Raw genomic sequence first — 576,716 nt, 5'->3', positions numbered from 1 at the left:
TTACTTCATATAAGAAAGGCAAGATAAATGCTTGTGGCTTTACTCCTCAGCTTTCCAAGCAATGATTTAGTTAATTATTCACAAATGCATCAGCAAGCTTTTGCGTTTATTTAACTCACATATGTGATGTGTTTCAATCCAGTACAGTCAAATCATCCCATCCTTAATCAGTGGGAACTTCTAGGTGAGTCCTTAGTCCTTTTGAAAGAATTTGTATTTGACAGCATTCTGGCTTTCGGGGATGATAAAATATCCCAGCATTATCTTGTACATACACTGTCTCATAGCTGGGCAAGCCATTCCTCCAAGGAGCCCTAGCTCCTTTTAGTTGGAAATAGTACTTGGAAAGGACAGAATACCATGAGGGAGCCATTAATCCTGGGTTGTTCATCTTTTCTGGGTGCTTTGGTGGGCAGTTTTTGAAATATTTTTTAAGATAAAATATATAACAAATTCATATTCATACTTTCTATCCAAATCTAGATTAGACTTTCTTCTTCATCTGTGATGAATTATCTTGAACAGAACAACTTTTTCACTGAAAACAACTATAAAATTTGGATTTAAAAAGGAAGAAGAAAGCTTTTTTATGACACTGGGGTCACCCACAATCAAGAGGCCAACATCAACACTAAAACAAAGAAAAAATACTTGCTGCAGTGAGAGAGAAAGGCCACCTGATCTATAGGGGAAAAACATTTCAAATAACAGTATTTTCTCATTAAAAAAATATGAGTAAATATAATAGCTCTTTTCCTCCTTTTGAATTTTTAAAATTATGTTTGATGGTTGATACAAGTATTGATATATGCGACAACTTGGTTGAATCTCAAAGGCATTTTATTGAATGAAATAAGCCAATCTCAAAAGTTTAAATGCTTTATTACTCCATTTATGACTTTCTTGGAAAGACAAAACTATAGTGCCAGAAAATGTATCAGTGAATGCCAGGGGATAGGGGTAGGAGAAAGGTGTGACTGTTCTGTATCCTAATTATGCTGATTATTTATGAACCATACATAATAATTAATTTGATCGAAGACTTATATATAAAGAGCTAAAACTATAATACTTATAGAAGAAAATGTAAGAGAATATCTTTGTGACCAGAGGGTAGGTAAAGATTGCTTAAACAAGATTTAAAAAGTCATACCCAAAAAAGGAATATAGTTGATGGTGTTACATTATAATGAGTAGAATTAGTGCAACTGGTTTATAAATGGGATAGCAACTGAAAAGGGTAGTCTAGGGATGTGTCAGTTGAAAGAAATCTAGAGAATAATCTAGGGACTGAATAACAGTGAACCCAGAGTTGTATGAGAATTGTGGTTAATAAGTATAAATACAAGAAAGTCGTTCTATGAACTAGAACAAATGTGCATCACTACTGCAGGGTAGTAAGAATGTGCTTAACCTATGGACTATAGTTAACAGCAATCCTGTAATATTCTTGCATCAATGCTAAAGATGTACTGTGTTAATAATAGGGGGGTATGGAAAAGCATACCAAATGTGCACTATAGATCATAGTTAGTGGTAAAAATCTGATGATATAACCTCAAAATCTGTAACAAATGTTCTACAACAATGTAGTGTCTTGGTGGAGGGGTGTTGTTTGAGAATTCCACACACATACATGGTTGTTTTGTAAGTTCACAAATTCTCTAATAAAAAAATACATTTTAAAAAGTAATAACCACAAAGGAAATATTTGATGAATTAGGCCTCACCAAAATTTAAAATTTCTACTCAACAAAAGACACCATTTTGAAAAAAATAAGGAAGCCTCAGACCAGGAGAAAATATTTTCAAGGCATACATATCTAACAAAAGAATTGTATCCAGAACCTCTTACATATCTAACAAAAGAATTGTATCCAGAACCTCTCTCTGAGGGTGGAGGATCTTATGGCGCTTCGGAGCATTACTCTGAATGTTTGTTCTCTCTGTAAAGCCCCCTTTGTATAGTTGGCCTGAAATACTGTGTTAAATGTCTACTGAACCCAGAACGTAGTCTGAACTCTCCTTAATGCCTAATCACTACTGCACATTTGTTTTCTGATGATTGTCCCTTTTTTCCCCGTACTGTAGAGGTCATAAAACTGTGATTCCACTGAGAGACCTCCTTAAAAAGCATTCCTGAGAATTTATTGTTGTATCAGTCAGGGTTCATGTTTGCAAGCAACAGGATCCACCCTGGCTAGTTTATACAAAAAAGGAATGTATGGAATTTGTTAAATGATATTAGGTAGCTCACAGAATTTCCAGGGGAGCCAGAGAGCAGATTCTGAGGCTGTGCAGACTCGAGGGCATCCCTAGAAATAACAGCTCTACCAATGTTGTTCGGCATCTATGCACCTTGAAATAGATGCCAGAAATTTTACCACTACCACCTCTGAAGAAACAGCTCCCTTCACCAAACATGCTGGCCAGAAAGCCATTCCCCGCATTGGACACCTCCTCATGTAGCGCACTTCTGAATTCAAGTCCCAGAAGGGGACTGATTGGGAGAACCTAGATCACATCCCTAAGCCTTAGTTGACTTCTACCTTGAAAATTAGCAGCATATATGAAGATGTTAAAAAATCCTGGCTGGTATGCCTTGGCTGCTCAACATCAACATTAAACAAACAAATAACTGCATATCCCTATCTAACATAATGCAATGATTATGCATATAAATGAAAGAATACACTTCTTTCCCCAAAAGGGAATAACCCAAAATCTCATTTTGTATTGCATCCACCTCCAAGTTCATGATCTCTCAGTGATAATCATACCTCTTATGATCCAGTTACAGTCTTGCCTTGATATTCGGTAGCATTATCCACCAATAATCTATCTTACGTAAGATAGGATAAAAAGCTAAAGTGCGGGAAACGGACTTGGCCCAGTCGTTAGGGCGTCCATCTACTACATGGGAGGTCCGCGGTTCAAACCCCGGGCCTCCTTGACTCGTGTGGAGCTGGCCCATGCACAGTGCTGATGCGCGCAAGGAGTGCCGTGCCACGCAGGGGTGTCCCCCGCGTAGGGGAGCCCCACACGCAAGGAGTGCCCCCGTAAGGAGAGCCGCCCAGCGCAAAAGAAAGTGCAGCCTGCCCAGGAATGGCGCTGCCACACTTCCCGTGCCGCTGACGGCAACAGAAGCGGACAAAGAAATAAGATGCAGCAAATAGACACAGAGAACAGACAACCCGGGGGGGCGGGGGGGGGAATTAAAAATAAAAATAAATAAATCTTTAAAAAAAAAAAGCTAAAGTGGGAAGAAACATGAAATTGAATAAGAAATACTAACATATATATATATATATATATATATACACACACACACACACACACACACCACAGAAGGAATGTATACATGAGTAGTTAGTTCAGGCCTCTTTGCTTTCAACTGTTACAAGGTCATACTTTTACAGCATGCATATTCAGATATTCTATATCCTTATCACTTTTCTGTCTACTTGTTCAATCAATTGAGAGGGGCATGTTAAAATTTCCAATTGCAGATTTATCTATTTCTCCTTGCAGTTTTATCAGTTTTAGCTTCATGTATTTTAAAGCTATATTAAGTGCATTTAATGTTTAGGATTATCATGTTCTCTGATGAATTGACTCCTTTTTTCAATATGAAAATATCCTCTTTATCCCTGGTAATATTATTTGCTATGAATTCTACTTTGTCTGATATTAAAATTGTCACTCCAGTTTCTCTTGACTATTCTTAGTATGATATCTTTTTTCCATCCATTTACTTTCAGCCTAGTGTGCCTTAATATTTGAAGTGGTTTTCTCATAGGCAGAATATAATTGGAGCTTGTTTTTTTACCTGATCTTATCTTTTAATCTCTTCTTTTAATTGGAGTGCTGGGTCCATTTAAATATTGTTGGTGATTAGACTTAAAACTTTGGTTTTGCTAACTTGTTTCCATTTGTTCTACTTTTATTTCATTTTTCCTTATTTGATGTCTCTTTTAGATTATTATGATGATTCCATATGAGGATCATCTCAGTATTAAAGGGGCCAATTCATCAGAAGGCATGGCAATCCTAAATGTTCATACTCATAAAAGCATTATATGTGTCTATGTTTGTTTGTATGTATGTATGTATGTATATGTATGTGTGTATATATATAAACACTATATATATATACTGTTAGGCTTCTATCTATATATATAATTATTCAGTTAGAATGGCTATTAGCTATTTTAGAGTTTGTTTTAAGGTTTATAGAATGTATACATCTTTAATTTATCACAGTCTACTTTCAAACTACAGTATACATCTTCATATAAAGTATAGGAAACGTACGATAGTATACTTCCATTTCTCCCCTCATATCTTTGTGGTATTGTTGTCATGTATTTTCTTCTATGTATGTTGTAAATCCCATGATATGTTGCTATTATTTTTGCTTTAAATAGATGGTTACTTTTAAAGAGATTTTTAAATAAGAAAAAAGAAGTCTTTTATATGTACTCATGTATTACCATTTCTAGTGCTCATCAATCATTTGTGTAGATTCACATTTTCATTTGGTATCCAGTTTTATTTACACAAGTTATATACTCCACAAGGCATTGTTATTATTTTTGCTTACATAGTCAATTATCTTTCTTTTTTTTAAAGATTTATTTTATTTATTTCTCTCCCCTTTCCCTCATTGTCTGCTCTCTGTGTCCATTCACTGTGTGTTCTTCTGCGTCCGCTTGTATTATCAGGCGGCACTGGGAAACTGTCTCTTTTTTGTTGTGTCATCTTGCTGTGTCAGCTCTCCAGGTGTGTGGCGCCACTTCTGGGCAGTCTGCGCTTTTTTCACGTGGGGCAGTTCTCCTTGCGTGTGGGGTTCGCCTACGCGGGAACGTCCCTGAGTGGCACAGCACTCCTTGCGTGCATCAGCACCGCGCATGGAACAGCTTACCACACAGGTCGGGAGGCCCAGGGGGTTGAACCCTGGACACTCTATATGGTAGGCAGACACTCTGTCCACTTCCCTCAATTATCTTTCAATGAGATTTAAATGGTAAGGAAAATATTTTTTTTACTTGCCATGTAGTACCATTTCCCCTACTCTTCATTCCTTCTGTAGATCCTGACTTCTCGCTGATATAATTTATCTTTTGCCTGAAGGAATTTCTTTAACTTTTCTTGCAGGATGATAACATTTTTTGCTGTTGATAAATTCTTTCAGTTTTTGGTTGTCTGAAAAATGCTTTTCCAACTTCATCTTTGAAAGATATTGTTGATGGATATAGAATTCTAGGTTGAACAATTTTTCTTTTCAGCATATCAAAGATGTTGCTCCACTGTCTTCTGGCTTGCCTTGTTTCCAGCAAGAGATTTCCAGTCATTGTTACCTTTATTCCTCTGTACATGGTGCATTTTTTTCTGGTTGCTTTTAATATTTTCTCTTTATCACTCATTTTAGATAATCTGATTATAATAAACCTTGCTGTCATTTTCTTTGTTTCTAATGCTTGTAATTTGTTGAATTTATTGGATCTGTGGATTTATAACTTTCATACCTGGAAATTCTTCAGCCATTATTTCTTCAAATATTTTTCATCTACTGACCCTTTCTTTCCTTCAGAGTCTCTAATTAGACCTATATTGTGCCACTGATGCTCTATTTTTTTTTAGTCTTTTTCTCTCAGTACTTCATTTTGCATAGTTTCTTTTTTTCTTAAGATTTGTTTATTTATTTTCCCTCCTTCCTCTCCTCCCACCCTGCTGTATTTGCTGTCTGTGTTGTCTTCTCTTCTCATTTTCTCTCCTCTAGGATGCAGAGACCTCTGATGTGGAGAGAGGTTCCCTGTCAATTGCACCACCTCAGGTCCTGGTTTCTGCGGCGCTTCACCTTGACTCTCCCCTTGTCTCTCTTTTGATATATCATCATCTTGCTGCATGATTCAACTTGTGCATGGCACTGACTCACCACACAGGCACTTGCACAGGCACTAGTGTGGGCACTGACTCATCACATGGGCACTCGTGCAGGCACTGGCTTGCCCACGGGCACGCTTTCTCTTCTTCTTTTTTCACCAGGCAGTCCCAGGGATTGAACCCAGGTCCTCCCATATGGTAGGCAGAAGCTCTATCATTTGAGCCACCTCTGCTTCCCAATTTTGCATAGTTTCTATTGCCATGTCAAAGAGCAATGTGTAATATGCTATTAATCCGATCCAGTGAATTTTTCATTTTAAACATTATAAGTGTTATAATACCAGTTTTAATAACCTCCTCTGCTAACTCTATCTTATGACATTTCTAGGTCAGTTTAAAGTAATTGACTTTTTTCCTCATTCTAGGTCATATTTTCCTGCTTTTGCATATATGGTAAGTTTTAAATGGATGCCATACAGTGTATATTTTACTTTGTTGGGTGTTGCATATTTTTATATTTCTATAAATATTCTATAGATTATCTTATAGTTAAATTATTTGGAAATAGTTTGATACTCTCAAGTCTTGTTTTAAACCTTAGTTTCGTAGGATCAGAATAACATTTAGACTAGGACTAAATTTTCCTCATGACTAAAGCAAAATTCTTCTGAATACTCTATTTGAAATACCATCAATTATGAGGTTTTCCACTTCCAGCAGGAACACAAACTATCCTCAGCCTGATGTGACATCCAAACACTGTGCACTCTAATCCCTTTAGGTGGTTATTTCTTGGGTCTTGGGTATTTTCCTGTCTAACAATTATGCAATGAATACCCAAGCAAATGAAAGAATACTCTGCTCTCCCCAAAGGGGGAGAACCCAAAATCTCATTTTATATTACATCCATCTCCAAGTTCATGATCTCCCAGTGATAATTATCATTTGCTAATTTTTATTCTGGGGAGACTCCAGAAGAATTCCCTGCAGATTTGCAGAGCTCGTTCTCTCTGTGCACCTCTTTCCTTTTGGTACTTTGTTCCACAAAGTCTAATCGTCTTCTTCTCCCCACACTCCTAGCTTTGTCTCTTCAGCTTAGGGAGATCACGAAATGCTGTCTGGGTTCTCCCTGCCTGCACCACTGCCTGGAGAAACTCTTTCTAGGAAGTAAGTTGATACAATCATAAGCCTTACCTCATTTGTTTATTATCTCTCAAGGGTTAATTTCCTTCATTATCTGAAGTTTGACTTTTTGAAAAGCATGGTTATAGTTTTGTCTTGATTTTTAGGTATTTCAGGTGGGAGGATATATCTGGTTCCTGCTATTCCATCTTGACCAGAATTCAAAGTCCTTGTTATTTGCCATTGAGTCTCGACTGATAGGATTCTGCCACCATGGTACCCAAACTGTCATCATTCAGGGAGAGAGATGATTTCAATGGTAACATGCCTAACTTACAGCAGCTACCACACAACATCAATCCATTGTTATTCCCTTCACTAATGTTATTTCTAAGGATTTTGGAGAAAGGAATATCACTGGGTTCTCTCAGGGACATAGTTAAATGTTGTGTGAGTTAGTTATATATGGTAGCCCATTCCAACATTGCTTTTTTTCCTTAAATCTTGTGATTTCCTCCCTCTCTACATTTTTCCTAGGAATATCTAACATATCTATGTCTACTTGCCATATGTTCTTGCTGAGACTAAGTCTGAGTCAATCAAAGTAGAAACCATTAGAATTACTTTCAACTATTTGAATTAAGCATTGAATCCAAAATCTCCACCAAGTGAACCCATATTAATGAATTAGGCCAAATCTAAAATAGTATTTTTACCCCCAACCCTCATCCAGTCCCTTAGCATCCATTGCCATTTATATTTCCTAGTTTTTTGACCAACTAAGCCAGCAAAATTTGATCATTCTTTTTTCATGTAAGCCTAGACTTCCACATACTGACTTTGTAACTTCTCCCCTTGTGTATCCTGGGATCTGACTTTAATTACAAATCTGAAGGCAATAAGCAGTGGTTAGCATAGGTCATTATAGGTAATTTATTAAGGCAGGAAAATCCCCAATGAAGAAGTAATAAAGGGCTGCTACTGCTGAGCCTTTGGGAATTGGGATGCTCTCAAATATTCCCAAACCAATTCTCCATGTCTCACTCTTTCCCAGCCAGCGCCCTGTCTTCCACATAAGAATCCTCTTAGGACTGTGAATTCTACCTGTTTGATTATTCAGCATTCCAGCAAAAGTTGTATTTTTAACTATATCAGCCCTGTAACTACAAGAGATATCATAGAAGTTACTTGATTGCGTAACAGTCTCATGAGCTAAAATTGTTAACTTCTGATTTATCATTTTCTTTCTTTCAACCTTCCAACAGAGTTAGAAAGAGCCTGCTCAAGCCCTCCAACATGGAGGCCACCAAAACTTTGATATAGGTAGGTCAGATGATAATTTAAGTGATCATTTCATCATTGTGAGAAAATGTGAGAGGTGTAGGGAGTGGGGCATATGGGAATCTCCTTTATTTTTTATGGAACATTTATGTAATCAAAGTATCTTTTTTTAAAAATGAAAAATATATTTTTAAAAATAGTAAATAAGTAAAAATGATCTAGTGCCAATCTTACTCAAACTCTTCTTAAAAATTGAACAGGAGGGAATGCTACCAAAAATCTATGAAACCAAAAAAAAAAAATCTATGAAACCATCACCCTAATATCAAAACCAATAAAGACACTATGAAAAAAGAAAATTACAGAACAATATCTCTAATGAATATAAATGCAAAAATCCTCAACAAAATACTTGCAAACCAAGTCCAAAAGCATATTAAAAGAATTACACACCACAACCAAGTGGGTTTTATCCCAGTTATGCAAGGGTGGTATAACAAAAGAAAATCAAATAGTGTAATAAACCATATTAATAAATTGAAGAAGAAAAGCCACATGATCTTCTCGATTGATGCAGAAAAAGCACTTGACAAAATACAGCATCCTTTCTTGATAAAAACACATCGAAAGATAGGAATAGAAGGAAGCTTTGTCAATATGGGTTAAGTGCATATATAAAAAACCTACAGTTAGCATTGTACTCAATGGTAAAAGACTGAAAACTTTCCCACTGATATCAGGAACAGGACAAGGATGCCCACTGTCACCACTGTTATTCACTATTGTGCTAGAAGTTCTAAGTAGAGCAATTAGTCTAGATGAAGAAATAAAAGACACTTAAATATGAGAAGAAAGAAGTAAAACTAACACTATTCACTGAGGAGATAATCCTGTATCTAGAAAATTCTGAAAAAGCCACAAGAAAAGCTGCTGAAACTAATAGATGAGTTCATCAAAGTGGCAGGATATAAGAGTAATATGCAAAAATCAACATCACTTCTATACTCTACTGATGAGCAATCTGAGGAGGATATCAGAGGGAAAAATTCATTTATAGTAGCAAATAAAAGAGTCAGATATTTAAGAAGAAATCTTACCAAGGACATAAAAGGACCTGTATTCAGAAAACTACAAACATTGCTAAAAGAAACCAAAGACAAATAAATGGAAGGACATTCCATATTCATGGACTGGAAGACTAAATATTGTTAGGATGTCAATTCTACCCAAACTGATTTACAGATTCAATGCACTCTCAATAAAAATCCCATCAATCTTTTTGCAGAAATGGAAAAACCAATTATCAAATTTATTTGGAAGGTAAGGTATCCTGAATAGCCAAAAATGTCTTTAAAAAGTAGGACAAAGTTGGAAGACTCTCACTTCCTGATTTTAAAGATATTGTTTAGCTACAGTGGTAAAAACAAAAAACAAACAACAACAACAAAACAACCCCAGCATGGTACTGGCATAAAATCAGACAGATTGACCAATGGAACTGGATTGAGAGCTCAGAAATAAGTCCTCACATCTACAGTTAATTGATCTTTGACAAGGCTGTCAAGCCCTCAAAGCTGTGTCAAAACAGTCTATTCAACAAATGGTGCTGAGAGAATTGGATAGCCATATCCAAAGAAAGAAAGAGGACCCCTATCTCACACCTTATACAAAAAGTAACTCAAAATGGATCAAGGACCTAAATACAAAAGTGACAACCATAAATCTCCTAGAAGAAAATGTAGGAAAACATCTTCAGGATCTTGTGGTAGGCAGTAGTTTCTTAAATCTTACACCTAAAGCATGAGCAACAAGAGAAAAAATTAATAAATGGGACCTCCTCAAAATTAAATACTTTTGTACCTCAAAGAATTGTCAAAAGTTTGAAAAGGCAGCCTGAGCAATGGGAGAATTTATTTGGAAGTCACATGTCCAGTAAGGGTATCCATGATGTATAGAGAGATACTACAACTCAACAATAAAAAAGACAAACTACCTGATTAAAAGATGGGCAGAAGGCTTGAATAGAGAGATGTCCAAAGAAGAAATACAAATGGCAAAAATACACATGAAAATATGTTCAACATCACTAGTGATTAGGCAAATACAAATGAAAGCTACAATGAGATATCATTTCACACCTATTAGATGGCCAGTATTAAAAAGTCAGAGAACTCCAAGTGTTGGAGAGAATGTGACTTATTCACTGTTGGTGTGGGTGGGGATAGAGAATGGCACAGCCACAGTGGAGGACTGTTAGGCAGTTCCTAAAGAATTTGAATATAAAATTTTTTTAAAGACTTATTTTTATTTCTTTCTTTTCCCTTCCTCCCCCCTCCCCAGTTGTCTGTTCTCTGTGTCTATTTGCTGCGTGTTCTGCTTTTTGTCTACTTCTGTTGCTGTCAGCAGCATGGGAAGCTGTGTTTCTTTTTGTTGCATCATCTTGCTGCGTCAACTGTCCATGTGTGCGGCGCCATTCCTGGGCAGGCTGAACTTTCTTTTGTGCTGGGCGGCTCTCCTTACAGGGTGCACTCCTTGCGCATGGGGCCCCCCTATGCGGGGGGCACCCATGCATGGCACGGCAGTCCTTGCACACATCAGCACTATGCATGGGCCAGCTGCACACAGGTCAAGGAGGTCTGGGGTTTGAACCATGGACCATCCATGTGGTAGACGGATGCCCTATCCATTGGGCCAAGTCTGCTTCCCTGAATATAAATTTGCCACATGACCCTGCAATACCACTACTGGGTACATACCCAGAAGAACTGAGAGCAGTGACATGAACTGACACCTGCACATCCATGTTCATAGCAGTATTATTCACATTTGCCAAAAGATGGAAAGAACCCAGGTGTCCATCAACCAATGAATGGATAAATAAACTGTGGTGTATACACATGATGGAATATTATGCAGTTGTAAAGAGAAATGAAGTCGGGAAGCATATGACAACATGGATGAACCTGGAAGACATTGTGTTGAGTGAAGCAAGCCAGACACAAAGGGACAAATGCTGTATGGCTATGCTATTATGAACTAAATATGTTGTGTAAATTTATGGAGTTAATAATTAGAATGTAGGTTACCAGAAAATAGAGTGAGGGTAGAGAATGGAAAGCTGAGGGCTAATCTGTGCAGAATTAGAAAAAAAGCTGTAAATCTTTGGAAATAAATAGAAATAGTGAAAGCATATCATATTGTTTGTAGGTAGTAGAGCTATTACATGGGTATGACAGTGGTTGAAAGCAAAAGTCTAAGAACATGGATCTTACTAGAAGGAAAGGTAAAAAATTTAACATGGGACTGTATAACATAGTGAAACCTCATGTGAAATACGGGTATGGGTGATATTGCATATATATAAGACTGTTTTCACAAAACATAAATACAAATAACCTAGATATGGAAACAGAATACCAGCTATGTATGGCAGGGAAAGCATAGAGAGACTGAGAAGTGATGACGATTTTCTTTGTCTTTTTTATTATTATTGTTGTTGTTGTTGTTGGAATAATGAAAATGCTTTAATAACGATTGAAGTGATAGATGCACAACAATGTGATTATATGAAATATCGTTGATTATACACTTTGGATGGATTAATGCTTTATTAATATGTATCAATAAAATTGATTTGTTTTTTAAAAAGACTAAATTTATGTATCTTTAAATCTGTAGACTATTCTTCTCCATGTAAATGGAAGTGTAGATGACATAGAAAGAAGACAAATTAGCCCACAATGCAGTCTTGCCTGACACAGAGATGGCAAGGTGCCAAGGAGGCCCCACTCCCCTCCTGGGAATTCCATCTTTGTCACCCAGCAACATGCCTCAGGGACCCTTGCTGCAATCTATTTATACAATAGAAACTCTGAGTGAAAGAGCCTTGTTGAGTGTCAGTTTCCAGAATAAGGTGAGGATTCTCTGCACCTTGGTCTCACCAATTGCTCCCAGGAGAGACAGCAGCAGGCTGCTGCTATAGGTCCAGCGTCCAGCCCCACCTGACCCCTGTAGCCAACCCATCATGCTCACTATTGGAACAGCTAATGTCCCCTACTCCTTCTAGGGATCAGGTGGCTGAGAACGTCAGCCAGGGCTCTTCTGGCAAGGTGTATGGACCCTGGGTTTGCAGCGGAAGCAAGAGCATCTAGGGTTAAGGGGTGGCTGCCACTCTACATCTGCTCTCTCTCAGAGTGATTAGTAGGTTGGTTTTTTTTCACCCATTTTTCTCCTAGTGTTCACTTAGGACTGGAATTTGATCCAGAGAAATAGATCACTGAGCTTGGAAGACTCTTTTCAAGCCAGGAGTTCTGTATGGGAAGATCATCTTGAGAGAGTTACATTCGTCCAATACCTTATGACCAGCTTCCCTGCCAGGACTGTATGAAGGCACAACCCCTTTCTCAGACCAACAACTCAACACCAACTTGGGGCTTGGACAGGTCTGTACAGGGCAGACATGTGACAAAAGGCAGGATACAGCTGACTCATGGTCCGACCACAGAACATGGTGCTCACATAAATCCCACTGTTCCCCTCCATCCAGGGCCTCCTTACCTCATCTGGAGCTATTCCAACCGCCCTCCCTGGAGTCTTCACCTTTAACACCTCCTTTCCTAGACCCATCCTGAGCACACAGCTCTCTCCTCTCAAAAACCTCCAAGGATGTTGACAGGAAGTGGTGAAATTGGAACCCCCACGCACTGGTAGTGGGAATGTAAAATGGGGTGGAAAAGTTTGGCGTTTCCTCAACCATATATGACGTGGCAAATCCACATCTAGGTATACACCCAAAGGATTTGAAAACAGAGTCTCAAACAGATAATTGTACACTAATGTTTATAGCAGTGTTATTCACAATACCAAAAGGCAGAAACAACTCAAATGTCCATCAACAGATGAACGGATAAGCAAAATGCAGTTAATACATACAATGGAATATTATTCATCCATAAAAAGAAATGAAGTTCTTTTTTTTTAAGATTTATTTTATTTCTCTCCCCTTCCCTCCCCCCTCCCCCGCCCCCATTGTCTGCTCTCTGTGTCCATTCACTGTGTGTTCTTCTGTGTCTCCTTGTATTCTTGACATGCGGCACTGGGAAACTGCATTGCTTTTTTTTTTTACTTTCTAGAGTCATATGGATTTTATTTTATTGTTTTAGTCTTATTTTTTTAAATTTCTTTGTCTTTATTTTTTTAATGTTACATTAAAAAAAATGAGGTCCCCAAATACCTCCCCCACCCCCTTCACCCCACTCCTCCCATAAAAACAATCTCCTCCATCATCATGGAACATTCATTGCACTTGGTAAATACATCTCTGAGCACTGCTGTACCACATGGTCAATGGTCCACATTATAGTTTACAGTCTCCCCAAGCCCACCCAGTAGGCCATGGGAAGACATACAATGTCCAGTAACTGTCCCTGCGGTACCACCCAGGATAACTCCAAGTCCTGAAAATGCCCCCACATCACATCTCTTTTTCCCCACCCTCAGCAGCTACTGTGGCCACTTTCTCCATCTCAGTGCTACATTTACTTCCATTACTATTCACAATAGTTCCAGAATAGAATATCAGTAAATCCACTCTAATCCATACTCTATTCCTCCATTCTGTGGACCCTAGGATGGTTATGTCCACTCCACCTCTGTATCGAGAGGGTGCTAAGATTCCACTTGGATGTGGATGCAATTCTCCTGCTTGCAGATGTAGGCACTCTCAGCTCCCTGGTGTGCTGGTTGACCTTCACCTCCCTGTTAGCTGGCTGGGGAAAGTCCAATAAACCAGAGGGTAGGAGTTGCAAGTATGTTGAGGCTCAGGGCCTGGCTGTCACATGGACAGTCCAGAGATTCAGGTCCCCTGAGTATACACTAAACCCCAGTGCCAACCACAGGTCTGGTAAAAGTGACAGGAGAGGCTTGTGAACAAAGATCACATCTGAGTCCAACTCCATCACACTCAGGAACACAAACTCCAAAGTAGGGCCAACTGACATGGCACTGAAATCCATCTGCCATGACCATAGAACCTGTGGGTCTCTGTAGCCCTCAGAAGAACCACTTCTTTATCTACTTTAACTGTCTCTGGGACTCTGCTGAGGTGTGTGTAAGGGTGACCCCTCTGATGACCTCCTGGCTCTTTTTTGGAGACTCATAGCCATATAAACTCATTTGTCCTTTCCATTACCCCCTTTCATTAAAGGTCAAAAAGCATTTTTAACTGCTGATATTACATGTAGGCTGAGATATTCTGCTGGTCTGAGTTCACCCTTTTATTCAAGGTCGTTCTCCAATCACATCATCAGCTGGTACTTGGTATTAATCCCTCAGTTCCAGGGAGGCTCATCCGCGGGAGTCATGTCCCATGCTGGGGGGAAGGCAATGCATTTACATGCTGAGTTTGGCTTTGAGACTGGCCACATTTGAGAAACATGGAGGCTCCCAGGAGGTAACTCTTAGGCACCCTGCAGCTCTAGGCCTAGTTCTTATTTCAGGCACACAGGCTCACAAGCATAGTCATTAGCATCAAGGGCTCATTGTTGGACCATCCTTCCTTATTGATCTTAGCCATTGTACTTGGAGGATTGTTGCTGTTCTATTAGAGAATGCAACAGAGCTCCTCTGGCCAGGAACTCAGCACTCCACAGCCATTGTTCCCAACTATAACCATTATGAAAATATCCAAACATTTTTATGCACCCTGCACATATGCCCTGGAGAACTCCCTTCCCGCCTTGCGCCCCCCACCAATAATACCCCACACCAATATTCTTCACCCGCCACCATCGAACCCCTCTGTGGTCCAAAACTGCCCCAAAAATGAAGCCCAATATATTGCCAGGTTCCATTAACAGTAAAATGGAATATAGTCATGGGTTTAAAGGTTAGATATAGAATACATACTAATTTAGAAAAATTAAAGTAAAAATAAATTGGGGTACCAAAAAATTTAAAAATTAAAAAGCTTTGTTTTTGATGTTTTGCCTTCCATCACTGCAATAAGTGCTGCCCTGTATGCACATTGGCAAGGCAAATTCTTCCATCTCTTCCTCAGTGTCTATGTCCTTTCTTTTTCTTTTTTTTCTAATTATTAAACTTGTCTTCACAAAAGTTTTAGGCCACAGTAATTCATATATACAATATATGATACTCCCACATATTCAACATCAGGCACTTTGTCCCTTCCCCAGCAATAATCTTTTTACATGTTCATACTATATTTATTGCAACTGATGTACAGATATTGAGACAATAGCTTTCAAAAAAGGTTACCCTTGGGTTTACCTTGTGGTTTATATTTTAGACTATACACTTTTCTAAATTTTTAGTTATCTTATGTCTTATATTAGGATTTACATTTTAGTCTATAGGCCCCTATACATTTTTGGTGTAATTTAACATGTCCTATATCCATCCTTGCATAATCTTGTGGAACACTTCCATTGCCCCACAGTTACACTGATTCCACCTATTCAATACCTCTTTCCCCCTCCCCTCAGGGCCCACAGTGACAATCACTCTTCATTGCTTGAAGGGCCATGTTCAGAGATACTTGCAACAATGTTGAAGGCTTGACATACTCGACTGCCCTAATGCATTGGGAGCCACCGTTTCTCTCAAGAGATACAATTCTCTCTACTTGAGAACATCAGTCCTCCCCAGGATGTGAGTATACCTTCACTCTCATTGTATGGGTCTCCATCCAGTGATATAACCCACTATGACAAAATGAGCACTCACACACTCCCTAGAAGCCTGTCCTGTGTCTGATGCTCCCCTTTAAGCATCTTAAACAGGCAACCTACCTTATTATAGTTTTGAAAAAGTTTTCTCAACATTATACTCTCAACCACATACCTAACAATCTCTTCATATGTTCCCCCACCTTCCTCCCAATTTCATGGTCCATATTACCCATCCTCTCATCCCTAGCTCCCCTCAAGCCTGCAAAGCCCCACCCAAAGCTATCCCTGTGCCCCCATTTTATCCCTTTCCTGTACGAATACTTACCTCCAGCTTATCATAGATTTCACCCATGTAGGTGTCAGCTCACAACCTTCCTCTACTCCCCAAATTCCTTTAAGCCTATCATCCAGTCTCTAGCCCTCTGAGGCAGCTTGGTTGACTTATTTCATATCATTGAGGTCATGTAGTATTTGTCCTTCAGTGCCTGGGTTGCTTCACTCAACATAAGGTTCTCAAGGGAAGTGAACTTGGCCCAGTGGTTAGGGTGTCTGTCTACCACATGGGAGGTCCACGGTTCAAACCCTGTGCCTCCTTGACCCTCCATGGAGCTGGCCCATGCTCAGTGCTGATGCACACAAGGAGTGCCATGCCACACAGGGGTTTCTCCCGCATAGGGGAGCCCCACGCGCAAGGAGTGCACCCCATAAGGAGAGCCGCCCAGCATGAAAAGAAAGTGCAGTCTGCTCAGGAATGGTGCTGCATACATGGAGAGCTGACACAACAAGATGACGCAACAAAAAGAAACACAGATTCCCGTGCTGCTGACAACAATGAAGCAGATGAAGAAGACACAACAAATAGAGAGAACAGACAACCAGGGCAAGGGGGTGGGGGGAAGGGGAGAGAAATAAATAAATAAATAAATAAATAATTTTTTTTTTTTTAAAAAAGAATGAGTTAGGCAATGTTCCTTCTGTTTCGATTTTTTGGACGAGTTTCAGCAAGATTGGCATTAGTTCTTTCCAGAATGTTTTGTAGAATTCACCTGTGAAGCCGTCTGGCCCAGGGCTCCACTTAGTTGGGAGGTTTTTAATGACTGATTCTATGTCTTTACTTGTGATTAGTTTGTTGAGATCATCGATTTCTTCTTTCGTCATTGTAGGCTGCTTATGTGTTTCTAGGAATGTGTCCATTTCCTCTAAATTGTCCTTCTTGTTGGAATATAGTTTTTCAAAGTATCCTCTTACGATAGTCTTTATTTCTGTGGGGTCAGTGGTGATATCTCCTTTCTCATTTCTTATTTTATATATTTGCATCTTCTCTCTTTTTTTCTTTGTTAGTCTAGCTAAGGGTTTGTCAATTTTATTGATCTTCTCAAAGAACCAGCTCTTGGTTTTGTTTATCTCTTAAGTGCTTTCTTACTTTCTATTTCATTTAGTTCTTCTCTTATCTTTGTTATTTTTTTATTTCTTCTTCCTTTGGGGTTACTTTGTTGTTGTTTTTTAATTAATTCCTCCAAGTGTGCAGTTAGTTCTTCAATTTTAGCTCTTTCTTCTTTTTTGATGTATGAATTTATGGCTATAAATTTCCCTCTCAGTACTGCTCTTGCTGTATGCCATAAGTTTTGGTATGTTGTGCTATCATTTTCATTAGTCTCAAGGTAGTTATTCATTTCTTTTGAGATTTTCTCCTTGACCCACTGTTTTTCTAAAAGTGTGCTGTTTAATTTCCATATCTTATTGCAAAATCTGGGCCTCTGGCCCTTGCAGATTTCCAGCTTCACTTCACTGTGATCAGAGAAATTATTTTGTATGATTTCAATCTTTCTGAATTCATTGAGACTTTCTTTGTGGCCTAGCATATGGTCTGTCTTGGAGAATGATCCATGTGCACTTGAGAAAAATGTATATCCTGCTATATTGGGGTATAATGTTCTGTATATGTCTATTAGGTCCAGCTCCTCTAATATACTGTTCAAAGTTTTTGTTTCTTTATTGATTCTCTTTTGAGATGTTCTGTCCAAAGTTGATAGTGGTGTATTGAAGTCCCCCACTATAGGGAAGCAGCCTTGGCCCAATGGATAGGGCATCCACCTACCATATAGGAGGTCTGTGGTTCAAACCCTGGGCCTCCTTGACCCATGTGGAGCTGTCCCATGCACAGTGCTGATGTGCACAAGGAGTGCCCTGCCACACAGGGGTGTCCCCTGTGTAGGGAAGCCCCATGTGCTAGGAGAGTGCCTCATAAGGAGAGCCACCCAACATAAAAGAAAGAGCAGCCTGCCCAAGAATGGCATTGCACACACAGAGAGCTGACACAACAAGATGATGCAACAAAAAGAAACACAGATTCCAGAAGAACCTCCCCTCCTTCCTCATCTGCTCCAAACCTCCCAGTTATTCAAGGCATAATTTAAGTGCCACGCAGCCTCAAAATTCATCTGCAGATGTTTTTAAAAACAGATGCCCTCCCTCTCAATTCCACTTCCTTCGGTCTGGGATGAGGACCAGGAATCTGTGTTTTAAATGTCACACATGTATTCCTATATCCAGCAGATTCAAGAGCCACCCCTCTAGAGCTTTGGATCCCAGACCTTGGACTTCACAGGGCTATAAGATTTACACTTGCACATGTGTGCAAACACACATGCACACACACATCAGCTGCGGGACTCGGTGTTGGCTGCCAACGTTATATTTTGCTCAGAGGAAGAGGACATTGCCCTGTATCTCTCTTGGATAAAATCATTACCCCCTAAACCTACCTTATGGAGCCCTGCGCCTGGGATCAGCCCTGACCCAGTTATGGGGAGTGGGGGACCCCATAAGAGAGTCCCTGACCGAGAGGCTTGCAGCCTGAGCGGGCCGGGAGCCCAGGGTCAGACCCACGAGCTGAAGAACCCTCCCAGTCCGTGTCCACTAACACTAGGAAGGTCGGTGCAGGAGACGTCTCTGAGCTGACTGGGGCCGTGGGGAGAGAATACAGAACCCGCTGAGTCCTGAAATTGGGTGCCCAAGCTAGGGAGGAGAGTGTTACTCATCAAAGCGGTGGATTGTCCACCGAAGGCACTCAAATGACCAATTCCTGAAATACTGGTGTTTCAAAGGGAGAAAGGTTCTTGTTAAGCATGAAGCAGAAGCTCAGATGGTCTATTGGCCAAAACTCTGTCTCCCTGAGCCTAAGAAGTCCAGGGTGTTTAAGGATTCAGACCTGAGAAGGTGGAGCTGTTGGTATTACAACAGCAAGTGTAAGCAAGGACTGGCACAAGGCTGGGAACCATTACAAGAGTCAAGAGAAAAAATGTCGTGAGCTGTTACAAGAAGGAGCTGCGCGACAGTAAGAGGGTGGCCTGGAAACAGAGCCCCCTACCTCAAGAGAGGACTCAGCTAACCGTGTCCCAAGAAAAAATTTAACTCACCCAAAGGCAGCTAAAGGCAGAGATCAACATTGTCCGGGGAGCTCTGAATTTGTACCTGTCACTGCTGTGTGCCCACAGTCTGGGAACTTGAATGTAGAGTGTGTGAGCACAGGAGGGCAGGGGAGTGACCTCGGGTTCAGCTCCCAGCTCTGCTTGGACAAGTCACGTGACCTCGTTTAGCCTCGGTCTCCATTCTCACGAGGGAACTCCTGCCTCACAAGGATGTTCGCAGAATCAGACAAGCTGAGGGACTCGGCTCACCCACTACCCTGTCACGAATCCCACCCTCCCGATCCCCCAGCTGGAGATAAGCGCCCCCTCCTTTGGGCTTTAATGTACTTTTCTAACGCATTTTTATTTGCACGTTATATCAATCTCCCAGACTAAAGGCTCGATGAGAAAAGAGCAATGCTTGTTCGTATTACATTCCAGAGCCCAAAGCACTCTAGGACTCAATAAATATGTTGAGAGAATGAATGTGTTTAAATGCCATAAAAACACTAGTAACCTCTTCCATTCCTTCTATGAACTTCCCCTTTCCAGGAACTCTTCCCCCTTTTCTAGAACTCCTCGTGGCTGGCTGCGTATATAATGACCAACTTTTCACAGGACAAAGGAGGTCTGCTGAAAAGAATGCAGGCTGGGCGCTAGAACCATAAAAACTTCCTCTCTCCCTTTTTTTCTTTTATAAATTATTTTTTTTTAATTTCTCTCCCCTTTCTGTCCCGTCTCCCCAGTTGTCTGCTCTCTGTGTTCATTCACTGTATGTTTTTCTGTGACGGCTTCTATCCTTATCAGCGGCACCGGGAATCTGTGTTTCTTTTTGCTCCGTCATCTTGCTGTGTCAGCTCTCCGTGTGTGAGGCACCATTCCTGAGCAGGCTGCTCTATCTTTTGCACTGAGCGGCTCTCCTCACGGGGCGCACAACTTGCACATGGGCCTCCCCTATGCGGGGGACACCCCTGCATGGCAGGGCACTCCTTGTGCGCATCAGCACTGCGCATGGGCCAGCTCCACACGGGTCGAGGAGGCCCAGAATTTGAACCGCGGACCTCCCATGTGGTAGGCGGACGCCCTAACCACTGGGCCAAGTCTCTGCTTCCCGTAAAACCTTCTCTTAAAGCACAGGAGCCTGTTGAACCTTGGGTGGTCAAAAAGAACCTTCTGTTTGCAAGAACCCCTGATATTTTGTAATTACAGGTTAATAGAAAGACTGCTATGTTAGGGCAGTTCTCACACTTCAGGGCTTTTGGAAATACCATGGTTAAGTGTTCAGCAAATCCTGGCAATTAGCAAATGTATTCACTGTGCTTTAGTTTACACTTTCATTCCCAAAGGCAGTTGTTTACTTGATTGTACATGATCAAGTAATTGTACATGATCGTAAATGAAAGTAGACTCACATTTCTTAGGTATATTTGAAACTCACAAATCTAGCCAGGTTCACCAAATATTTATCACAGGAAGGGCCTTACTTAAACAACTAAATTGATGAAAAGAGAAGGGCTAACAGGACCAAGATTTATGAGCAGGTTAATTATCCTTTCCTGCTGTGGCTATTAGTTGGTTTTTAGTCTTTTCTAATAAGGAATCCCAAAGCTGGAAGAAGCCTCCAAGTTAATCCAGGACAACTTTCTACCCAATATGGAATTCCTTCTGCCTATGTCAAAGGAGTAGATACCTGGCCTCAGAGAACTTTCAGGAATGGCGTTCCTCATTTGTAGATAGCTGTCATTGTTATGAACATTATCCTTAAATTGGCAGGCATTGGCTAGAGGCTCAGAAACCTATTTCCTGGATTTCCTGGGAACACAGGTATCACATTTCCCAGGTTTCCTTTCACTTAAGCACAACTGTGTAGTTCTAGCCACTCAAGCAGAAGCGATGTCATGGAAACCTGCACGTGTGTTCTCCACTGCATTCGTTTCTCATCTGAGCTGGATGCAGAGGATTCAGAGAGGCAAAAAGAGATGGCAGGACCCCCTAGAAGGACACCCTTGAGTCTCTGTTTGGAGGAGACCTTCAAAGGAGAATTACCTGACTAGGAATGCACACACTGGGTCATTGCATGATTAAGAAATAATTTCATTGTATTAAGTGACAGAAATGTGAGGGTGGTTTCTTAGAGCAGTTAGCATGCCTTGACTTGTACAGATCTTGGTACCTTGAAGTAGAGTGCTGCCATCTCACACACAAAAAAGAAAAAACTATGATATGTGGCCTTGGCTTAGCAGTGAGATGATGGACGGCAACTGACACTGAAAGGTACTTTGCAATGGAAAAATATTTGGTAAAAATATTGCCTGGGATAAGTTGGAAGGCATACCATGTGAATACTGGGTCTATAGATTTGGGGGAAATCATTAACAAATATTGGCTGCATTTGGGAAATATTATAAGAAAAAGACGAGATCAGGGAAAATTTGGCCTTTCAGCAAAACCTGAGATTAAGGGTGGTGGGCTTCCCTCACAAGACTATTATCTCAGCTAGCTTCTAGGGAACAGATAAGCTTGGTGAAAAGGAAAGAAACAATTCAAGGTGAAAACTATGCTTGAGGAAGAAATTTCGACATAGTTATTGACACATAGAACTGACTGGAAGCGTATAAAGGAGTTCAGTAATTTTTTATTGTATTACCAAAGAAACCACAAATTTACACTAAAATGTCTTTGTTCAAAGATCCAACCAGTTCTTGGGTTTCCTAATTTATTGTAAGTATAAATTAGCTACTTTTAGGGCTTCATAGTCCCTGAGGAGAGCATCCTCCAAAATACGCACTTCAAATGCAGGCACAGAAATGGATAAAGAAGAAAACAGTATTTGGTGACTGTGAGAGTAGGCCACAGCTCAGATTGACTAGATGCTGAATGAACAGATTTGCTCTTATTCTTGGGCACAGAGCTAGTCCACATTCCCCATTCTTCCTTGAAGTCAGACTTGCTCTTACTAGTGAGTTCTAGCCAATACACTGTGGTTAGAACCAATGCCTACCATTTTCACACCTGGCCTATAATTCACTGGATTATATATATGAATGTGGTTAAAAGGGGAATTTTTAGGTTGCATATATGTTACTAGAATAACAATTTTTTAAAATCCATGGAACTGCACAACACAAATAATGAGCCCTAAATTAAACCATGGACTATAGTTAATAATACAATTACAAAAATGTGCTTTCATGAATTGTAACAAATGTATACCATACCAATGCAAAGTGTTAAGAATAGGGTGATATATGGGAATCCTGTTTTTATGCATGATTGTTGTATAAATTCACAACTATCTAATAACGAAAAAAAGTACAGGGTTGTTCCTTGGACTCTTGAAAAGTAAAAAGAAAAAAAAAGAATTTATTGTTTAGACAAAACAGCATACAAGTTGTAGACAAGTAGAATTATGTTAACCTTCTAAGATAAGCTTTATAAGTTTGATTTGATTCTTTTACAAATACATCAGATCTACTAACCAACCAATACACATGGATGTTAGGCAATTTAGTGTCTAATAATCAGAAAATTCTGGCATATGAAAGGGAAGTATAGAGCTTTTGGTGTCAGAAAGCTGAGAATGCTATTTATCTTCCAAATTCCCTTCTCCCCTTCTCCCAGAATAATAGAATTTTAGGTGAGTACACAGTATCTCAAACAATGACCACAGTACCCAGCTTCCCTTGCAGCTACAAGTGGCCATATCACTAAGTTCACACCAATCAAATGTAAGATGAATTACTGTGAACAATTTCTTTGTCACTTGCATAAAAGAAATTGTCTGCCTTCCAGTTAACTTCCTTCCCCCTCCTTCCCCCCGCCATCAGGGCCATATAAAATTTGAAGCCTGGATTTGTGCATTGTGGTGTTCCTGTGCCCCCTTTCTACTATCCCCCAGGAGATAACAGGGCAACAACATGGAAAGATCCTGGTATCTTAAAAGACTTTTTTGATCTGAAATGCTGCATTACTCTTACTCACTTACTTGCCTTTGGACTACTGTATGAGAGAACTGTTTATTTATATCAAAATGTTTTCATTAAACAAAAAACATTGGTTCTAGGGTAGAGGTTGAAAAAGAGAGAGATTGGAAACAGGGCAAAACTTAGGATGATATTGAAATGAGAGCTAGTGAGGTCTTGAACCAAAGTAAAGATCCAGGGAATGAGAGGCAGAACAAACAGGACTGAAATCAACCCAAGTATCTACTAACAAACGAACAGACTAAAAGGTAATAGCATATTCACACACATCACTGAAAATGACTAAATCACAATTAAGCACTACAGCATATTTAATCCTAAAAAATTATATTGAATTAAAAGGCAAGTCCCAGGAGACTATATAGGGTACAATGCCATTTTATAAAGCTCAAAAAAGAGTAAAACCAAAAAAGCATATTGTTTAAGCATATATAATTATGCATTTTTGAAGAAAGGGAATAATAAACTTAAGACAGGATAATTATTACTTCTGAAAGAGGACTAGGTGGGGAAAAGAAAAACTGGGATAGAGGAGGAATACACAATAGATGCAATCTATTGTTGATGTTCTTCTTCGTAGATGGTGAATTCATGGTTGTCATTATGCTTCATAATTTATACAAATGTTACATTATATTTCATTTTTTGCATTTTGGTTCACATAGGTTGGTTAATAATAATACTAGGTTAAGAACTCATGTTGGGAAGTGGATATGGCTCAAGTGGTTGGGCTCTCATCTACCATGTGGGAGGCCCCAAGTTCATTTCCTGGGGCCTCCTGGTGAAGGCAAGCTGGCCCATGCTGTGGAGAGCCGGTGCTGCAAGATGACACAATAAAGGGAGACACAAAGGAGAGGCAGTGAGAGACACAGAAAAACCAGGGAGGTGAGGTGGCTCAAGCAATTGAGTGCCTCTCTCCCACACCAGAGGTCCCAGGGTTGGTTCCCAGTGCTCCCTAAAGAGAAACACAAAAAGAAAAGACAAGCACAATGGAAAGAATGCACAGCGAATGGACACAGAGAGCAGTGAATGCAAACATCAACAAGGGGTGGGAATAAAAATAATTAAAAATTTTTTACATTTAAAAATTTAAAGTAAAAAAAGAACTCATGTCATCATTGGTTCATGTAATTAATTTCTTTTAAAAGGGGGTTGGGCAGAGTCTGGTACCAGGATATAGGCTAGGTTGAATAAAGAGAGATACTGGAGGCAAAGCAACTACTAAGGCAGGCATCCAAAGACTCCAAGTAAGAGACAAGGGGTACCTGAAAAAGAGCAAAGGCCCTCAGAATGAGAAACTGTGTTGGTTTCAGATACATGAAAGAGGCAGGACCAGAAGACTAGTAGAAAGAGTTCATACTTGCTAATCAGATGCACAATAGCAAATACTGAGGCTTGTGTTTGGTTTGAATAAAGAAATCCAAACCAAAACTGATTATATACTTCTAGAAACCCAGAAACTGTTGAGCACTGAGGGCTGAATTTGTTTAGTTAGTTTATGTTAATAACCAACCAAAACACCACATTGCCTTAATAGCTACTCTCAAAAAATGGAACAACTCTCACTACTTCAGAAGCAATAATAAAATGACTAATTAAAAAATAAATACATTAACAAATAATACCTAAAATGCAATTATAGATATGCTCAATTGAAAATATTTATACTTAAAATTTAAAACTGATTTAAGGCGAAAGCACAGACCACATCTTTACAATTTCAGACTAACAAACATAACTGGCTTTGTTCCACAGTTTGGAAAAGTTCAACATTCTGTCAAATAAATCCAACTGTTTTATTGGATGGTTTCAACCTAAAGTTCTGACCTCAAACAAAAAAATGTTATGAATGTAATTGAAACCATTGAATTGTATATGTGAAAGTGGTTAAAATAAAAACTTTATGTTGTATATCTGTTATCAGAAAAAAAATTTTTTTAACTGTAGAGCTATACAGAACAGAGTAAATCCCTATGGACTATACTTAAACTATGGACTATACTATAAACTATGGACTATACTTAAGAGTATAATAATAATAATTTTGCTTCAACTGTAACAAAGGTACACATTAAAGCAAAATGGTAATAATAGGGAAAACTGTGTGTGTGAGGTAGGTGTATATGGGAACACTATACTTTTTGCGCATTATTTTTCTATAAACCTACAACTTCTCTAATAAAAAAGTAATTAAACTTTTTAAAGTGGTGGAAAGAAGATGGAAGAGTAGGATACTCCAAATGCACCCCCTGCCCAGTAATATCTAAAAACAAGCAGAAACTGTCAAAACCAACTTTTTTAGAACTCTGGAGCAGATTCAAAGGTTTGCCGCAGCCAAGAAAATGTTGACTCAAGAAAAAAGCAAACTAAAAAGGGGAGGGTGGAAAAGCTGTGTGGCACTTTTGCTGGCTCTAGCTCCAGCTGCTCCCTGGCTTGGCCATAATTTGGGGAGTGGACAGATGCCTGTGGCCCCAGTATGGGTCCCTAGGAGGGAACAGAACATACTGTATTACAAATTTAGTTTGTGTGTATGTCTGTTCCAACCCATTTGGTGGCTACCTGAAGGTCTCACTCAAGGTTTTAGCAAACCTAGAACTCATGCAGGGTGGAGAAGTAGCAGGCATTCCTGCAAAGCACTATGAGGAAACAATCAAACCATAGACACCTAGGGAGAAAGATTACAGTTGAGACAATCGCACTTGTGGGGCTCAGAAGGAAAAGCTGGGAGAAATCTGGATATCCAGGAACCTTTGTGTATCCTGGGGAATTTTTGAAAGCCAAACACATGCTGAGGGCAGGAAGCATACTCCTGAAACACCTGAGAACACCCTCAGTGTACACCTTGGCTGATCTGCAAACTCAGGGTAAACTGGACTAAGTGTTAAAGGAGAGCTCCAGCATGGAGAAGCTTCAGAGACTGGGGAAGGTTTTTTTTTATTTTTATGGGATGTTTCATATATTTTAGTTTTGATTTGTGATCCTAACATTTGAGGACATCTCTGTTAAAACACTAGATGAATACAAGCTAAAGGTAAAGAGACTTCAAAGAAGACATATGACAAGGAATACTGTCTTTGCAAAAGTGGTTTGTAAAATTACTAAACAGGGAAGTGGACTTGGCCCAGTGGTTAGGGCGTCCGTCTACCACATGGGAGGTCTGCTGTTCAAACCCGGGTGTCCTTGACCCGAGTGGAGCTGGCCCATGCGCAGTGCTGATGCACGCAAGGAGTGCCATGCCACGCAGTAGTGTCCCCCGCATACGGGAGCCCCACGCACAAGGAGTGCGCCTGTAAGGAGAACTGCCCAGCGCGAAAGAAAGTGCAGCCTGCCCAGGAATGGCGCCGCCCACACTTCCCATGCCACTGACGACAACAGAAGCGGACAAAGAAACAAGACGCAGCAAATGGACACAGAGAACAGACAACCGGGGGAGGGGGGGAATTATATAAATAAATAAATCTTTTTTAAAAAAATTACTAAACAAAGAGACTACCACAACCCTCACCAACCAAACCCTGAAGAAAGGGAAAAATCTAATTTCCAGCGTTAACACAATAAAATATCTAATATCCACATTTCAACAATAAACACAAATAATACAAAGAAACAGGAAAGGATAGCCAGGTCAAAGGAACAAAACCAAGTGACAGAAACCAGCCCTGAGAAATTCCAGACATTAGAATTACTAATCAAAAATATTAAGTCAACTCTTGTAATTGGTTTTAGAGCTAAAGGAAACATCAACAAAGAACTAAAGTAAATCAGGAAAATTTTGCAAGAACAAAATGAGAATTTCAATAAAGAGATAGGAATTTTTAAAGGAAGCAAAGAAATTCCAGAACTGAAAAGTGTACTATCTGAAACAAAAAATAATTCACTAGAGGGGTTCAACAGCAGAATTAGAAAGGCAGAAGAAAGAATCAGTGAATATGAAGATGGAAAAATTGGTGTTATACAATCTTAAGAGCAGGAAGGAAAGTGAACAGAACCTAAGGAATTTTGGTACACCATGAAACATACCAACATGCTCTTTATGACAGTCCCAAAAGGAGAAGAGAAAGAGGAAAAAGAATACTTGAAGAACTAAGAGCCAAAAACTTCTCACATTTGCAAAAGATATGAAATACCCATCAACAAGGTTCAGTGAACTCAGAATAGAACAAACTCAAAGAGATTACACTGAGATACATTATAGTTAAACCACCAAATTCCAAAGACAAAAATAGAATCCTAAAGGCAGTGAAAGAGAAGCAGCACATCATGTACAAGGGATCCTCAATAAGATTTTGTGCTGATTTCCCATCAGAACCCATAGAGGTGAAAAGGCAATGGGATGATATATTTAAAATGCTAAAAGAATAATAAATAGTTAACCAAGAATTCAATATCCAGCAAAACTGTCCTTCAAAAATGAGGGAAAATTTTAAACATTCCCAGATAAACAAAGCTCAGGGAGGTTGTTAATACTAGACCTGCCAGGAAATGTTGAGGGGAGTTCTTCAGCAAGAAAGAAAAGGATACTAGACAGTAACTTGAAATCATGTGATTAAAAAAAAGAGCTGCAAGAAACAATATAAGATTAGAGTAATTCTAACAATGATGCACAAAACTTTTATGGATAAAATTATTCAAAATTATTTTTAAAAAATAAGAAATGAAGTAAATTACATTTTGGGAATGGGAAGGTTAACAGCAAAAAGAAAGCCATATTTCTTAAATTAATAACACATTCAATGGAGTATCAATCAAAATACCAACAAAATATAGTGCCAGACTCAAAAATATTTATGTGGTATAATACTTAATATATGATGTCACTACAAATCAGTAAATGTTGGATAAGTTTTTTAATGGATACTGCCTATCCACATGGTAGAGAAACTGTATTTCACATGATAGGAAAAATTAAGAGTATGTCATAAAAAATAATTTACAGGGGAGCTGATGTGGCTCAGTGGTTGATGCGAGCTTCCCACTTACTAGGTCCCAAGTTCAATCCCCAGCCCCTGTACCTCAAAAACAAACAAATGAAAAAATAATAATAATTTAAAATATACAATTAAACATTTTTTTACATTATGTCTTTCATCACTGTAAGATCTGTTGTCTTGTATGTACAGTGACATTTTCTTCCATTAATTCCCTCAGTGTCTTATTTTTTTCATTTTGTCTTCAAAGAAGCTCTAGTTTACAGAAAAGTGATATAAGGGATTCCCATATAACCAACATGCTCCCCCTTTTCCCCTTTCCCCTATTTATAACATTTCACATGTGGATGGTACATTTGTTACAATTGATGTACAAATATTGAAACATTGCTACTAACTGTGGTCAATGATTTACATTATGGTTTACATTTTGGACCACACACTTTTATAGATTTTGATGAACTTTACACGGCCTGTATCCATCATTGTAAGATCATATAGAACAATTCCATCACCCCAAAAAAGCCTCAAAACCTTTTAAAATTTTTTTATATTTTATTTGCTGTTTTTTAAATTATCATTATTATTTCAATTTCTTATTAATTGTATTTGGTTGTTTTGTTGGTTTCATTTTTGAAGAAGTGTTGGATCAGAGAAGGATTACAATTGTGGCATGGAGGATCGTTTGATCAGGGTGTCAGTGGCGGGGAATGCATGGAAGGTGGTTCACCTGGGGCATACCTATAAGACATAAAAATGTAGTCAATTGTTCATGGGGCATTGTCACAGTGGGTGGAGATTTACACAATAATCAAAAGAATATTGAATTCCCATCCTGGGGAGCTCTGCCACATTCTCTAATGGGACAGCAAGACTCCCCTGAGTACAGGGGCACAGACTAGTGAAGGAGGTTGGAACATTGACCGGCCTTTGATATTAATGACTATACTTAATATCCTTTGTTTTTGAAATTGAAACTTATCCTAGTATTATATATTGCCTAAGAATTATCTCTTGAGAGCCTCCTTGTTGCTCAAATATGGCCTCTCTCTAAGTCAAACTCAGCATATAAAATGCATTACCTTCCCCCCAGCATGGGACATGACTCCTGGGGATGAGCCTCCCTGACACTGAGGGATTACTACCAAGCACCAACAAGCAATGCAACTAGAAAAAGACTGTGTCCAAAAGGGGGAAATGGTAAAGACAAATGAGTTTATATGACTAAGAAACTTCAAAGTGAGTTGGGAGGTCATTCCAAGAGGTTATGCTAATGCATGTCTCAGGAGGAACTCATGGACTGCCAAAATAAATATTGGCTCAAATAGCGGGCTCCTGAGGGCTCTGGAGACATCCAGACACTAATAAGCATGATGACAGTTCAGGAGTTTGGTGTCCTGCCAGTGGGCTCTACCCTGGAATTTTTGCTCCCCAGTGTGATAGAATTGGACTCAGTTGTGGTTTCTCTACATATGGCTCTTCTGCCCCTTCTATTTGAACTACAGTTGATGGGTTTTTGTTCAAGAGACTTGAATCTTTGAGCTGTCCATGTGCCAGCTGGTCCCTGAATCTCACTAGAGTTGCAACATCTACTCTCCAATTCATTGCACTCACCTAGGACAACTAAGAAGGAGATGATGATGGGCAGCAACCATCCCAAGGAACAGAGAAAGTCTGCAACTGCAAGCAAGATTGTCCCATCCATCTGCCCCATGGGATCCAAACCCCCTCTCAGTTAGAGGTGGAGTGGGCATCAGCATTCCAGAATCCTTAGGACTGTGGAATGAATGATGGACTAGAATAGACTTACTATTATTCTACTATAGACTTATTGTGATTGTAGCAGTGCAAGAACTTTTATAATTGATGTGGAGGTAGTGGCCACTGGAGGTTCTGAGGGCAGGGACGGGGAAAAACAGGTGCAATATGGGGGCATTTTCAGGGTTTGGGAACTGTCCTGAATGACATTGCAACGACAGATACAGACCATCATATATCTTGTCATAACTTAGAAAATTGTGCATGAGGAAGTGTAAACTGCAAAGTAAGCTATAATCTATGCTTATAGCTTAGTGGCAGTGCTCCAAAATGTGTTCATCAATTGTAACAAATGTACCACACTAATGAAGGACGTTGTTAATGTGCGAAGACGTGGGAAGGGTAGGGAGTGGGGCATATGGGAATCCCCTATATTTTTTATGTAACATTTATGTAATCTAAGTATCTTTAAAAAATAAAAAGTATATATAAAAAACAATAAGTCAGAGATATTAAATTTTTAAAGAAACATTTAAAATACAGAAGAACATTTAGAGAACTTTTAAAACACAAAGTGAAAAAAAGAAGCCATAAACTGAAAAAAGACTTCTGCAACATATATATCAAATGAAGTATTAGTATCCATAATATAGAAAGAACAACTCAAATTAGCAGGAAATTGGACAAAAGATATTTTCAGACATTTCACAGAGGAAAAAATCTGAATCTACATATGTGAAAATACACCCCATCTCACTAGTAAAGAGATAAATGCAAATTAAAATGACAATTATGTACCATTTCACACCAATTAGATTGCAAAACATTTAGTCAGCAAAACTCATTAAATTGCTACACTTTGGAGAACAGTTTCACAAAACCTAGACCAGTTGAAGAGCTGAACTACAGAAGTTCTTCAACGAAGATCTGAACACTACTAGTTCTACTTTTAGGTGCCGTAGAAATACTTGCCAACGTGTACTTAAAGAGATATGCACAATCATGTCTTTATTCTCAGGGTTCTACATGCTGATGGCAACTGCCTTGACATGGACTTTTGTTCATGCTCTAGGCACAGGGTAGAGATTTTCAGTCTGGAAGTTAGCATCCTTAAGTTTTTGGAAACTTTTCATACTCTTCCTTTGATACATTCCTTCATCTAAACAGTGCAAAAATACAGTTTCTCCAATAAAAAGGCAGGTCTATGCCTGAAAATCCTGCAGTAAATCCCTCCAGCTGATGCTAACCCTAGCCAGAGTCTCCAATTGTGTATTTGGTGCAGGGATTCTTAATTAGGGGTCCATGAGCTTGAATTGAAATTCAAAAAACATTATTCTTGTTGGGACGTGCTGGTGAGGGTGTGATATATTTAATAAGTAATATACAGTATAGTGTGGGCTTAGTAAAGGGTCCATGGTTTTCACCTGACTGGCAAAGGGGTCCGTGGAACAAAAAAGGTTAAGAACCCCTGATTTAGTGCATCACTTATCTAGATAGTTAAGGATTACTGACACTGGGGGAGATAGAGAGGAAACAAAGAGAATAAAAGAAGGCAGAGACAATGCAGGAAGCAGGGAAAAGCAAAATTCTTCTGCCAGCCAGTGAATCGGAAGCAATGCATGGGACTGGAGGTCTCACTGTCCATCAAACACTTACATGGCACTTACTCTGGTCAGGCACTTCTCTAAGCACTTTACAGATCTTCATGACAAATTACTGAGGTATTCCTTATCATCGTCCCACGTTTCAGATGGAGAAACTGAGGCAGAGAGTGTTAAGGTTATACATCCAGGTATGCCAATGATCCAGAGTCCATACTCTCAACCTCCAGACCATGCTTTTTCTAGAGGGGCTGGCAAGTTGTTTTTGTAAATGGCCAGGTAGCATGTACTTTAGACTTTGTAGATGACATTCAGTGCCTGCTGCATATTCTTATTCTTCTATCCTTTTTAAAAAATAATGCCTTAAAAATATAAACACCATTTTTAGATCCTAGGCTGTATAAATCAGATTCTCAGGCCTCATCCTCCAAAGATTTTAATCTAGGTCTGGGTAACTGGCTACCACCTGTGCTCTTAGTTAACACGCTCCTTAGGTGATTCTGCAGCTGAGGGCAATCATTCCTCCTTTCATTCAGTCATTCAACAAACGTATGCAGAGAAAGCTTCTGTTTGAGATGCAGAAGGGAGCAAGGCAGACATGATCTCGGCTTGCAGAGCTTGCAGCCTTGTAGAACAGGTAGACAAACCCACTATTTTTTTAAAGATTTCTTTTATTTATTTATTTCTATCCCCCCACCCCACCCTGCTTTATTGTTTTACGCTCACTGTCTGCTCTCTGTCTTCTTTTTAGGAGGCAACCAGGAACCAAACCTGGGACCTCCCATGTGGGAGAGAGTCATCCAATCACTTCAGCCACCTCCATTCCCTGCTTGTTGTGTCTCTCATTGTGTTTTTTCCCCATTGTGTCTCTTCATTGTGCCATCTCGTTGCATCATCTTGTTGCATCAGCTTGCCATTCCAGGCCATCACATCAGTTTGCTGTCTTGCTTGTCTTCTTTAGGAGGCACTGGGAACCAACCTGGGACCTCTCATGTGGTAGGTGGGCACCCAACTGCTTGAGCCACATCTGCTTCCCCAGTATGTTAATTCACAGGAAACTTAGAGGCTCAGTTAGAAAATATATCTGGAGCTTCAAGAAGCTCCTTCAGAAGACTAGTCAGGGGAAGCGGACTTGACTCAAAGGCTAGGGCACCCGCCTACCACGTGGGAGGTCTGCGGTTCAAACCCCGGGCCTCCTTGACCCATGTGGAGCTGGCCCATGCGCAGTGCTGATGCGCGCAAGGAATGCCGTGCCACACAGGGGTGTCCCCCGCATAGGGCAGCCCCACGCGCAAGGAGTGCGCCCCGTAAGGAGAGCCACCCAGCGCGAAAGAAAGTGCAGCCTGCCTAGGAATGGTGCCGCCCACACGGAGAGCTGACAAAGCAAGATGACGCAACAAAAAAGAAAACAGATTTCCAATGCCACTGATAAGGATAGAAGCGGTCACAGAAGGACACACAGCAAATGGACACAGAGAGCAGACAACTGGGGGGGAAGGTGGGGAGAGAAATAAATAAAAAATAAGTCTTTTTAAAAATTACAAAAAAAAAAAAAAAAAGACTAGTCAGAGATGAAGGAGGCTTAGCCCAAGGGAACTGCATTTCAAAGTTTGAAGATAATCTCCAGGCCAAAGGGATTCTCTATCATCATTCCATCAGGTGAATGTGTTTTGCTGCCCTCCATTGGTTTTGTTTTTTGTTTGTTTGTTTAAAGATTTATTTTATTTATTTCTCTCCCCTTCCCCCTCACCCCAGTTGTCTGTTCTCTGTGTCTATTTGCTGCGTGTTCTTCTTTGTCCACTTCTGTTGTTGCTAGCGGCACCGGGAATCTGTGTTTCTTTTCATTGCGTGATCTTGTTGTGTCAGCTCTCCATGTGTGCGGTGCCATTCCTGGGCAGGCTGCACTTTCTTTCACGCTGGGCGGCTCTCCTTATGGGGTGCATTCCTTGCGTGTGGGGCTCCCCTATGCGGGGGACACCCCTGCGTGGCAGGGCACTCCTTGTGCGCATCAGCACTGCGCATGGGCCAGCTCCACACGGGTCAAGGAGGCCTGGGGTTTGAACCGTGCACCTCCCATGTGGTAGACGGACGCCCTAAGCACTGGGCCAAGTCTGCTTCCCTCCATTGCTTTGTATAGTGATTTGGATCTACTGTTTTAATACACAGGGTTCTCACTATTTTTCTCTCAACTTTGCTGTTCTAGTTGATCACCATTTCAAATCTACTTTAACCCTGGAAGTATTGTGTGATAATTTGAAAAGAATTCTCTAGGGCAGGGTTTCTTAACCTTTTTTGTTCCATGGACCCCTTTGCCAGTCAGGTGGAACCATGGTCCCCTTCTCAGAATGCAGCAGCAGATAGTTTTATGACACTCAACATCAGAAGTCAGAGAAAATAAAGATAATAAGTTGATTTTTTTCAATTCAGGCCCACAGACCCCCTGAAATCTTAACCCCTGGTTAAGAACCCCTATACTAGGGGGAAATAGAGAAAAGACCATTTCTGTAAATTCACAGAAAATGTAGAATTTGTCATAGGAATTGCCTCATTTCTTTTCCTGCACTGTGCTTCCATTTATGCCTCTTTGAAAGGGACTATAATCTCATTATTTTTCTTTTGGTTCTGAACAAACCAGGTAAAAAGACACCTTGGAAGTGAATGTGGCTCAAGCAGTTGGGCTCCCAACTACCATATAGGAGGTCCAGGGTTCAATGTCCATGGCCTCCTGGTGAAGGCAAGCTGGCCGGTGTGGCAAGCTGGCTCATGTGGAGTACTGGCCTGCGTGGAGTGCTGGCCTCTGTGGAGTACGCACAGGTGTGCTGCCCTGCACATCAGTGCTGGCCCACGCGGAGAGCTGGCACAGCAAGATGACGCAACAAAAAGAGACACAGAGGAGAGACAATAAGAGATGCAGCAGATCAGGGAGCTGAGGTGGTGGAAGAGAATGATCACTTCTCTCCCACTCCAGAAGGTCCCAGGATTGGTTCCCGGAGCTGCCTAATGAGAAGCAGACACAGAAGAACATATAGCGATTTGGACACAGAGAGCAGACAATGGGGTTGGGGTAGGGGGAGAATAAATCTTTTTTGAAAAAAAAGGCACACCAAAAGCTGTAGGAGGAACTCATAAAGGAGGTATCAAGGCACAGTAAGGTAGTTTTGCCTTCCAATCTCAGGTTATAAATTTACAAAACCCTTGCATTATTTAATCTGCCCTGAGGCTTTGGTATGTAGAAGTAAAGCTTTAGAAGTAACCAGGTATTTTTTTTCTTTATTAGAGAAGTTTTAAGTTTATAGAACAATTATGCATAAAATAAGGGTTTCCTATATACTGCCCTATTATTAACCCTTTGCATTGGTCTGGAAAATTTGTTACAATTGATCATAGCACATTTTTATAATTGTGCTATTAATTATGGCCCATGGTTAACTTAAAGTTCACTGGTGTAGTGTAGTTACATGGATTTTTAAATTTTTATTCTGTTACCATATATGCAATCTAAACTTTGCCCTTTAAATCACATTCAGATATATATTTCAGTGCTATTAATTATGTTCCCAATGTTGTGTTAACGTCATCACCATCCATTACCAAAACATTTTCATCACTCCAAATAGGAGCCCTGTACATTTTAACTTCCTATTCTTTACCCATATCCCATCCCCTGGTAACCTATATTCTAGATTCTGACTCCATGAGTTTGCTTATTCTAATTATTTCATATTGGTGAGATTTTACAATATTTGTTCTTTTGTGTCCGGTTTATTTTACTCACCATCATATCTTCAAGGTTCGTCGATGTTGTTGCATGTATCAGGACTTCATCCCTTTTCACAGCTGAATAATATTCCATTGTGTGTGTGTGTGTGTGTGTATATACACACACACACACACCACATTTTATCTATCCATTCATTGGTTGCTGGACACTTGAGTTGTTTCCATCTTTTGACAATTATACATAATGCTGTTATGAATATCAGTGTGCAAATATCTGTTCAAGTCTCTGTTTTCCATTCTGTTAGGTAGTGCCAGGTCATATGATAGTTCTAAACTTAGTTTTCTGAGGAACCACCAATCTTCTACCTGTATGATTTTACATTGCCACCAGCAATAATGGGGTGTTCCTATTTCTCTACATCCTCTCCAACAATTGTGATTTTCAATTTTTAAAATAGCAGTCATTCTAATGACTATGAAATAATATTTCATTGTGGTTTTTTCATTTGTTTGTTTGTTTGGTTATTTTTAGGAGGTACAGGGATTGAACCCTGGGCTTTGTATATGTGAAGCAAACACTCACTGAGCTACACTCACTCCACTCATTGTGGTTTTGATATGCATTTCCCTAATTGCTAATGATATTGAGCATCTTTTCATTGCTTTCTGGCCATTTGTATATCTTCTTTGGAGAGATATCTATACAACATTTTTGCCCATTTTTAAAAAAATTATTAACTACTTTATTTCAAATTCAGAAAAATAAAAGAACAGAAAAAGGCAGCTCAACAAATTATGAAAACATTACTCCCAAAAAGCTCTTTTTTAGTCACTTTTATCTCATATAATTCCAACTGCTAACTCAGTTGTTCTGCTGGTGTTCAGAAAGATACCCAGATGAACACAGATTAGTTAAATGACATTGTCAAGGTCTCATTATTAATGAAAAATAGGAAGAAAAGAAAGAAAAAGCTTAATCATATACTTATCTCACAAAACCAAACCCCATATTCTTTTTTTAACTTCTAGAATTAATATAATCCCACCTTTGCTTTTGCTACAAAAACATTACAATGTTGTTAACTATAGTCCATAAATTACATTAGTTTTATTTTTCCCATGTGTCACCACATTCTTAACATCTTGAAGTAGAACATTTCTGTATTTATATTATTAACCACAAGTCTCATCTACTTCCAAAATCATTGTTATACATCCCCAACATTATCCTCCAGCTGTCTTCCAACTAATATTAATCTTCTTAGACTGCTCCTTTCAGTCACAATCACATTCATAAATCAACAGTGTTTATTACATTCATTATAGTGTGCGCCCATCAAGTCCAACCATTATCACATATTTTCATTTGACCTATTAAGCATCCTACATATATCCAGCATACATCCACCTTCTCAGGCCACCTTCCATCTCCCACCAACCTACACTTCATAGGCCAACTCCCTAAGTCTCTCACGTGATCTCATTTTAACCTTTTATCCTAACTGCTATCACCTGCTTGCTTCTCTTCTCAAATTCCTCTACAGGTCTATACTTTAAGCTATTTTCTCTCTTTTTGGCTCAAATCATGTTTTTCTCTTGCCTTAGCACTCCCTTGCCTTCTACAGGAAAAATCACCAAACTTTTATCAATGCATGTATGCCTCCTCTCCTTCCTCCCCCTCCTAATTTCTTCCTCTTTCTAAATGGCCCATATCTGAGCCCCATTTATTCCTTCCATGACATCCTGATCCCTAGTTACAGAAAAACAGATGTTGGAGGTAGAAGGGAGCTAAGACATTAGGTGGCCCAACCTCCTCATTTTACAAATAAGGACTCTGAAGCCCTGAAATCATTCACAACAGGCACGACTTTAGGCAGATGATTGGTGGAAGAATCAGTACCCAAATCCCGGATGTGTCCTGACCTTAAACCCTGCCCCAGGACCCCTTCTGCTCTATCAGTGCCTGGATTTAGAAGAGGAAGACTGATTGAGTAAGTGGTGGATTATTTTCCCAGATGCTTTTCCCATACCTTGAACCTCAAATAATTTACCATCTCCCATCTTATATTAACTCTGCCTTTCTCTTTAATAAAGGATGTCACAGTCAATGTGTCTCATTCATTCATTCATTTATTTAACAAACATTTTTAAGCAACAAGATAGGCTCTTGGGAAGCAAAGATGTATGTGAAAATTGGCTCCAACTCTTAAAGAGTTTACAGTCTTGGTTGGAGTGGGTAGAGGACACAGGCATATAAACAAATAATTACAAAACAGCAGATGTGCAAGGCAAGCCAGGCATTTTAAGAGAAGCAAGTTAGGTCTGAGACAACATGAGGTGTTCAGGGACCTGCAAGTAGCTCAGTGTGGCTGTAGCACGGGTTCTCAAGGAGTGGAGAGAGGTAGGAGGAGTGTATAAACCTCAGAGCAAGAAGGGGACAGATCAGGAAGACCATGTGTACCATGCATTGGAGACTAGACCTTACCCGTAGGATATCAGGAGCTTTAAAGGTATTTAACCTCTGGAATTGCATGTTCAGGTATGTAATTTAGAAAGATTACTTTTAGAGTGACTATAAAGCTGGAAGAAAGTGAGACAAGAAGCCAGGAGACAGATTAGTAGGCTATTGCATGAGTGAAAGATGATGGCCTAAATCAGCATTGGTGTGAGAAACAGTAATTGAAGATAGAGTCAAGAACAGACAGCACTTGGGATTTTGGATGTAGAAGCATAACAGGGAAGGAGGACTTGAGGATGGCTCCCAAGATTTTGATATTGGTAGTTGAGTCTATTGTGGTTCTATTCACCAGAAAGCACAAAAAGAAAATAATTGGCAGGTTTGAAAAACCTGTGGGACATCCACGTGAAGATATTTCATTGCCAGGTGGAGATAGTCTCTCAAGAGAGTAATCTGGACTGAAGATGCTGATTTGCAATGTAGATGATCACTGAAGCCTTGAAGGAGAACGGATTATCCAGAAGCCAGAGGACTGTGGCAGAATGCTAGGGAATGTCAATATTTAATGTGCTGGTGGAGGAAGAGGACTTAAGGAGAAGACTAAGAAGGAGCTACCAGAAAGTTAAGAGGAGAACTAGAAGGGTATGTGTCACAGAGACCACAAAGACAGAGTCCTGTGCTGAAGAGTGGCTAAATAAGAAGAATAGATTTGAACATTAGAAACTCAGTAGTAACCTCAGCAAGAACTCTGACCATAAGGGACTGGGAGCAGCAGCCCAAATGCAGTGGACTGTGGTGGGGATGGGAGGTGAAGGTGTAGAGACAGTAAGTCTAGACAACTCAAGAAACTCAGCTAGGAAAGGGAGAAACAGGACAATGGCTAGAGAAGAACAGGCTGGCTCAGCAAGTACTTCTTAAAGCAAGCCCACCGTCAGTGTCCTGGAGCAATTGCTCTAAGGCCTGCATTCCCAGAAATCACGAACTTGCACCTAGTGACAAAGACAACCGTGGCCTCCTATTATCAAACGTAAAGGAACATCACAAGCCTCTCAAAGGCCCTAGCACCCTGTAAAAACACCCCAACCAGCCTTTAAAATTTGATCTTTGTCTTCTTTTAAAAAGTAATTATCAAGGGATTAGACAAAATGGTAGTGCTATTTTGACGTAAGTGGTTGAGGCAATGCTGATTTCCCAACTTCTCTACTTATCTAAATGTTATTATGTTCTTTTGAAACCAGAGAAAAGCAAACACCCTTTGGGAAAAGTAACAACATAAGCCTCTTTGGTTAGTATGCTTCAGTGCAAACCAACTTATCTGACCAATCCTAGGGAATCAGGTTTGGTTTGGGATACAAAGGGGAGTTCTAGATGTTTTCGTAATAGAGGGACTTGCCAGAGATGAAATGTTTTCGATTTGTTTCCTCCTCTGGTCACAAAAGCTCCTGGGACCCTCTGATGTTGGCTTTTGTTGAAAAGGGGAGAGAGCACCCTAGAATAACTGGTGTTCACTACACAGAGAGGATTGGATAAAAAGTGAGTGGCCTCATTTATCCTGAGGAAAAGGTGTGGTAGGACCTCCCTGCTCCCCTTAAAAAGGTAAAAGAGGGAAGCAGATGTGGCTCAAGCAATTGGGCTCCCATCTACCATAAAGGAGGTCCAGGGTCCTATGCCCAGGGCCTCCTGGTGAAGGCAAGCTGGCCCGTGTGGCGAGCCGGCCCACACACAGTGCTGGCCCACGTGGAGTGCTGGCCTGCACAGAGTACAGCCCCCTGCAGGAGTGTTGGCCCACACCACGAGCTGGTGCAGCAAGATGACACAAAAACAACAACAAAAGACACAGAGAAGAGATAATAAGAGACACGGCAGATCAGGGAGCTGAGGTGGCACAAGAGATTGAGCACCTCTCTCCCGCTCTGGAAGGTCCAGGATCAGTTCCTGGAGCCACCTAATGAGAATACAAGCAGACAAAGAACACACAGCTAATGGACATGGAGAGAAGACAACAGGGCAGGTGGGGAGAAATAAATAAAATCTTTTTTTAAAAAAAAGGTAAAAGTATCAGAATTCCTGAAGGGACCCCTTCTGGATGGGTGGGTGAAGGAAGACTGTCCTCTTTATCTGAGGAAGAGAAGGAGAGCGTTTATATTTCAAGGACCTAAAGTGAAAAGTTGTCTTGGTCCAGAGGGAATAACGATGGTTTGAATTTTAGATGAACCTGACAGAACTTGGCCCGGTACTCCAGGACAGCATTTCAGAACCCAAAGTTAGAGCTGGAATCAAGGATGCAGACCATGGCCAAGTTCTAGAACTGACTCCCACCATGTCGTTACCTGGCCTCCACCTGGTTACTCCTGGAGACAGCACAGCCTAATAGCTCTCTCTCCACATAAGTCACCTTCTGGTCAAGGGGAATGACAGTCCTGGTTAGTTCCTGCTGCAGGAGACAACCTTCTCTAAACAACCTTGATCACTGGTAAGCCCTAGGGCCAAGGTTCTCAGACATATTTTCTGGAGAAATGATTCTCTAAAATAATTTTAATCAATTTTACAGAGCTATAATATAATTTAAAAACCATCCAGGGAAGCAGACTTGGCCCAGTGGTTAGGGCGTCCCTCTACCACATGGGAGGTCCGCAGTTCAAACCCCGGGCCTCCTTGACCTGTGTGGAGCTGGCCCATGTGCAGGGCTGATGCGCACGAGGAGTGCCATGCCACATAGGGGCGTCCCCGCGTAGGGGAGCCCCATGCACAAGGAGTGCACTCCACAAGGAGAGCCACCCAGCGCGAAAGAAAGCACAGCCTGCCCAGGAATGGTGCCACACACACGGAGAGCTGACACAAGATGACGCAACAAAAAGAAACACAGATGCCCATGCCACTGACAACAATAGAAGCGGACAAAGAAGAACATGCAGCAAATAGACACAGAGAACAGACAACTGGGGTGGGGGAGAAGGGAAGAGAAATAAATAAAATAAATCTTTAAAAAAATAAAAACCATTCAAAAATGAAGAGTATTGAACTGTAAATTAGATGCAGTTACAATAATTTTTCAATTTTTTTTGGTTTCAATTTTGTATTTTCATTCCGATGCCTGGCTGAGTAGAACTTGTAAGTTGGTAGAGCTACCTGATGTCAGTGGTCATATCTGTGTTTGTGTTTGTTCTGGGGACTTCTGTGGTGCCTAAGTAATTGCCTCTCCTTTCCCTATCAGTTAGAAGCAATTTGGGAAATTAGACACAGGGACCAGATTGGGTTTCTAATCTAGTGCCAGCTCTCAGAGGAGCGCAAGCAGTACTCAAGTTCCAAACGCCCGGCTCTGGTCTCATATCAGGGAGGCAGATGGTTCTGTACTTCCTGGTGTTACTGGTAGTTGGGTGGGAGGCCTCAGCCTCCACACTCTGGGGGGACAGACTAGGACACTTCAGTCGCCCTCTGAACTATGAGGCCACTTTGGGTTTTTTATAACTTGGGAATCTTTGTGCACATCTGATTGCAATTATTCACTAACTCATTCAAGAAAACATTATCAAGGGCCTACTATGTGCCAGGCATACACATAGTAGTAGTATGACACTACTAGTGTTGAGTATACAATGGGAAGCAAACCGGTAGTGATTTCTACCATTGGGGCTCTTACAGTCTAATGGGAGACCAAGATTAAATAATCACACAGATGAAAATATAATTGAAACATGTGTTACGTACTTAGTAGGCAAGACAAACAGCAGATGAATGGGTGATTTAATCTGGGTTAGGGAGTCAGGGTTGGCTTTCCTGAATCATGAGTAGGGTTTAGCAGGAAAGGAGAAAGAGAGAAACAGCATTCTAAGCACAAGGACCCACGGTGCTTTCAAGGAACTGAGGGAAGGCCAGCGCGGTGGGAGTACAAGGAGTGGAATGGAGCCAAGGCTTGGCCATTCCAGACTTCGTAGGCCATATTAAGGATTTCTTTCTCCTAAGAACAACTAGAAGTCACTGAATGACCCAGACATGCAGTTTCGAAAGTAGATTGCAAAAGGGGAAGGAAGGGAAAAAAAAGTAGATGTGTGTGGCAGTTATGTGGCTACACAGAAATACAGTTGAGAGAAAATAGTAATCTAGAATGTTAGAATGAAGTGGTAGAGTGCAAGAAGATGAGGGGTTGGAAAGGATCAAGAATGGTTTCTGGGGAAGAGGATGTGGCTTAGCTGATAGAGCATCCACCTACCATATGGAGGGTCCAGGGGACAAACCCAAGGCCTCCTGACCCATGTGGTGAGCTGGCCCATGCGCAGTGCTGCCGCGCGCAAGGAGTGCTGAGCCACACAGGGCGCCCCCGCGTAGAAGTGCTCCTGTGCCCCATGAGAAGAGCCACCCCATGTGAAAAAAGCACAGCCTGCCCAAGAGTGGCGCCACACACACGGAGAGCTGACACAGCAAGACAACGCAACAAAAAGAGACGCAGTTTCCCAGGGCCACCTAATAATGAAAGCAGACGCAGAAGAACACACAGAGAATGGACACAGAGCAGACAATGGGGGAGAAGGGTAGAGAAATAAATAAAAAGTAAATAAATAAATAATACCCAAAAAAAAAGAATAGTTTCTGAAAAAAAATTTTTAATTAAAAAATATTAAAAATATTTTAAAAAGAATGGTTTCTGGGGGAGTGGGTGTAGCTCAGTGGTTGAACATCTGCTTCCCATTTATGAGGTCCCAAGTTCAATCCCTGGTACCTCAAAAAACAAAAAACAGTTTCTGGGTTTCTGAGCTATGTTACTTGATGGATGATAGTAGCATTCACAGACACACAACATAATCTATCTTTAGTATCTTTTTTTTTTTCACAAAGGAAGGATGACCAGACTCAGGAGGAAAGTTTGAGTTTAACTTGAGATATGCTGAATTTATGATACCTTTTTCAGAAATTAAATATAGTTAGGTAGACATTGGGATTATATTTGCAGCTATAGAGAATTATGAGATTGTCCAGGGAGTAAATATAGATTAAAGAGCTTAGAGAAATTCAAGAATTTAATGGTGCTGCTAAAGGAGAAGGGGTCTGCAAAGAAACTCAAGAAGCAGATGCCAAAGAGAGAGAGTGGAAACCAGAAGTGTATGGTGCCATCAAATCCAAAGACAGAGGACTCAAGAGAGGGAGTGGGCAACTGTGCAGAAGGGTGAAGTAAGATGAGGAGTTAGAACCATCCACTGACTTTAGAGACATGAAAGTTATTTCTCTCCTTAATAAAAGCTGCTTCAGTGATGTGAAAGAGTAGAAGTCAGACTGGAGTCAACTGAGCAGTGAGTGGGAAGCAAGGAAATGGAAACTGTGAGTATAGACAACTGTTTCAGGAAATATGGGCTGGGAAAGGAAAGTGCTGGAGATGAAGGTATATTCAAGAGGGCTGTTAAGCTTAAGATGGACAGTTGATGTTAAAATATTTTTATGAGCTAGATTTCCACTTCTTCCCAAGACAGAGTAACGAAGACCACACTTACCCTCCTGCCCAAAACAACCACCACCACCAGATAAGATATATGAAATAATACTTTTCATGTCACTGAGCATCAGGCAGTAAAAACCAGCAAGCTCTAAGAGTTGGGAAACAAGTAAGGTGAGTCATCTGATTGCCCCAGCTTAATGCCTGCACGATGTGTCCAGGCTGCGGCCCGGGGCGGGGATCCAGACAGAGCCTGGTGGCCTCCCTAAGTTAAGAGAGTCTAGGAGGTCAAGGCGACTAGAGTTTGCCAGACAGAGAAGCAAGAAAGAGAGATCTGCCCAAAGAGAACTCCAGAGAGCTACAGAGCATGCATGTGGAGAAACTACCCAAGGCCAGAGGCAAAAGCTCTTCCTCAAGTCCTAGGGCACAGTACCTGGGACGACACAGGTCCAAAATAGAGACTTTTCTCACCAGCCAGACTGGAAAACTTCTTCGTTCATTGGTTGTTGGGTACAGTTTATATAGAGATATAGTTGATGCTGTCCCTTGATTTACTAGTTTTCAAACAAAGTATTGGTTTCCTCACATCCTTCTAAGAGGATTGAATTAATTTTCTTTTTTAAAAATTCTGAACGCATGGATTTGCACTTCTGGTATTTAATAGTTTCACTGCTCTAGGGTATGGCAAGACATTCCAATAAGTTTTATGCAATTCCTGCTCAAGACCTAGAATGAACCATTTCTCTAAGGTGTCCTAGTTCCTTTAAGTGGGAAACAGAATTTAATTTTTTGCTTTTTAAGATTTATTTACTTATCCACCCCCTCACCCCTGTTGTCTGCTCTCTGTATCCATTCACTATGCGTTCTTCTGTGTCTACTTGTCTTTTCTTCAGGTGGCATTGGGAGCCAATCCTGGGACCTTCTGGAGTGGGAGAGAAGTGCTCAATCTCTTGTACCACCTCAGCTCCCTGGTCTACTGCATCTCTTTTTGTCTCTCCTCTGTGTCTCTTTTTGTTGCGTCATCTTATTGCACCAGCTCTCTACTTGGGCCAGCTTGCTTTCACCAGGAGGCCCTGGGGATTGAACCCTGGACCTCCCATATGGTAGATGGGAGCCCAATCTCTTGAGTCACATCAGCTTCCCAGGAAACAGATTTAAAGACCATGCTCAAAGTGGTAGAAGTTTTCATTGCTACTGGGCTAACCATTGTTTCTAGGTCTTTATGAAAGCAGAGACAAGAAACACTTTTTTTTTTTTAATATAAAATAAAGAAGGAATTCAGATCATCTCAATGATTTTAGCATTCAAGGAAGTAATATATCCAATTTTCAAATAAATTGCAAGGAGGGTAAAAGAGATGAAGGAGGAACCTGTAATATGAAAAAAAGACTTAAGGGATATATCAGCACTTAGACTAAGACTGCTTAGGCCAAGAAAAAACTACCCTTTCCTTACCCAATTGAGATGGCTGCTTTCTCAAGTCTGGAATAGCAACAAAGAATAACAAGAATCCAAATGTCTTTACCAGTCTATTAAATTTCACTCCTTAATTCTATTGGCACAAATATGACTCAGAAAATACTGACAATCCCAAATGTGACTTGTTTAAATCTGAAAGGTTAAACTGGATCCTAAGCTGGCAAATGGAATTTCTGAACAAGACTTAAGTATAATTTATTAAATATGGTTTAGGAAATACAGACCTAAAACTCTACATAGAAAATAAAAGGAATAGATTTCACCTTGACCTAGAATAAAAGAATAGGATATGGAATAGAAATTCAGTTTTGACTTTGGATCCCTAAATCTAACCATTGGATAAGGTGAGAAGCCTCCATGGTTCTATGTTTGTGTACAGTGGACAGAATCTCCAGGTGAATCCTCTGTGTGTTGTTTTAGCAGCACAGGTGTGACTCTGATGTACTCTGGATAAAACTTTCCATTATTAAACCCTCTCTGTTCTCTTGGAAATGAAACTGTTTTCTCCAGGGTTTTGCATTTGACTTGCTATAAAGTAATTGACATGTGCCAGGACAATGATGGTTTGGAAACTACCCCAAATCCAAGCATAATTATTCAATCTTGCTTATCTGCTTAAAAGGTCAAAGACTAGGCATTTGCTTTCACACATTCTCATCTGCCAACACAGTGTCCGATTCTTTAGCGGAAATTCAAATAATTTTAAATTTGTGCTTTGGTCTCAGCATCTGTTAAATCATCCATGCAATTTTTAAAAGACCCATTTTGAGTACATATTGATAAATCTTGAAATTAAGAGGTAAACGAAGGAATAAGCCATAAATAAGGTACATTAAAATCTGGAAATTCACCTGCGCTGAACTCACAAAAACTCTCTTCTGTTACTTCTGTAGATCCTTTTTTCATCCTTACAAATAAAACTAGCTGCCTTCGGAGAACTCTGTACCAGCCAGTGTTTTAAATAGTAGAATCGGATCCTAATTCAAAAACTGTCTTGACTCTAGAAAGTCTTTTCCAAAGCCTCCGAGTGCAGAAAGTTTTTTAAAAAGCAGGCATCCGTGGAAGTCTGCGGGGCTCAGCCTTAACAACAGACGTGAAGGTTTGCCCTCCTCCGGAAGCAGCTCGGGAGCAGCAGACCCCACAGAGCTCAAGCCGTCGGACGTGGGAACCAGTGCTCCTCCTTGCTTCGAATTTGCAAGCCGAACGTCTGTTTAGATTGCGCACAGTGTGTGAGTCAGGATGCTTTGGTTCGTCGTACCTTTGACAGACAGTCCGAGAACTGCTGAGAAAGAGCCAGAACGCAGCCATCGGCCTTGCAGGCTGGATTCCCAGGGCAGACGGGCCCCTCGCACACTGGCACGGTGGACCCGTGCCCTGACCCTGCTCACAGCAGCACGTGCACGCGGCCCCTCCACCCCACTCGGATATCCCGGCTATCCCCAGGCCTCTGGGTGCACCACGGCAGTGGATGGAGGAGGTCCTGGCCTCCTAGCTCGGGGTGGTGGGTGGATGGTGGGTGGGCGCAAGCCTATTTCATGCCCCGCTGACTGCGTAGTAATGTTGCTTCATCTCTGTGGGAGTCAGGGGTGCCGCCAGGGGCTCTGCCTTCCCCGCTGCCCAGCCCGTTCTGCCTTCTGGTGAGCACAGGCCTAGTTCAAGGGTGCGGGGATGTCCCCCAGGCCAGCTGTGTGTGGGGGGAGGGTTTACTAACCACTTAAGTCTCAGTTTCCTCATCTCTGCAGTGGAGATAGTTATAGTGCCTACTTCCCGGGGCTGCTGAAATGGTGGCATGGGATGATGTGATAAAGACCTTCTCGCCATGCCCGGTAAAGTCAGAGGGCACGAGAAGGTGCTAATCTTTGCATGGTGCCAGGGTAAGCCGATGGAGCCAGGCGCTGGGAAGAAATGGTACATGGGGGAGGGACGCCCTGGTGGAGGGTCCAGGGGGGTCAGGGAGGGTCCCATGAGGGACCCAGAGCGGCCCTGACATGCCTCTTGGCTTCTTGGCAACCATGATGAGCAGGTGCACGGCCGCCACTCAGCCCGCCCCAAACGGCGAGCTCGCGGGCAGCCGAGACAAAGAAGTGAACTCGAGAGCCCAGCATCCTGCAGGGGGAATGACACCCGCTTTGACGGGCAGGGTAAATTAAAGGCCACTCTCCGGGCCTTGTAACATTCTTTAGCTACAGGAGAGGCAGCCGGGCGGGTTTCGTTGTTCTGGTTGACCTGGGGCACAATTTCCTCCTCCTCTTCTCTCCACCCCCCCCCCACCTTCTTAAAAAATGTTTAAAGGGTTTTGTCAGTGAATGATCTTATTCATAAGGCAGGCTCGATGACAGGTTGCAGAGCTAAATGGGTACTTAACTGTGGGGCTAATAAATCTGCAACAAAAATAAACACACAAGAGAAGAGGGTTTGGGGGAGAAAGGAGGTCAGGCTTGCAGGTGTGAAAGGAGCCTGTCACGGTGATTTACTACAAAGCCCTGCTCCCCCTGGCAGGCTGTGCCCAGCCTCCTCATGGCCACCGCTGACCTGCAGGCAGGAGCTGAAGGCCAAAGGCCCAGGGTGACCACCTGGCTTGGAATCCAGAGCCCGGCCTGAGAGAGTGAACGGGACCAGCCAGCCCCTGTCCTCTGCCCATCAAGGCGAAAACTCAAGGAGGCAGAAGCCCTGGTGCCGAGCCACCTCTGCACCCAGGACATTTCTACCTCCCCCCCCCCCCCCCAAACTACTCTCCGCCCAGGATCGACAACCTGGGATTAGAGGCGCATTTGGGTGACTTTAGCAAACACCTGTTGTTCCAGTGTTAATCACCTTTCCAGGTGCACAGGGGCCGGCCCAAGTTGTTTGCTCTCTTAGGCTCTTAGGGGGCCCAGCCTGGTGAGGGCAGGCTTAGTTAGGGATGCACCTTTCATGAATCGCCTTCCTTGCCCAGAAAGATCGCCATCTTACAGGGAGTTAGGGCAGGTGCAAATGCCACAAAAACCCAGCTGGCAGCCCAGTCCCCATTCCAAACTCGCTGGATGTTATGATTCCCCAACTAGATTTCAGCATTTGTGAGGGCGGGGACTTCTCCCTCCTCTACGTCCCCCGTCCCGCATAGCACTAATCCAGTGCTAGGTGCAGATCAATGGAGGAAGCACTTGTTGACTTGGATTTCGGCTGAGGAAGGCAGGGACCCAAAACATTCTGCTTTCTAAGGGCAGAGCCCTGCACTGGGCTCTGAGCCTGGCTGGCCTAGGGGCCTTCCTTCTCGCAATTTGCTGCCATCATCCCCAGTTTCTCCCTTTGCAACATGGATGGATGTCTCAAGCAACCACTCATTCCCCGAAGGTTTCGAGTTGGCTCCAATCCTCAAAGCTGAGCCTCCAGGTTCCTCTCCGCCGTTGCCCTCCCAGCCAGTCTATGACACTCTAGGATGAACCCCTGTCCCTTCAGCCCTCCTAGTATCACAGATAAAGCCAGCCCCAAGAAGCCCCACCAGTGACCCTATAGACCTTTGGTCTATATAAGATTTTAAGTACTGTTAAACAGTCTTCCTCCCAGGCTGCCCGCTGCCTCACTACCCAGCATCCTCTTGATGGAAAATCTTGCTCGAGCCTCTTTCTTAGAGCCCTGTCAATACCTTTTCTCGAAACATGTAGCACCATGGGTGACAAATTGACCCTTAGGCAGGAGGACCTTCAAGTATCAGCTATCCAGTCACGCTTTGTCCTCCTTGTTGTGTCCCCCCAGGAGAAGGGCCCAGCACAGTTTTCCGTGGGTGGCAAGTCCATTTCCGCAGACGACAAAGGCCTTTTGCTGTGCCTTCCCTTTGTCTCTGAAAGTTGCCGGCCACCCCAAGTCCTGCGGGGTTGGGTGCTGTCCTATCAATAGTCAAAGACCAGGAGAGTTGCTCTGTGCTTTGGGGGTCGAGGACTGAGGGCAGCGAGCTGTACCCTTGGCACTGCTGAGCACCCCAGGGCTCCGGGTCTCCAAGAAAGACGTCAGCGGGAGAGCAGGAGCCTGCAGAGACCTCGGCCAGAAGGAGGAACTCGAAGCGTCTCAACCGAAAAACAGCCTCCAGGCATTTACCTTTCAATAGGGAAGCAAAACCTATCCCTGTCCTCTTTGGAAAGATGTCAGGACCACAGGGTAATTACAAAAGGTGCATTAAGAAAGGGTGAGAGAGGAATGAATTAACAGGCTAGTCAGGGAAAGAGTGAGGTTAATTAAGGAACACTTGCAGGAAGAGGTGGCTTCAAATGATGGCACGGAGAAGGGTAAGGAGGAGGCGAGCCGAGGCCGGTCGGAGAACGGACGTTGTCTCATGGGCACGGAGCGGGTCCGGCACAGAGCAGGGTCGGGCAAAGCCTCCACGAGAGGGACTGGACGAGTCCCGAGTTTTTCCACGGCACAGAGCCAAGCCCGGCAAGGACAACGAGCAGACAGCAGTGAGGGGTGGTGACGGCAGGATAGGTACAATGAGAGCCGCTGGAGCCCCTCAAGGGCTTGAGTCAGACACAGGCGATGAAGTGCATGGAAAGCCTGAGAAACAAGTTTTTGTGCAAAGCACTTTTCAGCTCTCTGGCCCCAACCCCTCCTGCCGCCAAGGCTCAAATAGGACGAGGGAGACGTTGGGGCAGCGCCTACAGAAAACAGGCCGAGGGTGGTGGGGAGAGCCCCTGGGGACAGGCCTCCTAAGAGGGCCTGGAGAAGCTAGGGGACCGCCGGGCCCGCCCACGTCCCTGTGGAGTGGACATCCTAGCCCTGTCGAGGAAGGAGCTTTGTGCACTCAGGTCCGGTTCCCCTGGTCCAGCCCAGGGGTGCGTGGGGCTGTGCTGGGTGGAACGACGTTAAAAGGCGGTGAGGAGGGTGACATGGCTATGGGTGGGAGGCTGTCTCTTCAGAGATAACCTCAGCTGTCTGTCCTGACTTGTGGGTGTGGGACAGTAAGAGGCTGCAGTCCTGCCCTTGTGACCATGGCAACGACTCCAGTCCCGGTAGGCAATTTAGCAATGCAAACTCCATATACCCACCAGTCAGTCCAGGGAAACTGATGGTGGTGATGCCGAAACTTAGGGGAACTTGGACTTGGCCTCCAATGGGAAATATAATATAGCCTGTGCATGAATTCAAAACCATCTAATTCTGTATCCAAGTGTGCCTAGTCTCTAGAAATCCAGTTAAGTGATATGGGCTTTGAATGTTCAGAAAGGATGTAAGACAGAGTGTGTACTCAAGGTTGCATCCAGACGGGATGTGGGCAAGATGCTAATTCACGCTCACCTGAGGTGTGGGCGATATGTTCATTCAAAACCTACCTGGTACTCAGGCAAACGCTTAACTAACAAAGAAAGCAGTTTTCTTTGATAAAAGCGCCATTTGACTCCCCACCCTGTATAAAAGGAACTTGAAAATCTTGTTCAAGGTTCCCGAATCCGGCTGGCCGTCAATAAATCATTTTTCCTTCTCAAAACCATTCCTGAGTCCTGGCCTTTCTATACACAAACAATTGAACCTCTCTCAACTTGTACAACAGAGGGCAGGTGGGTTTGGAAGCACCGTTGGAGGGGAGGCGCTCCGGAGGCCCCCAGGGTCCCCTCCTTTAGACCGTTCTAGAACTGACCAGGCTCTGAGAAAAAAGTCACAGTGGCCTGGTAAGGCTGGTTTCTTCCCTGTTCAGACCCCGCCGAGGGCTCTTGGCTCAGAGCATCTGAGCCGACTGGTTCTTATCTGAGTTTTGGCAAACCAGGTATAAGAGCGCGGAGGACAGCGTGACCCCTGGACATGAGCGCATGGCCGGCCAGCCTGACTCGGACACTTCCTGAGAGCCTAGGACCTGCCCAGGGAACCCTGTGCTCTGATGAAAAAGACACAAATGGGGGGACAGTGGCCCCAGGGAGCAAAGGCCTCTGCTGAGTCACCAGGAGGGCCTCCTCCAAGTCCCTGTGTGGGGGCGAAGGCGAGCAGATGGCCACGAGGCCTCTCAGGGCTGTGCCCACGTCCTTCCCGCAGCTCGTGTCTCCACAGGATGAGGGGGGTCGGGATGGACACGCTCGGGGTGTCCACAGGAAGGGGGGGCCCGGGATGGACGCGCTCGGGGTGTCCACAGGACAGGGGGGCCAGGATGGACGCGCTCGGAGTGTCCACAGGACGGGGGGGCTCAGGATGGACGCGTTCAAAGTGTCCACAGGACGGGGGGGCCCGGGATGGACACGCTGGGGGTGTCCACAGGACAAGGGGGCCGGGATGGATGCACTCGGGGTGTCCACAGGAAGGGGGGGCCCAGGATGGACACGCTTGGGGTGTCCACAGGACAAAGGGGGCCAGGATGGACGCGCTAGGAGTGTCCACAGGACAGGGGGGGGGCAGTCAGGATGGATGGATGCGCTCGGGGTGTCCACAGGACAAGGGGGCCGGGATGGATGCGCTCAGGGTGTCCACAGGAAGGGCGGGCCCGGGATGGATGCGCTCAGAGTGTCCACAGGACAGGGGTCCAGGATGGACACACTCAAGGTGTCCACAGGAAGGGGGGGCCTGGGATGGACGTGCTCGGCGTCTCCATAAGACAGGGGGGCCGGGATGGACGCACTCGGCGTGTCCACAGGACAAGGGGCGCCGGGATGGACGTGCTTGGCGCCCGGGCTGGCAGGAGGCTCCCTGTAGAAGCACCCGCCTTGCTCTGATTAAAGGGCTTTGTGTAAAACTGGAAGAAACATCCTCTCCAAAACCCAAAACCCCTGCCTAATCATGAGAAAAACATCTGACAGATTCCAAAAAAAAACTGGAATAAGAATTTTAAAACAAGCAAACAAGACTGTACAACACAAGCAGCAAACCTTCTTGTGAATGATGGACGATTATAAACGACAGTACAGTGAACCCTATTGTAAATGATAATACAATTTTAAGTGATGACAATTATAAATGTGTCCTTTCACTAATTGTAACAAATGTACCACACGAATGCAAGGTACTAATAACAGGGTGGTATAAGGGAACTGTGTCTTTTTTGCACAATTTTTCTGTAAACCTATAACCTCTCTAATTAAAAAAATTAATTTTTAAAATTCCAATAAGGTTTCTACACCTACAGTAAGTGTCTTCTACAAAGCACCTGAGCAATGCGTCTCAAAACTGCCAAGGTCATCAAAAACCAGGAAAGTCTAGAAACTGTCACCGCCAAGAGAGACGGTGACAAAATGTACCATGAGGCCCTGGCATGGGATTCCTGGAACAGAAGAAGGACATTAGGTGGAAACTACAGAAATATAAATAAAGGATGAACATGATTTAATCATGTATCAATATTCACTGATTGTGATGGATGTACCATACCATAAACTGGGTGTGAGGTATTTGGGAACCCTCTGCAGTATCCTTTCAATTTTTCTATAAATCTAGCTTTGAAAAGCAGCACGCGATGGGGTCCACCCTCCTGGGTCTAGAGAAGGGGGGCAGTGCTTTTGTCAGTGGGGCCTGGGAAGGAGAGGCGAGTCCAGGGGACCCCAAGAGGAAGCTGCAGTGCAGGGAATCACCACATTTGAGACCTGCACAGAATTACCTTCTAGTCACCTCGTGGCAGAAAAGAACTAGCAAAGCTGGTTTCGGGGTGCCAGTCACAAGTCTTGGGAGCTGGAGAGAAAATGGAAAGATGGAGATGGAGGACAAGCCAAACACCCACCCTTGTTGGAAAGGCACATGGTCTCATACCAGACTTTGAGGTCCCAGGGCAGAGCTCTGCAAAGATGAAGCCAGGAGGACAAGCCAGGGATGGGTAAGTGGACGTGACCTTGGCCTGGGGCTTCCAAAACACAGGGCAAGGTCACCTGAGAGCCTCAAAGCTCTGCTGCAACGATTCTTGTACACTTCAACCCTAGGGCCAGGAGCAGAATTGCCTCCCTTGAGGATGAACCGCGGGGGTCAGAGAGAGCCCAGGATGCTACCTGTGCACGAGCACACCTGAAAGAGCCCAGCTCAGGAGACCAAAAACCACCACAGGAGAGCGCGTCCAAACCAAATCCCTTTCCAGTGGGGAGTAAAGAAAGCAGAGCTGATCCTCAGAGCTGCGTTCAGCTGGCACAGGCCCACCTGCCACTCGGGCCTTTGTGTTTGCTCCTAGGCTCACGGTGACGCCACCTGGCAGGCAGGTGGTCAAGGTGCCGTGGGGCGGGCTAGAGGGGTAGGAGACGGCTATTCCACATGCGCACAGTACAGGAAACCCTGGTGTGCCCCCAGGTGGGGTCTGCACCAGCTGGTTCTCTGACCCCAGACCCCTAACTCCTTGGTCTGTTCATGAGAGTTAAGTAAAAGATTGTGTCCTCCGTGTTGATCTCAACAGCAAAAGAATTGACTTGGCCTTGGCCAAGTTGAAAGTGCGGTCACTTTCGGATGGTTCCTGCTGCCCGAGAGGAGGCGGCTGCCAGACTGTTGCAGACAATCAGACCAACCGCGGTTAGCTCTGAAATGAATGGCAGAACGCGTGGCGAGGGCTCCTTGCCAGCCAAGGCCACTACCGAAAGGCTGTGCTCTCTGCACCCGCCATCGGGCCACGAGGCACTGGGTCCCCAACTTGCCACACCCCACGAGCCTGCCAGGGAAACGCTCTCCAAGAGGCACGCCTGTGGGCTCCGCCACGGGGGTCAGCCTGCCTCCGAAGTCTACTACCAACGCCAGGCTCAGGGGCCCCTTTTAGGAAAGCTGGAGCCGACCCTTGGGCTGGTTCTACTGAGAGTGGGTGGGACTCCGTTTTAAAATTAAAATCGCACAGCACATCGAGCCCAGCCATTCTGGAATCTTCTTTTGTTAAATCTGCATGGCCCGTCGTGCGAATGGATGTGCAATAGAAGAGATAGAGAAGACTAAACAACTAAACCTGTAAGACAATCGGTGACATAATACGGGGCCGGGGGGAAATAGAGGACGTAGAGGTGGAAGCACAACTTCTTTTTTATATAGTTTGGACACCGGAACCCTTAGGACCTCTTCCAAAAAGTCAACGATTTTGAAAACTGGGAGCCCCCAATTTAAAGCAGCGGACTGTGGGGCCAGTGGGATGAGGCCAGAGGGGAAGGCTGTGGGCAGAGCCCCCTCCTCAGCTCCTCTAGGCCCGAGGAGCCCCGGCACCTCTTCCGCTGCACTGCAGAGCGGTCTGCAGACCCGCGGCCTGGCCCCAGCTTAGTGGAGAGATGGGAAAGGAAGGGGCAGGGGCCCAGCCACCTCGCCTCGTCTCTCTTTTCACAGGACCCGCTCAGGACTCCCCAAAGAAACAAGAGACCCTCTCCTTTTAAAATATTTACTTTTAATTGAAAAATAAAAGTTATCTTGACATATCTGCGTGGCAGCTTCAGGGACGGCAACTCAATGAAGCAAGGAAAACCAGGCTTACCTGTTCTCAGGTCCCCCGACCACTTTGTAACGGGTATAAAGGCACACGTATCTTCAAACACACACAAACTTTATTTGGAAACAACTCTAACAACTCAGATTCCCCTTCCCCCAACTCTTTTTTTTTTTCCGCCCACCCTCACTAACCACCCCCTGCAAAAAAACAACCAACCAAAAATGTTAAATTCTCTTTTTAAAACTACAGAAATAAGTGCTGGTCAGCAAGAATCTCAGGCCCGATGCCCAAGTCCCTCCATGGGGCTCTGCTTTAGTGACTGCCCAGAGGCTGCGGAGGAAAGGGCTGGAGCAATCCCACACCGGTGCCAGGCTGGGGCTCGCAATACAGGCAGAGCTCTTGGATCCAGCCGCACCGTCGTCTCCCCAAACCCTGGGGCCGCCTCCCTCAGCGGAGGGGGTCCCTTGGCACAAGCAGCCTTCCAGTAAGAGAAAGGCCAAGACCAGCAAGTCTTCATCCAACGCTTGCGAGGAGCACGCCCCCTCGAACCGTGGTGGGAAGTGCTGGGTGGACCTCCCGGCCCCAAGTTGGCCAGGCTTTAAAGTCTTTGGAGGTGTTTCTCTTCTTCTTCTCCCTGCCTCTTCTCTCTTCCCTTCTTCCCAATCTTCCCCTTCCCCCCTGATTTCAAAGGAGCCTGGTTTTAGCTTGATGGCAGGGGGTCCAAAGAGGCTATGGGCAACTCCTGGGGCTGGCCTGGGGGCTCTGCCCTGTCGAGGGGGACCCTGTGAGCTTCTGGCTCCTGCAGGTCACAGAGCCCGTCCCCTCCCTCCGACGGCTCCGGGCAGGCCTGGCTCTGGGTCTGGCTGTTCATCTTCTCTTCTGCTTCGATCTCCTCTGATGTGGGGATGGAGTTCTTCTTGGGGCGGCCTTTGGGCTTTGTGGGTGCTTCCTGCCCACCTTTAAGAACCTACGTGGGAGAGAAACAGTTATGAAACAGAAGAGACAGCTTCACCCCTCCGCATTCCCACCCCCTGGTAAAACCCCCGGCATCTAGGCGATTCCTTCCCAGCAGAGAAGGCACAGGGCTGAGTGAAAAGCACTCTCCGCCCATCACCCTGGCCTACAAAGACTTCTTCATCCTTTAAATACTCAACACACCTTGGGTTAATAGCACATATTTTGACATTTTAAGAAATGATAATAATCACCTAAGAAGTTCACCTTCAACAATGAGCAAAGAAATGAAAACTAAACGATTCAAGTGCTAACTATCCACTTGGTAAAGTTAAAAGAAAAAGACAACTATCTGCGGTATGGGAGAAAAGGAACACTCGTGCTTTAGGTAGAAGTGAAACCGGTAGAACCTTTCCAAAGGGCAATCTAAGAATCCAAGCGGAAAGCCTTCAAACACACATGTTCTTTTTGACAGGGAATTCCGCTTCTAAAAATTTAGCCCAAGGAAATCACCAATGATTTAGACAATCTTTTGATCTGCAAAAAAAGTTCATCACACTATCAGTTATAACAGCACAAAGTAGGGGAGGGGGGGCGGCAAGGAACCCCCAAAGTTCAGTCATGTGACTGGATAATTGTAGTGTATCGAGACAATAATAGTGTATAATCATTGCAATTATCATACAAGAGATATTTAATGACATGGGAAATAGCAGTAATATACTTTCCATGAAAAACAGGTTATAAAACAGCCTAACCTAGTTTGGAGGCCAGAAGACTAGACATCACCTTGTTTACAGGGTCAGGATCATGAATAATTAATTTTTTTTAATGATTTTCTGCATTTTCTAAATTTTCAGTCATGATCACATGTAAGCATTTCTATCATCAGAGGAAAGATGTTACAAAACCTATTGTCTAGTATTGTTCAGTGAAGCAGTACAGCACAGTAGAAAGAGTTCTAACTTTGAAGGCAGAAAAACTAGATTAAATTCCAGCTCTGCCACTTGTCAGCTTTGTCTTTGGGAAAGTCCTTTAAAGACCCTGAGCCTCAGTTTCCCAATCTGTAAAAAGGATAAAAATACCTCATCTCACAGGGTGACCAGAGAGACGACAGCGTTTTTCTGAGACCTAGAGGACACTCAATAAAGGGCAGCTACCACCCGTTCCCTGTGTCATGAAACCACGTCGTTTTCTCCCCACTGCTGAGAGAAACTCCTTGAACACAAAGCTGGCCTTGGCCCCGTCGGCCAGGCTTGCCGTGGTGGGAGCTGAGCGTGCCTGTGATCTCTCTCCCCTCTGCCCAGAAGGCGCCCCCCACCCTCCCCGGCTGGCTAACTCGGCTGGTCAGCACTTCTCCTGGGAGGCATTCCCTGACCCCCACGGTAAAGTTAAATGCCCCCCACCATGGGCACCCCACGCTCATAGACTACTGCTGTCACCTATTCTCTCGTACACACGCTCTGCCTCTGCACACAGCTGTGTCTTTCTCAAAATAACTTTCCAAGAGGTCAGAGAGAGCCAAGTAACAGTAAGCCCCCGGAATGGCCTTCACGGACGTCAAAGGACTTTCAGGCCTAGTATCGAAGTTAGTGATCCATATACAAACCCCATGAAGTAGGCAGGGAGGATTCAAAAGACATGGGGGGAAACGGATGTAGCCCAACCAACTGGGCTCCCGTCTACCATACAGGAGGCGCAGGGTTCAAGGCTCAGGGCCTCCTGGTGAGGGCGAGATGGCCCACGTGGCGAGATGGCCCACGTGGCCAAGTGTGGGAAAACTGCCCAGCACATGTGTGCAGCCCACATGGAGAGCTGGTGCAGCAAGATGATGCAACAAGGGAAAGAGAGGAGAGAAAATAAGAAGATGCAGCAGAACAGGGAGTTAAGGTGGTACAAGAGAGTAATCGCCTCACTCCCACTCCAGAAGGTCCCAGGATCGGTTCCCAGAGCCGCCTCATGGGAACACAAGCAGACAAAGAAGAACACACAGCAAGTGGACACAGAGAGCAGAAAACGGGTGGAACGGGGTCAGAGGAGAAACAAATAAAACAAATCTTAGGGGGGGAAAAAAACCTTATTAAAAAAAAGATGTTTATTTTACTTTGGAAGAGCTCAGGTGTGCTTGCTGATTTTCCGGGCAGCCAATGAGAAGGCTGCAGCAGAACCTAGGGGCGGGATGTATTTTTGGTACCTACATACCTAACTTAATCCTGCCTTCCCCATTTGAAAATAAGCTCCTTGAAGGCAAATCCTTTGTTCTGTGCTCCATGTATCTAATGTCTCACTAACTTCCAGGGCACTCACTAAATACCAACAATATCTCTTTCCTTTAAAAGCAAGCAGCAAAGACCCCCCAAGTGCTGAATTTTAAAAGAATGCAGTATCTCCTCAAATGGTAAGTTCTTTTTTTAACCACTTTATTGAGATTCAATTCACATGCCATGCACCTCATTCATTTAAAGTGTGCAGTTCAATGGTGTCAGTATATTCACACAGTTGGGCAACATCGCAACGCAATCTTAGGACATTTTCATCACCCAAAAGGAAGCCCATTAGCAGTTGCTTTTCGGTTCTCCCCGATGCCCCAAACCGAAGCCCAGCCCTAGGCAGCCACAGAGCTAGATTTGCCTGTTCTGGACATTTCACAGAAATGGAATCATAAAGTAGCTGGTCTTTCCTTGCTTCTTTCACTTCGCATCATGTTTTCAAGGTTCATCCACGTTGTAGCATGTATCAGCACTTCATTCCTGATTCCTTTTTATTGTTGAATAATATTCCATTGTATAGAAATATTTCATCTGGTTTTTCCATTCGTCCGTTGATGGACATCTGCATTGTTTCTACTGTGGGACCAGCATGAATAATACCGCCATAAACTGTTGTTTACATGTTTTTTGTGTGAACATATGTTTTCAGTTCTCTTGGGTCTATGTACCTAGGAGTAGAATTGCTGGGCCATATGGTAAATCTATGTTTAACTTTTTGAGCAATTTCTGGAGTGTTTTCTAAAGCAGCAGTACCATTTTACATTCCAACCAACAGTGCGTGAGGCTCCAGTTCTCCACATCCTTGTCGGCACACAACACACAATCTATCTTTCTATCGCCATTCCCATGGATGTGATGCAGAAATTTACTGTGGCTTTAATTTGCATTTCAGTGTTATATAGTGATGGTTAGCATCTTATCACATGCTTATTCTCCTCTTGTACTTCCTCCTTGGAAAAACATCTCTCCAGATCCTTTCCTCATTTTTCAATCAGGCTGTATTTTTTATTATCGAGTTGTAAGAGTTTTTTTGTTGATATATTCCAGATACAAGTTCCTTATCAGATATAAGATTTGCAAATATTTTCTCCCATTCTATGGGTGGTCTTTTCACCTTCTTGATGGGATCTTTTGCAGTACAGAAGTTTTTTTAATTTTGATGAGGCACCATTTATCTATTTTGGGGTCAACATGTAGGACATGGTCATGAAGATTTACTCTTAAATTTTCTTCCAAGACTGTTATAGATTTAGCTCTTACATTTTGGGTGTTCATCCATTTTGAGTTGATTTTTACATATGAGGTGTGGAAAACAACATATTAAGTCCTTGCCTCAATGAACACCTTCTTTTAGCTGGGAACCTGCTCGGTCCCTGTACTTCTTGCCCAAACAGCTAATACACTGATGCTTAAAAAGGACCTTTAAGGAGATACGGATACCGACAGAATCCCCTTCAGGGGAGAAGACATTCCTATGTTCATTTCTACACAAGCCAGTATCTGATCTTGATTTCAGTCTACACGCCAGCTTTCGAAATGTGCCAAGATGGATTGAATTTACATGTTGAAAGCTGCTCCACTCGCCATGGAAAAAAAAAGATTATACAAAATCACATTGCCCCATATAGTAATAACGTTTTAGGAGGGCAGGTCTAAGGAGGCCACCTAATTGACAAAAGAAGGTCCAGCCCAGGCAATGAGAAATCACCACCCAGCAGCCTGGAAAGCCCCCAGCTGGCTGTTCTCCTGCAGCACACGGAGAACCTCAACCATCAAACCATGTCTAAATGGAACACCTCATGCCAGCACGAGCAGGAATGAGGGCAGGGAGAACTACCCCCTCGGCTCCTTCAGCGTCTGACCTCTGGCCCCCGGCACATCTGAATGTGAAATGACCCCACAAGCCCCCTTCACCGGGGCCTGCGCGTTCACACACGCCCCCTGCCTGGAGGACCCCTCCTCCTCAACTACTCCTGGGGCCAATTTGGTGCCCTCAGCCCAGAAAGGCGAGGGGGCACGCTCGAACAGCCCCCCTGCCCGCCGGCCGCCCTCCTCGACACTCCACAGCTGGCCCCCAAACGTCCGCTGACTGAGGCCATAGACAGGGCCTTCTGCTCCTTTTCGGAGGGGCTGACAGGACACTGGGGAGCGGGGCCATTTGGCCAGAGAGGTCAGCACAGGCAGAGACCATCGACCATCTTCCCGCTCCAACAAGAAGCGACTCATTAGTCAGGGCCTCCGCGCGAGCCAGCGGCGGCGCTGGGCTTCGAACTCGGACCCCCTGCCCAGATCTTCCCCTGGTCTTCCCTGGATGCCTCCCACAGGGCCGTGAGGCACACGTAAAAAGGGCCGCTGCTGCTCCATTGCTGCTGCTGGCGTTGACGGGCCGTGGCCCGGGCCCCCAGCAGACCCCGGGTGGGAGACACACTCCCCCTTGTCCCTTCCTCGAGTGTGTGGAACGGGGAAGTCTATCCCTCCAAAGCCTGAGAAACAAGTTGGGGCTCCCCGGCACGAGTCTCCTCCCAGCAGAGCGCTGCTCTCAGAGGCCAGCAGCGGCCTCCCGCGGCCTGGGACCGACCGCCGCGCTCGGCGTGGCCCGAAGTCAGGCCCTGCCTGGAGAGGGCCAGGAATGGCGAAGCTCTGGTAAGAGAAGGAAACGCCTCAGGAATGTCCTTCACCCAAAGGAGAGCCCCGAGTCCCAGAAACCTGTAGAATCCACATTCAGCTAACCGATCCCAGCCTCCAAAAGTCTGGATTCTCTGGAGACGTGAATTTTGTGGCTCAGTAAATGGAGAAGAAGAGTAGCTAACATTTCCCAGCTGCGTACCAGGCTCTAAGCATCTTACAGAGACATTCTGCATTTCATCCGTGAGGATACCAATACACAGAGCTTAGGTAACCTGACCAGCTACCAGCTAGCAACTGGTAGCCATTTCATGGAACAGCTGACCACCTGGAGACTTGGAGTGTGAAAGATAATTATGGTCTTTGGTGGGCGGCCCACCCAGTTCTGTGACTGGGAGAAGAATGGGGGCGTCTGCTTGGATCTTCCAGCAGAAGGGAAATTTCATTTTAGAGCTCAGCAAGGCCACTGTCAGCCCGTTGTGAAACCCTGTGGATCCTACTGGAACTAAAGCCAACAGACCTGGAAGACAGGGTGAGCCCCGACTCCTGCGCAAGATTAAATTTACCCAGCCCCGCTACAGGTTACAAACGCTGACCGGTAAAAACTAGTCCGAGATGCTATCTTGGTTTTGGCAACCACGGCCTTGGAAGCTCTGTGAATAACTCTTGAGAACTGAATGCTAATCTTTTTCCAGTTCCAATTAGGTTATTGGCCTCAAGACATCTTTATTACCCAATTTTTTTTTTTTCTTTTCCTCCCCAATACCTGAAGAGATAGCCTTGAAAGAGTTTTACCAGGAGAAATGGACAAAGAGAGCAGGATCCCAGTCACGCCTTGCTGCGCCGAGGGAGTCAGAATTCGGGCCCACCACCAAATCCACTGCACCCATTTTAGCTCTGGCCTCCTCTGGGGTCCTCTCACTCCCCCCACATCCTTCTGTCTCGGCCTTCTGCCTGCAATCTCTTTCCCACCTTCACTTGAGAAATTCCTACTCATCCTCTAACACCCATGCAGGTGTCACCTCCTCCGTGAAGCTGTCCTTCCTGTTCGATTGATTCTGCACCCTGCAAGAGCTCTAGCCGTTGCCCTAGAGAAAGGTGGCTCTCGCCCTCGACTGAGGGCCTTTCATGGATGGGGTCGCGTCTGACCTCTGCATCTCCACTGCCTAGTGAACGCAGCGCTCAGCCAGCAGTTGCAAAAGTGCACTGGACGGCCTGCTGAAGTCTCTCCAAGGTGCATCACAGAGCGACTTCCATTCCACCTGCCGCAGCCTTGGTAACCAGCAATAACCGGCCCACAGTTGTGCTGGCAGCGCAGAGGCCGGTGAAAAACAAGTGATGTCACGGGCAGAGGCACCCGCGTTGCCCTGCGGAGGCTGGGCGGTGTCGAGGGGATGGCAGCCTGTCAACTCGTTAATCATCTGACTCATGGAAAGATGGCTGATAACCGATCCCAACAATGCCCCTGCCACTCAGCAGGCCCTGATTCGATGATGGCGATGGATGAGGAAGGAGGTGGGCGGTGAAACTTGCACAGAAAGCAGTGAAGGGACTTGCCCAACGTTAGCCAGGTTGAGGAACGCAGCCCAGGGTTTCTGCTCCCCAAATCAGTTTCTTTTAGAGACCAATTCCCCCAAAAGGTTCCCTGCAGTTTCTGGAGTGGGCATATATTTAATTGAATCCCATTTCGTTCTTCAGCTTCCGTTTCTGCTCGCTGCCTTCCCCAGGACCGAGCCTCTGAACTCCTATGGACTTACAGGTCCATAATATCCCACCCAGCACTTAATTACAACGTCCTTCTGAGCCATCTCCTTCCAGGCCACACTTCTCCAACCACACCGTGAATTCCAAGAAGGCCGGCATTAGATTTCATTTCTTTACTTCCCATGACATAGGGCAGAGCTCGGTTCACAAGAGGCACTCGATGTGTATTTGTTGATTCATGCAATGTGTGTGTGTGTGTGTGTGTGTTAGCACATGCAAATTGCCATCTCTGCTTCATGCCATGAGCCTTGAGGAGCCAAGTCGGCTCCGTTTGAAAACCCTTCCATCTCAGGGGGCAGGTCCTCCCAGAGGAAATTATGAGATTTGCCCACGACTCCTTTCTGGCATGTAAATAATAAATGCTACCGGTTGACTTTTTCTTCCAATTTTCCCCCATTAATATTCATTTCCCTTTCTTCCCTCTGGCAATCGTAAGAAATGGCAAGAACTCAAGATTTCAAAACACTTTCAAAAAGCATTAACTTTTTGTTCCCCTGTTCTTGAAATACCAGGTGCTATAAGGCTCATGACCAGCCAGTTTAGCAAATGGAATGTCATCCGGTTAGGCCTGGAACTCGGGTCCACGGAGAGCAGAAGGGCCGGTCGGGGGGGCGTGAGGTGTGAGGAAGACCTGCACAGACGGCAGGGCGGCACCTGCAGTTCTCCTCCCCCTCATCACCGCCCCTCAACTCTCCCTGGTCTTGCCCCTTGAGGCTGACAAACCTGAGCAATGAACGGCTCAACTACTTCGGGAAATATGTATTTAAAAGTGATTTCCAAAGGGGGGTGGGGACCGTAAGCTGAGCGTCCTTGTTGAACGGGCATATTCCCATCCCCAGCATCAGAATCCTGGGGTGGGGCCTCGAGTTCCACACTTGAACCTGCTACGTGGATGACTCTGATGCCCACTAAGGTTTGAGAATCTTGCATCAGAGGGCGCCCAGCTAAAAGGAAAGATGTGCCTAATACGTCCTCATAAGCCAAGAGAGCTGAATTCTGCTCTTAGCTATCCGGTGGGAGGAAGGAGGAAGCGCTCTGCAAAGGCTGGCAGGTGGCGTCAATACTAGCAGCTGAGAGGCTCTTTCTTCTACTCCTAAGGAGACCACGAAGAACAACAGCCATCTGGTTTGGAAAGGCAGGTCAGGAGGAGGCTCATTCCACAGTTCCAACAGCATCCCTTCCAACCAGCATCATAAAAGAACTTCGAACCTCTGGAGCCCAAAGAACCAAGTGGTCCCTCCCGCCTGCCCACCAGCCCCCGTGGTGAGGATCCGTCCCATCGTGCCCCAGCGCGGGGCCAGACTCCCTCTCGTCCTGCTTACCATTTTCTTCCATTTCATCCTGCGATTCTGATACCAGGTCTTCACTTGCAGTTGAGTGAGTCCCAGCGACTGAGCCAAGTCCAACCTGGGAGGCAGGAGACACAAAGGAAGGAGGGGAGAGGGAGAGGAAGGGCGGTCAGTGACGGGGTGCTGCTGACCAGCCGGCCACTTGCCACCGAGGCTTGGCCCTCCCCCTTTAAACCAATTCTTCCCAAAAGCGGCCGTCCTTTCCTTCCAAGGTCCCTATGGATGAACTGTCTGGGAAGCTGAGAAAGCCCCAAGGCCACCGGGGGCCATCCTCGTCCCAGAAGCGTTTACTGTCTAAACTGGACCTAGAAAGGATTTCTGGACCTTCCTGACAAGGTTCTATTTTGGATGCTGTCTTCACTCTGATCTTATAAAAAGTGAGGGCTCTGACCTCAAGTCCAAACTAGAAATAAAAGGGAAAGCCATCTTTGCCTTCTCAAAAGCCCCCTAATCCCTGGAGGCTCTAGTTAGTAGCAATAGTTGGACGGTGCTCTTTCATAGTGACAAACATTTCACAACAGTGCAAGTGGTGGAGGTGGGGTGATGTACAGGAGTCCGATACAATGTCTGCGTCATACACTATACACTTGTTGTTTACTATACACTTATTGTTTATGTACGTTCATGTAGGAATGATAAACTTCAATAAAAATTAAAAAAAAAAAAAAAAAAACCTGATCCAGTTCAAGTTCCACCTCCTGTGGGTAAACCTCCAGAACTCCCAGAGCTCACCGGCTACGTCTCCCAGGCACCCTTCCCACAGACGCCCACTCAGCCAGACAAAGCCGAATCCTCGCTGTTCTCTAAGCCGCGTCCCTCTCTAAACCGCAGGAGCTTAGACCGCCATCTTGCCCTTCCTTCATGTCCAGTGAAGTGCCCGTCCTTCCCTACACTGTCGCCGCCCTAAATTGTTACAACACCGGGTTCCAAAAGAAACATTAAATCCTCGTCTCTCTCGGTCTCAGATTTCTCACCTCTAAAACGGGAATCCTTATACCTACGAGTCAGCACCTCAGGGGCTTCAGCCCATGGCCTGGGACCCTGTGGTCCTCTCTGTGACTGCAATCGACTCCAACAGCACACTTCCCAGGAATGCAGAGCCGTGCTCCGCACTGGAATGAAAAGCAGGCTGTCTCGGCACACTCCGGGCCAAAATCCTGCCTGCTGCCTGCTTCTGTCAATAAAGCTTTATTGGAACACAGACATGCCGTTCATTTAGGTCTTGATCTCTGGCTACCTTCATGCTACAGCGGCAGATTTGAGTAGCTGCAGCAGAGACCATATGCCTACAAAGCCTAAAATATTTACCTTCTGGCCCTCGACAGAAATAGTTTTTTGGCTCATGGTATTTGACTCCGGAGAAGGGCTACAGTGCGGTTCAAGTCCCCATCTGAGCTCTATGCTGCCTGCAGTAGAGGGGCTCACCCTCCCACCGTGTTTCTGTACATGCTGGATGTGTCCAAGGGAAGCGCTTACACAGTCTTTGGTGAAGAAAAGGCGGCACTATAACTCGCAGGGAGAAGCAAACTCCCAAGACGAGCATGTGGAATGGGAAAGGGACATCCCAGCCATGCTTCCGGCCTCAGACCCCGGGACTAGAGGCCACCACCGTATCTGTAAGTACCCCAGGTGCTGGCTCCCTCCCTGTGGCTCCAGCCCTGCTCGAGGAAGCTGTGTGACCTAAAGCAGCAAGGACAGCCGCCCTTGGCACAGCTTGAACAGTGATCACCTCCTTTTGAAGGTCCCCAGGTTTCTGAGGCTGGCAATCTACGGCTCTAAGGTCCGGTATCTCACAGAAGCCCGAGGCCTGGGGCATCTCGTGTTGTGAGTCCTTCACCTGGAACTTTCCCCACCTGCGGAGTGATGGACCACATCTACCCATCAGGGTCACCAATGGGTGCCAGAGGCGAATTCTTGGCACTCACAGGTGCAGCTGCCCAGTCCCCCTGTTCAGACCGAAGAGCACAATGTAAAACTCCAATATTAAAATCAGAGTCTCCCTTCCAGCAGTTTCTGAACTGGCCTTAAATCTGCACTCACTGCTGCCTGGCTGTCCCTAGAGAAAAGCTATGGGAAGCCAGCAGTTTTAGGGAAAGTGACTGATAGACTGGAGCTAATAAAGTCCCGGTGCCAATAACACTTAGCTCTTCCCACTAACAGCACTGCTTCCCGAGCAGTAACTCATTACAAGTGATGACTCGGGGCCTGCCCACGGACTTCTGGTCGCCCAGACCTCCCTGGACACAGGAGCGTTCCTGGAGCCCGCCAGCTTCTCCTGGCCAGGGTCACCTGAGGTCATCAGGTGCTAAGTCAGTGGAACGGGGTTGGCTCACTTGGGAAAAATGCATCCTTGACTCACTCTGGCTAGAGAAACACGCTTCGCTGTCATCAGCTTTCTCTCGTTACCTGCCACCGTTACAAATTCTCACTTCCCTGCAGATTCGCTTAAAAGGGGTCACCTAGGAAACTGGAGAAACAAACAAAGAGGAGGCGGGCGAGGGCCGTGGGAGGAGGGAGTGTTCCTGACGCTGGTCACGTATGGAGGGGAGCGGCAGGCGACGGGGGCGGCCGGGCAGCAGCTTCCGTGCCGGCCAGAGGGTTTCCTCCTCCCCGGGCCAGTGAGTCAGTTCCACGGAGGTCACCTGGGGTGGGGCGGTGAGGTCCCCGGGCAGGTACCGGAGAGTCCTGCAAGGGTTCTAAGGACTGAGCATTTCTGTAAAACACGTCTCTGACTTGTAAAAAAATAAGCCTGAAATGTTACCCATGCATGTTGAAGCCCTTTAGATGCATCGCCGCGCGATTCATAGAATAAGGGTGCCCGCTCCACCTGGCTGCAGAAGTATAAACGTTCTCAGGTATAGTTGGGCGCATAAAATACATGCCCCCAATTTTATGCCCCCATAAAATACATGCAGGTACTATTTGGTACCTGGGGAATCCTGTTGATTTAGTCCCCTATTCACAGACCGGATTCCTTTGTCCTCCCCAAAAGCACCCCAAAAGCAGGAAGTCCAAAAGTCCAAAAGGAACTCACTCTTTCCCTACTCTGTCCTCTTCACTCCACCTTCTGACCTCTGCACTACACCTCCAGGTAACGATGGCCCTAGGGCTGCCCAAAGAGGGGCCACGGAATCCCCCCCGCCCTGCTCTCTGCCTTACCCCACCGTCAGCTCCGTCCACTCCATCTTCAGCACTGCTCCCCGAGCTACTCCCTCCTTGTTCCCACTGTCAGCCCCGTCACTCCAGCCAGGAGCACTGCTGGGTTCTCTCCTGGCCAATGGCCCTCTTTCCTTCTCTTCCCACCACACTGAATCCTCTACGGTGGCACCACAGTGACTCTTCCACAAGGCAGATGGGTCACGGCGCCTCCAGCTCTCGGTGGCTGCGGAAAGCCTCAACCACAAATCCATCTTCGCTAGCCAAGCACACAAGGTCCCTCCTAAATGGGGCCCTCTCGCCCCCTCAGGTGATCTTCCCCACCCACCCGTCGCCCTCGCGCTGGGGATGAGCCGCCGTGCAGAGCCCTCAGAGGCCTGCTGGGAAGGCCCCTTCCCTCTAGGAAGGGAAACTCCTTTTAAACAGCTCCTTCCCATGAAGCCCTCCCTCACGCCACCGACTCTCTCAGCTCGAGCTGTGCTCCTAGAGCCCCTCAAGAGCCCACTCTGTTGAGCGGGCAGCGGCCACTGGCTTCCCACCCGGTCTCCTCTAGGGTAGAACTCTGTCCACCACGTTCTGGCCCTCAGTCCCTGCCACATGCCTGGACAGAGGACACTCAGCCCAACGTCTAGGGGAGCACTGGCTACCTGAGCCTCTGGAGGAGTAAACGCCCTTCCGGTCGGTGACCTCGATAGACTTCTCTCTCGCTAAACTTTAATCAAAAGCTAATCAAGGGAGGTGGACTTGGCCCAGTGGTTAGGGCGTCCGTCTACCACATGGGAGGTCCGCGGTTCAAACCCGGGGCCTCCTCGACCCGTGCGGAGCTGGCCCACGCGCAGTGCTGATGTGCGCAAGGAGTGCCCTGCCACGCAGGGGTGTCCCCCGCGGAGGGGAGCCCCACGCGCCAGGAGTGCACCCCGTAAGGAGAGCCGCCCAGTGCGAAAGAAAGTGCCGCCTGCCCAGGAATGGCACCGCACACACGGAGAGCAGACGATGACGCAGCACAAAGAAACACAGATTTCCACTACAGAAGAACACACAGCGAATGGACACAAAGAGCAGAGAACTGCAGGGGGTGGGGGGGGGAGGGTGGGGGGGAGATCAAAATAAATCTTAAAAAAATAAAATAAAAATTTTTAAAAACATTTTGAAAAAAGAAGCTAATCAACAGCTTAATAGACAGGTGTGAGTTCCATTGCCTTGACTGTTTTCTCCCTGCTGACTCTGATATGGACAAGGGCAGGGTGTCGAAGAAAGAGAAACAAGGACCCAATAAACAGGATGACGCCGGAGCGCACCCCCGTGCAGAGCGAGCTTGAAGAAGGACGTTGATAAGGCGCACACCCCGGCGGGACCCAGTCCGCGGGGAAGACACTGGGTGAAGGGAAGAGCCTCAGACCGAGGCTCAAAACCGCCCCACCTGGGCGGGGCCTGGGCCGAAGGCTGGGACCTGACCCTCCCTCACGTCCCCGAGCCATCTGAGGCGGCCCGCATCAAGCCAGCCCTGTCCGGGCCAGCGCTGCTGGGACAGCTGGGACTCGGGGGGTGGGGAGAAGATTAAGAAGATCACGGACCGATTCCAGATTTAGGCCCACTGCACCTGATCCTGAGCGTGCCTGGCGTTGAAAAGCCAACCCGCTTCCCAGCCGCGAGCCCGGGCAGCCACGTGCTCGACTCCACCCGCGCGGAGCTGGAACAGGGAGACGGCGACCGGCAGGGGGCCCTGGGGGCCGGTCGCCCGGGGCCAAGGACTCGCTTCCCGCCTGGGGTCCTGACTCCCCTGCCCCGGCAGGCGGATCCCCCCACGCTGAGCGCAGAGGGGGCCTCCCCTCCTCGTGGGCCCCGGCGGGGGGGGCGCCCTCGCCCCCCCTGCCCCCCGTCCTCACCTGTCTGGGGTGGACAGGTACTTCTGCTTCTGGAATTTCTTCTCCAGGCCCATGAGCTGCAGCTCGGTGAAGATGGTCCTGCTGCGGCGCGGTTTCTTCTGCCGCGGCGTGGGCTGCTCCGCCTCCGACTCGCTGCTGGCGAGGGCCTCGGCGCCCGGGGCCTCCGCGGAGGCCGCCTCGGCGCCCGGGTGGCAGGACAGGGCCTGGGCGATCCCCGGGGGCGCGGGGACCAGGTGGGAGATGACCGTGGGCTGCCGGGTGATCACCGAGAGGAGCGGATACGCCCGCAGGGAAGGGGACCCTGGAAGACAAACAGGCGGCGGGGTCAGCGGAGGAGCTGGTGCCCGCGCGCCCCCTGATCCAGTGCAGGGGGCGGACGGCGAGGAAAAGCCGCCAGGGACCTAAACCTCTGCTGGGCGGGCGGGCGACATGCCAATCTGCACAGCCAGCTCCGTGACAACAGGGCGATCCCCGTGGACAAGAAGAGGTGCAATTCCTCTGGTTGTGACTCGCCCCAATCTCTTCCTTCAGAATCCCTAAATTCTGGTTTCAAAGACATAGGCCAACGGGACTGAGCAGATGAAAAGAAGTGGTCAGAAAAGCTAGCCACATATATTGAAGAAATCCCAAATAAGTTTTTAATATGAAAACTTCCTGAACACCACTACTGGCTTAAAAAAAAAAAATCCCTGCCTATATTCCTGAATTCTGGAGAGGAAGACCTATAACCTGGAATCACATTTTTCAGAGCTGGACGGATGCTAAAATAATTTAATCAACTCCCTCATTTCTGAGATGAGGATATAGTCCTAGAGGTTAGGTGACTTGCCTCCCAGGACAGCTGGGCAAGAGTGGATTCAGATTCAAGTTCTTCTGGTTTGAAGTCCAGCACATCATGAACCACATGGATACATCATTTAGAAGAGAAGGACTAAGAGAATGTATTTTACATGTGAACTGAGATCAATTATTACTGGCAGCCTGCACTTCTGTGTCAAGGAGGATTCTGAGGCTGGGTCAGAGCTTGGCAGAGGAATGAGTGCGGAAGTTGATTAATGATGTCTGCCGTGGGCAAGGGAGTGGGGACAGCAGACATACCAGTTAGGAGCAGTCTCTGCTCTAGGAATTTCAAGGCAAGAGTAGTTTTTCTGTCCAAGAAAACTTTGTCTTTCAAGTTCAAGTAAAAGACTCTTTCCTTTCATTTTTCAACATTAGGTTAAAATGCCACAACCTTAATGGAATACAGGCTCAAAAGGACATTACTAGGAAATATGAAAAAAAAAAAAACAACAACTGTAATTTGGACTGTAGGCTTTATATCAACATTATATTTCTTGAACACAATAGCGGTATTTATGGTGGTTACATAAGTGAATATCCTTGTTCTTAGGAAATATATATGGAAGTATTAAGGAGCATGATGTATACAAACGTATACTCAGAAACATTTAGAAAATAGATATAGATAGATAGATAGATAGATAGATAGATAGATAGATAGATAGATAGATAGATAGATAGATAGATATAGACAGACAGTAAATGATAGGTAGATGGATTGATGGATGGATGGACAAACAGATAGGCAGATGGATGGAATGGTGGATAGACCAATGGATGGACAGAATGATAGGGCAAAGGTGGCAAAATGTTAAAAGTACCTGAGAAGGGGCCATGTTGGAGTTCTCTGCCTGAGTTTTTTTTGTTGTTGTTGCTTGGTTAGGTGGGGTTTTTTTGCTGAGTTACTACAAAGACTTTATCCAAATATTTAAAACGTTCACTTTACATATTCATAGGTATACATAAAATAGTACATGGAACCTCAGGTCACTGGGGTACAAACGTGGTAGCCGTGAGCCCAGGCTTGGAGACACAGAGCTCTAAGAAGCTGGACGTCCTTCTAAGGGCATTAGAGGGACAGGGTAGGGGAGAAAAGGCAGCAGCTTCGGGGGCACGGAGGGGTCTGGCTTTACCCCACTGCTCAGATCCCCAGCGGAAGCTCCGGTCCCACCCTCAGCGGAAAAGGAGCTGTCTCCAGATTGCATCCCCTCTATACGAATGCTCACTCCCCAAAATCTTGATGTGGTAAACACCCTCAAGAACCTACTGGAATAAGTCCTTACATAGTTATACCAGAGAGAACAAGGCACTCTGGGAGCATTACAGCTCACTCTCCTACGTGTACGTCATTCTAGACAGGAAGCAAAAACTGAATGAAAGGAATGCAGTAACGAAACGGTCCCCTACCCTCCCTGCGGCTGTGAAGTGAGCCTGGCAGGAGGCACAGAGCGAGGGCCTCTCCGTGCAGCACCCGGTCCCACGTCCACAGGACCCCAGCCCGGCTCAGAGCCTGACGCCCCCCAAGGAACCCGACGTGTCTCCTGAGCAAAAGCCCCCCTTGGCTTTGCGGTCCGCCTGGGTTTTTATTTTATTTTTGCAACTGTCCTATGAGTTCGAAATTATTTCAAATAAAACGTTTTTAAAGTCATGATCACCTACTGAAATCGTGTTAGCTCGCTGGAACCTCAGTTTTGTCATCGGCACAGTAAGAGCAGATGATGTCAAAGAACTCTTCCAAGTCTCACGCAGGGATGCCACAGAAGGACCTCGGTCCCCAGACCATCACGTGCTACCTGCCGGAAGCGGAGGAGGCCGGGGGCTGCCTGTGGGGCCCCGCCCAGCCCTGGCACCTCACCACAGGGAAAGGCAAGCGCCAGAGCCGAGCGGCACCCACATCTGGGGTCCTAAGGCCCTGCCTGCGTCCCTCTCTCCTCTCTGGCTTGGCGTTTGTCTCCTTACTCATCCCCTGGCTTCTACGTTGGACACCCATCACGGATATTGAAACAGGTAGCGTCTCCTGTTCTGTGAATGTACTTCCAGCAAGGCCCAGCAGAAACCACGGAGTCACCACGTCACAGTCACCAGGTGCTACTGCTTCTACAGCCCGCCTGCCAGCTCTCACACTCGAGGTTTTGTGCTGTGGATTCTTTTCAGAAAAAAAAAAAAATCACCTGGGAATGATACCTTAAAGCAAGAAAACTCGGACACCTGGGCTTGCGGTTTTGGCTGTCCCAGCAGACAGCAAGAAATACTTCCTGCAGAAAAGTCTCTCAAAGCTTTTTATACAGGGACAAATGATTTCGCATCTGCAGTCACTTTAACTCCTCTAATGCTGCTATTTCTTTCCAAGGGGACTATTTGTCTTTATTACACAAGCTAGTTTATAATCTAGAAACTCAGGAATTTAGTAGCATAGGAAGTGGCTAGTTACCTACCCAAAAGTAAGGTTTTTGATAATCAGGGTTTCAATATCCACTTTTGTAAAAAACTTAAAAAAATTTTTGCCTAACATTGGAAAATATGTTTAAAGTGTCATAAGATCTAGTGTTGCCAGGGATATGGGAAAATATGCATTCACAGATTACTGATGGGAGTGTAGAATAGCATAATTTTTAGAGGGACAAATTAAGCAGTACCTACCAAATTACTGATCAAGCAACAATTCTAAAATTTGAGATCTATATGCCTTGTGCACAAAGACTTACATACAAGCACATTCACTGCGGCCTTGTTTATAAGAGTGGAAAAGAAGAAATAACCTACATTATCTGTCAATAGGAAAATGATTAAATAAACTAGGGTCCATCCATAGTATGGACCACTATGTAATTATTAAAAAGAACTTTCTCTCTACGAACTGAGATGAGCTAATATGGGAAACACCCTAAAAAATATCATTGAGAGAGTAAAATAAGGTGTAGATCAATCTGCATTATCATGAAAAAAATCTAGGTGAGTGTCTGATTTTATAAATGTATAAAACATGTCTAGAAAGACAGTTACCAAATGAATAAAAGTAATACATCTGGGGAAGGGCTGGGAGTGAGATGGGGTAAAAAGGGACCTCCAGTTATTGCTCTAGTCATGTGTTCAATCGCCACAAATACGTATGGAGCATCTAATGTGGGCCACCACTCTGTTCTAGAAGCTAGAACACGAGCTATTCACGAGTGAATATTCACGAGTGAATAAGACAAAGTCTTGCCTTCCTGCAGCTTCCATTTCAGTAGGGGAGGCAGACAGCAAACAAATCCACAAACAAATATGTAATATAGTGCCAGGAAGTAATAAATCCATGGAGGAAAACACAGATGATGGGGGCAGGGGGCAGCTAATTTAGATAGGGTCATCAAGGGGAGACCTCTTTGAAAAAGTCACATTTTAGCAGATAATTGAGTCTAGCAAAGAGGAGCACCCAGAGGAGATACGGGGCGGGACTCCAGGCTGAGACCTGCAAAGCTCTAAGATGGGAGCAAACCTGTGCTGGAAGAAGAGAGAAAGGTCCTGGGGTGACCGGGCAGGACCAGCAAGGGGGCAGTCGGGGGAGGAAATCGTGGAGACGTCGGCTGGACCACATCAGGAAGGGTCTCGGAGGCCTTGGCCGACGGGCTGGGCTTTGTTTGGAACAGGAGAGAAAGCCACAGGGGGTCCTGAGCTGGAGGAGGAGAAGGTGGGATTCACGTGTCTAAGATCCCTCGGGCTGCTTGCAGAGGTGGGACCCCGGGCGAGTGTGGAAGCAGAGAAACCAGTACTTAAACCAGAGAGGGGCAGGCGGGTCGCGGCTGGACTCACGAGAAGGGACCAGAGTTGAAAGAACTTGTTGCAGGGTGGCGCGTGGGGTGTGAGAGATAGAGAGCTGCACCTGCTGCTGGGCTCTGTCCTCACCAAGTGGAGGGGCGGGGGTGCCACTTCCTAAGATGCGAAGACCCTCTTTAGACAAGCTGCCGTCCGACATCCAAGGGGCTGTGTTGAGGAGGCAGCTGGGTTAGCCAGCGTGGAGTTCAGGAAGAGGCTGGGCTGGAGACACAACTTTGACTCCTGGGAATGTACGTGGTGTTCAGAGTCATAGGATTGCATGAAATCACCCAGAGAGTGAGGGGGAGAAAGCCATGAGGAGATCTGGGGGTTGAGCCCTGGGGCACTCCAACATCTCAGGTCATGAGGAGGAGGAGAAGCCACCCCACCCAAGATCGAGAAGGAGGTAAGAGGGAGATAGTTGGAAAACTGGTACCTCAATACTTAAACGACTGGTCTGTATTATTACAAGCTTGTGCTATTGGGGGGGGGGGGGTAACCAGGACCAGGGATTGAACCCAGGACCCGTATGGGGAGGCTGGCACTCAACTACTGAGCCACACTGGCTCCCTTGAGTTGGTTTTTTCATTTGTCTGCTTGTTGTTTGTTTTTGTTTTTAGGAGGCACCAGAAACAGAACCCGGGACCTCTCATGTGGGAGACAGGCACTCAACTGCTCAAACCACATCCACTCCTCGTGCTATTTTTGTAACTTGAGAAAGAGAGGGTTAGACTAAATGGGCATTAAGTTTCTAAAGTGTTAACATATATTCAATTTGTCAAAAAATAATTATTACTCATTTACCTCTGGACCTATGAATAGTTAAAATTTCTAAAAAGCTGGGCAAGGAAAACCAATCTAGAAATCCCAGTAATTGAGTAGAAAATATGTTCGGTTTTATGACAATGCTAGTCAAGTATATATCATGGGTCTTCTCCTGAACAAAGGGGAATCTCTCAGCAGTCTCTGAACCAAGGAATTTTCTCCCTTGATTATAGATGATGTACAAGTACATGTGCTAGGCAGTCTCATATTCTTTCTTGTAAAATACAAATTGTTTGATGTGAAGAAATGATAGCCTTTTGAATAATTGGTGCTAGAACACTTGGACATCCATACACACACACACACATTTGACCTATACCTCACACCTTATGCAAAATATACTCAAATGGATAATAGACCCAAAATCTATAAAAGTTTTAGAAGAAAAAAGAGAAATCTTTTTTACTTTGGGTTAGGGAAAGAATTCTTTCGATATGACATCAAAACCATAATCCTTGAAAGAAAAAGTGGATAAAATGGTCTTCATCAAAATGTAAAACGTTTGCTCTGTTAAGGTCACAATTAAGAGAATAAAAAGACAAGTTATAGACTAGGAAAAAATATTTGCAAATCACACACCTGACAAGTGCTTCGTATCCAGAATATAGAAAGTACTCCCAGGGTTTACCAATATGATCCAATTTAAAAATCAGCAAAAGTTTTTAATATATACTTAATCAAAGAGAATTTGTGGGTGGCACATGAAAAGATGCTCAAAATTATTATTCACTAGGAAGATGTAAATTAAAAGCACAATGAGATTCCATTCATACCTACTCGAGTGGCCTAAAAGTCCTGAAAACTGTCCATCTGAGCGCTGCTGAGGCCAAAGAGCGAGTGGAACACTCATCCATGGCTGGTGGGAAGACAAAAGTGGTTCAGCCTCTTTAGAAAACAGACTGGCAGTTTCTTATGAAGTTAAGCATCCAGTTACTACATGACTCAGCGATCTTCCTAATTGGTATTAACTCAAGTAAAAAGAAAATCTGTGTGAACCCAAGTTCTATATGCAGTTGTTTATAGCACAGTTATTAGTAATACCCAAGACTGGAAACAACCCAAATGTTCCTCAATAGAGGAATAGATCAACAAACTGTGGAATATCCATACAAGGGAATACTACTCAGGGGGAAAAAGGAACAAACTATTGATACTCATAAAACCTTGGATAAATCTCAAATAATTTATGCTAAGACGAAGAAGCCAAACTCAAAAGACTGTACAATCCCATGTGTATAACGTTTTGGAAAAGGCAAATCTATAGAGCTGGAAAGCATATCAGTGGTATCCAGAGGTTAAGGGTGGGGAAGAATTTGACTACAAAGGAGTAAGACAAGGAAACTTACTTTGGAGTAAGGACCGTTTTGTTTCTTGATTGTGGTGGTGGTTATACAATCACCAATTTGTCAAAACAATTACACACAAAAATAGAGAATATACTGTATAAAAGTGATAAAGTTACAAAACAAAAAACAGTTAATAAATATTTTAAACGCTATTTTGTTTTTATTCCCAAAGTAACACTCATTTGCTATAAAAGAAAATTCAAACAATTCAGAAATATATAAAGAAGTAGAAGGTCCCCCACCCATTTCAATCCCAAATCTTAGAAACTTTCAGAATTATCCCTACATACAAACATAACTATGTGGCAAATCTAGCAATATGTATGTCAATCTATGAAACACAGTTACAAATTTTTTGTAAATATAAATGTCACTTTATTTTTTCTAAATGGATAGCCACCTATCCCAACACACTATGCTGACTGGTCTAGTGGCTTAAGATGCCAAATTTAAGATATAATAAATACCTGAAGAAATGAAGGTGGGAATTTTTACTCATCAGAATTCCTGGAATCTGCTGGGGGAATTTTAGTCCCCAGAATTCTGAGAATCTACTGCTCTCTAGAAAATCAGTCAAACCGGAAAAAGAACTACTCTTCCAAAGGGCTACAATCTGTGGAAAGAGTGCAAGTAGGGATGTCAGTACCCAACACTGCTACATGGAGATGGTAGGAGAGAGGGTTGAAGGAGAAAGCAGAGGAGACGAGAGGTAGGAAAGCATGGAGGTGAGAGAGTGGTCAGTTTTTTAGAGGCTGCAGCTTTGGGGAGGGTGAAGGGCATTCAGAGAGACTTTCTGGAAAACATTTTAAGGAATATACTGTATAAAATCCATAAATACATTCCTTTAAGAAAAACTAGTGTAAAGATCTTCATAGTCAAGGCTTCCGGCATCAGATTTCTGTTGTCTTTGAATATAATTACGTACATACACTAGGCCACGTGGGGCCCTGGAAATAATCGGGTTGTCTTATGGACAAGTGCACTCCAAGACTCTCCTCTGTTCTACTGAACTAGTACATGATCCTATCCCAGTAACACTTTATTTTAATTACTGTATTTTCTTAGGGAGTTTAGTTTTGTAGTAAAACAAGTCCCCCTTCTTTACTCTTTCAAATTTCCTTGGCTATTGTCATTCATTCATTTTCCCAGTTGACCTTTAGATTCAACTGACATCTTGGGCTCTTAAGAAAACAAATCCCACTAGAAAGGTGACTATAATTACACTATGGATTGTTTTAGGGCAGAGAACTTGATTCTTTTAATGATCACATCCTCTGGTAGGTTGACAAGCAATTGTTATTTTAAAATGGATTTTGGATTAGACACAAAAGGACAAAAGGTGTATGGTCTCACTAATATGAACTAAATATGAAGAATAAACACATAGAGTTAAAACCTAGACTATATGTTAGGAGGTAGGATGAGGCTAAGAAGGGGTACTGATGCTTAATGTATGTAGGATTTTTAATTAGTATGACTATAAAAGTATGGAAATGGATAGAGTTGATGGTAACACATTATAGCAAGTATAACTAACAGGTGGTTTATAAAAGGGATAATCTAGGGATACAAATGCCAACTGAAGGAAAGCTATAGAATAATTCTAAGGACTAAATAACATCATGAACCCAGAGGTAGATGAGAATTGCGGTTAACAGTACAAACACAAGAATATTCTTCTATGAACTAGTACAAATGTACATCAATATCACAGGGGGTAAGAATATGCATGGGAAAAATATATTAATGTAACTTATGGACTACAGCTAACAGCAATATTGTAATATACTTGCATCAATGTCAAAGAAGGTACTGTGTTAATAATAGGTGGTAATGGAAAAAATATTCCAAGTGTACACTATAGACCATAGTTAATGGTAATAGTATGTGATGATGTTCTTTCATAATCTATAACAAATGTTCCATAATAATGTAAGGTGTTGGTAGAGGGGTAGTGTATGGGAATTCTGCATATTATGCATAATTGTTTTATAAGATCACAATTTCTCTAATATATATACATATATAAATAACAACCTGCCACGCCCCCCAAAAAAAATGGCTTTTGGAAATTTACGCAATTTGGTTCCATAAAACTCAAACCTAGCTGGTGCTTAAGGTGGTGTATGCCCAGGAGACTTGAATCTCTGGGCTGTCCACATGCCAGCTGGGCCCTGAGCCCCAGTGGTGTTGCAGCACCTACTCTTCAGTTCATTGGACTTACCCAGGTCAGCTGACAGGGAGGTGAGGATGGACAACCCCCCACCAGGGAACCGAGAGAGTTCACAGCTGCGGCTGTGATGTGGGATCAAAATCCCCTCTCAATTTAGAGGTGGAGTAGGCATTGCCACCCCAGGAGTCTCAGGATAGAGGAATAAAATATGGACTAGAGTGGACTTACTGGTATTCTACTAAAGAATTATTGTGTTTCTAGCAATGGAAGAAATTATATCATTGATGTGGAGACAGTGGCCACGGGAGCTGCAGAAGGCAGGGAGAGGGAAAAGGAGGTGTGATATTGGGGCATTTTCAGGACTTGGAGTTGTCCTCAATGATATTGCAGGCACAGATGCTGGACATTATATATCCTGCCATAACCTACTGAAAGTAATGGGGGAGAGTGTAAACTACAATGTAAACTATCATCCATGTGGTGTAGCAGTGCTCCAAAATGTATTCACCAAATGCAATGAATGTGCCACAAGGATGAAAGAGGTTGTTGATGTGGGAGGTGTAGGGGGAATGGAGTGTGGGGTATATGGCAACCTCTTCTATTTTTTAATGTAACATTTTTTTGTGATTTATGTACCTTTTTTTAAAAAAGACAATAAAAAATAAATTTTTTAAAAAATCTTTTAAATAAATATTTTTTTAAAATTTCTGATGAATGGTGGTGATTTAAGACAACATCCTCATCATCCAAGTCTATCATTTCAGGAATCCTGACCCAATGTTCAGATCCAAATGCAGGGACAAAATGACACTCTTGTCACCCGGGCTAACAGTACCCCGGATGGAAAAGGCACACGCGCAAGGCACAGGGCGCTGAGGCTTCACGAGCACCACTGCTGTAAGTGCATGCAATCGTGGAGGCTGCCACCTTGAGTTGCTGGTACTTGATGTGTGTCTCTAAGATGAGGAAGGACGGTCGGGGCTGGGGTGGGAGTCAGGGTGGGGATGCGACGTATGGGCTGCAAGGCACAGAGTATCCTGGAGGGCAAACCACTGGAGAGCAGAAAAGTGAGACCTAATAGGCTTCAGCCAGCTGCTTGCTGTCTTCTCTTGTTTAATATATGACCTGCTTTCCATCGTGACAGTCCTGGCCTGGAGCTTCAATTTCACAGGCTGCTTGAGCACCACCATGTCATATTCTCACAGAAGTTCTGTGAGCCTGTCTAGCCACGTAGTCATTGCTGTCTAGATATCAAATGAGGTCTTAAAAACAGGGGGGAAACATAAACGAGGGCATACTTGGGGAGCACCGTGGTTCCTGAGAAGGCAGGTCACGTCCCGCGCTAAGTCCGTCTCTCTCTTTTCCGGAGACTTCTCACTCTGTGGAAATGTTGACTCAAGACAGCTGCCCTGCTCCGCTGTATCATTTACATACACGGGTGAAATTCAAGCACTTTTATCTGCCACTGAGAGGGAGTAATGACTGTGAAAAGCCTAAGACACTGTTTAAACACCACATTTTAGTTGACATAAGGGGTGCCAACACGACCGCGAGGAGCGCAGTTTCTAATCGCTGTCTTGCTTCAACCAGCGTTCCGCAGGAAGGCGCGTATCACGTAACCGTGCGGATCACAGACTTGCAACTATTTCCCTGCCAAATGTTTGGTCTCCGTGAGAATCTGGTTTTGGGTCAGAAAACCTGAGCATGTTGCTGGGAGGCAGATGCCGAGGGGCGCCCCAGGGAGCTTGGGGAGCCCTGGAAGACGGGGCGGGCTGGGGAGAAGAGCTGGGCTCGGGGACGCGGAGGAGCCCGAGCTCCCGCGGGGCGCCTGCTGTGGCGGACGACACGCAGCCCGGGGCTGCCCACCCCGGCCGTCTCCTCGTGGAGTCCTCCCGCACGGCCCGACCTCACAGCAGAAGCCCCAGAGGCCCGGTTCTGCTCCTGCACACCCCCCCGCGGGCTCCTCGTCCCTCCTCCAACAGGCCAGGCCCCAAATGGGCCCCGCGCATCCCACTTCCGGTTGACTCAAGCAGGGACCGGATGTCAAGACTCTCGAAGAGGGAAACGGACTTTGTCCCAGTGGTTAGGGCGTCCGTCTACCATATGGGAGGTCCGCGGTTCAAACCCCGGGCCTCCTTGACCCGTATGGAGCTGGCCATGCGCAGCGCTGATGCACAAGGAGTGCCGCGCCACGCAAGGGTGTCCCCCGCGTGGGGGATCCCCACGCGCAAGGAGTGCGTCCATGAGGAGAGCCGCCCAGCTGAAAAGAAAGTGCAGCCTGCCCAGGAATGGCGCCGCCCACACTTCCCGTGCCGCTGACGACAACAGAAGCGGACAAAGAAACAAGACGCAGCAAATAGACACCAAGAACAGACAACCGGGGGAGGGGGGGAATTAAATAAATAAATAAATAAATCTTTAAAAAAAAAAAAAAAGACTCTCGAAGACGCCCGCCTGACTGACGGATGTCCCACGAATGTGTGACCTGGATATCTGGCGGAAAGCTTCAGGGGGACACGAGTACCGATTTATCCAGCACCCTGAAATGGAAACCTAACGGCACACCTGGGTGTCTATAGCGGAGTCCCCGGGCCCAGCCAGGAAATCACAGCCACCTCAGCCTTCCGGGCACGCGTCCACGAGCTGGCGGGTAGTTCCGGGCAGTGGAAAGAGCAGGACAATTCCCCCCGCCTCACCAAGTAACCCTGGGCAGGTTACCCTAACTTTCTTAAGTCTCAATTTCCTCACCTGTAAATCAGGGCTAATAGTAGTTCCCCTCCTCGATTACTGGGAGGATGAAAAGCATTAGTATATGTAAAGGGCCCAGTGGGCACCTCGTTGGTATTCCTTTAGTTCCTTTCCTTTCTTCTTCACTTTAGTTGCTTGATGCTATGTGCACTGAGCCACATTAAAAGGGGTTGATTTTCTTATCAAGGAAACACACCTACTTGTAGATGAGGCTACCCGGGGCTGGGGTCAGGGAAACAATCGTTGCTTAATGGGCACAGAGCTTCTGCATGGGAGAAGGAAAAAGTTTGGTACTGGGTGGTAGCGACGGTAGCATGGTGACTGTAATCAATACCACTGATTTAATACCATTAAAATGGTTAAACAGCAAGTTTTATGTTATAAATTTAAGATTAAAAAAAAAAACAAACAGACCTACTTGTGAACTATGCCTCTACATCTTCTTAGCCATCTGTACATTCGATTGCAAAGTGAGAGTCAGCAGCACAGAATCTGCCCGTTTCTTTCTGTCGTTTGCAGGTGATCAGATGCCACACGGCTTGGGCTGGGATGATGACAACAAGATAGCTAAGGGAGATCAGGGGAAGGGCTAGCCTGGCCATATAACCTCCAAGATTCCAGAGATAATGACTTTTAGTTTTGCAGATCCATATACAAAACCCATGCACAGCTTGCGAGTCTCAAGGCACGGGCCTTCCCGAAGTCAGCACAGGACAGGGACGATGGGAGTTGATGGGACACAAGACAGAACCAAAGGTGATTTCTAAAAAGTGTGGGAAACACTGATGGGGCATGGCTCACATTAATATGCCCTGCCTTATGCTGAAAGTTCGCTGAAGAGGGACTGAGTGGAAGCGACAAACGGGCATCTGAGTCGGTCTATGTGTCTATGTGGAGATTCTGTACGTGTGGGAAGGAGGAGACAGAAGGAGAAAGAAAATACAGAAAATACAGAGAAAATACAGAAGAATACGCTTAAGTTTCTAGCCCTGAAAAAGTTAATGAAATGGGTGGATTTTGTCAAGGTTATAGCTTTGTGTGACTCAATAAAAGAGAAAACGTTTTAAGAAGACCAACTCAAAGGCTGACAAAATGTCTTAGCCGTTAAGTACCTCATAAAAAAAGAGAGACGTTTTGATGAGTTAAGTGTCAATGAATTACAAACACATGGAATACATTTACTCCAAAATCCACATGAAGTTGCCATGATGTAGACTCTGGAATAACCATCTTATTATATAAAAATTTAAAAAGGCTCAAAAAGACTTTTTAAAAAGTAAAGCACGAAGGGGTGATTTAGGAAATAAGGAAGGACGTCAGAGCAATCCCAGCAGGCCAACTGCATCTCGCCATCTTTTCAGAGTCTTTATTTTGCAAAGAGACAAGCTCGGTCTTAACCACGTTCAAGCTGCAACATCATCCAAACTGTAGACACCCACAAAACCAGGTAAGGAAGATGAAGTAAGTGAGCACTACAGATAGATTAATGGACCCTACAATCCCACCTCTAATTTCCTACCACCCTAATGTGATCACCACCCACCCTCCAGCCTTCGCCGGTTCTCATCTCGCTCAGCCAAAGAACACACTGGAAATGGCCAGGTCTCTCTCCTTCCAGCCATCGTGCTTTCTCCACACACACCCATGTGGACTTCCACTAGGACCCCACCGTAGTTCACCGACCGACGCTTCCCTGAGCAGCTGCTCTTGAGCACAAAGACAGAATTAATTGCTCCTACCTCTGACACACACAGCATGTGCTGTGGGTCCCAACTTACCCTTACGTAGTCCCAACTGCGTATTCACAGTTCATTTGTCACCCATCTACCTTTCTCATTAGATTGCAAACTTCCAGACGACACACAGTATCAGCTAAGCGCTTAACTCCAGCACCTTAACTGAACTGCCTGGACCTAGAATTACGAGAGTAGGGTTTGAGCCAGCATTCTGACACCTTTTGGTTCCATGGCCTCGTTCAAGTCATTTAATACATCCAAGCTTCTGCTTTCTCTTCTATAAAAAGGCAATGTTAATTCTTTCCCCCACAAGCTTGCTGGAGGAAAACCCTGGAGAATGAGTATGGAAAAGTATTTTTAAACAATAAAAAACGACACCAATAAAGGCACTCATTTTTTTTCAAATACCCAAATTTAGCCAAACCGACTAAAAAAGCACTGATTCTCCATCTTTTACAGAAGCCTCCTCCACTAAGAAGCCCCAACAGTGCTTTCTTGTGCTAACCTAATCCATCCCACTGCCCCATATGTTGCGCTTGACAATTTCTGTTTAGGGTGCTAACTTCACAGGCACAGAATCAGCTCACAATTTACCAGGAGGAATCCTTTGGTTGACTGGGTCACCCTCATGAGTGAAGGGAAACAATTCCTGACCTCTGCCTTCAAGAAGCTAATTATTCGGGAAGCGGATGTGGCTCAAGTGATAGGGCTTCCATCTACCATATGGGACGACCTGGGTTTGATCCCTGGGGTCTCCTGGTGAAAAAGAAGAGATAGCGTGCCTGCATGGCAAGCCAGTGACCACGTGGTAAGCAGAGTACCCCAGCGAGTGCGTGCGTGGTGAGCCAAGTGCCCGCACAAGTGCCCACACAGTGAGCCAAGTGCCCGTGCAAATGCCCGCGTGGCAAGCCAGTGCCCATGTGGCGAGCTGAGTGCCTGCGCAGCGAGCCAGTGCCTGAGCAAGTGAGTCACGCAGCAAGATGATGATGCAACAAAAGAGACCAAGGGGAGAGTCAAGGTGAAGTGCAGCAGAAACCAGGAACTGAGATGAGCAGCTGACAGGAAACTCCACACCAGAGGTCCCCAGGATCTAATCCTGGTGAATCCAAGAGGAGAAAAAGTGAGAAGAGAAGACAAAAAGAGAAATAGATACAAAAGATCACACAGCAAATGGACAAAGAAAACAAACAAACAAAAAAACCATAGCAAGGTGGAGAAGGGGAAGAGGAAGGAAGAAAAATAAATCTTTTTTAAAAAAGAAGCTAATTATTCATGTCATGGGGCATCAAAATAAAAGGTAAATAAGCATACTAACAGAATATGCAAATCCATAAAGACAGAGAGTTGATCACCAGTTTGGGGGGGGCGGGGAGAATGGGGAGTCAGTGCTTAATGGGTGCAGAGTTTGTTTGAGATGACTGATAAGATTTCGTAATGAATGGTGGTGATGTAACACAATATTGTGAATGCAGTTAATGCCACTGATTGTATACTTGAAAGTGGTTAAAATGGGAAGTTTCGCATTGTATATATGTTACCACCATTTAAAAAAATTTAAAAATACATAGATGCATGAGCCAAATGCTGAAAGGCGCAGGTACTGGAGGGATACAGGGAGGCTACTGTATTCTACAGAGTTCCCTGTGGAGGAGGATATGGACTATGAGGGGGAAAGGAAGGAATGGGCTTCAGAGGCACTTTCAAGAAAGAACCAACACGTCTGTTAAACCACTAGACTGGGGTAGGGGGAAGTGGGTGAGACACAGGAGGAAGGAGCCTCCAAGCTCTTGTGGGGACTGCTGGCATCAGGGCACCACGGACAGAAAGAGGGAAGGCCCAAGGTGTGGGCATGTTTTGGAAGAGGCTTATTTCGCTGCAGGTGACAATAAGACACCCAAGCATTGGCACCCAGCAGGCAGGGATAGACAAATCAGTGCTCTCCAGGGGGCTCTGAGCTGGTTAAGTAGATTTTACAGAGCCAGAGGTGAAGAGTTGAAAGTGGAATTCGTCTCACAAGTAGACAAACATAAGAACAGAGGGTGAAGGACTGGGCCCTGGGGTGCATCTTCATCAACAGGGCTGAAAAGGAAACTCAAACAAATAAAAGTGGCAGAAGCTGTAGCCTAAGAAGCGGAAGGACAGGGGAGTGGATGTGGCTCAGACAGCTAGGGGTCTGCCTCCCACATGGGAAGTCCTGGGTTCGTTTCCCAGTGCCTCCTGAAGAAGACAAACAACAAGGAGACAACAAGCAGACAGCAAGCAAAAACAACAAGCAGACAACAAGCAAAAACAATGAGCAGACAGTGAGCAAGACAACATGCAAACAATGAGCAGACAGCAAGCAAAAACATAAAACAAGCAGGGGGCAGATGTGGCTCAAGCAGTTGGGCACCTGCCTCCCACATGGAAGGTCCCGGGTTTGGTTCTCAGTGCCTCCTAAAGAATTAATGGGCAGACAACAAGCAGACAACGAGCAGGCAACAAGCAGATAAGGAACAAAAACAAAAAACAAACAGATGAAGGAGCCATCTCGGAAGGTGGGGAACAGAAGGAAAAGCAAGAGAGTGCTGGGTCAGTGAAAATGGCAAAAAGGGCAAAAGAGAATTTCAAGAGTGAAAAATTTTCGACAAGGTCACTCATTAGCAAATCTTTTGGCATAGAATTTGAAACTTTTCCCCTTCTCTCTGACCCCCAGACCTATATTCCTGCTATAGTTATCTCCTCCAGGCGGGATGGGAAAATGTGTGAGATATCAGGGCACTGGACAAAGTTTCCAGAAAAAGACACAGGAGATTACCTTTTTGCAGGTGGCCCAGTGGGTCCACAGGCAAGGACCAGATTATCCAGGAGGAGAAAACATCCCTGCCAACTCAGAATATTTTATGTCAAAATGTAATTTGGAAAATCCAACCTAATTTCATTCTCTCCCCCTTCCCCCACACATTCCAATCCTAACTTAAGTGTGTCTCCATGATTTGCCCTCTGTGGCAAAGAATTCGAAAAAAAAAAAAGGGGGGATAAAAGAGAATCAATTCAATTCACTTCAACTGATGATGGAATCTCACGATAGCAACTGAACAAATATTGGCTGAATTAAACAAGCATGCTAAGAGCAGGAGTATCAGTGGACGAGTGTAAACTTCTTTAGCTCTACTAAATCTTTTCCATTACCAAGGAATGGGAGTGACAAACTACTTCTCTGGTGTCACTGTGGGTGATCCAGATTGGAGCTGCTAAAGGCAAAAGACTTTATTTGCGTAATTCTCACCAAGTACAATTAAGAGTTTGAAGCTATGTATAGTAGGTACACACTGAATAACAACACAGGCGTTATATTTTTCTAATCCAGCCTCTGATGGACAAAGCCGAGGACACTGCCGAAAGTCACAGAGAAAGTCCCCGTCTGAACTAGCGCCAGAGCTCAGACCTCCAGAAGCGAGGAAGACGTCCTGTTCTCTTACATATTGGCTTTCCAGGCGAGAGCCAGCAGCATGCTGAGTCCTGCTGGGCTCAGACACTGATTTTCCTCCTTCATGTGGACCATTTTTTTGGAAGCTTGAGTGTGTTAGAGATTAACAGCTAATAATCAGACGTGTAACCAGCCAATCCAAAAGACTTCTAAGACTTCTCCCTGGAAACCTCTCCTAAAGAGGGCAAACACATTTTAGGAAGAAAGTGAGGATGGACCTTGGATTCCATCACAACCGGGTGCCCCACAACATTGGCACTGATTTGTTACATATATATACACACACCATAAGTCATCCTTGGTAAGGGCTTCAGAAAGCATCAATCTCTGAAAGGGATGAGGCTCAACAAGCCACTAAGTCAACCTCCTGTCTCTCTAATGCTACCCAGAGTCTTGAGGCATGGACAGAAGGAAGGAATAAAAGGAAAGCATGCTAAGGGCTAGACTTTGCATACATTATCTCTTTTAAACCTTAGCAGCTAGGATCATGCCTCTGGGATTTGAACACAACTCTGTCTAACTGATGCCCAAGCTCTTTCCTGTATAACATGCTATATCCCTAAGTTTAGGATTTAGCAGGCTTTCCTTTCTGATACCCTGGTGCTCCAGACAGTCAATGTATGTTCAGACAGAGTTAAAGCCTTCTGCTTCGTCCAGGGCAGGATAATGAGCTATATGATGGTGCTGTCTTCTATTAGAGAGAAGAGTTAATGTGTATCTCAAAGCCCCCATAATTTTCATGACATGTTGCCCAATTCCAAGAGTCAGGCAAAGGATAAATGTTTGTCTCTTTTTAGATCACATTATGTTTTTCCAATGGAAAAGCAATATGGCTTATATTAAACAACAAAAACATACACACACACACACACACACACAAAGATATCTCTATTCCCACAGAGAGAAAAACCTGTGGAGAATGCAGATTTCCAAAAGAGAAAGGAGATCCCATTTGGAGAGTCCCTTCCCTGCCTGGGAGAAAGATGGCACCTGGTTTTAGTCCAAGTAAGAAGCAGAGGGCAAATAGTTGCGTTGCCTGGGATCGCTGGCGTTGAAGTAACATGTGACATACTGAAATCCATCACAGAATTCATGACCCCATCGCCATCCAAAGACCTGAGCTGAGCCACATGGGCAGAGAACTCAGATTTATAGGCAGATGCTCACGTGTTTTCTCATTTCCCATTAGACATTTCCCTCCCTTGACCATGTAAGAAATAGAGGGGCATATTTATAGAAGTTGTAACCATTATTCCTAGAGATAGGTATCAATACTGCTTTAGGTTTCCTTTAACTAGTCAAATTTGCTTTCCCAGCTGGTAACAAGGTACCAAATGCTCCAGAAAAGTACACACAAAAACCATTAAATAGGGAAGCAGACTTGGCCCAGTGGATAGGGTGTCCGCCTACCACATGAGAGGTCTGTGGTTCAAACCCCAGGCCTCCTTGACCCGTGTGAGCTGGCCCATGCACAGTGCTGATGCGTGCAAGGAGTACTATGCCACGCAGGGGTGTCCCCGCGTAGGGGAGCCCCATGCACAAGGAGTGCGCCCCGTAAGGAGAGCCGCCCAGTGCAAAAGAAAGTGCAGCCTGCCCAGGAATGGTGCTACACACACGGAGAGCTGACACAGCACAAAGAAACACAGACTCCCGTGGCGCTGACAACAACAGAAGCAGACAAAGAAGAACGCGCATCAAATGGACATTGAGAACAGACAACTTGGGGGGGGAGAAAGGGAGAGAAATTTTTTTTTAATTTAAAAAATTTTTTAAAAACATTAAATATCCCTCTCTTTGTTAGATTCTGAGCTCAGAATTAGAGGTTCAAAAATTGTTATTCTTATCAACTGGGGGGGGAAAAGCTCAATAAATTGCAGTATAGAATTTTACCAAGAATACCTGAAAACACATATCTTTTTAAATAATTATTTTTTACACCTAGGATCTTTACTCTGGCTATTTCATAAGATGACGATCAGAACAAGTTTTTCAAATGTTGAGAGAAAATGGAAAATTACGAAAAGACTTCAACGTCATGTTCACTTTCCATGCACCATGATACACGCCAAGGGCAATACAAAGGCAGGCTGTTACACTACTGGGCAGGGCCCTTGGGCCTGGCCGTGGACTCGCACAGCCCTTCCCAGGACATCTCCCTTCTTGCTGCCACCATCCCCCCAAATAACATCCCCCCTCCTAGAAGTGCTACCAGAACGCACTCGATCTGATTCAGCAACAGAATCAACAGCCCCCAACCACGCGAATGGACAGGCATCCCTGCTATTAAACTCCAGCATGGCAAAAAGGGTTTTCGAATAATGCAATTTTTAGGTCTCAAAAGAGAAGTGCTCAAGCGCGCAGCTTGCCCTGTAGACACGTGTCTCTCCGAGGCTAGTGCCCTAGCCCCGGGCTCTCCTCCCGGCCGCCCGCTTCGTCCCTCAGGCCAGCTCCTGCACTCCCTCCCTCATCCTACGAGTGAGAGCAGGAGACCAGAGCTCCTCCAGGGACGTCTGCCCCATCCTGGCAAGCGCGGCCAGGGTGAGTCAGGGCCGAGGAGCAGCCCTCTCTGATTAACTCATTTTCCATCTTCTCACAAAATTTCAAAAACCTATTAAAGGTCCTAAGTGCAACTCAGCAAAGGATTGGCAGAAGGCAGGAGTCCTGTGGTGCCTTTTGAAGCAAAAACAAACACACTGGATAGGGGCAGTCCCAGGCTCCTCCAAAGCCTCCCGCAATGCTCCCAAGAGCAGCCAAACTGAGCCCTGCCAGCATCTCGCTGCAAGCCCTTCATCCATCCGCAGAGGAAGGGAGAACCGCAGTCGGTGCGACAGGGCTTGGACATTTTACGCCTGCAATGAGGTTGTCAGAGTCAGGTTCAAGGAGTCACATAATGAAATACTGACTAGTGCTGGCAACTTGTTAGCCTACTTCCTTACTGGTTAGGGTTGCTAGCTGTTCAGGGTTCAAGAGGGAAATGGTCAATCCAAGCATGTCAACTCCAAATACAGGGGATGGAGTCCACACAATTCCTAAGAATTCTTCACGATCAAGTAGCTATAAATCCTCAGTTTCAAAATTCTTTGGCCATCTTGACCAAAGATAATCAGCTGGAAACTTTGAGCCACCTCATTTCTCCCGAGGAATTTCTGAAAAAGTTTCTGCAGGAAGAGGCTGCCCTTTGCCAAACTTCTCCATACCCAAGCAAGGTTCCTCCTACTTTTCAATACTCTAACATTTGCTGGTCTTTCTTAACTGACACCCTCCTCTCGCCACGACAACCACTGAGTGCCATCCAATCTGTCGAGGCTGGGTAAACAAAGGACTCGATCTCGGGCATGATTCCCAAACATTGTGAAATGAGGTGGCAGAACCTAAGGGTCATAGTTAGATACTTTAAAAAAACAAAAACAAACAAAAAGCATCGGGAGCAGATGTGGCTCAAGCAGTTGAGCCCCTGCCTCCCACAGGGGGGAAATCCTGGGCTCGGTTCCTGGCACCTCACAAAGAAAAAGAAACAGACACTGAGCTAAAAACAAGCAGACAGTCAAGGGAGCCGTGGGGGGGGGCACATCTAGTCTTCCTCTACACACCAGCCCCTGGCCCTGACCCACCTGCAAACCAAACTCAAGGGCCATGCATTTCAAGTGCTCCTGTGGGAACCATCCACCACCTAACCCAACCCTCCCCGCCCCCAAAAAAAAAACAAGGCAAGGGGAACTTTAAACACACACACACACATCTCTGAAATTGTATGAAATTGTATGAGAGAAGCTTGAGATGGGAGCTCTACATTCAGACCTTGGTGGACCCAATCATAAGGCACCTCCAGAAGCAATGTCGTTTGGAAGATACAGGGAAATTACTCCAACTCAAGCCACCAATTTACTTCAAAACCACCTCAGGTCTTTGACATCTTCATGGAAAACTTAAAACGGTGTGGCAATAGCTTTTCCTCAGGAGGAGGGACACGAAGGGGAGGCGTTTATTAAACCAAAGCTTGATAAAGTCTCCTCTAAACACATCCTGGGCAGTGAAGGATACGTTCACATCTTGGTCCTTTGAACAATGGAGTCATAAGAAGGAGACAAAGGCTACCCAATGCTGTGATCTGGGAAATGGTTTCCAAGCATTAAATAAAAATAAAAAATAAATTAGAAAAAAGAATTATTAAGAGCCTAATTCTGGGGCCATAATAGGGAGTGAATGGAGAACTGTCACAAAGAGCGAGCCAAAACCAGCCTTTCCATGAAGTTTATAATGGGGGAGGGGGTAATCACCTAATTTTTTAAACACAATTCTAAGACTAAATTAAAAAATAACAGTACTAAATACAGGTATAAATGAGAAATACTATCCTACTTATCATGACTTTAAACCAAATGCTTAATGCCTAGAGCAAAGAACAAAGAGCCCATTCATTAACTGCTATCTCATTATTTGGGGGTTCTGTAGACACCTCTATTTCTATTAAATAACTCCAATTATTTTGGGCGTAAACTCCTTAGCACTCATGAAAATCATTATTAATAATATATATGAATTTCTCTCATATCTGGCTCAGTCAACATTTTCACATACCTAGGATACAAGTAATCTAGGCACAGCGTCTTTATTAAGCTAACACAGAAGTGGAGTCACAGTAGAGCTATAATCAGAATGCTGATTCATTGCCTGCTTCTGCCTATTTTGCTGTCATTTGCATATAGGCCAACAAAGGATCTGAAGGCACGTGTCAGGTACAAATACAGTATTAGGAAAGCCTAGGAAAAGACGGTGGGAGTTTCCAACCCAAGACTTGGAGAAGATCTTGCTCAGTAGAGAAGTCTCAGGTTGTCAAACAAGATCAGTCTGTGTCCAACCTAGTAGCTTTAATTAATACTAGAGAAGAGAAAGCTGGGGAATGAGAAATCAAGTTTACTGGCATGCAGAGAAATACTAAGAGAGTCCTAAGTTAGAATAAAAGATTATATCATCTCAGGAGCTAGATTACAAATCATGTAATCTAGATTCTTCTCAGTGCCCAAATTAAATTAAATCCAGAACTGAATGGAAGCAACGTTCATGCAACCCTGCTAGCTCTGAAATTAAAGTGGAATTTCAGAAAAATTGTCATCTGCCTTTTTCTTAAAAGTCTGAAGAATATACAGTCTCAATTCCAAAATCCCTCCTCACTGTAATGGAAGGGAGTTCAAACCAATATCCAGTCTACAGAACCTGTAAGGTCATATCCACACTCCCACAGGCCCTGGATTCCCTGGACATAAAGACTAGCCCTTCTTGGACAGGTTCCTTGCCCCTTCCCACCCCTTCCCTTCCACCACCACTGACCCTGTTCTGGAGCTGCGTCATCCACGCCTCAACCAAGGAACCATCTTTTCGAGTGAGCTCCATGTCTCCAGGCTTTATGATCTTCCTAAACTTTCCTTTTCCTCATTTCACTCCGTGGCTCCACAATCCCAGCTCACCTTTCCAATCAAACATCTACTCCACACCACCGGCTACCTCATCCGTGTCCGTGAAACCCTCTGCCCGCGCTCTTCGCTTGCCTCTGCCCGGAGGGGTCCTACAGACAGATGGCAGTGACGAGCCCAGCTCGAGGGCCACACAGGGTGACCACCACCTAAGGACCTTTGACGAATTTCTTCAACCTTGCTAAGTCTTGGTTTTCACACCTGCCAAACAGAGATAATGACAACACATAGGATATGAGAGAATTAGAATAAGCAACCTCAGAGTCAGAATCCATTGCTTTCCAGGGAACAGGGTAGAGGTGGGGACTAGGGAGTTAAAGCTGAAATGTACATGATTCTTCCTATTTGGAACAATGGAAATGTTTTGGTAAAGGATGAGAGTGATGTAAGCACAACACTGTGAGTGTAATTAACAGCACTGAAATATATATTTAAATGCAGTTAAAAGGGGGAAATGTTAGGTTGTAAAAATGGTAATAGAACGAAAAAATTTTTTAAATCCATGAAACTACACAAACAGTGAGTTCTAAGTTAAACCATGGACTATGGTTAATAGTACAATAAAGGGAGCAGATGTGGCTCAAGTGGTTGAGCACCTGCTTCCCACACGGGAGGTCCTGGGTTCCATCCTGGTGCTCCTGAAAACAAAAACAAAAACAACAACAAGCAAACGAATGAAAAAACCCACTCAGGGGAGCCGACGTGGCTCAGGGGTTAAGCGCCGGCTTCCCACATGTGAGGTCTTTGGCTCAATTCCCGGCCCAGGACTTCAAAATAATAATAATAATAATAATAATAATAATGTTTATTATCAATTTTAACTAATGTAAGGTGTTACTAATAGGGTGGCATATGGGAACCCTGTTTTTATGCATGACTACTCTGTAAACCCACATCTCTAATAATATTTTTAAAAATAGTAACACATAGCTCATAAGGATACTGTGAAGAATCAAATGAGATAAGCCATGTAAATGCTTAGCATGGTGGCTGGAAAGTAGAACATTCACTTTCTAAACTATTAAATTAACCCCTAGCAACTTTTTAAGGCAAAACTCAAATTCCACCTGCAACAAGCAGCTTTTTCTAAATATGTCTAAGGATACCTTTTTCAAACCCCTACTGCACTTAAATTTCCAAACATAATTTAGCAGCTTACAGCTCTCTCTTCTCAGGCTTGTTTCTTTGACTCCCTCCACCTGAATTAGAAGTTTCTGGAGAGCACAAACTGTGTGTTGCTCTCCTATCTATTCCCTTCTAAAGCTATTTCAGGGCTGGGCACATCATTGGCACTAAATTAATAGTCCTTAACTATGCCAACCACAAGAGCATCTCCTGTTCTCAGCTCCTCCTCAGGTTTTATACCTTATTTATTTGGCACTTATAAAACCTTACCTTGTTAGTCTGAGTGTTAAATTTCAAGCTACAACCAAATACCTAGGACAGAAGTCCTATTTTATATCTCATTATTTCCCACAGCGACTCCCCTAGGAGTCTCAATCCCAGCTGCAAACTAAAATCACTGGGGAGCTTTTAAAAAATGCTGGTCCCCAAAACCCCCTCCTAGTCAAGATTCTGATGTAACCACGATCCTGATGTCATTGGCCTCTGTAAGGGCTTGGGTCTACTGTGCAGCCAGGGTTGAGAAGGAACTCATCACCAAGTACACATCAGGGGTCAACAACTTCTTGCTGATTTACTGCTGTGCTTGTTGACGGTAATTAAACCTGTCTCTGGGCTAATAAATCCATCTTCTCTAACTTTCCCAGCAGGGACCCCACCCCAGTCCTCACTGCCCCCTCTGGATCCCACCCTTGAGGCCACAGTTCAGCTAGAGACTTGCAGTCCAAGCACAACTCTCCCACAAATAAACGTGCTGACCGGACCTTCAGCCCATCCCAAATGTTCTCTCCCGCCCCTCTCTGCTCGTCTTTAGGCTCCACTCACCACGGAGCATCACCAAAGCACCACCAGAAAGACCGGGGCTCAGACCTATTTCAAAAGCCCAGACGCGGACTTGGCCCAGTGGTTAGGGCATCCGTCCACCACATGGGAGGTCCGCGGTTCAAACCCCGGGCCTCCTTGACCCGTGTGCAGCTGGTCCATGCGCAGTGCTGATGTGCGCAAGGAGTGCCCCCCTGCGTAGGAGAGCCCCATGCACAGGGAGTGCACCCTGTAAGGAGAGCTGCCCAGCATGAAAGAAAGTGCAGCCTGCCCAGGAATGGTTCCGCACAATGGAGGCCTGACACAGCAAGATGACACAACAAAAAGAAACACAGATTCCCGGTGCCGCTGGAAAGGATAGAACCAGTCACACAGGAACACACAGCGAATGGACACAGAGAGCAGATAACTGGGAGTGGGGGAGGGGGGGGAGAAATAAATTTAAAAAATAAATCTTTAAAAAAAGAAAACTATCGTTAACCTATTCAGAGAGAGCAGGAAAAAAATACTGTATTCATGAAATGGGATGCTATTTTATAAAACAGAACAAGAAAGAACTTTCTGAAAGATAAAATATAATTGTTCAATTTTAAAAACAGAAGATAAGGGAAGCAGATGTGGCTCAAATGATAAGGCCTCCCCCTCCCATATGGGAGGACCCAGGTTCGATCCTTGGGGCCCCCTGGTGAAAAAAGAAGAGAAAGTGTGCCTGCATGGTGAGCCAAGTGCCCACGTGGTGAGCTAGCACCCACGTGGCAAGCCAGCCCACGTGGTAAGCCAAGTGCCCGCACAGTGAGCCAGTGCCCCCGCAAGTCAGACACAGCAAGATGATGAAGCAACAAAAGAGAGACAAAGGGGAGAGTCAAGGAGAAGCATAGCAGAAACTAGAAACAGCAGAAACTAGGAACTGAGGTGGCACAAGTGACAGGGAACCTCTGTCCATATCAGAGGTCCCCCAGGATCGAATCCCAGTGAATCCTAGAGGAGAAAGATGAGAAGAGACGACAAAAAGAGAAGTAGCTATAGAAGATCACACGGTGAATGGACACAGACAGTAAAATCTGCAGGGGGAGGGAGGGGGAGGGAAAGAAAAAAAAACAAAAGAGTTAGAAGATAAAGTTGAAGAAAAAAATGCAAAAAGTAGATCAAAAGCACAAGGATATGGTAAAGCAAAAACACAAATATAGAGAAAAGAATATAATATTAACAACCATGTCAGGTACTATAATAAATATTTTATATTTAGTACATCATTTGATCCTCACAATAAGATAGTATCAAGGTCTCCATTTTATAGATTAGGATATGGAAGCCTAGATACTGAATAACATGTCTAGGAGATTCCATAGCAATGCATAGCTGAGTCAGGATGCAAACATGGAATGTGAAGAGAAAGATGTTAAAAAATGAGAAGATCAACCCAGGGCATGCAATACCCAATTAATAGAAGGTACAGAAAGTTAAAAAAGGAAAATGGATGAAATTAGAAAAGAAAGAAAATAATGTTTCTAAACGAAGATGGATCAGAAGAATCTACTGAATCCCCTGAATGAGAAATGAAAAAAGACTCAGTGGAGCACATGATTATTCTAAAATATCAGAACATTTGGGATAGAAATAAAGTTCTGAAAGTCTGAAAGTTTGAACCTGGCCAAATACAATGATTTTTTTTCTTTAAAAGTTGAATTTTTAAAAAACGTATTGTGGTAACATATATGTAACACATAACTTCCCATTTTAACCATTTTAATATACAGTTCAGTGGTATTAATTACATTCACAGTGTTACGCTACCATCACCTCCATCCATTCCCAAAACTTTTTTAGCACCTCGCACAGAAACTCATATCCATTAAGCATTAACGCCCCATAACTTCCTACCTTCAGCCCCTGGTAACCTACATTCCATTTTCTGTCTCTATGAATTTGCTTATTCCAGATATTTCATTTCAGTGCAATAATACAGTGTTTGTTATTTTGTGCCTGACGTCTCACTCAGCATAATGATTTCAAGGTTCGTCCATGTTGTAGCATGTATCAGAAGTTCCTCCTTTTTAACAGCTGAATAATATTCCACTGTAGGTATACCCCAGTATCCATTCACCTGTTGGACGCTTGGATTGTTTCCACCTTTTGGCAATTGTGAATAATTCCATTGTGAACAACAGTATACATACAAGTATGTGTTTGAGCCTGTTTTCCATTCTTTGGGGTACATACCTAAGAGTGGGATTGCCAGGTCATATGCTAATTCTATATTTAACTTTTTGAGGAAGCATCAAACTGTTTTCCACAGCAGCTGAATCGTTTTACATTCCGACCAACAATGTGCAAGGGCTCCAATTTCTCCGCATCCTGGTCAACACTTGTTATTTTCCGTTTTGTTTTTCTTTTTGTAATAATAGCCACACTGGTGGGTGTACAGTGGTATCTCACTGTAGTTTCAATTTGCATATCCCTAGTAGCTAATGAGATGATACTGAGCATCTTTTCATGTGCTGATTGTACATTGTATATCTTCTTTGGAAAAAGGTCAATTCAAGTCCTTTGCCCATTTTTAAAAATCTGGTAGTTTTTGTTGTTGAGTTGTAGAAGTTCTTTACATATTCTGGATATTAAACCCTTATCAGACAACAGATTTGCAACTACTTTCTCCCCTTCTATAGGCTGTCTTTTCAATTTCTTGATAATTTCCCTTGATGCACAAAAGTGTTAATGTTGATTAAGTTCAATTTATTTTTTGTCTTTTGTTGCTCATGATTTTGGTGTCATGTCACAGGCACTTTTGGTGTCATAAAAAAGAAGAACTGGCGAAAGTTACCCAAGACAGATCTAAACTTTACTAACACTTCCAAAAGCTATAAATTCTACAAAATGATGAATGGGCACTAATTACCACATAAAATATTTTCACTTGCCATTGTAGCAATGAAAAGATGTCCCTGTTTTCAAAAACGAAAAAAAGGTTTATGTCAGCTTGACTATCCAGCCCCTGGGGGGAGTGTGCGGTGGGGGAGGTGGGCATCTGTAATTCCTGTTTATTTATGTCTTTCCTACTAGACTGAGTGTGAATCCACAGCTACCTTAGTCCTGAGTGCATCTTAGGAACAACATCAGGGAGAAAGCTGCATTCTTGGTAGATGCTCAAAGTTCAATGAAAGAATGAATAATCAATGAGATAAATATAACATGGAAAACATGATTTAACAGCTGGTGGTGGGGTAAAGATGAGGTGAACGGTGGGATTTGGTTGTTCAGAAACAGTCAACCTGCAACCCGTGTCAGGCTTCACTAATAGATGTGTATAGACTGTGGTGTCCAATTGTTAAATGGCAGAACTTTTCAGAAGAGGGTGACGAGACACAGGAGAGGCGTCATCTCAGGAAATGTCCCAGAGCTAAGCTATGAGCCCGGAGGTGGGAAGGAGCTGTGCCTTATCTTTGTCGCTCTAGCAAACAGCAGAATGCACAAAATTGGTGCTCATTTAGGTTTACTGAATGTGGTCGATGAAGAGGTAGGGGGTTGGTCTGATATGGCTCAGCAGGAGTACAGGAAGCTGCCTAAGGGGCCTTCATCTGGAAAATGACATTTATAGCATCTGGATCCAGAGTGTGAAACGAGGACATTGAATAGGTGGCTTTAGTAATAGTGCCAGCACCCAACCAAGGAGCCGGATGCCTAGCAGAGGGTGCCTCTCCCCCCCGGACCACTGAGGATTCTGTGGAGAAAAACCCTACAGCGAGTGGAAGCTCAACCAAGGGACTTCTCAGGTCCCACCCAACGAGCTCGGGAACTCGGCGACTCTCACCTTGAACGTGGCAAAGAGCAGAGGTGTGTGCCCAGTGAATTCTAACCTTCCCTTTCACGGGCCACCCGTGCTTCTCACTAGATGCCCACTCAGCGCCTCCTGGCTTTTCCGCCACGGCGTGGATGGCTGGAAACAACACAAACTCAGAGACGGTTTATTCCCGCCCAACTTTGTAAATTCCGGTACACACCGCTTCTTTGATTTCTCCCATGGTGTTTGCGCCTCTCACATGCTCTCATCACCTACTGTATGCATTCTGTAGATTTACGATCACCTTGGGAGTCATAAGGCTCCCCAAACAGAGGGCGAATGCCCCAGTCTGCCATGAGAGGCACCCTCCCCTCTTACGAGTCCTGGGGAGGCAGTGGCCCTGGAGGTCCTGAGGGCAGGGAAAGGGAAAACAGGTGTAATTCAGGGCATTTTCGGGACCTGGGAATTGTCCTGAATGACAAAGCAATGACAGAGAGGGGCCATGATATATCCTGCCGTGACCGACAGAATTGGGTGGGAGAGAGTGTAAACTACAACGCAAACTATAATCCACGCTTAGTGGCAATGCTCCAAAGTGCGTTCATCAAATGCAATGAATGTGCCACACTCATAGGGCATGTTGTTCATGTGGGAAAATGTGGGAGATGTGGAGGGCGGGGCATGTGGGAATTGCCTCTATTTTTTATGTCACATTTATGTGATCTAAGTATCTTTAAAAACATAAATTTTTTTTTAAGAGTCCATCACTGTCAAGGCTGATTAGCTCCACCCGGAGGAGAACAGTGTGTCCATCCTCTTCACAACCGGTCACTCTCAGACAATGCTCAGGCACCCGTGGGCGAGCCCCCGCCAGCGTGCCCCCTCCTCTGCCTCCCGCAGTACTTCCTAGGTCACAATGCAAATGGTGTAACCCATCTGCCGCCCCCACTAGCCTGAGAGCTCCTTGGACACCAAACTGTGTTTTACTCATTCACCTTGTATCCCCAGTAGAACCCCATTCTAGTTTTGGCCAGGCTGCAGAAAGCAATATACCAGAAATGAGTTGGCTGTTACAAGAGGGATTATTGGCTATAATGTTACAGTTTCCGGGCTGAGAAAAATGCACAAATCAGGGCATCATCTTCTTTTCTTTTTTTTTTCCTAAAGATTTTTCCCCTTCCCCTCCCCCCCACCCTGCAGGTTTTGTTTTTTTTTGGTTTTTTTAAAGATTTATTTATTTACTTGCTTATTTTCCCCCCTACCCCTCCTCCCACCCTGCTGTTTTTGTTGTCTGTGTTGTCTTCTCATTTTCTCTCCTCTGTGATTCACCAGGATTTGATCCTGGAGGCCTCCGATGGGGAGAGAGGTTCCCAGTCAATTGCGCCACCGCAGTTCCAGGTTTCTGCTGCGCTTCACCTTGACTCTCCCCTTGTCTCTCTTTTGATGCGCCGTCATCTTGCTGCGTGACTCACCTGCATGGGGCACTGGTTCACCGCACAGGCACTCGCGCAGGCACTGGCTTGCCACGCTGCACGCTTTCTCTTCTCCTGTTTTCACCAGGAGGCCCAGGGATCAAACCCAGCTCCTCCCACGTGGTGGGCGGAAGCTCTATCACCGAGCCACGTCTGCTTCCCGGACAATGCTTCCTCCCCGAGGGCGGGCTGCCACCATCCCGGGCAGGCACATGGCAGCACCTGCTGGGCTCTCCCTTCTCCCTGGGTTTCATTCATGTGCTTCTTGCTTTCTCCCTCAGCTTCCATGGCTTTCTCTTCTGTGTCTCTCGCTCCATAGTCATTCTGTTTATAAACGCCTTGAGTAGGAGGAACAAAGACCTACCCTGGGCCACGCCTCAATTGGAGTCACCTAATGGCAAGGTCCCACCCCCAGCAAGTTCACACCCACAGGAATGGGCCAGCTCTAAGAACCTGAGTTTCTGGGGTAGACCCAGTCCCCACCTCCCACAGGCACCTACGGGACAACGCAGCTAGGAATAAGGACATGGGTTCTGGAGGCGGACGGGCCGGGATTTGGGTCCAGGTTCTGCCACTTCCAATTGGACAGCCTTGGAGGAGTTTAAATGACAACAAAAGCCATAGGGTTGCTATGAGGATTTAATGAGATGTGTGTAATTTGTATTAGTGAAGTGCTTCATAAATGTCTGGTTAAAAGAACGGGTAGCAGGGTTTTATTAGATGACTGAGTCCTTACCATGATTAAATACAACTCATTTATTTTTTTAGAGTATTTATTCAGGAATCACCATATGCCAAGGAACATCTGTAGGTGCCAAGCATGTTAAAGACAAGTACCCTTTGGTGCAGGAATTCATAGCCAAGTAAGGAGAAAGATAAGTCATGCTTACAGGCGTCTATAAAACAAGGCGGTAACTTAAAGGTGGAATAGAGAATAGAAACGTTCCAGAAACTCAGCAGAGGGAGAGAAACATCAGCCTGGAAGGCTCAGGGAAGGAGATGGCAAAGGAGCTGGAATCGATTCTCAGCACTGATTCTGCTCAGCGGAAGGCAGACATGTGCGTGTGGATGGAGGGAACATCAGGACGGAGGCATAAAGGCGAAACCAGGCAAGACTGGGGCTTGTGGTTGAGCACCTGCTTCCCATGTACTGGGTCCTGGGTTCAATCCCTGGTACCTCCTGAAAACAAACAAATGAAAAAAACCAACTCTCATTGGGGAGTAGATTAAGTCAAGTGGTTGAGCACTTGCTTCTCATGTACAAGGTCCCAGGTTCAACCCCCGGTACCTCCTAAAAACAAAGGAAAAAACAACTCTCATTGGGGAGCACATGGGACTCAGTGATTGAGCACCTGCTCCCCATGTATGAGGTCATGGGTTCAATCTCTGGTACCTCCTAAAAGTATATAAAATAAAATATAATAAAAACAAAAAAAAACTCATACAAGACAGATGAGGGACAGAAAGTCATGAAAGATAGCAAGAGATTAACGTCGGAATATAAAACAGAGTTTCTAAATTCTAACCTCTGTTGCCTTTTGAAAGTCACTGCTTGTTCTACGTACCAACAGGGTATGTTCAGGCTTTATATTCGATCATGTGTATTAGAAAACAATCCTTTTTTACTGATCATTCTCAACGTAAAATTAGATGATTAATTAGGAAACTGTTCTGCTCATCTGGTAATAACAACTCACATTCTGTGTCAGTGAGGAAATGACAATGAGTATCAATGAGGAAAGAGAAAAAAGGTCAATGAGAAGAAACACAACATGGTTCATGGAGACTAATCAGAGGTGGGAAGTGAAGGAGACAACTCAGAAAACTCTAGAGCTCAAAGCCTGGTGAAGAGGCAAATGGCAATCCCATTAAATAAATGATGGCTGAATGATGAGGTCAGAGAGAGGGAGGGGCAGAGGAAAGAAGATGAGTTTGGTTTTAGACTAGCAGACTCTATCATCCAAGTACAAACTCATCACCTCTACCAGAAAAGCAACTTGTCTGATACCCTCTGAAACCAGATCAGCCTACTCTGTACCAATTAAGGAGGGCTATTTTATATGTGATGGAATGTCCCAGGACTGGTCCATTTCCAGGGGAAAGAAATGCTCTGAGACCTTAAACCCCTTGGAGCATTCAGGGACTGGATTTCACTGCGGAAGACGGAAATCTCTCTCAGATCAAGTGATGGTCATAGTGGAGGCCAAAGACAGGATCAAGAGGATATATGTGTGAACGTATATATCACCAACATATTTTTGCATACTTCCAAATTGCATTGTTTATGCAGCTGTTCGCAGACTCAGCCTCTCTGTTTATTTTTGTCCTTAGAGGAAACAGAGACAAGGGTGCTGCCTGTTAGGCGAAACAAGATCAAAGGGTCCCCTTGCCCGCCTGAGAGAGTACTCCACGAAAGCGTCCCATCCCCGCAAAGATCAAAATGGCACTGACGCCCTCTCCGTGGCCTCTCCACCAGAAGGCCCTCGACGGCACCTGTCGGAGTGCACACCAAATGGAGAGGCTTTGTGTTTTCCCGGGAAGGAGACGTGAAACCACAGCTCAGGTCACAAAAGAGAACAACACTTCCCACCAGGATGATTAAGGCAATATTATTCTCACAGAGCACGTAGCATCCTTGTTGTTTTATGAGCTAAGAAGAAGGGAAAGAAAAAAAAAGCCCAGGAAGGTCAACTGATGAACTGAAGGTTATCCAGCAATTTCTAGGTGGACTTGGGAAATAGGTAGTTGGCCAACACTTCTCACTCTTGCCAAGGAGAAAACGTTAACACCGGCTGTGTTTTCTTTCCCCATCTCTACTATGTGTCACCCTCTTAATTGGCTCTAATCACCTGAAGCAAGACCACAGAGTGACATTTATTCCCAGCACCATTATGGTTGGCACAGGAGACAAGCACGTCCTTGTAACTTGTGAATGGTGCATTGTTCACCGCCTCGCCCTAGTTACCTTCTCCCCGCTGGCTGGGATGACTTCAGGATGTGGCAACACCAATCAGAGCTGCAACCCAAATGGCTGGGTGACAGCCTGTGTAGCCAGGGGTCTCGACAGTCCTCCTTTCGAGAGATTTCGGGGTAAAATGGAGGCCAGGACCAAATCATCTTTTAGAGTGGCTTCCGGTTCAGCACCCTCTCCTGTGTTCTGGTGCTATCTGCCCACCTACTAACCATTCTGTGCTTTCAGAAAAGTACAAGTTACCATTTGAACCAAAATGCAATTGCAGTACAAGCAACCAAGGGCTCTCTTAGCAAGGAATGGGCTAAGGGCAATGTTCCATGGCTAGGCACCTGCAATTCCACAGCAGATCTATAGCGGGAAATACCACTCGGTTATATGGTAAACCTGAGATGGACAGTCACACGTGGTAGAAGGGATATGCCTTGGCCTGGAAGATACTCCTGCCGAGTGAGCACTGTGGCAAAAAGGTGGAAGGGAATGCTCCAAGAAGGAAGGTTGTGTATCCTGAAGGCTGAGAAACCAGGGAAGCCTCATGGATGAACTGGGAATAGGATACAAGAGACACATCCAGAGTTCACCCAAGAGCGCAAACATGGCTCCTTCCGAGAAGACAATGCAGAAATCACTTGATTTCCACGATAATATATACATATAAGCTCGCTACACTGCCCTGCTATAGACTCTTTTGAATTCTTCCAGTACCTTTTGCATAGGCAAGAAGTAGTGGGGAGAAAGAAAGAAATTCTAAGTAAACAACTGACAGTGACAACAATTCCAGACAGCTAGCTCCTAACGAGGAAGCCTAAAGAGGCTGAAAAAAATCATCGTGCTCAGACTGCCGTACGGAAACCCCCTAACTGTGTAAGCATGGTGCCTATTCCAAGGGCGCCACCACTGCAGACTCTTCTTCCAAATATTGGGCATTTGTATGAAAAAGAGATTGCAGAGGCTATCGTTCTCTAAAGGACTTCTTTACTGTGTCCTAAGTCTGGACTCCTCTCAGCCTTGGTCTGTTTCGGCTCTCCTTCAGAACCTGGAATGGTATCTTGCATATATTACAATATTACGTATTCAGTTAGTAGTTGCTGACTGACTGCTCTCTGCCACAGAGAATCTTCTAGTGACCTAAGACAAAAGGGCTTCGCCAACCAATTAACCTCTGACCACTAAAGTCTCCTCAGTGTCTGCAAACACAGTGAAGTAATTCCTTGAGTTTCCAAAGCACTAAATTTTGTAAAAGTGTTTTCATAAATAGCGCGTTGTTTTTTTTTTCAAATCCTATAAATGAGAGGGCACTAGGATTAGCCCTTTTTCACAGATGAGGAAAATGCAACATTTCGATATTAAATGGCCTGCCCAGTCACGTGATGATTTTTACGATCACGCACACAGTTGTTGAGGGTTTGTCACGGCTACGCTAGTGTGGCGCCCCTGACAGCTTACACACACACTTCCTCATGTAACCGCCACAACAATCCCATGTAGTAGGCCTTATTCTGCCTGTTTCAGAGATGAGGAAACAATTGCTCAGAGTGCAGACCCAAGTCCACACAATTAAGAGCTGAGAATTCAAACCTGGTGTGTGCCTCCAAAGTCTGTAGGCTTTTGGGGGGGGGGGGTACCAGGAAACCTAGGACCTCATATGTGGGAAGCCGGCGCCCAACCACTGTGCCACATCAGCTCCCCTGAGCTGGTTTCTTTGTTTGTTTGCTTGTTGTTTGTCCTTGTTTATAGGAAGCACTGGAACCGAACCCAGGACCTCCCATGTGGGAGGCAGACACTCAATTTCTTGAGCCACATCCACTCCCTGTAGGCTTTTATTAATACACAGGGAGGCCTCTCAAAGGAACCTTGGAAAACAGGGCCAGCACAGAAAGCCATGCCTCACCACACCTAGCCGCTTTGATTCCACCACCTAGCACACCACAGTAATTCCCACTGCTCACATATTTTCTACACAAGGATATCTCTGTCTTCAAAAGATTTATTTTTTCTTTAAAAAAGTAAGGAGACATTATATTGTCAACCCTGTGCACTGGAAATTGATCTTTATTTCTTTCATTTCCATACCTTCACAAGCCTTTGCCTGGAAGGTGCCCTGGATTATTCTGGTCAAATGGACCTGCTTTGCAGTCTACATATGAACTGTAGGCAAGAGTTCGTTGCTTTTTCTCATTTTGTCTCTATGAATTTTATATCAATCTAGAATCAGCACAGTCCTTCTCTAACTGTAAAACAGCATGAGCAGATTATCAGAGCCTAAAATATTTCAAAATTTGATTTAAAAATTGAAGTCACTTTATCTTTTTCCTACTCTATCAGCCTCCTCCAGACCCAGCATCATGTTATCCAGCTTCCGTATCATAAACCTCTCAATCTCCCTACTCCTGTAAGCTCAACAACAGATGCTCCAATCTCTACCACACCAACCATGTGCTTTCCTGACTTCCGTGTGTTTCCAACAACTACCATATTTCTCTCTTTCCTATCTTAGCCAAGTTTCTTGTCAGACTGTATTATCTCCACTTCCTCATTTCCTGTTAACTCCTACTGCAATGTTGATTCTGCCCCAACCATTCCAATGAAAATAAGTCAAGGTCATCAATAACCATTCCCATATCCAGACCATGCTTCTCAAACTTTGGCGAGCACAAGAATCACCTGAAGGGCTGTTTAAAACACCTGGGTCCCAACCTCAGAAATCCTGACTCACTAGGTCTGCAGTATGGATGATGAGTTTGCGTAGCTACCAAGCTCCCGGCTGTTGCAGATGCTGCCGGTCCATGGACTACACTCTGAGTAGCACTGCTCTGGACACTTTCTAATCTTTATCTAAATGGATCCCTCAGCTGCATTTAACACCGCTGGTCACTCATTCCTTTCGGAAATTCTCTTCCTGACACTCTCATCTGATTTCTCCTGCCCATTCTATGCTGCTACTCCCCAAGGCTCCATCCTTGGTGCCACCTCCAACCACTGCCCCATTCCATGCCTCCTCGTCTCTTGCCTGGATGACTGGCAGAGCCTCCTACCTGGTTCTCTCCCATCTTTTTCCTATCAAAGTCATTCTCCACAATGATTCTCCCCGAATCCAAACCGGATTATGTCATTTTCTGGCTTAAAACTGCTCAGTGACTCTCCAGAGCTTAAAGAATAAAATTCCAAGGGATTTCCCTTAAAACCTTCTCTTTCAACACTTTCTCTTTCTACTTTACATTTTGCGAATAGTGGCCTGCCTATAACTCCCAGACATAGGTTATGGTGTTTCAAGTCGATTTATCTTTGTTCATATTCTTCCCTCTTCTCAGAATGCCCCCGGTCTCTTAACAAGAGTCTCATTCTGCCAGCTAATTCTTATTCATCCTTTAAGATTCATTATGGGTGAAGCGGATTTGGCTCAATTGATAGGGCATCCGCCTACCACATGGGAGGGTCAGGGTTCAAACCCAGGGCCTTCTAACCCATGTGGAGCTGGCCCATGCACAGTGCTGATGAGCACAAGGAGTGCCGTGCCACGCAGGGGTGTCCCACATGTAGGGGAGCTCCACGTGCAAGGAGTGCACCCCATAGGGAGAGCCACCCAGTGCAAAAAAAGTGCAACCTGCCCAGGAGTGGCGCCGCACACACGGAGAGCTGATGCAGTGAGATGATGCAACAAAAAGAGACACAGATTTCCAGTGCCACTGACAAGAATCCAAGCAGACACAGAAGAACACACAGAAAATGGACACAGAGAGCAGACAACGGGGGACAGGAGAGAAATAAATAAAAAATAAATCTTAAAAAAAAAAAGATTCAGTGTGGGTTTTCTCATACATAAAACCTTCCCTAGCCTTTTCCTGCTGCCTCCTGCACCACCTAAGCTAAATGTCCTCCTTCGTACTCCCCCCAGTGCCTCCACAGAGAATTTAAATTCACTTTTAGTATGTTTATGCTCTTTACTGCTCTGTAAGCTCTTTGTAGAGATAATTCATCTTCAAAGTTACTCCCTCCACCTAGCAAAGACTGGGTACTCAATGAACGGTTTCAGAACTGACCTAAATCCCTATTTTCTCCTCTGCCATTCAAAGGTACTTACAAAATGAGCCACCGGAGGTGCCCTTAGGCTCTAATGGTCTACGGTTCCTATCAAAGGGCCAACAATCAGATTCAAGAGAAGCAGCTTAATGCCAAACTTGCTCTCTTAACCCTCCAGAGCCATCTGTCATCCCATTTTGCACCTCTGGTCAATCGCAAAGACTTCTCATGAGAATAGTAATCTCAATAATATGCTGTTTAATCACACACTGCTATAGTGGTGATACAATATGCTACAAATACAAGACCTATGGGATAAGCTACGGAGCAGACAGGAGCTGATCCATAGGCCATCACACAAGAAGTCTGCCACGAAGCTCCTTGAACAGCCACAAGAGTAGCCACACTTTTTGTTTCAGAAAATATCCCTAGAATTGGAATGCAGCCCCAAAACAGCAGCTGTGGGAAATAAACTAGTCCAGCATGAATTTCTCTGAACCACTGTGCTTCAAAGGAACAAAATAGTCATCCCAAGCCTTGTCCATGCAGAATGTTGATGAACTTAGCTAACCAAATGATGAATGAAACAGAATCATAAATACGCAAACATGAAGCACTGAAATTCTAATGGGAACAGCAAAGATATATATATATATATTTTTTTAAGATTTATTTCTTTCCCCTTCCCTTCCCCTCTCCCCCATTGTCTGTTCTCTGTGTCTATTTGCTGCGTCTTCTTCTTTGTCCGCTTCTGTTGTTGTCAGCAGCACGGGAATCTGTGTTTCTTTTTGTTGCATCATCTTGTTGTGTCAATTCTCCGTGTGGGCGGCGCCATTCCTGGGCAGGCTGCACTTTCTTTCGCGCTGGGCGGCTCTCCTTACAGGGCGCACTCCTTGCACGTGGCGCTCCCCTAGGTGGGGGACACCCCTGCGTGGCACGGCACTCCTTGCGCGCATCAGCACTGTGCATGGGCCAGCTCCACACGGGTCAAGGAGGCCCAGGGTTTAAACCACAGACCTCCCATGTGGTACACGGATGCCCTAACCTCTGGGCCAAGTCCGCCGCCCCTGTATATTTTTTTAATTCACCAGTTGCGACCAGGATTCTAATGCTTTGCCATGAATTATGGATATTTAAACTCTCAATTAAATTTACTTCAGCAAACATTGATTGAGTATCTATCTTTTTGGACCAGGCAACCATTCACACATAATCATATTTTGTAATTCCCTACTTTCCCACTTTATATTAAAGACTCTCCAAGTACTTCATCGATGAGCATGATATCTCTGGTCAAAAACAGAAAAAAAGAGTTCAAAAGAAGTGACCAAAACCATTGCCCTGATGATCTTCAGTCATCAAAAATTGTGCTTTTATATTCATAGCAGCTCATTTTAAGAAACTCGTTTTAAGAAACTCTGCCTTCGCTAGAGCATTCTTCTTCGCCTGCCTGATCTCCTTCTGGGACCCCCACTCCCCGCTGGGTGGGCCCTCAGCACAGATTCCCCTCAGTGCTGTCTGTCCTGTGACATTGTTCTGGCAACTGCGTATTTACTCGTCTGAACCTTCCACAAGAATGAGAGCCGGAACTTTGATACTCTTCTTACCACCTTATCTCTAGGCCTAGCACAGTACCTGGAGGGCAAGTGCTACTAATAATTTTTTTTTTTTAAATAAAGTTGCTCTAGCTGAAATAGTAAAGGCTGTTGGCTTTCCTTTGTTTTAATCAGAAAATTAAATATGGATCATCCCATCATTTGAGGGTTAAATTTAATTCACCAAGTTTTTTTAAGTGTGGACACTTAAAAAACACTTTTTTTTTTAAGATTTATTTTATTTATTCCCACTCTCCCCACCCCCATTGTTTGCGCTGGCTGTCTGCTCTCTGTGTCCATTTGCTATGTGCTCTCTGTGTCTGCTCATCTTCTCTTTTGGAGGCACTGGGAACTGAACCTGGGACCCCCTGTGTGGGAGAGAAGCGCTCAATCGCTTGAGACACGTCAGCTCCTAGTTTTTTGTGTCTTTCACTGTCTTTCCTCTCTGCATCTCTTTGTTGCATCATCTTGTTGCATCAGCTCGCTGCACCTGACTGCCACACCAGCTCACTGTCTTGCTCCTCTTCTCCAGGAGGCACCAGGAACCGAACCCGGGACCTCCCATGGGATTGGAGGGAGCTCAATCACTTAAGCCACATCTGCTTCCCACATTATACACTTCTGATAAATTCTATTTATATGCTGGTTTTGTCTAAAATCCAAAGAATCATAACCACCTATACAACTTCCTATTCACAAAAGAGGAAAGCAAGCTCACTGATAATTTTACTTCCAAATGGGTCAGCACTCTTAAATGATGCTATATACATTTTAGAGCATTTTTCCAATATCTGCTAGCATAGGCCAATTCTTTTGTGAAAAGATATTTAATGCCAGTTATGTGCATTAGATGACTTGGTTATTTCAGTTTCTTGGCACTTTTTCACCTCTGAAAGTTTTAAACCGTTTTGCAATTATTTTTTCCAACAATTTTTTGAGACCCTAAGGTGGCAAAGGTTCTATGTCTCTATTTTATGGAATTTTAACTTAGGGAAAGAGGAATAAACGTCATGTCAACAAGAGGGTGTAAAGCTCCTGAACTTGCTGGAACCTTCTGGTAATTCCACCAGCCTTTCGTCTGGGGCATTGCAGGGCTAAACGTTCAGAGACTCCGGGTCTGAGGAAGTGCAGTCATTGTCTCCAACTGCAAGTTCAAATCCGTGCCCTGCCGCTTTTGGTGTCCTCATCAAATTCCAGCATATGCTATTACTCCAATTCCTTCTCCATGTTTAAGCTCTTTGAGGAGTTGCTATGCACTATTTAGCAGCTGCCATTTAACCCCTACCCCCACCCAATAGGTGACACTTGAGCCTTGTGGATTAACTTGAATTGAACCATTATCCCTCACAATTAAGTCCAGACAATAGGAATTCAGAGAATTACAAAAAAAAAAAAGTTGGACACTTTACTATATATAAATAAGGCCTTGAATTTAAGAATTCTCAAGTTGGAGTGGACCCTTCCAAATAAGTCTGTTAACTAAGTGGAATAAACTGTCTATCATAAGAAGACAAAAATAAGTGAGAGGGGAAAGAGCCACATCCTGGAAGCTGCAGGTGTAACATTGGGATCCTCAGAAAGGAAGAAATCCAGTGATATGAAGAAAGCAGGGACAGGTTGAGAAAGAGAAAACTGGAGCGCCTGCAGCAAGAAAAGTACTGCAAAGCAACCTCAGGCTGCGGCAATTCTCACCAGTTCACTAAGGTTCTACCCTACAACCCACCAAACATATCTAGACGCAGGGGGGTCCAAGATGAATAAGGCCAGCGCAAACCTGAAGGGAACTCTTAGCCCCACAGGACAGTCACAGAAACAAAAAGAATCAAAATATTCTATTAAGTAAGCCAGCTGCTAATGGAGCAGATGTTTGAAATGCTCAGGGCATGCTGTGAATCTAGCAATTCCTATCGCCTCTAGCTTCCCACAGGTTGTTGCGTTCACTGGCTTTCTGATGCAGAAACATAAAAAAATGTAGGATCTATAGAAATATATATTTATATATATTACAATTATGCATATATACCGAGATATATATAGTGCATGAAGATTTCACCTAGGGGTGTATTTCATAAGCCCATGCATATCCATATCATATCTATTTCTATATATTTCAGAAGTAAAATCTCTGTGCATGTTTTCCATATAAGATTCAGGGACTAGCTCATTCGGTCCCCACAGCGAACCGAGGAGTAGAGATGATCTTATACCTATTTTACAGCTGAGGAGTCTCTCACGCCCAGAAGGGCACAGCGGCTAAGCCACAAAGGAAGTGGCAGACCTGGCCACCAAGTCTGCACCCTCCGACGCCAAGCCCTGCTGGGTTCCGAATCAACTCTTCATCTTAAAGCAGATTCTTCCGTTCCTCTTAAAGGCTTTCGGAGATTCTCCTTAGGAAGAAGAGTCAGAGCCCACGCCCTGGCCAATGCAGAGCTCCCCAGCTCCCGAGGGATTAGAGTGCATTTCTTCCACTGGAACCGTGGCTATTTCAGGACGGGGACGGTGGCGCGGGGTGGATGTGGCCCTGGAGTGACGGCCGAGAAGGGTCAGGGGAGATTTCACGAACACCAAAAGCCTCACCCCCCAACCCTAAGTGCAGGAACTCGCTGCCCACTAACCTGGCTCACTCCAAAGGGCCCCGTCAAAAATCGCTCTCGCCAAGCCGCGGGGTCCTTAAGGGAGAAGGCCCCAGGGGGTCTGTCGCCCACCCTGGGCCACCGTTGGTTGGCCCTCCAGCAGGAGCCTTCAAGCTCGGGGCTTGCCTTCCAGCACCACTGGCCGCAGCTGAGTTGTGAAACAATGGAAGGATTGTCAATGGAGAAACGCAGCTACAGGGACCCGGGACAAACTCGCCCGTCTCAGCCGGACGACTGGGAGGAGGGGAGCAAGTCGAAAACGCAAACCTCAAACTGTGGTCACAGAGTTTATCAACGATCTTATTTTTTAAATAACTTTAATTAAAAGCAACTGATTACAAAAATATTATGAAAAGAAGCTACTGACGCTCGTTTAAAATGGAACTATAGACTCATATCACTCAGCCAAGTTGTGTTTTAAAAGGCATAGCAGGTCTCTGTGATCATGGCTAAGTAATTTAATTGCTCTGGGTTTGTTTTCTTTCCCAGGGCAAAAAAGCAGAGTGGACTATAGGTTCTGAACCTTCCTAAATCTCTGTGCCTTTGTACAACTGTAGAGATTACTTCAAAAGGTTTTGAATGGCTCTCTTTTAAAGTTGAAAATATTTAAAATATATATATATTCCTTTCCAGTCAATAAAGAAACACAAGTGAGGCAAAAATTATCTTACCTGTATAATACAATATTTTTTATTTGTTGCTATGGATAAAAAAAGTTTATTTAATGTTTAAAGAAGGAAATATTTCACACTCTAAATTTATTTAATATTTTAAAATTTTTTTGTTTTTGTTGAATTGCAGATCTTTTACTATTAAAGTAGGAAAATTTCTTTCTGGTAATTTTGACAATAACAGCTTCTATTTATGTGAACAAATCATTGTTCAATTCTGGGGAAAAATTAACCAAGTGTAGTACATACAATGGGCCCCAAAATAAAAACTACATTGATATGAGCCAAAAATAAAGTTTTAATTAAGCTGTAAGACTATCCTTTTCATAGAAAGACTACTTAAATGAGTCCTCCTGTTTGCTGGGTTAATTAAAAAAAAAAAAAAAAGAATGTCCAAAGCAAAAATTTCAGTAATAATGAAAATTGGAAACAACGCAAATGCCCACCAAAAGACTAGATAAATGTCCTGTGGTATATTTATACACCAGGGCACTACACAGCATGAAAAAGCATGTGTGGTAGCTATACACAACGACATACTCAGACCTTGGAGATAATGCCACGTGAAAAGCCAAGTCTCAAAGAACACTTGCAGGGCGATTACACTTCGATAAAGTTCAAGACCGAGCAGAACTAAGTCATGCACGTGGAGGGATACAAACACATGGTGAAACTACCGAGGAAGGCAGGGTGTCAATAAGGAACTGAGGTGCTGGTTGGGGAACAGACGGGTCAGCGACAGGGAGACAGACGCTGCCAACCCCGGCAGAAACGTGCTTTTTTGCAAACAGGGTGGTGGGTGCACAGGTGTTTATTATATTGCACGTCTTTTTAGCCTATGTATAGTTTAGAACTATTTTTATCTACTTAGTAATTAATTTTAAACATGTTAATATTAAAATAAAATTTATTTCAATCACACCCATCCCCAAAGAGTTACAATTAAGGCTGTACGAAGTGTGATGGATAAAATGCTGAACTATATCCCTGCCATTAACTTCACTTTCCAATTTGGACACTAACTAACATGTTAGTTCACTAGGACTTCAGCTACCTAAGAACTTTACTGCTCCTTAGGAAACAGAAACGATGTCCTAATCACCGTAAGGGTAGTTTTATAACCTGGAAATAAAGAACCAGGTAAGGAAAATCACATAAGTAATTTAAAAATCAGAAATTTTAAAAAAAAATGCCACTAAGGATACACTTTGTATCCAGCACTGTGCTTGCTAAAACTCAAGAAATTCGGGAGCCCAGGCTCCAAATTAGGATGCAGGGTTCCGAAGGTGTGAAGAGATTTTCCTCTGTCCCTCCACTCACATTTTCTGAAGGCCTTTTTTTTTTTATAGCAGCATTGTATAAATCAGAGATTATCCCTTACTGTAGGTAATCTCCACACAACATTGAATAGTATCTCCTTCTGCCCTCCTTTTCCATACAATCCCAAGAGACCTCTCTGTATCTGGTTCCTCATCTCTCAAGATTAAATGAGTTCATTCATGTAAGGCTCTCAGAACGGTGCTGGGCACACGGTATTATACAAGCATTGGCCATCATCTGTTTATTGTTGTTACTGTTATCAATACATGAACTTCATCTTTGCTTCTAAGACGACAGGTGCGTCACACATGCTTCTCCTGGAGGCAGAATTCTGCCTGCCAAAGGCAATCATTTCTTCCTCCGAGATGACCCTTTCTTCCTTCCACTGGCAGAACTCCATTTCAGTGAGAAGGGCTAAATCGAAAGGATTCTCAGCCTCGCGGCTGGGGAAACCCAACAGTGGATGGCACTCCTAGCCAGAGCAGGTGAATTTCACAGCTCCCACTTGTCGGGGGCTTCCTCAGCTCACAGGCTCCCTTGGAGACTCATGGCCTCACCTTAGCCCAAGTGCCTGTGGAAATCAAACAAGGGCTGTAGCACCTAGAGAGTCACGTTCTGTCCCTCCTGAAAGGTCAGGGAGTTCCTCGACCTTGACAGCAGAATGTACGGTCAGCAATTAAGTGCTTTGTCCAGCTGTGCAAAGCCTTCTGGGCAGAGCTGGGGTAATGTGGTTGCATAACTTTTATTATTACTACTATTATTTCTAGGGATGGGCAACAAGTTAAAGTCAAAAGAGAAGCATGTCAACTGTCACTCATGAAAAATGTCAGTAATTCTGACACTCCCAACCTCTCATGAATTGTAATTCTCAGATTTCCTCTGGGAAAAACAGGGAGGCTTGGAAGAACAAAGAGAGAGTCCCAGAAATTCAGCTGAATCCCAACCACCTATTATAGTTATTTTTGACCTCTCTCCCAGGGCAGAAAAATCTTGTTCTATTTCTAGAAAGGTTTGGAAATTCCCCCTTAGCGCCAAGAGGCTGATCTCAATTTAAGAGCGTCCTTGCAAAATTCCCCATTAAACTCGCCCTTCGAAGCCTTCCATTCATGACACAGGACTACAGAACGCTGGCCTGTGACAGATCAAAGGAAGACAGGTGTTGTGGTTTGGGAAGAGCTTCATTTCAGAGTCGAGGAGGCCTGCTTCCGCATAATCTAGTTCGAGGGTCAGCAAACTTTTCCTGTAAAGGGCCAGACAGTGAACATTTTTAGGCTGTGCAGGCCATACGATCTCCATCCCAACTTCTGGCCTCTGCTGTGGAAAGAGCCAGCGTCAATACGTAAACCCACGGGCATGGCAGTGTGCCACTAAAACTTTACTTATGGGCACAGCTATCTGCATTTCGTCTACCCATCATTTGTCATGAAATATTCCTCTTCTTCTCATTTCTTTCCACCATGTAAAATGTCAATGCCATCCACAGCGCAGAGAAGTAGCAAAACTGGCAGCCGGCCATAGCTAAAGAAGCCTGGTCTCCTTGTCTACAAAACCCAGGAACAGGTAATTCTCCGGAGACCACAGAGTTGCCCTCCCAGGGACGTCTGCAGGTTCACCATGCTTTCGTCTTCTCAAAGCATTCAATTAATACTCCTTAATCCACAGCTCCTCCTCCAGGGTAGGGTCGGTCCATTTTATCCATAGCAGAACCGAAGCAAGGAGACGTCACAGAACGAATCAGCAGAGTGCTCCAGGAAGGGCTCCTGAGGCACGTGGATGCAGTAAGTGTCCACGATCTTCTTCAGGGCTCTGAACACATACCATCCCCGTATCACCCCACAAAAAGAATGGTCCTTTGTGACACAGGATGATGAAATTCTTTAAGGCATCATTAATCTATAGGCTAATGAGACTGCCTGTGTGGCTGGCCAGCCCATTGCCCAATCAAGGTCACTGCCAGCTGTCAGGAGGAACGCCTCTGATGATCAGCACGTACTCACCGGGCCGTTTCCAAAACGAAATATTCCACTCTCGCCGCTGAATGTGTTTTTCTCCCGAGGACACCGAATGCTGAGCAAGTACCTAAGGATCCCCGCTCCAGCAGAATGACCTGTGGGGCTTTTTTAATATCTGCCTCTTCGTTGCTCACCCGCCAACATTCCTCCTCCACCCCCTAGCCCCACTCCTGGTGTGGGCTATGGGTGGGAGGCTCTTTGTCTCTTCAGAGATAACCTCAGCTGTCTGTCCTGACCTGTGGGTGTGGGACAGTAAGAGGCTGCAGTCCTGCCCTTGTGACCATGGCAACGACTCCAGTCCCGGGAGGCCATTCAGCAATGCAAACTCCATATACCCACCAGTCAGTCCAGGGAAACTGATGGTGGTGATGCTGAAACTTAGGGGAACTTGGACTTGGCCTCCGATGGGAAATATAATATAGCCTGTGCATGAATTCAAAACCATCTAATTCTGTATCCAAGTGTGCCTAGTCTCTAGAAATCCAGTTAAGTGATATGGGCTTTGAATGTTCAGAAAGGATGTAAGACAGAGTGTGTACTCAAGGTTGCATCCAGACGGGATGTGGGCAAGATGCTAATTCAAGCTCACCTGAGGTGTGGGCGATATGTTCATTCAAAACCTACCTGGTACTCAGGCAAACGCTTAACTAACAAAGAAAGCAGTTTTCTTTGATAAAAGCGCCATTTGACTCCCCACCCTGTATAAAAGGAACTTGAAAATCTTGTTCAAGGCTCGGGTTTGAAACAGAAAGCTCCCGAGTCCGGTCAGTCATCAATAAATCATTTTTCCTTCTCAAAATCATTCCTGAGTCCTGGCCTTTCTATACACAAATAATTGAACCTCTCTCAAATTCTACAACACTCCCATCCTACCAGAAAGCAGACGTACGCACTTGGTTTTTCTGAATTCGTGGGTTTCCTAGAATAAGTTAGAAAATTCAGTCTCTATGGTTCTGAGGCCCTCCGTGGGCAAGAGGGGCCTCTCACTGTACCCCAATAAACGCCACCCCGTGGGCTCCGTGCTGACACCCCCACACCTTACCTCATCTACCTCCACCGGGACCCACCCGCCACCAGCCCCAGAGGAGGCACGGCCGCCTTCGCCCTGAGCCGCCTTCCCCCGAGAGGAGGTGAAAACCACTCCTCCTCAAGAGAACTTTCCAGACGGCGTGGGGGATTTCACCAGTAAGACACCGGTGCCTGGTCGAGAGACACCATCCTGAGAAAAGCCCTTGCTCCCGCAGCCCCGTCTACCCAAATGCCCGCCCACCCGTCAAACGCAGCCGCAGCCAGGCCCATCGGCCTTCCAAAGCCACCAGGCAGGGCCTTCGTCAGCAATTCCCTTCAAATCACAGATCCAGTGACACACTGAGAAAAGGCTCAGCCCTCCACAGGCTGATTTTCCACACCCCTTCAAGGAGAAAAGCAAGTCTCCACTGCGTTCCTTTTCTCTCTCAGAGGTCTGGACTAAGACAAAGAAAACTCTCATTCTCTTCTAAGAGCACCTACGCAGCAAAGAGGAAACGAAATCAGGCCTCTGGGCGAAATCAGGCTTCTGGTGGGGAAATCCTGCCGCTTGGCTAAAACAGTTCTGGAGATGCGTTCAACTGCACGATACAACAACATCGCCTGGGCCCAATGAGCCCCAAACAACTCTTGTGAAAACTTGAAGTTACAGAGCACAGATTGTGATTCTGCTGGGTTAACCTGTGCGGGCCGCTCAGTGAAGAACTTACCAAATTCTGAATTCACATTACAAAACAGAAAGTGGGGGAGGAGGAAACATACCTGTTCATGAAGACTTGAACTCAAACGCAGAGACCACCCAGGGTGAAAGAGGCCGTAAAAGGCAGCTAAGTGTAATGACATTACCCAGAAAAATATCCTAGAGCAAAGTGGCTTCTAAAGGGTATTTAATTTTTGTTGAGTTTAATTCTCCAGTAATCATGCTCTTTCCCCGAAGGGCTGTGCTTCAGTCAACCAAGATGAGGCTATTATTATGAGATAATTATTTTTCACAGAAGCTATCAATTACAGCGGCACCTACGTGCCAAAAACCAGACTAAGAGCTTTAGTTACATTATCTCATTTAAATTGCACGACTAACCCTGTTAGGGAGTTATTATTATCTTCACTTCACAGATGAGGAAATCGAGAGTCAGAGAGGTTAAGTGCCCAAAGTCACTCAGACAATGAAATTCAGGCAAACCCAAGACCATCTGACCCCAAACCCATATACTAGAATCACACCATAGATTTGAGTCATGAGCCACAAATTTTATCAATCTCATCTTTAAGCTGCTGTATACACAACAGTGGTTCTCAAACTCGATGATTCATTATGTTCACAGGGAAAGGTTTTTTAAAATTATGATTCCAAGCGCCTACCCCCACCCTCTAGACATAAGGTGAAATGATTTGTTTCTCACTCTTTTTTTAAGTGATGACAAACAAATCGGCTGGACTTTTTTTTTTCCCCCACGGAACTTAATAATGAGTCTCTCATGCAGTTAAAACTCTGAGTTTTAACTCTCAAGGCATTTAGTTGGTGTTTAGTCGGTGAGCATTTTCTTTCTTGTTCACAATAAAAAGTAAATTTTTAAAAAATGTTAACATGGGAATTCCACCTGAAAAACCTTTCTAAAGAGAATCACAGCTCATGGAAGCCAAATGCCAGAGGGAACATCGGTGTATGTTGCATAGATGAGGGTACTGATATCCAGAAGTAACACAATTACAGCAGTGACACAGGAGCAGGGCTGGAGTCCAGGTCTCCGATCCCCTTCCTCACTCGCTTCCTCCAAAACCCGCCTCTGAGATCCTTCTGGAATCCTTCAGAAGCTCGAATCACCACAGGGTTTCCATGAAAGACTGCCCAGCACTGGCACACATTCTGTGCTTTTTAATATGTATGATGAGTCAACAGGTGCAAAATAAATTCCTATAGGGCTGACACCTGAGCTGGACCTTGCTTTCCAGATGGTATGGAACCAGACTTGAGTTCTAATTCATACAATTCAGATAATTATAGATAATATGGAACTTTATATTTAAAGAGACAGGCTCAAGTTCCAATCTCAACTCTGCCACTTACTCATTACGTGACCTTGTTGTCTTTATCTTAACCTCCCTGCGTTGCACTTTCCTCTTCTCAGGAAACAAAGGTAACGATAACTACTCCATACAGATTCCATTCAGCTGAAACACATTAATGTACACCAGCACTTAGGCAGAGAGGCGGTTACCATTTATTAATTGTTCTTTCTATTTTGAAGCTCCCATAAATAATGAAATATATTCTGCTTACGCAGTTAATTGTTCTAATTGCCAAAGGCTCAATGTCCCAGGAGACAAACAAAAAGCTGGCATGCCAGGAGGGTGTTCCTTTATGCTGTGCTCTAAACCAAGGAGGGAAACTTGCTTCCAAGATACACAACTGTCTAAGGTGCTAAAAGCAATAAGAAGTTACCATGACTTCCAGGGATAACAACTCATTAACAACACCCTCCAAAAAAAAAAAATCTCCTCTGGGGTGATTGACCAATCACCGCAATAAAATCTGTAGCCACTGAAAAGAAAGGACTTAAGTTAGAACTTTACTAGAATAGCTTCCTACCTCTTGCCCTCAGTGAAATTTGCTCAAAGTCACCTTAAATATCCTAAATCCTAACTTGCCTTTTCCCAAGTAGTACCAAAGACAGCCACATCTAAAAAAAAAATTTTTTTAAAGATTTATTTCTTTCTCTTCCCTTCCTCCCCACCCCCCAAAATTTTTGAAGTATGTCATTCATACGTGAACACACATAAACAAGTGTATAGTAAAAGTTGAGAACCTACAAAACAAACACACATATCATCATACGGGGGTCCCCATACATCACCCAACCGCCAACACCTGGCACATCTTCCTTGACAACATTCCCCCCATTTGCAGCCCCAAGTCTAGCTCGTCCATTTGATAAGGAATAAGGGTTCACTGAAGACGACCCAGGCGGTCAAAAGAAGACATACAAGTGAAAGTTTCAGTCCAGTTGAGTTGCCCTAATCATCGTGCCGACTCTAAAGGTTAAGATAAAACACAGATATTCTTGCTTGTACAACCCATTAAAGCCTTAATTCCAGCTGGCTATGGCAGCACAGCCAAGCACCGAATAAAGACAGTGACACTGGCTATCAAAGGTCTTGGTAGGACGAGGGACCTCAAGTGTTTTTATTTATTTCTTTGCTTGGGATTTATTTAGGCAAGAAGGGGTGGTCTAGGGAGTGGGAAATGCTTTGCAAACTCTTGGCTGTACCCGATGCTTCTTTCATACTAAGGAGTCTTTTTCCCTCCGAACGGGCACAAAAAGATCGAGCTCCCGAAATAGCACTTTCTTTCCTTTTTTTTTTTTTTTTTTTTTTTTGCCATAGGGCTTTTAAGCAATATTTCTACATTAGAAGTATTTTGCAGGGAAAAGACAAAAAACAGTCTTGGCAGCTAAGACAGGCTGAACAGAGTGCCTGCCCCTTCGGCTGTACTTTGGAGTCACATGGTGTATATTAACTTACCCAACATGTATGCCCATTTACGACAGGTCGCAGGCATCTCTCTGCAGAATCGTCAGCGTTACGGGTCTCATCCCTTCCTAAAAGCCCTGATACCAGACACTGAGCAAAGCTCTCACATCAAACCGGGGTTACAGAATCTAAAGAGAACCCAAGCAGCTTATATGGCAATATCCACATTCTTCTTCCCTACATTTTTAGATTCTTTGGTATTCAATCACTGCTTTCCCTAGACAATTTCTTAAAGTTCAGTTCTCAATACCAACAGACCATCAATCAATCCAAAGTCAAGGCTATACTGCCACATCAGCAAAACTTAGAAAAACAAGATGCAATCAAAGGCAATTTACTGTGATTTTAAACCTTATTAAGAAGTGGGGCAGGGGGATGACCAGTCACTCTTGCTTGCATGATTACTGATGCCTATTTGGGGGAAAAAGACAAAACATTTCACCGGTATTTCCTTATAGCTCAGAAACTGACCACTCACACACCACAGCAACAGGGGGGAAAGCAGTTAACTGAGAGATAAAGACCAGACCCCAGACCAGTCACAGGAGGAGAGTGAGCTCCAAAAGTTCAGAAGCCACAGGGGCTGATGAGTGTGAGTTGAACACGTGTCCAATTATAAAGTGTTCTTACTTGCCCACTGCGAGAATGTGTACGAGCTCCGTGTTAAAAAGCTTCTGTGTCAGGAGAGAACAGCTATTTTAAAAGCCATCAAAAGTTCCATGAGATGAAGAGTTTCTCGGCTCGGGGGAGTCTCTTGCACTATCATTTTTTCAATGTTTATGTTATGAAAAATCTCAAGCATACAGAAAAGGACAACAATAACGGAATGGACATCCATATACCTGTGACAGATCTTCATGTCAAATCCTTACGTTTAGCCATATTTGTGTTGAGCCTTCCTTTAGAAATAAATAATTACAGGGGAAGATCAAATCCCATGTCCCTGCCTGCCCCAGAGGGAACAACTATCCTGAATTTTGCATGTCTCTTTCCCATGCACGATTTTTATTACATATTTATGAATCCATGAACAATATATACCATCAGTTTGTATGTTTCAACCATTATTTAAGTGGCATCAGACAGTAGGTATCAATGTTCAACATGCTCTTTTTCTCAACACGGTGTTTCTACAATTTATTCAAATTAATACAAGTAGATCTCGTTCATTTGTTTTCATCACTCCATGGAATGTTCTATGAATTGTTTTGCTGTTTTCCTCTCTAAAGGACAAGTTAGATTATTTTCTACTTTTACTATCATAAGCAACATAGCAAGGAACAGTCTTAACATGTGTCCTTTTGTACACATGCAATGATTCCTCAAGGCACAAACACAGAAGTGTTCGGTTGTAGAGGATATGTGCATGTGCAACTTTAACAGCTATTGCCAAACTGCCGTCCAAAGTACTGGACCAAATACTACTCCCACCATCAGTGTATGAGAATATCTGTTGCTCCATATCCTTGTCATTAACCGGCATTGTCAGATTCTTTCATTTCTGTCTATCTGATGGGCATGAAATGGCATCGCATTTTAATTACATTTCCCTGATCAGCAGGAAAAATCGTCATTTTCATTCTACGAACTGGATTGCTTATTCATAGCCTTTATGCATTTTTCTACTTGTTTTTTTCTTCCTGCTTTGTAAGAGATCTTTATATACTCTGTGGCTTTAGAAGTTAAGTAACTTTCTCAGTTGCCCATTTGTAAAGTGGAGATCACAATAGGGATGTTTGGGGGCTGATCATCAAGCACTTAGTCCTATGTCTATAACAGGGTAGACACTGAAAACCGAGTCACTCTTACGATTATTGTTATGAATCCAAATAAGAAGGCTCGCCATGTAAAATACTCTGCAGGTCTCAGAAAGCACTCTTCTTGCCCAGGACATTTTCCCAAGATGAGAAGGCACAGTATCAGTACTCCACTGTTTTTAAGCTACCATTAGGAAATGTGCAAAGCTGGTTCCCCTAGATGGGGCTTAAACTAAACATTTAAGTTTTACTTCCGTCGATCCCCAAGCGACTGCGAAATGAGCATTATCCGGAGTCTCAGCAACAGTGAAGCCGCAGAATGGAAAGGATCCAGGGCAAAGGAGGAGGCAGGAGGGCAGGCTGAGAAGTGAATCAGACTTAGAGACTTGCGCTCATCAGGTATTTCCTGGGACAGAAATACAGCCTTCAGGAAACCCCACCAGGCCCAAGACTATTCCATTTCCCCATGTCAGAGGTGATCCTTGGGAAATGGATGTGGCTCAGGGTTCGATGCCCAGGGCCTCCTGGTGAAGACGAGCTGGCCCATGTGGCAAGCTGGTCCATGTAGCGAGCTGGCCCACACGGAGTGCTGGCCTGCACAGAGCACTGCCCCGTGCAGGAGTGCTGCCCCATGCAGCAAGATGACGCAACAAAAAGAGACACAGAGGAGAGACAATAGGAGATGCAGCAGACCAAGGAGCTGAGGTGGCACAAGAGAATGATCACCTCTCTCCCACTCCAGAAGGTCCCAGGATCGGTTCCCAGTGCCGCCAAATGAGAATACAAGCAGACCCAGAAGAACACACAGCGAATGGACACAGAGAGCAGACCACGGCGGGGGGTGGGGGGGGTGGAATAAATTTTAAAATTTTAAGAAGAATTGATCCTTGAATTTTCAAAAGCGTAGATATACTCCTATTGTTTATCTAATACATAAGTTTGTGGTTTGGTTTGGTTTGGTTTGAAATAATGACCAAAAGTACACCGGCATCACCCAGGAGACAACCAATACGACTGAGTAAACACTGTGAAATATTTTATCTAACCCCAAAATCCAGAAGAACATATCCCTTGGGTCATGTTGGTAAGCCCAAAGGACACAACAGAACAGAAGTATCGCCTAGGCTCTCTGCTTGGACTCTCCGCATACTGAAACTGGGCATTGAGATACTTCCAGGCTGGCTTCCACTCAGTCACAGCTCAGCCTTTTCCCTGGGCTGGGTTCATCGATATGAGCACTGTCAGCGGAGTCAGAAAACCAAGAGCTGTCCCCCTGGCCTATCAGGTAGTCCTGCCATCGGCTTCTCTTGGTGACTGGCAGGGTCCCCTTGCAGATGTACTCGTACGTCACCTAATGTTCAGAATTATCTCCTGCCCGGGATTCAGTTTCAACTGGCACTGACGAAACCAGAGCCTTTCCTTACAGACGACGGGAAGAGGCCCTCTGTCGTACTTTCTTCAGTGCAGTCAGATGTAAGATTCATCTCTAGCCCAAATATAATTAGGCAATCTTCTGATAGTTATCTAGGTGCATGGCTTTCTTCCTTAAATAGGTGCCAAGTTTCCACTTTCAAGAAGTTAAATTGCCATATAAAAAAGCCCTGGTGCTGGTGAGTAATTAGGCATGATAATGGAAAATTAACTGTGTTTTTCTTTAAAGCACTTATTTTAACAAGACATTTCTTTTTCTAACTGTTATTAGGCAGCAATAAAAATAAATTAAATCCTGAGGGTTTGCAAAGGTTTTCAGGTTTAAGGGAGGAAAAAAAAACCAAGACAAAACAAAACAAAACACCTCCCTTCCTGGAAGCAGAGTATTTATTTTGTGAATATAGCACACCACCCTATCGACAACACCAAGAGAGTGAAAGGTCCTGAGCTGACCCCCATGATGAGTAAATTCTAACCACATCCAGGTTTTGAGGCCATAGTCCATTAAAGTCTAGGTATCCGCAAAAGTTCACAGGCTTAACCCAAGCGAGGGCGCCTCAGACCAATTGAACTCCCTGGGAAGCTTTTCGTCTCTGCTCCTCTCCTTCCCTGACCTCAAAACAAAGTGCAAACACCACCTAAACGCTTCTGGTTTCACATTTACTCAGTCCTCCACAGAGAAGGTCTGCGCTGGGCAGGGCCTAAAAGTCTGGGCCTCTGCCTGAAGGGGCCTGCAGAGCTTCTGAGCAAAACCAGCTTTGGCCATTTATTACCCATGGACTGAAAGGAGAATTTCAGAAGCCATTCCAAGGGACACTCTGCCCCAAGGCTAAATCTGAGTGGCCTCGTGGGTTTCCTTCTTCCCTATTCTCGTTTTCCTTTTAATTTCAACCCTCTTTTGCCATCCTTACGGCTCTTCATATAGATTTCTGGGATACATTAAACCGAACCATCTTTTCACTGAGACTCCTAGGATACATTAAAGCTAAGAACTCCAACTAGCCACATTTGTCTCACAAACCAGTCCTCAATCCAGGAAACCAAGCACACCAATGTACCTGCAGGAAACTGGCCCCATCAAAGAGTTAATCTATGTACAATCTCATTTGAATTGTACTGAATGCGGTTAATATGGCAAGTTTGTTGTGGATAACACCCTACAGGAGGATTTCGAAGGGAAAATTCTACACGGTAACCAAAGGTATGAAAATGTCATCATGTTCCCCTGCCAGTTCCAAACTGTGGGTCACAGGCTCCAGAGAAAAGACAGAAGGGCGTGGCAGTGGTTCTTCAAGAAGTTGAGAGAAAAAAATTTTTAAACACCCCAATTGCTCTTCAAGATTCAGGATACACGAAAAATAATGGGCTCTATGACAGTGCCATCACCAGGCTAAATAAATATCTGTTGAAATAAACTGTTGAATGATCCTGGAGATTATAGACATCTGGAGAGGCATTTCAACTTGTGAGCTAAACCTCTCATCATTTTCCCAGTTGTTACGGAAAAATCGGAGCCAGAAAGAAACTGCGAACAAATTATTCACTAGTTAAAACTGACTGCTAAGAATTCCCTCAGCACCTCTATTTACCAAAGGAGTTACAAAACTTAAGGAGCAACAAGGCTTCATTAGCTGAGGATCCTACAAGAGCTCAGCTCCAACGACATTCAGACCCAAGATCAGTCCTATATCCTGCACATCCCTCGATGAATAATATTCGCCCTTGGGACGGCAATAGGATGAGCGGTTGTGAGTAACTGCTGATAAAAGCCTATTTCCCTCTGGCAGGAAGAGAACTGTTCGGTGATAAGGATCATCTTCTCAGACCCCAGTTACATTTCTCCATTAAAGTTCCAATGTTCAATTCTCAGAATCCCAAAATCTTATATGAGTTTTGGTCTCCCACTAAAAGACCTGGGAATCATGCACGAAGCAGTAGCCAGCTCCCAAACGCCCACGCAAGCCATCGTACACTTCTGCATCTCATTCCATTTTTCACTGGGATGACACCCAATATTTTTGTTGAAACTGCACCCAAGGACACCAACCCCAAAGAACTTGTTTCTCTTGGACCCACCAAAGGAAAATGTTCTCAATGCCACCTCCTCAGATAAACCACTTCCCCAATCTCCTCCTTAATTGGCTGGTTGAATGGACCGAATGTGACTGCACAGATTTATCCTGGGTGTGTAACTAATGTGGAAGAGTCTCCTGACTTCTGAATACCCTAAGCATTAGAGAGTGAATGAAACTATGTTTAAACACCAGTGCGTTCCTGGCACTTATAAACAAGAATCTTCTACCTGATACCTTCCAGCTCCATAACTCAACAGTCTGCTTTACAAACTGAAGGAACTGCTGAAGGTCACCGAGACATCCCAGAGAAGCACTCTGTTAGAGAAGGGAAGAGGAATTAGAGATAGACTGTAGGTAGCTGGAATAATCATAGCTTGCAAAATGCCCAAATATTTCTACGCTCAGGACCCCACACCCTAAATGTGTATGTGTTGACCTAGGATAACCCTAGGTTATAGGTATAAATGTAATTGGCATCGTAGCTTGAAAACCTTTAGGGTTAACTGCCACATCCCCGTTCTTATGAAGCAAGTTGCCCTTTTTTTTCCCAAAAACTCCTCGAATTTAGAAACTCCGCAGGTTTCCAAAGATCAAACCAAAAGGGAGGTCCTTCCAAAACTAGCAAGCCAATACCTCTGCAATATTATCAGTCCAAAAAAAGACAGGTTGGAAGGAGTCTTTCACCAAGGAACATTAATCACAACCAGAAATATGAAACAATGTGCCCTAAACTTAGATACCATTTATATTATAAATTGGACATTTTTTTTGCCTTTAGTAACTGTCAACGTTCAAATGATTCTGAGATTTCTACTGATTTCTAAATGGCAGTATATTTCTATTATGTATGAGAATTACTGTTTCCAATTTTTTAAGAAAAAGAATGTGTTACATACTAAGTTCATTCTAACTATAGTCCACACCTCACAATGGACTGAATAACAAGCCTTTTTTTTTTAACAGAGGCTTTCATCAAGTTTAGATTTTTCAAAATTCTATTTTAAATTTAATGTTAAGCTTTTGTTTAGTTTGGTTTGGAAGGAAAGGATTTCTTTTCTCCAGGTCTGTTAAATGAGTGAGGAGATCTACTGGGAAACTTAAGAGACAGCTTTCTAGGACCAAAAGTACTGCATTTATAGTGAGCAAGAGCCTGTTAAAATAAACGATTTTTTAAAGGTGAATATTTCATCTAGGTTAGCGTGTGTAATAATAAATTACTGTCCAGTGATTATCAGCCTGATGGAAAAATACTTCCATTTCTCAATGTACTTGAGAACATATTCTTCTGTCTGAGATTTGATATTATAAATTGACATTTAGAGTACTAAATCTAAACAACATGGACTACTTAATTGTGTAGAGGATTTTTTTTAACACTGTAGCTTTCTTTCCACCCCAATTATGTGTACTTATGGCATACAGTGATGACTTTTTTTAATTTTGAGGGAACATTTTAATCTGTTTTATTTTTTACTGGAGAAAGTTCACTTCTCTTACTTTATTTAAACTTTAAATCTGCAAACCAAAGGGTGAGAAAGTTCAGTGACTTTAATTCCAATTTATGCCTTTCACTTGGTTTGAACTTCTTAATGCATTGGTTCTACCAAACACACTAAATATTCATCGCTACCCAGCAAAAAAAAAAAAAAAGTGTACTTTCATTACGCATGCCAGAAACTAACTATTTCTTTTAATTAGTAGAATATATTGAGTTCATCCAATCTAAGATTTTTTATTCTGGACATAATGTAAAATAACAAAAATGCTTTAAAGTATTATATTTGCAAAACCCTTGAGAAAATACTAATAGGATCTCCACGAACTGATACATACAAGGTTTTAGCTGTAACCATAAACCCATGGAAGGCTTATGATCTGAAAGTATGGACTATTGTAGCCAGTTTTTATGGGTTTAATTCTACCGGTAAATCCCAGTCTCTACATTTTAAATCCCAACCACAGCAAAATGAGGACACATTTTTTCAAAAGAACAATCTAAAGAAACAAAGCACGGGAACAACAAGGGGGAAAAGAAACATTGCCAACAACCACCCTCTCCCACAAACCATCAATGAACTTTGGAAAGCATAGGATTGAGCAAAACTTCAGCCCACGATCCATGTGCAATTCATTTTTAGCACTAACAAGACTACATATGAATCATTTTATTTTCCTGATTTATTTCCCACACAAGTTTCAGTTAAACTTAGGGCTTACTCAGCCTTGACTGGTGACTAAATCACTGTTTTCTGGAGTTATTTATTACACTTTTTCTGGCATATTTTCTTCTATGATCCAATTCTATGACTGCGGTAAGCCAGGAAAAGCTGCCTTCAAGTCAATGCATGGCGCAAAGGCACTGAAAGTTTTCCCAGCGCTAGGCTACACCTAGAAGCCTCAGAGAAATTATTCTCTTTGGTCCTAAGTGTCTCATGATATGTAGTGTCTCAACAGAGTGCGCTGAGTTTTGTGATTGAAAAGGATCCTCTCTTTTCCTTCAAAGGGATTAGAGTTAGTGTAGCCAATGCTAGCTTGTACTCAAAACAAGACCTCCCAAGCCCATAAATGCAGACCATTCACCCAAGGAACTACACCTACACGCTGGCACCCAAAGTAAAAACATCAATATCAAGGACACCTATCTTGTTTCATATCTTTTTAAGTTTGATCTTTCAAAGCAGGTTATAGGATATCAGACCTAGTTCCATCCTAGAGGCAGAATTTATTTTTAAAAGGTATTATTGAATATAGTATTCATTTTATGTCCAAATACATGTAGGGACAACTTGGATTTTTTAAAATCTTCATTGTTTGTATGTATTACGTATTTACTGATTGCCCTATAGAGACCATCAATGAAACCTACAGAAAATATAGGATTCCAAGCAAGATGCACTAGCAGATTTTGGCCTGAATATTTCAAAAGTGTCTTTCAAATACTTTGCATTTTCAATATAAGCACAATCGAAATTATTTCTATCGTATCACCCATTCGGCAGCTAAAACCTCATGGGTTCTTTTGGTTTGGAAGTACTCAATTTTTACCTTTAGTTGAAAGCACAGTAAATACCTTATTGACACAAACAGCTTCAACATTTTTCCCTATGCCTACGTTTCCATAGCCTAAACCCTTATAATGCCAAGGCACTTTGAAACGTAGAACTTCTTAGTGCAGTCAACGTTTTTTTCCTAATAGTTTTGAATTTATTTTCTACATAAACCTATCGCTTTTTTCAATATATTTATTAAGTTCTCATCTTTCCTATTGGTCTTAGCTCTTGTGGAGAAAGGAACCCAGATCAGAGGAATGTTTTTTTATTGTTATTATCGTTGTTTTTAATCGCTTAAACAGGGATTGAGCCTCACTACTGCAGCAATGCAACACACTCCTTGGAACTACTTCCCCAAAGGAAGACCGTTTTAAGTCATTTTCGGCAAATTCAGGATTTTGTTGAGAACCTCAGGAGACTGAGGACTTCCCAGGGGAGATGATCGGGGCTGGACAAGTTAACTCAATGTGAAAAGCAAGGCCGCCACGCTCAAGTTGGAACCCACAATACCACTTCCTGAAACAACGATTTCGGCGCCGAACCAACTCCAGGGTCTGAACTCTCTGCCTGAAAACCCGCAGCGGTGCAGGGCAGGAGGGAATGCCCCGCTCCGAGGGACGGCAGGCGTCGCGCTAGCGGCCAGCTCCTGGGCGCGTGGTGCCTTCACTGCGTTCTCAGCCCGTGCGATCGCTGCCCTGCCTCTCCTCGGCCGGGTTCGTGGCGCGTTTGCAATGCCCACCTCTGGCACGTCCGGTGCAGGAACGAGAACGCCCCGGGCTGCTTCCCCTCGCCTCCGATCGGAGGGCAGAGGCGGGAGAGCGACTGGCACGGGGACGAGAGCCACCGCGTCCCCCTGGTCCCTTGCGGACGGCTTACCGGTGCAGGAATGCAGGGGCTTGGGGCGCACGACCAGAGACGGGCACACGGAGTAGAGGGAAAGTTTCTCGAAGTAGTCGCAGGTCTCCTTGGAGAGGATCTCGTCGATCATGAAAGTCTTGTAGCGCCGCCTGGCTGCTTTCAGCTGCCCGGGCGAGCTCAGCCTCAGCTCGGCGTGGCAGTGCATGGTGACCCCGCGAGCGCTGGCGGCCGAGCGCGTGGAGGGCCCGGCCAGGGGCCGCGCGCGCCGGCCCGGGGCCTCAGGCCGCTTCTCGCAGCGCGGGAGGTGGCGCGGGGGCCGGAGGCGCGCGGGGAGGGAGCAGAGCAGCGGGCGCGCCCGCCTCGTCTACACCCACCCGCAGGGATGCATCTTCGCCCCGAGCCTTTGGGGGACGGCGCAGCTGTCGATCAGCGCGCGCTGCCTGCGGGGCCCGGGGCTGCGGTCTGCGGCCGGGTGCGGAGCGCGGGGGCGGCCGAGGGGCGAGCGCCTTCCCCAGTCCCGCCGCCGAGTGGGGCCCAGCCTGCGCGCGTCGAGCCCGCCCGCGCCGCTCTCCCTCGGCCTCGCGGAGTCTCGCGCGTCCCGGCCTGCCTCTCTATTTTAAGACACTCGCCTTGGCACTCCTCCCCTCCCCCTCCTGGGCCCGGCTCCAGGTGTGCGTTCGGGGGTGCGCGCGCGCGCGGGGGTGCGCGCAGGGCGCGGGGAGCGCCGCCCCCCCGACTCCGGGCCGCTCCCCGAGGGCCGTGCCCCTTGGCGCTCAGCTGCGCCCCTCGGCCCGCGCCGCCGCCCACAGTCCCGGCGGCCCGGCCGGGGTTGCACGAAAAGGAAGGCGAGGCCTCGCCAGGGCGTCCCGCTCTGCGGGCCTAGGAGTCGGCGCCCACTGGCGACTGCGAACCCCTTTTTTTTTCCCGCTTGGACCCCCGCGCCCGCAGGGCGCTGCCGGAGGACGCTGGACGCCGCCGCTCGCCCCGCAGCCAACGCAGGCAGCTCCGGGCGGTGGGCGTTTGCGCCCAGGTTGCAAAAGGGACCGCCCGGCTGCGACAGCCGCACACCCCCCAACCATAAATGGCCTTTGCCGCGTCCGTTACCCCAATAATAAAAAGGCAAAACCAACTACTAAAGTGTGCATTCTTTTTACTGTTTTAAACTCTATAAAACTTTTTTCCTCGCTGGAATGTGCCCGCACCACGCGATGCCGGGCGCCCTCCCGGGGCCGCCGGTCCGCGATCGCTGCCGCGCCCGGCGCCGGGCACCCCGGCCCCGGCGGCTTTCGTTTCCCGGGGCCCGCGCGCCGGCGCCAGAGGTCGGGAACCGGAAGACACGTGCTCGTGGACCGCTTTGTTCCCCACCCCCGGCTCCTCTCCCCCGAGGCTGTTCCAATCCACAGCTGTACGGAGCGGTGGCTTTTAGATTTTGGGTGACGGAGACGGGAGCAACCAGAGGCTGCCGGTCCCCGCCCAGCCTACGCCCCCGGGGTGAAGGCCGCGGCCGCAGGCCGGCCTGTGGCGGGGACCCCGCGACCCCCGCGCGCCCTCTCCCCGCCCTTTTCTGGCTCGGATTTGGTGTGTGCGGGGCCTGGAGGAAGAGGCCCGACGGAGAGGGTGAGCCCCTGATGCGCGGGAGGGTCTTCCCGGGGACTGATACCCCGGCTCCCTCGCCGGCGGCGACCCCCCTTGCGGGGGCCCGAGGACCCGCGAGAAGCCAGTCGTCGCGCGCCCGGGGACAGTGATCGAACTAAGAGGAAAGGGGTGCGCCTGGAAAACTGAGCGTGAGGCGCTTAAAGGACAAGAGACAGACGCAGTCACCGCGGAACGCTATCAGCCTGGCCCGCCGCGCGTCGTTGGGTTTGTGGTCCTTGGTTTTCCTTCTCCCGGAAGTGGCCGCTCGAGGGCCTGCGGGAACCGCGGCGGAGGTCCCGAGACGCCACGCGTCCCGCCGGCGGATCCGGGGCCCCCGCGCGGGGCGGCGGGCGCAGAGACCCGGCTCCAGCGCTGCTGCCGCCGTCGAGGGCGCAGGGCCGCGGCCGGGCCAGGGTCTAGGGGCGCGCGGTGTTCGCCGGGGCGCCACCCTGCGCGGGGATTTCTCTTCGCCCCCGAAACGCGCGCAGCTACCCGCAGGCGCCCAGGAGCTGGCCCGAGCGCCGCGGGCCCTGCACCTGCGCGACAGCCCCAGCCAGAGCCCGGGCCACCGGACGGCGTGGGCCCAAGGAGTCTGCCCGCGCCGGGCTTGCCGAGGGGGCCCGCCGTGCGCTCGCCACCAGCCGCGCGCCCCAGGCGGCTTCTCGGCGCTCTCCCCCGCACCGCGGTCCTTCTCCTCAATCTCTGCCCCTCCCCTGGGCTCACTTTCCCGCTCTTCCACCCTTCCCTTCGCTCCCACCAGCCCGACCTGCTTTCCTCTGCCCTCCCGTTTCCCACCTTGTCCCCCGCGTTTTGGCCCACACGCCTCTCCTCTTTCCTGCCCTCCTTTCTCTTCTTCTCCCCTTCTCCTGTCCTTCTTTCTTCCCTTCTCCTTTCCTGCGCCTTCTCCTCTCCCCCTGCTCTCTCTCCCCGACCCCGGGTCTGGCACCGGGTTCCTGCGCCCAAGGTGGTGTCGCCGAGGCAGCGCCCCGGCGGCGACAGCGCAGAGGCCCGGGCGGGACTCCCCCTCCGCCGCCGGCCCCCCACTGCTCCCACGTGCTCTGCCCGCCTCCCCCAGACGGGCCCTTTTTCCTCATTGGCAATCCGAGGTGTTTTAAATCGCTGAAGCAATCAACCGTCCCCATTCAATTCTTTGGCTTTTCCCTCTTTGCTGTTTTCTACTCCAGAAGCAAGCAGGGGGCTGCGGGCACGAGTTCCCTCGTGCGGTGGAGAGAGGGAGCCTGACGTCTGAGCCCCCTGCCGCTTAGAAATGGGGGCAGGCGTCCTCACGGAGCCTCCGTGTTTGTTTTTGGTTTTGTTTCACTTGAAAATGGTGCTCAGAATCCTTCTTGAGATGGGCCGTTCGTAATGCACGCCCTTACACGAGCTGTGCCTTCTGATTAGAATGCCCTCCGCACCCCACCGCCTCTTCTCTGCCTGAAAAACCAGTTGGAGACGCATCTCCACTGTCACCTCCGCGGTGGGGGCTTGCCCACGCCCCCGGGCGGTCTGTGGCTGATCTGCCGATTGTCTTGCTGTCTTCTGCATAAGCACGAAGGCAAGGGATGATGAACACCCGGTGGGCGGAGGCCCTGTAAGTCACCGGGCATCTAATAGCACCCGTGCCACCAGGGCGCCGGGTGCCTAGGAGGTTCTCAGTGCATGCGTAAGGAACAAATGAATGAATGAATCTACTCGGTAAACGTGCGATGAAATGAATGTGTGGATGCAATGAATGGCTTGACTCGGTAATTGCGTGATGAACAAATGAATGAATGAAAGCGAGGCTGATCAAGACACAGAGCACCTGCGGAAGCCCTGAGCTCCTCAGGGAGCCCCGTCTTCCTTAGCTTGACTTTAAATGAGCCTCTCCCCCCTACCTCCTGGGTGGGAGAGACGGCCTGGCATCTCGCCCGGGGCCCTCTCATCCCAGCTCCTTCTTTTCCCTTTCCTCTCTCCTGCTCTCAGACTGCAAGGGGCTTCTCCCAGGAAGCACACCCCAGCTGTCAGTCACCAAGTGGGGCTTTGGTCAAGAATAATCAGGGGTTTTGTTTCCAACATTAATGAGTAGCTGGAACAGCAAACATCTGCCAAGGGGACTCAGATCTTTTCCAGCTGCCAAAGACCCACAGACGCTTCCCGCCGCCGGGGACGACCCGGGCGGTGTCTGCCCCTGCGCGCCCCGGAGACACGCACGGAGGGGACCTGCCTGCGCTGAGCCCCACTTAGGCAGGCATGACAGGCAGTAGTAAACACTGACCCCGCCCCCTGAACCAGGAGGGTCCCCCACATCTGGCACTTGATCTCCGGTGGAGAAAGCCCAGCAGGGAGGAGGGAACGGACACCTTTGCAAAGTGTGGGCAACTGGAAACCATTTCCACATCCGCTTACTCTCTGTATCCCACTCCACGCGAATTCTCGTCGTTTCATAAAACAAGAGCGTTCTTCAAAATCCTAGGGAAACAGTTAAACTGCGTCAAGGTCTAACCCCAGGTGGGCATCGCTTGATGTTCTGTTTAACTCTTTTTAGAATCTTGGACTATGCATCCACGTAAGTATTCTGAAACGGCCAGGATATACTCTTATAAATACACCAATTCATTTCCCAACCATCTTCACTCCAAAGGTTGGAGGGGAGGAGGGGGGAGAGAAAGCACTTCTGACGGTCCGGTCAAAGTATATTTAATAACTCGTATTTCAGTCGCCAAGTTCTGAAATCGTTTCAGACATGTGAAAGCAAAATAGGGAGAGGTTGGTAAGTTAATACCCCCTGGGTCGCAGGGCCAGGCCGAAACTGCTGTCTGCGGAGTCCAGCCCAGCGTTCGTGACTTTATGGAAGGGGTACAAGGAGGCTAGATTAGTTTTAATGATGATATTAATTTACAAAATCTGCTCTCATACAGTGTAAAGCGTCTTTTTAAGAGCACGCACATAAGCAAGCCCCTTGGCAAATGGGTTTGGAAAGGTCTGAATAGGGCCTTCTGTCCTTTCTCAGAACATATTTCTAGGGAAAAAGTTTAAACTGGGGGAAAAATAATAAGACAACGGCCACCTCTACAGAACACTGAACATCTACACAAAGCGAAAATGCAGTAAATCACCCAGATGTTTCCACATTTTTAGAAGCTTGGTGCACAGATTAAAATCATTTGGGGAAGCGGATTTGGCTCAACTGATAGGGCATCCACCAACCATATGGAGGGTCCAGGGTTCAAACCCACGACCTCCTGGCCCATGTGGTGAGCTGGCACACGCACAGTGCTGATACACGCAAGGAGTGCCGTGCCACGCAGGGGTGTCCCCTACGTAGGGGAGCCCCACGTACAAAGAGTGTCCCCCACGAAGGGGAGCCCCACCCATAAGGGGAGCCACCTGGCACGAAAAAAGCGCAGCATGCCCAGGAGTGGCACCTCACACATGGAGAGCTGACGCCAGCAAGATTAAGCAACAAAAAAAGACACAGATTCCGAGTGCCGCTGACAAGAACGCAAGCGGACACAGAAGAAGATACAGCAAATGGACACAGCAAGCAGACAACTGGGGAGGGGGGAAGGGGAGAGAAATAAATAAAAAGAAATCTTTGGAAAAAACTCATTTGTTTTGCTGATTAGCTTCCTTTTTCCAATCGGGATAACCTGACATGAAACAGCTGTAAATCCACCAATAGTCTGTGTGCCTCAATTCTCCTGCCTGATAAAGCTGGGGGAATAAAATGCGGTCTTGCCTGTCTTTGTCAGACGGTTGTGAAAACACAAATGGAAGTCTGGAGCATCACTAGTTTTGACATTTTTCGTTTCACATACTATCCTTTCACGAATGAGGGAGCTGCAAAAGAGAAGACACGAGAGAACCAGCGCTTTTAAGTGTGGCGTGGAGCAAAGCTCTGCTCTCCGGGCAGACCCGGGTTCCATTCCCAGCTCCGGCACTTAGTAATTTCCCTCACCTTTGGTTCTCAACCAAACCAGGTGGGAACAGAGAACCAACTCAGCGGTTTGCTGGAGGAGCCCATGGGAGACTGTGTACAAGACACTAAGTCATGACATGCCCATCTCTCCCACCATCTTTACTTTTAGGTTCAATATGAAAATAAGCAATTTGCTGCCAAAAAAACATCCCAAAATAAAACTGCATTTTATGCAACATCAGAGCCTCTGCTGTGCCGTAGGTGGTTGGGATTGGTATTTGCTTGATGTTCAAAACCCAAGATCCACCCAGACGTGAAGAGTGGGAGGAGCAAGAGTTGGTGCTTGGGACTTACCCTCAGCTCCATGCAATGGCCCTGGACGCCAAGAGCCGCTAAGGACTACTTAATGACCCGTGCCTACGGCAGCACATGTGCAGGTGTCAATCACTCTAACCAGCACTTCACAAGCCACTGGTTCTTACATTTTTTTTATCAGTAAAACAATTTAAAAAGCCACTCACACTGGGTGGCCTCCCATCCACATCATGTCCCCAAAATTTTTCTTCTGTCCCTTGCCTCCATCAGGCCTCAGTTGGTTTAGCATGAGTTCTGTATAGTCCTCCCGATGAGAGAGCAAATGGGTGGTCCAGTGAGGCAGGATCTCCAAACGAACCAGTAGCATCACTGTTGTCAACGACCAGCCCGCTGCTGCGTCAGCCGGGAAGAGAAAGACTTGTGGAGCCTGTCTGCTTCCCAGTCCGTGAAGGAAAAACAAGACTCACGGAGAGCACTGGATGATTAACGAGATTCACTGGCATGATTGTCTTACCCTAACACAGAACAATATCTACCAAGAACACTGGGGACAAATATGCTGATCGCGGAATCCAACGGTGTTTGCTCTCCAGGTCCTTAAGAAAGAGGAACTTGTACAAACCTCTGAACACAGAAGCTAATCACCGGCTAGGCCTAAGCGTGGGGGGCACACGTGTGTATGCATGTACGTGTGTGTGCACGTGTGTGTCTACTGCTGAACTCTGTAAACTGGTTTTTTTTCCTGGAGGAATGAAGAGCAGTGTAGGAAAGGGGGGGAGGGGAGAGACATTTGAAAACTTGGTATATTAAACAAACTCAAGATGAGACCTAAATCTTAGAGGGGAAAAAAGAAAATAAGGCCGAGTGAATCATCTAGTCCAGAGTTTCACACTTAGCGTATCTTTCTGTCCTAAGCTCAGGTTAGCAGGCTTTCACATGAAAAGAAATGCAGACCATTTCCTTTTCCAAGAAATATAGCACGATTTGAAATATCTCTTACATTGATAGGCCTTTCAGGGGAAGTTGATCTCTGTGAGTTATTTGTACGGAATACTTTTATCATCAGTAGGGATTATAACATAGCAAGTGTGCTCAAAGCAAACTGAAGAGCCAGAAAACTAATATGGAAAATTCCTGTATCAAACATTTTCATCTAAACCCCTCAAAATTTTAAGGAAAACGTGAAAGTATCATTCTCTGGGTAATTTTAGTCAAATGGAATTTTGCTTGAATTTTTTAATGTGGGAAATTTTATGCAGAGAAATACTTCATGGACAATTTTTATAGCTCTCTGATGTGGCAGCTTTCCCTTCCTTACTTTCATACGTTACTTTCAGCTCTAGATAGTCTATAAATTACCGAAGTAAATGAGAGATGGTGCCAATCCCTTGCATTTCAATTAGGCAAGAAGCCTGCCCTTTTAAATGGGATTTGAAGTCATTAGAGAACAGAGAAGCCCCGACTCCACTGCCAGTCCACATCCTGATACGTGTACTTAAGTCAATTATTGAGTCTCTTAGATGATGTCTGCATGAGATGCCAAAACATCTGGTCATTTCAATCAGTTCAATAGAAGATTCTACCAAGGGAGGGAAAGAAGTGGTCAAATTAGTCATTTGTCAAGACAGAAAATTGGGTTGGTTTCTCAGGGTAGAGAGTCACTGGAGCTAGTTCAAGGTTTTTATTTTATTTTCTGAAAATAGAATATAGTCCACAGTTCTTGAGGAGCTCGTGATGATGGCTGTCAGTTGATATTTGGGATATGTCCTGAACAGCAACTGGGCACAAATGTAATGTGCATGAAGATGACTTCTCCACATCTCCACAGCTCTGTCCTCATTTGAATTACATGTTCTCATGCCTGGGAACAAGCCAGAATTAAGCCAGATTGGTGTTGGAAAATGTTGAAAATTAAAAGAAGCAGTACCAGAAACTGCAGAATAATGCCGGCGCCCCTGGAACCCACCGGCATTCCTAGGCAAAGCATGCCGTCACTTTAAAGAAATCAGACGCATGATTTGAGTTAGCAAATACAGTTGAATTCACAGCTTTTTACCAGAGCACAAAATACTGTCCGATAAAACCAGAACAATGCAGTTCTTTTCTTTTTTAGCCTCTTACGTGATTTCTTCAGTAGCTATTCTTTGGAGCAGCAGCCCTTACAGAAAAACAACTGCTCAGAGAGGGGAGGGAGAGATTCAAAATCCCAGACCAACATTCCTCTCCTATTACCCCATTTTTCCTTTCTCACTTAAAATCCTCTCATCTAAAATAATTTAATTCAGAATCCGTGTTCAAATACAGGCTCTCGCTTGAATAAAAGCACTGAAAGAAGAAACTATTTTCATAACTTGGAGCAACATGAAGTACAGATAACCTATCCATGTCTGATTTTACATGGTTTTCTCCTCTGTGCATAGATTTGAAGTTAAAAAAAATAAATAAACCATAGACAATCAGAAACAATTATTGTCATAACTGAATAATATAAACTTTATATTAAGGTCTGAGATGACTCACCCTCCCACTGAACGTTCCAGAGTACAAGATCTCTTAAAGTGACGTCTGTGGATACCTTGTTAAACATCTAAAGCTTAATTGTTAAGGGGTAATTGTTAATGAATGAGCAAGAGAAGGCTTTTGTTTCTCCTATAGGAGAGAAAATAGCTCTTTGTTTCAAGGAAGAAGAAATAGAAAGAAACCTAGTGTTCAAGGAAGGAGGAAGACAATTTTTTAAAAAAAGAAAAAGGAGTTTTATTTAGAACCTGAGTACTGGGAGAACCTTGCTTTATGAAAAGCCAGAAGTAATACCCAATAGCTCAATCAGGCTAACAGATAAAATCTGGGGTCCAGAAAAGGAAAGGTATTCATGTAGCCAAGAAGATTTTAGTCTGGACATCAAGACATCATAGACAACTAGGCAGAACAGCCTGTACTGGGAATAAGATAAACCAGGAGATCAAACAGGCAGTGCGGCGGCGGGGGGTGGAGAGGTGGTGATTGACTCTTTGTGGTCAGCTATAGAGCTCATTTTCGCTTTGTAAGGGCTAACCACGCAGAGTTTATACATTCACATAGCCACTATAATTTTACAAAAGTAGGTTTTTCAGCCTAGAAGACAATGGCGTGGGGAAGAGAAAAGGAGCAGGGCATGGAGGAGGGTGTTAGATCAGACAGAAAGACAGTAGGAGAAAAGGTTAGAGAGGCAGGGCGGCGGGGAGAGAGGGAGAGAGAAACAGAGAGACAGAGAAAGACAGATACGGGGACAGAGAGAGAATCATGGAACAGAATATGCAGATAGATTCCTGAGAACCTCAAAATGATTTAACATGCATAAAGAAAAGTGCTCAACCTCCAATTAAAAACACCACACACACACACACTCAGCTAAGTAGTCTACAACTCGTTACTGTCCTGATGACAAACAAGAAGCAATTTAAGGGTAATATTTTGGAGCACAGAAAGTCCCACACAAAAGAAACTAAATTAGTCACACACTGCTTGTGGGAATGTAAATGGTATGTTTCTGGAGATAAGTTTGGCATTGGTCTCAAACTCAAAATTGATCCGGCAACCCCATTGTAGAAATTTACACCAAGATTGTGGTTCTCAACAATGATTGTATATATAACAATCTCCCAGGAGAGGGTGTTTTAAAATGGCCAATTTCTGGGTCCCTCCCCTCACAGATTTAATGGTAGGAGAATTCGTATTTTTAAACCAGTACCTCACCCCCATTTGGTTTTGCTACTGTTTAACAAACATAAACATGGGAAAAGCTATATGCAGAAAGAAATATGTTAATTGTAAGATTCCTTAAAATTGCAAGGAACTGTAAAGTCTCTTATTCAGCCTCTCTGAACGTCAGTTTCCTCCTCTTTACAATAAAAGTACATACCGCATAGAACTGTTGTGAGATTAAATAAAAGTGTCTGGGATTTAGAGATCAAAGTTAGCTATTACTAGTTGAGTGAAAAAGCAAGTTAAAGAATAGAATGTATAGTAGAATTCAATTTTAAAACATTGTTTATATACATATGTAAATGTGTGCATATGGAAGCAATTACAAATTTCAACCATAATTATTTCTCAACAGTGGAATTTTGAAAGACTTTCTTTCCTTTCTATAGGTTCAGTGTTGTTTGATTTTTTTACAATTAACATTTCTGTTTTCCAAAAAAAAAGTTTAAATTCAAAACTATAAAATGTACTTCAATAATATCCCAATTTTGCCTAACACTTCCATTTACAGAAAATTTCCACATGCATTACTTTATATGAACCTCATACAATTCTATGAAAGAAGGAGGACAAGTTGTATTATTTTCCAGATGAGGAGACAGCCTAAGTGCTTTAGTCAAGGTCTCACACACACCCACAGCTAAAAGTTGCAGATTCCTGGTTTTTGGAGTCCGAATTCAGCATAATCTTCTAATGGACAATCTTTCCTCACTGACCCCAGCTATACATATACATATATATTTAAAATGGGATTGCAGCTTTATGAATCTCTAGACTCAAGTCATCCTCCCATTTAGACATAGATACATTTAATAAAATTGGGATAAATTGGAGATTAAGAGGGCCGGTATGAAAATATCTTAAAGTTAGGAAATACCACAGTTAGTTCTCTTTTGGAAACCTTAACCAGCTCATGTGTCAATGAGCTCGGGTTACTAGTTCACCCTCTAAATATAGACAGTCCCAGTCACCTGTTGAAAGTTAACAAAAGCGTATGAGCAAGGAAATTGAACTGATAATTAGGTAGACCGTGGACGGCCAGCTGGGCTGCCCCGAGCGCTCACAGGTGTTTCACCTGCTGCAGCCGAGCCCTGGAGTGGACGTTGCAGACCAGCAGGTTCAGCCTTGACCGTGCCTGGAATGGGGACGAGGCTAGGCCCGCAGCGCTTTCTCACAGTGCGGCATCACTGCCCTCTAGCGGGTGGAAAAGAATCCGGCTTCCGTGCCGTGGGATCGTGTCTCCCTCTACTGCCGGAGAAAGATGACACACTCACCGACCAGCTGCAGGGAGAGGCCGCGTCAGAGCTAAGGAGTGGCAGGACTGTAGCTGCCCATAGACGCGCTCAGCTGGTCTTCCGTGGACAGCGTTCTGTGATCTTCAGCCCAGACGTTTAAGTACCTCTGCCAGCTGCTCACGAGGTCCCTTCTCCATCCTGGGGCTCCTGGAGTGGTACTTGCTAGTCTTTCATCAAACAGTCATGGGCATCACTGGGTACTCCTTAGGTTTGACAGGGCGGGCTCTTTGCTGATCCTGAACAGTGGTTTTAGTCTTTCTAACTCTCACCATCAGGGATTTATATTCTTGGTCTCTAGGAAGCAGATTTGGCCCAAGGGATAGGGCATCTGCCTACTACAGGGGAGGTCCAAGGTTCAAACCCGGGATCTCCTGACCCGTGTGGAGCTGGCCCATGCGCAGTGCTGATGCGCACAAGGAGTGCCCTGCCACACAGGGGTGTTGCCCGCGTAGGGGAGCCCCACGCGCAAGGAGTGCGCCCCGTAAGGAGAGCCGCCCAGAGCGAAAGAAAGCGCAGCCTGCCCAGGAATGGCTCCACACACACGGAGAGCTGACACAACAAGATGATACAACAAAAAGAGACACAGATTCCCGGTGTCGCTGACACAAGCAGAAGAACACACAGCAAATGGACACAGAGAACAGACAACCTGGGGGTGGGGGAGCAGGGAAGGGGAGAGAAATAAATTTTAAAAATAAATAAATACATACATAAAAATTCTTCTTCTCAAATAATTTTACATAACTAAACTCTACCTCTATCTAACAAAGGCATTAAACAAGGCAGGATGTGAAAGCGGCTTGTAACACAGTAGAAAATCTAAAGCACCCAGCCGCAAATTCTAGGATTACGCCCTGGAACCAGAGTTTAAGAGAGAAAGCAGCAGAAGTGCAACCTAGCTGTATGGAGCTCAGTGATAAGGGAAGAGCCCATTTTCCTGGTTGGTTGGTTGGTTTTCAGAGACCTAATTAGTTTACAGTGGTAGCTCTCTAATATGTTCGTCATTATGTGCATACATGGACGTTTTAATTAATTCCAGCATGTGTTGGTCTGTTTTATACCATATTTTAATATATCCAGCTGTTATGGATCAAGTGCATTTACAGCACCCTGAATTTATAGATGACACTTGGTCTCCTTTAACTTAGTAAAACTGATTGAAAAAGGGATGTTGAGATTCTGTCTGGAAAAGGAAAATGTCCGAGGAAAAGGTAAAATATTAGTTAAAAAAAAAATGAACACAAAAGAAGAGAATTAAAAAGAACTCAATTTTTCCTACCATGACTGAAAGCCCTGTCCCTATAAACTGCAAATTCAAAACTGCAAGTGCCTTTGCTGTTTTTCCATTAAAAGCCTATTTCCTTATCTTCTTTCCTGTGTTGTAACATCCAGTCTCACCAGGTATGCGAATCAAGTTCTTTTGTAACTACAGAAAGCATCTCCTTCCACCCCCTCCTACCACAAACAAAATTTCAGAATAAAACTTCAATCATGTGGCCTGCTGAAACTACCAAAAAACCATGGACAATGGCTAAGGAGGTGGCTGAACAGCTGTATTCCTAATGACTTTCTAGCCGATTAGACAAATGACTTTGGGGAAAAGGCATTGTTATATTTCAGGATATTTAAGGCCACGTTCTTGAATGGCAGCATTTTTTCCCCCATGTCATTGATTGCCTTAATTTTAACAGGACATTGAATTTTGTGATCCTCACTGAACACGGAGATAAGTTATTCAACTAATATTTAATGACTACCTACTTTGTCCCAGGCACTATGCTCATCCAAGGACATATAATGAACAGCACACACTTCCTTTCCTCTGATTAACAGACCAGTGACGAAGACAGATGAGTCCTACATAATGTGTACAGGGAGTTTTAAGAGGACCAAGCAGGGGCATCCAGCTCAGTCTTAGGAGGAATAAGGAAAGGACTGCAGGAGGAACTGCCATATAAGCTAAGACCTGACGAATGAGCAAGAATTAGCAAATGGAAAAGAAATGGGAAGAGCATTCAAGGCAGGCAGCGAAAAATACCCAAATGAAAGGGTTTGTGTCCTTGATCTTGCAGTAGTTGAGTATGACTGAAGCATAGATTTGGAGAGAAGAGTGTCAAGGCAGGTTGAGCAAAGAAAGCAGGGACCAGTTCATAGACATCTCATAAGCCATGTTATTGATTTACATTTTATTCTGAAAATAATGTGAAGCATTGAAGGGCTTATAGCAAGGGAGTGAGGTGATCAGATTTGTGCTTTCGAAAGTACTGGCAGCAATGTTTGTAGAATATAGATTAGCGGAAGGAAAGAATGGAGACAGAGAAAAAAGTTAGGTCCCCACATGAAAGTGATGAGGGATAGTAATGGTCAAAAGTAACGGGGATGAAGAGCGCAGAAGAGAGTGAAGTGTTCAAATAAACAGGATCCACAAGATACAAGGATTGCTTTGAAGTGGGGAAATAAAGAAGTCAAAGTCAAAATTTCAGCCAGGTTTCTGACTTGGCCAAGTAAGTGGATGGAGCTGCTAGTCACTAAGATAAAAGGAGTAAAGAAGCAGTTTGAGGGGAAAGTGGTAAGTTCAGTTTTTTACATGTTGAGGTTAGGCATACAAACAAAGATGTACAGCATACAATTGAGTGATAGGTCTAAAATTTGTCAGAGAAATCTAAATTAGAGGTAGGATTGAAAAGCCACCAGCACATATATAGTAATGAAAACCCAAGAGTAAATGGGATTATCTATGAAATATGAAAATGGGCAGATGAAAGAACCTAGAAGAGAAGCCCAAGGTTTATTGATATGTAAGAGGTAGGCAAAGCAGAAGCATCCATAAAGAACCCTGAGGTCCAATACAGGAAGCAAAGCAATTTAAAGAAAAGATACAATGTGAAAAAAAAGTGACCTTTTCATATCTATAACTTTTTTTTTAATATTTGAAGGGAGAAAACTAATTTAAAATAAAGTTCCAATAGAAAGAAAGATCATTCTTACCTCTTTTTATCTTCATACCTAAATTCCAGGTTATTTGAAATTAGAATAAAGGAAACCTTAGGTTTTAAATCTTTAAGAAAAACCCGTCATGTGTAGCTAACAAACCTAACCAGCTTACATATTAAAAGACAGTGTGTTAATCAGTAGAGCATGGTATAATTAGTGGGATTAAAAATCAGGTAGTTCACTATTATTTGCAACCTAAAGAAAAAGGAAGAAAGATACCCTTTCTTTCATTAGGGTATCAGTAGATACCTTAAAAATATTTCCTTTTTCTTTTCCTTATAGCTTGAAATCTGTAGAACAGAGGATAAAGCACTTTTTAGAATTAAAAATAAAACTTAAAAATCAAATACCCAAAGAAGGGGACACATTATTTGAAGAAATACAAGCCAAAAGTTTTCTAAAACTGGTGAAATACAAGATATCACAGCTCAGTGAATTCCAAGCAAGATAAGAGCAAAGAACAACGAGGCACAGCATAGTAAAACTGCTAAATGCTAAAGAGAACGTATTCAGAGCAATCAGATAATTTCTAAAAGGTACATTACTTACAAAGGACCAATAATAAAATAAAAGACTAACTTTTCAAAAGGGGCAATGGAAGGCAGGAAACAATGGAATGTAATTTAAAGTGCTGAAAGTAACAATCAACCTAGAAACTATCCTACAAAAATCTTCAAAAATGAGTACAATATAAAGACATTTTCTAAAAAAAAAAAAAAAAAGCCAACAAGCTTCAGGTCAACATAGTTGTACTAAAATGGATATTAAAGTCTGTTCTTCAGGTCAAAGAATGGCCAAAGAAGAAACACAGAAATTAAACAAGGGAACAGTACTGGAAAGTGGTAAATATAAGCAAGTACTGACTACTTAATAATTATAATGTGTTGTGTAGCTGAAAATATGTCTAGAAGTAAAAAGTGAAGAACAAGACTGCATAAGGAGAAAAGGAAATATGGAGTTAAAAATTGCAAAATTTGTGTATTGATTGGGAAGAATATGTGACAGAAACCATTTACAGCTTGCAAAGTCAAGAATAGATACAGTCTGGCACTTGAAGAAACACTTTAGCAGACACCATTCTATCTGCTTAACTAGGCCAAGGTCTGTAGGTTTGAGTTGTGTTGTTCAAATCTTCTATGCCCTTACTGCTTTTTCTGCATTTTTATTCTGTCACCATGAGAAGCGCATTAAAATCTTTAGATTTGATTGCAAAATTCAACAATAAAAAGTCAAATAACCCAATTTTTAAGGATCTGAATAGCTATTTCTCCAAAGAAGATGTATAAATGGCCAATAGCACATGAAAAGATGTTCAATATTATTAGACGTTAGAAAAAGCAATAAAAACATCAGTGAGGTTCCACGTCACACATAGTAGGATGTTTATAATTTAGGGGAAAAAAAGAAAATGAAAAATATTGAAGAGGATGTGAAGACATTGGAGCTCTCATACCGTGATAGTGGGAATGTAAAATGGGCAGCCACTGTGGAAAATAGTTCGGTCATTCTTCCACTGCTAAGTATATACCCAAGGAAATGGAAAACATGTGTCTACACAAAAACTTATTCACCAATGTCCACAGCAGGCAACGGTTGAAACAAACCCAATGTTCATCAGCTGTGCTAGGTCTATACAATGGAATATTATTCACCTATAAAAAAGAATGACGTACTGATTTATGCTACAACATGGATACATTTTTTATAATTTATGCTAAGTAAAAGAAGTCAGGAATAAAATATCACATATTGCATGATTCCATTCATATGAAATTTTTAGAATAGGCAAACCTATATAGAGAGAAAGTAGATTAGTGGTTGTCAGGAGCTTAGTGGAAGAGGAGATGGAGAGACACTGCTGATGGGTTTGTGGTTTCTTTTAGCGATTATGAAAATACTCTGGTAGTTATGGTTGCACAAGCTTGTGAATATACTAAAAACCATTGAATTTTACACTTAAAATTATGAATTTTATGATGTCAATTATACCTCAATTTTTCATCAATTTTTTTTTAAAAAGAGGGAGTATCTAGGCTGAGGTTTGGAGGAGCTTTCTGAAAACTTATCCTAACAAAGTTATACAAGAAAAGCAGATACAGATAATTCTGGGTCATAAAATCAGAATGATGTTGAACATTTGGAAAGAGAATTTGACACAGAAAACAACATACCTGCCTTTTAGAATGTGTTTGCTTCATTGAAGCAAAATGAGGTTATGTGTATCTCATTATAACTAAGGATAGGTGAGATCCTGAAAGAGACAGAAAAATGGGGAAAAATAACTTTGCCTCCATTATAACTAATGTAAAATGTAAAAAAAAATATGAAAATTTATTGTAGAGAAAAAACTCGAAATATTAAAATCAGAAACAAAAAAATAGGCATATAAGTCATCTCATAGAAAGAAAAAATGTTATAAAGGAATATCATGAACAACTGTATGGCAACAAATCAGGTAACAGATTACATGGACAAATTCCTAGAAAGAAACACTATCAAAATGGCTCAAGAAGAAATAGATCGTCTCAACAGATCTGTACCATGCAAAGAAAAGCCCAAGGCTATATGGCTTCATTGGTAAATTCTAGCAAACACTAGAAGAGGAATTAGTATCAATTCTATGCAAAAATCTTCCAGAATATGAAAGAGGAAAGAATAACTACCAAGTTATTCTATGAGGCCAATATTACCCTGATGCCAAAACCAAAGATAGCATGAAAAACAAGAAAAATATAGACCAATATCCATTATGAATATAGATATAAAAGTTCTCAACAAAAACAAGCAAATATAAACCACCAATATATTAAAAGGATTATATACGATAAGCAACAGGATTTATCCCAGGCATGAAAGGTTTGCTTGACATCATAAAATCAGTCAAGATAATATACCTGTTATTAGATTTAAGGACAAAAGCCAAATGAAAATCTCAATAGATGCAGAAAAATCTAACACCATTTCATGAAAAAAAACACTCAACCGGAATTTTATAAAGGGTCTCTATGAAAATAGGTTTAAATGGGGAAAGACTGAATGCTTTCCCCATAAGATCAAGGATGTCCTCTCTCACCTCTTTTACTCATCATTTTATTGGAAGTACTAGCCAGGGCAATTAGGAATAATAATAATAACAAACAAATGAAAGAAAGAAAAATAAATAAAAGGCATCTAAGTTGAAAAGGAAGCAGCAAAACTATCTCTATTTGCAGATAATGGATGTTGTACATAAAAAATGTCAGGAATCCACAAAAAGAATAATATGAACTAAAATTCAAGCTCAGCAATGTGGCAGAATATAAGATAAATGTACAAAAGTCAATAATGTTTCTATATTCTGGCAACGAATAATCTAAAAATGAAATTAAGAAAAACTTCCCATTTATATTAGCAATGTATAGAATAAAATACCTAGGAATAATTTTTGAAAGTGCAATACTTGTATCCTGGAAACTATTGTGGTAGTCTGAAGCTTCTATGGACTCCAGAAGATCATGTCCTTAGAGCTAATCCATTCCTGTAGGTGTGAACCTACTGCAGATGGGACCTTTTGATTAGATGACTACAGGAGGGCATGACCCAGGGTGAGTCTTAATCCTCTAACTGGAGTCCTTTATAAATGGGATGAACAGAGAGAGACACAAAAAAGAAGCCCCAGAAGATGAAAGAGAGAAAGCCATAGGAGCAGAAAGAGAGCCAGAGGGAGCCAGAGGCTGAAAGCAGCAAAACCCCTAAGAAAAGGGAGAGACCAGCAGTTGCCGCCATTTGCCTTGCCCTATGAGAGAGGAGTCCTGAATCTCCAGAAGCACATCTTCAGAGAGAAAGCATCACCTGATGATGCCTTGATCTGACATTTTTCTCAGCCTCAAAACTGTAAGCTTGGGGAGCACATGTGGTTCAAGCAATTGGGCACCCGCCTCCCACATGGGAAGTCCCGGTTTCGGTTCCTGGTGCCTCCTAAATAAGACAAGCAGACAAAGAGAGAGCACAATGAGCAAACATGACAAGCAGAGACAATGAGCAATGAGCAGGTACAGTGAGCAGACAACAAGCAGACAGACGAGTGAACCATTATGAGGTCGGGGAGGGGAATCATTAAGCTTACAACCTGGGAAGCGGACTTGGCCCAGTGGTTAGGGCGTCCGTCTACCACATGGGAGGTCCACGGTTCAAACCCCGGGCCTCCTTGACCCGTGTGGAGCTGGCCATGGGCAGTGCTGATGCGCGCAAAGAGTGCCCTGCCACACAGGGGTGTCCCCCGTGTAGGGGAGCCCCACATGCAAGGAGTGCGCCCATAAGGAGAGCCGCCCAGCGCAAAAGAAAGTGCAGCCTGCCCAGGAATGGTGCCACAAACACGGAGAGCTGACACAACAAGATGACACAACAAAAAGAAACACAGATTCCTGGTGCTGCTGATAAGGATAGAAGCGGTCACAGAAGAACACACATTGAATGGACACAGAGAGCAGACAACTGGGGGGAGGGGAGAGAAATAAATTTTAAAAAATAATAATCTTAAAAAAAAATCGACATAACCAAAAAGACATCCCATGCTTGTGGATCTGAAGATTTAAATTGTTAAGATGGCAATACTCCCCCAGCTGATCTTCAGATTCAATGTAAGCCTTATTAGAATCCTAGCTTGCGGGAAGTGGATGTGGTTCAACTGATTTGGCTCCTATCTACCATATGGGTATGGTGAAGGCAAGCTGGTCTTGTGAAGGCAAGCTGGTCCACACCCAGTGGAGAGCTGGCGGTCCATGCCCGCAGAGAGCTGGTACAGCAAGATCACACAGCAGAGACAAGTAGACACAGAAGAACACGCAGCGAATGGACCCAGAGAGCGGACAGCAAGCAAGCGGCAAGGCGGGGGGGATAAATAAATAACATAAATCTTAAAAAAAAAAATCCTGGTTGGCTTTTTAGTTGAAATGGACACAGACATGCTGATAGTAAAATTCATATAAAATTCAAAGGACATAGAATAGCCAAATAATCTTTAAAAAGAGAATACATTTGAAGGACTCATCCTTCCTAATTTCAAAACTTACTACAAAACCTTAGTAATCAAGATGGCAAGGGATAGATATATAGATCATTGGAATAGAAAGGAAGTCAACAAATAAACTCTCACATTTATGGTCAACTTAATTTCTAGAAGGGAATCAAGACAATTCAATGTAGAAAGCACAGATGACTGGATATCAATATGCAAAAGAAAGAAGATGGATCCTTTCTTTACACCATACACACAACAAAAATAACTCTAAATAGATCATAGACTTAAACATGGGAGTTATAATTACAGAAAAGAAGACATAAGAGTAAATCTTCATGACCTTAGATTAGGTAAAGCCTTCTTAGGCATGATACCAAAAGTACAAGTAACAAAACCCTCCATACGGAATAAAATGCAAACTCCTTGGACACTAGGTGGTGCATTGTCGTATCTCCCATATAACATTCTACCACAATGCAGTTACTGTCATAAATTGTATTATGGGCTTCAGTTCTTCATCCTTCCCTGTATCCTTACCACTCAGCAGTGGGACTTGTCGGCCCAATAGAAGGAAGCAGAAGTGAGGTGTGTTTATTGTATCCGATCTTTGTCTGTGTCAAGAGGCCTTTCCTGTTTCTAGTCATGCTTGCTCACTTCTGATATCACCATGAGAAGAAAGCGCCTGGTCTAGGTCACTGCTCCCAGAGGAGGATGAGGGACATCCAGAGAACCAAGTCACCCTAGCCAACTTCAGGCACTCTGCTAAGCCATCTGAATAAATGACTGCGTGGTAAGTCACTGCGTTAAGCCATTATAGGTGCTACTTAATGCTGGCCACAGCTGACAATAAAAGAATCGTGGGAATCGGAGCCACCGTTTATGTAATTTACTTGTTGTGGTGACCACAAATTCTTTGCTGCTTCTCCCTTCAAGAAGTGGAATTGCTTTCCTACCTCCAGGAATCAGAGTTGGCCTTTCGATTTGCTGTGACCGGTAGAATATTGCGGAAGTGACACTGACAGTTTCGGGCTCCCTCCTTAAGAGAACTGGCGGTTCCACTTTTTCCCTTTTGGAATCCAGGCACCACAAACGAAGTCCAGCTACCCTGAGAGACCACTGTGCTAAGAAGAAACCTAAACTAGCCGTGTAGCCAGAGTTGCTTTGCAGAGGAACCCCAAGTAGCCAGATTTGCGCGTGAAACCCTTTTGGACTCTCCAGTTACCAAGTTACCAGGGAATAGACCCCAGTGAGTGTCCTCAGTAGACACTACAGGAAGCAGAGGAACTGCCCAGCCAAGTTCTGCCTGGATTCCTGACCCACAGAATCACTAGAGATAAGAAATGATTGCAGTTTTCAGCCACTAACCTTGGGGGCTGCTTGTTACACAGTAACAGATAACTGAAACACTTGTGCCTGCCCCATGTTCAGGCCTGACCTCATGGATGCGATTTCCATTCTACACTAGCAAGCTGCTCTGGAGGTCTGATTGTATGATTCAGTCAAGCAGTTAAGAGTCAGTTCAAGATAAGAAGTTCAGATTGCATAACCCCTTGGCATCACATAGCCTCTGCCAGGACAGTCGCTGCCAGTCCGGTGCTGCTAATAGAGAATATTGTCCACGGGAGGGGCATGACCTTGGACTGGTACCCTATGGGCCTGTGCTGTGCTTCTCCCACGGGAGCTTGCCGCAGGTTCCATAAAGCACCCCTGTCTGCCCGAGATACTCCTGGTACTTTTAGGTCTGCTGAATTATTAACGGAAATCGGCAGTTTGAAACAAAGTTTGAGGCAGTTTGAAACAAAGCTGGGACCTGCTGCCAAGCCTTTTTTTGTACCAAATCCACTCTAAATTAGCAACCTTATGTGCTATCCAGAACAGCACACCCAAATGTCATACATGATGTTCCAAAATCCAAAGAGGCCCACCAACGGGCCCTTTCTTTTTGAGACCAATGCAAGGTACAGCCACTCGTGCGTCGATAAAAAATGGGTTTCCCAACGCCCTGAACCACTAGGCTCCAAGAAATTTCACTTACAAGGCAAGCCATTGTGGGGTGTTTATCTCCCACCCTCTAGCATGAACCCATGCATCGTACTCAGGCATCGGAGTGCTTGCCACTTCCTGCTTCCAGATCCAATTAGAGAACTGCCATCAAGGGCAGAGGCCAGCCTGGTGTGATGGGGAGTGGCAAGAGGAGAAGTTCCTCTGGATATGTTAGGTCAGAGGCAGGAGGCTTGACAAGACGAGGCAAGACAATAAAGATGATACCATTGTCCCTGCCCTGTGAAGGCAAACTGATGCTGATTACCTTTTCTGATAGGAGTGGGGAGACGGAGAATGTGCAGGTCAATCATTGCCCACAAGGAGCCAAAGGCTGTGCTTATTTGCTCCAGCCAAGACGCCAGAGCCAGAAACACAGATTTGGTGCATCCTCACCTGGTCAGGTTTGCCATCGTTTATAGTCATTTCTCCACTACTCACCTGGCACTTGCATGAACCAATGGGAAAATTTAAAAGAATTTAGAAACCTGGAAAAGATTTTGTAGTCATGGCAGAGTTTTGGACTCTTTTTGAATCCCATAAAACCCAAGAACAGATAGAGTAACTAGATAGTGAAACCAAAATCCCACAGATACCATTTGGAGTCAAGGTAAGTGACAACTTATCCCCGTGGACAATAAAATACAAGTGGGTGAGGGCAAACCGTCAGCCACACAAGACCTGCATGTTATCGGCAAAGGGACAAGAGAAAGCAGATGGAAGCAGTGGGATATCTGAGAAACTAAGGCCAGGTGAACCCCACAGCAAGCACTTGAAAGTGAGGTGGGCTAACAGAGAGGCAGTGGTTTTGCCTAATCCGAGGGGGAGTGTAAGGGTTCTAAGGTAAAGACTGAAAGGTTGGAGCAGCCCCCTCTGTGACGTTCAAGGCTGACTCTCCAAGTCTCCTGCTGGAACAGGAGCCCACACTGTGGAGAAAATCCTAAGAGTGAAATCAAAGCTGCACAGCACAGGCAGGGATAATTAAAAAAATTTTTTAAATAAACAATAAAAAACTTAAAAATTTAAAAGACACAGAAAAGGTCCATGCAAAGACAGGAGAAGGGAAAAGAGAATAGAAATCTCAGAAAGCAAGCTGTTATATTTTTGAAGATGACCATGAAATAAACAAAAAAGTAAAGTACACAATGAAAGAAGAGAGAGTTCTGTGAAGTTAGAAGAGCCACTCGGAACTATGCCTCTTTCTAAAAATTCAGAAAAACGAATTTCTGAATTGTATAAAACAATGACATAAAAATTAGCAACAGAAAAGCAAGGTCAAACCCCATACAAATTATTCAAAAAAAGAGAGACAATAAGGAGCAGAATAATACAGACCAAAAAGCATGCCAGAGGCATAGCCACAAAAGTTTTCAAAACTGTAAACTTATGTTTCAAAAATAAGTTTAAAAAAAAATTTTTTTTAATGATATATGTTTCCTTTCTTCTTAAATAATATAGTCAAAGATCCATGAGGCAGATTCATGCAAAGAAGGAGATTGAGCAGAGAGGGACACGGATGGGTTTGGGGAGAAAGTGAACAAAGTGGCCCAGTCAGACCCAATGAGGTTGGTTGAAAGACTGGTAACACGCAGAATGATTGAGCAAGTAAGTAAACAGTGGGACCGGGTTTTTTATGTCAGAGAAGAGAGTTACAAATTTGAAAAAGAGGAAAGCTAGAATGACCAACATACTGTTGAATTCGAATTGGAGGTGTTGGTGTGAAGTAATGGTTCCTCATAAATGCAGAATAAATAAACATAGATGCAAATGTCTATGTAGATGTATTTCCTATCTCTGTCAACTAAGACTGCCTATGAACAGAAATACCCTGGTAGCAATGAGAACAACTAGTGCCGAGACCTTGGTTTTCAAATATTAGAAGGAGAAATGGCTGATTCCAGAGACAGAGAAAGCACAGATGAGCCTGGGGTGTCATATTGTGATGTAAGGGATTTAAAAGAATGACAGGGACACATCAAAAGGGCACAGAAGGGAAGCAGCTGTGGTTCAATCAGTTGGGCTCCCTTCTAGCATATGGGAGGCCCTGGGTTTGTGTCCCGGGACCTCCTTGTGAGGGCAGGCTTGCCCACATGCTGTGGAGAGCCCCTGGCCCGCAAGCACCACAGAGAGCCGACTCAGCAGGGTGACACAACAAAAAGGGATACAAGTGAAAACACAGACAAGCACGCAGCAAATGGACACAGAGAGCAGGCAGCAAGCTTCAAGGGGGAGGGGCGATAAAATAAAAATAAAATAAAAATTTAAAAAGGGCACAGAAGCCAGTTGGAAGGAGGAAAATCTGTGGCAAATTGAGAATCAAAATAAATAATGATAGTTACAAAATATATCCCATTGACTAAAAAAGGAATTCATGAGTTGACAGTGATATAAATATATAAATGAATAAATAAAAGAGGAGAAGCAAAAACTCTTCTTTATAGTAAACACTAAGTAGTAAATCTGGAAGCAATGATGGAAAAAGAAAATCCACCACTTGGGAGCCATCACAGTAATAATTCAGGCAAGAAACATCAAGACAGCCTAAGCTTTTTGGATCGCAGAAGGGTCACAACTTTGGCAGGGGAGGAACATTGGTGCGGGGTGTCAGTGATGGGGGGATGCTTTCGAGGGGGTTCACCTGGGACATACCTGTAAGGCATATGGATGTGTTCAAGTGTTCATGGGCCTTGCCACGGTGGGTGGAGATCCACACAATAACCAAAAGAATATTAAAATCCCATCCTGGGGAGTTGGGCTACGTTCTCTAATGGAGTCCCCCAAGTAGAGGGGTGGTGCCTAGTGAAGGAGGACAGACCATCGAGCCAAGACCTTGATAATGATGATTTTATTTAGGTTGATGCAAAAGGAAGTGTGGTTTTGGACCATGAATTTTAAATCATTATAACTAGGCTCAAACACATCTTTATTAATCAAAATAGGAACCATTACAATCAACACATTTTTGCCAATGAGAAATAAGTTTGTTTTTTCCTGTAGCATAAAAATCCATGCTTCAGGATTTGATGAAGTCTTGGAAAGCATTTTTTGCGCCCTGCTGGTTGTGAAAGCATTTTCCCTGCAAAAAGTTGTCAAGACACTTGAAGAAGTGGCAGTCAGTTGGCGAGAGGTCAGGTGAATATGGTGGATGAGGCAAAACTTTGTAGCCCAACTCATTCAACTTTTGAAGAGTTGGTTGTGTGACCTGCTTTCGGACGTTGTTGTGGAGAAGAATTGGGCCCTTTCTGTTGACCAATGCCAGCTGCAGGCATTGCAGTTTTCTGTGCATCTCATCGATTTGCTGAGCATACTTCTCAGATGTAAGAGTTTCACTGGGATTCAGAAAGCTGTAGTGGATCAGACCAGCAGCAGACCACCAGACAGTGACCATGGTCTTTTTCTGGTGCAAGTTTGGCTTTAGGAAGTGCTTTGAAGCTTCTTCTCGGTCCAACCACTGAGCTGGTCATTGCCAGTTGTTATATAAAATCCAGTTTTCATCACATAACACAATCCGATTGAGAAATGGTTCATTGTTGTTGCATAGAATTAGAGAAGATGACACTTCAAAATGACGATTTTTAAAATTTTTGTTCAGCTCATGAGGCACCCAAAGCATGAGCTTTTTCACCTTTCCAATTTGCTTCAGATGCCAATGGTCAACATTGAGTTCTTCAGCAACTTTTCATGTAGTTCAAGAGAATCAGCTTCAATGATTGCTCTCAATTGGTCATTGTCAACTTCTGATGACTGGCCACTACACTCCTCATCTTCAAGGCTCTCATCTCCTTTGCAAAACTTCTTTTTTTAATTTTTTAATTTCTTTCTCCCCCCACCCACCCAGTTGTCTGTTCTCTGTGTCCATTAGCTGCGTGCTCTTTGTCCGCTTCTGTTGCTGTCAGCGGCATGGGAATTTGTGTCTCTTTTTTGTTACGTCATCTTGCTGCATCAGCTTTCCATGTGTGCCGCGCCATTCCTGGGCAGGCTGAAATTTCTTTCGCACTGGGTGGCTCTCTTTACAGGGCGCACTCCTTGCGTGTGGGGTTCCCCTAGGCAGGGGGCACCCGTGCGTGGCGCGGCACTCCTTGCACGCATCAGCACCATGCGTGGACCAGCTCCACATAGGTCAAGGAGGCCTGGCGTTTGAACCACGGACCTCCCATGTGGTAGGTGGACACCCTATCCACTGGGCCAAGTCCACTTCCCTGCAAAACTTCTTGAACCACCACTGCACTGTACATTTGTTAGCAGTTCCTGGGCCAAATCCATTGTTGATGTTGCAAGTTGTCTCTGCTGCCTTACAACCCATTTTGAATTCAAATAAGAAAATTGCTTGAATTTGCTTCTTGTCTAACATCATTTCCATAGTCTAAAATAAATATAAAATAAACAGCAAGTAATATCATTAGAAAAAAAAATAAAGTGAGAAATGCACATTAAAACAATGTACAACATAACCACATTTATTTAAGAATGTATGCGAATATCAAATGGCAAATTTTAACAATGCAAAACTGCAATTATGTTTGCATCAACCTTAATACTTATGAACCTTTTCTTTTGAAACTGAAATTTAGTTTAGTATTATGTTACCTAAGAGTTACCTACTGAGGATCTCCTTGTTGCTCAAATGTGGCCTCTCTCTAAGCTAAACTCAGCATATAAACACACTACCTTCCCCCCAGCATGGGACATGACTCCTAGGAATGAGCCTCCCTAGCACTGAGGGATTACTACCAAGTGCCAACTAGCAATGCACCTAGAAAAAGACCTTGGTTATAAGGAGGAATTGGTAAATACACATGAGTTCAAAGTGAGTTGGGAGGTCATTCCACAGGTTATGCTTATACACATCTCAGCAGGATCAAGGTTATGCTTATACACATCTCAGCAGGATCTAATTGACTGCCACAGTAAATATTGCCTCAAATAGCAGGGCTCCTGAGGGCTCTAGAGACATCCAGACACTACAGACATGGACAACAGCTCAGGAGTTTGGCACCCTGCCAGCAGGCCTTATCTTGGTAGTTATGCTTTCCAACGTGACTGAGTTGCAATACCTACTCTCCAGTTCATTGGACTCACCCAGGACAACTAACAAGGTGATGATGATGGACAACACCCATACCAAGGAACAGAGAGAGTCTGTAAGCTCTCTGTAAGCTATCTGCAAGCAAGATAGTTCCATCCATCTGCCCCATGGGATCTAAGCCCCCTCTCAATTAGAGGTAGAGTGGTCATCACCATGTCCTCAAAATTGAGGAATGAAAAATGAACTAAAGTAGACTTTCTATTATTCTACTATAGACTTACTGTTATTCTAGCAGTGGAAGAAGTTTTATCATTGATATGGAGGCAGTGGCCATCAGAGGATCTGAAGGGAGGGAGAGGGAAAAATAGGTGAAATATGGGTGCATTTTCAGGACATTGGAATTGTCCTGCATGATGTTGCAATGACAGATACAGGTCATTATATGTTTTATCATAATTTACAAAATTGCATGGAACAGAGTATAAACTATGGTGTAAAATATAGTCCAGCAGCAATGCTTCAATATGCATTCATCAATTGTAACAAATATACCACACTAACAAAGGATGTTGTTAATGTGGGAAAGTGTGGGAGGGGGAAGGAGTGGGGCATATGGGAATCCCTTATTTTTTTAATGTAATTTTTATGTAATCTAAAGTTTCTTTAAAATAAATTAAAAAAAAAAATAAAGACATGGAGAAAGAAAAAAAAGATATCTCAAGCTAGTAGATAAAAGTAGATACAGAATGGGATATTTCCATGGTTTTCACAATATCTCAACACAAAATACTTATTAATTATAAAAAGGGGCAAAGAATAAGTTTACAGTGGGAATGCTCAGTAGATGGCACTTTAATCAAGTGATCAAAGACAATATCGCCAGCAATACAATAAGTTGACACCAGTGATGGAATCAGTGCAAAGAGCACAGCATTACATCAGTGATACTCTTGTTATCAACATTCAAGAACTCAGGGACTGTTGCTCTCATGCACCCTTCTTGAGGGCCCTACCAGGGAACCAGTTTCAGACAATGAAAATTATTAGAGCTACTGGTATAAGAATTGGTGGTAGATGTTAAATTCAATCTTCCTTATAGAATTAAGGCTAAACGAAGCTTAAAAGGTAAAAGACAGTATAAAAAGACTAATATGCTTTAATGAAAATATAGTACTTTAGAAATTATAAGGAAATTTTCTCAGGTTTTTTTTTTCAGGAATTATATAGGTGGTAGTGGTTTTATAGTTGCTATTCTGAGACTGTCAAATGTATTATAATGTAGGATAAAGTTTACTAGCCCTGTCCATTGAACAATCCTAAAAATAATCATCAAACCAGTAGCAATGATTATCCTTAGCATCAGATTTCAAATTGAAATACTGTTTTGCACCAAAAGAAACTAGTGCTTCTTAGAGAAATGGCTGAATTTTAGGTGGGGAATGTAGGTCCCCTAGAACATTTTATCTTTACAGATAGCAAGGGAGCTATCAAATACTACTTGCCAAAAAGAATCAGGAATTAAATTGAAGAGCCTTGCCCAAGCCAAAGATGGGACATTTGAGCTTCAAAATAAAATAATTGCAAATGTTTGGAACCCTTCAAATATATTTAAATCTATGAATTCAAAGTGATACTTTTAAAAGTAGATGAATTCCTTTTGGTGCATGTTAGAGAACAAAGTCATCATCTTGAAAACTGGTAAATAAAAGAAAAGAATAAACATTTATCTTGCCTTTCCTAAATCAGCTGTATCACTGGGTAACAGATAGTAAATGAAGGGAAACATCTCTTCATAAAGGTATTCTAAGTAATAACTGAAAAAAGAAATGATATAATTAGAGTATCATCATTTAGACGCACCAATCAATGGATCCAAGTTTTGAATATCAATAGCCGCTAACATTACCAAAAAAGCCACTTCCAGGCATTGTGCATGTCCTAATGAGAACTTTAACACTCCCTATACTCTTGTCAAAGGAATCAAACTGGAGTCTGATCTAGCTTCAATCTCCAGCTGCAAATTTTCAGGAAGACAGAGGACTGTGTTGAAATGTACCATGAGCACGCAGTCAATGAAATCCAGACTGCGGGAGAGTCCACAGGAATGCGTGGGTCAAGGAACCAGCATGGGGATTCTGCCAGTTGCTAAGTATGTCGATCCTACTACACATACATGAATTGGGAAAATTATCAAAGACTGAGACTGCAGTCCCCTGGGCTCATCATGAGACAGTCACGGGCGAGGCCTCACACGCTCCCATTTGGACGAGCGGACCACAGACCCATTTCAAACCTCGGGGATTGGTGTAAGTTCAGAGCCAATACCCAAGAGTTCCTGAAGGACCTGGGTATCTCCTTTTCTCAGATCACAGTCACCCGGGGGGGAACACTGGAGGGAAGCGTCATGGTGTACAGCTGGGGCTAGGGTACCTAGTCTTCCTGAGAAATCCCTAGCTAAGGTCCCAGTCTAAGGGGGTTGGGGGCTGGGAACTACCTTAGGCTTGAGAACCAAGAAAAAGACCATGAATGGCCACCACGGCAACTCAAGGTCAACTTCTGTCCAATAGAACTGGAGTTTTTTCATAGATGTGCATCAAGTAGCATCTTAGTAGATTGCCCATCTATTTCATTTCTAGGAATTCCATGATCAATTAACTATTGTCTTTTGTGAGATAAAACACCCTGATTACTATTCTGACAATGTCGCTGACTGAATAAAGGTTCCCACCTACTCTGAAGTTTAAACATTGCCCACTGGCCCCTGCGACTTTGAGATCCCATTATTCTTAATGACATTAGGAAAGCCAATTCCATTGCATCATCTCCCACCATCATCTAGAGTCTACAGAGGATGGTTAGCACAGAGATTTTCAAGTATTGCAGTCCCCTCCTTGCCATTGCATTTCCTTTTTTTTTTTTTTTAGCAGATTTATTGAGGTATAATTTATTTACCATAAAATTCATTCAAAGTGTACAATTCTATAGTTTTTAGTTTATTACAGAGGTTGTGAAACCACCATTAGAACCAACTTTAGGACATTTTCATCATCCCCAAAGAGAAACCTCCGACCTATTTGCAGTCACTTTATACCCCCCTCTACTCAGTTTCTGTCAAACACAAATCTGTTTTCTGTCCATAAGATTTGCCTATTTTGGACATTTAATATAAACGAATCATATAATATATGGTCTTTTTGGCCTGGCTCCTTTCACTTAATATAATGTTTTCAAGGTTGAATCATGTGACAGCATTTGTCAACATTTCATTCCTTTTTTATAACCAAATAATATTCCAGTGTATGGACAGATCATATTTATTTATCTATTTATCAGTTGATGGGCTTTTGGGGTGTTTAAAATTTTATTATTATGAATAATGCTAATATGAACATGTATGTACAATTTTTATGTGCTCACGTGCTTTTATTTCTCTATGGTATATATCTAGGACTGGAATTGCTGGCTCATCTTGTAACTCTATGTTTAATCTCTTGAGGAACTGACAAACTGTTTTACACAGTGACTGAACCATTCTACATTCCTACTAGCGATGTATGAGAGTTCCAGTTTCTCCATATCCTCGCTAAAATTTATTATTCTTTATCATCATCATCGTGAGTATAAAACGGTATCTTATTATTTTTTTTTATGCTTTTCCTTAATGACCCAATGGTGTTGAGTATTTTTCATGTGCTTATTGGTAGTTTATATGTCTTTGAAGAAATGTCTATTGAGATTCTTTGCCCACTTTTAAATTAGATTATTTATCTTTTTCATATTGAGTTATAAGAGTTCTCTATATATTCTGGATACAAATACTTTATCAGATATATGATTTTCAGATATTTCTTTTCATTTTGTAGTTTGTCTTTTCATTTTTTTAATGGTGTCTTTCTAAGCACAAAAGTTTTGATTTTGAGGAAGTTCAATATATCTATTTTTTCTCTTGTCTCTTGTATCTTTGGTGTTTTATCTAAGAAGACTCTGCTTAACACAAAGTCACAAAGATTTATTTATTTATTTTTAAAGATTTATTTGTTTATTTATTTCCCCCCCTTCCACTCCTACTTCCCTGCTGGGTTTTGTTTGTTTGTTTGTTTGTTTGTTTGTTTGTTTGCAGTCTGTGTTGTCTTCTCATTTTCTCTCCTCTAGGATTCACGGGGATACAATCTTGGAGACCTCTGATGGAGAGAGTTTCCCTCAGTTCCTGGTTTCTGCAGCACTTCACCTTGACTCTCCCCTTGTCTCTCTTTTGATGCATCATCATCTTGTTGTGTGACTCACTTGTGCAGGGTGCTGGCTCACCACACAGGCACCACATGGGCTCTCGTGCAGGCACTGGCTTACCACGCGGATACGCTTTCTCTTCTTTTTCACCAGGAGGCCCCAGGGATCAAACCCAAGTTCTCCCATATGGTAGGTGGAAGCTGTATCACATCTGCTTCCCAAGATTTATTTTTTTTAACAACACTTTATTTTCATTTTTTAGGCTGTTCCAGGGATTGAGCCCAGGACCTCATACATGGGAAACAGGCACTCAACCACTGAGCTATATCCACTCCCCAAAGATTTACTCTTAAGATTTACTTCTAAGAGTTTTCTAGTTGTAGCTCCTACATTTAGGTCATTGATCCATTTGGAATAAATTTTTAGTGCAAAGTTATGGTGTAAGGAAGGGGTCCAACTCATTCTTTTTCATGTGGATATCCAGTTGTCCCAGGAGAAGTTGTTGAAAAGTCTAATTTTTCCCATTGAATTGTCTTGGCACTCTTCTTGAAAATTAATTGACATTAGATGTTGAAGATTTATTTCTGAACTCTAAATTCTATTTGTCTTACATGTCTATCCTTATGCCAGTACCACACTTTAGACTATAGTTTACATAATAGTTTACACTCTGTCCCATGCAATTTTGTAAGTTATGACAAAGTATATAATGGCCTGTATCTGTCATTGCAACATCATGTAGCTTTGAAGTAAGTTTTGAAATCAAGTATGAGTCCTCCAACTTTGTTCTTCTTCCAAGATTATTTGGTATTCTGGATGCCTTGCTATTTCATATAAATATCCCCCCTGAGATTGCACCCTCATCGGTCTGCTCACTGTCTGCTCATTGTGTCTGCTCATTGTGTCTGCTCATTGTGTCAGCTTGTTGTCTACTTATTGTGTCTGCTTGTCTTCTTAAGGGGGCACTGGGAACCAAACCTGGGACCTACCATGTGGGAGGTGGGCACCAAACTGCTTAGGCCACATCTGCTCCCTATTTCATATAAATTTTAGGATCAGTTGTCAATTTCTTAAAAAATCCAGCTTGAATTTTGACAGCTTGTATTGAATCTGTCGATCAATTTGGGGAATATTGCATCTTAACAATATTAAGTGCTCTGATCCATAAACATAGGGTATCCTTCCATTTATTTAGGTCTTCTTTAAATTCTTTCAACAATGTTTTATAGTCTTCAGAGTGCAAGTCTTGTACTTCTTTGTTACCATGCATTTGTTAATGCCTTGGTGGAAAAAAGTGTCCTATTTGCTTTCCTAGGGCTTATGATTAGGGCCTGATAAACAGTTTTCACCAAACAAATCCATTCAAACATTCCGGTGTCCTTACACTTTCATGCACCTGCCTCTACAACATTCTATTCAAAGAGTGGTTCTCAAAATCACAGCAATGGCCTTGTGTTGGAAACTGCTACAGATTTCAGACCAAATCCAGAGCTTCTGAATCAGAACCCCCAGGTGATTCATACACACATTAACAATTGAGATCGATTCCTACATGGTACACAAGGGAATCTTTAGCATTTCAACTTTGTTGACTAGAGGGCCACCACTGAATCCAGGTTTCAGTTATCCAGCCTAACAGACTGCCAACCCTCTTCCAATGCTTAAATCAATATATTAAATCTCCAATCCTGAGCAAGTACACTCATGTTAAACATGAGTTAAACTCCTCATTTCCTCCTCCTTGGTTCTATACTCATAGAATCCGCTCTTGTACGTGCTCCCCAGATTCATGACAATATGTCTCAATCTGGGCTGTGTAGTGCTCTAATTCTCATGGACCTGAAGGCAAGGATGGGAGGTATAGGGTCCAGAAAAGAACCATCTTCCTTTTTTGAGACAGTTACCCCAAATGCAGTCTGTGAAAATTTCTATATGCAAGGGAAGTCTGGTTGCTTCATATAGGACAGCAAGACTGCCTCTTCCCGTGAGAGATATTCAGAGATTTGGGACCACACTATATCATCATCAACTGGGCAATAAATAGTTCCCTCTTTTATTGACTGTTAATGAAGAAGAATTGGATAGGTTGTTGTTAACCAAGTATCAGGAAGCAGTTTCCAAGACAGCTGCCTGAACAACGCTCTGGCTGGTGCTACCTCTCTGCAGAGGGAGGAACTTCCTCTCCAACCTGGTGGTAAGCCTCAGCTCTGCCCCCACGGTAACAGCATGTACTAAGAATTGTTGTGGGCAGGCGAGCACGTGGCCCCATCTACTTTCAGATAACGGTCATACAGACAACACCTATGCTAAGATGATGGGCAGAAACCAAATGAATTGTGACAAGTTGGGCTGTTTCTCCTGGGAGATGAGGGGGTGGGTGCACACTATTTTTTAAGGAGAATGGCAACAACTCCCTATAGCCCAGCTTCTCCGGCAGTTTATCATGCTATCCTTAGATCCACTTGGAAATGCCAGTAAAAGATTCTAGAGTTTTCTGTAGTGGGTCTTAATTGTTATAAGGGATCTTTGACTCCCTCAGAATCAGTTCTCTGAGATGGACAAATTGCCATGGACAACTATGGATGGGGCATTGATTACTCTTCAAGTTCTTTTTGCCCCCAGGTGGGTTTACAACACTGATAAAGGTGGCCTACTAGAGAATAAGAAATTGACCCAAATAAATCTAGATGAGTTATTGTGCTCAGTCTTGCTATCCTGGAAGATTTCCCTAGTTCTTATGTAGAAATTGGGCAAGATCTTAGGAAATGATGTCTTGATAGTCAGATGCCCTCAATTAATAAGTCCACCCATGTGCAAGCTGAGCCCAAGTCAGCCAGAAAGAACAAACCCTGTGGTCACAGCTGGAAAATGTGGCTATGGCTGTTGAGTCAAAGGGTTCCCAGGCAGATATAGATGGTGTCGGCCACAAATACCATGATGCCCCACAGAGAGGGTAGGCCAAGAACATCGGAAGGCATTCAGTTCTGCTACGTGTCACAGCCACACATTTTGAAATCAAAAGTAAATGGGAATGGAAGCAGATGTAGCTCAAGCAGCTGGGTATCCACCTACCACATGGGAGGTCCCAGGTTCGGTTCCCAGTGCCTCCTAAAAAAGTAAAAATTAAAAAAAAAAAAAAGGTGAACAAACAGTAGACAGCTAGCACAAACAACAAGGTGGGGACAGGGAGAGAAATAAATAAAACAAAACTTTTTAAAAAAGTAAATGTGAAGCCTTATTTACTGGTATGGAGCCATTCACTCCTTCTGTGTCCCCTGATCCCTCCCTCCCAACCACCCCACCCCCAGCTGCTTCAGGGAGAGATTGAATGTGAAACAGAGGCCTCTGTGTCCCCAAGGAGAAATAAAGATTAGGCATACTCACCTGAGTGGCTGAGGAATTTCAGAGAAGGGAAGGATGCAAATTGTATGGCTCTCCTGGATACAGGCATCCAAATCACTATCCTACCCAGACCCGTGAAAGGAAAAGTTGCCCAAATAGAGTTGATGGGGTTTGGGCAAGGTTCTCAGTGATGAAGGGGAGCTACTATGATAGTGTGGGTTAACTGGGGCCAATTCAAGGTCCTGTTGCTTCTATATCTTAATGTATAGTGGGAACCTGTATGTAGAGTATATATTCCCCATCCCCTAAGTAAGAGGGAATTCTGTTGATCAGGAAGACCTGAAGGTGAAAAAGTACTTTTGAGACATGAACCACTCCCAAACTCACCTCCCTTTTTCTTCCTGGGTGGTTCAATTGAAAGATTATAAAATCCCAATAAAAGGAAAGGAATTCATACCCTTTCTTTAAAAACTAAAGATAGCAAGGATAGTAAGAATGTAATCTCAGTACACCTACCAAATACGGCCAGTGGAAAAAAGTAATGGGAACTTGAAGATTACAGTAGATTATTGCCAACTGTATTCAGTTGTTGCTCCCATAGTCCCAGCTGTCCCAGATATTTTGACTGTAGCAAAATCCACACCCAGACTGATATAATGCACTGCTGATATTCTCTCTGGAGCATTGCCAATGCTTTCTTTGCCTTACCATGAGTGCCTAAGGATCAAGATCAGTTCACATTCATATGACAAGGCCTTCAATATATGTTGGGGTATTTCCTGTAAGGTACCTAATCTCTCAGGCCTTGGGGCTCCAATGTCTGGGGGAGGCTTTAGCATCAGTGCCTCTATCCTCTGATGCTGAAAATGTTCACTATACAGATGACATCCTATTGGTTGACAAGTCAGAAGCCTCATGATGTGGACCATTGACTATGGGGTGCAGTGATGCTCAGAGATGAACTTACCAGGTGCAATGGATGTGTCATGATGATGGGAGAGAGTGTTGCTGTGGGGGGAGTGGGGGGTGGGGGCGGTGGGGTTGAATGGGACCTCATATTTTTCATAATGTAATTTTAAAAAATAAATAATTAAAAAAAAAAAAAAAAAAGATATGTCATTACCCAACCCTGAAATGCCCAAACTCTAATTTGTCTGTGAGTTATCTAATGAAGCAGGCTAGTAAGATAGGGAATTAATAGACGGATCTGGAACCTAGCAGAGGGTCCACGTGGGCATCAGCAACCTCCAAGATGGCTGCTGGAAGACCCCCAACCCCAAGATTCTGCTCTCCAGAACAAAGACTTCTGGGAGCAAGAAAAGGCCCCAGATGTTCCCGAGGGACTTTCTCACTGGGTCCTCACTAGGTAATTGATGGGTGGGGTAATCAATTAAAACAGCAAACAGCTGGAACCCCTCCCCTGCCAGTAGCAAAGGGATAGAATAATTAATAATTTATAAAGCAAATCACGAGGCCTGAGCGTGCACTCACCCTGCACTCTTGCCTCTGGATCCATTCCAGCCCTCTGTGCGCCACTCTTGCCATTTTTAAACCTGGGGATTTATAATCTATAATGGGGAATTATAGCTTGTAAATCAGTCCTCTTTATCCCTCTTCACCCCCCTCCTCTCTACCTGGGACCCCTGCTGTGTTATTTTCTCCCATTTCCCTTCCCTCCCTCCTTGAATAAATTACTGACCTAACTCAAAAAAAAAAAAAAAAGTCAGAAGCCTCATCTCAGCACCCCTGACTGTGGTGTTATCACAAGTCTGCCAGCAGAGGTGGCTACTAAAACCAACAAAAGCCAGGGGCCTGCTCCACAAGTAAAGTCATTTAGGACTGTGTGGACAGATTCACAATTCTCAAAGCTCCAGCAGTCAAGGAAAATCTGAAGCCTCTTCCACCTCCTACCACAAAGGAAGTTGTTGGAGATTGAATCATGTGCCCCCCAAAGACATATTCCAGTCTTAATCCACATTTCTGTGGTTGTGAACCCATTTGTAAATAGGACCTTAGAAGATATTATATAGAACCAACAGGCAATATCTATACATTTTATGAGGTTTTATAAAATTATCTCACATGACTATAAGAATGAGCAAGTCCAAACTTCACAGAGAAGAAGGCAAGCTGGGAACACCAGTGAAGATTTTCAATGAAATCCCCAGGAGAAGCTGGCTGGCTGAAGGAGAGATGGAAATTCTTCCTTCTGACTGCTGAAATCATACTTCCATTAAGTCTTTCAACTGATTGGATGAAATGTCTCTCATTTCAAGTTGATACCTGAAGCTCACCATCACCGGCCACCCTTTGTCAACCTGGCAGCCATGCCATCAACTTAAACCAAACTTCATCTCTAAATAAAAAACAATAACAGACTATTTTTTTTTTTTTTGCCTAACAATACTCAGCTGTCTTGCATACAACCAAAAATCACACTAAATCTTTCTAGATATAGATAGGGTGCAAACCCTTGGATAACATTTGCTCTTTTTTTTTTAAGATTTTTAAAAATTTATTTATTTCTCCCCTTCCCCCGCTTCTCCTCCCCTCCCCCCCCCCCCCATTGTCTGCTCTTTGTGTCTATTCACTGTGTGTTCTTCTGTGTCTGTCTGTATTCTCATTAGGCGGCTTCAGGAACCAAAGGTGGGACCTTCCAGAATGGGAGAGAGGCGATCATTCTCTTGCGCCACCTCAGTTCCCTGATCTGCTGTGTCTCTTATTGTCTCTCTTCTGTGTCTCTTTGTGTTGTGTCATCTTGCTATGTCAGCTCTCCACGTGGGCCAGCACTCCTGTGTGGGGCAGCATCCTGTGTGGGGCAATACTCTGCACAGGCCAGCACTCCACGTAGGCCAGCACTCCACGTAGGCCAGCACTCCCCGTGAGCCAGCTTGCCACACGGGCCAGCATGCCTTCACCAGGAGGCCCTGGGCATCGAACCTTGGACCTCCTATATGGTAGATGGGAGCACAATTGCTTGAGCCACATCAGCTTCCCAATAACATTCACTCTTAAACTTGATATCCTGTAACTTAAATACTTAGACGTGAAACTAATAAAACTTATGTCCTGGAATAAGGGGACAAGATAGGGAAGAAAACAAATATCTTTCCTATGTACATATACAAATATATTCATAACAGAACAAGGAATATTCATAACCATTACAGTCCTCATTTATGTAACTGGTCACGTGGCCAGCTGTCCACTTTTGGGTGGTCCCTGCATATCATGCACAACCATCTGCAAACCAGGCCCAAGTTATCTCTTCCTGAATCAACTAACCATGTGGAACTCCCCAAGAGGCCATAGCTGTGGGCTGGGAAAGAGAAGGCAATGCAACGTAAGTGGGGGCCACGGGCATTTGGGCCACTTTCTCATGTAACTTACTTGTTTCCTTCAGGACCCACTCAAGCCCTATCTATAAATATTTCTTCCATTTTATGATGGAGTACTGCTGTGCACACCCAACTTTATGGCTTGGTGGGTCAGAAAACACCCAGTTCATGACAGGCAATTCAGGTCTCATGGTAACTTGCTGGCCTGCAATTAAGTGTTCAGTCTCTACTAAGGCCCAGTAGCAGGCCAAAAGCTGTTTCTCCAAAGGAGAGTAGTTATTTACAGAGGATGGCAAGGCTTTGCTCCAAAATCGTAAGGGTCTGAATTGTGATTCCCCTATAGGGGTCAGCCCAGTCTCTCCAGACAGCATCTTTATTTATTTTTTTTAAGATTTATTTATTTCTCTCCCCTTCCCCCCATCCCTCCCCAGTTGTCTATTCTCTGTCTATTTGCTGCATGTTTTTCTTTGTCTGCTTCCGTTGTTGTCAGCGGCATGGGAATCTGTGTTTCTTTTTGTTGCGTCATCTTGCTGTGTCAGCTCTCTGTGTGTGCGGCGCCATTCCTGGGCAGGCTGCACTTTCTTTCGCACTGGGCGGCTCTCCTTACGGCACACACTCCTTGTGCATGGGGCTCCCCTACGCGGGGGCACCCTTGCGTGGCGCTTGGCACTCCTTGCGCGTGGGTCAGCTCCACACGGGTCAAGGAGGCCCGGGGTTTGAACCGCGGACTTCCTATATGGTAGACGGACGCCCTAACCACTGGGCCAAGTCCGCTTCCCCAGACAGCATCTTTATTTGTCACTGACATTTCCAGTGTCTTTGGATCTGCTGAGTCATATGGCCCAAGTGGCAGTGCAGCTTGCACAGCAGCCTGTACCTGTTGCAGAGGTTCCTCTTGTTCCAGGCCCCACTCAAAAATACAAGCTTCTCTGGTCACTTGGTAAATAGGCCAAAGTAACACACCGAAACGAGGAATATGTGGTTTCCAAAACCCAATGAGGCCAACTAGGCATTGTATCTCTTTTTGGGTCATAGGAGGGGCCAGATGTAACAGTTTACCCTTCACCTTAGAAGGGGTGGACATGCACCACACCGCTGGACACCTAGAAATTTCACTGAGGTGGAAGGACCCAGTAGTGATGTTGGATTTATCTCCCATCTTCTAACACGAAAATGCCTTACCAATAATTCTAGAGTAGTTGCTACTTCTTGCTCAATAGGTCCAATCAACATGATATCATCAATATAATGGACCAGTGTGATGACTTGTGGAAGGGAGAAATGATCAAGTTCTCTGCGGACAAGATTACAACTTAAGGCTGGAGAGTTGAAATACCCTGAGGTAGGACAATGTAGGTATATTGCTGGCCTTGTCAGCAGAAAGCAAACTGTTTCTAGTGATCCTTAGAAACAGCATTTGAAATAAAAAGCATTTTCCAGATCAGTAGCTGCATACTAAGTACCAGAGGATGTGTTGATTTGTTCAAGCAATGCTATCACATTTGGAACAGAAGCTACAATTGGAGTTACCACATGGTTAAGTTTATGATAACCCACTATCATCCTCCAAGATTCACCTGTTTTCTGCACAAGCCAATTAGGAGAGTTTAATGGGAATGTAGTGGGAATTACCCCTTCAACATCTCTCAAGTGCTTGATGGTGGCGCTGATTGCTGCAATTCCTCCAGGAATCCAGTGTTGTTGCTTTTGATGTACTATTTTGCTAGGTAGGGGCAGTTCTTGTGGCTTCCACTTGGCCTTTCCTATCATAATAGCCCTCACTCCACAAGTCAGGGAACCAGTGTGGGGTTTGGTCAGTGCAGAGTATGTCTACTCCAATTGTACATTCCAGAATTGGGGAAATAAGCATAGAATGGGTTCAGGGACCTACTGGACCCACGGTGAGATGGACTTGAGCTAAAATTCCATCTATGACACCACCTCCATAAACCCCTACTCTGACTGGTCGACCACAGTGATGTTTTGGGTCTCCTGGAATTAACACTTCTGTGCCAGTGTTTATTAATCTCTGAAATATCTGATCATTTCCTTTTCCTCAATGCAGTTACCCTGGTAAAAGACTGTAGTCTCTTTGGGGAAGGCTGAGAGGAAGATTAACAGTATAAATTTTTGGCAGTGCAACATCGTCCTCCCCAAGGAGACCCAGCCTTGCCCTTGTTCAAGGGGCTCTGGGTCTGTCAACTGCCTCAAGTCTGTGAACTGAGTAAGAGACCATAACTCTCTATTTTTGTAATTTAAGTTAGACTTTTGTCCACTTGAACTAAAACTCTTCTGCTAATATAGATCATGTAGGAATTTAGTAGACTGCCCATCTATTTTACTTCTAGGTACCCCATGATCTACTATCCAATGCCTTAGGTTATTTTGATTGTTGCTTTGAGTCTGCCGTTCATTATGGTAGACAAACCCATGTCTTTGGTGATTAAGTGCTGCCACTTGGTTTCCGCCAATCAACTTACTGATGACTTAAGTCCACAAAATGTCCTCACAGTAACAGGCAGGCCTGTGCTGACTTGACCAAACAACTGGACACCATTACCTGGCCACGGTGACACATGAAACTAACCATCACCGTGTAAACTTATTGGTGAATAGGACCTTTGAGCATCATATTTAGATTAGGTCAAATTGAATCAGAATGACTTTAATCCATATGACTGGAGGCCTTATTAAGAAAGGAAATTCAGATGCAACCAGCCAGTAGAAATCAGAATTCAGCAGAAATCAAAGGAACAGACAGGAAGAGAGAGAAGGCCGTCTGATGAGGACAGCCAGAAGGCGACAGACTCTGGAAGAAAGCAAGCCCTGCTGATACCTTAATGTTTGACTTGTTATCTCCAAATCTGTGGGACAATAAACTCCTGTTATTTAAGCCAACAATGTAAAATGGTACAGTCACACTGAAAATCAGTTTGGCAATTTCTTTTAAAGTAAAACATATACTTATAATACAATCCAGCTCTTCCACTGCTATGAAACTACCTAAGAGATATGAAAACATATGTCCACACAGACACGTTCACACAGGCTCAAAGCAGCGTTATTCGTAACAGCCAAGAAGTGGGAATAATCCAAATGTTATCAACTGGATAAAGAAGACATAGTGTATCCATGCAAAGGTATACTATTCCTCCATGAAAAGAAATGAAGTACTGATACATATTACAACAGGATGAATGTCAGAAATACTATGCTTCATGAGAGAAGCCAGACACAAAACATTACAGATTGTATGAGTCCATTTTTGTGAAATTTCCAGAAAAGGCAAATCTTTAGGGACAGAATGCAGATAGTAGTTGCCTGGAACTGGGGATGTAAGCAAGAATGGATTGCAAAAGGTCACCAGGGGATTTTTTTATGGTGACTGAAATGTTCTAAAACTGAACTTTGAGGATGGTCACATGACTCTATGAATGTACTAAATCTTTATACTTACAGGAGGCAAATTTTATGGTATGTAAATTCAACCTCAATAAAGCTATCCTTCAGAAGGCTAAAATACCAAGCACGTAGGGAAAATTATAATGCTATTATCTTCATATTTGAAAGGTTTCACAATTTTGAAAATGGAAATTTCCATTAGTCGTGGCAGAATTTTTGCAACATGACATACCTGCAAGCCCTCCCCATCTCACATGCTCCCAAGTGTTCTCACGGAGTCTCACAAGTGCTCACACACAAAAAAAACACTTCCATGGAACTGGAAGGACCACCAGTCCAAGGGAAGGGCACTCTGTAAACGAATCCTCCCTTCAGGAGGGTGAACTGGACTTTCTTCCTGTGTCAGCCACCTTGTAGCTGTTTTCTTCTTTCTCAGGTTGAGTTCTCACCCAGGTAACTCCTTACTCCAGCCCTGCCCACTCTTCCCGGAGAAGCACCCTTCTGCTGGGCCTTACACCCCATTCACCACACGCCTCCAGCGCACCTGAAGCCCAGCACCGGCCACGGCTCCTGCCACGCCCCAGGAGTCCCCAACCCCTATTCACGTTACTTGCTGGCCCTCCTGACATGCTCCCTCAAACACCTTTCAATCCCATTTAGACACTAACAGAAATTCTCCTCCCCTCCATACACTCATATTGCGTTTATTCGCAGCACTGTCTAATTTCATTCCTGCCTGTACCAGGGTTGCATGATGATTTCACGGGACCTAAGCAATTTTGACTTCATGGGCTTCTTCCCCCATAAAAGTTTATGTTTAAAATTTATGTTTGTGTTACTGGATTTTATTTAGGTTCTTGGCTATGCTGCAGAAATGAATTTCAAGAGCATGCTGGGTGAGTCAGGCCAGTAATTTATTCAGGTAGGGAGGGAGAAGTGGGAGAAAATAACAGATCGGGGGTTCCAGGTAGAGAGGAAGGGGCTGAAAAGGGATAAAGAGGGCTGATTTACAGACTACAATTCCCCGTTATAGGTTATAAATACCAGGGTTTACTTGCATGGCCACATGGCAGAGGAAAAATGGCAAGAGCAGCACACAGAGGACAGAGCAGGTCCAGAGGCCAGAGAGTGGGACTCATGGTTTGCTTTACAAACTATTACTTAGTCCACCCCTTTGCTAATGGCAGGGGAGGGGCTCCAGCTGTTTGCTGTTTTTTTGATTCATCACCCCACCTGTTAATCCCCCAGTGAGGACCCAATGATATAGTCCTTGGGGAACATCTGGGGCATTTTCTTGCTCCCAGAAGAAGTCTGTGTTCTGGATGGCAGGATCCTGGGGGTGGGTCTCCCAGCAGCCGTCTTGGGGTTGCTGATGTCCACGTGGACTCTCCGCCAGGTTCCAGATCCGTCTATTGATTCCCTATCTTACTAGCCTGCTTTGTTTGTATAAAAATGAATATATCCATAACATAGTAGTAAAATATTTTCTTCCACCTAAAAGTTTTTTGTTGCTCTTGTTCTGATTTTAAAGAAATTTGGAACATTTTCACACATTCCTAAAAAGTCCTGGGGCCCTGGGCCCTGCTCCTCCTGTGCTCAGAGCACAGAGTCGGCTCTGGCCGTTTCTTCTCCGTAGCCTTCCTTTCCAGCCCGGGCACAGTCAGTCTGCAGTACATTCCTGTTGAGTGAGGTTACTATGCTAGCCCAGACGTCTTCCCCAAAACGCGGTCTGAGAATCAAAGGAGCGAGCAGTTGCTCCTTCTAAACAGCGAGTTCTAGGGGCGTAAATGGAACTTGGGGGAAGCGGGCAGGTGTCCATTTGCGGGGTGCAGGTCAAGATTTCATCAAGAAGAGGGAAGACCAGGCTGGGAGCCCGGATGCAGGGCAGAGCAGGAGACGGGTAAGGACATTTTTGCCTCATCGGGTATTTTGCCACAAGCTTGGCCTGCCTGGTTCTCGCCCACTCCCCCGCCTGGACTTGGACAGCTGCCGGGAAACTCAGCAGGACACGGGAACAAGCCTCTGTCCAGACGCGGGCCACGGGGCCGGCTCAAGCCGAGCAGCCGCCGGGCTCGCAGGGGGTGCTGTGTCCATCCGGAGTAGGCCAGGCCGGTTCCAGGCGACCCCAATAAACGACGTCGTGCCCAGACCAGCGCGCAGCAGCTGGATCTGCATTATTGCTGATCATTTTCCCCCTCGTTATCCGATGAGGCTTTTTTTTCCCCAAATAATAGCAAAGAGTGCAAGCACGAAGGAGTTACTAGGGTCCTTGCCTACCAGGAGACTGCAAACAAGCCAGGGAGTTACAATAAACCAATTATGCTTATCAGTCGTTGCTGCACACAAATTAAATCATCACCATCATCATCATCAATTGCAAAATACCACAGGTATCAACTTTTCATTGAGTCGACTTCCCTGCAGATTCTCCTGAGCCCTGTGGGTGGAAGGTAATTCACTGCCCATGGTTGGGAATTGCTCTGCATGGAGCTTGGGATAATACTCATTCCAGAGCAGTCCAGGCTGGAGAAGGGCTGGGGGTTCCAGCCGCGCCCTGCAGGCCTGCCCAGGTGCAAGCTCCCCTTCCCTCCGCAGCTGCTCGCTGCCAGGGAACTCCTGCCTGGGATCCCGGGCCCCTCCTGCTAAGCTGCGGAGGCCGCCAGGTGGCTGGAAGGTTCTGCAGCCAGAACACGCCAGCTCTTGTCCTGGTTCCCACATTAACTCACCGGGGAGGGAGTAACACAGGGCAAGCCGGTCTCTGCGCCTCAGGCTTAATGGCTCTAGAGTGAGGTTGTTGGAAGATGTCATCTCTGTGGTGGAGAAGTCTCTGATCGCTACAATCGATGTCTCAGTTTTGCAAGACCTGGAGCCGGTCGCTCTCCACACCAGCCACAAGGGACAATTGTCTCTGGGCATGGAAGTTGGCATATGGGCGCGTGTAAGTGTTTCTAGTTACTCCTGTAATTATAACCACAGCTTTCTTCAACTTCTGCAGCCCCCTTCCACATCCCTGCCTGTGCTCGGTGCATTAAGGATAACATCAAAACAAAACACAATAAGAATATGTTCCCCCCAAGTTGGTCATTTTCCTGTCATTCCATCTTGGAAAAAATGTATTAAAGACGCTGCCAGTCGTCAGTCCCCTGGCAGCTTTCCAGGTAACCCTTCCTCTTTCACTTGTCGTCCTCTGTGCGTGTGATGTTCTCTCTGCATGCATTACTTCCTCCTGCCTCTACCCCAGCCCCCTCTTTCTGCCAGGCAAGCAACTATATCCAGGCTCAGTTCGGATGTTATCTCTTCCAGCAAACCTTTCACGGCCTCCCCAGGAACAGTTGTTTGCCTGCTCCTCTGTGCTTATATAGCACTTGTTATACTTTTTTTAATAATAATAATAGGAAGTAAAACACATACTTTGTGCCAAGCATAGGTCTATGTATTTAAGGTATCATTATCTCATCCAATCCTCACAATACCCTTATGTGCAGGAAAGACTATTATCCCCATTTAACAGATGAGGAAACTGAGGCACTGAGAGATTACTTAAATGTCCACGTTCACTTAGAAAGCGATAGAGCTAGGACTCACGCCCAGGCAGCCCAGCTGGATGACCCAGCCATCAGCACCCACCTTTACACTAGACTGTGCTGTGATTTGTATTTGTTCACATTTTTGTCTCTTGCTAGACATTCAGCCTCTTGATGGCAAGGACCATGTCTTACTCATCTTATCGCCCACAGCCTGGCACAGGCCCGTGGAAGACAGCTCAAGGATGGATACATGGGGAAGTGGATGTGGCTCGAGCAATTGGGCTCCTGTCTACCCTATGGGAAGTCCAGGGCTCAGTTCCTGGGGCCTCCTACTGAAGGCAAGCTGGCCCACACAGCGAGCTGGCCCACGCGGAGTGCTGGCCCACGTGGCGAGGTGGCCCAAGTGGAGAGCTGCTCTGCGTAGGAGTGCTGGCTCGAATGGCAACCTGGTCCAGCAGAGAGCTGGTAGAGCAAGATACACAACAAAAAGAGACACAGAGGAGAGACAATAAGAGACGCAGTAGAGCCCCTCTCTCCCACTCCAGAAGATCCCAGGACAGGTTCCCAGTGCCACCCAAAGACAAGCACACACAGAAGAACACACAGCAAATGGACACAAAGAGCAACAACAGAGGGGAGGGGGGAAATAAATAAGTAAATAAATCTTTAAAAAAAAAAAGAATGAATAAATGGGGAGCAGAGGTGTCTTAAGCAGTTGAGCTCCCACCTCCCACACGGGAGGTCCCTGGTTCAGTTCCTGGTGCCCCTAAAGATGACAAACAAACGATAAGCAGACAACGAGCAAAAACAATGAAAAAAACAATGAACACACAGGCAAGGGAACCATCTCGGGGTGGGAGGCAGGATTTAGGGGAAAAAAAAAGAATGCATGGATGTATTTGTCATTTAATCCCTCAACTATTTATTAAGCATATAATCCCTAGAACTTTCCCTTCTACGTGATGTTGCTGCAGTTCCCATTCTTCTCTGCAACTTTACATCCATTTTCACATTTTTTCTCCAACCTGTAGTCTCCAAGTCCAAACGAATTACCAAGGGCATTGTCTACTATTTGGGTTGTCAGCAGGGTTCCACATGGGATAAGAAATTGGTCCAAAGGACTTCTAGTAATTACAGTGACTAACACACATATCCTGGATTACTTTAAAATCCTCCCTTCCTCCCCTGCTCTCAGTGATCTTCTCTTCTGCTGGTTCTACCACCACCATCCTCCTTCTCTCTTGATATCCATAAGCACTAGCCATTAACCAATGTCCAACCACTCTACGAAGCCCTTTGTGGATTTATTGTCTTTGTTTCTAGACTGCTATGGCAACTACCACACAATGGGTTGGCTTAAGCAATAGGAATGCGTCAGCTCATGGCTTCAGGGGCTAGAGGTTGGCTTCCACCAGGGTCAATTGTGTTCCGGATGGCCAGCAGTCCTGGGGTTCCTCGGCTTTCCCTGCACATGGTGACGTCCTCTGCTTTTCCTTCCGGTTCTGGTTCCATTAACATACAGATTCCAGCTCCTTCCCCGTGGCTTTCTCTTTATAAGGCCTCCAGTAATAGGATCAAGACTCATCCTACTTGGCTGCACCTTAATTAAAATGACATCTTTAAGACATGCCATTGATAATGGGTTCACATTCACAGGAATGTGGGTGAAGATGAAGAACATGTCAAATCTTCAAGACTGAGGAATGAACAAACGTATTGGGGAATGCAACCGTGGACCAAAGTAGACATATTGACATTATTATTGTAATAACAGAAGAACTTATCATATTGATGTTAAGATAGTAGTTACCAGAGCATCTGAAGGGAGGGGGAGGGAAGAAGAGGTGGAACACAGGGCGTTTTTAGGACTTTAGAATTGTTCTGTATAATACTACAATGACAGAGACAGACCATTGCACATTTTGTCCAAATATAAAAATTATACCGTGCAAAGTGTAACCATAATGTAAACTATATAGCCCTTGGCTAGGAGCAATGTTCAATATTTGTTCAACAATTGTAGCAAACGTACCACACTAAGGTAAGATGTTATTAATTAGGGGAAAATGTGAGAGGGGGAGAGGTGGGGTGTATGCGAAACCCCTACATTCTTTATGTAATTTTCTGTACCTAAAACGTCTTTAAAAATAAAGTTAAATAAAAAGAAACCTAAAAATAAATAAATAAAACAGTTTAAAAAAAAGGAATGTCAAAAGTTTACTGAGGGGTTGACTGCACAACTCTGGGATGAAGTGAGAGCCACTGAGCGTACACTTTGATGGAAAGTACAAGGCATGGGACCATACAACACAGTGAATTATGTGGTGGAAATGGACTGTGGGTAACAGAACAAATATGAGAGCATGTAACAAATGTATAATACTAACACATGGTGTTAACAATACGGGGTGTAAGGGGAAAATATACCAGATGTAAGCTATGGGCCATAGTTAGTGGTAATAGTTTAATGACATTTTTCATAATCTGTAATACATATTCCACAACAATGCAAGTTGGTGGAGGGGTGATGTATAGGGATTCTGCATGTTCTGCATGATGGTTTTATTTATTTATTTATTTTTTACAATTTATTTTTTATTTATTTCTGTCTCCTTCCCCCCCCCCCGCCCCCGCCCCATCATCTGCTGTCTTGTGTCCATTCGCTGTGCGTTCTTCTGGTCCGCTTACATTCTTGGCAGCTCCAGGAATCTGTGTCTCTTTTTTTGTGTGCATCATCTTGCCGCGTTAGTTCTCCACGTGTGCGGCATCACTCCTGAGCGGTCTGCATTTTTTGTGCTGGGTGGCTTTCGTTGTGGGGCACACTCCTTGCACGTGGGGCACCCTACACGGGGGACACCCCTGCATGGCAGGGCACTCCTTGCACACGGAAGCACTGCACATGGGCCCACTCACCACACGGGCCAGCAGACCCTGGGTACCGAACCCTGGACCTTCCATATGGTAGGCAGACGCTCTATCAGTTGAGCCACATCCACTTCCCTGAATGATTGTTTTATAAACTCACAACTTCTTTAGTAAAATACATACATATTAAAACTTTTTAAAAGATTAAGAACATGAATTTTCTGCATGATTGTTCTGTAAAGGCACAACTTCTCTCATAAAAAATAATTTTAAAAAGATTAAGAACATATTTTTTCTGAGGTACAAAACTCAATCTGACTCAATTATCTTCTTTAATTTATATAAAAAAGCTATGAGGTTATTTTCTCACCAATGAGAACCCACAAGCTCAGATAGTTTAAATAATTTGCTCAGGATTATATAGTTTGTAAAAGTTAAGACCAGGATTTGAACCTTCGTCCAGAGCCAGAGCACTTAACATTTCTCTCTACTGCCTCCTTTATCACGCTCAAGTTTCCCTATGTTTTCTGCCTGCCTCTCATCTAAAACAGAGAAAAACAGAGGGAAAGAGGAAAGAGTAATAGGAGGAAAAGGAATCAAAGAAAGAGAGAGTAGCCAATTAAGATGGAAAGGATGGAAGCAGATGTGGCTCAACCTGTTGGGTGCCCGCCTACCACATGGGAGGCCCCAGGTTTGGGTCCCCATGCCTCCTTCAAAGAAAACAAGTTTAGATGCCGCCTCCCACTGTAACAAGCCACCTCTGACCACAACGAGCAGATGCCACAAGTCAGCAGACACTGCAGCCGGCAGGGAGTGGATGTGGCTCAGGCCGCTGGGCACTCGCCTCTGATGTGGGAGGTCCTGGGTTCGGTTCCCAGTGCCTCCTGGAGAAGGCGTGCACACAATGAGTAGAAAGACAAGAGAACCCTCTGAGGGAGGGGGGAACAAATAAAGAAAAATAAAGAAAATAAATCTTTAAAAAAAAACTTGGAAGGGAAAGAACGAAAGAGAGAGGAGAAGACATGGGAAGAAAAAGAGGAAACAGAAAGCAGAAGTACAGGAATGTGCTATTGCTATGCCCCACACCTGCAGCAAAGTGTGTTCCTGATTACCCTCCACCTTTGTTCACTTAGCAGGGACTCTGGCAGCCACCACACCCGGCCTCCAAAGGCTCAGGCCAACACGATGTACCTAATCAGGACCTGGCCTCAAAAACAAAGAACTATGAATCATCACTCAGGGCTGCATGTTTCCATTCTGCCCCAGAGGCTGGCCTTGTTTTCTATCAGAAGGTGCCAGGAAGTTTTTTTCTTTGTTTTTGTTTTTTTTTTATTTCTCTCCTCTTCCCCCTCCCCGGCTGTCTCCTCTCTTTGTCCATTCGCTGTGTGTTGTTCTTCTGCGACCGCTTCCATCCTTATGAGCGGCACCAGGAATCTGTGTTTCTTTTTGTTGCGTCATCTTGCTGTGTCAGCTCTCCGTGTGTGCGGCGCCATTCCTGGGCAGGCTGCACTTCCTTTCACGCTGGGCGGCTCTCCTTACGGGGCCACTCCTTGCGCGTGGGACTACCCTACGTGGGGACACCCCTGCACGGCAGGGCACTCCTTGCGCGCATCAGCACTGCGCATGGCCAGCTCCACACGGGTCAAGGAGGCCCGGGGTTTGAACCGCGGACCTCCCATGTGGCAGGCGGACGCCCTAACCACTGGGCCAAGTCCGCTTCCCAGAAGGTTACTTTAAAGCAGGGGCTTTTAACCTTTTTTTGTTCCACAGACCCCTCTGCTAGTCTGGTGAAAACCACAGACTCCTTACTAAGACCACACTCTACTGTGTATTATTTACTAAATATATCGGGGAAGTGGACTTGGCCCAGTGGTTAGGGCATCTGCCTACCACATGAGAGGTCCACGGTTCAAACCCCGGACCTCTTTGACCCGTGTGCAGCTGGCCCATGCTCAGTGCTGATGTGAGTAAAGAGTGCCCTGCCACGCAGGGGTGTCCCCCACATAGGGGAGCCCCACGCGCAAGGGGTGCGCCCCGTAAGGAGAGACGCCCAGCGGGAAAGAAAGTGCAGCCTGCCCAGGGATGGTGCCGCCCACACAGAGAGCTGACACAACAAGATGTCGCAACAAAAAGAAACACAGATTCCTGTGCAGCTGATAAGGATGGAAGCGGTCGCAGAAAGAACACACAACGAATGGACACAGAGAGCACATAACTGGGGGGGGGGATAAAAAAATAAATCTTCGATATAAAAAATATATATATCGATCCTGCACCAACACATCCCCACAAGAATAATGGTGTGTTTTTTTAATATTTCAATTCAAGCTCAGGGACCCCTTGTTGAGAACCCCTGCTTTAAACGGGAGACCATTCTCCCAAATGCCCCCTCTGCAGCCCTGCCTTCAGTAACGGATGTCCAAGAGATCAAGCTGAAAACACGGTGGTCTCATTCCAGCCCCTGTCCCCTCCCCATCTCCATCTGCACACGGAGAGGTGTACCTAGAGATAACAGTCATAAAGCAGACCAGGGTGCAGACCAGGCTGCTCAGAGCACCTTGTCATTTCCTCCTGAGCATCCCCCATACCCATATTTCCCACCCGATTTGGAAGGTATGTCAGAAAGAGGCCCTACATCAGAGCTCTAGTGTCCTCACTTTCCTTCTTATGGAAGAGGCCAAAGCTGTGACCCTTTCAAGGTGTGTGTTAGTTATAATTAGGAAAGGCAATGCTGGAGCTCTGGAAGGAGAGATGAAGGACCGTGTGTTCCAGTACAGAAAACAAATTACCCAAATTTAAAGGCCAGAAGTCCAAGAACTGGCAAGAGAACATAGCATTCTCTGAAGGGCTTAATGGTTGGCTTGCTGTGTGACGGCAAGCAAGTAACAGCCTCTCTGGTTCTTTTATCTGCAATTAAGTAGGAGTTGAAATCTAGGATCTCCAAGGTATCTCATCCAGCTATGGCAGCCTGACACAGCCAGGGAGGTTTCTGTAAAGAAAGAGGACTTTTCAAGATAAAGGAGAAGAAAGAGTATCCCATAGGGAATTACAGTCTAACTGCTTTCTCTTGAGAGAAGTCACCCGATTCACAGCAAATCAGCCTACCAACAGACCTGGAAAAGAAACATAGCTATTGTGGCAGTTTGAGATTATTTTATGAATCCCAAAAAGAGAGAGATTATGTTGGTAAACTAATCGATTCCTCTGGTGTGATACCCTTTGATTGCATTAAAATGAGAGGTCTTGGTTAGATTGCTTGATTAGATCAATTGAGGGCTTCTGAATAGGCAGAGTCAGTGAGGCAGGCGTGACCCAGCTTGAGGCCCTGGCCCCTTGCCGGGTCTGATAAAAACAGAAACACAGAGAGACAGACAGACACAGGAAAAGGGAGCTGCCTTGTTTGACTCTGCTACATTAGAGAGGACTGCAGGAAAAGAGAAGCCCCCAGGAGGTTCAGAGAGCTGAGGCCCAGAGAGAGACCCGCTGAGCCTGACTGCCCATGGCTGAGCTCCAGGAGATGGTAGACTCTGGAGGGGAAGGCAGGGACCTCTGCAGAGACTGGTTCACCATGTGGCAATGGTGCGTGCATCGCCAGTGGCTGACTTTGGTGAGAAAGCATCTCTGCTGATGCCTCAATTTGGATATTAAAGTGGCCTTGGAACGTAAGCTTTTACCCAAAATAAACCCTCATTATAAAAGCCAACAGATTTCTGGCACTTTGCATTGGCACCCCTTTGGCAAAGTAAAACAGATGTGAAAACACTTATTTATATTTCAGCTTTTGGCTGGTGAAAATTCTCATCTATTTCAATAAAACAGAACACTGGATTTGCTTCATTATTGAATTTGCTTATAAAGCTGACATTAGAATAAAAGAGGTAGCAGATACTCTTCAGATAACTTATCATTTTATATTCTGAATTAAATCATACATTTTATATAAGTGCAAATGTAAACACTGCGGTGAAAAATTCACAGAAGCATATCAAAATGAAAATAATTTTATTTTAAATATACAGCTCGATTCAGTAACTTTTGTCTAGATTTAGTTCAGAAGCTGCCATTTCAAAAAATGTTCAACCATTGGACTATTGGGTGTGGCTGTAAGGAGATTTGTGACCTAGGAGAGGTTACCTTCCACATCCTACTTCTTTTCCTGCCACACCCCACGCTTTTCCCCTCAACATCCTCTCTTTACTCTAATGCTCTCCCCAGGCACCCATGTTCTCACGTTGCCCCCCTGATTTTCAGGGTCCCCTTCCCCTTTCCAATTTCTCTATGTGTTGTTACTCCAACTTAGCTTTTCCTTTCCCCGAAACATCCCAAGACATCTGTTTTTGTTTTCTAAAGGCTGCCAATGCAAAAATACCAGAAATCGGTTGGTTTTTATCATGGGAAATTATTAGGGTAAGTCTTACAGTTCCGAGGCCATGAAAATGTTGAAATTCAGGCATCAACAGAGATGCTGCCCACCAAAGGTCAGCTGCTGGCAGATCTGGGTCTCCTGCCATGTGCTGGGGCAAAATGGCGGCCAGGCTCTGCCTTCTCCAGGCTCGCCTTCTCCCCAAGCTCAGCTGGGGGCGATTAGGCACATGGTTCATTTCTTCCCAGATGTCCTCTTCAGCCTCTGGCTGCTCTACCGATTCCAGGTCCTGCTCTCTCTCAGCCTTTTGTGGTTTCTTTGTCTTTCTGCAGTTGTAAGCAATCCTACAGTCCTCTTTCACAAGGCAGGGTAAAACGACAGCTCTCTTTCTTTGTGCTCTGTTTACATAGGAGTCCATTAAAAGGATTGGAATCCACCCTAGGTCCTACAACCTAATCAAAGGCCCTTAACTGAAGTGAACTAATCAAAAGTGATCTAATAAAAAGGTCCCTTGACTAATGAAAAGATCCCAAATAAAATAAGTTTATATGCATAATAATGGATTAGCTTAAGAGCGTAATTTTCTGGGGTCCAAAAAAGACTCAAACTAGCACAATAGTCATCCTATTTCTCCAGCCTATTTCATCCTACTGTCCTCCATTTCCAGAAGACTCCATTCCTGAAAGAAGCAGTCTGTTGCAGTGCTCTTCCCGTGGAAATATAGAAACAAAATGCACAAAGCAAAGAAGGAGTTGATGTGGGGCTACTCTGTCCTAATCAGACTGCCCTGAAGTGTGGAGGACAAAATGGGAGTGATTTCAGGGCAGAGTACTATGAAATCTGCTCATTCAGATTTTTAAACAAATTAAAAAATGTTTAGGGAAGCGGATGTGGCTCAAGTGACTGAGCCCCCACCTACCACATGGGAGGTCCATGGTTCAGTTCCTGGTGCCTCCTAAAGAAGACAGCGAGCTGGTGTGATGGGCAGGTATGGCAAGCTGATGCAACAAGAGACACAAGAAGAAAAACATAATAAGGGACACAAAAAAGCAGGGAGTGTAGGTTCCTGGTGCCTCCTAAAGAGGACAGCAAGATAGCAAACTGGCGCAATGGACAGGCATGGCAAGCTGACATGACAAGACGATACAATAAGAGACACAAGAGAAAAAAACACAATGAGACACAACAAAGCAGGGAACAGAGGTGGCTCAAGTGATTAGGCACCTCCTTCCCATATCTGAAGTCCTGGGTTCGGTTCCCGGTGCCTCCTAAAGAAACAAGGAAAACGAACGGGCAGAACAGGTGCAAACAATGAGGGGGTGGGGAGAAATAAATAAAATACATATTTTTAATGTTGAAAAAGAGGGAGCAATGCAATGAGCATTAAGAAGATTTGTCATGTAAGAGAAAACTCAAGGAGTTAGAAATATTCAACATGGAAGAGAAGAGTCTTAGGAAAGTAAAAATATCACATGAAAAGAAATATTTGATTTGTTGTTTTGACCCCAGAGGGCAGGAAGAATATTTAAAAGTTGCAAGAAGGCAGATTGCAACACCATGGGGGAAGAAATCTCTTAAAAGCTACAAGAGAGGAGCGGATATAGTTCAAGTGGCTGAGCGCTTGCTTCCCATATATGAGGTCCCGGGTTCGATCCCTGGTACCACCTAAAAAAAAAGAAAGAAGGAAAAAAAAAAACAAATAAAGGAGAAAATGAACTCAGGGGAGCCTATGGAGCTCAGTGGTTGATCGCCGGCTTCCCACATGTGAGGTCCCGGGTTCAAAGTTTGGCCCTGGTACCTCCAAAAGAAAAAATTTAGAAAAGCAGGCAAGCCACATGGGCTTATGAAATCAACAGCCCCTCAGTGGGCCCTATCCAGGGCATATGTCCTGTTAAGTGTAGTTCTCAGAGCCCGAGGGCTTCAGATGGCACCAGCGCCGGTTGGGCCCTGAAACCTAGTGGTGTGCGGGCAGTTCCATCTTCAGGCCTGCCCTGGGCAACCAACAAAAAGATGAGGCCGGACCAGCCCCACCCCAAAACCAAGGAGTAGCTTGTAAGCACAACACCTCCATGCTTCTGCCCCATCATATCACATCCCTTCTCGGCCCGAAGCTGTCAGAGCAGACATGGTCCCAACCCCTCAAGATTGACCGAGGGGGGTGGGAGGGTTGCTGTCACCACTGACCAGAGCGGATCTGTTGTTTTCGTAGCTGTTAAGTAACTTGTAACATGGATACAAATAATACACTGTTATATTTTAAAAATCAGAAGAGTCTATCAACGGAATGGACTAGTCTGTGAGGTCAAAAACTTGCCCTTTTGCTGAAGATAATCTCGGAGAGGCTAAATAGTCACACTGGAGAATTACTGGGAAGAGGGAAATTAGTTCCTTTATCACTGAAGGAAGCAGATGTGACTCAAAAAGCTGAGCGCCCACCTCCCACCTGGAGGTCCTGCGTTTGGTTTCTGGTGCCTCCTGAGAGAATAAAAAACAGACCAGGAGCAAAAAAAACAACAACAAGCAAAAACAATGAACAGACAACAAGTGCAAACAATGAGAAAAAAAAACACAAAAACCAATGAACAAACAGATGAGGGAGGCATCTTAGGGTGGGGGAAAATAATCATTGAACACTTTTTACAGTCAAGCACTGGGCTAGATTCTGGAGATATAAAGCTGAATAAGTTATGTTCTTAGTCCAATACCAAAACAATATCAACAGGTAACAATACAAGCAGCGCCTGTGCCAATGACTTGACAGTCTACGTAAACAAAGTAAGAGTGAACTCACATTTTTTACTACTTTTAGATTTATTTTGGTAACATATGACACAAAGTTTCTCACCTTAACTATTTTTAAGACTGTAATTTGGTGATATTAATTACCTCCACAGGGAAGCGGACTTGGCCCAGTGGTTAGGGCGTCCGTCTACCACATGGGAGGTCCGAGGTTCAAACCCTGGGCCTCCTTGACCCGTGTGGAGCTGGCCATGCGCAGTGCTGATGCGTGTAGGGGAGCCCCACGCACATAGAGTGCCCCCCCCCCGTAAGGAGAGCCGCTCAGCATGAAAGAAAGTGCAGCCTGCCCAGGAATGGCGCCACACACACGGAGTGCTGACACAAGATGACGCAACAAAAAGAAACACAAATTCCTGTGATGCGGACGAAGAACACACAGCAAACAGACACAGAGAACAGACAACTGGAGCGGGGGGAGAAGGGGAGAGACATAAATAAATAAATCTTTTTTTAAAAAATTACCTCCACAATGTTGTGTTACTTTCAGCACCATCCATTATCAAAACTTTTTCATGGCTCCAAACAGAAACTCTGTAGTAACTCCCCATTTCTCCTTCCCCTAAGCCCTGATTATGTAATCTCTGTCTCTATTAATTTGCTTATTCTAGATATTTCCTAGAAGTAGAACCACACAGTATTTGGTTTTGTGTCTGACTTCTTACACTCCACACAATGTTAAAACTCACTTTTTTAATTCTAAAATGATTCAGCACAAACCTCCACCCGCCCACGTTCAGAAATGAGCTCCACGGGAAGTGTCTCTCTGGTTAGTTACCAGTCTCCCGCGGTAAGGAGCCGTTTAGGGATGGAAGCGCCAGCACAATCTCTACAGGGCAGCTCTGGAATCACAACCACCCCCGGAGGCGGGCGTCTGTTTGGGGACTTGATCTGAGATTGGAGGCTTTTGGGGGAGGCTCATCAGGCGTCCGTAAGGGTGGAAAGGCAGGCTCAGAATTTAGTGGCCGATTAGATACGTCAGTGACCTGGAACTGGGGGCCGTACCTGACTCCCGACGCGGAGGAATTTGGAAGGGAGCCATCCCCCGGATGTGTTAAGCCAGGCGTTCGTAAGCTTTTTTTGTTCCACAGACCCCTTTGCCAGGCAGGTGAATACCACAGACCCCTTCTCAGGGATGTAGTGGCAGATAGTTTTACGACACTTATACAAAAGGGTTACGTTTAGTTTTCAGGGAGGGGAAGCCAGAGGCAGCTCTGCCAATTGGAGGGCGGGAAAAGGGTTCTAGGGACTTTGGCGGTAAAGGAAGGTGGGGCCAATGGTGCGTGCTAGGGGCGGGGCCAAAGCGAAGGGGCCAATGGTGCATTCTGGGGGTGGGGCCAAAGTGAGGGGCCAATGGTGAGTGCTGGGGCGGGGCCAAAGTGAGGGGGCCAATGGGGAGTGCTGGGGGCAGGGCCACAGCGAGGGGGCCAATGGGGAGTGCTGGGGGCGGGGCCAATAGTGAAAGGGGCACCAAATTTGAAAAGCGCGCCAGGAATCAAAGTGGCCCTGAGCCCACCGATCCCACTGAACATAGAGAGCCCGGGAGTGACAACTGAGAGCAGGAACCCAAAACTTACTTAGACGTCTTAGACAGGCTGTAACTCCTGAAGTACCCAATCAATGGGGAGCAGGAAGAGGGACGAGGTATTAGGTTTAGATTATAAATATCGCTGTTTCTTGGTTCCGAGAGCCCGCCATGTTATCCAGCTTGTGCACCCATTCTTGCAAGATCCTTAATAAAATTATTTTCTCCTCCACCATCAGGTGAGTCTTTTGTTCTCTTACAGGTGCAGCTTTCTTTCTAACACACTCAGTTAGCGTCGGGCCTAACAACTAACATAATTTAGAAGTATGGATGAGCATAAGCGATTTTTCAAGATATGCAACAACTGTAATGTGATATGACCTGAATACTACTGTAATTTATTGCACACATTCATAAGAGAAGGAAATACTGGATTTCAGTTTGAGGTCAGAGAAAATAAAGATCAGTTGATTTTCAATTCAAGCTCACCTTTGGAAGTCTGTGGACCCCTGGTTAAGACCCTCTGTTCTGGGAAGCGGACTTGGCCCAGTGGTTAGGGCGTCCGTCTACCACATGGGAGGTCCACGGTTCAAACCCCAGGCCTCCCTGACCCGTGTAGAGCTGGCCCATGCGCAGTGCTGATACGTGCAAGGAGTGCCCTGCCACGCAGGGGTGTCCCCCACGTAGGAGAGCCCCACGCTCAAGGAGTGTGCCCTGTAAGGAGAGCCCGAGTGCAAAAGAAAGTGCAGCCTGCCCAGGAATGGTGCCGCCCACATGGAGAAATGACACAACAAGATGACGCAGCAAAAAGAAACACAGATTCCCGTGCAGCTGACAACAACAGAAGCGGACAAAGAAGAACACACAGCAAATAGACACAAAGAACAGACGACTGGGGGGGAGGGGAGAAATAAAATAAAATAAGTAAATCTTTAAAAAAAAAATAAGACCCACTGTTCAGCTTTCTGTAAGACTATTTCCAATCCATGGAGGAATTGAGCTCTCTGTACAACGTCCAAATGCCTCCCTTTTTTTGTTGGCTTTTGAATGGCCGACACAGCAGAAATGTGCCAAGGACACAATTCTGCTAAGGAAGGTCGCGGGAGCAGATGAAGAGAAGGGACCGTGTTTGGAGATCCTAGATTCATGAAGGCCATACCAGGACAGCAGAAGAGCTGACCGTTTCACGCGACTCTGGTCAGTCACACGAGGTAACAACTGAGTTTTTAGAGGAATCCTCTGGAAGCCACTCTTTACAGCTTAGAGCGACTTAACGAGACAGAGGACTCTGACCAGCCCTTGGAATCCGTTCCGAGGGCACGAAAGGGAATGGCTCACACAATTCCATCATCTCTCATCCTGCCCGCGTCGTCCTCGCAGCGCGCGGCCTCCGCTGGGCTGGCTTCCCTTTCCAACCCCAGCCCTGTCTCCGGGGCCAGGAGCTGGCCCGGACAGACGGGATTTCTTCAGCAGAAGCTGACCCAAGGCTCCTCCAGGGATACTGAGCGGGAGTTTTATTTCACTGTTGGCCGTGCAGACAGGATGCCCCATAATTCAAGCACAAGAGAATAATAAACCTCGGGGAAATGCCAAGGAGTCCTTGACGGAGGGGCCAGCCTTGATTCTGGAGAAAAGGAAAAACTGCAATAACACTATTACCCCCAAAGAAACCGCTTAGAGAAGGCAGATGATTCCTTAACCCAGAGAGACAGGAGTAAAACACCAGCCAGCTGGAAAGGATGCCAAGAGGAGGTCCCTTGAAACCGTCGATATTGCAACATTCATATCCAGATGGCTTTCCTAGGGTGTGCAAACTACATCGGAGAAGGAAGTGGCTTCCGGGGGGAGGGCCAGAGAGGCAACTTTTCACACCAAGCAAAGAGGAGAAAATGTGCACTTAATTTTAAACCGGCCTCTTGGGCTCGGGGGCTCTGCTAAAGCCAACAGGAGAGCAGAGGAGAGGAAAACAGTAACATTGTGTGCCGTGTTTGTGTGTGCACCCTCCCTGCTGTCCTGTTGACGCAGTTTTCCTCGGTTACCTCGGGGCGGATTCTACTGAACACCCGGGAGAGAGGGAGGGACGTCCTGGGGTCAGCTCTTTCCCATATACTGGATTTATCAAAATCGGAAATATTTCTTTTCTGTGGGGTTTCTAGGCGTCTTTAACACGTGACTTTCCAAAAGGGGAAATAAATATGTGGCATTTCCCAACATTAGATGAAAGCCTCTTTCTCACGGAGTGCTTTTCTGGGCCCAATGTTCTAGAAAGCACTCCCTTGGAGACATTTTTTACCCACTGTTCCTAATCCATCACCCAGCTCAGATTCTTCTTTTCCCTTTCTCTCCAACTGCCACAACCACAGCCCCAGCTTTCATTCCTTGAGCTTGACTAGCACAGCACCTCCGAGGTTCTTCAACCTAAATTCTATTCTGCAGGCTACCAACAGCCTTATCTTTACCAAGTCCAGTCTAAACGGCTCCATCTGCCTTTTAAGAGCCCACGAAATTTGCCCCCTTGACTCTTACCCAAAAGAAGAACAAACCGTTCCTGAGTGTCTTGTGTGCTAACTGCATTCACGGGATTGTTCTAAATACTTTCAATCATATTAACTCATTCAATTCTGCTCCATAAACCCCATAAAATAGGGGCATTCTTTTACATGTTGGCACGTGTGGAAACTGAGCTTTAGAGAAACCCAGCAACTTGCCCAAGGTCACACAGCTAAGAAGCGGCAGAGCCCCAGGGGAAACTGAGACCCCTCCCCAGTGAGCCCCGGAGGTTCTCCCAGCCTCATTTCCATTTCCCAGGCCCAGCTCAGGATGCTTCCTCCGCCCTAGCCCCGGCCCCGGCCCCCAGCCCCCGGCCCCCACCCTCCTGCAGCTTTAATTCTACTCATTCAGCTGCAAATGGAGGGGAGAGCCTGCGCCAGGTCTCGAAGGCTCTAGTAGGTCTGGAGCGGTTTGGACAATACCAGGCCATTAAAGGATTTGAGGGAGGTGCTTCTTTATGTGAAAGCTCTCTCTAGAGTGTGCACAATGGGCTGAGTTAAAATTTGACAGTAGCCGCATTGGTTATAAGAATAATAATGAAGGCTAACATTGTACTGGCACTCACTGCGTGCTCATGAATACATTCCTTTGCTTCTCACACGACCCCAGGAGGTCAGTGCCCTGCTCTCATCACCTCCATTTTGCAAATGAGGAAATTAAGGTACAGAGAAGTTAAGGAACTTACCTAAAGGTTCCCAGCTAGAAAGTGGGAGAAAAATCCTAAATTCTAAAGTGATGCTCTCTTAATAGTGCCAAAGTGAGCATTACTGCATCTCCGGAGTGCTTTTATATTGTTCTCACAGCTGTTCTCTGTGCTTGAAATATTCCAGAATTGTTTGATATTAGTTGCTGAAGGTAAAAAGAGGACCAAATAGGAATATTCCTATAACATCCTTTATTTATTTTTTATTTTTAACAGAATCCTGTCTTACCAGGAGGCAGACGTGTGTCTGGCACAGTGCTCAGCGGAGAGGTAAGGGGTGCAGATTTGGGGAAATGTGCATTGAAATACTCCTTTCCAAGAAACCCACTCCATCGATGGCATGGAAGGTCAAAGGAAGACACAGTTGCCCACCGCATTATGATTTGAAGAGGTCAGGAGTTCTCTCTGCCCCCCAAGTCCCCCCTGTTGATGGCAGACATCCACCCTTTGAGATCCAAGTAGATCTTGGAGTCAACGTAGTCCAGCATTCTAAGTTTTCATAGGAGGAAGCTAGGCCCAGAGAGATCATGTCATTTTTTCCACGTCACACAGCTAGTTACTGTACCCAGATCTAGTGTCCCTAAATTCCAAATCTTTTATAATGGAAATACTGGAGGGAAGAAGAGCTATGGACATTCCTAGCACCTTGCAGTGAATTCCTAAGAGGCATTCTTTTTTTTTTTTTCCCAAAAGGAATGCACGGGGAGCTTGTTTAGTAAGCCACGGAAATTTCACCATAAACATTCCTGTCTCCACAGCTGGCAACTAGGACAGTGTTTCTGGGTTTTTCTCCAGATTCCAAGGGGCCATTATCCTCAGGGACATTAATTATCACTGCCTCTTCAACCATTTGGGAAACAGTTTCCAGGCCTCCTTCAGACATCCAGGGGTTCAGCCTCTGCCTTTACCCAGGCAGAAGGGTCCCACTCATCGAATCATAAACCTTCAGCAAGAAGGTTCTCTGTCTAGTCCAGTGCCTTCCTTGAGATTAGGGTTTTTTAATATATACATATATAAAATTGTATCCAAACATATCATTCATATAGGCACACACATAAAGAATAAGTGTATAGCAAAACATTATGAACTTACGAAACAAACATGCCTACCATTATACGGGATCCCACGCATCACCCCACAACCACCACCGTGCATTTTTAAAAAGTCATTCATTTATATATTTATTTATTTTAAAGACACTTTAGATTACATAACTGTTACATAAAAAAATAGGGGATTCCCATATGCCCCACTCCCTCCCCCTCCTACGCTTTCCCACATGAACAACACCCTTCATTCATGGGGTGCATTTGTTACGATTGACGAACACATATTGAAGCATTGCCGCTAACCGTGGATTAGAGTTTACAGTATAGTTTACACTCTGTCCCTGGCAATTTTATAAGCTATGACAAAATATATAATGGCCTGCATCCATCATTGCAACATCATGCAGGACAATTCTAATACCCAAAATCACTATGCTTTTTGGTGAAACATTTGTTACAAATTATTAAAGCGCATCATCAAAATATCACTATTAACTACAGCCTGTATCTTATTACTACATTTAATAAGACGGCTCCTTACTGTCCAGTCCAGCCAGGTAAAATGTATTATCCCTAATTTTGCAGATAAGGGCCAGTGTCCCAGAGAGGTTGACCGACTTGCCCAAGGTCGTGCAGCTGGTAATTAGAACGGAGCCACCTCGGGCTATTACCTACTTAGCATCCTGGCCGGTGTAGAATGTCAGTGCCGAAAGAGATCTCGGAAATACAGTGACCATATTTTGAGAACCCAAAAACTAGGGCGTTAGCCTGGCAAAGGCAAGTGCACTTCCAGGGACAGGCACGGGATGATTCGATTGGGCTCTGCCCCAGAAAAGGGGATTTAGGACGGAGGTTCTTAGCGACCAGCCAGAGGCCAATCCTCTCCTGTCATCGTGGAGGCCGGGTGACTGGCCGGAGGTCAGAGGCCAAAATGTTTTCTGTTTCCTCAGCTCAGAAGGTTGAGTAAACAGGGCGTGGCGGGGCGGACAAGAAGGGCCATTGTTCCGGCTGCAGGCCCTGAGTGGGCCGCGCTGACCCCGCCGTGCTTGCTCTCCTCCAGCTGGGCTGTGGCCATCCCCTGCACCCAGAGAAATGAGCCTGGAAGCCAGACGGAGCGGGGATCTTGAGCTCTTGCAGACCTGGGGGGCGGCAAAAAAAAAAAAAAAAAATGAACACAAGGTCTTTTTCCTGCTATTTAGTAGGTTTTCACAGGAGGCTAAATGACAACATAAAAACGAAGAGCCCTTTTGGCTAATTCCAGTGTAAATCAAGGCAACAGATCAAACTTTCGACTATTTAATAAGGCTCTAGAGGCCTTGGAGCGAGCTAGGTACTGTGAATACTTACTATCGAGCCCTGACTTTGCCCCTAATCCCCACTTGAGGGACCGTTTGACCTCATTTTATATTTAGTAAGACAAGAGAGCCTGCAGGATCAGCTCAAGGCCTCGGGGTGGGCCGTTTCCAGCCAGTTCTTCGGCTTGGAGGCCCCCCATCCCTGCATCCACACTCCCTCCCACATTAAACAGAACACCTCAGAGCATCCTCTGAACACCGCGGCCGTCCACATCAGGACACCAAGTAGCAGATGGGATCCTTCCAACGCTCAGCCTAACCTCTCCTCTATGCAAATGGAGACTCCTCCACAGATCCAGAAATTGCTTCCCGGAAAAGCAATTTCCTCCTCATTGTCCTCCTGGCTGCGGTGCGACACCCCGCTGTGTGCGGTGGGCCCCAGGCCTGCTTATTCCAGAGAGAGAAGGAAATTGCCAGAACATGCCAGATTCAGGGGCCAGGCTTCAATGGGAGCTGTGTTCCCAAATCCCCGGTTTAGAAATGTTTTCCCTGATGCTGCTTTTCCGACGGTCTGACTACTTACACCCTCCAAGGACCTGGGGCTAGTGCTCTCCAAGCCTCAGTGCCCAGATCCACTTGCTATTGTCAGGATTCAACAATTCTTTCATTCATTACTTTGTTCATTCATTTCCTCTAAATTTGTTCCCAAAGAACCGTAACCTGCCATTCAGGCCCAACCCACTCTTACCCTGGCAATGACTCAAGACAGGAGTTGAATGGCCAGAGTCTACAATGTACCCACACACACCCCCCACGCCAAATTAAAACGCTTTTCTATGTCCACCATTCACCCCAATCTTCAGTCCTGCTTGGACGAAAGCAAATGACAGCGAACTTGAGAAGAGCTAATAAAAACCTGATCTCTTTGATACCATCTTCCTTAATTATTTAATGAAAGGGACGGAAAGCCTGTTTAAAAGCCCTTCCCGTTCCAGTTCTTTTGTTCAAGCTCTCTTAGACTCGGTGACAGGTTGTGGAGTTGAAGGGCAAGAGTGGGTGGGGGGTGGTGCTGCTGAGAGGGTGAAACAGAAAAGATGCTGTGGAGGTGCAGAAAGAAGGGTGATGCAAAGGACCCTTTGTTTAGGAGAAAGCTACACACACATTTTCTTTGCCAACCAAAAATAGTAGAAAAGATACATCTATTAGAGAGCAGGTTTTCTTGGCTTAAGAAAGCCAAGAAAAGGTCAAGTCTAACTTCTAGGAGGTTTGGTTGTACCTGGGACTATAATAAAACGAGCATGGACTTTTGAGTCAGGTTTAAGTACAGCTCTGCCACTTGGGAAAAGTTATTCAACTTCTCTAACCTTCAGTTTCACCCTCTGTAAAAATAGATACAATAGCAACCCATAGGGGTGATTTGAAGATGAAATAATTATAACAAAGCATGTAAGAGCTTAGCAAAGCAGCTGGTACATAGTAAATACACACATACACACAAATGTTTTCTGAAAAATAGAGCACTCAGTAAAGTGAGAAGAAAATCCTCAGAGTGACTTGATGAACTGCCTCTTTAAAAATCAGTTTTGGGAAGCGGACTTGGTCCACTGGTTAGGGCGTCCGTCTACCACATGGGAGGTCCGCGGTTCAAACCCCAGGCCTCCTTGACCCATGTGGAGCTGGCCCATGTGCAGTGCTGATGCATGCAAGGAGTGCCCTGCCACGCAGGGGTGTCCCCCGCATGGAGTAGGGGAGCCCCACGGACAAGGAGTGCGCCCCGTAAGGAGAGCCGCCCAGCGCGAAAGAAAGTGCAGCCTGCCCGGGAATGGCACCGCACACACGGAGAGATGACACAGCAAGATGACGCAACAAAAAGAAACACAGATTCCCGTGCCGCTGACAACAACAGAAGCGGACAAAGAAGACACAGCAAATAGACACAGAGAGCAGACAAAGGGGGGTGAGGAGGGAAGGGGAGAGAAATTAAAATATATATATATAATTTTTTAAAAATCAATTTTATTGAAACATATTCATAAAGCAATCCATCCAAAGTGTGCAATCAATCATATTTGATTTAATCACAGTTATGCATTCATCACTTCAATAGATATTAGAGCATTTTCATTATAATAATACACAGACAAAAACACCTCTACCCCTTCACAGTCACCTCTCAATCGCTCTGTCCTTCCCCTGCCTGCTGAACGGTCCGCACATGGTTTCTGGAGGATTCGTTTCCTTGCTGGACTTTATACCCTGGAACATACATTTGAATTCCTCACATTTATTAATGTAATGAATAGGTACTTAATTAACCCTGGACAGTGAACTCAGCAGATCCTCTGTGTCTTTTCACTGGAGGTCACAGATGCAGGACTCTGGGAAAAGGAAATAAAAGGTGCAGACAGGGAAGTGGATGTGGCTCAAGTGACTGGGCTTCCACCTACCACAGGGGAGGTCCTGGGTTAGGTTCCCGCGGCCTCCTGGACAAGGTGAGCTGGCGCGACAGGCTGAGCGCAACAAAAGACACAAAGAGGAAAGACAGTGAGAGACACAACCAACCAGGGAGCTGAGGTGGCTCAGGTGATTGAGCGCCTCTCTTCCACATGAAAGGTCCTGGGTTCAGTTTCCGGTGCCTCCTAAAAGAGAAGAGGAGAAGACACAGAGAGCAGAGAGCGAGCTCAAACAACGAGGAGGTGCATAAATAAATAAAATAGATCTTAAAAAAAAAGTTAAAAAAGAAAAGGTACAGGCAGAGCTGTGGCATCTGCTCACATGCTTTCTTCCTAAATATGGGAAGTTCCTGGTCTCAGTTGTTGTTCTGTTTTGAAAGAGGAAGTACTGGGCAAAGGGAAAGAGGAGAGGGCTGATGGTGATCAGTCTAGACTGAGGATTCAATAATAGAAGAAGAAACAGGGAGTAGAAAGTAACAGAAGTCTGCTGCCCAGCCCAATTCCCTCATCTCTTTCCTGACTCTTGTGTGTGAGGTAGACTTATTTCAGCAATCTTTTCTGAAGTACCTCCCCAGACGGGACAACACCCAAGTGCTGTGGAAAATAGTAGGATGATTAATTTTATTTAATAACACTTGTACAGAGCTTACTGTGTGCCAGGCACCTTTCTAAGAACTTTATTAACTTGTTGGATCTTCAGAGCAACTCAATGAGATGGGTATTTTATTATCACTATTTTACAGATTGAGGGAACTTTTTTTAAAAAATGATACTGATTTTTTAAAAAATAATTATTTTATTTTTATTATCTATTTCTCTCCAGCCCCTCATTGTTTGCACTTGCTGTGTCTGTTCGTCATCCTTGTTTCTTTAGGAGGCACTGGGAACCGAACCCCAGACCTCTGATGTGGGAGGGAGGCATCTAACAGCTTGAGCCACCTCCATTCTGCTTTGTTGTGTCTCTCATTATGTTTTTCTTCTTATGTCTCTTGTTGTATCATCTTGTTGCATCAGCTTGCTGCACCTGCCCGTTGTGCCAACTTGTTGCCTTCTTTAGGAGGCACCAGAAGTCGAACCAGGGACCTCTCATGTGATACGTAGGAGCCCAATCACTTGAGCATCTAGAGTGTGCCCAGGTTGTGACATCTCTCATAGGTAGTCCTCAGAGCCCTATTAAATAGGGTTATTATTGTTTCCACTTCACAAAGACAGTAAAGATTGTGCCGCTCAGGAGCTTGCTTGCAGTCGCACCGCCTCTAAGCATTCTGAATTCCACCACACCACACTGCTTCCTGGTGCCCGGGACACACTTTCCACCCTAGGGAACACGGGACCACCATGTGCTGTAAGACAGTTACAAGAGCCATCAAGGCAGAGCGAGTATCTCCTGAGTTCTTTCCTGCTCTCCCTTTCCCAGTTTCACTCCCAAATGGATGGCAGCACCCCATGCTGCTATGGGCCGATCGAATTAAGCAGGCAGCTGAAATTTACAGAAAAACTTTAAGGGAGACCCCTGCCCACAAAGTGGTTTCCCGACAGGATACTACCCACTCCACTGCTGCCACGATTTTACCCCCCTGCACCTTCCCTCCCCACCTCCCAGACTTCCCCCACCCTTACTTTTCCTTTATCTCTGAATCCACGTTATGAAAAAAAATAATCAAGGGGGAGCAGATGTAGCTCAGTGGTTGAGTAACTGCTTTCCATGTAGGTTCAAACCCAGATACCTTCTAAAAATAATAATCACCATCTCCAACCTTGAAACGTGATGCTGCCAGGCACATAAAAAGGAAAACTGCCTGGCTTCACTTCCATGAAATATCTAGGAAGAGCAAATTGGTAGAGACAGAAGGTTAATTGGAGGTTACCAGGGGGTGGGAGAAGAGGAAACAGTGGAAGGGGGTGTGGTTGCTTGGTGGGTAGAAAGTAAAAATTTTCCCTCCCCCCCACCTTGACACTGGCTTGAAAACTTAAATAAAATTGATTTTAAAAAGAAAACGAAAAGGGAACCGATGTGGCTGCAGCTGTTGAGCGCCTGCTTCCCACACGGGAGGTCCGGAGTTCGGTTCCTGGTGCCTCCTGAAAGCAACTCAGGGGAGACCTTGTGGCTGAGTGGTTGAGCGCTATCTTTCCACATACGAGGTCCCAGGTTCAATCTCGAGCCCCGTTACCTCAAAAAAAAAAAACCCCACCATCATCCCTGGAAAGGGAAGGATCCCAGTGAGAAAAGCACCCGGAGGAAGGGGGCGTCTGGGTAAGTGGGGAGCCCAGGGCCCCTGACCAGGCAGCAAGGCCAGGGAGTGAGCGGGGACAGCAAATGGCAGCGTGGCTTCCAGTCTGCTTGGGCTCTGGGCTCCCAGGAGCCTCCTCCAGTTTCAGGAACCTGCACTTGGCGTGAAGGGAGGGTGCACAGAGCCTGCGTGGGGCGGGGCGCTCCCTCCCCCCACTCCATCCTCCTCCAGGTGGCAGCCGGAGGTCCCTGGGGTTAGGGCCCCGGCTCTCCCAGGCCTGGCCCTTGTCCTCCAGCTCCTGGACACATGGGTCCTCCCAGGGCAGGACCTGGCGTCGCTTCCACCATCCCTTCTGAAGGCCACCGTAAACCTGCCCGAGCCGGTGAGTGCTGGGTGGAGCCCTGCCGCCTGCCCGAGCCAGGCCTTTTGTTACCTGGAAAAGCTGGGGCACCTGTGGTGTAACTCCCAAGGCAGTCTGACCTCCCCAAGCAGAGGGGTGGAGGCAGCCCAGACCTTTGGGGTGTTCTGGGCAGGGCTGGGAGAGGGAGTCTGGTAATCAAGGTGTGGGGAGGGTGAGCTGGGATCCCAGGAGAAAAGCCCAGCAAGCAGCAGCAGGTGGGGACGGAGCGGTCTGGGACAGTTGCCGAGAATAAGCACTATTGTCTGCCACCGCTTTTCCGTGCCAGCCTGGGCCTGCCACGCTGACCAGGTGGCAAGGGCCAATTGCTGGGCTCCGGAGGAGGCATGCTGAGCTCCGTCCTGCAGGAGGAGATCGCTGCAGTGGCCCTGAGGCTTGAAGGAAGACGGAGGACAGCGGGTGGGGGGGGGGGGTGGCTAGAAAGGAAGCTGGGGGCGGGCAGCAAGTCAGAAGGCAAGAAAAGCCCCGGTGAAGGCTGGGCCAGGCTTGGCAACAGCCCAGCCATCCCCAAGGCCGCCTGCCTGCCGAGATCTCAGCTTGTCGCCTCAAACATCCCAGCCGCTCTCCAGACCCCCAGGGCTGGCTTCCATCGGGAGACACCTCCGCCTGCTCCTTGTTCTCGGTCCCTGGGATGCTTGAGCCGATTGCAGCCACCCAGCTCTGCTCAGCGCCGTGACCCTCTCTGTTTGTCACCCAGCCCCCAAGTGCTATTCTTCCCCAACCAGGAAACTTGTCCTTCTGTTATGCCCCTCAGTGCTCTGAAACCCACACCGTGAAGGCAGAGGGTCGAGCCACGTTAATATCCACACTCTACCCTCGTTTTACCCATAGTGATGTAATCCACCTCCTCCTTTCTCCTTTTGACACTGAGTGTGAGGAACCTATTACCTGAATTAAAGGCCCATTGACAGGGTGCCATGGTTACCTGGAAACAGCCCTGTGGGAAATGTGCCAGAAAAGCAGGCTGATTGGTCTCCGGATTTGAATTCTGGAGTGGTAAGCATGGATCTCTAGTGAGGCGAGAATCCATTTAGGGCAAAGAGGGGAGCCGAGCTCTCTATGTGCTGACGGGAGTTTTTACTCCCAGTCTCCTTCTCTACTAATCTCTAAGGCAAACCTCGGCAATCTATCTTTACCACCCCCCCGCCAAAAGAAAGGAAAAATGAAAGAAGGAAGGAAACAATAGCCATAAGTAATAAGCACGAAAAGAAAAGAAAGAAAAGCAAAAAGAAGGGGGGGGGGGGGAAGCGAGGTGGTGACATTGCCACGTGGTTATAACTCACCTGTTTTCAAGCTGCAGTTTTCACCTGAGAACCAGGCACTTGCACCCGGGGGTGGAAACTAAATCAGGCAGAGGGAAAGGGGCGGGAAAGGAATCGTGGACGAAGCAGTGGGGTTGTATTTCCTGTGACTTGTTTCCCTGCCAAAGAGCACTTGGTGAGACTCTATTCCTTTTTGTTCACGTATGAGGACGTGAACTTGCCCTGCTGCCCTCGTGTGCAGGTTTTTCTTTACCTTTCTTCCTATAATGTCATATAACAACAGGGAGTCAGGCTGCACGCCTGTTTGTGGTTGTTTTTCTTGCAGACAGGACCCACCTGCCTAGCCTAATGCCTTGCACACGATTAATAAATATTCCCAACTTGGAGCATTGCTCCCTGGGCTCCTCTGATTCGGTTTCCCAGGAGTCAAAATCGCCACTGCCACGTCTAATCTTAAAGCTAGTAAAGGAGGAGAGGCGAGTTTCCTCTTCGTTTCCTCCCCTGCCCAGGTTAGGGTGCTGCCAGTCCCGGGACACTCAGCGAAAAGCTACCTCAGTTTCCACCAGACCTTCTAGAAGCAGCCTGCCAAGTCCTACACGACAGCTACTGGACCGGAGGACCGCACCAAAAGGGGGAAAACGAAATATGGGCGCTGATGTCCAAAAAGGCTCTCACAGAAGTTTCTACGGCCGGAAAAGGGCCGCTTATGGAGGATAGGCTTAGCCAATCAGCGTTCGCCCTGGTGACGTAATGCACAGCACACGGGCTGTATTGGTGGGGAAGGTCTTAGGTGGTGACGCAATGCACCGCGCACGCGCTGGATTGGTGGGAAAGGTCTTAGGTGGTGACGCAATGCACCCCGCACGCGCTGGATTGGTGGGAAAGGTCTTCGGTGGTGACGCAATGCACCGCGCACGCGCTGGATTGGTGGGAAAGGTCTTACGTGGTGACGCAATGCACCGCGCACGCGCTGGATTGGTGGGGAAGGTCTTAGGTGGTGACGCAATGCACCCTGCACGCGCTGGATTGGTGGGAAAGGTCTTCGGTGCGGCGAGCGCTAAGTCTCCACGGCAGCTGGGGGAGGGCGGGGGCAGGAATTGTCTGCGGCCTGGTGGAAGGTTCTGCTGAATTCCATCGTGCTCGTATTTCAGAGCTGAGCTTCTGTTTGGCGTTTGTTTTGAAATGGGGGCGATCAGGACACTTTTCCCTGCTGTCCACGGTTGCTGCGCCCTAAACGTCTGCTCTTTGGCTGGGTCTCCCTCAGCAAGCCGACCCGCAGGGCAGCAGTGCCCGACAGCGAGCACCGCACGACGCCACCCCAGGCCCGGCCGTCGAGGGGAAGCCTGGGGGGAAGAAGGTGGAGGAAGTGAGGGCTGGCCGAGCGGGCCCACGTCTCCACCTGATGAGTGCGCAGGCACGCGCGGGCGCTCAGAATAACTCGGCGCTGATTTCCCTGGTTCCAAACGCGTCGTCTGCAGTTCCAGGGCAGTGCCTCCCCCAGAGTCCCTGCTAGTCTGCCAGTCTGGCTGGAATTAGCACACCGAGGTCTGCGCGATCGGGCATCCCCGCTCGTGCAGGCTGGCGCCCCCCAGAGCAGCCTTCTCCACCGCTGTGTCCTTCGGTCACCTGCGTCAAGGGAGCTGGTGGCTCCCGTCCTTAGCCACGAGTGAGAGGCTGTCCTCGACTGGCTCGCTCGCTGTGATTTCAGACGGCTGCGTCTGCCTCCCGTCCGCCTCGCCACTCCCCCACGACCTTTCCCTGCCCCAGCCTCACCCTGGAAACCTCAGAGGCGCTCTGTCGCACTTCACCTCCTCCCATCCCTCCAGTTAATTCCTTTCTCCCAGCTTTCCTCTTTGCCACCGGTTTCCCCAAATATCTGACACTTCGTTATGGCTGTCTCTAACTCTGTTGGTGAGTCATGAATATATTTACGCCCTTCAGCATTGAGCCTCACCTGTATTTACGTATTTTTCTCCCTGTCCCATAGTAGAAACAGCCCTCGGCTTTGATGCCCTGGGGATCAAAATTGGAACAATACTACTAAGATTGCAGGGGTTTTATAAGATTGAGATGCTAAATGGCACAGAGGAGGAGCTTGATAAATATTTGTTGATTCTGAATCCTGGGATGCAAACTCTTTTAGGCTGGCACATTCTCCTACCCCATATATATGTATTGCTCTCTATCTCAGTAAAGTTGAGAAACAAATCTTTATGGCAACTGGGCAGGGCCAGGGCCAGAGTAAGGCAAATGAGGTGCCTATGGTGCAAAATTTAAGGGTTCCTAAGATTTCCTATCTGAAGATAGGATAGGGACATTTCAGTGAATGCCAGTTGACATGCCTTGATCTTTAGGATAGCTTTTTGAGTCTGGGATCCTTAGCAAATGGGCCATTTTGGTCATCAGCTAATGATAATACGGGGAAGCAGATTTGGCCCAATGGATAGGGCATCCACCTGCCACATGGGAGGTCCAAGGTTCAAACCCAGGGCCTCCTTGACCCGTGTGCAGCTGGCCCATGTGCAGTGCTGATGTGCACAAGGAGTGCCCTGCCACGCAGGGATATCCCCCGTGTAGGGGAGCCCCACGCACAAGAAGTGTGCCCCATAAGGAGAGCCACCCAGCACGAAAAAAGTGCAGCCTGTCCAGGAATGGCGCCGCACTCACGGAGAGCTGCCACAGCAAGATGATGCAACAAAAGGCGACACAGATTCCGGGTGCCACTGACAAGAATACAAGTGGACACAGAAGAACGCACAGTGAATGGACACAGAGAGCAGACAACTGGGGGGAGGGGCGAGAAATAAATAAAATGTAAATCTTAAAAAAAAAAACAAAAAGCAAATGACAGTACAGCTGAGAGAACACTGTTTGATAATCACTATCAGCGTCAGAGGACTCAGGCGAGGCGAAGGGGCGTGTGAGCTACTTCAGGGCATATTGTTTTAGCTTCCTGCGCTGTTCAAACACATACCATGCAGTGGATTGACTTAAACAATGGGGACTTATTAGCTCACGGTTTTGAGGTTAGGAGAAATGTCCAGATCAAGGCGGTGCTTTCTTCCTGAAGTCTGGCGTTTCAGGGCTGGCTGCTGGTGACCTTGGCCCTGGGCTCCTCTACCACATGTAACGGACACGGCGCCTGCTCTCTTCTCTTCCACGTTCGATTGCTTTTGGCTTCTTGGGTCCCATGGCTTTCTCTCCTGAATTTCATTCTACTTATAAAGGATTCTAGTTGTAGACTGAAGACCCCTTCCTGACTGAGGTGGGTCACGCTTTTACTGAAGCAACCTTGTTGTAAGGTCCTATTTACTATGGGGTCCCACCCACAGGAATGGATTGAGTTTAAGAACGTGCTTTTCTGGGGGTGCATACAACTTCAAACCACCAAACGGGACCAAGGCAAGAAAAACTGCAGGGGGCACATTGCAGTGCTCATACTTGTCACTGCAAATGTCCTTTCTCCTCCAACCCTTCCTCTTCTTCTTCTGGGAAAGAGATTTCATGGGCATGAGTGGTAGGCGAGACCTCCTAACCCTGACCCCTCCCATCCCTGCTGGCGTCTCCCACTTGGCTGCCAGGAAGCCAGACCACAGGGGCCCAGGCTACGGGGTGCCCTCAGCTCCCAGTTAGCACATCACTGCATGGCATCTGGAAAGAGAATCTTCAGAAAGCTGACAATTCCAGACAAGCCCGGCCCCCCTCCTTACCCCGCTGGCACCTTCTTGCTGAGGTGAGCACCCCTGAAGGCTCATGCCCTGGGCACCTCACTTACTTCATCCTAGTCCTGGCCCTTCACAGTTCCTGGATATGGAGATTTGCACACACTTCTCATTTTTCAATTAGTTTAGGACTTTAAAAAAAAGATTTATTTATTTATTTCCCCTTTCCCTTTTCCCCTCCCCCCGTCCCTGCCCTGCTGTTTTTGCTGTCTGCATCCATTCACTGTGTGATCTTCTGTATCTATTGCTCTTCTCATTTTTCTCCTCTAGGATTCACCGGGATTTGATCCTTGGGACCTCTGATGTGGAGAGAGGTTCCCTGTAAGCTGCGTGACCTCAGTTCCTGGTCTCTGCTGTGCTTCACCTTGACTCTCCACTTCGTCTCTCTTTTTGTTGCATCATCATCTTGCCACGTGACTCACTTGCACAGGCACTGGCTCACCGTGCGGGCACTCAGCTCGCCATGCAGGCACTTGGCTCACCACACAGGCGCGTGCACGCTTTCTCTTATTCTTTTTCACCAGGGGGCCCCAGGGGTCAAACCCGGATCCTCGCATATGGTAGGCAGAACCCCTATCACTTGAGCCACCTCCGCTTTCCTAGTTTAGGACTTTAAAAATGCATCCCTAACCCGTCACATTCTTTGATCCTCCCTGACACCATACTAGAATTCAGAATTGTTGATTACTATTCCAGTACTTTCCCTTCCTACCATACTGTCCCTGAATACTCAAACCCAGTACAAGCAATACATTTAGCTAAAGAGGTAAAGAATTCAGACATCCCTTTAAGTTGTTCTCTGGGTTTTAAAATACCTTTCAAAGGCAGTGGACTTGGCCCAGTGGTTAGGGCGCCCGTCTACCACACGGGAGGTCCACGGTTCAAACCCTGGGCCTCCTTGACCCGTGGGGAGCTGGCCCATGCGCAGTGCTGATGCTCGCAAGGAGTGCCCTGCCACGCAGGGGTGTCCCCCGCGTAGGGGAGCCCCACGTGCAAGGGGTGCGCCCCGTGAGGAGAGCCGCAAAAGAAAGTGTAGCCTGCCCAGGAATGGTGCCGCCCACATGGAGAGCTGACACAACAAGATGACGCAACAAAAGAAACACAGATTCCCATGCCGCTGACAACTACAGAAGCGGACAAAGAAGATGCAGCAAATAGACACAGAGAACAGACAACCAGAGTGGGAGGGGAGATAAATAAATAAATAAATCTTTAAAAATAAAATACCTTTCAAGGAGATAAAACGTGGTGTTTTGAGCTTATACCCAAGGTACCTAATATGTTGATGACAGAAGCTTAGTAAATAGTTTGAACTTGGCCAGTCCTTGTGTTCCTCCCATTCCTGCTTTCTCTTGTGTCAATAAATGACAATACCTGTCCACCGGAACACTGTCATTCCCAGTCGGAAAGGGTGGGTGGAAGGGCCCTGGAGTATTTTCAAGGCCATGTTGGAAGAATTTCTTGAATTCATGTAGAGTGCTGTTAGTAGCTCTGTGTCCAACATCACAGAACTATTTTGCTTCAGGCACTGATACCTGTAGGCCCAATTCTATCCCATTCCCAAGCCAATCCTGACCAAGTTAGGCAAGAGAGAAACAGCCTCCTCTGTCAATCTTTCTGTCATTTTCTCGGAAGTGAGGCTCCAGGCAACCATTTATCGACAAAGGTGCAGTCTCCCTTCCTCCTTCGTTGATGCTGTAGCCCCCTGGCCTGAAATGCTTGAGCTGCTCCCTTTTCCTCATATGTACTCATGTTCTCCTTCTGGAGGTGGCACCTGTTGGGAAGCCCTGCCCTTAATGGACCCCAAACACCATATTTCTTGCCAGAGCCTTCTCTTTGGAAGCTAGACTCTGCTCTTGCCATTCCCCGCCACTCGCTGGAGTCTTGATCCAACCATTCAGATCACCCACCGTGACTCCGCTCCCTGTGCAGTGTCATCCATCCCTGCCGCGTTTCCACGGCCTGCTTCTGCCTGTGTCTACACTGATGCCCAATTCAGGCTTGGGTTTTCCATTCAGGCCTTGGCACACTGGGCTATTCCTGTGGGCCCCCGAGGCTGCTGGCTTGGTTTCCGGTGGCCTGTCTTATCCCTGGCCATTTAAAGCAAATGGGCCCACCCACACATCACAATCTATCTTCTGAGGGCAAGACTCAATTTGCTCGAAGCAAATTGCTCCAATCCCACTCTCATCCCCACCCCATTTTCTTGGCTTTCTGTTCTGACTTTAATTCCTGACTTTGGCAGTGCCCGAATCTGACCTTTGTCCTCCACCCACCCATTTCTGGCCGGCTCACTCTTCTGCCTGGTATCCCTGTTGTCTCAGAGGAAGGGTCCCCATTGCATTCCTAGTGCCTTGGGAATCCTCATTCCTTCTCTCAGCCTGTCTTTGTCCCTGTTGTGTTTCAGGCGTCCATCTCCCTACTCCAGCAATGGTTCGAGACTTCAACTATATTCATGAACATAGTAAATCCCCCAATTTACAGAGCTAGGAGGGAGAATGTGACACCTCCAGTCATTTCTCAGTTTCCTCCTTCTTCACAGCCATACCACTATGGAACTTTTTGTTTGTTTGTTTAAATGTAGCAAGCATACAGCCATATGTTCTGCTGTGTGCGTATTTTTAAAATTCAGTCCTAAATCCTTTTATTTTCTTGCCATCCCGTAAGTTTTAGGTTTTGGTTGAAAAAACTTTATCACCACATGCATATGTGGCAGACAGTGCTCAACAAATATCCCTTATACTTCTCCACATTTCTCAGCCTCCTTTGCAGTCAAGTGAGGACTGTGCACAAGTTCTTACCAATAAACTATGAATGGAAACGTCTTTTCCACTCCTTCTTTTTCCTCTCCTCCCCTACAGTGACCTTGAAAGCTACTTGCTGAGATGGATCCCTGATTAGGTGTCCCCACTGACCTACACTGGACTTTACATGAGTGAGAAATAAACCTTCAGCGTGCTAAGATTTTAGGGTTTATTGTTATCACATCATTGCTTACATTTTTAGTTATTACCCTGACTAAAGCAATGCAAAAACTTTAACCAAGTGTATTAGTTTGCCAAAAGGGTGCTGATGAAAAATACCAGAGAGGTCCGGGGTTCAAACCCAGAGCCTCCTGGCCGTGTGGTGAGCTGGCCCATGCGCAGTGCTGCCTCACGCAAGGAATGCTGTGCCACGCAGGGGTGTCCCTGTGTAGGGGAGCCCCATGCACAAGGAGTGCGCCCCTCAAGGAGAGCCACGCCATGTGAAAAAAGCATAGCCTGCCCAGGAGTGGCACCGCACACACGGAGAGCTGATGCAGCAAGATGACGCAACAAAACAAGACAGAGATTCTGGGTGCTGCTGACAAGAATGCAAGCAGACACAGAAGAACACATACAGCGAATGGACACAGAGAGCAGACAATGGGGGTGGGGGGCAGAGAAATAAATAAAAATCTTAAAAAAAAAAAAAGAAAAATACCAGAAATCTGTTGGCTTTTATAAAGCATAAAAGCTTACAGTTACCAGGACCTGAAGAGTCCAGCTCAGGGATGCTTTCTCACCAAAGGCAGTTGCCCTGTGTTGAGGCAGTTGCTCGGCCTGGTGTCTCCTTGCTGGGCCTCCTCGTCCTCTCGAGGCTCCGTGGGCCCAGCTCCTCGCCCCGCTCAGCCGTGGGCTGGCCTGGGGCTCACCTCGCAGGGTGTCCTGGACCAGTCTCTGGCACAGGGCTGGCTTCTTTCCGGCCTTCTCAGCTGCTCAGCAGCTCTGGGCTCTTCACGAGGTCAGCTGCAAACTCTCCAGGCGAATGGCTCGTCTCTCCTCGGGGTCCCAGGATCAAAAACGACAGAGCTCTCTCTCTTCCCGTGTGTCTTGAGTGACTGAGTGGCCATTTACATCAGCCCACCAAGGGGGCGGGGACTTAAACTGAGCCACGCCCTACTGACGGGGTCGAATCAAAAGTCCTAAGTGGATTTTATCAAGTAAACTTAAATCCTTTGAATTTAATGCGGTCAAAGGGGCTCATACCCAGAGGAATAGAAGAGTTTACAAATAGCATCTTTCCCTTTTTGGAATTCGTAAATAATCTCAAACTGCCACTCCAAATGTGAGCTTTCTTCCTGCTTCTGCCACCACCCAAGAATTTCTTTTTAAAGAGCTTTTTGAATTTATATGAATGTGTTTATTATAGAAAACAGCAAAATACAGATAAAGAAAAGGGAAGAGAGTGAAAACTACCCATAAGCCTATCGGCCAAAGAGAACTGCTGTTAACATTTTGGAATCTATGCTTCCTGTTTGTTCTACACATAGACACACATATTTACATATTGTTTTGGAGTCTGCTTTTTCATTTGAAAAAAAATATCCTGTGCATTTTTCCAAGCAGTAAATATTATTCTAGACCACAGTCTTTAATCACTTCAAGTACTGCATTATGGCTGTATCATGCTTTATATATTGTAAGGTAGCCCACTGTCTTCCCTCCCTAAATTGCTTCAGCAACATTTCTGCTCCTTGTCTACATTTTTACCCCTCACTCTCCCCTCCCACTCACAAACTGAGGCTTCATAATCTAAATTTATAGAATGCAAATGAGATAGTCCAAAAATCATTAAAGTGACCATGACATTCACAATATGATATTTTTGGATGAAGAAGAAAGACACAAAGTTTTCGCAATGCAGTCAACCCCTAATTATTATTGTTGTTGTTTTATTTTTTTTAAGATTTGTTTTATTTATTTCTGCCCCCTCCCCGCCTCGTTGTCTGTCCTCGCCATCTGCTTTTTGTGTCTGTTCATTGTGTGCCAGAGCCTTCTCTGTGTCGCTCATCTTCTTTTTAAGAGGCACCAGGTACCAAACCAGGAACCTCCCATGTGGGAGGGAGGTGCCCAATCACTTGAACCACCTCCGCTCCCTGCTTGTTGTGTCTCTCATTTTGTTTCCTCATTCATCTCTCCATTGCATCATCTCGTTGCGTCATCTTATTGCGTCAGTTTGCCACACCAGCCCATTACGTCACCTCACCATCTAGCTCTTCATCTTTAGGAGGCACCAAGAACCAAAACTGGTACCTCCTATGTGGCAAGTGCGCACCCAGCTGCTTGAGCCACATCCACTTCCCTATATTTTTTTCCTATATGCTTGGGAAATCTTAGTTTTTATTCTCTGAGTAGAAATAACTGGCTCAGAGAGGGCAGGGGAGATGGCAGGGTAGTAGCAAGAGAAAGCTTTTTAGTTAGGATTAGGTGTGGCTGCAAGAAGCAAGAACAACAACAAACTCAAAATAATATTAGGCTAAATAAGACAAGTTCATTTCACTCTCAAACGAGAGTCTGGAGGTAGGTGGTCCCATATGGCACTCCATGGAATATCATGGGCCCAGACTCCTTTGACTTGTTCCCCTGGCATTTTTTCCAATCCTAGACACATTACAAGGTCCAAAGAATTGCTTCGACACTCGTCTTCACATCTATATTCCACCCAGAGGAGAGGATATAAAGGAAAGAGAAGAAAATGCCACCCTCTTAAAATGTATTTTTGGACATTGAATATGTCATTTATGCAAAGTCACTTGGCCATATCAAGGTGCAAAGAAGGCTTGGAAATGTAGTCTTTATCCTTTTTTTAAAAAAAGATTTATTTATCTACCACCTCCCTGTTGTCTGCTCTCTGTGTCCATTCACCGTGTGTTCTTCTGTGTCTGCTCGTATTCTCATTAGGTGGCTCTAGGACCCGATCCTGAGACCTTCCAGAGTGGGAGAGAGGCGATCATTCTCTTGCACCACCTTAGCTCTCTGGTCTGCTGCATCTCTTATTATCGCTCTTCTGTGTCTCTTTTTTAAAATTTCTCTCCCTTTCTCCCTGCCCCAGTTGTCTGCTCTCTGTGTCCATTCGTTGTGTGTTCTTCTGTGACTGCTTCTATCCTTATCAGGGGCGTGGGGAATCTGTGTCTCTTTTTGTTGCGTCATCTTGCTGCGCCGGCTCTCACCGTAGGCCAGCACTCCTGTGCAGGGCAGCAAGCCTGCATGGGGTAGCACTCCGCTAGGCCAGCGCTCTGTGTGGGCCAGCTTGCCACATGGGCCAGCTTGCCTTCACCAGGAGGCCCTGGGCATCGAACCCTGAACCTCCCATATGGTAGACGGGAGCCCAAGTGCTTGGGCCACATCTGCTTCCCTGTAGTCTTTGTTCTGAGTGGCCAAGTGCCCAGATAAAAGTTGTGGATACTGGGAAACGGACTTGGCCCAGTGGTTAGGGCATCCGTCTACCACATGGGAGGTCCAAGGTTCAAACCCTGGGCCTCCTTGACCCGTGTGGAGCTGGCCCATGCGCAGTGCTGATGCGTGCAAGGAGTGCCATACCACGCAGGGGTGTCCCCCCCGTGGGGGAGCCCCACGCGCAATGAGTGCGCCCGTAGGGAGAGCTGCCCAGCGCAAAGGAGAGTGCAGCCTACCCAGGAATGGCGCCGCCCACACGTCCCGTGCTGCTGACGACAACAGAGGCGGACAAAGAAACAAGATCCAGCAGGTGGACACAGAGAACAGACAACCGGGGGAGGGGGGTATTTAAATAAATAAATAAATCTTTAAAAAAAAAAAAGTTGTGGATACTATCGCTATAGAAGAAGGGGAGAATGGATACTGAGGACAACCAGGTATCTCTGCCATAAGAGCCACCACAAGATTTGTAAAGGTCAAAATTTTCAAAAGGAAATAATCCAATCATAGATAGTTTTGTTGAATGTAACTATAAAACTGAAGCTCCTGATGGAGAGGGATTTGACAAAAGGAAAGTATCTATTACCATAAAATGTAATCAAATTCTCACAATGAACAGACAGACTAAGTAAATATACATTCAGTTCCTTGGTCCCTGCTGGATTTCTGAAATCAACCAGTGCCTTGATCCCTGCTGGATTTCTGAAATCAGCCAACTCCTTTTGAATGAACATGTGCTAAAGGAAAGAACAACTGATAACCCCTTGAGCATCTTAGTTTGCATGTGGTTCCATCCGAATGGTGCTGGAGCACACGTCGGAAGCTGAAAGCAGCAGATTCCACAGCACAGCTAGGTCTTATTCTCAAATCCTCGATGGAAGGAAATGAGAATAGGCTGGCTATATGAGAAAGAATCCAGAACCTTCTGTTTTAGTTTGTGTAGCAGTTTGATATAATTGATGGATTCCAAAAAGAAATATTGGGTTATGCTTGTAATCTGATCTGTACCGGGGCATGTTTGAGCTATGATTAGGGCATTGAGTCCCCACCCACCAAGGAGTGTGGACTCACAGATAACAGGCATAGCGAAGAACAGAGCGGAGGGCTTTTAATGTTGGAGTTTTGATTTTGGAGTTTGACGCTGAAGACTTGAACTGGAGCCCTGGGAAGTCAGCACGCAGAGGAAAGAGAAGCCAGCCCCAGGAAGGAAGGAACCTTGAAGCCAGAGTAAAGCAAGCCCCAGGAACGTAGGAACCCAGGAAGCCTGAACCCTCGCAGACGTCGGCAGCCATCTTGCTCCACATAGACTTGGGTGAGGGAAGGAACTTGTGCTTCATGGCCTGGTATCTGGAAGCTCCTACCCCACATAAATACCCTTTATAAAAACCAACCCATTTTTGGTATTTTGTATCAGCACCGCTTTTGGTTAACTAATACAGTTTGCTAAGAGCTGCCAAAAGCAAAATACCACGAAGGGACTGACTTTTACAATGGGGATACTAGGTTGCAAGCTTACAGTTCTCAGGCCATGAAAGTGTCCAAACCAAGGCATCACTGGGTGATGCTTTCTGCCCTAAGACTGGCACACAGAGGCATCTGCTGGGCTCTCCCTTCTCTTCAGGCTCTTGTTGCTCTAGCTTCTGGCTCCTTCTCTCCCAGCTTCCATTGATTTCAGCTCCTTGCTCCGCTGGCTTTGTCTCTCTGCTCCTGTGGATTTTCCTCTCTGTGCTTCTGTTTGTTTCTCTCTGTGCCTCTCTCTCCATATTCATTCAGTTTATAAAGGACTCCAGAAAGAGGATTACGACCCACCCAGGGCCACACCCCACTGAATTCACCTAATCAAAAGGCCCCACCCACAGGAATGGATGAGCTCTAAGGACATGATTTTCTGTCCACACCTTCACCCGCCATGCCTTTGCTCTTCTTGCTTCTACTACCCAGGACCCCCCAACTCTTCTCTGTATGAAGAAATGCTGCTCCTTTCATTCTTCAAGGGACTGTTCAAATCTTTGTCTCTCAAGACGCCTTTCCTTGACTCCTTGGTTCTGTGGTCCATTCGATCATCCATTCTGAGTCTATCACATGCCAGGAACAGGAGGAGGCGCCAGGGGACCCAGCAGTGAATGAGACGGAGTCTGAGCCCTCCAACTGCATATGCCTTAGTTAGAGTGGCTAGTGGAGCACTCCCCACAAGGGGCTTGACTGTCTGTTCAGAAGGCTAGAGAGCTTCTAGGGGGCAGAAACTCAGGGCTTTATTTAGCAGATTCTTACAGGGCTCTTCCTAAAGCCATAGGCACCATCCTATAGACCCTTTTAACTCTTATAACAAGCCCATGAGTTAAGTACTCATTATCATCCCATTTTACAAAAGAATAAACTGAAGCACAGAGTTTAAGTAACTTGCCCAAGGTCACACAGCTTGTAAATGGTGAAACTAAAATGGAATCCAGACAGTTTGGGTCTAGTGAATGTGCTTAACTAATAGACAACATTTTATTATTAGTCATCCCAGCATTTAATATCATGCCTGGAATATGGTAGGCAGTCAATAAATGTGTATTGAACAGAAATGACCCACCTGCTCAACAGTGGGCAAGTTAACCAATCTGGGCCATGATTTCTACAAAGACTTTTTTAAAAAGAAGTTGGACTGGAAAACCTCTAAATCCCTAAAAATTCTGGACTATGAAATTATACATTTCCCCTCCGTTCACCTACTAAGCTTTAAATTTCAGTCTGGATGAGACTGTGGGGGGTCATCTGATAGACTCCTGGCCTTCTGTCTACAGCTGATAGGAGAGAATTCTTTTGGCTTATCAGCGTCCTATCTTTTTGAAGGCAAGGGCATGATTCATGTATTTTATGAATAATGTGCTGTAGCAGGATGGTTAGTGTGTCTTAAAAATTCTTTCTTAGGGTGGAGAGGTCAAGGGATTTCCTCTTGTATAGACAGTCATTTTGTAGCAAATAATATTCTGATCGCTTTTTACTTCAGTTTTAAGAGCCCTCAGATTATGCTCTTCGCTGCTTGTGTACTCATAATAGAGGGAACACTCACTGCTTCCTAGAGCTCCAGTTGTGTCAGTTTGGCTACAAGCAGTTTATTGCCCCAGTAGACCGCTCTGCATCACTCTTGGATTGCACAACGGCACGGCGGCACTCCCCAAGTACCCATGGGTAGAGTGCCAGGTTTTTGGCCAAGTGCCAGCACATTCCCCATGATCTGACCAAATGCCAGCGGAGGCCATTACTCTTTGGCCAGCCTCCTTCTCCCCGCAGGGTCAGTTGGCTCCTCCGGCCCTCACACCCGTGCTGCTGCTGACCGCTGAACCGGCAGGCCTCCCTGCTCTGCTGAGCTCGGTTAACACCGGTGGGGGTTAGATTTAGTGCTGTTACATAGTGGAGTAGGGTAGAGAGTACAGTGTATAGTGTAGCATATACATTAAGTATAGTATAGTATGTAGAATTATGTAGTGTATAGTGTATAGTATAGTATAGAATATAGTATAGTACAATATAATACAGTGTATAGTATAGTGCAGTATAGTATAGTATATAGTAATATAGTATATTATAGTATAGCATCTTGTAGTATAATATAGTATAGAATAGGGAAACGGACTTTGGCCCAGTGGTTAGGGCGTCCGTCTACCACATGGGAGGCCCGCGGTTCAAGCCCCGGGCCTCCTTGACCCATGTGGAACTGGCCCATGCGCAGTGCTGATGCGCGCAAGGAGTGCCGCACCACGCAGGGTGTCCCCCGCGTAGGGGAGCCCCACGCGCAAGGAGTGCACCCATAAGGAGAGCCGCCCAGCGCGAAGGAGGGAGCAGCCTGCCGAGGAATGGCGCCGCCCACACTTCCCGTGCCGCTGACGACAACAGAAGTGGACAAAGAAACAAGAAACAAGACGCAGCAAAAAGACACAGAAAACAGACAACAGGGGGAGGGGAGGGGAATTAAATAAATAAAAATAAATCTTTAAAAAAATATATATATATAGTATAGAATAATTGTTAGCATTGTTTTTCCTGTAGGACTGCAGTCAACAGGAAGCAGGAGTGTATCTCTTTACATTTGAGGATTTACCATAGCATCTAAAGCTTTGACTATTGGCTTGACTCTGAAAGTCCAAAATGATGTAATAATTCATCATTTTGCTGAGGCAGGATTTGAACGCAGGCACTGTGAGGTTGGCACCGAGGTCAGGGTGGGCTCCCTCGCCAGCCAGCGAGTCCAGTCAACCAGCTAGCAGCATCGGGGGTGTGGCTCCGTCTGGGCATTCAAGATAGGATCTACTTTACTTTTCTCAACAACCTAGTGGGGCTCATATTATCATCCCCAGGTTATGCAAGAATTATATTCTCTGGTGTTATTCACACATTTAAAAATATTTGGAGAGGGAAGCAGATTTGGCTTAACTGATAGAGCGTCCGCCTACTATATGGATGGTCCAGGGTTCGATACGCAGGGCCTCCTGGCCCATGTGGTGAGCTGGCCCATGCGCAGTGCTGATGCACGCAAGGAGTGCCCAGCCACGCAGGGGTGTCCCCCGCATAGGGGAGTCCCATGTGCAAAGAGTGCACCCCATAAGGAGAGACGCCCAGCGCAAAAAAAGTGTAGCCTGCCCAGGAGTGGTGCCACACAGAAGGAGAGCTGATGCAGCAAGATGATGCAACAAAAACGTGACACAGATTCCATGTGTCACTGACAAGAATACAAGGGAACACAGAAGAACACACAGCGAATGGACACAGAGAGCAGACAACTGGGGGCAGTGGGGAAGATAGATTTAAAAAAAAACTTTAAAAAAAATTTTTTTGGAGACCTAAGACTATATCCTCTCCCTCAAAGGTTTATTTTGTGGGCGGGGAGGGCTGGGGGGTAACCTCATTTACAGAGAGGTGAGCTCGTGGCACACTATTGTCATCGGTCTATGCAGACCATTCTTGGTAGGTGGCTGCATTTCTTCCTTCATCCCAATCTCCCTTCATTCTCTTCTTTCATTGTGATAACATATATATAACACAAAAACCATGCTTTAACCAGTTTTAAGTTTAAAATTCCGTGTTATTATTTACACTCACAATGTTGTGCTGCCATCACCACCATCCATTACCAAAACTTTGCAATCAACCTTGTTGATTCTGTAACTCAAGTATTAACTCCCCACTCCCTACCCCTACCCAGCCCTGGCAACCTATACTCCAGATTCTGACTTTGAGTTTGCTTTTTCTCATTATTTTATATCATTGAGGTCATACAATATTTGTCTTTTCGTCTCTGGCTTATTTCACACAACAGAATGTGTTGAAGGTTCATCCATGTTGTCGCATGTATCAGAGCTTCATTCCTTTTTTACAGCTGAATGCTATTCCATTGTATGCACATATCCCATTTTATTTATACATGCATCAGTTGATGGACACTTGGATTGCTTGCTTTCAGCAGTTGTGAATAATGCCACTGTGGACAGTGGTGTTCAAATATCTGTTCAAGTCCCTGCTTTCAATTATTTTGGGTATATACCTAGTAGCAGGATTGCCAGGTCATCTGGTAATTCCATACTTTCAGAAGACCTGTCTCAGAACTTTTAAAAAGTTTTAATTCTTGCCCTGTCCCCCAAGACGGCTCCACTGTCTGTCTGCTCATTGTCTGCTCATCTTCTTTAGGAGGCACCGGGAATTGAACTGGGACCTCCCATGTGGGAGGCAGGCACCCAACTGCTTGAGTCACATCTGCTCCCTATCTTAGAACTTTTAAACTACATACATGACATTGGTGTTTACAGCTCATTTCCTTTTTATTTCTTTTTTTAAAAGATTTATTTATTTATTTCTCTCCTCCCCTCCCCGCCCCCGGTTGTCTGCTCTCTGTGTCCATTTGCTGTGTGTTCTTCTGTGACTGCTTCCATCCTTATCAGCGGCAGCAGGAATCTGTGTTTCTTTTCGTTGCATCATCTTGCTGTGTCAGCTCTCCGTGTGTGCGGCGCCATTCCTGGGCAGGCTGCACTTTCTTTCGCGCTGGGCGGCTCTCCTTACGGGGCGCACTCCTTGCGCGTGGGGCTCCCCTACGCGGGGGACACCCCTGCGTGGCAGGGCACTCCTTGCGCGCATCAGCACTGCGCATGGGCCAGCTCCACATGGGTCAAGGAGGCCCGGGGTTTGAACCGCAGACCTCCCATATGGTAGACGGACGCCCTAACCACTGGGCCAAGTCCACTTCCCTCAAAATAATATGTTAAATATCCATCCATTTTGCTAAATGGTCAGTGCTTCAATCTGCAGTATATTATTCCAGGGTCTACACTCTCTACCTTTTAGTTATCCGTTCCCCTAATTATGAACACCAGGATAATATGTGTGTGTGTGTGTGTGTGTGTGTGTACGTGTGTGTCCCAAGTGTGGGACGGATGTGTCATGCATAGCGCATATGGATACCTCATTTCCCTAAGGACTGCCAGATGGCCTTCCAAATGGCTGTACCTGTTTAGACTCCCACCAGCAGTACGTTCCACATCCTTGATATTTGATTTGATTTACTGATTATCTTACGTCTTTGGGTGGTTCACCAAGCCCGATGAATTACCTCTCTTATTCTGGTCTCTTCTCCTTCCCTGTGCTCCTTATTCACTTCGGATTGCTTCCGACACTGCCAGGGAAAACTTTTCCTCTGAACCGTCTCCCTGAACAGCTTCCTTCCTTTTGATCAGCGTTTTCACCATGCCTCAACGTCACATTCTCATTACTCTCTGCTCTACGCACCCAAATCCTTCCCAGTTCGTGAGGTTCAGTTGAGGACCCAGCTCCTTCACGAAACCCTTTCTAATTACTCCAGCCCACACTTTCTGACCATATGTCTCACATTTGGGGGATTTCTTTATATTCACTTGAACTCTCTATTACTTTTTATATTGTTTCCAAAAAGAGAGACCAGGCAAATGCAATGTGTAACACTTGAGTTTGGCTAATGCTTCTAGGGGCTCCCTAGTTTCGTGCTCCAGCCTTCACGTGACACATTCTCCCTCAACACCTGTGGGAAGGTCAGCCGTGTGGACCAGGAAGTCTCACCATTACGTCAAGTCGATCTTCACGCAGGTTTATAGAAACGCTTAACTAATGGAAGAAACATGTAACATCGTATCTGCGATTAATGTGTCCAGGCTGACTTGCAAAATCTCCCTCTCCCTGGTCATACACATCCTTGTTGACACAGAATTTACGGAGTTAAAAAGCGAAAGGTAGGGAAGTGGATGTGACTCAAGCTGTTGGGTGCCCGCCTACCACACGGGAGGTCTGGGTTTGTTTCCTGGTGCCTCCTAAAGAAGACGAGCTGGTGTGGCAAGAGGATGCAACAAGATGATACAATGAAGAGACACAATGAGGAAATACAATTAATGACTCAAGAGGGGAGCAGAAAGAGCTCAAGCAATTGGGTGTCTCTCTCCCTCATGGGAGGTCCCAGGTTTTATTCCTGGTGCCTCCTAAAAGGAAGATGAGCACACAACAAATGGACACAGAGAGCAGACAACGATCACAAACAATGCCGAGGGGGTAGAGGGAGGAGAAATAAATAAATAAAATAAGTCTTTAAAAAAAAAAGCATGAGATCCCATGAGCATCTGTGAAACTCTACTGAGCTTTGGCCTGTTCCCAGCTGGTGCTGTAATCACCGATCTTTCAGAGGCGCTGGCTCATTCCCTGAACCACTAAGCTTCCCAGGGAAGGATGGGCTTCTTTTTCTACTTCTTTCCAATAGTCCAGCCAACCAATTAAAGGAATTGGGCGAAATACCTTCTCCCACAATATACTATTTTGCATTCTTAGTTCTCACATAAAAAAATTACATTGTAATAGAAATTACTGCTTGCTTACTCAAAATTCATTTTCCCTTCCTTCCAACAATCAGAACATTGGCAGTGTTTGGGATGGCATGGGTCTAGCTATGCAATTACACTGACAGCCTGATGTTCATGTGCTGGCCATTGCCCTTGAAAGAAAAGTTACTGTGTGAAACCTGCAGGGATGTTCTTTAAAGGGAAGTAACTCAGGTGGTACCCATCCTTTCCTTTCCTCCTCTTCCTGCACCCATGAGGTCCCGTTGCCCGGGGGTAGGGGTGGGACAGGTGCCATTTTGGTATCAAGAAGATGAAGGAAGCATCCTCGAAGGGGGACTGAGCAGAGAGACAGGGGGAGTCAGGCTTTCTGATGACATCCTGGAGCTACCAGACCAACCCAGGACTATCTACCTCTGGGTGCTTCATAACGGAAGAGAAATGAAAACCTCTATTTTGTTGAACCCTGCTTTTTGTGTGTTTCCTACTGCACGCAGTCAAATGCAAATCCTGATGATTGTTTTTGTGTTTCTGCTGAATGTCTTCTCCTTAAGAATCTTGCACTGGCTCAAAGGCAGCTGGCAGGGAAACATCTGATTATCCTTAAGGGGAGGCCAGCTGCCCCCAGGTCAGACCTCCGGTGTCCACATACCAAGCTGTGCACCCTGACGTTCTCTTTCATCTCACGCGTTTTCTGTGGGTGATGTAGGAAGTCTAAGCCTAATGCTTTGGAGATTTGTGGGCAGACCTTTCTTCCTTGTGGGTGGAGATTTCCTCCATTGAAAAAGTCTAAAAGTGCCAGATACTTGCTTTCTTTTTTTTCTTTTTTTAAAGATTTATTCTATTCATTCATTCCCCCCTCCCCCTTGCTGTCTGCTCTCTGCTGTGTCCATTTGCTGTGTGCTCTCTGTGTCTGCCCATCCCCCTCCAGGAGGCACTGGGAACCAAACCTGGGACCTGCCATGTGGGAGAGAGGTGCCCAGTTGCCTGAGTCTCCTCCCTTCCCTGCCTTGCTGTCTCTCCCATCGTGTTTCCTCCCTGTGTCTCTTACTGCATCATCTTCTTGTGTCAGCTCACCATGCCAGTTCGCTGTTTTGTTCCTCTTCTCCAGGAGATACCAGGAATTGAACCCAGGACCTCCTGTACGGTAGGCAGGAGCTCAATCACTCAAGCCACACCGCTTTCCCAAGACACTTGCTTGCTTTTTTTCCTTTTTTAGATTTATTTTACTTATTTCTCTCCCCTTCCCACCCCTGTTGTCTGCTCTCTATGTCCATTTGCTGTGTGTTCTTCTGCATCCGCTTGCATTATCTGGTGGCACTGGGAAACTGCGTCTCTTTTTTGTTGCATCATCTTGCTGCATCAGCTCTCCATGTGTGTGGCGCCACTCCTGGGTGTGCTGCACTTTTTTCACGCGGGGCGGCTCTCCTTACAGGGCGTACTCCTTGTGTATGGGGCTCCCCTATGCAGGGGCGTCCCTGCGTAGCACAACACTCCTTGTGCGCATCAGCACATGGGCCAGCTCACCACATGGGTCAGGAGGCCCTGGGTTTGAAGCCTCCATATGGTAGTTGAGCCATGTCTGCTTCCTGATACTCGCTGTCTTAACCTCCCTTGCAGCAAGGGTATGGACACGTGACCCGATCCTGTCCAAAGGGACTCGGGAGGGCACATGGAAATGATGCTGAGTCATCCCGTGATCGCAGACATGGTGGGGATTTGAGAGACACTGACGGGGAGTGCCAGGGCCCTTGTTGTGGCTCTGAGTCCTCGCGCCATCAGGACCCTAGCCTGCCTGGGAACAGCAGGCTTATTGTTCATACCACTTTTGTGGATACTCTGTTTCTGGCTCTTGGAAACACTCTGATCTAGGCGTGTCGAGTAGGACAGGTGCCCGAGCACCTCAGCTCTCAGCCAAGCCGCTCCCTGGACAACCTGTTCTGCTGGTCATTCAGCACGCCCGGGCAGGTCTGAATCTGAAAGGAGAATGCTTTAGGCTTTATGCTGTGGCTCCTACTTCACCAGCTCAGGGTAATTCTCATTTTAATTCTTGATTTTTTGTATTGCAAATTTTAGTACAGTATCACTATATGATATGCTGTTTCCTCTTTAAGTAGTAAAACAGCTTTTTTAATTGACGAAAAGAATTACCAGGAGAACCTGATTTTTAGGGGAAAAAATCAATATTCAACAAAAAATACACAAATGTATATGTTTTATAGAGAGAGTCAAACACACTCCTTAAATTTTATCACCTAGTTAGAATATATGAAAATAATTTGCAAGTTTTTAGGGACAATCAGCATTCAAGTGAGACACCAAAGGATAAATAAATATTTTTATTTCCTACAAAGTAACATTAACTTATTTCCTTTGGTATAGTTTAATTTATCTCCAGATGAGATACTTGCTTCTAGTCTCATCAAGTGGTATTAATTTATGTCGTAAATCAGGCAGGTATTGTAGGAGTGATAGGCTGAATATTTAAAATTTCTGTTCAAACCTTCAAGATATATGTGAATTTAATTTTTTCCTCGATCTCGTTTCATATAATGGTAGGACTGGTTCTTAGGTGCTCAGCTCTAAAGTAAACAACTCCAGCTTTCATCTACCCGTACAAAACCCTTGAATGAAAAGTGAAAATTCCAGCCAATCATCAGCATGGTTTCGTTTTTTTATAGGCAGCCATTGGAATAACTGAACTTTTTCCTTTTCACAGATATTTTGGCAAGGTAGAGATATGGTCTTAGCTTGTTTTTGTTTTTGCTTTTTCTCCTGAAGAAGATACCAAAGGACCAAAAGGAAATCTCTGACTTGTTATAACTAGGGTAAATGAACTTATATCTTTGTGTCCTACAGCCACACATGGTTACCAAAAACATTATGCTTCCTGAAGTTTGAAGTGGTATTCCAAGAGGAAAAACTGCTAACTAGAGATTTGGGTATTATTTTTTAGAAGAGATTAATTTAATAGGGAAATAATGGGTTGGACCAGGATTTGGGGGAAATCAGAAGGAAACAAACCCTGCTCTCAATAAGAGCTGGATAAGTTCTTTGTGGTGCTCAGAGCCCCCTCCAGTCCACTCCTTGATTGTTGTTCTATTGGCAAGAAAGCCAGGGAGGTGGTGGGTGACTGGTACATCTACCCTAAGCCCAGCAGCGACCCTGCCGCTATTCAACGAGGAAGAGGAGCTTAGGATGGAAACCTCAGAAGAAGAGGACCTGCGACTGGAGAACAGTAACCACGGGACCACAGCAGAAAGAGATCTGAGGAGCCCACCATCTCAATTTCCCCAAATGATAACACTCAGAGTTTTGTAATGACAGCTTCTGGCCGAATCTGGATGAAACACCAGGTCTCCTGCTTCTTTCAGTTTAGTGCTTTAGAGAGACAGAGAGAGAGAGATGCTGCAACTCTGTATATCAATGTTGTGTAGGAATCTGCTGGTAAGACAAAGGAACACAGAAAGGGCTTTGCTACAGGTCTCCAAATCTAAGAAAAGACTTCACCCAAAGCGCCCAAATTCTCCCAGGTAACAGTCTCACTTGGATGAGCTGGACTCCTACAAACAGCACGATCATTGGAAGAAATTGCCGTTCACGCCAACCCACCTTCCAGCCTGGCCCACAGTATGGAAAGACAAAGAACTGGGCTCAAGGGGAGCCGAAGCAGAGCATGAGTCAGGACGCTGGGAACTGGCAGGATTGGGTGTAGGGAAGGGGAGAGAGAGCCCTGCCCAGGTATGTTTACCGGAGGAGTTAGGAAGGAGAGGCGAGCCAGCTTGCTTGATGGCAGCAAGTCGGAGAGAGACACCTGACTTTCTAAGTGTCAAAGCATTTCAAAGCGGGGACCCCCAGTAAAAAAAAAAAAAAAAAAAAGAGATGTCAGCCTTTCACCAAGAATGTGAGACATGCTCCTTCTCCTGTTTGTCATACACTTTGTTTTAATAGGTAGGGTGAGTTGCCCTTCTAATGGCTTTGTTTTGTTTTATTTTGTTTTTCAGATATTGCAGAGCTGCTCAAAAGGTTTTTCTTTCAATGAACTTTAGAATTTTCATAAAAATAATCTCAAAGATGTGGGACCTGTGAGGCATGAACCAGTTTATTTTCAAATCAAACTTGGCCATTTATGCTCATAACTCTTTGTTAAATTGCTTATATAGATTTAATTTTTCAAATGATCTCTGAATCAATTTTAATAGCTTATTGGTTTCCTCATTAACTAATGAGTTAAAGAAAACATTTAACTTAGTTATTTCACCTTTCTGAAAAATTGTTGGTTAACAGAATCATTTTTTCCCAGTACCCCTCCAAAATATATCCTGTTGGGTTTTGATTGGAATTGCATTCCATTTACAGATTTATTGGCAGAGAATCAACATTCTTACAATACGGAGATTTCCTACTTAAGGGTTTTATGGTTTCCTTCATTTAAATACTACCCATTTATTGTTCAGTTTAACCTTGGGTAATTTATGTTTTTGTTGTTGTTAGTAGAAATTGTTTCCGTTTTGATTTTCTAACTGGCAATTTCTTGAATATAAGAAACCTGTTGTTGTATATACTTATTCCATAACCTACCATCTTACTGAGTTCACTTAATTATTTTTAATGGTTTTTTTCCCTGGGTATACAATAATATTATAATCAAATAATGATACTTGCTGCACCCCCTTGCCAATATTTATCATTCTTATTTTATTCTCACAAAGCACATTCAGGGCAGTCTTGAGTAACAGAAGGAATGGTGACACTTTTGTCTCACATAACCTCACCATATTATGTGATGCATCATGTGGGATGCAATTTTCAAAAGGCACTAGAGAAGCAAAGTGCCTGTTTAGGTAGTTCCATCCCTCTTTTTCACTCAGCAACCTTCTCCAGCCAATATACCTCCCACCTTAAATTCTCTGTGTTGAAGGCAGGTAAGGCCCTGCCTTTGATAGCCACATGTCAATGTACCAGCTTTTTTGTTTTAATTGTTTTAATCATCTCCACATATAGCAATTGGAATGTTCTCTGAATTAACCCGGCACCTCAAAAATATAAATAGCTATTGATAGCTGCTTTGAGACAGCAAAGAAGGTGTTTTATAAAGTTGGAGGAAGGGAAGCGGATTTGGCTCAACGGATAGAACGTCCACCTACCACATGGGAGGTCCACGGTTCAAACCCCGGGCCTCCTTGACCGTGTGGAGCTGGCCCACGAGCAGTGCTGATGCGCGCAAGGAGTGCCTTGCCATGTAGGGGTGCCCCTGCATAGGGGAGGCCCACGTGCAAAGAGTGCGCCCCGTGAGGAGAGCCGCCCAGCACGAAAAAAGTGCAGCCTGCACAAGAATGGTGCCGCACCCACCCAGAGCTGACACAACAAGATGATGCAATAAAAAGAAACACAGATTCCCGGTGCCACTGGTAAGGATAGAAGCGGTCACAGAAGAACACACAGCAAATGGACACAGAAAGCAGACAACTGGGGGGGGTGAGGGGGGTGGGGAGAGAAATAAATAAAAAATAAATCTTTAAAGAAAATAAAAATAAAAAATAAAGTTGGAGATGAGCTTAGAGGAGGGCTTGGACCAGCAGACTCCAACCCCTGGCTCTTTCTCCGAGGGGCCCCATAACACAAGGCGCTCCTGTTCGTGCCCATGGCCTCGGCCGTTGCCTGGTCCCTGCCGAGGGCCAGGCCTCCCTGTCGGCTCCGCGTAGCTGGAAGCTGAATGCACAATACTTCTCTGTGCCTCTTGCCCATGGAGCAGACTTGTCTGCCCCAGATCACACTTGAATAGATGAAAAGAATCCATTTGCACCTTGGCCCGAAGCCTGCCGGGGAGGCCACAAAGGCGCTGGCCGCCAAGCTGGAGTGGAAGGGCAGCAGAGAGGGACGAGAAGGTTCAGGGAATGCTAAGACCGTTTCCGGCGTGTGTCGAGTCCGAGTAATTTGGATGGCCCCTTTACTCTCATTTGGAGACATGAAAAGGGCAGAGAGGCCAAGGGCGGCCTCCCGTGGTTTCACGGGTATCCTGTCTTCCAAGGTCTCCCTTCCGAAGATGGGATGCTGGGAGATGAGAAGACATTTCCTGAGCAAGACCGATTTCCCCCTGGAGGCTGGTCCAGTAATTCCAGAGTTTCACTTGCTAACACAAGAGGAGTGCAGGTTGCTGCAGGAGGACCGTGTTGGGAAACCTAGCAGTGATTTTTATCAGTGTGCTATGCTTGCTGGGTAATTGTGAAAACTGGTGCCTTTGTTTAAAAGTTTTGGGACTAGCTGGAAAGGCAAGTCTGGAGCCCTTTCTACTCTGATTAGAACCAATGAAATGGGATTTTCACACCGCTGCTAACACTTCTGTCCAGAGAGCTTTGTAGGATGTTTGGGAGAGATGGATTGTAGATGGAACCTTAGACCTCTCATGAGGAAGTTAAATCTGAAGTACCTAAGCTAGATGGGTTACTTCTGACTCCCTGCAAATGTCAGGTAACGCATGTTTCGGGGGAAAAGAATAAAAACTTCAAGTCTCTGATTTGAGTGGTGAAAAAATCTCTTCCGTACAGTTTGATTTCTACCCTAGTCTGCTGCAGGCTTGTTTTGTCCTTTGCTGACTTGCTGGCGGGAAAGCTGGTGATTTTGTTGGCCGGCCCTCGGGGGGCGCTTGGGTCTCAGAATCAGCACCAACTGAGAGGCAGGTGAAAATGCAGACCCAGGGCCCCACCCCAGCCCTATTGAATCAGAGTATTTGGGAAGGAGGAAGATGTGCTTACTTACTTATCTCCCCAGGAGAGGAGTCCTCTTTGCACCTTGAGCTTTGAGAAGAACTGGGGCTCTGAAGCAAAAGGCCCCAGTTCAAACCCCGGCCTTGCCAGTTACTGCCCCAGCTTAGGCAAGTCATTTAACCTCTGTCTCCGTGTTTGGGGCTGCAAAACGGGGGAAACTGTGCCTAATTCATACTGTTCTTGTGACTCTTAAATGACATATTTATAATTAATATTACCAGAGTAGCATGGAGCATAGTACATGTTCACCGTATGCCAGCTATTGTGTTTACTGTCACCTTGAGAGGCTGCAAATCAGTCTCACTTGCACCTTTATCTGTCCCTCATCACCCTGCCGTGGCTAGTTCCCTTATACACCCTGCCTTAGTCAGCAAAAATGAGCCGCAGACGGACTCCCTAGGCCCACCTTCCCCTTTGCTCTTGACCCCACTGCTTCCTGCCTTCCCATTTTCTTCCCCCGCCCCCCCCTTCAGCTTCCGTATCTGTTTCTTTGCTCACTTTACTGGCCCCAGCAGGATTCCTTGGCTGGCTCTCTTTAATCCACACACTATCTTTATTTTGGCATTACTTATAATTCCACGTAAATGAACTGCCCTCCCCCAGCCCCTTCCCCAGTGGTGGGACGAGGGTCTCAGTTGCATGTCAGAGGAAAGGGGACTCCCGGCAAGTCACTCTTACCAGCTCTTCCTCTGCACACACATGTGCGGAGCTGTAGAAAACAACCAGAGCGCCTGCTGAAGAGCGGTGACAACTTTTGGTCCTTGTCCCATTTTAGGAAAGCCTTTATGTTTGCTTTCCACTGCAAGCTCCACTGCACTCTTTTGCCTTTCAAAAAGCAAAAGAGCTGAGTTTGTGTTTTTTGTTTTTGTTTTTTTGTTTTTTCTGGTCTTTATTTCATTTTTAAAATTTTTTAAAAATTAAACTTAATAGATCACAAGGAATGTTACATTAAAAAACATAAAATAACAAGAAACATCAGAGGTTCCCGTATAACCCACTCCCCACCCCCTACCACATCATTTTTATAAACTGTATTTTTTTTTAAGATATATACATCACAAAAAAAAATGTTACACTAAAAAATATAAGAGGTTCCTGTATATCCCCCAGCCCCCCCCCACCACTCCTCCCACACCAACAACCTCCCTCATCACTGTGGCACACTCATCGCACTCGGTGAACACATTTTGGGGCACTGCTGCACTACACAAATAGTTTACCCTGTAGTTCACACTCTCCCCCAGTACATTCAGTGGGTTATGGCAGGAATTATAAGGTCCAGCATATGACCCTCCAATATCTTTAGGGACAATTCAAAATCCCAAAAATGCCCTCACATCACATCTCTTCTACCCTCTCCCTGCCCTCAGTAACTACTGTGGCCACTTTTTCCACCTTGATGCTAAAATTTCTTCTATTACTCGTCACAATAGTTTTATAGTAGAATATCAGTAAGTCCACTCTGATCCATATTTTATTCCTCCATTCTGTGGACCCTGGGATGGTGATGTCCTCTCCACCTCTAGATCAAGAGGGGGCTTAGATTCCACATGGATGTTGGATGCAATTCCTCTGCTTACAGTTGTAGGCATTCTAGTTTCCCTGATGTGGTGGTTGACCATCTTCACCTCCCTGTTAGTTGACCTGGGTAAGACCAACGAACCAGAGAGTAGGAGTCACCATTCTGCTGAGGCTCAGGGCCCAGCTGGCACATGGGCAGTCCAGAGATTCAAGTCTCCTGAGTATGGACCATCCCTAGCGCCAGTCACAGGTTCAGTAAAAGAGACAAAAGAAGCATGTATAGAAAAGTCACATCTGAGTCCAGCTCCGTTACTCTCAGGAGCACAAATTCCAAAGTAGGGCCCTCTTTCATGGCACAGAGCTCCAAATCCATCTGCCATGACTATATACCCTGTGGATCTCCGTAGCCTTCAGGAGAACCAGTACCTAGGGTTGTATCTACTTTGGCTTTTTCTGGGGTCCTGCTGAGGTGTGTGTAAGCACGACCCCTCTGATGACCTCCCAACTCTTTTTGGAAGACTCTTAGCCATATCAACTCATTTGTCTTTGCCATTTCCCCCTTTTATTCAAGGTCAAAGAGCAGTTTTTAACACTTGATCCAAATGTAGGCTGAGATATTCTGCTGGTCTGAGTTGACCCTTTTATTTGAGGTCTCTTTCTAGTTGCTTCTCCAGTTAGTGATTGGCAGTAACCCCTCGGTGCTAGGGAGGCTCATCCCCAGGAGTCATGTCCCACATTGAGGGGAAGGTCATGCATTTACATACTGAGTTTGGCTTAGGGAGTGGCCACATTTGAGCAACATAGAAGCTCTCAGGAGGTAACTCTTAGGGACCCTACAGAAGAGCTGAGTTTGTACGGAGTCTTTTTGGGAAGGAAGGTGTGCGAGAACAATTAAAACAGCATTGTGCACATGCCAGCTTCCAGCTCAAGGAGCTGGTTATTAACTGCTCAGAGCGTGAAATGACAGGTATGTGTGAGTGGGTGGTTATGACTTCTCTTGGGCTCATTCCCTCTCGGGTTACTTCTACTTACTAAACTTCAGTAATTGGGCATTCTTCCCAAGAGAGCAGTGGAGAAAAGAGACATCCATGGCAGAGTTGTCCCTCCTTAAGGGCTGAGTGAAAATCTAAGCTGGATATAACTAATGTAATTTATGGACTATAGGTAACAGTAATATGGTAATACTTCTGCAGCAATGGCAAAGAAGGTACTATATCAATATTAAGGGTCAACGGTATAGGGTATAAGGAGGTGTGGGATTTTGCCTTTCGGAGTAAAGAAAACATTCTAAAATTGCCTGAGGTGATGAAAACACAACTCTGTGATGAAAACGAGAGCCACGGTGTGTGACTTTGGGTGGACTGTACGGTACGAGGCATGGGATCGTGTAACACAGGGAGCCCCGTGGTGGATGATGGACTGTGGCTACCTGTAAGAATATGAGACCGTTTTCTCATGAACTACAACAGATATATAATGCTAATACATGGTATTAACAATAAGGCGGTTTGTGAGAAAAATACAACAAATGTAAGCGAGGGACTATGGTTAGCCTTAGTATTTTGACAATGTTCTTTCATCATTTGTAACAAATGCTCCACGACGATGCAGGGTGTTGGCGGTGGGGGGTGTTTTGGGAATCCTGTGTGGTATGCAGGATTGTTTTGTAAACTCACAACTTCTCTAATTAAAAAAAAAGAGAGATACTGTGAGGTAATGATGTTTCCATAGAATGTCTGAAGTCCATGTGGAAACTAATTCTTCGTTTTTATGCCTTGGTAATGGAAGGAGTTGCAAAATATTGTCGTCCTGGGTGTTCAGGCTTGAGCTGCGGGGAGTGGAAGGAGTCGGGTATTTCCCGAGGTCGCTCTCTGGTGGAGAAAGGACTTTAGTAACAGCAGCGTTTAGTACTTCCTAAGTACCTGGTATTCCTCGATACCGCTGACCCTCAGTCCAGGGGATTTATGACACTTTTCATGAGAAATGGTGCCCACCCCACCCCACTACCACCCCCATTCCCTACGTATGGTTTCATAGAAACAAAAACCTTTGCTTCTTGTCAGGCTCTGCCTTTGGCAGGGAAGCCACTCTATTTTGATAACATACCTCTGGGACACAGTTGTCAAGATAAAGAAAGTCCTGCAGCTGTGGATGAAAGGAAGAAAGTTGCTATTTGGGGTGAGGGAAAAGCTTTGGTAATGGATGTTGGCAGTGGTGGCAAGACATGATGAATATAAATTGTATATTAGAATGGTTCAAATGGGAAATTTCAGGTTGTGTATATGTTACCAGAATAAAAATTTTAAAATAACTTAGAACTGTATGAACAAACAGTGAACTCTAAGTTAAACCATGGATTATAGTTAATAGTATAATTAGGATAATATTGTTTCATCGGTTTTAACAGAAGTAGCACACGAATGCAAAGTATTAATAATAGGGAAAACTGTGGGGGGGTGTATGTAGGAACTTTGTGTACAATTTTTCTGTATATAAATAACTTCTCTAGGGAAGCAGACTTGGCCCAGTGGTTAGGGCGTCCGTCTACCACATGGGAGGTCCGCGGTTCAAACACCGGGCCTCCTTGACCCGTGTGGAGCTGGCCCATGTGCAGTGCTGATGCGCGCAAGGAGTGCCCTGCCACACAGGGGAGCCCCACGCGCAAGGAGTGCGCCCCGTAAGGAGAGCTGCCCAGCGCGGAAGAAAGTGCAGCCTGCCCAGGAATGGTGCCGCACACACAGAGAAATGACACAACAAGATGACGCAGCAAAAAGAAACACAGATCCCCGGTGCTGCTGCTAAGGATAGAAGCAGGCACAGAACAACACACAGCAAATGGACACAGAGAACAGACCATTGGGGGAGGGGAGAGAAATAAATAAAAAATTAATGTTTAAAAAAAACCAACAACTTCTCTAGTGAAAAAAAAATTTTTTTAAAAGAACTATACTGTTTCTACAGCAATTAGAGTGCACTGGACCCAAATTTGGGAGACCCCTGCTTCACAGTCACATTGGCTTGGAAAGGAAATTTTAAAAAATTAAGGTCTTGGTATTTAGGAAGATTTCAGTGACCATGCAGCAGTAAAGACAGACGATTTACAGAAAACCAAACAGAAATAAAGTATATGAAATGGGAGAATAAAACTAATATCTGGGCCAGGTACTGAGGGAACAAGCTAAGAGCCAAAGGATTGCCTATAATAAACTGAATTTAGGCAGTAATTAGTACCAGGCAGTGTTAACTTTGTTCCCAACTGCTCAAGGATTTCAGTCAATTATAAAAGTACAGCAGTTGTATGAGAACATATGTGGACTTTGGAACTTTCCTTGTTTGACCAGCCCTGGCACAGGGCTAAGACTTGAGCATGGCACCCGTCTCTGAGATCCAACTCAGTTCTTTCTGAGGAAAAATGGGAAAGAAATGACTGGTAGTGTTTTAAGGAATACTTCTCCTGGGATTCTAACTCTTTTTTTGGTGGTAAAATTTCCCATTTTAACTATTTTTCATTGTACAGTTCAGTGGCATTAATTATATCCACAAAGTTGTGCTACTGTCAGCACAATCCCTTACCCAAACTTTTCGTCACTCCAGACAGAAACTCTACCCATTGAGCAATACCTGCTCTTCTCTCCACAGGCCCTTGTCAACCGTAATCTACTGTTCCTAGGAATTTGCTTATTCTGGATATTTCACTAAGTAGAATCAGACAGTCCTTGCCCTTTTGTGGCTGGATTTCACTCAGCATAATGTTTTCAAGGGGGTTCTACTATTTTTTAGCAAAATACAGTCCTTAAGGAAAAGGGATGAGGAGGTAAGCATGGAATTCTAGGTATCAGCCGGTAGGCAAGGGGAGATTTCTGATTCTCAGAGGTCTATGATGTGCACATACACCAACCAGCAAGGACGATCCACCAGCTGTTTGTTTGTTTTTTTTAATGGATTCCCATCCCCCACCCATCCCCCACCCCCTACCCCCCACCCTCACCCCACAGTTTTTGCTGTCTGCGTCCATTCCCCGTGTGATCTTCTGTGTCTGTTTGTTTTTGTCTTCTTGTTTTATCCTCTAGTCTTCATCGGGATTTGATCCTGGGGACCTCGGATGTGGGAGAGAGGTACCCTGTCACTTGTGCCACCTCGGTTCCTGGTTTTCCTGTTGCGTCTCGTCTCTGACTCTCTTTTTGTTGCGTCATCATCTTGCTGCGTTGCTCCCCGCAGCGGACTGGCACGCCTTTCCTAGGAGGCCCTGGGATCAAACCTGGGTCTCCCCACATGATAGACGGAAGCCCAACAGCTTGAGCCACATCTGCTTCCCCAGCTGTTGCTAATTAAAGCAAAAAAGTACACCACCAGAGCTGTCCAACAATAGGGGAATCGTAGAGGAATTACTGTATGTATATATGACTATATAAAAATGATGTTGTAGTTAATTCACATTGACATAAAAAGATAACATTATGAAGGGAAAAAGCAGATTACATGTTGTCAGTATGATGTTTCTATTAAAATTATACATATATATACACATGTTTATAAATGTATGTACGAAGTATGTACCAAAATATTAATAGTGGTTATCTCCAAATTACAGGATTTTGGATTTTTCCCATTTACTGCCATTTCTATTTTTTAACAATGAGCTTGAACTGTTTTTACCTTTCCTTTTTTTCTAAGGCAAAATACTACACTTAGTGTTTCTGAACAAGAACAATTTCTTTTAATGTAAAATAAAGGACCAAGTTCCCTTTTACCTCCTAAAGCTAGGAGAGATTCCTGAGCAGCTTAGGAATTCATCAATCATTCATACCTCCTAGAGTTCAGGTGTTGCATGTATGAATTTAGGCTAAATAAAGCTGTGTTACATCCAGAGTTCTCCATGAATAAGACTGACGACATTTCCATTGTGTGCCAGGCTACCAGGCAGAGTTTCCAACGGAAACAGGCTACTGTCTTTTCCTTGAATTTCACTCTGGAAACATGTAGAATGTCAAGATATTCTTTAAGGTAGGCCAGTTCTTACTGTGTCTCTCAAGGTCATCTCATTAGGTTGTTGACCCACTGGTGGGGCCATCTCTGATAACTTTAAAATGAGTTATTGTGGAGCAGGTGTAGGTCAGTGGTTAAAATGAGTTATTGAGGGAAGCAGATGTGGCTCAACTGATACAGCGTCCGCCTACCATATAGGAGGTCCAGGGTTTGGTACCCAGGGCCTTCTGGCCAGTGTGGTGAGCTGGCTCATGCACAGTGCTGCTGTGTGCAAGGAGTGCTGTGCCACATGGGTGCCCCCCATGTAGGGGAGCCCCCCACACAAGGAGTGCACCCCATAAGGAGAGCTGCCCAGCGCGAAAGAAAGTGCAGCCTGCCCAGGAGTGGCGCTGCACACAAGGAGAGCTGACGCAGCAAGGTGATGCAACAAAAAGAGACACAGATTCCTAGTGCCACTGACAAAGAATACAAGGGGACACAGAAGAACACACAGCGAATGGACACAGAGAGCAGACAATGGGGGGGTAGGGGAAGAGAAATAAATAAAAATAAGTCTTTAAAAATAAATAAATAAAATGAGTTATTGACACAGATTCCTAGCATATAAAACTGATTTCTGAGAAACAAAGTCACTAGACCCTACAGACCTAATGTAGAGGCTGTGCACCAGCAGGCAACAGTTTGTCATAAGAGTGTCTTTGTTCCCTCTGCGTTTGGGTGACCTCTCCAAGCCTACCTGCTAACACCATCCCCAACAGAAAAAGCAGAATCTGTTCAGCCTAACGTACTCCTTCCCTCCTGAGCCTTGGTGGAGAATAACAAAAGCAGCTGCATGACTTTTTCATAATGTAAATGCGTTATTTACTTTGGTATTTAATTTATGCATCTGTCCAATGTTTGCACAGCTGTTTGATGTCTACCTACTCCCGCAGATTAGCCTTTGTTGATTTTATCTATCTTAGAATAAGCATTGGGAAGCGGAGGGATCTCCACATTTACTTTCCTTTGCCGTATGGATGAGAGCTTCATTAAGAAGGATGATTCTAGAGAACGGATGTGGCTCAAGTGGCTGAGCGTCTACTTCCCACATGGGAGGCCCAGGTTTAGATCCTGGTGCCTCCTAAACAAGACAAGCGACAAGCAAACAAATGAAAAAACCCACTCAGGGGAGCTGATGCGGCTCCAGTGGTTGAGCGCTGGCTTCCCACATTGAAGTCTTGGGTTTACTCTCTGGCCCTGGTTCCTCAAAACAAACAAACAAAAAAGATACTTCTGAATCAGACCTAGTCATCTCCTTGGAGATACCTTTTCTCCTTGGTAAAGGAAGAGGCAACATTTCTCATCTGCCCAGGGAAAACACGGGGCTTGACTTTGTTAACCCTGTGGAAGACTGCCTTTGCAGTAGCAAAGTGGTGTTGAAGAGGTTTTTGTCTCGCCCAAGAAATTGCAGGAGAAGAGTTAGGGAGGTACGAGATCACAAGAGTGATTTTCAGAAGCAGAGCTGGCAATTCAGGAGTGGGCTGGAATGGAAAATAGCTCTATTATTTGGGCTTACTGCCTATCAAAAAAATGGAGCGAGGGCAATGGGCACAAGGTTTGAAGCATGATGCATGACACGGGCCAGCAATGAGCTACCCATCCTTTAGGGGAGCCCCTGGATCTCATCAGGCTCAGCCTGGATGAGTGAATTTACTTAAAAATGAGAAATGACCCAAGAGCCCCTGGGCAGATTACATGTTTATGATCAGCATTTAATTATGATATTGGGAGAGGTGGAAAAACTGTGAGTACTGTAGAAACTGATGAAGAAATACAAGATGAGATATATAAATCAGTGAAATGGAATATTCCCAAGCTCTTTATCCTAGGAGATGGTGTTATACTAACTCCTCCTGTCCTCCATTGAAAGTTGGCAGAAACTAGGAGACTTTGTACTACTGCCTCATTAAAAGTGGAAGACAGTCAAAGGAGAAAACTGTAAATGTTGAAATTAAAAAATAACCATGGATTCTTCATGATTGACAGATAACTCTCAAGTTCTTAAGCTAAATGGCACTTTTGTTTTTGCAAATCTTCCATAAAATGTGATAGCCAGATGCAGGATGATTTTTCAGAACGTGGTTTGCTTCATTGTTTTGGCAGACAATTTCTAATATTTTTCTTTAAATTAAATCTGAATTAGCCTTAAGAAACAAAACCAAACCAATGGAGTGAGGACTAGGCATGTGAAATGCCAATGATTTGGCCAATGAATATATCAAAACTTGTACCTGATTGTGACTTTTTTTTTTTTCAGGGGGTCTGCGGGTAGAGATTCATCAGACAACTTTATTTTTCACAAGGGTCTGTATATATACTCCAGTCCACGTGGGTACAAGCAGCAACATGCAGTTAACTATCAGCATTACTCATAGTCTAAGGAATTAAAAAAATCTTATCTCAAGGTACGAAGTCTAAGTGTTCTATTTACTACAAAATGTTTTCTGCTCATCTTTTCTTTCAGCCTTTAACAGCTTCATCAGTTCTTAATATATTCTGAATATTAAAACTTTACCAGATATATGATTAGCAATTTTTTTTCTCCCATTCCGAGATTGTTTTTAAATCTTTCTTGATAATATCCTTTGATGTATACAAATTTTTAATTTTGATGGAAGTCCAACTTATCTAATTTTTCTTCTGTTGCTCATGCTTTTGGCATCATATCTAAGAATCCCTTGCCAAATCCAAGGTCATGAAGATTTTCCTCTTTGTTTTTGTCTAAGAGTTTTGTGGTTTTTAGCTTTTATAGTTAGACTGTTGATGATCCATTTTGAGTTAATTTTTGGATATGGTCTGTGGTAGGGGTCCATCTTCATTCTTTTGCATGTGACAATCCAGTTGTCCCAGCACCGTGTGATGAAGGGACCATTTTTCCCCATTGAATACACTTGGCACCCTTGTTGTATATCCATTAGCTGTAGATATATGTGGATCTGTTCTTGTGGGGTGGGAAGATATGCAGTCAACTGAGCCAGGTACAGTAATAGGAAACGGCATAAATTTAGATGCTGGCCGCTAAAAGCCAAAAATCTTTGCAAGGACCCCCTTTCCTTCTCCCCTCCAGTAGCAGAGGGTGGGGAGGGATTCTTCTGTTTTGATGGAGATGTGTAGCAATGCATGGATAACTTTATTATGTTTCTCCGGAGATGTGTAGCAATGCATGGATAACTTTATTCTTAAAGAACATTCTTGCCCAGTTTTTGTGACCAGGCCAAAAACATGTGTTCATAAAAAGGAGAGAGAAGATAAAGAAATAAAGTATGGACTAAGTTATAGTCAGATTTCAAATCTCTCTGATTCTCAATTTCTCTCAAATTACTAGCATGTCATACTTGTTCATAAAGTGTGAGGTCTTCTCTACTGCAAGGTGCTCCACAAAGCACAGAAAACTCTGAATTATCTTAATTATAATTTCCTCAACTTCTTGACCCTCTCTACTACTACATTATATACTGTTTAACTAAGTAAGGTGATTGTTGCTTTTTAAAAAAAAAAAATCCTTCAAGAACTAAAGAGAAACATTTTTCAAATTAAACTATGACTGGGAAAGAAGGCATGAACTAGTAAGTTTGAGTCTGTTATCAGCTCTGCTTGAAACTGGCCTTTTATATCACTCTGAGGAGCAATGCTGTTTGCTTTCAGCATGAAATATATAACAGAAAAAAACAAGTGGGAAACAAGGGAATAATATTTTGATTGGGAGGCTTTATTGCTTTTGTCTGATGTATTATGACCCTCTAAACCCCAGTATATCAAGGAATCAACCATACTTAAAGTTAAAATAAAGTAACCTCCAAAGCCAAGTATAAGTGAGTTTTAAAAAATAATTACATGGCACATTGGATTACCTACCACAGTTTTCCTCAAGTTGCCCAGTAAATCTAGCATCTCCTGCATGAACTTTCAGAAACGTAGGTAAAGTCTCAGCCAGCATATATTTTTACTATAGCAGGAAAACAGACGTTCTGGACCTTCTGAGATGCATTAAGCTCTGGAAACTGGAAGTCATAAAGACAAACTCGTGGGAGGGGAAGCGCAGAGGGCACCCCGGGAGAGAAGCAGCCAGGGAGTCAAGTGACCTTGCTTTGATCTCCAGTGTTCCCAAGTCGCTTTCCCATGCACTTCCTCAACGCGGTTTCGGCTCTTTAGAGCTAACAAAAGGCTTTGGGGTTGGAGCATCCCCAAGCTCCCGAGCAGAGTTCTGATTCAGGCTTGAGGGAGTGCAACACTCGGCCGGCTTACGGTAAAAAGCGTGCGTGTGCGTGTTCTCACGAGGAGCAGTAACATCTCAGCCTTGCCACAGCCACCAAAAGGCATTCGGCTTCCTCCACATCACCTCAGTTAAACATATATTCTAAATACAGCCGTGTGGTTGCTGGGTAAGCACAGCTTCAGGACAAGTCCCCAGATTCACCCCCTTCCAAACGATTGGCCGTCCCCTAAGTATCTCATGTAGAGAAGTACAGCGGCCTCTTGGTCAGTCAGTTATGTCATGAGCCTTCGCATAATTTTGCTTGGGTAAGAAGATGAAATTCATACTTAACGCTCTGCCTTTCACTTCCTGAGTCAAAGGTTATACCGTGTAGTGTTCCGCTCAGTCAGTCAGAGGTTACTTGGGTGACTGTACAGTTTGCTTTGCTACCTCAGAAAACTTTTTCTGGTCATTTGTAAGACGCTGATTGGTTTTCAGCAGGCTTTGGTTCTATTCTAATAATACAACTATTTCTTACTCATTTTCCAAATATTAGGCAAAGAAATTTGGGAAGCAAAATAATCACTATTAATTTCCAAATTTTCTTTTTTCCGAACAGTTTCATCATATTTAAGTCATTTCACTTTTGTGAGAGCCCCCTAAAGAAGAGAGCAAGCAGGCCCATTTTACAGACAGAAACATGGAGATGTTACTTGACTTGTCCGAGGTTACATAAATGGAACACGGTAAAGAATGAGAGAGACCTGCTTTGCCTAACCTTTATCACGTTTGCTTTCAATATGGTGGTTATTTCAGTTGGGAATGATGAAGACGTCATACAATTTGGCTTTCATTTTTCTGTGCCTTTCACTTAGGTATATCAAAACCTCGTGGGAGGGGAGCGGATGTGGCTCAAGCCATTGCGCCCCTGCTTCCCACATGGGAGGTTCTGGTTCGGTTCTGGTGCCTGCTAAAAATGAAAGCAAACAAACAAACAAACAAAAACAACAACAAACAAAAAAAACCAGCTCAGAGGAGCCCACGTGGTTGAACGCTGACTTCCCACATATGAGGTCCAGGTTCAATATCCAGCCCCACTACCTCAAAACAAAACAAAACAAAACAAATTAGACTGTAATTTTGTCCTAGAGCAGGGTTTCTTAACCTTTTTTGTTCCACGGATCCGTTTGCCAGTCAGGTGAAAACCATGGACTCCTAACTAAGTCCACACTATACATACTGTGTATTATTTAATAAATATATCACACCTGCACAAACACGTCTTCACAAGAATAATGTTTTTTGAATTTCAGTTCAAGGTCAGGGACCCCTGGTTAAGAACCCCTGCCCTAGAGGCATTAAACTGCTCATGAATATGCACCCCTGACTGCTATATCACATTTTCTTAGACTTTCAAGGACTAGGTCACTGTAGTTTTGTACTTTGCAACTGTCCCCATTTGTAATTATCATAGTGATATATCCACAGTAATAAGCAACAGAAGAAAATGAGCTCAGAGATTCTGTATACACATCTGACAGTGGGGATATAATGGTGAAGAAACAAAGTCCCTGCCCTCGTGGAGCTCACATTTTTGAAAGGGAGACAGGTAATACATAATTGGTTACACAACCCAATCCCACAGTGATAAATGCTGTGAACAGAGAAAGCAGAGTAAGGGACAGAGAGGGACCAGGAAGGCAGAGCTTTATCAGACAGCGGTTATTGAGGTAAAGAGGGAAGTCCTGGAAGAAGGGCCTTGAGCTTGTTTGTGGAACAGCTGAATGTCGACTGAATGGCTAGAGATTAGATTGGAGAAGTGAGTAGAGGCTGCCACCCTTGAAAGTCCAAGGAAAAGTCTTTGGATTTTATTATAAATGTAATTAGAAGCACAGAGCTCTGGGGGGTTTTGAGCAAGGAGAGTGACATCTTACTCATTTTTTTTTAAGATTTATTTATTTTTTTCTCCCCATCCCCCTTGTTGTTTGCACTTGCTATATCTGTTCATCTTCCTTGTTTCTTTTTTTAGGAGGCACCAGGAGCTCAACCTGGGAACTTGGATGTGGGAGGGAAGTGCCTGATTGCCTGAGCCACCTCCCTCCCTCTTCTTTTGAGTCTGTCATTGTTTCTCCTCCCCAGTCTCTGGTTGCATCATCTTGTTGCGTCATCTTATCTGCCTGCCTGTGACGCTGGCACTGGGAACCTCTGTTCCCGGTTTTTTGTTGTGTCTCTCATTATGTTTCCTCTTCTTGTGTCTCTTATTATGTCAGTTCGCTGTCTTCTTTAGGAGGCACTGGGATCCGAACCAGTGACCTCCCATGTGGTAGGGGGGAGCCCAATTGCCTGAGCCATATCTGCACCCCTCGTTTTTTAAAAAAGATTTATTTATTTATCTCCCCTTCCCTCCCACTCCAGTTGTCTGTTCTCTGTGTCTATTTGCTGCGTCTTCTTTGTCTGCTTCTGTTGTTGTCAGCAGCATGGGAATCTGTGTTTCTTTTTGTTGCATCAACTTGCCATGTCAGTTCTCTGCGCGTGCAGCACCATTCCTGGGCAGGCTGCACCCCCCTTTGTGCTGGGCGGCTCTCCTTATGGGGTGCACTCGCATGTGGGGCTCCTCTACGTGAGGACACCCCTGCGTGGCAGGGCACTCCTTGCGCGCATCAGCACTGCACATGGGCCAGCTCCACAAGGGTCAAGGAGGCCCAGGGTTTGAACTGTGGACCTCCCACGTGGTAGATGGATGCCCTAACCACTGGGCCAAGTCCGCTGCCTGCTCCCCTCTTGTTTGTGTTTTAAAAGGACATTTCTGGTTGCTGTGTTGTGACTGGACCTGGGTGTGTAAATAATGGAAGCAGGGAGATGAGTCGGGTACTGTCATAGTCACCCAGGAGTGAGCTTATGGTGGGTGGATCTAGCAGGTAAGAGGCTGGAAAGAGTGGATTCAATAGATGATCTGAAAGTAGAACTGGAAGGATTTGCTGCTAAATCGAATGTGCTGCCTGAGAGAAAGGTTTTTGAAATGAACATCTGAGATGGGGAAGACTTGCAGGAAGCAGCTTTTGTTTTTAAAATGGAAAACCCAGAGTTCTGCTTTAGATGCCTAAAGTTTGAGATGGATATTCAAGTAGAATGTCATGTAGGCAGCTGGATATATGGGGCTGGAGTTCAGGGGAGAGGTCAGGGTTAAAGATATACATCAGTGAATGGAGGCTATTTCAAGCCATAGGCTGGATGAGATCACGGAGCGTGGGAGTGTTGGAAGAGAAAAGAGGTCCAAGGTCAGCTCCTGGGCGGGCTGACACAGAATTCTGGAAGGCAGGAGATCCCAATGGAGGAGACAGCAAAGGAATTACCATGGGGCCGAAGGATTCAAAATCAGGGGTACAGATAGATGCTGCCAGTGTCAAGGTTTAAAGATGGAAAAAAATCTTCAAGAAGAACTACTCAAAAGTTCTAATATTTTTGTGATAGAGGCTAACAAACCACAATGTGATGGGGGAAAGGAGATGATATGAAAAGTTTATTATTTCTATGAATGCACTGGGGATTTGTCATATCCCCATGAACAGAACTATCTATTGTTCCCTAAAAGGTTGGCCAATAGTAATTTTTGTCATAACGTAACTTTTTCAGAAACCTATGTTGTTGTCCTGTTATGGGGGCACAATATGGAGCTGGCCCTTTGGGCAGGAAAACAAAACAAAACAAGGCAATGTCAAGTGCTACTTTGGGAATATTCTCTATTGAGTGGGGCCAGCTTTCGGCAACTCACTTTTCTCAAGTCAGTTGAGAATTCGGTTTTGGGATACAAATCAGTCGCTTCTTTCTCCCTCCCTCAACTTCCAGGCTCTCTCCAAAAGGGAAGGTTAGGTGAGCGTTGCAGTCCTCTGTGTGGGCTGTGCCTCTAGCCGGCTCTTGTCTGCACCACGACGCTGCTTCTGTGCCTGAAAGGCACTGCAGTGCACGGACCTGAGCCCCAGGGAGCGAGCCCAGATGCTACAGCCCGGAAGGCCACGCTGCCAAGGCTGCGTCCTCCCACGGCTTCAGAGGGAGTGAGAATCTGCCTTTTGTGTGTGTGTTCCTTACGTTGGGAATACTGAATCAAACCATAAATAAGCAACACATTCGGTTCATGTTATTTTATAATTGGGAATTTTTCCTTTTCTTTTTCAGGGAGTATTGCAATTTGTTTTTTTTTTTTTTTTTTTTGAAATTTACTCACAAAGGGTGTTATTAAGACTGAGTGGGTTGGTTACAAATATTTGAAACAGCAAGGTCAGGTGGTGCTGAGTTGCTCGCAGTCATGACCTTCGGTCTACATGCAGGCTTTGCAACCTTGACTTATTCACGGAGCACTGGGACATTCCAGTCCAGGGAGGGGGGTTGGCGCTGAATGAAACAGGGAATACCAGCATCCTTGAGCTTGCTCAACACCTCTGACATGTGAAAATACACGCGGGCTCCATCTAATACAGAGGGGAAAAGTCACCCAAAGGTTCGAACTCCTGAAGTAAAATACCTTTACGATCCAAGGAATGCACAGACCCGAGCTCCTTTATAGACTACTTACCTTTTCTGCTAGCTGAGCGTAAATCATCTGAAATTCAACTACTGCGGCCGAGCTTCAGGGTGTGAGAGCTGGAACGCTGAGATGTGAAGTCTGCCAGAAAAGGATGAAACTGTCGTCAAGGGTACCAGAGATGGGGACCTTAGGCAAACGTGTTTCCCAAAGCCCCTTGTTTTACTCTCACACGTGGATTGTTGGCATCACAGTAAGGTAAGGGTGTGTTTAAGGTACACCAAACCCTGGGAACCACTTAAGTTTCTGAATCCATAACCGTTCCTTTCTGGCCGAGATGGTTCTCGGTGGCCCAAACGGGGAACCCTATGGAACTGCTGCAGCTTTAAACTATGGGTTTGCGTTGAAGTTGGGGATCTTTTTATCATTTCCCTTGCTGTTTCTCTAGCACGTAGGAATATCCTTTAGCATTTTTATGGATCCCATGTGCACTATTTGTTTCCAGTTTGTTTATCTATGCAAACCTTCACATTCTTTCCCTTCCTTGATTCTCTGCTGGAAAACATCTAGAATCCTGGTATTTAAAAAAAAAAAAACAACCTTCCGTTCTCCCGAAGCTGGCAACATGATATGATTACTGTAGGTGTTCACCCTTTAATTTCTCTTAAGGATAAAGTTAAATCCTGTTTCATGCACATGTCCTTGAAATTCTGCACAGCATGGTCAAGGCTGCGTTCTGTTCAGTGACTCGCACTGAAATAACTAAATGCTGAGTGGACCAAATCACTGCAGTGGCATTAGATGGTGCAGTGATTGGCATCAACGGGCTCGAAGACTAAGAGAAAACCGTGAAGGTTGTCCCCGAAAACAGTTACCAAATGAGTGTGCGCGCGTGTCCGTATATACATAATGTTAATTGGTGGTGTCAAGGTGTCTCTCCCAGGCTCTCTCGCACAGGAGTGCTGCGCGGCGCCCTTTAAAGACTTAACAAAAGGAGCAGGGGATGCGCCAAGGGCCGCGCGTGGCAGCCAAGAGGGTGCATCCCTTCGCGCTCCTTCTCAGGTCTCTAAAGTCCTTCTCGGGTCAGGCCACGCACCTCGGGCTTGCCCCCTCCCTCGGCTTCCCTCTCTCCTTCCACGTCAGTCTTCTGGGCCCGCAGAATTCCCATCCTCGGGTCTGGAACTCCGAACCAAGGCGCCAACGGAAGGAGCTTTCAGGCCCCCCTGCGATCCAAATCCTTTTAGATGGACACGCAGCCGGATGCAGGACCAGGGTCTCCGGCCCCGCGGCCCCGGCCCCTCCCCGCGCGGTGACCGGGCGCTGGGGCCGCGGGGCCCGCGACGAGCCGCTGTCCTGGTCCCCGAGGACGCCTCTTCCTGCCGTGGCTGGCGCCGCAGCAGGTCGGGCTGCCCGCACCGCAGCTCTGCGCAGAGACCAAGCGGGCAGGCCCGGTCGCCGGCAGCCCCGGGCGGCTCTCCCCCGCGCCCGCCTCGGGGCCCGCCGCGCGCCCCCCGCCCGCGCGGCCCACGTGCGCTCCGGGACAACGGCAGGCGAGGCCCCGCGCGCCCCCGCCGGCTCGGCCGCGCTCCTCCCGCCGCCCCCTGCGCGTGCTCGTCCCCGCGGCCGCGGCCGCGCGCCCCTTCTCCGCGCTGCGGGCGTCGGTGCAGGAGGCCGCGGGCGGGCGCGCGCAGGGGGCGGCGGGAGCGCGGCGGGCGGCCCGCGGCTCGGCGGAGGCCGGGAACCCCGAGCGCCGGCGTCCTCCGGGCCAGCTCCGCCGGGAGCGGCGCGCCGCGGGCCCGCAGGGGCGAGTTCGGAGCCCGCGCCCCCGGCCCAGCCGACGGGGCGCGCGGCGGGATGAGGCGCCGGCGCGGGGGGCGCAGGGCCGGGCCCCCGCGGGCGCCCCGGGCGGGCAGCCGCTGAGCGCGGCGGCGCTGCGGGCCCCCGGCGAGGCGCGGGCGCCGCGGGAACCGGAGACGCCGAGGGAGCCGGAGGCGCAGGAGGAGCGGGGCGCGCCGGGCCCGGCCCGCCCAGGGCAGACACGGAGCGGCGCGGAGGGCGCAGCGAGGCCGCGGCGGCGCGGCGGGGCCGCGGGGCTCGGTGAGCGCGGCCGGGGGCGGTGCGGGCGGGGGGCGGGCGCCTGGCGGGGGCCCTGCGGGGGGCCTGGGTTTCCAGGGCTCGGCAAAGTGAGGGTTCCGGGTCGCGCGGTCCGGCAAGACTTTCGGGTGGCCCGGCGCCCCGGGCGAGTTGCCCCGGCCCCGGCGGGGAGCCCGCGCGCTGCGGGCCGGCCCCTCGCCCGCCTTCGCCCCTCTGCCCGCGGCCTCGGCGCCCTGGGGCGTCGGGCTGATTCCTGGCCTGCTGCCGCGCTCCCCGCCGGAGGCCCAGGTCGGGCCAGAGCCCCCGCTGCCGCTGCCACTCCCGGGCAGACGGGGGTTCTCTGGGGAGACGGGAGCCCCCGAGGAGCCACGGCGCGGGGATCGTCCGCGCTGCCCACGGAGCCACCGCAGGGCCACCTCCCGGGTTGCGGGGCAGGGCGAGCGAGGTGTCTGTGCCGGCGGGGACTCCCGTGGAGTTTTTTTCTCTCTCATCCATCTAATTGGCTGAAGTTGCCACTACATATCGGCCAATACTGGTGACTTAGTGCCTTTTTTTTTTTTTCTTTCTTTCCTTGACACTCTCCCCCCATCCCGAAAGTGCCTTTCCCATTTTGGTGACTCGAGTAAATATTTTTTTTTAAAGAATTTAGTAAACAGCTCACATGAGACTGGTTAGGGAGAGAAAGTCAGCCCATTTCTTAGCTCAGGTCTACCGGTGATCCCTGAATCGCCTTCACCTCCTGTTGCTGAAACTTAAGGTGGAGGGGAAGCAATTTCCTATAATAGAGATCTTTTAGGGAAACGAATTTGGATAATACAGTTTTGGTCTGCAGGCAGCATTACAATCTGCTTTTAAAAAGCTCGAGGCACCGCCTGATGCTACAAGGAGAGCGGGCAGCTGGCTGCAGCATCGTCGTCACTCTCTTTTATTTTCCATTCTTTCAGAGTTTTTATTTGGCCCAGATTTAGACCTTTTAAGTCAGTCTGAATGGGAATAACTTTTCTGATACCTTGGTTGCTTTCATAAGCATTGTCCGCATTCGTGTTTCTATTGGAAAAGGCAGATGGTGCTGGAGTACAGTGGCTCATAGAGTCCGCAGAATGTGCGGCTTGGATTTGTTGTGATATTTTGAAGTAGCGATGGCTGTAGTTTATCAGGATATTTATTTATTTTTTTCTTATTGGTTAAATTGACGTCTCACCCAGAATTGTGACATTTGCCCTTTGGACTTGAGAGGAAAGAAAATCGAAGCTGTATTTGTTGCGACAACATGACCTCAAAGGTTTTTCAAGCGCTAATTGGTTTGGGTTATTTTTAATTGGTTAGTTGTGAAGATGGGGTGTCACGATGCTGTGACTGCCATTTTTAGGAGCATCTGGAGTCTTATTCATTCCTAAAATTGGATCTGTGGTGGTAGCTTCATAGAGCAGGTACCTGTGAGGGCCTGGGGTTGAAGTGTGTTGACGCCAGTTACCTTCACCCCACGGTCCCCCTAGCAAGTCTTTGGACTAAAGCAGCACTTTGGACAGAGACTTGTCCAGACACAGCGTGGGTGGAAGCCACGTGCAGGTGGGTGACGGGGTGAAGTAGTGGGGAAGAGACCTAAGAGGAAGTGTTAGCTGGAAGAGCCTTCTTCGGTTATGTAACTGTTTTGTTTTCTAGGGAGAGCCTAAGAACCAGAAGGGCAGGCCCAGCGTCATTAGTGCTTTGATGTTGGCTTGAATTCCAGTGGTAATGTTTCTTTTATTTCCTTTTCCCAACCCCCACATCGTTTTCCAGTCCCAAGAAGCTATTTGCAGAGGTGGGCTGAGACTTTGATGGCAATACATTCATTTCCACTTCTTTCTCTTTTTTTTTCTCTTCACAAGTCTTTTTTAGCAGTTTCCCCTTCCCAAGCTGGCCGGGGTGTAGTATTTGCACATCATCATACATAGATTCACTGTTGACTGTAGATGCATTTCATAAATGTCAAGCACTAGAAACTCTTCAGAAGACTGTGGTAGAGAAGGAAAAATGAACTAAGCACAGCTATGTAGTTAAACATTGACTAATATTCTTGAAGATTTATGGGATTTAACCCTTTAATGTGAAATCTGATATTTTTGGCAGTCGACAAGAGGTTGCAAGAATCAGTGGAAGGAACACAGGACTTGAAGTCAGGTGGTGCGTGGTCCCCCTTCTGTAGCTTGATGGCTGTATGGCAGGGCACCTAGCTTGTTTTCTTTATTCATAGAATAGGGATGAGAAGGGCTTGCATTGTCTTCCTTACAGAGCTACTGTGAAGGATCAGGTGTTAGAAGGGATGTGAAAATGCAAACTTAGTATTAATTAAAACCTATTTTCCGCATACATTGGCCTGATAAACTTTTAAATATTTTTAAGACAATAGTTTAAAAAATAGCTCTAAGAAATGAGAATGCGTTCACTCTTTTCCAGTTCCAGTATTTTTTGATTCTGTCTTGTTCTTTAGGAAATCCAAATGTAGTACCTACAGTTTGGAGCGCTCCAGAATTTTTAATTATTCTGGGACAGTGGTCATGTTTATTGAAGTTTTGAGTCACTTTTAAGGTATCAGTTCAAAATACCAAAGGTGGTTACAAAGACGGATTTGGGAAGAGCTGTTAAGTAAAAAATAGTTTACATTAGGCTGCATTATTTGGGACCGGGTTTGGCAAAGTACAACGTACAGTCGATAGCCAGCCCATCGCCTGTTTTTATATGGCCCAGGAACTAAGAATAAGAACATCTCTTACTATTTTAAATGATTGACAGAAAAATCAAAAGAAGAAGAATAATAGTTCATGATATGCAGATTACTTGAATTTCAAGTTTCACTCTCCATAAATAAAGCTTTGTTGGAATACAGCCCCACTCGTTCATTGGTATTGTCTGTGCCTGCCCTCGAACTACGATGGCAGAGTTGAGTACTTGCTCCAGAGACTGTTTGACTCAGAAATTCTAAAATACTTATTATCTGGCCCTTTGCAGAAAAAAGTTCACCCATCCCAGATTTAGAATCTCAAAAAAAATTTTTTTTGTCAGTAAATTAAATAAATTATAGACTCCTCAAAACATCTGCCAGCAAGTATCTGATGGAATGTGTTCCAGTTGTGAAACTTTGAATCCAGCATGGCGACTTATTTTGAAGACTGAATGATTCCTGGCACTGAACTCCAAGCCTCAGGGGAGGTGGTGGGTTGTGTCTGAGATACGCAGGAAATGTGAAAACTGCTATGTTTCCGTTTCCACTGCAGGAGATGAGGGGCCTTCTGGATAATCTTGGCTGTCTTCCTCCTTGTCCTCCCAGGGCTGTTCGTTTGCTGACAGTGGGTTCTGTGACTCACTCACAGACCTCATAGGGAAGGAGTGTCCATCACCAGGGCTGGACCCAGTGGGTATTAACCAGAACTTGAAATCGCTACACACCTGCTGGGTGTTCTTCTTTTTGTTTAAAAAGATGTATTTTTTATATATTTTTCTCCTCCCCATTCCCTCCGTTGTCTGCTCTGTCTCCATCCGCCGTGTGTTCTTCTGTGTCTGCTTGTATTCTCATCAGGTGGCTCCGGGAACTGAGCCTGGGACCTTCCGGAGAGTGAGAGAGGCGATTACTCTCTTGTACCGCCTTGTCTCCCTGTTCTTCTCTGTCTTCTTATTTTCTCTCCTCTGTGTCTCTTGTTGCGCCATCTTGCTGTGCCAGCTCTCTGCATCAGCTGGCACTCCTGCGCGAGGCGGCTTTCCCACGTGGGGCAGTATTCCCTCGCAGGGCAGCACTCCTGCGTGGGGCCGCATTCCTGTGTCGGCTGGCGCTCTGCGTGGGTCAGCTCGCCCTCACCAGGAGGCCCTGGGCATCGAACCCTGGACCTCCTGGATGGTAGACGGGAGCCCAGTTGCTTGAGCCACATCTGCTTCCCTGGGTGTTTTTCATGACGCCGAGGGTGAAGCCGTTTTTCTCTGGGCCACTCGTAAACACTGGCGTGCAGCAGGTCTGTCGGGCAGGGTAGGGGAGTTGAGGAAATGAGGAAGAATGGAACCAAAGAAGAAATTTAGGACATGATTTTACAGTTCTGAATGTGATAGATCTATGGCAACTTTCTCCTGTGGTAGCATAGGCCTATTATTTTTAGTTCTTGCTAAATTACTTTAAAAATCCAGTTTAATTGCTTAATACACAGCAAGCTTGTTATTTAATAGAAAGAATAAAACTGTCTTTCTTTTAAAGGCAGAGGAAACACATGATGTTAGAAATGATTAAGCAGTCATGGGGGCAGAGTGTATTTCATGCTGTTGAATGTGAGAAGTGAAAAAAATTTAACAGTACTTCATTTGGCACTTAAGTGATAACGAAATGGCACGTAAGGAGATGGTAATGATACTGATTTAGTTTCTAAACATTTCAGAAATGAAAATACTTATGCTGAAGGCTGCAATGTAACCCTGAGATTTGCTTCAGAGAAAATGTTAGCACAGATATTATTTCCTTATCCTAGAATTATAGGGGCTAAAACCCCTGGAAAGGTACTAATTTTTGCTTTGGAGCCAGATAGACATGGGTTCAAATGCCAGCTGTAATATTTACAAACTTTGACTCTGGGCAAATTAACATTGTAATGGTAACCAGACAATCACAATAGTATCTGTCTTAAAATGTAGTAGTGAGGGTGAAAGGAAATGATTTCTATGAAGAGTTTTAACACAATGTCTGGCATGCAGCTAGCACCCAGTAGGTGACTGATGAGGATTAAAAGTTCTAGTCTAAACAACTGGCAACAAGTATTTTATATTACCTTCACTCCTGTACCATAGAGTTGTTCTCCTGAGTGGTACACTACTTGTTTTGGGGAATTCTTTCCTTCACACAAATCATTGATTTAGTTAGTAGCTGATAATTGGAATAACTTGAGAAATTTCCATATGTTGTACTTTATTGTTATTAATCACCTGCTTACTTCAGGTGATTAAGAATGGGTGGAAAGATACTTCTGCTCTGTTTTTCATACATCCTTGTTCTTGATAGTTTCTTGGTTCTGTTCTTACTATTTGCAAACTGAATTTAAGTACCACTTCTATTTTAGTATTGGATATTTTTTCTCTTTCTCTTTTTGAGAAAGACACATGAGAAAATCTTGTTTGAATTAGGCCAGGATTAGATAACGTTTCCCTCTGTGTGTATTATACTCTAAGTCTTCCTTAGGATTTGTATTAACATTTCTCTAGTATCCTCTTCAGAGTTGAAATAATAAAAACTTAATTTTTTTTCTTTCCAAAGATAGACCTAATTTATTGTCTAGAGGCTTTGATATTAAGCTTTTTTAAATATTGAGAAATTTGATGTGTTTTTCAATTTCAAGTGCTAGTTTATTTAGCTTTAATCCCAAACTAAGGGTGATCAAATCAGAAAAGGTTCTGACTCAGTTAAACAAAGAGAATTGGGGACATTGTGGCTTTTGCTTTCTTCAAAATGTTGCAATTTTGTGGACTTAGGTGATGCTTAAATGCAGTGGGATGATCCAGGGGACATATGGAAAGACATTTATGTTCTTACGTTGTCCTTTATGGGAGTAGCGCATTGAGACCTTTCCATAAAGCCGTAGTGCAAGCTGCCTGTTCCTAATTGTAGCACCTGGAAAAGGCTAGCAGACTGAAGGAGACCCACTATCAAGATGTGAGAGTAATTTCATTTTTTTTTTATTATAATGTTATTGTGGTAACATATACACCATAAAAGCTGTCATCTTAAAACCCTTTCAGGTATAAAAATCACGTTCACAGTGTTGTGCTGCGGTCATCACCATACTTTACCAGTATTATTTCATGGCCCTAAACAGAAACCATGCCCATTAAGCAATAACTTATTTGCCCCTGCCCCAACTTGCAACCTAATTTCTGTCTCCATATTGTAGGTATTTCATGTAAGTAAAATTATATGATATTTGTCCTTTTGTGCCTGGTTTATTTCACTCAGTATGTCTTAAGGGGTCATCCATGTTATAGCATGAATCAGAACTTCATTTCTTTTTATAGTTGAACAGTGTTCCATCGTATGTATATACCACATTTTGTTTATTAATTCATGGATGAACACTTGGGTTGCTTCTGTTCCACCTTTGGCTATTGTGAATAATTCTGTTGTACGCTTTGGTATATAAATATCTGATTAAGTCCCTGCTTTCAGTTGTTTTGGGTATGCCAAGAAATAGAATTGCCGGATTGTATGGTAATTCTGTGTATGCTTAACTTTCTGAGAAACCACCAAACAGTTTTTCACAGGGGCTGCACCATTTTACATTCCTACCAGCAATGTACAAGTGTTCCAATTTCTCTGCATCCTTGCCTGTACTTGTTATTTTCCTTTTTTTTTTTTTTTTTAGTAATAGCCATTCTAGTGTGAAGTGAAGTGGTATCTCATTGTGGTTTTGATTTGGTTTCCCTGATGAGCAGAGATTTTGAGCACCTTTTTATGTGCTAATTGACCATTTGTATATCTTTAGAGAAATCTCTAGTGAAGTCCTTTGCTCATTTTTAAATCTGGGGTTATTTGTCTTTTGTTGTTGAGTTGTAGCAGTTCTTTATATATTTCAGATATATGGTTCACAATGATTTTCTCCCTTCTATGGGTTTTGTTTTCACTTTCTTGATAATATCCTTTGATGTGCAAAAGTTTAAATTGTGCGAGTTTTGGATTTTGTGAGGTAGGGGTCCAGCTTCATTCTGTTGCAAGTGGATATCCAATTTTCCAAGCCCCGTTTGTTGAAGATAATATTCTTTCCCCAATTAATGTGTTTGGTGCCCTTGTCAAAGATCAGTTGCTCTTAAATGTATGCGTTTATTTCCGAACTCTCAGTTGTATTTTCATTCGTCTGTATGTATATCTTTATGCCTATACTACCCTGTTTTGATTAGACAGTATATTCTTTTGAGGTTAAAACCAAAACAAAACAAATCATCAAGAGATTTCCCATCTGGAGAGGTGAAGGTTGAGAGAGAATATTTCCCAAGGCAGTAAAATGAAAGGATTTGATAAAATATAGTATTTATACTTCTGCACTATACCTGGTCGAGAGAAAGATTTTGGTGCTCAAAATTTATACTGGTGTTTAAAGGAGATTTCTTTAGAACAGGTAAAAGAAAGTGCGAAATGGGCTGCTTGGTTTAATTTCTAATGAGAAAGACATGAACCAGTATTCAGAGTTAAGTGAAATACTGGTTTTTAGTGACATCCTATTATTTGGCTTATGCCGATACATCCATTTACTACATTATTTTATGCCATGGATTATGACATATACCTCATTGATATAGGAGATTGTAGAGATGGAAAGCATTGGGAGGAAAAGCATCTGACCCGTCTATTATGGAAATATTAGGATATGTGCAAATTGTCTCTCATAAAAGAATAGGTACTGAGACTTCCAGGAAGATGGAGGATTAGAGATGCAGAGGGATCACTTCTCCTCCAGAGAAATAGCTAGAAGACAGGCGGAGAATGTCTGGAGGACAGCCCTGAGGCTCAGGAAATCAAGGGAGGGTGAGACACTACCCAGAAGAGAGGGGTGAAAGAAGGGAGTCTCAGTTGGCTGAAAAATGCTGTGAGTAAAACTGCAAAAGCAGCAGTGGGAGCCTGTTCCCCCATCTTTGGAGCGAACAGCAGTCTGTGGACTGCCGTGGCTGTGGACTGTAGTTCCTGTGGACTGCTGTGGCTGTGGACTGAGGGGGTTGCAGAGTTCTCTTTGCCCCAAAAAGGGGAGAGAAAGGGAGGCAAACTGGTGCTTTTACTGCCCCCTCTCTGAGGCCCTTGGAAACTGGCCTGTACCCCATTACTGGGTCCCTAGCCCTGGTTTGAGAAGTTAAACAGGGGCAGTCCTGAGTTAGCTGGAACAGGTTGAACCAAGAGTCAAAAAACAGTGGTAGCACACAGCTACTTAACAGTAAATCTCTAGGCAAGAGAGAGACATTGAATATCAGAGTGTACTCAGCATCAGAATCAGATGCCTAGACATTAGCAGAAAATTATTAATACAAGCTGTATGTAATTTTTGATATGACGTAGGCAAAGCAACAAATCAAAGCTCCAAATGAGACACAGGACTTGAAACAGCTAATCAATGAGGTCAAGATAAGCGTAGAAATCAGTGTTTATATACACTAATAATGAGAAAGCTGACTAGGAAATCAAGGAAAAAATTCCCTTTACAATAGCAACTAAAAGACTCAACTATCTAGGAACCTAGGAATATAAAGGATCTGTGTGTAGGAAACCACAAAACACTGCTAAAAGAAATCAGAGAGGACCTAAACAAATGGAAGGATATTCTGTGTTCATAGATTGGAAGACTAAGCATCATGAAGATGCCAGTTCTACCCAGATTGATTTATAGTTCCAATGCAGTACCAGTCAAAATCCCAATAACCTACTTTACAGAAGTAGAAAAGGCAATTACCAAATTTATTTGGAAAGGAAAGGGAAAGGGGTCCTGAAGAGCCAAAAACATCCTATAAAAGAAGAGTGAAGTTGGACGACTAATGCTACCTGACCTTGAAGTCAGGTAAAACTACAGTTTACAGTGATGTAAAACTACAGTGGTCAAAACAGCATGGTATTATACAGCCTGTCATAACCCACTGAATAGACTGGGGAGAATATAAACTACAGCGTAAGCTATAATCCATGCGGTGCAGTAGTGCTCCAAAATGTATTCACCAAATGGACTGAATGTGCCACAATGATGAAAGAGGTTGTTGATGTGGGAAGAATGGGTGGGGTGGGGTGTGGGGTATATGGGAATAAAAAATAAAAATAAAAAATAAAAGATTTAAACCAAAAAAATTATTTTGCTTTTCAAGTTGGCTTTAAAATGTATCCATCTGTATATTTGGATTAAATTAAATTAATACATAAAAAACATGCTCAGAATTCTAATCTTAAGTATAAACCATAGCTTACCAAAACATAGTCCAAATACTATGCAATAATGTTACCATTTAGATTTATATCCTTCATCTGAAAAACTTATCTTACAGACAGGAATTTTGCTCTGTTTATCCAGAATAAATGTCTCTGTGTCTAAAACTATAAATGGTAATAAAAAAAGATTCAAATAAAAAAACAAACCAACAAACCCAGCATTGTATTGGCATAAAGATAGACACATTGATCAATGGAATTGAATTGAGAGTTCAGAAATAGACCTTCATCTCTATGGCCAACTGATTTTTGATTATCCTACCAAGTCCACTTTTTGGGCACAGAACAGTCTCTTCAACAAGTGGTGCTGGGGAAACTGGATATCCCATAACCAAAAGAATGAAAGAGGACTCTTATCTCACTCCCTATACAGGAGTCAACTCAAATTAGATCAAAGAGCTAAACATAAAAGCCAGGACCATAAAACTCCTAGAAGGTTTTATGTAGGAAAACATCTTCACGACCTTGTAGTAGGTGGGGGTCTCTTAAACTTTACACTCAAAGCATGAATAACAACAGCAACAACAAAATAGATAAATGGGAACTCCTTAAAATTAAACACTTTTGCACCTCAAAGGACTTTGTGAAGAGGGTGAAAAAGGCAGCTGACTCAATGGGAGGAAGTATTTGGAAATTGCACATCCAACAAGGGGGCGAATATCCATTTTATATATATATATATATATATATAAGATATATATATATATCCTACAACTCAACAATAAAAAAGACAAATGACCCGATTAAAAAATGGGCAAAAGACCTGAATAGACATTTTTATAAAGAAGAAATATAAATGATTAAAAAACACATGAAGAAATGTTCAATATTGGTACTAGGGAAATGCAAATCAAAGCTACAGTGAGATATCATTTTACACCTACTAAATGGCCACTATTAACAAAATAGAAAACTACAGTTGTTGGAGAGAATATGGAGAGAGCGGAGTGCCTGTTCCCTGTTGGTGGGCATGTACCCTGGTACAGCCGCTGTGGGAGTCCGTGTGGCAGTTGCTAAGGAAGTGAGATGTAGATCTACCCTGTGACCCGGCAATACTGCTATTAGGTATTTGCCCAGAAGAACCAAGCAGTGCTGTGAACAGATCTCTGCACACCCATGTTCATAGTGACATTATTCACAACTGCCAAAAGGTGGTCCTTTTCCAGATTCATTAGCAGTCCTGGCCCCAGTAGGATGAGAGAATCCAAATCTTTTTTTAATCAGCCAACTGAAAAGTACCCACTGAATGTGCACTGTGTGGCTAGTACCATGCGGGATGCCTTGGAAATAGCTAGGAAAGGAGGCACGGAATCTCTGCCCTGAGGAAGAATTCACTTCATTCGGAGGACAAACTGTATTGCGAAAACGAATATCATGAAGTAGTAGGCAACCTGGGATGTCCTGTTGGAGAGCATCATTGAGGCCTTGTGACCTTGGACATCTGTACAGTTAGCTTTGTAGACTTCCTCCAGCTCTGAAATGTGGTAATTTTCCCTTTGACAGAATAGTAGATCTGAACCAACCTGCCACGAAACAACCCAAGTGAGAGTGGCTCGGTCCCGGCCATATTTTTACACTCGATTCTATGTAATTGCTTGATTTAGTAGATGGGAGGAAAGGATTGCTTTAATCTGCTGGAAATCCATTCAAGGAACAACCTTTCTTCTTCAAAGTCAAGTTTGTGAGAAATGACAAGAGACAATGGTGTCCCTGCTTCTGAGGTAATAAATTTGTATCCTAGATCTCATTCCTTCTTGCCTTCTCAAGGCCTTCCCTCCTGTAATGATTTTCTTCCTTAAATTATCATTCTCTTTTTACTGGATCATTTCTTTCAGTATACATACATGCCTTATTACTTACAGCAGTGATGATTAATTAATTGCCCAGCAAATGCCATTCTCCACAGCTTCCTCAGTTCTTTTTTTTCTTGAAAGAATGTACCACATTAGCATTTATTTTCCTGTTTTGTAAGCAGTGTCAAAGACCCAGTTTACCACCTTTACTTTTTATAAAGCTAAGCTTAACATTACATATTTATAAACAGTTGTCCAAACTTACTGTTGCAGCATTCATGCACAGCGAGAAAACATCCTCAGTTTATTCTAAACCAGAAGTGTATCACCATTAATGTCTTAATGTATTTCACTACTAAATACTGAAAAAATATTGAAATTATTTTTGTAGAAGATTCATCCTGACAATGTTCACGTAATAGCAGACAAACTACTTTGCTCACCTTTCATAGAAAATGGAAAAGAGTAAGATCCATGCTGGAGTTAGTGTGCAGTTTTGTCCTAGCACTGCTGAAGAGTCATGGTTCACCTTGGATTAAGTTTAAAAAGAAGCAAAGTGCATAGAGAAATTCACAACAGTTTTAAAAACAAACAAAAAAAAAGCCCTACTAATATGATTCCAACAATAAACTCAAAGTCTGTGGCAAATGGGTACTCTGATGAATGGTTTATAAATACATTAGGTAAAGTTTTATTTAATGTGGAGTTCGTTTGAAATCTCCTAAAAAAAATAAGTTCCTGTTAATCCTGTAAAGGTGCTTGTTCTAGTTTAATGTTTCTATTAAATCCATGCATTGAATTACCTGTTATCTGAGCATAGCAGCTGCTCCTTACCGTTTACTATTAAGGGCTCTAACTGGCCATTTTCTTCAACTTCTACTTTTTCTTGACCATTCTCAACAGTTCTCTTTGTAGTGAGTTTTCTGCTATTAGCTCTTTTAGTGGAACTTGATATAGGCTTAAAGTTGCCCCTCCCACTACCACCAAAGGTCATGGGAGAAAAGGAAGGAAGAGCCCTGCGCCCCAGTGAGCCAGAGGAAGCGAATCCTGTATCAGAAGAAGATAATCCACCTCCCGAAGATCGAAACCCACTGAAGGCAGAGAAAAAAGATACCGTGCCTCTCCTGCTTCCAGGGGGGCACCTTCGATTTCAAAAAACTCCTCCAGTAGGTCTTTGAAGAATTCAAATTAAATCGGGTCCCTTCCCCCAAAATACTCCCTGGAGACGTCTGAATTATGGACTGCAAAGCCAAACTCAGGTGGACTGTTAGAGTGATGTCCACTGCCACCACTGTCGTTTAATCCTTTTTTGCCATATTTATCATGGCTATCCCATTTTCTTAGCATCTGGTAATACCTCATGTGCCTCAGCTGCTTGTTTGAATTTTCCCTCTGCTTCTATTTTATTCTCAGGATTTTTATCAGGGTGCCATTTCATTGCCAGTAACCATTATGCCTTTTAATATCCTCCGGTGAGGCAGGTCTCTGCATGCTAGAACTTCATGGTAACCCACCACGCTTTAACAGGTTATTGGAACAAGTCTCCTAGGAGTTTGGCAGCCAGTGGCAGGACAGAGGAGAGGCTGGGCAGTGGGGCTGGTGGTCTCTTCCCAGCTTCAGCGTGGCCGGTACCGTTGGAGTGGTGGCAGCGATTCTTCACACTTTCCATTCTCTCCCTTTCTCCTGGCTTCCTCAATTCTTGAAGGCAGTAGGACCCTCAGGTTTTATCTGGACACATGACTGCTGAGCTAGAGACTCCATTTTCTAGCCTCTTTCTCACAGCCAGATGTGGCCATTTGACCAAATGCTGGCTAAATGGATGTGAGCAGAAATGTGGATGATTTTTGGGTCATGGTCTTAGAAAGGAAGCTAGTTGCCCTGGTTCCTCTTTCCCCTCTTTTGCAAATGTGAATGTAGAATGTTAATACAGCGCACCTATTTCAACCTTGTCGTGTGGGTAACCCTTTAGAGGGAGACGAAACAGTAAGGTGGATCCCTGCGTGATCTTGTGGAAGAGAGCCACCTACCAGCCTGGGACTGCTCATTTACCTCTGGGTGCTTAAGTGAGAGGGGAGTCGGATTCTGGTTGAGCAACTAATATCTTTTATTTATTTTTTTTAAGATTCATTTCTTTCCTCTTTCTGCCTGCCCCACCCCCCGCCCGTTGTCTGCTCTCTGTGTCCATTCACTCTGTGTTGTTTTGTGTCCTCTTGCATTCTCGGCAGCACCAGGAATCTGTCTCTTTTTATTGCATCATCTTGCTGCATCAGTTCTGTGTGTGTGCGGCGCCACTCCTGGGTGGGCTATGCTTTTTTCGTGCAGGACGGCTCTCCTTGTGGGGAGTCCTCCTTGTGGGTGGGGTTCCCCTACACGGGGGATACCCCTGCGTGGCAGGGCACTCCTTGCGGGCGGCAGCACTGCGCGTGGGCCAGCTCACCACAAGGGCCAGGAGGCCCTGGGTTTGAACCCTCGACCCTCCATATGGTAGGCGGACGCTCTACCAGTTGAGCCCATCCGCTTCCCTGAGCAACTAATGTCTTAACTTCATAAATCACCTGTCTCAAACCAGCCTCTTTACCTTACTTCGCCTCCAGCCACTGTCCAGTTTCTTTGTTCCCTTTCACTGCACAGTTTTTCAAGAGTTGTTCATGGTTGCTGTCTCTACTTCCTCACCATTTATTCTCTTTACAGCAGAATGTCTTACCAAGGGGTTCATGGGCTTGAATTGAAATTCAAATAAGCATTATTCTTGTGGAGATACGTTGGTGCAGGTATTGTCTATTTATTAAATAATACACAGTACAGTGTGGACTTAGTAAGGGGTCTTTGCTTTTCACCTGATTGGCGAAAGGGGTCTGTGGAACAAGAAAGATGAAGAATCCCTGCTCTATAGCTTCATCCATTTGATCTTGTTCCTCACCAACACTGTTTTTAATCAAGACTGTATTGACGTGTGTTTCGTTAAAGCCAAGTGGTCAGTGCATTGTCTTTATCTTACTGACTTCTCACCAGAATTCCACTTGGATTTACTACTGCCTCTGACCTCCTAGCCACTCGTTTCTTTTTGCTAGTTTATCTCAAACCCCACCCTCAACTCTTATTTTGTCCCTGGTTCTTCCCAGGCGATGTCATCCGTTGTCATCTTTTCCGATATCATTTTATATGCTGATGATGCTCAAATTCTTACGTAAAATAATTGATCCCCCCCCACCCGGGCTCTTGACTCATCTAAGTCCATTGGACATCTTATAGACACCTGACACTTCACATGAATAAAGCAGAACTGTGAGTTAGTCCTCCTCTCATTTGATCCTCCCTCCCACCTCCTGTAGGTTTTTCCCGTCTGCCTAAGTGGTGCCACTGTCCACCCAATTGTGTAGGCCAAAACCCCGAGACTTCATGATCTTCTTCCCTGTCCCTCACAGCACAGTAAGTCCTATCAGCCACACCTCACTTTTTTTTTCACTCCTCAAAACCGAGGCTAAACGAGTAGCCTTTCTCAGACTTCGTTGCCTCTCCCGGTGGCGCCACCCTTTTCCCCACCCTTCCCACACACAGGAGCTGAAAGTCATCTTAAGTGTCTATCAGCTCATAGCACTCCTCTGCCTGTTGACTTTCCAGTACGCTTAACACTAAAATTGAAACTTAAAAACTTCATCATGGGAAGAAAAAATGTCATTATGGCCGCTTATAAGGCCCTTTATCAGTGGTTCTCAAGTGGGAGAGATTTTGCCTCGTGGGACACCTGGCAGTGTCTGGAGATACTTGTTGTCACAACTAGGGTGTGACACAGAGCGTTAATCTGGTCCCAAATCTTTTATGCTGTGGTCGAGGAGCCCTTGGGGATCTTGTCCCTGGCCTCTCCAGACTCCTCTTTCATCCTCGCCTTTGTTCGCCGGCTGCGGTCCTCCGGCCTTCTCCTAAAGCCTTGACCAAGCCGGGTGCATCCTTCCCTGGGTGCGTGCCAGCTGTTCCTTTAGCTCAGGGCGGACTTGCTCAGACCTGGCAGCCTCCTTCCTCCCCGGAGGGGCCTTTCGTGACCCCTGAGAAAATGCAGCTCCTCCTCTCTCTTCCACGTGTTGTTTTCTTCATAAGAGAAGTTTATGAGTGAGTGTCTTAGGTGTCTAACTCATAACCAGAGGCTCCCGGAGGGCTGGGAGTGCTCTTCGTCCAGGTACCTGCTGTGTCCCTGGCCTTCCGAAATTCGGGGAGTGACACAGGTGCCTGAGTTAATTGTTGGAATGAAGACCAGGTTTTCAGGGACATTGGCAAGCTGGGGGCAGTAGGAAAGGCTATGATTTTCTGGAGAGTGGAAAAAATTCCCTTGAGACAAGGCTGCTTCAGCTTCTGATTTCCTAATTCTGGAGAACTGGAAGTCTTCGCTCCAGTTTTTGGGTGGAGGCAGTGACAAAGAGTAAGCTGACAGCAGGGGCTTTTTACAGAAGTCCTAGGGTTACTTCAGGGTTTAACTTCTATTTCGTCTCGTGTGTCATACCACTTAATTGGGCATATAGAGTTACGTTTGCATAATATTGCTGAATACTCCAGTACTCTGGGGGAATACGTGGCCTTACCTTTCCCCGGAATCAGAATTCCTTCCACGTTATCTTAGGAGTGATCGCCCACCCTCTGCTCGAGTATTTTCAGTGTCAGAAAACTCAGTTATTCACATGACAGCCCAGCTCATTTTAAAAAGAGTTCTTGTTAAAAGTTCCTCATTATGTTAAGTTGGAATGCTGCTCCCTGCGCTTCCAACACCACCCAGATCTGCTTGATTTTTCACATGATGGCTCTTTGGCTATCATGTGAGAAGTGGTAGGTGCTTTTATTTCCCCAGCAGCTAAATGTACTCATTTTCTTAAAACTATTCCTCAGATGACAAGATTTTCAGATCCTTTTCCAGGACTGTTCGTAACGTTTTTGGGGCTCGGGCAAGAATACGAATAGAGATTCATAATCTTAGAAATAAAAAAATTTAAAGCTGTAATTCAAGCCAACTGTTAAATAAAAGAGGTTGACTTGCCTATCTTAGCAATAAAACTTCATAGTGACTTAGATCAGAGCCAGAGAATTTTCAGACCCTTCTGAGTTTCACTGCAGAACCCGGTAGAGTGGAGAGAGCCAGCCTCCAGCCTTATCTTCTCGCTCCGGGCTTCATCTGCACAGGAAGTGGGCATGTGCATGTGGGTGCCCATCAGTCCCAGCAGCCTCCCCCACCTTTGAAATAGCAGCGTGTTGACTGTCTTTTGGGCCTCAGGGTGGACATGCTGGTGATGGGGTTTGCCTTTGGGAGGACCTACTCGAGCAGGAGGTCCGAGCAGACCCTGGAAGTGGACAGGGCATCCTGGGTCCCTGTCCAGAGGGGGCTGGGAGGCTGCAGGCAGGCACACCCTTTAGGCCCTAGGAGCCGCCGGCCGCATGAACGGGCACGTGGCCGGAGCAAGGGCAGAGCACGGCTTCTCAGACTCGGGGCCCAGGACAGCGGTCCCTGCTGCCCAGGGACAAGCCAGGACCGTCCAGGCCAGACCCTGGGCTTGGCCCAGTTTGCAGAGGCAGAGATTGCGGGAATGAGCGCTCTCCTCTTACAGCGCCCCACATCAGATGTGCTATTTAGGTTAGTTTCCTAACTGGCGTGCCAGGCGGTGGTCCCAGTGCCCCTCACGGAGGTCAGAGACGCTGATGCCCTCAGAGAGGATGGTAGTGGCAGGGTGGCAGGAGGCCCAGGGCCGGTCATTTCCGGCCCCCGGCAGCATATGACCTGTGCACCCAAAGCATCTCTTCCCGTGTTACCAATTTCTGCGTATGCCTTAAGGTGAGAAGGGTCGGGAAGCCCCGATTGAGAGGGGGGTGAGGCGCTCAGGCTGTCTGTGCTGGGACGCGGGGTCCGGCGGCTTCGCGGGTTCACGTGCTGCACGAGGAGCGTTTTTTATAAACCTCATTTGGTCCACCTGACAGTGTGTGAGGTATCAAAGTAGGTTTTGTGCGCCTTCTATTAATGAGGAAAGTAGGTCCAGGTTAAGTGGCTCCACCCACCTACATGTTCTCACTCAAGTAGGACAGTTGAAACTAGGACTCAATTCTGTGGACTCCTTTTTTTTTATTTTTAGTTTTTATTCTTGCTCCTAACCCGAATTGCGTTCCTCATCTTGGATATCGTGCTTCCTTTAACGTACCTGGCTTTGGTAATACTTTTCTTGGACAGCTGTCACCTGTGACTCCTTTTGGACTTGCAGGCAATTACATTCTTTAGCTTTTTTCTGTCTCAACTTCTGTTGTAGCAGCGCCCTTTATTGCTATTTTTTAACCTAGATATTGAACTTTATTTTTGAGTGTTACTCTTATCATGATGGGTTCAACCACTTGATCCAGCATCTTGAGACGTGGTTCTGTGTGTGACTGTTTGGATAAGCCTCTTTCCTTGTGCCACGTTAGTTATCCCGGTGAAGCTGGTCCGAGATGCTGCCCCTGAGTCATTTATAAAAGACTGGATTACGTAGAGGCAGACACATGTGCACCACATCGGTTAAATTAAAAAAGATCTGGAACTTACATATAAATTCCTTTTTTTTTTAGTGCCCACATTGTACTGCTCTTTACAAGTGCTAATTCATTTAAACCTCGAAGCAGCATGTGTGGTAGTTGTGTCTCTGTAGAAGAGAAAAGGTCCTCAGAAAAGTGTGGTCCCTTGTTCAAGGTTTCCCAACTAATAAGTGGTGGATTGACTCAGAATGCAAATCTAGGTCTGTTTGACCTATGCTTTCCTCCGTACTACTTTATAAATAACATGACGTGGTTTCTAAATCTGTAAGGTGGGCTGAGGAAGGGGCGTTTGCTAAGTTTATACTCTTGCATGTAATATAACTAATTCTCTAATATTGCTTATATACTGGGCAGTCCCTGTCTCTCCCCTCCCTCCCCACAAAGAATGAGACAGCCCTGCCCTAAGGGTTTTGAGCAAGGGGTGTGTGTGTGTGTGTGTGTGTGTGTGTGTGTGTTTTGACTGTATAGTGGTGGTGGATGTTAGAATGTGTGAGAAATGCCGAACTCCTTATGTCTCCACAGTTTATATTCTTAATTCAACTGCCCCTTTCTTGGGAATAGGAGTAAAGAGGATGATGATGCACATCCATTTCATTCCACGTTGTATCTTGAAAATCTGGAATTTAATGCTAAAGGCGTTCTGGGTAGTGATGGTTAGGTTTTTAATGTTGTAATGCTTTTTAAAATTGTAGGCATTATTTAAATTGTATAATGTGATTTATTTATTTTTAAATTAAAGGAGTTGTAGGTTTACAGAAAAATTGTACAGAAAATAGAGTTCCTGTAGATTCATTCTCACACAGTTTTCCCTAATTTTAGCAGTTTGCATTAGTGAGGTTCCTTAGTTACAATGAATGAAAAATATTTTTATAATTATGCTATTAACCATAGTCCATAGTTTACATCGGGGTTCACTGTTTTTGTTGCATATCCTGTGGTTTTTAAAACATTTTTATACTAGTAGCATATGCAAGCTAAAACTTCCCCTTTTAACCACGTTCAAATATATAATTCAGTGGTGTTAGCTACACGCACAGTATTGTGCTGCCATCACTACCATCCATTACCAAAACTTTTTTATCACTCCGAACAGAAACACTGTATCCAAAAAGCAATAACTCCCCATTCCCCCTCCAGCTCCTAATAACCTCTGATCTCCTTTTGGTCTCTATTTTTTGCTTATTCTAGATATTTCATAGAAATGAAATCGGACAGTGTTTTTCCTTTTGAGTCTGGCTTATTTTACTTAATGTTTTCAAGTCCATCCATGCTGAAGCATGGATCAAAACTTCATTCCTTTTTATGGCTAAGTAATATTCCATTGGATGAATATATCACATTAAAAAAATCCATTCATCTGTTGTGGGACACATGGGTTTGGTTCCATCTTTGGCTTTTATGAATAATGCTCCTCTGAACATTGGTTTACATATACCTGTTGGAGTCCCTGCTTGCAGTTCTTTGGTGTATATACCTGAGAGTGGAATTGCTGGATCATGTGGTAATTCTATGTTTAACTTTCTGAGGAACCACCAAAATATCTTCTACAGTGACTGTACCATTTACATTCTATCAGCAATGTATTAGGGTTCTAATTCCTCCACATTCTTGCTAGTACTTAGTATTTTCACATTAAAAAAAATAATAACCATTCTAGTGGTTAAGTGGTATCTTATTATGATTTTGATTTTGATTTCCCTAATGGCTAATAATGCTGAATGTTTGTTTCCTCATGTACTTATTGACTATTTCTGTGTTTTCTTTGGAAAATTGTCCAGTTAAGCCCTTTGCCCATTTTAAAATTGGGCTTTTTGTATATTGTTTGAGTTATAGGAGTTCTTAATATAGTCTGGATATTAAATCCTTATCAGATATAAGTTTGCAACTGTTTTCTCCCATCTTTTCCCTTTCTTGGTAATGTCCATTTTAATTTTGATGAAGTGCAATTTTTATTTTTTCTTTTGTTGCTCATGCTTTTGTTGTCATACCAAAGAACCCATTGCCAAATCCAAGGTCATGGAGACTTGCTTCTCTTTTATCTTCTATGAGTTTTATGGTTTTAGCTCTTATGATTAGGCCTAATTCATTTTTAACTTTTATATGGGGTGTGAAGAAGAGGGTCCAATTTCTTCTTTTGTATGTTGAAATCCAGTTTTCCTAGCAGCTTTTATTTAAGAGACACTTGTTTTCCATTTAATATACTAGACAGTCTTTGGAAATCAGTTGGCCCATTTAATGTACTAGTCACACTTTTTGGAAATCAGTTGGCATTAATTTGTAATTTAGTTCTGTACTCTCAATTCTCTTTCATTGGTATATATGTCTATCTTATGCCAGTATCACACTGTTTTGATTACTGTAGCTTTGGGGTTATTTTTGGAAATGGGAAATGTGAGGCTTCCAACTTGCCCTTCTTTTTCAAGATTATGTTAGCTAATGGGGGCCCCTTGCAATTCTATATGAATTTGAGGATCAACTTTTCCATTTCTGCAAAAAAGGTTGTTTGAATTTTGATAGGGTAAAAATAGTAGTTCTTAAAATGGATTTAAAACAGTGTGTTTAACCTTAGTTTATAGCTCTTTATTTGTAAGTTGGGTTAAACTAAAATCTCAGTATTGATTCAGTAAGTATTTACTATTATTACAATAATTACTATTTATGCAGGGGATAAAAAGTAGAGGTTTTCTTTATGCTATTTATATAGCTAGAAATAAAAAGGACAGACGAGATCTAGAATAATATAATACAAACTTTATTAGAAGTTGAGAAAAATTAAAACTTTGAGAGGGTGTATTTGAGTTCTAGTTTAGTTTATGTCTTGCATGCTCAATTTATTTTATAAGTAAATATTGTTTGTGAACGTTTTGGCAGACTTACATAGTTCCCCTTAATTTTTGTGTCAAGGGCAGACCTTATTTCCCTGTTTATATAAAGCACTGTCTTTATTCATCATATGGTGATGTGGTAATGGCTAAACATAAACATCTCGAAATTTGGGTATAAAAATCATCAGAATTTGAATGGTTTACATTTTAACATCACCAACAAAGAAATTTCTCCTTACGATTGCTAGTAGCCTGTTGATTGCTTAGATTCTAATATAGTTAGGGGTACCATTTTTCATTGCACCATTACTATTCTGAGGATCAGTTAGTGAAATGAGTAAATTTTGAATTACTCTGATTAACAGAACAATTTGCTTTATCAGCTCTTTGCTCCTGGTAGGAAGTAGTTTTCTTATATTTATTTGCTTAAGATTATTTCCCAAAAGCTGTTGAATTCCGTAGGCCAGGTTGCTTAGTGCATATGGGGGAGACATAGAAACAAAACGTTAGGTTTTCAGTGGCTTTGCTCCTTTCAGCATTAATGTCTGATCAGCATGGGGTGGGGGCAGCCTTCAGCATGTGAACATGTAACCGATTCATGTCCCCGAAGCCGGTCACAAGGCTGACCCTTGAAGGGGGTGCCCGTTAGAGCAGGCGGGAAGGCAGGTCTGAGATGGGAAGAGGTCATTTCAAGTTGTAGAAAATCCTGGTATCACTCTGAACTAGGTTAGTGGTATGAAAAATACTGTGATATTCTCGGTGTTTCAGAGTTAGGGATTTTCATAGAAGCAGAGAGAAAGGATGTTTGACTAAATGAAGCCTGTAATTCACCAATGAATGGTTTAGATTTCTGAGTTACTGAATGTATGCAGCAAATTCTGGAATGTCTTTTTTCCTTTTTTCCTTTAGGTGCTTTTCTTCTTTTTAACTCTATTCGGAGCTACCTTAGACCCAGTTTCAATAACATTTATGTGTTCTTGTGATCTTTCTGCTGCTTTCAGCTGTATTCCCCACACCCCCTCCACTATTACAGTTTTAATTGTAATTTTTTACAATTTAAAAAAAGAGATTGGATCACTTTCTCTAAGGAGTATGGTGTTTGGCATACTGTTGCTAGCTCAGTAAATTTAAGTAGCATTTTCCGTCTTCTAGAAATGTTTGCCATAGAAATAGTTCTGGAAAGTTTTCAGGGTGGAGGAAACTGTTTCTTTTCTTCGTACTGGCAAAGTCCTTTCAGCATCATGATTCAGTTGATTTGTGTTCAGGGAAGAGTTCTTAGTGCTGCTGCTGAAAAATTTATTTCGAAGATGCTTATGTAACCCTTTTTTAGGTTAATTATTGCTAAGTTTTTTTAGGTTTAATTATTTCTTGATGAATTATTCAGTTATATTAACAGTATTTCATTATATTAGAACAGATTTTGGAGGTTGCTATAAGCACATTAGAGTAGTAGAAACTTATTTTAAAAATGAGTCCTTTAAGTGGAAAGTTTCAACCATTAAATGTGACTTTTATGCTTAGCATTTTTAATGTTTATAATAAAGGCAATACTACTTATATTCTAGATTATTTTACTAAGACGTTTATCAGTTCCTGAACAAGGTTCTGATTCTTTAGACTATTTTTAAAAATGAATTTCATAACTGAAATTTCTTAAGATATATTCATTCTTCCATTTTAAGGAAGAACTTTTAGATTTGTAACTGTATGTAACTACACAATATATTTATTCGCTTTTTCCCTTACCATGTGAATATGACTTAAAATAGAGAAAAATAACAAGGATGAGGAAAACCTGGAAAAGCAAAATCCACGAAACCTTTTCAAAGCAGTCTTCCAAGAAGCGCGGTAATTATAACAAGGGGTAAGAGTGCTACTGCAAGTGATATTGTTGTGTTTGACTAGAATTAATATTCATTTGTGCTCAGGTAAACAAATTGTTTTATTTCACAAAAGCGATTTAATAATTTATGGTTGAAGAGCAAATGAAATACTATGGCCCTTCAACTGAATAATGCTCTTGCAGGCCTCTGATGTAGAAGTCCAGCCAGTGCATTGTTGCAGCCCATTTCATTGAGGGAATGGGGACAGAAGTTTGTTTGTAACTATGATGGGACTGAGTACAAAGACGCCAGTGACCCTTGAACTTTTTTGGCTGTGCATCTGAACAAGGAATTGTTTGAGAATGGGAAAAGCTGCCAGTAGACTTGGGATCTGCTTTCTCCTTGTTTTCTGCAGAATTGGTGAATGACCCTACTCCAGAAAAACAAAAAAACAAAAACCAGAAACTTAATTGGAAGAAATTCTTATTTGGTCTCAAAAGAATCTTGTGTCTGTACAGCAAAATGTAATTAGATATTTATATCCTAAAGTGATAAACTCATTAAAAATATTGTCTCTCCTTACAAAAATGGCAGCATTAATTACTGCCCTTTTACGTATTGATGAGGCTGCTAGATAAGTTTGCCGTTCCTTCTTCTGCAGTTCTTGTTCTTTTTAAAAGCTATTCTCCAGCTCTTGTGGTTGAAAACTCCAGCTGTATCTGGGTCACGCTAATTCCCTGGCATTCTTTTACACTGTTTAAATGTTGGACATTATTTGGAGAGTGAAGCCCACAAATATTTGTCATATTAATGAGTGAATAATCCAAAGGAAAAATTTATATATTTTGTGTGTGTGTGTGCGTGAATTTAGAAATAATGGCATTTGTAATTCTTATTTTTCTCTCTCTCCCAAGGTGATGACTAAAAATCTAGTCACATCTCCCATACAAAGGAATACCCTACATATGATATCTCTTTTGCAGATACAGAGTAGCTTAGCCTTTGAGCATACTTTTCTTGGTTAGACAAGCCAGGGTTCATACTGGGCCCAGATGACAAGGCTTTAGATTTCAAATTTGTTATCCTTCGAAATGTCTGAGGAATCAGTAGTGCTGTTACCATTTTGGAGAAAAGCTGATTCTCTTTCTCACTGAGTCAGCTAAAGGGTGCTAATGCAAAATACCAGAAATTGATTGGTTTTTATAAAGAGTATTTATTTGGGGTAGGGGCTTACAGATACCAGGCCATAAAGCATAAGTTCCCTCACCAAAGTCTGTTTTCACATGTTGGAGCAAGACGGCTGCTGACGTCTGCGATGGTTCAGGCGTCCTGGGTTCCTCCCTTTTCCTGGGCTCAGGGTTCCTCTTCCTGGGGCTGGCTTCTGTTTCCTCTGTGAGCTTACTTCCTGGGGCTCCAGTTTAAGGCTTCAGCATCAAACTCCAACATTATAACAATAACATCAAAATCCCTCAACTCTATCCTTCCTCATGCCTTTTATCTGCGAGTCCCCACCCACTATCATAACTCAGTCATGCCCAGATACAGATCAGATTACAAACATAATCCACTCTCTATTTTTGGAATTCATAATCATATCAAACTGCTACGCTCACCCCTGTCTCTCTTACCTGTATTTAATAAAGCGAGGCATTTGTATTTGAAATTCATGTGCTGCTTCACCAGGAAGTGTAGTGCATATGTTTTGAAGTGCTTCCTAGCAATAATGCATTTGTGCATTTCTTTACATTTTATTTTACTTCATTTTTTGAGGTACCCAGGCTGGGGATCGAACCTGGGAACCCCCAACTGGGAAGCAAGCACCCAACTGCTTGAGCCACATCTGCTCCTTTACATATTCTTTTAAGTAGTCCTCTACTTAAGTGGTCAGCACCTTAATTCGGTTTATAGGTTATGATAAGTTGCAGAAATCTGATCATATTGCTTAACTGGAGTCATTGGGATTTGACTGTCTTCATGAGCAACCTTGAGTCATAAGGGGTAAGGTAGGAAAAATTAGTATAGCAGTTATGAAGAAAGGTAGGGACTTTCTAGTAATTGTTCTAATGTATTTATATATATGGATTATCAGAAGTTTATAACATAAAATCCTAATTGGTCGATGCTTTTGTCATACTAGCTACGAAGATTTGCCTTGCACCTTGATTTTAGGGAATATCATAATTTACTGCAACCTGCAGAAGTTCGTTGACCTCCTTTTGGGCGTCCGGGTGTTTATTGTCTGAGCTCCTCAGTGGAGGCGGCCAAGTAGAGCGGAGGGGTCTGGGTCTATGAAGGGGGCTGGGCTGTCAGTGGAAGCTGGTTCAAAGAGAGTGGGAGCTGGTAGCCGGAGAGGGCTAAGAAGAGGGATATAGAAAATAGTTGCAAATGTGCAGTCTTTCAGATGCCCATGGAAAGAAAGGAATGGATTGAGAAGTAGGAACTACAGGTATTAGATAATCTTTATCTGGTGGAGAAATCCTTAAATGTTTCATAGATTAAAAAAATTAAACTCAACTCCTCTAGGTTAATTGATAAATTTTTGTTCAGTTTTAGCTTTGGCTTATTTTTTTGCAATCTTTTTTTTTTAGATTCTATTTTTATTTATTTATTCCCCTCCCCCTTGTTTGCGCTTGCTGTCTGCTCTCTATCTGTTCGCTGTGTTCTCTCTCTCTGCACATCTTCTCTTTAGGAGGCACTGGAACCAAACTGGGACCTCCCATGTGGGAGAGAGGCGCTCAGTCGCTTGAGCCACCTCCACTCCTGCTTTGTGTGTCTCTCATTGTGTTTCCTCTTTGTGTCTCCTTGCTGCACCATCGTGTTGTGGTCAGCTAGCCATGCCAGCCTGTTGCACCAGCTTCTCCAGGAGGCACTGGGAACTGAACCTGGGACCTCCCACATGGTAGGTGGGAACTCACTTGCTTGAGCCATATCTGCTTCCCCGGTTTATTGTAAATAAAGCCTCTCTTGTGAGATGTATTGAATTTGATTTAGATTTTAATGTGATAGTTGTTTAAGAGGAAACAAGTAAACCAGAATACAGAATAAAGATTGTATTCGATGAACTGCTACAAAATTGCTACACAACATTTAGTGAATTGTATATTCTCTTTTTAAAAAAATTTTTATTTCTTTTTTTTTTTTTTTAAAGATACATAGATCACAAAAAATGTTATTTTGAAAAGTTTAAGAGGGGGAAGCAGATGTGGCTCAAGTGATAAGAGCTTCTGCCTACCATATGGGAGGTCCTGGGTTTGATCCTTGGGGCCTTCTGGTCAAAAAGAAGAGAAAGCATTCCTGCGTGGCAAGCCAGTGCCCACGTGAGTGCCTGCATTGTGAGCCAGCGCCCTGCGCAAGTGAGTCACGCAGCACGATGATGACACATCAAAAGAGAGACAAGGGGGCCTCAAGGTGAAGCGCAGCAGAAACCAGGAACTGAGGTGGCACAGTTGACAGGGAACCTCTCTCCCCATCAGGGGTCTCCAGGATTGAATCCCGGTGAATCCTAGAGGAGAGAGAATGAGAGGAGAAGATAACACATAGACAGCAAAAACAGTAGGGTGGGAGGCGGGGAAGGGGAAAAAAAAAAAAAAAGATATATATATATTAAAAAAAAAAATATATATATATATAAGAGGTTTCCGTATACCCCATGCCCCACCCCACCCCACTCCTCCCACATCAATACCTCTTTGATCATTGTGGCACATTCATTACGTTTGGGGAATACATTTTGGAATCTCTGTTATGCCACATGGATTATAGTTTACATTGTAGTTTACACTCTCTCCCAGCCCATTAACCCACATAATCCCAGTGGGTTATGGCAGGATATATAATGTCCTGCATCTGTCCCTGCAATATTATTCAGGACAACGCCAAGTCCCGAAAATGCCACCATATCACATCTCTTCTTCCCCCTCCCTGCCCTCAGCAACTCCCCTGGCCACTGTCCCCATAGCAATGATACAGTTTCTTCCATTGCTAGTCATAATAGTGCTATAGTAGAATACAAGTAAGTCCACTCTATTCCATATTTTATTCCTCCATCCTGTGGATCTTACATTCTCTTTTTAAAAATCTTCGTGAAATGTGTTGTTACTGTTTTAGACAAAAGGATTTTTTTTTTGTGAATAGTCTACTCCATTTTACTAAAATATATGCGGGAAAAGGTGAAGCGGACCGAGGAATATGGGAAACACTGACTAAACATAGCACGATTCATACCTTTTATAATGATGGGAAAAGTTGAAATTCTGTAACCTGTATTTCAGCAGAAAAGTGTCATATTACTTGATTTTATAAAATGACAAGTGCTAGCTAGTGAAGTTAATTTGGATGAATGGTGAATAATGCTTTGGGTCAGAAGGGCACACTGAGAATCCATTGTTTGTTCTGAGAAAATTTGTCAGGTAATAAATATTCTCTTGAATTTAAGGAGTTCTCTTATTTGATGATTCATTATTAATTCATTTAAGAACCGATTGTTTCAGAAAACTTAATTTGACTTTTCTGTAATTTTCCACTTTTTATAAAAGATTAAAATTGAAATATGAAAGGAAAACCATCTGGACATTGATCTGCAGCTACTAAGTGAAGGCGGCCGGGCCTGGCTTTTGATCTTAGAGTGCCTGAACTTTCACATTTTCTTCCTGTGGTAAATAATATGAAAAATGTTGGAAAAATAGAGTTACCAGGTTGACACCACCGAAAGTTGCTTCTAGTACCATGATAATGTGTTAGATTAAGAAAATAGATCTCATGTCAGTCAATACCGTTGTGCCAGTTATAACGGTGGCAGAGATCCTGGTTGCCTTTTTTTTTTTTTCATACATTCAAAAAATAGGAAGTCCCATTCAACCCCACCGCCCCCACCCTACCACTCCCCCCACAGCAAGACTCTTCTCCCATCATCATGAGACATCCATTGCATTTGGTAAGTATATCTCTGGGCATCGCTGCATCTCATGGTCAATGGTCCACATCATAGCCCATACTCTCCTACGTTCCATCCAGTGGTCCCTGGGAGGATCTACAATGTCCGGTAATTGTCCCTGAAGCACCACCCAGGACAACTCCAAGCCCCGAAACGTGGTTGCCTTTTGGGTATCCATTGTCTCCCCCTTCCTTTCTAATAGAACTGATGCTTTGTTAGAAGCAGGAATGTGCCTCTTTAAAAAGCTGTGTCTCCCTTAGTCTCCCTTCCAGCTGGGGTAGCCATGGGGCATAGTCCTGGCCAGTGAGATACAGGCAGAAATATCTGGATGGGTTTCTGGGAAGCCCTTTTATCTCTCTGCTTTTCTGTTTTCTCCTGCATTGAAATTGGACATGAGGACTGGGGCTGGAAGTAGTGTTCTAGAGACCAGGAGGGGTAAGATCAAGAGATTTATAGAGGGAAGTGGACTTGGCCCAGTGGATAGGACGTCCGCCTAGCACATGGGAGGTCCACGGTTCAAACCCCGGGCCTCCTTGACCCGTGTGGAGCTGGCCCACGTGCAGTGCTGATGCACGCAAGGAGTGCCACGCAGGGGTGTCCCCCGCGTAGGGGAACCCCACGTGCAAGGAGTGCGCCCCGTAAGGAGAGCTGCCCAGCACGAAAGAAAGTGCCGCCTGCCCAGGAATGGCGCCGCACACACGGAGAGCTGACACAGCACCACGCCGCAACAAAAAGAAACACAGATTCCCGTGTTACTGACAACAACCGAAGCGGACAAAGAAGAACACACAGCGAATGGACACAGAGAGCAGACAACTGGGGAGGGGGCAGGGAAGAGAAATAAATTAAAAAAAAAATATAAGGATAGGATCTCTAAAAATCTTTTCTTTTTTTTTTTAAAGATTTATTTATTTATTTAATTTCCCCCCCTCCCCTGGTTGTCTGTTCTTGGTGTCTATTTGCTGCGTCTTGTTTCTTTGTCCGCTTCTGTTGTCGTCAGCGGTACGGGAAGTGTGGGCAGCGCCATTCCTTGGCAGGCTGCACTTTCTTTTCACGCTGGGCGGCTCTCCTTATGGGGGCGCACTCCTTGCGCGTGGGGCTCCCCTACGTGGGGGACACCCCTGCGTGGCACGGCACTCCTTGCGCGCATCAGCACTGCGCATGGCCAGCTCCACACGGGTCAAGGAGGCCCGGGGTTTGAACCGCGGACCTCCCATATGGTAGACGGACGCCCTAACCACTGGGACAAAGTCCGTTTCCCTCTTTTTTTAATTTTTAAAAATTTCTCTCTCCTCCCCCCCCAACCCCTTATTGTCTGCTCTCTGTGTCCATTTGCTGTGTGTTCTTCATTGTCCGCTTCGGTTGTTGTCAGTGGCACAGGAATCTGTGTTTCTTTTTGTTTCGTCGTCTTGCTGTGTCAGCTCTCTGTGTGGGTGGTGCCATTCCTGGGCAGTCTGCACTTTCTTTCGCACTGGGCGGCTCTCCTTAAGGGGCATGCTCCTTGCATGTGGGGCTCCCCTACGCGGGGACACCCCTGCATGGCAGGGCACTCCTTGCGTGCAACAGCACTGTGTGTGGGCCAGCTCCACACGAGTCAAGGAGGTCTGGGGTTTGAACTGTGGACCTCCCATGTGGTAGGCGGATGTGCCATCCATTAGGCCAAGTCGGCTTCCCTCCCTTATATTTTTGAGCTACCAGACCAACATCAGCACGTGCCTTTCTCTGAGCTTCCATTTCGTGTGAAGCCATTGTAATTTGAATTTATTGTTATATGCATCTGAACTTTATCCCTCAATGGTAAAATAATTTGCATGCCAATCATGACATACTTTGAGGAGATTTGGAATCTTCTTATTTTATTGTAACAAGGGATTTCATCTGACTTCAAATCTAGAAGTCCCAGAGATTTTTGGGATTATTTATCTTTTAGACTTGATTAACCCTTGGTGACCAGCTGGTTATTCGTTACTGTAGAGGGTTGAAGGAAAAGGAAGGAAATCCTCAGAAGTAATCTGTAGCATCCTCTCCCTCCTTCTAGATCCCTGACTTTATCTAGCCACATATTTCATATTGAAACTGCCAGGACACCCTCCAAATGAAGAGAATTTCCAGGTAGTTACAGCACAGTTAGGGCCATCTGGATTGATGAAAAAGGATCAGACAATCAAAGACAAAAATTAGACTGCTGACCTGATCTTATCAAGGTTGACCATGGAGATGTTTTCCTTTTTTTAAAAATTTAACTTATTTATGTTAATATAAATGCAGGGAAAATGCAGAGATCATAAATGACACAACCTGAGCATTTCTATATAACTAACATGTCATCAAGAAATTTGTAGGTGGCGGACTTGGCCCAGTGGTTAGGGCGTCCGTCTACCACATGGGAGGTCCGCGGTTCAAACTCCGGGCCTCCTTGACCCGTGTGGAGCTGGCCCATGCGCAGTGCTGATGCGCGCAAGGAGTGCCCTGCCACTTAGGGGTGGCCCCCGCGTAGGGGAGCCCCGCGCTCAAGGAGTGTGCCCCGTAAGGAGAGCCGCCCAGCGCGAAAGGAAGTGCAGCCTGCCCAGGAATGGCTCCGCATACACGGAGAGCTGACGCAACAAAAAGAAACACAGATTCCCGTGCTGCTGACAACAACAGAAGCAGACAAAGAAGATGCAGCAAATAGACACAGAGAACACACAACCGGGGGGTGGGGGGGAAAGGGAGAGAAATAAATAAATAAATAAATCTTTAAAAAAAAAAAGAAATTTGTAGATTATTAATGTATAATCTTCTAATAGATTGGTTTTGTGTTTTTTTGTACTTCGTATACATGGAATTATATTGAATGGACTCTTTTCATCTGGCTTCTTTGGCTTGGCATTGTCTCTGAGATTTATCCATGTTGGTATATATAATTGTAGATCATTTATTCTTATTTTTGTAAGTAGCATTTCATTGTGTGGCTATTCCAATTTATCTATCTATTCTACTCTTGATTGGGCATTTGGGTTTCCAGTTTTGACTACTATGAATCCTGCTGCTAAGAATGGTCTAGTACATGTCTTTTGATGAACATATGTATGCATTCTGTTGGGTATATACCTTGGAGTGAAATTGCTGGATCATAGGATATGCATATGTTAAGTTTTAATATGCTGTCAAGCAGATTTTTTTTTTCAGGAGGCACCGGGGAATGAACCGGGACCTTGTACATATGAAGCAGGCACTTAACCACTGAGCTACACATGCTCCCCTCAAAGTATCCTTTTATTAGCAGTGTGTGAGAGTTTTAGCTTCTGGGCATTTCCCCCAGCATTTGGTGCTGTCATTGTTTTAGCTTTAGTCATCCTGGTGAAGTACATGTTCACACCTTTTGTCCATTTTTCTGTTGGGTGGTTTGCACTTTCTTTATTGTGTGGGAGTCCTTTATATATTCTGCATACTAGTCCTTTGTCAGATATAAGTATTGTGAATATTGTACATTCCTCTTCAGTGGGATTACTATTTCATTCCTTTGTATACTGTTTTTCTCCAACAGAAAGGTCTTAATGTAGTCCAATTGATCATTTTTTCCTTTATGGTTCTTTTGGGTGCTGTTAGAAAACATCACTGCTACTCCAAGGTCACAGACATGATTTATATTTTCTTCTATTAACGTTTTATTGCTTTACTGTTCCCGTTAAGAGCCATACTCCATCTCAAGTTGATTTTTATGTAGGATGTGAGGTGGGACTCCCCATATGTTTTTTTGCATATGAATATTTAATTGATTCAACACAGTTTATTGAAAAGGTTATCCTTCCCTCTACGCTGCAGTGTCACTTTATGGTAAATCAGGTAGTCAGATCTGTGGGAGCTGTTTCTGGACTCTGTTCTATTAGTCCGTTTTTCTACCCTTTGCAAATACCATGCTGCCCTAATTCCTACAGCTTTATAGCAGATTTTGTTAATTGTATTAAGTCATCCATTTTTGTTCTTCAAGAGAAGCTTGAGCTAACCTGGGGGATTGTCAGCTGGCTGAGTGTATTAAAGAATCTTTTTCTAGCCCTTATAACTTCTACCATATGCCTACCTCGATCTGAAATGTTGGCAGTGCTCTACTTAGCCATCAAGAGAACCCAGTCAGAACTTCCGACCTGTTCATGGATTTTCACATTTCCTGAGTAAACAGAAAATAATTTCTTCGTGCACACAAAACCCATCACATTTAATATCAGTGCTCACTTTTAGCATAAATCCCTGCAGTGTGCAGTAATCAAATATTTAGTTCAAATGTGTGTATTTAATTGCATTGGTTTCTTAATTTTCTCATTTGTAAGGAATCAGCTGTTTTGTTTAGCATTGTGACCAGCTCTGTAGATGTCATGTTTGGGAATTAGTTTGCTTCAAGAATATGAAACAGGAATAGTGAAATAAAAATAAGGCAGACTCCATCTGGAAGAATGAATCATCTGTGCATGACATTTAAAGGCAGTGATCATTGTTAGTAACAACGTGATATTGTCAGCTTCAAGAAGTTTCTCCTCAATAGACAGCCTTCTTTTCCTCCCATTTCATTTTGATTCACTTGGGGGAAAATCATAAGGTTTTCAAGGAAAATAATTATTTTTCTTCAAAACGACCATTTGTACTTCTTTCTTTTGAGGAGGGGGGAGAGAACTATGAAGGAGGAAGGGAAGCCGGGAACTTTCTTGGTGAAGTGATCTGTGTGTTCCAAATTCCCATACGGTCCGTGGTGCCACATAATACCTTATTATTATTGAAAGTAAGTGTCTGCTACAGTAACTTTGAAGGAGAACCCTTTTTCTAGTTTTAAAAATAGAGGGTCAGATGATCAGAGATCTATATGCATGTGGGCTAAATGAGTTTCTTTTTTTCCAGTTAATAAATGGTGAGCTGCACTTGATTAAAAAACTGGAACCGAATATGAGTTAAGCATATGAAGCTGTAATCACACCAATTTACTTTTATAAATAAAGAGTGTGCCATTTCATTTTTTAAAAATTTGAACAAAAATTTATTTCTTAAATTTACTTAAAGGGTTAGAGCTGATATATAAGGGAATTTTTACAGTAACATTTAGAATTATGGCAACATAATGATAGCTGTGGTTTCAGTTAGTAAATGCATTTCACTGCAAAGATAAAAATATATACAACACTCTAGACAAGTCTACTGTATGAAGTTAGATTAGGGGTGGGACTGTTTTGTTTTTAATGAAATTTAAGTGGAATTATGCTTGAACATTTAAAAATTGCATAATTATATCCTGTTCTGGGTCTTGCTCTGGCAGCAGTCCATTTATACAACAACGGGCCGAAGTTCGGTGTTAGTGGATTAGGTATATAATTTTGCTTTATTTACTGAACAGATATTTATTTATTGAGCACATACTAATTTTCAAACACTTCGCAGACACTGGAAATATAAACATGACCAAAACAGATGTGTTCCTGCCATCACAGAACTTTCCAATTAGAGTTGGATACCTCAGGCTTAGAACATGTATTAACACATACTTGGTGAATTTGCATACTATTAACAATAAATAGTTTTTGATTGCTCCTCTGTTAAGTATGAATTTTCTAGTACAATGCATTAGTATCAGGTTTTCACATATTGTGGGCTATTTTTCCTCATCATGTAATTTAGTTAATAGTTTATAACTAGCTGGATTAGCCTTTTCCTTTCTCCATGGAAAACAAATCTGTCTGAAAATAATACGACTCTGTTTAGGAGCGCTTGTGGAAATAAGCATTTAAAATGATCTTGCATTACATCTTCCTTATGTATCATGTGTCCTTATATAATATCATGCTTTTTGCTTGGGTTGGGAAATAAGAATATGTGTATATACCTATCCATAAACTGTGGCTATATTTGCTAACACAGAGTATGTCCCTTATTTACAGCTATGATTCGTCTCCTGAAATCACATAGTTCGTGTTTAAGATGCAATGCAAGGTAAAGACCAGAGGGAAGGATAGCTCTTTATCTGGTAAAATTTGCATGATTACTCCCCTTGAAGTTTGGGAGTTGAAGGCCAAGATTAGGTCCAGTCTTACTCAGAGTTAGGTGTCCCTTTCCTTTCTTTGCTCTCTCTTCTATTTCGGACTCTGGGATCCGCTCTTCACCATCTTTACCTGCTGTCTGGTCTCTGATCCTGCCATCAAAAGCATACCTGGCCTTGCTTTATCTCCAAAGGGTGCAGAAGTGCTACTTCGGCACCTTTTAAATTACTGTCAAATTTGTCTGCCAGAATAATTTTACTGCGATGCATATTTCAGGAATTCAGGGAGCTTTTCCCTAGATGACGTACTCTGGTTGAGCTTAGAGGTTGGCCTAGAAAGAGGCCCGAGCCAAGAAGAAGCCGCATTCACAGAGGCACGGAGGACGACCACGTGTTTTAAACCATGGCAGGTTGATGACGTCGTGACATCAAGGAGACGTCTCCCGGAAAGCCTGCCGATCTTGCTCTCATGTTTTTAAATTTTATTACTTTTTATTTACAAACACTCTGTTCCACCAAGTGAAAACTCCCCCGCCCCCCTTCCCCCTACCTTTGACCTTGGTGACCTCGAATCTACCTTTTGTCTCTATGAATTTGTTATTTCTGGAGATCTCATGTAAGCGACATATATCTGCTGCTAAAACAAATAACCGTACAGTGGATTAGCTTAACAACAGGAATTTATTAGGTCGAGATTCCGTGGTGACGGGAAGTCTGGAATCGAGACGCCACCATCCAGGCGGTGCTTCCTCCCTGAAGACAGTGGCGTTCTGGATCCGTGGCCGTGGCTCTCCTGTCACGTGGCAGTGCTCATGGTGGCATGCTCTCTTTTCTCTCCCGGCTTCCGTTGACTTCAGTGTCTGGCTGCTTCCGGTGGCTTCTCTTTCTCTCTGCCTTTGACTCTGCTGCTAAAGGATTCCAGTAATCCCGATTACAGCTCAGCCTTGACTGGAGCAACATCTTGAAGAGATCTTGTTTACTGTGGGTCCAGACCAAGACCAGGACCGTGGGGCACACAGTTCCGTCCACCACAGCTGCCCTGTAGTGTTTGTCCTTATTCGCCCTGCTTATTTCACTGAGTGTCATGAAATAATGCTCATGATGAGCGTCAAAATGCGCGTCACTGAGAGTCTTCAGTGTTGTAGCGTATCTCAGAACTTCATTCCTTCTTATGGCTAAATAACTTCATTGTGTGTATGTAGCCCACTTCGTTTATCCATTCATTTATGGTTGGGATGGGTTGTTTCCACCTTTTCCCTCTTGTGAGTAGCGCTGCTTTGAGCATTAGTGTCCAAGTATCTGTTTGACGCCTTGTTTTCATTTTCTTTGGGAATATACCATATATGAATTATCATATAGTAATTCTGTATTTAACTTTTTGAGGATGGCCATACTGCTTTCCACAGCTGGTGAACCATTTTACGTTCCCACCAACAATGCATTAGAGTTCCATTTTTCCACATCCTCTTCAGCACTTGTTATTTTCTGTTTCCTAGTGGATGAGAGGTACTATCTCATTGTGGTCTTGATTTGCGTTTCTCTAATAGCTAAGGAGGTTGAGCATCTTTTTATACACTTATTGACCGTTTGTGTATCCTCTTTGAAAAAATGTCACTTCCAGTGCTTTGCCTCCTTTTTCAATTGGGTTCTTTATCTTTTGGTTGTTGAGTTACAGTTTTTTATATGTTCTGGATATTATGCCCTTTCAGCTATATGATTTGTAATGGTTTTCTCCCATTCTGTAGGTTGTCTTTTCACTTTCTTGATAATGTCCTTTGATGCAAAAAAGTTTTTAATTTTTTTTTAAAGATTAAAAAAATGGAAAAATTTATCCCACCCCCACCAGTTGTCTGCTCTCTGTGTCCATTCGCTGTGTGTTCTTCTGTGTCCGCTTGTATTCTTGTCAGCAGCACCGGGAAACTGTGTCTCTTTTTGTTGTGTCATCTTGCTGCATCAGCTCTCTGTGTGTGTGGTGCCCCTCCTGGACAGGCTGCCCTTTTTTTGCATGGGGTGGCTCTCCTTACAGGGTGCACTCCTTGCACGTGGGGCCTCCCCTACATGGGGACACCCCTGTGGGGCACGGCACTCCTTGTGTGCATCAGCACTGCATGTGGGCCAGCTCACCACACCGGCCAGGGGGCCCTGGGTTTGAACCCTGACCACCTATATAGTAAGCGGTCGCTCTTTCAGTTGAGCCAAATCGGCTTCCCAAAAGAGTTTTTAATTTTGATGTTGATTTTATCTATCTATGGATTTCTTTTGTTGCCTTTACTTCTTAATGTCAAATCTAAGAATCCGTTGCTGATCCTGTGGTCATGAAGTTTTTTCCCCTTGTTATTGTGTAAGAGTTTTACAGTTCTAACTCTCATAATTAGGTCCTTGATCCTTTTCAAGTTAACTTTTGTATTTGGAATGAGGTCAAGTCCAATTTCATTCTTTTACATGTGGAAATCCAGTTTTCCTGGGACCATTTGTTGACGAGACTAGTCTTTCCCCATTATGTGCTCTTTGCACCATTGTTTGAAAATCAGTTGACCATAGATTTGTGGGTTTGTTTCTTGACTTCCACTTCTATTCCATTGGTCTATATGCCTGTCCTTATGTTTTGATTATTGTAGCTTTGTTGTACATTTTGAAATAAGGAAGCTTAAGTCCTTAAACTTTGTTCTTCATTCTCAGAATGGTTATTTATTTATTTAAAAGAAACTTTAGATTAAATAAATGTTATATAAGAAATATAGGAGAGTCCTGTATAGTGTGGGAGTCCTCCCTCCCATCCTTTCCCACATTACAACATCCTTCATTAGTGTGGTACATTTGTTGTGATTGATGAACACATACTGAAGCATTGCCACTAACCGTGGATATAGTTTACATTATAGTTTGCACTCTGTCCTGTGCAATTTTGTAAGTTATGACAAAATATATAATGGCCTGTATCCATTATTGCAGCATCATGCAGGACAATTCCAATGTCCTGAAGATGTCCCCATTTTGCACCTACTTTTCTCTCTCCCTCTCCTCAGAGCCTCTGGTGGCCACTGCCTTTATATCAATGATACAATTCTTTCATTTCTAGAATAATGATAAGTCTATAGTAGAAATATAGTAAGTCTACTTTAGTCCATTGTTCGTTCCCCAATCCTCAGGATTCTGGGATGGTGATGCCCACTCTGCCTCTAATTGAGAGGGGTCTTAGAGCCGGTGGGACTGAAGGATGGGACTATCTTGCTTACAGTTGTAGACTCTCTGTTCCTTGGAATGGGCGTTGTCCATTGTCACCTTGTTAGTTTTCCTGTGTTCTCAAAATTGTTTTGGCTATTGGGGTGTGGGTGGGCCTTGCAGTTCCTTATGTTTGCATTTTTTACATTTTTAAGTCTGCAAATCTTTTTTTTTCCTTTATTTTTTAAAGAAGTTTCGGATTTCATAAAAGTTACATTGAAAATATATGGGATTCCCATTTACACTACCCTATCCACCTCTCACACTTTCCCCCATTACTGACATCTTTCATTAGTGTGGTACATTTGTTACAATTGATGAACACATATTGAAGTAGTGCTACTAACCGTGGTTTGTAACTTACATTATGGTTTATACTTTCACATTTTTTTTTAGGGGGTATCTGGGATTGAACCCTGGACCTCCTTCCATGGGAAGCAGCCTCTCAACCACTCAGCTACACCCCCTCCCCTAGACTGCAAATCTTTTAAGTTTAATAGTCCTGTGCCTCTGCAGGCTGGCCCAGTATACTTGCTTAAATGTGAATTTACATAACGATTGTATACAAATACATTTGAACCTTGCTCACATTCGGTTGTATTTGGGAGACCTATTCTGCCATTTTTATCTACTAGCTTGTTTCTATTGTGTTTTCCTGGAGATTTACTCTACTATGTCTTTTTTTAGTGAATAGAAATAGCTGATTTCTAATGATGATCATTCTTTTGCCAAATCAGGAAATATCTTTGATGAGTTGGAATGTTCTGGTGGGGACAGAAGTTGCCAGTTAAACTGTTAAGTGAAAGTAGTCTATTAGCACAGCACCATCCTGAAAAACAGTACAGTTAGCCCAGCAGCATCTACTACGTGGGTGGCCGCTGTTGTCTGTAAACCACTTTTTGGACAGTAGATGCTAGTGGAGGTTTTTGTGTTCTTCCACTGCTAATCAAAGGTTAGCCATGAGTGTAGCAGAGGGTAAAGTTGTTAAACTGGAAATATGCCACTAAGCTTAAGTGATGGCAAGGCTGGTATGGATAATAAAAACATATTATAGATGTAAAGTTAATAAGTTAGTTTAGAATTATTTCTATACTGTGAAATGTTTCCTTTTTTTATGGTGGTAACAGTAGAAGGTTGTGGCACATAATCGTATCAGCACTTTTGTGGTAATGATATTTTGTTTTTAATTTTCAGCATTTTCTCCTGCATTCTTTTGCTGATGTTTTGATTTTACATTATGTAACACATTTGTTGATGTGTTTCAGTATGGTTACTAGACATTTCTGTCAGATATCATTTTAAAATGTTCATGATTTATGAAATTTAAATGTTAGGCTTAAGCAAATTACCTGGCATTTTCTGTTTACTTGTGAATATGTTTTAATGTATTTATATAGTCCATTTATTTTTAGGTTCATTGTTTTCTTCCATGTGTTTTTTAAATTGAGAAGCAAATTTTCTTTGTAGTGAGACTAGTCCAAGATTTTGTGATGTATGCCAGTGGAAAAATGCTTCACTTAACAGAATATATTCTACAGTCAGTTTTATTGGAGCACATCATATTTCACTGAAAAATGCCTGAGGAAAGAAGAGACTAAAAACCAGATCAAAGTAATGGTATCTTTTTCAGCGTCATTATATTATCATCATCATCTTTGTAGTTACTTAGTGGTGCCTAATCAAGATAGGATCAATTTACTCTATGGTCTACTGTTTTAGAATTCCCTTAATATCTAAGAAATCACAACTTGCTGATTTAAATTTTAAGGTATTTTCTGTATCATAAGCCAAATTTGAGTTGGATTTTAACATTCAGTGTAACTTTTTAACATCTGTTACTTGAATGTCTAACTCTTTAAGATAAAAAGTATGAAATGGGAAGTCATACACTGCTTGTGGGAGTGTTAAATGGTATAATTTTGCTGCAGAGTGATTTAGGAATATGTATCAAAAGCCTTGTGAAATGTTACTTTTGACCTATTCCACTTTTAGTATCTGAACTAAGAAAGTAATATAAAATGTACAAAAGGAGTCAGCCAGACATTTATTGCCGAATTATATCTAATGGAGAAAATTTGGTAAGTGTAATCTCCCACAAAAAATAGTTAATTATGGTATATCCATAAAGAGGAATGCTATATAGCTCCTATAAAGTATTTCTGAAGACTGAAAACAAGGGAAAATTCTTATTATATGAAAGTAAAAAAAGTATGAAGAATTCTAAAAGAAGAGGCACTCTATCAAATAGAAGGGAGCAATTAAAAACATGAGTCAGATCTGTATATACAGACCAGGAAGGATCATCAAGACGCATTAAGTGCAAAAAGAGCAAGGTACAGACTAATGTATGTGCTCTATATACCTTAATAGTGCATAGAAAAAAGCAAGGTATTTATAAAAACAAACACATTAAATGAACTCCATACAAATAGGTACATATGTAGAAAAATATTTAGTCAAACTATTAACAGCAGTGACTGGATTTGGAGATGGGAAAAGGTACACTTGGAACTTGGGCTCTTTCTTGAACTTTAAGAGTAAGAGTATATTCATGTTATTACATGTAAAAGCTAAAAATAAATCCCTGAAGTTTAAGATTTCTATTTTGAAAAGAAAAAAGTCACTAAGATATTAGCAGTTGTTATCTCTGAAAGGCAGGGGTTCAGATATTTTTCTATTTTCCAGATTTTGGCAATGAACAGGTTTTATTTTTATTTTCAGAAAGAGAAGTAAGATAAGCTAATATCATAGATAATAATAGTGTAGTTTGAACGTGAGACTGCCTTGGTTGAAATTTTGGCTCTAACACTCACTACCTGCGTGACCTTGGGAGTTTGCTTTACTTATGCGATTTTTATGAAGATGAAATGAGATACGAAATATATAAGCTAGGTTTTACCGTGTCCAGCACATTGGATGTTTAATATACATTGGTTTCCTTTATTCTTGCTTTTGCCTTTAATTCCACAATAGCTAATGTTCTTAAAAATAGGTTAAAAAATGCCATTTAACTATTAACAAAAACACAAATGTATTTAAGAACTGGACTGTTGAAAAGCTTCTGCCATGATAGTTTCATAAATGATTCTGTTACAGGACAGAAACTGAGACTTTCTTCATCTTAGAGTCTTTCTCTTGGATAGTAGCCCTCCAAGAATGCCACATGCTGAAAAACAGTTTGGGATAGATTTTCGTGTGGTGGAAAAGGAGTCTCCTCTGGGAAACCACCTCATTTGTATGACTGTGAGTCAGCGGCTGTGTCTCAGCTTCGTCGGCAGCTCTGACCTGCGTCGGTGCCTTTTTTCTTTATTATCTACCAGTACTGAAAACTCTGGTGTTAATACTGATTCAGTGCTTTTCGTTATTGTGGGAAATCCTTTGGAATTGATCCCTGTGAGCTCATTTCCACTCTGGCATATATTTTATATGTTTTCCCCCCTAAAATGTTAAAAATACCCCAGAATATGTTCTTCTCCTTTTTTTTTTTTTTTTTAACAATATCCTCTTCACCATGTTGATTGGCCAGTTATTAACATTTTCTTGTGTCTTAGAGGTTGTCCAAGAAATTATGTCCTCTGTTTTTAATGGATTCTAGAATGGTTCTCTTCTGAATGTGTCCCTTATTTTACGGAAGCCTATTTTCTTCCCTAATTCAGCATATTGTAGTCATCCATGTACCACATATCATTAGTTCTAAGAGCTGGTCTGAATTGTGTCATGTTGACCTTTTGAATTCTTACCCTCTGCTCTTGGTTTGCCAAATGTGTGAGAGAGATGAAGCCAAATCCCAGCTCCACCAGAGCAGATACTGTGCCTGGTTTATTCATTCTGTACTGTCTCTTACATAGTGCCTGGGGCAGAGTAAGCACACAAGAAACCTGGGTACCTGAGGACATGCTCACGACAAAGGCAGCAGGGTCATACTTAAACTGCAGTCTGAGTCATCGGAATGTTGTTGGGATGGAGGGCAGGAAAGGAGGACAAGGGAAGATTCAACCCTGTTACTGGACATATGTCCTTGATTTTTTTGGCAGATTTATTCTATTCCAAGTATTATGCTCTGGGCTTTATATGCATCTTATTTAATCTATAGAGAGTACAAGTAACAATAGCAAAAGAAATGAAGGTCGGAGAATATGTTGTGGTTAGCCTAGGTGAAAGAGGCTGGGGTGACGTAGACGCAGATAACTACTTATAAAGGTGTTTTGTACAGGAGTTCTTAGGGTGTTGGTGGAATGTAATGGAATGATTTTCAATTAGAGTTTGGTTAATAAGTGAATTTAAAAACTTTTAACTAGTACTATAATCAAAATATGAGCCAGGACATATAAAAAGAAAACACAACACCCTATAGATCTCAACCTGAGGAAGTCATTCTTGGTGTAAAATACTGTAAAGTGGGTGGATATTATATGGATTCTAGAAGAAAACAGGCTGGATCAGATAAGCCTTCACCATTTCCTTTCAGTTGAATTCTGTGAATTCATGAGATTGGATGTAAATAATTTTAGGGAAGGATGTTTAGCTCTTCCATTTGCCTTTTATAAAATAAATGTATGGTGAGTTTAAATTAAGGGTAGGTAGAATAAACAAATAAAAGGAAGATTTCCATTGACTCAGTTTTATTTTAGATTTTTAGTGGAACTGTCCCACTGCAATATTCTACCCCCTCCAGGACTTTGAATTTTTTAAGTTACTTTTAGTTAATACTTTGAAAATAGGTAATGTTTTTCCTGTTTTGTGGTTACAAAAATTTTTCCTCTTCCAGAAAGCATTTTTACTAGAGTGCTAAGCTTGTGCTTTTTAAATTTTGCAGTGCTTTAATATGTTAAAAATGACCTTCAAGAGGGATAGAAAATTGCTGACTCATACCTTTTATGTGCTATAAAACATCTTTTTCCTCCTTTAATGTAGAATCGTAGATGAAATGAACTGATTTTTAGATAAAGTTCTTTGAAGTCAGATTAATAAAATTTGGTACATTTTTCTTCTGGAGGAAGCATTGTCAGTATAGTTGTGCCTTTCTCCTCTGTATGTTTGTGAGTTCTCTTTAAAATCCTATTTAAAAAGTCTCATAGGGGAAGCAGATGTGGCTCAAGCATTTGGGGCCTGCTCAGTGGGAGGTCCCGGGTTCATTCCTAATCCTCCTAGAGAAGATGAGCAAGACAGCAAGCTGACCTGATGGGCTGGTGGGGTGAGCTGACATAACAAGATGATACAATAAGGAGACACAAAGAGAGGAAACATAATGAGAGACAAAGCAGGGACTGGGGGGTGGCTCAAGCGACTGAGTGCCTCTCTTCCACTGGGGGGGACCCAGGTTTGGTACCCAGTGCCTCCTAAAAAGAAGATGAGCAGACACAGAGTGCACGATGAATGGACAGAGAGAGCAGATAGCGAGCATAAACAACCAGGGGTAGGGGGAGAAATAAATGAATAAAGTAATACCTTAAAAAAAGGCTCATAGGCTACTTTGAAGTGATCAAACAGGAAGTATGAATTCATGAGAAGATAAACCTTTGAATGACTGTAATTTTAAATTCCAGCTTCAGAAAGCTGAGTAGAAATTGGTCTGCACATCATTCACATTTTTAAAGTATAGACACCCTTGTCTTTAACCAAGAGGTGTTTGCATGGCAGTGTGATGATTGTCTACTCTTTTCTGTGAGAATTGTGGAGTAAGCATTTTATTACTGTTTTTAAATTATTTAATGTACATTTTCTAAGTAATTTTTTTAAAGATTTGTTACCCCCTTGTTGTTTGTGTTTGCTCTCTGCGTTCTGTGTCCATTTGCTGTGTGCTCTCTGTGTCTGCTTGTTGTTTTTTTAGGAGGCTCTGGGAACCATACCCAGGACTTCCCATGTGGGAGATGAGCTCTCAATTGCTTGAGCCACCTCAGGTCCCTGCTTTGTTGTATCTCTCATTGTCTTAACTTTTTGTGTCTCCTTGTTGCATCATCTTGTTTTGTCAGCTTGCTGTGCCTGCCTGTCATGCCAGCTTTCTGTCCTGCTCGTCCTCTCCAGGAGGCACTGGAAACCAAACACGGCACCTCCCATGTGGTAGGCGGGAGCTCAATCGCTTGAACCAAATCTACTTCCCCCTTAAAGTACATTATTAACCATTTGCAATGTGCAAAGCAATGCTGGGCCTGTAGGGAGATGATAAATAAGAGTCAGCCCAGATTTCAGTGCATTTACCAATAGAGTATAGATGGTAAACCTTGGTGTGAAAAAAGGTGGCACTGGGTAGGGGGAATGCTTCCTTTGAGCTAGAAATGAAGCCAGATTGAGACTCTGGTGTGTTTGTACGCATCTTCTCTTAAAAACGCCCATTTGAATAGCCTGGTTGAGAGTAGAGGTGAGTTTGAGAGAAGTACAGGTAGAAAGATAGGTCCCTTTAAGGTTCCTTCCCAGCGTTATGACTGATCTCCCTGGAAAACTAGTTTGAAACTCCAGAGTCAGAGGGTTGAATTAGAAACTGCTAATGTAAATTAGACCAGAGGTTCAATCTAGAGTTCTCTTGTCATTATTGACCTACTGTTAAAAATAGTCCTACTGCAACGGGAGGATATGATTTTAATCTCTGATACTCCCTTAAAGGTTAATCATCGCCCTGCTTCTTTGAGTAGTCGTACATAGCTTTGCCTCAAGTTTTTTTGAGGGGTTTGTTTTATACTTGTTTGTTGTATTTTGAGGCATTGGGTTGTATAATTTTATTTTATGCTCTGGGAAATAGAACTTGCCTTTTTCTTATTTATTTTGTTCATCAAAGGGTTCTGCTAGTTTGCAGTTTGGGATTTGATGAACTCTCTCTGCATACCACTCATGCTTTTTCACCTTGTCTTGTCAAAGCTGCTGCCTTCTCCTCCCTATGACTTTCATATTTGCGTTCCCTTTTTGATGATACTTCTATTCTATATAGGTGACTTTAGTGCAACTTTGGTCCTTTGTTCGTTCTTCCATATTTGGCTGTTTCTCTGTGAAATAGAAATACTTTGGTTGGAATCAGTGTTAAAACCGATCTGAGAGCGACCCCTCTTTAAATCAGTATCTAATCCATGAACCAACTCCCCCAATCTCAAAGTGATTACAAAGTTTAAAAAACTGCGAATGCCCTTTAAGGGAAAGATTTTATTTTATTGATTTCTGCTCAAGCCGTAGTATAGTACCTGATCCCAGTGGGCCGTCAGTAAAGATTTGTTGAATAAATGAATGAATGGAGCATTGTCAAAGATTTAATGAATATCTGAGTAGATTAAGTGCTTCGTTTCCTTTTATCTGTATAACTACTAGGAAATAACTCCCAGTAAATTATTCAAGTGTAATGTATCTTAAAACAACATTTATAACATTAGCAACCACCACTCTAAAACACTGCTCACAAACCTTAAGAGTATTATTATTTAAGATCATTCGTGTATTTTTGTTCTTATCCATTTCTAGTTTCTGCATGGAAGCTTCATATAACCCTTGCAAATTCTTTTTTCCCAGTGGGTTACTTTGTTTAAATGATCATTGGTCCTCGTATTATAAACCATAATTTTAAACCTTTTCACCTTTGAGAATACCTTTAACATTTTTCCTTCCATGGAACTGATGCTTTGAAAGATTTTGTCTACCAAAGAAGATGTGATTTAATTGATTTAATTAGAAATAATTTTCTCTCTTTTTATGTATAAATTTACCAAACCTCAAATGTGCTTCATTCAGTTAGAGCTTCTGATTTTTTTTTTAAGGTAAATGACATTTTGACACTGAGGTAGTACAGTTCTAGTCAAGAATAGAGATAAGGCTTGTGTTTGTCACTTGGATACTTGGTTTATGCCAGTAGGTTTTCCACTTTTGTGGCACACTTTCTTGGAGTATGATTTTAAAATTAAAAACAAAACAAAACAAAATGAAACTTTGGTGGGAGGGAAGATTCGGTGTTAAAGCAAATACTAATATGCTGTGGAGTAGAATGCAAATACGGCATTAATTTTAAAGATAAAAAACTAGGGACTAGAAGGAAATTTTGCTTTTTCCATGGTTCCTCAGCTCCAACCACGTGGTCCTTTGCCATTTGTGTAAGTTTGGTAAAAAACTTTGAGAGGCATTGCTTAGCTTGTGTATTTGGGCCAATGTACAAATGCAGGTATGCCGTGTGAAATATTAAAAGTATCTTATATTTAGTTTATAAGAAAGGAAGCTTTTCAGTTCCGTGAGGACATAAAAACCAATTTAAAATACAGTGTTTTGGGGGAGAAATTATTTTTCAAATTCACATCTTTAATCAGAAACCAAAATTAATTCCATATGGATTAAAGTTAAATGTAAAAACCCAAGCTATAGAAAAATTAGGGAAAAATGGAATAAGTATACCTGAAGTATATGGAGAAAATGAATGTATTTTCTAAGTCTAGACTGAGTAAAAGGGATTATAGAGGGAAAGGTCAGCAGATGATGACCAATGGAAGAATAAAAGGAAAACTTGTGTATATGAAACAAGAAAATAACTGGCACTAATTAAAAAAGGTAAGGAGACAAATATTTTAGCAACTGTGACAAAGCGTCACTGTCCTCCATACTGTCCTATAATACTATACAGAGCGCCTACAAGTCGCGAGGGAAAACAAAAACTCTGATAGATGGATGAAGAGCAAAAATAGTCATTTCAGAAATGATGATATATAGCTAGTAAAAAAAAAAAAAGGGAAACGGACTTTGGCCCAGTGGTTAGGGCGTCCGTCTACCACATGGGAGGTCCGCGGTTCAAGCCCGGGGCCTCCTTGACCCGTGTGGAGCTGGCCCAAGCGCAGTGCTGATGCGCGCAAGGAGTGCCGTGCCACACAGGGGTGTCCCCCGCGTAGGGGAGCCCCACGCGCAAGGAGTGCGCCCATAAGGAGAGCCGCCCAGCGCGAAGGAGGGAGGAGCCTGCCGAGGAATGGTGCCGCCCACACTTCCCGTGCCGCTGACAACAACAGAAGCGGACAAAGAAACAAGACGCAGCAAAAAGACACAGAAAACAGACAACCGGGGGAGGGGAGGGGAATTAAATAAATAAAAATAAATCTTTAAAAAAAAAAACAAAAAAAAAAACTAAATGAAAGGTATGGAGAAACTGATGAGCTTCTGAGGAAGAGAAGAGCATTCCTTGACAGTGCGATCAACTCCCCTGCCTTAAGCTACCCCCCCAGCCCCTTAGAGTAAACCCCTTCTAATACTTACTGAGATGCCTCCTCCTTTTCCATGGTGTGTGGGCTTCCCTGATGCAGGAGCAATAAACCAAACTTCTTCACCTACAGGTATTTTCCTGGTGGCCAGTGGCTGGAGAGCATAAATACTTTTTAGTAATCAAATGAATATTAAAATGAATTATGCATATCATCCTTTTCCATGCCTCAACGAGGAGAACTGGAAAATAATGGTGATGTACCAGGCCGACCTAGGTTTGTAAAGAATGGTAGATGATACTATGTTATAATTTTATAAGCATGGACTGCTGAATGCATGCTTTTTCTATTTCGATAGTTGTGGAATTTATTTCTAATTTTCCAAAGGAATTTGACAGTATTGGCTCAGTGTTTAAAATCCATCCAGTTGTCATGAAACCTTATTTTAAAAAAGATTTATTTATTTACCCCTGCCCCGCCCCCCCACTCCCTGTTGTTTGTGCTCTATGTCTGCTCTCTGTGTCCATTTGTTGTGTGTTCTTCTTTGTCTGCTTGTCTTCTCATTAGGCAGCACCCAGAACCAATCCTGGGACCTTCCAGAGTGAGAGAGAGGCGCTCATTATCTTGTGCCACCTCAGCTCCCTGGTGTGCTGCATCTCTTATTGTCTCTCCTCTGTGTCTTTTTTTGTTGCGTCATCTTGCTGCGCCAGCTGTCTGTTCGGGCCAGCACTCCATGTGGGCCAGCACCCCTGAATGGGCCAGCACTCTACATGGGCCAACTCTCTTCTTGGGCCAGTTTGCCTGCACCAGGAGACCTGGAGAATCGAACCCCGGACCTCCCATATGGTAGATGGGAGCCCAATCACTTGAGCCACTTCTACTTCCCTCCTTCTTTCTTTTTTTTTTTTAAAGATTTATTTTTTATTTGTTTTTCTCCCCTTCCTGCCCCCCCCCTGCCCCAGTTGTCTATTCTCTTTGTCCATTTGCTGCATGTTCTTCTTTTGTCTGCTTCTGTTGTTGTCAGCGGCACAGGAATCTCTGTTTCTTTTTGTTGCAACATCTTGCTGTGTCAGCTCTCTGTGTGTGCGGTGCCATTCTTGGGCAGCCTGAACCTTCTTTTGCGCTGTGCGGCTCTCCTTATGGGGCAAACTCCTTGCGCGTGGGGCTCCCCTACGCAGGGGACACCCCTGCGTGGCAGGGCACTCCCTGCATGACATCAGCACTGCGCATGGGCCAGCTCTACACGGGTCAAGGAGGCCCGGGGTTTGAACTGCGAAGCTCCCATGTGGTAGACGGACGCCCTAACCACTGGGCCAAGTCTCCCTCTCCCTCCTTATTTCTTAATAGTAATTCATGGAGGGTGGGAATTCAGTGATTTTCAGTTTTCTTTTACCTTTTATTTTGGGTTATTAGACCATGGAAAATTCATTAAACTTGTTTAACCCAAGTTCATTTAGCATTTTTTCTCATTTTAAAAAGCAGACACATTTTAAATTAATAATTTATTTTTAAAAGTATTAGAAATTAATAAAGTTGAAATTTACGCTTTCAAAGATTTTAAAATTTTATTATGTTGTATATTCTTGAAGTTCTGTAACTTCATGTTTAAATTATGCTTTGTAGGTGCTTGGTCATCCCATTAATTTTAGTGTGAGCCAGGTGCGCAATAGATTTGTTAGAGTCAAATTTTGTATTTTGTTTTTTGAGTTGCAGATATCAACTTTATTAAATTATCATTTTATGCTCCAACAAGCTATTCACCATTACCATTTTGTGGTATAGTTATACTCCTTAGAAACTTTCATAATCATGCATTTCTCAAGTGAGAGAATTAGCTTTATCTCTGAAATACAGATTTTAATGAATTAAGCGGCAACAATAAGAAAAACATTATTTCTCCAGAGTCCTCTGAATATGAATTAAGGGAACAATAAGATTTTCACATAGTGAGCTTCTGAAAACAACACTGCAATATTGACCAATGAAAAAACTTTCCAGTTATTTACATCTTACTTAAGAAAGCACTTAATGGTACTATGCTGTTATTACCTACCGAAAATGCTCTACTTTGAGTCTTTATATCCGACCGCTGTCTCTTCGCTAGCTGTGTAGGGTGATATAAAAAAATGGTTAAGGAGAGTCAGTGAGTGAGAAAACGTAACAGAAATTCAAGCAATAACTCAAGGGACAGTTAACTTGAAAGTTGCCTGAGAATAATCTGAATGTGCTATGTGGGAATTTTGCAAATTGTCATTAAGATTGTGCATATGTAAATGAGAATACTGGCTCCTTCTGATAGCAGGTATTGCATACAGGGGTATACTGATGGAGGATACTGTCACAGAAGTACCATTTGAGATATTGTATAGAACAAAAATATAGCGAGCTGGAATATAGTAGTAGGGAAAGCAGGCTGACGGGTAGCCATCAGTGCTTGTTTAGATGAGGAAGTCATTTGAAAAAACTAGACCTTAGGAAATAAGCACTGCCAACTGCAATCCAGTTGCAGAATGTGTTCAAAGGATTTGTACATAGTGAGCTTCTGAAAACAAGGCTGCAATAGTGACTGATGAGAAAAACCTTTCCAGTTATTTACTGGTTTGTTCCTAAGACATTAAGAATAGTGACCTTGGGAAGCGGACGTGGTTCAACTGATAGAGCATCCATCTACCGTAAGGAGGGTCCATGGTTCAAACCCAGGGCCTTCTAACCCGTATGGAGCTGGCCCACGCGCAGTGCGGATGCGCGCAAGGAGTGCCCTGCCATGCAGGGTGTCCCCCACGTAGGGGTGCCCCATGCTCAAGGAGTGCGCCCTGTAAGGAGAACCTCCCAGCACGAAAGAAAGTGCAGCCTGCTCAGGAATGGCGCCGCTCACACGGAGAGCTGACACCACAAGATGATGCAACAAAAAAAAAAGGGTGGCAGTTTCCCTGTGATGCCGGATAATGCAAAGCAGACGCGGAAGAACATAGCATATGGACACAGAGTAGACAACGGGGTGGGAGAGATATAAATAAAATAAATCCTTAAATTGAAAAAAAGAATAGTGACCTTGTAAGTAGAAGTCTATTTTCATATCTATTTGCATTTTTACTTAACTAGAAGAAAACAGCTGAAGGTAGCTTAGCACTTCACAAACTTTCTCCTCAGGTACCCTTAGTGGCAGGTGAGAAATAACATCCTCTCTCACTCCTCATCCCCCACCCCCAGTTCTAATAGCTCAAAAATTATTTGAAATTTCATATTTATCTTAAAAATTCATGACTTTAGCATTGCAAGAACTACAATATATTCAGATTTTGTGTAACAATGTTTTAAAATGAACTCCCCAGGAAGATGTACTGTGTTTATCTTTCTTTCCTCCCCCCTCCTCCCTACCCTGCTGTTTTTGCCCTGTCCATTTGCTGTTTGATTTTTTTTAGTAAACCTTTTCATTTTGAAGTAACTTCAGTCTTAAAGGAAAGTTGCAAAAATTATAGAAAAATGACACATTGAACTTCTACATGTTCTCTATCCAGATCTCATTTACCAATTGTAAACATTTTGCTACATATTTCCTCCCTCCCTCCCTCCCTCCCTCCTTCCTTCCCTCCTTCTTTCCCTCCTTCCTTTCCTCCCTCTCTTCCTTTCTTCTTTCCTTCTGTCATCTGGTTGCCAGCCTACCTACTTGTTTGTCTCTACTTTCTAAATTTGAGAGTAGGTTGCATACATACATCATGCTCCTCAAACACTTACATTTATATTTTCTATCAAGTTAAGATATTTAACATTGTTATAAAGAATACAGCCCGTGTTCCATTTTTTTCAGTTCCAATAATTTCCCATCTTAACCACTACCAAGCATAAAATTCAGTGGCATTAATCGCATTCACAGTGTTGTGCTACACTGGGTATGCTCCATTACTACAGCTTGCCCAACTTCTCAAATAGAAACTCTGTACCCTTTATGTATTAATTGTCCCCTGCGTTCCCCACTGCTCTAGTTATTTCATATAGGTGGAATTATAAATATCTCTCCCTTTGTATCTGACTTATTTCACTCAACATGGTGTCTTCAAGGTTCATCCATGTTTTGCATTTATCAGAACTTCATTCCCTTTAAAGGCTGAATTAAACTATATTGTATGTCTGTTCTACATTTTGCTTATCCGTGCAGTCTGTTGATGGTCACTTGGGTTGCTTCCACCGTCCACCTTTTGGCAATTGTGAATAATGCTGTGCACATCACTGTGCACATATCTATCAAAGTCCCTGCTTTCAATTTTTAAAAATATGTATATACCTAGAAGTGGGATTGCTGGGTTATATGTTAATTCTTTTTAACTTTCTGAGGAACCACCAGACTGTGTTCCACAGTGGCATCACCATTGTACATTCTCACCAGCAGTGAATGAGTATATTTTTCCATATCCTCTCCAATATTTGTAATTTTCTGTTTTTTAATAATAGCTATTCTGGTGGGTGTGAAATGGTGTATCATGGTTTTGATTTGCATTTCAAATCAAATGGCTTATGATGTTGAGCATCTTTTCATATGCTTATTGGATATTTGTGTATCTGGAGAAATGTCTAGTCAAGTCCTTTGCCCATTTTTAAATTGGGTTGTCATCTTTTTCTTGTTAAGTTTTAGGAGTTCTTTATATATTTTGAATATTAAAACCTCATTGAGTATGTGGTTTCCAAAAATTTTCTCCCATTCTGTTGGCTATCTATTCATTTTCTGGTATCCTTTGCACAAAAGCTGTTAATTTTGATGAAGTCCACTTAATTTTTTTCTTTTGTTGCTCATGGTTTTGGTGTAAAGTCTAAGAAACTAAATACAAGTTCCTGAAGATGTTTCTCTGTGTTTTCTTCGAAGAGTTTTAATTCTTATATTTATGTCTTTGATCCATTTTGAGTTAGTTTTTGTTTACAGTGTGTGGTAAAGGTCCACTTTCATTCTTTTATATGTGGTTTTCTGGTTTTCCCAACACCAACTGTTGAAGAGACTTTTTCCCCCCAATGAATGAACTTGGCATCCTTGTTGAAAATTAATTTATTTCTGAACTCTCAGGTCCATTCCATTGATCTATATGTCTGTCCTTGTGTCAATTCCAGACTGTTTTGATTAGTATAGCTTTGTAATTAAGTTTTAAAATTGGGAAGTTTGAGTCCTTCAACTTTGTTTTTGTCTATTGGGCATCCTTTGCCTTCCATATAAATTTGATGATCAGCTTCTTCATTTCTGTAAAGAAGGCTGTTGGAATTTTGATTGGGATTGCATTCAATATATACATTGTTTGAGGTAGTATTAACACCTTAGCAATATTCCATGACCATGGAGTATCCTTCCATTTATTTACATCTTCTGTAATTTCTTTCAGCAATCTTTTATAGTTTTGCATGTACAAGTCCTTTACCTCTTTGGTTAAATTATTCCTAGGTATATGATTTTTTTTTTTAATTTTATGAAGTATATCACCCATACATAAACATACATAAACAATAAGTGTATAGTAATAGTTGTCAACTTATAAAACAAACATATATAATGTACCTCACCCTACCACCAATACCTTGCATTGTTGTTAAACATTTTAAACTAATGATTAAAGAGCATTGTCAAAATATTACTACTAACAAAAGTATTTTTCCACCAACCAACCCAATTATTCTCTTTATATCATTTATATGTGAACATACATAAGTAATAAACGTGTAGTAAAAGTTGTGAACTTACAAAGCAAACATGCATAATGTCATACAGGGGTCGCATACATCAACCCTCCACCAACACCTTGCATTGTTGTGAGATGTTTGTTACAAATTATGAAAGAATATTATCAGAATCTTACTACTGTAGTCATTATCTTATATTTGGTGTATTTTTCTCCTAACCCACCCTATTATTATTTTTTAAATATATTTTTTTATGGCAGAAGTTGTAAACTTATGAAACAATCATGCACATGTGCAGAATTCCCAAACCACACCCCTCTATCAACACACTACACTGTGGTGGAACATTTGTTACAAATAATATGATATCATCTGAGTGTTACCATGTCTATAATGTACATTTGGCACACACTTTCCATATTGCCCCATTATCAACACAGTAGTACATCTTTGGCATAGGTAAAAGAATATTGTATAATTACTGCTAATCACAGTCCATAAGTCACTCCAGCTCTATTTTCCCATGCTTCTCTACATTCCCACTACCCTGCAATAGTGATGTAAAATTGCTTTAGCTCACAAAGGACACACTTGCATCTGTACCATCAACCACAGTTCTCCACCTCTTGGTTTACTGTGCCATTCAGTTCCTAGATTATTCTCTAGCATTCTGTCATTTGGCATTTATATACCATATATACTACCATTTTCAATCACGTCCCCATTTATAAACCAGCTGTTACTATGTGTTACCATCCAGTCTATACATTTCTACACTTTTACAGTAAAGCTAGTTAAAACTTCTACATAACATTGAACATCAGTAGTCCATCTCAGTCCTCCTCTTATCTCCTTTAAGAATCCCCCACCTACTACCAGCTCTTAAAGCTATTTTCCTACAGTTTCTTTTAGAAGCTGTATTAGGGTTTTCTAGGGAAATAGAATCAACAGGAGCTATCTGTCAATAGGATGCAATTCTATAAGAGTCTCTCATGCAGCTGTGGGGATGCACAAGTCCAGGTTCTGCAGGCAGGCTGCAACCAGAGGCTCCAGTGAAAGTCCAGTGAAGGTTCTTGACGAGTTCTGGGAGACATTGGCTGTCCAAAGATGAGCTGGGAAATTCTCAGTGCTGGAATCACTTCCCCTTTTAAGGCATTCAACTGATTGGGTTAAGCATCACTCATTGCTGTTGGCCATCTCCCTGATTGATGTAATTGTCACCAGCTATCTTTGATTTACCACTGCTAAGTCCATAAATGCCCTTGTATTACAGTTAGCCCAGTGCTTGCTTGACCAAACAATTGGGCACAATTACCTGGCGGAGTTGACACAATTGTCTAATCATCATATTCCACCCCTTGTCAACTCGGCAATCATACACATTACCTTAAACCTATTCTTAGTCTCTAAGTAAAAACAATAACTGACATGCATACATATATATTTCCACTGACAACATTCAACTCTCGTACAACTGGAAATGCATTTATTCCATACAGAATAGGGTGCAAGTTCTTGGGTAATATTCACTCTCAAACTTGACTCCCTCAAATATTATGACATGAAACGGATACAACTTGCTATATGATAAGGGAAAAGTTTGGGGAAGACGACAGATTTGTGTACATACACAGTCATCATCATCATGATACAAGGAAGAAAGATTCATGACCATTATAGTCCTTGTTTCTGTGTCTTGTCACGTGGTTGAAGTTCATATTTGTCATTACCTTCTTCCACTACCCATTCCATGTTTCCATTACCCTCAGCAGGCACTTCAGCTCGCTGTGGTTCTTTGCCTGGTGGGGTGACCCAAACATTCATTCCTGAAGATTCTGGGCCATTGTCAGTCTTGCTTGGATTGGGTTGTTGTAATTTCCCGTTGGCTTTAATCATAGGACATGGCAATACTAGGAGATGCCCCAGAGGATCTCCTGTATTCCAGGCAAACTCTTCTTTACCCACATTATGTAGATGCAATCCTATTTGCCCTTGATAGTCAGGATCATTCATCCCAGCCAGTATAGTAATTTCCTTCTTTGACTGTTGATTCAGAGATAAGAGGAGCCCAAAGTGGCCAGGTGGCAGTTTTAACTTCCAGTTCAATGGAATCATTGTTGTGTTCCCTGGTGACAGTACTCCTGCTTTTGGGACTAAAACGTGTAGACTAGCAGAGTTTGAGGTTGCAGGGGCAAGAAGCAAAAATTTTCCTGGTGGGTCACTAGGGGTAATAGTCAGTGGTGCCACTTCCATTTCCACCCCTTGATTCCTGGACCCATGGATCCTGGTTACGGGAGAATCAACACCATAGAGTGGATGCTGGTTTAGAGCACACACAGCCTCCTGGTGAACATTGCCCCAGCCGTGCAAGGTATTGCCACCTAGTTGGCACTGTAATTGAGTCTTCAAAAGGTCATTCCATCGTTCTATCCAGCTGCTTCAGGGTGATGGGGAACATGGTAAGACCAGTGAATTCCATGTGCATGTATCCATTCCAGCACATCCTTTACTGTGAAATGGGTTCCTTGATCGGAAGCAATGCTGTGTGGGATGCCATGGTGGTAGATAAGACATTTGGTAAGTCCATGGATCATAGTTTTGGAAGAAGCATTGCATGCAGGAAATGTGAACCCATATCCAGAGTATGTGTCTATTCTAGGTAAAATAAATTTCTGCCCTTTCCATGGTGGAAGTGGTCCAGTGTAGTCAACCTGTCACCAGGTAGCAGGCTGGTCACCTCGAGGAATGGTGCTATTTCGGGGGCTGAGTGTGGGTCCCTGCTGCTGGCAGATTGGGCACTCAGCAGTGGCTGTAGCCAAGTCAGCCTTGGTAAGGGGAAGTCTGTGTTGCTGAGCCCAACCATAACTTCCATTTCTACCTCCATGGTCACTTTGTTCATGAGCCCATAGGGCAATGACAGGAGTGGCTGGGGAAAGAGGCTGAGCACTAGCCACAGAGTGGGTCATCTTATCCACTTGATTATTAAAATCTTCCTTGGCAGCAGTCACCTGCACTCACATGGGACACAAATATTTTCATGTTTTTTGCCCACTCAAAAAAGTCTGTCCACATTCATCTTCTCCAGATGTCTTTCTCACCAATTTTCCAATCATGTTCCTTCCAATTCCCTGACCATCCAGCCAAACCATTGGCAACAGCCCATGAGTCAGTGTACAAACATACGCCTTACTCTCGGTAACAAACTGTATTAGTGAGCATTCTCTAGGAAAACAGAATCACCAGGAGATAATCTGTCAATAGTATGTGATTTTATGAGTCTCACACAGCCGTGGGGATGCACAAGTCCAGGTTCCTCATTCTGAGAAGTGCAAGAGAAAAGTAACGCATAACATATAAGGGATACCCAATAAGATTAAGTGTTCATTTCTCACCAGAAACCATGGAGACCAGAAGACAGTGGTACAATATATTTAAGTACAAGAGAAAAACTTCCAGCCAAGAATCTTATATCTGGCAAGACTCTTCCAAAAATGAGGGTGAGTTTAGGATATTCACAGATAAATAGAAACTGAGAGAATTTCTAACCAAGAGACCAGATTTTCAGGAAATTCTAAAGAGTGTGCTAGAGCCTGAAAAGAAAAGACAAGAGAGAGAGGCCTAGAAGAGAGTCTAAAAATGAAGATTATATCAATAAAAGTAACTAAAACTATGTAAAGAGTGGTGAAAAGAAAATATAACAGATGAAACTCAAATAGCCAGGAATGAACTTAGCCAATGATGTAAAGCACTTGTATTCAGAAAACTACAACTTAATGTTAAAAGAAATCAAGAAATCAAAAAAGTTCTAAATAACTGGAAGAACATTCCATGCTCATGGATTGGAAGACTATCATTAAGGTGTCAATTCTACTGAAATTGATATACAGATTCAATGCCATCCTGATAAAAATTTCACCAGCATTAAAAAAAAAATTGAAACACAATTCTCAAATTTATTGTTGTTTCACTCTATGTCATCTGGAGGCTTGTTCCTTTAACTGGGCCATATCTTCCTTTTTCTTGGTGTGGATTGTAATTTTTTGTTGGTGCCTTGGCATCTGTCTTACTAGAGTATTTATTCTGGGTGCAGTTTTTCTCTTCAATTCAGGGCTTCCTGACATTTCTCCTTCGTTGGTTGTGTAGTAGGAACCAAGGTTGTAGTTGATGCTATAAGCTGTGGAGGCTCAAGCTGTTCTCATTATCCCAGTGCCTGATGAAACATCTCCCAGCTTTCACCTTTGCCAGGGGTAGGGACAGAGTCACAGTAGTGTGGAATAATCCAAGTCATGCAGGCCTAGACTAGTTGCCCAGAGGGACTGATGAAGCTTCATGCCCCTTTCTCCCCTTCCTGGGGTAGGGATGGAGCTGCAGGTGTGGGCAGCAGTCTATGCAGTGTGGGTCCAAGATGACTGCAGTTGCCCTGGTAGACTTCTGATTATTCAGTCTGTGCCAGCCAAAGTTACCTGCAGTTACCTGGGTAGGCTGGTGCAGGACTCGCCAGCCTCTTCTCTGCCAGAGGTGGGGTTCTAGGGCTGCAGTCTGATCTGGGTGAAAGAAAACAGTTCTACTGTTGCTGTGATTTTCGGTCCTGGCTTTCCCTTAGGCTGGGGGTGGAGTAAAAATGGCGGCCACTGGGCCTCGTTCTGCCTTGGAAGGGTTCATACTTCAGCTGTTCTTAGGGTTATACTTTAGCCAGCCAGATTTACTAATCAGCAGCTGAAATTGGTTGCCAACTGTCTCTTCTTCCCGTTTTTGGGAAATGGAGCTTCTAATTCCAGTCACAGAATAGCTCCTGGGACAGTTTGTGGAGAATAATCACTAACCTCCCCAGCTTGGCTGGTAATTTTCCGAAGGAGCTGGTGCAGGTCCCCCCAGCTTCCTCCCTGCCTGAGGTGGGGCCGGGGCCTATGCTAGAGCTGCAGCCTCACCTGGGTGGAAAGAAGTTGGTCCGCACCAGCACTGGGGTTTTCGGTCTGCCCCACTTCCCCCCACTTGCCAGGCGTGGAGTTAAGATGGCAGCTACTGGCCTCTTTCTGACTCGGACAGGCTCAAACTTAGCTTTTCTCAGGATTATGCTTTAGCCCACTGAATTTACTCATCAGTATCTGAAGTTGGTGCCCAACCATCTCTTCCCGCCCCCCCTCCCCCCCATTTTTGGGAAGTGGAGCTTTCAGTTTCAGCCTTGAAACTGCTCCTGAGGCGGCTTGTACCTCCAGTGGAGGATGGCACCAGCCTCCAGAGCATGGAGCGCTCTACTTATGAGTCTTCTCTGCAGATGGGCAGTCTCCTCCTTCCTTTTCTTCAAGGATGTTGCAGGATGCTCTTCTGGCCTCCTGGAGCCCCCAAACAGGTGCTTCAGCTAGCTCCAGAGAGCTCTGCGTGTTTACTAACTGCCGTGTAGCAGGAGCTGACTTTCAGAGCTCCTTACTCTGCTGCCATCTTGCTGATTGTCCCTATATGATTCCTTTTGATACAGTGGTAAATGGAATTATTTTTCTTGATTTCCTTTTCAGATTGTTCCTTCTGGTGAGTAGAAACACCACTTATTTTTGTGTACTGATCTTTTACCCTGCTACTTTGCTGAACTCATTTATGAATTCTTGCAGCTCTCTTGTAGATTCCTTGGGATTTTCTATATATAGGATCATGTCTATGAACAGGAACAGCTCTTTTACTTCCTTTCCAATTTGAATGCCCTTTTTATCTTTTTCTTGCATAAATGTTCTGTCTAGCACTTGCAGTACAACATTGTAAAGCAGTGGTAATAGTCGGCATCCTTGTTTTCCACTGTTGAGTATGATTTTAGCTGTGTTTCCCACATAGGCCGTTTATCATGTTGAGGAGATTCCCTTCTATTCCTGTTTTTTTGAGTGTTGTTATCAAGAAAGCCTGCTGGGTTTTGTCAGATTTTTTTCTGCAAAAATTGAGATGACCATGTGGTTTCCCTCTGATTCATTTTGTTAATGTGGTGTTATTACATTACATTGATTTTCCTTTGCATTCCTGGAATAAATCCTACTTCATCATGGTGTATAATACTTTTCATGTGCAGTTGGATTTTTTTCCCCCTACTATTTTGTTGAGGATTTTTGCATCTATTTTTATAAGGAACATTGGTCTATAATTTTCTTTTCTTTTCTTTTGCTACCTCTCTCTGGCTTGATGTTAGGGTGATGCTGGCCTCATAGAATGAATTAGGAAGTTTTCCCTTTTTTCCAAACTTTTGGAAGAATTTGAGAAGAGTTAGGTTAATTCTTCTTTGAATGTTTCATAAATTGTAATACTGAATCCATCTAGTTGTGTGTTTTTCTTTTTAGGTAGATGTTTGATTACTGAATCAATCTCTTATTTACTGGTATATTGAGATGTATTTCTTCTTGAATCAGTTAGTGATTTTTATGTTTCTAGAAATTTGTCCATTTCAACATGTTTCTCTTGATTTTTGCGTTCGTTGGCACACTGCTATATACCTTCCATTTTGAGAAGTGTGAAGATAGTCATTTTTAGATTGAATTATTCTGTTTAAATTTTTTGTTTAACTCAATTGTGGTGATGTCTATTCAACTAGAAAATTCCTATTTAACCACTTTGAGTGTACAGCTCAGTGATATTAATTATGTTCACAGTGTTGTGCTACCATCACTGCCATCCATTGCCAAAACATTTTGGTACTGAAACAACATCCAGAAGAAAAAATTTGTACCCATTAAATAGTAACTCACTGTTTTCCCCACCCTACCCCTGATAATCTGTAATCTGTTTTCCATTTCTTTGAATTTGTATATTCTAGTTATTTCATGTAAGTGGAATCATACAATATTTGTCCTTTTGTGTCTGGCTTATTTTACTCTACATGATGTCTTCAAGGTTCTTCCATGTTGTAGGACATATCATAACTTGATTCCTTTCTATAGCCGAATAATGTCCAAGTTTATATATATATACTGTCTTCCGACTTATGAATAAAGCTTCTGTGAACGCTGATGTACAAATATTGTTTGAATCCCTGTTTTAACTTTGTTTTGGGTACATACCTAACAATGGAATTGCCAGGCCATATGGTATTCTGTGTGCAACTTTCTAAGGTATCCTGAACTTTTCCCCAGCACCTGCACCATTTTACATAGCCACCAACAATGTACAGTTATTCTAATTTCTCTGCATCCTTGTGAACACTTGGTATTTTCTATTTTTTAAAAAAATAATAGCCAATAATGAGTAGGAAGTAGTATTTCATTGTGGTTTTGATTTGCATTTTGGTCATTTGTATTATCTTTGGAGAAATTTGTTGTACGACCATTTTTAAATTGGGATTTTTTGTTGTTGTTGAGTTGTAGGGATTCTTTATATATTTTGGGTATTAAATCTGTAAGAGATAATGTGATTTGCAACTATTTTCTCCCACTGGGTGGGTTGTCTTTTCATTTTCTTGATACTATCCTTTCATGTACAAAAGTTTTTAGTTTTTATGAAGTCCATTTTATCTATTATTTTCTTTTCTTGCTTAGGCTTTTGGTATCATATCAGTGAAGTTACTGCCAAATCCAAGGTAATGAATGTTTTTCCTTATGTTTTCTTCTAAGAGTTTTATGGTTTTGGCTTATATGTTTGCAGTCCTTGATCCATTTCTGGTTAATTTTTTGTATGTGATGTGAGAAAGAGGTTCACCTTCCTTCTTTTGCATGTGGAGTTTCAGTTTTCTCAACATCAGTTGTTGAAGAGTCTCTTCTTTCCCTGTTGCATGAACTTGGCACCCTTGTAAAAAACCAGTTGGCCATAGATGTGTGGTTTAACTTCTGGGCATGCAATTCTATTACATAACTTTAAATGCCTGTCTTTATGCCAGTTATACACTGTTTCGATTAGTGTGGCTTTGTGCTAAGTTCTGAAGTTGGAAAATGTGAGTCCTTCAACATTCCTCTTTTTCAGGATTGATTTGACTCTGTGGGAGCCTCTTGTAATTCCATGTGAATCTGGGAATCAGCTTTTTCACTTCTGCAGATAGGCTGCCTTCGATCTGTAGATTGCTTTGGATAGTATTGGCATCTTAACAGTATTAAGTCTTCCAGTCTATGAGCACAGGATGTCTTTTCATTTATTTAGGTGGCCTTTAATTTCTTTCAGCTATGCTTTGTAGTTTTCAGTGTACATATATTTCATGTCCTTGCTCAAATAGTCCCAGATATTTTATTTCCTATTTGTTTTGTCTAAGAACAGGGTTATACCCTAATTTAGGGTATTTGCCAAAAGTGTTCAATTATTCTTTGTGAAGTGATCTCTTTTATTCAGTAGACCACTAGTAACCTCTAATTCAGTTTAATTTAATTCCACTGATGTTTATTTCATATCTGCTTTGTACTAGATGCTCTAAAAGGGGGCGCAAAGAGTAGAGTCTTCTTGCAATAAATTCTCACACTCCCTGTGGGGAGATGAGCTTGTCATATAGCCAACTTTAAGTAAGAATTTCCTGATTGCAGATATCTTACAGTCTTAGTAGGAGGCAGGCATATAAAATCTGAGATAAATGTTCTTTTGAGTACAGTAAGGGCATAAATCAGGGATGTTATCACAAAGGAGATGGTCTTTGAGGTTTCTTGGACATTAACATTGGAGGAGGAAAAAGTCTGTGTGTAGAGTTATGAGATTAGTGTGTGTACAGGGAACCACAGAATAGTTTGGAATAACTGAGCTAGTGTGGTTTTGTGGAATGGTAGAAATCGAGGCTGGAAAGGCTCTCAGGGATGGAGTATTTGAAGAGCTTGTATTTCCATCAGTCTAAGGAATTAGAGTTTTATCTTCATCTTAACAGGCATGTAGTGGATGAATTTTCAGTTGAAAAATGACTTGCTTTTGGTTTAGAAAGCAGAAGATATTGCCATATCTCTAGGGTGCTTCTAAAATTCTTTTGTGAAAAAGAGTCAGAGTAAAGTATAAAAGTAGTTAAGGTGTGGCATTGGGAGTGTTTGATTTAAGGAATGAACAGTGATGAAAAGCTCAGTACTGGTAATTAGAGATTAAAAAAGTAAGGTAATTAAAAGTAGCTCTAGTCAATCTTTTAAGTGCTATATACTTATATTAATATGGTTTAAATGCCTTCTACTAGGAAGCACAACCAGCATTTCGCTTTTAAACACAATGCTTCTATATATAGTATGTGGCTGAATGTTCAAAGTCAAATTACAGTTAATTTTGGAAATAAAAACCCAATTATCTAACCCTAAGCATAAAATCCACAATTCTCTCAAGAAGCAAATTTTGCCAGTTAAAAATATGAGCTGTTTTAATGATTCAAAAGATGAGCATGAAATGAGATTGGTATTAGAGTTTATACAGTTTTGGCAGTAATACATATAAATATTTCCTAAGCTGGAAAGAAAGAATCATAAAAAGAGATACATGAATTTGATTCATGTATAGGTAAGGCATTATTTATATGGCATTGAAAACCTGAGAAGAATTGTAAACTCCTTTGATGAAGGCTATTTTAAAATTCTTAAAAAGTTTCAAGTAATATATACCAGAATCATTGAACAGGCTTTTCTGTCAGTGAAGACCCCCTACCATAACATGTTTTTTACAAAGATCCTCCATCCTTCTCCAGAGGAGGAGAAAAAGACATAAGAAGCACCTGGTGCAGAGCTCCAATTCCTAATTTATGGATGTGCAATGTCCTGGGATGCTGTAAAATCACCAGGGTCTTTAGATGGGCATGAACAGTGATTTTGTGTGTTGGCTACTCCACTGTCCTCTGTTAGGTCATGGGGGGGAAGCAAGCCATATGGAAGGATTATCTTCAGATAGAAGCAGCACTGAAAGCACTCTGAAGCACGGTTCATGGGATACTAGCCCAGTAAACACATTGTGGATTTAAAAACAAGAAAAAGGATCACTGAACAGTATGTTCTTTCTCTGCTCTCAGTAATTTGGTCATCCATATTACGATTGCACAAACTCAAGATAAGAGTAGCTCTGTTGGGAAGCGGTCATTGCTCAGCTGATAGAGCGTCCGTCTACCATATGGAGGGTTTGGGGTTTGATCCCCAGGGCCTCCTGACCCGTGTGGTGAGCTGGCCCTTGTGCAGTGCTACTGTGCACAAGGAGTGCCTTGCCATGCAGGGGCGCCCCCTTATAGGGGTGCCCCATGTGCAAGGAGTGCGCCCTGCAAGGAGAGCCGCCCCGCATGAAAAAAGTGCAGCCCACCCAGGAGTGGTGCCGCACACACGGAGAGCTGAAGCAGCAAGACGACACGACAAATAAGAGACGTGGTTTCCCATTGCCACCAGGATAATGCAAGTGGACGCAGAAAAACGCACAGCGAATGGACAGGAGAGCAGACCTGGGAGGGGGTGGGGCGGGGGGAAAGGAGAGAAATAAATAAAATAAATCTTTAAAAAAAAGAGTAGCTCTGTTATAATAATTTCTTTTATAAAAATTGCTTTAAAAACCATTGGTCTTCAGATGATATTTGAATTTTTGTTATAGTCTTCTTTTGTTATTTTAAAATATATTTTTGAATAGATAATAGTACATTCAGATGGTTCAAAATTCAGAAGAAATTGAAGGACTTTACAGTATTCATTTCTTACATATTTGTTGAGATAATTTAGCATTTGCAAGTTTATATGTGTATATATGTATGTGTATGTATATTATGTCTCGTAAGCAGAAATGGTACCATAACATGTTTACAGTTCTGTACCTTAAAAATAAATTTTGCTTAAGTAATTCTCTATTTGTTCCTTACTTCTTGGTGAGGAGATTTGCACAATTAAGCACAGACTAGAGGAGGAGTGTGGGGAGCAGTTTTCAGCCAGTTTCTGGTTGCTGGAGGTGGAGAATGAGGCAAGCGGCTGGGAGGGCTGGTTTAAGTGGTGCCACCCTGCAGGCCTCAGCCAGGGGGAGCCTCTGAGCCGCTGTGTGAGAACCTGGGGCTTCAGGCTGCCTCCCCCGAGGTGGGAGTGAAAACCTGAAGCCTGTGGTTGGGATGCAGTGAACCAGGTGGGAGGGGAGAGGCCGGCAGAGGCTGGGGCCTGGAAGGGCAGAGGGGAGCCGTTCCAAGCGTGAGCAGGCTACTGACGGTGCTCGCTTAGGTTTTGAAAATCTCCCACTCCCATATTGGTAATGGAAACCGGCGGGCAGGAATGGAAACGGGGAGATCAGTTAGAAGCTATTGCCAGTAGTCTAGGTGAAAAATAAGTAGAGCTGGCAAGATTTGCTGATAAATTAATTTTGGATTTTGAGGGAGAGATGAACTTTTAATTTTACCCCCAGTTGTTTGTATACATCTGCACATCCTGGTTGAGATGGAAAATGTGTTTCTTTTTTTAAAAAATGTATTAACTAGTCGTACTGAGATATATTGACATACCGTACAATCTCTCCAAAGTGTATAATTAGTGGCTTTTAGTATAATCACAATGTTGTGCTTTTATCACCTCAAAAAATTTTAGAACAATTTCATTATTCCAGAAAGAAAAACTCCACACCTCTTAGCATTCCTTCCACAGTGCTACATAACCACCAATCTAATTTCATCTTTATAAATTGATTTATATTTCCATTTTATATAAATAGAATCTTACACTAGGTTGTACTTCGTGTCTGGTTTCTTTCACTTAGCATAATGTTATTTTTTTTTTTTTTGGTCTGATCTTAATCACATCTTGTATTATTAACATACATTTGTTCAGTTTCAAAGAAAGATGGTCTTATATATGCAATTTTACCCGTATTTATATTTCACGTGTGCTTTTTACTTTGCTATACAGTCCTGTCTTACGTGTTTTTAGCTTTCATTTTAGTAGTATACATGACCTTAGACTTTTCCTTTAAACAGCTTTAATACCCACATAATAATACTGCTAGTTACAAACATTACGTTGGACTTTCACCTTTTCTATTCATTTCCAAAGATTAACACACATCCTTTTTACCAATTCCTCACGAGTTAACTCTCAGCTTTCCATTCTCTAACCTCATTCTATTTTCTGTTGACCCATATTCAAGTTACTAACTCCATGAGATTACACAATATATTTAGTTCATAGTAGCACAGTCATAAATATTTGTCCTTTTGTGCCTGGCTTGCTTCACTTAACATAATGTCCTCCAGGTTCATCCATGTTGTCATATGCTTCATGACTTCATGTCTTCTTACAGCTACATAATATACAATTGTGTGTATACATGACAGTTTGTCCATTCATTGGTTGATGGACACCTGGGTTATTTCCATCTTTTGGCAATTGTGAACAATGTCGCTATGAATATGGGTGTACAGATGTTTGCTTGTGTCACTGCTTTCAGTTCTTTCATGTATCTACCTGGTAGTGGTATTGCTGGGTCATATGGAAAATCTACATTCAACTTCCTTAGGAACTACCGAACACTCCTCCACAATGGCTGTACAGTCTACATTCCCACCAACAGTGAATAAGTGGTTTTCTCTCGCCACATCCTCTCCAACACTTAACAGTTTTCTGTCTTTTTAACAGTGGCCATTCTAATAGGTGTGAAATGATATCTCATTGTAGTTTTGATTTGCATTTCCCTAATCATGGGTGATGTTGACCAGTTTTTCATGTGTTTTTTTTTTGTTTTTTTGCTATTTGTATTTCTTTGGACAAATGTCTATGCAAGTCTTTTGCCCATTTTTAATTGGGTCATTTTATTGTTGAGTTGTAGCATGTCTTTATGTGTCATACATATTAAACCCTTATTGGATATGTGATTTCTAAATATTTTTTCCTATTGAGTAGGCTGCCTTTTCACCTTTTGACAAAGTCCTTTCTGGTGTGAAAGTGTTTAATTTTGATGAAGTCCCATTTATCTATTTTTTTCATTTGTTGCTTGGTTTTGCGTATAAGGTCCAAGAAACCACCACCTACCACCAGGTCTTTAAAAAACCCTACATTTTCTTCTAGTAATTGTATGGTCCTGGCTTGTATATTTAGGTCTTTGATCAATTTTGAGTAGATTCTTGTAGAGGGAGGAGATAGGGGTCCTCTTTCATTCTTTTTGTTATGGATATACAGTTTCCCAGCAACATTTGATGAAGACACTCTTTTGTCACATTAATGTGACTTGATAGTTTATTTAAAAACGAGTTGGCTGTAGAGGTGAGGATTTATTTCTGGATTCTCAGTTTTATTCCACTGATTGATATGTCTGTCTTTATGCCAATACCATGCTGTTTTGACCATTGTAGCTTTGTAATATGTTTCAAGTTCAGGTAGTAAAATTCCTTCCACATTGTTCTTCTTCTTTGGAATGCTTTTGGCTATTTGAGTGTACTTTCCCTTCCAAATGAATTTGTAATTGCCTCTTCTATTTTGGTAAAGTAGGCTGTTGGAATTTTAATTTGTATTGCATTGAATCTATAAATCAGTGTGGGTGATTGACATCTTGGTCTATTTCACCTTTTGTTGTGAATAATGCTGCTGTGAACACGGATGTACAAATGCCTGTTTGACTTCCTCTTTTCAATTCCTTTGGGTATATAACCAGGAGTGGGATTGTTGGGTCCTGTGGTAATTCTGTGTTTAACTTTTTGAAGACTGCCAAACTCTTCCATGATTCGTTTACCATTTTACATTCCCACCAACAATGTGTGAATATCCCGATTTCTCCACATCCTTGTCAGCATTTGTTATTTTCCTTTTTTTAAAAAAATAGTAGTCACCTGAGAGTGTGTGAAGTGGCATCTCATTGTGGTTTGGATGTACATTTCCCTAATGACTGATGATTTGAACATATTTTCATGTGCTTGTTGGAGAAATGTCTATATAAGTTCCTTTGCCTATATTTTAATTGGGTTGTTTTTTTGTTGTTGATTTGTAGGAGTTTGTTATATATTCTGGATATTAAGTCCTTGTCAGATACATGATTTTCAACATACCAACTCCATTAATTCCTTTTTAATTTACCGTTTTGCTTCAGAAATATTTTTTTAAGAGAAATAAAACCTTACAGACACAGTTTAACCTTGGATAGTATTTTCCTTTCTACTTACCTACAAGTAACCATTATCCGGATTGGTGTTTTATCATACTAATTCATTATTTCCTTTCAATGAGTACTTATGTGAATCCATAAACAATATATAGCATCACTTAGCATGTATTAAAACTCTATGTAAAAAGTATCATTTATTACTCTGAATTCTTTTTTTCTCACTTTTTTGGTACTCAACCATACTAATACATGACGATATAGTTCATTTTAATTGTGTATTTTCACTATATGAATATTCCACAATTGCTTCATCCATTAACACATTCAAAGACATTAATATTGTTTCAATTTTTGCATTCTGCATTGAGCATGTTTCCTATGCAACGTGTGCAGACATTCTGTAGGATATCTTAAAAGTGATGGACTGAAGAGGTATGTACAGCTTTAGCATTAGTAGATTTAGGCAAATTTATCTCTAAAGAAGTTGTACTAATTTGTGCTCAAACTGATTGTGAATTAATAGAATTCCTCTATTCCTGAATCTACCACTAAGACTTTGTAAGGTCAAAAAGCTTTCTATTATGAACATTTCAAACATATGCAAAGATAAAGATTCAGATATACTGAACTCCTGTATACCTCTCACCTAAGACTGCTGGAAATGGGTTGGCTTTTATGTAGAAACTTATTAAGGTTAAAGCCTACAGTTCTGAGGCAATGAAAATGTCCAAAGCAAAGTATCATCAGAGATGCTTTTTCACCAGAGGTCGGCTGCTAGTCAGATCCTGGGCTTCTGCCACATGGCAAAGCCATACTGCGGCTTCTCCTTGCTTCAGGCCTGCCCTGCTGATGGAAGCCTCCAGCCTCTCAGGCTCCCGGGGTATCTTGGTTTCCCTGCTGTCCTCTCTCTCACAGGTCAGTGTCAAAATGGCCGCTCTCTTTTTCTGTGTATTTCTGCTTCCAGGTCTCATTTTATATTAAGACCCCAGCAATTGGGTAGAGACCCAGCCTGGGTCACGCTTCACTGACTTGGTCCAATCAAAGGCCCTAAAGTGATCTAAATAAAAGGTCCCTTAATGGGATCTAATGTATTCACAAAGTCCCACACCTGCAGGACTGGATTAGTTCTAAGAACATTATCTTCTGGGATCCACACAAGGACCTCAAGCTGTCACTCCTAGCTTCAACTATCTTTAATATACGAGACAAATTTTGTTTTATCCAATCCACTCCTATCAAGATGATTTGAAGCAGATCCCTGACATTACATCATTTAATCTGCCGTATTTAAGTATATATGTCTAAATGATAGGGGTTCACTTTTAGTACCATTGCTCTTCATTCAACATAGGTATTTAATTTTTTGAGTTATAATTTACATGTAGTAAAATGTAATCTAAGTGTACAGTTTGATGTGTTTTTAAAAATGTACTTGTACAATCCATACTCCCAAGATCTAGAACAATTCTATTACTAAAGTGCGTTCCCTTGTCCTCTTTTTCCAGTTACATTTGCCTGCCAACCAGGTGACTGCTGTTCTGATTTCTGTCACCCTAAACTAGTTCTGCCTTTTCTTAAATCTAATATAAATGGAATAATGGAGTATGTACTCTTTTACATCTCACTTTTTTTGCTCAACATGTGGGAGATTCATTCATATTGTTTGCACGCGTCACTAGTATTTTCCTTTTTATTGCTAAATAAAAGTGTTCCTTTGCTGAGTATACCACAATTGATTTTCCCGTTCTACTCTTGATGGATGTTTGGATTGTTTCCAGTTTTTATAAGTTACTCTGAACATTATAGTATTACTACTGCTGCCCTTCTTTGGTTACTATCTTCATGGAATATCTTTTTCCAACTTTTCACTTTCAACCTGATTGTGTCCTTACATCTGAGGTGGGTCTTTTGTAGACAGCATATAAATAGCTTATGTTTTTTAAATCCATTCTGTCAGTCTGTGTCTCTTGATTGGAGAGTTCAAGCCATTCACATCCAATGTTACCCTTTAATTTGCCCTTCCTGTTAATCTTCATTTCTACATTCTTCTCCAAGTCTCTCACCCTTGATTTTTCCTTTCAGGCTGCATCACTTACTCCCTTTGGTGTCTATTGTAATTCTGGTCTTTTCTGGTCTTTTGGTAGCATTCTCTCTCAGTTTTTATCTGTGAAGACTTTAAACTCACCCTCATTTTTTTTTCTTTTTTCATATATTTTTATTACAGAAAATGTGAACTACAAAACAATCATGAACATATCCCATGTAACACCCCTTCACCAATACACCACACCATGGTGGAACATTTGTTACTTATTGTGAGATAATATCGTGAGACTATTATCACTAACTATGGTCCTTAATGTACATTTGGCATAATTTTTCCATACCCCTCTATTATTAACACACTTATCTTTGGCATTGATGCAAGAATGTTACAGTATTGCTGTTAATCACACTCATTTTTGAAGGACATTTGTGCCAGCTACAGAGTTCTTGGCTGGCAGTTTTTCTCTTTCATTACCTTAAATACATCATAGCACTTTCTTGTCTCCATGGTTTCTGATGAGAAGTCAGCACTTACCAAGTTTTCTTTGTATGGTTGTATGTGATGCTTTGCTTTTCTCTTGCTACTTTAAAAATCTGCTCTTTATCTTTGATATTTGTTGTTCTGAATAGTAGGTATCTTGGGATAGGGCTATTTGGATTTTTTCTGTTTGGGGTGCGTTGTCCTTCTTGGATATTGATATTTATGCTTTTTATAAGGGTTGCAAAGTTTTCAGTCATTATTGCCTCACATATTCTTACTGCCCCTTTTCCGGACACTGATAATGTGTATGTTTACATTTTGCATTGTCATTCAATTCCCTAAGACCCTGTTTCATTTTTTCCATTCCCTACTCTTTCTATTCTTCTGTTTTCCAGTTCAGATGTTTTGTCTTTAAAATCACTAATTTTGTCTTTGAGCAATTAAAATCTGCTCTTATGTGCCTCTAATATCTTTTTAATCTCATCCATTGTGTCTTTCATTCCTAAAAGGTCTGTTACCTTTTTTTTTTCAGGCTTTCAGATTGTTCTTAATGCTCACCCAGTGTCTTCATAATACCCTCTATCTCTTTAGTCATATTTTCCTTCAATTCTTTGAATTGATTTAGGAGATTTGTGTGATTGATCACTGATTAGTTGTCTTAAATCCTGTATCTCTTCAGGATATTTGATTCATTCCTTTGGCTGGTCCATCTCTTCCTGTTTCCTTGTATGGCTTGTAAGTTTTTATTGACGTCTAGGCATCTGACCATGTTGGTGAATTTATTCTGCTGGTCTGTTTATCTCTCTTGCCTAGTGTTTTTGTTTTTCACAGCTCTTCTTTAATTTTTGGTTCAGCCTACTCTAAGTCTTTGAATGGCCCAGCTCCTGCTCTCAGGGATTTTGCAGAGGTAATTAAAGTTCCAATTTAGTTGGCCTTAAGATCTGGATGTTTTCCAGGTGGGCCTAATACAATCACATTGGCCCTTGAAAAGCAGAGCATTTTCTGAGGCTGGTGGCAGCAAGAGAAGTTGGAGGGATTCCCATGCTGGCTTGAAGGCGGGAGTGGGGCATGCAGTGGAGGAATGCGGGCGTCCCCTGGAAGGAACTGGAGTGCAGTCCCCTGCTGACAGCTGTTGGGGAAATGGGCACCTCAGTCCTGCAGCTGCCCAGTGATCTGGATGAACCTGGAAGCGAATTCTCCGCTGGAGCCACTCCCGGCTGACACCTTGATTTTGACCTGGTGAAACCCTGCCAGAAGAACCCAGCTTAACCCACCGTGAGCTCAGACTTACAGAACTGAAATAATTATAATAAATCTTCATTATTTTAAGCTGCTAAGTTTGTGGTGATTTCTTACATAGCAATAGAAAATAATATAGGAAGTATGGCCTTGGTACACATGGTTTTGGATTTCAGAGTATAGCACAGGGGCTGTAGGTCATTTACACTGTTCTGTTCTTTGCATTTAGCGATCTGAGGGGCATGTTTTCATGGGTGGCATAATAGCATTTTTATAACAAAACTAAACAAAAAACAAAACATTTAGTGAGTGGCATTGTTTCACATTTATGCATATCCTTTTAATGAATGTTTTAATAGAAGACAGCTGAATTCCCATAGCTCCTTCTGCATTTGGTCTGTTAAAATATGTTCTTTCACTTGAAGTATAAAGAAAATGTGGCTCATACAGTTATGTAGTTGGAAAAGGATACATTAATAGCCTTTTCTGATAATTATGGATATTCTTCTTTGTTACTGTACCAATACTTGACAAGTGGTAGCTCCTTAAAATTAGTTGCCATGTGACGTCTGAAACCATATGCATTGAATCAAAATAACACGGGCTTTTCACACCGTCTCGCCGCCACAGTGTGTCCGAGGGTGCCAGCAACATAAAGGGCTTCGCGTTGTCATGGGGCCTCAGCATCTTGGACCCGATCGTTAGGTCCTCCAGGGACCACCCTGACACCTGCTCATACAAGATAAACAGCTTCTCCCTTTCCTCTCGGTGTCCTGCCTGGGTTCCTGCCCCGCGTGTAAGTGAAAGGCAGACCCCCCAGTCTGCTCTGGCTCGGCAGCTGCTTCAGCTCCAGCCCTCCACCCTCGGAAGGCCCAGCTTCCAGGGCGCTGTAACCTTTTGCTCCCCACCTGCTCGGTTGAGCCTCTTTCCTGCCGTGGCTCCCGTGCGACCCTGCAAAGCCTGTAAGTCCGAATAAACTTTACTTTGGTACATCTCTGGTGTCATTTGTCCTTGCTGCACCTGACTAAAAATCCTTACTCTTTATAATTTGTGACCCTTTCATTCTGTTTACATTAAAACCCACTGGATTACGTTTTGTTTTTTTTTTTTTAAGATTTATTTATTTATTTAATTTCCCCCCCTCCCCTGGTTGTCTGTTCTTGGTGTCTATTTGCTGCGTCTTGTTTCTTTGTCCGCTTCTGTTGTCGTCAGCGGCACGGGAAGTGTGGGCGGCGCCATTCCTGGGCAGGCTGCTCTTTCTTTTCACGCTGGGCGGCTTTTCCTCACGGGCGCACTCCTTGCGCGTGGGGCTCCCCCACGCGGGGGACACCCTTGCGTGGTACTGCACTCCTTGCACGCATCAGCACTGCGCATGGGCCAGCTCCACACGGGTCAAGGAGGACCGGGGCTTGAACCGTGGACCTCCCATATGGTAGACGGACGCCCTAACCACTGGGCCAAAGTCCGTTTCCCTGGATTACGTTTTTAATGACTCTTTTTACCCAAGCGTGATTTTTCTGACGTCATGACTTGGTCATTTGGAAAATACCATTTGTTAAGTTACGTTGCTCTTCCAGATGTTGACCCATTTCATTATACAGCAGCAAAAAGTCCATTAATATCACAACTAACCTCATCAGAAAAGCTGTTGGTCAACTACAAATTTTCTCTAAACTTAACTTTTACTTTAAAGTTTTCCTCGAAGTACAGGCTCCCTTCATTCTTCTTTTAGAAGAAACATCTCCCAAATACTGTAGCCTGAGTAACCATAATTTTCCTGTAATTCTTTCAGATAAAAATGGTGTACCATGAAAAATGGGGCTAGTATATCTTGTATGTCTGTCACTCAAATGTTTTTTCTTGATATAGCTGTCTGTTTTGTATGAAAGTATGAAATGCTCTATGTGTACTACCATCTCATACAGATCTTTATTATTTTTTTGAAGTACCAAGGACAAGGATTTAACCCTGGAACTTGTCTGTGGAAAGCCAGCACTCAACCACTGAGCCACATCGGGTCCTCTGAGTTGGTCTTTTCTTCTGTTTGCTTGTTGTTTATTCTTTCGTTTTTAAGAGGCACGGGGGACAGAAGCTGGGACCTCCCGTGTGGGAAGCAGGTGTTAACCACTTGAGCCACATCTGCTCCCATACAGAATGTTAAAGAGACAACACATGTGAGGGAATCAAGGTGGAAGAGAAGAATAATTTTTAGTGGTTCATTGAGGATATTCTTAAAATGAAATTAGATTTTGCCTTTTAAAACTTTTAGTGAATATTGGTGAGGGAGGTTTATTTTACAAATTATTTTTGCAAGCCCTTTTACAACTTATTTTAAAAATTTTACAAGTAGATTATAGGTCTCTTCTGTAGTTCTCTCCTTTCAGTGATTTCCACCATCAGTTTCCACCCACTCTGGTCGTCTGACCCCTCCAGAGCTCCCCCAGTTTGGTCATCTGGCACCCCCACATCTCGGGAACTGGGATGTGCCCTCGGGAAAGCTGTCTACCTTGATCTCACTCAAGAGCGTGGTTTTGATTTTTAAACGGTTGAATCTCTGCTAGTGTTGCTGGCTTTTGGTTGCTATTGCAGGTTTCTTTCTTTGGGAAGCAGGCTCTGTGGAGGAGAGTGATATGAAGGAAGCTTATTAGGATATAATTGGTGACAATATCTGTGGATAGAAAGGTCCGGAAAGAGAGGGTGGAGGGAGAAATTGGGCTGTGATGCAGGCTCGAGAAAGGCATCAGCCAGCTCTAGAGAGCTCTGAAATGGGGTAGCCCTTCAGAGGCGTTTCTGGTTAGGGGGCTAGTGCCTTCTGTCCTGTTGCTAGGTGACAGCTGAGGGTGGCACATCACAGTGTCTTCTTCGGTCACTGTCCAGTCTTTTCAAGAAGTTGTTTTATATTTTGTCCACACTTCATGCTAGTTTTCAGCTGCTAGAGATACTCACCTTGTTAGTGAAATAAAAACTACACTACTACCGAACCAGGACCCTGAGGTGTTTTAAAATTTAAAGTTATGTGTATTTGGTTTGCTGATAGCGTATCATGCTTCTCTTTGAAAATGTGAAGACATTCAGATATTTTACATTTACTATGAACTACTTGCTTTTCAGTATATTTGATTTATCAAAGCGCTTCTCTATGAAGGTTTCAATTCACTTAATTGTTAGTCACGTGTTTAATAGTGGTCAAAAATAAGGCAAAATTTTTAACACCAACAGCACCAGAACAGAGTAAGTATTTGCACAAGAACCATAAAATATAAAGCAACTTTCTAGTATTATATGGTGATGAATAATTACTTTCATTGTATTGTACAGTATTGTAGTTCACTACAGGTGCTGATCCACAGTACCAGAAATTAGTAGTCTTTTATAATGGGAATTTTATTTGGGGTGAAAGCTTTTGGTTCCAAGGCTGTGAAATGTCCAAATAGAAGGCAGCGTGCTTTCTCATCCAAGCCAGCTCTGGTGGTGCTGGCGTCCTGCCCTGTGGCGATCAGGCGTGTGGCAGGACTCGTCTCCTTAGCCTTGTGCTGTTCCTCGGGCCCAGCCCCTCGGGATCTTCTTTCTGTGTCTCTGGGCTCTGCCGGGTCCAGATGTGCAGGGCCTCTTTCGGCCTCTTGGGGCTTCGCTGCCTTTCCATACCTGTGGGTGGACCTGGGTCCCCTCTCTCACGTGGCTGGGTCAAAATGGCATAGCCCCCTTTTCCTGTGTCTCTGTGTCTCCATTTATGTAAGACCCAGCAAGGGTGCAGAGACTCAGCCTGAGCCGGCCTCACTGGTGTAGTGCAGTCAAAAGCGATCTAATCAGGTGATCTACAGTGAAGCATAGGCAAACAAAGGTACCACACCCACAGATGCAGATTAGTTTGAGAACCTAATCTTTTTTTTTTGGATTCACCAGATTCAACTGTCACAGAGAGCAAATTAACCCTTAGGCTTTTATTTGACAGTAGAATAGTGTGATTGCTTTTTTGACAACAAAGTGTTTGACTTTTACATTTTACAAGTTAGCCAATCTTTGAATTGTTTAGATATGTGGTATATGGTAGAGTTTATATTGAAATCATTTAGTCTGAGGATCTATATTTTTAAAAACTTTTAATTTTGAAATAATTGCAAACCTCAGTACCATTTCAAAATATATACAAACCCCATTCAGAGAATCTCAGCACGCCCCTGGTCCCCAGATATGCAGACTCATCCGCTTGGACATTTTGCTCCCTTTGCTGTATCCTTCCTTTTCCTCTCCCTCTCTTGGTCCCTCCTTCCCTCCTAATAACCTGTATTCTACTTTCTATATCTATGAGTTTGCATATTCTCGGATATTTTCTTTACCGTTACTGTGGGAATTAAGTTTAACATCTTATATCTGTAAGTCTTACTAGCTTTGATACCAACTTAATTTCAGTAGACTGTTCCTGGTACCCCTTTGTCCCCCCACTTGTGTGTTGTTCTTGTCACAATTTGTATTTAAACATTATGAGTCCCAAATCATTGATTTATCATTACATTTTATGCATTTGCCTTTTAGATCCTATAGCAAGTAAAAAGTGGCATTACAAATAAAAAGTGCAATAATACTGATATTTATATTACTTCATCTGGCTTCAATCAGTTGTCTAGTGTCCTTTCCTTCCAATCTGTGGAACTCCTTTTAGCATTTCTCGAGAGCAGTCTTGTGGTGATAAATCCCTCAGCTTTTGTTTATCTGGGAATTTCTTAATCCCTCCCTCATTTCTGAAAGACAGTTTTACCAGATACAGAATTCTTGGTTGGCAATTTTTTGCTTTTAGCACTTTAAACATGCCTTCTTGCCTCCATAGTTTCTGATGAGAAATTGGCATTTAGTAGTATTGAGGCTCCCTTTTATGTGACTCGTTGCTTCTCTCTTATGGTTTTCAGAATTCCTTTTTATCTTTGGCATTTGACAGTTTGATTATAGGATGGCCCAGTGTGGGTCTATTTGGGCTTACCCACTTTGGAGTTCATTGAGTATCTTGGATCCATGCCTTTCCTTAAACTCAGTAAGTTTTTAGTTATTTATGTGAAAGTTCTCTCTGCCTCTCTTTCTCTCATTTCTCTTTATGGGAGCCCCACAAAGCATATACTGGTAGGCTTCATGGTATCCCAAATCAGTTTCCATTCTTTCCTTCTTTTACCCCTTAGACTGGATGTTTTCAATTGTCTTATTTTCAATTTACGGATTCTTTTTTCAGCCAGTTCCAATCTGCTGTTCAACTCCTCTAGGGAGTTTTCTATTTCTATTACTGTGGTCTTCAACTCCATTTCCTTCTGTAATTTTTGTCTCTTTGTTGACACTCACTTTGTATCCCTGTATGTTCCATCTGTTATTTTCCTGATTTCCTTTAGTTCTCTGTCCATGTTTTCCTTTAGCTGTTTGAGCAAGTTTAGGACCAGTTTTTTTTTTTAAAAAAAAAAAAGATTTCTCTGGAACGTCCCAGGTACGATCCTACTCTCTGGTGGTTTCTGATGCTTGAATCTTCTCCTTTGTCTGGGTGATCACTTCCTGTTTCTTTGTATGTTTTATAATCTTTCTTGAAACCTTAATATTTTGAAATTTTTATGCCTCTTTGCTTGAATTTAGACTCTGAGACATCCTTTCCTAAGCCTGTGTCCAACTAGTATTACGAGAGAGGTTTCCTTAAATGCTAGGAGCTAACAAAAAAGAAGAGGAAAATAAAGAAGGCACCGCTGCCAGTCCTCAGATTGCGCTGTGTGGGTCTCTGCATTTCAGTTCCCCGGCACATGAGGTGAGGGAGTAGCTCAGGCCAGGGGCAGGGCCTCCCTGCCGTTCCTCCTTACGTGTCTTGTGTTGGGAGTGCGGATTTGGTTCTAGGAATTGCTCCTGTGTATTGTTTTTCTTTAAAAGCAGTTTTATTGAGATATATCCACATACCATAAAATCTGTCCAAGTTTTACAAACAGTGGCTTTTACTATAATTATAATGCTGTGCATTCCTCACCACAGAAACTTTTAGAACAATTTCATTACTTCAAAAAGAATAGCTCCACACCCCTTAGCGTCACCGCTCAGGCAGTGTATCCTTCCCCAGCCCTCCATAGCCACCAGTCGAATTCTGTCTCTACAAATTGATTTTATTTACATTTTATTTAAATGGAATCATACAATATTCGTGGTTTGTGTCTGGTTTCTTTCACTTAGAATTATGTTTTTGTGGATTTTTTTTTTTGCCTGATATTAACATCTTGTAACATTAACATATATAACATTTGTTCAGATTCAAAGAATCTTAAATATGCAGTATTGCTCATATTCATATTTCACATGGGGTTGCACCATGCTATACAGTCCCATGTTACATTTTTAGCTTTCTTTTTAGTAATATACCTGACTTTAGACTTTCTCCTTAAACCACCATCATACTCATATAATAGCACTGCTAATTATAAACTTGATTTCGTGATTACACCTTTTCTATTCATTTAGAAAGATTAACACAATGTTTTAACAATTCTGTGCAAGTTACCTTCAGCTTTCTGTACTCTAACCTCATTCTGTTTTCTGGTGACCCACATTCTAGTTGTTATTAACTCCATGAGATTATACAGTATATTTAGTGCATAAAGTGCAGTCATACAGTATTTGTCCTTTTGTGTCTGGCTTGCTTCACTCAACATGAGGTCATCCAGGTTCTTCCATGTTGTCATATGCTTCACAACTTTATTTCTTCTTAACACCTGCATAATATTCCATTGCTTGTAAGCCGATGGACGCTTGGATTGTTTCCATCTTTTGGCAACCGTGGATAACACTGCTTTGAACTTCGGTATGCAGATGTCTGCTTGTGTCACTATTGTCAGTTCTTCTGGGTATATACCCAGTAGTGGTATTGTTGGGTTGTGTGGAAAATCTATATTCACAGTACTTAGGAACTACCAAACAGTCCTCCACAGGTGGCTGTACCATTTTTAAATCCAGCCAACAGTGAAAAAGCGTTCCTATCTCCACATCCTCTCCCATACTTACAGTTTTGTGCCGTTTTAATACTGGCCATTCTCATAGGTATGATATGATAACTCGTTGTAGCTTGGATTTGCATTTCCCTAATCTAGTGATGATGAACATTTTTTCAGTGATTTTTGCCATTTGTATTCGTTCTTTGGACAATTTTTTTTTAAAGATTTATTTATTTTTTAATGAATTTTTCTCCCCTTTTCCCCTCCTCCCCCCCAGTTGTCTGCTTTCTGTGTCCATTCGCTTTGTGTTCTTCTGTGTCTGCTTGTGTTCTTGTCAGTGGCAGCGGCATGGGAATCTGTGTTTCTTTTTGTTGCATCATCTTGTTGTGTCAGCTCTCTGTGTGGGCGGCGCCATTCCTGGGCAGGCTGCACTTCTTTTGCACAGGGAGGCTCTCCTTACGGGGTGCACTCCTTGTGCGTGGGGCTTCCCTACACGGGTGACACCCCTGTATGGCACGGCACTCCTTGCGCGCATCAGCACTGCGCGTGGACCAGCTCGCCTCATGGGTAGGCGGATGCTCTATCCATTGAGCCAAATCCACTTTCCTTTTGCACATAACCAACCTTCCCTCCCTCCCTCCCTCCCTTCCTTCCATGTGGGAAACTGGCGATCAACCCCTGAGCTACATCAGCCTCCCTGAGTTGGTTGGTTGGTTTGTTATTTTTGTTTTTAAAAGGTACTGGGGAACGAACCTGTGTCCTCGTGTGTGGGAAGCAGGTGCTCAACCACTTGAGCTGCATCCCCTCCCTCTCATCTTATTATTAATTTCTAACTTCATTCATTGTGATTTGAAAAGGTGTTTTGTATAATTTCAGTGTTCTTATATTTATTGAGACCTGCTTTGTGACCTAACATATGGTCTATCCTATAGAAAGATCCATGAGCACTTGAGAGGAATGTGTAACCCAGTGATTTGGGATTCAGTGTTCTGTGTTTGTCTCTTAGGTCTAACTTGTTTATCATATTGTTCGAGTTCTCTGTTTCCTTGTTGATCTTCTGTGTAGTTGTTCTATCTAATGATGTGAGTGGTGTGTTGAAATTTCCAACAGTTATTGTAGAGATGTCTATTTTTCCCTTCAGTTTTGCCAGAGTTCCCTAATGTATTTTGAGGTACTCTGGTTAGGTATACAGGTATTTATGACTGTTACTGCTCCACAGTGGGTTGTCCCTTGTATTAATATATAATATAATGGCCTTCTGCGTTTCTTAAGACTTTTTTTGCATTAAAGCCTGTTTTGTCTGATATTAGCATAGCTACCCCTGCTTTTTTTTGGTTATTGTTTGCATGGAATATCTTTTTCCAACCTTTCACCTTCAGCCTGTTTTTATCCCTGGATCTAGGGTGAGTCTCTTGTAGACCGCATGTGAGTGACTTCTGTTCTTTTATCCATGCTGTCAGCCTTTATCTTTTGATTGGGGAGTTTAATCCACTCACATTCAGTGATATTACTGTAAATGCATTATTTACTTCCACCGGTTTATTCTTTGGTTTTCATATGTCATATCTTATTTTCGTCTATCTTTTTACTCTTTTGGTTTTCCTTTCTGCTATTCTTTCTTCTATACTCTCCTCCTGTCTTTTTCTTGCAGGCTGTAAGGCTTCCTTTAATATTTCCTGCAAAGGTAGATTCTTTTTTTTTTAATGAACTCTCTTAGTTTCTGTTTGTTTGTGAGTATTTTAAACTCGTCTTCATATTGGAAGGACAGTTTTACTGGATAAAGAACTTGGCCAGCAGTTTTTCTTATTCATTATCCTAATTACATCCTACCACTGCCTTCTCGCCTCCATGGTGTCTGATAGGAAATCTGCAATGAGTTTTACTGGGCATTCCTTGTATGTGATGGTTTGCTTCTCTCCCTTGCTGCTCTTAGAATTTTTTCTTCATTTTTGACATTTGAGATTCTGAGTAGTATGTGTCTTGGAGTAGGTCTATTTGGATATATTCTAATTGGGATTTGGTGTACTTCTTGGACATATCAGTTCATTGCTTTCATGAGAGTTGGGAAAGTTTCAGCCATTATTTCCTGAAATATTCTTTCTGTCCCCTTTCCCTTCTATTTTCCTTTTGGAACTCCCATGACATGTATGTTGTATGTTAGTATCTTTCTTGTGATCATTCATCTCCCTGAGCCCCTGCTCAACTTTTCTATTCTTTTTTCTCTCTCTTCTCTCTCTTCAATTTCAGCTGTTCTGTATCATGTATTCTTCTGTCATTTCAAGTCTGTCGTTTTATGCCTCTAATGTGTTTTTAATTTCACTTGCTGCGTCTGTGATTCCCGTGAACTCTTTTACTTTTTAATTCAGGCTTTATAATTCTTTTTGTGCTCATTTTGTGTCTTCTTGATGTCCTTTATGCCTTCAGCAATATTGTCTTTCAATTCAGTAATTTGATTTTGTAAAACTGTATGAGTCTTGTTGAATACTTGTCTCAAATTCGGTGTCTTACCTGAGGCTTTAATATATTCCCTTGCTTGGGCCATTTCTTCCGTTTTCTTAGTATGGCTTGTAATTTTTTGCTGATGTCTAAGCACCTGGTTATGATGGTGAATTTACTCAGATGCTCAATTCCTCTCTCTGTCGTAGGGAATTATTGGCAGGAGACTGTGCCTTTGATTCGTGGCCTTTGTTTGATTCTTGGTTCAACCTGTTTTGGGTCTTTAAGATTGTTCGTTAGTAGCTCAGATCTGGACCCTGGAACCGGTAATAAGTTGCAGACCTACTTCCTAGGTAGGGCCTTGGAGAGGGAGGCCATAAAGACTGGAAAAGCCTCTGACTTACTTGCTTTTAATTTCCTACATGCACTTCCTTAGTCTGCTAGCAGATGGTGCTCTTTGGCAGCCTTCTCAGTTCTAAGCCTAATCAGAGTGTGTTGGTGGCAACAGGGACCTGATTAAGGTGATAGAGGATCCTGCCTGGAGGCTACGAGCCTTGCTATTCCAACTTTCTCAGAGGCTGTTCTCTAACCTTTCCTTGCAGCCCCCTCCTTTTCCCATGTAGGAAATAATTCTACTCCCTTTTGTGTGCTCAACAACCAGTCCCGGTCCACAGAGGGGGTGACTGAGAAGGTCTGATCTCTTTAGTCCCGTGCTGGCTCCCAGGGAAAAAATGGTGTGGCTGCCTCTGGCCCGGAAAGGCTCATGGGACACAGCAGACCAAATTTGTGAGCCAAAAGCTGAATCAGTCCTAGGCTGCGTTCCTCTCTCTCCTGTTTCCTTGGGAACTGGATCCCTGTGGCACCCTTTGTCTCTATCTGCTGGTCTGAAACTGGGTAATTCCAAATTGTCTGCTCATCGGGTGGGGATAGAGTGCCAGCATCTGTAGCTGCAGCTTCTACTCGTGGCCTTTCCGTTGAGATTTTTTTCTGTGCACTTGTCTCTTCTGTGCTGTGTCCAGCCTTCCCCTGGTGTCCTAAACCATAGAACATTTTTTTCCAGGCCATTTCTCCCTGTCTCTCGCTGTTTTCTGGGAGAACAGAGAGTCCGGTGTCTTTGTAATCTGCCATCTTCCTGGAAGGTCCTGTACATTGTTCTTAACGTGCCCTAATTCCTATAACTGCCCTGTTTGTCCCTCAGCCAGCCCTCCCTTGCCCCAGTGTCCACTTGACGCTTCTCTTACAGCGTCCTGGGGAGAGCTCTGTGAGCTGCCTTCTACATGCAAGGCAAGCTGTGGTCCAGCGAGGTCCTCAGTCGCCACCCGACAGTGAGGGCTAGGCACACAGGCTCCCAGTGTGTGTACCAGGGGAGCTCTGCTTCCTTTGGAACTGGGACCAGGGATTGCTTTGATTTGGCACTCATCTTGTTACCAGAGTCCTTTAACTGTTTTCTGGAGCTCTGACAAAGATCTTATTCCACTTCTTGCTGGTTATTCAAAGCTGTTGTGAGAGGATGGAGCTGTGAAGCTTCTCACTCTTTCATCTTCTATAGGTCTCGCTAGCCTAAAGATTTTTTTCTTTTCGACTTTGTAGTTGCTATTTATTATTTTATTTATTTATTTCTCTACCCTCCCCCGCACCCCCCCCCTTGTTGTTTACACTTACTGTCTGTTCTCTAAGTCTGCTCATTTTCTTTTTAGGAGGCACTGGGACCTGAAGCCAGGACCATCCCATCTGGGTGGGAGGCACCTAATCGCTTGAGCCACCTCTGCTCCTGCTTGTTGTGCCTGTTACTGTGTTTCCTCATTGCATCATCTTGTTGTGTCGGCTTGCTGCACCAGTGCATCATGTCAGCTTGCTGTCTTGCTTGTCTTCTTTAGGAGGCACTGGGGACCAAACCCGGGACCCTCCCATGTGGTAGGTGGGCATCCAACTGCTTGAGCTACGTCCTCCTCCCTGTAGTTTGCTGTTTTTTCTTTAAATTTCAATTTTTATATAAATGTTACAAGTTACTCTGTTAACACAAGATAATAACTACAATTAAAATAAATCTGCTTTGGTTTGTTGTTACACTCTCCCTTACTTTTGTTCATTCTTCCGTCTTATGGGATTTGGGTCGATGTACACTGTTGACTGCTTCAGGCTGAGAAGGGATACAGATATTCAGGGACAGAGGAAAGGAATTGTTTTGCTTGCAGTTGAAGCTACTCCTTGTTTTGGGCATGGGACTGTTCCATCATCATCATTTCGTCAGTTGTCCAGGGCAACCCTGAAGAACTGGAGAGTGGGAGCTGACCACAACTCTGGTGGGTTTCCTGGACATGAACCATCCGAATATTTAAGTCTCTGAGAAATATACTTAAGAGGTACATTCAAAATGAGAGGTTGAAATAAAAGGAGTAGAGGGATCTTGATCAGGGCACTTGTAAGTGAGTGTAACTATGTTATACTGGGGAAATAGATTTTCCTATATTCCCAGATATGGCCCGCCAAGAGGGCGGTGATTTCCTGAGGCCGTGTGACTGGCCCCTTGGTGGCCGGTTGTGCCTACCCCTGGGGAGCACTTTTGTCTGAGGGTTGTTTGCTGTGGCAGTTGGTGAGATCTGACTGAGAATCTTAGAAATGTAACCTCTGGAATGACTCGATTCACTCTGAAATCTCTTATCCATAAAAATTCTATTTAATATCTCCTTCTTTTGGTCAAGGTCTCCTGAAGATATTTTAATCTTTTTATTTTTTTTAAAGTTCTACTCTAAGGCACATACTTATTTAAAATATTGCTCACAAATAATATTTTTAAAGTATCTTATAATTTCATTTGATGTCACAATTTATCTGGAGAAAACAAAAATGCCTTAATAGTTGTTCACTATCTTGACATACCCCAACAAAAATGCTTTCCCTTAAGATACTTTGCAAACAAAAATTTTTAAAAAGTAGAATGCACAGACTAGTAAACATATTATGAAATATCATTGCATCATTATGTTTTATACGGGATCCTCGCTGAAAGCAAATTGAGAGAGATTTAGGGAGACACAAGATCTATGTTCAGAAAGAAATATTTTCTTCAGTACTGCAATCCAAAGTATTTCCTCAAAGATATGGCTTGTGGATTTGGAAAAAAAAAAGTTCTTTTTAAGTATACCGAATAAAATAATCTGGAACAGCCAAGCAGAATAATACTAAACTGTAGATTCATTTTTTTGGGCCTCTGTGTTATGGTAATCATTTCTTTCAGAAGAGTGCCACCCAATGTTCCTGTTGTTTAAGAGCAGCTAGCTACACACTTCATTTAGCAAGTTTATTTTTATTGCTTGGTGCGGTCTACATTGATGGTACATATGCCTGTCCTTTAATATGTGGACTATTCTAGCATAGTTGATATAATGAAAATCCTTAAGTAGCCTAATTTTTATAATTTGGCTCATGTTAAGAAATTCGGATATGTGGTCCTTTTCCGTTGGCTTCAGAACCTGCTGATACCATCCATCTCCACGACACCGCTTCCTGCTCTCTCTGCAGACCTCTAGCCTTCAGTTTGTGTGTGCTGCAGCAGCCCTTGGTTGCTTTATGCTGGTGTTGGTGGGTGTAGAGTTTGCTATAACACGGTGTAAAAACATTATTAATTAGCTTTTTAGGAAATCAGAGGGTTTGAGACTTGAACCAATAGGATACAGTTTAATTAGGGAAAACAGCTGTCTTTAAAGGTTCACTGATTACATTACTATCAACTTGATTTCAAAACGTTATTTAAAGTAAAAACACATTTTGCAATTATTTTTGCAACTACCCATTTAATGGTGACTGATGCCATAATTACATATAATTTTCATCTGTTCATTTATACGGATTCCCTGAAGTTCTGTCAGTATGTACATTTCTAAGTATTTGAAGTTAGTAAGCCAATGAAGGCTGTAGTTATGCAATAATGTTCAGTTTAAGCCAAAAGAAAATTATAATGAAAAGGGTGTATTTGACAAAAGTAAGTTAAATTAATACAATTTTATACTTTAAAAATATTTTGTTGGTTAGGTTTCTGTAAATCGAAACTTGGTCTAGGCAGTGCAGGATTATGTAAAGAGCATAGTGCTTAACATTTTAACTCCTTTATCTCCTGGCTCTTTGCTAGGTAAATGATTTGAAAATAAAAAATTTACTCTACTTTTGTGTGAATTTGGTTTAAAATAACATGTATTACTTAACAGGTTTTGGCCCATATTAGCTATAGGTTGGATAGTTTTGTCTTTTTAAATGACTAGCTTTTGGAAGATTATCGCTGACCGTGCCACACCGATCAGTGCTGGGCTTCAAAGAGGCTGAGCCACCTTCTTCCTTTAGCACCAGGAGTGGGCAGGGTGGGAGCGGGAGCCTGGAGCCTGGAGCGCCCATGATACTACGGCCCGGCCGGGTGACAGCTGTGCTCGTTACAGACCCCGCCTGGAACTCCATCTGGCATTAATTTTTGGGTACCAGGGCTATAGAATGAAAGAAGTGGTCATTCCTTTCTGTGGTCACAACTGCTGAATTGTGGCCTTACTACATTTGCTAGCACAACTCACCTACAGTGTTATAAAAAGGAGCTCCGTTTATAGTAGGCTCAGAGAAGAGCTTGTCATGGTTGATTCAGTGCCTGTGCTTGTCAATCAGTTTTCCTTCTTGTCTTTGCATACTGTGGTGTGCCTTAGGTGGGTGCAACAATATTGTCTGTTAACTGTGGAGCAACACAAAAAACCGTGAGCCACAGGCCTTCTTATCTTTGTCTATATTTACCACCCCCTTAAGGTTTAAAAGATGTTTTTTATGGTGGTAACATATATAAAACACAAGATTTCTGATTTTAACCACTTTCATGTGTACAATTCAGTGATAAAAATTGCATTCATAATACTTTGCTACCATCCCCACTATCTTTTACCAAAACGTTTTCATTACCCCAAACAGAAACTCTGTACCCAATAAGCAATAAAGTGGAGGGCCACTCTAGCTTCAGTGTTGCGTGTGGGGTTGGCTGCATCTGTCATTGGGTCTGCAGTAAACATCAACTTCTCCCTTTGCCCAACCCTGGCTCCTTCTCTTCACTACTACAGGTGTTAATCCCACTGGCACTCCCTAGTCTTGTACTTGCCAAATGTCTCAGTGCCTGCTTCCGAGAGCATCTAACCTACAATACCCACCTTATGTTATTATAAGTCTTACCTTTTCCTTGCCTAGGAGTTGTCATCTTGAATAGTTTTTATTATTTGGCTTTCGGTGAGGGTTCTTCCTGTGCTTCAGATGTATACAGTCAGAATATACTTTCCTGTTGTACTCAGGTCCTTTCTTCTTCCTCACCAGCCTCCCCCTTCCCAGCCTATTCTCCACCTGTCTTTCCTTTGGTATGTATTTTTTCCCCTTTTCTTTCTCATCTCTCCCACCTCCTTTTATGCCTCTGACGTTGCCATTTGAAGTGTCTGTGTTAATTTACGGAAAAATGAAAAAAGGGTCTACCCTAGGCAGACAGATGTACCTGACCATTGTATTGGTCACAGCACAGGTGCAGTTGTTCATTAGGGGCTGGAGTAGAATGCAATGGTAGGTTATCAGGTTTATAATTATATATATAAGGTATTTTGAAAAGCAGGTGGATGATGCCAAAAACTAGGAGAGGTCAGTTACATCTGAGGAGGTCAGGGAAGGCTTCACAAATGTGATGACACTTGAGCTAATTTTGGAGGACAAGTAGAATTTTGCCAGGTTTGTAGGAGTGTGTGTTTATGTGTGTATGTGGATTTGTGATGGAGGATGGAGGGCATTAAAGACTTAGAGATTAATCTCTATAAATGACTAGAAACAGCAGGATAAAGACAGAGAATTAAAAACAGTTCGCTATGGCTGACATGGATGTCATCTCAGGAGATTTGCATTTTCTTTAGCAGTGGATGAATCATTTTGTTTGTATTCACAGAACTTTATAATAGGTATATATTGTTTAGAATATTTAATTCTTAACAGTTAATGGTGATATCATTCAGAATTTGTTTGATAGAACACAAATACCTGTTAAATGTCAGCAAATTTAAAAAGTAGGTATCAGGGAATTCTGGGAAGATGGCATCAGAGTAGGCAGGCAGGGCTCAATTCTCTCAGAGAAACAATGGAGAAAGCGCCAAAAGCTTTGGGGGACAGCAGACCAGGACAGTGCTACACAACTCCCTGAAGAGTGAGGGATTGAGAGATGAACAACCCGAAACAAACATGCATTCCTAAACCCTCATGGCAGCCAGGAAGGACTCCTGTTCCCCACCCTCAAGACTTTTAGCTAGGGTACAACGTCACTGCATCAGACTGAAAGGGGAACAGACATTTTCTTCCCTGTCAGCTGTTACAAAGCGTGTGTGAGTCGGAGGGCTTCTCTTCAGTGAATTTGACCAGCTGAGCCTGCATTGAATCTCAGCTCTGACTAGACCAGAAACATGGGAAAGCAGAAATTGAAACAAACACCTCTGTGGAAAGGTTCACTGACAAGTGCCATCTGCTGGCCAGCCAGGAAATTGTAAGGAGAAAACTTTTGGGTCTCTCTTTACCCCATCCCTGGGAGGAAATCTGTGTCCCATTAGTGAGTCCATGGCCCGATTTTTATATAACTTAATCTGGGCCATTTTAAATACTTAGAAAAGTTGAACCAAAAATTAAAGAAGAGCTGTGAAGAACAAAAACACTAGACAGAGAGAAATTGGCCATCAGAGTAAATTCTCCAACATAGTCAGATACCTAGACATCAGCAAAAAATTACAAGCCATACTAGGAAATGGTAAGAGATGGCCCAGCCAAAGGAACAAACCAAATATCCTGAAGAGAATTACAAGAGATACTAAGGGAGTAGAATAGACCGAAAGGAAAGGACAAGGATGAGAGATTTGAGGAGATTGTAGAAATGAAGATTATTAGGAAGGGTAAATTAAAGGGTAAAAAGGCAGATAATAGTAAGATATGGTAATGGAAAGCCAAAGGACAAAATGGATGAAGTAATGACTTTACAGTAGTAACATTGAATGTTAATGGCTTGAATTCCCCAATCAAAAACACAGACTGATAGAATGGAAAAAGTACATGAGCCTTCTGTATGCTGTCTACAGAGACTCTTTTTATACTTTAAGGACACATTGGTTGAAAGTGAAAAGTTGGAAAAAGATATTCCACTGCAAATAGTAACTAAAAAATAGCTGGAGTAGTGATACTAATATTGGACAAAATAATTTTAAAGGCAAAACTGTTATAAGAGATGAAGAAGGTCAGTATATATTAATAAAAGGGACAGTTCAACAAGAAGAAATAACTATACTATTTTGTCCACCTAACCTGGGTGCCCCAAGATACATGAGGCAGACAGTGGCAAAATTGAAGCTAGAAATATATTTCTTTTCAATAATAGTTGGTAACTTCAGTACACCACTCTCAGTTTTGGACAGAACATCTGGACTGAGGATAAATAAACAGCTTAAATAATATGATAAATGAATTAGAACTAGCAGATATTTATAGAGCATTGCACTCCAAAACAGCAGTTTATACATTCTTTTTCAAATGCTCATGGATCCTTCTCCAGGATACACCATATGTTGGTTCACAAGACAAGACTCAGTAAATTTAAAAAGATTGAAATTATACAAAATGATTTTTCTTATTTTAACATGAGGAAGCAGGAAATCAACAATGGATGGGAAATGGGAAAATTCATAAATATGTAGAGATTAAACAACAGACCTTTAAATTATCAGTGGGTCAAAGAAGAAATTGCAAGAGAATTCAGTAAATAGCATGCAATGAATGAAAATGAGAATGCAACACATCAAAACCTATGGAACGGAAAGTGGACTTGGCTCAATGGATAGGATATGGGAGGTCAGCGGTTCAAACCCAGGACCTCCTTGACCTGGGTGGAGCTGGCCTGTGTGCAGTGCTGATGTGCGCAAGGAGTGCCGTGCCATGCAGGGGTGTCCCTCATGTAGGGGAGCCCTCCTTGCCCCATAAGAAGAGCCACCCTGTGCGAAAGGAAGTCCAGCATGCCCAGGAATGGCCCCGCACACACGGAGAGCTGACATAACAAGATGACGCAACAAAAAGAGACACAGATTCCCGTGCCACTGACAAGAATATAGGCGGACACAAATACACAGTGAATGGACACAGAGAGCAGACAACTCTTGGGGGGTGGGGGGTGGGAAATAAATACAAAATAAATCTTAAAAAAAAAAACCTGTGGAACACGGCAAATGCAGTGCAGATAGGGCAATTTATAGCCCTCAGTATTTACATTTAAAAAAGAAAGAGAGGTAAAATTAAAGACTGCATGTCTGGAGAACTAGAAAAAGATAAGCAAACTGATCTCAAACTAAACCAAAGAAAAGAAATAGTAAAGCTCATAGCAGAAATAAATAAAATTGAAAGCAAAAAATAATAGAATCAACAAAACCAAAAGTTGGTTCTTTGAGAATATCAACAAAATTGACAAACCCTTAGCTAGCCTGACAAAAAAAAGAGAGAAGACAGAAATAAATAAATCAGAAGTGAGAGAGAGAGAGAGAAAAAAAAAGAAATGAGGATATTACACTGACCTCACAGAAATAAGAGATTATAAGAGGATACTATGAAAAACTTTATGCCAAAAAACTAGACAGTATAGACAAGATGGACATATTCCTAGAAACACACGAACAACCTACACTGACCCTGGAAGAAATGGAAGACCTCAACAAACCATTCACTAGTGAAGAGTTTGAAACAGTCATCAAAGACCTCCCAAATAAGGAAAACCCAGGACTAGATGGTTTCACAGGTGAATGCTACCGGTCATCAAAGACGATCTAATACCAGTCTTGCTCAAGCTCTTCCAAAAAACTGAACAGTAATGCTACAAAGCTCATTCTATGATGCCAACATCACCCTAATACCAAAACCAGATAAAGATACTATGAAAAAAGAAAACTTCATGTCCTTAATGCATGTAGGTGTAAAAATCCTTAACAAAATACTTGCAGGGAAGTGGACTTGGCCCAGTGGTTAGGGCGTCCGTCTACCACATGGGAGGTCTGCGGTTCAAACCCTGGGCCTCCTTGACCGGTGTGGAGCTGGCCCATGTGCAGTGCTGATGCGCGCAAAGGAGTGCCGTGCCACGGAGCAGTGTCCCCCGCGTAGGGGAGCCCCACGCGCAAGGAGTGTGCCCCGTAAGGAGAGCCGCCCAGCGCGAAAGAAAGTGCAGCCGCCCACACTTCCCATGCCACTGACGACAACAGAAGCGGACAAAGAAACAAGACACAGCAAATAGACACAGAGAACAGACAACCGGGGGAGGGGGAGATTTAAATAAATAAATCTTTAAACAAACAAACAAACAAACAAAATACTTGCAAACTGAATCCAAAAGCACATAAAAAGAATTATATACGATGATCAAGTGGATTTTATTCCACTTATACAAGGGTGGCTCAACACAAGAAAATCAATTAGTATTATAAACCATAATGATAAATTGAAGAAAAAGAATCACATGAGCCTCTTGAATGATGCAGAAAAGACATTTGACAAAATACAGCACCCTTTCTTGATAAAAAACATTCTAAAATACAGGCATAGAAGGAAGCGTTCTCAATGTGGTAAAGTGCATATATGAAAAATCCATAGTTAGCATTGTACTCAACAGTGAAAGACTGAAAGCTCTTCTGCTAAGATCAAGAACAAGACTAGGATGCCCACTTTCACCACTGTTAATCAGTTTTGTGCTGGAACTTTTAGCTAGAGCAGTTAGGCTAGATAAGGAAATAAAAGGCACCAACCCATATAGGAAAGCAAGAAGTAAAACTTTCATTATTTGCTGATATAATCCTATATCTAGAAAGAAAATCCGGAAAACCCCACAGTAAAACTATTCAACTAATAGACGAGTTCAGCAAAGTGGCGGGATACAAGATTAATATGCAGAAATCAGTAGCATTTCTGGGGAAGTGCATTTGACTCAACTGATAGAGCGTCCGCCTATCATATGGGAGGTCCAGGGTTCAAACCCAGGGCCTCCTGACCAGTGCGGTGAGCTGGCCCATGGACAGTGCTGATGCATGCAAGGAGTGTCATGCCACGCAGGGGTGTCCCCTGCATAGGGGAGCCCCATGTGCAAGGAGTACACCCCTGGAAGGAGAGCTGCTCTGCGTGAAGAAAAAAAAAAGCATTTCTGTACACGTCTGATCTGCAATATGAGGAGGAAATTTAAAAATTCCATTTATAATAGCAACTAAAAGAATCAAATATTTGGGGATAAACTTAACTAAGGACATATAGGACTTGTATTCATGAAATTACAAAACATTGCTAAAAGAAACCGAAGACTACTTAAATAAATGGAAAGACATTCTGTGTTCATGGACTGGAAAATTATCATTAAGATATCAGTTCTACCCAAACTGATTTATAGGTTCAACACAATCCTAATAAAAATTCCAATAGCCATTTTTTTTTTTGTAGAAATGGAATAGCCAATTATCAAATTTATTTTGAAGAGTAAGGGGCCCCTAATAGTCAAAAATGTCTTAAAAAAGAAGAGTGAAGTTGGAAGACTCTTTCTTCCTGACTTTAAAGCATATTACTTAGCTGTATTGGCAAAAACAGCATGGTACTGGCATCAAGACAGACAGATTGACCAATGGAACTAATTGAGAACTCAGAAATAGACCCTCACATCTAGAGTCAAGTGATTTTTGACAAGGCTGTCGAACCCCGCCAGTTGGGCCTGAACTGTCTGTTCAACAAATAGTGCTGGGAAAACTGTATATCCATAGCCAAAAGAAAGGAAGAGGACCCCTGTCTCACACCTTATACAAAAATGAACTCAAAATGGATCAAGGACCTAAATATAAAAGTGATAACCGTATAACTCCTAGAAGAAAATGTAGGGGAACATTTTTAAGATGTTGTGGTAGGCAGTAGTTTTCTTAAACCTTATACCTAAAAGTACAAGAAACAAATGAAAAAATAGATAAGTGGAACTCCTCAAAATTAAATACTGTTTCACCTCAAAGGACTTTGTCAAAAGGGTGAAAAGGCAGCTGACTCAATGGGATTAGGTTGGTGCAAAAGTCATTGTAGGTTTGCGTTGTTGAAATTTGCCATTTGATATTGGTATTCATTTTAAATAAATGTGGTTATGTTATGTATCATTTTAATGTGCATTTCTTGCTTTGTGTTTTTTTGCTTATTACTTTTTTACTTATTACTTGCTATTTTATATTTATTTTAGACTGTGGAAATGATGTTAGACAAAAAGCAGATTCGAGTGATTTTCTTATTTGAGTTCACAATGGGTCGTAAACCAGTGGAGACAACCCACAACATCAACAATGCATTTGGCCAGGAACAGCCAATGAACGTACTGTGCAGTGTGTTTCAAGAAGTTTTGCAAAGGAGAGGAGAGCTTTGAAGATGAGGAGCATAGTGGCTGGCCATCAGAACTTGACAATGACCAATAGAGAGCAATCATCGAAGATGATCCTCTTAAACTGCACGAGAAGTTGCCAAAGTACAACTGAATGACCCTAGAATGTCATTCAGCATTAGGGATAAATTGGAAAGGTGAAAAAGCTCGATAGGTGGGTGCCTTATGAACTGACCCAAAATTAAAAAATTGTCATTTTGAAGTTTTGTCTTCTCTCATTCTACGCAACAGCACCGAACTATTTCTTGATCAGATTGTGACATGCGACGAAAAGTGGATTTTATATGACAACCAACAATGACCAGCTCAGTCACTGGACCAAGAAGCAGCTTCAAAGCACTTTCCAAAGCCAAACTTGCAGCAAAAAAGTTTATGGTCACTGTTTGGTGGTCTGCTGCCATGACAGCTTTCTGAATCCTGGCAAAACCATTACATTTGAGAAGTATGCTCAGCAAATCTATGAGATGCACTGAAAACTGCAATGTCTGCAGCTGGCATTGGTCAACAGAAAGGGTCCACTTCTTCTCCACGACAACGCCTGATGACATGTCGCACAACCAACGCTTCAAAAGTTGAACGAATTGGGCTACGAAGTTTTGCCTCATCTGCCATATTCACCTGACCTTTTGTCAACTGACTACCACTTCTTCAAGCATCTTGACAACTTTTTGTAGGGAAAATGCTTCCACAACCAGCAGGATGCAGAAAATGCTTTCTAAGAGTTTGTCAAATCCTGAAGCATGGATTTTTACGCTACAGGAATAAGCAAACTTATTTCTCATTGGCAAAAATGTGTTAATTGTAATGGTTCCTATTCGATTAATAAAGATGTATTTGAGCCTTGTTATAATGATTTAAAATTCACAGTCTGAAACTGCAATTCATTTGGAAATCATATGTCTAATAAGGGTTAATTATCCATGATATATAAAGAGATACTACAATTGAACAATTAAAAGACAAACTACCCAATTAAGAAATGGTAAAAACTTAGACAGTTGTCCAAAGAACAAATAGAAATGGCAAAAAAACCCTCATACAACAACAGATGAAAGAATATTCAACATCACTAGTGAAGTGGGAAATGGAAATCAAAGCTACAATGAGGTATCATTTCACACTTACTAGAATGATCACTATTGAAACAGTGCAAAGCTGTAAGTGTTGGAGAGGATGTGGAGAGAGAGGAATGCTTTTTCACTGTTGCCTTTATTTAAAACTGGTACAGCCACTGTGAAGGACTGTTTGGTAGTTCCTAAGGAATGTGAATATAGATTTTCCTTGTGACCTAACAATACCGCTACTGGATATATACCCAGAAGAACTGACAGTAGTGACACAAGCAGACATCTGCATACTGATGTGTATAGTAGTGTCATTCACAATTGCCAAGAGTTGGAAACAACCCAGGTGTCCATCAACCAATGAATGGATAAACAAACTGGTATATACACTCAATGAAATGTTATGCATGTGTAAGAAGAAATGAAGTCATGAAACAATGAGCCTGGAGGATATTATTTTGAGTGAAGCAAGCCAGATACAAAAGGATAAATACTATATGATTTCGCTATTATGAACTAAGTATTTTGTGTAAACTCATGGAGTTAAGTAGAGTATGGTAACCAGAAAATAGAATGAGGGTAGAGAATCTGTGTAGAATTGGTAAAGAGGTTGTTTGTAAATCTTTGGAAATGAATAGAAATGATGAAAGCACACCATAGTTAGTGTTTGTAAGTAGCAGAGCTATTATATGGGTCTGGCAGTGGTTTAAAGGGAAAGTTTAAGCATGTATATTACCAGAAGGAAAGCTGAAAACTGTAATATGGGACTGTGTAACATAATGAAACCTCATGTAAAATATGATTATGAGTGATATTGCAAACATAAAATTGTTTTTAGAAAATATAAATACAAATAAACTACAGAGATGGTAACAATATCAGCTGTTACAGCAGGGGAAGCATAGAGAAATTGAAAGGTGATGAGTTTTTTTTTTTTGTTTTGTTTATTATTATTAGTATTGGACTATTGAAAATGCTTTAAAAATGATTAGAGTGATGAATACACAACTATGTGATTACACCGAATACCAATGATTGTACCCTTTGGATGTATTTATGGTATATTAATATGTGTCAATAAAATTGATTTGTTAAAAGTATGTATCAGAGTTGGTTTTACTATTTTATCTGAGAGTTAGTACAATAACCTTCAAGAACCATTTGCTAATCAGTTTCTGTGTACTAGTTACCATACTAAAACTGCCATGTACATTATCTCTTTTAATTCTGTCTCTATCCTTCTCACAAGGTGGTGTTTGTTCAGTTTTGCAGAAAAGGAAATTTAGGGTTAAGTATAATAACTTGCTCATGGTTCCAGTTATCAGCAGGACTGTGATTTGAAATGAAGGTTAAACTCTAAGGATAAGACTAGTACCCACTTTGCAATACTGCCCTCAGTAATATTTATATCCTTATTTCTTTGACTGGAATATTTAAAAATAATCCTTGAGGACTATACAGTATTTGCCTTTTTAGTCCTTTTTTTTTTTTCTTATTTTACCTGTTCTTTTGTTATTAGTCATTTTTTAATTAAAATTATTCAGAAATTAAAAATGGGGAATAGATAGTAGTGAGATTTTTTTTTCCTTCTTTGTTTCTTTGGAGTATATAGTGAAGGTGGAAGGACATCTCTGAAACAAACATGTTTTGATTCACTGTATTAAGTGCAGAGCTTATGTACCACATGGTGGTGAAGGAGGAGAGCTGTAGAAAATATTTTGTAGTAGATGATGTCTTTTCTATTGCACTTTAAAAATCAGTAGTGGGCAGGATTTAACGTTTTCTTTTAGGCAGTGTTAAGTTTTGGGAAGTGTAGCCTGACACAGTCCTAGGGTGACCTGGTTTGTTTTCCTGTTTTCTAACAGTGTCTTCGTTAACTTTACATATGGTTAGCGTACTTTCTCGTGACAGCTTTGTTCTCAGAGCATAGAATAAAGTTCTGTATTTCTTGAAGTGATAATAAGAAAGGAGGAGTATAGACGAGAATGTTTACAAGCAGAATGGATTAAAATACCAGAGAAGGAAGTGTATAATGGTAAAGGTATATACACTGTGAATATAACATATTCCAGATAACATAGCATTAACAAACAAAGCTAAAACCAAAGGGAAATGGAAACACATTGGAGATAGCAGTGAATGAAAAATAAATAGGGATTTAGAAAACCTCAAAAACATAACGTAAATCTATTTTTCTTTTTTTTAGGTACTGGGGTTCAAACCCGGGATCTTGTATGTGGGAAGCCGGTGCTCAACTACTGAGCCACATTGGCTCCCGAGTTGGTGTTTTCGTTTGTTTTGCTTGTTTGTTTTTGTTATTGTTTAGGAGGCACTGGGAATCGAACCCGAGACCTCCCGTGTGGAGAACAGGCGCTCAACTGCTTGAGCCTCATCCGCTCCCTCTATTTTACATAATACACTGAACTTTATACTCTAAAAAGAAAACATGCCTTCTCTTAAAGTTCTCTTGTTATGTTTACAAAACTGTAAGCGCATAAGGAAATATATTGGACCATAAAGAAAAACCTCATTAAATCCCCAAAAGTATAAGTGATTGAGGCAATAATTTTTTTATCACATTGCAATAAAATTAGAATAATTTGACAAAAAGCTACAAAAGAAAACAAGAGAAAACATTGTCACCTTGGAATTAAAACTCTTTAAATACGTTTTAGATCAAAGGGGAAATAAAAAAAACTGTAGAATACATACACTATAATGATTATAAAAAATATATTAGACCCTGTAGGACTTAGCTGAAACAGTATGCATAGCAATAATCTTTGTCTTACATATACGTATTAATTATTAAGAAAGAATTAGAAGAAAAGAATCATGCATCTAATTCAAGGAAAGGCAAAGAACACCAGAGAAAGTAGAAGAAAAGCATTAGCGAAGACTGTGGTAGGCCAAATAATGTTCCCCCAAACGGCCACGTCCTAATCCCTGCAATACACAATAAATTAGCTTCCTGTGGCTTCTGTAACAACCGCAGACCCCGTGGGTTAAAACACAGTTGCTCTGCTCTGCAGGCCACCCGTCAGACGTGTTAGGAAGGCAGTTCTCCCCCTGGGGGCTCTGGGGAGACTCCCTTCCTTTCCTTTCCCAACTTCCGAGGCTGCTGGCCCAGAGACTCTTGTCTCTGTGTCTGTCTTCACATCACCTTGTCCTGGTGTGTGTCTCTCCTCCCTCTGCTTCTCATGAGGATACTTGGGACAGCATTGAGGGCTTTCCTGGATAATCCAGGATTATCTTTTCACCTTCCGATCTTTAACTTAATCACATCTGCAAAGACCCTTTTGCCAAACGTGGTCGCCTGCAGAGGTTCTGGTGAGCAGGCCTGGTCCGTCTCGCCTGCAGCCTTCTGCCCCGGCTGCTGTCCTCCTGCGAGGTGGAGCTGGACAGCTGTGGCAGAGACCACACGGCCCACCAAGCCTAAAAGGTTTATTATCTGGCTTTTTACAGAACAGCTTATTACCACCTGCCCAGAGATGGAATACTGCATAAGCAAATCCAGACTTTGTGTTTTGCTCCAATTGTTACCTAATACTCTCTGTCAGTCATTAGGGAACAAATTTGCCTTTTCTAACTTGGTGTTATAGCAGATCTGTCCATACACGAAACCTAACTCTGTAACGCACCCCTGGAGAGCTGAGCCAAACCAAGAAGTGGAGAGACCCCTTCCTTTTTTTTTTTTTTTAAAGATTTATTTATTTCTCTCCCCCACCCTCCCACCCTGGTTGTCTGCTCTCTGTGTCTATTTGCTGCGTGTTCTTTGTCTGCTTCTGTTGTTGTCAGCGGCACGGGAATCTGTGTTTCTTTTTGCTGAGTCATCTTGTTGTGTCAGCTCTCCGTGTGTGCGGCACCATTCCTGGGCAGGGTGCACTTCTTTCGTGCTGGGCTGCTCTCCTTACGGGGCACACTCCTTGCGCGTGGGGCTCCCCTACGCGGGGGACATCCCTGCGTGGCAGGGCAATCCTTGCATGCATCAGCACTGCGCATGGGCCAGCTCCACACGGGTCAAGGAGGCCCGGGGTTTGAACCGCAGACCTCCCATGTGGTAGACGGATGCCCTAACCACTGGGCCAAGTCCGCTTCCCGAGAGACCCCTTCCTGAGGTCATTTGTATCCCCTGAATCTCTCTTTGCTTTAAGTGAAACCAACTTTTGCCTGTTTCCAGTTAGATGAGGCAATACATTTATTTTATGTTTAAGTTGATTTGAGTTTTCTGTCAAATAGCAATTTTTAAAATAATCTTTTTTGTATTAGAATGGTTTTAGATTGACAGAAAAATTATAAAGATAGTGCTAGAATTCCTGTATCCCCTTCATTCAATTAACCTCTCACATGATCACATCTATTTGTCACATCTAACGAACTGCTACTGATACATTGTATTAAGGTCCGTATTTTATTCATATGCCTTTAGTTTTTACCTCATCTTCTGTTATAAGTGGGGTCAAGCATTTGGTGGGATGTCCCTCAGGGTTTGTCTGATGTTTCCTCATGGTTACATGATGGGGTTATGGGCTTTGGGGAGAATGCATGTAATTCTTTTTTAAAAATTTCCTTCTGAGCAACAAGGATATACAAGATAAAATAAATACAGGTTATTCTTACTTTTAAGATTTTTGTAATTTTTATTTATTTTTTGTTGTTTAAAATACATAGTCATTCCGCTCTCCCACCAGAGTATATAATTTTCTACTTCCTTATTTTTTTCTGCTGTAATTTAGTGTTCCAGTTTATCATCCCTGTAGTGTCTTCATATAAGATTTGTTGTTTTGGGTGCCAGAAAACTATATCTATTTGAAATAAATCTATTTTTTTGTGCCTTAGGTAATATTATAAAAGTGCTGCGCTGTTAGGAAAGTGTTACCTACAACACAAAAATTGAGATCGAGGGAGAATGTCCATTTTCAGTAGTTTTTATTTAGTATTTATATGTCAGTTTGACTACATCTGGCATTTAATACATCTGAGATTGGGCACAATAGTTTTGATGCATCCTGAGTACATTATCAGGTGCTGTCATAACATATTTGGACTCCTACATCAGACATTTTTCTCTTTGGCTATTATTGTACCTGTTGCCAATTGGAAGAAATTTCATCTCATTATTATATGCTGTCATTTGCCTTTGGCAAGTAGTTCTGACAAAACTACTGAAGATTAAAATTTATCTGTTATAGGTGGGGTAAACCACATCATTTATATTGTATAAAATACCTCCTGGAGTATTTTTCTGATTGAAATGAAGTCACTGATACTGTCCATTTTAAGTGAAATTTGAGCTTCATTGAACATAGCAGGATATCAGTGCCTTGGGGACATCTCTGGATTACCATATATCTCAAATTCATATTTAAATTTCAAATAGCTGAACTTCCAAGTAAATGAAAATATTTTGAGGCATAGACCAATGAAAACTGATAGATCATTTGATTATACTTTATTATATTTGAAATGTAGTATAATGCAGTAGAAATCTTAGAGGGGTTTTAGAGAAGAAAAATAGGAAAGACATTTTTTGGAAAAACTAGGTAAAAGCCAGATGAAAGTATAATTTGGGATCCATGTTAATCATGTTTGGCGGTCTAAATGAAGTTTCTCTCTTCATATGTTAATTGAGCAAAAAATTTTTTTTTTTGCCTCCCAAATTCTTTATGTCCATCCTTCTTGCAAATATTTTAGGTCACAAGTATTTATGTCCTCATTCTCATATTATTCTATGAAGTTTTCTAGATAATTTTTGTTTGTATAATCATAACTTGCTCAATTTGCCATGCTTTTACCCATGTCACAGTAATTTTTAAAAATATAGCTCCTTGCAGATTAATTTGCAGTAGTACATATCAGCCAGGTGCCATGTCTGAAGCATAGAAGGATGTGTCTTGGTCAGTGTCATGTTCTTCTCTGGTCTAGGGCAAGTATGTTATTAATGTCTTTTCTCTACAGTGTTTAGAGTTGTTCTGCCTCATGTACTATAGTAGCTATAACATTCTACTAGCTGTGGTCACACATGCATTTAAATAAGAAATATGAGTGGAGAAATGAGTGTAAAGTATATTGATGTAAATTAAGCAGCCTGACTAGCAATAGTGTAGGTGATATTGTATCGCTTTGATGAGATTAATTTGCCACAGCAGACCCAAGAATTCTCAAATTAAAAAAAGTCAAAGAAAATAGTGACTTTCCTTCTTTTAGATTGCCAGAGCTCTGTGCCAAGAAGACAATAACCTGTGTGTGCATGTATTTATTTACAAAGTCCTATTACATGATTTGCTCTCGTTTCCCACAGTGAGTGGCTTATTTGCATATCAGGCGTCTAGTTAGAGGGTATAGTTGGTAGTTGTGTTGCTATTTGTACTCATATTAATCATATACAGCTAATGAACAGACCTTCCATATTTGAATTGATCAGTTCTGAGCTACTGATTAAAAAATGGTAATTAATATAACGTTAGTACTCTTTATTTGGGATGGCATTTCTTTCCACCTTAATTATTATTGTTTATTTTTTCCCTTATTTTTTAAAGAAGCTTTAGCTTGCATAAATGTTATATCAGAAATATAGGGGATTCCCATATACCCCTGTCCCTCCCCCTCCCACACTTTCCCCCATTAACAACATCTTTCATTAGTGTGGTACATTTGTAAAATTGATGAACACATATTGAAGTAGTGCTACTAACCATGGTCTATAGTTTACATATGGTTTACACTTTGCACTGCACAATTTTATATGTTTTGACAAAATGTATAATGGCCTGTATCCATCATTTCAATATCATGCAGAACAATTCCAGTGGCCTCCAAATGCCCATGCTAAGCCTCTTCTCTTTTCCTCCCCTCAGAACCTCTGGTGACCACTGTCTTTATATCAGGGTTACAAATTCTTCCATTACTGAAATAAGTCTACTTTAGTCCATAGTGGCATTCCTTCCTTATGTTGTTTATTCCTCAGTCTTGAGGATTTGGGGGATGGCGATGCCCACTCTGTTTCTGATTGAAAGGGGACTTAGATCCCAGGGAGCAGATGGATGGAATTGTCTTGCTTGCTGTTGTAGATACTCTGTTTTCTGGGATAGGTGTAGTCCATCATCATCCTTTTGCTAGTTGTCCTGGGTAAGTCCAATGAACTGGAGAGTAGGTGTTGACTGCAACTTTGCTGAGATTCAGGGCTTAACTGGTATAGCTGCAAGATTTACGTCTCTAGGACATATATTTAGCTGGTATAGTGGTAATTACAGGCTCAAATAAAAGGGCAAACTGCTTGAATTGTTGATCATATCAGAAAGTAGATCCATATCCTATTTGGGGCTAATTTTTGTGCTGCTTCTGTAAAATCCTGCTCATTAAGTGGCTGGGCTGTTTAGATAAACAGAATCTGCTGAGGAACTTGTTCAAATACAGATTCCACGATCTTGTCTTTGGGCTCCAAATAGGCCTGTGTGGGACTGGGGACTTAAACGTCTTTTTAAGCACTCAGGTGATTCTGATGACCCATCAAATTTAGGAACTTATGATAGCAGGTTTGTGCAGTTCTCTTCCTTGCTTTCTGAGAAACTCCAGACTTTGAGTTTACACAGAAGACACCAAGATGAGTAGAGAAGGAATATCTGTTAGACACCAAGTATTTTTTTTTTAATTTATTGAAGTATATCCCTCATCCATGAACCTATATAAACAGTAAGTGTGTAGTAATAGTGTGAACTTACAAAACAAACATACATAACATCATACCATATCTCACCCTACCACCAATACCTAGCATTGTTGTTAAACATTTTTAACTAATGATTAAAGAGCATCCTCAAAATATTACTACTAACCAAAGTATAGTCCCCTCAACCCACCCTGTTATTATTATTTTTATATCCTTTATACATGAACATACAGAAACAATAAGTATATAGTAAAAATTATGAACTTACAAAGCAAACATGCATAACATCAGACAGGGGTCCCATATATCAACTCTCCACGAACACCCTGCATTGCTGTGAGACATTTGATTATGAAAGAATATTGTCAAAATCTTACTACTAATTGTAGTCCTTCTATTACATTTGGTGTGTTTTCCCCCCGACCCACCCTATTATTATTTTTAAAATACATTCTTATGACAGAAGTTGTAAACTTAGAAAACAATCATGCACATGTGCAGAATTCCCAAACAACACCCCTCTATCAACACACCACACTGGTGGAACATTTGTTACAGGTAAGATAGTATCATCTGATTGTTACCACGCCATAGTGTATATTTGGTACACATTTTCCATACTCCCACGTTATCAACACAGTGCACCTTTGGCATAGATGGAAGAATATTACATTATTACTGTTAACCACTGTCCATAGGTCACTCCAGTTGTATTTTTCCCATACTTCTCCGCATTTCCACCACCCTGCAGAAGTGATGTACATTTGCTGTAGGTCACAAAGGGCACATTTGCATCTGTACCATCAACCACAATTCTTATCTACTTCTGGGTTTACTGTAGTATTTAGTCCCTAGATTATTCTCTAGCATTATAGATACCAAGTATTTTTGAGGGAGGTAATTTTACTTTAGAAAGACTTGAAAGATTGGACTGGCTATAATTGATATAGAGTATAAATGGATAATGGTTTTAAAACATTTTTTATGCCATTGTTTTTGTTGTGACTTGCTATATGTATTTCTGAAAAATCTTGTGATTTTACATATCATGCACTAAAAATAAAAGGTCTGGAAACCATAGGGTTGCACAGAGCACTCAGTACCTGTGCAGCCTTGTAGCCAGAACACAAATATGAACAGTAACAATCTTAACAATAACAGCACATTTAAAAAGACATGTAAGTACAGAAATGCTACAGTAAATATAAGGCTTTATCTTTTTTTTTAAAAATGATGATTGCTTGATGGAAGGGTTGAGGCTGCTGAATTACAGAAACAAGGGCAGCAAAATGCATGAAAACGAAGGTGTGCTGAGTGAAAGGCCCCACCAAGATGTAGTATGTGATAAAATTGAACTAGTTACCAAGTGGCATGGATTGCAGCATGCACAGCAATCTTCTGCAACTTACTGCATTCAGCTTATGTTGGTGAATTTGTGTTAAACCAGAGGTATTTGACAGAAACATGAATGTGCTTGGAAAAATTGATTATGAACCATTATAGTCTAGGTTATTATTGACATCATTCCTCTGTTGACTAGCTTCATATGAATGGATTCATGTTGCAGAAATGTGTTATTGCAGAAGAGATTGTACTTGGACAGTGACATTTGGAGAATAGCTTAGCAGTTAAGTGCATGATGTCTGGGATCACACTCCCATCTCCACTCATGTGGCCCTGGACACATCTTAGTCTCTTTATGCATACTTCTCCTATAAATTGGGCAAAATAACAGTCATTGACTCATAGGCTTGTTGTGAGGATAGGGGCGTTTAGACCCATGCCTGGGGTGCAGTAAGCCTGAGGTGTTTCTGTAATTGCTGCTGTCTTCACCATCACCATCCCTTGCATCTGCAAGAAGATCTAACAGTTGTTTGAACTCGTGTGTATGGCAAGGTTAAGAGGTTAGAGTGCTGTGTGGAAAGACACTGCCCTAGGTTCAGAGACCTCACAGGAGAGTGCAACAGATTTGTGTGAGATTGACTTAAATTATTTTAAACACCTAAAAGGTGCTAAGAGGGGGGTGCTTGAAGTATTGTAGGAAAGCAGGGAGGCCGATGCACTGGACTTGGAGTAGTGTCTCTCAGTACGGGGACTTGTTTAGGTCTTTACAAGCGACCTGAAGAAGTCGTACTACTTGTACATTGTAAGGGCGTGCCTCAGTTTTCTCACACGTTATACAGATACAGCGTTGTTTACTTTATCACATCATGAAGTTCCTGTATCAGAATTAAAAATGAGATGACACGAACGTTTACCATACACTTGGAAGGGATTAAAAGAGGACGCCTATACGAATTGCCGGTGCAGTGTGCTAGTTGACTTTGGTTAGACGGTCTTCGAGGCTTCTTCTAACTCTGAAAATACTGGAATCTAGGACATCTCTGAATGTGCTAGTAGTAGTTTCAAGTTCTTTGCATCCTTTGACCCTTTATTCTCTGTAGTAGTAACTTGAAAATTTTCTTTAATGTCATAATTAGGGAAATGTTTCTAAGTTTAGAAATGCTAGCCTAACAAAAATGTCAGGACCGGCGTAAGAATTCCCTCGGCATTGTGTCCCGAGCAGGGTCCATGCAGCCGAGCATGCTCTCCTGTACCACTTCAGAATGTTTCAGTACCCTGACTGATACGCCCGGATGTCCTGATTAGTGATGTATCGTGTCTATTTCATCTGTGACTTTTTGAGGAGTTGTACAAAGTTTAATTTTCAGTTTATAAGAGGTGTCTTTCATTTTCTAAGATTATTAGATTTGATAAGAAAATTTATTTAATTCCATTCATACATTGAATTGATTTTGTGGTCTTCAATTATGTGCCTTTAGAAGTTGCCATTAGAGGAGAAAAATCTTGTTTACTTTTCCTTGAATCCCTTTTCTTGCCTTTTTCTAAACTTTTCATGGCTCCATTATGTCTTTCCTGAACTTTGTCAACCAGAAATGGAACCAAAGTTTCAGTTCCGAAAATTCTGACTAACGGATAACGTTTACTCTTTGTATCCTTTCAAACCAGTTCTGACACGAGAATTCTGCCCTGATAAGGCGTGTACCATGCAGGCACTTTCTAAGAACCTAGACTCATCCTCAGTGCTGTGAAGGTCGTTTCCTCCCCCCCCTTTCCCTCTCCCCTCCTCCTTTAAGCCTTTTGTGCTCCTGATTTCAGTTAAATTAAGTTCAAATAATTTTCATCTTAAAGTTTGAATGCTTGATAAAGTTTGACACTCTCAAAGAGATGTTCTAGAGCTTCTTTTTTTTTGAAGAAACAACCTTTATCTATTTTTTCCCACTGAAAACAATGCACTGTGTGACCATACTTTCTTATAGTATATTTATCTACTGGAATGTGTTGCACTGTTTTATTATTAGCCTCTTTAATGTTAAGACTATAGTTATTGGGAAGCAGATTTGGCTCAACTGATAGAGCATCTGCCTACCATATGGAAGGTCCAGGGTTCAAACCCATGTGGTGAGCTGGCCCACGTGCAGTGCTGATGCGCGAGGAGTGCCGCATCCCCCGCGTAGGGGAGCCCCACGTGCAAGGCGTGTGCCTTGTAAGGAAAGCCGCCCAGCGTGAAAAAAAAAGTACAGCCTGCCCAGGAGTGGCGCCACACATGGAGAGGTGACACAGCAAGATGATGCAACAAAGAAGAGTCAGATTCCCCGTACTGCTGACAAGAATGCGAGCAGACACAGAAGAACACACAGTGAAAGGACACAGAGAGCAGACAATGGGGGGTAAAGGGGAGAGAAATAAATAAATAAATCTAAAAAAAAAAAAGGTTATAGTTATTGAGGGATAAAGTGAATTTAATTCTGATGCTTTTCGTTCTCTTAAAAGTTTAATACCTTAAAATCTGTATTTTAGATGTAAAATTCTCACCCTTCTTTGGTTTAGATTCTTTTTTGGAACTCATTTGTTTTGAAATATGTCAGATTGCTTTTAAAATAGTAAACTGCTCTACCTGTCTAAATGGTATTTTTATCGTGCTGGTATGCATTTTGCATTTTATATTTGAAAATGACAGAATGATTGGTAATCAGTGGCTCGTTATTTGAAGGTGGCAGAAAAACCAGTGTGTAAGGAACTGATTTTTTCATTTGTTCACTGAAGAACTCCTTCTTTGTGCATATAATTGATTATTTGCAGAATCCATTGCTGTTTTTTTTTTAAGATTTATTTTTTTTATTTATTTCTCTCCCTTCCTGCCCCCCCCCCCCCCCCCCCGCCTCCCCAAGTTGTCTGCTCTCTGTCCATTCACTGTGTGTTCTTCTGTGACCACTTTATCCTTATCAGCGGCACCGGAAATCTTCAGAGTGCCCTCTTTTTGTTGCATCATCTTGCTGTGTCAGCTCTCCATGTGTGCAGTGCTATTCTTTGGCAGGCTGTACTTTCTTTACCACTGGGCGGCTCTCCTTATGGGTGGGGCTCCCTATGCAGGCAACACCCCCGCGTAGCAGGGCACTCCTTGCGCGCATCAGCACTGTGCATGGGCCAGCTCCACACGGGTCAAGGAGGCCCGGGGTTGGAACCGCGGACCTCCCATGTGGTAGACGGACGCCCTATCCGCTGGGCCAAGTCTGCTTCCCTCCACTACTGGTTTAACTGTTCTTTATCTTTGGAGATGCCAATACACTGGACAAATAGTAACAGCATGTTCTTAAATGAAAAATTCTAATTCTTCTCAGCAAAACTATGCAGCTTGGTACTAATGATTTGGATTTATATGCTCAGGAAGGTTTGGTAATGCTTATCTGTCTGTGTTACATTAGATCATGAATCTGTGTTTTCTCTGATAGGCAGCCTATTGCAGTTAAATCTTTCTGTGATCTCTTGGTTCCTCCTAATTTAATCTCAAATGTGAACTAAACTTAGTATACTAGAATGGGAATTCTGGAATTTCAGTTGATTTTCCTGTGACTGATAAATTCATTCCAGTATATAATGTTTTCCTTCTTTCTCCCTGAACAGGAGTGATTATAATGTTTCTATCCTCTACTTTAAAAATGTTCTAGAATTCATATATATTTTTATGTTATTCTTCTAAAATGGTAGAAGCTAATCACAGTGGCACAATCCTGGGTAGAGTCTTAGTATATTAGTCACAGCTTATTCAGATGTGTGCAGGTATTACAACTTGTGCTTCTTTGGTGGTGTGGGAGGGTGTGAAAATGCCATAGGTGGGCAGTGGAGGCGCATGAGCTCATTTAGATTTAGAAGTCACGCAGCATGTGAAATCTCTTAATGTGGTGTATCTTAGAGAGCTGTCCCATTTATACCTGATTAAGTCATTGCTAGAATCGATTTTCTGTGGTCTTTCAGTTTTTTTCTTTTCATTTTCTGTCATTTAACTATTTTTTTTTTGTTGTTGTTCATTTGATTAACATTTTTGTTAGAAGGCTGGTAAGTAAGACAGAAAACATCAAATTATAGCATTTAACGTAGTGGTTTTTAAAAAAGATCTATTTATTTATTTTCTTTCCCTCTCCTTGTTTTGAGCTGGCTGTCTGCTGTATGTGTGTTCTTCTGTGTCTGCTTGTCTTCTCTTTAGGCACTGGGAACCGATGCTGGGACCTTCCAGAGTGGGAGAGAGGAGCTCAGTCTCTTGCACCACCTCAGCTCCCTGGTCTGCTATGCTTCTTATTGTCTCTCCTCTGTGTCTCTTTTTGTTGAGTCATCTTGTTGTGCCAGCTCTCAACTCCGGCCAGCTCTCTGCTCGGGCCAGCTTGCCTTTTATCAGGTAGCCCTGGGCATCAAACCCTGGACCTCCCATATGGTAGATGGGAACCCAATCGCTGGAGCCACATCTGTTTCCCTTTAATACAGTTTTTAAGAGTAAATACCTGCAAAGGAAAAATAAGAGCTAGAGGAACCTGTAGAACAACATTTCTGGGATACATACAATTATCAAAATCTAGAAAATCAGAGATTATACAGGGTCTGGTTTCTTTAACAGATATATAGCATTGAAAAGAAAGGAGAAGGGGAACCTTTAAATTAACAGAGACTTAAGAACTTATTCACCGAAATGTCATGTGTGGACTTCCTGATTCAAACAAAACAACTTTTAAAATTTATTTTAGTTTTATTTTTTATGTTTATAACTACTGGAAAACTTTGTACACTGGTTAATTTCTTTAGGAGAGATAATGGTATTTTTGATTTGTTCAATAAAGAGTCCTTATCTTTTAGAGATACATACGAAATTATTAAAGGATGAAATGATGGTGGCTGGGATTTGCTTAAACATAATCCAGTGGGGCAGGGGAGAGTGGGATTGTGGATCAAGTTAACCGCTGATAATTGTTAGAGTTGGGTGATGGATGCCTGTTGGTTCATTATTCCGTTCTCTACACTCTTGTATGTTTTTAGAATATTTAAATTGAAGAGTACTTGAGTAATACTATACTTATCTTTAGAATGTGATTCTGGATCGTAGGATCCAGCATTTATCATGAAAAAATAAGGTGAGAAGTAAAATAAATGTGAGAAATTTGATTTCTGTTCTACAGGGATTAAACATTTTTAGTACACTCAAACTTAGATTCACAAAAGATCTTTATATTGTACCTCCCTTTTTGGAGTGCCTGTTACATACAGATACTGTGTTACATAGGTGCTTTAAATACACTGTCTCTTCTGATGAGTTCAATAACTGTATGATGAGGCATGATCATTCTATTCAGGTGAGGAGATTGAAACTCAAAGACCTCAACTGCCTAGTTTCACACAGGTAATGGGTGGCACAGAAGGAATTTGAATCAAAATCTGACCTAAATTCATTAAACATAAAAAATTTAAAATTATTTTAAAAATAGAATAGTCAAGAAAACTGTTGGGTTCACTTGCTTTGTATATTGTAATTTGAATACTACTTGTAACAGTCAGGCAGTAACTTTATGATTTGCATATCAATAAGCAAAACAATTCAGTTTCTAAAATTGCTTATATTAGCACTAACGAATTGTGATAGAACGTGAAGATTTCGAACTGACACTTTGACACTTAAAAGGCAGTTATTGGTTTGCAAGCACCATTTGAGACATCATAAAATATAGTTTGCCTTCATTGTGCCTTTTGAAAACATTAGATGAAAAGCATCATAGGTAATAACGTTGATATCTGGCCCTAGCAAAATGAGATTCTTCTAATTTATGTATCATTAATTTTTATTAAAAAAAAAATTTTTTAAGGAGGTTCCTGGGTTTGCTCAACCACTGAGCTACACCCGTTCTCCTATCATTAAAATTTAAATGTAATTCTGTATATCTTTTAAAGAGCTACCTATATTACCTGCGTTTTGCCTCTCTGTTATATTTTGCTCTTCATAAGATTCACTTCATTTTTTTTGAATTTATAATATTTACCAGAACAAATTTCTTTTTTTTTTTTTTAAAAGATTTATTTATTTATTTAATTCCCCCCTCTCCCCCAGTTGTCTGTTCTCTGTGTCTCTTTGCTGCGTCTTGTTTCTTTTTCCCCTTCTGTTGTCGTCAGCAGCACGGGAAGTGTGTGCGGCGCCATTCCTGGGCAGGCTGCACTTTCTTTCCCACTGGGCGGCTCTCCTTATGGGCGCACTCCTTGCGTGTGGGGCTCCCCTACACAGGGGACACCCCTGCGTGGCAGGGCACTCCTTGCGCGCATCAGCACTGCGCATGGGCCAGCTCCACACGGGTCAAGGAGGCCCGGGGTTTGAACCACGGACCTCCCATGTGGTAGACGGATGCCCTAACCACTGGGCCAAGTCTGTTTCCCCAGAACAAATTTCCATAAAAAAGGATAATGGAAAAAATGCCTGTCTGTTTCCAGAAATAAATTTAAACGAGCTGATAGGAACTTAATACGTCTTTCTAGGAAAACAAAATTGAAGAATTATTGGTTCCAGGAGTAGAAGTATACTTATTTTAAACCAGAGTAATATGTCCACAACCATTGTTTAGAACAGTGGGTTTACCTTCTATCCCTTGAGAATAGGATGATTGTAATTTGAGAAAAATGCCTATAATTTTATAAGTAGTTGGGCGTTCTCTACTACTCTAATAAGTAACTAGTCCTTGCCGGCTCCCACTTTTTATATGTGCCACCTCCTCTAGGTGAGAGCGAGGGAGCAGGCAGTCTGAGATAAGTAGCAGGCTGCCAGAATTGCTTCAGCCCCTTATCATGTTGAGCCTGGAGGTGGGTGAGGGTTAATAATACAAATACAAGAATATTCTTCTATGAACTAGAACAAACATACATCACTATAACAAGTGAATATAGTGACACATGGGAAAAATACAATTAATGTAACTTCTGAACTACAGTTAATAGCAATATTGTAATATTCTTATATCTGTATCAACACTAAGGGTCAGTGATAGGGACTTATGGGATTTTTTCCTTCTGGACTACGGAAAACATTCAAAGGTTTACTGGGGTGGTGGCAGCACAGCTCGGATGAAAGTGAGAGCCACTGAGTGTACACTTTGGAAAGAAAGTACAAGGCGTGCCACTGTTTAACATGGTGAATCAGGTGGTGGAGATGGACAGTGGTTAACAGTACAAATATGGGACTGCTCTCTTATGAACTGTAACATCTGCAATACTAATATATAGTGTTAATGGGGGGTGTCTGGAAAATTATACCAAGTATACACTGTGGACCATAGTAGTAATAGTCTGAACATGTTCTGTCATAATCTGAAACAAATGTTCCACAGCAATGTAAGGTGTTGGTGGAGGGGCGACGTACGGGCATTCTGCACATTATCCACGATTGTTTTGTAGCTCACAACTTCTCTAATAAGATAAATAAATGGTTTGACATATGGATGGGGTATGAGATAAAGCAAGCACATTCAAATGTTAATGGTAGAATCTATGTTATCAATATGCACATTAACTTAAAAATTAGATCAGTGTTTCATTTTTTAAAAGACACTTTTCATAATTAATGTTGGTAAAAAACCTTGAAAAAAAGCAGACTATAAAATCTATATATGCATCAAAGGACATTATCAAGAAAGTGAAAAAGCAACCTAGGGAATGTGAGAAAATATTTGGAAATCATTTATCTGACAAGGACTAATATCCAGAATATATAAAGAACTTTTACAACTCAACAACCAAAAGAAAAAGAAAAACTGACAAAGGGCTTGAATAGACATTTCTTAAAAGAAGATATACAAATGGCCAATAAGCACATGAAAAGATGCTCAACATCGTTAGTCCTTAGGAAATACAAATCAAAGTCAAATTAGTCTCACACTCATTATTTAGAAAATTGAAAGGTGTTGGTGAGCATGTAGAGAAATTATAATTCTTCTGCATTCCTGGTGGGGATGTAAAATGGTGAAGCTATTGTGGAAAGCAATTAAACATAGAATTACTATATGACCCAGCAATTCCACTTCTAGGTATATACGCCAAATAATTGAAAACAGGGACACACACAGATACTTGTGCACCATGGTCATGGCAGCATTATTCACAATAGCTAAAAGATGAAATGATCCAAATGCTCCTAAACAGATGAATGCATAAATAAAATGTAGTGTCTATACGATGAAATAAAGAGGAATGAAGTTCTGACACATGATATATAACATGGATGAACCTTGAAAACATTATGCAAAGTGAAATAAGCCAGACACAAAAGGACAAATTTGTATGATTCCACTTTTATGTAATATCTAAAATAGGGAGATTGAAAAAGACAGAAAGCAGAGTAGAGGTTTCAGGGCCTGGGGAGTTCCTGTTTAATAGGAGCAGAGTATCTGTTTGAGATGATAGAAAGGATTGTGTAATGGATGATGGCAATGGAAACACAGTGATGTAAAAGTAATACTCCTAATTATACACTTAAAATGGTGAGAATTGCAAATTTTATATTACATATATATATATATATTTTTTTCTCAATAGAAAAAGAAAAAAAACCCCAGTTCACCCCATATCTACTTCATAGTAGAATGAGTGCCACCACTTTTCTAGTGCAAGACTCTATACAGGTGGTAAAAACAGTGGGTTACAAAATTTGATTTATTGACATTTCTTCAGCTGGTTTAATGGGAGAAACTCTAACTTCACATGATACCCTGAGATTCTCAAGCATGCAGGCTTAGTCCAACCCCTCTTTGCGTAGCCCTTTTTTCCCCACTGGTGATTTCGTCTTGGTATCTTTCCAGACCTCTCCCCACATCTTCCGTTCCGGTGGAGGCAAGTTAGATCATTTTCTTTCTCCCCTGATTAGTCTTCACTTAATTTATGCTTCTTTCTTCGCTATATTATTAACATTAGGAGGCGGGTAACAAGGAGGAATGTACATATAGTTCTGTCTTTGCCAAGGCCACAATTTTCTAAGGCTCTGAGTGTGTTGAAATAGTGGAGACTTCTTCCTTATGCCTCTCTGACTGTGGCATATTCAATTATAATTTTAGCTGAGGAAGTATTATTTCTGTTAATTCAGCATCATATTATAGAATGCATAATCTTTGTTATCTTTACAAACTCTTCTACCAAATCAGTTGTGATATAATTGGTCCTTAATTTTCAAAACCATACTTTCACTACGATTAGCTGTGGTGTACATCCTTCCTTTAATCCTGTAGATTCTTTTTATGATAAAATACCAGTATATTATTCTGCAAACATTCAAAAAGATGTGGGATCCTGCTAATATTTATTTACAACTTTCACCCGTGTTTTTGTGTTTTGCTTTTATTACACACTTCATTAGAAATTTTTTTTAATTAATTTTTTTAGGAGACACCAGGGATTGAACCTGGGATGTTCAACCATTGAGCTCCACCTGCTCCCAAACTACTACACTTAATGCTGTATTTTAGTGGTTTTTCTTGTTATTAGAGAAAATAAAACTTTGTTCCAGAAATTTAACTTTATTAATAATTAAATAATTTTTATTTATTTTATCTATAATTGAAGGATAGTTTCCCAGACCAAGGAAATGGTTGCTTAGGCGGTGAGGCTTTTCTGAGATGTCTAGGTTCTGATGCTTCTGATCAAGCAGCAGTGTCACTGAGAGGTCATCTGCAGAGTCTGCCAGTGGAATGCTGTCCCTGTGTCCTGGGGTTACGCAGATGTGTGAGTCCTTCCCTCTTGCCTCTGGCTCCCTTAGTTCATTTGGCAGAATATGCTAGTGCTGATTCCAGGCTCTTCTTTCCCCTTGCTCAGGAGCATCTTGGATTCCTGGGTCTTAAAACAAAGTATTCTTAGGTTGGATTTTGTAAACTTTCGAAAAATGAAAGGATGAAGCAAAGTAATGTGGCTTGTGAATTTGACATAAAGTAGATGCAGTCTCTGTACTGAGGCAGTATAGTCATTGAGTTTTTTTATTCGTGGAGTGAAAATATCATGGATTTTTGTTCTTCATAACTTGGGATGAGAAATATGTAGAGGAGGTATTGAATTCTTACTAAGTCCTGATATGTAAATTTACTTCATGATTCTGAGATCCAGATATATAAATAAACTTATTTAGACTAGATACTTGTTTTTGCTTCTCTCTTAGCTAATTTGTTAAAAATTAACATTGTAGAGCCCTAGATACTGATGGCTCCGATTATGAGCCTTTGTGCCTAAAATATGAACTAGGCCTATAGCTGTGGGGTGCCCAAGAGTTACCTCTTGAGAGCCTCCATGCTGCTCAACTGTGGGCACCGTCTAAGCCAAAACTCAGCATGTAGATGCATTACCTTCCCCCCAGCGTGGGACCTGACTCCTGGGGTTGAGCCTCCCTGGCACTGAGGGATTACTACCAAGCACCAGCTGATGATGTAACTACAAAAAGACCATGAACAAAGAGGTCAACTCAGAGTGGCAGAATATCTCAGCCTACATGTAATATCAAGTTAAAAACTGCTTTTTGACTTTGGATATAAAGGGGGAAATGGAAAGGACAAGTGAGTATATATGGCTAAGAGTCTCCAGAAAAGAGTTGGGAAGTCACCAGAGGGTGATGCTTATGCACACCTCAGCAGGGTACCAGAGACAGCCAAGGTAGATGGAAACCCGGTGCTGGTTCTCCTGAGGGCTGCAGCGACCCACAGGTTCTGTGGTCAAGGCAGATGGCTCTGGAGTTCAGGGCCATGTCAGCTGGCCTTACTTTGGAGTTCGTGTTCCTGAGTGTGATGGAGTTGAACTCAGATATAACCTTTCTACACATGCCTCTTCTGTTAGTTTTACCAGACCTTTGATTGGCATTTGGGTTGGTATATACTCAGGAGACCTGAATCTCTGAACTGTCCATGTGACGGCCAGGCCCTGGGCCTCAGCAGACTTGCGGCTCCTACCCTCTGGTTTCTTGGACTTACCCTGGCCAGCTGACAGGGAGGTGAAGAGAGTCAACCACCACACCAGGGAGCCAAGAGTGCCTACAGCTGCAAGCAGGAGAACTGCATCCAACATCCATGTGGAATCTAAACCCCCTCTTGATGAAGAGGAGAACTGAACAGAGCCATCCCAGGTCCACAAGATGGAGAAATAGAGTATGGATTAGAGTGGACTTACTGGTGTTCTGCTAGGGAACTATTGTGATTAATAAGGGAAGAAATTGTAGTAGTGATGTGGAGGCCATGGTGGCTGCTGATGGTTGGGAGAGGGAAGAAGAGATATGGCATGGGGGCATTTTCAGTATTTGGTGGTGCTGCAGAGATGGATGCTGGACATTGTGTGTCCTTCATGACCCACTGGGTGGACTGGGGGAGAGTGTGGACTACAATGTGGACCACTGTCCGTGTGCTGCAGCAGTTCTCCAGAATGTATTCACCGGGTGCAGTGGATGTGCCACAATGATGGAAGAGTTTGTTGATGTGGGAGGGGTGGTGTGGGCAGGGTGGGGGGTATATGGGGACCTCCTATTTTTTGAATGTAACATTTAAAAGAAAATAAGGAAGAAAAAAATTAACATTGTAGATAATTTTAAAGAAGGAAACGAAAATTGTTGGACAGTACTTTGGTACATAGTTTTCCAAACTTTTTTCAGTATATGTGTGTTTAAAGAAATAGTGTTTTTTCTTATAATAATAGAATCACATTCTATATATTGTTTCATAAATTTTTTTCAGTTGCTGATACCAAACATAGTATAGCAAAGTGGTTAATAATTGTGTCCAGGGAGTTAGGTTAGGTAGACTGTCATAGTATTTTCTTCAATACCTACATGAGATGATGATTCTAGAATATAACAGTTGGTGGTAGTTGGTCAGTGATCCAGTGAAAACATAGGCTGAGATTTTATGTTCAGACAGTCGTCTACATTTATAATAAACATTACAAATATTTTTCAAGCATGCATACCAGAATGTGTACTTTCAGTCTTTGCTTACTAGACTGACAGGCACAGAACTTAAAAACAATAGAACATTTTAGTTGAATTTTGAGTTTATTCATGTAGCTTTGAAATTTCTACTTCAGTTATTAAGAAATTGGAAATATCATGCTGAATTGTCTTATCTCATTTTATATGTGTTTACTTTTTTTTAAAAGACATTTATTTATTCCTCACCCCTTGTTTTGCACTCTGTCCATTTGCTGTGTGCTTGACTTCCTTTTATGAGGTACTGGGAATGGAACCTGGGACCTCCCATGTGGGAAGGAGACATCTAATCACTTGAGCCATCTCTACTTTCTGCTTTGTTGTGTCTCTCATTATGTTATCCTCCTTGTATCTCTTGTTGGATCATGTTGTGTGAGCTTGCTGCGCCAGCCTATTGCGTCAGCTCACTGTCTTGCTTTTCTTCTTTAGGAGGCTCTGGGAACTGATCCTGGGACCTCCCATGTGGTAGGTGAGAGCTCATTTGTTTGAGCCACATCTGCTTCCTGTGTTTACTTTATAATTCATGTGTTAATGTAATGAGGGAAGAAAATGACCTTGCTGTTCTAATTGATTTTTCCATCTTTCACATTCATAAAAAGCATTCGGATAATTAGAAAACCACCTGTTAACTTAGTTGGGACTTGTTTCCTTTTATTTTTTTAGATTACTACTCTTTTTTTTCCTCCCTCTCCCACTCCCCCTCCCCTGCTGTTTTTGCTGTCTGTGTCCATTTGCTGTGTGATCTTCTGTATCTATTTCTGTTTTTGTCTTCTCTTGTCTTTCTCCTCCAGGATTCACCGGGATTTGATACTGGGGACCTCTGATGAGGAGAGAGGTTCCCTGTCAAGTGTGCCACCTCAGTTCCTGGTCTCTGCTGCGCGTCACCCTGACTCTCTCCTTCATCTCTCTTTTGTTGCGTCACCATCTTGCTGTGTGACTCACTTGCGCAGACACTGGCTGGCTCAAGGGCACTCGGCTTGCTGTGCGGGCACTTAGCTTGCCACGTGGGCACTTGGCTCACCATGTGGGCACTCATGTGGGCACTCACCTCACCGCATGGGCACCCGGCTTGCCACACGGGCGCTCGGCTCGCCATGCAGGCACTTGCATGAGTACTCGGCTTACCGTGTGGCCACTCGCTTGCTGTGCAGGCACCCACATGGGCACTGGCTCACCACGCGGGCACTGGCTCACTACGCGGGCACGCTTTCTCTTCTTCTTTTTCACCAGGAGGACCCAGGGGTTGAACCTGGGTCCTCCTATAATATGGCAGGCAGAGGCCTTATTACTTGAAGATATCTTAATTCTCAGTCTTTGTATAACCCCAGTAAAAACATTCTATGGTTTCAGTGATGAAGATGATATTGAATTTGAGAATGGTGGGTGATGGTTACCACTTATTGAAGACTTTCTCTCTTTCTCCCTATATATACTGTTCAGCATGATAGTTTCATTAGAAATGTTGTTTCTGATCTGTGTGTTAACCTTGTTGGAATATTGCTATTCATATTTTAGAGATTACCTAACAGATTGTTTAAGTTGCTTTCTCAAGACCACAGTCTTTATAAATGACATGGTTTAGATTTGAGCCCAGATCTACTGAATTTCAAAATGATTGATTTTCTTTCAGGAAAATCATAAACAGATAAACAATTTTAAAAATTGAGCATATTTATGCTTATATTCTTGTGTTAGGTATGATATAGTAAGATAATTTTTTTTTTTTTTTACATTTCATTTACCTTTTTGCCAACAGTTCAAAGTTAGATCTCTCTCTCTTTTTTTTCTCACTCTAATCCATATTTTATTCCTCCATCCTGTGGACCCTGGGTTGGTGATGTCCACTCCGCCTCTATGTTGAGAGGGGGCTTAGATCCCACACGGATGATGGATGCAGTTCCTCTGCTTGCAGTTGCAGATACTCTCGGTTCCCTGATGTGGTGGTTGACCAGCTTCACTTCCCTGTTAGCCGACCTTGAGCAAGCACCACTTATGTTGCAGTTCTCCAAATCGATGTCCAGCCACCTCCTGCTTTGTAGGTTCCCCAAATCACTCGTTACGGCAGGATTCCGTCCCCGCTCAGCTGGTCCTCTGCAAGCTAGATCTCTGTTTATTTTAATATTATTATTATTTTTAAAGATTTATTTTATTTATTTCTCTCCCCTTCCCTGCTCCTGCGCCCCGCCCAATTGTGTGCTCTCTGTGTCCGTTCCCTGTGTGTTCTTCTTGTGTCTGCTGGTATTCTTGTCAGCAGCACCAGGAATCTGCATCTCGTTTGTTGCGTCATCTTGCTGCATCGGCTCTCTGTGTGTGCGGTGTCACTCCTGGGCAGGCTCACTTTTTTTTTTGCACTGGGCAGCTCTTCTTATAAGGTGCACTCCTTGCGTGTGGGGCTCCCCTACGTGGGGGACACCCCTGCATGGCACGGCACTCCTTGCGCGCATCAGCACTGGGTGTGGGTCAGCTCATCACACGGGTCAGGAGGCCCTGGGTTTGAACCTTGGACTTCCCATGTGGTAGGTGGATGCCCTATCCGTTGGGCCAAATCCCTTTCCCAGATCTCTCTTTAAATGTGTTTCTAATGAAGCAAAATCTGTTGTAATATGAAACTTTTCATTTTCTAGTCCAGTAGACTTTTTCTGTTAGTTTTAAAGTGACCACTAGAGAATCATGCTAAATTAATTGGATTCTTCATATTGGATATTTTAATGAAATAAATTTACCATAATGTACATAATGATTGTTTGCCCTTTAGATATATTTTTGTTTGAACTGAAGCAAATATCTATGTGTGGCGATCCAGAATGCATGGGTATTCCATAATGAAAAACAGAGTAGTTGTTCTTTTGAAGTTATTTAGTTCAGTATGGGAAATAACTGCAAAGTTGGGCCTTACAAAAACAATTTGTAAATATAAGTAATCTAAAATGTACAATGTATAGTTAGTATAAAATGGTTAATGACATTTGTAGATTATATATATACTGTGTGTCTTACATTTAGAAGAAAACCTTGTTATTGGAAATGTTTTAGAAGCATTCTTGCTTAAATTTCCTACTACAATTTTTGACACGCACATTTATGCTGTATACGTAGACACATTAGTCACATTTGGAGTACATACTTTTCTGAGTGCTCTTTGGCATGTCTACCTTTAGAGTTGCAGTTGTGAAGTATTTTGTGGATAAAGCTTTTACAAACAATGTTTACTGACCTCTTGGATTTGCACTGTGCCTTGTGTTAAACAGTTTTGACCAAAACAGTTCTAACATTACGCTGTGGTAAAAGGAGCACGAAAATGAGAGTGTTGATACTCTGGTTCCACTGCTCTGTGCTCTCCTACCCGCATCCTCCCCAGGAGTAAACTTGACCGGATACTGTGTCCAGCCACGGAGGCGTACACAGAACGGTGTATAAAATAGAATGTTGGTTAGCAGTGTCATCCCCCTCCTCCCCAAGAGAAACCACAACGAAACAAAACAATGAGAGCAGGGAGGGCCTGGCTGAGGGACTGGATGAAAACCACATCCTCTTCACATAGAAAAAGCATCCTGTATTGTGGTTGGGCTGTAGCTTGAGTTTTCAAAAGTATTTTTAGTGCAAACGTATTAGGTGGGCAACCCTGGACAAGTTATTTCACTGACTCTCAGTTTCTTCGTTTATAAATTGAGGATCCTGACTGCTCCTGCTTTGTAAGGTGGTTTTGAGAATTAAGTAATTCTTTAAGCAAGGCCCTTAGTACAACGTTTGGCAAATAGGATCCCTGCTCAGTATATATTTGCCGTTTTTATTACTACTTGACTATTGCTATTAGATGTATTTTTCATGTATTTCTCTTGACAAATGCATCCGGGATCCTTAGACTGTTGGTAAAAGTGTTTCTCCAGCCCTTGCTGCAGTGGGATTAGAGACTTCCCTTCCCCTGCCACGTTATCTCCTGGGCAGGGGAAGGTGAAGCATCAGCTCCAGGTGGTGATTCCGACGGTTTGGGTCAAGGATTTGCCGTCCGCCAGAGCTTGGTGGGGGAGTGGGACCTGACCGGGGTTTTAAAGGAGTCAGGAGGAGAAGGGGTTAGAGCAGCGGTGCGGTCTTCAGGAAAGAGGAGCCCCCCCCCACACACACACACTTGTGCCAGCCTCTGGGTGACTCTGCTTTCTTCCTTCCCTGCCCACCCCCCTTCCACTCGTCGTTACCTTTTGTTTCCACTGGATTTTCCTTGGCTACTGAAGAAGTGGAGGGAAAGCACAGACAAGTTGATTTTGAGGTTGTAAACATTGTTGCAGAATTCTTCGAGCAGGGTCAAAACTGGAGAAGGGTCTTGAAGGTCCCCGTGGGGCGTTTGTCACTTTGGTGGCAGCAGGCTCGCCTGCAGGGGCGTGTCTGGGGACGTGGGATTCTCAAGCCAGCAGGACCTGAACAGGGGATTCCCTGAGTGGCCGGCCAGTGAATGTTCTTTGTGAAAATACTGTTCACTGTTTGCTTTTTCATATTTGAAAGGGCTTGAAGAAGTGAGGCAAAACCACCAAGATAATGAAAGAACAAAAGAAAAGATTAAAAGTAAAGGTAAATAGGATTCATGAAAACAACATCAAAGGAGTCAGAATTGTTTAGGGGAAACAGACCTAGATATGTAACAAAATAGTATTTAAAAAGTTTATTCTTTGCTTAGTGACATAAAAGATGTTTAAAGGTAATTTTTTGGCAAGGGTTATATATGCTCAGTGTAGTGAAAAAAGGTCTCCCTCTGTTTCCTATTCTCCAGCTTTCTAGATTTTTTTTTGCTTTAGATGTAACTATTGTTGGACACCTTCCATAGATATATTGTACATATGTAGTCATTTATGTTCTGCTCCCTCTTTTAAAATACGAGCAATAGTGTAGCATACCATATATACTATTTTAAACCCTGTATTAGGTTTGTTTTGTATCGTGATTAATAGGCCAGCATAGTACATCTCATGTACTCACCTGTACAGCAGCATTCCAATGTGTGGGTATATCATAATCTAATTATTGGGAAGCAGATGTGGCTCAACTGCTAGAGCATCCACCTACCATATAGGAGGTCCAGGGTTCGGTACCCAGGGCCTCCTGGCCTGTGTGATGAGCTTTCCCACACACAGTGCTGATGCACACAAGGAGTGCCATGCCACGCAGGGGTGTCCCCCGCGTAGGGGAGCCCCACATGCAAGGAGTGCACTGTATAAGAAGAGCTGCCCAGTGCGAAAGAAATGACAGCCTGCCCAGGAATGGCGCCAGCAAGATGACACAACAAAAAGAGACACAGATTCCCAGTACCGCCTGACAAGAATGCAAGCAGACACAAAAGAACACATAGCGAATGAACACGGAGAGCAGACAGTGGGGGTGGAGAAATAAATAAAAATAAATCTTAAAAAATAATCTAATTATCCTGCTTTTGTTAATGGGCAAGTTAGATTATTTCCAATATTTTGAAATTCTAAAGTGTACTACAGTGAATATCCCAGTACACCTCTTATTTCTATATGTGAAGGTAAGTAATTTCCTTGAAGGGGAATTGCCCAGCTAAAAAGATGTGCAGTTTGAATTTTGGTAGATTTTGCCAAATTGTCCTCCACAGAGATTTTCCCCATTTATATTTCTACCCATTAAAGCGTATATTTATTTTCCTGTATTTTCTTTGTTTTTCTAAACCTTTTAAAATCTTTGCCTATCTGATAGATGAAAAAAGGCATCTTAGTATTTTTCAGCATTTCTGTTATGAGCGAAGTAAAATACTTTTTAATGTTTTATGGGTCCTTTGTCCTTTCTGTGATCATTCTGTTTATGCTTTTTGCCTATTTATATTTTAGATTTTTGAGTGTTAAGAGGTTTGTGAGAACTCTCTAATATAGTAACAAAATTAACCCTTTCCAGCAGATTCCAAATATATTTTTTTTCTCGATTTATTCACATTTTGACTTTGTTCATTGGTGTTTTTTGTTATGTAAGAGTTTAAAAATTTTATGTAGTAAAATGTATCAGGCTTTTATGGTTTCAGGGCTTTTAAAACTTATACTTAGAAAGGATTTCCGCATTATGAGATACTAAAAGCACTTTTCTATGATTTTCTTTTATGGTTTTATTTTTATGTTTAAATCTTTGATCCATCAGGAATTTATTTTAATGGAAGGAGTGTGGAACGTATTAAATGAATTCGCATCTCTTCATCCTCTTTGGAAAAGGATAGGAGAGTTATGAGAGAGAGAGCTCACATGATTCTTTCCGTTTTATGGTTTGGTTTGGATTTATCTTGAGTGGAAGTGATTAAACTATGTTGCAAGGTGCCCCTGTGTAAAACGTTCAGGAGGCTTTTCAAGTCAGCTGCTCTGAAGAACAGTTTGTGTCCTAAATCTCTTCAGCTTTATTTACTTTCTAGCAGGAATATCTTTAGTGACCACAGCCAGTCAATTAAAGCCATACACATTAAAAAGGAATACATACAAATTATAGCTTTGTAGAGAGGAAAAGGTGTTGTATAAGCAAAGTCAGCTAGAGGGTTCATTTTTCTTATTTTCTGATATGAGAATTCAAGGATAGTCTAGTGGTTTACCTTTTAATCTATCTCATGAAAAATCAGGGCTCAGCAGTCTGTTGTTTCTCATTAAAGGCAGATAAGCCTGAACACACGCCGCGACCGTGGTTGGCACCAACACGTCTATTTTCTGAAGATTCAGTTATCTTGTTGATGGTGTCCTAGGTGCTACAGTTTTCACTCATTTCTGAGTAATTTGTTCTATTGTTGTCATGGACGTCTGCAGTTTAAACTATGTGTAAACACTTGGCCTCCTTGCATTTGATGTTGTCAGCATCTTTTACCTCGTGGGGCTCACTTTGCCCTTTCAAGGGCCGTGGACAAGCCTGCCTCTGCATCCCGTTCCGGCTCCCTGAGCCAGGTTGGCAGCTGTGCCTGCGGGGAGGACAGGTGCTGCCCTGCCGGGCGACCTCGGGACGGTGGGCTTCTCCTCTGCCGCGTTCATCCTGATGTCAGAGCTGTAACTGCACCTCTCCCTGTTGTGGGCCCGGGAGAGCCTTTCGAGTTTTCTGCTTACCTTTCTTACGTCTGAAATCGTGACAGCACACAAATAACAGAAGAAGACAGCCTGCTTTTGAAGACAGCACTTCCAGCTTACTAACTGGGGACTCGGGGGCTAGAAGAAGGGTTAGCAAACGGATACTGGGTCGTTTGGAAGGGTGGCCTGCCTGCGGCCTCTCTGGTTATCTAGGCCGCGCCTGAGGCAGAGGGAGTGTTCGCCGAGTCACAGGTGCAGCCCTCCGACGCAGTGAGTGTGCTGGGATTTCCTGCCCTACCCCGGCTGGGATCACACGCGCGCGCAGCAGCCCAGGCCCAGGTCGCCGCACAGCCCAGGCGTGTCAGCCACACACCCGCGGGGACGTCAGCAGAGCCCAGCAACCTGACCCTGGCGCTGCTCATTCCACGCCTTGAGGTTTAAATGGTTCGCACACAAGATGGAGTCGGAAAGTGACAGCAGCCCCTCAGGAGATGACAGTGTCTTTGGGCTGGACTCTGAAGTGATGACCCAGGTGACCGACAGTGAAGAGGAAACCAGGGAAGAGAACCTGCGGTAATTCCGGAATTCGCCGTTCCGGCTCTCGCCCTTTGTCCGCCTGCCCTTTCTGCCCATCTCTCCTGCTCCTTCATTCTCTTCTTGACGGAAAGACTTTCCTTTCTTAGGGGGAGGGTTTGGAGGTGAAGGGGACTGGCTTCAAGTTACGCATTGTGCCGGAGCACCCTTCGTTTCACAAGATGCCCAGAGCTTGTAATGTGCATTTTAAAGACTTGTTTGAACACTGGTAAGAAAAGGCGTTAAACAGGTTTTATAGTAGTATTTCAGGAATTTCAAGTGGAGACTCATAAAGAACTCATAAAGACTGCCCCTTTCTGTATTTGATTGGAATTTATGCCTCCTAAAAGATTTTCCTTCTCTTTTTCTTGGACTCAGTTCTGGGTAGCTGCTGCTGTTGCCTTACTCATCTGTATGAAAAGTTTTGATCTCTACAAATTGGTCATTTCATGACTTGGATCCTTACTACTTAATCTCTGAATTTCTGTCTCCCACTGCACCTTCTGTCTTGGTTTTTTTTAGTCTCTTGTTATAATTTCATAATTGAGGTTTTCAAAGGATGCATCCTGACCGCGGAGCTCTTCAAGGTCAGGGGCTTTGGTGAAGAAAGGGTGTTGCCCGGCTCGTGGGCACAGTTCCAGCTGCTCATTAATCAGTCGTATGTTACACATTTTTTTAGGAGACTTTGCTCTGGCTTTTCTTTTCCATACAGGATCAGTAAATTAATTCTTTTGAAGACATTAAAAAGTCTCTTGACGAAGTTTTCCCTCCATATTATCACTTCCACTTACACAGGCAGTTTTATCTATGAGTAATTGGGTAGCTGAGCATACCATTATTTTCATCATATATTGTCTCTATGTTTAGTGTTCTAAAGTACCAGTCTTTCCCATTCTCTTGGTGAAGGAGTTCCTTATCCACAGATTTTTTTTTTAAATGTAGGTTAAATGACAGTAGGAGTTGAATATTAGAAATTCTTGATAACCTACACTCAATTTATTACTGAGTGATAAAAATGAATAGAAAGTATGTTTTAAAGTTTTTTTTTTAGGTACTGGGACCTGAGGATTGAACCCAGGAACTTGTATGTGGGAAGCTGGTGCTCAACCACTGAGCCACATCAGCTTCCTTAAGTTGGTGTTTTCTTTTGTTTGTTTGTTGTTTTTATGTTGTTTTTTTTTTTAAGGGGGCACCAGGAATGAACCCAGGACTGCGCATGTGGGAAACATCCACCTTCTTTAAAATTTTCAAACTTTATTTTTAAAGAAGTTTTAGATTACAGAAAAGTTACATAAAAAAATAGGGGATTTTAAAAGAATAATTTAATGCACAAAGTGTGAAAATGAACTATTGTATTATTACGTGAAATTCCATTTTATCTAGTTTTCTCCTCCCCATGACTTTATTTAGCCTTTCGTACTGGAGCAAGCCACTTGTCCCCAAAGTTTGCCGATATGACACACTTTTTTAGTTTTTAGGAGGCCAGTGCCTCACTAACAAGTAGTAAAAATATTTCTTTTGTTTTGCTTTGCTTTGTCTATATTAAAAATGTTTGACATGGTGTTAAAATTATATGTTATTTTGATGATATCTGTCAGAAGCAGGAAAAAACTTGGGCTGTTTGCGTATTTAGTGCTGTGGTGCTGAATTTGACTTGTTAGGTGGCAGCAGTCTCCCTGAGATTTTCTTTTGACAGTTAACCTTCAAAGCAAATGCGTGTAAGACTGAGGCTTTTCTTTTTCTCAGGAGTATGTGGGGGTATTTGTCCTCTGTTTACAATTATATTTCTATCTGAACATCACTATGGCTCTCCCAGACCAAATATGTCTTTGAGGTTTGGTCTTTATTTTATTTACACATGCAAAAAGAGATCAGGGCAAGGCCAATCTTTCATGTGGTATTTCTCACTTATTCAGCAGGAAGGCATGAGGAAATGTGGCAGCACTGTGTGCTTTCACAACTCAGGCTACAGCCAGAATGCCTTCCAGAAAAAAATGTGCGTGTGGATGGGGAAGGTGAAGGGTTGGATTGTAGTAGTTGCAGCTGTAGCTTTGCGAGAGCCAAATGGTTGACTCAGTGTTGTATATGAGAATTTTTTTGAAAAAAAAAAAAAGTTTTAGTAATTAAAGACAAATTGTACTGCATGGTCTTAAAAAGGTATTTCTTTAAAATATGCTGATACATAAAACCAAACTCTCCTTATTGGTTACGCTCTAGGTAATGTTCACTAACACACATATTTAATGAAATGCGGGCAAAAGATTGTGCTCTTTCTGAACTTTCCCCCCGAATAGCTTCTACACTGGGCCTTAAATTCCCCCATAAAAGAATAGCATTATGTCACTTGATGCCACATGGCCCAGAGAGTCAAGTAACACCGTCCCTAGAGAGTAGGTGCCCCTAGAGAGTAGGTTTCCGGTGCCGCCAGCTCCCATCTGCATGCAGAGGGGCATTGATGCTTGTCTGGTAGCTTTTGGAATAGCCTTTAGTTTTGGACATGGTTGGAGGAAAGGATACTTTTTCTCACATTCTAACACTGTGGGAAGCTGCCCGGTCTCCTTCATAGCAGTAGTTCAAACTTGTCTACCACAGACTCACAACTTTCTTATTTTCTGATTTATCATTTGTAGAATGAAGTTAATACTCTGTGTTGTTATCTGTTGTATCACTGTGATAAAATAGTTCTTAGACTAGAACATTCGAGGTCCTTGGAGTCCTTACTAACCCTTATGGATCATTGGAAGAACCCATCTGTAAATAAGGAAGGGGAGCGTGAGACAAAGGGAAAAGCAGAAATGTTTAAATTCTTTCAAGGAAGAATAACTTCATTTGGGAGTTGCTATATCCTGTGAAATGAGTCAACTGTGTTTTGTGCAGTATATCAATTAATTGCAAATAAATGCTATAAAGTAATTGTTATTTTCCAGTATTTCCAGATGAGATAATGGCTCAGAGAGCTATGTAGGCCACAATATCAGTATATAGTAGAGCAAAAATTTGAACCCAGGCTTAGCTGACTTTGAAAGTAAAAGGCTTTGGTTTTTACAAAAGAATTTTGCTATACCAGTTGCTAAATTGTTTTCTTATTTAAGTACTAATTTTTAAGAAATGACTGATGGTATCTCATTTCTGAAATTGCTTCACTGAGTACTTTTTGAGTACCAGTGATGTGCAGCTTATACACTAACATAAAAGTGAAGCGGTGCTCATGGTCACGTGACCTTTTCAAGTTGTGACCTCTAGGACACCTAGGAATCTTAATTAACTCACTGTCCTGAAAGTTTCTTGTTCTTTGTATTTGAAGATAAAAAGATTGTTCTCTATTCTTGTTAGTTTCTTCAAACCACATTGTTGATAGGTATTCCGCCAGGCAAGTATGCCATATTGTTTCAAACAGAGAAATAATACAGTGGATAATGGAGCCACATTTTTAGGACTTGTATACCTTTAAAATCAGGGTCTGTAGATGCCCAGATCACTCAGTCAGATCGTCACCTGTGTATCTGTTAGAAGGCAACAAAGTTTTTTTAACTTTATTTTAAAAGAAGTTTTAGGTTACAGAAAAGTTATATCGGAAGTGTAGGGGATTCCCATGTACCCTGCCCTCTCCCCCTCTCACATTTTCCCCTATTAATAACATCTTTCATTAGTGTGGTACATTTGTTACAACTGATGAACAAATACTGACGCATTGCTGCTATCCATCGTCAATTGTTTACATTATAGTTTGCACTTTGCACCGTACAATTATATAACTTCTGACAAAACGGATAGTGGCCCGTATCCCTCGTTGCATTAGCATGCAGGACAGTTCCAGTGCCCTGTGTTCTGCCTGGCCTTCCCTTCCCCTCCCCTCCGAACCTATGGTAACCACTCTCTTTATAGCAGGGTTCAAGTTCTTCCTTTACTACAATAATAAGTATGCTGGTTGTGTTGCATTCCCTCCCTTATGTTTGTTCATCCTTCAGTCTTGAGGATTTGGGGATGGTGATGCCCACCCTGCTTCAGATTGAGAGGGGGCTTAGACCTTATGGGGTGAGGAGAAGGCAACTAGTTTTAAGTGAAAGATAAACTTCTGACTCCTGTTAAACTGGATGATTTGCTGAACATGTTCTAATTTTTTTTGGAAGGGCATTATTGGCTTACAGCATTATAAGACATGGTAGTTCATGTACTTGACTGGCTGGCTAGATGCTTTATTCATTTTCTGCCTTATTTGAAATGATGTCATGAGTTAGAAAATAGTTCAACAATTCGGGTGGGTAAAGCTAGTGTGTATCTTCAGGGTTCCTACTTTTCTTTCAGATCTAGGATGGCTCAGTATAATGGCTAAATCTCCCTGGAAGCCCAGAAAGCTGCTGTTTCACAATTCCTGCTTTTAATTCCATCACTGTCCTTTCTGCCTTTTGAAGAAACTCTTGATTCTGGGATTTCCTAAATTCAGAATATATAATCCTGGAAAGAGAGAGAGGTAGTATTCACAGTTAATGGCATATATAGCAGTATCACACTCAAGCCTGTTTTATACTGTGTTGATTTATCTTAGGCATCTCACCCTTAATAATCTATTATGTATGATGCCAAGAAAGGATGTGTATTTGCTAAAAAAGATGATCTTTATATTATTATGTAATCTTGAAAATATGATCTGGGGTAAGATTTAACCCTTAAAATATTCTTCAACATTAAACATGACTTTCACCCAATATACCCTTTTTTAAAAATTTATTTTTTGTCTTTTTTTTTTTTTAAAGATACATAGATCACAAAAAAAGTTACATTAAAAAATATAAGAGGTTCCTGTATACCCCACATCCCATCCCCCCACTCCTCCCACATCAACAACGTCTTTCATCGTTGGGCACATTCACTGCATTTGGTGAGCACATTTTGGAGCACTGCTGACTTGCATGGATTATAGTTTGCATTCTCCCCAGGTCCATTCAGTGGGTTACGGCAGGCTACCTCCATATCATTTAGGTCAACTCCAATTCCAGTAAATGCCCCACATCACATCTCTTCTTCCCCCTCCCTGCCCTCAGCAACTACTGTGAGCACTGTCTCCATGTCAGTGATACAATTTCTACCATTGCTAGAGTCTATAGTTCTATAGTAGAATATCAGTAAGTCCACTCTAATCCATGTTTTATTCCTTTATCCTGTGGACCCTGGGATGGTGGTGTTCACTCCACCTCTAAATCGAGGGTGGGCTTAGATCCCACCTGGCTGAGTTGGAGGCACTCTCGGTTCCCTGGTGTGGTGGTTGACCATCTTCACCTGCATGTTAGCTGATCTGGGTTAAGTCCAATGAAGAGATAATGAATTTAATTGTCATCAGTAGAGTCTGATGTGAACATCCTTTAATCTCAGGAGTTTGTGAAGTATTGGAGTCTAGCCATTGGACTGTCTTTGCCATCTGTGAAATCATTATCTATTTTAAATATGAGGCATGCTAGTACAAGGCGTTCTTGATATTTCAGCAATTAAACTTTTTAGGATGGAGTCCAAGGTGGACTCTTTTATATCTGTCTTTATGAGTTTTTTAGATGTTCAAGAATGGCCCTAGAGGGAAGCGGATTTGGCTTGACGGATAGAGCATCCACCTACCACATGGGAGGTCCAGGGTTCAAACCCAGGGCCTCCTGACCCATGTGGAGCTGGCCCACATGCAGTGCTGATGTGCGCAAGGAATGCTGTGCCACGCAGGGGTGTCCCTGCGTAGGGGAACCCCATGCTCAACGAGTGCGCCCCATAAGGAGAGCCGCCCAGCGCGAAAAAATGCAGCCTGCCCAGGAGTGGCGCTGCACACATGGAGAACTGACACAAGATGACGCAACAAAAAGAAACATAGATTCCGGGTGCAGCTGACAAGAATAAAAGCGGACACAGAAGAACACATATAGCGAATGGACACAGAGAACAGAAAACTGAGGGGGGAAAGGGGGAAGGGAAGGGGAGAGAAATAAAATAAAAATAAATAAATCTTAAAAAAAAAAAAGGCCCTAGAGCACAGAAACAATATATAACTATTTAAATTTGTGGTTATTAAGTTGTCTATTTAAATTTAAAAATTAAAAAACATTTTTCCTTAACCTTTTATATTCAACTTAAACACTAAACTCTCTTAAACAGTCAATTACAGTTTTAAACTAAATCCTGGAAAACAAAAACAAATCCTGGAAACAACTTAAGTAATATTTATAAATGTAATATGTTGATTTTTTTCTTTTTATAAGCACATCAGGTCCCTAGCCAAGCAAAATTACAATTAGAACAAGCAAAACTTTCCCAGATACTTAATCTTGGTAGTACTACAGTACTTTTACTTTCCATTTATAGTTAGCTTCCCTTTCTGTGCTCTCATATTTAGATACGGATTTTCTCTATTCATTTTTGAAAATGGAAAAATTTTTTCCATCCAGGTGTGCTCTTTCTTCCTACAATTACTTTCCCTTTCTCCTCTGTCTCCCTTCCTTTACTCCATCCTTCCTGTCTCTCCATCCTTTTTTCCCTAAATAAGACTTTGGAACTCTTTTATTTATCCTCATTCTACCCCACACCATCCTACATTTTCCTGAGATAGTTTAATATTTTTTTGTCATTCATTTCAGATTTAATTTTCCAGTGATTATTTATTGTTTCCTCTCTTTTTATCATATTCCATTTTAGAGTGTCTGTTCTGGTTCATTTGTTCTTTGGTGGATATTTTCTTGAGTATTTTGCTCAGATAAGTTCCATGGGTGATGTATTATGATTTCTTAAAAATGCTCAAATCTCTGTTTCTTTCTTTTCTTTTATAAGTAACTTGTTTTTCTGGTCTGACTGCTTTTAAGATTTATTTTTATCCTTAGTTATGTGAATTTGCCATCAGTTCTTTATCTTGTTGCTCAACAACTCTTCTTTCTTTAAAAGATTTTTAAAATTTATTTACTGCTCCCTCCCCGTTGTTTTGTACTTGCTGTCTCCTCTCTGTGTCCATCCACTGTGTGTTCTTCTGTGTCTGCTTGTCTTCTCTTTAGGTAACACCAGCAACCAATCCTGGGACCGTCTGGAGTAGGAGAGAGGCACTCAATCTCTTGTGCCACCTCAGCTATCTGGTCTGCTGCTCTCCTATTGTCTCTTTTTGTTGTGTCATCTTGCTGCGTCAGCTGTCCTCATGGGCCAGCACTCCTGCATGGGCCAGCATTCCTACGTGGGCCAGCATGCCTTCACCAGGACGACCTGGGTATCTAACCCTGGACCCCCTATATGATAGATGGGAGCCCAGTCGTTTGAGCTACATTTGCTTCCTGCTCAGTGATTTTCCATCTATAAATTCAAGTCTTTGTATTAGGGAAGAAATTTTGTTGTTTTTTATTTTTTAATTAATTATTACCTCTCTTGTATCTGTAGCAGTTTTCTCATTGTGGAATCCACTAATTGAACATTTAGTCTTCTTAATCTGTCCTTTCATGGTATATTTCTCTTTACATTTTTATTTTGTGAGTTGAGGTTTTTCTGGTGTTTGTTCTTTTTTTCTTCTTCATGTTTTTTATTTTCTTTTAAATGTTACATTAAAAAAATATGAGGTCCCCATATACCCCCCACCCCACCTACACCACCCCTCCCACATCAACAAACTCTTCCATCATTGTGGCACATCCACTGCACCCGGCGAATACATTCTGGAGTGCTGCTGCAGCACATGGACAGTGGTCCACATTGTAGTCCACACTCTCCTCCAGTCCAGCCAGTGGGCCACGACAGGACACCCAGCGTCCAGCGTCTGTCCCTGCAGCACCACCCAGGACAACTCCAAATCCTGAAAATGCCCCCACACCATATCTCTTTTTCCATATCCTGACCATCAGCAGCCACCGTGGCCACCCTCTCCACATCACTACTATAATTTCTTCCCTTACTAATCACAATAGTTCCCCAGCAGAACACCAGTAAGTCCACTCTAATCCATACTCTATTCTGCCATCTTGTGGACCTGGGATGGCTATGTCCAGTCTCCCTCTACATCAAGAGGGGATTTAGATTCCACATGGATGTTGGATGCAGTTCTCCTGCTTGCAGCTGTAGGCACTCTTGGCTCCCTGGTGTGGTGGTTGACTCTCTTCACCTCCCTGTTAGCTGGCCAGGGTAAGTCCAAGAAACCAGAGGGTAGGAGCCGCAAGTCTGCTGAGGCCCAGGGCCTGGCCGTCACATGGACAGTTCAGAGATTCAGGTCTCCTGAGTATACACCAATCCAAACGCCAACCACGGGTCCGGTAAAAGTAACAAAAGAGGCATGTGTAGAAAGGTTATATCTGAGTCCAACTCTATCACACTCAGGAACACAAATTCTAAAGTAGGGCCAACTGACATGGCCCTGAACTCCAGAGCCATCTGCCTTGACCATAGAACCTGTGGGTCGCTGCAGCCCTCAGGAGAACCAGCACCTGGGTTTCCATCTACCTTGACTGTCTCTGGTACCCTGCTGAGGCGTGCATAAGCATCACCCCCTGATGACCTCCTGGCTCTTTTTTGGAGACTCATAGTCATATAAACTCATTGGTCCTTTTCATTTCCCCCTTTTATCGAAGGTCAAAATGTAGTTTTTAACACCTGATATCACATGTAGGCTAAGATATTCTACTGGTCTGAGATGACCTCTTTGTTCATGGTCTTTCTGTAGTTACATCATCAGCTAGTGCTTGGTAGTAATCCCTCCGTGCCAGGGAGGCTCATCCCCGGGAGTCATGTCCCACACTGGGGGGAAGGCAATGCATCTAAGCCACATTTGAGCAACATGGAGGCTCTCAGGAGGTAACTCTTAGGCACCCCACAGCTATAGGCCTTGTTCATATTTCAGGCACACAGGTTCATAATCAGAACCATCAGTACCAAGGGCTCATTGTTGGACCATCAATCTTTATTGGTCTTTGCCATTGCACTTGGGGGATTGTTGTTCCATTGGGGAATGTGATAGAGCTCCCCTGGTCAGGAATTCAGCATTCTCTCATCTGTTGTTTCCAACTGAAACCACTATGAAAATATCCAAACCTTTCTGTGTACCCTGTATACATGCCCTGGAGAATTCCCTCCCAACCGTGTGCCCCCCACTAATGACACCCCACACAAGTGCTCCTCCCCCACCATAGTTGAACCTGTCTGTAGTCCAAAACTTCCATCAAAAAGGAAACCCAGGTTTCCATTGATAGAAGAATGGAATATAGCGATGGGTTTAAAAGTTAGATATAGAATACATAGACATTTAGAAAAATTAAATAAAGAAAAAATAAATTGGGGTATCAAAGAAATGAAAAATTGAAAAAGCTTTGTTTTTGACATTTTGCCTTTCATCACTGCTACAGGTATTGACCTGTATGTACAGTGGCAAGGCAGTTTCTTCCATTTCTTCCTCAGTGTCTACCTCCTCCTTTCTTTCTTTTTTTTTTTTTTCCCCTGATTATTAAGTTTCTCTTGACCTAAGTTTTAGGTCACGGTAATTCACATATACAATATATAGTACTCCCACATATCCAACATCACACCCTTTGTCCCTTCCCCAACAGTGATGTTTTTACATGTTCATATTATATTTGCTGCAGCTAATGTACAAATATTGAAACAATAGCTTTCAAACATGGTTCCATTTGGGTTTACGTCATGGTTTATATTTTAGACTATGAAATTTTCTAAATTTTTTGTTAACTTATGTTTTACATTTGCTTTACATTTTAGCCTACAGACTTTTATACATTTTTGGTGTTATTGAACATGGTCTATATCCATCATGGCATGATCTTGTGGAACACTTCCATTGCCCCACAGTTACCCTGATTCCATGTATTCTACATCTCTTTCCCCCTCCCCTCGGGGCCCACCATGACAATCAATCTTCATTACTTGAGGGACCATATTTCAGAGATACTTGCAAAAATGTTGAGGGCTTGACATACTTGACTGCCCTAACCCATCAGGAGCCACCGATTCTCTCAAGTGATAACAATTGCCTCTGTTTGAGCACATCAGTCCTCCGCAGGATGTGGGTATACCTTCACTCTCATTGAATGGGTCTCCATCCAATGATATAACCCACTATGAGAAAATGAGCACTCACACACTCCCCAGAAGCTTGCCCTGTGTCAGATGCCACCCCCTTAAGCATCCCAAACATGCAAGCTTCCATATTATATTTTCTAAAGAGTTTTCTCTGCACCACAATTTCATCCATATACCTGACAATCTCCCATGATCAAATGTTCCCTTCACTATCTCCCCAGTTTCTTGGGCAATCTGACCCATCCTCCCATTCCTAGCGCCCCTAAAGCCCACATAACCCCACCCAAAGTTAGCCCTATGTCCCCAATTTATCCCTTCCCTGTTCACATACTTACGTCCAGCTTCCCATACATTTCATCCAAGTAGCTGTCAGCTCACAACCTTCCTCTACCCTCCATTACCTTAAAGTTTATCATCCAGTCTCTAGCTCGCTGAGACAGCTTGGTTCACTTATTTCTCAAGATTCATCCATGTTATCACATGTGTTTGTATTGTATTTGTTCTTATAGCTGAGTAGTATTCCATTGTATGTATATACCACATTTTATTTATCCATTCATCTGTTGATGGGCATTTGGGTTGATTCCAACTTTTGGCAATAGTGAATACTGCTACTATGAACATTGGTGTGCATATATCAGTTTGTGTCCTTGTTTTCAGATCTTTTGGGTATATACCCAGCAGTGAAATTGCTGGATCATATGACAAATCTATAGCTAATTTTTTGAGAAACCGCCAAACTGTCCTCCAGAATGGCTGGATCCTTCTGCATTCCCACCAGCAGTGGATGAGTGTTCCCATTCCTTCACATCCTCTCCAACAATTGTAGTCTTCTGATTTTTTGATAGCTGGCAGTCTATGGGAGTAAGATGGTATCTCATTGCTGTTTTGATTCGCATTTCCCTAATAGTTAGGGATTTTGAGCATCTTGTTATGTGTTTTTTACCCATTTGTATATCATCTTTGGAGAAGTGTCTGTTCAAATCTTTTCCCCATTTTTTAAATGGGCTGTTTGCCTTTTTATTTTGAAGATATTGGAGTTCTTTATATATGCAAGATATAAGTCTCCTATCAGATATATGGTTACCAAATATTTTCTCCCATTGTGTAGGCTCTCTTTTCACTTCCTTGACAAACTCCTGTGAGATACAGAAGGCTTTAAGTTTGAGGAATTCCCATTTACCTATTTGTTCTTTTGCTGCTCATGCTTTTGGTGTGAAGTTCATGAAGCTGTTTTCTATTACAAGGTCCTATAGATGCTTTCCTACATTGCTTTCCAAGGTGTTTTCTATTACAAGGTCCTATAGATGCTTTCCTACATTGCTTTCCAAGGTCTTTACAGTCTTGGCTCTTATATTTAGGTCGTTGATCCATCTTGAGTTGATTTTGTGTAAGGTGTGAGTTGGTAATCCTCTTTCATTTTTTTACATATGGATATCCAGTTCTCCAGGCACCATTTGTTGAAGAGGCCATTCTCTCCCAGTAGAGAGGGTTTGGTGGCCTTGTCAAATACCATGTGGCTGTATATATGAGGAGCTATATCAGAACTCTCAGTTCGGTTCCATTAGTTGGTGTGTCTATCCTTGTGCCAATACCATGCTGTTTTCACTACTGTAGCTTTGTAGTATGTTTTGAAGTCAGGTAGTGTGATTCCTCAAATTTCATTTTTCTTTTTCAATAAGTCTTTGGGTATTCGGGGCCTCTTTCCTTTCCAAATAAATTTCATAGTTAGTTTCTATAGTTCATTAAGGAATGCTGTGTTGATTTTTATTGGGATTGCATTGAATGTGTAGATCAGTTTTGGTAGGATAGACATCTTAATAATATTTATTCTTCCTATCGAACGGGGAATATTCTTCCATTTATTTAGATTTTCTTTGATTTCCTTGAACACTGTTGTGTAGTTTTCTGTGTAGAAGTCTTTTACATCTTTAGTTAAATTTATTCCTAGGTATTTGATTTTTTAATTTACTATTGTGAATGGTATTTGGTTCCTGATTTCCTCCTCAGATTGCTCATTATTGGTGTACAGAAATGCTACTGATTTTTGGGCATTTATCTTGTAACCTGCAACTTTACTGAACTCATAAGTTCTAGAAGCTTTGTTGTAGACTTCTCAGGGTTTTCTATGTATAGGATCATATCATCTGCAAATAATGAAATTTTGAGTTCTTTCTTTCCAATTTGTATGTCTTTTATGTCTGGTTCTTGCCTCAGTGCTCAAGCAAGTACTTCTAAGACAGTGTTAAATAGGAGGGGTGATAGTGGGCATCCTTGTCTTGTTCCTGATCTTAGATGGAAAGATTTTAGGATTTCACTATTGTAAATAATGTTAGCTGTGGGTTTTTCATATATACTCTTTATCTTGTTCAGGAAGTTTTCTTCTATTCTGATATTTTGCAGTGTTTTTATCAAGAAAGGGTGACGTATTTTGTCAAATGCTTTTTCTGCATCTATAGATATGATCACATGATTTTTTCCCTTCAATCTGTTTATGTGGTGTATTACATTAATTGATTTTCTTATGTTGAACCATCCTTGCATACCAGGAATGAACCCCTCTTGGTCATGGTGTATAATTTGTTTAATGTGTTGTTGAATATGATTAGCAAGTATTTTGTTGAGGATTTTTGCATCAAAGTTCATTAAAGAGATTGGTCTGTAATGTTTTGTTTGGTCTGTGGTGTTTTGTTTGGCTTTGGTATTAGAGTAATGTTGGCATCATAAAATGAGTTAAGCAATGTTCCTTTTGTTTCAATTTTTTTGGAAGAGTTTAAGCAAGATTAGTATTAGTTCTTTCTAGAATGTTTTGGAGAATTCACCTGTGAAGCCATCTGGCCCAGGGCTCTTTTTGGTTGGGAGGTTTTTAATGACTGATTCTATCTCTTTACTTGTGATTGGTTTGCTGAGATCATCAACTTCTTCTTTTGTCAATGTAGACTGCTTATGTGTTTCTAGGAATTTGTCCATTTCCTCTAAATTGTTTTTTTTTGGTTGTTGTTGGAATATAGTTTTTCAAAGTATCCTCTTATGGTAGTCTTTATTTCTGTCGGAGCAGTGGTGATATCTTCTTTCTCCTTTCTTATTTTGTGTATTTGCATCTTCTCTCTTTTTTTCTTTGTTAGTCCAGCTAAGGGTTTGTCAATTTTATTGATCTTCTCAAAGAATGAGCTCTTGGTTTTGTTTATTTTTTCAAGTGCTTTCTTATTTTCTATTTCATTTAGTTCTGCTCTGATCTTTGTTCTTTCTTTCTTTCTTCTTCCTTTGAGGTTAGTTTGTTAGTTTTTTACTAATTCCTCCAAGTGCGGTGTTAGTTCTTCATTTTAGCTCTTCTTTTTTTGATGTATGAATTTATGGCTATAAATTTCCCTCTCAATACGGGTTTTGGTGCATCCCATAAGTTTGGATATGTTGTGTTATCATTTTCATTAGTTTCAAGGTAGTTATTAATTTCTTTTGAGATTTTCTCCTTGACCCACTGCTTTTTAAGAGTGTGTTGTTTAACTTCCAAATCTTAGTGCCAAATCTGGGTCTCTGGCCCTCTCAGATTTCCAGCTTCATTCCACTGTCTTCAGAGAAATTATTTTTTATGATTTCTGTCTTTCTGAATTCATTAATACTTTTTCTGTGGCCTAGCATGTGGTCCATCTTGGAGAATGATCCTTGTGCACTTGAGAAGAATGTATATCCTGCTGTATGTGGGTGTAATGTTCTGTATATGTCTTTTAGGTCCAGCTCCTCTAATATATTGTTCAAAGTCTTTGTTTCATTAGTGATTCTCTTTTGAGATGTTCTGTCCAAAGTTGATAGTGATGTATTAAAGGCTCCCACTATGATTGTAGAGGCATCTGTTCCTTCACTTAGTTTTTCCAGTGTTTGCCTCATGTATTTGGAGGCACCCTTGTTAGGAGCATAAATGTTTATGATTGTTCTTTCTTCTTGAAAGATTATCCCTTTCACTAATATGTAGTGTCCATCTTTGTCTCTCACAATTGTTTTTCATTTAAAGTCTATTTTGTCTGATATTAATATAGCTGCTCCTGCCCTTTTTTGGTTATTGCTTGCTTGTAAGATTGTTTTCCAGCCATTCACTTTCAACCTCCTTGAGTCCCTGGGTCTAAGATGTGTTTCTTGCAGACAGCATATAGATGGTTCATAATTTCCTTATCCAGTCTTCCAGTGTGAGTCTCTTGACAGGTGAGTTTAATCCATTGACATTCAGTGTTATTACTTTCAATGAATTACTTACATTAGCCATATTTTCTTTGGATTTGTGTTTGTCATATTCTGTTTGATTTTCTTTTCTGTTTTTGTCTTTTTAGTTGCTCTTACACTCTCCTCCCACTCTGTCTCTCTTGTTTTTTTCTCTCTTCCTGCAGAACTCCCTTTAGTATTTCTTGAAGGGCAGGATTTTTGTTGGCATACTCTCTTAGTTTTGTTTATCTGTGAATATTTTGAACTGAGAGAGAGAAAAGGCTTGGGGGGATAAAGAGGAAGGAACGACAAGGAAAAACCAACCAAATACTGGGAAAGTTTCAAGCTAGGAATCCTGTTTGTAGTTAAATAAAACGCTTAGGGATCTGACCTTCCCCCTTTTCTCCCTTCCTCACTTCCCTCTCTCCCAAGCAGCAGGAAAGCTGCCTGAGAGGTCAGGTAGATTCAAGTGGGTCCTTGTTGAATCAGCTCTGCACAGAAAGCAGTGACTCTTAATTTCCAGAGAGAGAGCACCCACACCTCACCAGGAACCCCAAGTATGCTATTGGAGGCTCGGAAAGCAGCTCCAGCTCCTACAGTCCCTCTCCTTTAGGTGTGCTATGAGAAGGCTTGTTGATTTCCTGACTCCACCTTCTCCCAGGCAAAGTTTCCTATCCCAGGGTATTTAGGTGAATTGGGCTTTCTCAGCAGATTTGCCACTCCTCTCTTCTCAGACTCTCCCCAAGCCAGCCCGTATGCTCCTCCAAGCACAGGAAAAGGAAAAAAGGAAAAAAAGTGCGGGAAGAAACACCAGAAAATGCAATCCACACTATCCAGGCCCCCTTACTCCACCCCCCACCAAATCCTTCCCACCCACTGAGTCAGTCCAAAAGCTGAAGGCTAAGGCAATCCCGGACCTCCGGGAGCGCTGGACTCGGGAAAGGGAAGTCTGGGACTCTGCAGACCCAGGGCACATAGGTCCATGGAACACGGGCTATGGGGGGTCAGGGGACATGGATCTGAGGACCATGCATCCGGGGACCACGGGCTCAGGAATGCGACTGCACAACCGACAGTTCTCAGGAAACACCGCAGCCGCCAGCCCCAGGGGGAAGGGTCCCGCCAGCCCACAGCTTCCGACCTCTGTATTTGTAAGCTGTAGTTCTACCTTTAGCAAGCACCACCTCCTCCACTCTCTCTCCAAATCCCTGTCCACACACCCTCTGCCCTGCAAGCCCCCAAGACAGCCCGCTCCGGCAAGAGTCCAAACTCACTGGGCCCCCTCTTCGCAAGAGAGACTGTAAGGTGCGCTCACTCAGACGCCATCCTGCCCCGCCTCCTGGTGTTTGTTCTGTAGGTCACTAATTCAGGAGTTAATGTTCCATCTTTTCCTTTAATCTTCCAAATTTAATTTGAGTAGAGAATTAGTTTTAAGAGTATTTCTTTATATATAGTTATATATATATGTACACACACATCTATAATATCTATTATATATTTATATAATAAGTTCAAGTTGTGTTTCACTTTAGCGTTACAGTTTTACTCATTTGATACATGTATATACTATATGTTTTTCTGCTTTTTCCCTCTCCATGCCTCCCTTCTCCAAGCTCCCGACCCTCCATTACATGTGCTTTTCTTATTTCTTTGTTTTAGGGTTATTGAAGTTCAGGTTCGGTTGTCAGAATACACTAAATGTCAGTAGTCCTGCTGATGATGGAAGGCAAAGTAATTTCTGCCCTCTAGGCTGGTGGTATAGAAAGAAGACTGTAGTTTTCTCGTTTGTAGCTGGAGAAAATTCTCTCTTCCCTGTTCTTCTATTAGCCGAGCCCCGGGGGCAGGGAGGTATCTTGGGAACAGATTTGTGGTTGTTGACTTTGACTTTCAACCCTGATTTACAGGTATTCACCCAACCTGGAGGGTGAACACCTAATTCGTTTCTCCTTCCTAAGAATCCGTGATGTCTTCTTAGAATCCTGGAATCGTAGACCATTTGTTGACTCAGTAGTTTGTCTGAGAAGAGGTGAAGAGTGGAGGGTAGGAATCAAGGTGTTCACATGACGTGTTTCCAGAATCTCCTCCTTCCCCTGCACAGCTGGAGCTTGAATTTGAACTCAGTTTCATTTCAGAGCATTTTCTCTTTAACTGCTAAGCTAAATATCTGCCCTTCTTTGCTGCCCCCCACCCCCGTCCTGAGTTTACTTTAAGTGGTCTTAATGATATATACAGCTTCTGCTTTGCTTCTCTTAGGTGAGCATATCCACATTAGGAGCCCTAGTCTTTCCAGTTGCTTGTTAAATTTCTTTACAGAGTAAAAATTACAGAGTAATTTGTCCCTAGTACCTCAGGGACAAATCTCTCTCGTTGCAGAGAAGGTGGAGGCGTAGCCTGCCTGAACATGCAGTTTTTCTCTCTTGCATTACCAGTCAGTATGACCCCACTTGCCGTTAGTCTTTCAGAATTTCACCACGGTCTCTGGCCTGCTGATCCACCTATACCATTCTGTCGAGGATTTATTTCCTTTTCTTTAGCTTACTGACTTTTCAGACTTGGATAGGGAGAGAGGTCTGTTTCTTCACATGTACTTACTCTTGACTTGGAAGTCCATTGGTGAGGCTTTCCTTTTTTTTTTTCATGACTTATGAGGAAACTTCTCTGTGAAGGGAACATTTAGTTAGCAGAATCTTGAGATTCCTTATGGTTGGTCTTGAGATTTGTGAAGGAACTGCTTCAGTATTGCCTTCTTGCTAAAAGCTGGGGTCTTCTAAGAGGAAGTGGTCTACCGCATCTGGAGTGACTGAGCTGTGTTTGTGCACTTTGATTTTCTTATCTGCAGAACAGGGCTAGTGCTAGTGTATCAAACAGTATCAGTTAGACTATGTAGTGAAAGAAAAAGTTTCATTTTCCAAGACCAACAAAAACGATAAAATATCCAGAAGTAAACTTAGTAGAGTACTGTAACACTATATGAGGAAAGCGGAAAACTTTACTGAAAAAAATTGGAACAAATGTTCATGCTGCGAATATTCAACATTATTAAGATGTTAGTTCACTTTAAATTAATATATAAATGTAATTAAAATACTTTTTAAAAAACTAGATAAGTTGGTCTTGAAGTATATTGTTCATGGTCAAATAAATTAGCTAAGAAAATCTGGGGAGTGGGAAGCGGGCTTGGCCCAGTGGATAGGGTGTCCGGCTACCACATGGGAGGTCCGTGGTTCAAACCCTGGGCCTCCTTGACCCGTGTGGAGCTGGTCCACACGCAGTGCTGATGCGCGCAAGGAGTGCCATGCCACGCAGGGATGTCCCCGTGTAGGGGAGCCCCACATGCAAGGAGTGCACCCCGTAAGGAGAGCTGCCCAGCATGAAAGAAAGTGCAGCCTGCCTGGGAATGGCACCGTACACACAGAGAGCAGACGCAGCAAGATGACGCAACAAAAAGAGACACAGATTCCTGTGCCGCTGACAACAACAGAAGCGGACAAAGAAGAACACGCAGCAAATAGACACAGAGAACAGACAACTGGGGTGGAAGGGGAAGGGGAGAGAAATAAAATAAATAAATCTTTAAAAAAATTTTTTTAAAAATCTGAGGGGAATTAAAAAAAAAAGAGCAAGAATGGTGGATGAAGGATAAGTTCAGCCAGATATTATACTATAAAGCCTTAATAACTGAAACCTTATGTTATTGATACATGAATAGGAGGCATAATGGATAGAATGGAATGTCCAGAAATATACCCAAGTACATATGGGCATTTAGATATGGTAAAAATGACTTCTCAAAACCGAGTGGGGTCACTATTTACTACTCAATAAATAGTTTTTGGGAAGTGAGATAATAGGGAAATCTCTGGAAAAAAAATGGAGACCTATTTCATATCAAGAATATATTTCAAATGATCAAAATTGTATTAATCATTAAATGAAACTATAAAATTTAATAATAAAACATGGAAAAATTAAAAAAAAAATAAATTTGGATCAGGAAAAGCATTTTGATCTATGTCTTAAAATGCAGAAACCATAAAAGAAAGGTTTGGGAAATTCAGTTACATAAAACTTAAAACATCTGCACGACAAAAAATGAAATAAATAGATAAATAAACAACCTGGGAAAAATGCTAGCAACTCATACAACAAATGGGCTCATATCTTTAAAATACAAATAACTAAAATAGGTAAAAGGCCAACACCAAATAGAAAAATGGACAACTATATAAAAAAGAATTATTCACTTTTGAAAGTCAATCTTTCAGATACACTTGTATATATGTGAAGTGACATATTTGCAAAATTGTTTATAATAGCAAAAGATTGGAAGTAATTCAGGTATACATCAGTAGGGTACTGGTAAAGTAAGGGATCTCTGCACAATGGAATACTATGCAGTTATGGAAGCAGAAAAGGAGCTCTTTATGTGCTGATGTAGAAATCTCCCAGGAAATAGTAAGTGAGAAAAGCAAGGTATACAACAAAGTATCAATGTAACTACCTTTTATATAAAACATAGTGATAGTAGTGGAATAAAACAATTCTCCCTTTTTTAAAAAAACAAAATGTAGCATTTCTAAAGTATTTACACAATGATACCTTTCTTTTTATATTATGGATATATTCTTTTATTTGTAGGAATATATTTATGTGAGTGCGTCTATATATAATCATAAACTCTGGAAGAAAATTTAGGAAACTGATTAGCTTAGGAAGTGGGGAATGAAATGGGTGGGAATTGGGTAGATTAGAGGCAGGGTTGGGAGGAAGGCTTTACTATATTCATTTTCATGCTGCTTTTGTTTTCCCTGATAAGATTGCAATACAGTATGCCAGATGCTTTCTGTTGGATGTGATCAAAACCTAATTCCAGCTGACTTTAGCAAAAAGGGGGGAATTTTTCTCTGTCATGTAATTGGAAAATATAGGTGTAGGTCTGTGTCAGGCACATAAAAGTTCAAGAGCTCAAATAATGTCATCACACTGGGGCTTCTCTTTGACCCTTCCCTCAGCTTTGGGGACCCAGAAAGGTCAGGGTGACTGTATCAGTCCCAGCCTCCCATCCTACAGTACGAAGCAGAGTGCGAAAGCCAGTTGCCTTCTCCCATCGCTAAGCCCAGGCCCGGGGGTGAGCTCCACCTGGCCCTGGCAGGGTGGGCTGGAGTCTCAGTGCAACTCTTGGGCCGATCACTGGGAATGTGTTAGTGAATTGCTTTGATTGTCCAGCCACAAAATACCTGTTCTGTGGGCTCATGAGGAGTGGACTTCACACTCCTTGAACCTTGTGGTGAAGAGAAGCTAGAAGAATGGGTAAAGACAGCTGCTGGAGTGGTATCATCCTTGTCTCGGAGTTTTAAATATGTCAGTGAGTTACTGGTATGGCCTAACGACCCTGAACAGATCTGAGTTCTTTATTTACCCTTCCTGCCTGCTTGGAGGAATCGCTGATGTGGTTTCCCATGGCGATTTCATAGTGGCTGGAGATTGCAGGTGGGGCATCCTGTTTCCAGCTTAGCCCTAAAGTCCAAGTTGGCTATTAATGCTGGTAATCTCCGTTTTCACTGCCAATACAGCTGCCCCCCCAAATCAGCCATTTTTCTACCTTACTACTTGAGATTGGGTATGTGCTCCTTGCAATATAGTGTCCTCACACATTCCTTCATAGCTCACTCTCCATGGTGATGTGGTTTGTAGATGGTAAATGAAACTCACAAGGTTTATCCAAATTTTCCCTAAACTTTTATATTATGAATAAGGTAATATTGTTCCAAATAAGAGATTATGCACTTAATTTTTAGTAGTTGAGGATACGATATGACAAAGCATATCCCCCTTACATGTCTTTCTAGTTTTTCTGCCTTATATTTAATTAATTAGTCAACTAGTCTCTATTGAATACCTAAGAGTAACAAATAACATTGCTAATTTAATGCTTATGACCATTTATGGCAATATAACCTGAACTTCCATTTAAAGCTTATTTCATGACTCTTTTATTATACCACATAATTAATATTTGCTATGGCTCACCTCTCAACATTTTGAATATTGGTACAAAACTTCAAAGACGGATCCTTTATAATGATAACCTTTGATAACCTTTTTTCTAAGTGATCATGTGTCAAGGATTTAATCTATTAAAGATGGTACCAGTAAGATAGTATGGCTGGTACAAAAAGAATTGGAGAGTGGGAAATATTTATAGTGCCTGAAAGAAAGAATGCTTGAATAAGATTGTAATTTAGATACAAACTACTCAGCATCCTGTAGGGCAATAAAAATAACCTTTGGGGTTGTGTTTTCTGTTGGACAGAAATAATTTGCAGAAATTATTATCAGTTTTCTAAAATTAATATCTCCTTTTACAGAATTGTAAATTATCCTAATCAATAGTAAATAGCAAGTCAAACAAAGGTACAGACTCCTAAGGAGTCAGATCATCTCTGTGCAGGTTTGCTAAGCAATGCTCAGAGAGATACTAAAAGGACAAGCTGTAATCCTTTGGTCTATTTCCAGGTTTTATATAATATTTCTTGAGGAAATAGCCTCATTTTTTTTTTTTCTTGATCATACACAAGGTATAGTCTCTTTGTATTTTGGCCTGAATCATTAATGTAGGTGGAACAAGAAGTGTTCGTTGTTAAATAGAAGCCTCCTTGTGATATGGTCACTAAGCTAGAGTCATATGGTGGTAAGCAACTACTAAGGCCACAGAATTAACTTCTGTGTGTAGATTTCATATGTGTTTTCAGTATCCTTTATTTTTCCAAGATGGTTTTTATTGCTCTTATTTGCCATTCCATTCTGAGGCTAGGAAATAAAACCCAAGAAATGTATCACCATTGTTTTTTCCTCTAGTAATAATAAATGGGAGCAAATTGCTTTTTTATTGAGGTCCCTCAAACCTCCTAAGGTTCCTGGCCTCTCAGGAAGTGACTTTCCTTTATACCTGAAGTGACCTTCTGTTCTACCTGTAAGGCATGACCATTTTCCTGGGAAGGCTGGGAAGGCCTTGCAGACATTTGTACTACACACAAAATACAACCCTTTTTCTTAACAATGGGCTTGTCATACCCCATGAATGAGATTTTTTTCAAATATGTAACTGTAGGTATTCCCTTGATTGCACAATTGTTTTGCACAGTTATATTCTGGTAAAAAGACAAACCTGTATAAATGTCTGTATTGCCATTAAAAGAGACTTAGTGAAAAATATTTGCTTCTGAATTGTGAGATGTCAGGGAGAAAATAATGCCATTTAAAGAATGTTTCATTTTGGTTTGCAAAGACAGGTCTACTAAAGGTTAGAGAGACATGAAGATAAAAGAGGAGGTAGTCCATCAGAAAATAGGACATTAAATTTTAACACCAAGATGATGCTACTTATCAGTTCATACAGTCCTGTATAATAAATTCTTATTCCATTGATGTTGAGCAGCAGTCTGTTTTCAGGATTTGTGCACATTTTTCCCCTTAACTTTTTATGGTAGTAACAAATATAAAGTCATACACTTTGAACTAAAAAGAGTCCTAGAAGTTCCGCTCCTATGGTTTTAGAGTTATCTAAGGGGTATCACCTGAGAACACATTATTCTGTTATTTGAAGTAATAGTAATAATGAATACTGGTATATCTATACCGCCGGCATTCCGAGATGATCTGTATGGAAGACCCAATTTCTTATTTGCAAATTAAGGCAGAATTTTAGGCAAGCATGGGAGGAAGGTCAAAACTGTCTGTGGATTGTCAGACAAATGGCTGTGGTTAATATAATAATCGACAGTATAGAATGGAGGGGAGTAAATTCCTCTATTAGGATAGAAAACGTAAGTATTGCATGGAGATTTGCTCTGTCTTTCCCTTGAGAGAACACACTACACACGTTGAGGGCATTGCCACATCTCTGGGACCTTCCCTGGAGACTTGTAAAGTATATTATCTTGTACAGTCTCTGAAACATATTTTTTTACCAGAACAAAATTAACTTAAAGCTTCTCTTTTGATTTCACAATTCTCATGTAGCTCTCACAATAGAGATTCTAGACTTAAATTCATATTGTTGAGCTGTTAAGTATGAAGCACAAAAAGACTATTTTTAGTACTTTAGTATTCCTTTTTTAATACATTGAAGGTACAAGTATTTGGGAATTTTAGTGGCCATCTGGGAAATCTCAGGCATAGTTTTAGATATAAAAACCGACCTGAAGCTTCTGTTTCTCTGAGTTTGCTGTGTGTGTAGGTATGTGAGGTCCTTTTTTTTTGTTTTTTGTTTTTTGTTTGTTTGTTTTTTGCTTTTGTTTTTAATAATCAGGGCTGTAATTAAGGCAGCAAAAAGCTCAGAAAGTTAATCTAGTGAGATAGGGAATTTCTGCTCTCAGGGCGGATTACATAGATGATGAAGAATAAGCTTATTAAGAGCAGACTGATTACTCTGCAAATTTGTCATAATTGACAAAGAGAAAACGAAATTCTGGTTTTTGCTGGCCATAATATTTGACCATAAAATCGCCACAAGCTCCTTTACAAATTTTAATCTTTTAAAAAAATCCAACAAATCTGATTTGTCCAGAGATTCACTTTGGCTACATGAGTTTTATATCTTACGGAAAAATTCTTTTTTTTTTTTTTAATTCATTTTAAAAAATTATTACATTAAAAAAATATGAGGTCCCATTCAACCCCACTGCCCCCACCTCCCACTCCCCCCACAGCAACACTCTCTCCCATCATCATGACACATCTATTGCATTTGGTAAGTACATCTCTGCGTATCGCTGCACCTCATGGTCAATGGTCCACATCATAGCCCATACTCTCCCACCGTTCCATCCAGTGGGCCCTGCGGGGATCTACAATGTCCTGTAATTGTCTGTGAAGCACCACCCAGGACAATTCCAAGTCCCGAAAACGCCTCCACATCTCATCTCTTCCTTCCATTCCCCGCATTATTTTTTCTGCTAGCCAGTCTCCTCCACCTCCCATGCTAAGGCTAGCATGATTTGAAGTTCAATTTCTTTATTCTGGGACTATTGGATTTATATAGGCACTTTTTAGTCCATATAAACTAACACGGACAGAGCTTGTGTATTTTGAGAGGCTTTCTAGTAGAATTTATTAATATCCTCTGGAGGTGGGAAGGTATACTATACCTCTACAGTGACTGGTTACAAGTATGCCGACCCACAGTGAGCTTACTGGCTTAGGTTTTCAAGTTGAGGCATATGTAAATAAACAAAGAATACAAAATTTACCGCTTCAGATTGCTCTCAAATAGCTGTTCTCTTAGTGGAATTGAGACTTATTTTTTGCACAGACAGGCAAACAAACATATAACTGACAGACCAAGTTCTCTGTTTGTCTCTAGTCTGGCAGAATAGATCCCTGTCTGTCTCTATCAGAGATCCCCGTATCGTCAGACCAGAAAGCAAAATTCTCAGTCATCATTGCCACCAATGGGGAATAATGTTGTGGCCCCAAGTGGCACAGAACCTGAACCAAGCTTGGTAAAGTACCAGAAATAAACAGAAAGACAACTGGGGGAATCACGTGAGAAAGTGAGAGCCAGCAAAGGCTGAGTTCTGTTGCTGCGTGGATTTTTCTCCGGGGACCGAGGAAAGATACGCCCGGGACTCAGCAGCCCGTGGTGTGCGCTTCTCGGGCAGTGCAGTTTAACTGTCTGTGAAAGGTGCCTCCACTTGGACATTTCTGTAGAACTCCAACGCTGTAAAAGTGTAATTTTTCATAAGTTATAAACATGAATCTCATATAAATATAAAGTGAGTGTGCATCAAAGATGAAAAAAAGTAGATTGAGAGAAGCAACAAGATGGTAAGGCTGGTTCCCACCACAGACTTTCAATTTGAAGAAAAGTGTTTTTCTCCCTGCTTTTCCTTTTGATGTGAATATATCCAGGTCTAAGAGTTGTTTTGCAGAAAATTCTTGTAAATATAGCGTTAGGCTCTTCAGGTTTTATGGTTGGTAATCCTTAACACTGGGGCTTTTCTTTTTAACTGTGAGAGTACAATGAAGCACTTTAAGGCTGAAATTTATCCATGATTTTAAAAGCATAGAACAAAAGAGTCAGTTAATGAATAGCTGTTAAATTTTTATGGAGTTGACTCAGTTATATATGACACAAAATGTAACTTTATATCTGTTAAACTAATGTGTAACATTTGCCAATCAACTTTACACTTATATTGAGATTTAACTTGCATAAAGTCACAAATCTTAAATATACAGGTCGATAAAGTTATACATATGTATACGCCCATGTCATCACAGCACAATCAAGAAATAAATTATTTCCAGCACCTCATATTCCCACTTGCCTCTCCTTGTCAGTACTTCTCCCCAATGTAAGCATTATTCTAACTACTGACACCATAGATGAATTTGGCCTGTTTTTGAACTTCCTGTAAATAAAATTATTTGGCATGTACTCTATGTCTGGCTTCTTTGACTCAACATTTGTGAGAGTCATTCACTTACAAATGACAGCATTTCTGTTAAGTATTCTATTGTTTAAAAATAATGCAGTTTATTTCTCTATTGGTGGGCATTTTTTTTCTTTAATGAATAATTGTGTGATACTAGTATATAAATAAACTTCGCATATTGACCTTATATTTAGTGACCTTACTAAATTATCTTATTCTTAATTATTTGTAGTCTTTTATATTGTTTTATACATATCATGTCATCTTCACCCAAAAAATGAGAATTTTTTATTTTATTTTTCCAATTATACTTTTTTTATACTTTTCTTTTTCTTGCCCCTGCTCTCTTTTTTTTTTTTTTTCTTTTTAAACTGCTTAGGAGGAAAACGGACTTGGCCCAGTGGTTAGGGCGTCCGTCTACCACATGGGAGGTCCACGGTTCAAACCCTGGGCCTCCTTGACCTGTGGTGAGCTGGCCCATGCGCAGTGCTGATGCATGCAAGGAGTCCCCTGCCACACAGGGGTGTCCCCCGCGTAGGGGAGCCCCACGTGCAAGGAGTGCGCCCCGAGGAGATCCCAGTGCAAAAGAAAGTGCAGCCTGCCCAGGAATGGCACCGCACACATGGAGAGCTGACTCAACAAGATGATGCAACAAAAGGAAACACAGATTCCCGTGCCACTCACAACAGAAGCGGACAAAGATCGCTCAGCAAATGGACACAGAGAGCAGACAACTGGGGTGGGAGAAGGGGAGAGAAATAAATAAATCTTAAAAAAGCAAAACAAAACTGCCTAGGACTTCAAGAACAATGTTGAATAGAATGCATTCTTTTCTTCTTCATGGTCTCGGTGGGAAAAAGATTAATTTTACATTAAGTTGTGTTGTGTGATTGTGTGGGTTATTTTTGTATAACCTTCATCAAAATAACAAAAATCATGAATAAGTATTAAATTTTACCTGTTGGTATGATTTATGTTTTTTCTTTATTTTAATTATATGGTGAATTAGAAGTTTTGATTTTAGAATATTAAATCAATTTTCATTTCTTGTCGAAATCTTAGTCGCTATATATTACCGTTTTTACATACCACTGAATTTTATTTGCTTTATATTTTGTTTAGGAGTTTTGCAACTGTGTTCATGATATTTACCTGTAATTTTGTTTTCTTTGAAGATGTCTTCATCACCTTTTGTTATGAAGGCAGATCTGGCCTCATAGAACAGGTTGGAAAGTGTCCCTCTTATCTTTATTTTCTGAAAAAGTGATTGCAAGGCTTTTGTTACTTGACTGTTTGGTAGAACTCACCAAGATTCCATTTGGACCTGGAGTTTTCTGAGATTGGATTTCTTATTAAAGAAATAATTGTTAGGTTTTTTTTTGTTTCAGTTTTGGCAAGTTGTGTTCGTTAGGGAATTTGTCCACGGTGTAAAAGTGTTGGCAGTATCTTCAGAATCTTTTTATTGTCTACAGGCTCTCTAGTGATATTCCCCTTTACATTCTTTACATTATGTTTTCTGTGCATTTTCTTGCTCATTGTTGCAGTGGGTTGTCTGTTTTATTAATCTTTCAAAGAGTCAATTTTTAGCTTATAGATCTTTGCTAATATATACCTGTTTTCTATTTTGTTGAATTCTTAATTATTTTTTTCTTTTTATTTCCCTAGTTTCTTGTTATGGAAGTTTAGAACACTGATTTTTCAACCTGTCTTCTTTCCAATAATATGTATTTAGAGCTATGAATTTTGCTCTAAATACTGTTTTAGTTATAACTCACACATCTTAGTGTTTGTATTTTATTACATTCAGATAAAAATATTTTCTAATTTCCAGTATGATTTTGTGTCTTTAGGCCAGAATTTTTTCAGAATTGTGTTTCATAATTTTTAAACATTTAGAGGAATTTTTAATTGTCTCAGTAATTGATTTTTAGTGCAATTCTGTGGTGGCCACAAAATATACTGTTCATAATTTGAGTCCTTTAAATTTGTTGAGGCATGTTTTATGGTCTAGCATATGGTATCTTTTTTTTTTTTTAATGTTTTCCTTTATTGTCTTTTTAAAAATTAATTTCTCTCCCCTTCCCCCTCTCTCCCCCAGTTGTCTGCTCTCTGTGTCCATTTGCTGTGTGTTCTTCTGTGTCCGCTTGTATTCTTGTCAGTGGCATGGCGAATCTGTGTCTCTCTTTGTTGCATCATCTTGCTGCGTCAGCTCTCCGTGTGTGTGGAGCGACCCTGGGCGGGCTGCACTTTTTTCACGCTGGGCAACTCTCCTTACGGGGTGCACTCCTTGCGCGTGGGGCTCCCCTACGTGGGGGCCACCCCTGTGTGGCAGAGCACTCCTTGCGCGCATCAGCACTATGCGTGGGCCAGCTCCACACGGGTCAGGAAGCCCTGGGTTGGAACCATGGACCTCCCATGTGGTAGGCGGATGCTCTATCCGTTGAGCCAAATCTGCTTCCCAAGCATATGATACCTTTTGATAAATATTTCATATACCCTTGAAAAGAATATATATTCTGCAGTTGTCAGGTTTAGTGTTCTATATTAGTTCAAGTTGGAAAATTGTATTCTTAAAATCCTCTATGTATTTATTATTTTTTGGGTCTGTTTATTCTATTAGTTACTGAGATATGTTTGTTAAAACCTTCAGCTGTGATTGTGGATTTATTGATTTATTCCTGTTAGTTCTTTAACCTTTTGCTTTATATATTTTGAAGTTGTGTTATTTGTTGCTTATGAATTTTAGATTTATTTAATCAACCTGTTGAATCGACACTTTTGTCAGTATAAAATGTCCCCTTTTATCTCTAGTAATAACTTTTTGCTTGAGGTTTACTTTGACTGATGTTAATATAACTATATTAGCTTTCTTTTGGATAGTGTTTGCATGGTATTACTTTTACCATCCTTTTATTTTCTGCCTTTTTGTTTTCTTATATTTAAAGTATGTCTCTTAGAATATAACTGTTGCTTTTTAAATACAGTCTTTTGGTTTGAATTTTAATTGGAATTTGTAGTCCATTCACATTTTTTATGGAGATATAATTCACATGTAAACACTACCCTTTTAAAGCATATAATTTATTGGTTTTTAGTATATTCACAAAGCTGTGCAACTGTCACCACTATCTAATTCCAGAAACGTTTTGCCTCCCTAGAAAGAAACTCGAACCCCGCAGTAGTAAGTCCCCATGTTCCTTTTTCCCAGCCCCTGAAAACCTCTGATTTAGTTTCCAGGCTGTGGAAACAAGCACCATGCAGTGGGCTCACTTACACCACGGGAACCGACTGGCTTATGGTTTTGAGGCCAGGAGAAGTCCAACATCAAGGTGTCACCAAGGCGATGCTTTCTGCCTGGCTGCCGGCGATCTGTGGTCCTTGGCTTTTCTGTCACACGGCCGTGCACAGGCAGCTTTGCCCTCCTCTTCTGGGTTCTGTTAACGTCCGGTTTCTGGCTGTTGCCATGGCTTTCTCTTTCTCCGGGGCTTTCCCTGTAAGGCTGTAGTAAAGGATTCAGGCCCCTGCTGATTCAGCTGGGCCACAAGGGTCCCCCTGCCGCGGGCCCCTGCCCGCAAGAAGGCTGAGGTTTAAGAACATGCTGCAAGTTACCACAGTCACTAGTACCCGTCTATGGATTTGGTTATTTTGGACACATAAGAATGGGATTATATAGTCTGTGGCCCTTTGTGTTTGGTTTCTTTTACTTAACATAATGTTTTCAAGTTGTACCCATGTGGCAGTAAAAATCAGTACTATATTGTTTTTTTTAAAAAATATTTATTTATTTATTTATTCCCCCCCTCCTTGCCCCAGCTGTCTGTTCTCTGTGTCTGTTTGCTGTGTCGTCTTCTTTGTCCACTTCTGTTGTTGTCAGCGGCATGGGAATCTGTGTTTCTTTTTGTTGCGTCATCTTGTTGTGTCAGCTCTCCGTGTATGCGGCACCATTCCTGGGCAGGCTGCACTTTCTTTCACACTGGGCGGCTCTCCTTACAGAGTGCACTCCTTGCGTGTGGGGCTCCCCTACACGGGGGACACCCCTGTGTGGCAGGGTGCTCCTTGCGCACATCAGCACTGCGCATGGGCCAGCTCCACACGGGTCAAGGAGGCCCGGGGCTTGAACCACGGACCTCCCATGTGGTAGACGGACGCCCTAACCACTGGGCCAAATCCGCTTCCCTATATTCTGTGTTATGAATGAATACTTTATTGTTGGGATTTAGCAAGTTTTGTTTATTCATCAGATAATGGACATTTAGGTTGTTTCTGCTTCTTGGCTAATATGAATAATACTGCTTTGAATATTTGTGTCCACATCTTCTGTAGACATCTGGCTTTTAATTTTCTTGGTTAAATACCTATGAGTGTTAATACTGTGTTTAACATTTTGAGGAAATGCCATACTGTTTTCCTCAGTGACTACACCATTTTACATCCCCACCCACAATGTGTGAGGGTTCCAGTTATACCACGTCTTTGCCAACTAGACCATTTACTTTAAAAATTATTATTAATATACTTGAATTTAAACTTACTTTCTTAGTATTTTTTGTTGTTGTTGTTAATTGTTTTTTTATGTTTTGTTGGACCTATGTTCCTTTAGTCTCCCTTTCCTATCTTTATGTTAATTATGTTCTGTTTTTCAAAAAGATTCTCCTCTGTTAGGTTTTTATGAATATATTTATTCTTTTAGAGGTTACCACAGTGATTGCAATGTATAACTGACTTAATGTAGTCATATTCAAGAAGATTTTTTTTCACTTCTGTTTTGCTGCAGTTGTTTAACTGCAAGTATATCTTCTATCCTTCCTGCCTGCTTCAATATTTTTATATGTTATAAACCCCATAAGACATTTTTTGTTATTTTAAAATTATCAGTATTTACTTACATTTTCCCAGTTTTTGCCCTTTATTGTGCCTTTCATGCACTTCTGTGGTTCTGGGATTAGTTTTCATCATTTTTAAGAACTCTCTTTAATATTTCTTTTATTGCAAGTTTACTGGTGGTAAATTATTTAATATTTGTTTGAAAGCAACTTATTTCACCTGTTTTTTTATGCTAAATTTTATAAGAAAGAGAACTTTAGGTTGGCAAAATTTTTCTTTCTTTTATTATGTTGAAGATTTACTCTATTACCTTCTCATTTCAATTGGGATGTTCTCTCTGTTTCTTATTATTGCTCCTTTTAAAGTCATCCTTTGGCCAGTTTTAAGAATTTCTCTTAGCTTTTTATTAGCAATTTGACTATAATATATTTTTATTATATTCTGTTCCTGCCTATTATTTTTTATTTTTTTAAAGGTTCATTTTATTTATTTCTCTCCCCTTCCCCCCGTTGTCTGCTCTCTATGTCCATTTGCGTGTGTTCTTCTGCCATCCACTTGCATTGTCAGGTGACACGGGGAAGTTGCGTCTCTTTTTGTTGTTGTTGTTGCATCATTTTGCTGCTTCAGCTCTCCATGCATGCGGTGCCACTCCTGGACGGGCTGCACTTTTTTTACGCTGGGCGGCTCTCCTTGAGGGGCGTACTCCTTGCGCGTGGGGCACCCTTTCGCGGGGGCACCCCTGTGTGGCACAGCACTCCTTGTGTGTGGCAGCACTGCGCGTGGGCTAGCTTACCACACGGGTCAGGAGGCCCTGGGGATTGAACCCTCGACCCTCCATATGGTAGATGGATGCTCTATCAGTTGAGCCATGTTCATTTCCTTATTCCTGCCTTTTAAATTCTACTTGAATCTGTAGTTGGATATCTTTCATCCATTTTGAAAACTTTTAGTCATTATTTAAGTGCTTTTCCCCCCATTTTCTCTTCCTTTCTCTTTTATTTCCTTCTGAGTCTCAAATTTATACATATTTTAGTCTTCTTCATTATGTTCCTGTCCTTTATGCATATGTGTTTTCTGTCTCTTTTTTCCTCTATGTAGTTCACCACAGATGTTTTCTACTGGACTATCTTACAGTTTACTAATCCTCTATTTAGTCAAGTCCATTGTTCTTTTAAACCCATCCAGAACATTCTTAATTTCAGATATCCTGTTTTTCTATTTTAGAATGAACATTTGATTCTTTTTCATAGTTTTCAGTTATCTTTTGGGGTTCTTTATTTTTCACCTGTTTTTCTGTCTTTCACTTTATTCAATATATTACTCATAAATATTTTTAGCTCTTTTTGACTGTTTAACTGAATCTATATTACCAGCCATATGTGTGTCTCCTCCTGCACCTTGTCCCAGGAAAGTCACAGCTTGTAATCCTTCCTTGAAGTTGTTGATCTTTCCTCAGAGTTTAGGCTAGGTTGGTTGCTCCGAAACTCCAGTTATCTAATGGAGTCTATGATTTTGTAGATTATTTGGCTTTTTCTTGTTAGGGTGGGAGCAATACTTTTTACAGCTTTCTACTTCATAAACTGAGTTAGAAATACATCACAGGTTTTGGACATACAATGTACAAAGATAAAACTTGTAGCAAGTACAGAAAAGGTGGGGAGATGGAGGGGTATTGGAACAGTGTGTATATATGTATGCTATTGAAGTCAAGTTGCTACCAATTAAATATGATTGACATATATTTAGGATTTTAAAATTTAACCCATGATATCCACAAGGAAAATATATGAAAAATATATCAGAGGGAAATGAGAAAGGACTCAATATGGTACAAAACAGAAAGAAACCTAAATGTATATGAAAGTAGGCATTAACAGAAAAATAAAGGGGTCAAAAAGGTATAAAACTTACAAATAGACCTACTTCAAGTCATATACAACTCAGAATGTGAAATATCAAAGATAGAGAGAAAATTCTGAAAGCAGCAAGAGAGAAGCAAACCATCACATACAAGGAGTGTCCGGTGAGACTTAGTGCAGATGTCTCATCAGAAACCATGGTGGCGAGGACAGTGGTATGATAGAATTAAGATGCTGAAAGAGAATGATTGCCAACTGAGAATTCTTTATCTGGCAGAATTGTCCTTCATATATGAGTTTAAAATATTCACAAATAAACAGAAACCAAGAGAGTTTATAAACAGGATCTGGCTCTGTAGGAAGGACTTCTCTGTAGGAAGAAAGGGAGTTCTGCAGCCCAAAAAGAAAAGACAGGAGAGAGAGAGACTTAGAGGAGTGTATAGAAGTGAAGATTATCACAAAGGGTAATCAAAAGAGTAAAAGGACAGATGAAAATAAGATATGACATATGAAAGCCAAGGAATAAAATGGTGAAAGTAAATAATACATTTACAGTAATAACACTGAGTGTTATGAGGTTGAACTACCCAATGAAAAGATATAAGCTGACAGAATGTATAAGAAAACATGAGCTATCCATAGCTTTCTGCAGGAGATTCACCTAGACCCACAAAAGGCTGAAAGTGAACAGTTGGAAAAAATATATTTTATGAAAACAATAATCAAAAAAGAGAAGGAGTAGCCATACTGATATTGGACAAAACAGACTTCAAATGCAAAAAATTTATAAGAGGTACAGGAGGCCATTATATATTAATAAAAGGGAAAATCTAACCAGGGTGTTGCAAAATACATGAAGCAAACTCTGGCAAAACTGAAAGGAGAAATAGACATCTCTACAGTAATAGCTGGAGACTTCAGCATGCTACTCACATCAATTAGAACAACTAGACAGAAGACCAACAAGGAAAGAGAGAACTTGAACAGTATGATAAATGAGCTAGACCTAACACAGATACAGAACATTGTACTTGAAATCAACAAGTTCATATATAAGAAAGTTTTTCTCTGAAATAGAACAAATGTATGTTAATGTTACAATATGTCAATAGCAGGATGGTATTTGGGTAAAAATATGACCAGAGCAAACTATGGACAGTTGTGTAGAGTAATATATTAATAATATTCCATCAATGGTAAAAAAGGAAATATGCTAAGTGAAAGGAACTAGGCAAAAGGTATACATATTGTTTGACTCCATCTATACAAATTATGAACAAATAAATTAGACTGAAATAGATTAGCAGTTATGTATGCTTGGGGAAGGATAGAGAGATTAAGAGATGACTCCTTAGGGGTAGAGTTTTCTTTTTTATTATTATTATTGGAGTAATGAAAATGCTTTCATTGATTGAAATGATAAAAGCACAACTCTGTGATTATGCCAAATGCCATTGATTTTATACTTTGGATGGATTGTATGGTTTATGAATACATTTCAGTAAAACTGACTTAATAAAGTATGACTTACAAAGACTAAATAGCAAAATTGCAGATGAAAGTTTTGTATTCAGATTTTAAATGTATATGGATTAAACTCTCCAGTCAAAATGCAGAATGGATATAAAAAGCATGACCCAGCTATATACTGTCTACAAAAGACTCAACTTAAATTCAGACATAAGTAGGTCCAAAGTGAAATCGTGGAAAAATATACCATGCAAGCAGTAACCAAAAGAGAGCTGGGGTGGCTATACTAATATCAGCTAAAATAGACTTTAAGAAAACAGTTACAAAGAACAGAAATGGTAATTATATACTGATGAAAGGGTCAGTTCAACAAGGAGATGTAACAATTATAAACACATATGCACCTAACAGTGGAGCCCCAAAATACAGGAAGCAAATGCTGGCATATATGAAGGGAGAACTTGACAGTTCTACAGTAATAATAGGAAATTTTAGTACACCACTTTCAATAATTAGTAGAACATCTACACAGATGATCAGTAAGTAAATACAAGACTTAAATGATATTCTAAACCATCTAGACCTAATAGACAGGCATAGTAAACTTTCACCTAAGAGCAGAAGAGTACACATTCTCAATGCATGTGAATTTTTCTCCAGGATAGACTATATGTTAGGTCACATTTAAAGTCTCAGAAATTAAAAAAATATTGAAATCATACAGTGTTTATTTTTTGACCACAATGGAATGAAACTAAAAATCAATAACAGAAAGGAATGGGAAATTTAGCAATCTACTCTTAAAAACCTATGGGTCAAAGAAGATATCACAAGGGAAATTAGAAAATATCTTGCGGCAAATGAAAATGAAACCACAACATACCAAAGCTTATGGAAGGCAGCAAAGGCAGTGCCAAGAGGGAAATTTATGGCTCTAAATGCTTGCTTATGTTAAAAAGGAAGAAAGATTTCAAATTAGAGACTTAACCTCAGAATTGGAAGAACTAGAAAAAGAAGGGCAAACTAAACCCAAAGAGAGTAGAAGGAAGGAAGTAACAAAGATTAGAGTGGAGATAAATTAAATAGAAAACAGATAAAAAGCAGTAGAATCAACAAAATCAAAAGTCAGTTTTTTGAAAGGGTCAATAATACTTGACAAACTTTTAACTAGACTGCAGAAGAATAAAAGAGAAGATACAAATGATAAAAATCAGAAATGAAAAGAGGAATATTAATATTGTAACCTCTGAAATTAAAAGGATTATAAGGGGATACTGTGAACAACTGTATGCCAACAATTTGGATAACCTAGAGGAAATGGACACGTTCCTAGAAACATACAGACTGCCTACTCAGGAAGAAATAGAAGATCTGAGCAAACTCATAACTGGTGAAGAGATTAACAGATAATCAAAAACTCCCAACAAAGAAAAGACTAGGATCAAACGGCTTCAACAGGGAATTTTACCAAACGTTCTGAGAAGAATTAACACCAGTCTTGCTCAAACTCTTCATCATGAGAGTAAAACGAAAACCTACACAAAGTATTTGGAAATACAAATCCAATAAATGTTTACTATTCAAAATATGTAACAAAATCCTTCAACTCAGTAGCAAAAAGACAAACAGCCCAATTTAAAAATGGGCAAATGATTTGAATAGACATTTCTCCATGGAGTATATACAAATGGCTAAAGAGCACATGAACACATGCTCAGTGTAATTAACCTATAGGGAAATGCAAATCAAAACCATTATGAGGGAGCAAAGTGGCTCAAGCCTTTGGGTTCTCGCCTCCCACGTGGGAGGTCCCGGGTTCAGTATCCTGCACACCCTGAGCTTGATGAGCAGACAGGTGAAGGGGCCTTCTTGGGGTAAGGTGGGGAGGCAGATACATTTTTTAAAAATTCTTTAAGAAAACATAATGAGATACCATTTCACACTCACTAGAGTGGCTGCTGTTGAAAATATGAAAATTACGAGTGTTGGAAAGAAGTGGGAAATAGGAACACTCATTCATTGCTGGTGGGGATGTAAAATGGTGCAGATTCTGTGGAACATAGTTTGGCAGTTAAATGTAAACTTACCATATGACTGGCAATCCCACTTTTAGGGGCATACCCAAAATACTTGAATGCAGGGCCTTTATCACATATTTGTATTCTGATGCCCATAGTGACATTCACAATTGTAAAAAGATCGAAACAACTCTTTAGGGTCCAGCAATTGATGAGTGAATAACAAAATGTGGTATATACGTACAGTGAATATTACTCAGCCTTAAAAAGGAATGAAGTCCTGCTACATGCAACAATATAGATGAACTTGAAGACATCATGTTGAATCAAATAAGCCAGGCACAAAAGGACAAGTATTGTATGATCTCACTGATGTGAAATGATTAGAATAAGCAAACTTTTAGAGTCACTGTCTAGAATATGTTTGTAGGGGATGGGGTGGCAGTAGAGAATAGGGAGTTAAGGCTTAATGTACCGTTTCTATTTGGAATGATGGAAAAGTTTCAGTAATGGAAGGTGGTGAGCATAGCACAACACTGTGAACATAATTGACAGCACTGAATTACTTGTACTTGGATGTGGTAAAACCAGTGCAATTTTAGGTTGTATATATTATATTAGAATAAAAAGCTTTTAAAAATCCACAGAACTGTATGCCACAAACCGTGTATCCTAAGTTAAACCATGTACTATAGTTAATAGTACAATTATAACAATTATAAAAATGTACTTTCAACAATTGTAACAAATGTGCTACACCAATGCAAGGTATTAACAATAGGATGTTATATGGGAATCCTGTAATTTGTGCATGACTGTCCATAAACCTACAATATCTCTAATAAAGAAAAAAACTCATTGTCATTTAAGTCTTTTTTGAATAATTCTCAAATCTGAGTCAAATGTGAGTCTCTTATATTTTGATTATTTTCTTCACCAATTTTTACTTATTTTTTCTTTGCTTAGCATGTTTAATTTTTGTTAGATACCAGATAAGGTGGATTAAAAATTGCAGAAGTTCTGGATAATGTTATTTACCTCTGAAGAAGGTTAATTTTTCTTGTGACAGTTCCGATCCTGTCAAGGTTAGGTTTAGACTTTGTTCAAGCTTATGCACTTCTATTTTGTCCTGACTCTTAAGGCGTAACTTTTCTGGAGTCTCATTTGAAAGCCAGGGTTTCTTTCTAATGCTCTTTCAACTTGGCAGAGCAACCTGTTGTCTCTTTAGTACTGCTGGGCTGTTGAACTGTCTACTCAGCTTTTTAGTTGCCCACCAGCTGTTTTTTGATGGTATTCTTGGCCTTTTGTCTACATATTTGTAGCTTAGCAATAACTTAATTATTTGAGGGGAATTTCTCTGCAGATTCTTTGACTCCTTCTCTATAGTGGTTTTTTTTTTTTTTTTGTGGGGTGGGGTAGATTCCCCCCTCCCCCCGCCCAATGTCCCATCTGCTTTGGTAACTCTGACTTCCAACCTTAACCTCCTCGACCCACTTAGATTAGAGTATTATGATTTGGCTCTACTTCCATCACTGTGATAAAGAAAATCTCTTATACAAAAAGCATGATTAAGTGTGTAATTCGCATTATGTGCTTTCCTTCTCTTAGAGATTGTAGCCCTGGAAGTTATACTTGAATTGGTGATTTTTCTGTGCTTTCAAACAAGCAGTTTTTATATGTTTTGTCCAGCTTTTCTAATTGTTCTTAAGAGGACTGGTTTGATATAGTCAACCCCATATGTTGGAATCAGAAATCCCATCTCTTTCTCGTCCTGGAATTTCACCAGTGCTTAGCAGAGTATTGGTGCAGAGTAAATAATTGCTGCTGCATATTTTTTCAAGGTTAAAATTTTGTTGAACAGATTATATCATTCTTTATATAATTTCCCATGGCCCATAAAGTTTAATTAGTTATAAATCTTGCTTTTATTTTTTGGAATAACAGCAGCTGTTGGGTAAATCATGACAGATCCCTGAAACCCAGAGCAGAAATGGGGATCAGTACTAGCCACTTAGGTTCTTTTGACTGTACCTCAAATTGGACATATTTTTTCTCCTCTATGTATTGTGGTTATTGGAAAGCTTTTGTAGAAATGCAAATTCTTATCATGATCTTTCATATTTTGATCTCTAGGAAGATGAAGTCTTCAGTACATTCTGAAGAGGATGATTTTGTACCAGAACTACATAGAAATGTTCATCCTCGAGAGCGGCCTGACTGGGAAGAAACGCTTAGTGCAATGGTAAATCAATTGTATATACATACACACACTCATACATAGATGTATTTAGAAAAGGAACTGAAGAAGCAGTACTCAGAAGAAAATCTTATTTTTTGTTGTTTTGTGCATTTATTCAGGAAATGTTTATTGAGCAGATACTATATTCCAGGTACTGTTCTAGATTCTGTGGGGAGATCCTTAAAAAAAAGGCACAGTGATTTCCTGCCTTTGTGGAGCTTATCTTTTAATGGGGGGGGGGATAAGTAAATAATTACATATATAATATGTTAAGTGCTAGTAATTCCATGGTAGAAAATTAATGCAGAGTAAGAGTAAGAGGTAGAAGGGTGTGAAAGGTTATTTGCTAGTTATGTAGGTGATCACAGGTGCCTTCTGTGAGAAGGTGACATTTGCACAGAGAGCTGAAGGAGTGAATAGTGTGTTTATCTAGGAACAGAGCATTCTTGTCATTGGAGGAACAAGTTCAAAGGCATGGGATGGAAAGCAAGCTGGAAGAAATACAAGAGGGCACTATGGCAGAATTTTTTTTTTTTTTTTACAACAAATGCCATTATTTATTTTGATATTTCTAAAGATAACAACATTTTCAAGTACAAATAAGATATAAAATTCAGCATAAATTGAGATTTATACCTATTTCCTATGTGAACCAAAACAGATTTCAGAGGACTTCTGGGAAGATGGTAGCCTAGAAAGACACGGGACTCTGTCCTCTCCCAGAAAAATAGCTAGAGAACAGGCAGAAACAGCCTGGAAAAAATTTTTCTAGGGTTTAAGACACCAGGGGAAGGCTGGACGCTGCCTAGGAGAGAGGCAAAGGAGAAGAATCTTGACCACAAAACTGTTGAGTTTCGCGGCAGCAGCAGCTGCAAGCACACTCCCCTACTCTACAGACAGTTGTGAATTCTCTGGCTTTGGGGCCAGAGGTTATAGATAAAGGGGGCTTCCGGGATCCACCTCCCTGGGAAACAGGAGAAAGAGGGGCACAGCCTAAGGCAGACTCAGCTTTTGACCCCAAAATGTGATCCACTGTGTCCCATGAGCCCTCCCAGGCCGGTGGAGCTGCGCCGTCTTTTGCACTGGGAGCCAGCACGGGACTAAAGAGATGGAACCCTCTCAGGCACCCTCCCTGCTGACTGGGACTGGTTGTTGAAGATGCAGAAGGGAGTGGAATTATCTCCTACCCTGGAAAAGAGAAGGGGTTGCCAGCAAAGTTTGGAAAACAGCCTCTGAGAAAGTTTGGGTTGCGAGGCTCTTGGCCTCCATGCAGGATCCTCCATCACACTGATCTGTCCCTGTTGGAGCAACACACTCGGTCCAGCTTAGAACCGAGAGGGGTGCCGAGGACCACCATCTGCTGGCTGACCAAGGAAGTGCACATGAAGAAACTGAAGTACGAAAGAGAAGCTTTGTCTCGCCTTTTCAGCCTCCCACCCCAAGGCCCTTGGAAATGGGTCTGCAACTCTTTTCTGGGTCCAGGGTCCAGATTTGCGTAATTAATAGGAACAATTCTAAAGACTCAGTAATGTTTCTGTATATTGCTGTTGAATAATCTGAGAAGGAAATCAGGGAAAATATTCCATTTACAATAGCAACAAAAAGACTCAAATACCCAGGAAGTAATTTAACCAAAGACATATGGGACCTATATACAGAAAACTACAAAACAATGCTAAAATAAATCAATGAACCTAAATGAATAGAAAGATATTCCATGTTCATGGATTGGAAGACTAAATATCATGAAGATGTCAGTCCTACCCAAACTAATTTATAGATTCAATGCAATACCAATCAGAATTCAACAGCCTACTTTACAGAAACAGAAAAAGCAATTACCAAATTCATTTAGAAGGGATAGTGTACCCGAATAGTCAAAAGCATTCTAAAAAATAAGCATGATGTGGGAGGACTTTCACTGCCTGACTTTGAAATATATTACAAAGCTACAGTGGTCAAAACAGCATAGTATTGGCATAAGGATAGACGCATCCATCAGAGGAATAGAATTGAGAGTCTAGAAATAAATTCTTACCTCTGTGGCCAACTGGTTTTCTACAAATCTACCAAGTCTTTTAAGCAGTAATTGGTGCTGGGAGAACTGGATATCCATAACAAAAAGAATGAAGAGGACCCTTATATTACCCTATATGTAAAATCAACTCAAAATGGATCAAAGACCTAAATATAAAAGCCAGGACCATAAAACCACCAGAAGACAATGTCGGGAAACATCTTAAAGATCTTGTTAGAAGGTAGTAGTTTTTTGGACCTTACACCCAAAGCACAAGCAACAACAACAAAAAATAGATAAACGGGACTACCTCAAAATTAAACACTTTTGCACCTCAAAGGACTTTATCAAAGGGTTAAAAGACAGCTGATTCAATAGAAGAAAATATTTGGATATCATATAGCTGATAAAGGTTTAATATCCTTGATATATAAATAGGTGCTACAACTCAACAATGAAAAGACAAATGACCTGGTTAAAAAATGGGCAAATTACTTGAATAGACATTTTTCTGAAGAAGAAATACGAACGGCAAAAAAAAAAACAACATGAGAAAATGATCAACAACACTAGAGATTAAGGAAATGCAAATCAAAACTACCATGAGATAGCTTTTCACTCTTATTAGAATGGCCACTATCAAAAAGACAGAGAACAACAAGTATTGGAGAGGATGGGGAGAAATAGGGATGCTTATTTCCTGTTGGTGGGAATATAGAACGGTACAGCCACTGTAGAGGGTTGTTAGACAGTTCCTAAGGAAGTTGAATATAGATTTGTCATGTGACCTGGCAGTACCACTGCTAGGCACGTACCCAGGATACCTGGGAACAGTGACACGAACAGACATCTCCGCACACCAGTGTTCATAGTGGCATTATTCACCTTTGCCAAAAGATGGAAATAACCCAGGTGTCCATCAGCCAAACACTGTGGTTTATACATATGATGAAACATTATGCAGCTGTAAGGAGAAATGAGTTTATGAAGCATATGACAACGTGGATGAACCTGGAGAATATTATGTTGAGTGAAGCAAACCAGACACAAAAGGATGAATACTGTGAACATTGTGTGCATTGCACTATTATGAACTAAATATGTTGTGAAATCTCTTGGAGTTAATACCTTGAATATGGGTCGTCAGAGAATAGAATGAGGGTAGAGAATGGAAAACTGAGGGCTAACTTGTGCAGAATTGGTTAATAAGATAAGTGTTAATCTTTGGAAATGGATAGAAAAGGTGAAAGCCCAATATAATGTTTGTAATTAGCAGAGCTATTATGTGGGCATGACAGTGGTTGAAAGGGAAAGTCTAAGGTCATGTATATTACAAAAAGAAATGTTAAAAATGTAACATGGGACTGTATAGCAAAGTGAAACCTTATCTGAAATATGAATATGGCTAATATTGCTTTTAGAAAGCTGTTTTTCTTTGAAACTGAGCAAACGTGTGTTAACGTTCCAAGATGTTACTATCTGACCAAGAAAACATTATGCTAAGTGAAAGAAACCAGATACAAAGTACTACATATTGTATGATCCCATTTATATAAAATGTAAATATAAATCAATTTATAAAGAGGAAATTAGATTAGTGGTTATGTGGGCCTTGGGAAAGGGAGGGATTGAGAGGTGACTGCTAAGAGGTGTGGCGTTTTCTTTTTGGGGTAATGGAGTTCTAAAATTTTTCATGGTGGTAAATGCACAACATTGTGATTATGCTGAAAGCCACTGATGATACACTTTGTGTAGAGTATATAGTATATGAATATATCTGAATAAAACGGATTTTTTAAAAGAATTCAGAAATTGTTTTGCCAGGACCAGTGGGTAGCTCACGTTTTGTTCCTGTTCCCAGCAAGGGCATTCCACCCCTGTCGCAGGCTTCCTCCCCTGCGGGCTGGGAGACGGGAGCAACCAGACTCTGCCTTGGGCCAGTCCCCCTTCCCGCACGGCAGCTTCCAGAAGTCTCCCCGCGCAGGGCCAGGCGGTCCTTTTCCCCTGCCTTGAGTAGCCACAGAGAAACTGATTTAGCCAACAGTGATGGGGAAAGTCAGAGAAAATGTGGCCAGTGAAGCCATTTTAGGTGGTGGGAGACCTGACAGCGTAGTTTCTTGTGGTCCATTGATAAGCACTTTGGTGTCTTATGCTGAATGAGATGGGGAATCATTAGAAGTTTTAGCTGAGAAGTAACATGGTTAAAATTTTAAAATGTGTCTCTTATTGCTGTGACTCGGCTAAAGAAGATGACAAAGGAGGAAGGAGGCGATTTATAGTTGGTAGCAGTGTTGGTCGCAGATACGGTGAGACACAGCTCAGTTCTGCATGTAGTTTTACAGATAGAATCAACTGCTCTTGCTGATGAATGGCATCGAGTGTGGCATAAAGGGACAGAGAAGGACGACTTGAGGTTTTTGGCCTGATCAACAGGTAGATTGGAGTTTACATTTACTGATGCTGAAGAAGCAGTTTTTGTTGGGGGATAGGTAAAAAATCAGCTGTGTAGTTTTTGTAACAAGTTTGAGATACCTATTAAACTTTAAAAAATTTTTTAGAATGCATGTCTACTAATAGAATGACATTTTTTGGAGGGGTTATAACATTTGCTTAGTCGGGGTTCAGAGTTAGTGTTCCCTATTATCAAAGAAGAATGTACCTGTTCATCTGTTTGTGCTGATCTGTAATGAGATTTCACATATTTCATTTTAAAAAATTCCTTTCACTCAGGTAGATACTGGCAGATACTGACATCATTCCATGAGCGTATGATTTTAATTGAACATATTCATTGCTTGGAGGGTGTATTAGTCAGCCAAAGGGGTGCTGATGCAAAATACCAGAAATGGGTTGGTTTTGATAAAGGGTATTTATTTGGGGTAGGAGCTTCCAGATACCAGGCCATAAAGCACAAGTTACTTCCCTCACCAAAGTCTGGAGCAAGATGTGTTGGAGCAAGATGGCTGCCGACAGCTGAGAGGGCTCAGGCTTCCTGGGTTCCTGTGTTTCTGGGGCTTGCTTTTCTCTGAGTTTAAGGTTCTTTCCTTCCTGGGGCTGGCTTCTCTTTCCTACACTGTGAGCTTACTTCCCTGGGCTCCAGCTTAAGGCTTCAGCATCAAACTCCAATATCAAAACTCCAACATCAGAAACCCTCAACTCTGTTCCTTGCCATGCCTTTTATCTAATTGTAACTAATTAGAACTCAATCATGCCCAGGTACAGATCAGATTACAGACATAATCCAGTATCTATTTTTGGAATTCATAACCATATCAAACTGCTACAGAAAGCATTTGTAAAATCCTATAAATTCTTACCTTGATACTTGCCTTTTAATATCACCTGAAAGAGAACTCTGTTTCCATTAAACAATAATTCCCACTTTCTTGTAACCCAGCCCCAGGTAACCTCAAATGTTCTTTCTATCTCTGTGATGATTTTGCTTTTTCTACATATTTTATATAAGTGGAATCATACAATATTCTTTTGCGATTGGCTTATTTCACTTAGCATGTTTTCAAGGTTCTTCCGTGTTGTGGCATATGCCGGAACGTTTTTCCTTTTTGGGGTGAGGTAGTTCAGTTGTGTGTATAGACCACATTCTGTTTATTCGCTCGTCTCTTGGTGGACGCTCGGGTTGCTGCCTCGTGGCTGCTGTGCACAGTGCCCGTGTGAACACTGGTGTTTGTCTGTTTGAATCCCTGCTTTGAGTCCTTTTGGGTATACACCTAGGAGTAGAATTGCTGGGTCCTGGTAATTCTCTGTTTAACTTTCTGAGGAAGTGCAAACTGTTTTCCACAGCGGTTGTACTACGTTATATTCCCATTAACAAAGTAGGAAGATTCCAATTTCTCCACCTACTCACCAACATTTGTTACTTTATTTCTTAAGTAATAGCCATCCTAGTGTTTTTGTTTTTTATTTTTTTCTATTTTTACTAGAGCAGTTGTAGATTTACAGAAAAGTTGAGGAGAAAGTGCAGAGTTCCCGTATACGTCACCACTCACACGCAATTTTTCTTATGATTGACTTTCAACATTAATTTGGTCCTTTCATTACAGTTGATGAAACAATATTATTATAATCCTATTATTAACTATAGTCCGTAGTTTAAATTAGTGTTCACTGTGTTTGTACTGTTCTATGGTGTTTTATTTGGCTTTTTATTCTGGCAGTATAAATAAGACCTAAAATTTCCCATTTATGTTATTTGTCCTTTTGTGTCTGCTTATTTCACTCAACAAGATGTCTTCAGAGTTCATCCATGTCGTCAGATATATCAGAACTTCATTCCTTTTTGTTGCCGATTAATGCTCCATTGTGCGTACATAACAGATTTTGTTTACCCATTCATCTGTTGATGGACACTTGTGTTGTTTCCCTCTTTTGGCAATTGTGAATAATGCCCCTATGAACATTGGTGTGAAAGTTTATGTTCCAGACCCTGCTTTCAGTTCTTTTGGGTATATAACTAGATGTGGTATTGTTGGGTTATATGGTAATTATCTCTCTAACTTTCTGAGATCCTGACAAATTGTTTTCCATAGTCGCTTCACTATTTTTCATTCTCAGCGGCAATGGATGAATGTTATTTCTCCATGTCCTTTCTGACATTTGTAATTTTCTATATTTTTAAAATAGTAACTATTCTAGCGGGTAACTGTAGCTCATTGTGTGTGTTTGTTTTTTAAGATTTATTTAATTTATTTCTCCCCACACACTCCTTGCCCCACTTTGCGTGTGCTTGCTGTCTTTTCTCTGTGTCCACTTTTTGTCATTTTGTTTTTTTTAGGAGGCACCGGGAACTGAATCTGGGACCTCCCTTGTGGGATGGAGGTGCTCAATCACTTCGGCCACCTCCTTTCCCTGCTTGTTGTGTCCCTCGTTGTGTCTCCTTGTTGTGTCATCTTTTTGCATCAGCTTGCTACACCAGCCCTTACTGTCAACTTGCTGTCTTGCTGGTCTTCTTTAGGAGGTACCAGGAACTGAACCTGGGACCTCGCATGTGGTAGGCAGACTTGATCCACATCTGCTTCCCATCATTATGGTTTTGATTTGCGTTTCCCCAATGGCTAATTATGCTGAGCATCTTTTCCTATGCTTAGTGGATATCTTCTTTGGAGAAATGTGTATTCATGGTTTTTTTGCCTGTTTTTAAAATTGGTTTGTTTACCTTTTTGTTGTTAAGTTGTAGGATTTCTTTATATATTGTAGACATTAAACCCTCATTAGATGTGTAATTGCAGCAGTTCTTTCTTGTTCTCCCTTTTCAGTTTTTGATAATGCCCTTTGATGAACAAAGTTTTAAAATTTTGATGAAGTCTAATATTTCTGTTTTTCCTCGTTTTGCTTCTGCTCTTGGTATCATATCTAAGAATCTATTGCCAAATACAAGGTCATGACAATTTTCCTCAATGTAATATTCTAAGAGTTTTATAGATTTAGGTATTACGTTTAGGTCGTTGATTCATTTTTAGTTAGTTTTTGTATATGGTGTTATGTAGGGGTTCACTTTCATTCTTTTGCATGTGAATATCCTATTTTTCCAGTACCAATTGTTTTTTTTTTTTAATTTTTTAAATTTTTAAATGTTTTTTTTTATTTAAAGATTTATTTATTTTTATTTATTTATTTCCTCTTTCCTACCCCCCTCCCCCACGTTGTCTGCTCTCTGTGTCCATTCGCTGTGTGTTCTTCTGTGACCACTTCTATCCTTATCAGCGGCATGGGAATCTGTTTCTTTTTGTTGCGTCATCTTGCTGTGTCAGCTCTCCGTGTGTGCGGTGCCACTCCTGGGCAGGCTGCACTTTCTTTCGCGCTGGGCGGCTCTCTTTACAGGGCGCACTCCTTGTGCGTGGGGCTCCCCTACGCAGGGGACACCCCTGCGTGGCAGGGCACTCCTTGAATGCATCAGCACTGCGCATGGGCCAGCTGCACACGGGTCAAGGAGACCTGGGGTTTGAACCGTGGACCTCCCATGTGGTAGACGGACGCCCTAACCACTGGGCCATGCCTGCTTCCCTCCAGTACCAACTGTTGAATGGACTTTTCTTTCCTCATTGAATGGACTTGCCAACCTGTTGAAAATCAGTTGGCCTTAGATGTGAGGGTTTTTCCATAGACCCTCAAGTCTATTCCATTGTTTGTATATCTATGCTTATATCAATACCACACTGTTTTGACTGCTGTGGCTTTCTATTAATAATAAGCTTTCATATCTATAATATGTGTCTTCCAGCTTTGTTTTTGGCTATTTGGGGCCCTTTTCTCTTCAATATGAATTTGATGATTGACTTTTTCATTACTTCCAGTAAAGCTGCTAGAGTTTTTATTAGGGTGACATTGAATCTATAGATCACTTTGCGTGGTATTTACATCTTAACTATTTTCAATCTTCTAATCCATGAACACTGGATATCTTTCTATTTATTTAGGTCTTCTTTATTTTCTGTCAACAGTTTTCATTGTACAAGGCTTTTCCATACTTGGCTTAATTTATTTGTAGAGATTTTATTCTTTTAGGTGCTTTTTTAAATGAAATTATTTTCTTGTATTCCTTTTGGATTGTTGATTTAGGTGTATAGAAATACAACTTGTTTTTGTATGTTGATCTTGTACCCTACAAGTTTGCTGAATTTGTTTATTACCTCTGTTAGCTTTTTTTTTTTGAGTGGATTATACCATTGAGTTTGATATTATCATTGAGTTTGTCTTATAGGCCTCTTCTCATCTTTAGGAAGTTCCTTTCTAGTTCTAATTTTCTTAAAGTTTTTACCAAAAAAAAGAGTGCTGATTTTTGTCAAATGGTTTTTATGCATGCTTGAGATGATCATGTGTTTATTTCCGCTTCATTTTATTAAAAAGGTATAATATACTGATTTGTAATATGGAATCACCATTGCGTTTCTGGGATAATTCCTACTGGTTGTGCTGTATAATCCTTTAAATGTGCTATTGGATTCTGTTTGCTAGTATTGTGTTGAGGATTTTTGCATCTGGATTCATAAGGAATATTTATTTGTGATTTTCTCTTCTTGTGATGTCTTTATCTGGCTATGGTATTAGAATAATGCTGGTTTCATAGAATAAATAAGGAAATGTTCTCTCCCCTTAAATTTCTGGAAGAGTTAGGAAAGAATTGGAGTTAATTTTTCTTTTAACTTTTGGTAGAATTCTTCAGTGAAGCCATCTGGTTTTGGAGTTTTCTTGGTTGCGAAGGCTAGTGTTTTAATTGACTTGATTTTGCTCTAATGTCCACAACTCTTCATGCTGCTGCACTTAACAGAGGGTTCAGAGACTTAAAGCAGTTCGGTTTCTCAGGACACATGTCTTCCATTGCTGCAATCAAACATGATGTAAGTGACGTACTGGTTTAATTTCCTTGCCTAAGCTAACAAGCCTCTTGGAAATTTACTTTAGCTATGACCTTGTTCTTATTTTTAGTTATGTTGGAAATTTTGCTGTGATTAAATACTGTTTTAGATTTTCTAATTTTTTGGTATTGCTTTCCTGAGCATTGAGAATGTTGCAATAAGTACATAGTCTGGTAATGTTGGCACGTATCCTTTTCTATAGCAGAACTATAGTGTCATTCCATAATAAGCACAATGCTTTGCTATCTAATTTGATACAGAATAATCAATGTTCTGCTGTATTTTAAAAGTGTGACAGTTGAAATCCACTTGTATTTTCTTTTCTTCTTTTTACGTGATGGGCATATGCATTGGTAATAAATAAAAATGTCATGGTACAGAGATATGCATGGCATTTGAAAGGCTGTTGAGTATAACTCGACCCTGTAGTTTACAGTATGTAGAGCCACAAGCATGAATTAATGAGTGTGCCAGATATTGTCTCTTTTGCAACTGCTGTCAGTGTAGTGTGAAAGCATCCACAGACAATTCATAAATGAAGTAACATGGTTGTTTTTCAATAAAACTTTATTTATGGACTCTGATAGTTGAATTTAATGTAATTTCACATGCCATTAAATACCACTCTTTTTATCTTTTCTCCAAGCATTAAAAAAATGCAAAAACTATTTTTAGCTCACATGCTGTACAAAACAGGTGGTGGCCTGGATGAAATCCATTGCTTATAGTTTTCTGAAGCCTGCTGTATAATGTAATTGTAATTTATGATGTAACCTTTGTTCAGAGTGTAAAAGTAGGTCATACATTATTAGACTCCTATTAAAACTTTAAATTTTGGAATAGCATATACTAGATTATATGAAAATGGAATAAGAAACGTGTATATTAATGTGTATATTAATTTTTAATGTATTGTACTCTTGTAATAAATCTGCATGAGAAATCAGTAGTCTTCTTTATATGTATCAGTAACAGAGGGTTAAGTGAAAATCAGGGAGGAACTGAGGAAGTTAAGTGTGGTGTATTAAGGGAGCGTACCTTATGATTGATTTTGTGATCTTAGCTCAGTCACTGAATCTATCTGGACATACTGTTATTTTCATTTTTAAAATTAGGCTGCTGAACTGAATAATTTCCAAGACTCTTTCCAATAGATCACTCAGTCCTAACTCATCTACTTAACATTCATGGCCTATCTTTCAGATGTTAGATCCTCTCTGTAGGTTTTCCTAAACCCTGCATATATCAAATAGTGTTATTTTACTTTTCATAGTGTGTTGTTTATCTCTCTTTTGTAAAACTTATCTCATTGTATTCTAATTGTTTATGAACATAGCTGTCTCCCTTACTAGATGATGAATTCTTTGAGGAATGGCAGAGATCATTGTATATTCATTTTGTTGAAGGATATGTTTAAAAATAGGATATAATCATGACTCATACAAAAAAACACATGCCAGAGATATTGTCTTTATTTTACTCATTAATGTAATAAAATAATCAGTCAGGTGTTAAAACTGATTCAGGGAAGTGGACTTGGCTCAATGGATAGGGCATCCGCCTACCACATGGGAGGTCCACGGTTCAAACCCCGGGCCTCCTTGACCCGTGTGGATCTGGCCCATGCGCAGTGCTCATGCACACAAGGAGTACCCTGCCAGGCAGGGGTGTTCCCTCGTAGGGGAGCCCCTTGCGCAAGGAGTGCATCCCCTAAGGAGAGCCGCCCAGCGCAAAAGAAAGTCCTGCCTGCCCAGGAGTGGTGTCGCACACACGGAGAGCTGATGCAGCAAGATGATGCAACAAAAAGAGACAACAGATTCCTGTGCCACTGACAGGAATAGAAGTGGACACAAAAGAACACACAGCGAATGGACACAGAGAGCAGACAACTGGCGGGGAGAGGAGCAGAAAAAGAAATACAAAATAAATAAATCTTAGAAAGAAAACTGATTCAAAGGAAAATTCAGAGTACTTTACTTTTATATCAATAATGCTAAATGGTATGCAAAGTATATGCAAAACTGGCAGACTATTCAGTTCTACTGGATACAATTTACATGTTTATGGGCATGAATTATTTGTATTAATTATGGTAATACTCTCAGTTTTGCACCCCTTCACTTTTATCTCTACAGAACTAGTAAAAAAGCCTAGTCAAAGACAATATCTCATACCTCTATCAAATGAGATAATCTCTGGAGTCTCTAGCACTCCACTGAAAAAGTGGTCAGTAATCTCTTTTGCCCGTTTTAAAGTCTCCTGCAGTTTTTCCTATACTTGTTATATAGCTTAATAAGTATACATTGAATTTAATGAAAGGGAAGAAAGGTGACATTTGTTCTTCTATGCAGTCTGTTTATTCTCTCTGAAAATGTGATTGTTGCATAGTTATAAAATTCTTGAATTCTCTCTTTTGGAGTCCTGCTTTAGTCCACACTGATTTGTATATGCTCTTACGGAAATTGCCATTTATAGCTCATGTTTTAACACCTCACTATATTCTTACACTGTGCTCTAATTTCTTGGTGTGAAACCTCCTTAAGTGCAGGTGTTATAATTCTTCCATTTTCTTTTTCTTTTTTTTAAAGATTTATTTATTTACCTTATTTTTCTTTATTTATCCACGCCCCTCAGTGGTCCTCTTGTCTGTCTGCTCATTGTTTGCTCACCTTCTCCAGGAGGCACCGGGAACCGAACCCGGGACCTCCCACATGAGAGGCAAGTAGTGCTCCATAGCCTGAGCCACACCTGCTCCCATGGACTGTGGTGTCTGCTGGCTCGTGGCATCAGCTTGTTGGGGCGGGAGGTTTTGTCTAGTCGTTGCGACCAGGTGGCATCCAGCTCGCTGGGGTGGGAGGCGGCATCTGCTCGTCTTCTTTAGGAGGCACCAGGACCCAACCCTGGGACCTCCCATGTGGTAGGCAAGTGCCCAGCTGGTTGAGCCACATCCACTTCTCCTTCCATTTACTTTTTAATTCCTTGAACTCAGTAACTAGTGATTTGCTAGGTTGGAAAAAGTACTCAGTGAATGATGCAAAGAGTATAGATGAGATTAGAGCCACCGTTTTAATACCACTCTTCTAGGAAATCATATTGATTTTAATCAGGAAATATGAATGGAGAAAGCTGTGGATGTTTTTCTCTTTCAATAATAATCTAAGTGAAATAATCACTTTGAGAATGAAGAAAATTAAGAGAAAACTTGATAAAATGTTTCCCCAGAGCAATTTCATCTAAGTATTTTTTGAATTGTTTTAAATATAGAATCCAGTGGTCTTAAATATTGATCTTTTATTGATTTGTATAGTGCAGGCAGCCTGTTTGTTTTTCTTTTAACTATGCAAAAAGAGCCAGAAATTTTTGAAATGTCAAGAATTTAAGGAATTTTATATGTAATAATTTTCCCACTAAAACAATGAGAGAAATAGTAAAAAGGCTCTTTCCTTTCATGACTTAAAATTCATAAATCTATAACTATATAAATATTTTAATTAATAACTGTAGAATTTTTCTGAATTACCAAAAGTCAAATACTTATAAATATTTAACAAAAAAATTCTTTCATAAATAAATAGTAAGATTTCTCAAAATATATAAAAATTCAGAAGTGTGTGTATATGGGAATATATACAAAACATGTATAAATACAAACATCTCTCAGGATCTTTGGCTCTTTCATCAGTTTTGAGTATTTTGACTAAAACCACCTTGATTATTCTTCTTAGTGTTTCTCCCTGCTTTTTATTTTAGTATTGATCTTCTCAGTGTCCTAAAAGTAGATCATATTCACTCTCCGGTTGTTTCTTTGCTTCAGTTTCCTTTTCTGCCATTAGAATTAGTATATGCCCAGGATTTGGGGATAAAATAGGTCATCTTCTAGCCAACAGAGTAATTGATGAAATAAAATAAATCATCCTGGGTGAAAATGCTCTCCTCTGCTTACAACCAGAGTCATGAAAATTAAAACAAGTTATATATTTTCAGCTTCTAAAATATCACAGATGAAACAATGGGATGGTTGCCTCATGTGTCAGCTTGGTCAGGTTGTGGTGTCCAGTTGTCTGGTCAGGCAAGCACTGCCCTGATTCTTACTGAGGGGATAGCTCATGGATTTAAAAGCTCAGTAACTTTGTAACCTCTGTGGCTGATTGCATCTACAATCAACTGAAGAGATTGCTTTCAACAGAGAGAGAAGTCTCGTCCAATCAGTTGAAGGCCTTAAAAGGAGAAGTGATGATTTCAGCAATCCGAAGGGAGAATTGCCATCTCTACTTTAGCACACCTGCTTCTCTCTCGGGGAGTTCATCAGAAACCTTCACTGGAGTCCCAGCTTGCAGCCTGCCTTACGGAATTTGGCCTTGCTCATCCCACAATTGCATGAGACAATTCCTCTAATAAATCTTATAGTGTATCTATTTCTCCAGTCGTGTTTCTCTGGTTGTCTGCCTACTCCATCCTTTGCTTCTAGCCACATTAGACTTCCTGCTATTTCTCAAACATGCCAAGCATTCTCCCACGTTAGGCAGGGCCTTGGGCTGTGGGTTCCCTTTGCCTAGAAAGGACACTCTGCAGGTAACCTGCATGGCTGCGCTCTCACTTCCGGGCCTCTGTGCAAATGTTAACAATTAGGTGCTGCCTGGTGAGATAATAACTCTGCCCTCCTCTCTCTCTCTTTCTTACTCTGCTTTATTTTTTCCATAGTATTTCCAAATACTGAATATTTCTATGATCATTCTTTCTTGTCCATTAGATGGTAACTACATGAGTACTGGGATTTTGTCATATGTGTTAATTAATGCTTTATCCCCTGTGCCTGCAGAGTAAGTGCACGGTAAAAATTTGTTGGGTAAATGAAATTGTCATTCTCTGGACAAACTGAGGCGTTTGAAAATGTGCTGAACTTTCCTCCTCCTTTATCTCATTTGTCTGTTGTTGATAAGGGTCTTCCTTTCCATCTTTTCTCCGTAGTTTTCTTTCTTTTTTTAAAGAAAAATGAGACTGTTGGTACATTTTTCTTAGGGGACTCTTAAATCACAAATGACCCTTTATACTTGGCCTGTTTTCTCCTCTATTGCCTACTTTTTAAATAGGAAAAAAGATTGATAGAACAGCTAGATTATTTCTTTCTAACTAATCTTGAGTAAGATGTAATTTTGGAGGAGTTGTGTATTTTCTTTATTGCACCTTAGATAAATAGGTGCCTACCCAGCAAGTTGTAAAAACATTTGCAGTTTAAACAAAAGAAAAAAAATTCTTTGCAAATATTCTATAAATGACTATCTTTAGCTCTTTTATAACTGTGTGATTTTGCCTATTTTTATTGTTTTAGCTGTTTATTTTGATTGATGGTTGAATTTTCATGATAAAGTAGAAAAAATGATATTTATCATTGCAGTTTTTAAGAGCTGAATGTTTTTAGTGTTTTGTGAACAATGACAAAGTCAACCATTGATTAATATGCAAAGCCCAAGTTTTGAATTACTGCCAGTATATTCAGAGCTCTTTAATAAACAAGCAAAAGTTCCTCTCCTTGGTACATCCTTTTCTGGCTGAAGATTGTGGAATTAATTCTCTGGCATGAGTCAAGTAGTGTTAATTACTGAAGATAATTAATATACTACTGGGAACTCTGTGATATATATTAGGTTGAACTATATGAAATTGCTAATTTTATAGGTCAAAAATGATTTAAAAATTGACAGGTTTATAATGCTAAACCCAAAATCATTTGTACTGTTCAACTGATGCTTAAACTCAGCATTTTATTACCAATCATTAAACTGAAAACTTCATTCCAAATATTGGCCTATTTAAGGCTTTTAGGTGATTTGGATGTTACCTTTCCTGATTGAAGTTCTTATATAGCTTTTAAAAATAGTAAACTTAGGAAATATACAAAGAGAAAAGTACATAAACATGTTTGATTAGAAGAATAATGGTTCTCATTGATCTTAACTGGAGTGTTATGTAGAGTCTAGAATCTTGCTATTCTTTTAATAGAAATTTTGACAGTTAAATGTCTCTCTCATTAGTGGTTCTTTCCTCCTTTTTACCCTTCTTCTATTCATATCTTGCATTATTCCAGAAAGAATTTATATTTTATATTTTTGTCATACATATTTAAATTTTTTTGCATGTGTATGAGTTTTGTTTATTTTTGTATGTTTTTATATTTTTAAAAAAAGATAAATAGATCACACAAAACTTTACATTAAAAAACATAAGAGGTTCCCATATATCCCACTCCCTCGCCTTCTTCCCCCCTCCCCCGCCCCCTCCTCTAATATCAACATCCCCTTTCATTGGTGAGGAACATTCACTGCATTTGGTGAATACACCCTGGAGCACTGCCACACCACATGGACCGTAGTTCACATTGTAGTTCACACTCTCCCCCTGTCCATCCAGTGGGTTATGGCAGGATAAACAGTGTCCCGCATCTGTCCCTGCAATATTGTTCAGGATGATTCCAAGTCCCAAAAATGCCACCATATCACACCTCTTCCTCCCTCTCCCTGCCCTCATTAACTCCCATGGCCATCGTCTCCACATCAATGATACAATTTCTTCCATTGGTAGAGTCACAACAGTTCTATAGTAGAACATCAGCAAGTCCACTCCAATCCATATTTTATTCCTCTATCTTGTGGACCCTGAGATGGCAATGTCCACTCCACCTTTAAACTGAGAGAGGCCTTAGATCCTTCATGGCTGATGGATGTGATTCTCTTGCAGCTTTTAGTTGTAGATACTCTTGGTTCCCTGGTATGGTGATTGACCATTCTCACCTCCTGTCAACTGACCTGGCTATGTCCAAAAACCGGAGAGTAGGTGTTGCAACTCTCCTGAAACTTAGAGCCCAGCTGGTGCATGAACAGTCCAGAGATTCAAGTCTCCTGAACATACACAAGCCCCAGCGCCAATCACACGTTCAGTAAAAGTGACAGGAGGCATGTGTAGAGAGGTCACATCTGAGTCCAACTCCATCATAATCAGGAGCACGAATTCCAAAGTAGGGCCTACTGGCAAGGCACTGAACTCCAGAGCCATCTGTCTTAACCGTAGAACATGTGTGTCTCCATAGCCCTTAGGAGCACCAGTACCTGGGGTTGTATCTACTTTGGCTATCTCTGGGATCCTGCTGAGATGTGCATAAGCGTGACCCCTCTGATGACCTCCCAATTCATTTTGAAGTCTCTTAACCATATAAACTCATTTGTCTTTACCATTTCCCCATTTTATTCAAGGTCTTTTTCTAGTTGCAAGACCAGATGGTGATGGTAGTAATCCCTCAGTGCCAGGAAGGCTCATCCCCGGGAGTCATGTCCCACACTGGGGGGAAGGTAATGCTTTTACATACTGAGTTTGTCTTAGAGAGTGGCCACATTTGAGCAACATGGAGGCTCTCAGGAGGTAACTCTTAGGCACCTTCCAACTCTAGGTCTAGTTGAAATCTCAGGCACACAGGCTCATAAGCATAGTCATCAGTATCAAGGACCCATCACTGGACCATCCTTCTCCACTGATCTTTGTTCTTGTCCTTGTAGGCATATTTAAAATTTACATGCACAAATTTCAAGATTGAAACAGATCATTTTCTAACAGCACTAAAACTGACAATAACTGAAAAATAATTGAAAACAATAATAACTGAAAACAAAGAATAATTTACCTGAATAAATTACATGTAAAAATAATACTATACTGTTTTTAGATTTACTTAGGAACTTTCATATAAAACGTCAACTGAAGTTACATACAACATTGAAAGCCTGTTCTTTCAGAAATTAAATAAGTAGGATTATCTTCAGCGGTTAGGGAAAATGGAAGTGAGATGAAAGAAAGGATGAAATTCAATTATAGAAGAGTTTAAATTTCAGAATATTTAGGCGGCAGACTTGGCCCAGTGGTTAGGGCATCCGTCTACCACATGGGAGGTCCGCGGTTCAAACCCCGGGCCTCCTTGACCTGTGTGGAGCTGGCCCATGTGCAGTGCTGATGCGCACAGGGAGTGCCGGCACCCCATAAGGAATGCTGCCCAGCGCGAAAGAAAGTGCAGCCTGCTCAGGAATGGTGCCGCACACACAGAGAGCTGACATAGCAAGATGATGCAACACAAAGAAACACAGGTACCCGTGCCGCTGACAACAACAGAAGTGAACAAAGATGACACAACAAACAGACACAGAGAATAGACAACCAGGGTGGGGGGGGGGAGGGGAGAAAAATAAATAAATAAATAAATCTTTAAAAAAAAAAGAATATTTAAAAGTTCTGCTAATATGTAAATATATTAATTGTTGACTAACCAGCTTTTGCGTAGTAGAGGCTTTGTGATTATTATACTAGTGGTGTTTACTAGTAATTTTTGCTAATTAACTTTATTTTTTAAAGATTTATTTAATTTATCCTTCCCCCCTTGTTTGCGCTTGTGGTCTGCTCTCTGTGTCTGTTGTGTGCTCTCTGTGTCTGTTTGTCTTTTTTTTTTCAGGCAGTACCAGGAACTGAGCCTGGGACCTCCCATGTGGGAGTGGGGTACCCAGTCATTTGAGCTACCTCCTCTCCCTGCTTATTGTGTCTTTCATTGTGTTTCCTTGTTGCATCATCTCATTGTATCAGCTTGCTGTGCCAACCTGTCACGTCAGCTCACTGTCTTGCTCATCTTCTTTAGGATGTGCTGGAAACTGAATCCTGGACCTCCCATGGGGGTAGGCAGGTGCCCAACTGCTTGCCGCCACATCTGCTTCCTGCTAATTAACTTAAAACATTGCTCATGGGTAATTTTTCCTTGCTGCTAATTTTGTTTTCTCTGCAAGATATATTTTAGTAGAAGTGAACTTGAAGGCACTCCTTTGATGTAAAAGGGCTAGTTTTGTAATCCCTTACACTAATCATGATTTTTGCTTTAGTACTCCCTACCTTTTCTTCTCAAACTACAGAATTAAATAGGACTAACTATATTATTTACACTCAGGGCTTATCTGATGGCTATTTATGTGCTTTGTGAATTATTCAGGTACTTAATTCTAACTGACACTTTTTTTCGATAACATTTTCCAAGTTTTATCATCTCCACATTAGAGGAACTGACATGTTCATGAACCAAGTCTGGTGTCCAGATATTAAAACATTAACAAATATACTCCTTTCTTTTTCCTGTTTTTAGTTAAGAGATAGGGGACTTTTCATTTGCAAAGCACTTTGTAGTGGACTTGCTAACCTTTTCGCCAAGAATATTGCAGGTGTATAATGCTGATGAGAACTTAAGCAGAATACCAGGAAATGTTCAGAGATATGATTTAGAAAGTATGTGTGTGTGAGCATGTGTTTTAAGTGATTGTTCCTTCCTGGAGACTTTTATCTGAACTCACAATACACAAACTTATAAAGGCTTAATTATTTTTTTCCTGAGTATTGCACGGTGATGAACTTTTCTAGGGAACTGTAAGATTTTGAGGTGCCTTTTGAAGAAGTAAAGGAAATTATCTTCCTTTTATGTATAGTGTTAAGGATACTTTATTGTATCAATAATTTTTTGAAAATACATAGATTACTTAATTGAATTTCCTTGTGGCTTATTTATTCTTTAAGAATCATTTTAATGATACTGATGTTCAGCATAATATAATATAGATTTTTAAAATTTACCTTTTTATCATATTGGGATAATTATTATTAGACTCCCCCATTATCTCATGTTCCTTTGTGAAAAAGGGAACAATGCTTAAATGGATTAAAAATCAAAAGCATCTACAAACATACTTTATTTCAAATATTTGTTACATAAGTTTCTTTTGGTTAAACTGTAAAAAAAATTGGCAGTACTCTTTGCCTTTCTTGCTATACAAATTTTATATTAAAATCTCATTTGATTATGTACATGTATGCATATATGTGTAAATATATGTATATACACATACACATGAAATGAACATGCATGTGCAATGCAGGCCTAACAGCATAGAGGAGCTCCTACAATGTTTTTCCTATTTAAGAGGCCAAAGATCTTTGATTCCTTACCACTATAAGTTTTAAGCAGAAATCTTACTTTCTATCATCATCAAGAACAATAACATCAAGAACAGTCTCAAGCTTTTGTGCCCTTCCTTAAATTTTGAGTACAAACAATAAAGATAATTTAATGAAGCCAGTTTGTTAGTTAAAGGAAAAGAAGTACCCAAAAGTCATCATTTTCCCCTCCTGACTTGTTTTTAGATAACTTTTTGCTAGCCTCCTATGGAATGAAGACTGATCTAGATGCCTTTCCCCGTGCGTGTGTCAGCGGGACTTCTTGTTCTTTGAAGAAAACGGCATTCCTGGGCTGCTTTGGTAGTAGTAGATATGCCAGTGACATTTAGGTGTCCTTTGTGAGTGCTCATTAGGTGATGGTATTTATTTTGTTTAGCCATTTCAGATCTACCCTTACTCAGTTGATTATATGTGCATGTGTGTATGTGTGTGTTATTTGGCTACTGTGCTTCATAAAAGTATAAGGGCATTTTATATCAAATAACCTACCTTAAATGACTGATATTTTATTACATTTCCAGTTGTATTGTTATCATTTAGCAATGAATGTCATGGATCCAAGGCTGGGATTTCCTGCCCTTTCACTCTCTTCTGTGTTGCAGGAGGTAGACCCCTGCAAACTAATTTCCCAGGCTCCCTTGCCAGCAGTTTTGGATAGGGTTGGCCAATGGAAGGCACTGGTGAAAGACTGGAAGGTAGGAGAGGGGAGAAGCCAGGGTTTCTCTCTTTCTCTTGTCCTGCATTGAGAAACATCTCCCCTTTGGGTCTGGTTCCCAGCAGATGACTCACAGTTTGGTTTAATGACCCAAAAAACCCCACTCTTTTATTACCTTAAGATGACTACATTCTACCACAGAAGCATTTTTATTCTGGGTCTTTATTAAATTGTCTATAAATCTGAATAGCTAGTTTTCCCCATTGTAGTTATATAGAATATCTAATCTTATTTATTTATGACAGATTGTTATGTATTTGCAAATTTTTGCTGTGAGAAAATGTACAGAGGTGGAAGAGGCGCTCTCCATCTCTTCACGCCCTTCTCTCTCTACCCCACCTCAGTAAAACCTCCTCCTCGTTTAATGAAAATGAAACATGCTTCTATACCCATAAGCCCATTTCCCGTGTGGTGAAATTATTTTGGTGTATTTCTTTCAGGACCTCTTTAGAGAGTTTTTAATTTAACATCCATACAAGCAGATTGTTCTTATGTAAATTTCTCTAAATTATTAGTTTCACGGAATATTGCTTTCTGGATCTATTCCCTTTACCCATCATGCCTGGGAGTATTATTTTATAATTGTAAGCAGTATGCTCTTTTATTTCCTTTTTTACACTTACCATAAGGATTCTACCTTATTAAGGCGCTACAGTGAAGAGAAGACTGAATATTCCCCGTTGTGTATTGTGGGAGGCGAGTTGTCATAGGAAGAGGAGTTGGCTCTTTCACTAGAAGGAAGAGATCGTGGGAGAAGACCGGCTGGTGGACAGAGTGTGGAGACACCTGGGAAGTGGGAGAAAAACCCTGTATTGCCATAGAGGGACAAAAGAATTAAGTGAAGGCTTTGAGAGCTGCAGGATGGGGTGTGGAACAGATTGTGACATGCACACTTGAAACACAGCGTTGCAAGGGAGAGAGGAGAGATGCCCAGTCCATTGAGTCAGATCTATGGCCCCACTACCAGTTACCTACACCACCTGCAGGATTTGTGCTTTCTTTTAGGGTTTGCTTTCAAGTGAGCAGTGCACGTCTGGTGAGAAAGGCTGCAGTGCGTTCTGTGAAGTTCTCGGGAGGCATGAGCTTCCAAGGCTTTGCATTCGAGCCTGGTGAAGAGAAGTTTCTAAAATGCACGAGAGGGAAAGGGGCGGTTAAAGCCTGAGATCGCTCTGGAATCCCTAGAGTCTTCAGTGTCCACATTGTTTGTATTAGTTTTCTCTTAACTGCAACACATTACCAAACATTGGGGAACGTACAGCAACACCCACTTATTATCTCGCAGTTCTCTAGGTCAGAAACCTGGGTGAACTTGACTGAGTCCTGGGCTCAAGGTCGGCTAAGGCAGGAATCAAGGTGTCTGCTGGGCTGGCTGTCATGGCTCTGTGTAAGAATTTGGCTTCAGGTTTATTTAGGTTTTGGCCAGAGTCTAGTTCCTTGTGGTTGTTGATCTGAGGTCCCTGTTTCCTTGCTGACTGTCAGCTGGGGTCCACTCTGCCCCTGGAGGCCACCTGAATTCCACCTAACGTGGCCTTCTCAGTCTCCAAAGCCAGCAGTGGCACATTGAGTCCTTCATGTGCTCCATACCTCTTTGACTTAGCTTTCTGCTACCGGCCGGAGAAAACTCTGCTTTTAAAAGTTCACGTGATTAGATTAGGCCCACCCAGAGAATCTCCATATTTTAGGGTGAATTACATCTGCAAATTTTCTTCATAGCATTGCTCAGATAAGTGTTTGATTGAGTAAGCAGCTGATGGAGGTTGTAGGGCTCTTTAGAATCCTGCCTACCGTGATCCATGGTTTTCCCACATATTTATGCGTAATACGTTTAATGTATGTGCTAACCTTAATTGAAGGGTATTACAGATAACCAGAAATTTTAAACCCACTAATGTTTCATAAAATTGATTTCCTGGGAGAAAATTGTATATACAATGTGTTGTCATTGGTGTTAAACAAAAGCACTTTAATAAACTTTTTTTGACTAGACCATACCCTACTATCAATTATATGGACATTTTATTGCTGTTCCATTAATTAGTAGGCTCTTGTGGGTTTTGTTTTGTTTTATTTACTAGAGAAGTTGTGGATGTATAAAACAAATATATAGAAAACACAGAGCTCTCTTATATGCCTCTTCCCCCCAACAGTTTTCTCTGTTATTCACACTTTGTATTAGTATGATAATTTTGTTACAGTTGGTCAAACAATATTATTATAATTGCACTGTTAATGTAGTTTATAATTTACATTAAGGATTCACTGTGTTTTATAGCCATATGTTTTAAAAAAATTTATTCTGGTAGCATATAACGTAAAACCCCCCCTTTAGGCACATTCAGATAGTTTAGTGCTGTTTGTTACATTCACAATTTTGTGTTAACATTATCACCATCCATTACCAAATTGTTTTCATCACCCCAAACAGAAACTCTGTATCAAATAAGCATTAGCTCCCTATTCCTAACCGTCACCTGGGCGCCTGTTAACCTGTGTTCTAGTTTCTGACTCTCTGAATTGGCTTATTCTAATTATTTCCTTTTAGTGAGATTGTACAATATTTGGCCTTTTGTGTCTGGCTTATTTCACTCAACATAATGTCTTCACAGTTCGTCCATGTTGTCTCATGCATCAGAACTTTATTTCTTTTTACAGCTAATATTCCATTGTATGTATATATCACATTTTATTTATCCATTCATCTATTGATGGACACTTGGGTTGCTTCCACCTTTACAATTTGTCTCTGTCAGCATCAATGTGCAGATATCTGTTTGAGTCCCTACTTTCCATTCTTTTGGGTATATGCCTAGTAGTGGGACTGCCGGGCCATACCGTAATTCTATATTTAACTTTCTGAGGAACCACTAAATTGCTTTCCGTAGCATTGTATATACCCACCAATAATGGATAACTATTTCTATTTCTCCATCTACATCCTCTCCAACACTTCTTATTTTCTTTTTTACATAAACACTAGCCATTCTAGTGGGTGTGAAATGGATCTCATTGTGATTTTGATTAGCATTTCCCTGATGACTAATGATTTTGAGTATTTTATCATGTGTTTATTAGCCATTTGTGTATCTTCAGAGAAAAGTCTATTCAAGTATTTTTCCCATTTTTAAAATTGGATTGTTTGTCTTTTTTTGTTGTAAATTGTAGGAGTTCTTTGTATATTCTGAATATTAAAATCCTTATTGGCTATGTGGCTTCCAAATATTATCTCTCATTCTGTATGTTGTCTTTTTAACTTTCACTATGAAGTCCTTTGATGCACAACAGTATAGAAGGCTGTCAAGAGGGAGGTTAGAGTGTTTTGGAGGGCATAGTCATGTCTTATACATAGATAATACAAAGGTGGTGGGAAGTGTGAGGAGGCTGAATGGAGGGGTAGCTGAGCTTTATGAGTCTGTATTAGAGCACAGTATGCTTCACTACTGCTTAATCACTCTACAGTTACCCAGTCAACATTAGAGCTTTACTTGGACTTGGGATCAAATTAATAGATTTTAATTCTTTAAAGATCTGTACTGGTGGCATAAACGATAAAATGCTTTTTCTGAGACGGAGAGAATTGAAGCAGATGGGATAGAACATTTCTAGTTGCTAGTTTTGCTAAATTTCACTATCCCAAATAATGTTTTCCTGAAATGGATGAAATGTTCCCTTTGTGGCTTAACTGGTTCAGGTCTTAGGGAAACGAATATTTATAGTGTTTTCCCACATTTCTGTTGCTGCAAACTCAGGTTGCCTTAGCATTTTTTAGCAGTGAGGATATATTTTGACCTATACTGAGTTTGTGGGAAACTATAGGCCTCAGATCTAATTATGTGAATTGTTGTCCAAGTCTGCCCTGCCGTGTACTCTGTGACTGATGTTTGAATATTCATTCAGAGATTTAGTTTTTATGCTTAATGAACTTCTTATTCATTTTTTATTGTTTTTGCAGCACATTAAATATTAAAATCTCTTTGATTTCCAATTCTGTCATTCAGTAGTTTTTAATATTCCTTTTAGTTTTCTTCTAATTACAAATTTGATGAATGTGTTGCAATGACTTTTCACACTATCTGAATTTAGGCCAAATCAACTGGCTACAAATTTGGGGGGTCTCACTAGCCACTCAGGCTTGGTAATTTTCTAGCTTGACTCTTAGAACTCAGTAAAGGGCTATTTTCAGGATTAGAATTTTATTGTATCAAGAAGGATACATAGGAGAAGTAGCCGAAAGAAGAGACGCACAGGCAAGGCCCAGGAGCATCCGCAAACGCGAAGGCCTTGCTGTCCTGCCCCTGTGGAGTGGAGACGCGCCGCCCTCCGGCACCGGCCTGTGTGACGGTACTCACGGGCGTTACCAAGCGGGAAGCTCACGGAGCTCGGGTGTCTAGAGGTGTTATTGGCATGGTTGGTTGGATCACTGGCCGCGGGACTGAGCTTACTCTCCGGTCTCCTCTCAGTGGCATAAGCTGTCAATTGTGGCTCACTGATTTGCAGCAATCAACACTTATTTGACATTACTCCAACATGCTACATATAGAGTAGTAAGTCCTGGGGGAAATTAATAAAGGAAAATATAAGCATTTGGCTGTTATTGGGATAGTCGGTTAAAATTAAATTGGTTTTTAAAGGTAGGGTTGAACAGATCAGAGAAATGAACATATCAGTTGAATTACATAGTGAAAATCAGAGGTTTAAAACTGAATGTGGGGAGGAATGAGGAGATATAAATAGTAATTTAATCTATTCTCCTGAAATTTTTGGAGCCCTCGTACCTGATATTGGTAATTTAAAGTAATTTAAAGATGACTGAAACAGTGTCTGACCTTCCAGGAAATCAGTCTATTGCTAGAGATAAATACATAGAGAATTTAAATATAAAATGCTGTGTGCTTTTATGTCTCTTATATTGCCTTCTGTTGTCTGTAATTTCCTATTGATGAATGTGCTGTTTCTACATAGTTAACATTATAAATTCCATTTGCAAGTATAACTAAATAATGATTAGAACATGAATAAATTGGGGAAATTGCATGTTTTCTATGAACAAATATCGCTTAATGATATTGACTATCATTTACTTAATGATAATGAATGAATGAGTTCAGCAGTCATCGCCCCAGTAAATCTTTGAACATTTTTCTTAGCCTGAAAGTAAAAAAATCCCATACCCCCTATTACTGACTCTTAATATAGTACCTTCTTTGACATTGATGCAAGAATATTATAATATTGCTGTTAACTAAAGTCCATAAGTTACATTAATTGTATTTTTCCCATGTATCCCTATATTCTTACCACATTGTAATAGTGATGTACATTTGTTGTACTTCATAGAAGAGCATTCTTGTGTTTATATTATTAACATATCCTCATCCACCTCCAGGTTCCCTGTGGTTCTTTGGTCCCTAGATTATTCTCTACCTTTTTTTCAGTTGATATTTACATCAATTTGTAGATATCCCTTTCAGCCACAATCCCATTTATAAACGAACTATGTCAGTTATTACTCACCATAATGTGTCACTGTCAGTCCTATCCATGTCCACACTTTTAGAGTCAAGCTAATTGAAAATTCTCCGTGCATTAGGCATCAGTACCCCTTCTTGGGCCTCATCGTCTCTGCTAGTAACCTATAGTCTAGGCTATAACTCTTTGTGTTTATTCTTTGTATTTAGTTCATATTAGTGAACCATAGATTCATCCATGTTATCTTATGTGCCCCAGTTTCATTTCTTCTTATAGCAGCATTGTATTCCATTCTAGGTGTATGCCACATTTTTTGTTTATTCATTTATCAGTTAATGGGCACTTGGGTTGTTTCCATCTTTTAGCAATTGTGAATAACGCCACTGTGAACATCCGTGTGCAAATATGTGCTTGCGTCCCTGTTTTCAGTTCTTCTGGATATATTTCTAGTAAAGGGATTGTCAGATCATATGGCAGGTCTATATTTAGCTTCCTGAGAAGCACCAAACTGTTTTCCATAGAGGCTGCACCATTTTGCATTCCCACCAACAGTGAAGGAGTGTTCCTATCTCTTTCTTTTTTTTTTTTTAATTTCTCTCCCCTAGTAGTCTGCTCTCTATGTCCATTTGCTGTGTGTTCTTCTGTGACCGCTTCTGTCATTATCAACGGCACTGGGAATCTGTGTTTCTTTTTGTTGTGTCAGCTCTCTGTGTGTGTGGCACCATTCCTGGGCAGGCAGCACTTTCTTTCACGCTGGGTGGCTCTCCTTACGGGGTGCACTCCTTGTATGTGGGGCTCCCCTACGTGGGGGACACCCTGCGTGGCAGGGTACTCCCTGCACACATCAGTGCTGCGCATGGGCCAGCTCCACACGGGTCAAGGAGGCCTGGGGTTTGAACCGCAGACCTCCCATGTGGTAGGCGGATGCCCTATCCATTGGGCCAAGTTCACTTCCTGAGTGTCCTTATTTCTACACATCCTCTCCAGTACTTGTTGTTTTCTTTTTTTTATTTTTTTAAATAATGGCCATTGTATGTGCTGTGAGATGATATCTCATTATTATTTTGAGTTGCACTTCCCTGACGGCTACTGATGCTCACAATTTTTTCGTGTTCTTTTTAGCCATTTATATTTCCTCTTGGGAGAAATTTCTATTTAAGTCTTTTACCCATTTTTTTAACCAATCAATTTTATTGATACATATTAATAAAACATCCAAAGTGTACAATCAAAGGTATTCGATGTAATAACATAGTTGTGCATTTGTCACTCAAATAATTTTTAGAGCATTTTCATTATTCCAGTAATAATAATAATAATAATAAACAAAAACCAAACAACCAAATAAACAAAACTCATCATCTTTCAATCTTTGTATGCTTCCCCTGCCATATATTGCTGCTATTCTGTTTCCTTCCCTCTAGTATATTTGTATTTATATTTTATAAAAAAAGTCTTACATATGCAACATTATCCATATTCATATTTTACATGACGTTTCACTGTGCTTAACAGTACCATGTTACGTTTTTTAGCTTTCAGTTTAGTAATATAAATGTCCTTCGACTTTCCCTTTCAACCACTGCCATACCCATATAATAGCTCTGCAAGTCACAAGCAGCATGATGTGCTCTCACAATTTCCATTCATATTCAAAGATTTAGAAACAACCTTTTAACCAATACTGCACAGATTAACCCTTAGCTTTCCATTTTCTACCCTCTTTCTATTTTCTGGTGACCTATATTCTAATTATTAATTCTGTGAATTAATATATTTATATTTAGTGCATAGTAGTGCAGTCATACAGTATTTGTCCTCTTGTGTCTGGCTTGCTTCACTCAACATAATGACCTAGGTTCATCCATATGGTTATAAGCTTCATGACTTCCTTTCTTCTTACTGCTGCGTAATATTCCATTATGTGTTTACACCTTAATTTGTTTATCCATTCATCAGTTAATGGACACCTGGGCTATTTCCAACTTTCGGCTCTCAGTGAATAACGCTGCTATGAACATTGGTATGCATATGTCTGTTCATGTCGCTGCTCTCAGTTCTTCGGGGTATACACCTAGCAATGGTATTGCTGGGTCCCATGGCAAGTCAGCTTCCTTAGGAACTGCCCAACAGTCCTCCACAGTGGCTGTACCATTCTGTATTCCCACCTACAGTGAATAAGTGTTCCTTTCTCTCCACATTCTCTCCAACATTTACAGTTTTCTGACTTTTTAATAGTGGCCAGTCTAATAGGTATGAAATGATATCTCATTGTAGTTGTGACTTGCGTTTCCCTACTTGCTAGTGATGTTGAACATGTTTTCATGTGTTTCATTGCCATTTATATTTCTTCTTTGGATAATTTTCAAGTCTTTTGCCCATTTTTTAATTGGATAGTTTGTCTTTTTATTGTTGAGTTGTATGATCTCTTTATATATCATGGATATTAAATCCTTATCAGATATATAACTGCCAGATATTTTCTACCATTGAGTTGGCTGCCTTTTCACCCTTTTGACAACGTCCTTTGAGGTGCAAAAGTATTTAATTTTAAGGAGTTCCCATTTATCTTTGTTTTCTTTTGTTGCTTGTGCTTTGTGTATACCGTTTAAGAAACCGCTGTCTACCACAAAATCCTGAAGATATTTTCATACATTTTTTTTCTACGAGTATTATGGTTGTTTTTATATTGGTCCTTAATCCATTTTGAGTTCATTTTTGTTCGTATAAGGTGTGAGATAGGGGTCTTCTTTCTTTTGAATATGTTTTGCCTATTTTTAAGCTGAATTGCTTGCTCTTTTATTGTTGAATTGTACGATCTCTTTATATAGCATGGAAATCAAACCTTCAATCAGATAGTGGTTTCCAAATATTTTTTCCCATTGAGTGGGTTGCCTTTTACCGTCTTGACAAAGTCCTTTGAGGTGCAAAAGTGTTTACATTTGAGGAGGTTGCATTTATCCATTTTTTTCCTTTTATTGCTCGTGCTTTTGGTGTAAAATTTAAGAAACCCCTACCTACCACCAGGTCTTAAAAGATGCTTCCTTACATTTTCTTCTAGGAGTTTTATGATTCTTGCTTTTATATTTAGGTCTTTGATCCATTTTGACTTAATGTGAATTGTATTCATTCATTCACAAAAATATACTGAATGTTCAAAATGCACTGGAACCTCTCTGGGGCAAGGGGAAATTTTGCTGGACAAAAGATAGTTACAGATTAGTTGAATTATGGGTTCAAAAATGTTTTCTTGAATCCTCTAAGGCATCTAGGACCATCCTTTGGTTCATTGGCCTAATTATTACCATTTTCTGTTTCAGCAGAGGTGGTCCTGTCTGGGCCCTTTGGATAGCCTGTGGATTTTCCCTTGGTCAGTTGTAGTTGCAGAGGTTTGTGGGCCCTATTTTGCTTCCCTCATATAGATGATAGAGGAGGCAGCTCTCCACATTTTCTCCTCAGATGTACATTAGGGACAATGATCAATGCAACACAAAGAGCCTGTTTCAAAAAACAAATTAAGATTTTAATTTTCAGTCTATCCAGTAAAGTCATCACCTGGGTTCATTTTTTCTTTTATATTTTATTCTTTTATATTTTAAAAGAATTTACGGTAATTTACAGATGTAAAAATAAAGGGATAGTGAAAAACCACTTTAGAAATTTTAATAAGAATTTAAGCCTGGCACACCTCTTTATATCAAGTAAATTTTGATGCACAAGCATCATACATGATAAAAGAATATTGTTACATATTCTTTTTACAAAATGAGATGATCCAGCTTGTTGCACAGTGTTGTATGATAATGTCCTTATATTTGAATGAAACAGAGGAGAATGCCATATTTTCTTTTGGTCCTTAGAAATGAGTTGTTTATTCATCAGTTAAGTTACGTAATGTTCATCCAAAAACTAACAGTCTGAGGTTTCATATACACGAACAATTTCACTATCATTGTTAAAGAAATCTAGAGTGTTGTAGTCTGTCTCTTTGATGTGGCTAATAATTGTAAAATTACTTTGTCAATTTTCTTTTCTATTGTGGACAGAAAATGAAAACTATTGGAATCCTAAAGTTATGAAATGAATGCTGATAGCAGACTACAAAGATGGTGTCTTCCAGCTTTTTAAAAATACTTTTCTTGGAAGAAGGTGCAACAATTTGGGCAACACAATACAAAAACTGACGATTTATTTCACTATCGCAGCAAACTGTAGCTTGCTGGCTGCCTCTTTTTTCGATAAAGTTTTATTGGAACACAGCCATGCTCATTTGTTATGTACAGCTGCTCTTGTACTACTATAATAGAGGAATAGTGTTGGAGACCGTGTGACCCACAAGGTTAAAATATTTACTGTCTGGCCCTTTTAGAAAACATTGGCTAACTCCTGTTCTAGGTGATTTTCTTTTTATTTTACAAAATGATACTATTATTTTTTGTTTTAGTATTTTTTAATGTGCTTGGGAATAATCGATCAATCAGTGCGTAATGATGAAATAATACCCAGGATTATGAAATAGAAATAATACCTAGGTTTATCGATGTTTCAAGATAGAGGAAAAAAATGAAACTAAGATCCTATCTTAGAGTTAGTAAAAGGTCAAATGAAGCAAATGGTAATTACAAAATTGAATGACTTTTTCCCCATTAATGAGGAAAATAAGTAAATTTTCTTTTTTCCAAGAAGGAATACAAAGATCTCTAAAAAGGATTGATCGTGAAGTATCAGTTTTTGTAAATATACCAAAATTGGATCCAGTAGACTCTGGTGATCTACCTAAGGTTAATTCTTTTTTTTTTTTTTCAATTAAAAAATTTTTTTCCAAACACCTGTATTTTTTTTTCTTAGTTAGAAAAATGATTGAAGTATATCATTCATACTTGAACATACATAAACAAGTGAATAGTAAAAGTTGTGAATTTACAAAACAAACATGCATGACATCATATTGTTACTGGATTTTGTCTAGGTTCTTGACTATGCTGTAGAAATGAATTTCAAGAGCATGTCGGATGAGTTAGGTCAGTTAATTTATTCAGGCAGGGAGAGATGAGAAATGGGAGAAAATAACAGACCATGGGTCCCAGGTGGAGAGGAAGGGGCTGAAAAGTGGTATCAGGCTGATTTACAGACTACAGTTCCCCATTATAGATTATAAGTGCCTAGGTTTTACTTGAGTGGCTACATGGCAGAGGAAAAATGGCAAGAGCCGGGTGCAGAGGTCAGGAACAGGGGTCCAGAAGTGAGAGTGCAAATTCAGGCCACGAGAGAGCAAGGTCAGGCCTCGCGCCTGCTTTTTGAACATTAATTATTCCACCCCTTTGCTAATGGCAGGGGAGGAGTCCCAGCTGCTTGCAGTTTTGATTAATCATCCCCCTACCATCAGTTCCCTGGGAGGGCCCGATGATAAAATCCTTGGTAAATATCTGGGGCTTCTCCTGGCTTCCAGAGAAAATCTTTCGAACGGCAGAATCTTGTGGGCAGGGGTCCTCCAGCAGCCATCTTGGAGGTTGCTGATGTCCACATGGACTCTCTGCCAGGTTCCAGATCCATCTTTTGATTCCCTATCTTACTAGCTGGCTTCAATGTAGTGCTCTGATAAATCACACTACCAACAACACCTTGCATTGTTGTGAACCATTTGTTACTAATTATAACAAATACGTAAATGTAATAAAGGGTATCACTCCTTTATATTTTACCTTTAGTTCAATATTTCTTTATAAGTTAATTTTTAAAATGATATAATTCTTTTTTTTCTAAGATTCTTAATTTTAATTTTTTCAATTTATTTCTCTCCCCTTCCCGCCCCCCCCCCCCCCCACAAGTTGTCTGCTTTCTGTGTCCATCTGCTGTGTTCTCCTCCGTGTCTGTCTGGACCCCTGTCAGTAGCACAGGGAGTCTGTGTCTTGTTCTGTTTTGCATCATCTTGCTGTGTCAGCTCTCTGTGTGTGCGGCACCACTCCTGGGCAGGCTGCACTCTTTTTTCACACGGGGCGTCTCTCCTTGAGGGGCACATTCCTTGCCCGTGGGGCTCCCTTACGCGGGAGACACCCCTACGCGGGGGACACCCCTGTGTGGCAGGGCACTCCCTGCACGCATCACCACTGCGCGTGGGCCAGCTCACCACATGGGTCAGGAGGCCCTGGGTTTGAACCCTGGACCTCCCATGTGGTAGGTGCATGCTCCATCCATTGAGCCAAATCCGCTTCCCTAATTATATGTCTTAAAAGTTCATTCGTTGTTACCTCATTTCTTTGAAGAGTTATGGTTTTTCAACATTTATCCAAACTGTCATCGCTATTATTTTTTTCACAAGGAGACATTAAAAAATAAAATATCTAGTTGAAATTGTGATTCTCCTTTTAACTCACTTTAATGACTCATTCCATATTATTTCCCCCACCCCTCATTGAATCATGTGGCAATGGCTAAAATGATTTTGGTTAAAAATTTCTGTTACGAATAGTTGGTAACGTGGTATACATTTGTTTGTTTGTTTGTTTTTTAAAAGATAGATATTTCGGCTTTTTCTTTTGTCCACAAGTGTGAAGAACCTTTTTTAGCGTGTGAATGTTTGTGTTGTTTTGTTGTTTAATAATGCCACTGAATATGTCACTGAAGTTGAAAATTTACCACTCTATAAAGTTCGGCAATCTAAGGAGTAAGTTGGAAATATTGCATACATGTCATTGCTGTTGTGATCTCCTTAATTATGTTTATTTTACCATTTAACCTTTATTAATCATTATAACCAAGGCTATTTTATTCCAGCAAGTTCCATGGGAGATTTTAGTTTATACTGAGATACATAATAGCTGATTTTGAAATTTGAATAGAAGACAATGAAAATTCTGATTTTTACAGTTAGTTTAAAGCTAAATATTAAATTAGGCGAATTTTTTCTTTAGTCCCAAGAATTAAAACTCAAGTGAATTATAATTTTTTAGAGGAGATTATTAAATTAGTATGTATTATTGTTAGTAGAAAGTCAGTAGAACCATTAAAATTAACTATATTATGCTTTTAAAAAATGTGTTTATATAAAGGAATAGTCATAAATCTTATGTCTTTATTTTTTTTAAGGCAAGAGGAGCAGACGTTCCAGAGATTCCTGGAGACCTTACTCTTAAGTCATGTGGCAGTACAGCCAGTATGAAGGTTAAACATGTTAAAAAGTACGTATTAATTTTGCAGTGGGTTTTAAATAAATTCCTATAAATGAAATTCAGTTAATTATTTCTCTTATAGGTTTTATTTAGATTCCTTCCTGCATAGACTTTTATTCTCCATACATTTAATTAAACTGTTAAGTTTCATGTTGCCTGATTTAGTGGAATAGGTCTGAAGACTGTCTTTTGTCTAAAAATACTCTTGATTTTTATTCTTGAAGCAACTGACTCCTTGTCTATTAGGTTGCCTTTGTTCCACAAACGATCAAGTATGTCCTTCTTGGTTCTTTTATTGCTTGCTCTCATTCACTTAGAAAAATCAATTCTTAATGGTTTGAGTTATGAGATTGCTTTATATAAGTTTTGCCTTTGAGAAGCCTGAAATAAATATCAGCAGTTGACTGCTAAGTGAAATATCAGAAAAGCCTTCTCTTCCCCTGGTAGAGTGTTAGATAGCTTTAATTCACATCTAAGTAGAGAAAAGAAAAGGATAAAAATGTTTATTCTGCACCCAGATCCACTAATCCAGGACTGATGGGCTGTGACAACATTCACAGGTAAAATCTGTTTTTGTATTTTGTAGTGGTAATGCTGCTTCTGATAGAAGCTGGCTGTTCACAGTTAGTTTCTGTAACATTCCCTGAAAGTACAGCTTTTCTATGGACGTTGACTTGGGGCAAGATTAGGAGAATATAGTGATTTTTGTTTGTTTGTTTGTTTTAGCTTTGCCCTGTGCACTACATGTAATTTTCATTTGCTTCAGTGTATCTCTGAAAGGGTTTTCTTGGATTTGTGTGCTCGGGCGCATGCGCTTGTTGAATATTTTTGCTTATGTGCACTCTTGAAATCCACCACGTTGTCCCTTTGGACCTAGTAATTGTGACTTTTCAGTACCTTGTTTCTTACTGATTTATTTTCATGTCTTCAGGTTACCCTTCACCAAGGGCCACTTTCCGAAGATGGCTGAATGTGCACATTTCCATTATGAGAATGTTGAATTTGGCAGCATACAGGTATATTTGATGTACATCCTATATCCAAAATTAAGAAACATCCAGCAGGTGACACTTGGAAGTAGTTTTCCTCTATTGATCTCTTTGGATAACATGAAAACTTTGATTCTCATCTGTTGACTAATACTTGATCTCTGTTTCCATTTCAAGAGGAAATAGTATAATAGAATCAGTACAAATCTCAGAATTTCTGTCATATCCCTAGACAGTGTTTGCCACTGCACAGTTCACTGCATGAACTATTCTAGCTGTTACCTGGCTTTTGTGTTTGGTGCTAGTAGCGAGCTGGGGGTCGGTAGGGGGACAGGGGCTAAAAGAAATTGTTAAAAATTTTTTTTCTTATTTTGAAGTATATCATGTATGTGTGTATACATATATGTATGCATGTGTGTATGTATATTTTAAAGTCCAGATTAAATAAAGGGATTTCCTGTGAGCCTTTCCCCTGTCACATTTGCCTTCCCTTTCCCAGAGGTTGCTCCTATTGTGACTTATGTCATAGTCATTGCCTGGCTTTTCATAATTTTACTGTCTGTATGTACCCCTAATAATACAGTTTTTAACTTTTCCCGTTTTTTAACTTTATATAATTGGAATCATTCTAATTCATTCAGCAAGTATTTACTGAGCACCTACTATGTGTGAAGCAGTGCTTTGGGTGCTTCAGCTATATCTGTGAATAAAGCTACTATGAAAGATCTGCTCATAAAAAGTTCAGAGTAGAATATGGCTGAGAAGACAGACAGTAAACAGCAAGCCTAATAGTTACCAAGTACATAGCATGTTTGAAGGTGTTTAGAGCTATGGAAAAAGTGGAACAGGATTAGGGGTATCAGAGTGATGGGATAGGTTGAAATATCAAACCTGGGTGGGCCTCATTATTGGATGCATTCTTTCATGACTTGCTTCATTCATTTAACAGTGTGAAACTCAGTCCTGTAGATGGATGCTGCTATAGTTTGTGCAGTTTCACAGCAGTGTCACTGATGCATATAGTACATGGCAAGCATATGCCATAGTAATTTATCCATTTTTCTTTTGTTGGAAATTTGGGTTGTTTATAGTATTTGGCTGTTTTAAACATTATGAACATTTTTGTATACAAATCCTGGGACACACATGAAGAATTTCTTTGTGGTGAATACCTGAGAATGGAATCTATGGATTATAGTACACCCATATATTCAACTTTCCTAAGTAAAGCTGAACTATTTTTATTTTAAAGTGGTTTACAAACGTATACTCCCATGAGCAGTAAATTGGCCACATCCTTGCCAATTCTTGGTTTTCTGATACTTTTTAAATTATTAACAGTCTGATGGGCATGTAATTCTCTATCATGTACCTTAATTTGTATTGTCCTTATTTCTAATGCATTTGAGCAACTTTTCAAATGTTTATTGAGCTTCCTATTGTTTTAAACACTCTGGATCAAGTCTTGATTGTTCATTTAGTATCACTAATACACTTGTGTTTTTTCTTATTGATTCATGGGGATTCTTTATATATTCTGGCTGTTAGTACTTTGATGATGCATCTGGCCCTTTATTTTTTGGTAAGAAAGTTGAAAATGCCTTCTCCCACATTGCGGTATATCTATTCAGCCTTTCTTTATGTGGCTTTCAATGTACAGACATTTTATATATGCTTTATGTATTTTATGTTTATTTTATTCTTTATTTGGTGTATTTTGTGTAGCTGTATATGTTTACAGACTTCATGGATTGTAGTTTTTCTGTCATATTTAAGATATTCTTTCCTGTTACGAGGTTATGAAGATACTCTCCTCTATTTTCTTCTAAGAGTGTCATAATATTGCCTTTCCTATTCAGGTCACCTGGAATTGACACTTGTGTACGTGTGAAAAAAAGTGATAGGAACATTTGTAAGCACTGCCGTGTCCTGGCCCTGGCCAGTCAGAACAGATGCCAGCCATCGTGCTGGAGCCAGGCGCAGCTGCCCTACCTGAGGCCTTCCTTCCTGGGTCCCAGCACACCTGGCTGCTAAGATGTTCGTGGAAAATTAACCCTGTATCCCTTACTTAGTTTCAATATACGATTGGAAATATGTTCTGAGGAGAAAACAAACGGGGAACATAGTGATGAAGTATGTCTGAGGTAGGTTGTCAGCCTTATGTTGGGCAGCTCTGCTATGCCCCATCCTTTATTCATACTTGTTGGCTGCCTGAATTGTCCAAATTCTGGGACATGCTGCAGCTACAACATTTTGTTTCTTACTGTAATCTTAGGAATTTCTCATAGTCCTACAAATTCCTTGTCTTTATATTTAGAGCTCTTTCCCCTCCTCCTCATCCTGAAAATCTCTGAATGCAATAGGCCATTGTATCCTGTATTAACCGATGTCACTGTCTGCTGAGTTTTAAAAATCCAGACCAAAAATCTTTAACATTAGGGCTTTCAACTAAAAAATAATTATTTTTAATCCTGTCTGTTAGAAATTCTGATTATCACGTTTATTTAGACTGAAAGACACAGAATTACTTATCAAACAATTCAGATATTAGGAGCTTGGGTCGGTAATGTTACCATCTCTCCTCTGAATTCCAGCCTTGCACCTCCAGCTCACTTCCTGCACCTTCACTGGCATGTCTAAGGCCGTATCAGACTCAACATTCCTAGAACAGTCTTCTCTCAGACCTACTTGTGTCGCCGTCTTCACCATCTTGGTCAACGTCGGTTCCAGCCTTTGAGTTCGTGAGGCCAGCTAGTAATCTTGGAGTCATCTTGGGTTTCTTTCTTCCTGTCATTCCTCCCATCCGGTCCATCAGCATATTTCTTGGCACTACCTTTAAAATAAATGGTTTTCTCTGCTCTCTCCTTCCTCTCAGGCACTGTCACCTTGAGGGGATTACTAAATAGTCGACGCAGCAGCAAGCATCAGTCTTTTCTAATGTAAGTCAGATCATGTCACTCTTTCAGAATCCTCCAAGTACTCACCTTACTCCAGTAAAAGCCAGATTCCTTAAAATATCCGACAAGAATTTGCAGCTTCTATCCTTAACCCCTCTGACCTCATCTCGTTTCTCCTCTCCTAGCTCATAGTGTGCCAGCAGAGTAGCCTCTGCTCTTCCTCCTTTACACAGGCCCTCCTCAGGACCTTTGTTTCCTCTGCTCGGAAACTGTCCCCCCTGCTCTCTCAGGTATCCACATAAATTGCTGCCTCTCCTAAACATTATAGTTTCAACCACATGCTGATATTCTACTACAGAACTATTGTGACTCTGGCAGTGGAAGGACTTGTATCATTGATGTGGAGACAGTGGCCACGGGAGTTGCTGAGGGCAGGGAGGGGGAAGAAGCGATGTGATGTTGGGGCATTTTCGGGACTTGGAGTTGTCCTAATTGATATTGCAGAGACAGATGCTGGACGTTATATATCCTGCCATAACCCACTGAATGGACTGCAGGAGAGTGTAAACTACAATGTAAACTATAATCCATGCTATGCAGCAGTGTTCCAAGGTGTGTTCACCAAATGCAATGAATGTGCCACAATGATGAAAGAGGTTGTTGATGGGGGAGGGGTGCAGTGTGGGGTATATAGGAAACCTCTTATATTTTTTAATGTAACATTTTTTGTGATCTCTGTGTCTTTAAAAAAAAAGACAATTTAAAAATTAAAAAAAAATTACTGCCTCTCCTACTTTCAATACTTGCTCAAATATTAGCCTCTCAGAGAGCACATTTTCCTTACATAAGATTGCAACAACCTGTCTCCAGCATTCCTCATCTCCCTTCCTGCTTTAGTTTTCTACGTAGCATTTACTGCCATCCAACATGCTAAATGTTTTTCCCTCCGCATCTAGTATAGTGCCTGACACATAAAAGTCACTCAGTAAATAAGTTTTGAATGAATAGATAAATGAAAGTTACTGTTTATGTTTGGAGAAGATATAAAATTTGCTTTAAAAACAGTTTACTTATTTTGCTTTTATTCGTCATTTAAACTTTGCTCTTATTGTAATAATATATATTCACTACATGTGTATGTGTGTACCTAAAACAAATGTATAGATACATAAAATCATATGGAATGCATGATGAAAAGTGCTAATGCAAGTTAAAATTTGCTTATGTTCTCTACCTTTTGTTGACTATTATGTATTCATCTAGGACTTTTCTACATATTATAAAATATGTAGTATTATCTATAGATAGAGCTCTAGCGATATCCATATTCTTTTAAAGTATAGATGGAGTTTTACTATCCATATTACCTTGAAACTTGCTTTGGTAACTTGAAAGTATTCTTCGGACATATTTTGTCAGTTCAGTAATTTGAATTTGCCTCATTCTTTTTCATAAATATTAATACATAGTATTTCTGAACCATAATTTATTTAATCATTTCCCTTTTGATGAATATTCCGGGTTTTATTGATGTGAGTATATTTATTGAATAAATATTCATGAAAAAATTCAGTGAATTCAAGAGGATTTGCTGGGACAGAGGATATACGTTTTATTTTATTTTTTTAAAGATTTATTTTATTTTTTCTCCCCCCCCCCATTGTCTGTTCTCTTGTGTCCATTCGCTGTGTGTTCTTCTGTGTCCTCTTGCATTCTTGGTGGCACCAGTTTACTGTCTCTTTTTGTTGTGTCATCTTGCTATGTCAGCTCTCAGTGTGTGGTTCCACTCCTGGGCGGACTGCGCTTTTTTAGCACGTGGCGGCTCCCCTTGCAGGGTGCATTCCTTGTGCATGGGGTGTCCCTATGCGGGAGACACTCCTGTGTGGCACGGCACTCCTTGCACATGGCAGCACTGTGCGTGGACCAGCTCACTACATGGGTCAGGAGGCCCTGGGTTTGAACCCTGGACCTCCCATATGGTAGGCGGATGCTCTATCAGTTGAGCCTCATCCGCTTCCCAGGATATGCATTTTAAAGTGTACAATTCCATGACTTTTAGTACATTCAAAATATTGTACAGTTATCACCACTGTCTAATTCCAGAACATTTTCATTACCCCCAAAGAAACCCCATACACATTACGCAGGCCCTCCCCCACCTACCTGCCTTCGGTCCCTGGCAACCACCAATCTGCTTTCTGTTTCTGTGGATTTGTCTGTTTATTTAAGTGGAATCATACACTATGTAGCCTTTTGTGTCTGGCATCTTTTACTTAGCATGTTTTCAAGGTTCATCCATGTTGTAGCATGTGGCCATACTTCTTTTATGGCTTTATACTCCTTTTATGGCTTTATATCCATTAGTATCCATTCATTGTTTCTTTTTTTTTTTTTAAAGATTTTATTTATTTCTCTCCCCCCCGCCCCAGTTGTTCTCTGTGTCTATTTGCTGCGTCATCTTTTTTGTGCGCTTCTGTTGTTGTCAGCGGCATGGGAATCTGTGTTTCTTTTTCTTGCGTCACCTTGTGTCAGCTCTCGGTGTGAGCGGTGCCATTCCTGGGCAGGCTGCACTTTCTTTCACGCTGGGTGGCTCTCCTTACGGGCGCACTCCTTGCGTGTGGGGCTCCCCTACATGGGGGACACCCCTGCATGGCAGGGCACTCCTTGCGCGCATCAGCACTGTGCATGGGCCAGCTCCACACGGGTCAAGGAGGCCCGGGGTTTGAACCGCGGACCTCCCTTGTGGTAGACGGATGCCCTAACCACGGGGCCAAGTCTGCTTCCCTATTCATTGTTGATAGACTCTTGGATTGCATCTGTTTTTGGCTATCATGAATAAAGCTGTTATGAACATTTGTGTACAAGATTTTGTTTGAATGTATGTTTTCCGTTTCCTTGGGTATATATGTGGGAATGAAATTGCTGGGTCATATAATACCTGTATCGGTTAACTTTTTGAGGAACTGCAAAACTGTTTTCATGAGCATCTTCACCATTTTATGTTCTCACCAGCACAGTGTAAGGGTTCTAATTTCTTCACATTCTTCCCAGCATTTGTTATTGCCTATCTTTGTAAATGTAGCCACCCTATTGGTGTGAATTGCTTTCTCTGTGGTTTTGATTTGCATATCCCTGGAGCCTAAAGGTATTGAGCATCTTTCCTTGTGATCGTTGGCCATTGGTCTGTCTTCTTTGGGGAAATGGTTCAAATCCTTTGTCTTTCCAAAAAAAAGGATTTATTTATTTATTTAACCCCTCCCCCCCTCCCGCCTACAGCCTGTTTTGCTGTCTGCTCCCTGTGTTCCTTTGCTGCATGTTTTTTCCTGGGTCTGCTTGTTTCCCTTTCTTGCATCATCTTGTTGTGTCAGCTCCCTGTGGCACAGGTGCAGGCCCTCAGCTCTCTGCGTTGCGCTGGTCGGCTTGCCTTCACGAGGAGGCCCTGGGACACAAACCCAGGGCTTCCCATATGTAGATGGGAGCCCAACTGATTGAGCCACAGCCGCTTCCCTACTTTATTTTTAAACTGGGTTATTTGCTTTTCTTTTGTTGAGTTGTAAGACTTCTTTATATGTTATGATATATGATTTGCAAATATTTTCTTGCCTTTCTATGGGTTTCCACTCTCCACTTTCTTGATAGTGTTCTTTAATGTAAAACAGTTTTGGAATTTTAAGTCCAGTTTACTTTTTTTTCTTTCGTTGCTTTAGCTTTGGGTGTCATATCTAAGAAGCCGTTGTCTAATCCAGGGTCACAAAGATCTCTACTTGTGTTTCTGTCTAACAGTAGCTTTACTTCTTACATATATGTCCTTAATCTATTTTGAGTTAATTTTTATATATGTTATGAGGTAGGGTTCTAAATTCTTTGTTTTGCATGTAAATATCCAGTTGTCCCAGCACCATTTGTTAAAGAGATGATCTTTGCAACATTGAATACTCTTGGCATCCTTGTTGAAAATTAGTTGACCGTGGACTCTTCAGTTCTATGATATACATATATCTGTCTGTCTTTATGCCACTACCACACTGTCTTAATTACTATTACTTTGTGATGAGCTTTGAATTTGGGAATTGTGAGTCCTCCAACTTTATTATCCTTTTTCAAGGAGAACTCTTCTGGGTTTCTTGTATTTCCATATGAATTTTACGGTCGGTTTATACATTTTAAAAAATGAAGTTGAAATTTTAGTAGGAATTGCATTGAATCTCTAAATCAATTTGAGAAATATTGCCATCTTAACATTAAGTCATTCATTTTTAACTTGCTCTTGAATTTTTTCTTTTCTCTTTTTCAGTTTTCAGTGTACAGTTCTTGTACTTCTTTGATAAAATTTATCCCTGGATATTTCTAAGCAATTATAAACTCCCTGGGGCCATGTCTCGTGTTTTACTTCTCCAGAACTTAGAACAGAGCCTTTTATTAGTAGGTGCTCGATAATATTATCTAATGGAAGTTACGTTATGATGTTTCTAGTTAGATATGTTGGGGAGTCATCCAGTGAATAAACACTTACTGCGTATCTGCTACATTCTGGGCAGCATACTCCATGTTGGAAACAAACAAAAAAATAAGACAACATTTTTTTCTTCCCTTGAGGTGCTCGTACTTACATGGGGGACACTAACCTATGAGAGGATAATTGTAATATAAAATAATGCAAGTTTAAATCAAGATGTATTAGCTTGAATTTAATTTCTTTAATTCATTCATTCATTTGTATATGCATAAATATGTTTGACTAATATGGGGAAATTTAACTTGCTTTTAAGAATCAGGAAGAACTTAATAGAGGAAGCAATTCAATTGACATTTTAAAGGGGAATTGGACCTTCTGAGTGGAGAAGAGGGACATCATGGACAAAGGCCGTCATTATTTATAGTGAAAGGTTAGAAATAATCTGAATGTTCAAAAGTAGGTATGGGTTATATAAATAATTATTTTTAAGGTCCTGGATTAATTTGTGTAAATGGAAAGTACCTGTTCTTTGAAGATTTAGTAGAATTTTCCTCATAAAACTTTTAGGTCTACTTCCTTTTTAGGGGTAATCTTTAATTACCACTTTAACTTATGGTTTGATTATTGGTCTGTTCACATTCTTTTATGTCTGCTTAGGTCATTTTTTATCATTTACATTATCTTAGAAAATTGTCCATCTAATGTAGGTTTTCAAATTTATGAGTGTAAGGTGTACACAAGATATTTTAAAATTTGGTCTTTTCAGGGTACCAGCTTGGGATTTTGTCTATCAACCTAAATTGGGTTTTTTTCCCTTCTTTGTTCTGGTTTTCATACTGTTAATTCCTAAGCATGGATTTATTTTGTTACTGATTTTGTTTCTTGAACTGAAAGTTCTTTTTTCTTTTTTCTTTTCTGTTTTTCTTGAAAAAAAATTGGGGATAGCAAACATGTGTGTACTTACTCGAACTTGCCTGTCAAAAACAGGCAATGTCTTTATTTTATTTATCACCCCCCCCCATTGTCTGCTCTCTTTGTCCATTCGCTGTATGTTCTTCTGTGTCCTCTTGCATTCTCAGCAGCACCGGGAATCTGTGTCTCTTTTTGTTGTGTCATCTTGCTGAGTCAGCTCTCTGTGTGTGCTGCGCCACTCCCAGGAAGGCTGTGCTTTTTTCACGTGGGGAAGCTCAATGTGTGGCACACTCCTTGCACATGGGGCTCCCCTACACGGGGAACACCCCTGCATGGCACGGCTCTCCTTGAGCGCGGCAGCACTGTGCATGGGCCAGCTTACCACATGGGCTAGGAGGCCCTGGGTTTGAACCCTGGACCTCCCATATGGTAGGTGGATGCTCCATCAGTTGAGCCACGTCTGCTTCCCTGTTTATATTTATTTAGAGAAATGAAGTACAGTAGGTATAGTTGATAGTTCAGTCATTTTTCTGTTTTATTTTCTAATAAATGCACTTAAGCCTGAACTTCCCCCCTTGAATAGTATTCTCCCAAATCCTACAGGTTTTGACATTTAAATGTTGTGTTTTTCTTAAAGAGAAGTTAAAAGCTGAGAAAAGAAAGGAAAAGAAGAGAAAACCATTGCTAAAAAGGGCTTCTTTTAAGTATAAAGCTACACAAATTTTTTAAATTCTGTAAACTTAATATCTTTATTGTACTTCTTTTTTCCCTGTTTCACCATATCTTTGCCCCCAAAGATTTATTGACTTCTCACAATATATATTTTTGGTATACAGGAAGACATTCTCTTGTCCCTGCAGAGAAATAACGGGTTATTTCTGTTTTATCACTTTGAGAAAGTAATCGCTTCATGTTCTTATTTATGTTCTACTGCCATCTAGTGTATAGAATAGTAAAATGGATAAGTATGATTTGCATTTTATTTTCTCATCTATCTGAGTTGTCAATTAATGTTTCTTTTTATCTGATTTCAAATAAAGCATTAAGGTAAATTAACCTGAATTCACGAGCTCAGAGATTGATAGAAATAAGTCATAGGAAAAGTATGAAAATAACACCTGCTCCTTGAGTGTTCTCTTTAAAGCTACTGTGCAGGTGGCTAAGAAACGCTACTGTGACTTTTCTATCATCAAATGCATCCTTGCCTTGATACTTTGAAACATTGAAGGAGATAGTGAAGTTTGACCTGAGTGTAAAAATGTTGAGGGTAAATGTTGGTTTAATAAAATAAAATAAAAATCAGCCTGCAATTCTATTTTAAATGAAGCGATCAGCATTATAATTTCAAAAAAAATTCAAGCCAGTATTTATCTTATTTAAATATTTATCAAATTAAATACTGTTTATGTATTGCCTCATTAAATCTTCACAACAGTTTCAGAGGAGGAAACTGAGGTACAAAGAGTTTCAAGTAATTTACTGTGGATCACAACTGGTAAGTGATGGGAGCCTATATTGGAATGCCAGCGGTGACTCTAGAGCCATTCTGCAGGTTCTGTCATAGTGCTGGAGAAAGGTAGCCTGCAGGACCTGTGGAAGGAATGGACCACAGTTCTCTAATATTCAGCATCTTTAATATCGTTGACATTAGGGAAGAATGATGCCTAATAGGGCAGTGTAACCCATGCGATTGTCTTGGGTTGCTAGGGCTGCTGTAACAAAGTGCCACACACTGGGTGGCTTGAAACAACAGAAATTTATTGCCTCACAGTTCTGGAGCCCGAAGTCCAAAATCAGGGTGTTGGCAGGGCCGTATTTCAGTTGAAGCCTGCAGGGAGGGATCTCTTCTGTGCTTCTTCTAGCTTCCAGTGGCCTGCAGGCAGTCCATGGCGTGCTCTGCTGTCGGGATCACATGGCATTCTCGTCTCTGTCTCTCTCGGGGTCTCCGTTTGTGTCTTCTCTTCCTATAAGGACACAAGTCATATTGGATTAAGGGCCCCCCTGCTCCAATGCTGACCTTATTCCACCTGTAACAACCCTGTTTCCAGAGGTGCGTACGAGGGGTTAGGACTTCAGTGGATCTTTTTGGAGGGTCCATACGAGTGATCTTAGATAAACGGCTTAACGTCTCTGCTCCTCAGTTTTCTCATTTGTAAAATAGGAATAAATATATGTATTCCAAACCTATCACAGACCACTTTGAAAATTAAATGAGATGGTAATTTAAAAAACAAACAAGATTGCTCTATAAATTTTAAAGCACTTTTTTTTCCAATGGCTCAGATATTTATTTAATAATTTTTACATTTGTTACAATTAATGAACATATTGAAGCATTGCCACTAACCATGGATTTTAGTTTACATTACAATTTACACTCTGACCCATGCAATTTTTTTTTTTTTTGTAAGATTTATTTCTTTTGTTTTCCCCCTTCCCCTCCTCCCGCTGTGCTGTTTTTGCTGTCTGTGTTGTCTTCTCATCTTTCTCCTCTAGGATTCACCGGGATTTGATCCTGGAGACCTATGATGGGGAGAGAGGGTCCCTGTCAATTGCACCACTTCAGTTTCTGGTCTCTGCTGTGCTTCACCTTGACTCTCCCCTTGTGTCTCTTTTGTTATGTCATCATCTTGCTGCGTGACTCACTTCCATGGGCACTGTCTCACCACGTGGACTCTGGGTCATTGTGCGGGCACTCGTGCTCACCGGCTCGCCACGCGGGCACTCGCGCGGGGCCTGACTCGCCCGCGAGTATGCTTTCTCTTCTTCTTTTTCACCAGGAGGCCCCAGGGATAGAGCCCAGGTCCTCCCTTGTGGTGGGTGGAAGCTCTTTCACTTGAGCCACATCCGCTTCCCTGTCCCATGCAATTTTAAAGCATTTTAGATAAAGGCAAAAGTTTCAGGAAAGCACTTTGGTGAAATCAAATTTGTAAGATAAGGAAAATAATACTTATCTTGGTGACCCTGCAAAGTGTTTTAAGGACTGAGACCGTGGAAAAAAGACATTCTTTGTGAATGTAAAGCTTTATAACTATAAGGAATATTGTGGCAAACTATCCCTCACAAGATTATATTGATATAATTCTTGGGTATCTATGAATCAATTTATTGAGATGTAATATTTCTTTTAACATAAAAATTAGCCTTATTTAAAATTGTGAAATGGAGATAGTAAGTTATAATAACGAATTTCTTTTTAGTAATTGTAATTAATATAAAAAATGTACTCCATTTTCAGATAGGTTTAAGCTGATGACTCAGAATGTTGTATTTAAGGGTTTAAAGTTTAAAAATAAAGATAAAGGAACCAGAGAGAATGGATCATTACATTTTTCCCTTTGATCAGCAACATTGAAAATAATTTTTTAACACTCATTTAAGAAATAACACCTAAGATCGTGCACATGGATTCCATAATTTTAGCTATGGTTTTCCAAACACCTGGTATACTGTTTACCAAATTCAGTTGGTTATTGACTAAGTATGGTTTCCTTTGGAAACAGACTTATTTTCTTCTTGAACAAGAATGCTTATAAATGTAGGCATTACATTTTACAGGACTAAGCATCAGCAACAAGTGAGGCTTTCAGTCGATTTATAGGAAGGAATTAAGTAATTAAAAGGTTATATTCTCCCATCCTGTTGAGTTTACTTTTCCTCCAGCCAAAACAAATAAAAATTCCCGCCCTATTTTTTTGCTTATTTGGCAATAATATCCCCTCTTATACTTGTAAAATTACTGTCGTTTGATGGGAGGTGTTGAAATTAGAAGTTCATACAGTGAATTATCTACTGCCTTTGTAATCCAAAAGACTGGATTTTAACTACCTCATTTAAGATTATCCAATCCAAGAATTAGATGTATGAAAGTGGTTAGACTATGAAAAAAAAATGTAATAGAGTGGAGTCACATTATACATGTAATTAACTTATAGGAATTCAAATGAATATGCTGGGAAAAAATAGTATGGTTGGCTGTGAAACTGAAAACTCTCTATTACCCTACTGGTAAGCTAACAAGTCGGTTTGCCACCATCTCTCTCTATTTTCCCTATAAATTCACATGTAGACACACGCTAAAACTAACAGAAACACGAGGTTTCTGGATCCGAGCTCAGATGTTTTATTTACTCAGAGAGCTTGCGCTCCTCCCAGGTCCCCGTGGGATGATGTGGTGTGAGCTGGATATACCCTGTGAGAACAGTTGGGTTTTGTTAGAACAAGAGAACTCTGAGATCATACAGCTTGCAGCTTCTCTAGGACACCTGGCACGTCTGCCCATCTTCCTTTCCAGAGATTGATGGAGAAACCTTTGCTCTTGAGTATAAACAAATCCTGTCCAGGCAGAGAGAGGCCTGCCTCTGCTCCTTCACCCTGGGTGGGAAACACCTGGCTCTGGGGAGAGAGAAGACTCTTTATCCTTCCCGAGGTCTCTCCCTTTAGAGCTTCTCTGTCATCCCTGAACCAAGAAAAGGATGAGAGCCCTGACGATGGCGAAATGTGAAAATATTCACAGACCATTGTTTCCTCTCAAATGCATGCTCTGGAACAAGCACCAATAAGATGGGAGATGTGACTCTGCTGTTTGTTTTTTAGTCACATTTCCCACATATTCTTGGGGCTGTGGGCATCTTCCTGAGCTGAGGGCTATTCTAGTGTTTTAAGATAAGGAATCCAGTTACTTCATTTTGTGTCCAACTGAGGAAACAGTGCTCTATTACAGTTCTGGAAAGGAAAAAAAAAAACCTAACAGATTTATTAAGATGCATGTGAATCTCTAGCTTTTCCTTAAGAAATTGGAAGGATAATTTGGTCTATTAATTGATTTTAACCCTGTGTGCTGAAATTAGAATTTATTTTGCTTATTTTTCCCGCTAAGGTATGACTCCGCTGTAGAATTCTTCTTCACTGGCATCCTCAGTGTAGTCGTTCTAAGTATTTTTGGCATTGAATGATTTCAGGGTGAAGGTAGGGATGGGCAGACCACATGGTCTTGTGCAAGAACAATTACTTTTCATGTTTCTACATGTACTGCAGGCTACTAAGGTGAAAAACTATTTACAAACACCATGGCTACGACACATTCAAACTACAACCATAATAGAACTAAAGAAGATGAAAAAAACACAACAAGGGAAATATTTCTGGGACCCATTTGCAATCTGTTGGTTAGACTTTGCTGGAAGGTTTTTTTTTATGGGGATGACAATATGTATTTTTACCCTGCTCTATGCCACTGATTTCCATTTTCCATGTAGAGAGGACTTTTCTGAACATTTGAAGGCTTGCAGAATAGAATTATATTTTTAAAGATGCTAACAACACTAATTATAGATTTGTTTCTATGGTGATAGAAAAGTTAATTCAATATGTGAAAAATACCTCCAAAAATAGATTGGGAAGGATCTAGAAATATGGGATATGGAAATTGTTTGCCATGCCTAATAGACCAAGGATTCAGATACTGTTAAGCTGTAGGAAATGAAAACTTAAATCATGAGTTCATGTCATGCATTTCTACAGGTAAATGTAACTCAATCTTCCATGGTGTATACTCTTATATATGTATTTCATGTACTGCACAAAACACATTAATGGTCAGACTTGCATATAGGATGTCTTAAAACCCACAAATAATTCGTTCAGAATGGTTTTATTGAGTACCTTGTTTATGCTCGACACTTACGTCAGCTTCACGGACAGAGCAGATACCGATGCTTTCCTCAGTGGCAACGGGCCATATATCTCAATAAGCATAAGGTACGAAAAACGTGGCATATGTTCTAAGAGTGCTTGTAGGCCTTCAAAGGCAAGGGAGATTATTTCCTGTGGCATTCAGGAAAGGCCTTATTGAAGACTGAGCAGAATTCGGGTATGCAGAGAGAGAGAGGAGGAGTACTTGGCTGGAGGAATATTAACAGCGTAGACACAGGTACCTTGGAGGGAAGGGGGTGATGGGAAGAGTGACTGTGGGAAACAGAGCTTGGAAGTGGTTTGGGAAAATGTCATGGAGGTCTGTGAAGGCTCATCTAAGGTACTTGGACTTTGTTTTTCAATCACTTTCTTGGTAGGAACCAAGTAAGTATGGGTATTTTGGGAAGAAAGTATCAAGAGCAATGTGTGATGGGAACTAGAGAGAGACCAGGTAGAAGCTCTTTTAATCATCTGCTCTGCAGTCATCTGGGCGAGAAGCAGTGAAACGTAGAACCAGGGAAATAATGGGACCGGGAAAGACAGGGCAGTGTGAAGGGAGGTCTGGGGAGATAGGATAGAAAGGAATCAAAGGTTAAGCTTAGATCCTGAGCCAGGTGATATAAAAAGACAGGGTGTGTGGAAGGGATAAGGAGTTGAGTAGTTGGGTTGGCTGGCAAGTGGCCTGTTATGGTGGGATTTGGAGGAAGAAGGTGGCTGTGAGGAAAGATGAGGAATTCAGTGTTGAAACCGATGTGTGCTGTATTCATTAAGACAGTGTCCAGCACCCAGCATGCTGAGCAAAGGTTTATTCAGTCATCTGTGAGGCATTCAGATATTTTTCAAGATGCTGAGGATGGGCTTATGCCTATCTTGTTTCTTTTCCTTTATATATTATGGTTACAGGTCTCTTAAATGTGTATTATAAATATTTTTATCCCAGTTTGTGCCTTTTCACTTCGTTTATAGTGTTCCTCTGTGATAACTTTCAAAGTTTTGATTGACTAGTTGGTTTTATCAATCTTTTCCTTTATGTTTTGCCTTTTTCATGTTTTTAGCTATGAAGTTTCTTTGCCCTGTGGGCATAAAGATATTTTCCTGTATCTCCTATATTATGGTTATTTTCTAAGTCTTAAAGTTTTGATTTTCATACTTCCGTGTTTAATTCACCTGGACTTGTTTTCTCGGTATGGTGTAAAGTAGGGATACCCCCCTCCCCAAGTTATCTTAGACCACTGATTGAATATTTCCTCTTCCCACTGATTTTAAAGACTGGTCAAACATTTATTAATGTCCAAATATGTATGTCAGTTTTTTGCTCTTTTTTCTGATCCATAGGTCTGTTTTCTGTCCCTGAGCCAGTATGATGTTACCCTAATTAACAGGTTCCCGTTATCTCTTAGGACATAACCAACACCTTTTAAAACTTGGTGGCTTAAAACAACAGCCATTTTATTGTATTTCATGATTCTTTGGGTTGCTTCAAGTGGGCAGTTCTCTGTTGGTCTCCCTTGGATTCTTTCCTTTGATTGTGGCCAGATGGTGTTAGTGGCCGAGGCTGGATGTCCTGTGCATCCGTGGTTCTCCACGTGGCCTTTCGTGCCACCTGGTGTCTCATCCTCCAGGGCCTTTCCCTGTGAGCTCCTCTGTCCATGTGGTAGCATGGCGTAGGACTCCAACAGTACTGTGCACAGAAGCTGGTAGACATTTTCATGTCTAGCCTTGGAAGGCCCAGAACGTTGCTTTCTCCACATTCCCAGCCCAGGCTTAAAAGGAGAGGACATAAACTCTCTGTCTCAATTGGGCGTGTGGCAGAGGCACTGAATTTTAGTTTTGTGATAAGTCTTGATAATCTGGTGGGGCAAGTACCCTGACTTTATCAAAATTACCTTGATTATTTTTGGCCAATTGATTTTTTTTTGGTCTTTTATTTTGAAATACTTTCAGACTTACAGGAGAGTTTCAAAAATAATACAAACCCCACACAGAGAACTCAAAATTCCTCTATCCCTCCAGAAACCAGATCTACCAATATTAACAGTTTGCCACATTTGCCATATCATTCACTCTCTATTATTCGATCTGTCAATCAGTTGACCTATCAATTGATTCATTTTCTGAACATCTGAGTGTAGGTTGTATGCATCATGTTCCTTGAACACTAATACTTCCATGTGTATTTCCTGAGAATGAGGATATACATGTATATAACCACCTTAAGGGCAGGTATTAAATTCAAGAACTTTAACATTGATATAAAGCTTACAGTTTATATTCCAATTTTTTCATATATCCCAGTAATGTCCCTTTGAGCCTTTTCTCCTCCTCTGCTAGATCCCATCCTGGATCATATACTGCATTTAATTGTCATCTCTCTAGTTGCTCTCTGATTTTTTAAATTGTGGGAATATCTATATATAATAAACTTCCTCATCTCAACCACATCCAAGCATGTCATTCAGTGAGATTAATCATATTAACAATGTTGCAGTACCATCACCATTACCCATTACTAAAACTTTCCCCTCTCGCCAAGTAGAAACCCTACACCCATTATGCGTTAACTCCCATTCCTCCTGCCCCACCTTTGGCAAAGTGTACTCCAATTTATATCTCTCCGAGATTATATATTCTCCAGTAGTTTCTCTGTGGTTACCATGGTGCTTAAATTTAACATCCTAAGTTTATAACAGTCTCACTTGCTTAGATACCAACTTTAACTTCAATAGTAGACACAAATTATGTTCCTGTATCCCTTTAGTTCATGTCACAAATTGCATATTTATACATTTCGAGTCTAAAAGCATGGATTTATCATTATATTTTATGCATTTGTTTTTTAGATCCTGAAGGAAGTAAAATGTGGACTTACAAACCAAAACTACAATAATCTTGGCTTTTATATTAACCCCTGTCTTTACCCCTTGCTGAAATGCTCATTTTGTCAATCTGTTGTCTAGTGTCCTTTCTTGTCAACCTGCAGACATTTCTTCAGGTTCTCTCTTAGAGCTAATCTAATAGTGACCAACTCTCTCAGCTTTTGTTTATCTGCTTTTGTTTTATATATCCGATAAGGGCTTACTCTCAGGAATATGTAAGTACTACAACTCAACAATAAAAAGACAACTCAGTTAAAAAATGGGCAAAACACTTGAGTAGACATTTCTCCAAGGGGGATTTACAAGTGGCTAGAAATTATAAGAAAAGATGCTCAACATTATTGGCTATTAGGAAAATGTAAAGCAAAACCACAATGAAGTATCTTTTCACACCCATTAAAATGGCTACTATTAAGAAAACAGAAAACTGCAAGTGTCGGAGAGGATGTAGAGGAAAAGGAACACTCATTCATAGCTGCTGGGAATGTAAAATGGTGCCACTGCTTTAGAAGACAGGTTGGCAGTTCCTCAGAAAGCTAAATATAGAATTACCGTATGGCCCAGCAATCCCACTACTAGGTATATATATACCTGGGAGAATTGAAAGCAGGGACTTAAAACAGCTGTTTGCACACCGGTGCTCATAGTGGCATTGTTCACCATTGCCAAAAGATGGAAGCCACCCAAGTGTTCATCAATCAATGAATGGATTAACAAAATGTGGTGTGTGTGTATGAATATAATGGAATATTATTCTGCAGTAAAAAGGAATGAAGTCCTGATGGATGCAACAACATGGATGAACCCTGAGGACATCATGCTGAGTGAAATAAGCCAGACAGAAAAAGACAAGTATTGTATGATTTCATTGATATGAATTAATTTTAATAAGCAAACTCATAGAGTTAGTATCTAGACTAGGTTACCAGGGGTAGGCTGGGGTAGAGAATAGGGAGCTGATGCTTAATTTGTACAGAATTTCTATTTGGGTTGATTGTAAAGGTTTGGAAATGAGTGGTAGTGATAGTAGCACTGAATTATATAGGTAAATGTGGTTAAAAGTGGAAACTTTAAATTGTATATGTTATTAGAATAAAAATTAAAAGATAAAACATAGACCTTTATAACACAGTGAACCCTACTATAGATGATGGACTATTAGGTAAATAGTACAAGAATGTTCTTTGATGAATTATAACAATTATACAACACTAATGCATGGTGTTAATAATAGGGTGGTATGGGAAAATACACAATGGAAAATATGGATGATAGTTAATAGTACTATTTCAATAATCTTTTATCAGTTGTAACAAAGGTAACTACTAGTAAGAAAATACTCCAATTATAAAAAGTGCTTTCATCAGTTGTAACAAATGGTCCTCATCGATTCAAGGTTTTGGTGGCAGGTGGTATATGAGAATCCTATATTTTATGCATGATTAGTCTGTAAACTCACAATTTCTCTAATAATAATAGAATGGTAACTCAAGCTTTTCTAATTTCAAATGTAAATTCTTCACTGCCTCATTTAAACAACTTATAGAATAATAACATTGGACTAGGTAATCTCTAATGCCCTACTAAAGTTTTGTTACCTATATGTTCCATTAACATTGAATCCATGGTCAGCGATGCAAACAATAGTTGTAACACCCTCTTGATTGGCAAAAGACACTTTGCTTTAAGACATACTGTTTTATTATGTGATTTTCATTAACATCTTGAAGATAACTAGGGACTCCATGTACAAAGTTTAGAGTAATTTCAAAGTGTGAGGTAGGGAAAAATCTAGTGATATTGGTCAGAAGGAAGAAGAGAAAGCATTACATTCAGAATTAAAAGAGAAAGATAAAAAAGCATCCAAAATACATGGAAATTTCAAGCATAATTTTAAAAATAAAAGTTTTAATTATTTTAGTGATGATGAAACAATAATATACTATATAGATCAACATTCACACATAAGGGAGAATTTAAATTATGTATTACCTTGGTTTTATAAATATAACTTTTATTGAGTTGACCTGAGATTTGACACATTCATTAGTTCTGTATTCTAAAGGCAAATGTTACTTTAGGCATAATCACTTTTTCTGCAGAAGAGCTTTATGACAGAAAAACAGTACAGTAGAACTAATTACTATTTCTTGAAGTTCATAGTCAAAATTATGTAAGACTTTTCAAATGAAATGCTAATATTATCAGGATTATTCATCAAATTCTGTCCTTACAGTTTGAAAATGTGAATTTATCATTTATTTAATTATAATTTGCTTAAAATAAAATACACAGTTCTTAAGTGTTTAGTTAAGTGAGTTTTGACACTCTTATACATCTGTTTAATCATCACCACAAACAAAAAATATATTTCCTGCACACCAAAATTTCCCTTGTGTCCTTTTTGGGTGAATTCCTTTCCCACACCGCAACTGCTTTCTGACTTTTGTCACCATAGATTAATTTTGCTTGTTTTATTCCAATCCTGATGGATAAATCAGTGTATCAGTCTATCAATCTATTGATCTGTCTATCCAACTAAAGGTCTTTTTTATTTACCTTTCTAGTACTCTTAGTTCCTTCCTTCTGATTTCTCTGGTGCGATTTCCCTTCCATCCAAAGATTTTGGTTTAGTATCTCTTCTAGGGCTGATAGGTTGGGGACAAACAAATTCTCTTAGCTTTTTTCATTTAAAAATGTCTTGATATTGCTTTAATTTCTGAATGGTATTTCCACTGGCTATAGAATTGAAAGTCTTTACTTTCAGTTTTTAAAGATGTTTTCTCATGTCTTCTGTCCATTGTTGTTCCAGTGAGAATTCAGCTATCATTTATATTTTTATGCATATAATGTGTGTTTTTCTCTACCTGATTTTTAATTAATTAATTAATTTTTATAAGAGAATTTGTAGGTTTGCAGACAAATCATGCAGAACATACAGAGTTCCCATATACCTTCCTCACAAAAACAGTTTTCCCTTTTATTAACATTTTTCATTAGTATGGAACCATTGTTAAAATTAATGAGAGTTTTTTGAAAATTATGCTATTAAGTATAGTTTATATATTAGAGCTCACTGTGTTTTACAGCCATATATTTTTTTAAACAAATGTGTATTCTCATAACATTTGTAACCCAAAATATCCCCTTTTTATCACATTCAAATAAATAATTCGGTGGTGTTAATTGTATATTCCACCTTCCATTACCAAAACATTTCCATCACCCAAAACAGAAGCTCTATCAGTTAAACACTAACTCCTCATTCTGTATCCCCACTAACAGCTCCTGGTAACATGTAGTCTAGTTTCTAACGCTATGAATGTGCTTATTCTAATTATTTCATATCAGTTTATCAGTCGGTCATAACAATATTTTATGTCTAACTTATTTTACTCAACATGATGTCTTCAAGGTTCATCCATGTTGCCACATGAGTCAGATCTTCATTCCTTTTGTAGGGCTGAATAATATTCCATTTTATGCATATACCACGTTTTGCTTATCCATTCACCTGCTGATGGACACTTGGGTTGCTTCCATCTTTGGCAATTCTGAATAATGCCACTTTGAATATTGGTGTGCAGATAGTCATTTGAGTTCCTATTTATCTTTTTTGGGGTATATAATCAGAAGTGGAATTGTTGGGTTTTATGTTAATTCTATACTTAACTGAGGAATCACTAAGCTGTTTCTCACAGAGGCTACACCATTTTACATCCCCACTAACAATGAGTGTTCTTGTATCTTTAATACTCTCTGGCACTTTTTTATTTTCCTTATTTTTAAAAAATAGTAGCCTTTCTAGTGGGTTTGAAAAGTTATCTTGTTGTGGTTTCAGTTTGCATTTCCCTAATGCCTAATGCTGTTGAAAATCTTTTCATGTGCTTTTAGGTTGTGCATCTTCTTTGGAGAAATATCTAATCAAGTCTTTTGCCCAATCTTTAATTGGTTTTTTGTCTTTGTGTTGTCGAGTTAAAGAATTTCTTTATAGGTTCAGGGTATTAAACTTTGATAGGATAAGTGGTTTTCCAAATATTTTTTTTTTCCCATGCTGTCTGTAGTTTACTTTCATAATGAAGTCCTTTAATGCACAAAAGTTTTAAGTTATGACCAAGTCCCATCTGTCTATGTTTTCTTCTGTTGCTTGGGGAATAAAAGACTTTGGTAAGTCTAAGAAACCATTGCCTATCAGTTTACCAGTGGTGGTCATGCGGTATTTTGTGTCTGACGTCTTACTCAACATGATGTCTTCGAGGTCCTTCCACGTTGCCACGTGAGTCAGATCTTCATTCCTTTTTTAGGGCTGATCTGTTGGAGACAAATTCTCTCTTCTCAAGGTCCTGAAGATGCTTCCCTAGGTTTTCTTCTATGAGTTTATAATTTTGGTTCTTATATCCATTTTGAGTTAATATTGTTATATGGTATAAGATAGGGGTTCACTTTCATTCTTTTGCATATGACTGTCCAGTTTTCACACTCATTTGTTGAAAAGACTTTTTTGAGTGGAGTTGGCACCCTAATAAAACATCAGTTGGCCATAGATAATGGGAGTTTATTTCTGAACTCTCAAGTTGATTCAATTAGTGAATATGCCTCTCCTTGTGCCAGTTTGATTACAGTAGCTTTGTAATAAATTTAAAATTGTTTAAAATTATGAGTCCTCCAGCTTTGTTCTTATTTTTCAAGATTGCTTTAGTATTAAGGGCCCCTTACCCTTCCAAATAAAGTTGATGATTAGCTTTTCTCTTATACAAAGAATGCTGTGGAAATATTGATTGGGTTTGTGTTTAATCTGTAAATCATTTGGGTAGAATTGACATCTTTTAATTCATAAAAGCAGAATGTCCTCTTCATTTATTCAGTTTTTAATTTCTTTTAGTAGTGTTTTGTGTTTTTTGTGTGTGTGTGTGTAAAAATCCTTTACATTCTTACATTTATTCCTTGGTATTTCACTTTCAGTTGGTACTGTAAATGGAATTGTTTTCTTAGTTTCCTCTTCACATTGTTCATTATTGGTGTATAGAAAGACTACTGATTTTTGCATGTTGGTTTTGAATACTTCTACTTTGCCAAATTATATTATTAGCTCTAGTAGCTTTATTGTGAATTTTTCATGATTTTCTATGTATAGGATCATGTCATCTACAAATAGGAAAGGCTTTACTTCTTCCTTTACAATTTGGATGCCTTTTATTTCTTTTTCACCTAATTCCTTTGGCTAGAACTGCCAGTCCAGTCATGTGGTGTCACTGGGCATGCCTGTTTTGTGCCTAATCTTAGAGGGAATGCGTACAGTGTTTCACTGTTTTGAGTATGATGACGCTGTGTTGGTTTTTCATATATACTCTTTTTCATGTTCAGGTAATTTCCTTCCCTACCTGGTTTTCTGAGTGTTGTTATTAAGAATGGATGCTCGATTTTGTCAGATACCTTTTCTGCATCAATTCAGGTTGTCATTTTTTTCCCCCTTAGTGTTATTAATATGGTATAATTGATTTTATGTTCAATCACCCTGGTATATCTGAGTTCAATCCCACTTGATTATGGTGTAAATTCTTTTAATCTGCTGTTGAATATGAATTGCTAGTATTGTATTAAGGGTTTTGCATCTATATTAAACAGGGGTATTGGTCTGTAAATTTTTTCTTGTGTTATCTTCATCTGACTTTTGCGGCTGGGGCGGCTTGCACCCCGACGCTGACGGGGGGGGTTTGGAGGGGTCAGCTGGCTGCAAAGGCGTCTGAGGCTGCGGCAGACAGCCTCAGAGGGGCTCTCAGGCGTGGAGGACGCGCGGCGAGGGGAGAAAGAATGCCGCGGAGACCAGGTCTGGTACGCAAGTCCGGTTTATTAAGGAAGTGCAGTGGGTTATATAGAGAATGAGGAGGGCGGGGTAGAGCAGGAGGAGTGAGGGCTACGGGGCGGCTGGGGATTGGCAGAAACTTGTGGGCGGACTTGTGGTTTTGTGCTGTTAGCTGTTGCTAGGGAAGTGGGCAGATTTCAGGTTATGATGCAACAGACTTTGGTCTTAGGGTGAATCATAGAATGAGTTAAGAATTGTTACCTCCTCTCTAATTTTTTTTACGTGTTTGAGCAGAATTGCTATTAATTCTTTTTGGAATGTTTGGTAAAATTTACCATTGAAGCTATCTAGTTCAAGGCTTTTCTTTGTTGGGTGTTTTTTTTTTTTTTTTTTTTAAGATTTATTTATTTATTTAATTCCGCCCCCCCCCCCCCCCCTCCCCGGGTTGTCTGTTCTTGGTGTCTATTTGCTGCGTCTTGTTTCTTTGTCTGCTTCTGTTGTCGTCAGCGGCACGGGAAGTGTGGGCGGCGCCATTCCTGGGCAGGCTGCTCTTTCTTTTCACGCTGGGCGGCTTTCCTCACGGGCGCACTCCTTGCGCGTGGGGCTCCCCCACGCGGGGGACACCCTTGCGTGGCACGGCATTCCTTGCGCGCATCAGCACTGCGCATGGCCAGCTCCACACGGGTCAAGGAGGCCCAGGGCTTGAACCGCAGACCTCCCATGTGGTAGATGGACGCCCTAACCACTGGGCCAAAGTCCGTTTCCCTGTTGGGTGGTTTTTGACTACTGATTCAATCTCTGTACTTGTTATTGGTTTGTCGAAATTGTTTCTTCTTTGGTTAAGGTTGGTAGTTTGTGTATTTCTAGAAATTTGTCCATTTTTTCTAAATTCTCTAATTTGTTAGTGTGAAGTTATTTATAGTAAGCTCTTCAAATCCATTTTATTTCTCTGTGGTCGGTAGTAATGCATCCCCCCCCTTTTCTGATTTTAGTTACTAATATTTGTGTTCTCTCTCTTTCATTGTCAGTTTGGCTAAAGGGCAGTCAATTCATTGATTTTTTAAAATCTATTTTTAAAGAGGCTTTAGATTATATAAATGTTACATTGAAAATATAGGGGATTCCCATATCACCCCTCCTTCCCCTCCCACACTTTCCCCCATTAACAACATCTTTCATGAGTGTGGTATATTTGTTGTAATTGATGAACACATATTGAAGCACTGCTACTCTCCATGGTCTGTAGTTTGTATTATGGTTTATATTTTGCACCACACAATTTTGCAGGTTTTGACAAAATGTATAATGGCCTGTATCCGTCATTTCAGTATCATGCAGAACAATTCCGGTGGCCCCAAAATACTCTGTTACACCTCTTCCTCTCTTCAGATAGTCTGGTGACCACTGTTTTTATATCAGTGTTATAAGTTCTTCTATAACTATAATAATAAGTCTACTTTAGTCCATATTTGCATTCTTTTCTTATATTTGTTTATTCCTCAATCTTGAAGATTTTGGAATGGTGATGTCCACCATCAAATTCACAAAAACAAAAGAACAGAAAATGGCAGCTCAACAAGTTATGGGAACATTACTCCTAAAAGTTCAGGCACTTTTATCTCATCCAATTCCAACTCTTTGGTTCCTCTAGTATTCAGAAAGATGCACAGATCAGTTAAATGAAAGTTATACTCTCTTTATTAATAAAAAGATGAAGAATATCTCATAAAACTAAACCCCATATATTTTTTCCTCTCTTTTTTTTAAATGTTACATTAAAAAAATATGAGGTCCCTATATATCCCCCACCCTCCTCATTCCACTCCTTCCACATCAGCAACCTCTTTCATCATCATGGGACATTCATTGCATTTGGTGAATACATTTTGGAGCACTGCTGCACCACATGGATAGTGGTTTACATTGTACTTTACACTCTTCCCCAGTATCAGTGGGCCATGGCAGGACATACATTGTCCAGCATCTGTCCCTGCAGTACCACCCAGTACAACTCCAAATCCTGAAAATGCCCCCACATCATATCTCTTGTTCCCTCTTCCTACCCTCAGCAGCTATTGTGGCCACTCTCTCCACATCAATGCTACAATTTCTTCCATCACTAATCACAATAGTTCCATAGTAGAATATCAGTAAGTCCACTCTAATCCATACTCTATTCCTCCATCCTGTGGACCCTGGGATGGTTATGTCCACCCCACCTCTCTATCAAGAGGGGGCTTAGATTCCACATGGATGATGGAGGCAATTCTTCTGCTGGCAGTTGTAGACACTCTTGGCTACCTGGTGCGGTGGCTGACCTTCTTCACCTCCCTGTTCGCTGGCCAGGTTAAGTCCAATAAACCAGAAGGTAGAAGTTCCAAGTCTGCTGAGGCCAGGGCCTGGCTGTCACATGGATAGTCCAGAGATGCAGGTATCCTGAGTATACATGATCCCTAGCACCAACCACAGGTCCAGTAAAAGTGACAGAAGAGGCATGTGTAGAAAGGTTACATCCATGAGTCCAACTCCATCACACTCAGGAATGCAAACACCAAAGAGGGCCAACTGACATGGCACTGAACTACAGAGCCATCTGCCATAACCATAGAACCTGTGGATCTTTGTACCCTCAGGAGAACCAGTACTTGGGGTTGTATCTATTTTGGCTGTTTCTGGGACCCTGCTGAGGTGTGCATAAGTGTGACCCCTCTGATGACCTCCTGACTCTTTTTTGGAAACTCATAGCCATATAAACTTATTTGTCCTTTCCATTTCCCTCTTTTATTCAAAGTCAAAAAGCAGTTTTTAACACCTGATATTACATGTAGGCTGAGATATTCTGCTGGTCTGAGTTGACCCTTTTATTCAAGGTTTTTTTCTAGTTACATTATCAGCTGGTGCTTGGTAGTAATCCCTTGGTGCCAGGGAGGCTCCTCCCCAGGTGTCATATCCCATGCTGGGGGGAATGTAATGCATTTATATGCTGAGTTTGGCTTAGAGAGTAGCCACATTTGAGCAACATGGAGGCTCTCAGGAAATAACTCTTAGGCACTCTGCAGCTCTAGGCCTGATTCATAATTCAGGTGCACAGGCTCATAGAATAGTCATCAGTATCAAGGGCTCATTGTTGGACCATCCTTTTTTATTGGTCTTTGCCACTGCACTTGGGGGATTGTTGCTGTTCCATTGGGGGATGTGATAGAGCGCCCCTGGTTAGGAACTCAGTACTCCCTCAGCTGTCATTTTTAACTGTAACACTATGAAAATATCCAAACATTTTTATGTACCCTTTATACATGCCCTGAAGAACTCCCTCCCAACCATGTGCCCCTCATCAATAACACCCTACACCAGTGTTCCTCCCCTGCCATAGTTGAACCTCTCTTTGGTCTAAAACTTCTTCAAAAATGAAGCCTAATATACTGCCAAGTTCCATTAATAGTAAAATGGAATATAGTGATGGGTTTAAAGGTTAGCTATACAATATGTACTAATTTTAAAAAATTAAAAATAAATTTGGGTATCAAAAAATGAAAAAAGGAAAAAGCTTTGTTTTTGATGATTTTACCTTTTATCACTGCAATAGGTGTTGCCCTGTATATACAGTGGCAAAGCAATTTCTTTCATTTCTTCCTCAGTGTCTACATCCTTTTTTTTTTCCTAATTATTTTTGTCTTCAAAAAAGTTTTATTTATTTATTTATTTTTTATTTTTTTAAAGATTTATTTATTTAATTTTCCCCCCTCCCCTGGTTGTCTGTTCTTGGTGTCTATTTGCTGCATCTTGTTTCTTTGTCCGCTTCTGTTGTCGTCAGCGGCACGGGAAGTGTGGGCGGCACCATTCCTGGGCAGGCTGCTCTTTCTTTTTCACGCTGGGCGGCTTTCCTCACAGGCGCACTCCTTGTGCGTGGGGCTCCCCCACGCAGGGGACACCCTTGCGTGGCACGGCACTCCTTGCGCGCATCAGCGCTGCGCATGGCCAGCTCCACACGGGTCAAGGAGGCCCGGGGTTTGAACCGCGGTCCTCCCATATGGTAGACGGACGCCCTAACCACTGGGCCAAAGTCCGTTTCCCCAAAAAAGTTTTGGATCACAGTCATTCACATATATAATATAGGGTACTCCCACATATCCAAAATCAAACACTTTGTCCCTTCCCCAGCAATGATGTTTTTACATGTTCATATTATATTTGCTGTAGCTGATGTACAGATATTGAAACAATAGCTTCAAGTGTGGTTCCATTTGGGTTTACAGTATGCTTTACATTTTAGACTATACAGTTTTCTAAATTTTTAGTTATCTTATGTTTTACATTATGGTTTACATTTTAGTCTATAAACTTTTATACATTTTTGGTGTAATTTAACATGTCCTGTATCCATGTTTGCATGATCTTGTGGAACACTTCCATTACCCCACAGTTACCCTGATTCCATCTATTCAATACCTCTCTCCCCCTCCCTATAGCGCCCACAGTGAGAATCAATCTTCATTACTTGAAGGACCATATTCACAGATACTTGCAACAATGTTGAGGGCTTGACACACTCAACTGCCCTAATGCGTTAGGAGCCACCTATTCTCTGGAGAAACACAATTCCCTCTGTTTGAGCACATCAGTCCTCCGCAGGATGTGAGTACACCTTCACACTCATTGTTTGGGTCTCCACTCAATGATATAACCCACTATGACAAAATGAACACCCACACATGCCCCAGAAGCCTGCCCTGTGTCAGATGTCCCCTTTAAGCATCTTTTTTTTTTTTTTTTTTAAAGATTTATTTATTTATTTAATTTCCCCCCCTCCCCTGGTTGTCTGTTCTTGGTGTCTATTTGCTGCGTCTTGTTTCTTTGTCGCTTCTGTTGTCATCAGCGGCACGGCAAGTGTGGGCGGCGCCATTCCTGGGCAGGCTGCTATTTCTTTTCACGCTGGGCGGCTTTCCTCACGGGCGCACTCCTTGCGCGTGGGGCTCCCCCACGCGGGGGACACCCTTGCGTGGCACGGCATTCCTTGCGCGCATCAGCACTGCGCATGGCCAGCTCCACACGGCTCAAGGAGGACCGGGGTTTGAACCGCGGACCTCCCATATGGTAGACGGACGCCCTAACCACTGGGCCAAAGTCCGTTTCCCCCCTTTAAGCATCTTGAACAGGTAAACTTCCTTACTATATTTTCTAACGAGTTTTCTAAACATTATAGTTTCAGCCTCATACCTGACAATTTTCTATGTCCAAATGTTCCCCCACCCTCCCCCCAATTTCTTGGGCCATCTGACCCATCCTCCCACCCCTAGCCCCCCTCAAGCCCTCAGAGCACCACCCAAAGGTAGCCCTATGCCCCCATTTTATCCCATCCCTGTACAAATACTTACCTCCAGCTGATCTTAGATTTTACCCATGTAGGTGTCAGCTCACAACCTTCCTCTCCCCACAACTTCCTTTATGCCTATCATCCAGTGTCTATGTCTCTGAGACTGCTTGGTTTACTTATTTCATATCAGAGAGGTCATGTATTATTTGTACTTCAGTGCCCGGCTTGCTTCACTCAACATAAGGTTCTCAAGATTCATCTATGTTATCACATGTGTTTGCAATGTATTCCTGCTTATAGCTCAGTAGTATTCCATTTTATGTACATACCTCATTTTATTTATCCATTCATCTGTTGATGGGCATTTGGGTTGATTCCAACTTTTGGCAATAGTGAATAATGCTGCTGTGAACATTGGTGTGCATATATCAGTTTGTGTCCTTCTTTTCAGTTCTACTGGGTATATGCCCAGAAATGGAATTGCTGGGTCATATGGCAAGTCCATAGCTAGTTTTTTGAGAAACCGCCAAACTGTCCTCCAAAATGGCTGGATCCTTCTGCGTTCTTCCAGCAGTGGATGAGTGTTTCCATTCCTCCACATCCTCGCCAGTACTTGATGATTTCTCATTGTAGTTTTGATTTGCATTTCCCTAACAGCTAGTGATTTGGAGCATTTTTTCATATGCTTTTTAGCCATTTGTTTTTCTTCTTTGGAGAAGTGTCTGTTTAAGTCTCTTGCCCATTTTTTAAATGGGTTGTTTGCCTTTTTATTTTCGAGATATAGGAGTTCTTTATATATGCAGGGTATTAGTCTCCTATCAGATATATGGTTACCAAATATTTTCTTCCATTGGGTAGGCTCTCTTTTCACTCTCTTGACAAACTCCTTTGAGGTACAAAAGGCTTTAATTTTGAAGAAGTCCCATTTCTCTATTTGTTTTTTTGCTGCTTGTTCTTTGGGTGGGAAGTTCATGAAGAAATTTCCCTACATTGCTTTCTAAGGTCTTTATGGTCTTGGCTCTTACTTTTAGGTCTCTTATCCATCTTGAGTTGATTTTTGTATAAGGTGTGAGTTGGTAATCCTCTTTCATTCTTTTACATATGGATATCTAGTTCTCCAGGCACCACTGTTGAAGAGGCCATTCTCTCCCAGTTGAGTGGGTTTGGTGGCCTTGTCGAATATCATATGACTGTGTATATGAGGATCTATATCAGAACTTTCAATTTGGTTCCATTGGTCCCTGTGTCTGTCCTTGTGCCAATAACATGCTGTTTTCACTATAGTCGCTTTGTATTATGTTTTAAAGTCAGGTAGTGTGATCCTCCAATTTCATTTTTCTTTTTCAATATGTCTTTGGCTATTTGGGGCCTCTTTCCTTTCCAAATAAAATTGATAGTTTTTCTAGTTCATTAAAAAATGTTGTGTTCTTTTTTATTGTGATTGCATTGAATTTGTAGATCAGTTTTAGTAGAATAGACATCTTAACAATATTTAGTCTTCCTATCCAGGAACTGTGAATATTCTTCCATTTATTTAGGTCTTCTTTGATTTCCTTGAACAGTGTTGTGTAGTTTTCTGTGTATAAGTTTTTTATATCTTTAGTTAAATTTATTCCTAGGTTTTGATTTTTTGTTGACTGTTGTAAATGGTATTTGTTTCTTGATTTTCTCCTCAGATTGCTCACTATTGGTGTACAGAAATGCTACTGATTTTTGCACATTGATCTTATAACCTACAACTTTACTGAACTCATTTATAAGTTCTAGAAGCTTTGTTGTAGACTTCTCAGGGTTTTCTGTGTATAGGATCATATCATTTGCAAATAGTCAAATTTTGACTTCTTCCTTTCCGGTGTGAATGCCTTTTATGTCTGCCTCAGTGCTTGAGGAAGTACTTCTAACACAATGTTAAAAAGGTGATAGTGAGCATCCTTGTCTTGTTCCTGATCTCAGAGGGAAAGATTTTAGGATTTCACCATTGTATATAATGTTAGCTGTGGGTTTTTCTTACATACCCTTTATCATGTTCAGAAAATTTCTTTCTATTCCAATCTTTTGCATTGTTTTTATTAAGAACTGGGTGTTCTGTTTTGTCAAATGCTTTTTCTGCATCTATCGATATGATCATGTGATTTTTTCCCCTCAGTCTGTTTATGTGATGTATTACATTAATTGATTTTCTTATGTCAAACCATCCTTGCATACCAGGAATGAATCCTACTTGGTTATGGTGTGTAATTTGTTTAATGTGTTATTGAATGTGATTAGCAAGTATTTTGTTGAGGATTTTCGCATCTAGGTTCATTAGAGAGATTGGTTTGTAATTTTTCTTCTTATGGTGTCTTTGTTTGGCTTTGGTATTAGGGTAATGTTGGCATCATAGAATGAGTTTGGCAATGTTTCTTCTGTTTCAGTTTTTTGGAAAAGTTTAAGCAAGATTGGTGTTAGTTCTTTCTGGAAAGTTTGGTAGAATTCACCTGTGAAGCCATCTGGCTCAGGGCTCTTCTTAGTTGGGAGGTTTTTTATGACTGATTCTAGCTCTTTACTTGTGATTGGTTTGTAGAGATTGTCAACTTCTCCTTTCATCAATGTAGGTTGCTTATGTGTTTCTAGGAATTTGTCCATTTCCTCTAAACTGTCCTTCTTGTTGGAATATAGTTTTTTTAAAGTATCCTCTTATGATAGTCTTTATTTCTGTGAGGTCAGTGGTGATATCCCCTTTCTCATTTCTTATTTTGTGTGTTTGCATCTTCTCTCTTTTTTTCCTTGTTAGTCTAGCTAAGGATTTGTTAATTTTATTGATCTTCTCAAAGAATGAGCTCTTGGTTTTGTTTATTTTTTCAGGTGCTTTCTTATTTTCTATTTCATTTAGTTATGCTCTGATCTTTTTTCTTTCTTTCTTTCTTCTTCCTTTAGGTTTAGTTTGTTATTTTTTTACTAATTCCTCCAAGTGTGATGTTAGTTCTTCAATTTTAGCTCTTCTTTTTTGATGTATGAATTTATGGCTATAAATTTCCCTCTCAGTACAGGTTTTGGTGCATCCCATAAGTTTGGATATGTTGTGTTATCATTTTCCTTCATTTCAATTTCAAGGTAGTTACTGATTTCTTTTGAGAGTTCCTACTTGACCCATTGTTTTTCTAAGAGTGTGTTATTTAACTTCCATGTCTTGCTGCCAAATCTGGGTCTCTGGCCCTCGCAGATTTCCAGCTTCACTCCACTGTGGTCTGAGAAATTATTTTATATGATTTCGATCTTTCTGAATTCATTGAGACTTTCTCTGTGTCCTAGCATGTGGTCTATCTTGGAGAATGATCCATGTGCACTTGAGAAGAATGTATATCCTGCTATAGTTGGGTGTAATGTTCTGTGTATGTCTGTTAAGTCCAGTTCCTCTAATATATTGTTCAAGGTCTTTGTTTCTTCATTGATTCTCTTTTGAGATGTTCTGTCCAAAGTTGATAATGGTGTATTAAAGTCCCCCAGTATAGTTGTAGAGGCATCTGTTCCTTCAGTTAGATTTTCCAGTGTTCGCCTCACGTATTTGGAGGTGCCCTTGTTAGGAGCATAAATGTTTATGATTGTTTTTTCTTCTTGAAGGGTAATCCCTTTCACTAATATGTAGTGTCCGTCTTTGTCTCTCACAATTGCTTTGCATTTAAAGCCTATTTTGTTTGATATTAATGTAGCTACTCTTGCCCTTTTTTGGTTATTATTTGCCTGTAAGATTGTTTTCCAACCATTCACTTTCAACCTCCTTGAAGCCCTGGGTCTAAGATGTGTTTCTTGTAGACAGCATATAGATGGTTCATAATTTCCTTATCTAATCTTCCAGTCTGAGTGTCTTGACAGGTAAGTTTAATCCATTGACATTGAGTATTATTACTTTCAAGGAAATTCTTATATTAGCCATATTTTCTTTGGGTTTGTGTTTTTCATCTCGTATTCTTTTTTTAACGTTTAGAATTAATACAGTACCAACTTTGCTTTTGCTATAAAAACATTACAGTGCTCTTTTTAATAGTCCATATTTTACGTTAGTTATATTTTTCCCATGTATCACCACATTCTTAAAACTTTATAGTAGAACATTCCTGTATTTATATTATTAACGATAATCCTTCTACTTCCCAAAATCATTGTCATACCTTCCCAATATTATCCTGAACTGTCCTCCAAATAACATTAATCTTCCTAGAATGCTTTTTTCAGCCACAATCACATCCATAAATCAATGGTGTTTGTTATATTCATTATCATGTGTTACCATCAAGTCCACCATTACCACATATTTACATTGGACCTTGTTAAATAATCTACATACATAAGCATCTTCTCTCACTTCTCATACCACACATCATCTCCCACCAACCTACCCTTCATAGTCCAACTCCATAAGTCTACTCATTGTATTCAGTTCATATCAGTGAGGCCATATAATATTTGTCCCTTGTGTCTGGCTTATTTCACTCAACATATAATATCCTCAAGTTTCCTCCATGTTGTCATATGCTTCCCAAGTCGATTTCTTCTTACAACTGAATAATATTCCATCGTATGAATATGCTACATCTTGTTTATCCATTCATTAATTGACAGACACTTAAGTTGGTTCCATCTATTAGCAATTGTGAATAATGCCACAATGCACATCCGTGTGTAAATATCTGTTCACTTCCTTGCTTTCCCTTCTTCTGAATATATTCTTAGTAGCAGGATTGCTCAACCACATGAAATTGTCTATAATTGCTAGTAGTTTTGCTGAGGATTTTTCAGGACTTTCTAAGTATAGGATCACATCATCAGTGAATAACTAAAGTTTTACTTATTCCTTTCTTATTTGGGTGCCTTTTATTTCTTTTTCTTGCCTAATTGCTCTAGCTAGAACTCCTACTACAATATTGAATAATAGTAGGGAGAGTAGGCAAAGGTTCTTGTTCCTGATATCAGTTGGAAAGCTTTCATTCTTTCACCATTAAATACAATGTTCACTGTAGGTTTTTCATATATGCACTTTATCATATTGAGAAAGTTTCCTTCTATTCCTGTCTTTCAGAGTGTTTTTTTTAATCAAGAAATGATGTTATATTTTGTCAAGTGCCTTTTCTGCATCAGTTAAAATATTATGTGATTTTTCTTTAATTTATTAATGTTGTATATTACACTGATTGATTTTCTTATGTTGAACCACCATTGCATACTTGGCATAAAGCTCACTTGATTGTGATGTATAGTTTTTGGATGTATATGTTTTTGGATCTAGGTAGCAAATATTTTGTTGAGGATTTTTGCATCCATATTCATTAAAGAAATAAGTTTGTACTTTTCTTTATTTGTAATATGTTTATTTGGCTTTGGTATTCAGGTGATGTTAGCTTCATAGAATGAATTTGGTAGCATTACTTCCTGTTCAGTTTTTTGGAAGAATTTGAGCAAGATTGTTATTAGATCTTCAGATGATTGGTAGAATTCACCTGTGGCCTCCATTCCTGAGGAAGGAATGTAAGAGATTGCCTTGCCACTATACACATAGGGCAACACTTATTACAGTGATGAAAGGCAAAATATAAAAAACAAAGTTTTATGATACTTTTCATTTTTTAGTACACCAATTTATTTTTTACTTTTAGTTTTTCTAAGTTATTACATATTCTATATCTAATCTTTAAATCTATCATTACTATTTCATTTTCCTACTAATTGAATTTGATAATATATTGGGCTTTGTTTTTGAAGAAGTTTTGGATCACAGAGGGGTTCAACTATGGCAGGGGAGAAGCACTGGTGTGGGGTGTCATTGATGGGGGATGCATGGGTGGGAGGGAGTTCTCCAGGGCATGTATATAGGGTATACAAATATGTTCAGTTATTTGTTGGGTATTGTCATAGTAGGTAGAGTTACACATGACAGCTGAGGGAGTGCTGAATTCCCGTCCGGGGGAGTTCTGTCACATTCCTCAATGGAACAGCAACAACCCCCCAAGTACAAGGACAAAGACCAATGAAGAAGGATGATCCAATGATGGACCTTTGATACTGATGACTATGCTTATGAGCCTGTGTGCTTGAAATTTCAGCTAGGCCTAGAGCTGCAGGGTGCCTAAGAGTTACCTTCTGGGAGCCTCCATGTTGCTCAAATGTAGCCACTCTCTAAGCCAAACTCAGCATGTAAATGCATTACCTTCCCCCCAGCATGGGACATAACTCCATGGGCATGAGCCTCCCTGGTGCTGAAGGATTACTACCAAGCACCAGCTAGTGACACAACTAGAAAAAGACCTTGAATAAAATGGGCAAATGATAAAAACAAATGAGTTTATATGGCTAAGAGACTTGAAAATGAGTCGGGAGGTCATTAGAGGGGTCGTGCTTATGCACGTCTCAGCAGGATCCCAGAGATAGCCAAAGGAGATACAACCCCAGGTACTGGTGCTCCTGAGGGCTATGGAGACACACAGGTTCTATAGTCATGGCAGATGGCTCTGGTGTTCAGTGCCTTGCCATTGGGCCCTACTTTGGAATTTGTGCTCTGGAGTGTGGTAAAGTTAGACTCAGATGTGATGTCTCTATACATGCCTCTTCTGTCACTTTTACTGAACCTGTGATTGGTGCTGGTGTTGGTGTATGCTCAGGAGACTTGAATCTCTGCACTGTCTATGTGCCAGCTGGGCCCTGACCTGAGCAGAGTTGCACCACCTACTCTCTGGTTTGTTGGACTTACCCAGGACAGCTAACAGGGATGAGGATGGTTAACCACCACACCATGGAACTGTGAGAGTCTACAACTATAATCAGGAGAATCAGATCCACCAGCCATGTGGGACCTATACCCCCTCTCAATTTAGAGGTGGAGTGGACATTGTCATCCCAGGGTCCGCAGGATGAAGGAATAAAATATGGATTAGAGTGGACTTATTGGTATTCTACTATAGAACTACTGTGACTCTAGCAATGGAAGAAATTGTATTATTGATGTGGAGACAGTGGCCACGGGAGTTGCTGACGGCAGGGACAGGAAAGAAGAGGTGTGATATGGGGGCATTTTTGGGACTTGGAGTTGTCCTGAATGATATTGCAGGGACAGATGCAGGACATTATATATCCTACCATATCCCACTGAATGGACTGGGGGAGAGTGTAAACTACAATGTAAACTATAATCCATGCATTGTAGTAGTGCTCCAAAACATATTCATCAAATACAATGAATGTGCCACACCGATGAATGGTTGTTGATGTGGGAGGAGTGGGGGGAGTGGGGAGTGGGGTATTTGAGAACTCTCATATTTTTTAATGTAACATTTTTTGTGATCTATGTATCTTTAAAAAAAAAAAAGACAATAAAATTTTTGATTAAAAAAAACCCTCAAAAACATATGGTCTATCCTGAAGAAAGATCCATGAGCATTTGAGAAGAATGTCTATCCTGTTGTTTTGGTGTGTAATGCTCTATAAATATCTATTATATCTATTTCATTTATCATATTATTCAAACTCTCAGGTTCTATCTAATGATGTTCTATTTATGCTGAGCATGGAGTGTTGAAGTCTCCAGCTGTTATTGTAGACTTTCATATCTCCCTTCAGTTTTCCCAGAATATGTCTTTTGTATTTTTGGGTACCTACATTAGGTGCATAAATATTTATTATTGTTATTTCTTCTCGGTGAATTGTCCCTTTTATTAACATATAGTAACCTACTTCTTTTATATCAGTTTTGCATTTAAAATCTGTTTAATCAGTTATTAATATTTCTATACCCACTCTTTTTAATCAGCCTTTCACTTTCAGCCTGATTGTGTCCTTGCATTTAAGGTGAATCTCTTGTAGATCACTAATAGATGGCTCCTGTTTTTGTTTGTTTTTTAATCCATTCTATCAGTCCATGTCTTTTAATTGAGGAATTCAGTCCATTAACATCCAGTGTTACTATTATAAATGTTTTATTTCATCCATTTTATCTCGGCTTTTTGTTGTCATATCTTACTACTAGTGTCTGTCTTTTAACCCTTTCAATTTCTCTTATGTTTTTTTATTTCTGCACTCTTCTCCAGGCTTCTCACCCTTGTCTTTTCCTATCTGGCTGTAACACATCCTTTAATATCTTTGGCAGATTCAGTCTTTTGGTAACATACTCTCTTTGATTTTGTTATCTGTAAAGAGTAAGTTCACCTTCATTTCTGAAGGATAGTTTCACTTGAAAAATAATTCTTGGCTGGCAGGTTTTATTTTTCAGTACCTTAAATATATATCGTACCACTGCCTTCTCACCTCCATGATTTCTGAAGTGGGATCAGCACTTAGCCTTAAGGTTCCCTTGTAAGTAACACATTGCTTTTCTTTTTTTAAAAAAGATTTATTTGTTTATTTATTTATCCTCCCCCCCCCCCCCCCCCCGTTTGCTCTCTTTGTCCATTCGTTGTGTGTTCTTCTGTGTCTGCTTGTATTCTCATTAGGCAGCTCTGGGAACTGATCCCAGGACCTTCTGGATTGGGGAGAGGCAAACATTCTCTTACACCACTTCAGCTCCCTGATCTGCTGCATCTCTTACTGTATCTTCCTCTATGTCTCTTTTTGTTGCGTCATCTTGCTGTGCCACATCTCCTCATGGGTCAGCACTCCTGCGCAGGGCAGTACGCTGTGCAGGCCAGCACTCTGCATAGGCCAGCTTGCCTTCATCAGGAGGCTCTGGACATCAAACCCTGGACCTCCTCTAGGGTAGATGGGAGCCCAATTGCTTGAACCACATCAGCTTCCCTGCTTTTCTCTTGCTGCTCTCAAAATCCTCTTTTTATCTTTGGCCACTGGCAATCTGAATAGTAGGTGTCTTGAGTAGTTCTTTTAGGATTTATTTTGTTTGGAGTCTGTTGTCCTTTTTGAATATTGATATTCATGTTTTCATAAGAGTTGGAAAATTTTCAGTCAGTATTTCCTCAAATATTCTTTCTACCCCTTTTCTGTTGCTTCTCCTTCTGGGATACCTGTAACAGATATGTTTGTGCATTTCATGTTGTCATTCAATTCCCTGAGACCCTGCTTAATTTTTTGCATTCTTTTTTCTTTCTCGTCTGTCATTTCTATTTCATATGTCCTGTCTTTGAATTTACTTATTTGTTCTTCTAACGTTTCAAATCTATTTTTATCTGTTTTATGCCTCATGTATTTTTAATCTCATCCATTGTGTCTTTCATTCTTACAAGCTCTGTTACTTTTTTTTGCAGGCTTTGAAATTGTTCTTAATGCTCACAGTGTCACCCTAATATCCTTTACCTCTTTAGTCATATTTTCCTTCATCTCATTTAATTGATTAAGGAGGTTTTTTTTTAACATCATTTATTAGTTGTCCTAAATCCTGAGTCTCTTTGCTTGTTCCCTTTGAGTGAGCCATATCTTCCTATTTCTAAGTGTGGATTATTTTTTGTTGATAACTAGGCATCTGCTTATGTTGATGATTTTGTTCTGTTAATCAGTGTCTTTCTCTTGCCTAGTGGTTTCTTTTCTCGATTTGTCTTTGATTTTTATGATCCAAGAGTAGCCTAGGCAGGGTGCACTTCTCTTGCAAAATAGAGGAGAAGGTGTAGACATCGTCTGAGAGAGCTGCTTTGGGGACCCCTGGAGGGAAAGTGCTGCATGCATCATCCAGGAAGGGCTGGGGATGCAGAGATGGAGAGACCAAAGGGAAAACCCTGAGTTGGTGCCCCTCAGGTGACTGGGAACACCACCCATCTGCCACTCTGAAGCAAACAGCCTTGGCAGATCCTGTGGTTGAGTGGCCAGTGGAGAGGGGAAAGGACAGATTCCTTCCTGGGAAGAGTAGGGTGCAGCAGAGGGCTGCCTGTGGTTTCTCTTTGGTGAATGTAACAACTATACCTCGCTAGCTCAGAAGAGGTAGTAGAAATTGAAGGATTCATCTCCATGGAAGAATTTGCTGAGGAATGCCATTTGCTGGCCAGCAGGGAAAGTGAAGGAAGACAGACTGGTGCCTCCCTATTCTTTCCCAAGCACACTAGACCTGGTTGTGCCCCTTTTTCAGCTCCCTGCCACAGTTTTGACTAAACACAACAATGCTAAAGTTTTAGAAAAAAAGTATAAACTAAGAATCTTATGTCTATATTGTTTCAGATTTTCTTTGTGGTTATCGTGGGGCTTAAATTTAACATGTTAAAAATCGTTATCAAATTAGTCATGTTTGATTTGATACCAACTTAACTTTGATAGCATACACAAATGCTGTTCCTACACCCCTTCATGGCTCCAAAGTTGTTTGATTCCTTTAAATTTTTTGTCTCTTTTTAGTGAGATTCCGATATTGTTCTTTCATCATTCCTGAAGTTCTTTCTCTGTTTTCTTTATCTCCTTGTGGTTGTTTTTTTTTTAAGTTGTGTCTGAGATGTCCAACATCTGTTCTTCCTTGTTGATAGTTTCTGAATTTTATTTTGTTCTTGTGGATAGGCCATCATTCCCTGTTTCTTTATCTTGTACTCTTTTGTTGTACCATGTACATTTTAATATTTTAAATTATTAACTCTGAGACAGTCCTTGATCTGTCTATTCCTTATGTTTTTCTCCATCTAGTGATGGAGACCAACATATCATTGTGTGCCAGGAAGTAAGAATACAGAAAAACTGCAAAGAATACCTTTTTCAGTTTTTGCAAATTGGCTCTGCTTTTTGCTGGTGCTCGCTTTCAGAATTTAGCCTTCCTGTAGTTGAAGATCAGCCCAAGGCAAAAGTTAAGTTTAGTGTCCTCTCCGTCTTTTCTGAGCCTGAGTCTTGTCCTGTGCTTTTGCTTATTTGTGGCTTTAGGAATTTCCCCATTTACAGGTGTCCCAATGTCCCTTCTACTCCTTATGAAAAATAGACTTTATGTCCCTCCTAGGTGATCTGTTTTATGTCTCAAAGCTTTTTATAATACAGAGCCCCAGGCTAGTTTGACTTAATTGTTTCTTATACTGCTGTCCCTGTTTACAAGTGCTTCTGCCTGTGGGGCAAGCTCCCAGAGTTGCCAGAAAGGAGTTTATTGGTTCATCTTTTAGGCTGCTATGTGTTAGATTGGCTCCAATGTACCATCACCCCAGATTGTTCCTGTGGGTGACTGTACTCCTTCCAGAATAGTTCCGGGGACCCATAGTGGGAGTGCAGGCTGGCTCTACTCTGCACAGGGTGGGGGTCGGGGAGGTGCCAGCAAGGACACCAGGGACCTCTCATACCATGTTTAAAGCTGTGTTTTCTTGATTTGGTACTTTCAAAGGTATCCCTTTAAATGTATTCTAGAGTTTTGAGGAAGATAGGTCTGCCAGTTTTGCTAGTTTTTCAATACTCTGGGGGGAGGGATATGGCACTCTGTATTATCTTATGCTATCATCTTGGTTGACCAGAAGTCTTTTCTGCCTGCTTTAAATTTTCCCTTTTGTTGGTGTTCTACAGTTGGATTTTCTTATGCCTAGTATTTATTTCCTTTGTTATCTTTCCTTTTCTGAGTTTATCTGAATTTCTTGAATCTGTTGATTAAGGTCTTTTACCAATTTTAGAAAGTTATCTAATATTTCATCAAATATTCTTCTGCCCCAATCTCTCTGTCATTTATTTTTAGAGCACCAGTTGTGCGCTTGATTGTCTGTCCTTTTCCCGGAGACCAGAGATCGCCAATGTACTGTTCTTTTTTTCTCTTTGTGTTTGTTTAGTTTCTGTTGGCCTGTTTTAAAGTTCAGTGATCCTTTCATCTATGTTTCAATTTGCTTTTACTATCTGTTATAATTTTCATTTCTATCCTCCCTTTTGATTTTTTTTTGCAGTTTCAACCTGTCTTGGAATTCTCCATTTCTCATGTATATTGTGTACGTACTTTGGCTTACAATTTCTGTCATAATTATTTTATATAATTTTTCATATAATTTCAACACATGAGAATTTCTGTGTTGTTTTATTTAATTACTCTTTACTATTTCTATTCATGGATCATGATTTCTTGGTTCTATATCTATATGTGCCACATGTTATATAAAAGACAGTAGAGACTGAGTTCAATTCCTTATCCCTTCTTTCAATCTGCTGGATTGAGGGCCAAACCAAGCTGATTTGTGAAGGATGTAGGTCTGAGTTTTCCTAACAGCTTTAGTTTGTATCAATTTATCACTACCTTTAAATATTTTGGGAGTAAGGTCAGAACTTTTCTCCCAGCAGAAGTACCTGAGAACTGGTGGGGTTGTTAAGATCTTTTATTGCAGAGTCAGGTGCTTTCTGAATTGAGGAAGGACTTGCTCTCTGTCTCTCTGTTTTACAGCCTGTTTGCTGGTTCTCTTTGTTCTCCATTTCTTTCCCTAGCTTTCTGTGCCCTGAGGGGGCTCTCCTGCCTTCTGCCCTGCGTCATCCTTGGAGGAAGCTTCCTCATGCTCTGTGAAGGCCTTGGAATAGCTCAGACACATTTCCGTCTGCTCTTTTGCTCCATCTCCAGCCCTTACTTATTAAATATCCTGGGTGACTCAGGGAGCTTTCTCCCAATTCTGCTCTCGCTCAGCTTCCTGCCTGTTCCCCATCTACAGGCACTTGATGGGGGGCTCCATGCAGCTGGGTGGTCACCTTTCTCAGCCTCTGGTGTACTACCCTATACACCTGGTGAATACTCCTGGGAACCAAACAGTTGGTGAGTGGGTTTAGATTCTCTCTTTGACATATGCTCCTTGGAGTTTCAGTTTGTCACAACTGTTCTTACGTAGTCATTTGAGGCTTAACTGATATCTCTTTACCCTGTCCAAGACTCATTCTTCATCTTCCTGAATCTGTCAGATACCTGAACACATCCGTAAGTCTCTTTTGTTGAAAGTCTTGCCTCTTTCTGCCACTTAGTTCATTTAGGTTCTTTGCTTTCTTAACTCTTTGTTTTTGCTTTTTTTTTTTCCCTAACTATGATTTTGTAGTTATGGTGACTCATTTTGATTGTTAATGTGACAATGATCATTATCTTATGAAGTAGTCTGCTCATGATCAGAAATTTTAAAAAAGCAATAACCTCCAGTAACACTGCTTTCATAAAAAGAAAATATATGTTCATCAACCTTGTATTTCTTACATTATTAACGGTAATGTAGATAACATTTATTAAGTACTTACTGAGTGCCGTATAACTTGGTGGACACTTACATGCACTATCTTATTTAATACTCATAAGCCTGAGAATAGGTTTTATTATCATCATCCCCACTTTCCAGATGAGAGATTAAGTAGGTAGTTCGGTATTACACAGCCTGTTAGCAGCACATTTGTATTCAATGTTTTCTGTCTCTGGAGCAAAATTTGCAACTTGATATCCCTAGATATGGTAGGTGTGTAACATAAGTGAAACGATTGGGATATAAGAAAAATTACAAATTGAGTAGCACAGCGAATTGCAGTTAATATTCATCCTTGATGCTGGTGAAAAAGTAAAAGGTAACCATGAATGTGGAATAGATTCTTGGCGAGTGCCTCCCTCATTTAAAGAGGCAGGCACTTATGGGACAGTTTTACTCCTGTGAGAGTGGGCCCAGTATTCTAGGTTTTCTGATTTCTTCAGTAGATGTCAGAAATCTGTTTTGTTTGTTTGTTTGTTTGTTTTTACATCTCAAATTGTAAATGTCATAAATGTTGGCTACTGGTTCAAATAAATTATAGATACCTATATTGCGAGTCTGAAATAAAACATGTCTGCAGGGCAAACCTGGCCTCTGGACAAATTGTTTGCCCTCTCTGTAATAGGGTATCAGTTGTTCTGAATCGCTGTTTTGCTGTCTCTCAGTGCCCAATTATTACCAGCCTTTCACATATATACTAAATAAATTAAGGAGGTAAATATATGCCCTTGAATGAATGTGTATTACTGTAACTTTGTGGTTGTGCCAGTTTTAAAAATAAACTACAAAGACAATATAAAGACAAAACTTGAACCTTTTTCATTTACCATGACTTTCTCTCTCTTCTGCTCTTTCTTTGTGATGTAGCTTTCACTTTCAGAAGAACAGAATGAAGTAATGAAAAATGGTTGTGAATCTAAAGAGCTGGTCTACCTCGTACAGATTGCTTGTCAGGTAATTTTCTGCATGTGTTCTCCATTTAAAATTTAAAAATAATTATTTTGAGTTATTAAATTCCTTTTTATAATATAGTTCTCACAATGATAATGGTTATAATCAATAGAAAGATACTTGTACACTGTTGAAATGTAATTGGTTTATTAATAGCTATTGTAAGAAAATAAATGGTATTCTTTTAAAAAGAGAAATGTGTGTGCTGATATTAATATATGGAATGCACAGTTAGCACTGTAACTTGCATATCTGCTCTATGCCTTTTCAAGAAAATTCCTAAGGCTCTGGCCGCTTGTGATTGAATAATAGTGAGTACAGTAACGCAAGTGTTTCGCTTATATTCTTTTCTCATATATATTGACATTTCTGTATATACTTAGTTGAGGCAATCAATTTAGTAGAGTCACTTTGATAGGCAGTTAATTTACCAAAATAATGGAAAATATTTCTTGTAAGAGTGAAAAAAAAAGATGTGATTTATTGGCCGTAGGACTTACCAGCTGTTGGCCACATATTAAAAAAAACAGCAGATTAGGTTGTCTCTCTCCCTTAAGATGTTCACTTTTTAGCCAAGACACTAAGTTCCTCTATGGTGTGACAGCAGAATATGTGTATGTTTTTGAACGTTGTCTCTTAATTCTTAGTATTAGAACTTTTTTTTTAGGATAATTACCATGATTTGCCCTTAATCATATTTAAAGTATGTTATTTGTAGAATTATTTCTTTCATCACGTAAGCACTTAGTATCGTTCTTTCATTGTTTATTCAGCATTTATTGCACTTCTACCTATTATTGAATTAGTGGTTGTTAAGCAAGTGTTTTGATGGAAAGCATTCTTCTGTAAAAAGTATTCATTTTTCTTTTGTTTGGGGAGAGTGTATGATAGGAGGATTTACATTTTTTCTCGAAAGGTGGTATTCCTATACCTAAAGTCAAAAAATAATCTGGAAAAATCTAAGACTTATGTCATGTGGTCAATACTTAAATTCTTAATCCAGGTGACTTTAAGGAAAACACTTCAGAATTAAATGCTTTTATTTTTAGGTTTCAGAATATGGGATAGGAAATTGACTGTAGCATGCACATAAATAGCATTAACTTTACTCACTTTATAAGATTGCCAAAACCACATATTGTTTATGCATGTTTATTGTAAATAGGCAGTTCTGTTTCACTAAGTTTCAGGTATATTTCTTAAAATATTTCTATTTGGAGAGTTAATTTTTAAGTGAAAATACCAAGTGATTTTATGATAACTTATTACTAATAGATGAATATAAATCATATCTTCTTTATAGAACATGGTTACTATATCAGGGATAGATTTTAATTAATCTTTCTATAACCAGCAAATTTTAGCATCTTCTTACCATTAATTTCCATATATTCTAGAATGCAATATTTTATTCTCATAAGCAAAACATAATGTCAGAAATATCTGTACTGTGTTTTGTTTATTTTTTATTTTATTATTTCTCTCCCCTTCCCCCCTTCCCCCATTGTCTGCTCTCTGTGTCCATTCGCTGTGTATTTTTCTGTGACTGCTTGCATTCTTGTTAGCGGCACCAGGAATCTGTGTCTCTTTTTGTGGCGTCATCTTGCTGCATCAGCTCTCCGTGTGTGCAGCTACGCTCCTGGGCAGGCTGCACTCCTTTCGAGTGGGACTTCCCTACGTGGGGGACACCCCTGCGTGGCAGGGTATTACTTACACGCATCAGCACTGTGCATGGGCCAGCTCACCACATGGGTCAGGAGGCCCCGGGTTTGAACCCTGGGCCTCCCATATGGTAGGCGGGCTCTCTATCAGTTGAGCCAAATCCACTTCCCTGTACTGTGTGTTTTTTTTTTTTTAATTAATTATTTATTTATTTTAATTACATTATGAAAAATATGAGGTCCCATTCAACCCCACCGCCCCCGCCCCCCACTCCCCCCACAGCAACACTCTCTCCCATCATCATGACACATCCATTGCACCTGGTAAGTTCATCTCTGATCATCACTGCACCCCATAGTCAATGGTCCACATCATAGCCCAGACTCTCTCACATTCCATCCGGTGGGCCCTGGGGGGATCTATAATGTCCCGTAATTGTCCGTGAAGCACTATAAGTGACCTTCAGAAGGCAAGCATGAGTAATATGGTGTCATGATACTATACATTAGAATGTATAATTGTTACTTGATTGTACTTCCATGTACTAGTGACCTACATATTTAGGTTATTCCCTAGTTGTAAACATCTTGTCAAGCTGCTTTAAAAAAAGAATCAGACTATGTGGTATACTATTTATTTTATCAAAGTAGTAATTTACTGTATTATAATGTCATGGCCCCTCTTCTCCGCTTCACCATAAGTAAAGTGATCATTTATATAATCACATGGCTTACTCATCTTCTTGGTATATATGTCACCAATAAAACATATTCAGCCAAAATCATAATTTTTTTATAACTCATACACTCACAATCAAACCACTTAATTTTACGAACGAGGAAACTGAGGCCCTGATTTATCTTACGACTTCAGTTTCCTGACAGCTTTTCCTGCATTTCTGTGGAATTCTTAATCTAGAACAGATTGGGAGATTGCTTAGTCTTAAAATAAGATCACCATTACACACTGATATAATCTATCTATTCAGGAGCTATTTATTCACATATTTTATATATTTACTAATTTTTAATAATTAACATTCAAATTCTTATTATACACAAATTCTTGGCCCTTCATCTTATCATTATTTTTCCTTGTTCTATAGTCTTGGATGATGATAAACAACTAGGATCATTTTCTTTTCTCTAGGTTAACATGAAGGGGTGTTGGGTTTTGCCAAATACTTTTTTCCACATCTATTGATATGATTATATGATTCTTCTTTAGCCTATTCATGTGATCAAATATACTAATGGATTTAAAAAAATATATTTTTATTTGAAAAATTGTAGGTTTAAAAAAACCATCATGCATAAAATGCAGTTTCCTTATACCTCCTCCCCTCCCACATATACGGTTTTCCCTATTAACCCTTTGCCTTAGTGTGATACCTTTGTTAAAGTTGATGAAACAGTATCATTATATATACCTAATAGGCCATAGTTTACATTAGGGTTCACTGTGTTATACATTCCTATGGTTTAAAAAAATTTATTCTGGTAACATATATACAGCCTATAAATTTCCCTTTTAACCAAATTCAAATATGTAATTCATTGGTAGTAATTAGATTCACAACATTGTGTTACCATCTCCACCATCAATTACCAAAACATTTTCATCACCTCAAACAGAAACTCTGTACCAATTAAGTATTAACTCCCCATTCCCTACCCCTCGGCTTTCGCATATCTGGAAGTATCATAATCTCACCCTCATTTTTGAAAGATGATCTTGCTAGATATAAAACCCTTTGTATGCAGTTGTTTTCTTTCAGCACTTTAAATATTTTGACCCACTGCATTCTTCCATCCATGATTTCCGATGGGAGATTGACATTTAATCTTTTTGGTGCATTTTTGTATGTAATATTGTTCTTCTCTTTAAGCTTTCAGAACCCTCTCTTGGTCCTTGGTTTGACTATTATATATCTAGGTATGGTTCTCTTTGAGTCCATCCTTTATGGGGTTTGTGGGGCTTTATGAATGTGCATATTCATATCTTATATTAAAATATAAACTCTCAGCACACTAGGAATATATGTAAACTTCCTCAACTTGTAAAAAGACATCTACAAAACACCTACAGTTGATATCATGTTTACTCTAGGATTTAGTTCCTGAGTTGTCTCTTCTGTTAGTTTGTATCCAGCTGCCGACATGATAGAGATTCCCTTGAGTGCCAAGAACAAACAAATCAAACAAACCAATGCAGAAGATAGCTTTCATAGTCATTACCAGTTGTCTCTTTTGGGCTGGTGCTCTTCTTCAGAGTTTAGCCCTTATGTCAAGACAGTCAGCCCAAGGCAAGAATAAAGTATAGGTCCTCTCCATCTTTTCTAGCCTACATCTTTTCTGGGCTTGTGTTTGGCCGTGCCCTTAAAAATTCTCCCATTTATGGGAATTGGACTATCCCCTCTGTTCCCTATGAAATAGACTTTCCTCCCTTCCCAGTGATCTATTTTATGTCTTAAAGTTGGTCATCTTTGCCTCCAGACTATACCCTCCACTCCTCCTTGACCTCCCATTCAGACTTGGAATACAGACTTCAACATCATTCCTTCCAGAATTTCCAGACTCTGTCCTGCCATGTGGAATTAGGACTTGCCAGCCCCCACAATTGTAAGCCAATTCCTTATCATAAATCTCCTAAAATATATATATGTGTGTATATACACAAACATGTACATACATATGTCCTGTTCATTATGTTTCTTGGCAAACCCTAACTAATACAGCATGGTATATCTTTCCTCATCCCTTTCATTTTAATCTGTTTGTGTCTTTATATTTAAAATGGGTTCCTTGTGGATAACATAATTGGTCTTTGTTTTTTAACCACCCTGAAAGTTTCCGTCTTTTCATTGCTGTATTTAGAATCCTCATATCTAAAGTAATTATTGATTTTTTATGTAGTTGAAATAATATTTACTGTATTTGTAACTATTTTCTATTTGTTACCTTTGTTCTTTGTTTATTTTTTGCCTTCTCTGGTTTTAATTCAGCATATTATATGATTCCATTTTCTCCCCTCTCTCTTTAATATTTCCCCTCTCTTTAATATTTTTAAAAAATATTTTTGTGGTTTCCCTAGAGTTTGTAGTGTATCTTTACAACTAATCTAAGCCCACTTTCAAAGAACACTTTACTGTTTTTGATAGCACAGTTACCTTTATAACAGAGTATTCCCAATTCTTCCTTCCTATCCTTTATACCATTGCTGTAATACATTTCACTTAAGCATAAACTGTAATCATCTAATATATTGTTATTTTGAACAGAATATTAACTGTTAGATCAGTTAAGAAAAAGAACAAAATATTTTCTTTTACCTTCCTTTATACCCTCCCAAATGCTCTTCTTTAGATAGGTCTGAGTTTCTGACCTATATCATTTCCCTTCTCTCTGAAGAACCTCTTAACATTTCTTGCAAAGGAAATTTGGTGACAAATTCCCTCTTTTTTGTTTGTTGGAGAAAGTCTATTTTTGCTTCACTTTTGAAGAATAATTTTGCTGGATACAGAATTCTAAGTTATTGGATTTTTTCTTTCAACACTTTAAATAGTTCACTCCATTCTTTTCTTGCTTTCATAGTTTCTGAAGAAAACTCCGATGTAATTCTTATCCTTGTTCATCTATAGGTAAGGTGTTGTTTTCCTCTGGCTTCTTTTAAGACTTTCTCTTTGTCTTTGTTTTTCTTCAGTTGAATATGATATATCTAGGTAGAGATATTTGGGTATTTTTTCTGCTAGGTAATTTCTAAGCTTCCTAGATCTGTGGTTTGGTGTCTCAATAATTTTGGGAAATTTTAAACCATTAATTCTTCAAATATTTCTTCTGTTCCTTTTCTCTTCTCCTTCTGTTTTCCCCATTATGCATATGTTATGCCTTTTATAATTGTCCCATATGTCCTTGATATTCTGTTTTGTTGTTTTCAATCTTTTCTCTTTGCGTCTTAGTTTGGGAAGTTTTTAGTGACATAGCTTTAAGCACACTGATTCTTTCCTTGGCTGTGTCTAGTCAACTGATGAGCCTATCAAAGACATTCTTCATTTCCCTTAGTGTTTTTATGTCTAGCATTTGCTTTTGATTCTTAGAGTTTCTGTCTTTCCACATACATTACCCATCTCTTGTATATTGTCCACTTTTTTTTAAAGAGCCCTTAACATATTGATCATAGTTATTTTAAATTTTCAGGCTTATATTTCCAAAGTCCCTGCAATATCTAAGTTTGGTTCAGATGCTTCCCTTGTCTCTTCAGATTGTTTTATTTTATTTTTTTGCCTTTTAGTATGCCTTGTAACTTATGTGGAAAGCCATACATTATGTATTGGGTAAAAGGAACTGAGTCAAGGAGGTCTTTAGTGGGAAGTTTTATGCTTACTTGTCTGTGAGTTAAGCTCCTCTTACTGTTTGGTGTAGCTGTGAATGTCAGAGGCTAAAATGTCCTCTGGCATCATTGTTTTTGTCCTTTGCCTTATCTTTGAGTTTCCTAAGAAGACTCTTTTTAAGCAGGGTCTGAGCTTTGTAGTTCTTTCTAGGTATATTCCTCTTATTGATAAGGTGTGGGGTCTCAGTTTTTTTGTGAGTGTGGGCCCCTGAGCTTTGACCTTCACAAATACTTCTCAGCTTTTGCTTTTTCATTCTTTAAATGAGAGAGGAAATTTAGAGGGGGCTGGAGTTGTGTATTTCCTTCCCTGAACATAAAAAGCTACCAGGGCCTAAATTGGGGTATTTTCTGTCCCCCATACTGGTTGGGCTATGATAAAATAATTTCCTTTGAGGGCAGGCTGTTGTTAAGGAGAATAAAGTGCTCTAGACACATTTCAAAATGGTTTCTTTTCTCCTTCCTCTACTAGGAGCAAAAGGGGATTTTTTCCTAAGTTTCATAGTGGTAAATTGGGGTGGGATTTCTGGAGGCAAAACTCACTAAAGTGTGGGCCCCTTCCACCAACACCAGGCCTCTGGGAGTTTTTATCTCTGAAGCTAGTACAGGCTTACTCTCTAGCTATTAGTCAGTTATCCTTTAAATACCCCTACCAGATGCTAGATCCGCTGGCAGTTTCTGCTTCTGGGAAGCTGTGAGTCTCTATATCTTCCTATCTGTTTTGTTTTGGGGGTAGAGGTTTGCCCTATGATCTCAGTTCTCTTATGGATCTAAGAAGATTTGCTGATTTTCAGGTGTTTTTTTTTTTTAGCCTTTTTTCTTATTGTCAGGCCAGGAGTGATGACTTTCAACCTCTTTATATGTTGAACTGGAAACTAGAAGTTTTAGACACTTGTTTTCTTTTCTGTTCTTTCACATACCTAAGTGAAATTTGAGCAAATTACTGAATCTGTGATTAGATCCCTTGAGAATGAAATGTCAGATTACTAACTGATACAAGAAGTTTCAAATGAATTGCCTGAATTCATCTTTTCACTTCTTCTGTGTATATGTATTCTACTCAGTGGCTACAGGTTTTGGGAACCCCATTGACCTCTCTTCGTTTTATTAGAATAAATATTTCCCATTTACATTTACTGTGGTCGATTGAATCATGTCCCCACAAAGATGTGTCCTAACCCCTGGTCCTATGGGGCGAAATCACTCGTAAATAGGATATCTGATGATGTCAAGGCCCAAGTGAATCAGGGCAGGCCTTAATCCAATGTGACTAGAGACCATGTAAGCAGAGGAAAGTGGGCACAATAGTCACAGAAACCACAGGAGGAGGCAGAAAGCTGGGTCGTCCCAACAAGCCAGCACCAGAATGCTGCGGGCTTCAGAGAAAGCCGGCCCTGCTCATGACTTGATGTTAGACCTCCGGCCTCCAAAACTGTGAGCAAATGGATTTCTGTTGTTTTAAACATCCCATCTGTGTCATTTCATTATAGAAGCCCTGGGAAACTAATATAGTTACCATAATAATATAAACTAGAAAAAAAAACCTGAGGCATTGTATGTATAAAAATATATTACCAGTACTTAATTAGTACTTTGGCTGGATGCTGAATTCTGGTTTTAATAAAAATTGTTCTTCAGAACTCTGAAGTGATCTGTCTGTAACAGAATATCCAGTGTTTCTGTAGTATTCTCTTATGGTTTTGTTTTTGTTCTTAATGAGTTTTCTACTCTCTGGTACCTTTTTTTTTTTTTTTTTTTTTTTTTTCAAGATCCCATACTCTTTTTATTTATTTTATTTATTTTATTTTTTATTTTTTTAATTTTTTTATTTTTTATTGACTTTGTAATAATATTACATTAAAAATATATATGTGAGGTCCCATTCAACCCCACCCCCCCTCTCCCCCCCCCCCAACAACACTCGTTCCCATCATCATGACACATCCATTGGATTTGGTAAGTACATCTTTGGGCACCTCTGCACCTCATATACATTGGTTCACATCATGGCCCATACTCTCCTCTATTCCATCAAGTGGGCCCTGTGAGGATTTACAATGTCCGGTGATTACCTCTGAAGCACCATCCAGGGCAGCTCCATGTCCCGAAGACGCCTCCACCTCTCATCTCTTCCTGCCTTTCCCCATACCCTTTGTCCATTATGTCCACTTTTCCCAATCCAATGCCACCTCTTCTATGTGGACATTGGATTGGTTGTGTCCATTGCACCTCTATGTCAAGAGGAGGGTCAGATTCCACCTGGATGCTGGATGCAATCCTCCCATTTTCAGTTGTAATCACTCTAGGCTCCATGGTGTGGTGGTTGTCCTTCTTCAACTCCATCTTAGCTGAGTGTGGTAAGTCCAATAAATCAGATTGTAGGTGCTGGAGTCTGTTGAGGCTCAGGATCTGGCTATCACATTGTCAGTCCAGAGATTCAAATCCCCTAAATATATCTTAAACCCCAACATTAACTGCACCTCCAGCACATTAGCATGAAAGTCTTATGAAGGGAGATCCCATCTGAGTCCAGATTCATCACACATAAACACCATTTCCAAAGAGGGGCCATCTGCCCTGGTAGTTAACCCCATCGGCCATGACCATAACTCCCATGGGTCTCTTTAGCCCTCAAAGGAACCAATATCTGGGGGTTGTATCTGCTTTATCTGTCTCTCTGACTCTGCTCAGTTGTGCATGAGGGCAAACCTTCTGCCAGCCTCCAGACTCTTTTTTAGAAACTCGTAGCCATATAAACTCATTTCTCCTTTCCATTTCCCCCTTACTTTAGGTCAAACAGCATTTTAAAGTCATGGTATTTTATGTAGACATGGATATTCTGCTGATCCGCATTGAACCTTCCGTATAAGGTCATTTTCCAGTTGCATCATCAGTTGGTAGTTGATAGTGGTCCCTCGTTGCCAGGGAGGCTCATCCCCGGGTGTCATGTCCCGCGCTGGGGGGAAGGCATTGCATTTACATGCTGAGTTTGGCTTCGAGACTGGCCACATTTGAGTAACATGAAGGCTGACAGAAGGAAATTCCCAGGCACAAAGTTGCTCTAGGCCTTGTTCTTATTTTGGGTTTATCAGCTCACAAGCATAGTCATTAGCATCTGGGGCTCACTGTTGAACCCTCACTCCCTCCCGGTCCCCACCACTGTACCTGGGAGACTGTTGCTGCTCCCCTAGGGACCACGACAGAGCACCACTGGCCAGGAACCCAGTACCCCCCCTACTGTGGTTTTTAATTGTTGCCACTATGAGTATATCCAAACATTACCATGCACCCTGGACATATGTTCTGTACAGCTCCCTGTCTACTCTCTGGTACCTTTGAAGGGCTTTGCTCTCCAGGTGATCCTCAATTTTTGTAGTTGTAGGAAACCCTACAGATGACTGTGTAACAGGACGGGGGTCAAAGGTCTAGTAGGAGCATAGAAGAAGTGTAGCAGAGTTTTCTTTAACTTGATGGCCCCTAACCTCTTGGCTTCAGGTTCTGTTGATGGCTCAGTGCTTGCCACCAATTTGTCCAGGCCCTGAGGCCAAGTCTACCATAGTTGAGTTCAGCCCCTCTTCTAGATACTGTTTAGCCACACAGAGGACTTTGACTATATCTAGTACTCTGATATTTGTAATACTTACCAGCCACTCATGGTCATCAAAGATGACAGAAAAGCAGTCTGTTATGCAAAGTTTGTAAGTCAGGAGGAGATTGACCGTATCAACAGCCAGCCAGCTAAAGCTGTGGAATACAGAGAAACTACTGTTTTCCTTCCTTCCAGGATCTTACCAGTGAAAAAGCTTTGTAGGCCTGGCTTCCATTGGAAATCGTGGAAGTCACAACAACTCCTTGCACCTGTGCATATAAGGGACTTTCTAAAACATTGCTGACTTTTAAGTTTGATACAGTCAGAAGTGTTCCGGAAAAAGACCAGAAAAGTGATGGTAGAAACGGACCTGTCCACGCTGTGTGCTGGAGGGCACTGGTGGGTGCTGACTGCTCCTGCCAGCTAGGTGTACCGAGGTCCTGGAGCTGGCGTGAAGAGCTGGGTGTTCCCCAGTCACATTGTGGTTGGTCCTGCTGAAAGACACCTGCAGCCAACAGCGAGAGAAGGAGCAGCAACTGTCGTGTGATGTCTCTCCCCAAAGTCTCATGGGTTTTGGTTTTCCTTGGAGTATTTATTTCCTATTTTTCTTCCTTTTTGAAACCTTTGGGAAACTGGAAATATCCAGAACTCTCCACCATCAATGTCACCTCACGGATGTAGCTGCTGTTGACCCGCGGATGTAGCTGCATTGATAGTGTGGTTATCTGATATTTGTGGTAGGGAAACAAATTCTTTAAAGACAAAAATAATAACAGTTTATCAAGCCACAAAAACTGACCAAAAAATGTTTGCCAATCATTAAAACCAGTCTCCCTGTTGGTTAAATGTATAGGGAATGGAAAAAAGAACAGCAAAACCAATATTTAGTTTAGCTGTAATTGGAAATATTAGAAACCTTGAAAATGAAAGTGTTGCATTTCATTGTAAAAATAACATCATGAGTAGTTTGAACAGTGCCTACCTTCTTCTCATTTTATAGGTTATGACATGGAGCAAGCTTCTTTGCTCTGTCTTGGCTAATTGTCAGACTCCTTTCCAAAGTTGGATCATCTTCCATCATTTTATCCTTTGTGCTTTTAAGTTGTGAAATATCTCTGTGAGTTATTTTAATGTAAATTTTTTTGTTGGCATCACTTCCTTTGGGATATTTTCATCCTTTTGGCATCTCTCATTTCCCCTTTTATTCTGAGAAGTTTTCCTTCACCGAGTTCCCATAGTCATCAGTCTGGAGTCTCTTGAAAGGTGGCAGTGTCAACATTTCCAGAATCAGCTGTTTCTTCTATTACTTCATTTGGCTCACAGTTCACTTCCAGTTTTATTACTTTTTATTTCTTTCCTGCATTTTCATCTGCTTTGGCCATTTTTTCATCTTTTAGTTACCCATTATTTGTAAACTGTCAATGTGGCTTTATCACTAAGAAGTACAACTCCATACTTTGCTGTGTATATAACATACAGTATACATATCAAGGTAACTAAAATGTGTACTGTGTTGTCAAGTATATTAATGTTATTCAACTGAAATTCATGTATATTGGAACTGTACAAAGCAAGGACTGCTTGTATATAATCAATGATTATTATTGAACATACGTATTTTATAGAAACTACTAAAAATAAACATGAAATGAACAAGGCAAAAGAAAAACACAAATGGTAAGACAGACTTCACAAAAGAAGCCACTAAATTTATGAAACTATTAATGTAATGATTATTAGTAATCATTAATAACTAATGATCAATAGTAACTTAACGATTACTAATAAATCTGTTACTTCATAAATTTCAAATTTAATTTTATTGTCAGATTAAGATCACTCTGAGACACCATTTTACACCTTCTTAATCGTCAGAAATTAGCAAGTCTCAGCATTGCAAGAATTTATAAATATGTAAAGCAAGGGGAACTCTCATTTACTTTGGAAACAATTTGGCGTATTCTCTTTGGAAGGTGAAAAGGTATATACCCACCAGTCAAAAATTCTGTCCTTAAATATATACCTTAGAGTAGCAGTTCTCACACATTTTGATCTTAGAATCCTTTTTTAAACTTAAAAATTATTTAGGAGATTTGTTTTTGAGGGTTCCTCTATCTATTGACATTTATCATATTCAAAATTAAACCAGAGAAAGATTAAAAAATATTTGATAATATATTTAAAGATAATCCATTACTTATTAAAATAACCCACACTTTATGAGAAATTACTGTATTTTCTCATGCAAAACATTCAGTGATACATGTGGCATTGTCTTATGTTTTTGCAAATCTCTTTAATGTCTGGCTTCAAAGAAGATGATTGGTTTGTCATATCTGCTTTTGCATTCAGCCTGTTGCGAGATGCTGTTTTCGTTAAAATGCATGCAGAAATCTGGTCTCACAAAGATACGTAGCTTGAAAGAGCAGGAGTATTTATTAGCCTTTCAGATAGCCATTGACATTATTCTTTGGGCACTGAAACTCAGCAACAGGTAGATTCATAAAGGCTATTTATAAGATCAAATCTGAAACCTTTAACATTGAGCTTTTTGTCCTGTTACATTGAAATTCATGGACTCCTAGTTGTGTACTTTGAATATATCTTTTCCCATATAAGCATTTGTAACGTCACACATTGGTCATTTGAAAATTTTGGGTTCACCAAGTGCAGATTTCCAAATGTTGGCACATGGTATTTTGTAATATCAGAAAATCACTGTCATTATATCAATGCCAGTCTCATCAGACAGGTCTTCAAGTATTGGGAAGCTGTCAGTCTCCCAGTGGTGGATACAAGTATTCCAAAATTCTGGTATTTGCTCAAAGCTCAAATTTTGTCATCAACCACAAATACTCTGTTTTCCTTGAAGTGACAGGTTCATTTTAATGAGTTTTGAGAAATATCTGCCAAATGTTCAAGTCTGAATCACCATAATTTATCTTTGAAATAAAGCTGCTGTTCCATAAAAAAACAGAACAACGAGCTAGGATGGTTAATCTGTGCCAAACTGGTTAAAAGATTGTTTGTAAATCTTTGGAAATAAATGAAAATGGCGAGAGCACATACTGCTCTTTGTGACTAGCAGAGCTATTATATGGGTAAGACAGTGGTTGAAAGGGAGAGTCTAAGGACATTTATATTACTGGAATGAAAGCTAAAAAAATGTAATATGGAACTGTATAACTTAGTGAAACCTCATGTGAAATACAAACATAAATATACTAGAAAGAAGTAAACAGAATAGCATCTATGTATGGCAAGGGAAGCATACAGAGATTGAGAGATGAGGAATTTTTAATTGTTTGGTTTTTGTTTTTTAGCATTATTATTACTATTACTGGAATAATGAAAATGCTCTAAAAATGATTGAAGTGATGAATGCACAACTATGTGATTATACTGAACACCACTGATTGTATACTTTGGATGGATTTATGTTTTATTAATATGTATCAGTAAAGTTGATTTATTAAAAAACCCAGCTAGTTCAGCTGCCAGGTAGAGCACAACTGCATCAGTATTTTTTTCTTGAGACAAATGTCTTTCTTCAATAAGCAACATAGGTGTTTTATGTGTATTTCCTATTTTGTCACACATGCTGTCAAAAATAAAAATCTTCAAGGTGGTAATTTTAAAAAATGAATAATTTTTATTCCTTTATCAGGGCATTCTTAGTGATACTGACTTTTTTTTTTTTCATTTCCCTGATGACCAGTGATGCTGTTCATCATTTTTTTGTGCTTATTGGCCATTTGTATATCTTCTTTGGATGAATGGATTTGGCATTGATTTCTTAGAAATGATGAAAGGATGGGTGATAAAAGAAAAAAAATAGATAAAATGGACTTCATTAAGATTATTAACTTTAGCATGTCAAAGACAATATCAAGAATGTGAAAAGCCTTGATATTTATTTCTAGCTTCCGGAGCTGTGAGATAATACATACCTATTTTAAGCAAAAAAAAAAAAAAAAAAAAGAAAAGATACCTGAAAGAATGGGAGAAAATACTTGCTAACTGTCTGTTTGGTAAGGGTTTAATATCCAGAACATATAAAGAACTGCTGCAATTCAGCAAAAAGACAAATAACCTAATTAAAAATGGGCCAAGGACTTGAGTAGACATTATTGACCTTTCAGTGCAGTGTAACTCACTGCTTTGTTTTGGAGCGTAACTATTTATTATTAAGTTAGTAGAAGCTTCTCGTTAGAAAATATGAACTCTCACGAATAAAATACCATTATAGAATAAAGCCTGATTCATAAGCATTTTCCAGTAGAGATTAATTACAGGAGTTTCTTCCCTGTCCATAGGGCAAAAGTTGGATTGTTAAAAGAAGTTATGAAGATTTTCGGGTACTTGATAAGCATCTTCATCTATGTATCTATGACCGACGATTTTCCCAACTCGCAGAGCTCCCCCGGGCCGATGCCCTAAAGGAGAGTCCAGAGGTAAGTGCTGAGGACTTGGCAGAAGTAAGCCTGTATATGAATTGGTAGAAATTTTTGTCTATATACTAAATAAAAGCTTAGAGTATGCACTCAGGATGATACCTGGGATTACTTAACTAGTTTGTAATGGAAAATTAGTAATTCTGTGTAGGGTGTTTAGAGTTAGAGCAGGTTAAAATGTCTAGTTTTATAAGGAGAAACAAGTTGTACCATGGTATATAAATGGGCAGTATAGAGGAGCAGAGTGCTCTCCAAAGAGGATGTAAAATATGGAAACAAAATATGGGAAAAGTTTTACCTCACTAAGAATCAGAGAAATCCATATCAAAACAGCTGTGCTATTTGATTAATTTATGATGGCAGACAGTATCTATACACCTATCTCCACTCCTGCCAGAAATCTCTAGTGAGTACATAAAATGCTTTTTAAAATGTGAAAAGGGAAGAGATTCTTTGTAATACCAGAAAACAAAAGATACTATGAGAGAATCAAAAATTGTAAGGAATCTTTGAAAGTAGATGGGATAAGATACATAGGGAAGAGAAAATACAGCATAGAAATAAGTATAAGAGGATTACAGAAGTGTAACCGTTATTTTACAGTTATTTTAGTGTAACTGTAGAAGACAATTACACTAAAAATCTTAAACACAAAAATGAATACACAACCACATATCACTAAATACATAAAGAAAAGAATAATGAGAGTGAGAAGCACCAAATTGAAAAGCAAAATAACTGAGAAAATAGCACAAATGGAAGAAGGCCTTCAGAAGTATAATTACTGTTCCCAGAGGGAAAGTTGAAGCTCTCACATCCAGTAAATAAGAACAGTTTTTGTATAAATGAAACAATCAGAGATCTTAGAAATGAAAATATTTAAATTAAGGTAATTTTAATAACAAATAGCTGGACTGCATGCAAAACAAACACTACTAAAGAGAAAATTAGAGAGCAGGAAAATCAAACCAAGTTATTTATAAGAATATAGTCCCCCGAAAAGGACAAGAATGAGTGAAAAGACTTAAATACCTAGAAACGTGGTGAGATTTCAGAATCCCAAATCATAGAGAGCAAAATCCTAAAAGCTTCCAGAGAGAGAAAGAAAAATAGATTTTTTTCAAAGAAGCAAGAATTGTGGTGGTATTGCATTCGTTATCAGCTACAGTGGATCCTTGAAAACAGTCCAGGTATATCTTCCAAGATCTGAGGGGAAGTCCTTTCCGGTCTCTATTTTACTCCAAGGCAGTTAAGTGAGTCAGGCAAAGTAGAAGTTTTTGTCTGTGTAATCTATTATCAGTCATGCAAGAATTGCAGCACCATCTCAAGGATGTCTTACAACACAGATTCTTCCGTACCATGAGCTCTCGATTGGCCCAGCTATGCAGGTCACATCAGTCCACTAGCCACGGTGCAAGGGCACGTGTGCCCGTGAGTTAGGGCAGTCTTCAGGGCACCAGGGCGATGCTGGGCAGAAGACTCAAATACGTACCTGCTATAATTAGCTTTTTTCATTTTTAATAGAAAAATAGAGAAAGCAAAGAAATTAGCAGTCACAGAATATTATAATCCCTGGTGATTAAAGTGAAGTTCCTGTGGGCAGGGACTGAACTACTGTGACAGCGCCCACAGCGTCAGTTCTGTGAGCCTCTGTGAAGAACCCTCTGTAGCTACTAAAGTGCCTGAAAATCCACACACTTTTCTCCCCAGATACAGTCCATTTACACCAATACCTAATCCAGGCAATATGCCATGCTTACTCTTGAGTTACCATGGATTCTTTCTCTGTCCTTTCAGTCGGTCACGCAGATGCTCATGGCTTACTTATCACGCCTTTCAGCTATTGCCGGCAACAAGATCAACTGTGGACCTGCCCTGACCTGGATGGAGGTACTAATTCACTTTTTATTACGTTTTTTTTTTTTTTAACCACCTACTTAAGGAACCCAATTTTTAATTAGTATAAGGGGAATTTTGATAGCTATTGATTTTCAGGAATCAGAGAAATGGAGTTTATTCTCATCTTCAGGGAGGATAGACACATGACACGTGAACTATTTTGAAATATTTTTCATCTCAGGTCTGTCTTTCTTTGGTAACCAGAAAGTTAATTTGAATATATTTTATGAATTTAAATTGATACCTGTTATTTTGGGGTTTATTGTATTAATGTATACTGTATTTTCAGTTGACTTAATAAGTGAAAATATTTTTCAGTTATTTATGGACAAGAAACACTTAACCCTTTAAAAGGTCCAGTTTAGGGATAAGTCTTGAGTAGAGCATCTTTATCCAGAAAATAGATTAGATATTTGTTCTTATTTTGCATATGTGAATTATATTAATTATTTACTTCTCTCGTCTCCCTAGCAGAAATTAGGAAGGCAGGATGGACAGTAGAAAGAACATAGAACTTGTCGACAGACTTGCATTGAGACTTTGACTCTTTCATTATTGGCACTGTGATCTTGGACAAATTATTTAATCTCAAAAATTACATAACCGCTTTTAGCCTAGCATGTTCACCTTTGAGCGATGATAATGATGATTATATTTACCTTTTAGAGTACACAGCACGAATGACTGGCATACATTAAGTGCTCGATAAGTGGTGGTGGTTTTTCTTTTACCAACTCTTTGGGTCAGTGTCTCCATAAATCAAATTGAATTGTCTCTTAGGCACAGTCAAAGAAACCTTTCCAAGTCCCCTCTCCTTAATCATCTCATGGTATATTTTCTTTGTTACAGATTGACAACAAGGGAAATCACCTTCTAGTCCATGAGGAGTCCTCTATCAATACTCCTGCGGTTGGGGCTGCCCATGTTGTCAAGAGGTACACTGCTCGAGCCCCTGATGAGCTGACCCTAGAGGTAAATGAAGAGGGCTCCTTGCTGCCCTTGCAGCCTCATCAGTAATTGTTTTAACCGTTTCCGTAATTAAAAGTACCAGGCTTTTCCATACTTGCGTTATCTTTCAGGGTGGCACACCCTCCGTTGTGAAATGGCCACACCAGCCTCAACACTCACCTTACACACCTTCCAGTGCTTCTGGGGAGTAAGCCTTGATCTCCCCCCCTCCCCCCCAACTTCATGAAATTACGTACAAAACAGCCCGGACTGAGTGTCTTTCTGAAATGTTCTCATGACTTATCTCTGGCTTATCACTTACTACATTTAGTCGTAGTTGTTAACCTGTGTGTCTCCCAGTAGGCAGTAGCTTCTGGAGAGCAAGGTCTGGCTCTTTTGTCTTTGTGTTTTTAGGACATAAAAAGGTGATACCCAGTGATAGCTTCTTCTCCATGCTTGTTGAAAGATGGAGTGAAAGAACAGATGACAGGTGAAACGAGCATTCTTGTTATCTGATGCCAAAGAAGAGGAAGTACGTTTTTCCCTCTAAAAATAAATATTGGTTGAAGAGAGACAAAAATGCTGGTATTGTTCAATTTAAGGAGAAATAGTCTAAAATGTTTACTGTGTAGATTCTGAACTATTCTCAAGCTAAACTATTCTGTTCTGATGACAAGGAGGAATGTAGGTCTTGAAAGATGCCATGGCTGTCCCCTAGAGCTTTGGGAAGATGGTCTGGTCGTGACTTAAATAACTGGTCGTGAATAAAAGAATAATTCTTAAAGCAATGCAGTGTACATCAGAAACACAGCTTGGATTTTACCAGCATGCGTATGAGTATTTTAACAGCAGTGCTGATGTTGTGCTCCCTAACAGCAGAAGTCTTACATCTGTAAGGCCGGCTTTCTGAGGTCTGCATGTGTGCTCACTGGGTCATGGTCTTTGTGCTTTAGCTCTTTGTAGGCTTCTCTGCAAGCCACTGGCTAAATTATAAAATAATTTCTAGAAATTATTATTCAAATATACAATAGCACTTTACTCTTTTGTATAGATCAGATTTAAATTTTAAACATAAGAATTGGTTTAAAATTTGACAAAAAAAAAAAACCTTTTACTTAAAATTTTATTTTTTTAGGTGGGAGACATTGTTTCTGTTATTGACATGCCCCCGAAAGTTTTAAGCACCTGGTGGAGAGGCAAGCATGGATTTCAGGTAGGCAACAAAGAATTATGTTATGGACAAGTTCAAAGAACAACTTTTCTTTATATTTCAGGAATACTTCTCTTTACAAGATGTGCTGGTAAAAGGCCATATCATCAGAAATGTTGTCTACAATGATAGAAAAATATAGATGGTAATGATTCTAGACTTGGATTCTCTTTTCTTGTTACTCTGGTGAATGTTTTCCTCGCCTCCTTTGTCTCTGAACAGTGATTTAGCTGAAGTGTGTGGAGACTCAGGCACCTGACTTGTAGACGGTCAGGCTGTGAGCCCATCTCACGTCTGGGTAGTGGTGCTAAACCACGATTCACCTGTACATTTTCTGTCTAGAATTAAATGAGTTTGATCAGTACTTTCTGTAATAATGCCTTGTAATTGTTCATGTACACTTGGCATATTAATCGTAGAACAGCAGCAGAATCTAAAGAAGTTTGGTTTGAGACCTGATAGTATTGACTTAGCACTAACTTCCATAGGATAGATGGGTTTTCATTTATCTTTTAAAACAATAGAGGATCTTCCAAAAATGCCTTAAGAATGTTTCCTTAAAATAGATTGTGCTTTTTTTGTTGTTTGTTTGTAAAAGTGTTTCTAAAATTCTACATAAATAAAATGCTATATCAGAAATTTTAAGAACTGTTACATAAATATCATGAGCTTTAACTACATCCTAAATGAAAATGTTAGGTTTCTATAAAATGTATTTGTTGCAAATAATAAAATTTAAAGTAGTATCTACCATGGTGATTAAAAATATGAGATGAGCTTAATTTTTAGGGTCTCAAAGAGGATAGAAAATAAATTAGGCTTTCAAGTGAAGTTACGGTTTGGTCTGGTGTTGCTACCAGCTTTTCTATGACCTTAGATCATTTTCTTTCTTTCAGCTTTAGTTTGTTTGTTTTTTGGTTTTGTAATTACAAACATTTTACATTAGCCAAACAGACTTCAGTTTTTTTCTGTATTTTATTTAGATACATAAGATTAGTTTATTGCCTAAACATACTAATGCTTTGAAAGTTATTCTAAATTAATGAGTCTGAAGCAAGTTAAAAATTAGTTTATTGACTAAAACAAATTACTTAAAATAAATGTAACTTTTTAAAAGAAATCCAAGGATTGATTTGTAATTGATAACAAAAAGTAGTTCCTATGGGAGTGCTGCGTTTCGCCCTGAGTGGTCTCAGAAGGCGAGTGGTGTCTGTTTAGATCCTGCTGGGCTGTGCCTTTGAGAAGAGGAGGTGGTGGCCGGGGACACTACTAAAACCAAAAGCAAGTCTTTCGAATGTGTCGAAACTTTGTTTACAAGAATAATCCAGTCCTTTCTAAAGAAAAAAATCCAGCCAATTCCCTGTTCCTCCTGCTGCCCGATGGGAGCCCTTTGTAGGTTTGTGGGTTCCTAGGCTCAAGCCAACACCCAGCAGCGGTCCAAGTCCACCGTCGCGCTGCCTGATGAGCGCAAAGTACGGACTCCTGTCTCCTCTCCAATGATTAACTTGCACCACCTCAGGTCTGTACCCTGTGGAAAGGAATGTCTTTCCTTCCCAACGAAAGGAGTGTTGTAACGATTAACCGAGTGTGGCCCTGAAGCAGACGCGTCTACTGTTGGAAACGTCGCTCCCAGCACGGTGTGTGCTTTTATTATGGTGATTAATGTGGCGTCCACTGGAAACAGCTCGTCTTCAGGCCGTTCTCGGTGATCCCCGTCCTCATTGGCTGTTCTTAAATTGTAAGCGTGTGCCTCCTCCTCACATAGTCTGTTGAGAGGGGAAGATAATCATAATTTATTCCATGAGCATAATTGTAAATAAGAACCCCTTTTATATCTTTATTTTTAAGTTTGAGATAACTGGACTAATAACTTACTTCAGAATTTTCATACTTTCAAGCTTTTTTAACCCAGTGAAACTGTAAGTCAAACAGAATCTCACACAGAAGCTCAATGTGAAGAAAAGGTAGAAGCAGGTTGCTGTGGTCAACTTGGAGGCCAGGGGCCCTGCTCCATCAGCCCCCCGGGGCTGCCTGGTGCTTCTCTTCAGCCTTTCGCAGCAGCCCCCGAGCCTTCTCAGTAGAACCGTGTGTGAGTAACATCTTTGGAAAACCACTGGGTTAGGTTACTCTGTAGCTCATTTTAGGTAGTGGATATATTACATCAAAAGTTATTTTACAACTTTTTAATTCTCAAAAAGCCATTATAATGTTAACATTATACAACTAGTAATTAGAGAAACTTTCTCTTACTTGGACATTTTTTATGTGATTCATTTTAGAAGGCTAATAATCAGATTTCTTATTTCGCTAAAGTAAATTATACTTAAATTTGTGGTACTTCACATATTCTGATGTAGATGGATGATACAAATTCAGAATGCAAATAATCTATTTTTTTGCAGTTTTTTTTCCTATTACCAGGACTTGCTTCTCCAAGGTTCCTGCATTCTTTGATTTGTCTGCTAGGTGCCAGCCGGTCTTGAGCAGGTGGTGGACGTGCCCACCTCCAGGGCTGTCCCCAGGGCCCCTTGGGGACTGTCTCGCAGAGATTGATCACAAGTAGGGCCCTCCCTGAGTCAGCTTGTTAAAAACACGGAACCCCAGGCCCTAAGCCCCAGATTCACTTGTCAGTTGTCTTGGGATAGAGATGTGGGCTCTGAGTTTTCATCCGTTTAATCCCGCCCAGCTGGCTCTTAGACCTCCTGCTCTGGCTGCAGTTCAGGCTCTGCTCATCAGCTGCTGGTTGACCCAAGACCATCATTTTTCCAAGCTCTGTTCAGTGTACCAGAGTATAATTGAGGTGTAGGAACAGCAAGATTAGTTCATCCATGTGTTTAAATTATACTCTGACTCTGTTTCTTTTCTTAAGCTTCTGGGAGTAGGAAGTGTGAAATTATATTAGCTACACTAATTTGAAATTCTGAAATCTGTGTTTTCTGTTTGTCTCCTAAAGCGTATATTGAATCTTTTACATTTGTTTTCTGAACTGTTTCATCACATAATGTACTTCAGAATGAAAACGCTTAGCTGCTGCTTTATAGACTGAATAGCAGAACTACCAGATTTGTGTTCCTATTTGTAGTCTATTGTTGGAAAGGTGGGCTCAGGTCTCTGAGAGCCTTTTTTCTTAGGTAAAAGGTATTAACCAAAGATAAAATGCTAATATCTCTCAGAATTTAATTTTTTTATTTAGAGCAGTGTTTCTCAGAATTTTCTCGAGGAACCAGTAACGTCAGAATGACCTGAGAAACGTTTTAAAACTAGATAAGTGCAAACCTGAATCTTGGGGGATGTGAACCAGAATCTGAGTTCCTGACAAGTTCTTTAGATGATGAGATGCACAAAATATGAGAACTGCTGATTTAGCCTCCTCTCATTCATCCTGTACACAGATAAGGAAGAAATTAAACAACTGAGAAAGTGTTCTGTCTCCCCTTCTCACCCCACCCTAGAAAATCTGCCTTGAAACACATTTGGGGAAACAGTTAATCTAATGGAGAAAACTGCGTTGAGATATTGATGCAGTTTTACACTGTTCATGTTCTCTTGGTTCTCCACAAGATAATCAAGGATCAGCTACTTTATTTTTCACAGTTACCCCATATTGTTATGTGAATGTTTTGAGGCACAGGTATCAGCTCCTTGGACATTAAAAATGTATTGCCTCAAACCTTAATGTGGTTCCAAATAAGTTATTTTCAGAAAAAATATTCGTTATCCAAAAGGGAAGATATTCAGAAACCCTGTGCCTTCTAAGTAGTTTAATGATAATTTACTTGTTTCTTTTTATAAACCATTATATTCATGGATGTGTTGGAATCTAAAACTACATGTTTACATTAGTACAAATCAAATAGAGCAAAATATTTCCTCTCTTTTCAAGTAATAGGAAATCATTGTAAACTTGCATCTGTACTATCACATAATTTCAAGGGAGGAAAGACTGTGGCACTACAAATGAAGGCACTTGCTAGCACTTCTTAGTGCTTCTTACACGTGCTGCTCTAAGTGCTTTCCATTAACTTTCAGCTCTTCCACATCTATGCGGAAGGTACTGTAATCATCTCTTTTATTTTACAGAGGAGGAAACTAAAGTATGGAGGGGTTAAACCAGGGGCCATTGTTATTCAGCTATTTGTAGGCAGCTTTGTATAGAAATGGGGGCCTACCGGGCAAAGGATAGTTCTTAGGAATTAGGTAGTAACTTAATTCTTCTACTTGTGTACTTATTGAATCATAGAATTCTCTACTAGAAAAGATGATAATGGGTGAACTGGTCCTAAACTATCATTTTAAAATTATAGAAACATAGAGACAAAGGAATTTAGATACTTACTATATTGCTCTGGTTCATAAAGGCAGTAAGTACAGGGCATAGCCAGGACTAGAACCCAAGCATAGTGATTCAATTTTGTGTTTTTTTCTCTTTAAATCACAGAAGTTGCATAAATTTTCTTAAATTGCGATCTTTATTTGTTGTTACCAATTTTGGTTCTGTAGTGCCTTTCGTAACTGCCATTGATGTTGGGGGAGAAATCAGATTTGCTACTTGATAGCCTCTTGTTAGTTTGCAGCATCAGAATACATCCCACCTAGTGATGGTTAAACACTCATTTTCATTGACATTATTGGCAATTTAACTTCTTCAGAATCTAAACCCTCGCTTTTATAACAAATATTTTATTTTTTATTTATTTATTTATTTATTTATTTATTTTTAAAGATTTATTTATCCATTTATTTCTCTCCCCCCTTCCCCCCCCAACCTGGTTGTCTGTTCTCTGTGTCTACCTGCCGCGTCTTCTTGGTCCACTTCTGTTGTCACCAGCGGCACAGGAATCTGTGTTTCTCCTTGTTGCATCATCTTGCGTCAGCTCTCCGTGTGTGCGGCGCCGTCCCCGGACAGGCTGCACTCCCTTTCGTGCTGGGCAGCTCTCCCTACGGGGCGCACTCCTTGTGTGTGGGGCTCCCCTGTGCGGGGGACACCCCTGCGTGGCAGGACACTCCTTGTGCGTGCACTGTGCATGGGCCAGCTCCACACAGGTCAAGGAGGCCCGGGATTTGAACCGCGGACCTCCCATGTGGTAGACGGACGCCCCAACCACTGGGCCAAGTCCGCCGCCCAAATATTTTCTAATACCATTTAATTCTGAAATGAAATTTACAAATAATATATCTACGTACATATACACACCATTTCAAAGAATTTTCCACATATAATATGAAGGAGAAATAGAAAGTAATTTATGTATTTAAAATACATAATTTGTATTTTTAAAAGTTTTACAGTAAGAAATATATATATATAAAATAACAGCCAAATAGAATTACGTGGCATATATTACATTTACAATGTTGTGAAGCTATTGTGGGTGCAACCATCCATTATTAAACCTTTTTATTACCCCAAAAAGAAACTCTGTAACCATTAAGCAGTAACTTATTTCCCACTCTTCCTAGCCCCTGATAATCTCTAATCTGCTGTGTGTCTGTATTTATTTGACTCTTTTAGATATTTCATTTAAGTGGAATCATATAATAAATGTCCTTTTGTGTCTGACTTAACATACTGTTTTCAAGGTTCTTCCATATTATGTGTCGGAACTTCATTCCTTTTCATGGCTGAATAGTATTCTGGTGTACATCTATGCACGTTTTGTTTATCCATTCATCTATTGATGGATATTTGGGTTGTTCTACCTTTTGGCTGTTGTACTTAATATGTATTTAATATATAAATATTCAAAACAGGAGCATTAGAAACTTGTTACTTAAGACTAGCAATATTAACATCGGTAATGAAATAAAATGAAATAAAATTATATTAGCATCAAAAATATGAAATTCTTAGGGCTATATCTGTCAAAAGATGTGAAAGACTTGTGCACTGAAAAGTATAAAACTGCTAACAGAAATTAGAGAAAACCTAAATAAATGGAGAGAGATACTGTGCTTATGGGGTTGAGGACTCTGAATTGTTAAGATATCAGTTCACTGTGAATTGATCTTATAGAATTGTAGAATCTCAATCAAAATCCCAGCAGTCTTTTTTTCTGGACATTTACAAGCAGATTAAAAAAATTCATATGGGATTGCAAAGGACCTAGAATAGCAAAACAAATTTGAAAAGGAATAATAAAGTTGGAGAACTAACACTAATTGATTTGAAAATTTTTTATAAAGGTACAGTACCAAAAGAGTGTGGTATTGGCACAAAGATAGGCAAGTAGATCCAGTGGAATAGAATAGAGAGTCCAGAAAAAACCCACATGTACATGGAAAACTGATTTTCAACAAAGATGCAGTCATTTCAGTGAAGAAAGTGTGGTCTGTTTTGTAAATGGTGCTGGCACAATTGAATATCTATATGCCTCCAAAATGAACTTCTCTTTATTTATTGCACCATACAAAAAAATCAACTCAAAATGAATCACAGACTTAAATGTAAAGTAAAACAAACTAAAAAAAAAGTATAAATGTAAATCTAGGAAAATCTTCGTGACTTTAGTGATGCAAAGATTTCTTAGGGCATCAAGAGAACAATTCATAAAATAACAAATTGATAGACTGGGTTTCATCAAAATTTGAAAGATACTATTAAAATAGTGAGCAGACAAGCCAGAGTAGAATAAGGTGTTTACAACATGGAGACACTCGACGTAGTCATTTGAGTAATGCAAATTAAAGCCATAATGAGGTGTCCCTTCACACCCATTAGAAGGACAAGGAAGTGGAGAACTTGGAACTCTCATTTATACTGGTGGGAATGTAAGATAGTATAACACTTTTGAAAACAGTCTGGCAGTTTCTTAAGTTAAAATATGTATTTATTATGCAATCTAGCCATTCTATTCATAGAAGCTTTACATATAATAGCCACAAGCTAGAAAGAAAACCAGTATCTTTCAACAGCAGATTAATGATGTAAACAAATGGTGATTCCTGCACGATGGATCACTCTTCATGACTAAAAGGGAATGGACTCCTGATCATGCAGCAGCATGGACGTCCCCATATATTTATGATAATTGAAAGAAGCTAGACAGCAAAAAAGTACATTCATTATGACTCTACTCACCTAACATTGTAGAAAATGCAAACTGCTATATGGTGGCAGGAAGTAAATCAGTGGTTGCCTGAGAAGCAGGGGTGGGGGTGGGGGCCAGAGCAGGGAGAGGGGAGGGAGGGATTACAGAGAAGACAAGTAAATGTTGGAGGTTAAAGGAATATGTTCATAAACTTGATTGTGGTGGCTGCTTCACAGGTGTCAGAACTCATCAAAATGTACCTTTTAAATATGTGCAGTGTATCATTTGTCAATTATACCCCAATAAAACGGGGGGAAAACCTGCAAAGTCATCCTTGACTTAACTTTCTTCATCCATCCAATCCAGTTGTCAGTTTCTGTTTCTGCTACTTCCCTGTTTCTTACGTTTATATACTCTTCTTCATTCTTCATGCCATTTTCACAGTATAGGATTTTATTCTTTCCTAGTCTATTTTGTAAATTCCCAGTAGTCTTCTGTTTCCTGTCTTTCTCCCTTCCTTCTACCCTGAAAAGTATACACTGCTTCTAGAATTTTCTTCCTGAAGCACACCTGCTGTTGTTCCTCTTCTCGGTTTTGTTGCTTTCATTTCCTACTGCGGAAATTAAAAACTCCTTGTCCTGATATTCATGAGCATCTATGACCTCGACCTCTTCCTTCCATGATTCAATTCATAAACTCCATGCTCCAGCCAGATTTAGCTATTTGTATCTGCCTCATTTTACAAATCTATCCTTCAACTTAGAATGCTTTCTCCATCTTCTTATTCTTTCCAGGGAAGGAAATTCTGGCAGATTAATTGAAAATGATGTATTTTGTCTCACTGACATTCTGCTGAGGTATCTGGGAAAAGATGTTCAGTCTCTTCTGTTAGTTGTCTGCTCTGCAGTAAATAACTACGCGCAACACCCCCTCTGTGAAGGCCCTCGATACGTCACTCAGTTGTTGCCTCCAGTTTCTGTCCATCATCAGCTTCCTGCTTCACTTCTTGTCCAGCCTAGATTCGATGGTAACCATTGCATTCACCTCTCACAGATATGTGCTTAAATCCTTTGCCCTGTTTGCTTCTCTTGAATCACTAGTGGCCTCTATTTGACTGAATGCAAAAGTGGATACTTCTCTTACTTGAACACTCACCAGTGTTTGATTTCCCTTTTCTTCTCTTGACTTACTTGACACTACACCTTTGAGTTCCTCTTACCTCTCAGTCTCCTGTGCCATCTCATCCTCCTCTGCTACCTCATCCTCTTTCCTAGACCCCTGAAGTTTGGAGTTTGACTGACCTTCTCATTCTGCACTCGTTGTCTTAGGCTATCTTATTCATCCCCTCAAGTTTAAATAGCACATACAACCCAACTCCCAAATTTAGACCCTGATTCCTCACCTTTTCTGAGTCTCAAACCTTTATTTTATTCCACTGCTTTCTTGGATATTTTCCAAGCATCTCAAACTTAGCACATCCCAAACTAAACTTCCCCTCTTTCCCTTTTCCAAATCTGTTCCTCCTCCAGGCTCTTCCATCTCTGAAACCCCCCTCTGCAGTACCTGTCATCAGTCCATCATCTGGAAGTCCTCCTCAGTACTCACCTCTTTCTCTCTCTCTCTCTTTTTTTTAATTTGTTTCTCTCCCCCCACCCAGTTGTCCGCTCTGTGTCCATTCGCTGTGTGTTCTTCTGTGACCATTTCTATCCTCATCAGCGGCACTGGGAATCTGTGTTTCTTTTTGTTGCATCATCTTGTTGTGTCAGCTCTCCTTGTGTGCGGCACCATTCCTGGGCAGGCTGTACTTTCTTTCGCACTGGGTGGCTCTCCTTAGAGGGAGCACTCCTTGCGCATGGGGCTCCCCTACGCGGGGGACACCCCTGCATGGCAGGGCACTCCTTGCGCACATCAGCACTGCACGTGGGCTAGCTCCACACGGGTCAAGGAGACCCAGGGTTTGAACTGCGGACCTCCCATGTAGTAGGCGGACGCCCTATCCATTGGGCCAAGTCCTCTTCCCTCTTTCTCTCTATACAATCGTATTAATAGAGCCCCTTGTTTTATCTCCCCAGTATATCTGAAACAGCCCAGCTGCTCTTGCCCTTTATTCTGCCACCATTATAGTCAAGTCATCACCTCTTGCCTGACATCTGTATTTCTTGCTGCTCTACTATCCAAAGTCCAGCCAACTGCAAGAGTATATGTTTTTTCAAATGGAAATTAGGGGGTTGGCTTTTAAGGTCTAGGTGACCACGCCAATAAGGCAAAGAAACCAGAATCAATTTGGTGTTTTGTCGGGAGGTTGAGGGGTGGGGCCCGAAGCAAGAATATCTCGAAGAACCCAAGGCAGGAACTTTAGTAGGGTACAAGCAAATGGGCCAGGATCTGGAAAAGAAGGGATTGAGGGAACTCACTTCCAGGTTTTGCTTCTTTTCAGTGCAGTGCCTGCTGCACTCTCTTTGCCTCCTCCTCTTCTTCTTCTTTTTTTTTTTAAAGGAAAACATTATTTTCTAGTTCTAACACCTCAGTGCACAGTGAACATTCAAGCTTGCTTCCAGAATCTTAGGAGGTGGCTGATTGACTTGTGGAGGTCTGAGTGCCTGTGCCTGATGACATTGGCAGGGGTGGGGACTGGGCAGGTAGAGACCTAGAAGAAGAAGTGAGGGAATGGGTGGAAAATAATTTCTACAAGAGAGATTAACGGTTTGAATCTCCACAGTGATACGATTTTTCTCTCCAGCAACATCCAGGCAAGCGAGTTTGGAAGCAGAAGTATATTGATTGAGTTTTAGGGTCTTACTGAGTCGGTTTGGCAGAAGGTTAATATTGCAAGGAAATTAGGGTACTGGTAAAAACATTTCAAATGCTCAGCCACAGATCCTTGCAGAAGAAGAGATTGGAAGGGAAAAAGTGTCTTGGGGAGGGGATGGAATATATTAAGGGGATGGGGAGCCTCTGGGTTTGGACTTCATTTCTTGTGAACATGAACATGGGAGAGGAGGAAGTTGTCAAGTCAAAAAATGGAAAATTGGAGTTGAAAATTTCCAAGGCCACATAGTTCCAATTGATGACAAAATCTGTGGTATACCTCTGGGATTAGGAGCAGTACTTTACAAAGCTTTAATAAAAAAATGTTTTGTCAACCAGACAGCCTTAAAGTTACACTAGCCGTAAGGAAAATAAATCATCAGAGAAGAATTTTTTTTTTAAGTCAATGATAAGTACACTGTAGCATTGGAATTCCATTTCAGGCTTTGTCTGATTCAGGGTTGAATCTCGTTTTGGTCCCTGCTAGGATTCCCAGTTCCCCTCACCCTTCCCAGCTATGGGAAGGAAGGAAGAAAGGAAGGGAGGGAGGGAGGGGAGGGGAGGGGAGGGGAGGGAGAGAGAAAGGTTGGTTTGGAAATTACCACTGCTGTAGAGATAATGTATGAAGCAGGATGACATATTGGTGGTTCCTAGATCGTATTATCCTAGTTTAGTCACTTTTACTTTTGATATTTTGAGTTTTCCATAATTATTTGTGATAGGTAAAATACTACTTTAAGTGTTATTATTTCAAGTGTTAGGGTTTCATTGGAAAAGTATAAACTTTGATTTACTTTATTTGTAGTTTTAGCTATATTCTTCCATATAATCTTGACAAACGAACATAGTTTCATTTTTATGAAGGGAATTTTATAATAAGAAAATAGTCTGTTTGCTTTTTACAAACCTATGGAAATCATTCTTTAAAATAAAAAGCCCCTTAACAGAAGGTGAAGAAACAGGAAAGTGAACAGAAAGGCTACTGTCGAGCCAGCAGCTTAAGGATGTCCTGTCAGACTAAAGCCTCTGAGAGTCTCTTGGCCTTCCTCCTGTGGTCACAGGATGGCTTCTAATGATCCAGCCTTGACACCTGCATTCACAGCCAAAAGAAGGAGAACAGAAAGTAGAAGCAGGGTTGTGTCTACATGTGCCTTGGCTACACCTGCTGTAGTTAATGGAGTGTAGACCAGCTCTCAGTCGTCTAGTTCCCAACAGGCTGGGATAAAAAGAGTCTTCTAACAAATGCTCACTCTGTGCAGTGTACTCACACTAATCCATTTAATTCTCACTAGACCCTTATGAGGTAGGTACTCTTACTATGTTTAGATGAAACGGAAACTCAGAAAGATTGTTACAAATGGGACCTTGTAAACGATCAACCTGAGGTGAGCCCAGGTGCTCTCACTCTTGAGGGCGCACTGTTAATCATTACGCTCGCTCTTTACGCTCACTCTCAGGATAGCTGACAGTGCTAGAGGGAATGAAAGGGATTTTTCAGGTTGATCCTTAGAGGGTTCTAACCACTCTTCGAAGAATTGATACTTGTTTAGCTCAATAGGAGAGTGATTAGAATATGCTAGGGTATTTGACCAATAAAACAGATCCCCAAAGCATCTTTGGAAGGCAATGCCTAGGGGCTTTAACAATCCTAAATTTAAATCTTTCAGACAAAATTGATAATTTGTTAATAATCCCTTTTCAGTTCATGATAACTGGCTACATCATCATCATTTAAGAGCCATCATAGAATTCTGATCCAGAAATTGAAATAAGAATGCCAGCAAATGAGTCTTGAAAATAATCTCACGCAGATGGAGATTACGCCGCTCAGAGTTTGGGGATGAGCCCCTCCTGGACGGCCCTCCATTCTCCCCAGTCTGTCAGCAGAGGGATGAACAAAGCCCCGTGGTTTTCGTGTTTCAGCTTTAACATCCACTGCAGAGCGGCCCAATTACGTTCCTATCTAAGGAAACAGCTATAAATATTGGTAAAGATTTCCCTCTTACTTTTTTCCAGACCTTTTATCTTTGTATTCTGTTGGCCAAGGCCTCTGACCATAGAGCCTCTCTGGGAGATCTGGAGCTTTGTGTTTTTCTAATACAACGTAGGATTCTACCCAAACCCGTGCGAGCAGTTCTGCGGCAAGACTGCCGTGTGCTCCTCCAGGGCCAGAGAGCGTTGCTCCTGCAGAGAGGGGCTGCGTCTCTGCTCTTGCTTTCCTGCTTACCCTCACTATTATCTCTTTAACAACCGTGACGACCTAGGCTTTTAAAGACTGATTATTTCTTTTAATCTTGTCATTTGTTTTGGAAACCTATGGGAGACTAAAGAAAAAATTCATCAAAACAATTGAATTGTGGTTTAATGTTGATTTTTAAAAAGCCACATAGAAGATGGTAAACATCATAAGTTGACAACCAAAGTGTCAACACTACCAGATGGAGATTTCAGCAAAGTAAATTATTGATATAAATTTATACTTATTGCATGCATAGCTTGTTATCAGACTAAATATTTTAATTGGTGTGGGACTGGTTAGGGACATTAAAACTTTTTTAAAAAGCAGTTTAGATATTTGGGCAAATGAAATATAACTCTGTATACCCATAGCAACAGCTTGCTTTATTATTTGTTTGTGTCGTTGGCATCAACTGTTATTTAGAGTCTTGGAATGATAGACTCTCTGGGAGGCACTGTGGAGGACATTCCTGGAATCCAGCCGGCAGTGTTCACGTATCGGTCTGTTCTCTGGATTAGAATCCTCTTTGCTTCTTTTCTTTCACAGGTGGGGCTCTTTCCTGGACACTGTGTTGAGTTAATTAACCAGAAAGTTCCCCAGTCAGTGACCAACTCTGTGCCAAAACCAGGTGAGTCTTCTTTTTCCTCAGTGTGGTTATTTTATCAACTAATTGAAGATAACAGTTTGTCTTCCAGTCAAGTACATAGCTTGTTTTGCTACTCTTTTCATTTGTTGACATGATATACATTTTTAATTTTATGTGGTTTGAATTTTTTACTATAGTCTTATTTCTCTATTGATCATTTCACATAGGATTACATGTATTCAAAATTTTAGAGGATTTTAATAAACTGTTTACTCCATTAAGCTTTGTTGTTATTTGCTTTTTCAGTTATATAGTAAAGTATAGCTTATTAATGAATAAAAGGATAAAAAATACAGGTCTAAAGAACTGACATGGAGATGATATGATTAAAAATTAAATAGATGAAGGGAATATATGTGTTGTTGTTTTTTTAAGATTTTATTTATTTCCCCTTCGCTCCCCCCGCCCAATTATCTGTTCTCTGTGTCTATTTGCTGCGCCTTCTTTGTCCGCGTCTGTTGTTGTCAGCGGCACGGGAATGTCATCAGCGGCACGGGAATCTGTGTTTCTTTTTGTTGTGTCATCTTGTTGTGTCAGCTCTCCGTGTGTGTGGCGCCATTCCTGGGCAGCCGCACTTTCTTTCACGCTGGGCAGCTCTCCTTACGGGTGCACTCCTTGCGCGTGGGGCTCCCCTACGCGGGGGACACCCCTGCGTGGCACGGCACTCCTTGCGCGCATCAGCACTGCGCATGGGCCAGCTCCACACGGGTCAGGAGGCCCGGAGTTTGAACTGCCAACCTCGTCCATGTGGTAGATGGACGCCCTAACCACTGGGCCAAGTCCACCGCCCCAATCACTCTTTTTAAAACTTACTTCTTCACAGAAGGTTAGGGAGCCATTGTTCAGTTTTTCATAGCATTTTGTTTGTTTTAGAAGGAGTAACTTTGTTGCTTAGTAGAGAAAATACTTTAGCACAGTGCTTACCTATTACTACTCTTAGTCTCTTTTCAGAGCATTTTATCCTCTGTTAAATCCTCCTTTTGGTAAACCTCATAAGAAAGCCTCTCTCAATGGGTACCTGTTCTGTAAATGTGCATTATTTATTCTGCCAACTGTACATTTCTTTTTTTTTTTAAGAGAAGTTGCAAGATTAAAAAACAATCATGCATAATGTGCAGAATTCCCATACACTACCCCTCCACCAACACCTTACATTGTTGCAGAACATTTGTTAGAGATTATGAAAGGACATGACCAGACTATTACTACTAATCATGGTCCATAGTATACACTTGGTATGTTTTTTCCATACACCTTCTATTATTAACACTATGTATTGACATTATACATTTGTTATAGGTCATGAGAGAACACTCTCATGTTTGTTCTGTTAACCACAGTCCATCTTCTACCACATGGTTCACTGTGCTGTACAGTCCCATGCCTTATACTTTCTGTCCAAAGTGTACACTCAGTGGCTCTCACTTTCATCACAGAGTTGTGCAGTCATTGCCATAATAAATCTTTGAACGTTTTCCTTAATTCAAAAGAAAAAAATCCCATATCCCCTTTATTGACCCTTAGTGTTGATATAGTGACTTCTTTGACATTGATGCATAAATATTACAATATTGCTCTTAACTATGGTCCATCAGTTACATTTATTGTATTTTTCCCATCCGTCAGTATATTCTTACCACCTTGCAATAGCGATGTACATTTGTTCTAGTTCATAGAAGAACATTCTTGTATTTGTATTATTAACCACAATCCTTATACCCCTCTGGGTTCACTATTCAATCCCGCGATTATTCTCTAGCTTTCTTTCAGTTGACGTTTACATCCCTCAAATAATTTAGTAGCTTTTGGTATAGTCACAGAGTTGTGTAGCTATGACCATAATCAGTTTTAGATTTTCATCACCCTAAAAAGAAATCCCATACCCACTAGCAGTCCCTTCTCATTTCCCCTCAATCCCCTTCGGCCTACCAACTGTTAATCTACTTTCTGTATCTGGGTTTGCCTGTGCTGGATGTTTCATATAAATGGATTTATACAATATGTGATCTTTTATAAATGGCTTCTTTCACTTAGCATAATGCCTTCAAGGTTCATCCAAGCTGTAGCAGGTATCATTATTTAATTAATTTTTCATGACTAAATAATATTCCAGTGTATAGACATATCACATTTTATTCATTCATCAGTTGAATGAATTCAAGTTGTTTCTACTTTTGGCTATTATAAATAATGTCAGGTACAAATTTTTGTGTGGACATAGGTTTTCAGTTCTCTTGAGTATATGTTTTTTGAGGAACTCCCAGACTGTTTTCCAAAGCAGCTGCATCATTTAACAATCCTACAAGCAGTATACGAGGGTTCAGTTTTCTCCATATCCTCACAACACTTGTTATTATTTTTTAAAATAATTTAAAATTTTTATTACAGCCATCTTGGTGGGTATGAAGCAGTATCTCAGTGTAGTTCTGATTTGCTTTGATTATTGAATTGTAAGGGTTCTTTATATATTCTAGATACAAGTGCATTATCAAAGAATTGATTTGCAAAATTTTTCCCTTTCTGTGGATTGTCTTTCATGTTCTTGCTGATATCCATTTGAAGCATAGAAGTTTTTTATTTTTATGAAGTCCAATTTATTTTTTATTTTGTTGCTTTTGCTTTGGTGTCATATCTAAGGAGGCTTTGCCTAACCCAAGGTAATGAAGATTTACTCCTGTATCTGCTTCTAGAGGTTTATAGTTTAAGCTCTTATATTTAAGTCTGTGCTCCATTTTAAATTAATTTTAGTGTATTGTGTGAGTTAGGGGTTCAACTTCATTTTTTGGGTGTTGAAAGCATTTACATTTACTGTAGTTTATGATATTGTCAGGTTTCTTTTTAATTTCTTAAATTAATTTTATTTATACACACTCCATGTCCACCAAACATCAACTTCCTTCCTTTACATGTAGATTTCCAGTTGTCCCAGCACCATTTGTTGAAAAGACTACTCTTTTCTCAATGAATTATTTCAAATCCTTGTGGAAAACTAATTGATCATAGGCACAAGGGTTTATTTCTGAACTCTCAATATTATTCCACGGATCAATGAATCTTGTCTTTATGCCAGAATGTCTTTTATTTCCATTGCTTTGTGGCTAAGTTTTTAAATCAGGAAGTTTGATTCTCTCCTACTTGTTCTTCTTTTTCAAGATTGTTGTTGTTATTCTGAGTCCCTTGCAATTTCACATAAATTTAAGAATCAATTTGTTAATTCTTCAAAGAAGGCAGCTGGGATTCTTGTAGGGATTACATTGAATCTATAGAGCACTGGTAGTATTTCCATCTTAACAATATTAAGTGTTCCAGTCCATACAAACAGGATGTTTTTCCACTTATTTAGACTTTCTTTACATTCTTTCAACAAAGTTTTGTGTAATAGTTTTCAGAATATACGTCTTGTATTTTTCGTAAATTATTGTCCTTAGTATTTAATTTTTTGGATGCTCTCTTTATTTTTCATGTTGTTGGTTGTAAGTATATAGAAATGCAATTGCTTTTTGTGTATCTTGCAACCTTGCTGAACTTCTTTATTGGCTCTAGTCATTTTAGTGGATTCCTTTATACACAAGATCGTGTCATCTGTGATGAGAGATTTCCTTTTTCCTTTCCAATTTGGATGTTCTTTATTTCTTTTTCTGCCTAGTTGCCTTGGCTAGAACCTCTCATAAAGTGTTTTATAGAAATGTTGAGTGCAGATGTCCTTATCTTGCTCCTGATCTTAGGGGAAAAGCATCCAGTGTTTCATCATTAAGTGTGATGTGAGTTGTTGGGTTTTGTTAGGCTTTTTTTTTTTTTTTTTAGTTTGAAGCATTTCTCTTTAATTCTTAGTGTTTTGAATGTTTTTATCATGAGAAAGCGTTGGATTTTTGTCAGATGCTTTTTCTACAGCTACTGAGATGATTATGTGTTTTTTGGTCATTATTTTGATATTATTAAAATTCAACATAAGTTATCATTCATTGTATATTTTTATACATCTTTCTGTGGTGCAAGCTATTAGTTACAACGTTATTAACATTTTAATCTATTAGTTGTCTAGTTTTTATAATCTTGATTCAGATGTACTGTGAAGGGAGTTTTAAAAATTAGTTTAATATTGGTATTAAATTATTGGAATAGTTTTTGTAAGATTTGAATGGGAAAATGACACTTCATATAGAGATAACCTCTGGAAGATTTTACTACTTAGGAAACTTGATCAGTTATTGATAGTTCTTGAAAATAAATTTCTGTTCATAGACTTGTGTTACATTATTAATTCTAAATTAGTAATGACATTTAAAAAGCAACCCACCTTGAAAAGCTTGTATTTGATCTTGTGATTATTCTGAGCAGCATTGCGGAGTTGACATAGGGAAATGTGCATTCTTAATAGATTTTGGAAAGGATGATGTGAATTCTATCTGCCTCAGGCCTGTTTCACACTTTAAAACTGTCCTTGTCTACAGTATAAACAACTTAAATGTTCTATTTATTTTTAACATTGCCATCTGTCACTGTTATATGCCAAATCTGAAAGAAGCAGCTATAGTTTGAGACTGAAAATTTAAAGCTTGCTATACTATTATACAACAAGTTTAATAGGAAAAATTTTCCTCTTGAAGCTGTTCCTATAATCTTCAGTACGTTTAATTGCTTATGTGTCCAGAAATAGAATTAATGATTCACAATGTCCTAATCCAGTTAACAAGTATCCATGGTGCCTGAAGAAAAAGGTGAGAGAGCGATTGAGAGAAGAGGAAGAGTGGAAGAAAGAAGAAAGGTGGAAGCTTTTTCGTAGGAAATTGGCATTTAGTTTGTTCACCATAGGGTGTGGTTTGGTGCAAAAAGATGGAGTGGAGGGGGTGGATGAGGAAGGGATATAGCACATGTGATTTTCTTTGTGTTTGCCTGCTTGGGATTTACTAATTTGGATCTATTTATTGATACCTTTCTTAAATTTTTTAACATTCTCAGCTCTTACCTCTTCAGATATTTCTTTTGTCTGGTTCGCTCTCTCTCCTTTCCTTTATACATCCTTTATGCTCTTCAATATTGTTCCACAGTTCTCAGACTCGCTGTTGTTTTTTCCACTCTGCTTTCTCTTTTCATTTCAGCTTGAATATTCTCTCTTGATCTGACTTCAACTTCACTGATTCTTCCTTTTGTTATGTGCGATCTTAAGTCTATCCAATAAGTCATTCTATTCTCATGTCATATTTTTTATTTCTAGGAACAACATCGATTTCACATTGGAATTCCCCATTTTTTCACATTATTTCCCATTTTCACTAGAGAGAGGAAGGGTGGCGACAAAGCTAAGTTTCCACCTGAACTTCTAGGACTAGAGTATTGAGGCAGATCTTATCTCTGGGAAGAGTTAGAAAAGTTGAACAGAAATATAAAAACATCACTTTGAAGCACTGGAGAGTTAAAAAGGCAGTAGGCAGAAGAAGGAAACTGAGAGGGGTGACCCTAGCACATGGGGACACTTTCCCCGTGAAATATCTGCTGTGGAGTAGAGAAGCCATAGGACTAGGGAGCAGAAGTAAGAGTTCAGAACCTAACACGTAGAGGTGCTGATAAATGCCCCAAATTTTGAGTTGGGAGTTTGGTGGAAACTGACAAACTGATTTCAAAATGTGTATGGAAATGCAGAGAGCCAAGGATACCCTAGGCAGATTTGAAAAAGAACAAAAAAATAGACTTACTATAATAAATATCAAGACTTACTATCATATAAAGCTGTACTAATTAAGATATTGCTATTGATGCAAGGATAGACAAATAGATCAACGGAACAGAATAAAGAATCCAGAAGCAAACCTATGTGTATATAGATACCTGCTCTGTGGCAAAAGTGGCCCTGCAGAGGCATCTGAAAAGGACGGTCTCTAATCAAGGGGTGCAGGGTCACCTGAATATCTGTGCAAGAAAAAGAGGGAGAGAGAGAATTCTTACCCCTGTTTAACCCCATACCAAAAAAAGAACATCAGTTCCAGGGGAATTATATGTCTGTATGCAAAAGGTAAAGCAGTAGAACTGTTAGCAGTTATCACAGTAACTGTATCGTCCTTACGTCTAAGCCAGGGGTGGTGATCTATGTGCACGACCTTGGTCTAGACATGAAGACCCTTGAGACGCTGAGGAGCTGTGGTGACTTGGAATTTGTGAATGAACAAAACTAAACAGATAACCAGCTTCTTACGGTTGTTAGATCTAAAACTGAAAATCACAAAGAAGCTGGGCCTCTACACAAAAGTGAATTTTGCTCATTCAGAGATTTAAACTTTTTTTTTTTTTTAATGAAATGTGTAGTAGATACCTTACTTTCCATTCCTGATAGAGCTTTTAAAAATGGTTTCATTGGATATAGGGCTTAAGAAGTCATTATAAAATGCAAATAAAGTTTATATGTTGCAAATCTGTGAAGACTATATTTGCTGTAACTTTACTGTGTTTTTTTCCTAGTAACTTAAGGGATGGATATTTGGGGTTGTAGTTTTATTTTACTAATATATGTAGCTTCTTTCATTTTCATTGGCATTGCTTTTGCAAATTTTTGCTTTTCTTAACCACATTCTATGAGCTGGTCATTCTTCTCCCCCATACCTCCTACCATGGTACTGCCATTCACTTTGATTAATAAATTGAGTGCTTGATAGGAGATGCTGCTTCTGCTCAGAGATGGCCCATAAACCTATAATGTGAAATTTAGCAGGAGATGCTCTTTAATGACATTACATTTACAGTTGTTTTGAACTGAAATGATTAAAATTTTATTGGGATAACTATATATATAATTCCAGATATACATAAAAAAATATCTAAAATATAGAGTTCAGAACTATTCTGTGGTGTTAGATGTTAGGACTTTGGGGAGGAGAGAGGTTGCAAATGAGTGTAATGGGAAAGAGAGATCCTGGACTTTCTTTAATGTTATTTTGATCCAGATGGTGATTATACAGAATTGCTTACTTTCTGAAAATTCATTGTGTTGTACTTAGGAGCTCTGCAGTTTTCTAAATGTGTCATATTTCAATGCAATTTTATTTAAAATAAAAAGCCCTATGATACTTGAAGTTTCCTTTCATGTAAAGCAATAGAAACTCCCTGTTGGAAGGGGATAGAGAAACTAAAGGAAAATATTTCTTAGTGCTCACCATAGACAGAATTATTTTGAGCCATTGAGATTACTGAAGAGGGGTTAGATTTCACTTTACATTTTTAAGTATACCTTCCATCCACATGAATATTCTTTGCAGCATTGCTTTAATACAGAATGGTGCAAATAATGTGAATGTCCATCAGTGGATGAATGACTTAATATTGATACATTCATTCTGTGAAATACTACATGACCATCAAAAAGAATGAGGTAGAGGCCATATATATGAACCCAGAAATTTTTTTCTATGTTCTATTGTTAAATATAAAAGCAAATTACAGGAGAATATATGCATTAAGATCCCACTGTCAGTACACAGGAGAGAATCTGGGAGAATACATACCTAAGTAGAAAGGAAATGGAATTGTAAAGATAGTGAGAAATCTTTTATTTTTATTCTGTTTGCTCCTGTACTATTTAGATCCTCAACAAAGGACATGTATTACTTAATAAAATATGAAAGAAAAAAAAGATTGTAATCTCCCCTGCCCAAATATGTAGTTTCCAGTGATCCTTCTTAGAGCAGCCACTCTCTTCTTAGAGCAGCCACTCCATAAAGTAGATACTTTTTGTGGCAATAGATCAATGCAAATATTTTATTTCATTTATATATCTTTGTGAAAAGCAGCACAGCTGAGGGGATGGGAGCACAAGCTCCATGTTTGGGTTTTAGCCACTTGTTCCTATCTGTGTGCATGTCACTCAAGAAATATTTCCTATTTCCTTATCTAAAAATTGAGGCAAGATTCTAGTGAGGTTTAGGGATAAAGCATTTAAAGCCCCTGCAGAGTTAATAAATGGCAGCTGGTATTATATAACATTCAATGTTTTTGTTTTTCTACTGTTACTTGTTTAAATACAAGAGTGCCAAAAACTAGACCTGTTGAGTTTATATACCTGCTTATTTGATCGGTTATTTCCTGGGTGTAGCCCTGAAACAAATCAATGACAGTAGTTCCAGGGGGCCATGTGGGAGAGGCAGCCTCTTTGAATGGGTACTTGAACCAAGTTTGCATCATGAAGTTTTGTCTTTTTAAGTGTTGTTGTTAGCAGACAAAGAAGTAGCAGAGGCTTTCAATTAGGGAGAGGTCGTAGTAATTAGATGTAACTGTGGTGAAATCTTTACGTTTATTTAAGAAGTAATCTGTCAGGTAGCCCTGTTTTTTTTTCTTTTTTTCTTTACCTGTCATTTTATGTGAAGTGAGCACCAGACATTCTATTTCAAGTAAAATAGGTCCAGGTTCTTACTTACCCTAGTTGGGTAAGTATTGCGCATTCGCCACATTAAACATACATTTACTGGCCTTCTGGAGGCTAATTCTTTAAGACTCAGACATTAAAATCAGTACCCTGGAGGCACTGATGTCAGATTCCAAGTACCAAAACGCTGGAATGCCTGCAGAAGGCTTCTCCCTGAAGACATTGTAAGGATAGCTCAGAATACTTTTTTCTAACTCTGAATCAGAGAAAAACCAAAAAATTCATAAATCCTTATGTTTGTAAACTGCTTTTGAATGTTAAAATACTTGTATTCCATTATTTAAATCAAAACTTGAACCTCAGTAGAGCACTGTGTGGTAGGTGTTTCTACCCCTCACTCGTTTTTTTAAACAAATGAAGCAGAATTGGTAAAGGGACTTACCTAAGGCTTTACAGCTAGGGCCTGCTGGCATCTCCTGACACCGGCTCCCGACGCCTCCTGACAGCAACAGCCGCAGCTGACATTTCCTTCACATTTAGTACACGCCAGGCTCTGTGCCAGACACTTGACACAGACGGACTCATTTGGGATTATTAATTAAAACCCAGGTTTTTTCCCATCACAGAACATTGAATAGAGTTCAAGTTTGTTGTTCTTTCCAAAACAAATGTGTATTAATATCTTTTGCTTTTATTACCAATAGGAGTAAATAAAAATATATTTGAATTTCCACAAGGCCTAAATGGACAAAACAGAAATTAGGGCAAAAGTTAGCATAATTTGAGGATAAGAATTGCCTATAGGAACCTACTTAATTTGCTAATTTTGTTTTCAGCCACTTTCATTATAATAATTGCATAGGTTCTAATATGGTTCTAATTAACTAAAAAGACCTTTCAGTCTTTTTTCATTATGTATGAAGCTTAACTTCACACTCTATTTTATATGGCATTTTCAGCCATCCTTCCTTTCCATTCTCCAGGTATAGTGATGAGTTATCTCATTTTAAATTTGATACCGCACTTTTTATGCCTTTTTGCCCCTACCTAGATTATTTTGCTTGAGGGAAGATATTCTGATTTATATTAATTTGCATTCTTTACTCATAATGGATGCTCCAAAACAGTTCTAGATTGATTATTATAATCATGGACAATTTAAATGGTAGTTATTAAAAATACTTTCTGAATCTCTATATTCCCTTTAGCTAGTGCTAGGAAATACTGTTTGCTCTGAGTAAAGCTACCTTTACCTTGAGGTCATCTCCAGTATTCAGTCACTCATCTAATATTTATTGAATACATCTTAAGTGCTAGGGTTAAAAGAGTGAACACAACAGACAGAAATTCTGCTATTTTGGACATGAAGCTGACAGAATTGCAGACACGTGCGAATCATTCAGGTGATTTTTATGACAGAATGTTGGAACGCAGCCTTTGCCTTTCCAGTGAATTCTCTCCTGGCCTCACTCACCCACACAAAGTACATCTTTGGTCCTTCAGAGGTGGGTGGCTTCCAAACTTTTTGTTGAATATGAGAGAAAAATGATGTGACTTTGCCTATGCTATAAGAAGTAACTAGAAAAAAAAAAGTAACTAGAAGAAACAGGATATACTTTGCACTCAACCATATTTTTAAAACTTTTCATCTTGAAATAATTATAGACTCAGAGTAGTTGAAAAAATAGCACAGAGAGGTCCCATTGTACCCATCATCCAGTCTCTCCCAGTGGTAACGTCTTATGTAACTATCGTACATTATCATAACCAAGGAATTGACATTGTCACAATACAGTTAATTAGGACCCAGGCGTTTCTCCAAATTCACCATGTTTTACATGCACTCCCTTTTCTTCCTTATGTTTTTGTATGGTATAGATCTCAGACTTCTGGGTTTTTGGTGAGAGTTATTGTCATTAACTGTGGAATTCTCCCATAGATAGGAAAATTCCTGGGGGATTTATCTGTGCTTACAGGTTAGGGGATATAAAGGGCTTATAGCAAGTTGAGTTAAACATCCCAAAATGGCTTTTCTATAGTATGTAGTTTTTCTTTCTCACCCTCCCTCACTCCCTCCTCCTTGCCTCTTCTCTCTCTTTCCTTCTTCTCTTTCCTTTTTCTTTCCCTTGCCCTTTTTTGCCATCCTTAGTACTGACCAAGGAAAGTTAGTTCAAAAGTAAAAAAGAAGAGTGGATTTCCCTTCTCCATTCTGAATAAACATTGAGGGTCTTTTTTCCTAATTAACAAAGTCCATAAATCCACACCTGTACCACTGGCAACAATTAACATATTTTATTCCTGTTACATACCAGAATTCTCTAGAGTTTTTCATTTTAAAATTACATCAATTTTTTTTCTTTTTGTGGCCTACCATTTACCTACAAGTTTATATTCAGAGCTATGTTCTGAGAGGAAGGAAAGAATGAATTTGATCAATAGCAGAAGATTTTGGCACAGTTGCACAGTTAATACTCCCTTGCATATATAAGATCTGCCAATTACTAACTGTGTGACCTTGGCAAATTCCTTAACCTTTCTGTCTTGGTTTCCTCATCTATAAGACAGGGGCAATAATAGTGTCAACTTCATAGGGGATACTGAGGAGTATTTTTAAAGTGCTTAGAATAGTGCCTGGCACATAGTAAGCGCTATAAAGCTATTTTGTGCATTAAACAGAAACAAATAATATGTGCGTAGGGCATGTATATTGTTAGTAAAAAGTCCTTTGGGACAGAAGGTAGGCCATTCTTTTCCAATTCATCCCCTTCTTCAAATCTGAGAATAACAGTAATGTTCTTTAGTATAAATATTGAATCTTTCAGTACTTACACTGTATTTATGCATGTAATCCTAATAAGAATATTTTAAAAAGTTCCAAATTGCGATTGGTTGAGTGCCATTTTGCTAATAGTTGTGAGGTATTGTTCACTTCTGCTGACTAATAGTTAAGGTAGAGGAGGAAAGAAATATCTTTGGGCCCATGGGTGAAATACTTATATATTTAACTACTGGGCAGCATATGAGGGAGGAATTAATACTTGAAAATCTATTTAATACTGGATTTTTAAATTCTGAAAATCCGTCTTCTTTTTCCCAAAAGATGCGAAATAGATGGTTGTCCTGAGAACTGTTCACACAGGGGCAGTGCCAGTTTATACTCTTTAAAAAAGTGTGAGTGGATTGACAACCACAGCTCAATATCAGCAAGGATGTAAAAACAGTCCGGCATGTCGCCTTAGCGTGTGGCTCCTGGCCTAATGATTCAGCCTTTTGCTGGCTGTACTTCCTCGATGATCAATTACCTGTCCTGTTTTATGTGGACCTCAAGTGTGTCAGCATTTCTGTTAGAAACTGTCTCCGACCTAGATCTGAGATAGCAAATCTAAACAGTTGATGAGTCAGTGATTTCTTATAAAAGCTTAAAGACTGAGGAAAGGACGGTTTTTTGGCTGGTGTTTTCTGATGAGGAAATGCTCACGGGGAGAAGCCGGTGGGTGGAGCCGCACTGGCCCAGCCTGTTCTGCCAGTGGGAGGTCAGGCCGGGGCGGAGCGGAGCTCGCTGAGGGAGAGGGAGTTAGCTCCCCAGCGCCCCGGGCTCTCACAGGCAAGGCACTCAGCCCGTGAAGCACCCAGAGCAGGGCCAAGAAGCCAGCTCCCGGGGGACCCGGCCGCAGCCCCGCAGCGCCCTGAAGATTTCACCCCGAGCGTCCTGGGGTGCAGGGTCTGAGCCGGCGCGCGGTAGGTCCTCCTGCCAGCTGGTGCACAGCAAGCAGAGCTGCTGCAGCCTGGCAGTGCTGCTGCTCAGCCGCCCTTAGGAGTAACCTGAAGACCTGAGCCCGAGACCCGAGTCACAGCAAGAGGTAAGGAGATGGCAGTCAGTTACCCAAAGGCTGGATTCAAACAGCATTCAGCCTACTTCACCGAGACTGTTTTTAGGTTATATTTGGATACTTATTACCTTGGTTGCTTTTGGGTGACTGGTTAATTATTTAATCATCTAGAAATTGAATGAGTGAACAGTAATATTTGACATGTTTAGAGAGCAATGGTCATTTTTAATGTAGGGATTTGTTGTTTGTACCTCATAGGTATTAGGCAGCATGTTTCTTACTTTCCTAGTCAGGTGAAGGAAATGTCTATTTTCCTGCTATCCCCAGTCAGCTTGTTTCTTGATGTTTTCTAGATCTGAGGTGAATAAAACAAAGTTTTCATGCAGTGAAAGAGTATACCTTTATTTCTTATGCCTCCTGTATATGGCATATATATTTTTTCTGGTGGAATTAATAATGTTTCTATTATTGATTAGTGGAAAATAGGCAGCTTGGTTTATTTAAAAGAACTCGATATACTGTATAAAGAGGCTGTTTGAGTCAGCACAAGGAAGTAGTCCCTCTACCATTTTCCTTTCAAATATTGTGTCCCTCCCCCCACCCTGTTGGCATTAGCAAGGATAACCGTCTCAAGCATACAATATTTGCTCTATTTTCTTTTCCTCTAGCAGATTTTACCACTTGGTTCATATTCCATATTTATACAGTGCTTCTTTAGACCTTGGTAATAAAGGCTTTTCATTAAATATCACGAAGACCATAATTTTCTTTGTGTCACAAAGTCAGCCATTAAGAAGTTGAACATAATTCTTTTCTGGATTGTCGCACTCTTTCTTAAATGATATCAGTATTTTAATTTTCAAAACCAAAACTACAGGAATTTCAGAATTCAGAGCTCTTTTTCAAAGCCAGCTTTTTAAAAAGTGCCTGTTGCTCATATGCTAATGTTTTCACACCATAACTTCTATTTTGAAGTAGCTATATAGTACTGTATAGTATTCAGAAGTCTACAATACCTTAGGTTAAGTTTACATTAAATAAACTCATAGGAGAGAAAAGTGGAAAGCGATACCGTGTTCGCATGTTTGTGCACACCCTTCCTGAGGGATCTCAGTCCTGAATTCAGGATGGTCCTCCAGATTAGGCTGAACTTGTTCTGGAAAGCTGAGTAAGGTGTTGGTCGTCCTGTTCCCAGAGGGATTCTCAATGTTTTTGGACCAACAAGGAGAAAGTATAGTAGTAAAAATAGCTCTTACTTATTGACACTTGCTGAGTTAAATGGCATACATGATTTCATTTAAAAGCACAGTGACCCTGAGTGATAGATTACTATTCCCACTGCGGCACTGAGGAATGGAGATTGCACAGGTAATTGGCTCAACTTGCACTTGGGGAAAGTGATTGGATTGATACCTGCAGGTCGGACTCCAAAACCAGGGCCTTGTGCACAAAAATATGCACTTGTTCTATTTTAATTTTTATAAAAGAGAGTGTACAAACAAATGCCCTTTTGAAATACTATTAGCTTTTAAACTTCATATCAAATAATACTCATTCATTCTGGAAAAGTAAGAGCCCAGGCGATTTAAAACTCCTTAGCAGAGACCCTCCTCAGCCCCTCCATTCTAGTGTCAGCATACCTCCAGCTCCAGGAATGCAGAGCCACCCTGCGTTCCTCCTCCTCGCTTCTGCTAAAATGCAAATCTTCCATTTGTTCTGTATTTGGAAATGAAATTAGTCATAATCTTTATATAATAACTGAGGTGGTAAAATCACCAAGTTAAAACAAAATAAACTTTACTTTGTCTTTGTACAGAGTTGAGGAATAGAACAAACCATATTTATTGTTTTAATTTGTAAATAAAATTTTTAAACAAAAATCAATGGGGTGTCAGTTTTAGCAAGAGAATTGTGTAGCATTTTATTTTAATCTAAAATCACATAAACTAAATTCGAACTGCCTTTAATATTTGTAACAGAACTTTGTAGCTCCTGGAAAAGTAAATGTACATTGCAGATAATGAGAGAGGCATATCTGTAACCTTATGATCATTTTCCCAAGGGAACCATGATTTTTAAAGTTGTAACATACCAAGCCCTTTCTGTATTATAACTGTGTCTGTCCTCCGCAAGAAGGATATCCAAGTATTTTAGTTAACCATTGGTATCCATTCAAGATAAGAGCTGCGCTGGATATCTGGAGGAAGCAATTTAATAGCCTCTTTTCTGCTTCTTTTACTCTAGATTCATATTCTAGATCCTTTAAAGTCATCCCTCACATTCCAGGCAGTCATGCCTTTCGAAATATCTCTTCTTCTCAATCATAAATAAAGGGAAGCCTGTTTGACTTTTGTAACATTTTTCAATCAAGAGCCGTTACTGTCATTGCTATTTTTAATTTACCCCCAGGAGTGTACAGGGCATTTCTCGGATACCTGGTTTCCTCCCTTGGAGGCTGGAATGTGCAGATGCCAAGCCGCGACGGTCCTGCACATTCCAGAACCTCGTCCGGGGACTGGCCCCAGGTCCTTCTCTGTGGCAGCCCCTTGCAGCTGTTATACTCATCAGTTAATTAGAGAACTGTTACTTTCAAGCTCTTACTTCCCAAATTCTTCATGATGTATAGATTAAAAAAGAACTCCATACTCTGGTTCCACTATAACTTGAACAATATATTAAAATTTAAGACTCAGTTTAGCTAAGGATCACTTTTTATATACTTGGGGAGAAAATGGAATCTGAGGCTGAATAACTACTGTATTCTCTATTTGGAAATTAGTAGCTATCGTTCAGTGGTTCCTAGAGAGACGGTGAAAATTTTGCATTTTGAGCCTCAACTTGATAAAATATCAGTTTTCAGAAGTAATATTTACCCCTTTTATTTTTAACTGCATAGAATTCCTAGAATCCATGTCAAAAATTAATCTTTATAAAGTATATAGCATTTTATAAATGGTGATTATACTATTCAGACTAGCAAATAAAGCAATAAATAAATCAACAATGCTGAATGTCTGTAACAATTCAAGATCATGCAGTTATGCATCAAGTCCAGGAAATAGTAAAAGCATGTTGTATAAGTTAGTTTTGCAAGGACTCCTTGCTACTACTCTTAAGTATTCCTGAAACTAACTAACTAACTAAATAAATAAATAAATAAGCAAGCAGGCAAATTAAAATAAAATTAATTGAATTGAAAAAGTACTAAATTTTATACACTAGACATAATACCATTTTAATAATGATCTTTTTTGTTACATTAAGTTTTTATAGCAGGCCATTTCCAAGATGACAATTTAGAAGACCTAATTTATTTATTTATTTTTTTGGCAAAGCTTTCCAGTGAAGTTTTAAATGATATCTCTTTGTTTCCTCTTTCTCTAAACCGAAGACATTTTCCATAGGCCCTAGAGCTTTCTATGCTGTTGTACTTTAATACTTTGTTAGATTACTACATACTTTCTAGGTATTTTCATTGAAATCTAGAGCTCATAAATTGCTTGACAGACTTCTCTTTTTTTTATATTATTAAACTGAAGTCTTACAATAAGTTAATTGAGAGAATCAGAACTAAAACCTTCTCTCTGTGTTCTTGGTCCAATACTTTTTTACTTGCACCTTGCCTGGCCAATAACAGACATAATTGAATGAGTGATCTTCATTGTACGTACTATTGTATCATTGGGAAGCCATAGAGGCTTTCTTTTATTAGGTCATTGGCTCAGGTATATATTTTTAAATCTTCAAATAGAATTGATAGGATTTTATGCTTACAGCATATTTTTACTACATAGCAAACAATATGTTTAGACACTATGGGACAGCACCAAATGAAAGGAACTGAAATAGGAATGTAAGCTCATCTTGATATTTAGATCAGGATGCAAGAAGTGTCATTATTCTGGGAAGTGGACTTGGCCCAATGGATAGGGCGTCTGCCTACCACACGGGAGGTCTGCGGTTCAAACCTCATGTGGAGCTGGCCCATGCGCAGTGCTGATGTGCACAAGGAGGGCTGTGCCACGCAGGGGTGTCCCCCGTGTAGGGGAGCCCCATGCACAAGGAGTGCGCCCCATAAGGAGAGCCGCCCAGCATGAAAGAAAGTGCAGCCTGCCCAAGAATGGCGCGGCACACACGGAGAGCTGACGCAACAAAATGAAATACAGATTCCTGGTGCCGCTGATAAGGATAGAAGTGGTCACAGAGGAACACACAGTGAATGGACACAGAGAGCAGACAACTGAGGGGGAGGGGGGGGGAGGGGAGGGGACGGGAGAGCGAGAGAAATAAATAAAAAATAAATCTTAAAAAAAAGTCATTTTTCTGATGACCCTTACATTTAAAAGTCTTATATAGAATGTAGTAGGACATTAATGAGGTTTTATTTAATATGTCTGTATCTCAGTTACTATAAAAAGTAGTTCAGTTTAGTTCTTTTGAGTCATAATTGGAATCTTGCTCAACTACCTAGAAATATTTCTTTAAAAGGTTTGTAAATTTACTTTTCTAGAGAATCACAGCTTAATTCATGAGTCATTTTATTTGCAAGTAAGAACTTTGTTGGTTTAAACAAATTTATTGATATGCTCAAGACTAAATAGGAATTAGATCACATTTTTCCCAGCATGAGTGATGACTGAACTTATTCAAAAGCTGTGTGTCTCAGGTACCCAAAGATCATTAAAGGTCTTATGACAATGCATGCTAAAAGTAAATTAAGTTTTGCATCTCTTGCTGATATCCCATAAAATACTTTTAAAAATACTAAGTAACACAAATTCAGTTCAGCTACTCACCAATAACTGTAGATATGAGGCATATTATGTTTCTTTGCTGCTATTTAAGACATCAGTAGCCTATTACAATTATTAGTTTTTAGAATTCCTCTTCTACTTTCACCCTATGGAGTGCTTTCATGTTTGTCTTCGTTTACTAAAGCTTACTTCTAACATGTGCACACTATTCTTAAGTTTATTACAGTGTCTAAGAGAGAAACATGCCACCGCTAACGGCTTTTTGTTGTTTAAGTTGCCACTTGCCTTCTCAAGTCTCTTGCAATCATTAACATCCCTGCCAAAGATACAGGGAAGGAAGGGTAATGGGACTCATCAAAAAACTATAAAAGCAAATCTTTTAAAAGTAAATATAAATTTTGTTTGCCACATTAAAATATTAAAGTTAAAAAAGACAAACTAAGCAACCATCTTAATAGATGCAGGGAAGTCATTTGCTTAAGGCCAATACTTGTTCATTTTATATATTTTAACAGTTAATAATAGGGAATATCTTTAATCTATTTAAGGTTTCTACAAAAACCTCCGAGCTAGTTTTATTCTTAATGGTGAGATGTAAGAGATGATCAGGAACAAGATAAGCATTTATCGGGGGTCCAGAGAAGTTAGACAAAAAGAAACAAAAGGATTGTAAAAGACAAAGCAAATCTGCATTCTTTGCAGCTGATATGATTGTCTGGAAACCCAGAAGAATCTACAAATTATATTCCTAGAAGTAATAACACAGTTCAACATTGCTCAATAAAAGATAAATAACAACAACAACAACAATAGCAACTAACATTTATTAAGTTCTTTCTGTCAAGCACTAAGTGCTTTATATCCCTTAACTCACTTAAACCTCACAACAATCCTGTTAGGTAGTTAACCATTTTTAACTTTTTCATAGACAAAGATAATGAAATATCGAGAAGTTAGGTACTTTGCTCACCATCACACAGCCTATAAAATGCGGAGGCAATGCTAAAACCTAGTCATCCTGACTCCTGAACCTGTACTCTTCACCACCATGCTAAGTGCTTTCCTGTGTACCAGTAATAAATGATTAGAAAAATGTAATTTAGAAATTAGATACCATTTGCAATAGCAACAAGATCCATAAAGTTCCCAAGAATAGCTATAACAAAAATGTGTAAGACCTTTGTGGAAAAAATTAGCAAAATTTGTTGATGGACATAAAAGAATCGTAAATAGAGAGAGGTACTATGTTCATCGATAAGAAAGCTCAGTAACAAAAAGAAGTCAGTTCTCTTCCAAAATAATCTGTAATTCAATGCAGCTTCAATCAGATTCCCAGAAGTGTTATTTCCTCCCTATAATTTGGAAAGATGATTATAAAATTTATATAAAAAGGAGTAAAGGGCTAAAAATATAAAGGCAATTTTGAAGAAAAGGAGTAAGTGGAGTGACTCATCTTTCCTGATAGTAAGACCTTAATATTAAAGTGCTAGAAATTATAAAAGTGGAGTATTGCTAGACAAATAGAATGACAGAACTGATAGAATTTGAGAGCCCAGAAACAGACACTCCCCCACATACATGTTACATGCCTTATTCATATAAGAAGGAATCAATCTTAAAAATCAGTGGAGAAGGGATTATTCAATAAAAGGTGATGGGAGGACAACCAGCCAGATGGCAGCAGAGTAAGGAGCACCTAGATTCAGCTCCTGCTACAGAGCAGTTAGTAGCTGAGCTCCAGAGCTCTCTGGAGCTAGCTGAGGCACCTGTTTGGGGGCTCCAGGAAACCAGAAGAGCATCCTGCCACATCCTTGAAGGCATGGAAGGAGGAGACTGCTCATCTGCAGAAAAGACTCATAAGTAGAGCACTCTACACCCTGGAGGCCGGTGCCCATCCTTCACTGGAGGCACAAGCCGCCTTGGGAGCTGTTCTGCAGCCGGAATTGAAAGCTCCACTTCCCCAAAACGGGGGAGGAAGAGACAGTTGGGCACCAACCTCAGCTACTAATGAGTAAATTCAGCGGGCTACGATACAATCCTGAGAACAGCTGAAGGTTGAGCCTCTCAAAGTCAGAAAGAGGCCGGAAGCCACCATCTTAACTCTGCACCTGGCATGAGGGGAAGCGGGGCGGACTGAGGATCCCAGTGCTGGTGGGGAGTGGCTTCTTTCCATCCAGGTCAGATGGCAGCTCTAGCCTAGGCCCCAGTGCCACCTCCAGCAGGGAGGAGGCTGCGGGGACCTGCGCCAGCCTCTCTGGGAAATTGCCAGCCAAGCTGCGGAGGCCAGTGATTGTCCTATTCTGGCAGTACAAGCTGCCCCAGGAGCTGTTCTGTGGATGGAATTAGAAGCTACATTTCCCAAAAACGGGAGGAGGAGACAGTTGGCTGCTGAGTTAAGCTACTGATTGGTAGGTTCAGCTGGCTAAGGAATCACCCTAGGAACAGCTGGGGTGTGAATCTGTCCAAGTCAGAGGGGAGGCTGGTGGCCCCCATTTTGACTCCACCCCCAGCCTGAGGGGAAGCAGGGCTGACAGTTTCTTTCACCTAGATTGGCCTGCAGCCTAGCCTAAGCTTCAACCCCACCTCTGACAGGGAGGAGGCTGGCGAGCCCTGCATCAGCCTATCCAGGTAACTGAGTATACCTTTGGCTGGCACAAACTGAATAATCAGAAGTCTACCAGGGCAACTGTGGTCATCTTGGACCCACACTGCATAGACTGCTGCCCACGCCTGCAGCTCCATCCCCACCCCAGGCAGGGGATAAAAGGATGTGAAGCTTCATCATTCTCTCTGGGCAACTACAGTCTAGGCCTGCACGATTTGGATTATTCCACACAGTTGTGACTCTGTCTCAACCTCTGACAAAGGAGAAAATTGGAAGAAGCTTCATTGGTCCCTGGGGCAATGAGGGCAGCTTGAGCATCCACAGTTTATAGCACCAATTATATCCTTGGCTCCTGCTGCGCAACCAGCAAGGGAGAAAGGGCAGGAAGCCCTAAACTAAAGAGAAAAACTGCACCCAGAATAAATACTCTAGTAGGCCATATGCCAAGACACCAACAAAAAATTACAATCCATACCAAGAAACAAGAAGATGTGGCCCAGTTAAAGGAACAAGATAAGCCTCCAGATGACATAAAGGAGTTGAGACAACTAATCATAGATGTTCAAACAAACCTCCTTAATAAACTCAATGAGATGGCTAAGGAGATTAAGGATATTAAGAAGACACTGGATGAGCACAAAGACAAATTTGAAAGCATACGTGGAAAAATAGTGTATCTTATGAGAATGAAAGGTGCAATAAATGAAATTAAAAAAACATTGGAATCCAAGTAGCAGATTCAAGGAGGCAGAAGAAAGGATTGGAGATGTTGAAGAAATGGCCTCTGAAAATGAACATACCGAAGAACAGGTGAAGAAAAGAATGGAAAAAATTGAACAAGGTCTCAGGGAATTCATCGAAGCAAGAGATGTGCAAACATACATGTCTTGGGTGTCCCAGAAGGAGAAGAGAAGGGAAAAGGGGCAGAAGGAATATTTGAAGAAATAATGGTAGAAAATGTCCCAACCCTACTGAAGGACATAGAGATCCATGTCCAAGAAGCACAACATACTCCCATCCAAAAAAATCCAAATAGACCAACTCCGAGACACACAGTCATCAGAATGTCAAATGCCAAAAGCAGAGAGAATTCTGAAAATAGTAAGAGAAAAGCAATGCATAACATACAAGGGATGCCCAATAAGATTAAATGCTGATTTCTCACCAGAAACCATGGAGGCAAGAAGACAGTGGTCTGATATATTTAAGATACTACAAGAGAAAAACTTCTAGCCAAGAATTTTATATCCAGCAAGACTGTCTTCAAAAATGAGAGCAAGATTAGAATATTTATAAATAAACAGAAACTGAGAATTTCTAAGCATGAGACCAGATTTACAGGAAATACTAAAGGGTGTGCTAGAGCCTGAAAAGAAAAGACAGGAGAGAGAGGTCTAGAAGAGAGTCTAGAAATGAAGATTATATCAAAGTAACAAAGTGTCAAAAGAGTGGTAAAAATAAAATATGGCAGATAAAACTCAAATAGGAATAAGCTCAACCAATGATGTAAAGCACTTGTATACAGAAAACTGCAACCTAATGTTAAAAGAAATTTAAAAAGTCCTAAATAACTGGAAGAATAACTAATTATTAAGATATCAGTTCTACTCAAACTGATATACAGATTCAATGCAACCCTGCTAAAAATTCCCCCAGCATTTTTTTAAAAACTTGAAAACACAATTATCAAATTTATTTGGAAGGGTAAGGGGTCCTGAATAACCATAAACATCATGAAAAGGAAATGCAAACCCTCATCTCTGGACTTTAAATCATACCAAGCTATAGTGGTAAAAGCAGCATGGTACTGGCATAAAGACAGACACATAGACCAAAGGAACCAAATTGATGGTTCAGAAACAGACCCTCACATGTATGGTCAAGTGATTTTTGATTAGCCTGTCAAACCTACACAGCTCAGGCAAAACAGTCCATTCAGCAAAATGGTGCTGAAAGAACTGGATCTCCATAGCCGAAAGAATGAAAGAGGACCCGTCTCACACCTTATCAAAAAATTAAGTCAAAATGGATCAAAAACCTAAAAATGAAAGCAAGAACCATATAGCTTCTAGAAGAAATTGTAGGAAAATATCTTCCAAACCTGATGGTAGGTGGTAGATTCTTAAAGGAGATAAGAGAAGGACTGAGATGGACTACTGATGTTTAATGTATGTAGACGTTTTAATTAGCTTTACTGTAGAAGTGTGGAAATGTATAGAATAGATGGTAGCAAATAGTAACAGCTAGTTTATACATGGGGATGTGGCTAAAAATGGTACTCTAGGTATGTAAATGCCAATTGACAGAATGCTAGAGAATAAGAACTGAATAGCATAGTAAATCAGGAGGTGGATGAGAATTGTAATTGATGGTACAGATGCAAGAGTGTCCTTTGTGAGCTAGAGCAAATGTGCATTACTACTGCAGGGTGTTGGGAATGTGAAGAAGCATGGAAAAATATAGCTGGAGTGACCTATGGACCGTGGTTAGCAGTAATAATAATATATTGTATCTATGCGAAAGATGTACTGTGTTGATACTGAGGCAGTATGGAAAATGTGGGCCAAATGTACACTATGGACATGGTAACAATTAATAATTATCTTATCTGTAGCAAATGTTCCACCACAGTGTGGTATGTTGATGAAGGGGTGTTGTTTGGGAATTCTGCACATGTACATGATTGTTTTATAAGTTTACAACTTCTGTCATAAAAAATATATTTAAAAAATAATAATAGGGTGGACTGGGGGGAAAACACACCAAAGGTAAGATAAGGACTATAATTAGTAGTAAGATTTGACAATATTCTTTCATAATTTGTAGCAAACGTCTCATGGCAATGCAAGGTGTTGGTGGAGGGTTGATGTATGGGATCCCTCTATGGTGTTATGTGTGTTTGCTTTATAAGTTCACAACTTTTACTATACACTTAATTATTTTTATATGTTCATATATAAATGATATAAAGATAATAATAGGGAGGGTTGGGGGAAAATACTTTGGTTATAGTAATATTTTGACAATGCTCTTTAATCATTAGTTAAAAAGGCTTAACAACAATGTAAGGTGTTGGTGGTCGGGTGAGTTATGAGAGTCCTGTATGATTTTATATATGTTTGTTTTGTAAGTTCACAACTATTATTATACACTTATTGTTTATGTATGTTTGTGTGTGGGTGATATATTTCAATAAATTAATTTTTTTAAAAGTGATGGGATAGGAGAATTGATTGTATTGGAGAAAAAGGAATAAAAATTTTAAAAAGTATCTTACCCTAAACATACAAAAATGTTCAAAGTCAACTAAAAACCTAAGAAAAGTGAAAAAGCAAAAATTTTAGAATAGGACAATATTTATATGGCCTTGGTATAAGGAAAGATATCTTAAAGGACAGAAATCAACATAAAGGCATTTTAGAACTTTTCAACAAAAAACAAGACTGGGGGATGTTTCCAATGTATATAACTTAAAAAGAATTCATTTCCAAGTTACATAAAGAATTTTTGCCAATCAGTAAGAAAAAGACAGCAAACTAGAAAAATGGATGAAGGATATGAACAGCTATTTCACCAAAGAGGAAAATTGTATGGATAATAAACATGCGAAGCAATGCCTAACTTGATTAACAATTCAGTACTCATCACATTAGCAAAACTGAAGATGTCAACTAGGGCAAAGTTGTGGAGAATCAAAACCCCAAAGTACTTCCTATGGAAATGTGTGTCGGTAACTTACTTTAGAGAATATTTTAGCAACGTTAAATGGTTGAAAAATAGTATTTCTGCAATGCAACAATTATACTCCTAAGTCTGCTTGCCTGGGAAGTTCTCTCATTTGTCCTAGGGAGATGCTTCTGCGATTACTTAATGCAATATTAATTACAATACAAAAACTTGGAAAATCTAAATGACAGTCAACATGCGACTGGAAATATAAGTGGTGGTATATAGTTCTAAGGGAATACTAGTTAAAATGAATATGCTATGCCACAAGTTAAATGGATAAATCTCAAAATATGTAATTTTGCAGAAGTGTTAATATAGTAGGATTCCATTTCTTCAAATTAGACAAACATACTAAATGATAAGATATAGTTTATGGTTACTCACATGTGTAGTAAAATATAAAACCATGCATGGGAATGATAATAAATTCATAGTATGATTCTGTAGTAGAATAGGATTAATGGAGACATGCACAGGAGTTTCAAGTATTATCTGTAGTGCTTTAGGTCTTTAATTTTTTTCTCTTTTTAAAATAAAATTTCATTAAAATATATCATTCATACATGCACATACATAAGCAATAAGTATATAGTAAAAGTTGTGAACTTATAAAACAAACCTGCACACCATCATACAGGGCTCCCATTCATCTCCCCACCACCAGCACCTTGCATTGTCGTGAAACATTTGTTACAAACTATGAAAGAGCATCATCAAAATATTACTACTAACTTTAGCCCCTATCTTACATGTGGTGTATTTTTCCCCAACCCACCCGGCTATTAATACACTGCATTAATATTATACATTTGTTATAGTTCACGAGAGAACATTCTCATATTTGTTCTGTTACCCGCAGTCCTCCTTCTCCCACAGGATTCACCGTGTCTGAAGTCCCATGCTTTGTACCTTGCATTCAAAGTGTACACTCAGTGGCTCTCATTTTCATCACATAGTTGTGCTGTCATCACCTCAGTCAATTTTAGAACGTTTTCATTACTCCAAAAAGAAAAATCCCCTACCCCTTTAGACCCCCCATTGCTGTGTCTTAGAATTGATATAACTTCTTAGCCATTGTTGCAAAATATTACAGTATTACTGTTAACTATTGTCTATAAGTTATATTAGCTATAATTTTCCCGTTTGCAGATCAAACTACAATACGACCATTTCACACCATACAGAATGGCCATTATTAAAAAAACAGAAAACTAAAGTGCTGGTGAGGATATGGAGAAATACATGGAGGATAGGAACACTTACTCACTGTCGGTGGGGTGTAAAGTGGTGCAGCCTCTGTGGAGGACAGTTTGGTGGTACCTCAAGAAGCTGAATATAGAGCTGCTGGATGATTCAGCAATCCATTACTAGGAATATATTCAGAAGAACTGAAAGCAAGGATGTAAGCTGACATTTGCACACTGATGTTTATGGCTTTAATTTTAAAAAGGAAAGTAAATCTGAGAACATAATATGGTAAAATGTTAAGATTTTAAGAAAGCTAGATGGCAGGTGTACTGATATTCAGCATATTATTCCCTTAAATTTTTCTATAATTCAAAGTATTGAGCAAATTTTTAAATGTAAATATACCTACAAAGGACTCAAGACTTTCCTCTCAGTTCCTTTGCTACTGATTAGCCAAGGCACTCGTGTCCCCAGGTCTATTTCTTCCGGTCACATTTTCCAGTTAGTTTTTTCTAAAAACTGTCTCTAATCTCTTACATTACAAAGCTAAGCAATCTGTAGGTCAGCAGCCTTTTAAGTAGTAATCAGTCAAAACTAAGTGCAATGCAGTAGGCCTTTTGTCTCAGCAGTTTTCCTCTTTTCTTAAATTTCACCTTTAAAGTTTTCTTTTCAAGAGCAGAATTTTTAGAACATTAGTCTACATATATAAAATAATAAAGTGAGAAAAAATGGATTTGACAGTTGTTAAGAGAAAAATTCTTTCTATATTGGTGTGAACAGATATATTTAAATCAAAGCTATGGAATTTCAAGTTAAAATTCAAACCTGTTCATATTTGTTTAACATATAGTATTTCAGTATATATAACAGAAACTCACAGTAATAGAATTTGGAAAGTTATAAAAGAGCTGTAAATATGTAGTCCAGTTGCTGAGATCTGTATTCCTCTCTGTTAAACTTCTACCAGGTGGTCATCTAATCGGTGTTTAAGAACTTTGAGTGAAGGATAGGCTGTTGTATCCAGTGTGTGAAAATCCACTGGGCATGTTAAAATTACATTCACTCTATTACACCTGAGGTTTAATCAAGATAATCTCCACAGATTATATCTCCCCATCCCTACCCTCTAATTTTGAACGCTTGGCTTTATTTATTTTATTACAGATCTCAGCTTATTTTACATATTACAGATCTGAGAACTTGACACATATAGTCAAATAAAACCTAATGGTAAGTCATTACCTAGCCACAGACCATCTTTCTTTCCACCCTGAGAAATTAATCCAAGTCCAAAATTGTCTCAGGTCAATCAAAAAAAAGATTTCTGAGAACAATTTAGAGGCATGTCGTCTAGGTGAGGTATTGTGAGACTGCAAGAGCTCTGTGGTTTTGCTGGAGAAACACATGTAGTTATGGACACCCTGTGTCCCCATCTCCATGTCAGGGTTCACTGTGGTTATTCACCTGTTTTTATTACATCCCTTTGAACTGGTTTATCGGTATCATAAAGATTTACCAGGCCGATAGTGAAGTTATGTGCCATACGGCTGAAGCTTTTAACTACTGGAAAGACTGGCCTGTTAGGGTCTGTCTCAGGTTTGAAAAAAAAAGCATTTTCTTATAAAAATCTATCTGGGAAGCAGACTTGGCCCAGTGGTTAGGGCGTCTGTCTACTACATGGGAGGTCTGCGGTTCAGACCCGGGGCCTCCTTGACCCGTGTGGAGCTGGCCCATGCGCAGTGCTGATGCGCACAGGGAGTGCCCTGCCACGCTGGGGTGTCCCCCGCGTAGGAGAGCCCCATGCGCAAGGAGTGCGCCCCGTAAGGAGAGCCGCCCAGCGGGAAAGAAAGTGCAGCCTGCCCAGGAAAGGCGACACACAGACGGAGAGCTGACTCAGCAAGATGACGCAGCAAAAAAAGAAACACAGATTCCAGTGCTACTGACAACAGAAGCGGACAAAGAAAAAACGCAGCAAATAGACACAGAGAACAGACAACTGGGGTGGGGGGGGAAGGGGAGAGAAATAAAAAAATAAAATAATTTTTTTAAAAATCTATCATGTCAAAATAAGATGAAAGAATTCAGTGTTGTGGTTATATTGCATCTTGACTCTCGAATAGGAAATTTGAATGTAAATGGTAGGATTTACTTTTATGGAAGTACTGTTTTGCGCTTTACTCTCGGTCTGTGTTACCTGTCCAGATAACATTATTATCGTTTTTCTGTCTCGAATCCAGCCTGTTTGATGGACCTTATCCCAGTTTTCCTCCATGGAAATAGTTTTGTAAGCGCTTATAGTAACTGTCTAAACACCCACCCCCCCATCCCACTCACCTTCCTCAGTAGAAGTCTTCTAATGTAATTGACAGTATTTTATCTTTCCACTCCTCAAAATATTGGTAGTTACTATTTAATATGAATGGGAAGGCAATGACTGTATCTCGGGACAGAGTGAGTTAAAATGTAAGCTCCTTTTGACCATCGTATTATCTAAGCAGGGGGGAAAAATTTCAGTACCTGCCTGTATAAATTAAAAGATAATTCTATTTGGAAGTGTTATTTGATCTTCAAATCTGAGTGTAGTTAAACCGGATATTTTTATTGTTTAGAATTTCTACAGCACTGAAATTTATCAGTCTTGATAGGCAGTGGATACCAAGTTTCTCACCACAGCCATCTCTCCCACAATGACCTAGAATGCCTGTGACAACAAAAACAACACCAAAAGTATGTATTCTAACTTTGATGAGTGAGAAACCACTTAGGACTTTAAGTCTAGTCACCACTGTGAATGTCAGTGATGGCAGGTCTCAGGTCAAGCCACAGCTTAGCAGGAAGAGACCACACCCACCCGCTCCTCTCCAAGTTTACATTCAAAGGTCCTGACGCTTTTAGGAGTGGCTTTTAGAAACGCAATGGAAGCGAGGTCGCCCACGCAGAGTAGAAGCCAGAATTGCGCACGCATGGGCACACTTTCCCAGAAGCCTTGAGTGCAGACGGGGGCACATAGCCGCTAGTGGCGCTCCCCAGGTGCCTTCACCTGTGCTGTTCTGCTGCCCGTAGTTAATTGGGCCGTGTGTCACTATTGAGGAGCACTAAACCCTAACAGCGAAAGGTAGCCAAGTTTCCTTGTTCTTGAGCCAAACTTAACATCAGAACAAAAAAGCAGAGCCAGCACCAGCGCTACCTTAGGTCTACTGGAAAGTCCAGTTTTACGCAGGCTGTCCTCTGGCTAATGTCATGTTAATTGTATATGTGTCTTTGGTTAGAGTATCTTGATTGTAAATCTTTTTCCATATAGCTGTCTTTTAACTATGAAGGTGCATGTTTACTGGTTAATAGATAATTAATATCACTAATTCCAGATGTGATATTGCTAATTGATGTGAAAACAAAATCCATATTCCTTTCTGTATTATTGAGGGACCCAGATCAATACGGCACTCTCCTGCCTCAGTTTTTTAAACATTTCAGCTCCACTTATGCTGAAAATTGTCACTCCTGTCCTTCCTTCCTTGTTCACGTTTTTGAAGTGTTACTGTGGGCTCATGGATGTTTATTTTCTTGATGTTGTAGATAGTTGATTATTGTGTTCTTAACGATGTTCACATTATCCTCAGTCTTGGCCAGTGGGAGTCCTTTCAAGCTGGATCCTTTGGCATCCATCTCTGGGTATTTTCTTGCTTTCTGTTACAAGATTTCCCATTTTCACCTTGTGCTTTGCATTCTGTTGTTAACTTGCAATCAGGCATTTCTTTAAGGAGTCATGGTTTATTTTAGTGGAGAATGGTAGTTAACAATATAGACCCAAGGTCAAGAGTGGTCATTGCCAATGGTTTGTTGTTGCTAAGCCTTTCAGTGGATAGCACTTAGCTGTGTGTGTGTGCGCATGTGCGCATTAATCAGTTCATCTCAATGCTTTCAATTCAAAGTTAGCATTACAAGGTATTTTAACTTCTTTGATTTTATAATTGTGTCTCTTTCCTCTCACACTGAAAATCTTCATTCCTGATTGCATTAATATATTTATCTATTTGTTTTTTCCCACTAGTATAAAATTCTTCTGAATTTTGCTACCAATATTATTCCCAATAATAAGATAGCTGAATGAAGGTAAAGATATCTCTGCCATTTTTTTGTCCTTAGGATATATCCCACTAAGCATGTGCAATCATTTACAAGTCATTTAAATAATTACTTTTCTCTCTGCTGAATATCCTACTGATTTGATATACTATTACATATTTTTAAATTATTTTTAATATTAGGATTTGATTTGTTAATCTTTTAAATTGATATTTGAACTTGTAGAAAGAACATTAACATAATGCAGTCATAGCTATATAAAGAGATATACTGAGAGAAGTCTCACATCCTGTACCTTCGCCCTCACTTTCCCCACCTCTCGTTCCTGTATTTGTTTTTGTAAAAATAAACACATATGCACATATGAACAAGTATTTATATGGCCTCATGAATTTGTGTGTGTGTGTTCTCTGTCTTTACTTGCACTAAATATATTGTTTTCTACCTTGCTTTCTCAAACACTTAACAGTGTATCCTGGAGATTACTCATAGCAGTGAGTAGAGACCATCCTTACAACACACTCACAGAGAAGACGACTTAGCAGGCTTGGTTATTTTTTAAATAACCTTTTGAAAATATTAAAACTGTTCAGTGAGTTCTCACTGTATCACATCCACCTTCCTTTTTTTTTTTTTTAAGATTTATTTTATTTATTTATCTTTCCCCACACCCTCGTTGTTTACTCTTGCAGTGTCTGTTCATCTTCTTTGTTTCTTTAAGTGGTACTGGGGGAACTGAACCCAGGAACTCTGATATGGGAGGGAGGTGCCTAATTGCTCAAGCCACCTCCATTCCCTGCTTTGTTGTCTCTCATTATGTTTTTCCACTTACTTCTTTTGTTGTCATCTTGTTGTATCACCTCGCCATGTCTGTCTGTGGCGCCAGTTCACCGTTTTGCTTGTCCTCTTTTAGGACGCACCGGGAACCTCAGCTCCCTGCTTTGTTGTGTTTCTCATTATGTTTTTCTTTTTGTGTCTCTTGTTGTGTCAGCTTGCTGTGCCTGCCTGTCATTCCAGTTCACTGTCGTCTTTAGGAGGCACTGGGAGCCGAACCACAGACCTCCCGTGTGGTAGGCGGGAGCCCAGCCACAGAGCCACATCCACTGCCCCACAGTCCGTATTATGGCGACACTGCCTGGCCTTTGCTTACCTCTTCAACCCTCCTTTGCGCCACTGTCTTCCTGACTCACTGCATTCTGTTTCCAGCTCAGTTATCACTTCCTCAGAGATGCCTTCCCTGATTGCTCTATCCAAGATAGTCCTTTCCTACCACATCATTCCCCGTTCACCCTGTTTATTTCCTCACTGGCATTTAAAAACACCCTAAAGTTACCTTAGTGTCCTCATCCGGTCACCCCAGTGCAGTCACTTACTCGTTATAGTAAAAGTGCTTATGGCTGCCAGGAGAGTTTCCCAGAAAATGAAAAGGAATCGATCTGCTCTGCCTGTCTGTGCTACCACCTACCTCCGATGGGCAGGTTCCCTCGGGAGGCTTCTTCATTTAGGGGGTGCTGTAAGGCTTGGCCTCACTTAGGAAGCTAGAGCAGGATTCAGTAGGCGCCCGGGGATCTTACCTGGCGCCATGTGACTTGGTCTTCTATCCTGCAACTAACTACTGAGCTCATATTTGTTGTAAATTGACTTTTAGAGTAATTTTCCCTATCGGCTGCACTTGTCAGCAAAAGACATCTTTCTTAGGGATATGCAAGCTTTACATTTTTTCACTATTTTCTCTCTAATATTTTGATCAGTGGAAATACATTACTGTATATTTACTTTTACCTCACCTTGTTCTGAAAAAAAGGATTTAAGACGATGTGTTTAAGTATACAGTAGGTGACTATTAATAGGAGATTTTTAAAATGTTTATATTTAGATACCCATTAGGTTAAATGTGTTCTGTTTCATCATGGCATTGCCCCCTTTGTAAAAACAGAAAGAAGGAGTTACTTTTTTTTTTTTTAACAGTTTTGCTTACTAAATTATAGCTTGCAATGAAAATTTCTAACCACCAAGTAAAATATTTTAGAAATGCAAACCACATTTATTTATATCATTTTAAGTCTTCCTTTTTCTGATGATCGCAACAGCAATATTTTAGAGTAAAACCCAGGTACTGATATTAATATCACATCTTCAGATATACATTTATAGCAAATTTTATTTAAAGTAACGGATTACAATACTTCACTTTGCTACAGTCCTATCAAGTAAAATCGCTGGCTGGTGAGAAAAAAGCATGAGATTATGATGTTACTTATGAAGGAATTGTTTCCTAAATTTCTGCTATAACTTTCCTATAGAATACTAAGTGTATTTGTGACGGATTATTTTGCAGTCAGCCTGCTATATATGTTTATTTTTACTCTAAGTGAAATGTGACTTCTTGACACAACTAAGGTATTTTTCCTCTCTTTTTAGTGTCTAAAAAGCACGGCAAGCTCATTACTTTCTTACGCACATTCATGAAGTCTCGACCGTCAAAACAGAAACTGAAGCAGCGAGGCATTTTGAAAGAGAGGGTGTTTGGCTGTGACCTGGGGGAACACCTTCTGAATTCTGGTTTTGAAGGTAAAAGAAAAAAAGTTACACACTCATAATCTAAGTTGTTGACCTCTCCATATTGGTTTTCTATAAGCAATTACAAAGTAGATTAGGCAGCTGGTATTTGTTTCATTTCAGTCCAGCAGTATTTATTGAACTTTCTCAGGTACTCATTGCCATGCTGAGTACAGCTAAATATAAAGAGAAGTCTAAAACACGCAGTTTGGCATCAGAGAAACTTATGAGATGTTTAGAAAAAAATAAGGCATTCATGCAAAAGGTATAATGACCCTCTTATATTGTATTTATTTTAATATTTGCCAGCTTCTTTACTAGTTCTTCCCTTTCACTTTTTATCCTAGAATGTTTATTTAATTTCTTTTTTTGGGAAAAAAAAAAGTCATGGTTTTGATATGTTAAAAAACCAAAACCCATCCTCCAGGTTTTATAGAAAAAATTTTTTAATTAAATCTATTTCTCTGGAAATTAAATTCTGAATCAAGAATTCAGTAGTTAGACGAATGGATGGGAAAGTGGATGGTTTAGAGGGAAGGAAAAAGTTTCCTTTTTTTTTTTTTTTTTAGATAGCACTTTCCTCTACCTTTTCCTTCAGAGGTATTCAAATTTTAAGGAGGTGTATATACCTAGAATGTTGACAAGTGTCTGAAAAAGATGGTTTATTAAAATCTGAACCTCGATGAGAAATATCCTTTGTGACTTTTGAGAAGACCTCTAATAAAACCATGGTAAATACCATTAACACTAACAAGTCCAAATAAAAGGCCCTTCTTAGTAAAAGAATGCCAGTGGAATTATGAGTTTAATGCAAACTATACAATGCTTCTTGAAAGAGAAGACAAAATATTATTTTCAACAGATGTTATTCTGAAAATAATATTAACAATGTTCCTATAAAAACATTAAATGGGCAAATAAAAACCCTGAAGATTACTTATGCAGCTGGTCAAAATGCAAATGAGAAAATAGACTAGCTAGAATACCATAGAGCATTGTGAAAAATAGAGCATTGTGGAAAAAAAGCAATGAGAGTTAGAATAGGAGAGCTCTAACTTTACCAGATATTAGAACAATAGTCAAAAACAGAAAGTATTAGTGCAGACAGTGAGATGTGAATGAAACACATCTTAGAATAGTAAGTGAGAAATAGTTCTTACTACAGATAGTAATCCTTGGGAAGTGGACTTGGCCCAATGGATAGGGTGTCCATCTACCATATGGGAGGTCCACGATTCAGACCCTGGGCCTCCTTGACCCATGTGGAGCTGGCCCATGTGCAGTGCTGATGTGCGCAAGGAGTGCCCTGCCATGCAGGGGTGTCCCCTGCATAGGGGAGCCCCATGCGCAGGAGGTGCGCACTGTAAAGAGAGCTGCCCAGCAGGCAACAAAGTGCAGCGTGCCCAAGAATGGTGCCGCACACATAGAGAGCTGACACAAGAAGATGCCGCAACGAAAAGAAACACAGATTCCTGGTGCTGCTGATAAGGATAGAAGCAGTCACAGCGAATGGACACAGAGATCAGACAACTGGGGGGGAAGGGGAGAGAAATCAAAAAAAAAAAAAAGAATCCTTATGAAAAAGTCTGGATTTAAAACTAGGCTGTTAGGAAGGGTTACTTTTATAAATATACAGCATTTAGAAAACAAACAAATTTCCACTTTAGGCCACACTGAAATGCCAAATGCATTAAAGAGGTATTTTTTAAAACTTATATAGGAATACCAGCAAGAAATGATTTTGTCATCAAGGAGATGGAGAATAATAGTTTCCGTACCCTGAAGCAAAAACATTTTACAGAGGAAGAGATGTCTTCAAATGTGTAACTTCCACATAATGAAAAATAACACATGTAAGGTGCCATAGAGTGGGGGAAAAGATTCACTTTGGATATGATGAAATGTTGCTTTCATAGATTTATGAGAAGAATAATGGAGAAAAGGTATAAATAAATATATAATTTTTACAAAGAGAGGTACAGATAGCAAAACTCAATCACTGAGTCACATCTGCTCCCCAGAAGCATCTTTTTAGAAAAAAAAAAGCACCTGGTTTTCCTGTCTTTAAGAAATTGTTAATTTCCCCAATAAATACATTTCCTTCAAAGTGGGCAAAAGAAATTTTCCTGGTATCAGTGATGAAACAATTAGAAGTAGAGCTCAAGCTCTTGCACAGATACTTTATATATTGCATATCATTTTGAAGCAGACATTGCTTATATATTAGACTCAATCCACAGAAAGTCTCCCCCACCTCTGCCTTCCCTGCATCTCCACTGCATACACATATTCCCTCTCTTGTTACTAAATATGTCTTGAGCATTTTTAGAGGCAGAATGCATACAGGTGAAAATGAGTACAGTTCCAAACAAAAGCTAAGATCCCTGCTCTGCTGGACATGATCAGATAACCTTTTCAGGCTCTCAGGGTACCTGTAAATCCATTCATTTGCTAATAATGTACTTTTTGTTGAGACAGTGCGCCTGGGTTTTGGGTGTACAAGATGAAAGAAGTGTGGTTCGTGCCCTTTTAAGAACTCACAGTCTGTCGATTAGAGTGGACTTACTGGTGTTCTGCTGGGGAACTACTGTTGATTAGTAAGGGAAGAAATTGGAATACTGATGTGGAGAAAGTGGCCATGGTAGCTGCTGAGGGTAGGGAGAGGGAAGAAGAGATACGATGTGGGGGCATTTTCGGGATTTGGAGTTGTCCTGGGTGATGCTGCAGGGACAGATGCTGGACATTGTGTGTCCTGCCATGGCCCACTGGGTAGAGTGGGGGAGAGTGTAGAGTACAATGTAGACCACTGTCCATGTGGTGCAGCAGTGCTCCAGAATGTATTCACCAGGTGCAGTGAATGTGCCACGATGATGGAAGAGGTGGTTGACGTGGGAGGAGTGGGGTAGGAGGTGTACGGGGTTTATGTGGACCTCGTATTTTTTTATTGTAACATTTAAAAGAAAATAAAGAAGAAAAATAAAATAAAATGAGGGTTTTGGTCTCAAAAAAAAAAAAAAAAACCCACAGTCTGAAGAAGTGGTAGTAGTGGTCTGAACTAAGTGGTAATTCAGATGGCATGGCTCTGTGAGCTCATACCACATAGCACTGCAGCTGCCTCTGCTGCGGGGATTCAGAGAAGGCTTGCCTAGGATGATAGTTGAGCTGGGTTGCGAAAACAGTCACGAGTTTTCTTTATGAAGACAGTGGTAGAGGGAGAGTTCAGGTAGAGAAAATTGTTTTGCAGATGAGTTAGAGAATGACTGGTTCGCATGGCCCAAGGCGAGACTTACTATGGCCTAGAGTTGTGAGACCGAGAACTCTGGTAATAGTAAATTGAGTGTGAATGACCTTACATACTAAGCAGAATTTTGCAGAAGTCTAAAGTATTGGCTCAATAGTTGAACTTCTGGAGTTAGAATCTCACTTCTGCTATTGGTTTCCTACTCACCATTGGGTAAAATTTTAACTCTAAGCTTCAGTTTCCTTTCCATAAAATGGGAATAATGGTAGTATAGTACCTTCCCCATAGTATGTATGTAAAGATTAAATGAGTATCCATTGTAAATTATTTAGCTGGCACATAATAAGTGCTCAATAATATTATCTGCTTTTAAATATCTATATATATTCAAAGCCAAGGAGTTTTAAGTAAATAATAGGATCTAACAGAATTTAAGGGATGGACTTCAGAAAGGACAACAGAAGGCCAGAAAACCAGGGAGGAGTCCGTTGTGACAGTAAAGGAACAATATAATAATACCTATGTATCTGAACTATATTAGCTAAAATATTAACTTATTAAAAGGTCTTACTTGGTTCATTTGCCACTCTGAATGTTTTATCACTACTTTAGTAGTTCTTTGCAAACCAAATAATTTGTTCTTTTAAAACACGCATTTCTTTTAAGGGGTCTTTAAAGAAACTTTTTAATTGTAATAACATATATGCAACTCAATTTCCTGTTTTAACCACTGTCAAGTAATTGTTTCAGGAATTTAACCCTGTCAGTTGAACACAGTTACTTAAAGTCTAAGGTTTACTAATCTGCATTGCAGATGACTCTGAATTTTCAGTTATTGGATATCTTTGAGTGGTTATATATTTTTTATCAAATACTTTGAAAGTTTTGTTCTGGACCATAGATCCCAGACTGGCCATTCTTTTATGTCAGATATTCACTGAAGTAATCAAAGAGAGTACCCTTCTTTCCTTCCTACATACTCTTAGAGCGCCCTCTGCGAAGAGCTGGTAAGATGAAGTCAAAGCAGCAGTAATTTAATGTAAAGAGGGAAGGAAATGAAAAGATATCATCTATTTGAAATTGCTTTGCCTTTTGCATTATGTTGTTGTTTTGTTTATTGACTACAGTTTGAATTAGCATTAGCTATGAAAGACTAAAATAAACTTTGTTAGAAGTAAAAAATTGAAGCACTTATAGGCAATTATGGTATTTGGGGTATGCGTTTAACTTTATATATCCATCTGCTATGTGTGGAATCCATCTGGACAGCTCTATTTTTAATCTAGCATATTCACCTTACTGTTTTAACTTGAGTAAACAAGTATAATACAAGAGATCTTAGAGAATTATCCTAATAATATATGAACTCTTTCAGTTACCTAAATGTTGTCAGATAAAGCCAGTGCTGATTATTCAGAAACTAATTATCTAGTTTAGATGTGAAATTAAATAATACACCTTCTTCATTTTATGTAGTAGATTACCTCTTTTAACTTTGACAAATTTTATTTCACTTATGAAAACTAAGAAGTTCTCAGTGAATACCATATCTATGCCTTTAAATTTCTCTGTAGTACCCCAGGTTCTTCAAAGCTGTACAGCATTCATTGAGAGGTATGGCATTGTCGATGGAATATATCGTCTTTCTGGCGTGGCCTCCAATATCCAGAGACTTCGGTAAAACTTTATATGGCCTTTCTCTTTTTCATTCATGTAACTCATCAAATTTGAGTCACTTCAATAACCCTAATTTTCAGTAAGATAGTTTAGATAAGATAGGAAATAATATCCATATTGTTCGCGTGTATTTTTCCCTAAATGGCATGTCTCCCTCTGTAATACCAGAAAAACATTCCTCCTTAACTTTATCAATACTTCTATTTTGTCTCTTTGCACTGTTGCTGTTTGAAGGTTTTAGCAAATTGAGACACTTCTGAACCCATGAAAGATGCAATGTACATTATGATAGAATTATTCTTTAGTTCTTAATTAGAATTGATAGGATTGAAACAGTTTCTAATCTCCTTTGCTCCTAATTCTGTGCTCTGCTCTCAAATGTGCATGTTACGTATTCCACATCATCCCCCAATATCTTCCTAGGAACTAAAGTAGTAGTTTCTATACACCAGCAATAGACATTTTATGTTCACTTGATCTTTTGAAAACTGGTCTGTTCCTTATCTGTCATTATCCTTTCTTTTTCACTGTGATGGCACAGTAATTGCTGTTTACCCTAAGAGTTTTAATTGACTATAGACTATAGATTATGCGCTTCGGAGCTCATCTCTGAAGACTGCCTGTTTTCAGGAATACATGTTTAGAAAGTACTAATTTGGTTGCTGCAGGAGAGACAGTTTCATTTTTTAGTTTCAGACACAGTACATCTCATATGTAGATTGTCCTTTAGGTGAATTAATGTTAAACTCCTGAAGCTACTCTACTCTTTAATTAATGTTAAACTCCTGAAGCTTAAGCTACTCTAGTATTCTAAGCACAACTTTTACTTCTGTAACTTTAATGGTACAGGTTTTACTGTCTATGAAAACAGGGCCATTGCTGGGAATTGCTTCATATCGTTTCTGGCTTCCTTTTCTCTCTTCAGTAAAGGGTTCCTAAACTATACAGCTGAATATGAAGATTTTCTGTGCAGAGTTGTTCATAGGTCAGCTGCCAATCAAACATAATTTCCAAGAATTGCCAAAATACTAGATATTCAGACCATCTCATTTTTAGATTGATGTGCTAAGAAGCTGCTCATTTGTTAAGCATTTGAGCTTCAGAGACTGTTGCCAATTTTAATGGTAAAGCTACAACCTTAATTTCCACATAGAAAGTTTCCTGTCTTATGACCAGACATCCAATTACAGCTGAATTACAAATATAACTTAAATAATCTCATTTGAAGAAAATGTTAACTCATTTAGTTAGAGGCTAGCACTTTTGGCCTTTTCTCTGTTTTTTAAGTCATGTATTTGCTTTCCTTCAAAAAAATAATGTGGTTTGTTTTTCTTACTACTGTTTTTCTTAGCCATGAATTTGACTCTGAACATGTTCCCGACCTGACAAAAGAACCTTACGTTCAAGATATCCATTCTGTTGGCTCCCTGTGTAAGCTGTATTTCCGAGAACTCCCAAACCCTTTGCTTACTTACCAACTATATGAGAAATTTTCTGTAAGTACAACCTCAGTTTTGAATCAAGTTCATTTTGGAGCTTTGTTTTTCATGTCTGTTTTTGTTTTTGTTTTTTAATTTCAGTATAAAGTATAACATGCATTTCGAAAAGTACACAAATATATATTTTTTATTGTGGTAACATATGTAACAAAATATTTCCCATTTTTACTGTTTTCAAGTGTACACTTCAGTGGTAATAATTACATTCTTAAAGTTGTGTTACTATCACAGTCTTCCATTACCAAGATTATGTCATGGGCTGAAACAACAACTCTGTACCTATTAAGTATTAATTTCCCATTTTGTTGTAATTTTTGTACAGAACATGTAAAGATTGGTTTGGTCACATATAAGAAATAGTTCTAGAGCTAAACTGACTCTTTAAAAAAAAAATCATTGCTAACTGGTCTATGGTCTTTGCTATTTTCACATTGTCATTCCTTTAGTTTCTAACTTTGAGCCACTAATCTTATTTTCCATAATATTGTTTACCATCAAGCTTTTAAAAAATTATATTTTTATAGATTTCTCTGTCTACATAAATTTAAGTTTTTTGATACTATGTCGTGTTTCTTAGTTTAGCATCAAAGAGTAAAGTCAACTAATCTCAGAATGAAAAGAGAATTTTAAGTGAAGGACGTTCAGTTTTGCCAGGATTACTGGTTTATTTTCCATTATGACTGTTACAGGATGCTGTTTCAGCAGCAACAGATGAAGAAAGGCTGATAAAAATCCACGACGTCATCCAGCAGCTCCCCCCGCCACACTACAGGTAAACCGCCTGACGCAAAATACCAGCCAAAGGTGTAAGTTGGTTAATGCAAAAGAAAACTGGTTTTTCTTTTTGTGTTTCTTTTTAAACTTCTTGGAGTTCAATTATTTTAGAATAAATTTTATTCATTATATACATTTTTCTTTGTATTTATTTATATGTCTTTGTATCCCTGCTGCCCAGCTCAGTGCTTGAAATCTAATCGATACTTAAATGTTCAATGAAGAAATGAATGAATGAACAAATGAATGGCTGACTAAGCCTGTTTTTGTGGGGTTTTTTTTCATGTAGTTGCTGCTATTTATTGATTTTGTTATTTTGTGGGGTTTTTTTCCATGTTGCTGCTGTTTATTGGCTTTGTTATTGTTTTTAAAAGTAATTTTATATTAGTTTGGACTCTCAGAAATATTGTTATGTCTCAGAAGATGAGAATAAAATAGAAAATGACCTTACCATTTAATGAGAGTAAGAAAAACATGAACTGTGGATAATTATATGAAAAAAAAAACAAAAGATAAATTTTTAAAGTTCAATTATTGACAAAGAAATTAAATTTAGCAGCTGTTCTAGTAATTCACAAATTAAGCATTTTTGTGCTGAATTTTAAAAAATGACATTGCTCTTATATACTTTGAAAATAGCATTAAATGCAGCACTAAATCAGCGCTAAAAGTTTTAATCAACATTAAAAGTCATCATACACTTTTAAAAACCAGCACTATAGATACAAATGCTTGATAATCAATAGCCAGATGATAACTTATCGTTGATTCATTGTCTTGTTAACATAGCTTGTTTTAAGAAAAATGTGAGGAACTCTAAGAGGTCTATAGACCCATTGGGGAAAAAAGAAAGAAAATTAAAGAGCTTTTCTGAGGCAAGCCCAAAGAAATTAAGGTATTTAACTGTGAAAGAGAAGGTTGAAGAGAAAAAAAATCAATACACAATTATTTGAAGAATATTTTTAAGGGGGACAAGAACTTTTTTTAACTCTTTAACCTCCTGTGATATCAAGAATATTATCGTTTGGAGTCCAATAGACCTGTGTCTAAATTCCCACATCCTTGTCTTATTAGCTATGTGATCTCCTCTCTGAGTATCCGTTTCCCTCTCTATAAAATGAATACTAAAAATACTTTCTTAAGAGCATTTTGTTTTAATGATAAAATGAGAGAAAATGTGTAAATAAACCAGACCTTTACTATTTTATTTTATTTTATTTTATTTTTTAAATAAAAGCGTAGCAAGATGAATGACTAAGTTTAATCCTAGGCTTCTTGATTTAGTAATTTTGCGGTACCATGTAAAAATACCGTTTTTCTTAAACTGAAAAAAAAAATCCATATATCATATACATGATTGTAAAAAGACAAATGGCATGCAAAGCTGACAATGAAAAACAGCACTTGCCTGCTTCATACCTCCTCATTTCCAATTTCTCTTTCATAGAAATCATGACTCTCAATCCTTGGTTCCTAAGTAGCATGCTTATATTACTGTTCCCTAATTTTTTGTTTTTAGGTATTATTAGCTGTTACTGAGGATTTCGCTCTCTTATAGCCACCTCCCCTCAGTACCACACAACCACACACATCCTCTTCCTTCATCTTCAGTCTAGTTATAGCAGCATTTGAGTTCAGGGGATGTGCAGTGTTTGCATTCTAATGGCTTTGTAACTATTATTCACAACTATACCTGGTAGTATACTGGAATAAATTTCCTCTCTGATACAGTTTTTTTATGTTTTCCATGGAGGATCCATTTTGACTTGCTAAGTTTCTCTGTATTTATCACTAGTTTATTTTCCACATTCTCTAATGGAATTATACATCTTCTCTCCGTAGGTTCTAGCATACTAAGCAGGCTTTCTTCTTTTTTTTCCTCATGAAAACATCTCTCCTAGGGCCTTCTGTTCCCCTGCTTCAATCCAGACTACTAATTGTTCTCTGAACCTACAATGTAGCTGTCAATCCTTTACCCTCATCCTGGAAATTCCCTTCGCCTCTTTCATAAATTAGCTTGTTTTCTGAATATTGTGTCTTTCTTGATTTTACTCCCTGCTTCTGTAGTGTACATCTTCAGTAGCTTGCTGAAAAAAAGGGATGTGAAAGGTAAATTTCTTGAGACCTCGATATATGAAAATGCTCCTACTCTTTTCTTGCACTTGATTGTTAATTGGCTATAAAATTTTAGTCTTTAAATATCTTTTTTTCTCTTAATTTTGATGGTATTGCTCCATTGTCTACTAAAATAAAATTTTTAAAAAGCTGCTGCAGAGGTAGTCTGATTATATTTTTATATGACCTGCTTTGGTTTGTTTTTATCCTTTCTGTATGCTTTAAAACTTAGAACATATCTTGCTGTGTGTGCTTTTTTGTTTTTCATTCTTTGCCTGGGCACTCTATTGGAAATTTTCTTGTATTACTTATTTACTTGCAACTTAAACTCCATTCCTTTTCTCTATTCATTCTCCAAGTAATCTTTTAATTTTCTTGCCTTCTCTTTCCTAATTTCCACATACGGATTTCCTCCAGTCTATCTATTGATTTTTTTTTTAACTTTTTCTTGCCAAGAACTTTTTTCTTTCTTTCATCATCACCACCCTACCCCCATTTTGTTTATTTTTCTGAATGTTCTTACCTTACAGCATACTGTACTTGTTTCATGGTTACATTCTCTTCTCTCTACAAGGATATTACTGGCAACTGTAGATTTTGTTTTGTTTTAAATTGTTCTCACAGTGTTTCTTCCTCATTCTTTTCTGGACAATTCATCCTTATCAAGACTTTGCATTCAGCTGAAGTTTCATGGAAATAAGTAAACAAATAAGAAAAATTCTTTTTTAAAAATCGTGTTTTATAACTACTCATGGTATTTAATTAAACTATGTAATTAATAAAATAACATTGTACAAACAGTTATGGAAATATTTAGACTTGATTCTAAGTAAATCTACAAGTCAAATGATGCTAGCCAAAGGTTCAGGGATACCACAGAGAAATCTGGTAGGAGAAAAAGTCACTGTGTTCTGGGCATCAATCAGTACGTTCTACAGAGAATTCAGAGTACCGGCTAGCCTTGAGAGAACCTTAGGAACAAAGGACTGTGTCAGCATATAGATATATATGTACTATGTGAAGATGCTCTTATGTATGTCATAGAAATTCCATATATTCCTCATGTGGTGAAGTATTACCGACAGCTGTATAACTCATGCCTGGACAGAGCTTATCTAGTACAAGTGTTTTGGCACATCAGAGTGTTCTTGCACACAGGAGCACCAGACGGCGCTTCAGCACTACACTTGGAGGCCAAGCAAAAACAGGGAAATCAAGCAAAAAGCATAAAACTACCAGAAATTACACTAAATATACCGTCTCTTTTTTTAAGATTTATTTTTTAAATTTATTTCCCGCCCTTCTCTCCCCTCCCCCCCTGCATTGTCTGTTCTCTGTGTCCATTCACTGTGTGTTCTTCTGTGACTGCTTCTATCCTTATCAGTGGCACCGGGAATCTGTGTTTCTTTTTCACTGCATCACCTCTCTTTTTGTGTGGCGCCATTCCTGGACAGGCTGCACTTTTCTTTCACGCTGAGCGGCTCTCCTTATGGAGCGCACTCCTTGCGCGTGGGGCTCCCCTATGCAGGGGACACCCCTGCGTGGCACGGCACTCCTTGCGCGCATCAGCACTGTGCGTGGGCCAGCTCCACACGGGTCAAGGAGGCCCGGGGTTTGAACTGAGGACCTCCCATGTGGCAGGCGGACTCCCTAACCACTGGGCCAAGTCCGCTTCCCAATATACCATCTCTTAATACATATTTTATCTCTATCTCCTGCTCTATTTTATCTATATTTCTCCCTTACTATGTAGGGTATTCATATTTCCTACTATATATAGTAGCTGTCTATATGCTGTAGCCAGTATAATGCAGCCAGACTCTCCACCAAACTGCCTGCATTACCTGTGTGACCTTGGGCAAGTTCCTTTTATTTCTCTGGGCTCAGTTTCATCATCTATAAAATAGACAGAATAATAGTACCTTTCTCATAGTGTTGTTGTGAAAATTAAAGAACAAGTAGAATAATGCATGTTAAATTGTGCTATTTATGTGTTAACTTTCATCATCATCATCGCCTACTTTGTATATCCACCTATTTACTGTGCTATATTATTATAGCTATATATGAATATACACATTTATGCATATTTATATTTATATATTCCCTGCTATATTGATATGCATAGCTTTTCTACCATCTTATTATCTATTATATTTCCTCCCCCATAGTATATATTTTCCTATAATATATATGCATTTAGTATTTCTTCTACAGTAATATTTCTCCTACTGATATATATATAGCTCTCTTGCCATCTAAATTTCCCTAATGAACATTACATATCTTTCCTTCTATATATTGTAAATCGCATACATAGCCTACAATATGTTTTTCATATATACTGTATTGACTAGTGTAGCAGTTTGATGTAGTTATGAATTCCAAAAATAGATATTGGGTTGTGTTTGTAAACTGGTCTGTACCTGGGTGTGATTAAATTATGATTAGGGCTTTGATTGGGCCACATCGGTAGGGCATTGAGTCCTTGCCCCTTGATGGGTGGGGACTCACAGGTAAAAGACATGGCAAAGGACAGAGTTGGAGGCTTTTCGATGCTGGAGTTTTGATGTTAGAGTTTGATGCTGAAGTCTTTAGCCGAAGCCCCAGGAAATAAGCACAGAGAGGAAAGAGAAGCAAGCCCTGGGAAGAGAGGAACCCAGGAAGCCTGAACTCTGGCAGACGTCGGCAGCCATCTTGCTCCAACATGTGGAAACAGACTTTGGTGAGGGAAGTAGCCTATGCTTTATGGCCTGGTATCTGAAAGCTCCTTCCCCAAATAAATACCCTTTATAAAAACCAACTGATTTCTGGTATTTTGAATCAGCACCGTTTTGGCTGACTAATACAGAAAAAAAGAATTGTTTTAAGTAGACTAGGTGTATTAGTCAGCCAAAGGAGTGCTGATGTAAAATACCTGAAATCGGTTTTTATAAAGGGTATTTATTTGGGGTAGGAGCCAATACAGAATTGTTTTAAGTAGACTCGGTATATTAGTCAGACAAAGGGGTGCTGATGCAAAATACCAGAAATCGGTTGGTTTTTATAAAGGGTATTTGTTTGGGGTAGGAACTAATACAGAATTGTTTTGCATATTTAAACTACTTACATGTTGTATTGTGTTTTGCTTTCAGTTTTGAACATTACTTTGAAATTCATCCTTTTACATGATTTTTTGGGGGAAATTTAGATTATTTTTTAGAATAAAAGTCTGACAGAAGAATTCTTGGAAATCAAAAGATCTTAACATTTTACTCCCAACCTATAGCGTTATCCAAATTGCTATCCACAAAGGTTTATACACTTGCACTCCCATCTGCCAGATATGAAAGTTCTCACCCTCATGGCTCCCTGATAAAAATTCTACATTAACATTAAATTTTTTTTTCTGTGTATTAGAATTTTTGTAGGTTTACAGGAAAATCATGCAAAGTACAGAGCTCTCATATGCCCCCCAGTGCAGTTTTCCCTATTATTAAAGTTTTGCATCAGTGTAGTACCTTTATTATAATTGATGAAACAATATTATTATAATGAAAATATTAATTGTAGTACATAGTTAAAACTATGGGATTGTACTTAACTTTCTGAGGAACCAGCAATGGATGAGGGTTCCTACTTCTTTACATCCTTTCCAACCTTTACTTTTCTTCTTTTTAAATAGTAGCCATTCTGCTGAGTATGAAATGTCATCTCATTGTGGGTTTGATTTGCTTTTCTCTAGTGGCTGATGATGTTGAGCATCATTCCATGTGCTTTTTGGCCATTTATATACTTCTTCGGAGAAATGTCTGTTCAAGTCTTTGGCCCATTTTTTAATTTTGTTGTTGAGTTGTAACAGTTCTTTATATATTTTCACTATTAGAATAAATTTACAGTATCACCTGGTCCCTAAATTAGCTTTTGCTGAGAGTTCATTTCACTGGTATCCCTGAAACTAGAGACCTAACAACCAAGAGTAAATAATCCTAAAGGCCTTTTAAAAACTAAGGCTAGTTTTCTTAGAGTCTGTTGTCAGTGTTTTGTTTCTTACTGTATTTAACTGAGGCCTTTTTCCCTATTTTCCGATGAAATTATCATATTCTGTATTAAGGGTTCTTAACCAAAGGTCCAGAGACCCCCAAAGGGGTCCATGGAAAGATTTCAGGGGGTCCATGAGCTTGAATTGAAAATTCATGAAAACATTTTTCTTGTGGGTACAGGTGTGATATATTTATTAAATATTATAACACACAGTATAGCATGGACTTTGTAAGGGGTCCATGGTTTTCACCTGAATGGCAAAGGGGCCTATGGAACAAAAAAGATTTAAGAACCCCTGCTCTCTATCTGTAATATTCTCTTTACAGTTCTGTAGTAATAATAATACTCAAACCTTAATAGGTAGCAAAAATATTTCTTGGGATTTGTATGGTCTCTTTTTCCATTTTGCTTTCTTTTGAAAACTTACAAATTGATTAGTGGGGCTTTTCTGGTCTAAACTGGTATGTAATATTTCTTTCTCTTGATATGTTGTATTCATTTTTCAGAACCCTGGAATTCCTGATGAGACACTTGTCTCTTCTAGCTGACTATTGTTCCATCACAAATATGCATGCAAAAAACTTAGCTATTGTTTGGGCTCCAAACCTGCTAAGGTAATTTACATTTAACTTATGACCTTAAGTAGAAGCAGTACAGTGTCATTTATATTTTAAAATATTCCTGTTGAGTGACTGCTGTCCTGGTGACACTGACGAGAATGTTGTTTACCTCACAGGTCAAAACAGATAGAATCTGCCTGCTTCAGTGGAACAGCCGCTTTCATGGAAGTGAGAATTCAGTCTGTGGTGGTTGAATTTATCCTCAATCATGTGGATGTTCTCTTTAGTTGCAAAATCAGTGCAGTCATTCAGGAAGGGGCAGGTAAGGGCAAAACTGAGTCTGCCTATTCCAGGAACATGTATCTAAACTTACTTTAAAAATGGAGGCTGTGGATTTTCTATGTAACTTCAAAAAAAATAAGTCATTGGGAGAATGCAGCTAGCATCTGGCTGTTTTCTAAAATGTACAATTTAACAGTCTATGTATACTTAGTGAATGCTACATATTAGAACACTATATATCATCTAAATTCATGACACATTTAAAAAAATAATACATCACCTGTTATCTGATGTATATAAAGATTGTTATATGGAGCAGAAGAGAAATTCTTCTCAAAACTAAAGATAGCTGAGTGATGGCCTTTCCTGGTATCCTTTAAGGAAGGAGAACAGTTTAACTCCTTAAAGAATTTTAAAATATTCAGTGTTAACAACTTGGTATGTCACTTTCTATTCCTCAATATAAAACCCTATTATTTTTGCCATTTAAAACTGTTAATGAAAAAAATTTAAAACAACACAGATAAGTACATAGATATACAGACTCACACACACACACACATTTTCCCTGTGCTTGAACGCTTGACTTTTTTCCTTGCTTCCCTTTTCTACCCAAAGCTTCCCTAGCAAGGCCCAAGTCCCTGCTGGTTTCCTCTCCATCCACCAAGCTCCTAACGTTGGAGGAAGCCCAGGCACGAACACAAGCCCAGGTCACTTCTCCAATTGTGACTGAAAACAAGTATATCGAAGTAGGAGAAGGACCTGCTGCACTTCAGGGAAAATTTCATACCATAATTGAGTTCCCTCTTGAAAGGTAACGCTCTTCATATTCTCTTAAGAAATATGACTTTCATTGCTATGTCTTCTTCTTTTCTCTTACTTTTACTTTTGTAATTTAGTATTACCATATTAACTCTTGACCAGTCCCAGTAAAACCTGTTCATTTGAATATAGATACAACAGTATTCCTAGAGAATGATAAAAATGATTCTCAGAAAGCATTACATCACCAAGTAATTGTTAAAAAGAATTATACAGGGAAACAGACTTGGCCCAGTGGTTAGAGCGTCCGTCTACCACATGGGAGGTCCGCGGTTCAAACCCCTGGCCTCCTTGACCCGTGTGGAACTGGCCCATGCGCAGTGCTGATGCGCGCAAGGAGTGCCGTGCCACGCAGGGGTGTCCCCCGCGTAGGGGAGCCCCACGCGCAAGGAGTGCACCCGTAAGGAGAGCTGCCCAGCGCGAAAGAAAGTGCAGCCTGCCCAGGAATGGCGCCGCCCACACTTCCCGTGCCGCTGACGACAACAGAAGTGGACAAAGAAACAAGACGCAACAAATAGACACAGAGAACAGACAACTGGGGGAGGGGGGCAATTAAATAAATAAATAAAATCTTTAAAAAAAAAAAGAATTATACAAGGAAAATTGATATGAAAAGGATACATTTCTATTATTTAGGGTGTGATTTTCTATCTGAGATACATTCTTTACAAATTTGTTTAGGCCTGTGCTGTTTTGGAACTTATTCAGATGGTAGTGAGTAGATAGTGAGTTGCTTGCCTTTGGTTCCAAATTAAGGTGAGAACAGATCGGTGGTCCTCAAAGGTTGGACTCCTAACCAGTAGCATCACTATCACTTGAAAATTGCTGGAAAAATGCAAATTCTTGGGCCCTGCCCTGCCCCACTGAACCAGAAACTCTGAGGGTGGAGCCCAGCAATCAGTCTGTTAACAAGCCTGATGTGTGCTAACTTCAGAACCACTGCACTGCTCTGTGCCCCTTTCAGCTCTGCCGTTCTCTATTTTCCTTAAGAAATGATAATAGTCACATGGTTCCTGTGTCTTCTTTACTAAGTTACAGTCTGATGACTAACATATCTGAAAGTTCTTTTTGATGCCTTTTACTCTTTTGGCTATAACATACAATTGTAAGGATTTCAATTCCCTGAATTGGGTGCTACTAATAAAAATTTAGGTTTTGTTCTTTCCGTATTTTAGTATACCTCTCTCACTTCTTTGTACTCCACATGACTAAAAAGGTCCTGACAAAAAAAAACACTTAGAATATGTTTTTTTACTGTGTCATTCTGAGGTTGTCTTCTTGATTTTATAATTTAGCTCCATAATTTTCTTAAAATCTCTTTATAGGGATTAAGAGAGTACATTCTGGGATGCAGATAGATCTCAGATTCAATCTTAAATCCATCATATATGAATTTTCTAACATTATGAAAGTAGCATAAACTTAGTATCTTGATTTCTTATCATCTGCAAAATAGGAAAATAGTATCTAACTCATATGGTTAGTAGATGAGTAAAATGAAAGAATATGTATAAAGCCCTAAGCACTGGCCTGACATTCCACGTATGGTAGTCATTCTTCTCTATACTTCTTTTGGCTTAATTCTCTCTGCTCATACCTAAATTCATTTTTTTAAAGATTTCATTTGTTTATTTCTACCCATCCCCACGTAGTTTGCACTTGCTGTGTACTTTCTTTAGCAGGCACCGGGGGAACTGATCCCAGGACCTCCGATGTGGGAGGGAGGCACCCAACCTTGAGCCACCTCTGCTCCCTGTTTTTGTAGTGTCTCTCATTATGTTTTTTCTTCTTGTGTCTCTTGTAGCATCATCTTGTTGCTACAAGATGCTACCAGGAACCTTTGCTCCCTGCTTTGTCTTTCATTTTGTCCTTGTGTCTCTTGTTGCATCATCTAGTGTCAGCTTGCTGCACCTGCTGGTCACTCTAGTTCTCTGTCTTCTTTCGGAGGCACTGGGAACTGAAACATGGACCTCCATACGGCAGGCAGGAGCTCAGTCGCCTGAGCCACATCTGCTTCCCCTGAATTCATTTTAACTGTTTTGAAATCTTAATACTTCTTATTGTCAGGCATTTCTTATTCCCACTTATTTCCCCGATTATGAGGCTGGATCTAAATATGAAGGTCTGTATAAAAATTTTCTTTGTGAAGCTAGTTGCTAATATTAAAATCCACACATTTAATTTCCATTTTATGCTTTAGTTGTGCAGTTTAGTGCAGTTGCACAGTGTAAAGTGTCCTATTCAAAGGCAAATGGGTGTTTACGATTTCAGCGGGGCCTCTCCAAGCTGTCTGGTTCTTTCCATCATTCACCCGCTTCTTTTATATAAGTAAAGATACTCTCTTAGATTTCTTACTGCAGATTCATAATTTTCTCTCTTATAGGAAGAGGCCTCAAAATAAAATGAAAAAGTCCCCTGTGGGCAGCTGGCGCTCCTTTTTCAATTTGGGGAAATCCTCATCTGTCTCCAAACGGAAGCTGCAGCGTAACGAGAGTGAACCTTCTGAGATGAAAGCCTTGGCTCTGAATGGTGAGTGCCCCTTGCCTTGCCATGTCCTGCTACTGCCCAGCAGTTTGCAAGGCTGGCCATGCCACCTGCTGCCTGCCGCAAAGGTGGCTCTTTCCTGCTTGGGGTACACATGCACTATACCATGATAATATGCTTCTGTTATGTTAGGATGTATGAGTTGTCTTTTTTTATCCGTTCTTTACCGTGAAACCAAGGTAACATACATTATATATGAATATGCTGAAGTGCCCAATGGTATAACAAAATGATAGGGATTATATAATATGAATGTGATTAAAAACTCACAACATATATTTAACATAACTTGTATATTGTTGGTAATAAAAATACTGTTACAGTGTTTATAAATTGTATTGATCTGTATTTTTACAGATTTTGTTTCAACACGCTTTTTAAGTTTCTAGCTCTTACCTACCAAAAAAGTTATCTTTTTTACTAGGTGACTCATCGAGGAGAGTATCAAATTGGAACAAAGAAATCTCGTACTTTTGAAAAAGCTGCTTCTTAAAAAATAGTTTAAAACCCATGTTCTGAGTTTAGGAAAGGCAGCAGTACTGTCTTTTTGGGAATGTTAAAAGTATAACATTCATTTCATTTAATTATCATCCATTCAGTTTATAAACATGTACTAAGTACATGCTAGATATTTTGATAGCAGACTGTGTAGTTAAAAAGAAAATTAAGACACTGCTTCTGCCTTCACAGTCTACCTGGGAAGTCATATGTATAAGAAAATAAATTTCAGTGCAGAATCATAGCTATTCTATACATAGCTATTGTGGTAGCAGTTGTCAGTTCTTGTGGCCCAAGGGCCTAGTGGTCAGAAAACATAACCTCTGGCTTGGGTTTTTTAAGGATAAGTCAGGATGCACATTATAGGCAAGGGACCAAGAATGATATTTCAAGATACAGGAGCAAAGTGTAGATTCATGTATGAAACAAAGACCTCTAAAGAACTTGACTCGGCGGCTGGGTGCAAGGAGAGGTTCCACTCATGGGGGCCTCATCTGCCTTGCCGAGGAGAGTTTTGCCTCTGCCCTCCATTCCACGGGACTTACTGAGTGGTTTCAATATGGAAGCCAGTCGGGTTTGTGTTTAAGCAGAGGGAAGGTATGGGGAGGGAGAAGACTGAAGACTGGGCAGCGAATTAGGAGACAGAGTTGTACAGGCAAGAAATGATGAGTGCCTGCACTAAGCAGCGGCCGTGGGCATGGTGGATGGGATTTGAGAGATAGGTAAGACATAGAATCTACACATGTGGGTGACTAAATGATTGTGGGGGATGAGAGAAACAGGTGCAGAGATAATTCCTGATTTCTGATTAAATGACAAGGTAGGTGTGGTGCCATTACCATGGTGTAGGAAGTAGCAGTTTAGGGAAGAAAAATGTGTTATGTTGGGCGTGCCCAAGATTTAATTAGTAGTATGGGTCTGGAATTTGATAATGGGGTTTAATATAGAAATACAAGTTTGAAAGTAATCAGCAAACACTGAGGGGCGAAAACCCTCGAGATAGATTTGATCGCCCAGGGAGAGCCTGTTGAGTGGGAAGAGAAGAAGTGTGGGGACTGGAAGAAGAGAGTCATAAGAAATGGTTATGAGATTTGAGGCATGCTGTCACCAGAAATGGTGGAGAGGGCATTTTAAAAGGGCCAGCAGCTGAGTCAAACAAGAGGTGAACTGTATGAGGGTACTTAACAATTTTTATTCAAGTACTCTTGTATGGTCTTTAGGAAATATAAAACAAGTTTTAAATTTCATCTCTTGTTCTCAAGCACCTAATTCTTCAGGAAAAATATTTTTCTCATAGGAAACAATTTGTCAGGATAACACATTGTATAATAGGTTGCTAAAATTGAATAAGATTGTCAAAATGCATAGCTAAGTGAGCCGATGTGGCTCAAGCAGTTGAGTGCCTGCTTCCCACATGAGAGGTCCTGGGTTCGGTTCCCAGTGCCTCCTAAAAGCAAGCAAACATGAAAAAACCAGCTGATGTGGCTCAGTGGTTGGGTGCCAGCTTCCCATATATGAAGTCCCAGGTTCAATCCCTGCCCCAGTATCTAAAAAAAAAGAAAAGAAAAACATAGGTAATTGCTCTTGGAAGCTTAAACACCACATGTGGAATGGAATGAAAGAAAGATTCCCTTTTACTACATTTTACTACCTATGTAACAAACAATAAAACCTCCTCCTCTGGTTTTGATCATTAGGTGGCAGGGCAGAAGGGACCCTCCGCTCAGCTAAAAGCGAGGAATCTCTTACTTCTCTCCATGCAGTTGATGGTAAGACGAAAAGCGTCCATAGTTTTATTCTGAAATATTTCATAGAACAGCTCAGAACTTGATTTAAGTTTATAAATGTATGTATAAAAGTAGGCTACATGTTACCATTTCCTAAGAGTACCAGTTAATCTAGTTAGTATTGTTCAGATTAAAATTCACTGATGCATTAATATGGTGCCAATCTTTAATCTTTTCTTTCTTGACATGACTGCTATTCTGTTTACATAAAAATTGCTGAAATGTTTTAAGTAAACCATTTAAATTTATGTAATGCCTAGTAAAAACCAGTGTTACTTGTTTTTCCTTCTTTTAGATTGGAGCACTATGCTACAAAGTATAAAAGTAAAGTTTTGATATTTAGACCAGTAGTTTTTTTCACTTGGAAATGGCTTAACATGATGTTAAGTTTTGAAGATCAGATTTATTTCAGGAGGCTTCACTTTCTGAGGAGAATTAGGGCTGGGAGAAAACAACTTAAAATGAATCCACTGAGAATGGAGACCAACATTTCATAGCAAATAGTGAAGACAGGTTTGATTGCAGCTCACTCGAAAATCAGAACTAAAAAAAAAAAAAAAAATCACCAACTTCTGTTTACCCTGTCTTTAATTTAGCAAAAGGTGGGCGATAGGTGCGCCTATATACTGACTTTTAGAATGACCAGAGGATTGCTCCAGCACTGACTTAGAAGGGGGCATGAGTTCACGGAGCAGCACGATAGGCCGTCCTTCTCTTGCTTTTGGCTTATGGTGCAGAACGCCCGCTCTGCAGGCACAGTCTCAGCCGTTGGTTTCTTAGCGCTTTCCTCGGCCCTTTCAGGTTCATGCTCTTCTGAAGTACCCCAGGCCGTCTTCATCTTGGGCAGCTTTCTCATCATTTTGAACTCTTGGACTGCCAGGCCCCAGTGGTCAGTAGCTTTGCTTGGGTGTCGTGCAGGGCTGCAGAGCTTGTATGGGGAAGGGCTTCCGCGTCTTCTCGTTGCATAGAGGGGATGGCCCAGGCAGACAGATGGCAGGTGGGGGCGAAGCTAGTGTTTAGCAGAGGAGAGTATTCCACAGGGATTCATTGTATCAGTGGTCAGCACGTGAGTGGGTGTAGTTGATATGACAGCTTTTGCCCCTTCATATTACATTTTCATATGGCGATTTGTAATACTTCAATAGATTACTCAGCTCGAAGACTTTACTAGTTGGCTGTTTAGCTACATCATAAAATTGTCTCTACCACTCTTGATGACTCTGCCTGAGAAACCTAAGGCCTGTTCTTATTAAAGCCTATCCACAAATTTCTTATGGAATTATCCTTAAGTATGTGAAAGCAGTCCTTTACCAAATATATATAAATAATATATGGGATTGTGGAGATTTCTTAATTGAGAAAAATTTCAGTATTTTGGAAATTTGGGTGTTATGAGGATATCCCCTTCCCCTAAAATAAATAAAAAGCCTTTTTTTGTTTATATATCTGAAGTATTGTTTAAAGTGATTCTACCCCACAAGTCCCTTGTGAGGCCAGTATGAAATGACACACAAAAGAAATGAAAACTTGCCCCAAGTCACAAAAGGGGTCAGTGTTGGACTAGTAGAACCCATGAGTTCTGATTCTTTCTCTTTTCCAAGCCATCAAAAATGCACACTCTCCCTCTGATTATGTCAAAGGTGCTTGTTAATTAGCGTTTGCCTTGGGAGTGCTGTTATTTCAAAGTTTAAGTGAGGCGTGTTTGCACCAAGAGTCAGCCTCGAGAAAGGAAATGAGGAGTGGCATTTTCTTCTTTCGTGTAATAAGCTGCCCCTGCACTAAGCAGGTGGCTTGTCCTGCTCTGGTGTCACCGCTGGCACTCATACTGTGGCATCGTTATCCATTTTGCCAGGTGATTCCAAGCTGTTCCGACCCAGAAGACCCCGATCTAGCAGCGATGCGCTGTCTGCCTCTTTCAATGGCGAAATGCTGGGCAACCGGTGCAATTCCTATGATAATCTGCCCCATGACCATGAAAGTGAGGAGGAAGCAGGGCTGCTCCACATTCCAGCTCTCGTGTCCCCCCATTCCGCTGAGGACGTTGACTTGAGTCCACCAGACATTGGCGTAGCCAGCCTGGACTTTGATCCCATGTCATTCCAATGTAGTCCTCCAAAAGTTGAATCAGAATGCCTGGAGAGCGGTGCTTCCTTTTTGGATTCATTGGGATATTCCAAGGATAAACCAAGTACCGCCAAGAAGGATGCCGAAGCAGGTGGCAGCCAGTCGCAGACTCCCGGAAGCACGGCAAGCTCCGAGCCAGTCTCGCCGCTCCACGAGAAGCTGAGTCCCTTCTTCACCCTGGACCTGAGCCCCACTGAGGATAAGTCGTCTAAGCCATCCTCATTCACCGAAAAGGTCGTCTACGCCTTCTCTCCCAAGTTAGGACGGAAATTAAGCAAATCACCTTCCATGAACATATCTGAGCCAATCTCAGTGACCCTCCCCGCTCGGGTGGCGGAAGCCATCGTTTCAGCCTCGAGTGCAGCCGCTCAGAACGCGTCTTCTCCAACCCGGAGCACAAGCGCCGAAGAAAGTGAGGTGACCCATAGCTCCCCCACCCAGGTAGTAAAGATGCAGACTAATGAGAGGGAGGCCCAGGAAGGACGGGACTGCGGAGCCCAGCCCCTGGGCCAGGCGGCTGCGGGGGACGTAGCCCCGCCAGGGACAGAGGAGCAGCCCGCCACAAGCAGTCAGAGTAAGGCCGTACCTGCGGGACAGACTCAGACAGGTACCGTTTGCTTTCCTCCATTCTTTCTTTAAGTTGAGAGGGATCTTCAATCCCATGTGCCACCTGTGCCTTTGTAAAGAGAAGTGTGCTCCACATCTAGCCTTTAATGAAAGAGTGCTTTTCTGGGTGGTGCTGATAGCTCCAAGTCCCAACTTTAAATCAGTCACACGAAAACCCCCCAAAGAGCCCGTGGCCCACTGCAGAACTTCATAAAGCCCTGTCTCTCTTTGGACAGTCAGAATTCGTGGATAATTTTTCCACAACTTCGTAGCTCTTGATTCTGTTTTCTCTTCTGATAAAATACCTATATTTTAGCCTTACAAGTTAACAAGCCAGCCTACAGCATCAAATGTAAGCCACTGCTCTTGATAACAATCTGCAAGCGCTTGAAGCTTGTTTTCTAAGCAGTCTTTTCTGAGCCAGGTGAGGGACCTGCTGCTTTTTTGTTTTGTTTTTCCATCCGTATGGCAATTCAAGAGGAAATTGAAACCTTTAAACACTATTTGTGCTAGTTTTCCTTCTGAACCAGATGTGTTTTCTCCAGCATTTGCATGTGGGATGGAAGATCATGGATTGCCATTTTCAAATATGGAAAGCACCTATTTTTTTCTTTTTAAGTTCAAATGGGGAATTTGTTTGGCTTTCCTTTTAGGATAACATAAGATACCGACCTTTTCACTCTCATTTTTTTCCCCCATTTCCCACTAGGAGCAGTTACCTATGACCCCCCTCAGGATTCCGTTCCTGTCAGTTCAGTCTCTCTTATCCCACCACCACCGCCTCCGAAAAGCGTTGCCCGCATGTTGGCGCTAGCATTAGCTGAGTCTGCACAGCAAGCTTCAACCCAGTCCCTGAAGAGGCCAGGGACTCCTCAGGCTGGTTGTGTAACTTACGGAGACCTAGCAGGGGCCTCGCCGGAAGACAAGCGGCCCAGCCCCTATGCTGGCTGCCCTCTAGCTGCGGCCTCTCTGCACACCGAGGTGCACACCGAGGTGCACACCGAGGTGCCCCCCGAGCAGCCCCACGTCCTCAGCCGCGGCCCACCCATGCCAGACGCGGCGGCTGCAGGGGGCTCTCCCCATCCCAGAGCCACCGGCCCTGGGGCGCAGCCCCTCCCAGCGGACCTCCCCGGGCCTCAGCCGCACCGAGCCCTTCCCCCCGGGGACCCAGACGCGGTCACAGCCCCTGCAGCTCCTGTCCCGGACTCAGAGAAGCCTGGCGGCCACGTGGGCTTCCCCGAAGAGCACTGTGGGAAGCGCAGGACGCTGACCGTCTCCTTCGAGGACCCGGTCCCGGCCCGCCCCTGCGGCGGAGAGCAGCCCCCTCCTCAGCCCGGCGCCAGCACGGAGAAGCCCCCCCGCCCTGCCGGGCTGGCAGACAGGCCCCCCGGTCCTTGCAATCTGCCCAGGGACAAGACCTATCCTCCCTTGGGGTCCCCTGAAGAAAGCACCAGCACAGCCGCCACGGCCTGCCTGTCCACCCTCCCCGCAGCAGCCGAAGGAGGCACCCAGGAGGCCGCCTGGGACGCGGCCGCCCCGCCCTCCGCCGCCGCCTTCGCCATCGCCACCCTGCAGCGCCCTCCGAGAGCGAGCCGCCCCCTCCCGCCGCCCCCCGCCCCGAGACCCGCCGAGCCGCCGCCCAGCGCGCAGGCCCAGGCCGCGGCCGGCAGAGGACCCGCTAACGCCCACCAGGTAAGGGGGTGTCAGGCGAGGAAGCACACCCTTTCCCAAGGAACGTCGCTTTTCCAAAGGGGGGTGTTCTGCTTGGGTGACGGAAGGCCTTGACTTTTAAACCCTGTGGCAGGTCTCCACAAGCCATTTCCCATTTGAGGTTGAAATCCGCCTGTCCCTTAAGGCTGGTTTTTCTTTGAGAAAGGAGCAGTTACTTAATGACTGCATTTTAGTCAAACCTGCCACCTCTTCTTCCTAAAGCTTCTAGGTTGTTTCTTCATAGTAGTACAAAGAGATCATGATCAAGTTATTTGGATCAGGTGTTAGGTGTCAGGGTTGCAGGGCTTCTTTTTTTTTTAACTCCATCACTGACTTGTGACTTTGGGCAAGTCCTTTAGCCACCTTCTGCAGCTGCATAATGAGAATACTTCCTTCCTCAGACACATGCAGACCCTTTAGAGGCAGGAGAATGTCCAGTGTATTTTCTCTACATTAACCAGCAGATTGTTCCGCAGTCAAGCACCTGTTTTGTTGTGAGAATAGATATTGTATATAGAATGCTAAGCTTGCTTTATTTTTCTCACTTAAAGTGCTGTCACAGGTCTCTTGAAGTCCCCTTGAATTTGGACTTGTAGTCCTTGGGGGAGGATGTTACCGCTAGCCCTTCCTCTCTGGGCTCGCACCTGTGCAGCGTCCCTGTGAGGTTTCCTGGCTGGCGTGGGGCCGACTGGGACCTCAGGCGTGAATCTCACACATGTGCCTTCGTAGCCCTGGCCTGTGGCCCACACATGGTCCCACGGGACACCTAATAAGTTTGCAAAACTGCCTGCCTCTGAGGGCAGGGCGCTTTGCCCTCTGCTGGAGCGGCAGGGACCAGAGGGCACCGCACCTCTCACCGGCAGGCTCTCCTTCTCTGCTGGGGAGAGCACCCCCCCCATCTTCCCCCACTAACTGCCGCCGTCACACGGACTCCTGTCCTCGGAGGATGGGGTCCCTGTGGCCAGTGCACAGGAGTGCCCAGACGAAAGCTGCCACACCCACTGCCTCGGATTAGCTCGAGCCAGGACAACCAGTAGAAGCTTCCGAAGTAAGCACGGTGCTTGACAGTGAAACCTCTTTGGCTGCTTCTGGCTGTTTCTTAATCACTTTGACATCACGATTGTTCCTGAACTCTGCCTGGCATTGCGAGGCCCTCTCGTGCCTCGGGGCCTGGCAGCCTCCCCCCCCCCCCCCCCACCCGCCTGTGCCCTTGGCTCCAGCCCATCTGGTTCCGTGCCCTCTCCATCCAGCCCCTCCCTCCCAGACACTATGCTCTCCTCCTCCTCTTTTCTGCTGTGGCTCAAGCTCCTCCTTGTCTCTAGCAACCTCTCTCTTCCCTTCCCTTCTCTCCCCTCCCCACAGGCCAGGAAGAGGAGGAGTTTGGGGCTCACTGAGTGTAACTGTGCATCACCCCAGAGAGCTCTCCAGAGAGAGTCAGTGCCTTTTTATTCAACAGAACGATGATGGTGTTGACACTGAATTAGACGGGCAGACTGGGCACATTTATTTATTTATTTTAAGATTTTATTTATTTATTTAATCCCCCCCCCCCACCCCCGGTTGTCTGTTCTCTGTGTCTATTTGCTGCATCTTGTTTCTTTGTCCACTTCTGTTGTCCTCAGCAGCACGGGAAGTGTGGGCGGCGCCATTCCTGGGCAGGCTGCACCCTCTTTCGTGCTGGGCAGCTCTCCTTACGCAGCGCACTCCTTGCACGTGGGGCTCCCCTACTTGGGGACACCCCTGCGTGGCAGGGCACTCCTTGCGGGCATCAGCACTGCGCATGGGCCAGCTCCACACGGGTCAAGGAGGCCCGGGGTTTGAACCCAGGACCTCCCATGTGGTAGACGGATGCCCCAACCACTGGGCCAAGTCCGTTTTCCCATATTTTAAGCTTGGTAGTGTAGGTTGCCAAACCTTTTTTTCGGCCCCTGCACTAAGACAGGGTCATTTGGTAACCTCATCTCACTCTGAAAGCCTTTCATCGTTTAGAAAACCTCCAACAGTCCTTCAGAGATGAGGCTGCTCCCCCGGCTGGTAACTCAGCCCTTTTCCTGGCAGTGGGGGTGGTAGACTTCCGCCTATCTGGTATGACACTTGGCTTTGGAACTTTCCAGGTAGTCTCAGCCGGTGCAGAACTCTAGTCGGGTTTGATTCCACAGAGGGGAGGCATAAAAACAAATAGTTCCGTAACGTTCCTGTCTCCCACTAGGTTCACGGAGCAGCCCCAGCTCCAGAGGTGCCCCCTGGACCTAGAGCTGTCGACGAGCCCGCGGCCGTCTTCGTCAGGGATGACACTGCAGCTCCTCAGTGCTCCTTCTCCACCACTGCTCTCCACCCAGGCCTTCTGGAAAAGACCCACGAGGGCGCCCGGGCCGCCCTGCTCCACCTGCGCGCTGAGCCCGTGCCCATGCATGCCTCCTGCGGCTTCAGCGCCCCAGTGCCCCCTGCCAGGTCGCTGGAGAGCAGGGTGGCTGCCGCCATGCACGCCAGCATCACAGATGCCCCCGGTACCTCCCATTACCCTTCCTTTGTCCCTGCCTCGTCAGCCTCTGTGGATGGTGTGTTCCCTCTACCACAGCCGAAGCACGCTTCTCAGAAGACAGCTTACCCCGCCTTTGCTCGGCCTGATGTCCTCGCCGAGCCCTTTGGTCCAGAAACCTGTTTGCATTTCAGCATGGCCCCGAACTGCCAGTACCGCCCGCAGAGCGTGCCGCCGCACCACGGCAAGCTGGACCAGCCTCCGGCCTGCGGCCCCAGGCCCGAGCCCGCGGCACCCCCGGGCCCTCGCTACAACACGTACGTGGCCCCGGGCCGCAGTGCGTCGGGGCCGCACGCCAGGGCGTGCAGCCGGGGGGAGTACGGCGCCTCGCTGAGCTCGGCCTCCCTGAGGAACGCTTGCTACGCCGACGACGTGCCCCCGTACCCCACCATCCGCAGGGTGCAGTCTCTGCACGTGCCCCCGGCGTCCATGATCCGCTCGGTGCCCATCTCACGGACAGAGGTCCCCCCCGACGACGAGCCGGCCTACTGCCCCCGGCCCCTGTACCAGTATAAGCCATACCAGTCCCCCCAGGCCCGCTCGGACTACCACGTGACGCAGCTGCAGCCCTACTTCGAGAACGGCCGGGTCCACTACCGCTACAGCCCCTACTCGGGCGCCGCGGGGCCCTGCTACGCGCCCGACGCCGCCCTGTGCGACGTGGACGCCTACGGCACGGTCCAGCTGAGGCCGCTGCACCGCCTGCCCGCCCGCGACCTGCCCTTCTACACCCCCCGGCTGCAGGGCAAGGGCCTGTACGCCTACCCGGGCCTCCCGCCGCGGCCCCGGCCCGGCTGCTTCGCGGGGAGCGACCACCACGGGGTCGGCGGGCCCGCGGCCGCCGACGGGGCGCACACGTACGCCTCGTGGGACCTGGAGGACCTGGAGCGGTACCGCCTGCAGTCTCTGCGCCGGGAGGGCCGCGCGCGGCACAAGGCCAAGGGCGCGCCCGCCTCCCAGTACGACAACCTGGCGGCGGCCGGGCCCGACGAGCTGGCCGGGCTCTACGTCGTCCACCTGCGCAGTAAGTCGGATCCTGGGAAAACTGGACTCCTCTCCGTGGCCGAGGGCAAGGACGCGCGGCCCCTGGCCGCCAGCGCGGAGGGCGACGAGCGCGGCTACGAGCGGGCGCCGCAGAAGCAGAGCAGCCTGCGGGCCAGGCGGCGGCCCGACGCGGGCGGGGGCGAGCCCAGGGCGGCGCAGGAGGCCGGCCTCCGGCAGGCCGAGGCCCGCAACGGGCCGCCCGAGCCCGGCGGCTTCGCCATCCCCGGGGCCAAGTACCTGGCGGCGGCGCCCGAGCCGCCGAGGCCCGGCCCCCGCGAGGCGCGCCCGGCGCCCGAGAAGCACGCCCGGCACTGCCCCCGGGACGACGAGCCGCTGGCGCCCGCGCCCGGGCCCGGGCCCCCGCCCAAGCCCGAGCGCAGCCACAGCCTGAAGCTGCACGCCCCGCACGGCGCCGAGAGGGACGCGGGCGCGCCGGCGCACTACCACACGCACGGCCGGCGCCACGCCGCGCTGTCCCAGTACGACAACCTGCAGGAGTACCACCCCCTGGCGCCGCACCCGCGCTTCGCGGGCCTCGGCGGCGGCGCGGCGGGGACCTACGCGCCCGCCGGCTTCCCCCACCCGCAGAGCAGGACCTACGCCACAGCGCTGGGCCAGGGGGCCTTCCTTCCCGCAGAGCTGGCCTTGCAGCACCCCGAGACGCAGATCCACGCGGAGTGAGCCCCGGAGCAATAGAGTTGAACGAAGCAGCCTCTGCTGGACAGTGGACTGTTCTATTTTTTTCAATTACCAAAAAAAAATTACAAACAAAAGACTACAGAAGCCCCAGTCACATTCAAAAAGGAAAACAAACCACCGTCGTTCCCCCGTCCTCGCTTCCCTACCACCTCTTCCATTTACAGGCGGTTTCATTTTTGTCATTAAGGGAGATCTGAATGATTGTAAAGCACTGTGTCGAAAACCTAGTACAGGAGTTTGTAACAGACCACGCTTGCCATGTAGGGCTAGTCTGCAGGAGCCTGAGGACTGACTGCCTTTAACTGAATGCGAGTTTACCTCTGCCCTTTCTTCCTAGTATTCGCTCCCCGGACCAGAGCAGTGCACATCTCTCTCCTGGTAGGCTCTTGCCTTCACTGCATTTCTTCGTGCGTGTCTCCCTCCATAGCCAGATTGACACTCAGTTTTTCTCACTTCATTATCCCTTGTCCTTAAAAGTTAAGAGTGGACAAAGACTTCTCCCTGATCCTTCAGATTCATCAGTCAGTCAGATAGCAATATTGTAATTAAAAAACAAAGTAGTTAAGCCTTGAAGCATTAAGCATAAAGTGGTTTTCAGTATCCCATAAAATGTCAGACCATTCAGACCCAGGCTGAACTATGCTCTTTACATTCTTAGTTTCCGTATTTGTTCCTCATAGTTCAATGAACAGGCTCCTATCACTGCAGAAGGGATTTTTTTTTTTCTGTTATTTAAGCTAGAATTTAAGGAAACTCCTTAGGTGGAGGGAAGTAAAGTTCTTTTTGTCAGTGAATTTGATTAGCACCAGGAAACTATATCAATACGTTTAATGTGTTTCCTGTTTCAGGTTTTTTTTTTCCTGTAATATTTGGTAAATTGTAATCCCAGTAAAACATTTCATACCGTCTGTTTTTCTAAAGCAACTTTTTTTTTCATGAGGAAAAGAAACAGTGGCATGGTTTGCCTGGATAAATGCACATACTCTAGCATGATTACAAATTTACATGTAATTTCTGTTTCTTAACCAGAATACGAGTTCCCTGGACATTCTTAAAGCAGCTACTAATTACCTGTTAGTAATCTGTTAAGTTACCAAAATAGTCCCTTGGTCCACAGCACTATCTGGCCAGTCAGAATTCTAGGCAGTCAGCATTTAAGTTCCAAGGAAATTATGTATTGTTTGTTCACTCTGTATTTGTGTGATCACCGTTCACTGTAATTGCCATTTACACCAGCATTTCCGGTATAGCCCATTGTAACCTTGTAGACGTGGGAAATATGTCTAAATCCTGGGACCTTCATTTAAAGTTGCATTCCGTATTACACTAGGAACAGGACACTTTTTGAGTCCAACTCCATTCTGTTTTCTCAAGCCCCCCCATCACAGCTATGCCACTTTAGCCATGCAGTCCTCTAATTACAAAATGAGTTTAGATTGTCATTTCATTTCTACAAGTCTTAATAACATTTGAGTGTTATACATTGACATATTCTAAGTGTTCAGTTTGTAGAAGACACTAGGAGAATTTAATTCCATTTACTGGATGATTGCTGCTCTGGCTTTTTAAAACTTGGAATTAACTTTGATTTAGAGCAAAGGAGGAAATCTTTTAAGAGGCTAAAATCATGCTGCTATTGTTGCTGTGAAATTGTATAAAGATTAAGATTCATGCCAGTTCCTTTTTTTATTTAAAAAAAAAATCATGTGATTGCATTTTAAGGGTTTATATTTAGGAAAAGAAATAAAGTTTTAAGAGCCACACATTTATATGTGGAAATACTACTCTGTAAGATTTTCTTTTGTTCTCCCAGAATTGGACAGAGGGAGTCAATAAAGATTATTGTAGAAATCTTGAAACACTAATATGTGAAAAAACATCTGTGGAACTTCAGGCCTCTGCCTTGAAAGTGCAGCCCCAACTGATACGTAATCAAAATGTTAAGGAAGCCTGATGGATACTTCCGTTTGGTATGCAAACACACCGGGTGCTGTGCGCAGGAGCCTGATTTTTGGTGAACAGGCAGCACTCCTTTTTTTTTTTTTAATTTTAACCACCTCTTTGTGAAGTAGGTAACCATTTACCTTTGATAGCACACCAGCCCTGTAGGTTCTCACCAGCAGCTGGAGCGTAGGAAGAGAGGCTGGCACGGCACGGAGAGCCAAACGCCCCTTCGCCCCTAGAGCCCAGAAGGAGGTGGCCGGAGGACGCCTGACCAGTTTGAGTATTCGTGGATTTGTTGTCACACACATTGTTTACTCCTGAAATTAAAGTCTGCATTTATGAAGACTAAGATGAATTCCTCCAAGCATTTTCTTTCTTCTTAATAATAATCTATGGATTTAGAGATAACAAGTAAATACTTAGAGTGCAGAATGGCGACTGAAATTTCTGGTATAATGTGAAACACAAACTTTAGGTGAAATCAAGGGTTGTTTAATTTAATGTCTATGGATACAGCCTTAACTTTAGATTCAGTTATTCGCAAGACTTCGTATCTTCCCTTCCTGATGTTGTGGGGTGGAAATTGGACAATGAGTCACATGAGCCAGGGCACGGCGGCATAGCCCGCTGGTGTGTGACTTTGCAGATACAGAGCTAGAATGTTACTACTTCCAAATTTCCACTGGGAGTATTGTGATCCAGCAAATGCAGCTGCCTTAAGCATTAGACCCATAATTTAATTCTAGGGATAGTTTCATAGCCATGTCTCCAGATTTTATCCTTTTGGCAAAGTTCTGATCTCACAGCTTAGTTTGACTGAAATAACTATTCCTTGGATGTCTGGCCAGAGACTTTGCTAAACTCCAGAGGTGCCATTTTCTTACTGTTAGCATCCGTTTCCTCTGAGCCTTACTGCTGTCTGGATGTAGTTTCCTTTTAGACCTACAAGTCCCTGGGGTGATTCCCAAGGAGAGGGCCTGCACATTTCTTAGGAAGGCAAAGCATTTTTTTAAATTTAGGGTCAGGTTGAAAATTTCTAGACTGATCCTTCCAAGGAAGAGGGACTGTCAACGTGGGTGGGGATGGAGGAGTGGAATGTCACATCGGAAGCAACAATTTGGAATTTGCCCCTCTAGTTATGGAGCTTGCAAAGGCCATTTCTCTCTGTTCCCACTCAGTATGTTGGCCAAGAATTGCCTGAGTAGAGTGTGTGAGGAGGAAATAATAATGAAAGCAAAAGTATGTCCGCAAGTTACTTTCGAATGGTTAGAGGCATGTGATTTTCAGTACTGTGTTACAGAAGTGTTGGGAATGGTATATTTTAACTGTGCAAGGTAATGTTAGTGTGCTCTGAGGGCCTTTTCCCCCCTTACCTGATTAGTACTGTTAATGTTCAAAGAATTAAAATGGTTGTTTTACAGTTTAGATTCTGAGATGGCAAAACCTGATTTTCAGCCATGACCTGCATGAGAGAACCATCCTAGAAAGTCTTAAGATCATACGTTTGAGTTCTTAAACTTTAATTTATATAGTGCTTTTTTATGTTTTGATATTTTTTTCGTGAACTGGTGTAAATTGTTAATGCATATAAGCTTGTGTATTTTTGTAAATAATTTTGTGATTTATTTCTTGCCCCATGTGTAAATATTTAGAGCCTCATCTCTTCCAGCCTCATTTGACGCTGACTTGTGGGTTTGGGGATTTGTTTCTTTGTTTCAGTTGGGGAGGGAGGGAGAGGGGTTTTGTACTCTGATAATCCAGCTGGAGATCTCTTGTGGTTCAAAGCAAATGTCCCACTGAAAGCAATTCAAATATCAACAGAATTATTTCAGGTTAAAACAGACTTCTTTGTGTATGTGTCTCCTTTTTGACCTCATACGAACTTTTAATGAAATAGGTGGGGGTAAGTGACTTGGGATATTCACACCCAAAGGGCTTGCCATTGTATGGCACGGATTATCGTGCCAAATGGTAGTGGAGGGAAGGGGTCAAAGGCCTCCTTTTGTATCTGTTTGCCATGCATGGTATGCGGCCTGGCCAGATTTCCCCCAGGGCACACTATCATCTCTGGAAGTGCAGCTCCTGAGAGCTGGGCTGAAAACCCAGGCAGACCTGCCGTACCAGGGGCTGTCCTCTGTGCTCTGCTGGTACCACCCCCCTCCATGCTTGGAGGTGCCCAGAAGTGGAGGTGGCTTCTTATCTCAGGATTCTCCAGAAGGGGATTCAGAATCAAAACCACATTTCTCAAGATTCCCACAAAGCGTCTTGGGCATCCTGCTTACTCTTCAGGGTGAAATAACCAGCAGAATCACCCCCCTAGAAGCAGTCACCTGTGGCAAGCTGGCTTTTGGTAAACCCAGATAAAGGTGGGATTTCGATGAGAGCAAAGAACCCAGCTGCCCCACAGTGGACCAGGGCTACGATTCCTGTGCCAAAGTTCTTCTCAAAAGCATTTCAGTACCAGCTGGGAGGGGAGGGGGCAGGTCCTCAGTAATCAGCTATTGATATATTGGTTTTCCTACTAGGAATCATAAATTACAAATGATTCCTCATCCTTTTAAAGTATTAGGGGCCAATCCCTTTTTCCCAGCAAAAGGGAAAATATCTCTTTAGTCACGATGACCGTGGAGAGCCAGCCAGCTTTGATATACCAGCGTATAAACAGTTACAAAGTCCGCTTTCAGTAAACACTTCCAGACCTGAATAGGGGTTCACATAGAAGCTCAGTTTAAGAGGGATTAACGAAAAGATATGTCTGATATGGTCTTCTACTTAATTTCTGGGACTCTTGTTTCCATGCCAGTGATTTCATCTCAAACTTGTTTCAGACTGATGAAGGATAGAACCTACCTCTCAAAACATGTATTTGTCACTGAGAAGTTGGTGGCCAGTACCTGGGTAGCATTTTCAGTTTTAGTCATATTGTTCTATAGGAAAAGGCACTTCATAAGGTAATAGCGACATTCCCCACTGCAGTAAGGCCTTGGGCACCTGCACCCCACCAAAAGTGTTGTCAGTTTTTTTGGCCATGTTTTTGAGATGGTACCTCTTCAAAACCAAAATTTTGAGATTGGCAGTATTTTGATTACAGTATTTCCAGAATATATTTAAACCATAAACTTTGCTGCCAGTATACTTCAAGATCCATCCTATCTGTCTATGAATGACTGTGCTGTAATAGAGTGATGCCCTCTGGAGCAGTGATACAGAAGGAGGGTTTTCTATAGTGAACAGTTTAACCCCACTGTCTTTATGTTCTTGTGTCTACTGTTTTAAAAGTTTTCCTATATTCCGTTGTTTTCTGCTTATTGTTTTCCATGAACTACCTATAAACATTCCATTCTTCTTTCTATTTATAATTCTAATCTGTCCTGGAAATGACAAATTAAGCTTGTCATTATGGTCAGTAAAAGAAGTTCTTAACTGGGACCTGAAAAGTTCTCTTGAATCATATGGACTTGTGTCCTCAATCTCTCTGCTACTCAGAGACCTTTTGTTCTTTTCTCCGATCAAATTGCTTGTATAATTGAGTTTCAGAAGATTAGATAATTGTATAAGATGTTCAGAAGGGAGAATGAAAGAGACTATAGAATTTCCCTGCATTTGACTTTATGAGAAAGCTATCTGATTAGACACGATGGCATTTTACCTGTTAATAATTTCAAGGTATTTCTCCCCATAGAAGAATGCTAGTCCATAAAAGACATTTAGCATCCACAAGTAACTCTAGTGAGAAGAAACAAAAAGGGGTTAAGTAGACATAGCCTCAGTTATCAACTAGTGTTTTTTTTTAATTCCCTAAATACATTTTGAAAATGAGGTCTCTCAGCTACTGGTTCATGCCTTAGATGGGACATGTAGTTCTCAAACTTTAGACTCCATGTAATACACCTGAGGAGCTAGTTAAACATAAGGTACATCGAGCAACCACTGGAATCTGATTCAGTATCCAGGATCCGAGCCAGGTATCTGCATTCTAACCCTCACCCCCAATATAATTCTGATACAGATGACGGAAATACTGAGCTCACAGCATGTTTAATAGACTTCTCTGAAAAGGAAAGCATCTCTAGTTCGTTTAACTCGACCACATTTTCCCATTGGCACCTTGGTTCCCCATCACTGCAGGAATACAGAAATTAATCGTTAATTTCTCTGTCCCCCATGTTTAAATGTTAAGCCCAGATTCAATTATTTATAACAGCGACGGGTAAAAATAGGACTAATTGAGGTGAACAAACAATACAGAAAACATTTTGATCAACATTCTCTAAAAAGGTGGCAGACAAATATCAACTTTACGCAACTGCTTCCTATTCTATGCTTAGTTGTGTCTTTTGGGGATGAGAATTCAGTGGTTAGGAAGTTCAGCTAACATATTTACTATTCAGGCCATCAACTGTTTCAAATACTGGATATTGGAAAACAGAACTAACTTCTAGAACCAAGTGGGTGTGATCTCCTTCCTCACCGAAATCTTTGCAAAAGCCACCAGCACATACTCAATGAGCTTATTTGACTTTTTAGTTTTATGTATTTTATCAGTTGTGGACAACAATATAGCAATGTTTTTAGCAGCTAGTATTAGTTAACCCTGTGTTCAGTGGGCTGTGGTGCCAGCCACTGTTGTATTTTATATCCATTAGCTCGTTCATGCCTCAGAGTCGATTGCTCTGTAGATGACACCAAGCACACAGGTTAAACATTCCACCCGCTGCCATAGGGCTAGGAATGAATGGTGGAGCTGAAATCAAGACTCGACGTGTTCTGAAACCGAAGACTTTTAGAGCTGGATAGTCTTGAGATTGGCTCCTGCCTCTGCTACTTACTAATTCCGAAGCCTCTAACTACTAAACTCTTCTAAAACTACTTCCAAAACTTAGTAAGCCATGGCTTTCTCATCTCTAAAATGGGAAAAATTGTAGTATCTACTTCTTAGAGCTGCTCGAGGACTAACTTAGATGATAGATGGTTCTAAAGGGGTTAGCATGGGAGCAAGAACCCAATCAATGTCATCCAGGACCGTTACGGAGAAATCGTGCAACACCACAGAACAGTTCAGGGAAGAGGGTTCTTTTTGGTTTCTATAAACGTGTCTTTAGGAATTTCATCAGTTGCATCAACCTTTCTGAAAAAAGCGAAGAGTTCATATGGTTTACATACACCTTGCAGAGAGTCTCAGTTGGAGATGACAGATTAAGAGGAAAACTCACGGTAAAACTTGGAGCATGACATGGTAGCGGAGAAACCCCTCACAGCGTGAGGGCTGAGAAAAGACCTCACATTCCCTTGTGAGTCTTCAGTGGAAGCCTTTACGGAGGTAGCACCGGCTCGATCTACTGAATGATGTTTATAACATCTTATTAGAGCTATGTTATCTCCACCTCGTTGGACTGCACCAGACAACTTTGCGTTTCAGGGCAATGGGCCTTGTGCCTCTCTGAGCTGTGCCTTTTCTGCTAATGGGACTTGGTTTCTGCAGGCAAAGCTTTACTGTGTTGCTCGAAATCGCTCCAATCGTAGGCTCACGCAACACAGGACAGAAGGAACAGAAGACACCTTGTGTGTTGCTGCAGAAAGAAAAGTCAAGGGAAGAAAACAGGTGTGGGTGTTTTACAAAACAACTGCTAATGATACATTTGACTGGCTCTCAGTCTTTGGATGGTTACACTTGGCAAATAAACACACATTTTCTTTTCCTGATTCAAGGTCTGTCAAAATGCTCATCCAGAGAAGAAAGTACAGGCATTGTACTAATGGGAGCTAATTGTACTAATAATTTATTGATGGCGCACCATTCACCCGGGCATTCTAAGTACCTTACATATATTAATATTAACTCATTAGTCTCCAACAATACGTGGGGATACGTAACCACCTTTATCCGCATTTTAGAGGTAAACTGAGGCCCAGGAAGCACCTGAGTTCTGACCAGAGGGTAAACAGGATTCAAGCCCAAGCTCTGACACCACAGGCCACAATCTGCAGCTCTCAGTCTGCTGCCTCTCCAGGGCAATCTTCACAGCTGGCAGCACCCTGGGCACAGGGCTACCCAAGCATCTAAGACCCTTTGCTGTTAGGTGGCAGGGAAAGCAGCTGCTTCCTACCGCGGCGGGCAAGGTTTCTGCTCTAGTAACTCCACCAAGACCTCGGTGTCTTCACACGGGAAAGGCTTAGCTCTTGCTCAAGCAAAGTCTGCCACAGGCCCAGGGGACTCCTGGGCAACCATCTGCATGGCAGCCACTCGGCCGTCCAGGCTGCGGAAGGTGCCACCGTCCTGCCGCTCCATCATCTGAAACACGCAGCTCCTGGGACGGCGGAGCGAGGAGAGCAGAAGGCCATGGCCCGGCAGTTAAAACGCAGCCCTGAAGTCGTCCACTCCTCCCTGCTCACGACCATCAGCCAGAACTAGTTCCAAGGCCCTGTCCGACCTCGGGTGGCAGCAAGAGCTTGGCGGAATCCATGGCCTGGAAGCAGAGCAGGGCTGGTTTGCAGTGAGCAGCACCCTGTCTAACACGGCAGTTTGCTCTCTCCTCGCATTCTTCCCCTTACAGAAATTACTGACTGTTAAGAGGTTTGCAATAACTAACAAGCTGTAGCTCTGTTTCCCCTGATGTGCACTGGGGAAAGGCTACCCCCATCCCCCATAAGTCTACATGTCCAAGGGCACGGCACTTCCCCACAGGTTAAACAAAGAAACCACATAGAGACAGGAGTACAGGGAAATGGAAACTTACATATCAGAGGGAGATAAACTTCCTACAGAACAAAGAAGCATCTGCTCCCCCAGCATTCCAAGAAACCATAACTCCCTGACCCACTATCTTCTAGTCACTGTCAGGGAAAGTTTTCACCTCTAGGGCTTCCTGTTGGCCCCTGCACTTCCCTCGGACCCTCAACCCCCTCCCACCAACTATCATTCCCCCACCTAGGAAAGTTCTGTATAAATCCAAATCCCCACTTCCAGGGGCGGGCTGAAGTCTGTTCTTCAGACCCCCTCCATTGGGAGAGTTTCTCAATAAATCTTTCTTTGTCTGTAGTCAATCAGTCTCCGTGTCCCAGTAAGCGCCGTGTTTTCTCCAACATATGGTGCTGAAACCTGGGACTGGGGTCAGGTTGAGACTGATTGACTAGAGAGGCATCTCCTGTCTGCCACGGCCGAACACCCATCCAACACCGGACATCGAATCTCGTCTGGGTAAGCTAAGGATTTCTCCACCGGAGGATCCTGCTATCTCTTCTCCATTTCTGTTGTCCAGGACAACCCAGTGGAAAAACCTAGCGCTAGGTCAGGATCCTCACTGTTCCCCCGAGAGCCATGGCGGGAGGTATGCCTGTGTCCTCGTGGGAAGAAACCCCTTGGCTCCAGAGATGTCTGGCTCCAAGAGCGGTTTCCCATTTCCTTGGAGATATCTGACTGATTCTGGGACGCCTGTCTCACTCAAAATCTCCCCCATTCCAGAGGTCCTTAGTCTCACCTTGGCTACCTAAAATGGGGAATTCAATTTCGGCCCCCCCAAAATCCACACCTCTTGGCTGTCTCCTTCATAACCTTAAAACTCTGTACCCAGAAAGAGACATCAGACCTAAAAAACTCATTTTCTATTCAACCTCTGTGTGGCCACAATACAAATTGGACAATGAAAATCAATGGCTGGAAAATGGCACTTTTGATTTCCAAGTTCTCCAAGACTTAGAGAACTTTACCCAGCGCCATGGCAGATGGCCAGAGAGCCCTTACATCCAGGCATTTTTCTATCTTCGAAATCGCCCCTCCCTCTGCCAATCCTGTTCTTCCTACCAAATTCTTCTTTCACGCCAGAAACCTCCTCAGAAATCTCCCTCCTCATCAACTCCACCCCCTAAAACTTCTGAAAACTCTGCCTTTGAGACCTCAGATCCCGCTCCTCCTGTGCCTCCTCCCTGTAATTCTCCGGTGTTATCCCCGCACCCACCCTCATCCCTCCCTCCTCCCCCTTCATCACCGCTGCCCTCTAACCCTCCTTCCTCTCCTCCTCACACTCGCTCTCGAGGACCACCCCCCTCCTTCTGCACCGCGCCCCCCACCTCTGCCAGCACCAGGCTCCTAACTCCACACACGCACCAGCTCCTCTCTGGCCCCTCCGGGAGGCAGCAGGAGCTGAAGGGATAGTCAGAGCACACGTTCCTTTCTCACGCTCAGATTCAAGCCAAATAGAGGACCGGTTAGGATCTTCCTCTGAAAACCCCGCTACATGCATCAAAGAATTTCAGCACCTCACGCGCTCATATGACCTCACATACCAGGACACATACGTTATCCTTACCTCCTCCACAACTCCAGAGGAAAAAACCGCATTTGGGCTGCAGCTGCTGCTTTCGCAGACTCCATGCACATCAGGATCCCAATAGGCATCCGGCCGGTCCCACCGCAGTTCCCAGCACTAACCCCTCCTGGGATTACCAACCGGGCTCCACTGGCCTTGCTCGTATGGCCCGTTTCTTAACCTGCATAATAGAAGGCATGAAAAAGGCTGCTCTTAAGGCAGTTAATTATGATAAACTTTTAAAAATCTCACAGAAACCTGATGAAAATCCAGCTACCTTCATAAACAGATTAACTGAATCTCTCCTTAAATATACTAAATTAAATCCAAACTTGAACTCTAGTCTACATATTTACACACCCACTTCATTATCCAATCTTATCCTAATATTAAAAAAAAAATCTACAAAACTTAGAAGATGGCCCTCAAACCCCTCAGAAAGACCTGATTAAAGCCGCCTTCACGGTCTTTAACAATAGAGAGGAGGAATCCGAATTGGAAAAGCATAAGTGAGATCAGGGTAAAGCCTCCCTCCTTGCTGCTGCCCCAGGATCAGTTCTCAATGCCCTCCCTCTTCCGCCCCCCGGCCACCACCCGGACCCTGTGACAAATGTGGAAGGAAGGGCACCCGGCACGTCCCTGCCCTACTCCAAGGTCCCCATCTAGGCCTTGCCTGGTGTGTCAAGGGTCATTGGAAGTCGGACTGTCCTGAAAACCCTGTTGCCAGGAAAGGTCCTCCAGCGCACCCCACAGATCCAGAGCTGAGATCTTCCTTTCCAGACCTTCTCGGATTGACAAAAGACGAGTGACAGGTCCCGGGTTCAGAACGGCCCCACATCTCCATCAGTAAGTCGGCACCGAGGGTTACCATCAAGGTTGGAGGTAAGCCGACCTCCTTTTTAATTAACACGGGGCCACATGTTCAGTCCTCCTAGAACATTCAGGACCTTCATCTACTTCCTCTGTCTCTATTGTGGGAGTTGACGGCATCCTTTCTTCTCCTTTAATTACCAAACCGCTCATCTGCTCAATAGAAAATCATACATTTTCCCACCAATTCCTCATAATCCATCCCTGCCCACCCCACTTCTAGGTCGCGATATACTGTCTAAACTCCACTCCTCCATTTCCTTTATGCTCCCATCCTCCCAAACCACCTTCCTTCTCCTCCTGTCTACCACGCCCTCCCCTCCCAGGTCCCTGCTGACATTCACCCTGTACTGCAAACGCAAGTTCCTCCCCAGGTCTGCAATACCAGCTCCCCTTCTGTCAATTCACACCATCCCCCTGTCAAATAGTCTTTAAAAACCCCTCATCTTTCACAAATATTCCTCAGTATCCCCTATCCATCACTGCCCGACAAAGCTTGAAACCTACCATTGACAACTCTGTAATGCTGGCCTTCCATGTCCAACTAACTCACCCTTCAATACTCCAACTCTAGCAGTTAAAAACCCCAGTGGAAGCTGTCATCTTGTGCAAGACCCTAAGACTGTTAATGAAGCCACACAGCCTAGTGTTCCCCTGGTTCATAACCCGTGCAGTCTTCTGTCCCACACGCCCCCTCAAACCACACACTACACTGTAAGTGACCTCAGAGATGCCTTTTCCAGTATTCCCCCAGACAAAACTTCCCAAGACATTTTTGCCTTTCCATGGACAGATCCTGAAACCCTCTAAATCCCCAACAATTAACATGGACAGTTCTTCCCCAGGGCTTTAGAGACAGTCCCCACATCTTTGGCCAGGCCCTACACTGAGATTCTCTGATCTTCAGCTTCCCTCCAGCACCCTTCTCCAATATGTCGATGACCTCCTCCTTCGTAGCCCGTCCTTACAAACCTCTATAACCCACACTCTCATCCTGCGTAGCTTTCTCGGTTATAAGGGATATCAGGTTTCCCCAAGAAAAGGACAATTTAAAAAATCTGAAGTAACTTCCCTAGGGCTCCACCTTTCCCCCTCACATAAATGCCGAATCCAGGTCATCAGAAGCTGTCCTCTTCTACAGACTAAAGCAGACCTCCTTTCTTTCCTAGGGCTTGTCAACTTTTTCTGTCTCTGGAGTCCAAACTTTGGACCTATGTCTAAACCCCTTTACCAAGCTGCTTCTGGCAACTTCCACTAGCCACTGGATCGCCCCCTTTAATCAGCTTAAAAAAGCCCTATTAATTGCACCTGCTCTAGCTCTTCCCAATCCCTCCAAACCTTTCTCTCTCTATGTAGATGCCAGACAAGGATATGCCCTAGGAATCTTAACGCAGCCATACAGCCCTGATAACGAATCATTGCCTACTTCTCCAAACAGCTAGATCCCGTAGCTCTGCGCTAGCCCACCTGCCCCAAAGTCCTCGCTGCGGCTTCTCTCCTAGTTCAAGAAAGTTTTAAACTATCCCCAATAAATCATCTTGATGTTTTTTACTCGCATTCCCTATCTCCTCTTTTAACTCACAAAGCTGCTGCATCTATTTCCTCTACCTGTCTTTAAACACTTCATGCAACTCTTCTACAAAATCCTGGCATTTTCTTACACCATTATCCTCCTCTCCATCCTGCCACCCTCCTCCCCACTGATCCCAACCCATCCCCAAAGACACTGGACACAGATTACACTCATGACTGTGCTGATGTGCTTGATCTCCTCGCTAAACCTCTTCCCAATATTTCAGATACTCCTCTTCCTAATCCTACTCACACATGGTTTATTGATGGCAGCTCCATTAAACTTACAAATTCCACCCAGGCCAGATACGCTATTGTTACCTTGACTGACACCATTGAATCGGGTCCCCTCCCACCCGGCACAACCTCACAACAAGCTGAGCTTGTAGCCCTCACCAGAGCACTAATCAGAGGCAAAGGGCAAACCCTAAACCTCTACACTGACTCCAAATATTCATACCACATCCTACACTCACACGCCCCCATCTGGCGGGAGAGAGGGTTCCTAACTTCTCACGGAGCCTCCATTGTAAATAAAGACCTCATCCTACAATTACTCAACACGACATCACTTCCAACCCAAGCTGCTATAATTCACTGCAAAGGGCACCAAAAAATCATTCAGAATACCCGAAATAATAACTATGGAAGTCAGTCATGGCTACCCTCATTCCTTTCTTATTTTTCTTCACCCTTAAAATCCATCCTTTTACCCATTATAACACCCTTATTAATAGTATTGCTGCTGCTTCTTTTTGGTCCTTGTCTCTTACAGCTTCTTGTCTGATTCATACACTGAATTGTGCAGTCAACAACCCAGGAAGATGTAGACAACGTCTTTCTGCTGCACGAACAACAATATCAGCCCCTGCGGGACCTGAAACCACAGCCCACTGCACAGGATGAAAGAAACATCTTTTCTCCGCCCCTTGACAGCAGGAAGTAGCCAGATCAAACCAACGCCCCAAATCTCCTGCCCAGTACCTTATACCCCAATATCCAGGTCCCCCTATATATTTATATATAAACAAAAAGTTAGGAATGTTAGCGGTTTGCAATAATTAAGCTGTAGCTCAGTTTCCCTGATGTGCACTGGGGAAAGGCTAACCCCATCCTCCATAAGCCTACATGTCCAAGAGCACGGCACTTCCCCACAGGGTAAATAAAGAAACCACATAGAGACGGGAGGAAAAGGGAATGGAAACCTTCCCGACCTGCATATCAGAGGGAGATAAACTTCCTACAGAACAAAGAAGCATCTGCTCCTGCAGCATTCCAAGAAACCATAACTCCCTGACCCTCTATCTTCTAGTCACTGTCAGGGAAAGTTTTCACCTCTAGGGCTTCCTATTGGCCCCTGCACATCACTTGGACCCTCGACCCCCTCCCACCAACTATCATTCCCCCCGCCTAGGAAAGTTCTGTATAAACCCAAATCCCCCCTTCCAGGGGTGGGCTGACGTCTCTCTTCAGACCCGCACCATGCTGGTATGTTCTTCAGACCCCCTCCGTTGGGAGAGCCTCTCAATAAATCTTTCTCTGTCTGTAGTCAATCAGTCTCCATGTCGCAGTAAGCGCCGTGTTTTCTCCAACACTGACTGACCACTTTGTAGTAGGGAAGAACAGTGCTGTGGCTTCCTATCAGCAGAGAGCTACAGATAAACGCCCCAAGACAAGCTCAAGGAGTGACAGTTTCTTGGACAAAAGAAGCCGAGGGGCAGCTTGGGGTCTGGCAGGCTGCCTGGTGTGGTGTCACTCCCGGGGCCCCCACAATTGTGGCAGGAGGTTGGGCCTGCACCCACAGGTTTCTGACCATAGACTGGAGAAAGTGAAGCCTCTAGGAAGCAAAGAGTGTGTTGTGTTTTTCTCCAGTACAAGAGAAGTGGAGGAAGGCTTGCAAGGGCGGGGTGATGGGTGAGTGCTGTTTTAGGCTCAGGTTCAGTGAGCTTCCACCGCCCTGCCAGCCTTGGTGCTCTCCGTGTTCCTCGGTAAACATGCCCAGTCCACTTACACCTCATGCCTTCGACTGACCCACCTTCCTCTTTCCTGGAATGCTGGGGCCTGGATATTTACTTGGCCTGCTCCTCAATTCAAGTCTTTGCTCACATGTCGTCTTGATCTAAAAGATCAGCTGTTATGACTCAATCCCTTTTCTCTGCTTTGTTTCCTTATTATCTGTACCTTCTCTGGAATGAACTCCAAGAGGACACAGCTTTGCCTTGCTCACTTTCATACCCAACGCCTCGCACAGTGCTTAAAGCATATAGGTGTGTTGATACTGGTTGAGTGAAGAGCTGTCACTGTTATCCATGGAAATGCGGAGGAAGGCATGTGTTCAGAATCAAACAGTGAGCAGTTTAGAGGCCTTTGTATAGTTATCTTCCTTCAGGAGCAGGAATGAATCAAGACCACTGGCTGGTTTACTTTCAGGTAGGAAGCACGTTTGGACTACTAGTGTTGGCTGGTGCCCCCAGGGGCGAAAAAAACCAGTAGGCTTTGATAATCTCGAATCCAACTGCCAGAGTACCTAGACACTACTAGAATTAGTCAGAAAATCCTTCTAAGGGATGTCAGTTTTGAGAAGTGTTTGGAAAGCAGGAAAGGGGAGATACTTGGAGGAGAAGGGAGATTTTCTCACATCCACCCTACAAAGCCTCTTAGGCTGTGGGCCTGTGAAGGGGTAATGAGCCTTTTCCTTCTTGGCCACAGGAACTTTGGTTGTCAGGAGGCACATGGAGAACTCGTGTGCCCAGGGTCGCTTTGGCACAGCGTGGGGACACCCGAATAAGCTGGTCCCTGAATCCTTATTTCAGCCATGTGAGTTTCAAAGGGTTAGCCCAAAGTCTACGTAGGAGATGACCACAGTGATGTCACTGCAGCCTTCCCAGAGAAAGTGACGGGGACTCCAAGTCCCCAGAATGCCCTTGGAGCTCAGAAGCCTCCTGAGCATGAGAGCAGCGGCCAACGCCCGGGATTTCACAGTTGCCTGGCCCTTCTCTTTCCCTCAGTGGTCTTCTCGATGTCATTAGCGAGTATTTTACTTTGATTTTGTGGGAGATGGTTCTCTTCCTACCAGAGTTTGTAATTCTAGGGTGCCAATGGCTCTCTTGGCTTTTTTTGACTTTTATGACTCTCCTCTTTAAAAAAAAAATAAGCAAACTAACTAGTGACATATATAGGAATAGCTTCCTTGGGGTTAGACAAAAGCATCTGAAGTTGAACTAAAAAAAGTGTTTTGCTAGTGTAATCACAAATAAGTACTAATACCATCACCCTCCTACCTTCGGGCAATTTCCTTGACCTTGACTATTTCCCTCTTTCAAAGGCGGGCACCTTCTGTCCCCTACCTTACAGCGGGTGACTCTTAGTCCAAAGCACTTCTCATGGTCCACGGAAGTGCTGGATCTCCCTCCCACTCGGGCCCTCCAGATTTCCCAGCAGGGTAGTCAGTGAACAGATCACCCATGTTACGGGGCAAGAGAGGAGGCTTGGGAGAGAGGAGGCAAGCACGAGAGCCAGCCCAAACACACGCAGGACAGAGGAAAAGGGCCTGGCTTGTTCTGATTGAACTTAAATGGCTGAAGCACTCAAATAGGGTGGCCCCTGAGCAAGGGTGTTGGACAAGGGATCAAAGCTTTGGGTGACGCCTGAGGCTGGGTGAGCCAACCCTGAGGCTGGGTGATTTTTATGAAATCCTAAGGATTGACCGTCTGTGCCACGTGGAGGTCAGGTGGCAGCTGCCTGCTCTGCTGCCCCATATGTGCACAATCCTCTCTACCTGGAGGACACCTTTTCACCTGGAGGACACATCTTCCCGCCCCCTCCACTGGCACCTGCCCCCTCCAAAAGTTTCCCACAGCCCAACGATTCAGGGTGGCTATGAGATCTGGCCTTGCCTGCCTAGTCCTTGGGCCTTACCTCCCTCTCCCTCTCTCCCCACCCCATCTTTTTCATTATAATTCAGATGCTGGCCTGTTTCCATTTTGAATTCCCATACCCACCCTGGTCCCTCCCGAGCTGGTCCCTCTGCCCGAACGGTCTTCCAGGGAGGCTGCGTCTCCCCGAGCCGCCGTGGTGACCCCTTTTGAAGTAGCCCCGTTCACGTCACCCACTTCTCTAAATAGCTCTTTCCACTCAGTAGTCTGTTTTTATTTATTGGTTTATCTGTTACGCAGCTCTATCTCGAAGAGGTTTGTTGAATAAATGAAAAGAATATGGCTAAGAAAGGGGTCACTGGAAACAATAACTTTAACACACGTTTTCCTTTGCCTAAGCTCAGGCAAACAGGAAAGGAATGTCCTTTGTGAGGGCAAGAGGTCTCTTCAGGTGCGAGAGGCTTGACGTGCCAGACCGCGTAGAAATTGCTGTTTTAAGGCAACCACCAGATGGTGCCATCGACACGCGTTTTATTCACAGGCCTGTTTCCGTTTGTTGAACTAATTCACTTGGGCTTCCCAGGGTTTTCCTTCCTCATTTCTTCTCAACTCACTTTTAAAAGAGTCATGAAAGGGCAATAAACGACAGCAAATACCAGAGTTGATAAATGAGGAGGGACTTTTTGGGAGCCTAAAAATAGAAGGGTGACATTTGAACTGCGACCCAAAGCCTTAGGTGAAAACGCCATCTGAAGAACTGAAGTCAGGGTTTGATTTCCACAATTTGTGAGGATGATTTTACAGTTTTTAATTCTCAAAGAGTTTATTGATGGTTTTAGTAAGTGGCCTAAAATATGTCGAATCTGGCTTCTCTCATTTCATATACGAAGCGCAGCACTCGACTTTTGAACCCCATCTCTTTCCAAATCTACATGTCCATCAAAGTCACCTGCAGAGCTTCTTAAAAATACAGATTTCAGGAAGTGGATGTGACTCAAGCGATTGGGTTCCTGCCCACCACACGGGAGGTCCCTGGTTCTGTTCCTGGTGCCTCCTGAAGAAGACAGTGAGCTGGCACAATGAGCTGGCGTGGCAAGCTGCTGCAACGACATGATGCAACAAGAGACAGAGGAAGAAAAACATGAGTGACACAGCAAAGAAGGGAGCAGAGGTGGTTCAAACAATTAGGCGCCTCCCTCCTACATTGGAGATCTTGGGTTTGGTTCCTGGTGCCTCCTAAAGAAACCAAGAAGACAAACAGACACACAAGTGCAAACAACAAGGGGGTAGGGAGAAATAAATAAAATAAATCTTGAAAAAAAAAAATACAGATTTCTGTGCTTCACTAAGTGGCAGATTGTGGGCCAGAGAACTCTCCAGTTGATTCTGTTTCACCCCTGACTTAGGAGCCCCTTGTTCCTGGGGAGGGTCTTGCCCTCAGTTTCCTCCCAGTACCTGCCACTCCTCCCCTTCCCTTTGGCTTAAATTGGGTCCCCATGTAGCACCACCCAAGTGCTCCAAGTTTCCTGGAACTGCATTGTGATGGTGTCTCTCCAGTCCCCATCCCCAAAGGTGTCTGGTCCCCAAAGTTTGGAAAATAATGGATGAAACCATTTTGGTTTTTTTGAAACACAGAATTTTAGAGAGCCATGCTATACCCTAGTCCCTTGAAGTCCCTGAGAAGCAGGGCAGTGTTGAACCACAGAACACTTTATTCACAAAGCCTTCATCAGAACACACTTCAGGAAACTTTGTCCCATTGAGAATGGCCGGAACTAGGTGTCAGAGGCAAGCGCCTTGGCCCCAGCATCTTCCTTAATGACTAATTTCCTGTTTTAGTTGGCTAAAGCCTGCCAAGGCAATATACCAGAAATGGGTTGACTTTACCACGGGGATTTA

General features: G+C 41.7%; 2 protein-coding genes, 1 long non-coding RNA gene and 1 pseudogene across 7 annotated transcripts; 1 reads left to right on the top strand and 3 right to left on the bottom strand.

Annotated features, from left to right (window-relative positions):
• Positions 1–54,002: 54,002 nt before the first annotated feature.
• Positions 54,003–127,075, bottom strand: BARX2 (BARX homeobox 2). Its single transcript, XM_058289491.2, has 4 exons — positions 126,634–127,075; positions 68,069–68,369; positions 63,000–63,084; positions 54,003–55,031 (listed from the first exon to the last, which is right to left on the bottom strand). The coding sequence occupies exons 1-4, from the start codon at positions 126,818–126,820 to the stop codon at positions 54,765–54,767; spliced, it is 840 nt and encodes a 279-aa protein (XP_058145474.1). The 5' UTR covers positions 126,821–127,075; the 3' UTR covers positions 54,003–54,764.
• Positions 127,076–233,351: 106,276 nt separating this feature from the next.
• Positions 233,352–235,146, bottom strand: LOC101414752 (uncharacterized). Its single transcript, XR_188602.5, has 3 exons — positions 234,782–235,146; positions 233,737–233,826; positions 233,352–233,632 (listed from the first exon to the last, which is right to left on the bottom strand). It is a non-coding gene; the product is annotated as an uncharacterized lncRNA (long non-coding RNA).
• Positions 235,147–235,588: 442 nt separating this feature from the next.
• ARHGAP32 (Rho GTPase activating protein 32) lies at positions 235,589–562,037 on the top strand. Of its 5 annotated transcripts, none has more exons than XM_058289085.2 (23): positions 235,589–235,782; positions 391,861–391,969; positions 424,653–424,744; positions 425,254–425,295; positions 425,667–425,751; positions 467,653–467,739; positions 481,690–481,827; positions 483,625–483,717; positions 484,576–484,698; positions 485,810–485,887; positions 498,506–498,587; positions 529,569–529,718; positions 534,522–534,624; positions 535,976–536,120; positions 536,813–536,895; positions 543,542–543,649; positions 543,772–543,917; positions 544,496–544,691; positions 547,083–547,228; positions 549,439–549,510; positions 551,381–552,259; positions 552,968–553,950; positions 556,178–562,037. In XM_058289085.2, the coding sequence occupies exons 2-23, from the start codon at positions 391,865–391,867 to the stop codon at positions 558,230–558,232; spliced, it is 5,991 nt and encodes a 1,996-aa protein (XP_058145068.1). In that variant the 5' UTR covers positions 235,589–235,782; positions 391,861–391,864; the 3' UTR covers positions 558,233–562,037. The 5 variants fall into 5 exon arrangements, with proteins under 5 accessions (XP_058145068.1, XP_058145066.1, XP_058145067.1 ...); XM_058289083.2 differs by lacking the exon at positions 235,589–235,782 and adding an exon at positions 354,666–354,891; XM_058289084.2 differs by lacking the exons at positions 235,589–235,782; positions 425,254–425,295 and adding an exon at positions 354,667–354,891.
• LOC101414319 (dnaJ homolog subfamily B member 6-like) lies at positions 247,334–248,025 on the bottom strand (annotated as a pseudogene).
• Positions 562,038–576,716: the final 14,679 nt, after the last annotated feature.

The sequence above is a fragment of the Dasypus novemcinctus genome, chromosome 27 (genome assembly GCF_030445035.2).
Source record: "Dasypus novemcinctus isolate mDasNov1 chromosome 27, mDasNov1.1.hap2, whole genome shotgun sequence".
NCBI lineage: Eukaryota > Metazoa > Chordata > Mammalia > Cingulata > Dasypodidae > Dasypus > Dasypus novemcinctus.
Note: the sequence above shows the minus strand (reverse complement) of the source record. Positions and strands in the feature narration are given on the sequence as shown.

Coding starts and splice junctions, on each gene's coding strand:
- BARX2 (XM_058289491.2), bottom strand. CDS start 126,820: ATGCACTGCCACGCCGAGCTGAGGCTGAGCTCGCCCGGGCAGCTGAAA. Junction 68,370..126,633: donor GCCCCTGCATTCCTGCACCG/GTAAGCCGTCCG, acceptor TTTGTCTTCCAG/GGTCCCCTTCCCTGCGGGCG. Junction 63,085..68,068: donor TACCTGTCCACCCCAGACAG/GTGAGGACGGGG, acceptor CCTGCCTCCCAG/GTTGGACTTGGCTCAGTCGC.
- ARHGAP32 (XM_058289083.2), top strand. CDS start 354,776: ATGGAGTCGGAAAGTGACAGCAGCCCCTCAGGAGATGACAGTGTCTTT. Junction 424,745..425,253: donor AAGGTTAAACATGTTAAAAA/GTACGTATTAAT, acceptor TTCTGCACCCAG/ATCCACTAATCCAGGACTGA. Junction 534,625..535,975: donor TCCAATATCCAGAGACTTCG/GTAAAACTTTAT, acceptor TGTTTTTCTTAG/CCATGAATTTGACTCTGAAC.